Source organism: Typopeltis vanoorti, chromosome 3 (genome assembly GCF_054136105.1).
Source record: "Typopeltis vanoorti isolate ZY-2024b chromosome 3, IOZ_Tvanoo_1.0, whole genome shotgun sequence".
Lineage (NCBI taxonomy): Eukaryota > Metazoa > Arthropoda > Arachnida > Uropygi > Thelyphonidae > Typopeltis > Typopeltis vanoorti.
This window is the reverse complement of record NC_143551.1, coordinates 11,279,093-11,855,808: the sequence shown is the minus strand read 5'-3', so window position 1 is coordinate 11,855,808 and position 576,716 is coordinate 11,279,093. Positions and strand designations below refer to the sequence as shown.

General features: G+C 35.9%; 1 protein-coding gene and 1 pseudogene across 10 annotated transcripts; both read left to right on the top strand.

The window, feature by feature from the left end:
* The first annotated feature begins 121,069 nt into the window (after positions 1-121,069).
* On the top strand, positions 121,070-496,396 carry GTPBP1 (GTP-binding protein 1). Of its 10 annotated transcripts, none has more exons than XM_090390541.1 (14): positions 121,070-121,306; positions 126,039-126,142; positions 182,259-182,486; positions 187,817-187,998; positions 247,916-248,141; positions 264,666-264,774; positions 279,402-279,582; positions 336,896-337,148; positions 375,282-375,377; positions 413,449-413,687; positions 426,678-426,822; positions 456,532-456,714; positions 479,172-479,307; positions 495,657-496,396. In XM_090390541.1, the coding sequence occupies exons 5-14, from the start codon at positions 248,022-248,024 to the stop codon at positions 496,016-496,018; spliced, it is 1,824 nt and encodes a 607-aa protein (XP_090246667.1). In that variant the 5' UTR covers positions 121,070-121,306; positions 126,039-126,142; positions 182,259-182,486; positions 187,817-187,998; positions 247,916-248,021; the 3' UTR covers positions 496,019-496,396. The 10 variants fall into 10 exon arrangements, with proteins under 10 accessions (XP_090246667.1, XP_090246665.1, XP_090246670.1 ...); XM_090390539.1 differs by lacking the exon at positions 182,259-182,486 and adding an exon at positions 135,382-135,449; XM_090390544.1 differs by lacking the exon at positions 126,039-126,142.
* On the top strand, positions 121,323-123,648 carry LOC150107913 (cyclin-L1 pseudogene; annotated as a pseudogene).
* Positions 496,397-576,716: the final 80,320 nt, after the last annotated feature.

Here is a 576,716-nt window from a genome sequence, read left to right as displayed (position 1 = left end):
GACAGGGCCATAGCCAGATTAGATCGTGCCCAGAGGCAAGCAATTAAATATCGCCCTGATGGATTATAAGACAAAAACATAGGAAAATCTCCAATTGCTATTTTGTTTTTATTACAAGAGGAAAACATTAATGCAAATCGATTACATAATGATCTAAATTGAATGTTTGCTCTACTGGGATATCGCACAATAAAACTGTTTATAAGCTCTTCTGAATTAAATTATAAGCAGTGTCTGCCTCAATCCATATAGTTGCTAGACCAACCAATCTTTCTTGGGTCATTGCTGTTTGCGAATAATTTTTAATCAGTTTAAGCTTGGAAAAAATTCTTTCCACACTTGCTACGCTAACAGGAAAGAGCAGGCCAACATCATGGATGCAGGGAGTACATTTAGAGCTAGTACTGGATGGTTCGAAAATGTTAGCTGCTGTATCTATTCCGATATGTCTAGCTACAAGGCCATCTACGAGGACAAGAAGCATGTGACTACACACAATCTACTATAGACATGTTTGTGAGATGCCAATCACAACAAAGTCAAAATGACAACTCAGACAATCCAGACTACCCTCAGCCTTCAAAAGCGAAAGGGGTAAAACTTCCTTAGAACAGCCAACTTAGCCATCACAAGACATTTTTTTATTTGAAAAGTGAATATTTCAATTTGTTTCTATATTCTTTTATATTATGCATTTCTCATACCTTCATATTTACAGTACGTATATTATTCAAATATAATCGATAAAATTTTTATAATTGAATTTTTTTTAATCACCCCAAAAAAGGAAAAATATTAAAAATGGAAAATGTCTAATTAATGGCAAGAAAATTAATGACAGTGGGTATGAGTAGCCATTGAAAACATTTTATTGTATGTATGTAATTTACAAATTAGACTTACGTAAAATTCGAGTTATAAAAATTTTAGTAACAATTCCAATGATCGTCAGAACCTGAAAGTGCTTATATACTTTAAAAAGGGTGAAATCATATTTAAGGAATATTATGAACCAGTCTTAGCTAACATTTTTCTAGAAGATTTTGAAGAGAAAGCTATTTCTTCAGCTACTTTGAAACCTAAACTGTGGTTACGCTACATTGATGACGTCTTCCTTATCTGGGGACATAGTTTAGAGGAACTGCAAAACTTTCTAAACCATTTAAATAACCAACATCAGAACATTAAATTCACATCAGAACTAGAGATTAACGGCATTCTCCCCTTCTTTGATCTAAAAATCAATAGATTACCTGACTGCCTTAAATTTTCAATTTTTCGAAAAACCACCCACACTGATAGATATTTACATGGTTCTTCTCATCACTTCCCTCCTCAGAAACTGGGCATCATCTCCGCCCTTTCCCATCGAGCAAGATGTCTCACTTCCACAGAAGCAGACCTTCAAACAGAGCTTAACTTCCTGAAAAACACCTTCTTAAATAATGGATATTCGTCTCGTAACATCACTAAACATTTGAGACCACGCCAACATCCTCGACAAGAAGATGATTCCAACCCTATCACTCATATACAGTTACCACTTATCAGCTCTCTTACCCCAAAACTAGCTAAGATTTTGAAGAAATTCAACATAAAGACCGACTATACTACTCTGCCGAAACTTCGTTCTTTTCTGAGTCGACCAAAACACAAACACAACCAACTGCATTTTCCTGGTGTTTATAAAGTTTTGTGCGGCTGTGGGCGACCTTATTTTGGCCAAACAGATAAATCTGTTTCACTTCGTCTTGAGGAACATAGACGTGACATCTCTTACAGTAGAACACGAGCGAGCGCCCTTTCCAGTCATGTCCTCTTCTCGGCAAACTCTAACCTTGAAGAACAGCCACATCAAGTTGACTGGGAACGCACTACTAATTTATATATATGCAAGGATGAATTGGAAAGAATAATTATCGAATCAAAAGAAATAGTTCTGGATCCTTCACATTTGAACAACAATCTAAGCTACAATTTGCCTGATTCCCATAGCGCAGTAATCCAGTACTGGCGCTCTAAAATTAGCTGTCGCATACATTCAACTCATACCAACGGTAGCACGCGGTCACCTGTTTAAATATGACTGTTACTATTCTACTTTTTATTAAGGACTCAAAAAAAAAAAGGAATGAATCAATCGACCGTGAGATGCGGTGATTGATTCATTCAATCCAATACCCTTGGAGGGTAATGGATAGCAATGCTGTATCTAATGAAGCTCTAACTGAGGCTCGGCTATTGCTGTTACCCTCCTGCCATGATCAGAGCTTTAATAATAGCTCAATAACCTTATCCCTACACTGTCCGCTACAGATAACGGGGAATATGAAAAGCATTCTTGCTTCGCCCCTTTAAGCCAGTCCTTATAAGGACTATAAGGACTACTTTTTATTAAGCTGGAAAGTCCATGTTTTTTACCTTGTTATTTTTATATCTGATGTTTTTTATTTCTCACCTGAAGAAGTCGGAGCACCGATGAAATTAGTCGTGATGTATTAAAGGTTTTTGTTATACTTTCTCGGGTTCTAGTCAGTTAAATTTATTTTTATAAATATATACACAATTAGCATTGACATTTTCCATATGTACAATTCGTTATACATATATCTTCATTCTATATCTTTGTTCACATATTTTGGATGATTATTATTAACTTAATTTAAATGCACATCTTATTCTTAAAATACATACATTACTTATGTTTTTATTTACATTTATATATGCATATATTTTGGTAGTATCTCTATATCTCATGCAGATTTTTATTTATTTTTTTATTTTATTTATTTATTTTATTTTTTTGTAGGCACTCTTATTTTTACGAAAATGAATTCCATCTTGCTTTAACATTATATTGTTTGCTTAACTTAAGAGGTAAATCTGTAATTTCTTATATACAAAGGTTTTCTGAATTGCAGAATTAGTTACAGGTCTATAAATAGATAATATATCCTATTAACATTTTGGGTTATTATCATGTTGTGAACTTATGTTATTTGCATTTCTTACAATTGACATTTCTACCGTCCTTGTGTCTGTATATACAAGAAAATATACATATTTCTGGTAATATATCTTAATCTACGTATTTATTACTAGAATAGTATTGACTTATCTTAAGGAATAATTTGCAATTTATATTTCTATTCCCCCCCCCCCTTACACAATTAGATATACATATATATATAACATTCTTATCCCTTATATATAGGCGTACCTATATATTATTATTAATATTTTTATTATTTTTTTTAAACTTTTATTTATTTATCTATTTTAATTATTATTAAAATAGATAAATAAATAAAATATATAATAAATATAATTTTAATTTAATATAAATATATAATATATATATATATATATATATATATATATTTTTTTTTTAAATTTATTTTTTTATTAGATTTGATATCTTGTTGTCATTATTCCTCTCATTGTGGCGAATTGGCCTACGTTAACAGCACCTTTCTCTGGGATTATGCTTTTTGTTCAGATAGTGGGTTATCATTATTGTTTACCACTAACTACGGGGGTTCCATTATCGGTATAAGTTTTATTTTTCATTCTTCTTCTCCTTCTTCAATTAGGCTGAGTTTCCTCCATTGTTGTGTTGTTATGCTTTTGGTTTGTGTAGTGTTTATGATAATTTCCTTTAAATAATTGTTAATTTTTGCTAGTATGTCTGGTCTGGTGTCTCTTCCGTGTATTTTGTCACATCTGTGGGACCATATTGCATACATTGTTATTATTATGATTATTAGTTCTGTTTTTTTTTTTTTTTTCTTCATTTTCAGAGAATGGTTGTGTCTTATGTAGGAGTTTCGGTATGGTGTTCCATACTCTGGACGTTTTGTTACAGAACATCATAATATGATATATTGTTTCTGGGTTGGGACAGAAATGACACTTCGCTGGGCCTTGTAATGGGATTTTTTTTGCTACACACCACATTTTTGTGGGGAGACAGGCATGATGTACTTTATAGAAGAATGTTTTGTATTTTAGTGATATTGGAAGTCGGAAAACTTTGCTAAACACCGGACTTAGTCTAATTTCTCCTTATTTCCCTGTGTTGGGGAGGTGAGAATGTCACTTGACTTAATGTTTTATATAGTTTTCTTGGTTTGGTTGTCAGTAAGGTTTCGGTATCTGAGTGTTTCATTATATATGTGTACCCATCGGCTATTTCTTTGAACATTCTCGGGCTTGGTTTTTTTATATCTGGAAGTGAGCTTATAAACCTATGCGGCAAACACTTTTGTAAGAATGTTGCCTCATAGGCATGATAGGTTTTTGTGTATGCTCGGGCTGCTGTTATTGCCCTGCCGATGAGAGTTTTTAGATGGATGTTTAGCAATGCTAAACCTCCAGCTTCAACTTCATGGAAGAGTGTTGATCTGCGCATGGGTTCATACTGAGAGCCCCAGATGTATGTAGCGCAGAGCCTGTGTATTTTTTCAGCCCACCTTGCGTGATACGGGGTGTTGTGTATATTGTACCACAGGCGAGATGTTAGGTAGATGTTGCAAACCCAGGCCCTTCCTCTGACGGACAGCTGTCTAGGACGCATTGCATTAATTTTCTTCTTTATGCCATCATGGAGTTCTTTCCACTGTTCTACGTGTGATTCTGAGCTTCCGATGTTGATACCCAGAACCAGTATGTAATTATTCACATGTATTCCTGAAGGAATCCACTTCCACTGAGCTACACAGGCCTCCATGGATTTTATTTTCAAATAACATTTTTAGCAAAGCAATTTTTTTCAATATGTAAATTTACTTATTCATAAATTGGTTCCTGATTAGGAAAAGAAAATAAATGATTTTTCTTATTTTTTACATGCAGCATCCCTACTTAAAATTTTCACCGGCCGCCACTGGTAGTACTACCAGTGGCAGCCAGTGATCAAGAAATGCATCACTAAATTGAAAAGATGAGCGCGAAAAGAGTAATTATAATGGAAGACTTTAATTATCCCAATATTGATTGGATATCAGTAGAATCTCATGAGAAAAATTAACTTCCTCAAGCAGCAGAAAGAATTCGAGGTCAAAGAGTGTTAGAGTTGATTATAGTGTCAGAGGGCGTTTCAGTTAAAGACATAACTATTCTGTCTCCGGTTGGTGACAGCGATCACACGGTACTCACTTGGGAAGTGACTAAGTTTATGAATGTTCCATTCAGAAAAGGTTGCCTGCTGAAGTACAAAGCAGTAAATTATGACCAACTGAGGATTACACTTAGGTCAGTGGAACAGAACGGATACATAAATGATGAAATATCAGAATGAGTCCCGAGAGTTTGAAGAATAAATAGGGTAGGAGTCAAATGGATGTGTAATCTTATTAAGCAAGAGATTCGTAAGAAAAGGATAACGTGGAAGGCATACCGTGTGCATAAGAATGATGTCCGTTATGAAAATGATAAGCAGCAGGCTAGAATAGCCCAACTATTGTACGGTAAGCAAAGTATGTGTATGAAAAGAAACTGGCTCTCTGCATTTTAAAGAAAACACTCAAGAAATCTATCGATATGTTGCAAGAAAAAGAAAGAATGAATATTAAAGAATAACTCTTCTAAAATGAAGAAGAGGTTGTTCAACTGAGTGCTCATTTTATTAAAAGCTATCAACCTGGTTTATGCAACATTGAGCTTACTGCTACCTTTACACTGGATAAAGAAATTCAGGTTCATGAGGATGAGATATTATAGCTGTTGCACAAACTGAATAAGAATTCAGCTTGTGCTGAATAGGAACTGATGGGATATCAGTAATCATAATGGTCAGTTGCTAAAAGAGTGTTAGAAGCTCTTCTAACCCTCTTTTAGCTCAGCTATTATGAGTCTCACGAGTGGTGGTAAAGATTTTGGAAAAATTATTCAGGGCTCGCATTCATAAATGGGTTGACAGTGAATCTCTCCTTTGCAACGAGGAACATGGTGTTTTATTAAGGGATGGTCACGTTTTAGCAACTTGCTCATATTCTATAACAATGTTACCATTGAACTAGACAAGGAAAATTGATACACCATGATAATTTTGGAATTTGCTAAGACGTTTGACAGAATACACCACGCTAGACTATTGCATAAATTGGAGAAAATTGGTTGTTATACAATATTAGCATGGATAAGAGGATGGCTGACTGAGAGATATCAAAAAGTGGTATACAGGGGATGTGCGTTTGCACAATTTAAGAACAAAAGTTGGGAGAGTGCGGCGGAACCACATCATAGGACCTCCGCGGGTTTGCGTAAGCCAGACTTAGTGATTAAAAGAGATGATGACGTTTGGGTAGTTGATACCCAGGTGGTGGGACCAGGGCGCCCACTAGCCTATAGCCATAATAATAAAGTAAATTATTATAAAAATAACCAAGATATAGTTAGTAAGATACGGGAGGAGCATTGGGCAACTCCGAGGTTTACCAGCGCCACCATCTCTTTACATGGCGTATGGAGTGCAGATAGTTATGACTTAAAACAACTTGGGCTTATGCAGAAAGATATAAAAGTTCTTTACTTGAGGTACCTACAGGGCACACTGGTGGCAAGGCGTTGCCACCAGAGAATGACTACAATGATAACTAGAACAAGCATAGGGTAAAACACTTGTAAAGGCTTAGGCCTATATCAAGACTAGACGAGATGTCTGGACGTAACGTAAGGGTAGTACTGCCCATAACCCGTACAAAGATTAATAATAAAAAAAAAAATAAAATAATAACCAGTGATGTATCACAAGGATCAGTACTTGATCCAGTGTTATTTAATCTGTACATTAATGATTTCGGGAAGGATTTGACAAGCGACATACAGTTATTTTTTTTTAATTTTTTTAAATAACGAAACCTGTGGTGCGTTCATAATTAGAAAAAACACACGTATAAACCACAGTGAAAATTATTTAATTGTAAATATTTCATCCTAAGTATCTTAGAACATCATCAGTACAGTATTTAAACAAAAATTAGGAATAACATACAGATAGGGCGCATGATTACAATAGAATCTCATGAAAACGTGCATATCGTGCTAAAGTAGTACAAAAAAAAAAAAAAAAAGTTAATTATTTAACACAATTTTGTATGATAATTTCCCATACTTTAGGAATAGTAAGAACGTCGTTGCGGTTTAGGTTTGGTCTGTGTAGTAGGGCTTCAGAACTTTCTTTGTATAAACGTTCATGTTTAAATAAAGATCTATGTAAAAGTTTAGCCTTTTCCCAATGGATCCTATGGTTTGGATTTTCAATTCCGTGTTGAGAGAGGCCAGATTTCTGCGGTTTAAGAAGACGAATGTGGCCTTGATGTTCCGAGATGCGTTTCTGAACAGACCTACCTGTCTGTCCAAAGTAAGATAATTTGCATGAGCATGGAATCTCATAAACACCAGGTAACATCAAGGGTGAGAATTTGTCCTTAGGAGAAGGTAATAAGTTGTAAATTTGGTTGATAGGTTTGTAAGTAGTGGCAAAATTGTATTTCTTCATAATTTTAGAAAGACGTTCTGAGATGATTTTAACGTAAAGTATGGGAATCCTATGCACTTCTTCCTGTCTGGTTTGATGTATGCAGAAGTGACTGATGATTTTTTGAGTTGTTTTGGAATTATATCCATTTAGGATGGCTGTATTTTTGATAACTTCTAATTCCTGGTTTAAAGATTCTTCAGAGGAGCAGAATTTGTGTGCTCTGGAAACTAGTGATTTAATAATGCCAGATTTTTGAGATGGATGATGAGCAGAAGAATTGTGAATGAAGCGACCTGAGAATGTAGGCTTGCGAAAGACGGAAGTGGCGATGGAACCGTCTTCTTTTCTTTTGATGTGTAAATCCAAAAAAGAGATACCCTGTGGAGATTCTTTTTCTAACGTAAAGTTGATGCGATGATGAAGAAGGTTAATTTTATCTAGAAACAGTTGTAATTCAGGTTCGGGATGATTCCATACTGCAAATACGTCATCGACATATCTTAGCCAAATTTTTGGTTTGGGTTCAAAAGTGAATATTTTTTCCTCAAGGTGTTCTAGAAACAAATTTGCTAGGTTTGGTGATAAAGGAGATCCCATTGCTGTTCCTTCCTCTTGCTTGTAAATTTGACCTTTCCAGGTGAAGTAACCTGATGCAATAACAAACTTGAAAAATTCAACTATATCAGACGGAAATTTTTGAGTTAGTAATTCTATTGTTTCTTTATGGGGAATGTTAGTGAAGAGGGAGACAATGTCGAAGCTGATTAACAAGTCAATTTTTGATAGTTGAATGTCTTTAATTTTTGTGTGAAACTCAGTAGAATTTTTGATTGAAGAGAATGAGTGGCCTATGTGAGGGCGGAGAAGGTTAGATAAGAATCTTGATAACTTGTACGTTGGACAGCCGATACAGTCTACGACAGGTCTAAGTGGAACATTAGTTTTGTGTAGCTTAGGTAAGCCATAAATTCTAGGAGGTCTTGCATGGTATGTCTTAAGTTTTTTGATTGTTTCTCCATCTAAGGAGGAAGTTTCATTAAGTAGCTTATTTAATTTTCTGAGTTGACGATTCGTAGGATCAAAATCCAATTTGGAGTAAGTATTACGATCTCGAAGAAGTAATTAATTTTTCGGTCATATGAATTGGTATCAAGAACCACAGTGGTATTTCTTTTATCAGCTCTAGTAATAATTAAATTTTTGTTACGTTTTAAGGAAATAATAGCTTTCAATTCCGACGGTGGGATATTTAATTCTGAAGGTTTGGCTTTGTAGATCACTTTAGCTACTTCGAAACGAAGTTTGTTGGCTTCAATACTGGAGAGATGCTTGATGTTTCTTTCTATATTATGTATAAAGTCTAAATATGGGAAACACTTTGGTGAAATCGCAAATTTATGGCCTCTTGCTAGAACATTTAATTCATCTTTTGTTAGTTGACGGTTAGATAAATTGACCCCCATTTTTCCGTCGGTAATTTGTTAGTGATCTTTTTTGATCGATTTAATTGCATATGAGAGTTGGACTTCCATCGATGAGTCTCTTGACTCTATGGAGGTCTGTTGATAATAATAATAATTTCCGTCTGATATAGTTGAATTGTTCAAGTTTGTTATTGCATCAGGTTACTTCACCTGGAAAGGTCAAATTTACAAGCAAGAGGAAGGAACAGCAATGGGATCTCCTTTATCACCAAACCTAGCAAATTTGTTTCTAGAACACTTTGAGGGAAAAATATTCAATTTTGAACCCAAACCAAAAATTTGGCTAAGATATGTCGATGACGTATTTGCAGTATGGAATCATCCCGAACCTGAATTACAACTGTTTCTAGATAAAATTAACCTTCTTCATCATCGCATCAACTTTACGTTAGAAAAAGAATCTCCACAGGGTATCTCTTTTTTGGATTTACACATCAAAAGAAAAGAAGACGGTTCCATCGCCACTTCCGTCTTTCGCAAGCCTACATTCTCAGGTCGCTCCATTCACAATTCTTCTGCTCATCATCCATCTCAAAAATCTGGCATTATTAAATCACTAGTTTCCAGAGCACACAAATTCTGCTCCTCTGAAGAATCTTTAAACCAGGAATTAGAAGTTATCAAAAATACAGCCATCCTAAATGGATATAATTCCAAAACAACTCAAAAAATCATCAGTCACTTCTGCATACATCAAACCAGACAGGAAGAAGTGCATAGGATTCCCATACCTTACGTTAAAATCATCTCAGAACGTCTTTCTAAAATTATGAAGAAATACAATTTTGCCACTACTTACAAACCTATCAACCAAATTTACAACTTATTACCTTCTCCTAAGGACAAATTCCCACCCTTGATGTTACCTGGTGTTTATGAGATTCCATGCTCATGCAAATTATCTTACTTTGGACAGACAGGTAGGTCTGTTCAGAAACGCATCTCGGAACATCAAGGCCACATTCGTCTTCTTAAACCGCAGAAATCTGGCCTCTCTCAACACGGAATTGAAAATCCAAACCATAGGATCCATTGGGAAAAGGCTAAACTTTTACATAGATCTTTATTTAAACATGAACGTTTATACAAAGAAAGTTCTGAAGCCCTACTACACAGACCAAACCTAAACCGCAACGACGTTCTTACTATTCCTAAAGTATGAGAAATTATCATACAAAACTGTGTTAAATAATTAACTTTTTTTTTTTTTTTGTACTACTTTAGCACGATATGCACGTTTTCATGAGATTCTATTGTAATCATGCGCCCTAACTGTATGTTATTCCTAATTTTTGTTTAAATACTGTACTGATGATGTCCTAAGATACTTAGGATGAAATATTTACAATTAAATAATTTTCACTGTGGTTTATACGTGTGTTTCTGCTAATTATACAGTTATTTGCTGATGATGCAAAATAGGTAAAGTAATCAGGAATGCTGCTGATATGTAGTACTTGCAGAATGGTTTGAATAGGCTGGAGTTGTGGGCATGGAAAAATGGATATCAATAAATGTAAAGTCATTCCGCGTGATTAGATATGCAATGTCGTAATATATTCGTGGGGTTATGTTAGGATCTTGGAGTGATAGTGGAGAGAAAACTGAAAGTAAGGGCCATGTATCAAAGATTGCAAATAAAACTGAAAAGATAATTGCAATGCTGAAATAAACATTCACATATAAAGATAAGAATGTCATTTTGCCTCTTCACAAGGCGTTGATAAGACCTCACTTGGACTATTGTGCGCAGGTCTAGTCTCCTGGTTTCGTTGTGATTTTGATATATTGGAGAGAGCGCAAAGGAGATTGTTAAAAAAGATATCAGGATTGAGGAATGCTGATTATGAAGAGATATTGAGAATTTGTAGACTGCAGACACTAGTAAACAGGAGAAAGTGGGGGTGATATGATTGAGACTTACAAACTTCTGAAAGGTTCATACAAGATTTCAATTAATGGAATTTTTCAATAAATTGTAAGTGGATAGTGGGGAAAGGAATAGAGGGCATCCGTGGAAGCTGAGAATGAATGCCGCTAAGAAGAGATGAGGGCAAGATTTTTCTCTCAGAGGGTGGTGCATGATTGGAATAAATTTCCATTGGATGTTGTGAGTACAAGCAATGTGAATAAATTCAAGAATAAGTATGATAGCTGGTGCGTGTAGTATGTGGCCTCCCTCGAGGGAACGTCGATTGTTCTTTCATTGCGTACAACAGACAGTCAATTATAGGCTCCTCTCTGTTCCAACAACCAAGCAGAACAACTTGATATAGTTCAGTCACTTAAATATCTCCGGGAATTAGAACTCAACACCTCTCAGCAAAAGACAGCAACAATTTATAGTGATAGTAAAAGCACTATAGACGGCATAAAAAACCAAAACAAAAGAAATTTGATTCGGAATCTCACTCTAGAGGGATGGGAAATCAAGTTCTGCTGGGTGAACGCGAATACTGGGGGTTGCAGGAAACGAGAAAGCGGATCAGTTGGCTAAAGAAGCAGTTAGAAACAAATTTCGAGAAATTCTCGAAATCTGCAATAAAAGCACTTGCAGAAGAGAAAAGCCTAGACATGTGGGAAGAAGAATGGAAAACATCAAAAAACGGATCAACAACAAAAGAATTCTTTCCTAGCATCAGAAACAGACTCCGGCTAAAAGACACGCCATTTCTTCAGGTTTAACCACGCTACTAACGGGACACGCAAAACTAAGACAATACCTTCACAGATTCCATATCCTGGAATCACCATCGTGCATTTGCAGTCCATACTTTCAACGAACTGTTGACCTCATACTTTACGACTCTCAGCTATTGGACTCCATCCAGATGCCCCGAATGCAACACGTCATCACTTCTGGAGACAAGTGGCCAGTGTCAAGACAGAGACTTATCGAAAAGTATTACATAGAATTAAAACTAAATTTGCTAATAAAATCAATTTCCAGTGCTTGTAATCTAACATAAATTACATGAATTATATATATATATATATATATATATATATATATATATATATATATATATATATATAAATATAAATGAAAATATGAATATTGATACAAAAATATAAATATAAATGTTAATCAGTACTTGTAAGCTACATGTAATATAAATCTTGTATGCGGAGCATGTAGGAATAAATTACTTCCTGGTAGGGTTACTATTGGAAAAAAAAAATTGCTATTACTTGTATTTAACACCTCTAAGTTTTTATTTTTATTTTATCGACAGTTAAATTCCCCTTCTATCCTCATATGAAACCCGCTAACTCATACGAAAGCGTGAATATAATGTAGTAAGAAATAAAATACAACAACTAGCTTAAGATAGGATATTATAGTACACTTTCTTCTAGTAATAGATATTGCTATTTAGGTATTTTTGTTTTACAGACGAACAATTTCCTTATTGAAGGTTTTATTTAGGGTCTTGCTCTGTTTGTTTTACACTTTTTTTTAAAATATCAATGTGCCTCCAACCCATGAAAGGTTTGCTGCTGATTAGACTCTCAAAGTTTCCACGTGCCCAACTGTTCCGCTTTGTAACATAATTCACTTCCTTCATTGCATAAAAGAAAACTAATTCATTTTTCGTTTTGTCTTTATGCTCACCTACCGGAATGGAATGTGTGTGTGTTCCACTAAGATCTTCGTTAAGTGCTCTCGTCAACGATACAGATAAAGAAGTTAGGAAACATTTTTGTAACATTGCATGCATGTATAATTTTTGTTGAGGAAACATTAACCCCACTTCCCCCCTTCTTTTACCCTATTAAGTGTTGCCTATACTCATACTTTCGCTTTTATTTCTCTATTTTTTTAAAAAATATTTTTGACTTATATTTACGGTTCATTCTCGAATGCCGCGTATCATTGCCTAAAATTAACGTTGGGGGGCTTTCTTATTTGAGCATCAGAATGAGTCACTGAGAGCACAAAAAGCGCACTTATTTTAGAGCAACTAAAAAAAAAAAAAAATGAATATAAAAACCCTGAAATTATAAATACGGAGGGTTTATAAAATAGCACGGAATATAAAGAAACCCGAAATTTGCGAAAATAATTGTCACAGGTATGCAATCAGAATGCAAAAATATAGTTCTAAAATATATTGTATTTCTTGTGTCAGTTTATTATTATTATTATTATTATTATTATTATTATTATTATTATTATTATTATTATTATTATTATTATTATTATTATCAGTGGCGGCTCGTGGCTTGAAATCGTGGGGGTGCTGCAACTTTTGAAATATACATACACACTGTAAGTACAGTGTGTACGTATACACGTATACACATACGTGTTTGGATAAAATATTAAAATTATGGTACAAATTAAAAAAAAATAAACATGAAAAAATATTGTTTATTATTATAAAATTATACAGTTTGGTATAATTCAAAATTACTTAAAAATAAAATCCATTACCATAACTCCAATAATGTTCTAAAATAAAAACTATAACAAATGTTATGTCTTTAATTGTAATGTCCAAATATTTAAAGAGACGGAGTAAACACTACGAACACTCTGCTACTGGCGCAAACTGCATATAAACAACAGTGGAACTGTGCGACAGACAGTGCCGCATTACGCTAATAGCTCGCATCTCACTATGATGTGTATATGCTTGTGCGCACAGCAATATGACACTGTGGAAAACACAGTGCCGCTAGTGTCCTTCGCCCTCTTACGTGCTGCAAGATGGATTTTTACTATTTTTTTTTTTTACAAAATAAGAAAATTGTATAGGATTGTTGATGATAAAATTAAATATTACAAGCGAATATAAATAAATTAATAAATATATTTATATATATCGAGAAAAATTGGAGGTGTTGCAGTGCCTATGCACGAGTTACCCCTGATTATTATTAGAATAAAAATTTACAGGATCTATATAGTTCGGCGATCAAAAAAACTAACCGCTTCTTCTGCCGAAGAACATAAAATCATCTGGAACTAAAAAATTCACTCAAACACAGAGAAACTATCTTACCTTTGGTAGGATGGATTTTATTATTAAAATACAATATCGCATAGTTACTACATTTGTTGAGACATGTATAGTGCAAAATTTGGCAGAACAATTCGAATATATAATAATACCGTTCTACTTTGACGGAATTTAATGAAATATGGTATTAAGGTAATGACACCGTATTGTAGTATCGGTGTTTTCCTGAAGAGAAAGTGATGTAAACCTTAATAATACAAGAACATTTTAATAGCCTTTTGTAGTTCAGTTTTTGGACACTAGATGGGATGAATGCCACCATATTAGTATTCTACGTTGTGCTGCTGAATTACGATATAGTTAGTGGTCAATGAAGAAAGCCCTCAAGACATGTTTTCAGTAATGTACATCTAGCAAAATACATCTATCCCCCCCCCCCTTAAATGTCAGTTTGAATTAAAGGCATGATGCGAGTATTATAGGTGTTAATTGCAGTGTCCCTCTGCCAGTTGTTTTATGGTAAAACACCATGATATCCTCCCGGCTGACTAACTTTCCGTTAAAAAAAAAAACTAACAAAAGTTCCTCTTCCCCCTAAACAAATTCAAACCCAGGGTTTTCCAAGTTAAAAGGAAATGTCAGTCTTCATCGCGCTAGAAGGCATTATCTGAAAGGCTGTGCTAAATCCCGGACCATTCGTCGTAATGGCAAAATTTGGCAACTCAACTCGGGGCAGAAATTGTATCATAGTGTCATGACTTATATATCGCAAGTGCTTTTATTATAGGTGTTATATGGAAATATATACAGATACGGAGATGTCCGTAATGTTTTTAAAAGTTTTTTTTTGCTGTTTTGTATATCATAGTGACTGGAATGATCATTCTGTTGGCTATTTGAATAGGGGATGGCAATTACTCACTGGAACTCAGTAATGCGTTGGAGAAACACAGAATATAGATTAATTTCGTAAACACACGGAACTTGGGCTATTTTACGCTTTCCGCGACAGACACGAAACCTGCTAATATCGCATATTTTCCTGTAATAATAATAATAATAATGTTATTATTATTATCTGAGATCTCCAGGAAGTCAAGGACTCATCGAGGGAGACTATAAATCACTCAAATCAGCTGTCATCACCAAAACGCAAACTATTCGTCTCACTAACTGCTCTCTGAGAGAAAAACCTAGCTCTTATCCCTTTCTTGACTGTGAACAAACTTAACCTCCGTGGACGTCCTCATGTTCTCTCCTCATCTTCCATATAATGAAAAAAATCATCAGCTGATATCCTAACACCCATTCAAAAGTTTATAGACTCCTATCATATCATCCCTCTTTCTCCTGTTAACTAGACTCTGCAATCCACATACTCGCAACCTATCCTCATAATCTAAATCCCATTACTTCAATACAATCTTTGTAACTCTTCTTTGTACGCTTTTCACAGCTTCTTGAAACCCAGGTGACAAAATCTGCGCACAGTAATCCAGGTGTGGTCCTATCAAGGCGTTATAAATAGACAAAATGACTTCCTTATCCTTATATGTCAAGGTTTGCTTCAACATCGCAATTATCCTCTGAGTTGTATTTGCAACTTTTGATATGTGACCTTTGAACTTTAAATCCCTATCCACCAATACGCCAAGATCCCTTGCCTCTTCAGTTTCTTATAGCATAACCCTGTTAATATAATATGCCGCTGGAACTCTAATCACGCCAAAATGCATAACTTTACACTTATAATACTAACATTATCTGATAGCTATTTTCGTTTTGCCAAAATTTCCAGCCCATTCAAATCACTTTAAGTGCTAAATATCAGTAGCATCCCTGATTGCCTTTCCTACACTGTATTTTATTTAGAATAAAACTAAGAGAGTGCGCACACCCCCTTTTCCATTCTTTTTTTTTTACATTCTACAGATATTTTGGGAGAATACTTTAGAAAATATGACCAATACAACAAGAATACAGTTTGTTAATCTAATCTGTGGATTTTCGGAAAAAAACCCTGGATTGAGGAGCACACAGTTCACTGCTTTTGTTTTATGTTATCATTAATTTCATCTAAGCGGGTCGATGTTTGGAATCAGACGATGCTACGAGGATTTATCGTTTAATTTCGTTTAATAAACATTAAATCGTTTAATGTTACGTAATTACACGATAAGTTTATTAGGTTTGTGACTGGAGTTGCCTAACACAACTACCCCGTTAGTCACTGCTCACGTTGTCCTTGGGCAATACCGATTATCGAAGTACAAAAGCTTGTAATCCGTCTGTTTGTAAAACATTCCTGTAAAAACTGGAGCATAAATGGCATTTATTAATAGAGAGAACTTCGACGTCATTCGCCAAATATATATTTGTCATTTAAAAGACACAGACTGTTGAATTCGACATTCTCTGTCAGTGCTAACATGGCAACAAAGTTCTTTCTTTTCTGCGCCTTCGTGTTAGTTGATTTTGCTTTCTGCTGTGTTCAAGATGAGGAGTTTGCTGAATCTCTGAAGAAAGAGCGCGGTGAGTTTAGTTATTTGGAACGAAATTATCGGGTTGGGAGGAGAGGCAGAATAGCTGGTTTCTCTAATTTCGTTTCCGAAAGAGATTTAGCAGAATTCCTCTCCTCCCTGACTGAATTCCAAACCAGGTCTTGTGGACTAGAATTCCGTCTGTGAGGAGAAGCGAACAATACAAGGAATAGACGCTTGACAAAGAACTGATTACCCAAATAGTAATTAAAGAAAATATATGAAATGAGTATGCGCAGAACTATTACAAAGTTGTGAAAGTACCAACCAGTTATTAGATTTTTAAGTGGATATTAAATACTGTATAACATATAGAGGTTTTGATAATTCAGGGATTAATAATATTCACGTCTTGATACAGTTTTTAGACTACCATTGGTAGTTTTGTTTTACTAGTTATTATACTTTAAAATTTCTACGAAATAAATGGAGAGTTTTCAACCAATAATATTTTATGCAGGAGTTATGCATTTTAAATACTTATAAATATTTTATAAGGCTCAATGCATCCTGTCTTGTCATGAGATGTCTTTATATATATATATATATATATATATATCGAAAAAAACGTGACAGTGACTTAGTTTCACAGCAATTATGAAAGAAGCAATCATAGCTATGATGCTAGTATATCAAATCCTCTAATAACACATGTGTTCCGGCCAGTTTGAAAAATGATAATGAGAGCCATGTTTTTTGTTTACTATTCTTTTGCATGAGACTTTCTATGTTGAAATTTTGTATTTATTTTTAAAATTTCCAGCTGTAAAAAGTAATCTAAAAGAAGCCTCTTTTCGGTAGCTCAGAATCATAGCAAGGAAGCCTACGTTGAAAATGGATTTTTCGGGATTACGCAGCTTAAAGTGTTTCTATATTTAAATATAACAACAAGGAATATTATTTGTACACATGGTTTCTTGTACTGAAGCCATTTGTACAATTTATACTATTTGCATATTTTTTTAATTATTAAATGTGATCCGATCGACAAATAAATAAATAATGTCTGAAGCAGAAAATAAGGGGATAAAACATCCTTTGTTTTTTTATAGCCAGTAAGTAAAACTAAAGATCGATAACTACGATCTATATATATAAGTTTCATGCCGAAAAACTATCGGCGAAGGCAATTCGAAGTAAAGGTGGAGCAAGATCCCTCACTATTCTTGATATTTTCTCATAATGTAAAACACAGCTCCGAGGAGATGTATTACTGTGATAGTGAGGGAGCTTGCTCCACCTTTACTTCGAATTGCCTTCGCCGATAGTTTTTCGGCATGAAACTTATATAGATCGTAGTTATCGATCTTTAGTTTTACTTACTGGCTATAAAAAAACAAAGGATGTTTTATCCCCTTATTTTCTACATTAAGGTGCCAGAAAACTAGCCTTTTGGCTTTTTTATCTTTATTAAAATGTCTGAAGCACTTGAGTGAACTGCAGTTGTTTCAAATTAAAAGCATACAATTAATAAAAATTAAATTAAATACAATTTTGCTACTTACACACCTATCTACCAAATTTACAACTTGTTATCTTCTCCTAAGGACAAACTCTCACCTTTGATGTTGCCTGGCGTTTTTGGCGTTTATGAGATTCCATGCTCATGCAAATTGTCTTACTTTGGACAGACAGGTAGGTCTGTTCAGAAACGCATCTCGGAACATCAAGACCACATTCGTCTTTTTAAACCGTAGAAATCTGGCCTCTCTCTCAACACGGAATCGAAAATCCAAACCATAGGATCCATTGGGAAAAGTCTAAACTTTTACATAGATCTTTATATAAACATGAACGTTTATACAAAGAAAGTTCTGAAGCCTTACTACACAGACCAAACTTAAACCGCAACGACGTTCTTACTATTCCTAAAGTATGGGAAACTGTCATACAAAATTGTGTTAAATAATTTTTTTTAATTTATTTTTTTATTTTTTTTATTTCTGTAACACGTTACGCACGTTTAATGAGATTCTATTGTAATCATGCGCCCTAACTGTATGTTATTCCTATTATTGTTTTAAACTAACTGTACTCATGATGTCCTAAGATACTTAGGATGAAATATTTACCATTAAATAATTTTCACTGTGGTTAATACGTATGCTTCTTTTAATTATGATCGCACCACAGGTTTCGTTATTTAAAAAAATGCAATTGTTTCTTTCACAGGTCTGAAGTGGCGAGATGAATTCTTTGCTTGTCTTTCACATCATAAAAATATGGGACCAAAAGTAAGTCAAGTAAGCTGCGAGGTGTAATTAAAATTAATATTTTAATAGGGATTTGAACAGGTATTTTCCTCATTTTACGCTACTGACATTAGGAGCCTGCAAAGCGTAAAATCTTAAGTGACCATACTATTTTTTCATTTTTTATTTTTTTTATCTGAATAAAATCTGTCAAGGAATATTATTTGTTTGCAGATACAGAAGAGATTATTCACGAGTGCGGGGGAAAGGGGGGAGAAATAGAGTTTATCCCCAGTAGTTTATAAGGAAGGAGGTGTATGGAATCCATCGCTTGGACAAAAACAATGAATATTACATTTCTGTTCTGGGTAGAATTGAAGCATATACCAAAGAATTATGTGGAAACAGAGATGTGATAAAGCGGTGCATGATATCATGCAAACCAGTTGCTGTGTTGGGGATGTTCACTCACTATCCAGAAACGTCGCATAATTAGAAAACACCACCCTAAAAGGAGTCATGTGGCTGGAGAGAGAGAGAGAGAGAAAGAGAGACTACTGATGTGAGGGGTCTATGGAGAATTAAAAGAATTAATGCAATTTACCAGCTAGGCCAAATTCAGTCCAGTGGTTGCACAACGAAACAATGGTGTGCAGCCTGCAGTTGACCCAGGAACACCAATCCTGGCCTGGTACTTTTTCCCATTCTTCAAAAGAGTGGGAGAAAAATTAATAAAAGTCGCTTATCATATGAATCCTAGTGACAGATGTTCCACGCTCTGACAACATAAATGGATAAATGGATCCATCATTCTAAGTGGCAACACTTAAGTCTGGTGGTGTTTGAGACGAAGAAAGTCGTTTCGTGGCACCCTTTAACTTTCCTGATATCAGCGGAGCGGCGTTTGAATGCAACAACTTACTAGAACATTCTTTTCCAGCCAGATGTATCCGTTCGTAATCGTACTTTATGCATGAAAGTTGTTCCCAGCAGGATATTGAGCTCTGTCATCACACCTATATGCTCTGGAACAGTTTTCGGAGCACGAAGATAAATTTCTCATGCATCATAATCATTTTTCAAATAAGGAAGAGATGTGGTGCGGTGAAATGTACTGGCTTTACCAAAACTCTGTATTGGATCAAAACTGGAGAAGATCATCGACATATAGAAATAGGAGAAAGCAGTTAAAAAAGTATGAGGAAAAGATCAAACCATTATCACATGTTATGTATCCAAATAGGAAGCTGGTAATCCAATGATAACGTCATTGGATTACTCCGATAATAACGTCAGAAGAAAGAAGACGTTATTATCGGAGCTTCCTTAGATCTTGATGATAAATCCCTCATATGCCTTAAAGATATCAAGAACAAGCACTTGCGAGTTCTAAACTTTTTCATGGCATTTGCCTAACGGCCTAAAAATGTTTGGTGGGTGACATATAGCGATAGTATTAGTTGAGGTTTTTTTTTATGTAGTATCAAGGTTTGGTTGATAATGATTTTCTCCGTTACTTCAGAAGGAACTGAAGTGAAAAATATTGAACAGTAAAATGATTTTAAAGCTTTTTCAGCCCTTCTTAGGAATGGATTCAATATGGACTAATTTATGGGCTGCAGGATACATGGTAGCATAACAGAAAAGAGCGAAAAGGGAACATAGAACAGTAATCAATGCTGGAACAATGCCATCACACGAAGAAATCTCATGATTACAAACATTTAGTTCATTCCCACTTTCGAGAAGATTCTTCTGCTATATTTCCTGCAAAAACACAAAAGGGACATTGAATGCTGCATTTGGAATTTCTAGGAAGAAAAATGAAAGGAAAAGTACAAAACAAAGAGATTGACTCTTTCGACGGGTAACGATGCAATCGAACTATCCGAATGCAAAAGATAGAAGATTGGTTTTACGAATGTTAGGCTATGCCAACAGCCTTGCAAAATAAAAATAAAAAAAAAAAAACCCAGAAAGCATGATTTTTATTTTGACACGAAATCTTTAAAAATTATTTCGATGAATTTTCGACGAGCATCAGTAAAAACAGAAAAGAAATATGGTGATGGTGATCAAAGCCAATTGAAAATTGCGATATTCCGAACTGTTCTCTTGTAGGGCCTTTGCATCCTTTGAGAGAAACAAGAGACGAAGTGATGACCATTTAAAGTGGAATATGTAGTCTTCTGCTCGGGGATTTTGGATTCGTTCCAGACTTTTGTCAGGTGAGTTAAGCTATTCATACCGCACGTTTGTTTCATGAAACTTTACAATTAAAAAGCAAAAGTCTTTTCTCCGCTCTTCCGCCTCTTGATGTCCCACCCTAGATCCTCCACAAGAGTGTGATAGTAAAAGTCTGATGTTTTATCCTGAATTCTGCAGCCGATAGTGCAGGTCAGTACACCTACATATATATATAGATCGCTAATTTTCTTGGATGGGCTGTAGTCCACAAAAGCACTGCATTGATGTTCATAAAACATCAATGCAGTGCTTTCCAAAATGTGCGTATTGCTGGCTATCTATAATAAGACATTTTTATCGTGCACCCTTTCTTTTCATTAACTATTTCTCTCTAGCTTCTATGAGCTAGAGAGAAAAAAAATTTCAATTCACGCTTGTATATTCCCTTGCAAACGGCTGGAACTTAAATATCTGCTTCATTTAAATGGCATCTGCGAAAAAAGATCACGATGACGCTGAAATAATGCTCATGCTAATAGAGTACAAATTATGCGATTGAAGCTGTTATTTGGACTTCTTGACAACAAACTCTCTCCCGCGAGGAGTACCCTGCCCCACAATTTGGAAAACAGATCATTTATAGAGTCAGCAACATCATAAGTACAGTTTATTTCTTTTTTGTGCTTTCGGTAATTTGGAAGACAGTTTACTTAAATCTGAGAACAGTCAGGATTTGCCCGATCTAAAACATAGTTTAGTAACGTTGTTTTAGTAAAATCCCCTAATTTGTATTTTTCTTTTTTCTCTCTATATTTTCGTTTTTAGTTTTGGGAGGACTGGCAGAAATGCGCTAAAGTCATTGACCACGTAACGTTACACAATGCGAAAGATATCGAAGATTATAGATGTGCTGATTATGATAAAGGAAGATACGTCTCCAAGGTAACAAATAGAAACAAGTGAAAATACTTTTAATATTTTTTTTTGTTGTTGTTGCTTGTTAAAATTTTAGGTAGTTAAAAAAAAACTTTTCAAAGAACTTTTCATATGTTAGTATAACAAAACAGTCTTAGGCAAAACACTGTTTTGCCTAACAAATGCAAACCGAAACTGGCAAAACGGAAATGTGTGGGATTTGATTTCACAAATCCCCTGGAAAACATTTGACAGAAAGAGCTGTGTTGAGATTATCATGCATTTGTTCCCATTACTAAATGTTTTACATCTTTACATCTCAAGAAAAATAAAATGTAGGTTACACATTACACACACTCATAACGCTGCGCATTAACTTCCTTCTAATTCTTACATCAAAGAGCTATTACGTTTTAATTTTTTTCTTCCTTTCTTTATTGTTTTTTTTTATAAAGGTACAAAGGAAACATTTATCAAAAGAAACATGCTCCTTTTGCATTGATTTTATTGTGAACTAAGTAAAAGGAATAACGAGAAATAAGAAACTGCAAAATTGAGAATTTCCCATTTCTAATCTTGTCCCTCTCCTGTACGTCTTTCCTTAACCTTTATACCTCCGCTTCTGATCCTCTTTTCCTCAAACATTCACCTTAACTATAATCCTAGCAACGAAGTCCATTCTTTATTAAGGCTTATGCTATTACAGACAACTCGAAAAATAAAAAATAATTTTTTTTGCTAAAGAATCCTCTAATCTCCAAAAGAAGCATGTGAGGCCATTTTAGCCCTAGTTGGCTCGAGACTATCAATGATCCAAAGGCATCTAGAAAGGAGAGTATATGACAGACATCTTCAGCAGTCTCGTAGTCCAAACACTATATGTTACTGCTTGTAATCACGGACGATTTTCTTGAGTGACACAACCACAAAAAGAAAAACCTACTTGCGCGTGTCAAAAATCGACTAACGAGAACAGGCTGAAAAAAAACAAAAAGCCTAAGCGAACTTATAATAGTCTTTCTTTTGGCAATCTAGCGCTATGGAAGCAAAAATCATATCCACATGGCTATGCAGTCACTTACCATGCTACTAGTCTAGTCACTTTTTTCGTTCCCTTTCAATTTTCCAAAACAAGAATCTCAGGCAACATCACTTCCCGAACTCGAAGATGAGAATATAAAGTGAAGGAACAAATTTTAAAGTGTCATTATTTTAGGATTAAATACGTTATATTATAATATACAATTCAAGTATAATTATGTGACATACCGAATTGTATTGACTACAATGAATATTATTATTCTTATATAATGTGAAAATATATTTAGTAATAACAAAAAATCGTCCCGTGTTCTCAAGCATATGTGTCTATGTCTAAAAGTCTATTAGCATAACTATTTGCAGGAACTCGTGGCGATACAGGAAGAAGAAGGGCACGCGTAGACTGCTGTTTTGACGAGTCCCATTCATTCCTTCATGGTTCATTTCCCAAGAATAATGGCATCAGTGGAATACATCAAAAGAGTCAAGAATATTCTGAAAACAAAAGTAAATGGATTAACACAATTAGAGCAATGAATTCTTGGGCTACACCAGTGATCACAGGGGGCTTAATAGATTGGACAAAGGAAGACCTGGACAAATTGGACCGCAAAACTAGAAAATTAATGACTATGCATCATGCATTACATCCACGAAGTGATGTTGACCGGTTGTACCTACCAAGGAGAATTCTAGTAGACGGGGTCTGCTGCAAGAGAGAGACAGACCGTCGAAGAAGAAGAAATTAGTTTAAAAAATATCAAAGCAAAAATTTTGAAGATCAATAATAAGAGCAAATGCAGATTATGCGATCAGAAAGATGAGACTACAGGCACTGATTAGATGTTAAACATCTAATCAGTGCCTGCAGCAAAATAGCTCAAACTGACTATAAATACCGCCATGATCAAATGGACAAAATAATTCATTGGCATGTATGCAAAAAATATGGCTTTCCTACTTTTGAATACTGGTGGCAGCATAATATAGAAACAATATTTGAAAGCGAAACAGCAAAAATTCTCTGGGACTTTAGAATACAAGCTGATCGGTATTTGGAACATAATAGACCTTACATCACAATTATCGAACATCGACAGGTTTGGAGTACTGACATCGCTGTACTCAGCGATAACAACATTAACAACAAAGAACTGAAACAAATTACTAAATATCGAGATCTGGCAATCGAAGTTGGCCGGCTGCGGCTTAAACACACCAAAGTTATCCCAATTGTATGCACCAAAGAAGCTATCGAACTATTTAAAAGAATTAAACATCAACGAAGTGACGCATATGATCTAGAACAAAAAACGGTATTATATAATGTTACTTGGTTCATATTTTACGATGTTATATGAAAACAGTTCATATTTTACGATGCTACCTGAGAGACTATTCTTAAATTCCTGGATAGAATCTGAATTGCTCTCAATCATTAGTCATGCATTTGCTTGAATTCTATATTGTATTGACTGTGTTTCAGCTCTGTAAATAGCGTAATAATAATAATATTAATAATAATAATAATAATAATAATAATAATAATAATAATAGTTTTCACAGAACCATAATTAAATTCTGTAAATATAATTGAGATTAACCAGCACTATGTTTGTTTGTTTTTTTGTTAGAGACGACAGATCGTTAAAGATTGCGTCACTCTTGCAGGATCCATCCATAATGATATCGATACATTCTATGATAATATCGTTCGCTCATACAAAGTAAGTGGTTGGTGTAGTTCTTCAACAAACTCTTTTGTCAAATCCTTCCTGTTTACTCCTTGACAGAGTAACGATAATTATGAGTTATAATTTCATATGCAATATAAAAATGAGTCAGCACTGATTTTTTGTTTCTTTCTTCTAGAATTGTGGTGTGATCTTATCTGGTAAGTATTTTCATAAGTGAATTAATCAATCTTAATAATCGAAACCTTAATTCATTAATTTATTTTAACGTCTCAACTCGAATTATCACCAGCCATTGGCTAATCCAAACAAACGGCATCACGATGTCTACTTAAAATAGAGTTCAATGTATAGAATTATTGCAAGGAATGAAAGACTATCACAGGGAACCACAACAGTCTTTACTTGTAATGTGTGGGAGGAAAGTAAATCATGCGTAACATTAACAGCAGGGGCGAATTCTCCATGCTTGCTGCGCAAGCTCATTGATTGAGAAAGAAGTAATATTTATTTGTTAATAAATGCATGCGTTTATAATCATTCCATTTAGGCTTTTATTTTTGTAGACAGAAGACGTCTTAAGCTTGTGCGGCAATAATTGAGCTTTGCGTTGTGTATCGAAGGCTGATGCTTTCTCGTCTAGTCAAAGCTACCTTGGCTTGCTCGGTTGTAGGAGCTTCCAGGTCCTCGCAGCAGCAGCACTGAAAACGTCTCACTTTGTTGCTTAAACACAGACCATACGCAGTCGAAGTAGCTCTAGCCAGTGAGCTTCAGCCAGTCTTTACAAGTGTGCGTGTTGCTTGGGAAAATTAAGTTACAACCAACCTTTTATGACAATGTTATTGACCAGTTCATAAAGAAGAACCGTAGGGTAGAATTTGTATTCAAGTAGCTAAATTGAAAAAGATAGAATATCATTTGTAAAATAAATGTTGTATTTGTATGATTAAATGTACATACATTTTAAAATATATTTTGAAATAGCCAGTAATTCATTATTCCGCTAATCAGACTTCAATCACACCTCTCGCTCCCTGAATGATAACAAGAGCAAGCGTGAATTTCAAGACCAGCATTCGCCCCTGATTAACAGTACTGTATTAGTGAGATTGAAACCAATTAAAGAGACAAGTGTAGACTAAGAGAGAAATAAATCAAAACGTTAAATTGTGCAGTAACCATGAATATACCCCCCCCCCCCGCCCAAACAGGCTTTCGGTGGACCAGTTCAGAGCTTCACAGTCCTCCAGACTCACTACGGGTTTTATGGCATTCGAGAGTTGCCCTGAACAAAGTTAGCACATTTATCTGAGACGTGGGTTAGAAACAAAAGTGAAGGAAGATTCAGAACTATTTATTATCGACAGAATGATACCAAAATCTGAAAACTAAAAAAAAAAAAAAAAAAAAGATATTCCTGTTGAAAGTCATATTCACATATTCAACATGAGAACAGGATGCATGGAGATCATATGTGATTATCATCCTATCACATAAATAATAATATTCATCATTATTTTAATTAAAAATTAATGAAACATGAAAGTTTCAAATGTCTAAGAGAATAAACTTGCTTTCACTACTTAAAAGACACGGACTCTGCTCAAGAGCAACTTTCTCCTGTTTCATTCATTTGGTGTTAAAACAATGACAGATGCCAAATATCGTTCTTTATATTTAATAACTCATTTCTTTGAAAGCTTATAAATTAAGTACTATTTTTGATCACTGACTTTTTTTTTTTTAAATTATTTCTAGGTGGATACAGTTCGGGAAATGATCATGAGATGTGGAGTTCCTATAAGTGACGACGACTTCACTGAGATACTTCTGTGTCTTTTCATCATTTCATTATAATTCGGTCCGTTAAATAATGATTTTTTTTTGTAATCTAATCAAGAAAAATAAAATAAAATAAAAACAGAGTACAAATTTGTTAGTTCTTTACATACCGAAGTCGATCAAAATACTTAATCATGCGATTTTTTAACAACACAAATTAGATCTGGAACTTCCTTTGAACACTAACTTTTTTCATTCTTTTTTTTTTCTTTCGATGCAGTGGATTAGAATCATCTTTTAAAATATGCAGAGCGAATGAAATCTGCTTTCTAAAATCCGCAGAGCGAATCTGAAAAAAATAATTTTGGAAAGCGCCTCCGTAACGCAATTAGAAGAACGACGGTACATTGTGCCCTTCGATTGGAATAGGCCTAAGTTCGATTCTCGTCGCGACGGGAGGAATCTTTATCTGGACGATTTCAATCGAAGGTGAGTTAGCCGATCTCATACGGAGGTAGCAGGGTTTTTTCTCCCGGAAACTCGGGTTTTTTATCCCGCATACAGACAAATCGGCCCTTCAGAACACACGCGATTTACAGACAAAAAATACTAGTTGTGGTGGCCGGTAGATGGCGTTGATGTAGATGATTCGTAGTAGAGGTTCGGTGTAGTGGTTGAGACAGCTGTAGGTGTCCTCCCGCGATGTGTCTTCGGACTCCTTGGAGGTGTCAGGAATAATAATAATAATAATAATAATAATAATAATAACAGTCAAATAATTTTCACCAACGATACACTGAAAAACAATGGAACAGAGCGACCTCTCATGTCATGAAATTAAACTAATCGTATTCAACGAAATTGACTACCGAAACTAGAAAAGGCTCTCAAATTCAAATTAGCATTGCGCAATAAGCCGTAACGCGCATGCACACACACACACACACACACACACACACACACACACACACATAGTGGTTATAATGACAGATGAATCGAGAATTCAGAAATTTCATTGTTATTATTATTATTATTAAGAGAGACCTCCAGGGAGTCGGGGGCTCATCGAGGAAGGCTACATACTATCCGCACCAGCTGTCATACTTTATCTTGAATTCATTCACACTACTTGTACCCCCCCCCCCCCCCACGCAACATCCAAATGCAATCCATTCCAATCACGCACCATTCTATGAGAGAAAATTCTAAATCTCCCCTCCTTGACGGCATTCATCCTCAACTTCCAAGGATACCCTTCTCTTCCTTTCCCAGCACTCCATAAAATAAAAAATCCCATGTACTGATTTTATGCACGACCCTTTCAGAAGTTTGCATGTCTCAATTATATCACGCCACTTTCTCCTGTTTGCTCGTGTCTACAGCCTACAAATTCTCAGTCTGTCTTCATAATCAGTATTCCACAATCCTGATATCATTTTAACACTTGCCTTTGCACTCTCTCTCTACTGTATTAGAATCACCATGGAAACCAGGTGACCACACCTATGCACACTAGTCCAAGTGAGGTCTTATGAAAATCTTGTAAGAGGCACATGACTCCTTTATCTTTACATGTCAAAGTTAGTTTCAATATTGCAATTATCTTTTGACTTGTATTTGCAATTTTTGGTATATGGTCCCCCAACTTCAAATTCCTATCTATTAAAACTCCAAGATCCATAGCCTGATCACTTTCTTCTGCCTAATCAAAGCAATATAATATGACGTTCGATATCTCATTAATCAAAGTTCGTGACTTTGATTAATGCGTTATTAATGATGTTATTAATTTATACACGACTAACAATGGACGGAGGGTTGATCCTTGTGGTACATCACTGGTTAATTAAATCTTGCAGGTTCACGTTCCTCATATACACTGTTTGATATCTCTCCCTCAGCTTTCCTCTAATTCACCCTAAAATTTTAGAATCCAATCCCATATTCTCCATTTTTATACAACAGCCTTCAATGCTGTATTCTGTCAAAAACCTTAGCAAAATCCAAAAGTATAATTTCGTGGTAACATTTGAAATGAGCAAGTTGTCAAACATATCCTTCCCTTGATAAACCCGTGCCTTTCATTGCAAAGTAGAGATAATCTATCAAACCACTTCTGAATGCGAGCCTTTTCCAACTTTTTTGAGAGGATACCGCATGGAATTCTGATCGTAAATTGCAGTAAATGGGTACAGATATGAGGTTGGTGATGTGTATAAAAGGGTCATTGATTGAAAGATATGATGCAGTGATTTATTCAGGAGTAGCGACCACTAGAAAGCCTGTGACTAGCTGCCCTCACAGACCTCTGTATTTCAGCTACTACTATTTAGCTTGCAGATTAATGATATAAGAAAAGGTATGACGAAAAATATTGAGTTGCTTGCTGTTGGTTCAAAACTGAATAGAGAAATACTCAATAATGATTATGTTGAAACTTTTCAGGATGCTTTAAATAGAAAGGCAATATTGGCAAAGGAGAACGTGTATTTTCATTTGGCAAAGTGTGAAGTTATATAGTTTCGAGTCATATGATTACTGGCTGTGTATCATTTTGATGAGCTAGGAATTTGAGGTTGTTGGCGGATAGGAATTGAAGTTTAGAGTGCAATATTGCAAACAGCACACAAGGTTACTTGGTTATGAACGTCCTGAGAAGTTGAGTAGGAAGGTTGTTATTGTACTTCTCAAGGGCTTTGAAAAGATCTCATTTGGACTATGGTGTGCATATTTGGTCACCTGGGTTTTTTGGAGGTGTGGAAGAAGTGAGACGAATCCAGGGGCAAGTGATCAAGGTGGTGACAGTGGTATGGCAAGCTTCATATGAAGAGAGATTATTTGTGAGTTATGGTGACTAGTTAGTAGGAGGAAAAGGGTAGATACGATGGATATATAAATGTTTCTTAGGGGTTTAATAGGATTAAAACGGAATTTTTGCTGTGCATGACTAATGTGGGGAAAACTAGAGGTTATCCTTGAAAATTAAGTAAGAGTAGCAATGGCTAGATGTTTTGCTTGGAGAGTGGTGAATGATTGGAATAGGCTGTTGGAATCTTTTGTAGGCTATTTTTTTTTTGTCGGTGATTGAATTCAAATCAAGATATAACAATTCTTTTAGCCACCTGAAAGCCTTCTATAGGTTCTCATCGTGTATCCGAAGTCATAATTAGATCTTATGACATCACATATAAACTGAATAAACAGTATATCACACCGGAACACGTGAATAAAAAAGTGTGCAATCGTTTTCTGTATTCCTAAGTAATAAAGTAAACAGGACGTGACGCTGTTTTACGAAAATCACTGCGATTGTACGAATAAGAATCCACCAATGACTGTTGTTAATTTTTACGATAATTAGCGGTGTCATTAAATGGAATTAAATTATCTTAAAATTAAATTAAATTAAATTTATAAAGCTCCATGCTTGAATGCGAATGTCCTTCATTTCACACAGAGAATATACATTTGCGATCATGAAAAACAGCTGGCAATGCAAGACATAAATATGTCAAAAGGAAAGGAGTGTCACTTTATTAATGTAGCTTATGACTTGCTGTTGTAGCAGCTGGTGTGACATATTGGAAGTAAAACGAGATGTACTCGTAAAACGAATTTTAAGTACAGATGGCTGATTGTGTACATGTGAGGGAAGACAAATATTTTTGAAAATGCAAGGGTTGTTATACAGCGAGCTATTGTTTCTTATATATAGCAGCACTTATATCTGGCACACAAGCATAATCCTCAACAATCTGAAAAAGCCTAAATAATTCAATAAAAGGCTTAGAAAGATGGGCAAAGGAACTTAAATACAGATACGCACATAAAAAAAAAAAAAAAAAAACTGAGTATCTTCTTCACTGATAGAAAAAATAGACACAATTACAACCCCCAAATCAAAATATATAATACCAAAATAAAATAAAAAAAAAACAGTCTCCAAAATACTTAGGCCTAACCATAGATACTGAACTGAGATTTACAACACATATTACAAATATATCTAATAAAGGTCCGCGCGGTTAGCCTAGTGGCTATGCGCTTCGCAACCATATGCCTGGGGAAGGAGTGTCCTAGGTTCGATTCCCGTCGACGACGCGAAGAGCTTAAGGATCTTCCTCAGCCATAGCCAAGTTAGCCGGTCTTGTGCATGAACAGCAGGGTTTTTTCCATCAGTTTATTCTGGGGTTTTTCATCCCGCAAGCAGGCAAACTGGTCCAGTGAACACACACGGATTACAGTCAGGAACACTGACCCAGCCATACGTCTGATTCTTCAGCTATGCCGGTTCCGGAGCCCGGATAAAATTTGGGGAAGACTAAGATGGTGCCGTACTTCCCCATAAAAAAAAAAAGGGAGACTCACGGCCGTGTATCATCAGACGATTATTGTTATTATTATCTAATAAAGCTCTTTAAAAGCTTAATATCATCAAAAGGCCTTGTGGAACAAAGTTGGGTGCAAAATCGAAGACACTCAAAGCTACATATATGACCCACTAAGGAATATACCTCATCAATCTGGGCTCCAGCTTCTACTATCTCAAAAGAAAAACTTGACAGAATACAATCAAGAGCAGTATAAATTATTATACTCGTAGGTGCAGTCTCAACCACAAATAATTTAAAAGCTCAACAAGAGTGTTGGATTCACATACTATAAGACAGAAGAAAACTCTCCATAGTTTAATTCGCTGACAGAATCAGAAGCCAACAACAGGATCATATCTCACTCAGGACTTTCGATACCTGAACAAGAAAATCTAAATTAAAGATATAATCTACTTTACAATACGATCATGAAATTAGAAAACCGATCGACTTAGAGCACCTGCCATTGAAATAAGCAGAGTCATTCTTTTTATCTTTTTAAATATATTACCAAAAACACAATGATAAACTTAAATCTCCTCGAACCCTGTTCAAAAAAGGATTCACAGCATGAAAATATAAGAAAAGGACTTGACATTATACATCACTTAAATAATCTAAACCATGTCATTGTTTTTACTGATGGATGATCTCAGGGTCGTCGCCAGATTACATCGCGCCCTGAAGCAAACAATTAAATATCACCCCTGATGGATTATAAGATAAAAATATAAGAAAATCTCCAATTGCTATTTTGTTTTTATTGCAAAAGAAACATTAATGCAAACGATTACACAATAATATTAATTAAATGTTTGCTCTACGGGGATATCGCACAATAAAACTTTATAAGCTCTTTTAAATTTAAATTATAAGCTATGTCTGCCTCTGTCAATATAGTTGCTAGATCAACCTTTCTTGGGTCATTGCTGTTCGCAAATAATTTTTAATCAGTTTAAGTTTGGGAAAACTTCTTTTCGCACTTGCTACGCTAACAGGAATTGTTAGCTTAGCGACGGCGCCTACCGCAATATGGCTGACGGAGTGCCCTTATTAAGTCTCGCCGTGAGGCGGGGTGCTTCTGTGCTACACCCTGTCGACGGTACTGGATCATCTGATGACGCACTCAACCAAGGAGGTTCAGGGGGTTTATCCAACTCTTCCTGGAGGCGAGGAAACACAAACCAAAACCACAGCTGGCAAAATAGCTTCAAACTTCACTTGTGAATTAACAGTCATACAAGCAGCTCTGAAGTTCTATCTGTCTAATCCAGTAATAAACATTACAGAAGAAATAATCATCTACAGTGACTCAAAATCTGCACTTGAAGCATTAAAAAATGGAAAAACAAAACTCACACAGGAAATTAATCAACAACTAACAACTTTAAATTTGAAAAATAAGAATTGTACACTTCAATGGATACCAGCTGATGTAAATATTGAAGGCAATAAGAGAGCAGACAGACTAGCCAAAGAAGCAAGACTCAAAAATTACATCCACTGTCAAGAAAAATAATGAAATCAGCGAAATTAATGAAAATAGAGAAATAACCACAATCATCACCAGACTAAGGACGAAACATTTCAAAGGCATGAAAATTCAGCCAGACGGTACTAGAAGCTATGAAACAAGCAAGAACTTTCCAGGAGTCGAACAAACACCCGCCCACGATCTATTCTTGTCCAGCAATTGTCGTTGCTCTACAGAAAATTGACAATAATCCTACAGAAAAGCTCTACTCCATCAAAGTTCAACAGATTACCAAAGCAGTTCTGCAGGCCCACGGTCATATCTGGAAGCTCTTCAATGGACTCGAACAACAACAACAACAACATCTAGCGGCACGTTTATATGACGTCATATAAATATATCTACAAATCATCTTTCATAATATCAAAACAGATTACATTTTCAAATAATTTTGAAATTAATTTTTTTTTCCATTTGAGGTTTTGTTTTTAAATAAAAAATAAATAAATCCTCTGACGTTTTTTATTCTCCAAAGGGAGTGTTTTTTTTCCTCATTTTTTATTCTCATTTGGCAGTAACCAACTTTGGATAAATGGTGCATTGTCTCACTCCCATCTTAGCCGTCACCGAAATCTGAGCCAATGGCTATAGATAATTAGAGAGAAACAGCATACATTCAAAACAGACAAGTTCCGCCATCTCGTAATCCTTAAAAAAAAAAAAAAACTTATATTATTGTCTGTAACAGTAATATTTCTCCGGTTGATTTTATTGGGATTCTGGAGAAATTTATGAGTTGCCAGGAGAAAAACCTATGTTCTCTTCAAAGATAGACGAACCCTGGAATCAGTTAAGAAAATACTGTAAAATGATGAATGTTTTTTTTTTTTTTCGACTACTATATACTACATAAGATGAAAGAAAAATTGGGTTTAATAGGTCGGAGATTTTGATACAAACTATTAGCCTACTAGTGTCGCTATGTTAACTGGTGGCTTCTTCTGAGCCAAATAAATCTACATATAACAGCTTAAGATCAAAAATTCGTACTTACGCTCGTTTTGTTTTTAAGCTATTATGTGTAGTTTTATCTGCCCAGAAGAAGCCACCAATTAACTTAGCGACACTAGTAGGCTAATAGTTTGTATCAAAATCTTCGATCTATTAAACCCAATTTTTCTAAAATACTGTAGAACTTATTTAAATTTAAAATTAATATTTCAATTTAATAAATCAATTTTATTTAAGATTAAATACTATTACTAATCCAAGACCTGAACATCTGCGGGAAGAGGGAACTGAAAATTAACGATGACTCCCTTTGGTTTGAAAGATATGGGTTCGATTCCAAACGTGGAAGAGCATTTAAATGTCCTTTGAAAGGAAGGTGGGTTAGCTGATCTCATGCTTTGGTAGTTCGGTTTTCCTGGTCATTCCGTCCCTCATAACATACCAATTAATTAGAGAACACACGCACTTCTCTAACCGATTACACCCTCCTCATAGAAAGATCGTGGTTTATTCTTATTTCTGTATTGAGCATGGATACATTTTATAGCTTTGTCGGAATAATCAGTCAGAGTGGGATGTGAAATGTACAGGTCTTCATAATGGTGTGATGTGATTCGTCCAAAACGTCTGGTTGCATCATCCACTTGATTCGCTTACACTTATTAAGTGTAAGCTGTATATGTGTAAGTGTAAGTGTATTCTACTACTGCGATTTTAGACCAGCGAGTAAAAGAAAAGCGACACTTTGTACTCTGTGATGGCCATGAAAACGACCAACTATATTTTCTTTATCTCCGTTTTCTTATGGTCTTCTAACTTAGTATTAACTTTAGCTTCTTCGGAGTGTAATGCCGAATTAAGTCCTACGCTTGCTGCAGGTTTAAATGATTTCCTACAAAATGAGTGTGGTAAGTTGACTTTCATTCTGGAGATCTACATTTAAAATTGTACATCTTGCGTTTATTAATTCGTGATTTTAAATGAACAGTAAATTGTGATTGAAAATTTTGGGGTAGGTGGATTTCATGAAGTTGTGAACTATTTAAAAACAATGAGACCAAGAATGGACACTGCTCGCACAAAAATGTGTGAATTCTTGCTCAGAAGACAATGCAATGTAAAGTTTGGCTCTTCATTGTTTAATTACTAATTAATATAATTAGACAAATGTAATTTAATAATTGAAAATCAAAATTTAAAATTTAATATTCAAATTATTAAATAAATTTAATTGTCATATCTCAACTTAGGGTATAATTAAATTGGTAGTTGTGTCTGTAAGAAGCAGAATAAATATATTGTCTTCTAACATATCAGAAGGATTACTATAGATTTGATCCTATTTACCAATTGGAGGAAATTGTTTTCAGCTGTTTTCCGATTTAGTTGATTTTTGGAACATTCAAGTAGGGCTTATTTCTCCCGACGACTCGAGGTTTTCATCAATTTGTTTCAGTTTCATTTGCAATCTTTAACACTCTTTTAACTCTCTTCATCCCTCCCAGCATTCACTCACGAATTGCGCTTCCTGAAATTTATGGCCTTCTGACTCATTTGTTCACCATATATTTATGCAACGTCCAGTTCTTCACCTCTTCTCCTTTTTTGTATAAGAAAAAACTGAAATTCAAAGTATTGCGACATTGGGGAATAGAAATTGGTTCAATAATTTGGCCTTTTTGCATTTTAAATGTTCCCGGTGACGTATTTTTCTTTACTTTCCCATAAAACCTCTTCATATGGGATTGGGAGACTTTCGATTAATTTAGTAGAAACAACCATTCATCATCACACGCAGTATGCATCCACATAGACAGCTGACAACCCAGTTACAAAATCCAGAAGATTAGCCGTATGAGAGATTGGTTAATAGGCCATTGTGTTAGATCGGATCAAATGCTTTTAGATATATCAAAAACCAATACTTGATATTCTCCAAACTTTCCCCTGTTCATCAAAGTGGCAAAATCATGAAGGATATCGTTTATGAATAGAGAGAGAGATATCAAAACTTTGAGTGCTAATATAGTTTTCTAAATTATTTTAGAAATAACTGAAGTAAGATAAAGCTGGACTGTAATATGATAGTATAATTTTTCCCTCTCTTAGGAATGTTTTAAATTTAGATTCATTAAACCCCATCAGAACAGAAGAGAATAAAAGGGCGACCAAAGAACATCTATCAGCTCCAATGAAAAGAAAAAAAAAAACCTTTCAAAGTAATCGAAGAAATCTTACAAGGTAACCGAGTATATAGCCAGCAAAGGTTGGTCGATTGGTAGAGCCTCTGCTACTAATGACTCCCGCAAAAAGTTAAGCAAGTTTGAGCACGGTTAGTAGGTGGAAGGGTTCGCTTCAACCTACTAACCGAAGTTGTTGGCACGCTCATCCGTCGATGAGTATTTGGACTCCCTGGAGGTGTCAAATAATAATAATGATATAACGTTTTGGATCTACTTTGAATTTTTGAACTTTTTTTGGAGAATAATTAAATGGGGCATTGAATGTTGTATGTTTGAAATGGGAAAAGCGCTTCCCCCACATCATATATATAAGAATTAGAGGAAAATTTAGAATCCAGGGGACTGTTTATTTATTTATTACTTTTTTTCTTTCCTGTGAGCAGGCGTTGCGGTATAACCACAGTAGCGGAGAAAAGGCTTTTAGGAGCATTATGGCTATTAGCTTTCTTGGAGACTAGAAAACGTGACTGCTAATGAAACATGATTCTGGTTTCTGCTTCTAACTTTCAAAATTAGTTTTGGATATATGGATAATTTGCTTGCAATTTTAGATTGCAATTATTATAAACAGAAAAGGAAGCTGGAAATGTTGATGAATTCCAGCTGTCATCTGTTCTGTTTTTCTCTTTTGCAGTCTTAGCACGATTCTTACAAAACGAAGGGTAGATAAGAAGGAGAATATACAGTCGAATTTAGAATGAATGAATGTTTCTGTACTAATGATATATGTTTTAGCGATGTATTCAAACATAAAGGATCAAGTCTTGTGAAGTGGAAAGATAGTTCTTTCATATGATAGTTGCTGCTAATGAAGTGATTCAGACTTCTATTAGTTTTATGTCCAGTCTATTGCCTCGCCCAAGACAGATTTAATATGTATAATTAGGCTGACTATATGTACCGTTTTGAACGGGACAATACCGTTTGTCTCATATTTTCCGGTCGTCCCGTCGTTTTAATAAAAATGCCAATTTTGTTCCGTTTTTAATAAAAACTATAAATGTACTTTAAAATTGGTCAATCATAAATTATTATTCATAATTTATAATCGTATACCAATATCATGGTACCAGTAATTTTTATAACCATAGAGTCACATTGTTCGATACTAAATATCCTGCAGTGATTTATTCAGAGAAAATAAAAAATACACGCGGTGCCTGTTCTACTGTAGCGTTAGTTTTGCCTGTATGCTAACCAGTGGCTTTGTTATTCAATGCTGGCGGTTTAAATTTCACACATTTTAAAGTTTTAAGTCTTATTTTTTAAAGCTTTAAGTCTATCCTTGCAAAGTCAAGGAGGCGAAACTGCAGTTTTAATGATGATCTCCAGAAAGAATTCAAAATTGTTAAAATGGACAAGGGGAGCCTATGTAGATTAGTAGAAGTGTCGTTTGCACTCTACGGAGCTTGACCGCACGAAAAAAGAGGAAATTATTCTAAGCCTTTTTTCGACCGGTTCCGGAGTTAGTCGATCTCTACTACAGGCAAGCGGTTTTCTTCTGTCGGAAACTCGGGTTTTTCGTCCTGTAAACTCAAGAAAATAGGCCATCGAACCTACACTGTTTTCAAATATTATTATTTTTACGGGCAGCTCCAAGAAGTCCTCAGACTCATCGAGGGAGGCCCAACATCATATCAAGAAAAACTGTTCAATATTCACACAGTCACCTTGAACTCATTTAGAATCATGGCACCCACAACAGTCTCTGGCAGCTTATTCCGCGCATTTACCATTCTTCAAGTAAAAAACTAGCTCTAACACCCTTGCTAACCACACTCTTACCAAGCTTCCATGGATGGCTTCTAGTCCTCCCACTACCAGTCTTATTCTCAAAAATATCTTCTGAATTAATTTTATAGAAACCCTTCAGTAATTTGAATGTCTCAATCATATCACTCCTTTTCCGCCTATCAACCAATTTCTGCAGCCCACAAATCTTCAACCTGTTCTCATATGGTTCATTCCAGAGTCCTGCTATCCAGTACTCTGGAATGTCATCACTTGGTCACTCGTCTCTGGATCTTATCCACCTCCTCCCCATCAAGAAGAAACACTGCCGCCCATATCTGGGCACAGTAGTCTAGATGGGATCTTATTAAGGCTCAATACAGAGGAACAACAACCTGTTTGTCTCTGCTCGTTAAAGTGTTGTTCAGCAATCAAGTGATTTGATGAGCTGATTTTGCCACTTTTTGCGATGTGTCCCCTAAACTTCAACTCCCTATCCAACAACACTCCCAAATCCCTGGCCTCTTCAATCTTCTGGAGTACAGTTCCACCAGTGTGATATACTGCTGCTAATCATTTCACCCAAAATGGAAAACCTCACATTTTTCCACATTAAATTAACATCCATTCTCCTTAGCCCAGTCCTCCAAACTATCCAAACCATCCTGCAAAAATTTAATATTCTGAGCATTCACTATTGCTCTACCCAAATTTGCATCATCCGCAAACAGATGCACAGTTCCTCTCAAATCCTTTCCTATATCTTTAATGAACAAATTAAACAGTAGTGGTCCAAGAACAGAACCCAGGAGCACACGACTAGTCACAGGCCGTCTTTTGGACTCTATTCCTGAATAAACGACTCTCTGATATCTCTTCATCAACCACCCTCCTAACCATCTCACCAACCCTATATCCATTCCCATCTGCTCCAGTTTACTGATTAGAGTTCCATGTAGTATCCTATCAAAGGCTTTAGCAAGGTCCAGTAGAATCACCGTAAAACCGTTACCCTTATCCAGTTTAGTCGTCACTGTGTTATAGAACGTGAGCAAGTTACTGAGGCATGATCTACCCTTTACAAAACCATGCTGTCCCCCATACAGTATGCCATTTTCATCTATCCAATCTTGTATTTTCCTCTTGACTATTTTCTCCAAGACCTTGACAATAATTCCTAATATGCTGATCGGCCTGTAAATTTCAACAGCAGTCTTGAAACCTTTATGCAGTGGAACGATTTTCCCTCTTTCTACCCCCTTGGGACTAATCCAGACCAGAGACTCAAATTAAACAAAATGGTGAAAGGTACTGACAATTCTTTAGCCTCTTCTCGTATGATACGAGCTGGTATACCATCCAATCCCTCAGATGAATTGACATTGAGGTTTTGTAATGGACTATTCACCTCCACTTGATTCACCACAATTCCCGTATAAGCTGTTGGTTCTTCCATTTCTGCAATGTCATCACCTGGATGATATACTCTTGCAAAGTGCTCACTCAGTAATTCTACTATATCAACTGATTCGGTTACCTCTCTACCATAGGCATTCTTTAACACGTTCAGTGCCAATCACGCGATATCGCGCGATGCGAGTGCTCACAAAACGGCCGATCACGCGTTATCACGTGGACGTCGTTAACTAAATGAAAAAATAAAAAAAAATTTGCCCACCACACGAAATTCCAATTTTCAGCTTGGCAATGAACGATATCGCGCGATCACGCGATGCGAGTTCTCACCAAACGGTCGATCACGCGTTATCGCGTGGACGTCGCTAACTAAATTTAAAAGAAAAAAATTGGCCACCACACGAAATTCCAATTTTCAGCTTGGCAATGAAAGTGTTAAAATCACTCTGCCGTATACATTTTTTCTTTTACTTGCAACATATCGAAAAAACTGTTTGGGATTATTCTCTTTAGCCTGCATGGCTAATGTTCTTTTATAATCCGCTTTTGCTTTTCTTACCATACTTGTTACCCTTGTGGCCTGGGCTTTATACCGTTCATGTGCCTGCAGGTCACTTTTCTCCTTAAATTCCCTCCACAGTTGTATCTTTTTTTTTTTGCAGCTCAAGTTTAATGGTGTTATTCATCCATTTAATCCCTACTTGATTTATTATTTGGACTCTAGGTATACAGTCAGCCATTGCCTCCTCCTTCGTAACCATCTCCCATGCATTATCAACTTCCAGCCCTTGCAGTTTTACATGCAATGGCACTGAACCTATCAAACTCCTAAGCTTGCCATACTTACCACCCCGATAATTCCATATGTACCCTGTCTTAATTGTAAATTCCACACCTTTACCCACCTCCCAAGTCATGACCCTATGATCACTCTCACCAGTTGGTGGCAATGTGGTCATATTCGTTATCAAATCCTCAGATGCAATTTCTAGGTCAAGCACTCTCTGACCCCTAGTATTTTCAATTACATGCTGTCACAGATAGTTATCCCTTAATAACCGCATAAAATCCAATTACTTCCTCTCAGGTGTCCTCTCCTCCTTGTAATCAATGTTACCATAGTTGAAATCTCCCATAATAAATACCCTCCTTCCACTCATTTCTTCTATTTGCTTATGCATACTACTCCACCATCTAATCCATCAGCTGATCTATAGCAACACCCAATTGTATATTTTGTTTTGCTAACCTCAACTTCACAACAAATGGCCTCCAATGTGCTCTTTTCTGTATCCTGCAATTCAACTTCTATTCTCCTTGGCTGCTGCGCATCATCGATAATACTTCTCCCCCCATTTTATTCTCTCTGTCACTCCTGAACACACTATACCCCTCACATTCAATCCCATTAGCTATATCATCTTCAGTCAGCCATGTTTCCCTAATGCCAGTAACCTGTGGTCTGGAAGTGCCAACCAAGGCCAAAAATTCTTCCTACTTGTTTCTGATACTCCTAGCATTAGTATACATAAATTGCAGAAACTCATCAGCCCCAGCCCTACTTTGATGCCTTATACTAACTATCCCATTCTGATTTGTTGTCCTTCTTATTCGCTCGGGCGTATTATACTCATTCAGACACTCAACTGCCTACCTAAGGTCTGCATATCTACTTCCCCCTTAATATATATGAAAAAATATTGTGTTAGGATTAGGGACCACGAGATGGCAGCACTTGCTAGCTGCCTTTTTTTTACTGTATACCGATTAATTAGTGATAGGTTTGGGCAAGTCATCTCTGATTGGTTACCAGTGGAGATTGAACGGCCCACTCATTCTCCAAAAATTAGATGGGGCTAAAACGGTCTCGCCTACTCCCTATAGGGGACCAAAAATGTGTTAGCTGATTTTTTTTTAAACTGGACAATCTGTGTAGTGATGGAACAAAAGTGGTATGCCAACAATGTAATGTCCATTTTTCCATAGCTGATGGAGGCAGAAGCGACATCAACCATCTTCGTACCAGAAACATACGGATGCTGAAAAGACTCTAGCTACAGTTAAAAACATTAGCCCGTTTATGGTGATAGTGAAAGCAATAAAATTGTAGCAAGTGAAGCTCTTGTTGCTTATCATACTGTAAGTTACGGACATAATATTCGCGCAAATGACTGCTTGTTGACATTAAAAAAAAAATCAGCTGATGCATTTTTGCTTCCGTATAGGGAGCAGGCGAGACCATTTAAGCCTGTCTAACTTTTGAAGACTGAGTGAGCAGTTCAATTTCCACTGGTAGCCAATCAGAGATAGCTGACCCAAGTCTATCACTAATTAATCGGCACGCAGTGAAGAAGACAGCTAATAAGTGACGCCATCTCGTGGTCTCTAACCCTAATACAATATTTTTAATGTCTGAAAATAGTGTGGGTATTCGACGGCCGATTTTCTTGAGTTTACGGGGAACCGGTCGGAAAAAGGCTTAGAAAATGTTCCTCTTGCTGCGACGAGACGCGAATTTATAAGTGTTTTATCGTGCGGTCAAACACCGTAGACTGCAAACGCCACTTCTATTGAACTACATAGGCTCCCTGTTTGTCAACATTGATAAATAAAATTTATGAACCAAAATTTTCTTCAGCACGTACCAAATCAGAAGTAAGAAATTAATAGCGTTTTATCACCATACATATTGGGCGAAGTAATAAAGGATTTGAATAAAACAGAAAGCACTACTGTCAGTTTAGATGCATCAAACAAAAAAGACGTCAAACTTTTTCCAATCGTTGTGCGGTACTTTTTTCCCCAAATTTTGGTGTTCAAGACAAAATTATAGACTTTATTTCCTTACCTGGTGATACATCCGACGTACAGTGTGTTATGTTGAAGGAAGTAAGTGACAAATTTGCCTTACCAAACATAATTGTTGCTTTGTGGGCAGATAACACGAACACCAATTTTGGAGGTTGCAAAAAACTTGGCGAAAATAATGTGTTTATGTACTAAAACTTTTTTATCGTCTTACTTTTTCATGAATACAGAATATTACATAGCCCCCGTCCTGTTTTTGTCATCCCAATGTCCCGTTTTTGTCCTAAGGAAATATAGTCAGCCTATATAATGAATTATTTTATTATAATATAAAATTTTAGTTTTATAGGTGTAGTAAATGACATCATATTTTAATTATCGCACTGCAATTAAAATAAAACACGAATATTTACTTTCTAATATGAATTATGTCGTATTACATGAAACACATGCATAATTTTTTTACAGATAGTTTCTCTCACATGGACATACTTTTAAACTTGTCCTCCAGAGTGCGGTAATGTATTTCGTTTATTCATTACAGCGCTTATCTTGAGTCTCTTTACTGCAAGTTAACAATATTTCTTCGTTGTCTTTCAGGTTTGAATATCATTTTATCTAAAGTGCTGTGTCCAGTATTTGTGAACAAAACATCAAAGGTGAGTATGCTTATGTAAAGAATGAAATTTGAAATACGATTCGGCAATGGGTACTCAAAAATATTTCTACTACTGACTTCAGAAATTTTGAGTGTCTTTCATTGGAGATTTCAGTTCAAAAAAAAAAAAAAAAAAAAAATCAGCTAACGCCTATTCAACAGATTTTAAATTGAATATTTAAATATTGATATTTTTAAACGTATGTGCAATTTAAGTACTTTCACTCATCATTTTTCTTCGTCTACATTTTGTTAATTAAAATAATTATTTCTGTTATTGATATAGACTTTCAAAAAGGCTACCCAGTGTTATAAAAGCTGTCCGGAGATGTCAATGTTGAATCTTAAGGTTATTCGAAAGTTGTGTAAAAACAGACAGGTAAAATTTGTTTAAGGCATTTGCTTGTTTTGGTATTAAAGTAATACTATTTTAATCTAAATATTGGGACGGCATATATTTCAAAGAAATTTAAACTGCATACAACTCATTTCAAATTGTATGCAAAGAAAAAAAAAAGAGTGTGAACTCCTGATTACATTCAAGGTATAATCAGGACATCACACTGCATTCTTTGTGATAATACCATTAACTCTTTTGGATCTTTCTGTTTTTAGCAGGACCACTATTCGACGTACTACTGTTGACTGCACTGGTATAGCGAAAGTTCTCCTTCAGTTCGCCAAAAAGTATTCATTTTTTTAAATACTAGAATTTATGCAGGATAATCAAGTAAAACTACTTGATTACCCATCTTTCATACTCCATCTTTACGTAAAGCCTTGTTTCAGTAGCATCTACAGCATGAGAGAGTACATTATAGTTGAAGGAGACATTGCTTTGTTCTCTATAACTGCCACACTGAAGATACATTTAGAAGCATTGAATAAATGTCACTTCATTCATGTAGATGGTCATGCTATACTAGGAGAGAGAATTCCAGACAGGTGCACTTCCGCCACTAGATTTCATAGTTGGGATGAGTTTGTCATCATATGAAGCTTTCCAAAGTTACTTAATCACATAAGGCGAATCTAAAGTTATGGTTTTTTCTCCAATTATCTTTCATCACGTTCACCAAAATGGAGTAAAATGTATTATGATTTCTCGCTCCATATCACGGATTTCCAACATTCTACGGACAATTTGTGATGCTGATTGCCGTGAGTGAACGATGTTTGGCTTACGAGTATATGCGGCTGTTATCAACTGAAATCATGTATACTCTAAATTCCTCTTTGATTTATAACATCTCGAAGCACTCTTTAGGCTTTTGGTCCCTTTATAAAGTCTGGGTCTTTCTGTCCATTTTTTGACTGCAGTAACACGTTACATTTCGTGGGTTGAGAGTGTTGTCTATAGCTGATATTTTGAGGTGATGCAATCTTTTATATATGGTATTTTCTATATTTTATATACAGTCTCTGCCATTACGTTTTGCTGCAGCAATGATGTTGACATTGGAAGAAAAGACGCTTATTGTTGAGCATTATTTTCGCTCATACTGAGTTGAAAGAGCAAATAGTCCAATCTTACGACATGTTTGCTAGCAATTTTTTCGTTATGTCCGTAAGCGTGCCACAAGCATTAGTGTCATCACTGCCTTAATCGAAAGGTTCTGACGTACCAGGAGTGTTCTCTTGCAATGCAAAGGGCATTCGGCGAGACCACGAACTGTTAACACAAATGAGAATCACAGGCATGTGGTTGCAGTCCCCGAAACGTAGTCAACGCAGATCAGCTGTCGGGATAACGAGGTAGTCACTGCAGAGAATCTTTAAGGAGCTGGCTGCCTTTTCGTACGTCATTCAGGTAGGTCAGTGTTTAAGAGCAATGTATTACGCTGTCGGTGGGAATACTGTGCACGCGTACTGGCTAATGTCTATGAAGATCCGTCCTTCCTCCATAATGTCTAGTTCTCGGAAGAAGCGAACTACTATCTAAGCTGTCATGTAAACAGACGAACCTACAGGTTTCTTGATTTCTCGAGACGTGAATTTGTCTCAGTGAAACCTCTTCACAGCGACAAAGTCACCAGATGGCGTACAGTTTCCGGCCATGGCATAATTGGATCCTACTTCATTGAAGTGCTATAACTGCGACCATGAATAGCGTAACGCTACATCGAGAATGTGTTGGTTCCGTTCACCCAGAATTTGCACACGATGCCTCCTGCAGAAAGCATTACATTGGAATGTAATTTCGTGCACGGGTATTCCAACGGGAAGGATCAACCTGTCACGCATCACGTGATTCTAGAGCCTATTTATCAGGACACTTCCCAAAGAGACTTCTTTCGAGATTTACAGAATTATCGAATTCTGTGAATTACTCTCACATCACTTGATGTCTTCGTTTTGGAATACGTTGAAGGAATGGGTATTCCACCATGAGCTGCCTTCAAACCTAGATGAACTAAGGGATAAATTACACGATATGTCCAGCAGATGCCCCAAACCCTTCTTCTCCAAGATGACAGAGAACTTTCGAATGTGCAACGAATTCTGTTTTGAAAGACAAGTTGCCCATTTCCAGCACATAATCTACCGTCGTTGTGGATGTATATATCATCATGGGCAAACATATATTTCTTTATAACATAAATTGAAAGCCAAACGGCTATTTTTCTAGCATCCTTAATAATAATTAAGGGCATACAAATCCGTTGTTGTTCAACTGCCAGTAAGCAAAACTCTAAGATGCCAGAAAAATAGCCGTTTAGCTTTCAATTTATGTTATAATATACAAACACACCTTTATGGCATTCGTATTATGTAAGTTCTTTTCACTTAAACCTTGTTATCTTCCAGGTCTACCTACTCACTGATGAGACCTCAAAAAAGGTTGAAGCCGGCCTGGGTAGTGACATCTCCTCATAATGTAATTACAGTATTACATCCCCTAGGGCTGTGTTTTTACATTATGAGAAAATATCAAGGTTAGTGAGGGATCTTGCTCCACCTTTGCTTCGAGTTGCCTTGGTGTTGTACTACCAAGTGGTCATTTACACTTGGATTCGCCGATAGTTTTTCGGTATATATGAAACTCATAGATTCGTAGTTCTCGATCTTAGAGTTTTGCTTACTGGCAGTTGAACAACAAGGGATTTGTAGCCCCTTAATTATATATTTCTTTGTTAATAAACCCGTTTACTCGATAACATATTGTTGTAGTGTTATTCGGTACTGTTTTTTTCTTTTTTTTTTTTTACGTCATAGTGTACTACGAAATGCAAGTCACTAAGATGGAATCTTTTGACTAACATGGAATCTTATATATATATATATATATATATATATATAGTAAAACCCCTTTTTTAGAATTTTCATGGGACTGATGGAAAAAAGTGTAAATAGCAGGAAATGTAAAAAAAACATTACAAAAAAAAAGGCTAAAAGATGACGTACTGTTAGTCTGTGAGTCTACATACTAAATTACAAAATTTAATAACTGAAAATAAATGAATTTACAATTACTTACATTTATCTATTTTAAAAAAAATCTTTAATTGTTGATTGTTTTTGCTTTTAGTTTTTTTTTTTTTGACATAGCGCCAGATTGCTTTGCATTGAGTTCAATCTTTGACCTGTTTCTTACTATTGTGTTTAAAGTGGACACGGAGACTCCAAGATCTTTGATAAATGCACACGTGTTCCGGCATGCTAATCTACACGTCGCAGAATTGCCATCTTTTCTTCTGCCGAAATACATTTTCTGTCTTTTTTCTCCATGTTACTAACATGGATAATCCACCACCGCAACTTGAAAGCAACTTTCACACGCTAAATTACGTAGCAGAAATTCTGCAATTTCACTTCGTACTGTGATTGAAAATTCACGGTATCGCTCATCACTACATTACTGCTGCAAGCGTGCAAGTCACCGTGATGGCAAAAGCCAAACTACAGCCGAAAGCAACGCCACCTGGGAACAGAAATGCGCAGATTTCAGCAGAAATCGGTTCGAAAATCAGTACTGTCACCCGAGAAAAAAAGGCAAATCACGGGAAATAACGTCCACATCCAGTTGTTAATGGCGGGAAAACAATAATCGTAAGAATAGGCCTTAAGACGGGACCAACAGAAAAGTAGGAAAACGTAAATTGCGGGAACGTAAAAACGGGGTTCTACTGTATGTATATATATATATATATATATATATATATATTTTTTTTTTTTTTATGAAAAATATTGAATGACTAGAACCGAGATTTAATTAAAAAGGTTTTAATATAAACACACTACTAGTTTCGGCCTGTAACAGCCTTCTTCAGGTGACATTATAAAAGAAAAAACACTAAACATTGAGGGTTAAAAGACTATATTTTTCATAAAAATATGTATGTTAACCGAGTCAATGATCATTCTGTCATATACAGGGTGTTCGGGATAAATTTGACACATTTATAATTAATTATATTTTTCCGTAAGTTACATGTATTAACACACACTTCTCTTCATTTAAAAGTTTGGACCCTTCTTCATTCATATACAAGATGTCAGAAAGGATGGATAGCTGGAACCCACCTGAATCATGGAAGAGAATAACTTGTATCATGATGATTCGTGCCCGCCATCAAAATAAGGATATTACGACTGCTGCCCAATGCTCCCTGAATACAGTAAAAACAATCAGGCATGAACTAGAGACTTTCAATGGTGACTACGAGGATGTAGCAAGAAGAAAGATCCCTAGCAGACGATCTGATTGCGTTCGTACAGCAGAATTCCTCGCAAATCTGCAGGAACAGGTGTTGAAGAACCCTGGCATTGGAATTCGGGCTTTGTTCGTGGAGTTGCTAACTGTAGTCAAGCCCTGGATAACAAGGGTAGCCAATGGTAGGCCGTATGTATGGCAGCAGGATTCGGCCCCTTGCCACACCTCTGGGAAAAGTCAAAAATGGTTGTCTGAAAATTTCTACGACTTCACCAGTCCAAATGTTTGGCCTCCAAACTCCCCAGACCTTAACCCCATGGATTATTTTGTATGGGGCGCCGTTGAAAAAGACACCAATCGCACTTCCAGTAATACAAAAGCCCAGTTAATGGATAAAATTAAAACAGTTTTTGCGGCCCTTCCCAGGGAGACTGTAGCATCAGCTTGATCGAGGTTCCGAAGCAGAATTGAAGCTGTGATCGATGCTAATGGTGGTTATTTTGAGTAAATCTTGTTGATAGTATTGTAATTAACTCTGCCTGTAATGTTTTTTTGTCAATTCATTAAATTTAATAGATACAAAGAAGATTTTCTTTTTCCTTACGAAACTGTCAAATTTATCCCGAACACCCTGTATATATATATATATATATATGTGTGTGTGTGTGTGTGTGTGTGTGTGTGTGTGTGTGTGTGTGTGTATACACACACACACTATATATATATATATATATATAATATCGTCAGAAAAAGTTCATCAGGTCTTCAGATTTTGAATTGAATACATTGTACGATTCTGAATGAAAACTGTTACATGACGAGCATTTGTACAAACAATAAACAATATAAATATAGAAGCAAGTCAACCAATTATACAATGAATTAATAGATTTTTTTTTTTTTTTCCCCAGAGGAAAATGAAGGGTATTGAAAATAATGAAGATATAAATTCGGGCGAATCGGCCAGTTTACAGCTCCACAGAGAAACGGAGGATTATACTCTGGTAAATATGATACTTAGTAATTAAAAATAAATCGCGATATATATTTTAAAATGAATTTAAATTAAGTTTTTTTATATATAATTTATATATAAAGTTTTTTTACCTTGGGACTAATGTATGTTATTGTTACCAAGTAATTTTATAAACTTGGTTATTTTACTCCTAATCCCAAGTAAGCAAACAATTAAGTTTGCGCCTGAACGTAGTTCAAGTCTAAAGGTGGTGCAATACCAGGGCAACTCATTGTAAAGGTGGGTAAAGCTCTGATCACTGTTCTTAGTATTTTCCATAATATAAAGCACATCTCACTAAGAGATATATACTGCAATACATTATGGGTGGGGTCACTACCCAGACCGGTTTCAACCTTTTTTTGAGGTCTCCTCAGTGAGTAGCTAGACCCTAAATACCAAGGTTTTAGTAATGCAGAGCCTTATCAACTTTACCTATACAAGTTGCTACAAGGTGTTTTTATTTTGAATAAGAATCTCTGGAGGAGATATAGATGTAAATAAGTTTTTTTACCTTGGGAATAATGTATATTTTTCCCACCTTTATCCACCTTTACAATGAGTTGCCCTGGTGTTGCACCACCTTTAGACTTGAACTACGTTCGGGCGCAAACTTAACTGTTTGCTTACTTGGGATTAGGAGTAAAATAACCAAGTTTATAAAATTACATGGTAACCCTAATATATATATGTTAAAGATGCCAAGCAATTTTAAACCTGGTCTTACTCTATTTCCCAAGTAAGCAAACAGACAAATAAGTCATGTTTGCGCCTGCACGTAGTGCAAGTCTAGGTGACCCGCAATATATATATATATATATATATATATATATAAATGATCAATTATACGGTATTCTAGGAGAAAAGAGAACAAAATAACAGGTAGAGCAGACTAAAGACATATCACTACCAAATAACGCAAAAGTAAATGAACGAATAAAATGAAATAAAAAAGAATGAATAAAAATGTTTTCGAAAAATTTATAACTGGCCATGTACGCTTTCTTGATTAATCCAATGAACCGTAGGCTACGACTTTATTACTGATGAAGAGGAAGCAATATATTCTACCTTCTGTGAGGTTGTATGAAGAGAGCACATACGAAGTCTTCTTTTTATGTGGTTAAAAGGATACATATCTAATGTGTGTGTGTGTGTGTGTGTGTGTGTGTGTGTGTGAACATAGTTGTTATTTTTCTTGTAGGTAGTAAATAGGTAGGAAGGTTCTAATAGTTTGATGGTATCTATGAACAGAGAGAGAGAGAGAGAGAGAGAGAAGCAGGATGCATAGCTCATATTTAGGTATAATTCCTATTAATACAAAAATAAAGATTTACACATTTGCCATTGGTCCTCTGAAGCATAAAGGTCTTGATGATTGGAGTAATAAGAAAATAATAATCGAAAAATCGCCGGACTGGGGTGGCCTGAAATGGCTTGAATTCCATGTTTGGTCTCTAGAGCAGGGTTCCCAGAATAAGTAAAGAAATAAATTAAAAATACATAAAATTGAGAAAAACAGAAAAAAAAAAATAAAATATTCAAAATATTCTATAGATTTGTGAATAACCTTTCGTAGGTGGGAGCAACATGAAAAGAAAAAAAAAACTGCAATGTCCACAAAAGAAGTTTTGATGACTCCTCGAATATGTCGATTAATTCCAGATGTTACTGTTATGGGGTGTCCTGTTATTGAAAAATGAAACTATGCATTTGAGCTTGAAAGGTCGATCGAGAAAAAGAGATTTTTTTATATATTTTACATATGTTATTTGTAAAACAATTGCTATGATTGTTTTACTGATATTAATAATGGAAAGTATTAAATATTGGTGTGCATATTACTGTTTTATTACAAAAGTAATATCAATATTGTTTTGTCACACACACACACACACACACACACACACACACACACACACACACACACACACACACACACACACACACACACACACACACACACACCCTCTCTCTCTCTCTCTCTCGCTCTAACGCAAAAAGCGCTTAATTCAGCTAACATAGCTCAATGATTTTATGATGTCATCAAATAGATCAAATATGCCCATCTCTTTGAAATTTCAAACACAAAAGAAATTGTTAGATAGAAAGCTATTGATTTTGTTAAAATTAAGTCGAAGTACTAAAAAAAAGGCTGAGCCTCCTAGACGAAGGCGTTTCTTGGAAAACACCTCGGTTCGATTCCCAGCTGCAGCGTGAGTAACCTTATCCGGTCTCATACAGAGGTTAAGTTTATCTTTTTTCTTTTTTTTTTCACCCGGAAACTCGGGTTTTTCGTCTCTTAGAACAGGCAAACCAGCCCCGTGAACACACGCATCTACAGACATAGGGCACACGGGGAGGCACAGGGATAACCACATTATTATTACACGACACCTCCAGGAAGTCGTGTAATAATAAGACAAAGACTCATCGAGGGAGGGCACCTAATCTACATCTCTCCGTCTCCATCACTCACTCCACCAACTATCCTCGAGATACGGTTGCGGTTGCGAAGGCCAAGAATACCTGGAAAGTTCGTCGGAGCTTAATGTCTGTTAGGGCCACTGGAAGGATAAGATAGAAAAGTTACGAAAATGTTCATTTCCAGTGCTGATTTCAGGTATCCAAATTATTGCGTTTGTACAAAAATGATAACCAGTAGGTATATTTTATTGTAGTGTATAAAAAAACGAGTATTTTTATATGGGAGTCCCTGAAAATGTCAGCTCAATGTCCTCTGTGTTTTTCAGCAATGTAGTCCTGACAGTTTAGTCGAAGTTTCAGGAGTTGAAAATTCCAATCTTCCGTAAGAAGTGTACTCGTGTAAGTATAAATTTATTCAAACCTTTAAAATTATATATATATATATATATATATATATATGTTAAAGATGCCAAGCTATTTTAAACCAGGTTTTACACCATTTCCCAAGTAATCAAATAGACAAATAAGTCAAGTTTGCGCCTGCATGTATTGCTAGTCTAGGTGACCCGTAAAGTAGTACAAGTCTAGACAACTTGTGGTAAAGGTGAAATAAGATCTGATCACTATTCTTAATATTTACCCTTAATGCAAGCCCACCTCCTTGAGGAAGATATATGATGTTATGCATTAAAGGCAAGGGGCCACTACCAAGACCGGTTTCGACCTTCATTGACTTCTCATCAGTGGGAGCCAGGCTTGCAATACATGCAGGCGCAAACTTGACTTATTTGTCTGTTTGCTTACTTGGGAAATGGAGTAAAACCAGGTTTAAAATAGCTTGGCATCTTTAACATATAGAAATACAATTTTATTAATACAGACCAGTATTTTACAATAAAAACATTTATTCAAACCTACCAGTTTCGCCAGCAAACTGTCTGGCTTTTTCAAGGCAGTACGGAGATATGAAAGTTAGTAAATGCAAATTAAAAGGAACATAAAAAACGTTGTAAACCAAACCAGTATCTATGGTTACACGTTTCGCGTGACAGAGATGACTTATTGTTCTTATTCATTATCACGCATGCGTGTTTGTTGTAGACTTGTAATGTGATTACTGGCTAGCTGTAGTTCAGATTGATGGAGAGAGAGGATCAAGATTTTCCACGAACTGTTTAGAATTACACCCTGATTTCTGTTGAGGTTTCCGCCGGTTATTAGTACTATTGTGGCTTCCTTAAATACACGATGCCTGTAGTCGTCATCGAGATATGGCATGGAGCTGTTTTGCCAATCTATCGTGTGGTTAGACGTGCAGAAATGATGTGCTAAGCCGGAAGAGATGCTTCTGTTGTGGTTTACATCAACATGTTCTTTTTGCTAATTTCTAAAATTCGTGAAGTTTGTCCGATGTAGGCAAGACCACAGGAGCAGGGAATGTAATATACTCCTGGATATTTGTAGAACGGAACTTTATCTTTTTGAGATCCTAAAACTTGTGTGATGTTGGTGGTTGGTTTGAAGACCACTCTGATGTTGTGGGCTCTTAGTATTCTTGCTATTTGATAAAAATTGACTTGATGAAAGGTATCACTACAGTAGAAATGTGCTGACGGTGGGATTCTTCTTGCCTGGGGTTGTCATTGTATACATATTTTTTGATGATGTTTTGAGGATATCCGTTTTGTGATAATGTTGGCTATTAGTGAGAGTTAGATTGATAGATTGGCAAAACAGCTCCATGCCATATCTCGATGACGACTACAGGCATCGTGTATTTAAGGAAGCCACAATAGTACTAATAACCGGCGAAAACCTCAACAGAAATCAGAGTGTAATTCTATACAGTTCGTGGAAAAACTTGATCCTCTCTCTCAATCAATCTGAACTACAGTTAGCCAGTAATCACATTACAAGTCTACAACAAACACGCATGCGTGATAATGAATAAGAACAATAAGTCATCTCTGTCACGCGAAACGTGTAACCATAGATACTGGTTTGGTTTACAACGTTTTTTATGTTCCTTTTAATTTGCATTTACTAACTTTCATATCTCCGTAATGCCTTGAAAAAGCCAGATAGTTTGCTGGCGAAACTGGTAGGTTTGAATAAATGTTTTTATTGTAAAATACTGGTCTGTATTAATAAAATTGTATTTCTATTATAAAACGACCAAAAATGTATAATTTAAATCTTTAACATATATTATACCCAAGGTAAAAAACTTTCTACACACATATATATATATATATATATATATATATATATATATATATATATATATATATATATATAAACCTTTCCACATATATATATATAGAAAGTTTTTTACCTTGGGTATAATATATGTTAAAGATGCCAAGCTATTTTAAACCTGGTTTTACTCCATTTCCCAAGTAAGCAAACAGACAAATAAGTCAAGTTTGCGCCTGCATGTATTGCAAGCCTGGCTCCCACTGATGAGAAGTCAATGAAGGTCGAAACCGGTCTTGGTAGTGGCCCCTTGCCTTTAATGCATAACATCATACATCTCCTCGAGGAGATGGGCTTTGCATTATATATATATATATATAGGTGTGTATGTATGTGTGCGTGTGTCATACAGAACTAGTAAACTACAAGCTTCTTGTAATGATGCAAACTACAGTTATGTGAATTGAAATATGTAAATGGAGCTAGATTCTGATATACTTAGTTTGTACAGTATTTGAAAATTATCAAAAGAGAAATATGATAAGTTAGCCATTTGATAGTGATTGTATGAAACTGTTATGAAGTCCCAGTGGATGTCATCGTAGCTGAGGAAAGTGGAGAGGTTATTTATTTATTTATTTTTTTTTACGCTGAGATGGGATGGAGAGATGAAGATAGGGACTGTTATTTGAAAGCTCTCTAATGTGTATAAATGTAACAGGAAAATTATCTTCCAAGTACAGAAATTATGTACAGTTCTCCTTTTATACATCAAACTAATTTGCCTAGAAAATCTCGACGATCTATTGTAAGAGTAAGCTGTGTCCTATACACTCCAAAGAGGATATTTTGCAGCAACACCAGCAATGTGATATTAATTATATTATTTATTAAAACTGTTACATTTATACGTTGGTAATGTTTAATGATCCTAATATTTGTTGCTGATTATCTAAATAATGGCACAACACACACACCGGCCATTGAATTTGAAACTTTTATTTTACGTATAGGCATGCGACTGCCAACAGCGATTCTCTTCAATTCCCTGCGCATAGATCGTTGAGGTATGGGTACGGAATCTTCCTTAAACTACTTAAATATAAAGAGCTAATAAGCTTCATTTCAGCGATGTAAACATTATTTAAATTAATGGATATTAAATTCCACATGAAACAAAGTGGGATTTAATATCCCCTTAATTTAAATAATCTTCCTTAAACGTTTCGATCAATTACTGCACACAACACATTCTGTTTGTCCGTACAAGCCTTTTCAGACGACGGCGATCTCGTTCCTGACAGAATTTCTTAGTACCACAGTTTCGCCTCTTAGACAAGCAATGTGGATTATTTTGCTACTAATTAAACATCCGAGATGTCTCACCTTTTGAGAAACTAGTCATCTCTGCTGTTTTCAAAATCTTGAGTCTAGCTAGACAGGCACAAACTCAATAAGCCCTTTATCGAATTACCAAAAATCATTTATTTATCATTTATTTATTAGTGATGATTATTGATGAACAGCGTTTTAAATACCGTATTTTTTGGACGATAAGACGCACCGCAAATTTATGAGACGATTTTTAGAAAAAAATATTTTATTATATAAAGATATTTACAAATTCTTACTTAATGTTTATTTATTCTTACAATCATTTGTATTAGCAATATTCAGTTCATCTTCACTCTCGGTACTATCACTCGTCTCGTTAATGTCACCGTTCATATTACTTTCGTCTGAACAATTGTTGTCACTCCCTTCAAAAACTGTGTCATCTTCGGTACCATCCATCGCATTACTTATCCCGCATTTCTTAAATGACTTTATAATCGTCTCTCTTTCACAGCTTCACCCATGAATTTTTCACCCAGGTACATACTTCTGAAATTGTTAGCCGTTTCATAAGTCCTGTTGCTGTAACATCGTGATTTGGCTTTGTCATCCATTTGTTCCACTCTTCCCGCATAAAATTTTTGAATGGTCTATTAATAGATCCATCCAAGGGTTGTATTAGACTTGTAAGGCCTCCAGGAATGACAGTTAATTCTATATTCATTTCTTTTAGAAGAGTCTTGGTTGATTCTGTTTTATGTGCTCTGAATTGGTCCCACACTAACATCGCAGACTTTTTAAACAAGCACCTGGACGTTTTGTCCATATCTCTTGTATTCATAATTTCATTTCTGTTTCGTCCATCCGCCTTTATCTAGAACGTGGATAATAAATGCCACAAGGAATTTCATCTCTCGGTAACGTTTTTCTCTTGAAGATTAATATGGGGGGGGGGGTAGTTTTGTTCCGTCCACGCAACAAGCTAAAACTACAGCGTAGTGAGTTTTTTCGTGACCTGTTGTTCTGATCACTATTGATTTGGTGCCTTTTGAATCTACTGTCCGATTTGAAGGAACATCAAAAGTTAGAGGCACTTCACCCATGTTCGCAATTTGATTAAGCTCAAAGTTAAATTTTCTTCTCGCTGATATGATAAATCCATGGAATTCTATAATTTTAGCTTCATAGTCAGCCGGCATTTTTTGGGCTAGAGTGGTTTTTGTACGCATGCATAACCCTTGTCTTTTCATAAATCTAAAGCACCAAGACGGTGATCCGGTAAAATCTAAAATTCCATTAGCAGTTGCCCATCGTTTCGCTTCAAATATTATAATTTTCGTAGAAACAGATATTCCCAGATATTCGATGATTTGTTATCCAATTATTCATTTGTACTTCTAATTCTGGCCATTTTTCTAGGTGCGAACGGAATGTTTTCTTATGTTTACATAGCAATTTTAAGTGTTCCTCTTGTTTTCTCCACTCACGAACCATTTTTTCTGTTGGCGGTGGACCAAAATGTCTTTCTGCTGCTCTGTTTCCATATTGTTTTGCATAATTTTCGTTTATATTAAATTTCGTTTATATTTAATTTATAACTCACGTTATATGAAAGTCTTTTTTGTTTTACACTCATTTTTTCTAATTTTAAAATAAAAATTTTAACGACTTATAAAAAATAATTAAAATGAACCGTACAAAAGCGCATATGTTTACACCCTAATGACTATTGACGCTCTAAATCGGTGATTCATCCACATGCAGTGAGATAACTTAGGTACCTACCTTCAGTGGCGTACTTACTAATTTTATTAACATATTGCGCTAGTAATTGAACTTCGCTAACAGCTTTGGTACAGTGTAAAGATTCGTATTTTAATGTTACCTTCGGACCATAAGACGCATCCCAATTTTAAGTCGATTTTTCTATGTAAAAAGGTGCGTCTTATGGTCTGAAAAATACGGTAATTGCCCATAATACGTGGGGACGCACGTGACCACGTATATGCAAGTCTTTTGTATATACGCTGCGTAAGTGACGTTTACGTTCATCTGCATAAAGGTTTTTAATTAAGCGAGCGACACGTGTACTAAAATACATTCCAAATTATAAAGATCAAACCCATTTTTTCCTCTCAATATTAAAATTCATGTTTCAGTGATCAGAGCAGTACTGAACCTGTGGTGGTATCGGCTCAAACGAAGTGGAAATTTTTATGGAATATTGATGACTTTTTTTTTTCTTTTTTATCGATGAAGTACCCTCTCCATCCCCCGAACAGACAACTTGAAAGTTCTGATTCGTTATTAGACCACATGTATTTGTTCAAAGGATGTATTAATAAAGAAAAGCAAATAAATAATTAAAAATTAATAAAAAGTAAAAGAAAAACTTTCAGAACTGTTCCTTTATTTGGCGTGAGAGAGAGAAAGAGAGAGAGAGAGAGAGAGAGAGAGAGAGAGAGAGAGGTACCTCTAGAATTGTTTTAGAAGATTTTCCACGCTGGTCTATGGTAGCTAATTGAACTTGAAACACTACATAAATGGTACTAAATGGTAATAAATATGATTCCATAAATGGAATCATATTTATTACCATTCTCACCAAGTTCCTTAAGTTGGATTGATTTAGGAAAATTCTGTACGTTCGTATATCTGGGTAATACAACTGGGATCGCCTGATTGGAGATCAAAAAATGTTGTGTTCATTATTCAACAGAATGACGAATCATTTTAGCATTTGGATTGTACATTCATCCATAAGCATCCATAAATTCATCATTCGGTAATTTAATTTATCCAGTCTTCTATTTGAAATTTCCAATTTCCTCAGCTTTTGTGGTTTAATAGATTAAAGGAAATTTATGGAGTTAAAATAGTGAAATGATATCGAAATTATTCTTTAATAAGAAACTATGGAAATAAAGTAATAGATAGCTGTGATTGTCAATGTTAATCTCTACAGCCAACAAATGTGAAGAAAAAATGCTGGTCCATTGAACCTAAGCTACTCTTATTGTCAGCGAGTTTTCATTTCTTAGCACGCCCAGTACCTGAGAATATTAATTTCTATTCTTCAGCATGGACAAACAGTTTCTTTAAATGATTCCAATGTTATTTCCTCTGAGAATATTGCGGTTCATCGTTCAGAATAGAAACAAAATGACTTGTGAGCGAGACTCTGGTCTCTTTCAAGGTTGCAGAAATTACATCAGGAATAATAACAATAATAATAGAAGTTGCATATAGGCTCTTCTTAAGACCAACACCTTGGTGAAATTGCCTTTCATATCCATAATCATAAGATAAGGTGGTTGATTTTATGCATAATGCATTATGGGATACTGAGCAAATAATGAGGTTAACAACCTCTGCATAGAAGTAGTTTAGTCGTGAAATTACTTCACGCACAGACTTTTTATTAAGTATAATTTATTTTGTAAACAGCCGAAGATTTTGTAAAATAGCCAAAGTATTACATTAATATTGAGACGCGCCATTTTACTACGAGTACTGGAAAATATGTGATTCCTCTGCTCATTAACCGCAGCATGTAATCCTAGGTCTGGCTTCCAACTAAAGAGAAATGAAAGTTGAAATCGGTTTCATTTTTGACCTTCCCATAACGCATAGCAATATACATTTCCGAAATGAAGAGTCCTTTGTTGTGGGGTACTGAGCCAACTGATGTGAAGTCATATATTCAAGTACACATGTCGTGATTATACTTCACGTGTAAACTTTGTTTACGCTTGGGTAAAGGAATACACAGAAGTCAGTGGTTGTGCTTGAATGGTACCAGAAATTTTGCTTGAATGGTACCAGAAAATACAATCCACTGAAGTTGATTGTTTAATTAAAAATTGAATAAATATGGGTTAGTCCGTCGAATCTTTATTGCATGTGCGCATTTTTGAACAGTTTTGAATGATTGTATACGATGATACACCCACTCCAGCGTAGCCATCCTATTTTTTATTCTGTGCTCCACATACTGTCGATTGCGTATTGTACAGCTTATCGCTCACATTCCAAATTTCTGTTCCTTCACGTTTAATAAGAACAAACAGCCGACCATTATTATATAAACACCAAAGTCATCAGGTGAGCCTCTGTAACTTAGTCAGTATAGACGAAGCGCTTTGGTCGGAAAAACCTGGGTTGGATTCTCATCAGTGACGGTGAATAACCTTTATCTGATCCCTTTCGATAAAGGTGAATTAGCCGATTCGACGGTAGGCCTTTTTTTTTTTTTTTAACCCGGAAACGTGAGTTTTTTGTCCCCCAAAACAGGCAAAACCGGCCCCGTGAACACACATGGATTACAATCATGAACGAGTCCCAGCCATATGTCCAGAGTCCGGATAAAATCGGGGGTGGGGAAGCCATGGTGAACTACCCTGTAAAAAATCTCACCAGGAATACTTTGTGCCTACAAAAGTCACCTACGGTCGGAAACGACTGAAAGGAAAAATCAAATCAGAAATCATCAGTTTTTCTGAGATTGAGGATTGCGGGTTTCAGCTTTTTTTTTTATTTTTTTAACATGATTGTAAGATTAGTTTATTTGGATTTGCGGCTGAGATAACTCAGGCTGTGAGACCCAAGTATTATGTCTGTTAATTGAATGTGTTCTTATGGCTGGTGTGTCTCTTTTAAGGGATGAAAACGGTAGTGTAAGAGATTTAAATTTTCGAGTAAATTTAAAAACTCAGACAATTTAAATTTAAATTGTCTGAGTTTAAGGAAACATTTAAAATTCATCAACTGGATGAAAATATTGGGAATAAAATATTAAACAGGCCAAATGAGGGCCAGGATCTTATTAAAAATAAATTATTCCGCTGATTTTCTAACGTTTTAACGTGTTACAAGACTTTTGTGATAATTATTTATATACTTATTTTGGGTGAAAAAAGTGTAAATGGTTTAGTCTTTATAGCGCATCGGAGAATACTCTTAATAAACTAAATGAAGAATGAAACCCTTTAATTATTATTTCCATTTGAGCCACTGGCTGTAAATGAAAACAGATACTGGCTGTAAATGAAGCTACTATTTCAATTTATATTAATAGAAAATTAGTTGCTAATTTTATAATGGAGAATTAACGGGACAAACAAAAATCATGTACTAAACTTTTTTGTAGAAGTTTATTGACTAAATTTTGAGAGTCATCGCAGCAAGATACAAAACCGCCAATGTCAATAAATGCAGTACATTGAAATACTGTAAACAATTTTTGCTTTTTGCTTTTTTTCTTTAATCCATTTCATCAGTACAGATGGCTCTATAGGCATGGATTGATTAACTGTACATTCCATTACATTTACGATCGTTTCATTTACAACCAAACCTCTCTTCTTTTATTAGAATCTAACAGCCCTCAAGACAAAGGTTTGGTTTTCTTTATGCCAATTTTTATTTTAAGTGAATCCCTGCCCCGAAATATTGAGAATGCCTCCTCTATAATTAAGCCATTTCTGAACCTCCAGTAAGGACAGGGGCGCACCAGTAGTGTCCGGCGTCTGTGTGCAAAACATTAGTTGCCTCCCCTACCGCCTTCTCCAATAAAAAATCACTTTAAAAAACGTTTTTTTAAGTATTTCCTCCTCTTTGGCAACTTTACTATCCTGGCGCCTGTGTGCGTCGCACACATTGCACATATGGCCGGTGTAGTAAGGAGTAACGCCACTGAGTAAGGAGTACTGTAGTGGTCTCACTCTGGGCGAAAGTATTCTACAGATCATCTAAACATATTTAGATGATCAGTAGAATTATAAAGATACCCAAACATCCATGTCTACATTGGAACTAGTACACTAGCTCATTGGCTGAAGAGCACAGAATGTCTACTTGGCCAACCATGAATTGAAAGGAGTCAACTTATTGTTCACTTCTACTGTCAGTAAAATCCTCTTGAAAACCGTGATCCTGAACCTTTTCTCTAAAATTTTCAGGATGTTAGTTAATAATACTCTATAAATTTGAGTACGAAAAGCTTTAGTTTTTTATTTAATCTTCGATATGCATTACTGAATTAGCCTTCATGAGTATTTGCAAATTAGACAACTCCAAAATACACGCACAAAATTAATATTCTCAATTTTATTATCATTAAAAAACCTACAAGCCACATACCATCAAACTACTTGATAATGAAAGAATGCTTTGTGGGTATATGACAATTAAAAAGCAACATTTTCAGCCGACACAAAACACCAGAGGTTCCTATTCGAGGAGTGCTAAAAGTAAACCAACAAAAATATTAGTAACATTCTCAGCACGTAAAAATCTAATTCACTCTACTCTAATAATATAAATTATTTTATTTACCATTTCTTTTAAATGAAGCAAATATTGGCAAAGAATACTCGCGCTGGACGGATTTGTTGCAGAAATGAACGAATTAAAGAGAACTAATAAGTCTGATGGAATTCTACATACATTTCTTCAGATTGAATCTGCGATTGATAACAGAAAAAAAATATATGGAAATACCAAGCAGTGAGAGAGTCTCTGATCTGGAGGGAGCGGAATGAATCGATAGGAATTGGAGTCAATCAGCAAAGAGCAGTTGAGATTTTGCGATAATTGAAGAACCTTCAGAAACACAAACAATATTCCCTTCCTTGCTGAATTATAATAGAAAGGCTTCTCACTATTTAAAAATCCGGATTCCACTTCCTCTTCTAGAAGTTATTTGCTAACTGCATGTTTACTTCAAGGTAAACCTACTTTGAAGCTAGGAGTTAGCATTTATGAAGAGTGGGATTAGCATACAATATTTATGTATGGTATTTTTTGATGGATGGAAAGTAGGCGTTGCATGCTGCTGATTTGTGAAGTGTAAATAGGTGTGAGTGCTATATTAATATTTGTATATTATTTATTTATATTTATATTATTTATAGTATTTACTTATATTTGCATTATTTATCATCATCATCACATCAAATTCCTGACATGTACTCTCAAGGGGTGTACAGGATATGATAGTACTATATGAAACATTTACATCATTACTAACTTCCTATCTACAATTTTCCTACAAATCAGTCTGTTACTTGTCAAGACCCCAATATTATCATTATCAGATCTTATATTTCTATTGTCTAAGGCACATTGTACCATATCAATCCACCTATATCTTGGTCTTCCTCTGGGTCGTTTTCCTGCCAATCTGGCAGAGAACACTTGTTTTGTTAATCTTTCTTCGCCCATTCTGTTTAAGTGACCATATCACCTGAGATTAGCTCTGTTAATGCATTCCTGGATGCCGACAATGTCAAGTTCTTTCCTAATATCCTCGTTTTTAATATGATATTGCCATTGGTGCCATCTGTTCACGCCTCTAATCTTTCTCAAGACTCTCATATCTGCGGTCTCTAGTCTTTGGTCCAGTGTTTTACTTTTGACCCAGCTCTCAGATCGATAAGTTAAAACTGGTTTGAACACTGTCTTGTATACAGCTAATTTAGTGTTCCGACTAATTTCTCTCTTATTCCATATGAATTCATTCAATTGACTTCCTACTATACCAGGTTTGTTGATTCTGTTGTCTATTTCCATATTTAATTTACCATCTTTACTAAAAATCGTGTAAAAATGTAAACAACATAGTTTACATTTTCAATGATTCTGCCTATTTTCATTGTCTTTGTCTTTTTATTGCTGACCTTCATACCATATCTATTACAACAGCTATTCAATTTAGTCAGAGAATCTTGCAGACTTGTAGCAGATTTATTAAGAAGTATAACATCATCCGCATAAAGCAAAGAGCTGACATTAACATCTCCAATTTTGATATCGTGTTTAATACCACTTTCCTTCATAATGTGATCCTTATAGATAATGAATAACAGAGGGGAAAATGTACATCCTTGTCTCACACCGGATTAACATTAAACCATCTTCCTGTACTTCCTTCAATTCTAACTGCTGACTTACAACTCAAATAAAGACTAAGTATTGCTTGATATAATGCCCCATTGACACCATATAACTGCAGCGTATTGAATAGCTTCTCTCTTGGCACCTTGTCATATGCCTTTTCCAAATCGACAAAACTTAAATACAGATCTCTGTTATATTCCCATGCTTTCTCAACTATTTGTCGCAAAGTGAAGATCTGATCCTGACAGCCTCTATTTGGCCTGAATCCAGCTTGTTCTTCACCAAGCTTTTCTTCCACAATTCTTCTCAACCGTTTCTCAAGTATACTTGCATAGATCTTGCCAGGAACACTCATTAGGGAAATACCTCTGTAATTCTCACATTCAGTTTTATTTCCCTTTTAATATATGGGGTACTATGAGAGCTCTACTCTAATCATCGGGAATTCGTCCCTCTGTCCAGGCCTTTTGAACTATGCAGTGCAGCCACTGTAAGACTTTTATACCACCATACTTCAGCATTTCTGGTCGAATATCATCTACTCCAGCTGCCTTTCCACGTTTCAAGCCTTTGATGGCTTTTTCTGCTTCAAATATGGATATGTATTCCTGACTGCATGCCTGGTCAGTGTTTTTTATCACTGTGCTGTCAGCACTGCTTGTTTCATAAAAAAAAAAATAAATAAAATAAAAATAAAAATGCATTATTATTATTATTATTATTATTATTATTATTAATTATTATTAAGACTACAGACTTAACAGGTTACGGTTGCAAGATAAAATGGTAAAACTGATATTTTGGGAACTACCCACACGTATGCGGGTGGCATGGACAGAACACAAAATATTTAAGGTGGAACACTTATGGCAGTACACAGACATGTTAAAACAACTTTGGCCCAACATAGATTGGGCCAAAGTTGTTTTTTTTTGTTGGGCCAAAAAATTTGTTGGGCCAAAGAGTAACCAAAACAACATATCAGATAACAAGACCGCAGTCAACAAACTACATAACACAACAATTACATGTACAACAATCAGTATCGCAAAACCACCTGAAACTTCTACGTAGCTGACACGATAAACAAACTGCTATTCGACGACAGAGACCTAGGGAGCTACAGAAAGCTGAAACAGGCACTATATAAATATTATAGCGAGAATGAAAATTAGAGAAATCCCTCTCTCTCTCTCTCTCACGCACGTGCACGCACACACACACACACACACACACACACACACAACACACACACACACACACACACACACACACACACACACACACACACACACACACACACACACACACACACACACACACACACACACACACACACAAACGTATGACCTTTCAAAAACCTTTCAAAAAACACCACTACAAGGACACAAACAGTAAAATCAAAACCTGGCTTTGCGACCTGTATAGATACATAACCACGAAACCACCGCCATCTATTATCTTCCTCAGATAAGCTCTGCAAAGCTTCGAGAAAGAAATCAGAAATGCCTCCCAAAGAAACAAAAGAAAAAAAATTATTATTATTATTATTATTCTATATGTTTCTCACGGCACTGTCAACAGTGACCAAAGAAAAGTAATGACGCACATCAAGGCAAGCCGCTTCCGGATCCTAAAATTAAACTCATGGTGAAAGACTTGCTAAATACACACATGGAACAAATTATCAAAAAAATTCGAGGAGTAAGAACATTACATAGAGTTCAATAACGAGACCTCTGAAGAAATGTTAGGAACCGTGCGAGAAATAAAGACGAAATTAACGGTAGCGATAGAAACGCAAGAAACACTACAGCGCGAAAATCAAGAATTGCAGAAAGAAGTAAACACACTCAAGTGTCAAATGGAGCACATGCTACAAAAAGAAAGAAAAAAAGAACTTCAATTTGAGGGAATAATGAACGAAAATACAGAAGACTTAAGCAACATAATGCAACTGATCGGCAGCAAAATTGGAATTCAAATCGCAACCACAGATATCACCTATATCAACCGAGGCCCACAAAAAAAAAAAAATAAAGAGAGACCGCCACCAATCATCGCTCGTTTTACCAACAGAAATCTGAGAGACTCCATTCTTACAGCAAGCAAGAAAACAAGGCCGACAACAACTATCCTAACTGATAAGAAACTCCCAACACCAATCTATATAACGGAACACTTGATTCCATACTACAAAAATCTTTTATTCCAAACTAGGAAGACAAAAACAGAGAAAAACTACAAGTTCCCGTGGACAAAGAACTCCCAATTTATGAGAAAGAATGAAAACACTCGAGTATACATAATTACAAGTGAATCCGACTAACACAGCCTACCAATATAAAACACTAACTTTTCACATCCTTAAGAATGAGATTAGAACTCATTTAAAAACTATATAATGGAGATCTCAAAAACAAAGGCGAACATATCCAGTCAGACAACATAAACTTCAAGGTCTTTGACTCTTTGAAGAAATGGTCAGACAACATTTCCACCAATACCAACTTCACTATTGTACACACAAACATAAGAAGTATAAAAAAACACTGCCTTACATTGATAACACAGCTCAGTTATACCATAATGAACATAGATGCGCTAATACTGACCGAGGTTGCAATAAACGACACAGAAATTTACCCATACAACATAAATAATTATCAAACCTACAACTTATGTAGACCAAACAAAAGAGAAGGTGGCATTGTGGCATTTATCAAAGAAAAATACAACGTGACTGAGAAACAAACTCACTTCGAACATGCGGAAATATTAATTTTGGAAATCACAAATAGCCACAATAGTATCAAATACACAATAAACACAATATACAGACCCTCAGATAATAATCCACTCAGTTTTCTTCACGAGTTAGAAACATGGCTAAGCGGCATCGAATCCCGTACAACACACAGGCTCAGTGGCGCACCCAGAGGGGGGGGGGGGGGGCGGGGCCCGGACACCCCACAAAGAAAAGGAAAACACACTAGAAAAATTTCCAAAAATCTTTTCCTAATTAAAATTCATTTTTTTTATTTATGTTGTGTGCTACTTATGAATTAGCGTTCACTGCAGATGTTCAATTATAGGTCGTATGCGATGTGTAGTGTGTATTTGCAAAACGTCTACTCAACTCCCCCCCCCCAAAGGTTAAATCCTGAGCGCTCGGCCCCCTCCAAGATTAAATCCTGAGTGCGCCACTGCACAGGCTCATCCTAATAAGAGACATTAACATAAATACGCTTGACCACGCGTCTTCAACCACTAACACATAATTAGATATACTAAGTCAGTTCAACATAAACCCTACCATTAACTCCCCAACAAGAGAAGAAATACTCAATAACTCACTAACAAAATCATGCATTGATCATATCGACATAAGGGCTCCCATCCATCCATACATATACATCATCAGTAATTTACGTCAAAATTGCCAATCACTACTTTGTCTCAACTTCGTTTTATTACGTTTCCTACCCCCCTCCCATCACCACAAAAGTCGACAAAACTCGATCATACTAAAGAGCATTATGGATAACCAAGTAAAAAAATACAGACTGGAATTCCCTACTTAAAATAAATGATCCTGTAACATTATACGAGAATTTTCAACTAAAGTTCACAGAAATATACAAAAAAGCAACAAAACCTACACAAACGAGGTGACAAACAGACAACAATCCATGGATAAATGACGACATACTAAACACTATTACTGTAAAAGAAAATCTATGGAACAAACTTAAAAAGTCCCCCAGTAACACACATTTACAAACCTTATACAAAAACACAAGAAATCAACTAACAACAAAAATTCGTAGGGCAAAAAGACGCTACTACTTCCAAAAATTCATGGAATATAACAACAACATGAAGCAAACATGGGCTACACTCAACGAATTAGTAACTCGAAAAAAGAAAACTTCAGCACAAGATTTTATTCCAAAAAGCTTCGGTCAGGACAAAAACCAAGTGGAACTAACAGGCTCATTGAACCATACTTTGTTACAAACAACATCACATAACTCAAAAAAGATAAACTACCAACGATCAACAAAAAACTACCGACACAAAGTCAACAACAAACGATGTAATTTCCGCTCGTAACAAAACAAGAACTGAAAGAAGCACACTCTTACAGCTAAAACTAAAGACCACTTCAGGAATAGACAAAATAAGACTCACAGACCTTATAACACATTTTGAACAAATAAATCCAATACTTTTGAAACTCGTGAACATAATATTAGACACAGGCAACAACTAAAAACTACAATAATTACGCCAATATACAAACACGGCAAAAGAAATGATACTCAGAACTACAGACCAATAGCTACACTACCAATCATCTCAAAAACTCTGGAAAAAATAACACACACCAGACTACAGAACTATTTACAGAAATACATCATCTCACAAAACCCAATATAGTTTTCAGAAAACAAGAAGCACCATTACTTTATTAGAAGACATCGCTGACACAATAAACAAAGCTATCGACAAAATCAAGTATGCCGTGCTTATACTGCTGGACCTAACCTAAGCATTTGATACACTTGAACACGACATACTACTCACCAAACTATACTCAATAGGTATAAGAGGAACACTGCATACATGGTTCAAGAACTACCTCTCAAACAGAACACAAGTAACAAAAATAGGTACATGTCACGGACGGAGTATACAAATAAAACACGGTGTACCTCAAGGTGCCATATTATTACTCACTCTATTCAACATATACATTAACGATGTTCATAACATGGCGATAAGAAGTAAAATATTTCAATACGCAGATGACACTGCATTACTAGCAATCCACACAGACATTAACACAGCTCTCTGCAAAGCACAACAAGACCTAAATGAAATCACAGCATACTTCCACCAAAACGCAATTCTAATCAACGGCACTAAAACACAGATGTTGATAATACACAACCCAAGAATCATACGCTCCACATCACTATCGATACATTGTCACACATACCGCTGCATTAACAACAAAAATACCTGCCAGTGTTCCGAAATCAAACCTGTAACACACGCAAAATACCTCGGTCTCTATATAGATTCCCACCTTAAATGGACAAAACATATAGAATACCTATACACCAAACTCCGGATCATCGTAGCAAAACTCTTCCAAGTTAAAGACATTATTCCATCCAACATAAAAAACTCCTATATCACGGTATCTTGCTAATCCCTACTCAGATACGGAATAACAGTCTATGCAAATACACCAAACAACCACCTAACAAAATTAGAAACATTACACAGAAAAATCGTGTCAACAGTGATCTGGACACCTTACATGCAACAACCAATATCCGACAAGCACATGGCGATACACAGAATTCTGAGCATTAAAAACCTGAAACACTACATGACATTAACAAGGAATTACTTCAACACCTATAGAAACAACAGAGACACATATCGTATAACACGATCTACATTAACTCTCTACATCCCCACACCCTTCAACAACTCATACGGTTCTTTCGTGAGATCACATCAGATATCCACGCAACTCAATAACCTACCAAGAAATTTAAAACACGTAGATAACTACAGAACATTAAAAAACGAACTCTGGAAAATATACCAACAAAGTTAAGAAACCATTCTAATATACACATCACAAATCACCAGCATCCAATGCTTACATCCCATACATAAACAGGAGCAAGAACATAAATAGTGAAGGCTAAATCCCACTCTCTTCATAAAAGCTAACCCAAGCTTCGAAGTAGGTGGGATTAACTTGCCTCACTCATCTACAAGTAATCCTTATAAACAAATGCAGAAATTCGTTTGTATAATCACTCTTTCTCAAACTTTGAAAAAAAATTATACAAAAAATTCTGTATAAACTTCATTGTTAATATTAGAAGAACACGTGTTGTAAATACATAATATAAAGGCAAACAAGTATTATTAAAAATTTTAATTGAAATCCAATGTAGAAAATGCAGCACTTAGTGCTGAACTCTGTAAAATTATAAGGTGCAATGTCACACAAGATGTTTATTGTATGTATAAATATTTTAGCAATCAATAAATGATCATTATTATAATTTAAAAAAATTATGAATTGTGTATTTGTGAATACGCTGTATAATAACAAGCTATGATATTGATACTGAAACAATAAAAAATAAAAAAATAAAAATGATGTACATTTATATTTAAAAAAAATCACTCTACTCTACATTTTGTACTGAACAGAAATTTTAAAAGTATGCTTTATTGTATATATGTAAATACCCTGTATGATGATAAAATAAAAAACAATTCTAACTTTGACTTAGAGAAATACAAAGAAAGTGGACGAATTGGAGTTTTGAGAAAGCCCTTCATTTACAAAAAAAAAAAAAAAAGAAAAATTAAAATTGTAAAGTTTCATTATTGTTGCTGTCGATTTTTTAAATTATTATTGTGAAAAGTGAAATGAATGTATTTAGCATTATCTCTATAGCAGTGTTTCCCAAACTGTGGTCTGCGGACTCCGGGATTCCGCGAGTAATTCAAAAGGGTTCCGCGGGATATTTTATTTTCAATAAACTTTATCTTATCATGTTGCTCACACCTATTGTTCACACCTGGTCTAATTGACATGTTCATATTCTTCCGAATATCTATAACATTTATAAAAGTGTTGCATTGTCATAAATGACACATTTAGTGTTGTAAAATTGTAATCTATTATTTCACCTTTATCATATGTAAAATATAAAAAATTTCCATTTTGGATTTTATGGGGACCGCGGTGAATTAACATTCGCTACAGGGGTCCGCGACATATTAGCATTCGCTGCAGTGTTACGCGACATCAAAAAGGTTGGGAAACACTGATCTATAGCATGTTAACAAAAAAGTAATTGTTAATGAGAATTGTGAATAAAAAATAAATAAATTGTAAAATTAAAATGTAAATCATAAAATGTAAAAATAGCGGTCTAACTGTTTTAATGTAAAACTGTAACTGTAATTGTTTTTGTTAGGATTACTATTAACTTTAACATTAATTATAGTATTACATTGTCCTAATCATAATAATTTAATAACATGTAACAAAATGTACCCTACACTCATGTAATTTCTTTGAAAGATAATAAACTGTGGTTTAAAATAATAATAATAATAATAATAATAATAATAATAATTTTATTTTATTTTATTTTTTTAAAGTTTGAGAAAGAGTGATTATTCATACAAATTTCTGCGTCTGCTTATAAGGATTACTTGTAGATGAGTGAGGCAAGTTAATCCCACCTACTTCGAAGCTTGGGTTAGCTTTTATGAAGAGAGTGGGATTTAGCCTTCACTATTTGTGTTGTTGCTACTGTTTATGTATGGAATGTAAGCATTGGATGCTAGTGATTTGCGATGTGTATATTAATGTTAATGGTTTCTTAACTTTGTTGGTATATTTTCCAGAGTTCGATTTTTAACATTATGTAGTTGTCAACGTGTTTTAAATTTCTTGGTAGTTGTTGAGTTGCGTGGGTATCTGATGTGATCTCACAAAAGAACCGTATGAGTTGATGAAGGGTGTGGGGAATGTAGAGAGTTGATGTAGATCGTGTTTCTCTGTTGTTTCGATAGGTGATGTTGAAGTAATTCCTTGTTAATGTCATGTAGTGTTTCAGGCTTTTAATGTTCAGAATTCTGTGTATCGCATGTGCTTGTCGGATATTGGTTGTTGCATGTAAGGTGTCCAGATCACTGTTGACACGTTTTCCTGTGTAATGTTTCTAATTTTGTTAGGTGGCTCTTTGATGTATTTGCATAGACTGTTATTCCGTATCTGAGTAGGGATTCGCAGATTCCGTGATATAGGAGTTTTTTTATGTTGGGTGGAATAATATCTTTAACTTGGAAGAGTTTTGTTGCGATGATCCGGAGTTTAGTGTGTAGGTATTCTATATGTTTTGTTCATTTAAGGTGGGAATCTATATAGAGACCGAGGTATTTTGCGTGTGTTACAGGTTTGATTTAGGATCATTGGCAGGTGTTTTTGCTATTGATGCAGCAGTATGTGTGACAATGTATCGATAGTGATGTAGGGCGTATGATTCTTGCGTTGTGTATTATCAACATCTGTGTTTTGGTGCCGTTGATTAGAATTGCGTTTTGGTGGAAGTAGGTTGTGATTTCGTTTATGTCTTGTTGTACTTTGCAGAGAGCTGTGTTGATGTCTGTGTGGATTGCTAGTAGTGCAGTGTCATCTACGTATTGAAGTATTTGACTTCTTATGGGTATGTTATGAACATCGTTAATGTATATGTTGAATACAGTGGGTAATAATATGGCACATTGAGGTACACCGTGTTTTACTTGTATACTCCGACTGTGACATGTACCTATTTTTGTTACTTGTGTTCTGTTTGAGAGGTAGTTCTTGAACCATGTATGCAGTGTTCCTCTTATACCTATTGAGTATAGTTTGGTGAGTAGTATGTCATGTTCAAGTGTGTCATATGCTTTGGTTAGGTCCAGCAGTATGAGGACGGCGTACTTGTTTTTGTCGAGAGCTTTGTTTATTGTGTCGGCGATGTCTTCTAATAAAGTAATGGCGCTTTTTGTTTTCTGAAATCCGTATTGGTTTTGTGAGATGATGTTGTACTTCTGTAAATAGTTCTGTAGTCTGGTGTGTGTTATTTTTTCTAGAATTATTGAGATGATTGGTAGTGTAGCTATTGGTCTGTAGTTCTGAGTATCGTTTCTTTTGCCGTGTTTGTATATTGGCGTAATTACTGCAGTTTTTAGTTGTTGTGGAATAATGCCTGTGTCGAATATTATGTTCACGAGTTTCAAAAGTATTGGATTTATTTGTTCAAAATGTGTTATAAGGTCTGTGAGTCTTATTTTGTCTATTCCTGGAATGGTCTTTGGTTTACCTCAATGTCCCATATAGTTGTAGGATTGCTTCATTCAGTTCTTGTTTTGTTATGGGTGGAAAATACATTGTTTGTTGTTGACTTTGTGTCGGTAATTTTTTGTTAATCGTAAGTAGTTTATCTTTTTTGAGTTGTGTGATGTTGTTTGTGAAAGCATACTTGAATGAGTCTGCAAGTTCCTCTTGGTTTGTGTCCTAACCGAAGCTTTTTGCAATAAAATCTTGTGCTGAAGTTTTCTTTTTTCGGGTTATTAATTCGTTGAGTGTTGCCCATGTTTGCTTAATGTTGTTGTTGTTATATTCCATGAATTTTTGGAAGTAGTATCGTCTTTTTGCCCTACGAATTTTTGTTGTTAGTTTATTTTTTGTGTTTTTGTATAAGGTTTGTAAATGTGTGATACTGGGTGACTGTTTAAGTTTTTTCCATAGATTTTTTTTTTCAGTAATAGTATTTAGTATGTCGTCATTTATCCATGGGTTGCTGTCTGTTTGTCGCCTCGTTGGTGTAGGTTTTGTTGCTTTTTTGTATATTTCTGTGAACTTTAGTGGAAAATTCTCGTATAATGTTACAGGATTGTTTATTTTAAGTAGGAAATTCCAGTCTGTATTTTTTACTTCGTTATCCACAATGCTCTTTAGTATGATCGAGTTTTGTCGACTTTTGTGGTGGTGGGAGGGGGGTAGGAAACGTAATAAAACGAAGTTGAGACAAAGTAGTGATCGGCAATTTTGACGTAAATTACTGATGATGTATATGTATGTATGGATGGGAGCCCTTATGTCGATATGATCAATGCATGATTTTGTTAGTGAGTTATTGAGTATTTCTTCTCTTGTTGGTGTGTTAATGGTAGGGTTTATGTTGTACTGACTTAGTATATCAAGATATGTGTTAGTGGTTGAAGAAGCGTGGTCTAGAGTATTTATGTTAATGTCTCCTATTAGGATGAGCCTGTGTGTTGTACGCGGTTCGATGCCGCTTAGCCATGTTTCTAACTCGTGAAGAAAACTGAGTGGATTATTATCTGTGGGTCTGTATATTGTGTTTATTGTGTATTTGATACTATTGTGGCTATTTGTGAGTTCTAAAATTAGTGTTTCCGCATGTTCGAAGTGAGTTTGTTTTTCTGTCACATTGTATTTTTCTTTGATAAATGCAACAATTCCACCTCCTCTTTTGTTTGGTCTACATAAGTTGTAGGTTTGATAATTATTTATGTTGTATGCGTAAATTTCTGTGTCATTTATTGCAACTATAAATATACTTTATTGCAACAAAAAAAAATAATATTATTATTATTATCTGAGACCTCCAGGGAGTCAAGGACTCATTGAGGGAGGCTATAAATTACCCAACCCAGCTATCATACCTTCCCTTAAATTCATTTACACTTGATGCACTCGCTACCCCTAAGGGCAAATTATTCCACTCACTCACTTCTCTCTGGGAGAAAAACCTAGCTCTAACCCTTTTCTTGACTGAGAACAACCTTAACTTCCGTGGATATCCCGGTGTTCTCTCCCCGCCTTTCATATAATAAAAAATTTCATCATTTGCTGTAACACTCATTCAAAAGTTTATAGACCTCTATCATATCTCCCCTCTTTCTCCTGTTAACCAGAGTCTGCAATTCACATACTCACAATCTGTCCTCATAATCTAAATCCTATAATCCGGATATAATCTTTGAACTCTTTCCACAGCTTCTTTATCATCTTTTTGGAACTCGGGAGACTAAACCTGCGCACAGTAATTCTGGTGTGGTCTTATCAAAGCCTTATAAAGAGGCAAAATGACTTCTTATCCTTACATGACAAGGTTCGCTTCAACATAGCAATTATCCTCTGAGTTGTATTTGCAACTTTTGCTATGTGACCTTTGAACTTTAAATTCTTATCCACCAATTCACCAAGATTCCTTGCCTCTTCAGTTTCTTGTAGCTTAACCCCGCTAATATTCCACTCTAACTCTAATCTCGCCAAAGTACATAACTTTACACTTACTAAACATTAAACTGATAGCCATTTTCATTTGTCCAGATTTTCAGTCTATTCAAATCATTTTGTAAGTGCTGAATATCAGTAGCATCCCTCATTGCCCTACCTCTCTTTGCTCATCAGCAAACAATTGCACATCTGATGATAAATCCTGCTTGATGTCATTAATGTATAGATTGAACAATAAGGGCCCAAGGATTGAACCCTGAGGTACACCACTGGTTATTATTATTTTTATTAAATGAATCTTTTTACTGGTTATGGGCAGCACTACCCTTACATCACGGCCAGACATTTCGTCCGGACTTGATATAGGCCTAAGCCTTTACAAGTGTTTTACCCTATGCCTGTTCGAGTTATCATTGTAGTCATTCTCTGGTGGCAACGCCATGTCACCTGTGTGCCCTATAGGGCCCTAGAGGAAAGAACCTTTATATCCTTCTGCGTAAGCCCAAGATGTTTTAAGTCCTTATAACTATCTGCACTCCATACGCCATGTAAAAAGATGGTGGCGCTGGTAAACCTTTGAGTTGCCCCATGCTCCTCCTGTATCTTACTAACTAGATCTTGGTTATTTTTATAATAGTTTACTTTATTATTATGGCTATAGGCTAGAGGGTGTCTTGTTCCCACCACCTGGGCATCAACTACCCAAACGTCACCATCTCTTTTAATCACTAAGTCTGGCTTACGCAAACCCGCGGAGGTCCTATAATGTGGTTCCACCGCAGTCTCCCAACCTTTGTTCTTAAAGCGGTTGTTCAGAATGGAGACTACGGCATCATGCCTCCTCACGCGGACCCCATGGGTGTGGAAGCAACACTGGGCTATATGAGACAATGTCTCACCGAAGTGGCAGCTGGCCCTACAGTTGGAGTCGTCACTACCCCATCGAGCTGTGCGTGCTCGAGTAAGCAGGACATTGATCCTCGTCCTGATAAGGTCAATATACTCGAACCCAGGGAGGAGTCTGGTGCCATCCCTTATCCAATCATGCTGGGGAGGCACCAGATATGACTCTTTTAAAAGAGCACCATCTACAGAACAGTGCAACAGAGATGCCCATCTCTTGTGTTCTGCGGGTGCTGACTCGATTAAAGTACCCTGATAATGGGACCAGCCTTTATCCGCCTAAAGTCTTCTTGTATTAATGAGCTATAGAAAGCCTCTCTGCAGAGAGGCTTTCTATGTCAAGAATCTGAGCGATTCTTGACAGCCGCAGGCGTGGGATCAGCCATCTAAGTGATGGAACCCCAAGCCCACCATCCTTCACCCTCGCATGAAAATACAGCAGGAGTGTCAAGCGGCAGTCAGAGCCATGATCTCACGGATGAACGGATAGCCCTGTCCATTCGGGACAGTACCGAGATATATGTCCTACCAAGCACCATCTTATGGTAAAAGAGAGGTAGGAGATAATAGGAAAGGAGAAACAGTCTTTGCTGGGGCTTGAGAGGAGCTTTCCTCAAAGAAGCGATCCTAGCTTCTAGGATAGAAGGGACAGAAGACCTTCCCTTTGGGGTGAACATGATACCTAGTTTTATCTCCACTCTTCCAGGATGGTCAAAGCATGCAACGGCCTCCCGTGCAGGGGGGAACTCTATAGTCTCGACCTTAAGCTTGTCACGACCAGAGGGGACAAGAGCTAAAGAGCAGGACTTCTCTACATTAATAGAAAGGCCTCGAATAGAGAAGAAGTCAACTGCCCGGTCAAGAAGTTCCTGCAAGCCTATCTTAGTAGAGGCTACGAGAATAATATCGTCCTCAAAGGCTATAGCATTAAAGGAAGAAGCGCATAGAGAGTAGCCTATATGGCTAGGAAGAGAATGAAGAAACTCATCTATGACGCAGTTAAAGAAAAGGGGAGATAGAGGATCACCCTGGCGAACACCCCGCACTGAGGGACTAGAAGTTTCAAGGGACTCTTAAATCTGGCAGATTCACACCCACCGTATACCACTTTTTATTATCTGTCTGTCAACCATCCCCTGATCCAAGTCAACAGATTATATTCTAATCCCATATTCTCCAATTTACGCAACAGCCTGTCGTGTGGTATCCTATCAAATTCCTTAGAAAAATCCAACATTATCATAGTGTATCCATTCCCTTTATCCATCTCGGCCGTAACATTGTTATAAAATATGAACAAATTTCTAAAACATGACCTTCCTTTAGTAAACCCATGCTGTTCCCTGCAGAGTATAGAATGCTTCTCTACCCATTCCTGTATGCGAGTTCTTACCAACTTCTCTAAAATCTTTACTGCTGCACCAGAGATACTAATAGGTCGGTAGTTAGACACATCAGTTTTTTTAACCACCCTTGTGCAATGGAACTATCATACATTTCTTCCATTCCTGTGGTATCATTACTGAGTTGAGACTCAAGTTATACAAATGTGTGAAAGGTTCATCTGAATTAGCTAGGCTAATTCAGATGAACATTACTTTAGCAGACGGGCTGATATTCCATCTGTCCCTATTGGAAAATTCTTATCTAGGTTATGCAAGAGCTCTTCCATCTCATTTTCATGAAGCTCTAACTCTTCATCCAACGTAGCAGTAGCACTGTGCACCATGCTACATACACCTGGTTGATATATCTTAGCAAAGTGAGCACTCATGAACAGAACAATCTCCTTAGCTTCCGACACTCGTGTACCATCTGCATTCAATAAAGTTATTCTTCCACATTCATTCTTTCTTTTGCTTGCGGCATAACGATAAAGTTCTTTTGCATTGATTTTAGCTTGCATGGCCAATTTCCTTTCATACTCCGTTTTAGATTTTCTCACAAAACTCGTTAATTTTCTGGCCTGATCTATATATATTTCATAACCCCTCTCACTCTTAAGTTCACGATATTCTTTCCACGTCATCTTCTTCTTCTTGTGGATCTCTTGCTTAATAAGGCTGCACATCTATTTCACTCCCAACCTATTTATTCTTCGAACACTAGGAATACATTGAGATACCGCCTCATTCAAGCACTTTTCAAAGAAACCATGCATTGCTGACATTTTTTCCATTCAGTAACTGATACCATGAGACCAGAGATAGTATTCTTCTAAATTGATCATAATTTCCAGCTTTGTAGTTCAGCATATAACCTGTTTTAATCGGGGCTTCAATACAAGTGGATACAAGTGGATTCTTGACAGAGATCCCTTCTGACTCTATGAGAAAATCCAACACCTTTGACTTACAGTTTCTTCTTTCACATGCTGCTTGAGAAAGTTGTCTGGCAACAATTCAATAAATTACTGTTCTTTCTTATCATGAGATTTCTCTTCTACCCAATCAATGTTTGGAAAATTAAAGTCACCCATTATGATCATTCGCTTGGTACTCATAAGACTAAATTGGCGATGCATTTCTTTGTCCCCTGCAACTGAGCAGCTAGGTCTGTAGCAGCACCCCAACCATATATTTCATTCTGTTAACATCCACTTCACACCAGATCGACTCAAACTCATCACTACATGGGACATTATTACCATCATTGTTTTCTTGTATTTCTAACCTAATTGAACTTAAGTCATCTGATATCATTAGTAGCACTCCTCCTCCTCTCCTATCTCTTCTGTCATTCTTAAAAATAGTATATCCGTTACACTCGATCCCACTTACCACATCTGATTCTGATAGGTTTCACTAATGCTAACAGTCTTAGGCCACATTGTATTCAATGAAGCAGCAAACTCAACCCCTTTGTTTCTAATGCTCCTGACATTTGTGTATAGACATAACAAATTACGACTTAGCCTATTCTTATAATTAGATATGTATTTATTTGGTCTTGTTCTAGAATTTTCACTTTTCCCTCCCCAGACATACTTAAAAGGTCCAAACCCAAAGCACATTTTTCCACTCCTTCGCCACATACATAACCATGTTCAAAGGCATTCATATCTTTATCACGTTTGTATACCATAGCTGAACTTTCACACACATTTTTCCCATTCCTCCCTTGATGATCTAGTTTCCCTGACTCTCTGCATTGTCTCATACCAAGAAGTAATTTCTCCAGGCTTCTGATACCAAATGAACTCAAGTGTAGGCCATCTTTCTTATACAAATATTTTCTGCCATCAAACACACCCCACAAGTCTCTACGCTCACATCCATATCTTCTAAATAGCCTGCCGTGAAATCATTTGCTATCATCGCCCTCCTTCTTAACTCGGTATTATCATATGTAGGTAGCAATCCTAGAATTTTTACTCTCAGATTTCTTTCTCGTTTCTTCCAACAGACCTTTCATATCTTCTCTCATACTATGTTTGTCACCACTTAAATTATTAGTACCTACTAACACTACCATTTCTTTTACTTCTCTTTTTTGGTTTTCAATTACGTTTGTGATATTTTTAATTTTCGTTCCCCGGGAAACTAGAAGTGGTGACTCCCTCGGATGGCCCCTTATTTTAATTTTAAATATAATAATAATAATAATAATAATAATAATAATAATAATAATAATAATAATAATAATAATAATAATTAGTATATATTAATAATAATATAATAAGAATAAGAATAATAATAAGAAGAATCTTTCTAACCTTCACACTGCAGCGTAAAATGTTTCATGAGATTTATTTGCTGCATATCAATCACTGTAGTCAAAGGCCACGTTAGTGTTATCGCTTCGAGGCGAAATTTCTGTAATCTCGATATGTTAGCAATTTTGTATATTCTATGAAATAAGATCAGCAACACAGGGAAGTTTTTTTTTTCTTTCTTTCTTTCTTGGAACAAAGTATTTCCCAACGTCATCATGCAGAATATACAAACACCTAGCGATAGAGATAACATTTTGGAATTAAACAACTGCTGAGTGCTAAAAAAAGCTGACTCCAGTTTTTGTTATTTTTTATTTTTTATTTCGTAGCTGTAGTTTCTCGGAAAATATCCGAAAATTCCACGACAGTCTTGTGGCAAGGGTATAGAAAGAAGTAAGTAGAGAGGGCGGTCTAAGAATATGTTACGTACAGATACAGAAATTTTTTTTTTTGGGGGGGGGGAAGGTTTCTCTCTCTCTCTCTCTCTCTCTCTCTCTCTCTCTAATTCTGATTGTTACAGTAAGTATGAACACATGTATCTACACAAGAGCAATAACTAGTTCAGCCAATAAATGAATCTTCAAGTTTATTTCTTTATTTTAATAAATGTAAATGACTATATAAATACTGCTATCATTCATTGATATGGAGCAGTAACTTCTCTGGACGAGCAGCAAAACTGTAAGTGCACTCTTCCTAAATTTTATTTTATATTTTTTTAAAGAAATCTATCAGCGAAAATCTAAAAACAATTCTAACTTTGACTTAGAGAAATACAAAGAAAGTGGATGAATTGGAGTTTTGAGAAAGCCCTTCATTTAGATCATTTAAGGAATGATCTAAAAAGAGATATTATTAATGGTAAGTGAACTAACCAAGGTGTTTAACAAAATAATAATAATAAAAACGAAATAAGAGCGTGGAAAAGGAAGAACAATCTACTGCAACTAAAGCACGTGCAAGCTCAATCTACTCAATTAGATTCACAAGTCGAAGAAATTAAGACTATTATAAAAGATAAAAGTTCCAAAGAAAATTCAAATCGGAATCACAAGGAACGAGAAAGCATTATTACTGAAACACCATATTAGCAATATACTCAAGAGAGAAAACGTTATGACCACCTGTCTAGTAGCGTGTTGAAAATCCTTTAGTCGACATAATGGCTCGCATCAGTCTTGGAATTGATTACACTGCACCACGAACGCTGTCCTGAGGTATTCGTCCAACTAGATAGAAAAACGACCCGGAGGTATGCGACCTTGAGAGGCACTGGAGTCGATTGGTGGATGCTGTGTTGCAAATAATCTTAAAAGCGTTCGATATAATTCAATGTTAATAAATGTAAAGTCATGCACTTTAATGTGATTAGATATCCACTGTCATATATTTTTGAGATTATGATAGCAAAAACTTTGCAGGCTAAGGTTCATGCAATTTTATTAGACAGTAAGTTGAAATTCAAAGACCATATAGCAACGATTTCCAAATTAACCTTAGAGAATAATTAAAATCATGAAACAAACCTTAACATGTAAAGATAAGGAAGTCAATTTCCTTCTGTAAGGCCTCGATAAGACCTCACTTGGAGTACAGCGCGCAGGTCTGGTCTCCTAGTTTTCTTGGTGATCATGATATAGTTGGAGAGAGTGCAAAAGAGAATGTTAAAATTGATATCAGGTTTGTGGAATTCTGATTATGAAGACAGATTGAGATTTGTGGACTAAACGCACTAGCAAACAGGAGAAAAATGGGTGATATGATTGACTTACAAATTTCTGAAAGGGTTATACAGGATTTCATTTGATGGAATTTTTCATTGCATCTGTATTATTGAATGCCGTCAATAATACAGAGAGGGACTAGGTGAGAGCTAGATTTTTCCCTTGGAATGGATTCCCATTAGATGTTGTATGTATATATATGTGTGTATGTGCAAGTAGTATGAATGAATACAAAAACAGGGCAGCTGATGCAGTATGTGGCCTTAGGCAATGATTCCGTCTTCCTGAAGATCTCGCTTATTTTTTTTATTAAAATTAAAATTAAATTAAAAAGTAATAATAATAATAATAATAATAATAATAATAATAATAATAATAATGATGATGATGATGATGATGATGATCATGATAGAAATCAGGAGAATTAGACGTTATTTGTTATTTTATAGTTACAATCAAAGTAATGCTTTAGAGTGCCTGACATGGCAGGGCAGATGAAGTTGGCATAATCTCCTAGCTTCCAGAAAATCAGCTTTATCATTATATAATGAAGATATATTAATATGTTTGGTTTATAGTGCATAGAATGCACACGTTCTTATAGAATATCTTACTACATTTTCACATATGCCTTGCGTGTAAGCGCTTTATATACACTACTTGGAAAGAGGTCAACGGACACCCGCATAGGCAAGGTGCATCGAGACACGTAATGAGTCACATGTTTGCAGTTGGTGTAAATTGGAGGAATATGTTTCTCTGAAGTCAATGCAACTATCCAGGTGAAATAGCTGCTAGTAGGAAACTGTCGGATTTTGAAGTTGTTGTATTATGGAGCGACAAATCAAGCTACACTTTTTACTGAGGCAGATGGACGGGTGCGAGTGTGGCAGATACCCAGTGAATGCCTCTTACCAGAAAGCGTAACCCCAAGTATAAAATTCGGGAGTGGATGTGCAATAGTATGGTCCTCTTTTCCTGCTTTGGCGTCAGACCTCTGTTATTGGTGCCACAAACATTGAACTGATACATTCTGAACAATGCAATGCTTCCTAGTTTATGGTTTGTACGGAACTGTCTTTTTCAGTAGTTATTTGTGTTAACTTTATAGGTGTTCTATGTGACTATTCCAGATCATCTCTGAATGAAGGTAAGTTCCAAGGTATCGTATTAGTTCAGCTTGTGTAATGATGGTTATTTGCCTTATATGTAGGATGGTCGATGCTGGATTAGTATATCCTTATTTTTCAACTGACTAGCTGAATTGGTTTCTGAAAACCACAGATTTTGTTGTTTATATGTTTGCTTGTGCAGTATTTATGACATTATGGACGAATATCACATCAGTGTGATCTGCCCGCTGGATTGTTTTTCCTTTGTGGGGTAACTGATTAAAAAAAATCAGCTAACTCCTTATTATTCCTATAAAGGGAGTAGAGAGGTATTTAAACACTATCGAACGTTTGGAGACTGAGTGGGCAGTTCAGTCTCCACTGGTATTCAATCAGAGATAGCTGGGCCCAGGCTATCACTTATTAAGCAGCTCGCAATGAAGATACAACTCAACAAGTGCTGCCATCTCGTGGTCCCTAACCCTAACACAATATTTTAATGTCTGAAATAGTGTTGGTTCTAGGGTCGAGTTTACGTGACGAATAACCCGAGTTTCCGGGAGAAAAAGCCCTCTTGGCCATGCCAGAGATCGACTAATATCGTACATATAGACATTGAAGAAGAAAGGAGAGAGAGAGAGAGAGAGAGAGAGAGCACCCCTGCTCTTGCAAATTTCTCACCACCACCTTGGTGGGATTGCAAAGAGCTGCGCAGGCTGGGGGCCTTTTTTTCATCTACTTGCTGGCATCTTTACAGTGGTCTACAGCACTTCTCCCGACCATGGTTCTGAAGTGTGCCTTTGGTCCACGGCTCCTTATTCATTATTCGGAGCTTCCCCCTTGGGCTTCCCTCATCCGTCACCCGAGGAACGCGCTTGGTAGGGGGTGAGGTCCCCCTAAATTCTCTACCCATCTATAAAATTTTAGCATTTTATATTAGATTAGAACTTAGAACCCTTTCACTTCAACACTAAATAATCTCTTTAACTCTAAAACTTATTTACTCTCTGCTTACAAATTCAACTTATCAAATTTCTAGTTTACTGGCAAAGAGGTTAGCTAACTCTCTATTAAGTTATTTTTAGAAATTTGATATCAACTTCTAACATGCCAATTGACTCTCTTAAGGACACTTCTTATTACTATTAAACTAATTCTTAACAGTCCATATACATCATATCTCCTAGATTATAAGAGAAAATATACAAAAGGATGTAACTTATCACACTGTATCACACATTCAGTCAAGAGTGTTTTACTAAAGTCTTTATGGCTTTTCGTTCATCTCGAGTTTTAGGCTTCCTTCAGGAGTATCTTGCTACAGCGGTATCACGTCGGGATATTAGCGGGCTTTTGGACTTGCAATCTTCGGTACTCGAATAGCACATACAATAGGTTTCAGCATACAGGCAAATTCTCCTCTGGATCCTTATTTCGGGAACTTCTGCTTCTAATTGCTGCCACTTCTGCTACTAATTGCCGATGACTATGCTGCCTCTAACTGCCGACAGCATCTGTAACTGCCGCCGACTGGCTCTGGCTCTTTTCGGTAACAGCGCTTTGCCTTTGCTCTCTTGGCACTTGGATCTGGGCTCTCCTCTGTCGGCAACTGGACCTGGACTCTCTTCTTTGTAACTGGGGCCTTGCCTCTCCTCGTTCTCTGCCGCCACTGCTCTGGTTCGGACGCCGATTATGGTCTGCAGCTCGCCTCCCCTCTGGTTCTGACTGACTCTGGTTCCAACTTCTGATGACTCTCTGCTGACGACTGGAAGTCCCTTATGCTCGGCTCAAACCCCCTTTATTTTGCGATCTCGGGTACTTGCACTAAGGGTAGTAAACCCCGAAGAATTCGGCATGACTCTTTCATCTTCTTTTAAGTTTGACCCGCTCTTTGTTCTCCTCCGTGCATTCTTTTGATCGTATTTTGCCGGGCAGCGGAAATTTGTCTCTAAAACTAGCGGACCTCTATGATACTTTGCTTGTCCTTTCGAGCCACCGAAACTTCTCTAAACCTAGCGGCACTCTTAGATACTAATTTTAAAGGTGTTATGCACAAAGCTTGTAAGCACTTTCACTTACACAAAACTGTAAACAATTTTCCTGCTCTCTTACGCATAGCTATATACAAAGTTCCGATTGCAAAGCAATGCCTTTGTTTTTGACGTTAAAACAGTAAATACTGTCACTTCCCATAGGGTTATCTACATTAATATTTAGCAAAATATACATAGAAACAAACGAGGTTATTTACAGTTCTCATGAGACTTGACCTATGTAAAAATCGATTTAAAGCTCTTTGATATTTTTAAGCCACAATCGAGTTTTACAATATTAGTATTTAAACTAAAATGATGCTGGTACTGCATGATTTATGATGACAATATCAGCATCCTTCGTAAAGCTACTGCACTAACTATGGAATATAGGATAGATATAAACTACTGTCTGGATAAATGGGTGGTTCATCGACGGATAATGAGGAGGTGTATATCGTTGAGTGAATCTGCCAGTTTTAAGGTGACAAGTGGTATAACACAGGCATCAGTCCTAGGACCACTGTTGTTTAATCTACACCTTAATAATATTTTGCAGATCTGACAGGCGACGTTCAATTTTTTCCTATGATGCAAAAATAGGCAGGACATTCAGGGATGTCACCATGATATAGCAATTACAGAATAATTGGAACTGATCAGATCTGTCATGATGACTATGAATTCAATGTTCATAAGTGGAAATGAATGCACTTTTGCATGTGAGATTTTCAGTGTCATATTATATTGGTGGGATTACTCATGATAAAACTGAGGTGGATAGGGATGCTAAAACTATGGTGGATAGGAAGTTTAAAGGTTCAAAATTCATATTGGAAATTAAGTTCAAATTTAACACAAAAATTGGATATATATATATATATATATATATATATATATATATATATACAGGCCTTTCTGACCATGCACTCCAAACATACCATAGAATTGACTGGAAAAATACCAAGTCCCTACACCGCACCAAAACCTGGTTTGAGAGAAAATTTAAAGGGTCCTGTGAAATGCTCAAACACAACCCAAATCTCAACAAAAATGATGGCCTCACCATTTCAAGAATGTGGAGGACCCATCTACAACCTGTATAACATCCTAAACTAGCATTAGAAAAATTCCCACTACACGAAGACAACCTGGTGACATGTTTAGAACATTCAATAGCAACTGAGGAAAAAAAAAAAAAAATCATTTTGTAACTATCCAGAATATTAATACATGAGGACTCTAACAGTTTATTGTAGTTGCATTTATCTTTTTATAATATATATATATATATATATTTTTTTTTTTTTAATATATATATACAGTATATATATATATATATTTTTTTTTTTTATTATAATATTATTTCTTTCTTTGTTTAATTTTGTTTTTCCTTTCTATCACTAGAGGTCAGGCTAGAAAAAAGATTTATTAATTACGTAGATTTAGTTTACTGATATAGAAAGCATGAGCATGTAGCTTGGTTCTGTATACAGTTGTATTCTTCCGATGATGACCTCGATATAGAGGTCGAAACGTCAAGTTTTATTTTATTTGTAATTAATAAAATAATCTGTTCAACACGTGTGTTTTTGAGTCCCTAAATCTACAAATATGAGTGCTAATCACCGTGTAACTCTAAAAGAAAGAATCATCATAATCCATGGAGATGTGACCCACAAGCAGTGCAGCCTCTACGGTAAGCTGAAGATACGTATTTCTTTATTAACGAATCGACTAGCCTTTTTGAAAAGATGTAGAGACAGCAACATAATTCCTAACTGCATTAAACTAAAGAAGAAGTTTAAATCAACCAAAGCGCTCCGTATTTATGCCCGTTTGGAAAAAACCTTGTTACGAGAACAAATCCACGAGGCACGTAAAAATCTAGCAATCACCCAAAACAAAGTTCTACAACTTAAATTTGAATTATCTGACTATGTTATTCCAGAAATTTGGGAGATTCTAGATAGAATCACTGACGACTCGGCCAAGCACTCACTACTGAAAAATAATGAAAAACTAATAATGAAATTTCAAGCCCTACAACAACAGAAAAGCACAAGATCATCAAGACGCCATTACGAAAGGAACAGCCAACCACAAACCGACTTCATAAGGAGCAACCAATCGCCCACAAACAATGTTAGGAGCCACCAACCACCATCGGATCAATGCTCAGTTATCAATCTATCAAACCACATTCTCACCGAAGGTGAACTCTCGCTGCTAAAGAAAGGTTTGAACTACGCCATTGCTCCGAGGTCAGTAAACAAGCTTTATATCGTGTATCATATCGAGAAAGGTTTACGATCCTTCCCCACCATTCTGGCTGATAAAATACGAATGGAAACATCGTGTATACTAAATTCTAACAAAAAACTAAACACCACCATAAACAAAACCGAAAATCTAGCCCTTAAATTCTTAAAAAATAACCAGGATATTATAATAACTATCCATCCCAATGGCTTTAACAGGCCTTTAAGGCCCACAACCTTCCAAGCATGCTTGGATTTCGTAATCCGAAATACGAGGATAGAATGGTCACTCCTATGCCTCAAGGTATTCTTGGCTGTATCCCTGTGTGTTCACGGGGCCGGTTTGCCTGCTTGCGGGATGAAAAACACCAGATAAACTGGCGGAATAAACCTTACTGCCCACGCCAAGACCGGCTAACTTGGCTATGGCTGAGGAGGATCCTTAAGCTCCTCACGTCGTGGAAGGGAATCGAACCTAGGACACTCCTTCCCCAGGCATATGGTTGCGAAGCGCAAAGCCACTAGGCTAACCGCGCGGACGGATATTATAATAACGAAAGCCGATAAAGGCATTTCCACTGTCCTGTTAGACCGTACGACATACAATGAAAAAATGAACCAGTTAATATCGGACCATAACACCTACCAAAAGGTTAACTACAACCCCACAAAACGTAACAAAAAGAAAACAACCGAATTAATCAAATCCGTCCACACATGGCCCGAAGAAACGACAAAAAAATTAATACCTCAGTATGCCCGTGCGCCCAGAATTTATGGCCTGCCAAAAATACACAAACCTTGCACGCCACTTCCCCCGATCGTTGAAGGAATTGACAGCCCAAATTATCTCTTAGCAAAAAAATTAGCTGCCACACTCAAGGAATTGGTAGGTCAGTCCCCTTCCTACATAAAAAATACACATTTCATCAGTAAAATCAAAAACATTACACTCACCGACCAAGATTTATTAGTCAGCTTTGACATAACTTTCCCTTTCACCAATGTCCCAATCAATGACACGATCTTGCTACTACAGAACATATTTCCACATGACATCACGGCCCTTTTTGGCCACGTACTCCGCTCCGGATATTTCGTATGGCAAAACAATTTTTACCTTCAAAAAGAAGGTACAGCCATGGGCTCACCACTTTCTCCCCTAATAGCTAACTTTTATATGGAAGACTTTGAGCAACGTGCTCTAGAGACAGCATGTCTAAAGCCCAAAATTTGGCTCAGATACGTCGACGATATTTTCGCCATTTGATCCCCACGGCCGCGAAGCTCTAAATACATTCCTTAGCCACCTAAACAAATAACACAAACGTATCCAATTCACCATTGAAATGGAAAAAAACGACTCTCTTCCTTTCCTAGACACACTTGTCACACGTCTTCCCTCTGGCTGTCTCTCCTTCTCAGTTTACCGCAAACCTACACACACAGGCCAATACATACACAAAAATTCTTACCACCACCCAACACAAAAATTAGGTGTCATAAGCACCCTTAAACACAGAGCCTTAACTATTTGTTCGAATGAACAGGCTCTAAACCAAGAATACAAAATCATCAACCAAACATTTATCAAAAATGGATACAATAAAAAACTATTCACAAGATACTCCATAAAGATACCAGTAAGAACAAAAAAGATTTCAAGAATGCCATTGCCATTCCTTATGTTAGAGGCATTTCTGAAAAAATAGACAGAACACTTCGCAAATACAACATTAAAACCACCTTTAAACCCCCAAATAAGCTAAGACACCTACTCAGTTCCTCTAAAGATCCTCTTCCACACCTAGCACACCCAGGGGTATACAAAATACACTGCACATGTAACATACCATACATAGGGGAAACAGGGCGAACCATCCCAATCAGACAAGACGAACACAAACGACACATTAAATACCTCCACTTCGGTAAAACAGGCCTTTCTGACCATGCACTCCAAACATACCATAGAATTGACTGGAAAAATACCAAGTCCCTACACCGCACCAAAACCTGGTTTGAGAGAAAATTTAAAGAGTCCTGTGAAATGCTCAAACACAACCCAAATCTCAACAAAAATGATGGCCTCACCATTTCAAGAATGTGGAGGACCCATCTACAACCTGTATAACATCCTAAACTAGCATTAGAAAAATTCCCACTATACGAAGACAACCTGGTGACATGTTTAGAACATCCAATAGCAACTGAGGAAAAAAAAAAAAAATCATTTTGTAACTATCCAGAATATTAATACATGAGGACTCTAACAGTTTATTGTAGTTGCATTTATCTTTTTATAATATATATATATATATATATATTTTTTTTTATTATTATAATGTTATTTCTTTCTTTATTTAATTTTGTTTTTCCTTTCTATCACTAGAGGTCAGGCTAGAAAAAAGATTTATTAATTACGTAGATTTAGTTTACTGATATAGAAAGCATGAGCATGTAGCTTGGTTCTGTATACAGTTGTATTCTTCCGATGATGACCTCGATATAGAGGTCGAAACGTCAAGTTTTATTTTATTTGTAATTAATAAAATAATCTGTTCAACACGTGTGTTTTTGAGTCCCTAAATCTACAAATATGAGTGCTGATCACCGTGTAACCCTAAAAGAAATGTGTTTCATTAAGTTTGTAAGGTGTTTAGGGTGCCTGTTTCTTTTTCACATAGGGTTCTTTTCAGGCTATTGTAGTTTGTAATGTTCTTGTATTCAAAAGGTAGGTTATTTAGGATGTCTGGGATATAGAATCTTCAAGTGGCTTTGCTGTAGTGATTATTATATTTATATGTGATATAATTAGTTTTTCTGAGGTCTTGTTATACGGTATGTATTTCTGGTTGACATGTAGTTGGCATCGAAAGAATGTTTTAGGAGAGCTGCATAGTGACATAAGTGTTTTTGCTAATAGTATTTTGTGTTCTGACATTGCGGTGTATATAAAGTCGTTATTTTCTCTTTGTTCCCAAAAGATCAGTATTATCATTTTGTACTGTAATGACATTAATCTATTTAGTTGTAGTGTGCACAGAGACCATACATTGTTATACCGTATTTCAGTGTATTTTGGCATAGTATTTTTTATTAGTGTTTTCCGGCATGTAGGAACTATATCTTTTAATGTGTAGAGTTTGCCAATTATTGTTCGGAGTTTGTTGTGTAGATGGTTTATGTGGCTATTCCGATTCATATCTGCATCGAAGTAAATTCTAAGCATGGGCGTTCTCAAAGGGGGGGGTGGCAATGGGCCACTTTTGCCCCTTGGATCGAGTATAAAATTCCACAAAATTATAATCGTAAAAGTGATTGAGATATATGTAACCTTACACCATGGGACATTTTCTCCGTCTTAAAATTTTATTACGGATTGGCCGGTTTTGGCCCTCGGTGGGTAACCATAGAATATGTGTTTCATCTATTTCAGCAATAAAACACATGTTCCTGTTTTTGGTTTATCTTTTTCTGATTTGTGAAAAAATATTCATTACTGTTGTGAACAGCGACAGTTCGTTTGCCTTTTGTGTCTAGTGAGTTACTGAGTGAAGTGTGAATTGTAAATTTATAATGAAACAAATTTAAAAAGAACAATACATTTTTAAAAGGTAAATGTCTGTAATTCTATAATCTACTTGTAAAAAAAACCAAAAAATTAAATATTTAAATAAAAATGTATTTATGTAATTATTTGTCTCAAAACTTTGCCCAATCTCCTCCCCTGGAAAATGTTTTCTGGACGCCATGGAGTTCGGATATACTATTTGATCCGATTCCTGGAACATCGATTCAAAATGACTCTGTCGAGTTAATTTCATCAAATAATTTATTATAATATGATATTGGTTCTTAAGTTGGAGTTTCTGCTATAACACCAACTTTAAATTTTGAAATAATTTCTAATACTTATGTTCCCAACAAGGACCATGATTTCAAAAAAGATTCTTCAAGAAAGAGACAGTTTAGATTTGCTTGGTTAGAGAAATACTCACCATGGTTGTCTTATTCAAAATTACAAAAAGGTGCGTTTTGCAAATATTCGTTTTGTTTGTGCCAAAATACATCGCGGCTCTCAAGGCGCATTTATAAAAACTCCGTTTATAAAATATAACGATTTTAAGTATGCCGCTAGAAATCACGTGGCACAAAGAAGCTGTTATTGATGCAAACAATTTTATATCAATCCACAAACATCCAGAAAAAGCTATAATTTGTCAAATTGATAAATCAATACAAAATACTATAGATTCCAATAGAATTAAATTAGGTTCTATTTTATCAGCCATTGCATTTCGTGCCACACATGATTTGCCGTTACGGGGGGAAAAGGAGTGATTCCGGAAATTTACATGATTTATTTCACTTTCGGATCGAAGCCGGAGACTTAATTTTAAAAGATCATTTGATCTTTTAAAATTAAGTCTCCCGCAAATGGCCGGCACACTTCTGTAAGAACTGAACATCAACTAATAAAAGTTGGTGAAATGAAAATACGAGAAAGCATTGTATCTACTGCAAATAAATCTATTGGATTTTCAATGTTAGCTGACGAAGCCGCAGATGTTGCTGGGATAGAGCAGTTTTCACTTGGCATTAGGTTTTTTGACGAAAATTAAAATATAAGGAAAGAAATTTTAGGATTTACAAAACTCTATGATACAGAGTTATTTTATTTTTTAATTATTTTATTTTATCTATTAATTTTTAATTTATTTATCGATTAATTTATTATAATTATTAATTAATTGTTTATTTTATTTAATTAAATAAAATTTTATCAATGCAATTATTTGTCTCCAAGCTTGCACCCCCCCCCCCCGGAAAATTTTCTGAGGACGCCCATCATTCCAAGGTATTGTAGTTTCAACCTGAGTGATGGTAGTCGTTTTACTGTTCTGTGTCTTTTTTATGTTGGAGAGTGGATGTTGGATGGTTATATATGTATATTATCAATTGGTTGAGTTAGTAGATTTCAGAATATAATTAATTTTGTCTTTTCTGAGTTTAGGTGTATGGAGTTTTTGGTGAGGCAGTCAATGAGCAGGTTTATATCATGCTGAATATTTGTTTGGGCTATGTTCGTATTATTACGGATGGATTATAGCTCTATCTTCTGCGTATTGGAAGATCATGCCTTAGTTGTAGCTGGTTAATATCGTGCATATAAATGTTGAATAGAGTTGGGAGAGAACAGTTCCCTGTGGCACGCTACAGGTTACTGTAGTTCTCTACTTCGGTTTGTTCTGTTTTGAAGGTAGTTTATAAACCACCTGTGCAAATGCCCATCTATTCCGATAATAATAATAATAATAATAATAATAATAATAATAATAATAATAATAATAATAATAATAATAATAATAATAATAATAATAATAATAATAACAAGAAGAAGAAGAAGAATACTAACTTTTTGAAGAATGATAGGCAGCCAACTTCACCTTTAGCAAATCACAGATAGCTGGCTCAAGGCTATCAATGATTTTAAGAGGCTTGAGTCAGCTATCTGTGATTTGCTAAAGGTGAATTTGGCTGCCTATCATTCTTCAAAAAGTTAGTATTCAATAATACTTACCATCCCTTTTTAAACCTGACAAAGCACTCAGAAACCAATACATTTAAGGAGAAAAATTCAGTCCTTACAATTTTACTAACTACATTCTTCTCAATTCTCGATTGTTACTTCTTGTTCATTAACCATCTGTCGTGCATTGAAAAATTTCGCCTGCATTAATTATATATTATCGCTTTAGCAACTTATACATGTATGTCGACGTATAAGGTTGCACACTACGGCTCTTGGCCGCACGAGGGAAGACTTAATTTCGAGTCTAGTCGGCGACTAGAGGAAATTTTTCTAAGCTTTTTTTCGACCGGTTCCCGAGTTAGTCGATCTCTGGCATGCGCAAGCTGTTTTTTTTTTTTCCAGGAAACTCGGGTTTTTCGTCCCGTAAACTCAAGAAAATAGACCGTAGAACCCACATTATTTCAGACATTAAATACGAGTGTTAGGGTTAGGGACCATGAGATGCCGGCACTTGTTGAGCCGTCACTCTTCACTGCGTGCCGCTTAATTAGTGATAGTCTTGGGCCAGCTATCTCTGATAGGGTACCAGTGGAGATTGAACTGCCCACCCAGTCTCCAAAAGTTAGATAGGGCTAAAAACGGACTCTTCTACTACCTATATATACAGGAATAAAAAGGCGTTAGCTTAGTTGACATGTTTGTCGAGTCTATCTTCCATTAACAATTTTTTTAAAACTACCAACTATCTTCATATAAAGTATTTCATAGACCTATCACTATCTTGGTTACTTTTTCTGAATCTCTTAACCGGCGATGAAATCTGAGGATATTTGTCTAGATATAGACTTATCAAAAGCCGAATTACAAAGAAGAAGAATAATTCGCTGTCTCTAAATGTCAGTGTGTTTATCAATATTCAAGTCACTAAAAGTGAATTGTTTTACCATTGAACATTAATTTCTTGTGTACTGTAACTAATAATTCTATATTTTCATCGAATTTTAATAGTGAAACGTAATCACTATTACGTTTCACTATTATATATATATACTTTGCAGTCTTTTCAGTCAAAAGTAAAATAACTCCACAGTTTGCAACACTGGAGTGATAATTTTATAGTTTTCCCAAAATTTCAGTTTATTCAAGCAGTGATGCAGGATGTATGTGTAGTATTGCCTTTACCTACGTAGTATCATCAGTAAACATCTTTAAATAATTTCCATTTTATTAATGAAAAATAAAATAGCATTGGAAAATATACAGAGCATTTGGCTACACCTTTGATCATCTGCCTCATCTTTCGTTCTATTGCAACATACACCACTCGTTCATGTCTATCTGTTACCACTGTCTTATTTATATTATTACCACATATATCTCTGTTTACTTTATCCTAAACAAATTAACGTAGGGCTTATCGAATGCCTTTCCGAATCTATTTCCTTATGTATATCATTCACTAACACTATCTCATTATTATTTTAATAATGATCAGGAACATGAAATGCTAGAGACGGATAGGAGAAAGAAGTAATATATTAATACATGTCATAAAAAGTTGGGGATTGTCATCATTGAAAGTATTGGAGGGTTGTTCCAAAGACAACGGAGGCGGATGGAATGAAAACGAAAGAATAGTAGTGGCCACTTCAGCAGAATCCCCATTGACATGACAATCTCTATTACACATGAAAATCCCAAAGAAACGCATAATGTGGAAAGAGCGCATATGAAAAATTGACTGAAAGAAGTCTGTGAGAGAGGATGGGTAATCTGTTAAGGGATCGCAATCTTCCGTGTATTATCAGGAACTCTTAGGCAGCTTTTGGGTGAACCACCCAAAATGTGAAAAAGTATTCTAAATACGGTCGGAGCTGAGAATTATAAAGTATTAGGGGTTGAGAAGGAGAGAAGTAATGTTTTGAACATATTAAATCAATGGATTTAATATGTTTGGCACAAACATATTAAATCCATTGATTTAATATGTTTGTGCCAAAATAAGTTGGATGTTTTATGCGTATTCGCATACGTAATATGCGATTGGCCGTAATTTTCATTTTCAAATATGACGAAAGACTCATGTTGTTTAGTAGGTTTCTCAACTTACTTTTAATAAAAATCATATTAGAAAAATTTGCTCACAGAAATATGTCGATCCGAAAATCGATAGAAGTCCAAATGCGTATGTTTGAAATCACCGAATGTAAGTGTCTGGTAAACAATTCCACTTGTCAAATACAATATGATCTTGCTTTTTAAGATTTTCTATTTCAGACCATTTTTTTGTATTTCCAACTCCTCCAGGTCAGCTTTAAGATTCCTATGTTAAGGAAGAACTGATTTCTTCCTTAACATAAAGAAATAGGTATGCTATTGGATTTTATACATATGTTTTTGTAAGGAGAAGCAAATCTTTGTTTTATTATTTAATATTTAAAAATATCATACAATTTCGTGTGACATGGTGACATGCGACCCCTGTGTTTTACAAGTATGATAACGTGTTACTGTAAAAAAAAAAAAAAAAAAAAAAAAAAAAAACCTGAATAAATAATTTAATTATAATATTTTTCAATGTAGTTTCTAAATTTAAAGCAATGATGAGCAATTAAATAGAAAATCAAATACTCTGTTCGATCCGCATAAAGAATACTTTATTTTTTTTGATAAGAAAGTACTAATTTATTTTCCATTATTTAGGTATATTTTAATTTTTTAACCTGCACAAATAAATCCACATGTAAAAATTAACATTCATAAAATAAATTTTTAATTAAAATATAGTAATTCTGCCGTACAAAACGAACACCTTGGACCGCACAAAAAACCTGAGAGGGCCGCATGCAACCCACGGACCATTGGTTGCTCATCACTGCGTGCGGTTTTCTAAATTTTTTTTAACAGATATAATTTTAAAAATGGCTCTTCAATCCAAAAAGGTTGCCGACCCCTGTTATAGATCAATCAGTAGATCAGATATGGTGGAAAAAGTACTGGAAAAATTGGTCAAAAAGAGAATTCAAGAATGGGTGGATAAAAATATGATGGTATATGAGTGGTAACATGCTTCGTGAAGGGGGTCTTAGTAATTTCTGCCTTAGATTGCTTTATAAAGGTATGCCTTAGTAATTTATTATCTTTTTATAACAGAGTAACAGAAGAGTTGGATAAATGAAATAGCTACACGAAGATATTTCTGGATTTTGCAAAGAAATTTGACATAATACCACATGGGAATTCTGTTAATTAGAACAAATGGGGATGAATATGACACTGGTTAAGTGGATAAGAGAGTGGCTGCTGGAAAGATATCAAAAAGTGGTATATGAAGGGGTAGAATCGAGGCGAAAACAGATGACTTGTGGTGTGCCACAAGGTTCATTGCTAGGACCATTGCTGTTTAATTTGTGTATAAATAATATAGGAAATAACCTGAAAAGAAATATTCAGTTATTTGCTGATGATGCGACATTAGGTAGAGTTATAGATAATCAAGGTGAGGTGGTGATCTTGCAGGACGATTTAAATATGTTGTTAGTGTGGGAAAAAGATATTGGATGTCAGTTTAATATGCTGAAATGTCAAGTTATGCATTTTGGGATAAACAGATTACAAGCTATGTATCATATTGATGGCACTGTACTCCAGTAAATAGGTGAAGCTAGAGATTTAGGGATAGTGGTAGACAGAGAGTTAAAGTTTAGAGGACATATTGCTAAGGTAGTCCATAAGATTACTTGGCTATTGAAGACCACACTAGCAAGTAGAGATAAGGCAGTTGTTATTCGTCTTTATAAGACCTTAATGCGTCCACATCTGGGTTACTGTACTCAAGTATAGTCTCCTGGGTTTCTTCGGGACGAGGAAGCAGTGGAGTGAATGGGCTGTGGAATGTTCTCTATGAAGTTAGATTGAGGGAACGTGGACTGCAGAAGTTGGTTAATAGGAGAAACAGAGGGGATATGATAGAAACATTTAATTTGCTTAAAAGGTTTTATAAAACTGATGCAGGGCAAATTTTTCGGCACTTGCCTGAAGTGGGGCGAACAAGGTGTCATCCCTGAAAATTGAATAACAGTTTCGTCAGTAGCAGTGTAGTACTATATTTTTTGCTCTTGGAGAGTTGTGAATGAGGGGAATGGGTTGCCGGAGGGGAATGGTTTGTCTGTTAATAGTTCAAGGAGAGGTATGTGGATTATGTGGATAGTTTGGGCATCCAGTGATGAGTCTTCCGACTCCATAGAGGCTCCACTACCACCACCACAACAACAGCCTCAATGATAATAATAATTTAAAAAAAAATAATAATACTTTATTTTTATCTCTGATAAATTGCATACCTATGACATAGAATTTAAGCAATGATACTACATTTTCTTTCATGTGATTCAAGAGCAATTTCTAATTATAATTTGCATAATGTTCAATGCTATAACAGGGTAATTCTTGTGTTATTAGTTACAATTATAATATCACCATGATTTACGTGTACTTTTGTTAAAGTTAACATTGCAATGTAAAACTGTAACATTGCATGTTAAAACTTAAAGATTTTCTAAGTTTGACAAAATATGATCATTTATATACATACATGATATGATCATTCATGTGAATAATATATGAATATGTTTAATTTCAATAATTTTTTTTTGTTAACTGTAATAACATTTTGTTTATCATAATACAGGGTATTTACATGTATACAGTAAAGGATACTATTAAAATGTCTGTTCTGTACAAAATGTAGAGTACAGTGATTTTTTTAAATTTAGTTTAATTTTTTTTATACAGCCTATATACATATACACAATTAATAATAATAATAATAATAATAATAATAATAATAATAATAATAATAATAATAATAATAATACTACTACTAATAATAATAATAATTGTTTCTTCTGTTTCTTTGGGAGGCTTTTCTGATTTCTTCCTCGAAGCTTTGTAGAGCTTATCTGAGGAAGATAATAGATGCCGGTGGTTTCATAGTTATGTTTCTATACCGGTCGTAAGCCAGGTGTTGATTTTACTGTTTGTTGGTACAAACAAACACACGGTATGTTTGTTTGTGTCCTTGTAGTGGTGTTTTTTGAGAGAGGTTTGTCATAGTGTGTGTGGGTGTGTTTGTTTGTGTGTGGGTGTGGGTGGGTAGGTGTGGGAGAGAGAGAGAGAGAGAGAGAGAGAGAGAGAGAGAGAGAGAGAGTAACAGGAATTTCTCTAATTTTCATTTTCGCTATAATATTTATATAGCGCCTGTTTCAGCTCTCTGTATGTCCCTAGGTCTCTGTCGTCGAACGGCAGTTTGTTTATCATGTCAGGTATGTAGAAGTTTCGGGTAGCTTTGCGATGATGATTGTTGTACTTATATGTTATGTAGTTTCAGCGCCGGCGCCTAGTATTTTTCTTGTGTGTGCGATTAATGTTCGGCACCTTTCCAAAAAAGTTTTTTTTTTTTTTTTATTAAAGTGTGAATAAAACGAACAGGAATTGAAAAACAAATGAAAACCGCTTTACAGTATAATGTTACCTACGGATTAGTCCTGCTTATACAAATGTTTTTTACACGGAACTCAACAATTAATCATAAGTTCATTTATGATACATCAAAAAATAAAGAAGATCTATTTTAGGTATATTTTCGTAAATTTTAATAAAAAATTACAGATATAATCAGGTCCAGGATACAATTTCAGAATTTATTTGTTCGTTTCCGGGAAGATCTGAAGGTGTCCGAACCGAAGACGACGTGCATTCATAATTATATGTACCATTCTGTACCATTCGTTGTTCGTTTAAACTCTTATCTCATATTTTTTGACATCTTTTAAGTGCCTTTTCTTCTGCGGCGCCTGAGTATATTGCACACTTCGCACACGCCACCAGCCGGGCATGTGTAGTTTGTTGATTGTGGTCTTGTAATCTGATATGTTGTTTTGGTTACTCTATAGGTTGGGCTGTAGTAATGTTTTAACATGACTGTGTAACGGCATAAGTGTTTCACCTTAAATATTTTGTGTTCTGTCTGTGCTGGCTGCATAAGGGTGGGTTGTTCCCAGAATATCACTTTTACCATTTTATCTTGCAACCATTGTAACCTGTTAAGTCTACTGTCAGTGCTGAATGCATATGATGTGATTTCATATCTTAAAATGCTTTCACATAATGCTTTATAGATTAGTATTTTTATGTGTGTCTGGGCAATGTCATTTAATCGGTATAGTTTGTTTGCTATTATCCTAAGCTTGGTGTGTAGGTAGTTTATATGGCTATTCCAACTTTGATCAGCATCGAAGTGAAGTCCGAGATAGCGTGTTGTTTTCACCAGTGTGATGGTTGTGGTTTTAGGTTTTCAGCGCTTTGTGTATAGGAGGATGTATGTCGGATAGTGAGGTTTTTATTTAGTTCCTATGGACAGGGTTTGGGGGTTTTGAATATCATTAGCTTTGTATTTCTAGGGTTTATATATATGCCGTTTTCGGTTAACCAGTTAGTGATTTGATTGATGTCGTGTTGCATATTTGTGTAAGCGATATTTGCGTTGTTGTGAATGGATACTACGGCCGTGTCGCCTGCGTACTGGAAGTTTTACTTTTTTTGGGGAAGATGGCTTATGTCATGTGTGTACATTTTAAATAGAATGGGAGATAGGACAGCTCCTTGCGGTACTCCACAGGATACCGGTACCTCTTTGCTGTACGGTGATCCTAAACGTGTAATGTGCTTCCTTTTTTTCATGTATGCTATAAATCACTGCAGTAGACGACCTCCAATTTCGATATGCGTTAATTTCGTTAACAAGGTGTTGCGTGTTAGTGTGTCAAATGCTTTTGTTAGATCAATGAATACGACTAATGTTATTCTATTTTTATCCAATGCAGCGTTTATTAGGTCTGTGAAATCTTCCAGGAGTGTTGCTGTTCCTTTATTCTTTTGAAAGCCATATTGTGTTTTGGGTATGATTTGAAATTTTCCAACGTATGTGGAGAGTTTGCAGTGCACGATGTGCTCCATGATTTGGTTGATTACAGACAACGTGGCGATGGGTCTGTAATTACTTATAATGTTTCTTTTTCCATGTTTGTGTATGGGTGTGATTAACTCAGTTTTTAGTGTTTCAGGTATGTATCCCGTTTCGAAGATTTTATTTAACAGTTTTTGTATAACTGGACATAGGTTAGTTGAGTATTTCTTGATGTCATTCGGTCTGATTCCGTCTATCCCTGGTCCTTTGTTAGAGTTAATTTGTTGAATTACAAGTGATAGTTCTTCTTTTGTTACTGTGGGGAACGACATCGACTGGGTTACTTGTGGACCTAGTGGATAATGTTTGTTAGTGTGAGGAAAGATTGTTTCTTGTAGTTTTTGGACAGAGTTCACGAAGTGCTGATTGAAGTTGTTTACCAACTGTTTGAGGGATTTGGGGTCGCAAGCAAAGCTATGTTTTATTGTTTCTGAGGCAGTGGTTCTGTGTATATTGTCCAGCATTTCATTAATCAGGTGCCAGGTTTCCTTTATGTCATTCTGAGATGTTGTTAATTTGTTGCTGTAATAGTTTCTTTTTGCCGTTCTAATATGGGTTGTTAGGAGATTCCGTTTTCTTTTGTATTCAGCTTGTAAAGCGATATTGTTTGGCGACTTCTTAAGTTGTTTCCATAGGCATCTTTTCTTTGTGTGTCTGTTAATATGTTGTCTGTTATCCATGGATTCTGTTTCGTTTGGGAGCGTATTTTTATTTTTGTTAATGCTTTGTTATATATTTTATTAAATGCCAGTTTAAGGTTATTATATACAGTTTCACCAGAGTTAAAAGATGCTATCTGCATCCAGTGTGTTTTTCTGATTTCATCGTTTACTATTGCTTCGTTTAGAATGTTATAATACTGTTTTGTAGTCTCAGTGAGTTTAGCTTTCTGAGACTACAAAATCGTTTACTATTGCTTCGTTTAGAATGTTATAATACTGTTTTGTAGTCTCAGTGAGTTTTATGGGTTCTGGTTCAGTGTGTAACTGTAATGCTGTGAAATAATGGTCTGCCAGTTGGCATGTTATTACGGCTGCTGTGTGGCTGTTTGGAATGCCCGTATATTTATATGGTCGATGCAGGATGAGGTTGTTGCATTTCAGACTATCCCTTCTAGTGTATGCGACTGTATGGATAGGGTTATGTTATATGCTGATAAGAAGTCTAGGTATTGTTCTGTGTTGTTATTTATGTTCCTAATGTTTATATTCATGTCTCCTATTATTATCAAGTATTCTGAGGCGCCTTCTTCCGTGGTTGAAAGCCATCTGTTTAGTTCATCTAGAAATTTTGTGGTGTAAGTTGGGTGGTCTGTATATTGCGTTTATTATCAAGGAGTTTTCTTGTTTAATGTTTTTAATTTCCATGCACATGTTTTCTGCATATGTTAGAATACATATATTTTCTACATATGTATTCTAATTTATAGTTTATTTCTGTTAATTCTAGTTTATGTTTGTTAAATATTATTATACCACCTTCTCGTTTTTTTTGTCTGCAGTGTTTGCGTTGCTGGAAGTGTGGCATTTGGTAGATGATTGCCTCTTCGTAGATACTTCGGTCAGTATTACAATGTCTATGTTGTCTATATCTTCCTTCAGATATGCTTGCAGGGTCAGCCAGTATTTTTGAATGCTTCTGATGTTGATGTGGAGAACAGATAGTCCTTTTTTGGGGATAGTCACTTGTTTCCATTCTGTTATTGATTTCAAAATGTGGCAGTTATCATGTTCCCGGGGTGATTACGTCTGCTTGATGGTCTGCTTCCATGTAGGTTGGTGTGCTGTTCTTTCTTTACGAGTCGTCAATATTCCTTTGAGTGTGGCAGCCTGCTGAGGTCTTCTACGGATTTTATTTGGATTGGTTTTGCGTCTTGTGCCTTTTTAAGAAATATTTTGCCGTCTCTTATCCATATAAGCTGGTAATTTTTTTCTGTTTTTACTTTCCTTCTTTGGTAAAATAGTTTCTGGTAATATCGCGTTAAGTATTCGGACAAGTATATTCGGGCATTGTCGTGGTCTCCTTTCAGATCCTTGACTATTGGTTTTTTTAATCCTGCCAGCTTTTATAAGTGAAGTTTTTGTTGGGCTGTTGGTGAGTCGCACCACGACGGGAGGAGGACGGGAATTATTTTCTCTTTTCCTTTTTGGTGGTAACCGATGTACTGACAGGATATCTTTTGATTCAATAATAATAATAAAAAAAAAAAAAAATCAGCTAACGCCTTTTTATTCCCGTATACGGGAGTAGGCGAGGCCATTTAGCCCTATCTAACTTATGGAGACTGAGTGGGCAGTTCAATCTCCACTGGTACCCAATCAGAGACAGATGGCCCAAGGCTATCACTAATTAAGCGGTACGCAGTGAAGAGAGACGTCTCAAATGTGCCGCCATCTCGTGGTCCCTAACCCTAACACAATATATTTAATGTCTGAAATAATGTGGGTTCTACGGTCGATTTTCTTGAGTTTACAGGACGAAAAACCCGAGTTTCCGGGAGGAAAAACCTGCTTGCCTGTGCCAGAGATCGACTAACTCGGGAACTGGTCGAAAAAAGGCTTAGAAAAATTTCCTCTAGTCGCCGACTAGACTCGAAACCAAGTCTTCCTTCGTGCGGCCAAGCGCGGCGGTGTGCAAACGCCACATCCGCTGAGCTACACAGGCTCTCCAATAATAATAATAATAATAATAATAATAATAATAATAATAAATAATAATAATAATAATAATAATAATAATAATAATAAATAATAATAATAATAATAATAATAATAATAATAATAATAATAATAATAATAATAATAATAATGTACAAAATATGCAATTTCGACAGAACCAACGTCAATTCTTTCAGTCTTTCCAGAGAAATACAAATGCAAACCATCATTCACCCAGAAAAGAAGAAACACTCAAATTTTGGATGTCAATCTGGGATAATCCTATTGAACACAATAAAGATGCTTCATGGATTAAGGAAATAGAATCAGAACTGAAACAAAAACAAATGCAAAATCTCATTATCACTAAATAAATGGTTAGTTCGCAAACTAGAAAATTAAAAAAACTGGGTGCACCTGGCAAAGATGAACTACATGGATTTTGGTTAAAACATCTAACCAGTCTACACGATCGAATGGCAGAAGAATTTAATTATTTGTTGCAGTCAGGCTCAGTGGAAGACTGGATGATATCTGGGCGCACTTTTCTCTCCATGAAAGATAAAGATAAGGATGCAGACCAAAGTAACTATCATCCAATAACATGCCTACCAACTATGCTTAAGCTGTTCACTGCAATCATAGCAAATTCCATATACCACTACTTATCAGATAATCAGATTTATCCTTATTTATTTATACCTTATTGAACAAAAAGGCAATTTTCAAAAATCTAGAGGAACAAAAGACCAGATCCTTATTAATAAAATGATTCTTAGAAACTCAAAAAAAGACGAAAAACTAATTTAAACATGGCGTGGATAGATTACAAGAAAGCATTCGATTCCCTCCCACACTCCTGGATCCTGAAATCACTAAAAATTTAAGGATTTGGAGATATCAGCATTAAACGTGGAATTTTCCAAGGTGATTCCTTGTCACCATTGCTCTTCAACATTTCTTTGATACCTTTGTCTATGATTCTGAAGAAAACAAAACTTGGATATGAAATTCCTAAATGGAATATTAAAATTTCCCATCTGTTGTATATGGATGACTTGAAGCTATATAGAAAATCGGCCCAGCAAATAGATTCTTTATTGAACACAGTTCGTATTTTCAGTCAGGACATCAAAATGGAATTTGGTTTAGATAAATGCGCAATTTTATCTATTAAACGAGGAAAAATTAATGACACTAGCAATTTTAATTTTGATCAAAAGAAATATATAAAAGCAATTTCAGCTGACGAACACTATAAATATCTAGGAATATTAGAAGCCAATGATATTCTCCACTCGAAGTTAAACAACAGGCAGCATCAGAATGCATCAAAAGAGTTAGAAATATTCTGAAAACAAAACTAAATGGATTAATCACAATTAGAGCAATGAATTCTTGGGCTATACCAGTGATCCGATACACAGCTGGCATAATAAATTGGACAAAAGAAGACCTGGACAAAGTAGACCGCAAAACTAGAAAACTAATGAATATGCATCATGCATTACATCCAATAAGTGATGTTGACCGGTTGTACCTACCAAGGAGAATAGGTGGACGTTGTCTGCTGCAAGTGAGACAGACTGCGGAAGAAGAAGAAATTGGTTTAAGAAATTATATCGACAATAGCTCTGAGCCAATGCTTCAAGCAACTACACAAGAGGGCCTTCTAAAAGCAACAGGAAACAAATCCAATTACAAAAAGGAACAACAAAATATCCGATATGTGCACTGGAAAAATAAACCCTTGCATGACCAATTTCTTCGAGGTACTGAGGACAAAATTGACGTGAACAAGACATGGCAATGGCTACAACACGGATAAATTAAAAAGGAAACAGAAGGATTTATTCTAGCAGCTCAAGAACAGGCATTACAAACTAATGCAATCAAAGCAAAAATTTTCAACATCCATAATAACAGCAAATGCAGATTATGTGATCAGATAGATGAGACTGTAAAACATCTAATCAGTGCCAGCAGCAAAATAGCTCAAACTGACTATAAATACCACCATGATCAAGTGGCCAAAATAGTCCATTGGCATGTATGCAAAAAATAAGGCTTTCCTACTTCTGATAACTGGTGGCAGCATAAAATAGAGACTGTATTGGAAAACGAAACAGCAAAAATTCTCTGGGACTTTAGAATACAAACTGATCGGCATTTGGAACACAATAGACCTGACATCACAACTGTCGAACATCGACAGGTTTGGATTATCGATATTGCAGTACCCAGTGATAACAACATCAACAACAAAGAACTGGAAAAAATTACTAAATATCGAGATCTGGCAATCGAAGTTGGCCGACTGTGGCTTAAACACACCAAAGTCATTCCAATAGTTATCGGTGTAACTTCAAAGAAGCTGTCTAACTATTTACAGCAATGAAAAATCAACGAAGTGACCCCATATGACGTAGAAAAAACAGCATTATTTGGAACAGTCTATATTTTACGACGCTACTTGACGGACTATTCTTAGATTCTTGGGTAGAATCTGAATTATTCGGAATCACCAGTCATATTTTTATTTATATGATATCTTGTTTTGACTGTGTATCAATTATGTGAATAAAATAATAATAATAATAATAATAATAATAATAATAATAATAATAATAATAATAATAATAATATTTTTTTTAAACATTTTATTGTCTCAGATAAATTACATACATAGATACAATAGTTTTATATTCACGTATATATATATACATAATATTTATAATACATTACAATTGTGAATAACAAATACTGGCGAGTTACTAATATTTTTAAATTATAATAATTTTTTTTTTTAAATAAATAATATTTTTGTTCACTGCTAAAATATTTACACATACATGTATACAATAGTTATCTTGAGTATAATAGTAATAATTTTTTTTTATTTTATTTTTTATTTTTTTTTATTTAAAAAAAAACAATTTATTATGTCTCAGTATAAGTTACATACAATAATGATATTTACAGTAATTACTATAAGGATTATACAGAATTTTTGATTTTAGAATATACATAATAATAATAATAATAATAATAATAATAATAATAATAATAATAATAATAATAATAATTTATTTATTTTATTCATTTATTTATTATCATTTTTTTATGTCTCAGATGAATTGCATACATAGTTGCTGTAGTAATTATATATATATAATATTTATAACGCATTACAAGTGTGTATAACAGATTCTTGCAAGTTAGTAATTTTCTTCCTCGAAGCTTAGCAGAGCTTATCTGAGGAAGATAATAGATGACAGAGGGTGGTGGTTTCATGGTTGTGTTCCTATACTGGTCACAAGCCAGGTGTTGATTTTACTGTTTGTTGGTACATGCTTGAAAGACTTCGACTGCTATTACAGTTTAACTTTTTTTATTTTCATTTTTGTGCAAATAGGGTTGGATTTAGACGTGGTGTGTTTGTTTCTTTGTGTTCTTGTAGTGATAGCTTTTGAGAGGGGGGTTGTCATAGGTTTGTGTGTGTGTGTGTGCATGTGTGGTGGGGGGGAGAGAGAGAGAGAGACAGGAATTGCTCTAATTTTCATTCTCGCTATAATATTTATATAGTGCCTGTTTCAGCTCTCTGTTGTCGAACGGCAGTTTGTTTATCATGTCGGTATGTAGAAGTTTCGGGTAGCTTTGCCGTGGTGATTGTTGTACTTATATGTTATGTAGTTTGTTGACTGTGGTCTTGTTATTTGATATGTTGTTCTGGTTACTCTATATGTGGGGCTGTAGTAGTGTTTTAACATGACTGTGTAGTGGCGTAAGTGTTTCACCTTAAATATTTTGTGTTTTGTCCGTGCTTCCTGCATAAGAGTGGGTTGTTCTCAGAATATCAGTTTTATCATTTTATCTTACAACCATTGTAGCCTGTTAAGTCTGTAGTCTACGCAGAATGCGTATGATGTGATTGCATATCTTAAAATGTTTTCACATAATGCTTTATAGATTAGTATTTTTATGTGGGTTGGGACAATGTCTTTTAATCTGTATAGTTTGCTTGCTATTATCCTAAGCTTGGTATGTAGGTAGTTTGTATGGCTATTCCAACTTTGATCAGCATCGAAGTGAAGTCCAAGATAGCGTGTTGTTTTCACCTGTGTGATGGTTGTGATTTTAGGTTCTGCACTTTGTGTATAGGAGGATGAATGTTTGATAGTGAGATATTTAGTTTCTGTGGGCAGAGTTTGGGGGTTTTTGAATATCATTAGCTTTGTTTTTCCAGGGTTTATATATATGCCATTTTCGGTTAACCAGTTAATGATTTGATTGATGTCGTGTTGCATATTTTTGTAAACGATATTTGCATTGTTTTGAATGGATACTATGGCCGTGTCATCTGCATACTGGAAGATTTTACTTTTTAGGGGGAGTTGGCTTATGTCGTGTGTGTATATGTTAAATAGAATGGGAGATAGGACAGCTCCTTGCGGTACTCCACAGGTTACATGTACCTCTTTGCTGTGTGCTGATCCTATACGTGTGATGTGCTTTCTGTTTTTCGTGTATGCTTTAAACCACTGGAGTAGACGACCTCCAATTCCGATATGGGTAAGTTTCGTTAACAAGGTTTTATGTGTTAGTGTGTCAAATGCTTTTGTTAGGTCAATGAAGACCACTAATGTTATTCTGTTTTTATCCAATGCAGCGTTTATTAGATCTGTGAAATCTTCCAGGAGTGTTGCTGTTCCTTTATTTTTTTGAAAGCCATATTGTGTTTTGGGTATGATTTGAAATTTTTCAACGTATGTGGAGAGTTTCTGATGTACAATGCGCTCCATGATTTGGTTGATTACAAGCAGCGTGGCGATAGGTCTGTAATTACTTATTATGTTTCTTTTTCCCTGTTTGTGTATGGGTGTGATTAATGCAGTCTTCAGTGTTTCAGGTATGTGTCCCGTTTCGAAGATTTTATTTAACAGTTTTTATATAACTGGAAGTAGGTTAGTTGAGTGTTTCTTGATGTCTTTTGGTCTGATTCCGTCTATCCCCGGTCCTTTGTTAGGATTAATTTGTTGAATTGCCAGTGATAGTTCTTCTTTTGTTACTGCGGGGAACCATATCGACTGGGTTGCTCGTGGACCTAGTGGAGAATGTTCGTTTGTGTGAGGAAAGGTTGTTTCTTGTAGCTTTTGGACAGAGTTCACTAAGTGCTGATTAAAGTTGTTTGCCAACTGTTTGAGGGATTTTGGGTCGCAGGCAAAGCTGTGTTTTATTGTTTCTGAGGCAGTGGTTCTGTGTATATTGTCCAGCATTTCATTAATCAGGTGCCAGGGGTTCCTTTATGTCATTCTGCGCTGTTGTTAATTTGTTGCTGTAATAGTTTCTTTTTGCCGTTCTAATCTGGGTTGTTAGGAGATTCCGTTTTCTTTTGTATTCAGCTTGTAAAGCGATATTGTTTGGCGACTTCTTAAGTTGTTTCCATAGGGCATCTTTTCTTTGTATGTCTGTTAGTATGTTGTTTGTTATCCATGGATTTTGTTTCGTTTGGGGGCGTATTTTTTATTTTTGTTAATGCTTTGTTATATATTTTGTTAAATGCAAGTTTAAGATTATTATATACAGCTTCAGCAGAGTCTAGAGATGATGATGATGATAATAATAATAATAATAATAATCCCTCCGAAGGAACACGCCCTAGTCGTGGCGGTGGGACTTGTGTGCTTCAGTTATGTTGAGAGCTATTCTGGCGGAAGCATAGCTGCCAGCAGGGCCACCCTTGTCAGACATATCTCAACTGAGTAGCAAGTATAACAGTATTGCGTCCTCCATCTTAATGATGAAAGGTAAGAAGAAATCGATACCGGATCAGTTGACGCCCAGGTCATCAAGGACTGTGTTAGATGTTGGGGATCCTGGGCATCAGGCAACAAGTGGGCTACAGGACCCAGCTCTCCTTGCTGGGCAATCAGGGCAGGAATCTAAAAAGCGACGGGAAGAAGCCAAACGTAAAAAATGGACTGCAGAACAAAACAGAGAAGTTATCAAATGGTTTTACAGATCAACACCAGAAAAACGGGGTTTCAGAAAGCGTGTGTATTTAATTTGGAAATAAAAATTCCCAGAATCTGCAATAACAGAACAAAGACTTATGGATCAAAAGAATTTCATTTTCCGTGACAGAATATTTACTGAACTTGACTTGCAAGAGTTACATAATAAATCAACAACTCAAGTAAAAGCAAATTATCAGGAGGTAGCTATATCAAACTTTGGAATTCAACTTAGTAAGCATCAAGCTAACGACATACCTCAGAATGTTTTGACAGAAGTGCAGTGTAAAATGAAGTCAGGGATATTGGAACATATGAACTCCATAAATTGCCGTATAAGACCACCACCATTAAAAGCTTTGCATAAATCTAAGTTAAAACAACTCCTCTTAGACGCAAATGCTGTGATTAAAACCATCACAATCAACAGTATACAGGAAATAAATCAGCTCCTATACAGCACAGCCGGATTCTGTGAATACTTGATACAGCACAATGGTCAGATACACAGCTGGCCTAATAGATTGGACTTAAGAAAACCTGGACAAATTGGACGGGAAAACTAGAAAACTAATGACTATGCATCATGCATTACATCCACGAAGTGATGTTGACCGGTTGTACCTACCAAGGAGAATAGGTGGACGGGTTTTGCTACTAGTGAGACAGACTGTGGAAGAAGAATAAATTTGCTTAAAAAGGAACATCGACAATAGCTCTGAGCAAATGCTTCAAGCAGTTACACAAGAGGGTCTTCTAAAAGCAATAGGAAATAAATGCAATTAGAAAAAGGAATAGCAAAATACCGATATGTGCGCTGGAAAAATAAACCTTTCCATGGCCAATTTCTTAGAGATACTGAGTACAAAATTGACGTGAACAAAACGTAGCAATGGCTAAAATATAGATATATTAAAAAAGAAACAGAAGGATTTATTCTAACAGCTCAAGAAAAGGCATTACAAACTAATGCAATGAAAGCAAAATTTTTGAACATCAATAATAAAGCAAATGCAGATTATGCGATCAGAATAGTGAGACTGTATAACATCGAATCGGTTCCTGCAGCAAGATAACTGAAACTGACTATAAATACCGCCAAGATCAAGTGGCAAAATAATTCATTGTTATGTATGCAAAAAATATGGCTTTCCTACTTCTGATAACTGGTGGCAGAATAAAATAGAGACAGTAATGGAAAACGAAACAGCAAAATTTTTCTGGGACTCTTGAATGCAAACTGATCGGCATTTGGAACACAATACACCTGATATCACAATTATCGAACATCGACAAGTTTGGATTATTGATATCGCAGTACTCAGTGATAACAACATTAACAAAGAAGCTATCCAACTATTTACAGCAATTAAACATCAACGAAGCAGTGGCGCACTCAGGATTTAATCTTGGGGGAGGGGGGAGGAAAGTTGAGTAGACGATTTGAGAATACACATTACACATTGCATACGACCTATGACCGAGCATCTGCAGTGATCGCCAATACATGATACTCGTGATCTCCTCTGGTCCTGCTCTGGAAAAACCTTGAGGCGAAGTAGCGCACAATCCGCCCTAGCACTACTTCGTTCGCCTTGCGTTCACAGCGGCCGTGATTCCAGAGAGCTATAGGACCGCTCACTGGAATCACGCTAATTCATAAGTAGTATAGAAATAGAAGACACAATATAAATAAAAAAACGGATTTTAAAGATTTTTGGAAATTTGTTTAGTGTTTTTTCGTTTTTCTTTTTGGGGAACAAGGTCCTTTGGTGCGCCACTGCAACGAAGCGATCCATATGATCTACAAAAAACAGCATTACTTGGAATAGTCCATATTTTACTACGCTACCTGACAGATAATGTGTTAAGAGAGATATGTTTTTCATATTAACGGTGTTGGATGTGAAATCATTTTATATAAATGTGCCAATCGCTTTTTTTAGGTCAATAAAAACGACTAATACTATTCCATTTCTATCTAATACAGCGTTTATTAGGTCTGTGAAATCTTCCACGGGTGTTGCTGTTCATTTACTTTTTTTGAAAGCCATATTGTATTTTAGAATGATTTGCAATTTTTCAATGTGGAAAGTTTGCAATATACAATGCGCTCCATTATTTTTGGTTTATTATAGACAATGTGACGATGGATTTGTAATTACATATAATGTTTCTTTTTCCATGTTTATGTATGGGAGTGATTAATGCAGTCGTTAGTGTTTCAGGTATGTGCCACGTTTCGATGATTTCAACAGTTTTAGTATAATTGGACATAGGTTAGTTTTTTTTTTATGTCTTCTGGTCTCTGATTCCATCTATTCCCGTTACTCTGTTAGGGTTAATTTGTTGGATTGCAAGTGACAGTTCTTCGTTTGTGACTGTGGGGATCCACATTGACTGGATTGCTTAGGATCCTAGTGGAGAATGTTTCTCTTTGTGTGGCGAGAATCTTTCCTGTAGTGTTTTGGGCGGAGTTCGCGAAGTGCTGATTAAAGTTGTTTGCCAATTTTTGAAGGGTTTGGGCTCGCAAGCAAATTTGTGCTTTATTGTTTCTAAGGCAATGGTTTTGTGTGTATTGTCCAGCATTTCATTGACTAGATGCAGGTTTCCTTTATGTCTTTCTGAGCTATTGTTAATTTGTTTCTATAATAGTTTCTTCTTTTTTAAATTCTACAATAGTTTCTTTTGGAATCTGTGTAGTTCAGAGATTCCATTTTCTTTTGTATTCAGTTTGTAAAGCAGTATTGTTAGGTGACTCCTTAAGTTGTTTCCATAGGGCATCTTTTCTTCGTATGTCTATTAATATAGTTTGCACGTTACGACGGATGCCATTTTAGCTGTTTGGAGGGGCCCGCATGTTATGTGGTTAATACAGGATGAGTTGATTGTATATTCGACTATCTCTTCTCATGTATACGACTGTAAGAATGGGGGTTATGTTTTTGTCTTGTGTTGTTATTTATATTCATAATACTTATATTCATGTCACGTATTATTATTAGGTATTCTGAGGTGCCTTCTTCCGTGGCTGAAAGCCATCTGTTTAATTCATCTAGAAATTTTGTGGTGCTTAAATTGGATGGTCTGTATATTGCGATAATATTAAGGAGTCTTGTTGTTTGATATTTTTAACTTCGATGGATATGTTTTCTGCAGGTTCTAATTTATACTTTATTTCGATTACTTCTAATTTATGTTTAGTAAATGTTATTATGCCACCGCCTTGTTTAGTTTTTCTGCTGTGTTTGCATTGATAAAGGTTTGGCTTGTGTAGCTCAGTGCATGTGGCTTTTGCATACCACAGCGCTTGATCGCACGAAGGAAGACTTTATTTCGAATCTAGTCGTCGACTAGAGGAAATTTTTCTGAGCCTTTTTTCGACCGGTTCTCGAATTAGTCGATCTCTGGCACTGGCAAGAGGGTTTTTTATCCCAGAAACTCGGGTTTTTTGTCCCGAGTTTCCTGGATAAATCGACCTTAGAACCCACATTATTTCAGACATTAAAAACATTGTGTTAGCGTTAGCATCCATTAGATGGCGGCACTTGTTGAGCCGTCTCTCTTCACTGCATGCCACTTAATTAGTGATAGCCTTGGGCCAGCTATCTCTGATTGGCTGCCAGTGGAGATTAAACTACCTACCCAGTCTCCAAAAGTTAGATAGGGCTAAACGCCCTCGCCTACTTATTGTACGGGAATAAAAAGGTGTCAGCTGATTTTTTTTTGTTTTCGTTTGTTGTCGATACTTCAGTTAGTATTAAAATATCTATGTTGTCTATCTATATTTTCCTTCAGGTAATCTTGCAGTGCCAGCCAGTATTTTTGAATGCTCCTAATGTTGATATGGAGAAATAGGTAGTCCTTTTTTGGGGGTAGCCACTTGTTTCCAAACTGTTATCGAGTTTAGAATGTGGCAACTGTCATGTTCTGGGGTAATTACGTCTGCTTGGTGGTCAACGTTCATGTGGTTTGGTATGTTGTTTCCTTTACAACTCATCAGTGTACCTCTTAATGTGGCAGTTTGTTGAGGTCTTCTACGGATTTTATTTAGATTGGCTTTGCATTTTGTGTCTTTTTAAGAAATATTTTGATATCTCTTATCGAGCAAAGGTTGGTCGATTGGCAGAGCCTCTGGTAGCAATGGCACAGGCAAAAAGGTAAGCAAGTTTGAGCGCGGTTAGTAGTTGGAAGGGAATCAAACGTTCGATGCTGTTGGCACACTCTCCCTCGATGAGTTTTTGGACTCCCTGGAGGTGTCACGTAATAATAATTTAAACTGGTAATTTTTTCTGTTTTTACTTTCCTTGCATTATAGAATAGTTTCTGATAATACAGCGTTAAGTATTCAGACAAGTATACTGAATACTTGTCTGAATACTTAACGCTGTAAGTATTAAGTATTCAGACAAGTATACTGGGGTATTTTCGTGACTTCCATTCAGATCCTTGACTACTGGTTTTTTAATTCTGCTAGCTTTTATGAGGCTAACTTTTGTTGGGCTGTTATTGAATCTCACCAAGATGGGGACATCTCTTTCCCTTTTTGATGTAATCGTTGTACCGACTTGATATCATTTGATTCAATGGGAGCGCCAATTTTCTGGCTATGTTGGATTACCTTGTCTTTTAAATGTTCAGTATAATTTCTGGGGGGGGGGGACCATCTATGAAGAGATCATTTTTATACTGTTGTTGGTTTAGGAGTTTGTAATTGATTTAAAGCAGTTAGCTCTTGCCGTAGTTCGTTTGTCTCTGATTATGTTATGCTGTCTTTCTGTTAGCTCTTTAATGCAGTTTTAATTTCTCTAAAGATCTGCAATATGTTTTCTACCAAACTGATATTCTTCTTCTTCTTCTTCCCTTCACGTATTAGGCCTAGTGGCCTGTTACGGAGCTATTCTCCTATAAGCCGTCCCTGTCTCCAGGATAAGGTGGCTAGACTTATGCCTCCCGGTGTGTCCTATGTCTGTAGATGCGTGTATTCACGGGGCCAGTTTGCCTGCTTGCGAGAGGAAAACCCACTCTCGCAAGACGGGGTTTTCCCTCTCGTATGGACAGCAGAAAAAACCTGCTGTCCATGCCCAAGACCGGCCAACTTGGTTATGTCTGAGAAAGATCATTAAGCTCCTTACGTCGGCGACGGGAATCGAACCCAGGACACTTCTTCCCAGGCAAATGGTTGCGAAGCGCATAGCCACTCGGCTAACCGTGTTTACCGAACTGATATTAAATTGAATAAATTCCTCATATTGGTTGAATTTTTCGGTAATTTGTGCAGTTTGTTTTTCAGATAGTTCAACAAAATTGATTAAACATTCTTTTAGGACTTGTTGTATATTTTCTAGTTATAACTTTCAAAGTGGGTTCACCTGAGTTTCCGTTGTTTTCATTTCCACTGCTGTTGCTTTCTGCATTGGCTGTTTCCCGCCTGCTGTCGGAGGCAATATCCCTTTCCCCCTCAACAACAACAACAACAACAACAACAACAACAACAACAACAACAACAACAACAACAACAACAACAATCCTATCCTGCCATCCAATAATGAATTCTGTCCACTTTTCCAAAAACCTTTTGTCAAATGTATAATTTCGTACTGCTGTTTTGAACTTATGTAATTCAACTATCTTACTCTTCCTTGTGCACTCTATTGAGACCTTGCCAGCAAGAACATTTAATTAAACAACTTGGTCAGGGGCATTGCTAATTATTTTCCACATTTCTCAGCTGATGTTTTATCCGATTGCATTGCCGTATTTGAATTAAGATTTTATGATAGCGAAAGTTTCTGCAGTTCATCCAACTCCTCTTTCATATTTTTCATGTTAGATGAATCTCTGCATTTTTGCCACTTACATGATATTCGCTAGTGAAACGATCACTTTGTAATTAAAAATGTCAGCTAGTTCTCTGAACTTCCCACCACTGCATTAATTAAAAACACCGTTCATAATTAATTAAAATTATTTCTTTTATTTGCACAGATAAATATTCTAGTATCTGCTGACTGCCCATATTTTTCTGCAAAAAATATGAGCAGATACTAGAATCCTATTAAAATGCCACAAAAAATAAAAAAATCAACTGATGCGTAGGGAGTTGGTAAGGCCTTTTTACTCTGTGTAGCGTTTTGCGACTGAGTGTGCAGTTCATTCTTCACCGGTAGCCCATCAGAGAAACATGGCTCCAGACTATGTATAATTTTAAGCGGCAACCGATGAAGACATTGGCAAATAAGTACTGCCAGGCCATCTCTTATTACCTAAGCCTAACAGGATATGCTCTTGTCTGAACGAATATGGGTTCTACGGTCGATTTTCTTGAGTTTACCGTACAAATTACGTTTTCCCGTGACAGAGATCGACTAACTCGCGAATGGCTCAAAGAAATGCTTAGAAAACGCTCCTGGAATCGGTAACTAGGCTTGAACTATAAGTATCTGTTTGGGCGACCTAGTGCAGGGGATGAATGCATCGCTTCCACAGAGCTACACAGCTTTACCACAAAATAATTTATCTGCTAATATTTGAGAGTGTGTGAGAAGACATGTCTTGGTCATGTGATCACTTAACTAGATTGGAGCATGTAAGATTCGTAAAACAATCGTTTAAGTAAATTAATAGATTTTAATTACATTTAAATACAAATGAGAAACGACAGACCTGTTAGGAAGAAATTAGTCCAAAAAACATTAATATCTTTTGTTCCCCAGAAGGAGTAGCCTTTAGAGACGAACGCCTTTAGACTGATGTTTTGGCCTTTGGTAACAACTATCTCCATACTGTTTATCAAGGTAATTGAAGTTTAATGTACATGATGTTTAAGGCCTCTATGCTAGAGTACTGGTGACAAGGGCTGCCATTTTTTACTCAAACACTAATACTGTATATTAAAATGGGATAAGTCCTATAGTCAATTTTTTGAGTTTCGGGATTGATAAAAACTCAAATTTTCATGAGAAAAACCTAAATGCTTGTGCCAATGATCAAGTAGTCTGAAACAATCTGAAGAAATGTCTAATAAAAGTTCATTTAGTCGGCGACCCAAACCGAACTACTTGGGAAGAAGACGCGTTGCTAAAAGGCTACACAGAGGAGTTAGGAGAGTAGCACGAAATACTGGGGTAATATTTGTTACACAACAAAATTATATTATTATTATTATCATCAGCATACCAACATGGAGTCAAGAGACTCGTCATGGAAGATCCCACTCTCACATGCACAGCTCATGTACCTCGACTTAAATGCCTCCGCTGTCCCTATTCTCATCCCACTCTCAGGCAATGCATTTCAATCGACCATCACTCTCCATACAAAAAGTTTACTCTTCACCCCACCTTATACCTCTCGTCCTTTCCCTGTCTTCAGATATTCTATGAAAAATCTCACCCACTCTAATCTGGTAATTACCCCCTGCAAACTTATGCGTCTCGATCATGTCTCCCCTCTTCCTTCTATCCACTAGGCTCTATAATTTGCATTTTTCCAATCTGTTCTCATATTCCGCATTCCAGAGACAAAATCCAACTTACTCAATTGTCTCTGGACATTCTCCAATATCTCACTATCCTATTGAAAACTTGACTACAAACTTGTGCACAGTAATCCATATGCGACATGATTAAAGTCTTGTAATATGGAATCAAAACATCCTTACTTCTACATGTGAGTGTTCTCCTCATCATTCCCGTTATCCACTGTGCGGTCTTCACAACTTTACCAAAATGTCCATGATGCACCATTTCAAGTTTCTATCCACAACAACCCCCAGTTCCTTTATTTCTTTCACCGCCAGCCTTCAAAATAATCCCACCAGTCCTATATTCTACATTCCATCTTTGCTTCCCAGATTTTAGAACCTTACAATTTGTAATACTAAATCAATATCCCCACACATTCGCCCATTTAGACAGTTTATTTAGGTTTTCTGGCAAAGCTACAACATCTGCTCTACTCTTCTTGTAATTCTCTCCAACTTTGCATCATTTGCAAACGACTGTATATCATTATTTAAGCCCTTTCCAATCTCATTTGAATACAAATTAAGCAACAATATCCCCAAAACAGACCCGCTGGGCACTATTTTCTTTCTTCATCTGCGAGATCACTCCATACACAACTTGTTGATATCTATCAGACAGCCAATCTCCATTCCAACACCATCTGTTCCAATTTAACTACTAGTTTGTCATGTGGTAATCTCTAGAAATCCTTTGCAAAATCTATCTATCTATCTATGCACCATCTCCTCCTAAACTACCCTCATTTTTACAAAGATGCTCTACAGCGATGGAAAAACACAGGACTCCATCACACACTCACAGGATCAACAGAGTCAGCTGTACTTACAGAACCACTATTTTCAAACAAAAACATCACAAGTCTCACAACTGGCCAGCCTTTTCTTTTCCCTACATGGAACTGGGCAGGAATAAGAGTCATACGAGACCTCCTAACCCACACCCTAAAGTGGAAAGCATTCACAAGCCTACCAATGAAGAACCCAAAAACTGAAAAGCAATATCAACAGTTGCAAGCCTCCATTATAAAAGCCTATCCAGATATCGCTACACCTCAGGAAATCCGTATTCCTTCTAGAAACTGCCCGGGCCAATATTTCATCTTGTACAATCTGAAGCCTCACTTCCAATTCATCCCTCCAACTACAAGAAAATATACCACTTCCTCATGTCAGTGTCCCCATCCTCACCATTCTTATATTCAGCCTTAACACTCTCATCTACAAGGCTGCATATACCACACAGTTTTCAGTGGGATCTGCCATATAAATCAAAATGTTCCAAACCAGATTCCGAAATACAGTGGAGACTATGGCATAATATCTTGCCAACTCCTTCAAAGCTCTACAAATTTAAGCTAAGAGAAACGGATCTGTGTCCATTCTGTGACGTTTCAGGCACCTTGGAACACACATATCTGACCTGCCCTGCAAACAAAGTGATAATCACCTATGCCCTGAATACCGCCTCCAGCACCTGTAACTACACACACAGCCAAGAAGACTACTGGAATTTAGTCCACACAGAAGAAAACAGACACAGAACATGCAATTTCATCTTCATCTGCGCTAAGGCCGTCATCTACAGCTTTTACCTAAAACAGACAAGAAGTAACCAGCACCCATCCATCACTGAAACTGCACAAACCCTCATGCACATCCTCCGTCGGAAACTAAAAAGCAGGCTTCTATTGGAACTTGAGCACTTCAAAGAAACAAGAATTGTCGCGAAATTCCTAGAGGAGTGGAATCCAACTGGTACCCTCTTCTGGATTGACGACGACAATGTGCTTCATCTGAATGATAACTCAGACTGAAACTGAACTGTTAATTTTGAATATTCATTTATATCTCTATTGTACACCCGAAAGGAAAATGTTTTTCTTTCTCTGTAAATATATACTTATAATATGTAAATAGTCATTGTTGCCTATCGTGTAATGTTTATTTTAACAAGTTAAATAAAAAAAAAATCTATCTATCTATCTTCCAAGCCCGTTAAGGCCGCGTTTCAAGCCGCTATGCCTGATAGCATAACAGAAGTGGGGCTTAGCCCTCCAAACTCAGAAGTTTTGGCGCCTATCTTTCTGATAAAAACCAATAACTCATGGGAGAAACTTACACCCAGCAACACCAACAAGATCTACAGCACACTAACACAACAGTCGAACCAAAGCACTTTGTTGGAAAATCCTGCATCATCTGATCAAACACTATTTCAACGGGATCTACCATATCGCACATGAGCCATCAAACCTGACGCAGATATTCAGTGGAGAATGTGGCATAATATATTACCCACTCCTACTATATTACGAAAATTTAACTCAAACGTCTCAGATAACTGCCTCTTCTGCTACCAATTAGGAACGGTCCGGCATATCTACTTGGAATGCCCAGTCAACACTAAATTAATCAGTTTGACTCGGGAAACGGCAGCTCTTACCTGTGGTAATCTTCATACAGAAGAGGAATATTTCAATCTCGTCCATGCGGAGTCAAATAACCATTCATTCTGCAATTACCTTTTCATCACCGCAAAAGCAGTAATATACAACTTCTACCTCAGACATACAAGACCACACAGCACAGCAACTTCACAGAGAGAGGCAACTGACCAACACACTGCAGTCTTCCAACAAAAGGTGAGATGTCGGATCCTACACGAGCATCACCAGCATAGGCAAAACAACACCTTAGATCTATTCCAAGAATGGAATCCACGGAATCAACTCCTGGCTGAGCAGGGCGACTGCATTATAATCCACTTTCCAGCATAGAAGTGACACCTTTACCCCCCCCCCCCAAAAAAGAAAGGGGGAAGAAAGAAAGATTGTTGTGCTTAACAGTGCAAAAGCTAATCAGCTGGCACTCTCATGTTAATAGATAATATTGTGCAATAGTAACTTCTATGTTCTTCCACAATTATGTTCTTATGTTAAAATAAGATCTTATGTTATCATGTTAAAATAACTCTTAATGGCTTTATTTTATTTAAAAAAAAAAATGTAATTAGCCTTATAAGTGACTTCGATGTAACATACCTCAACAAGAGTATGAGCATGTAACCTCTCTGTCTGACTGCAGAGAACCAAAAACCGGTTAATCCTGTACTTAACAGTGAGAAATAAGATTGCTATGTTTACAATAAAAAAAAAAAAAAATATCTTCCAAGCCATGCAAAGACAGGCAGAATTATCGGCAAAAGGTGCCCTACTTAGATCGCGGCATACACAAATAAATCTTTCAGACGCCCCCTCAAAATATTTTTTCTCTTTGGAAAAAAAATGCCAGACAGCAAATTCCATCTCTGCTATCAGACTTCAAGATGACAGCATCACAGAAGATCCAAGAAAAATCACCTCTGAAATCCTACAATACTACAAGAATGCATACAGCACTGCAGGAACATCCCATCATGCCATTCACGAAATACTGAAAGAAACAAAAAAAAATCTCTGCAACAGATCGGAACCACTTAGAAAAGAAAATCACGTTACATGAACTGAAAACCGCATGCACATCCTTGCCAAAGAACAAATCTCCTGGCCTTGATGGTCTCACGTCAGAGTTTTTCCAAGTCTTCTGGAATCAACTCGGACCACTTCTCCTCGAAACACTGCAAGAAGCCTACATCAATGGCCTCCCATAATCCGTCACGACATCAGTAGCACGATTGATACCAAAGAAGGGAGACCACACGGATATCCGAAACTGGCGTCCAATCTCCCTAATTAATACCGATTGCAAAATAATTTCCAAGTTATAGCAAACCGAATAAAGCCAACACTGCTTGAAGTTATTGGCCAACATCAAACGTACTCTGTTCCAGGAAGATCAATACATGATAACCTCCATTTAATAAGAGACCTCATCCACATCGCAAACAGCCAACATGAAGACCTAGCACTCGTCAGTCTTGATCAGGCGAAGTCTTTCGACAGGGTAGAGCACAAATACCTTTATGAAGTTCTAAAGGCATTTGGCTATGGTCCTCTCATCATTGAAACAGTGCAATTGCTTTAGAGAGATGCACACTTCTGTTTAAAAATCAACAACAGGCTCACTCGCACTTTGTCATACTCTCGAGGGATCAAGCAAGGATGTCCCCTCTCTGGTCAATTATACACACTGGCCATAGAACCCTTCTTAAAAAGCATACACGACACCATCATCTCCAAACGAACCAGAATAATAGAACCACATCAAAAAATTACCTTATCAGCATATGCCGATGACGTCACTGTAATAGTACGAAATGAAGAAGAAATGACAGTAACCGAGGAAGCACACAGACTATATGCACAAGCCTCAGGGGCCAAATTAAATTCTGCCAAAACCACGGGCTTGTGGTCAGGCAGATGGAAGTCTAGAAATGATTCTCGATCGAATGTACCTGGTCAAGCGAAGGACAAAGATACTTAGGTGTGCACCTTGGCAACACCAAAATATATAACACACTGAACTGGACACAGCTGCACAATCGTTTTAAACAGGTGCTACGTAAATGGAACAGCGTTCGTTCCATGTCTTCACTTAGAGGAAGAGTACTAATAGTTAACCAGATGGCTGCGAGTGTCTTATGGCATACCCTCAAAGTACTCACACCTCCTGAAGAATTTCTTTACCACATTCAAAAGGAAATCAAACGTTTCCTCTGGAACAAAACTCACTGGACAACATACCCTCAACTCTGCAAGCCACTCAGCAAGGGAGGTCAAGGCCAGATTTTCCTTGAAAACAAGATTCGATCCTTCAGGATAGTCCTCCTCCTAAAGACACTTCAATGCAATCACACTTATGTAACCACCTTCGATTACATCACGAAAGCATCCACCAGAGGACTTACACTTTCCACAATCCTCCGAATGGCCAGTCCTGCACCATCTCCTCCTAAACTACCTCCTTTTAACAAAGATGCTCTACAGCGATGGAAAAACACAGGACTCCATCACACACTCACAGGATCAACAGAGTCAGCTGTACTTACAGAACCACTATTTTCAAACAAAAACATCACAAGTCTCACAACTGGCCAGCCTTTTCTTTTCCCTACATGGAACTGGGCAGGAATAAGAGTCATACGAGACCTCCTAACCCACACCCTAAAGTGGAAAGCATTCACAAGCCTACCAATGAAGAACCCAAAAACTGAAAAGCAATATCAACAGTTGCAAGCCTCCATTATAAAAGCCTATCCAGATATCGCTACACCTCAGGAAATCCGTATTCCTTCTAGAAACTGCCCGGGCCAATATTTCATCTTGTACAATCTGAAGCCTCACTTCCAATTCATCCCTCCAACTACAAGAAAATATACCACTTCCTCATGTCAGTGTCCCCATCCTCACCATTCTTATATTCAGCCTTAACACTCTCATCTACAAGGCTGCATATACCTCACAGTTTTCAGTGGGATCTGCCATATAAATCAAAATGTTCCAAACCAGATTCCGAAATACAGTGGAGACTATGGCATAATATCTTGCCAACTCCTTCAAAGCTCTACAAATTTAAGCTAAGAGAAACGGATCTGTGTCCATTCTGTGACGTTTCAGGCACCTTGGAACACACATATCTGACCTGCCCTGCAAACAAAGTGATAATCACCTATGCCCTGAATACCGCCTCCAGCACCTGTAACTACACACACAGCCAAGAAGACTACTGGAATTTAGTCCACACAGAAGAAAACAGACACAGAACATGCAATTTCATCTTCATCTGCGCTAAGGCCGTCATCTACAGCTTTTACCTAAAACAGACAAGAAGTAACCAGCACCCATCCATCACTGAAACTGCACAAACCCTCATGCACATCCTCCGTCGGAAACTAAAAAGCAGGCTTCTATTGGAACTTGAGCACTTCAAAGAAACAAGAACTGTCGCGAAATTCCTAGAGGAGTGGAATCCAACTGGTACCCTCTTCTGGATTGACGACGACAATGTGCTTCATCTGAATGATAACTCAGACTGAAACTGAACTGTTAATTTTGAATATTCATTTATATCTCTATTGTACACCCGAAAGGAAAATGTTTTTCTTTCTCTGTAAATTGTACTTATAATATGTAAATAGTCATTGTTGCCTATCGTGTAATGTTTATTTTAACAAGTTAAATAAAAAAAAATATCTATCTATATATATATTACTGTATATGCACCCCTTTGTCCAATATATTCGTTATTATCTCACTTTTTATTTGTTCACTTATTATCCTTCCTATAATAGGTGAGAAAATTGCTTAAACGCTATCTTGTCTTAACCAGCTTCTTCAACATCTTGACCACAACTCCAGACAAGCAGATTGGTTTATAATTATGCACACCTTTAGAACTTGGCCTAATCGACTACTCATGTTAAAAATGTACATTAAAGTTGTTGTGAAGTCTCACGAATATTTCCTCAAGACAAAACACTCATTGATGTTATCAAGCCCCATGACCTTACTGACATCAAGGTTACTTATTCCTCATATAGTTTCTGTTTCACTCACCATCACTGGTTCTTCCACCATTCCCACTGCTCTAAAACTTCTGCATTATATTACAACCGCAGAAATGGAATAATTTAATGAACTGCTCATTAACACCTCTACTATATCCTCCTCCCATAATCATTCTTGTTTCTACTGGCCACATATGCGATAAACTCCCAATGATTTCTTTTAACGTCGATTGCTAACTGCTGCTCATACCTCACTTTTGTTACCGTTACCAAGCAAGTCACCTCTTTGCACTTTGTACTCCTCATGAAACGACTATCGACACACATCTTATGCCGTCTCCACAATGCCTGTTTTTCGAGATCGAATACCTCACTCTTCAGCTCTCCATTTTTCACCTACCCTATTTAATCTCTTGAACTTTGGAATACTCTCAGTCATTGCCTCAGTCAGATACTACCTGAGCAGAGACCAAGCAGTATTGATTTTCTTTCCATGCAATTCCTCATTCTATGATGTCACTCTGCCTCCTGAGTTTGTCATAATCACCTGCCTTATAGTTCCACATATAACTCTTTCTCACAAAAGTCGTGATGTGGCTGGCCACCATCCAAGTGATCACCTTATGGCCACTTTCTCCAACTGGAGGATAATGCGACACTTCATTTACAATAATATCTTCTCAGAAGATAATGAAATCTATGACCCCGGATCCACTTGTGACCTCTATTACATACTGTTTAAGGTAGTTATCCTTTGAAAACTCAAGAAATTCGTTATCTTTGGTTCCTGATGCTGTCTTTTCATTCCAATCTATATTGCCATAATTGAAACCGCCCATAATGATAACCCTTTTTTATTAGCTAGGCCAATTTGTCTAAACATTTCCTTTTCACTGCCTTTTACATTACTAGGTCTACAGCAACACCCTGCTAAACATTACATCCTGTCCACCTCCACTTCACACCATACTGCTTCAAAACCACCGTTAGTATTTGCATCTTGTATCTCCATCCTAGATGGGTACAACTCCTCTGCCATCATCAATAACACTTCTCCTTTTTGCAAAGACCACACATCCCTCCATCACTGTTCCTATCAGAATGCCATTCAAGCATGTGTGAATTATATAATCAGTTTTTGGGCGAATGAACTCTATCAACGACACGATTTCATCCCCCTTGTTTCGGATTCTTCTAACATTTGTAAATATATAGACTACCTGGTTTTTGTTTCTATAAGTCCCACTAACCCCAATAAATGAAGAAAATATAAATACAATAAAATTAAAAGAAAACATACAATAGATACCAATTGGAAAACTGTTCAAAACATTAAATCGTGATTGTAATGAACAGGCAGTCAAAAATGAGAAAAGTCAGTGTCAGTGTGTATATTGAATGAAAAATTTCATGATAAATGTCCCAAAATATGGATTACGATGATCAGTTATGACTACTTAAAAGAAAAACGTAATGAGGATAAGTAGTTATTTTTCGGAAACTGCTGATTAAATACTAAATGCAATAATCACAATACATGGTACATTTTGTAAAGAACAGGAATCATTTATGGTGAATTTATATAATGTCAAATGTGATTTGTCGTCAGAGAATATAAAATATTGCAGACCAAAAATATCTGGGTTCGAGGGTATATTTCCTTGCATTACCGTTCTTGTGAGAATTCTGGGAATAATGGTGACGTCATCGGCCATTTTGTTCTGATTTCCTGTGGTGACATTTAGTGCCGAAGTTCTAAAAAAAAAAAGATTATTGTGTGATATTTTAAGTAGTTCACACCGTCTCCTTTGTGCTTGAGAAGTATGCGAATACATTTCCGACACACACTCTGCTGAAATTCCTCAAAGATCTTTGTTACAGTTGCCTGTTTATTTTTCAAAAGGATTAGCCGGAGTACATTGTAACTGAATTGGCCTAACTCAAGTTTTATTATATGTAAGTCTCATTTTATTGTATATTTGCAATTATTGCCCAGTGATTATAATTATCTCACTATTTGTATGTCTAATTTAGCATTTTTAATTGTTTTGTTGCGATCGCTGATACCGATTGCTCTACACAGTAATCTGCATCATTGTCATCTTGAGCAGGCAGCACTTGGGGAATATGGCGGGTGTAGAACCTGTGGCAAACGGTTTATATAATAAGAAAGCAGAATATGGAAGAGTTGCTTTAACTTTAAACCATTGTTTGCTACCATGTGAGAAACTGTCCCCAACACCCTCATTTTTAGATGGTATTGATTATGAACTCGAATCAGATCTCAGAATATACGGATGTGAATTAATACAAACTTCAGGTGTTCTTCTTCGACTACCCCAAGTAGCTATGGCAACAGGTCAAGTGTTATATCAGAGATTTTATTATTCAAAGTCATTTATAAGGTATGATATGGAAACTGTTGCTATGGCGTGTGTAATACTCGCATCGAAATTGGAAGAATCGCCTCGTAAGATACGAGACGTGATTAATGTTTTTCATCATATAAAACAAGTGAAACGGGGAAAAAATATATCGCCACTTATCTTAGACCAAAATTATGTCGTTTTGAAAAGTCAGGTAATTAAAGCAGAAAGGCAGGTTTTGAAACAGCTAGGATTTTGTGTGCATATGAAGCATCCTCATAAGATAATTGTGACATTATTGGAAGTACTGCAGTGCAAAAATCAAAAGTTGACACAGACTGCTTGGAACTACATGAACGACAGTTTAAGGACTGATGTCTTTGTGCGATATTATCCAGAAACAATTGCATGTGCATGTATATATCTTAGTGCCAATTTATTAAATATACCTTTGCCTAGTAAGCCCCAATGGCATCTTGTGTTTGGTTCCAAGGAAAAAGATATTGAAACTGTGTGTACCAAAATATTAACTTTATATTGTAGAAAAAAGATTGATCCTGAAAAACTTGAAAAAGCTGTTGAAGAACTGAAAGCTACATACCAAGAAACAAGACGAAAGGCAAAGGAAGCATCTGGCATAATGCTTCCAGCGAAAAGCAATGGTGACTTTTCCCCAAATTTGAAAGTGAAGTCAACAAAACAGGATGAAAGTGAAAAAAGTCAGAGTGATAAGTCAAAAGATTTGATTGTGCATGAACTGAAGAAAAGGAAAAACTCTCCAGACCAAATTGTGTACCATTCAGCCGAGAAAAGAACTAAGATATATTCATCGGATAGCTCATGTGCAAGTTCATCCTCATCCTCAAAATATAGAGCAAGGTCTCATTCTAGGAACCATAGAGAATCAGATTTGCATTCGTCATATATAAATTATAAAAAATACAAGATGCATTCCTATAAGAAACGATCTCGTAGCCGCAGCCATTCTCCCAGAAGGTACAGGAGAAGTCACAGCAGGTCCAGCAGTGGCTCATCTCCAAGTCCCAAAGGCCAAAGTCATAGCAGGTCATCCAGTTATTCTCCTCCAGTTCATAAGCATAAAAGAAGTAAGAATAGCAAGATTCGAGGAAACCATTTATCTAAAAAACATCATGGCAAGAAAAAGAAAAATAAAAATAGAAGTCGTAAAGCTTATTCATGATACATGACAAACTGTATATTATGAAAATTGAATGCCTGTGATATGAACTTAAAGACATTGTAACCATTTTCAGACTGATCAGAACTTTTAAGAACTGTATATATAGATATATACACACACATACACACCTGTCTATATATGTATGCATATATATATGTATGCATGTATGTATATTTCTCTATATGTGCATACATATATATATATATATATAAAGGTTCATATGTATAAAATGTTAGTGTATAGTTATGTTGAACCCTTGATAACAAAGGTTTTGCATTTGATTTATGAAGATAATGTCATTTCATTATATGCACAGTTAATTTGAATAACATATGTAAATATCAGTTTTTTCAGATTGTACAGATTACCTACCAGGGTAATGAAAAATATTTGTTAAAGAAATCAATTTCAGGACCTTGATTACATAATTGTCTTTATTTAAAATATAAATATTGAGAAATAATACTTATTTATTGTGCAACTTTAAGAAATTAAAATTATTTACATTCAATCCCTTAGTTTTGAGTTTGAAACCTTACCTGATGTCAACTTTGCTAATTTTGAATCTGATGTGAATAGCTCTGTTAATTGTTCTACATAAACAGGCTAATTAAGGATCATTTTATTATAATTTTGTGAATGAGAACTGATTTAGAAATAATGCTAACATAATTATTCCATATCAAAAGTGAAAGATATTTTTTTCTTCTATAATTAATTTAATTTCTGAACCAAATTTCTAAGTATACTGTTTCTAATGATGGTTTTTGACATTGTCCAAGAAATTAAAGTTTTCTTTTCTTATGAAATTTGAAGAGTTATTACTTCCAAATTAACAATAGGCAACATTTTTATTTTATTTTTGAGTATATACAGTCTGCTTTGTGTCATAGTAAATTCTCTAAAAGCTAATTAAATTTTATAAATACATGGATATACATAAAACTGAAGCTTAAATTTGAAGAATAAAACAAAAATCACAAATTCATGTTCAAAGTATTAAGTAATTACTACAAAGGATTTATAGGTACATAACACAAGTCCATTTTTTTCACTTTTAAATTATCCATTTTGAATATTATTATTTGTTGCCATAAACAAAAAAATTATTAGAGTGGATAATTAAGTAAACTTCTCCTCTGGCAGAAGTCATAGATTCAAATCTTGCTGTATAAATATTGGATATTAATTAAACTATATCACCAGACATTAATGTCACTGGTTTTATGAGACTTCAAGTTAAAACTTGAAAACAAGTAACGGTGGATGCACATCGAATTTTTCATCTAGTGACATCTCAAAATCTCCCCCCACCCCCAAACACTGAGAACATGTTACAGTCTTTTTGTATCCTATTCTCAGTGTTATGCTATGCTAGTGCAGCTTGGATTTCTTAATCAGATTTTAAATCTTGCCCTCTCAGTCTTTCTAGAAGTACCTGATATGAAATGTTGGTTTAAAATTCACTTATTTAATTGGAAAGGATCATTTGTAATTTAGCAGGACATTATGTAGCATGCATGTTTATAACTCCTATTTACATTTATATTATAAATGTGCATGCTGTTGTATTCACATCTGTATTAATACTAGCCAGAGGTCACAGAATAGCCTAATTTACTAATATTTTTGTAATAAATAAAAGCTGTATCTGTCAGAATGCAGATACATTCTGAGATGCAACCTGCTATGAATACTTTGACACCAATTTTCACTCAGGTTTTGTTTAATGGAAGAATCAGATGTCTAGGGATAATAATTAGCATTTTATTTAGTTATTAGCAGCTTGAGATTTCACTTTAGTCACTAAGGCATTTTCATAGGCACAAGGATATCAGGCATTCATGTGCCTGTAGCCAGAAAGGCAAACAGAGTTCAAAAAAGGCATGAAGACAGGCCTAACAGGTACTCTCTGTGGGCATAGTGAGCCAGTATTTGACTGGATGAACATACAAAATATGTTCAGTATCTTCTACAGTCTCTCTGGAGCTGTGAGCATGCTATTGACATAGACTGCCTGATCTAGTGTGTTGGTGGGGAGATCACTATTATACAGATTCACATCTAAATCTAAGAGACTGTTTTTAAAATCTGCTAGACCACAACACCCTCCTAACTTACTAATACACTATGTATTAGTAAGTTTAACTGTAACAAAAATCTGAGCCTCATCATGAGCTTATTAGTGGAACCATCAAGATCTCACCATATCCATAGAGGATGTCAGGATTGCCGACATGATTCTGTTTTAAACTCAAGTTATTTGCTGCTGATATGTGATTCCTGTATGTAGTTGCATATCTTTATAACCCTGTGCCTAATATTTTACTTTGTGATATTTTAGAAGTTATTTTACCTTGTGACAAAGGTAAAATATCTAATAATAACTAAATAAAAAGTAACTTATCCCTAGAGGCCTGTTTCTTATGTTAAATAAAACAGTTATTTGAGAATACCAAGATGAATTAGTAGAAAGCAAATTTCAGTCAAGCACAGGAAGCCCAAGTCTGTTTATGTAAACAAACCACTCGTGGATTTGATGCACAGTTTTTAAGAAATGTTTGCAGTTTCTTCAAACATAAAAGAAATTATCTAGCAAAAATCTTGACTGTTGCTTTTAGAATTGAATTTTGCTCTTGTAATTCTTTGTATCTTTATTAAAAAGTATTGATTGATGCTGGTTTTATCTTGCACTACATAGTTCTGTTACTGCTACTGTCATACAGTTCATTAATGGTGTGTTTTGGCAGTTCATATCATAATTGAAAGCCCAACATTGTTACAATACAGCATGTTTAGCATAATTTTACTGAGGGATTTAGGATGATGGGATGGATTGCTTCTTATTCACAAGGGAAAGAGTAACTAAGGGTTTAGTTCTTATTTTTTCATTGTTGTTTTTGGGTAATATGCAAGTTTTTGAAGGGAAGAAATCAAGATATTATGATTAGTACTGTGTGTAGTTACACCACTTCATATTTATACATCTTGGTGTAAAAATAAAATAGTTGTTCTTACCTTAAGTTTTGATCAGTCATATGAAGATTGCAAAGCTTTTGAATGCAATGAATAATTTATACCTGAAATGTTTTTATTAGGCTAACTTTTATTTCTTTTTAAGGAGCAAAGGATGAACAGTCTTGTTTATAACTTTTTGAAAACTCAGTAGCTCACTAAATATTAATTCACCATGACTCTATCTTGTGCAGAGTAGATCTGTACAAGGTAAGTACAATTTTATTTATTTCTATACCAAGATACGTGCATCTTTATTATATAATTTCCTTGTAGCTCGGTTGCACTAAAAACTTAAATTTGGTCATGCTGTTAGAGTGAGCTACGCTTGAATAAAAAAAAAAAAAAAAAAAGAGTGGAAAACCTATCAGAACTGCAGCTATCCATCAAAATTATTCAAATATGAAAGGAAATTATATATATCAAATGTAACTGGTTCAAAATTTGATGTTGAGTAACAGAGTTATGCATTGTAATTACAAGGTTTGAAAATATCTTTTTCCTGTTAATATAACTTTTGCAGTGTGCTACAGCAAAAGTATAAAATTATATTTAACTGATGTAAGATGACACCATTAACAGTTTTGGTAAGATTGTAAAAATGTAAAGTATCATATAATCTTTCTGTCTAGTTTATGTATTGCATATGAAATTTCAGAGAATATTGCTCTCCAAAACAATTTCATGTTTATAAATTGGGAAATCACATGAGTTTTCATAGGTCTACTTTTATTTACTGATTATACTTTTGTAGTAGAGCTACTGGAAGATAGTATATGGATGGGAATACAAACCAATGATAATAAGCATTTTATTAACAGCAGAACATCAGTTCTCAATGAGTTGTACTTTTTGGGGAAGGTTGTGTTGTTTAGTTATTTCATATATCAGTACAACAGTATGATGCCCCTAGTAATTCATCACCTGACAAAGATATCAAAATATTACAAGAATATTATTCTGAATGGCTTGCATGTTATCACTGGAACCTTTCTAGCCACTGTTGCTGTAAGGTTCATCTGACTGTTATAATTACTGGACCTTTTAAATTCATTCACTCTTCACAGCATCCAGTATGGTGATGCAGTTACCATCCACCTCTGGTTATACAGTTTATTTATCAAACTATGTCAATGGAAAAAAATCTACTTTGGCTATCCCACTCTCAGTTTATACATATTCCAGGATTAGCCTTTAGTACTTGTCCATTTCATTATGTAATTTCTGAAGCACATTGCATGTTGTGTAATAAATATTATAAATTGAAATGGAATGAAAATTTAAGATAGGTTGTCTTGAATTATTTTCAAACTCAATTACCAGGCAGCATGCTTTAACCAAAATTTCAAGTTAATGTTTGGATTGTGTATATTAATAAAATAATTAATTACATTATTAAGAGTTTTTCATTTAAAAAAGACAATTATTATGCACCTACAGTATCTTTTCCCCACATTCTATTTCCAGTTATTTGACAGTAATATTTTAGCAGCAAATGATCAAGTTTGGTAAAAGGAAGATATTGTTTAATTGATTCAGAACATACACAATTGTGAATAAAATAATATCCAGTGAGGTCCTTGGGAATTAAAAAAAAAATGGGTCATCATTAATTTTCTTAAATAAAGCCTTTTCACATGGACACTTGCAAGACACTTTTTGTGAAAGTTGTTAACAATGGTAGTGAGATGTGACATTGAATTTACCCTGTTTACAATGACTAAAAGATGTATATATTTTTGTTCTCTCAACCAAGTTTGTATGGATTAAGTTTGCTAATAATGAGGGACTAGTACAGAGCTCTTAGAGGGATTCTTTTTTTTCCAAGGACTGTGAAAAATTGAACTATGGTGAACTTTATATCAGTTCACTCACAATTTGGAAACCTGTTAACTGACTGTTTAGTTAACATAAACTTGAAAAATGCTGTTTAAGAATCCATAATGTGCATGTGTTATTTCAATTACCATCTTTATTATTGGTGTGGTGCACATAATTTGCTACATATTCCATATTTTATATGCCAAAGCGCTTTGTCAGACTAACTGGAAAGCTAAAGAACAATTCTTAAATTTTTTTGAGCATATCTTAGATTTCCATGTTATCTTGAATAACCTAGATAAGTATGAAAATATAAGTTATACTTGAAAATTTCTAGTAAACCTAGCAATATGAGCAACAGCTGCCTATCATCCTTTTACAATTGAACTGCTGACCCACCAAATCATTTACTTCCAGCCAGCCATCTTCCATTCCATCTACTTCAGCTCTTTGAACCAGCCTTCTATATGAAGTTCCTCAATACTACAATCTCCAGCTCTTTAAGAGGAATAATCCTTTAGCACGTGTGCTGATATCCCATCTATCCTTATTGCTGAAGTTTTATCCAGGTTATGCGACAGCTCTAGAACCTCATTTTTTGAACAACGAGCCTCAGTAGCTCAGTTGGTATAGATGAAGCCCTTTGGTTGGAAAGACTTGGGTTCGATTCCTATCCATGATGTGAGGAACCCTTTATCTGGTCTCTTTCGACTAAAGATGAGTTAGCCAGTCTCATATGGAAGTAGAGGATTTTTCCACCTGGAAACTTGGGTTTTTCATACCTCAGAACAGGCAAACCAGCCTGTCAACATACACACACACACAGGTCTACAGTCATAAAATACATACTTAATCCTTCATTAGGAGGGACAGTGGAGGAAAGGGAGAAACCCCACATGAATAAATAAATTTGAACAATTGCATAAGCTTCTGATATGAGGGTACTGTCTGAATGAAGTAAAGTTATTCTTTCACATTCATTCTTTCTTTTACTTGCAGCAAAGATAAAATTCTTTTGGGTTGCCTTTAGCCTACACAGCAATTTTGTGTTATACTCTGATTTTGCTTTCTGTACAGCCTTATTCTCATAATCATCTTTTTTTAATGGGTATCTCATTTAATAAGGTTAACGTACTATAGGCTGATCAACTAATCTCTTGTGTATAGACTCAACATAAAAAAAAATCCATTTCACTTTTAGTCTAATTGATCTTTGAACAATTAGAGCAATAAGCACACATTCAGATACCTCATCATATTTAAGTATCTTTTCAAAACTTCCCATGCACTGCTGATAACCTTCACATTCATTAACTGATACCATGGTATTCAACATAATATTCTCTTAAATTTGTCCTAATAGTTATCTATGTAGTTCAGCATGTAACCTTTCCTTATTGGAACATCCGTATACTTTGCTACTTACCAGGTGAGTGTGGCATGATCACTGTTACCAGTTGGTAACAAAATAGTTGCATCTTTAACTGAGATCCTTCAGATGCCATGATCAATCTGACACTCTTTAACCTTCTTTCACATGCTGCTTGAGGTGATGCAACAGCTCAATAAATTCTCCTTCATTCTTATGGTGAATATATATTAATCATAAAATTAGAAAAGTGGGATAAATTAGACATATGATTTGCTAACACATGATGCTTTTAAAGTATAGCATGTCAAGATTTACTCATCAGTTGAAAAAGAGTTTGAGACATTCCTGCATTATCCAAGGCATTTTTAAACAGTATTCGTTGTACTCTCTCATCTGTAAAACTTCATGTTTTCCAGCTATGGCTATCATATTTCATTCTACAAACAAACGTGTATTACTTTTTATTGGTTTATATAGTCTAACAGTTACAATTTCTAGCGAAATATAAACAATTAATAGAACATTACCTTTATTTCGACTTTTTGTCTTCCAGTAATTTAATTTTTTTTTTATATGGCTCTTACCCACAAAAAGTCTTGTAAACCTATAATACATTTGTACTATGGGTATTAAAGTGTTTTTTAGTGGACAAGTTATGTTCTCTCTACTACAATTTCTTGTTTCTCCTCTTCTCTATAACTTAATATTTTATGGTAGATTCACCATGCCGCATACGCAATAAAAATACATTTATTTATTAAGCTGCTGATAATTTCCTGAATTTTAAACTGGCATTCTTGGAGAACAGAATCATCATGAAATTCCTGATACCTGTATTGAATGAGTATACAGGACACTGTGGTAATACTGCATTTTCAATTTACATCATGACTGACTTCTTATCAATAGTTTTCCTTCAAATTTAGTCTGAAGGTCTTCTGAGGCACTTGTAACATCCATCTGGAACTTGCTCTTCTTCTGGGTGCTTTTCCTGTGGGAAAAAAAAAAAAAAAAGGATTTCACAATTATCTGATTATTGCGTCTTATGTTATATGACAAGTTATTTTGTGCTCTAAGTATGTTAGGTTGACATCCAGTGAAATATCAGTTCCTTAATAAATTACCATGTCGACCTGTCTGTTTTCTTTTCTTCTTCTTAGTTGAATTTTTAGACCAAAAGACAGTTAATGAAAGTTAGTTATTGTATTGCATAATTATTATTATTATTACGGGCAACTCCAGGGAGTCCTTAGACTCATCGAGGGAGGCCCAAATCATGTTGCAACTATACGACATTCATACAGTATTTATCATACCTCGCCTTAAACTCATTCACTGTGATGGCATCCACCACAGACTCTGGCAGCCCATTTCACTCATTCACCACTCTAAAAGTAAAGAACCCAGCTCTAACACCCTTACTAACCACACTTTTGCCCAGCTTCCATGGATGTCCTCTAGTCTTCCCACAACCAGCCTTGTTCTCAAAAATATCTTCTGAATTAATTTTAAACCCTTCAGTAATTTGAATGTCTCAATCATATCTCCCCTCCTCTGCCTATCAACCAATTTTTGCAACCCACAAATCCTCAACCTGTTCTCATAAGGTTCATTCCACAGACCTGCTATCATCTTGGTCACTCGCCTCTGGATCCTCTCAACATGCTGAGATCTATGTCTGGTATATGGAATGATAGCATCGTGCCATGAAGTTAGTCTAAATTTTTTTACAAGCATACAAGCAGACGTATGATGTAAAATTGCAAGAGATGAATGTTTGAGAAATTTTATGATGTGCTTTGTTTCCTAAATAAACATTCAACAGTTTCTTCAGAGGTAAATGTTATGCAGCTATGATGTGTCTGCATGTTATATATGTGCATTTATGCGAATGGGAAGGGATGTTATACTGCCAATACCTAATCATTGGTCACGTTATTTTATTTATTTTTATTTTATTTTATTTATCTTTTCCTACAACACTTACCTGACTTACTCATAGCCTCACTCATTTGAGCATGAAACAAATTGCTGATGTGTGATGACTCTGGGATAGCATTCTTTTGTATAGAGGAAGCTGCATCTTTTTATTCATAGATACAGGAAAATATATGATAGTTGCTTAATCTACACATTGCTCTAGAAATGCTGCAGATGGACTCTTCATGGATGGGGTTTTTGTTTGGAATTTGTTTATGTTTATTTTCTTCTCATTTATTACTGTATTTGTGTTCAGAGATAAATTCCTGTCATATTGTTGATGCTTACAACCGATTTTTAAAAGTGTGAGGTTAGTCTAAATTGGTTTGATAAATAGCAATTTGTAGGATAGAAAAGCTAGTACATAAAGTAACTGATCATTGTAGTAGAGTTTTGATGAACACTGATTAGATTTAGGTTAGGAAGATTGTGTTTTGTTATGTAATAGATAGCATTGTTTGTTTAACATGTTCACTCAGAGCAGGGTTGGCACATGTGAATGTTGCCTATGAGAACTTGCTTTATCATACGTACGTGACTTCTGCATTGGATAGGAACTTTTCACAAAGTTCATATGGCATGTTAATTAAAGCTTTTTTTGGTAGAATCTTATTTGTAAAATTAGTATTTGTGAACTATCTTAATCGTATTGCAAAACTCAAATGCAATTTGAACTGATTTCAAGTTTAATATATATATATATATATATATATATATATATCATCATCAATTACCTGATATGTATCTTCAAAGGGTGTTTAGGCTACTATGACAGCACTACATTTTTAAGTTTGCAGTATTAATAATCTCCTATCCACAATTTTCCTCCAAATTAGTATGTTACTTGTCAGCATTCCAATATTGTCATGTTTAATATTTCGTGCTTCTAAGAGCACTTCTGACTGAATCAGTCTCCTAGACCCTGGTCTTCCTCTGGATCTCTATTCTGTCTGCCATCTTAGCATCTATTCTGTTTTGCTAACCTTTTTTCTCCCATTCTGTTTAAGTGTCCATACCACCTTAGATTAACCCTGCTTACGCATTCTTGAATGCAAACAATGTCAAGTTTCTTCTTCTTATCTTCACTTTTAATATTATTATCATTATTACCTGACACCTCCATGATTCTGCCATTGATGCCATCTGTTCAAGTCCTTGATTTTTCTCAGAACTTTCATACTGTGGTCTCTAATCTTTGATCAGGTGCTTTCTTTCTAACCCAACTCTCATATCCATAACTTAAAACCACTTTGAACACTCTTGTATAATGTTAGTTTGGTGTTTTGGTTAATTTCTCTCTTATTCCATATAAATTTATTCAGCTGGCTACCCACCATACCAGTTTTGCTTATTCTGCTGTCAATTTCCAGATTTAACCTGCCATCTTCACTAAAAACTGTGCCTAAATAGCTGAAGTATTTACTTGTCTATAAGTTCTCTATTGAGAATGTAGCTGAAGTTTCTGTTTCTTCATAGTTTTGGTCTTTTTATAGTTTTTATGCAAAATTTGATAGAGCTGTTATTGAATTCAGAGAATTGTGGAGACTTGCACTGGATGTGCTATGCAAGTATTGAAACATAAAGCAAAGAGCTTACTTTGGTATCTCTGATTCTAAAATCAGATGTAATGCAACTTTCTTCCATAATGCAATCCATATAGATGATGAATAAGAGTAGAGATAGTCTGCACCCTCATGTTACACCTGTGTTTTATTCAATTAATCGCTCTTAAGTATGACTGTGTATTGTTTTGTGTAATGTTCCATTTACCCCATATAACTATAGTGTTTTGAAAACTTTTCCCTGGGCACCTTGTCGTGTCTTTTCAGATCTACAAAACTTAGATACAGATCCTTGTATTCTCGTGATTTCTCAACTATTTCAAGAACATCTGATCTTGACAACCTCTATTTGGCTTGAACCAGGATGTTTTTCTCCAAGTTTCTCTTCACACAGTTTTTCTCAGCTTCTTCTCAAGTATGCAGATCTTACCTGGAATACAGTACAGAAATGCTTCTATAATTCTCACATTCAGCATTATTTCATTTTTATAGATGGGAACTATGAGAGCTCTACTGCAATCATCCCAAAATTTGACCTTCTCATCAAGTCCTCTGAATTATGCAGTATAGCTGGTGCAAAACTTATACGAGCATTTATATCTGAGCATTTCTGGTAGAATATCATCTACTCCAGTTGTCTTTCAACATTTGAGGCTTTTAATGGTTTTTTCTATCTCAGGTATTGGTAGGTAGTTCTCTTTACATTCTTCTGACTTACTGAGTGAGACTACTGGATTTGATGATGATCTGTACCTTTTTTGAGCGACATTTGGAGTATAGCTGCTATTTCAGAACTTACCCTAAAGCTCAGTTAATTTTACTCTTCCCTGCTTCCATTTGTTGCAAACCAGAAAGTCTTTGGAGAATAAATATGTCTAACTTTGTATGAGTGTTGTTTTTCATCAGGAGAGTGAGTTTCATGTTCATGGCATTTTGATCATATGCAAACATCAGGAACTTGGTTGAGAACAGTTCCACCTATACATTATATATAAGTGAATATACTATATCAACCCATCCTATACAATATGCATAGGACGGGTTGATATAGCTGCTACTTTTATTTATTTTATTTAATTCAGTGAACTGAGATAAATCAATCTAGGACATAAGGCAATACCTAGACTGAGATAAAATATGCTACACAGGTATGGCCATGAAAAATTTATAGCATGAAATATTAATCTCTCTCACTGTGTTTAGCACACTGTCTGTGCTCAATGCAGATGATTCTTTTTGGTTGGTAAAACCTAGGTTTGATTGCCGTTCTGGTGTGAGAGAAACATTTACAAAGGCTATTTTGATTAAGGAGGATTTTATTATCATTATTATTAACATCTGACCTCCATGGAGTCAGACTCTCATCGTGGGAGGTACGCACTATTGCACACAGTGCTCATCCAACCATGCTTTAAATCGATTCAATGTGTCTACATTCACAACACACCCAGGCATTGCATTCCACTCACCAACCACTCTCTTATGAAAAATCTCTTCCATGTCAATCTGATAACAACCCCTGACTAACTTATATGTCTCAATCGTATCCCCCCCTCTTCCTCTTATTCACGAGGCTCTGCAACTTACATTCTCGCAATTTGTCCTCATACTCCACATTCCAAAGACCACTGACCACCTTTGTGAATCTTCTCTGGACCCTTTTCCAGCATATCCTTGTCACCATGAAAACCCGGCGACCAAATCTGTGCCCAATAATCCATATGAGGCCTGATCAAGGCCTTAAACAATGACATCATAATAATAGCTAGTTACTTACAGTGGTAGGATTTTTACTAATCTCAGGTTTTTTTGCAATGCATGGCATGCAAACCAGCTAGAAAACATACTTTATGGATATAATCCACTTGCCTTGTCTTAGTTACATTAGCATGATCATTCATCCACCATTTCTCTCTTAGATGTAAAATTAGTAATCGGGTGAAAATCTTGTTATAAAAAAATGGCACATCTTCCTTCATTAAGAAAATCAAATTATACTAATTTACATTACTTTTTTTTTTTTTTTTTGACTTGTGAATTTAATAGCATTATTTTGATTTGTTTTGCTTGGAATGACACCTTCATGTATCGAAATGAACAGAAACAAGAATTTTTTTCTCCCCTTAAATTCTTACAATTTAGCTTGAAGATATATCTTGAACATTTTTAATATGAACTTATGCAAAAAAAAAATACACATTTTCTTATGGGAAATTTTTGTTTAATGGAAATAGATTCTATTAAAATATTGCAGTAATTAATATTATTATTTTTTACTGCTTAATATGTAAATTAGCATTTTTTTTAACTCCTACATTTTATGAGTATATATTTTTATAATTTTTAATAAGATTTCCCAAAAATGAAATATACATTTCTTTGTGGAGAACTTTTTATGTTCTATGTGAGTACATTCTCTATTCAGTATGGTCTTCAAGCTATTTTCAGAATGTGACTGATACTATTTAGGTTCTTTTACATCACTGAAGTAACATTAAAATGGGCAAGCCGTAGTATTTTTCACTAACCAATTGAAAATACTTGCACTGTGCAATTTAGTTAGGCTAAAATATTACTTGAGTCAAAATATTTATATATAGGGTGAGTCATGTTTCTTGCTGGGACAAAAGAGAAGTAGATCTAGTTTTAATTCTTATGTTAATACATTTCACATTTTCAAGAGAAATAATGTCTCTGTATTTTTCTTTCTCTAGAATGTTTCCTCCATTTCCAAGATGCAGTGACAGTTGACAGAATGTCTACAAGAATTATTCACCTTTCTGTATTAGCATTTGAGCATATCATATATATTTCTTATGTTACTGATTTTTAGTATAATTTTTTTCCTCTATAAGTTTTGTTTATATCACTCTAGGTTGGAATTTGGTTTATAGATGGGCTTATTACAACTAATTAATAATTTGATAGCATTTCTTGTCATGCCAGATAATTGCGCATTACAGATCTCTTGAAACATATTTTCTTTACTTGATCTGTAAAGTCTACTTTGAAGTTAATGGCATCAGGCTTTCATTCATAACTATGCAAGAAGATCAGGAAATGAATTATTGTCAGCTAAAACAAATTAACATTTGTGACCATGAAGTAAAGATTTTTTTTCAATGGTGAAAAAATTCTTGTGATTGCTATATATAATTTAATTCTTAAAATGGTTTTTATTTTATTTAATCTCTATATTTCATATACTTTATAACTTCTACTTGGTTAAATGATGAGAGCAGTTCAACAGAAAGGCCACTAAACATAAGTCATTAATGTATATCAGAAATGCCACCATAGAGGATTGTCAGTAGATCCTAAAGTTGTCTTCTACGCTTATATGATTACAGAAAACTCAGTGAACTAGAGATTGTGTTAGTTTTTTTTTAAATATTTTTGATTATTAGCATGCACTTAAGGGCAACTTTATTAGTGATCCTTCATATGAGATTATCGATTCTCTCTTGAACATTATCAGGTGGTTATATCATAAATGCATAAGTTCTTTCATACACATCAAGCAATAGTTTGAGGTATTTTCAAACTAAGAATGGCACAAAATTATGAATTAACAGATTTTGAATGTGACAAGTAAGTGTTTGAACTGTAGTCTTGAATGGATATTTATAACTTATAAATAACTGTCAAGGATTGAGGCTGAAGAAGGGTGAACAGAATTGTACAGATTTGTTATTTAGGCCTAAAAACCATCTGGAATATGACAAACTTACCAAACTCAGGTTCTTTTATCACAAAACTGGTTACATGAGGATTAGAAGCAAAAACATTTCTAGCCTTGATCCTATGATGATGCCTATAAATATCTCTTCTCAATTTGAAAAACATGGCAGCAGAATGATAAAATACAAGTCCCGTATTCCTATTGTACAATGAATTGTGAAGGTTGGATTATTGCAAAAATATGGATCTGTCATACAGTAGAAACATTTCTTGATAAATGAAGTAACGGCCTGGAACATTACTGGAACTTTTTTTTATGAGTCCCAAAAAGTTGGAAACCTATTGTACATTTATTATTGTTGGTTATAGAGCATAGTGAGCATGTGACTTTCAAGCAACTTCATGGCTGAACCAAGAATGGCAGTCTTCCACCAGGTAGTGATTTGGTACCAACTAATCAACACCTGTCTGTTGCATCCTCCTAAGTAAAGACTATTTGCAAATCATTTGCTTCCTTCATGCTCGTTGGAACGAGATTCATGAGTATATGGAGCCATCGTTTAGTTGAAAATTTCATTTTGGAATAGTTAGTTATCTGGGATGTGTTCTTAGATACTTGATCCTTTTGATACCTGTCAACAAACACATCTGTAGTATCTCATGTAAATATCAATATATCCCATGTAATTATTTACTTGTTTTCTGATCTCAGTACAGTAACATATATGCTATAAGATTCACAAGTGAAAGGAAGAGAAGTCACTTTCTCTCATTGGCCTGCTTAGTTGACTGATCTTGATCCAACATTTATGAAACGACAGAAGAAATATTCCTGTTGATGCCATCCCATATCTGAAAGATTTTTTTGAAGGTTATTCATTGACAAAATAAATTATAGTTTAGATTATGTGTCAAAGTTTGAAATCTAAATATAGGAAGTATTTATTTTTCTAGTGAAAGTAAGAATATAGTGAATGTGTATTCTTATTTGTATTTAATTAAAAAAAAAGTGTAAAAGGAATCAAATATGAATAACGTTAACATGATAACTGGAGATAAGACATTTTGATGTCTGGAGTAATTACTTTGACCAACTGTTAAAAGAAAAATGCAAATCTTCATTATGCTGCATTATGAAAAAATTTGCCTTAAACATATTAGTGTTTGTAGTGCAATGAACAGTAGAAAATGTTCGAGAGAAATGCAAACAGAAGTACATATCACTGTTGTTAGCAAAAGCCTAAAATATGGAAAGGCAGCTGGGATTGTATTTTTATTGGCTTAAACCACAATATAAAATGATGGTAAAACATGACAGAATTTCATGCCAGCTGGGTTGTCAATCGGTTAAACAGGTCCCCATTGTTTTTGTCAGGGTGAACAGTGAAAAGTCAGCTACTGGAAGAAATCCTGAAACACACCCCACTTAACATTACCAGAGTTCAGGATTGGTACTATTAACATAAGAAGCCTGAATGGCAAAGAAATGGAGCTAGTTGTGGGATTGGATAAGAACCAGATCAACATAATAGGGGTGACTGAAACAAAAAGACAAAAACTGGTGAGATCTTTCTGAGCAATAAATACAAAATGCTGTATTCAGACAATGACAAACGAGGAAAAGGAGTAGTCATAGTATTCAACACTAAATATGAGGCTAATCTTCTTGATTGGCAGTCAGTCTCAAGTAGAGTGATGTGGGCAAATATGAGAATGGGGAATTGGACAATGAGACTTATTTGTGCCTATAGTCCCACAGAAAGTTCTACTAAGGTAGAAGTGGAGGAATTTTTTGAGGCTTTAGAGAAAGTAATTTACACAATGAAAAAGGAAAAGCTGGTCCTTGTTGAGGATCTAAATAGCAGAGTAGGAAATGATTGTCAGACATATAAAAATATTTTGGAGAAAAGAGCAAAGCTAATAATAATGGCAAATATCTGTTTGATTTCTGCTCAGGACATGGGCTGTGTTATTACTAACACAATGCTCCAACATAAAAATGTGCACAAATTCACATGGAGAGAAGAGGCAAGGAATAAGAAAAGTCTCATTGACTATGTTATTGTTGATAGTGATATTTTCTCACTGGTGCAGAACACTAGAGTGTACAGAGGATTTGAAATTGGAAGTGATAACCATTCAAGTCTTAAGCAGGATAATATTGAATTTCATATTGAAAAGAAGAACATGTAAGAAAGTTTTAAAGTGAATAAAAGTTGAGCAGCTCTCAGATATGAACTGTAGATTAAAATATACAAAGATTATTGAAGAAAAAATGAAAGTTTGAGAGCAGGAACCAAACCTTGAAAATTTAGTGGCGAGTCGTAAAGAAAGCATTGGTTGATTCATCCAGACAGAGGCATGTGGTGAGGATGTCTGCAATGAGAGAAAAATCAAATTTCCATGGTGTACACAGGAAGTTAAAGAGGCAATGAAGGACAAGAAGAAAGCATATCAAAAGTTCCTGCAAATAAGTCAGCTTGTGATCTTAGAGAATACAGAGACAAATGTAAGAAAGCTAAATGCTTTGTAAAACTAGCTAAACAAAAGTCATGGGAAAACTTTGGTAAGAACATAGAAAATAAATGTCAAGAAAGTGGCAAGATATTCTGGAAGTTGCTGAAAAATGCTCAGAAATGGAGGTAAGAGTACTGTAATAGGAATTAGAGATGATAAAGGTGACATGAAAACTGGAGAAAAACTATCCTTGATGTGTGGAGTAATTACTTCGAAAAAATGCTAAATGAAACAATCAATGACAACACAATGGTAGAAAACACTGACCACGCATGCAATCAGGAATACATATCCACTTGAAGTAGGAAAAAGCCAGAAATGTGAAAAGGCAGCAGGAGTAGATGATATTGATTTTGACCAGAAATACTCAAGTATAGAGGTATAAACTCTTACAGTGTCTGCAGTGCATAGTTCAGAAGGCCTGGACAGAGGGATGAATTCCAGATGATTGGAGTAGAGCTCTCATTGTACTCATATATAAAAAGGGAAATAAAACTGTATGTGAGAATTACAGTACAGAAATAATCAGTAGAGGTATTTCTCTACTGACTGTTCCTGGTAAGATTTATGCTAGTGTACTTGAGAAACTGTTTAGAAGGATTATGGAAGGGAAGCTGAATTCAAGCCAAACAGAGGCTGTCAGGATCAGGTTTTCATTTTGCTCCAAATAGTTGGGAAATTATGGGAAAATAACAAAGATCTGTATTTAAATTTTGTAGTCCTGAAAAGACATGTGACATCACTACAGTTATATGGTGTCAATGGGGCATTATATCAAGCAATACTTAGTCTTTATTTGAGTTGTAAGTTAGCAGTTAGAATTGAAGGAAGTACAGGAAGATGGTTTAATGTTAAATCTGGTGTGAGACAAGGATGTACATTATCCCCTCTGTTATTCATTATCTATATGGATTACATTATGAAGGAATGTGGTATTAAACCTGATCTCAAAATTGGAGATGTTAATCTCAGCTCTTTACTTTATGTGGATGATGTCATACTTCTAAATAAACCTGCTACAAGTCTGCAAGACTCCTTGACTAAATTGAATAACTGTTGTAATAGATATGATATGAAGGCCAGCAATAACACTACAATGAAAATAGGCAGAAGCATTGAAAATATCAACTGCATTGTGAATGGATAACCTATAGAACAAGTAAAACATTTTAGCTACTTAGCCATGATTTTTAATGAAGATGGTAAATTAAATATGGAAATAGACAGCAGAATCAACAAAGCTGGTATGGTAGGAAGTCAATTGAATAAATTTATATGGAATAAGAGAGAAATTGGTCAAAACACTAAATTAACTGTATAAGGCAGTGTTCAATCCAATTTTAACTTATGGATCTGATAGCTGGGTTAGAAATAAAGCACTTGACCAAGGACTAGAGACTGCAGATATGAGAGTTTTGAGAAAGATTAGGGGTGTGAACAAACAACATCACTGACAGTGTCATGTTAAAAATGAGGTTATTAGGAAATAACTTGACATTGTTAGCTTCCAGGAATGTGTTAGCACTGCTAACACATTCCTGGTGGTATAGTCACTTATACAGAATGGGAGAGGAAAGATTAGCAAAACAAGTGTTCTCTGCTAGGATGGCAGGAAAAAGATCCAGAGGAAGACTGTAGGTGGATTGATACAGTAAATAATGCCTTAGAAGATAGAAATATAAGATCTGATAATGTTGGAGTCTTCACAGGTAACAGATTGATTTGGAGAAAAATTGTAGATAGGAACACTTTTCAAAATGGTATAATGATATGGGATGAATGGAACATTATACAGAGTAATATATAGTCTGTATTTAAGTTAAAGTGAAATAGAAGTTTTCGAGATCAGATTTTGGCTTTATGACAAATATTTGAGAAATCATTGGATATAACAAGAATCTGTAATTAGTTTTTGCACATCTGGAAAAAAGCATACGACAACATACTTGGAGAAAAGCTTTTCAAAGATGATGGTTCAATGTTAAATCAGGTATAAGAAAAGGGTATCACACTTGTATTTGTCAATTATGTGGATTGGATCGAATTATGAAAGAAAGTGACTTAGACATATTAGAATTAAAGATATCAAACTTACATCTTTGCTTTATGCAGATGATGTACTTCTAAAAAAAATCCAAGGCAAGTCTCAGAATTCTTTAACTAAATTGAATAACAGCTGTAACAAATTTGGAATTAAAATCAGCAATAAAAAGACCGCGACTATAAAAATAGGCAAGAACATAGAAACCTTCAACTGCATACTCAGTGGAGAACCTATAGAGCCAGTAAAATATTTTTTATTTCAAGGTTACGTTACATTCTTAGGTTAAAAAGCATTCATTGTGTAGAATTTATGGAGACAAAAGCCACACAGTTTGGAGCCATTATTTTACTTACAATTAAGAAAACATCACTCACTATATTAAAGTCGTCATCATCAGGAAAACATATATGAACAAGACATGACACATTACACATTAGTATGCTAAATGTAACTGCTTTGTTAACTGTTAACACTAGCCTGACCTCTGGTGAGAAAAAAAAATTCATATAAATAATTAAATAAAATATATTTTTTTTTATATAGTAAGTATAATATATAGTGGATAAAAAAAATATGATGAAACTATATCAAATGCATCTCAACAGTCCTGTTATCTTAAGATTTTTATGATAAGGTTCTGCTATCATGTTCTGGTTGTTATTTAGGTTGCAGTTGGGTCTTCTAGATTCTTGGAATTACTCATCCATCATTCTTGTTGATATTTAGATGATGAATCAGCATCTCACAAGCTTCCATGAATTTTATTTCAAACCAGGTTTAGTACAGTGTAGGGACACGGTACCTTTTTTGGTTTATTCTGTGACAGGTTTGGAGTGATGTCTGACAAGCCTGTTTTACCATAGTGAAGGAATTTAATATGACATTTGTGTTCATCTTTTCTTGATTGGACAGCTTACCAGGAGAAAATGAACCAATTGGTATTCGACCAGAACATGTACCAATTAGTTTATTACAATCCTACAAACTACATCAAACAGAATTAAGTTAGTGATCACATGGCCAAAGGAAACAGTTAAAAAGCTGTTTTAATTGTTTCCACATTATGTCTGTGCTCCCAGCATTTATGGCCTGCCAAACACATTACAGTTGAAGGGATCTACAGCCCCAAATATCACTTAACCAAGTAACTAGTGGCAATCTCAAGGAGCTTGTAGGTCATTCATCCTCCAACCTAAAAAAAAAAAAAAATACACAACACTTCATAAACAAAATTAAAAATATCACATAAAAAAACTCGAACTTTTTTAAAATAGAAGAAACTAGTGGCGCCACCTGTTGTATCTTTTTGTTGTTGAAAGCGGCAAACTTCATTAGTGTTGTGTCAACTGTTTATGACATTTGTTTCATTGGAAGCCAAGTTATAGTGCCAAGAGTGACAATGTGTTTTGATGAACGGTCGGGAAATGAGTTTCAAACAGAGAGCTGTGATTGATTTTTGTGTTAAACTTGGTAAAAGTTTTACCGAAATGCTTCAAAGAGCATATGGTGATGAATGCTTATCCTGCACTCAAGTTTACGAGTGGTTTAAGCGATTTCAAAGTGGTCGTGAGATGCTTGATGACGACAAAAAGCTGGGCCGTCCAAAAAGTGTGTGATTTCATCAAAGAAAATTCGAAATTGTCCATGAGATTGATTGAAGATGAATTGGTGATTCCAAAATCAGCTGTGCACAACATTTTGACCGAGAGTTTGGGCCTTTGTAAATTGAATTCGCAATTTGTTCCCCACAAGTTGACTGACAACCAAAAAATGTATTGAATTGAACACTGTCACTTTCCGATCATCCGTCAAAACATACTGGCACTCTTGGCACTATAACCCGGCTTCTAATGAAACAAATGTCATAAACAGTCGACACAACACTAATGAAGGTTGCCGCTTTTGGCAACAAAAAGATACAACAGGTGGTGCCACTAGTTTCTTCTGTTTTAGAAAAGTTCGGTTTCTTTTTGGACAGAGGGTGTAGAATTGGCAGGTCTAAAGCCCAAAGTTTGGCTCAGATATGCTGGCAATATATTTGTCATTTGGCTTCGTGACTGCCAAACATTAAATACGTTCCTAAGCCACTTAAAAAATCAGCACAAACATATCCAATTTACCATCAAGATTGAAAATAATGATTTTCTTTTCTGGACATGTGTTACATGACTTCCCTTAAAATGTCTTTCCTTTATGGTCTGCTGTAAACCTACACACACAGGTGAACATATACACAACGATCCATACCACCATCCAACACGAAAACTAGTAGTCATCAGCACCCTCAAACATAGAGCCTGAACAATTTGTTCTTATGAGCAGGTGCAGAAGGAAGAATTACATGAAATTATTAGCTAAACCTTTATGAAGAATGGCTACAGCAAAAAAAAAGTTCCCAAGATCTGCAATAATGCCATACCATACATTAGGAGAATATCAGAAACATAGAACACTACATAAATACAATATTAAGACAACTTTTAACCTCTTACAAAATTAAAAAGTTTACTTAGTTCATTGAGAGATTTCCTTCCTTACCTTGCCTTACTCTTAAATTCCTTAATTATGGTAAAACAGGTCTGTCAGACCATGCACTCCAAACCTGTCGCAGAATTAACTGGAAAGCCACCAGTTCCTACATTGCACCAAAAGTTGGTCTGAAAGAAAATTCAAGGAAGCTTGTGAGATGCTGATTAATTATCCGAATCTCAACAAGAATGATGGATTAGCAATTCCAAGAATCTGGAAGATTCATATGCAACCTATAACATCCAGAACATGATGGCAAAAACCTTAATATGGAAATCATAAGATTATCCTAAATTCCAGAAATGTAGAGATGCATTTCATGTAGTTCACTGTAATTTTTTTAACCTCTGTATATTATTATACTTATTATATATATAAAAATTATTTTATCTAATTTATTGTATTTATTTTTTCTCACCAGTGTGTGTTCACAATTTACAAAGCAATCAGATTTAACATAAGGTGTAATGTCATGTAGCTTGTGTCATATTCATATAAAGAATATGTGAACAGAGCTGATCTAAGATGGTATGGTCACTTAAACAGAATGGGTATCGAATAGCAAAACAGGTGTTCGATGTGTGAAGGTGGCAGGAAAAGGACCCACAGGAAGACTATGATCTATGCGAAATAATTCAATGAGAGGTGTCATAACTGAACGAAAATTTAGATATGTTAGATACAAGAGTATTGGAGTGCTGAGAAGTAATAGACTAATTTGGAGGAAGGTTGTTGATGTGGGATTAGTAACACTGTAGTTACTGTCATAGTGTCTTATATACCCCTTGAAGTCATATATCAGGAAATTGATGATGATGGTGGTGGTTTTGATATTAGGGTCTGTTGACAGTTTTCACACAATTGGATCAAAATGGAGACCAAAGTTTATGTCACAGATACTTCACTATAGTTTTTTTTGCTCTTCAGTTATTGATTGCAATAATTATTTCATATAAAAAATAAGATAACTCAAAAAAATCTCTTATGTATAAAATTGAGCTAAGTAGTGTAGAAATAAGAGTTTGACTGCAGTTTAGAAGTTGCTGTGCACAACCCCATTCTTTTTTTCTACATTGTTTTAATTGTTGAGCATGTAAAATCACACCTGAAATACCATTGTAGCAGCAACAAACAACAACAGTACCATTGATTATTCAAAATAGTCTAACATAACCTTGCTAGAATTGCAGCAAATCTCCTGTTTCTTCAGTACTTGGCTGACTTTTTTATGTATGAGGTGATGTTTTTTTAATAAGATATTAATATTACTTTATTATGTAATAAAATAATCATAATCTAAAGCAGTGGTTCTCAAACGTTTTACCTCTGAGCCCCACCTGACAAGAGGAAACACTGTCAGTTTTATTTATCAAAATAGAAGTCATACTAAGTTTGACGTTTTATTTAGTTTATTTTGTGTTTTCTACATACTATTTAACAGTTTTTGACACAAAATAATTAAAGTATCACAATATTAGGCCTAATGTCATTAAGTCACTGCTTTCAGCTGCGCATGTATAGTGCTGCCTGGAAGAGGATGTGGCTGCTGCCGACACTTATAAAACTTATGGCGTTGTATAAGTGCGAGTGAAGAAAATAATTAGTTATTTTGAAATTCATGATAATCAAAACCTGTATCATCAAAAGTTTTTCTTTCTTCATTTTTATTTGTTGTTATTTTTATGCCATTTCCCCCTTTCAAGCTATTCCCCCTCCTGGGGGTCGTGCCCCACAGTTTGAGAACCACTGATCTAAAGTTGCATTATTGAATTCCGAGGCATTAATATGAAGTCATCAGCTTCTTTATACAAGTAGACTAGTCATGAAGATCATGTGCAAAACTTTGCTTGCTCACACATAGGTAAAGGATTAAACAAGAATATAAGTTTTTGTCAACTATAATGTAATGTGTAACCCAGTAGTAAAACTATATTTTATTGAGCATCTTATCTTCTCCTTAAACTCAAGTCACAGCCAGTTAACTTAGCTATATATGACCCTTGTTAATGGTCTAATCAGTTGGTTAATTCTATCTGCTTAGCATAATATGTCTATCAGTTGCATACATTTGGGTTTCCATATTCACGGATTCGTGTTTTCACATTGGCAGTCATGAAATTGTGCACCTTCAATCTCACTGAATGTCATCTAAGAAGGATGGCTTGTGACCTTTGTGTGTTACTTGTGCTTAAAATATTACTGTGCTTATGTGAATACCCGGTTCTAAACAAAGTGCATATAGTGATGGATAAAGGCCTAAAAGTGTCAAGAAAGTAATGACTTTGAACATGATACTTTTGTTGGTGTCAACAAAAGTACCATGCAATACATAAGGAAACAAGGAACTGGGATAAAAGAGGCAGTGCAAACTGGTGAAATTCCTACTGCTAAATATACAGCTTATGTATGTGATATTTAAAATGGAGAATGATGCGCTCTTCGTTTGGATTGAAGCTCAGCACACAAAAAAAAACTTGCCTGTGTATGTTGCTATGATTTCCACTGAGGCTTTCGTTCTGTACAACAGAATTAAGCAGCAAACCCCCTGTACCAGCAGCACCCTTGAAACTACTTTCATTGCCATCAAAGGTTGGTTCTGAAAATTAAAGAGACGTTATTCACTCTGTAATGTAATGATCACAAGGAGAAAGAATGTAAACCTGAACATATTTTCAATGTCAGTGAGAAGACATTCTGTAGAAGATGCTTCACTGTACCTATATAGCTGTTGAACAGAAGGCCTCAGGATTTGATTTTACATTGGGTTACATTGCTAGTTTGCAGCAATTCAGCAGGCCATGTGACAAAGCCTGGCCTAATTTTCCATGCACAGAACCTAAGAGCTTTTAGAGAATGTGACAAGAATATACTGCCTGTTTACTGGATGTAGAACATAAAAGCCTGGATGATGAAGAATCTATTCCATATCTGGTATTACCACTGCTTCATCCCTGAAGTCAAAAAATACCTGGAGGAGAAAGTGCTTCTATTTAAAGTTCTTCTTGTGCCAGATATTATTTGGGTGCCCTAGAATATCCAAATAATGCACAAGACTATGCAAATGAGATGGTCTTTCAACCCCCTAACATTATCTACCATATCCAGCTGTTCAACCAGTAGTCAGTCAGGAGCATTAAGGATAATTATATGAAGAGCTGTCTGTTGTCATTGCTGTGGCCATGGATAGCAACAACAACCTCAATATTATTCAGTTTCAGGACTTCACTATAGCTGGCAGTCTCTAACTAATAAAACACATGCTGGAAGACATAAAAGACAAGTCTGTAAATGTCTATTCGAAAAACTTGTGGCCAGAGGTTGTGCATGACTGGTCCAAACGAATAGTGCAAGAAACCTTTGCAGAAATAACGGAGTTGATCAGGAGAATAGAGGAATAAGTTTTGAAGATTTAGAGGATAGGATAGGATGCAAAAAATCCTAGACAAAATTTGAAGTTGGTTTGCAGCCAAAGCATGTTGATTGGAAACCTACTGAATTATGGAGGCTTTATAATAGCCATTGTCCAGTGATATTATATGACTATTTTGAAGGATTATTATTTAAAAGTCACTTATTTGTTTGCTTCTAGCTATTGGCTTCAGATTGAAGAGTGTTTTCATTGTTCTATAATCTGTAGTCAGTCAATTTTGCTGTTACGTTAAGTGGTACCTACTGTTAATTGAAAGTGAAATAAAGAAAATATTAATTCAGTAAATTTTTATGGTTTCAATATAAGCAAACCTACTAAGATTAAAATGTTATAATTTATATAGTTTTAATTAAATAGTAAACAGCAAACTAGATATTAGTGAAAACTTTTTATTTTTAGTTAACATTTAATTTATATGTCAATTCACCTTAGTTATTGTGTTGTACATGTAGTTTCAGCCAATACAGAATAAAAAAATTGGTTGGCTAATTCCCAAACGATTCTCAATTTATTATATATACTAGGGGGCTCCGCCCTACGCAACCTAACCCGCTGTGTTCCGGACTGGTAGGCCAGTTCTCCTTCAATTCTGATGACTCGAATTTTGAAGACTTGACACTCAGGGTAGCCCCTGAGTTTCATATCACTTAACAAAAAACGTTTCATAAAAAGGCTTATCATTTTATGTTATAGAGTAGATATAAATAAAAGAAGTGGATACCTGCTATTGTGTCAACAAAAAAAAAAAAATAGTGAGGATTTTTTGTTATTGGGTCAAAAACCTCCAGTTGGTTCTTTATATTAATTATAAGTCAAGTATTTCTTAACATGGATATATGTTGATAGGCAGCTAGAAATTATATCTTGTTTTGGGCTATCATAGTATCCTACACATGTATTGCTGATATGTGCTATCAAATAATCATCATTTTGTCTTAACAGCTTACTTTTCTTTTCTAATGTGTTCAGAAATTTATTTTTGTAATGATTAATGCAAATGTCAGTTAATGCATTTTATGAGAACACTCACTTCCTGGCATATATCATCAAATGCTGTATGGAGCCTGTGATAGTCCAGCATGATCACGATTTTGATACTAGTTTTCTTTCATATATATTTGTATGTCACCTGTCAGATCACCAGTTGGGTGATAGAGTAGGAAGTGTTTAAAAGAAAGAAATGCATGAGCGTTTGCTTATCTTCCTTCTTTATTCCAATCATTAGCTGTTAAAAAAACCTCAATGGTTCCTTCTCTCATCATCATAACCTCAGCCTCTTATAAAAAAAATTATGTAACCATCCACCTTAGGTTAATACTGCTTACCCATTTGTTAATTATTATTATTATTATTTCGGGCAACTCCAAGGAGTTGACAAACTCATCGAGGGAGGCTCTAACATCATGTCAAGAACAACTATTTGACATTCACACAGTATCTATCATACCTTGCCTTGAACTCATTCACGGTCATAGCACCCACAACAGACTCTGGCAACTTATTCCAGTCATTCACCACTTTCCAAGTAAAAAAACCTAGCTCTAACACCCCTGCTAACCACATTCTTGCCCAGCTTCCATGTATGGCCCCTAGTCCTCCCACCACCAGTCCTATTCTCAAAAATATCTTCTGGATTAATCTTATAGAAACACTTCAGTAATTTGAATGTCTCAATCATATCACCCCTTTTCCACCTATCAACCAATTTTTGCAACACACAAATCTTCAACCTGTTCTCATAAGGTTCATTCCACAGACCTACTATCATCTTGGTCATTCATCTCCACTTCCTCCCCCATCAAGAAGCCCTGGCACCCATATCTCGGCACAGTAGTCTAGATGGGGTCTTATCAAGGCTCGATACAGAGGAACAATAACTTGTTTGCCTCTGATTGTTAAAGTACTTTTCAGAAATGAAGTGATTTGATGAGCTGATTTAGCCACTTTTGCGATGTGCCCCCTAAACTTCAACTCCCTATTCACCAACACTCCCAAATCCCTGGCCTCATCAATCTCCTGGAGTATGGTTCCACCAATGTGATATACTGCTGCTAATCTTTTCATCCCAAAATGCATAACCTTACACATTGCCACATTAAATTGACATCCATTTTCCTTAGCCCAGTCCTCCAAACTATCCAAATCATCTTGCAAAATTTTGACATCCTGTGCACTCGCAATTGCTCTACCCAACTTTGCATCATCAGCAAACACGTGAACACTTCCTCTCAGATCCTTTCCTATATCGTTAATGAACAAATTGAAAAGTAGTGGTCCAAGAACAGAACCCTGCGGCACACCACTGCCGTGTTTTGGACTCAACTCCCGAATAAACCACTCTCTGGTATCTCTCCATCAACCATCCTCCTATCCATCTCACCAACCCTATATCCATCCTCATCTGCTTCAGTTTTCTGATTAGAGTTCCTTGTGGTATCCTGTCAAAGGCCTTGGCAAGGTCCAGTAGAATCACTGTAAACCCATTACCCTTATCCAGTTCAGCCATCATTGTGTTATAAAACGTGAGCAAGTTACTGAGGCATGATCTACCCTTCACAAAACCATGTTGTCCCCCATACAGTATCCCATTTTCATCTATCCAATCCTGTATTCTTCTCTTGACTAATTTCTCCAAGACCTTGAAAATGATTCCTAATATGCTAATCAGTGTCGGTAATTTACAACAGTAGTCTTGGAACCTCCTTTATGCAGTGGAACTATTTTCCCCTCTTTCCACCCCCTCGAGACTAACCCAGACCCGAGACTCAAATTAAACAAAATGGTCAAGGGTACTGACAATTCTTTAGCTGCTTCACGTACGACATGAGCTGGTATACCATCCAATCCCACAGATGTATTGACATTGAGGTTTTGCAATAGGCTACTCACCTCCACTTCATTCACCACAATTCCCATATAATTTATTGGTTCATTCATTTCTGCAATGTCACCACCTGGATGATATATTCTTGCAAAGTGCTTGCTCAGTAATTCAACTATATCAACTGATTCGGTTACCTGTCTACCATTGTTATTCTTTAAAATCATTCTGCCATATACATTTTTTCTTTTACTTGCAACATATCGAAAAAAACTGTTTGGGATTCTCTTCAGCCTGCATGGCCAATGTTCTTTCATAATCCTTTTTTGTTTTTCTTACCACACTCGTTACCCTTCTGGCCTGCGCTTTATACCGTTCACGTGCCTGCCGGTCACCTTTCTCCTTAAATTCCCTCCATAGTTGTTTCTTTTTTTGCAACTCAAGCTTAATGGTGTTATTCATCCATTTAACCCCTACTTGTTTAACTATTCGGACCCTAGGTATACAATCAGCCATTGCTTCATGCAAACACTTCTTAACCGCCTCCCATGCACTATCAACTTCTACAGATTTTGAGTCACTGTAGATTAAATTAAACAACATGGTCAAGACTTATTGTCTTCAGTATTAGTTTCATTTTTAAAAGGGTTTTACCAGTGATATCTAAAGATATCACTGGTAAAACCAATTGTTGTTATTGTTGTCGTCGAGTCCGTTGAAGAACTTCTAGATATGACCGTGGGCCTGTAGAACTGTTTTGGCAATCTGTTGAACTTTGATGTAGTATAGCTTTTCTCTAGGGTTACTGTCAATTTTCTGTAGAGCAGCGGCAATTGCTGGAAAAGAATAGAAATGGGCAGGTATTAGCTTGACTCCTGGACAGTTCTTGCATATTTCATAGCTTCTAGTACCATCCAGCTGAATTTTCATGCCTTTAAAATGTTTCTCCCTTAAGTCTGTGATGATTTGTGGTTATTTCTCTATTTTCATTAATTTCGTTGTTTTACGAAGCTTATTTTTGCGACAGTTATCATCAATTAGTGAGTGTGGGTGTAATTTTTGAGGTAAGTTATTTTTCAAATTTAAAGTTGTTAGTTGTTCATGAATTTCCTATGTTAGTTTTGTTTTTCCATTTTTTAATGCTTCAAGTGCAGATTTCGAGTCACTGTAGATGGTTATTCCTTCTTGTAATGTTTTAGAAAAATAGAACTTGAGAGCTGCTTGTATGGCTTGTAATTCACAAGTGAAGTTTGAAGCTATTTTGCCAGCTGTGGTTTTGATTTGCATTTCCTTGCCTCCAGGTAGAGTTAGAAAACTCTTGCTCTTCCTTGGTACTTCATCAGATCCATCAGTATAGGCAATGACATGGTTTAGATTATTTAAGTGATGTATAGTGTCAAGTCCTTTTCTTTTATTTTCATGCTTGTGAATCCTTTTTTGAACTAGCTTCTAGGAGAATTAAGTTAAATCATTGTGTTTTTTTTGGTAGTATAGTGGAAAAGATTGGCTCTTTGCTTATTTCAATGGACAGGTGCTCTAAGTCAGTCTGTTTTCTAATTTCATGATCATATTGTAAAGTATATGATCTCTTTAGTCTAGATTTTCCTGTCCAGGCATCGAAAGTCCTGGAGTGAGATGTGATCCTGTTGTTGGCTCCTGATTCTGTTAGTGAATTTAACTGGGGAGTTTTCTTTTGTCTTCTAGTATATGAAGCCTACATTCTTGTTGAGCTTTTAAATTATTTGTGGATGACACTGCACTTATAATAATTTTTGTTGCTCTTGATTGTACCCTGTCAAGTTTTTCTTTTTTGAGCTAGTAGAAGCTGGACCCCAGATTGATGAGGCATATTTCATAGTGGGTCGTATGAGTTCGGTTTATGTAATTTTGAGTGTCTTTAGTTTTACATCCCACTTTATTCCACAAAGCCTTTTGATGATATTCAGCTTTTTAAGAGCTTTATTAGATATGTGTAATATGAGTTGTAAATCTCAGTTCAGTATCTATGGTTAGGCCTAAGTATTTTTGAAACTGTTTTTCCTATATTTTGATTTGGGGGTTGTAATTGTGTCTATTTTTTCTATCAGCAGAGTTTTTCCAGGTTTATCTGTAATTTAACTTCCTTTGCCCATCTTTGTAAGCCTTTTATTGATTTATTTAGGATCTTTTGAGATTGTTGAGGTTTACTGCTTGTGTGCCAGACTGCTGTATCATCCACATAGCATGCTATTTTTGTATCATTTATTATGTGAGGATGAATATTGTTCATATAGATGAGAAATAGGAGTGGACTTAAAACAGAACCTTGTGGGACTCCAGTCCAAGTTTGATGCATGTTGGACTAAATTCCATTAACTTTTACTTTCATTTTTCTTCCTTCCATGAAATCTGAAATCCAAATTAATGTGTTTCCCCTTATTCCAGTATCGTATGCAATTTTTATCAACTTTTGTCTCCAAACACGATCAAATTCAGCTGTAATTTCCAAGAAGATTGATGTTGTCTTCTTTGGTGGTTTTTCTTGAAAGCCATATATGATTGATTGGCAAAGATAAAATAATTGATCTTCTGTACTGTGCTTAGACCTGTATGCAGTTTGGTAGAAATTGATCTTGCTATTTTCTAAGAGCCAATTCATAAGTCTAGTAGTACTAGTCAAAGCTATTGGTCTGTAGCTTTTACAGTCACTAGGGTTTTTGTTAGGTTTTAGTAAGAGTATAATGACTGATGTTTTTCAGATTTTTGGCAGTTTACCTGTATTCCAGGAATGTTAAATATCTTCAGAAGGCATTTATTGATATTATAATCTTTCTTGGGACCAATTGTTTTTCCTGAGTCCTCCGGAAAATTAATTTTTTGCAGCTCTCTATATGTTGTTAGGTCATTCTAGTGGTTGCTGATCAAGTTCTTTACTAGTGTGCCAGTGCAATATGTTTCTAATAGTTGTGTGTATTTAGGCCAATTTGCTTTTCTGAAGTTTCCAGATTTTTCTGTGGTTTTTGGTCTATCTGCAAATTAATGGTCATGATAATAGGTCTATGATCACTGAATGCATTCTTTAGTAATTTTCCTAATAGCTTTCATTTCTCTGTGGTTTCATGTGTTGACCATTTGTGACTTTCTGCATAATATTCAAACTTGATTTGAATACAGTAGTTTATATTGTTAGTTTGATATTTTGTCTGATTCCCATTTCTCTCATTCCATATAATTTTATTTAACTGACTTGACCATATAGTTTGCCCACCGATTAGAGATCCTTCGACACTTCTGCGCATGTCAGAAAAAGGGAGAATCCATTCTGATAATAGGGTAATCAGTCCGTATTGTGGGATCAGTTATTATTACCGGTCGGAAAATTAACTTCTCTTTTATGATTATTGTAGTTAACTATGTTGCTTGTATAACAGTTGGAAAATTTTACCTATTAAGCACGTGATTTCACATGTTGGTGACCAATTCGGACGTCCTTCATTTATTTCTCCCCTTCAGCATGAATCGACTATTCTTGGCAAGACGCAAAGCAGAGACTTATAAACGGTGGGCAAACTATACCAGACTTGCTTATTCTGTCTGTGATTTACTTGTTCTGCAGATTCATCAGTAAGAATGCAGTCAATGTGTTTCTCATATTTTCATAGTTTTTAATGCCAATTTTCATAGCAGATTTGTTATAGTAATTTAATTTGTTTATGGAATGTTTAATATAACAGAATATTTAAGAGGATAATATTCTCTTCATAGGGTTAAGAACTTAGCTTTATTTATGATTCTGATTTAATATTAGATCTGAAGATACATGGATCACTTATCTTCAAAAACTGATTTTTTATGACTGAATTGAAATGTGTCAACAGATAACATTGGTTTAACGGAAAAATATTATTTGTTCATCTGATACTTTGTTATCACAGGAATATGTTCATGTCAAAAGTGATGTGGTCAGTGGTTTTCAAGATAGTTGTTAGAAAATTTTCAACTTGGTTATAGTTTTTATTGTAAGGGACAGGAAAATATTCCTGTTTTAATCCTTTACCGAAGCTTGAGCAAGCAACAGTTTGCACATGAAACACACTCTTTATTTTAATCAATTTTATCTGCTTATTGTAATGAATATGTTGCCTTGAAGCATATTTCTGTTTCTAAAGATGTCTGTCATCTGCATTTCTTATAATTAAACATCTGAGAAAAAAAAACATCTTTGAAGTAAAAATTCATCTGTGGTTGCTTTCCTGATGTAAGCCTTTATCTTGTAACTTTTAGAGAGAGAGAGAGGATATGAGAGATTGAAAACTCGAGAGAGAGAGAATCATACGAAGTCTGCTATTATTATTGTACTCGCACTCCATGAAGTCTGAAGACTCATTGCAGGAGACCCAAACTATCCACACAAATCAATCATCTCTCTGCAAACCCATTAACAAAGAACTCACAACTGACTGGCAATCCATTTCATTCATTCACAACTTTCCAAGCAAAAAATCTAGTCCTCACATTCCTATTAACCACATTTTTACTCAATTTCCAGGGAGGATGTCATCTCGTTCTGCTTGCTTTAAGTGCTGAATCATTTTGTCTGTATCAGCCTTATAAAAAGCTAAAATGAACTTAAATGTTTCTATCACATCCCCTTCTTTTTTTTTTTGTCTATCACCCAACTTCTGCAATCCACACACACACACAAATCTATCCTCATAGGGAACATTCTACAGACCCCTCACCATCGTGGTTTCTCACCTCTGAATCCTCCACCACTTCCTCATCCCTGAGAAACCCAGGAGACCAGATCTGAGCACAATAATCCAGATGTGGATGTGTCAAGGCTTTATAAAGAGGAATAACTTCTTTATTTCTACTTGTTAGATGGTTCTTCAATAGCAACTTAGCAATATGCCATCTAAACCTCACTCTGCCTACCACCATTCCTAAATCTCTAACTTCATCCATTTCCTGAAGTACAGTTCCATTAATGTGGTACATCGCTTGTAATTGATTTATCCCAAAATGTAGAACTTCACATTCAACCCATTTTCTTTTGTCCAAATTGAGAGCTTATTTAAATCATCCTGCAAGCTCTCTATATCGCCTTGATTAATTATTACTCTACCCAATTTTGCCTCATCAGCAAACAACTGAATATTTCCTATATCAGTTATGTGGAAATTAAACAAAATTTCTGCATACCACTAGTATCTGCTTTTACCTGGATAATACTGATCCACCATATACCACTTTTTGATATCTGTCCATCACCTACCCTCTGTTCCATCCCCCATTTGTTCTAATTTGCATAATAGATTTTAATGGGTTATGTCAAATGCCTTTGCAAAATACAGTCAGAATCATCATGTATCTATCCATTTCCTTCATCCAACTCTGCTGTCACTCTATTATAAAAAGTTAGTAAATTACTAAGGCATGACTGAGGTTGTTATCAGGTTGACATGGAAGAGATTTTTTATAGAATAGGAGAGGGGGAGTATAACAAGAGACCATCACTGGAAACTGTATAAAGAATGTGTGAGGAGCAGGTTCTTTGCATGGAGAGTGGTTCGTGAGTGGAATGCAGTGCCTGGGTGTGTTGTGAATGTAGATACATTGGATCAGTTTAAGTCATGGTTGGATGAGCATTGTGTGCAATAGTGTGCACTTCCCACGATGAGTCTCTCACTCCATGGAGGTCAGGTGATGATAATAATAAAGAAACATATCTGCTGCTCTAGACACAGAGTACTCACTACTGACACAGTAATAAGTAAATGCGTGAAATATAGTAAAAGCTACTGTTCTAATTTCGTGACTGTCCTTTGAATGGAATGAAATGGGGCCAACTTTTTTTTTCTTTTTTCCTTTTTTGCATATGATGACAGACTCCAAAATCTCAGCTTGCTTCTTGTAGCCAAATTTATTTAAATTAGGAATGTTTTGTAAAACATATGCCATTTCCAGAATAGTCTTTCACTTCTGAAGTCGCATTTAAGATTGTAGATTTTCTTCATTTTACTACTTAGTGTTGGTTATGCAGTTATCTACTGCTCTCTTCATTCTTAAACATGGAGTTTTGGTGTTCTTTCTAAGCTACAGATTTGCCAGGTATGAGGCATGTGTGTACATTGGCACTGGATCCTATATACCCTTGGTATTAATAACTCGAATGTGGTCTGAACATTAGGACACTAGTTTGAATAAATTGTTTCTCGACTAGTTCCATTGTATTACATGTTTTTGTAATCACATTTTGATTGCTCTAGCAAAATTTACTCACAGTATGAACATTTATTGAGATATTTTCAGTAAATGTTGATAAAATAATGTTGAAATTGGTAATAAAGTGCTCTCTTCTTTTGTTGGATAAATCAACTCTCAGAAGTTGTGTAATAAGCAAGTCTAAATTGCATTTTAGCATTGCTTGTCCATTGTAGGATTTTTCAATTGATAACATAAGATGCTTTTATCAACCAAGAAGCATCTGTCAACTTCAAGAATGTTTAATAATAAATACATTCTATCATCATCATCAAATTCCTGCCATGTACCCTCAAGGGGTGTACAGGATATGATAGTACTACATGAAAAAATTACATCATTATTAACTTCCTATCTATTTTCCTCCAAACCAGTCTGTTACTTGTCAAGACTCCAACATTATCTGATCTTATATTTCTATTGTCTAAGGCACTTTGTACCGTATCAATCCACCTATATCTTGGTCTTCCTCTGGGCTGTTTTCCTGCAAACCTGGCAGAGAACACTTGTTTTGCTAATCTTTTCTCTTCCATTCTATTTAAGTGACCATACCACCTGAGATTAGCTCTGCTAACGCATTCCTGGATGCTGACAATGCCAAGTTCTTTCCTAATATCCTCATTTTTAATATGATATTGCCATTGATGCCATCTGTTCACGCCTCTAATCTTTTTCAGGACTCTCATATCTGCAGTCTCTAGTCTTTGGTCAAGTGTTTTACTTCTGACCCAGCTCTCAGATCCATAAGTTAAAACTGATTTGAACACTGTCTTGTATACAGCTAATCTAGTGTTCTGACTAATTTCTCTCTTATTCCATATGAATTTATTCAATTGACTTCCCACCATACCAGCTTTGCTGATTCTGTTGTATATTTCTATATTTAATTTACCATCTTCAGTAAAAATCGTGCCTAAGTAGCTGAAATGTTTTACTTGTTCCACAGGTTCTCCATTCACAACATAGTTGACATTTTCAACAATTCTACCTATTTTCATTGTCTTTGTCTTTTTATTGCTGACCTTCATACCATATCTATTACAACAGTTATTCAATTTAGTCAGAGAATTTTGCAGACTTGTAGCGGATTTATTTAGAAGTATAATATCGTCTGTATAAAGCAAAGAACTGACATTAACATCTCCAATTTTGATATCATGTTTAATACCGCTTTCCTTCATAATGTGATCCATATAGATAATGAATAACAGAGGGGATAATGTACATCCTTGTCTCACACCAGATTTAACATTAAACCATCTTCCTGTACTTCCTTCAATTCTAACTGCTGACTTACAACTCAAATAAAGACTAAGTATTGCATGATATAATGCCCCATTGACACCTTATAACTGCAGCGTATTGAATAGCTTCTCTCTTTGCACCTTATCATATGCCTTTTCCAAATCGACAAAACTTAAATACAGATCTTTGTTATATTCTCATGCTTTCTCGACTATTTGTCGTAAAGTGAAGATCTGGACCTGACAGCCTCTATTTGGCCTGAATCCAGCTTGTTCTTCACCCAGCTTTTCTTCCACAATTCTTCTCAACCGTTTCTCAAGTATACTTGCATAGATCTTGCCAGGAACACTCAGTAGAGAAATACCTCTGTAATTCTCACATTCAGTTTTATTTCCCTTTTTATATATGGGTACTATGATAGCTCTACTCCAATCATCGGGAATTCGTCCCTCTGTCCAGGCTTTCTGAACAATGCAGTGCAGCCACTGTAATACTTTTATACCACCATACTTCAGCATTTCTGGTCGAATATCATCTACTCCTGCTGCCTTTCCACATTTCAAGCCTTTGATGGCTTTTTCTACTTCAAGTATGGATATGTATTCCTGACTGTATGCTTGGTGAATGTTTTTTACCACTGTGCTTTCATCACTGCTTGTTTCATTTAGCAGTTTTTCAAAGTAATTACTCCATACTTCAAGGATATCTTTTTCTCCTGTTTTCATGTCACCTTTATCATCTCTAACTCCTTTTACAGCATTCTTTCCTCCATTCCTAAGCTTCTTCAACAACCTCCAGAATATTTTGCCACCTTCTTGATATTTATTTTCTACATTCTTGCCAAAGTCCTCCCATGACTTTTGTTTAGCTAGTTTTACACAGTGTTTAACATTCTTGCATTTGTCTCTATATTCTCTAAGAGCACAAGCTGACTTATTTGCCAGGAACTTTTGATATGCTTTCTTCTTTTCTTCACTGCCTTTTTCGCTTCCTGTGTCCACCAGGGAGATCTGATTTTTTTATCCTTGCAGACAACCTCACCACATGCCTCTCTGGCCGAATCAATCAATGTTTTCTTCAGAGTTTGCCACTGAATCTCCAAGGTTTGATTCCTGTTCTCAAACTCTTTTATTTTTATTCAATAATCTTTCAGTATTTTAGTCTACAGTTCACATCTGAGAGCTGCTCAACTTTTATTCGCCTTAAAACTTTCTTACATGTTCTTCTTTTCAATATGAAATTCAATTTTATCCTGTTCAACACTAAATAGTGATCACTTCCAATTTCAAATCCTCTCTACACTCTGGTGTCCTGCATCAGGGAGAAAACATCACTATCAACAATAACATAGTCAATGAGACTTCTTATTCCTAGCCTCTTCTCTCCATGTGAATTTGTGCACATTTTTATGTTAGAACATGGTGTTATTAATAACACAGCCCATGTCCTGAGCAGAAATCCAACAGATATTTGCCATTATTATTAGCTTTGCTCTTTTCTCCAAATTTTCCCAAAATATATATTTATATTTCTGACAGTCATTTCCTACTCTGCTATTTAGATCCTCAACAAGGACCAACTTTTCCTTTTTCATTGTGTAAATTACTTTCTCTAAAGCCTCAAAAAATTCCTCCACTTCTACCTTAGTAGAACTTTCTGTGGGACTATAGACACAAATAAGTCTCATCATCCAATTCCCCATTCTCATATTTGCCCACATCATTCTACTTGAGACTGACTGCCATTCAAGACGATTAGCCTCATATTTAGTGTTGAATACTATGGCTACTCCTTCTTTTCCTTGATTGTCATTGCCTGAATACAGCATTTTGTATTTATTGCTCAGAAAGAGCTCACCAGTTTTTGTCTTTTTTGTTTCAGTCACCCCTATTATGTTGATCTGGGTCTTATCCAATCCCACAACTAGCTCCATTTCTTTGCCATTCAGGCTTCTTATGTTAATAGTACCGATCCTGAACTCTGGTAATGTTAAGTGGGGGTGTGTTTCAGGATTTCTTCCAGTAGCTGACTTTTCGTTGTTTGCCCTGGTTCCCTGGTGAAAACAACGGGGGTCTTGTTTAACCGGGCGATGCCCCAGCCGGCATGAAATTTTGTCATGTTGTACCATCATTTTTTATTTTGGTTTAACCAATAAGAATACAATTTGGTCGGCTAAATCCCAAATTGCCAGCCCATCCTCGTTCGTTCAGTATCAAAGTAAATACCCAACAGGGTGCATCACGAGAAGGTGAGGATTGGACATTAGGTCAGAAGTCCTGGTCGGTTCCCAACATTCCTTTAAAGGCTATGTGGAGGTCTCCTCTCAGTTATACAGCTTTGACCCTTAAACACCCCTTAAATACATTCTATATTAAATATATTAAATACATTCTATTATATGATAAATTGTAACAAACAAAATAAAAAAAACAACTGAAAATTGGTATTGTGATGGGTATGGACTGTCTTATAACACATAAATACTAGCTGGTTATCCTTGTTTAAATTTCACATTTAGTATCTTTATTTAGAATTAAGCACTTTCATATATCCTGTGCACTCCCTGAGGATACATGTCAGGAATTTGATGATGATGATGATGATTTAGAATTAAAGATATATTGCTTAGTATTTGGTTACTACTTTTCTTTATTATATAGAGCAAGGTGCTGAGTTTTAAAAATTATTTTCTTTACATATATAATTTTTTATAGTTACTTTAATATAGTGCTCTGGTATGATTAGCCTTAATTATTATTACTTAGTTATCTTATTTGATAACTAATTTTTTTATCTACTTTTTTTTGCACATGTTTTGATGGTTCAATAGTGAAACAACTTTTGTTCATATTTATTAAAACTTCTACTATTGTAATTGTGTTATGGAATCAGAAAAGAGTTAGGTTACTTATTACTTTTTTTTGCTGTATCATTAATATGTTGACTGCCAATCCTCAGAAAAATATATGCTAGTTGGTTAGAAACTTAAAATTTTTTTACAGTATACTGTTTTAAATCTCTACCTATAATACCATTTTGGAACTCATCCCAGCATGGAAGTATGGATGTAAGGGCATACATTCATGGCACCCACTGTTCCTAGGGTGCATATAAAAAATGATGGCTCTTCTAAAAATATATAGTATTAAGTGATGTGGCATTCTATTTTATCAGCCAAATAAGAACCTAAAATGTAGGATGAAGCATTTCAGGCTGCCTAATATTCATTTCTGAGAAAATTATCTGGCAGAGTAATAAAATATCTCTTAAGTTTCCTCTTCAGTTGTCAATATTATCTTTTCATAGTGTAATCTATTTCCACCAAAGTTATGTATGCAGAGCTTATATATATATATCAGCCCTTCATATGAAAGGTTGCAAAACTTATCGCAAATCAGTAAGTGTGGACAGATGTCAGGAAGAAACTGTTTATTTTTGAACAACTGGAGGTTGTAGCCCTAAGAGAATGTCTTGAAGAAGACTTCCACAACATAAAGATAAATGAAATAGGAGGATGACTAGCAGTTTCTCCTCTGCTTGCACGCTTAAGGAATTCTGCAAACAGAGGCATATGTGTAGCCTGTTCCAGTGGAACAGTACCCACAAAAATAATAGTAAAGAGGCATAAAGCTGAAATAGAATATCTGAAACAGAATGAGAAAGTGATTGGAGTGACTCTGTGAGAGAGGGGATGTCACTTAACTGGAAAGCCATTTTTAGAAAGTTATTTTGCTTTAGCATCCCATATTGTGGAACAGTATTCTAAAATATAGCAGATTTGGGATTTATACACTGTTAGGAGTTGTTGAGGTGAGAAAATGATTTGTTTAACCTACAGCTCTAGCAGGAAATGCTAGAGGTATAAGCAAGCCATGAAGAAATATATGTGTGGGATTTTGAGAATGGCAAGAAGATCAGTATTTGAGCCACTGATTATGGAAGCTCATGTCGCTTGGGATATATGAGAACTGCAGGGTTTCCTGAAATAAAAGAGGAATGGAGAATATTTTCATTGACAAAATTGTGGATAGGATTTGAGGTTCTTGATAGAAAGTCATTTATGAATAAGAGAAAAGAGCATTAGTGTAAGTACAGAACATGGGGAAATCCAGCATTGATGAGGATATCTATTATCGTCATCATCTATTATCACCATAGATGATGGGGATAATAGGTGATGTTTGTCATGGTACAGTACCCCCAGTTGGTTATAGTGATCATACATTGACAGGTGAAATGGCTAGACAGGTGCTAACTACATTGAATAAAAGTAATCTGGAATTACAAGGCAGGAGCCTATGACAAACTAAAGAAACATATTGGTGGTCTTTCATGCATACCACTTGATGGAGAGAGAGAAATCACTAGTGTCTGTGACCCATTTGAAATCGTCAACTGATGGCAATATCTACATTATATTTGTAAGGTTAGAACAATAAGTAGATTGAGGGGGGGTGAGTGTAGTGATGGAGAGATTGGCATATGAAAGGAGATTGGTTTTGAACATCCAAAACTAGTATCTTATCAGTGTTGTGATTTTGTTCATGACCTGTAAGTCATCATTCATTTGAGTACTTTTAGCCTCTCTACTTTCCTTGACTGCATTTAAGGCCATCAAAATCCTCCACTTTGAATGCTATTTGAATAACTCCAATTTAATTTAAATCTTCAGTTTAATATTTAGAACTTTGTGTATTATCACAGTTGTTCTAGCTTTCCTTCATGACCATATTCCATTCCATCTATTGTATATTTGTTTTAAGGGTGGCAAAGTAAATTAGTGTATATTTGATACTTGATAGTATGTTTTGAGTACTCTTTCTGGCTTAAGAAATTGATTGATTGATCAGGGTAGTGTTATTTTAACCTCATCTCTGTAAATTTCTTCAAGATTGACAGCTAGCATATTAACGTGGTGCTGAAATGTAGGAGAGTAGAAAACATGGACTTCCTATTTGCAAGGTTTTTGTTAGAATGAAGAAATTTATGGGCAACTAAATCTTGTTAAGATAGGTTTATAACTAGCAGTAAAGTATCCATATGTCTCCATCATCAGGGCTTGACAAATAAACTCACCCATTTTCCTGTTGCAAGTAGCTGCACACTGAATGCTTATACATCTGTGCTTCCCAAATTTTAAAACCTTACACTTTGCTACATTGAACTGTTAGCCCATTCAGAAAGTTTTATTCAAGTCCACTTGCAAGACTACAACATCCATTCTATTCCTCATAGTTTTCCCCACCTTTGCATTAATTGCAAATAACTATATCACTATTCAAGTCCTTCCCATTCATATATATACAAATTAAACAGCAATGGAACCAAAACTGACCCTTGGTGCACACAACTGGTAATTTTCCTCTGTGAGATATCACTCTTCCGTACACAGTTTACTGATACCTATCAGACAGACAGTCTCCAATCCAGTACCCTAATCTGCTATCCATCTCCATCTGTTCCAGTTTAATTACTATCTTGTCATCTGGCAATCTGTCAAAAGCTTTAGTAAAATCTAAATATACTACCATCTATGTTTCTTCTTTGTCTCCAAGACACCTGTCACCTTGTTATAGCAAGTAGATGGCTAATACACTATCTCATCATCATTATCATCATCAAATTCCTGCCATGTACCCTCAAGGGGTGTACAGGATATGACAGTACTACATGAAAAAATTACATCATTACTAACTTCCTATCTACAATTTTCCTCCAAATCAGTCTGTTACTTGTCAAGACTCCAACATTATCAGATCTTATATTTCTATCATCTAAGGCACTTTGTACCGTATCAATCCACCTATATCTTGGTCTTCCTCTGGGTCGTTTTCCTGCCAACCTGGCAGAGAACACTTGTTTTGCTAATCTTTCCTCTCCCATTCTATTTAAGTGACCATACCATCTGAGATTAGCTCTGCTAACGCATTCCTGGATGCTGACAATGTCAAGTTCTTTCCTAATATCCTCATTTTTAATATGATATTGTCATTGATGCCATCTGTTCACGCCTCTAATCTTTCTCAGGACTCTCATATCTGCGGTCTCTAGTCTTTGGTCAAGTGTTTTACTTCTGACCCAGCTCTCAGATCCATAAGTTAAAATTGGTTTGAACACAGTCTTGTATACAGCTAATTTAGTGTTCCGACTAATTTCTTTCTTATTCCATATGAATTTATTCAATTGACTTCCCACCATACCAGCTTTGCTGATTCTGTTGTCTATTTCTATATTTAGTTTACCATCTTCAGTAAAAATTGTGCCTAAGTAGCTGAAATGTTTTACTTGTTCCACAAGTTCTCCATTCACAACACAGTTGACATTTTCAATGATTCTGCCTATTTTCATTGTCTTTGTCTTTTTCTTGCTGACCTTCATACCATATCTATTACAACAGCTATTCAATTTAGTCAGAGAATCTTGCAGACTTGTAGCGGATTTATTTAGAAGTATAACATCATCCGCATAAAGCAAAGAGCTGACATTAACATCTCCAATTTTGATATCAGGTTTAATACCACATTCCTTCATAATGTGATCCATATAGATAATGAATAACAGAGGGGATAATGTACATCCTTGTCTCACACCAGATTTAACATTAAACCATCTTCCTGTACTTCCTTCAATTCTAACTGCTGACTCACAACTCAAATAAAGACTAAGTATAGCTTGATATAATGCCCCATTGACACCATATAACTGCAGCGTATTGAATAGCTTCTCTCTTGGCACCTTGTCATATGCCTTTTCCAAATCGACAAAACTTAAATACAGATCTTTGTTATATTCCCATGCTTTCTCGACTATTTGTCGTAAAGTGAAGATCTGATCCTGACAGCCTCTATTTGGCCTGAATCCAGCTTGTTCTTCACCAAGCTTTTCTTCCACAATTCTTCTCAACCGTTTCTCAAGTATACTTGCATAGATCTTGCCAGGAACACTCAGTAGGGAAATACCTCTGTAATTCTCACATTCAGTTTTATTTCCCTTTTTATATATAGGTACTATGAGTGCTCTACTCCAATCATCAGGAATTCGTCCCTCTGTCCAGGCTTTCTGAACTATGCAGTGCAGCCACTGTAAGACTCTTATACCACCATACTTCAGCATTTCTGGTCGAATAGCATCTACTCCTGCTGCCTTTCCACATTTCAAGCCTTTGATGGCTTTTTCTACTTCAAGTATGGATATGTATTCCTGACTGCATACCTGGTCAGTGTTTTTTATCACTGTGCTGTCATCACTGCTTGTTTCATTTAGCAGTTTTTCAAAGTAACTACTCCATACTTCAAGGATATCTTTTTCTCCTGTTTTCATTTCACCTTTATTATCTCTAATTCCTTTTACAGCACTCTTTCCTCCATTCCTAAGCTTCTTCAACAACCTCCAGAATATTTTGCCACCTTCTTGATATTTATTTTCGATATTCTTGCCAAAGTCCTCCCATGACTTTTGTTTAGCTAGTTTTACACACTGTTTAGCTTTCTTACATTTGTCTCTGTATTCTGTAAGAGTAAAAGCTGACTTATTTGCCAGGAACTTTTGATATGCTTTCTTCTTTTCCTTCACTACCTCTTTAACTTCCTGTGTCCACCAGGGAGTTCCGATTTTTTTATCCTTGCACACAACCTCACCACATGCCTCTCTGGCAGAATCAATCAATGTTTCCTTCAGAGTTTGCCACTGAATCTCCAAGGTTTGATTCCTGTTCTCAAACTCTTTCATTTTCTTTTCAATAATATTTCTGTATTTTAGTCTACAGTTCACATCTGAGAGCTGCTCAACTTTTATTCGCTTTAAAACTTTCTTACATGTTATTCTTTTCAATATGAAATTCAATTTAATCCTGCTCAAGACTAAATAGTGATCACTTCCAATTTCAAATCCTCTGTACACTCTGGTGTCCTGCACCAGGGAGAAAACATCACTATCAACAATAACATAGTCAATGAGACTTTTCTTATTCCTAGCCTCTTCTCTCCATGTGAATTTGTGCACATTTTTATGTTGGAACATGGTGTTAGTAATAACCAGTCCATGTCCTGAGCAGAAATCCAACAGATATTTGCCATTATTATTAGCTTTGCTCTTTTCTCCAAATTTTCCCAAAATATTTTTGTATGTCTCACAATCATTTCCTACTCTACTATTTAGATCCCCAACAAGGACCAACTTTTCATTTTTCATTGTGTCAGTTGCTTTTTCTAAAGCCTCAAAAAATTCCTCCACTTCTACCTTAGTAGAACCTTCTGTGGGACCATAGGCACAAATAAGTCTCATTGTCCAGTTCCCCATTCTCATATTTGCCCACATTACTCTACTTGAGACTGACTGCCATTCAAGAAGATTAGCCTCGTATTTTGTGTTGAATACTATGGCTACTCCTTCTTTTCCTTGATTGTCATTGCCTGAATATAACATTTTGTATTTATTGCTCAGAAAGATCTCACCAGTTTTGATCTTTTTTGTTTCAGTCACCCCTATTATGTCGATCTGGTACTTATCTAATTCCTCAGCTAGCTCCATTTCTTTGCCATTCAGGCTTCTTACGTTGATAGTACCGATCTTTAACTCTGGTGATGTTGAGTTGGGGTTTGTTTTCAGATTTGTTCCAGTAGCTGACTTTTCGCTGTTCGCCCTGGTTCCCTGGCGAAAACAACGGGGGCCTTGTTTAACCGGGCGACGCCCCAGCCGGCATGAAATTTTGTCATGTTGTACCATCATTTTTTATTTTGGTTTAACCAATAAGAATACAATTTGGTCGGCTAAATCCCAAATTGCCAGCCCATCCTCGTTCGTTCAGTATCAAAGTAGATACCCAACAGGGTGCACCACGAGAAGGTGAGGATTGGACATTAGGTCAGAAGCCCTGGTCGGTTCTCCGCATTCCTGTAAAGGCTATGTGGAGGTCTCCTCTCAGTTATACAGCTTTGACCATTAAGCACCCCAATACACTATCTTCCTTTAGAAAACTGTCCATCAAATTGAATGTTGTTGTCATCAATCCAATTCTGAATCCTGGTGCTCTCTAACACCTTTATTGTAACTCCAGACAAATAGATTGTAATTTGAAGCCTTTGTCTTATGCCTCTTTTCCACTTCTTTAGGACTTGGACAAATCTAAGGCTCATATTAACAGGCAAATTAAAGCTGTTGTTAACTCCCCGGAGCATTCTCTCAAGGCCGTGATATAATATTAAGTCCTATGGCTTTATTGATATCAAGTTTACTCAGTTCCTCATATACCTCCTGCTCACTTACCATCAGTGGTTCCTCCCTTCCACTACTCAAGTTCTGCACGATGTTACTTTCATGAGGATGAAATACCTTAATGAACTGTCATTTAAGCTCCCTACTATATCCTCCTCAGTGGTTATAATTCTACCATTCTCTCCAACTGGTATCATCATCCCATAATCATTCTTTCTTCTACATATTGAAACAATTCCCTAGGATTCCTTTTGGCTTCATTAGTGAACTGCTGCTCATACTGCACTTTTGCTACCCTTACTTAAGCGAGTTACTTTTCTCACTTGCTCTTTGTACTCCTCATGCAACTAACTATTGCCACCTCCACTCATCTTATGATGCCTTCTTCCATATTGCATGCTTCGCCTCTTCATTCATCCATTTCACACCCACTTTATTTAACCTCCAAGATCTGCATTTATTTGTCTAGAAGAACACCAGTCTTATATTAAATATCATGAACCTGAACAGTCTTGACTTTCTGAATATACTATCTGCACTAAACAGTTTATTGGAACAAGACAACAGTTCTTCATAAAAGTCATTTCCTCATAGAACGTCTTTATAAAGAATCATGTGAAACTTTATGTCACTGTCCTAACTTAAACAGATCTGATCATCTACATGTATTCCCTTTGTGGGAGATTGTACTTTTTAAATCATCTAATCTTTCCTAACTTTATATTGCCTAAATATACATAATTTTTTTTTTTTTAAATAAGTTAGAAAATTGCTGACTTTTTATAGTTATCTTATGTTAGCTACTTAGGTGGCGCTTTTTAAAATTGTCTGTTAATGTTTAATTGCATTCTGTGATCTTGTATACTCACGATGATTATGATACTTAGGTGAAAATTCTATGCTAATAAAGTTTTTAATGTGAGTTTTCCTCCAGTGTTATTGGTTATTATATTGTAGAAAACAATATAATGATGATTATACTTGCTGTAACAAACTATTTTCTTACAAGTTTGCTATTGTGAAAGTAAATGTATATGAGATCTTCAGGGTAGTGAAAAAGTGAAGCAGTTTTGAAGATAGGCTTCAGTGTTATTTTCAGATTGCTTTAATATATTCTCCCCCCCCCCCAGTGAGCTGCTTTCCCTTTATTCAAATGACTGTAAATGGGCAATGTCATAAGATGAGAAAATTAATCGTTAAACTTGGGGATGAGAGATTAGATTAATTAGAACAATTTAATTTGATTTAAACATGTTGTGTTTTAAGTTTGGATTTTCATTTTCATTTAACAAATTTTCTTCCAACACATGCATACTAATAGTCACTGATATTAATCTTTGAATAAGGAAAATAGAAACCAAAAGTAAGGAAAAACATGGAACCAATACTAGGGAGGTTAAATAGGGTATTTATAAGAAAAATTGATGGTGATGTTTAGTATACAGTCTCATAAAAGGCATTATGAAAAGAGTATAAGAGAGAGAACAATAATTAGTTACATGAGAAGTTGCAGAAGATGACATTGTAGGTATTGAATGCTAATACTGTATATTACCTTTACTAATACTGTATATTAATGAGCTGATTGGTAAAGTGTTTTACCAATCAGCTCATTAACAATTGTAGAGTTTTTAGTACATGGCCAGTAGATGAGGGAGTGGTTATAAGAATATATTGTTTCAACTAACATCTTTTCCTTTAAAAAAGGAAATGGTAGATAGGTGACCACAGTGGATAATATAGTCGAAGTATTTTTATTATTATTATTTACATGGGTACTCCATGAAGTCAAAAGACTCATCGTGGGAGACCCAGACTATCCATTAACACAAACATCTCCATTAACATATTCACTGTTGGGGCGCTCACAACCACATCTGACAATGAATGGAAACTCATTCACCACTCTCCAAGTAAAGAACCTAGTCTGTACATACACCCTTACTAACCACGCTTAGACAATTTCCAAGTGTGACTCCTTGTTTTCCTCTACTCCTCATGTATTGAAAAATTTCTTTTGTGTCAATCTTATAGAATCCCTTTAGTAACTTAGGAGTTCGTCACATCCTCTCACCTCCACCTGTCAGAGAGAGGAGGTGTAGAGAATGTTCCACAGACCTGTCACCAGTTTGGTCACTCGTATCTGAATCCTCTCCTCACCATCACCTCCTGGTCCCTTAGAAATGCTGGTGACCAAATCTACACTCAGTAGTCAACATATGGTGAATCATAGCCTTATAAAGAAGGATAATTATCTCACTATGTTTACTTGTCAATATTCAAGTTCAACAACATTCAAGTAATTCTCTGAGCTATTTTGGCAACTCTTGCAATATATGTCCTCTATCCATCATCATCCCCAGATCCTTGCCTCATCAATTTCCTGTAATTTAGTACCATCAGTATGATATGAAGTACGTAATCCTTTCATCTCAAAGTGCACTGCCTTACATTTCACAGCATTAAATTGACCTTTGCCCACACTATCAATTCATTTAAATCATCCTGCAAGATATCTATATCACCTTTATAAACCATTACTCTCCCCAGTTTTGCATCATAATCGAACAACTGAATATTCCCCCTTTAATCTTTCACTGTATCATTGATGTGCTAATTAAAGAGTAGTGGTCCCAGTACAGAGCCTGGGGTGCTTCACTAGTCACCATTACTTGCCTTGATTCCACTTCACCATACCCATCCATGCCACCAACTTCATATCCATCCCCATTTGCTTCAACTTATGTAATAGTTTTCCATATGATATTCTGTCAAATATTTTTTGTAAAGTCGAGCAGTGTCATAGTTTATCCATTTCCTTTACCCAGTTCTACTGTTGCCTTATAAAATGTGAATAAATTACTGAGGCAGGACCTCACTTTTGCAAAGCCATGCTTCCTCCTGTAGAGTATCATATTCCTACCCACCCATTTCTGAATTTTATACTTTAACCACCACTCCAGAGATACTAATTGGTCGGTACTTTGCTACTTCTGTCTTGCAGCCACTTTTCTGTGATAGAACTATCTTACCCTCTTTCCACTCCCTTGGAACTTTGCCAGAGCAGACTTAGATTAAATAACTTCATCGGAGGCACTGCCAGTTCACTTGCACATTCTCGTAGAACACGAGCAGACAGACTGTCCAGGCCCACTGCTATATTCAAACTGATATTTTTCAATATACTGAGTACCTCCTGTTCATCCATCTCATTGCTTGCATCAGTCTCTGTCACCTCAGTAACTGAAAAGTCACCACCTGGATGATATACCCTTACAAAGTGATCACTTGGTAACTGAACTATTTCTTCTATTTCTGTCACTTTCCTACCATCAGCACTGAGTGAAGTTATCTTTCCATAATCATTCTTTCTTTCACTTGCTATGTAGCAAAAGGAAAAACTCTTGGATTTACTTTTGGCCAGTTTAGCTAAATTTTCTCTCAATCTGATTTAGCCTTCCTTAGCATACTTTTTACTCTTCTTGCTTGCACTTTATATTGCTCATGAGCATTTTGATCACCTTTTTGTTTGTATTTTTTCCACAATGCTGCTTTTTTTTTCTTTTTTTTTTTGCAGCTACTGCTTTATATTGCTACTCATTCATTTAATCCATACTAGATTTATCCTCCTCCTGATCATCGGTATACAGTCTGATACTGCCTTGCTCAAGCAATCCTTGACCACTTCCCATGCACTGACATTCATTCCATGTAGCTTCTTATGCCATAGCACTGCTAGGAGTTGCCTCTTAAATTTTTCATAATCACAAGCTTTGAGCAACCTCCCAGGATAAGACTGCATGGTCACTTTCCCTGACTGGAGGTACAGTTGCTACCGTAGTTATAGATATTCTGTTGCTATTACCAGATCCAGCTCTCTCAAACTCTTGGTCCTCTCTATCATTTGCTATTTCAGATAATTGTCCCTTAGTATCTATCGTAATTCTTGTGACGGAAACCTACATCAGAAGACCCTCAGCCCAATCGCCCAAGAATACCAACATTTCCTGCTAGGGGGCATCATCAGGACTTTAGGAGAAATAATAGCTTCCTGCTTCTTCCTCATTTACTGTTTGTTGTGCCTGCGTGCATGTGTCTTGCTCTTAAGTTTCTTGAAAATGGCAACGTGACGTTGCCAAAATATTGAAGTATATTAAAATTTATTTTAATGTATATCCTAGTTGTCGTTGTAATTTCCTTAAATTATTTAGTTAAAAATTAGTATCTATCATTGGAGGTAAGGCCACACTCCACATAGTTTTAAATATGAGAGGCTAGTAGGATATATACACACATGGACTTAAGTACACTTAGTGTTAATTAGTTTTGGAAGAGTGTAAATCATCTGCTTTTAACACAAAGAGTAAAGATAGGTGACACTGAATTAAACTCAAAACCACAAAATAGAAAAGTACAATATAGATTATATGAGAAACTCTTTCTATAAAGTATCTTCTTTAATGTAGAAGTTACTAGTCATCATTCCCCACTGTGTTTCTATTTTGTCTGCAATTCTTGGGCAGTGAAGACCCCCCCCCCCTACAAATCCATCCAGCCATTGAATATTGTTCTCAAAATTTGGTATGGTTCCCCCACCACCCCTGCAGTCTTTATTTGCTTTACATAAATTTGAGCACTGTTTATAATGCAGTCACTGGATGCAGAAAACATCCAGTGACTGCATTATAAACAGTTACCTTTTATTTTTTGCAACTGAAAATTTATAAAAGTATGTTAGAATGCATTTAGTTAGATCAGTGGTCGATATCGATCCCCCATGGGTCGATATAACATTGTTAGGGGTCGATAGAAAAATATAAGACATCATTATACGGATAATATTTAATTCGGTTAACTTGGATTACCTCCATCCTGAATGACGACGCAATTAAGAGTGAATCATGGGAACAGTGACATGAATAGGACCTGTAAGATGGAGCAAGGTCATGAAAATAGTTACAGAGGCCAATCAAGTAGGCCAAAATGACATATTTACCAATAAAGGGATGCCGGTTGTTTTATATAAATATATTTTATATATTATTTATCCCTCCTATCAAATATGTAATGTTAAGAAGAACGTCAAAAACAAAAACGTATCCCTTTGACGTTAAGCCAATATAATAATATATACTATGTTATGCATACAATAAATACTGTAACTATAAAATAAACAATCTAAAAACACACATAAGCATCTTTTTTGCTTGTCCTATTATAATTATATAATAGTAAAATAGAGGGGGTCGATAAAAAGTCGAGAAACTCCTGAAGGGGTCGACGGTCAAAGAAGTTTGCCGACCCCTGAGTTAGATACTCTTTGGTGCTATTATAAAGCTGTTTTGTTTGCATGTATGCAGTATAGTGTCTGTGTATGTGTTTTTATTATGAAGTGTCATTCCAGTTGTCTCTAATTACACTAACTTGCTAAATATAGTATACTGTATTTAGCAATATAGTAAAACTACTTATTTTTAGTGTCTGTTGGGGGGTGGAATGTTTTTTGCACTATAGGAAAGGAACATTGTCTTTGGAAAGAACTGATAGTAAAAATTTGTCTATACCTGAATAAAAATGAACCCTTCTATGTAATATAGGAAGTATACTGTGTCCACTGATCTTTTATTGATAAGATAGAAAAGCTGCTGATACACACTTATGTACTGAATGTAAAATTTGCATAAGGGTGGTTAATTCTCATGATGATTGGAAATTATTTATGTATGTGTTATGTAAAAAAGTATATACCTGATCACTGAGTAAAAGAAAATCAAGAAAAATATAAATCAATCCTAGAAATAAATACACATGCACAACAAATTTTAGATGATTTGCTCCTCTATCAGCCCACATGTATTGCTGCCACACCTAGATGAATTGCCTGATCATCATTAATAGCTCAGTAAATAACTATAAGAAGGGGCTGAACATATTGGTTAGTTATTTATATTTCACAAACAAATCCCTTTCCTCTCCTCATAAGTTTTAATTATGCCCATCATAAATGTAAATATGCATGTCTATGGTTTATAGGATCATGTTATTTGTTCCATTCAGCAACTTAGGAACACATATATATCACAATTGTAAATTATTAATAGCTCGTTTGCCAGTAATGAAAGTATTTCTATTTACATCTGCTCTTTCTCTCACTTATATTTGCCATTCTCACATGACTCATTAATGATGGTTCACATATTTACACCTTTCATTAATTCAGATATTCCAATCGTGTATAGCATTCTCCTTAGTTGTTGTTTTCTAATATATCCTAAAACACATTCATTTCCCTTACCCCATGCAGATTCGGTTACAGTGGAACAATCCATCACAATATGCTCCTCCCTTCTGTGTCTCACCCACACACACAGCACTGTCATGTCATAGGTCTTGGGACCTTGTGTATGGGGCTGATATATAAAAAAAAAAAACATGCCTTTGGTCTGCTGACACACTGCAAAATGTTTTCTCTCTCTCTCCACGAAGTAGGTGGCAAGAGACTTTCGGTTTTCCTCACATGAGCATGTTAAGAATGTTTAAAGTTTTTTTTTTTTTTTCAGCTGATCAAGATGTAAGGGTGAATCATACCAGCCTCTCCACTGAAAGCATTCACATGCAAGACACATTTTTAGCCAAATGGCTTCCTTCTTTACAGAATCAATAGACTTCCCCCCTCTCCCTCTCCCACTTTTCCCCAGCATTGTGTGAAAAATCCATTGTCATCCCATATTTGGTTCTCTTCAGGGGAAAAAAAAATCATGTTCTTAAAAGATATTTCCTTTAAGCCATGCTGAAAACTACCTACCCTTCTCCACTCACCAAAAGATTGTCTATTTACAGTATTCTTTGCTCTTGCAATCATGTTGGACAAACTCGAACAGCCAATATCCAACTGGAAATAGAAGTAGATATGAATCGAGAGACTGTTTTTGGCATCTCCTGCAGAACTACAATAATCTCTGAAACTAAATAAATATGGTTGTCTCATCTTAAAACCTAGGAGACTGTCATCCTTACCTTGAGTCCTTCAGATGAATAAACAAGATCCCATCACTGCACCCATAGAGGGTGACTTTGGAATCATGTCTGTTTACATGCACACAGTTTTTATGCCTTAGTGACCAATACAAAATATTGATCCAATAATTTAACAATTAATAAAGTTAATTATTATCCCCAGAAGTGTGTTTTTGCCTCTAAACAACAGCATGAGGGTCAATCATGATTGTTATTTAGAGCTCAGCTTAGACTTATAGGGCTGTACATTGTCTTCTAAGGAGTCACCTAAATATGAATATCACTCTAACACTGAGAATTTAAAAAACTGATCCAAGAATCATTATATGCAATTTTAAAAAATACTTTTGACATTTGTATTGAGCATTCAAAAAAGATGTATACAGTGGTAGGTATGTGGAAGTCTGACTGTAACTAACTAATTTTATTTTGTTTATAAATTTTATACAAGAGCCATTACAGCATGTTTTATATAGTTTAATATGCGATAGATAAGCATGTAATTCATGCATATTACTGATATTGCCTTCAGATATTTGTGGAAAGTTAACTGCAAACTAACCAAAGATTTCAGACTTGTCAATATCTAGCAATGAAGATGGATTTTAGGAATGTGGGTTACAGAGCATGAAAATATGATCTTGTGATTATACGACCTTTGATTATACTGATCTGTGAATGAGTAATGTGTCAACCAACTTATACTAAAGCAGCACATATTTGTTCCTTTATTTATCCTTCAATTATCTGAACTGGTAAATTGCTCTACAACTATGGTAGGATAATTGAGGGATTGTAGCAGGAAATGAAATGTGGCATTTGAGATATCTAGGCTTGTGACAGTAGTCTTTATATGTGGATTCTGCACAAAAATAGGATAAGGTTCCATACCTTAAAATTTTATAAAGATGCAGGGGGAAAGGGATTATTTTTTGGCCTTTCATTATGTGGAAAATGGTGACGGAAATGTAAATTTACCTGATTTGAATGGCGAGTGTAGAAACAGTGAATGTATTTAATTTGTTAGTATTGATCCCACTGAGGTTTATAATGCATGAGTAATAGTATACTTTATGGCTTATACTACTACTGATCATATGAGAAGTTATAGGCAGGGCATATAATATTTTAATTTAGTGTGTGTATCTATACACATATATATTAACATTTTATTTTTAAATTATCAGTTTTGGTTTTGATATAATGGTTGGATTTATCAATCATTACAATATTTAGAAAAGAGAGGCCTGGTAGTATAGTAATCACTGGAAAATTCTATCTCCACTTATACATATCAATATGCACTGGTTATTCTAATTCAATAAAATACTGAGTATATCATGGACTGAAAATAAAATCATTTTGCAGTATTTCAATTATTTAAGAACAGCCCAGCATATAATCGTTTTTGAACATACAACCATCCAGACAACTTGAGCCTATTCTAGCCTTGGAAGGAAATGGGAGGGACATCCTTCTCAATATACAGACTACAGTAATGCCATTACTATTCCCTGTATTTGGGGCACTTAAGAAAAAATAGCCAGAACCTCAAAGAAATATAATATCTGCACTGCTTTCAAGCCTCATTTGAAGCTGGCTTCCCTTCTCTGCTCTCCTAAGGATCCACCTCCTCTCTCTCTGCTTCAGGTGTTTACAGTTAATCATCAAAACACACAAAATACAACTATGGTCAGTCAGATCTAGCCAACCTTGAATACCTTGCACAGGATCAGATGGAATAAAACTATTTTGTTTCATCACAGCAAATATAAACTTGAAAAATTTTTAGAATTAGCAGGAGATTTAAAAATCCAGCCTAATCTCAATAAATATGGTTGTGTTAAACTTTCCAAGATTTGAGAAACTTTAATTCTTAGGCTCCTGCCCAACAGCTGAGGCTAGCCAACAGCACCCATTGAGGATGCCTCTCATAAAAATTTAGGCTTTAAAGTCTCATTTTTTCCACTTACTGTTCTGTTATTACAATTTTGTAATATCGTATTCCTGAAGATGTCTCTGTGACAGAAACAAAATATCGGAACAATTAAACTGCTATTTATTTATTTCTCTTTGTGTTGTTTCTTCCATCAAATTTTAGTATAAGTATTAATCAGCAATTAAGCCTAAATATGTGTTTAATTTCATTGCCTAATGACCATCATCCTGCTTATAGGAGGCCTGAAGTGGCTTTCACATGCTTGTTACATGAAACAAAGTTTCATGTTAGCTCTACATAATCCAGAAACCTGCTAGAGAAAGGTTTCTGATTATGCAGTTCTCACAATGCAGATTTACACTGTTTTGTGGGTAGCATTTACATTAAATAAATAAAAAGAATTTTTGTGTGGTCAAGATTGTACATATTAAATTCTATTTAAATCAGGATACAGAATATATATGTAATATATGAACATAATAAAAATGATACTAGTTTGTTACTCATTAACTTTCTTGGTCATTCCATTTCATTATGATCATATAGAACACATAGATTCAAAGATATAGAATACTAGACATGAGTATTCTATATGTTTGAATACTCTTTAAATACCAACCAATATGCTGTAGTTTCAAATCCCACTCAGGATATTGATGTTTCTTAAGTGGAATGAATTTCATCAGCTACCACACTATTTATTGGAGACTTAAAGTAGCCTGAAAAAATGTTCATGTTTTGGTCTCTGCAGCAGGGTTTTTAGATTATCTAACCATTACCTTACTCATGCTATTAATGTATTATAGCATTTACTAATAAAAAAACAAACATTGCATGTTTGTTTTTTAGTGCAGGAAGAATGATGAGGATGCATGCCTCTGCTTCCATTAAGAGTCCAGTTGAAATAAGGACAGAAGTCTATATTAATTCAGTAACATTTTGAACTCTTCAGAAATTAGCTTTATACCTGTACTCCTAAAGACCAACTTTATTCCACTATCCAGAACAGGAATGTGTCTTTTTTATGTGATCTAATAAATAATATTATGGTCAGCCAGCAACTATCACCCTGCTTATGTGGAAGTGTTTTAAAAGACTTCATATTTGGTCTCTAGAGTTTAGTTTCTAGATTATCTAATAATTTGACACACACAATACTAATATAGTATAATATGTTTACCACCCTTAGATGGAATTCACACTAAAATATACATACATATATATGTAAATTTAATGACTAAAAGCTGAGGATAGCAAAATAGAAAACTTTATTTGAATGCATAATTAGTTTCGTCTTCTTAGATGACCTCATCAGGTGCATAACATGAAAAGAAAAATACCAAAAATATATATTACAAGAGAACTACAGTATAAATGAAGTTACAAATGGATTGCAACTTGTAATATATATTTTTTGTATTTTTCTTTTCATGTTATGCACCTGATGAGGTCTTCTAAGAAGACTAAACTAGTGTGCATTCAAATAATAAATATTATATTATTATTGTATGGGCACCTCCATGATGTCCATAGAATCATTGTAAGAGACCCAAATTATCCCCACAGTCTGTCATACCTCTCCTTGAACCCATTAACAGACATAGTGTTAGCAACTGGCACCCCATTCCTTCATTCACAACTCTCCAAACAAAAAATCTAGTTCTCACACCCCTACTAATCACACTTTTACTCAACTTCCAGGGATGACCTCTTGTTCCGCTCCCTCTAGCCAAGTGTTGAAACGTTTCTCTTGCATCAATCCTATAAAACCTTTTCATGTAATTTAAATGTTCCCTCTTTTTTCCCTATCAGCCAGCTTCTGCAGCCCACAAACTTTCAGTCTTTCCTCATTTTTATTAGATTCTAGTAAACATAAAGGCAGAAGAAGTTATTTGCTTGTGCTCCTGAAGACCAACCAACTCTAATATCCATTGCAAGAATATATCATGTGCCTTGTTCCCGTGATCTAATAATACTGTAGTCATTTATGTCAGCAGTTGTTCAATTAGAGGAGCATCAAAAGTATGTTAGATATGAAATAAAAATTCAGGTCTTTTTCTGCTTAAGATTTCTTCTACTTAGAGAATTAAAAGATAAAAGCTCACCAACGTTCCTGGTGGTGGTGAAGTTATAGTCAATTTAAAATCTTTGGGGTCTGTGACACCCCACCTTACTAACGGCAGGTTAACTTTAACCTGATTAGGGATGATTGTCTTAAATTTTCCCATAGGAGATAGACTTGTTAAGCATCTTTTTCTGTTGTTGGGTTTGTTTTTGTTTACTATTTATTTTTTTAAAATCCAAAATTACTTTATCCTCCTCCTTTTAGTTTAATAATTATTCTGATTGTGCTCTCTTTCTACATTGAAACATGGACATCATTGTTACACTTACTTATTCTGTTTTATTTGTTTTTAACTAATCTGCACTGAAGATGACCAAGAAAATTAAAATTTTTGCAAACAGTGTAATACAGTCATCCCTCGACTTACATCAGGGTTCCGTTCTATCTGGCAGGACGTAAATCGATTCATTAAATCAACAGAGTTATAGGGGTTAGAGACTTAACAGTAATAAGTATACTGTCTCTACACACGAAGTATACTGTCATTTTAATTTTTAAACCTTATTATAAAACTGTATTGTGCATTACTGCCACTATAAAACAGGAGAATAATCATAATATTGATAAGACCTCACTTGGACTATTGTGTGCAGGTCTGGTTTCCATTGTAATTCTGATATATTGGAGAGAGTGTTAAAAATGATATCAAGATTGAGGAATAGTGATTATGAAGACAGATTGAGAATTTGTAGACTACAGACACTAGCAAACAGGAAAAAGAGGGATGATATGATTGAGACTTACAAACTCCTGAAAGGGTCATACAGGTCTTCTGAAGGATTTCAATTTATGGAGGGTGGGGAAAGGACAAGAGAGCATCTTTGGAATCTGAGAATGAATGCTGCTAAGAAGGGGCTGAGGGCCTGATTTTTCTCTCATATGCTTGCACGTGATTGGAATGGATTGCCATTTGATGTTGTGAGTGCAAGCAGTGTGGATGAATTCAAGAATAAGTATGATAGCCGGTGCATGTAGTATGTGGCCTCCCTTGATTAGTTCCTGACCCCCGGTGGTCTCTCTTAATAATAATAATGTTGAGAAGCAAATTTCAGAAAAATAACACTTGCAAAAAAAAAAAATTGTTTTTTTATTTTTTTAAGGTATCCTTTAAAATCTGAGTTGGAAAAATTTGAAAAGAAATTGTAACATTTTGTGTTTAACCTGAAAATTGTATGCTATATTGTATTATATCATTACAAGAATGGATGCTTTACAAAAGTGTCTTTCATGTGTAAGTGCTGTAGTGTGTTAATTCTTATTGCAGTACATGTATATGGTGATTCTCATACAAAGGTGACAGTTTTTTTTTCCCTGCTTAAGACCAAGTTATATGAAGAACACATTCATTTGATAGATGATATACTAGCTAAAAACACACGAATTTGGTTTTGGTGTAATCAGCAGTTGCTGATTATACCAAATTATGAGCATTATCATCAATTCATTGCCTAGAAGAAGTAGTTTCATCTAATAGATTACCCCAATCACATAGGCAGATGAGAAATCTAATGGAAAATAGAATGCATTGTAGATATTCCAGGGCAGATATTTTCAGAAAGGGCTTACTGTCATTTGGAATCATGTTAACAGTTCTTAATATTTTCTAGCATCAGGAAAAAAAAAATCAACACTGCAAATTTTGGACCATTCAAAAATGTTCAGAAAATAAAAAACCTTGAGGTGTTAATTTTAGTTTCGTAAGCACAGTACCTTTTCTAAGACTCCACCATGATAAAACATTCGTATAATTAACTTTCAAAAATTTTGTTTTAACAGTCGTAACATATTTTGTTTTAATATGTTGTGACAGTCTTACCAAAAACTGGAAATTACTTGTTAAATTTTTCTGATGTAAAGTCTATAAAAATGTTAGATGAAAGAACATATGCTTTTGTTCTGTCTCCATAAATTCATTTCTCTTCATAAACTACTCATAAAAAAATCACCAGTGTCAGTTGTGGGAGTATTAAGCCTTAAGTGCTGTGTTCATATGAATCTAAATTTACCCTGATTTGCAAAAGAATCGGAGCGATACTGTGGAAACAGCTACATGGACTGTTTGTTCTCTTGCTTACACTGTACAAGCTAGAAGGTATAATAATAGTGTAGCTGGAGTGACAAAATGAATATTATATGAAATCTATACTGTGGCCAAAATATTAGACATTCTTTATACCAAATAGAATCGAATCTACAGTAACTGATAAGTGGTGTGATAAGACACACCACACAATATAAATGGGTGACATTATCTGAATATACACTATCTATTAATGATTGTCCAGACACTAGCAATTTACATTTGATACTAGCAGATGAACCCTAATATCGGGAATGTCCACCTTTGGCTTTGATCACCACCCATGTGCGGCAGACATCAATTGAAATTTGTCTCCATTCCTCCATCAAAGCAGCGCTGAGTTCAGTGACAGATCGAAGATGTGCTGCTCTGGACTTCAATTGCCACTTCAATTTGCCCTACAGATGTTCAGTGGGGTTGAGATCAGGACTCTGTGCAGGCCAGGGCAGTCATTTAATACCCATTTCTTCATACATTCCATAACAGCTGCAGCTTTGTGGCATGGCGCATTGTCATTTTGATAGTAACATGGGTCCGTTCCATAAAAACTCCACACTGGTCGTTGTTCATGGAACTATGGACAACGACCAGTGGTACCACTCCAAACCAGCTGAATACATCCCACACCATTACTCCTCCACCACCAAACTTTACTCTGGGTACAACACACTGTGGTAACAAGCATTCACCAGGCTGCCTCCACACCCAGACCCTGCCATCAGACTGGAAACAGGTGAAACTTGATTCGTTACTCCAGAGTACCATTTTCCACTGGTCAGTTGTCCAGTTTACATGCTCTTTGCATCAGGCCAGACGAACTGCCTTGTTTGTTGGTGTGATGTTCAGCTTGTGTGCTGCTGCTCTTCCATGGAAACCCAGTAATGGAGTTCTTTCGTGCAGTATTAGTGCTCATTACTGGTGCTCTGGAACTCATGATGAATGGTCTTTTCTGATTGTAGTCCTGTCCCTTTCAGTTGTTTTTGGTGGCCTCCCAGGATGTTTTCCTGCACAAGTGATGCAGAATGTCTCCATTTGTTAATCACATTGCCAACTGTGGATTTCGGATGCTCCAGTTGAGCTGCAATGGCATGTATGGACATTCCGCCAATGTGACAGCCCACGATAATGCCTCTCTTGCAGTCACTGAGTTCACAATGTGTTGCCATACCATCTGTATTCAACTGCTATGATGAAATACTGCTTCCTACTATCTGTACACCAGTTTTTATGTTATTAACAAACCTGGAATGTGCCATAACTTCAAATAACAGGGGGTGTCCTGTCAATTATTAGTAGATAGTGTAAGTGTTTGATAATGAGCACCTAAGGGACTTTAAATAATGAGGGATAATGGCTGGGATTTGGATAGGCCAGTAAGAATATCTTGGAAACTGTTGTGCTGCTAAGATGGCCAGGTGTATCAGTGGTTATTAAACAGAAAATATTATTGGCTGCTGATTAGTGTGAGAGGCAGCCCACTTGTACAACAAACCTTGTAGAAAATTGGTCACTGCGGTGCAACTGGGACTGCAAGGAACAGCAGATGATCATTGATACTATGCCTCGAAAAAGGAAAAAAGAAAAAAAAAGGAAAAGTTGCTAGGGTTGCTGAAGAATACCACGTGGCTGACAGATTGGTTTCTTGAGATGATGAATCCTGGTTCCTATTATTTTATGTGGACAGGATAAGAGTATGGCAATGAAGTGGCCATCCAAAATAGCCTACAACAGTGCAAGGTGGTGGTCTTAAGCATGTTTTTCTTGACACTTCCTTGATTCCAAAGGTCACTAAGCTTCAATGCAAATCAAGCACACTCATTTGAGTTGGCCATTTACTTATTATATCTAATGGATGCATCCATGTCATCCAGGAATGATTAAAGGAATTGTCACACATTAAGATTCTTGTTAGATAATTTTCTGTAACCTCTTAGAATTGCGATGCTCAGTTATATCAAGGCGGTTATGAAAGCTCACAGTGTCCAGTCTGCTGTTATATTTCTCATTAACTGGCCATTTAGTGTATATTTCATGTTTTACATTGCAGCAAAGGTAGCTTATTTACATTAATAAAAGATTTTCATCAGTTATTAATATTTGCTAAATTACTGGTAAAGTTAAATGTATTTTTAGAACCCTGTTAAAATCATGACACAGTAATTGAGCGTATTGCAAAAAAGGAAGATGTTATGTAGGAATATAACTTATTTTTAATACAGTCATTATTACCTAGACATTTCCAAATGTAATTTATTTTATTCAACAAAACACAGTGTCTGTTGATTTGCAGGTGTGTGTGTGTAAGCTTGGGTTTGTGATTTGTATGGTTGTAGTGGATTTCATTGCGCCTGAGTATGTTGCGTAGTCCATCTGAAACCTTTTCATCATAATTTCACTTAAAAATTACATAGATCTATAGAACATATGAATTATGTTGAAATAAAGTATATTTCCACATTGGTTAGTATTACACTGAGAAATGTATTTTAAACTTGTTTACAGTTACAGAAGTATGTAATTTGACTTGATATATGCATATAGAACTAAGCAGAAGTAATTAAGTAGGAACATAGTATAAATGAATCTGTTAGTTTTCTTTCCAGTATATACAGTACATATAACATCAATGACATATAGCCACACTTTCATTTTTAAGAAGTAAAGATCAACATACTGATTATTTATTATGTTTCTGTATCTGAAGTGTTACATCTTCTGCTAAAGAAAGAATCATGCTACTACTGTATTCTTAAAGTGCTCCTCTAAAATATTACCAACACTCATCATTTTTGAATACCAGTCATGAAATCTTAATTGTGTGAGATGTCATTTGGTAAACCTCTTGAGGGCATACAGTAGAAGAAGATGATGATCATTGTTTTTGTTGTGAGATGCAGGAAATTTTCAATTCCAGTATAGCATGTTTTGTTTTGTGAGTATTTGTTGTCTTTATATATATATTTTCTTGAATGTATATGGGCATTTTTTTTAATGAAAAAATTGTGTGATAAAAGTTTATATTACATACATATCAATTCATTTCATTTATCGTTATAGTTTATGCATGTATGTCATAGTTCTGTGTACAGATATGGTGTAATGTTATATTGTTTAGTAACATCATCCAAAATGTGCACATTATATATAATATTGGATATGGTTAGCATTCATAAAATCAGTGGCAGTTATGTGCGTTTTATATTTAACATATTCCAGCGATACAGCAGTTTAGAAAACATAAATATATAATATGACATTAAAAAAAAAACTAATGGTATAGACCAGAATTTTCCTGTATACCATGAAAAGAGTAAACTTCACAATGTGAGTTGCAGTAATAGTAGAAATGTATAAAGGAGACATGTAGCTAAAAACAAAACAACAAAAAAAAAGTTTCAGATTGTTGTTTAAACATTTACATAAGCTAAATTTAAAAAAAAAAAAAAAAAAAATTGTACTTCATTTCTAGACTGATCTTCTAATATATGCTGTTTGTATTTAATCGTACAGCTTATCTGTTCATGCACTTTTATGTTCATTCTTCATGAAGAGAGTTTTATTACTTTATGGCCATTCTGACAGCATTTTCCAAAATAGGATGTGATTGTGATTTTTTTTCTTTTCTTTAATTTTTTTAGAATTGTGTTTACACGAGGTTAGCACACTTGATGCATTGCATCTTCGGTAACTGACCAGTAGGAACAGTTTTTAAACCTTGCTAATAAATAATCAGTTACATACACTAGCAGGTCATCAAACCACAGTAAACAGAACTTGAAACTTGCTCCAGCTCTATTGCCTGTCATATAAATGACACAGCTGTAATGATATCTTTTGTGGATGGTGACTAAAAGTTAGTGATATAATTTGCTCATGCCCTCTCATTCGATATTTAATATTCTTGACTGTTACACTTCTCTAAGTGATTATTCCATATTTCAGCTTTTCAAGCGAGCCTGATTAGCCATGGAGATGGGTATTTATGCTTTCTCCAGCTACTGAGATTATGGATTTGAATCCCACTGTGACAAAGATATTTGTGCATGTGTAGGTAGTAGAAGAATTTCATTGTCTGATAAGAAACTATTACCATGATTATTGGAGTCATGTAGTAGTGTGAATCAAAGTCTAGAAGGGTAAGAAAGTGGACAGTGTACCTGCTCATAAACCAGCATGCCATAGTTTCAAATCTCAGTGTGGATATGATGATTTTGAGGTCCTCAGGTTGTAGATGAATTTCATTGTTGTAAAGGCTGCCACCTTATTTATTGGAGGTTTGAAGTGTCTTAAATTCCATATTGTGTCTAGAGTAGGGTTTCCAGATAATCTTCCTATAGTCTACTTGCTACTTAATATAGATTTACAACTGTTGTGTGAATGAAATTGCCTTAAAGGAAATAAACTCACTATTTTAAAAATTCTAAAATGTGAATAGAATTTGTATTTTAATGTGTATTTAAAATAATTATGAACAATACTAGGCCTTTCTTGGCTTGGAGGTGTGGCGATAATATAGTAATTCCTCAATTGTCCAATCACATTCGAAAGGTTGCTAGTCATATAATTGAGGATTTCATTAAGTGAAAGGCTTTTTTACATTGTGCTATATGAAAAGTTATTTGACATGCTGACCAGTGGGTTGGCTAATTGAGGATTTGGTTATTTGAAGGTCAGGTAATTGAAGCATTACTGTAAGTATTTTAATCTTGAATGAAATTAAAAACATCAACAACAAAAATTAATCAAAACAATAATTTGAAATCTGTATTTTGATATGCAACAGTATACATGTGTTATGCAAACATTCCTTTGTTCTTCTTAGATTATTACCATTAATCTAATAACTGGTTGGTAGAAACATTTTTTTAGCCTTGTATGAATTAAATTGGACCAAATAGTTTATTATGTAGAAATACACCAACAGTAAATTATTATATATTGAATATTTCAATATCAGTTATTTTGGGAAGAATATAACTTCTGTGAAATGAGTGCTACAAGCTACTTTAAATAAAGTGGAATCATATTATAATCACATGCCTGTGCAAGAAAGGTGCTGTATGCTAGTGATGATATACACAGGAAAGAATCAGACAAAATGAAGCTTGAACATGCGAAATATGGTTTTTAAAAAAAATAAAAAAATAAAATTTACTAATTGCAACTGCTTAAGGTCACAATCCCCAACACTTTTGTCATGGATAAATATGAATAAACATTTGTGTCCAAAATGGCTTCTGTTCAAGTGTGCCATGTTTTTCTAGGGATCCTACATTCAATGTTGAACCAAACCATGCTTAGTCAAACAGTTGGGTATGTTCGATTCACCATAATGGTGAATCGAACATGCCCAACAGTTTTAGTCTTAAGTAATCCTTTTCCAATGTAACAGTCATTGTGTCCAAAATGTGAGAAGTGACAGTCATAAGAGAACTGATATGCACCAGATATTGTGCACTGTGGGATGCTTTCTTGCAATGAATCCTCAGACTCCATGAAGAGGTCATCATGTAGTAATAATAACAATAAAGAAAGGGAGAGTAGCCTTTTTTTGGTTGTGGACTAAAAATGTGAAAGTTTGTTGATATGAAAGTGTAAATTTGGGTGGAGGCAGAAAAAATCTTCAAAACCTGGCAACTGCTCAGAAATGTCAGAAATTTATAACATGCGTTTGATAGAGGTTGCACAAGGAAGTCTGTAATTGTCAGTAATATTTGAAAGTTACAGAAGTTGTAACATTTATTTGCATCACATTGGTTACACTGTTTTTCTCTCTCTCTTTCTCTCACTCCGCTCACACATACACACAATATCCAAAGGATCATTTTATAATCATACAAGTCCTCACATAGCCTCTTTTGAGAGAGATTGACTCTGATTCCACACACTGCTTGGAAAGAATTCAACAGACACCATAGTATGAGGAACAAACAGCCATGATACCCACCTTAAGTTTGTGATTAATAAAAGTATAAATTTGGATGGAGGCAAAAAAAATCTTCAAAACCTGACAACTAGTCAGAAATGTCAGAAATTTATAACATGGTTTTACAGAGGTTGCACAAGAAGGCAATTGTCAGTAATATTTGAATGTTACAGAAGTTGTAATACTTATTTGTATCAAAGATGTAGGACCTTCATTTGCTGTGACTGCAGCAATCTTATGGGGTATACTTTCCATAAGTGTATGATTGCAATCAATGAATTTTGGACCATTCTTCCTGTAGGAATGTAAGGAGGTCCTGAACTGTTGTGGGGCAGACATCCCTTAACCTGGCTGATGCTCCAGTTTATCACACAGATGTTCAATAGGGTTGAGATCATTGCTCTGTGGAGGCCAATCAAGTGTAGTGACATTCATGTCCCCAAACCACACAGTTACAACAACAGCCTTATGATATGCAGTGTCTTGCTGAAAATGACAATGGTCAGATCCATAGAAATGCTACAAAGTAGGAAGCATTTCTATTGTCCAGAATGTTCAGATACCTCTCGAAGTTAGTGTTCATGGCACCACAAACAGGACTGAGGCAAAACCAGGATAAACAGGACCATATCATCACACTGCCACCTCTGAATTTCATAGTTGGAGTTACTCACTCTGGGCATCAACGTGTCAGCTGACAAATGGCATTTTTTTTACGTATTATACTTCATAGCACTGTACAGTCACGTTCAGTGGGCATGGTGGGCCTTCCACTATGGAAGCACTTGCAGTTGACTTCCTGTTCTTCCATCTCAGTATGGTATCACTAATTGTTGACCTGGGATGGCCCAATTTGATTCAAACTCACTTCTTTTCCAGTTGAAGGGTGCAGTCTACCATCATTCTTTCAATTGCATTTGAGGCACTTGTGAAGAGGATTAGCAAATACAGAACTACATTCAGAATTGTGTATCACACGTTTTCTTGGCTCAGCATCGCACTGGCATTGAACATAAGATCCTTCGGAAAGATGCAAAGTTTGTCCATAGAAGTCATTATAGACATAAACACTTAATAATGGTGCAAAGCTCTCTTATATTGTCCTAACTTGAATCAAATGATTCATGTCAAAACTTTGTGGCTGTAAGTTTATTTATTTTTCTGTTTTAAGACTAATTTTTACATCTCAAGCTTCATTTTGTCTGATTCATTTTTGTTTCTGTGCATTTGCCTTGAAGGGTTAGCATACATTCTTGAATACTAATCTCTCAAGGCAAATCACCAGAAACACATAATGTATAGTTATACATTCTTATGTTTTTAAACCAGCTTATAGCCCTTGTTTCAATGAAGAAAGCTTGAGTTATTCTTTCTGAAATGGTTTATGTTGAAGTAGCCAATAAATAATAATTTACTTTGTTTCCATTTTCAACCCATTTCCATTTGCTATAGTGTCTGAACTACAATTATCCTTAAAAGTTTGTTAAAGTTCATTAATGTTTCTTTTATATATTTGTATTATATTTTAAATATAATACATAGTACATTCAAGTAAAATAAATTTATTTAATGGAATTTTAATTTTATGAATATATTTAAAGGTTAATAACCAAAATAGTCTTATAATGTTATTTACTATAGATTTTAATTTGACTGGTTGTGTGACTAGAAATTGGGTTTCCACATAAGTGAAATGTTTCCTGTCATGCTGTGCCTATTTGGAAACAGCCTTCTAGTGGTAATATTTCAAGCTTAAATCTTGCTTAAATCACAATCAGTAGTTTAAATTTTGAATGACATTTATAATGGTAATTTGTGTGCATAAGATTCAAGGGTTTTTGACTTACACATCTGACTTCATATTATATTCTAGTAGGTTCTTTATATGAATGTGCATAATATGGGTTTATATATCTTGTACTCTGAGACAATTTCAACAGTGAAGAGAGAGAAAAAAAAAATGGAATGTGTTCTGCATGATGTCTTTAATTAGACATCATTGGGCTTCTTATTTGTAGTTCTTGACTTACTCAGTAGTCTGCAGGTGTTCGTTCGCCTTTGGATATTCATGAAGCTATCCATATTGGGGTAATGTATCCTTTTTGTATTGGATGGGATAATTCATGGCTATCATGTATTATTACCTTATTATGAAATTATCCATGTGTATACTCTTTTACCTATGTATATTTATTTATATATATATATATATATATAGTGTTTACATTTTTTATGCTTAAACATTCCAGTGCAAATTGTTTTGAAGTTTTGTAAAATGGCCAATTTTTTTTTTTAATGTTATTTTCAGTTTAATAATAATAACCATATTATTGCAGATATGGGGATCTTCACTGCACTGGAGATGGCGTCTCTTGCAAATTAGAAGAACTTTGGTGCCTTTTTCAACTGGCCCACATTTCCTCCTCTGAGTGAATGACCCCCTCTTATCTTTTTTATATGTTGTTCTCTTATTGTGCCATAATCTAAGGATGAATAGCTACCCAGGTTTTTAATTTGTGTGAGTTATGTAATGTAGCTTAATTTTAAGTTGTAGTTATGTATTGATGTTTGTGATAAATGTCTGCATTGATATTTACCATAGTTGGTTAATGAATTTCTAAACTTAGTTCATCAGTTGGATTATTTGAGTTTGCATAAATTTTCAGCGTAAATTTTTAATCCTGAGATGAAAACTTATTATAGTGTCTCTTCTTATGAGAAGATTAAATATTTTGCTGTTGGATTATCTGCTTAGTAAAATCTTTTTTTTCCCTTTACCAAATAGAGTATATTGCTTTTTTTTAGTAAAAAAAAAAAAAAAATTAGTTTAAATATATATTTCATCTTATGTTGTGAAATATTTATTGCATACATCTCATAGGGAATACCTTGTCAGAAGAACGTAATGTAGCTTTAAATACTTTCACTTTTTTGATCTTGTACAGATGCAGTACTTAATGAACAGTCATAAAGAACTGTATGCATAAGGAAACATTGCAGTACTTAATGACCATTCATTATGAATATAATATATATATATATATATATATATATATATGTATCATTGCATACTGAATTCACCCAGCATATGTTAATTATTCAAAGTTAATAACTATATTGTGTCTTGAGATGTTATTGTTTATACTAGTGGGGTTTTTGTAAAATTATATTTTCCTAATGTTTTGTATGTTAGCTAATTCTGCTTTTGAATAATTGTTATTTTGCATATTGAAGAGCATGTATTTTCAAGTAATATTTTATTCATAAAGTAGACAATTTCTTCACTTTGTTGTAAATCAAATTAAACTTGCCAAAAATTTTTATTTTTGTTTAATCCTTTATCCAAGTGTAAGCTTTATCCATGATGTATTATCACATGTAGGCTATTTGTTTATAGAAGTTAATGACTTCACCTCAGTTGTCGGTTTTGACCTTTATTGAGGTCTCATCAGTGGGAGCCAGATCCAGAAGAGATACCAAAGGTTGAGTTAATGCAGAAATCATATATTTCCTACATATAAGTAATGAAAAGGTGTTATTACATTATTATTAAAGCTATATTGAGTAAAGGATTAAACAAGATTATAATTTCTTGGAAAGTTTAATATATTCATAAAGGTTTCAAATAATGCAACAATTTGGTAATAGTTGTTAGGCAGAGAGCAATACTGTCTTGATCAAAACATGCACATTATCTATTTTAGATATTTTATATTAAGGACAAGTTTATTGGACTCCTTGGAGATGTTATGTAATAATAATAATAATGTGTGTGTGTGTGGAAAGATGGGCTATTTTGTTACTTGGTTATTTTATTATCTTGGTTAATAATAATCATTTTATTGAGTATAGTACAGTGTGTAATATACAAGAAAAGCAACTTTTTATATTTTCTGGGAATTCCATAAGGCAAGAAAAAAATATAGATTTAAATTTCAGACTTTTTTTTTTAATTATGATTTAAGAAATTTAATTTCAGTTGCATATAACTGATAATCAGTATGCTGATCTGCAAACTTAATTTTTTAGAAGTTATTGGTTAGAAATTACCTGTATATTGGGAATTTTTGTAGATACATTTGAGCATATCATAACCAATTAGACTTTTTTTGATATATACATATCAAAAGGCTTAGGTGTTGTTGATTATTCATAATAGTGCTTCACAGTATAAACAACACCAAGATGAAAAAATTAAATCAATTTATTGAACTTACTAATATTTCACTAGTTTTCTACCCATCATTTTCAGAGCACAAATTTAAATTACAAACATTAGAAACAGTGTAATTTGTCTGACATGAAACTAATGTCTTAAGCACTCTCTGTGGGCAGGTTAATTTGGAGGTCAGGCTATCTTGGTCATAGAATGATTGTTTCCCAGATCTTTGGCAAATTAATGAGGATGGGGAGTGTTTCATGGTAGATGCTGACTCTAAAATAGTCTTTTGGACCTTTTGTGAATTCTATGTAAAACTAGTGTCTTCCTTAATTTTAATCCTATTTGAAGGGGTATCCAGAGCATGGTCTGCTGGTCCTGACTTCCATAAAGACAATCACAGATGTATGTTAACGGATCTTCCAGTCAGTCCAAAGTAGGCCAAACTGCATTTTTAGCATATCTCAAAAGCTAGCATCCTAGGATAAAGTTCACCATTTAAAAAAAAAAAGAAAAAAAAAAGTAACAGTTGTCTCTCCCAACAGTGCGTCATCCTGAAAACTCACTCACTGAGCCAGGAGCTTTTGTTTAAATGACACAGCCCTTTAAACTTGAGATCAGGGACTTTTGCAACACTTTTGAAGCTAATGGCTACTGCCTGTGTAAAATAGATAAAATGGTTCATGCCCCCCCCCCCCCTCATCCTCCTACAACCATCACACAGGATCACAACAAAACTCTTCTAGTCTGAATATTAAGGGCACAGAAAATATAACTAAGGTTCTCTATAAATATGATCTCCATGCTACTTTTAAACCAATCATTCAGCTAGTGCTACTAAATGCACTCTTCTAAAGATCATCTTCATCCTTTGCACATCCTGGAATGTATATAAAGTTTCTTGTGCCTGCAATTTGGTCTGCTTTGGAGAGACCAGCAAATCAGTTAACATCTGCCTTTAACAACACAACAATTACATCTGTGATCATCTTTATGGCAAATCTGGACTAGTACACCATGCTCTGGATATTCCTTCATATAGGATATTCCAAAAGATTATTTTTAGAATCAGTATCTAGAACATTAATTCTGTGTCTATTACAAATTAAATTGTCTCTAATGATGTTTTACTGTAGTGCCTCCATGCTTCTACAGTTAAAATTTGTGCTCTGAAGATGCTAGGTAAAAAACCAGTGAAATATTAGTAAGTTCAATAAATTGATTTATTTTCTCTTCGTAGTGTTTTTTAATATATGGTATATTAAATGGTATATTTTTAAGGATTGATTTGGGAAGTTGATTGTCAGATTTGTAATTATTCCTCTTAGCATTGTATCCATCATTATAAATGTGAAATGACTAATATTTCTGTTTATATTATAGAAGATCTTTGGATCTCATTTGTGTAACATCTTATATATTCTGTACATATTCCATGTAAATACATTTAATTTAAAATGTTAGTTAATTAATACCATCCAGTTTTCATGCTAAATAGTTGTGTTTAGAGAGTTGAAAATTGCCATTAAATTAAACATTTTATTATTTTTTCACATAACATTAATTAGTAGTTAGTAAACTCTTATTATTGCAAGCACAAACCAGCAAAAAAGTCCTGACCATTGTCTCATATCAACAGTGATGTTCTAGGAAATGCAAGCTCTTTTTATAGTTCTATGAGTTTGCTATAGTGAGAGTTTCATCATTTATAAAAATTGTAAAATAGTATATTTTCAACATAAAATTTAGTAACGAATCTTTGAGCAGGGCTTTTGTGCTTGTGTTGTACTCTGTTAAATAGAGATTTACGATAAGCAGGATCCACAGGTGGAACGAAGCAAAATGGTACCAGTTCACAAGTTGATATTTCTAATCAACTAGTTTGTATATATGTTGGGTTAAGGTATTGGAGAAATTAGTTAGAAATAGAATAGAGAATTTGATTGCGGCTTTAGATCCGCTACAACAGGGGTTCCCAGCCCTATGCCCGCGGGCACCATGGTGCCCGTCAACCAATTTGTGTGTGCCCACCGCTGTTCAACCGTGTGCTGTATAGTTTGAAATAATCACGGAACAATTCATGGCATACTATATGACGCATGCGTTAATGACACATGATGAGTATTAAACGCATACAATGTAAAGTAGACGCGCATTCGAAGCTGTTCATTTCAGTTTAAGAACTGGAATATCATCATATTCTCCTAATTATGAAGCACTGGCCAATGAAATGCAATGCCAAAGATCACACTAACTTACATATATATATATATTTAAATTTTTATATAATGTAAACTTTTAAGTAATAAAACATTTGATTATAATGTAAACTTTTTTGTATGTATTCATTTAACAAAAGAATTCAAAAAATTTGCTTAAAAAAGTAGATGGTCGCCCTACCAGTATTTTAGAATGTGCTCTAGGAAACAAAAAGGTTGGGAACCCCTGCTCTACAACAATCAGTATGAGTTTGAAAAGAGTAGGTCTCATAAAATCTACTTGCATTTTGTGATAGAAATGAATGTGCTGGATTTTTTTATTTTATTTTTTTTTATGTTGAGCCTATACATAAGAGGTTGGTTGATCAACCTATAGTACATCAGTTCCGTATATGGGTGGTGGGTTGGGAAAGGAGGAACTTGTTTACATTTGATTTAAAAGACTGTATATTGTATTCCTTGTGAAACACAATAGGGGGAAGACTGTTCCACAATACAGCAGTTGCAGGGATGAAGGAGCAAGAAAAGAAACCTGCTCTGTGGTTTTCTAGGTGCACTGTGAAAAGATGTTGGGCAGCAGCAGCTGCATATGTTCCAACAAGCTTAGTACTAAGTAGGGAAATTATTGATACTTTTTTCAGATGAACATTTCCAATGGAAATATTTGTAGAATACACATAGTGGGGAAACCAAACGTCTGTGCAAATGTGGGGGGAGTGAGTTGGTAAGAGATGGGTCATAAATAAGTAATTACTCTCCTTTGTATTGAGTCAAGAATTTTGAGGAGGCTTTTAGGGGGCCTCACTCCATATGTGAGATCAGTATTCAATAGCCTGCAGATTTGCGATTTATATAAGGATAACAGCTGTTAAGGAGTGAAATAGTCTCTTGAGCAAAAGAGAAATCCTAGTTTTTTAGAAGCTGAGGATGCAATGGTTGCGACATCAAGCCAGGAGAGGCTTGATGTCAGGTAATTCCAAGAAGAGAAATCTCAAATTGTCTGGAAATTTGGGTATTGTCAAAAATGGATACAGTAATATTCTTGATCTTCTTGGAGGCATTTGATAGATTATTACATAACAAGTTGGGAAGGAAGGAGGAGGAAGTGTCCAAGAAAAAAAGTATGCCGGGATTCTGTTCTTGTCCCCATCCCACCGTTCTCCTTATTTGTTAATAATGTATCATGTGGATTGATAGGTAATATTCACTTGTTTGTTGACATCAAGGTACTTCAGGAAGATTTAAATGGACTTTTAGCAGACTAGTGATGTTCATAAGTGCAAAATGTTGCATTTTTGAGTGCAAAAAGTGTAAGACTGTCCTGTATTGTTGGAACTGTGCTGTAGGAGATGGATGAGATAAAGGATTTCTTTGTGATAGTCAACAGAAGCCTGAAGTTCACAGGGCATATTACAGGTGTTAAAAATTACACAGTTCACAGCTGCTGTGATAAGGAACCCAATGAAAATAAAGATAAATAGGTGGTGTATTACTGTACATTGGTTGGCTGTTATATGTGTAACTTTGGTCATCAGATATCTGTTGTGATGTGGAGAATCTAGATTGTCCAGAGATGAGTGATAATTTTAGTATCAGAACTCAGAAATGCTGGTTATGTGGAAGAGGTTGAGGGAATTGAATTGCAGAGTTCATTGGATGGGAAGGAAAAAGGTGATATGAACAGTGTTCAAGTTGATTGAAGAGGTTTTATGGTATTAATACTGAAAAGATTATACTGTAGTGTATGTATGTGGGAGGGAGAACAGGGTCATCCGTAAAGTTATGTAAAAGATGGTGAAGTGAGTAGAATGCACTACGAAAATGTATTTAAATAATAGGGAGCGTGAATGAGTTTAAGGTTCAACGAGATAGATGTATTGCTCATTGAGTATGACATCCTGCAAAGAGTCTGTTGACTCTCTGGAGGTGTATTGATTTATTAAAGTGACTTAAGAGGAAGTGGACATGAAGTTTGAAAGTTATAGCACATTAACACTAGGTGAGTAGGCTATGGGTTAGATGTGGAAACCTTGCTTTTGAGACAAAACATGATATTATTATTATTGGTGTTTCAGCCTTCAAATAGGTTGCTGACTACAAGAATTCAAACCCACAGCCTACTGGCAGCAAAGTAGAAGTACTATCCTCTTGATGACATATATTATGGTTGACTTGCACTAACACTAATCCTTCTAGCTACTTCCTCTTTCTTTTAATCTTATTTTTCTGTTTTTCCTATAATCCGGATATAATCTTAGTAACCTTTCTTTGCACCCATTCCACAACTTCTTTTATCCCCTTGGAACCCAGGAGACCAAATCTGCACACAATAATCAAGATGTGGTCTTATCAAAGCCTTATAATGACTTCCTTATCCTCACATGTCAAGGTTCGCTTCAACATCGCAATTATCCTCTGAGTTGTATTTGCAACTTTTGCTATGTGACCTCATCATCATCAAAGTCCTGCCATGTGCCCTCAAGGGATGTACAGGATATGATAGTACTACATGAAAAATTTACATCATTGCTAAATTCCTATCTACAATTTTCCTCCAAATCAGTCTGTTATTTGTCAAGACTCCAAAATTATCAGATCTTATGTTTCTATTTTCTAAGACACTTTTTACTGTGTCAATCCACCTATATTTTGGTCTTCCTCTGGGTCGTTTTCCTGCCAACCTGGCAGAGAACACTTGTTTTGCTAATCTTTCCTCACCCATTCTGTTTAACTGACCATACCACCTGAGATTAGCTCTGCTAACACATTCCTGGATGCTGACAAGTTCAAGTTCTTAATATCCTCTTTTTTATATGATATTGCCATTGATGCCATCTGTTTGCACCTCTAATCTTTCTCAGGACTCTCATATCTGCTGTCTCTAGTCTTTGGTCAAGTGTTTTACTTCTGACCCAGCTCTCACATCCATAAGTTAAAATTGGTTTGAATCTTGTATACAGCTAATTTAGTGTTCTAACTTGTATACAACTAATTAACTTGTATACAGCTAAGTAACTTGTATACAGCTAATTTAGTGTTTTGACTAATTTCTCTCTTATTCCATATGAATTTATTCAATTCACTTCCTACCATGCGAGCTTTGTTGATTCTGTTGTCTATTTCCATATTTAATTTACCATCGTCACTACAAATCGCGGCAAAGTAGCTGAAATGTTTTACTTGTTCCACAGGTTCTCCATTTTCAATGCTTCTGCCTATTTTCTTTGTCTTGTCATTGCTGACCTTCATACCATATCTATTACAACAGCTATTCAATTTAGTCAGGGAATCTTGTAGCAGATTTATTTAGCAGTATAACATTGTCAGCATCAAGCAAAGAGCTGACATTAACATCTCCAATTTTGATATCACTGCCACTTTCCTTCATATTGTGATTCATATAGATAATAAATAACATATGATAATGTACATCCTTGTCTGGCACCAGATTTAACATCAAACCATCTTCCTGTACTTCCTTCAATTCTAACTGCTGACTCACAACTCAAACAAAGACTAAGTATTGCTTGATATAATGCCCCATTGACACCATAATGCCCCATTCAAAACTGTAATGTTTTGAATAGCTTCTCTCTTGGCACCTTGTCATATGCCTTTTCCAGATCTACAAAACTTAAATACAGATCTTTGTTATATTCCCGTGATTTCTCAACTATTTGTCGTAAAGTGAAGATCTGATCCTAACAGCCTCTATTTCGCCTGAATCCAGCTTTTTCTTCCACAATTCTTCTCAACTATTTCTCAAGTATACTGGCATAAATCTTCCCAGGAACTCTCAGTAGGGAAATACCTCTGTAACTTGCACATTCAGTTTTATTTCCCTTTTTATATATGGGTACTATGAGAGATCTACTCCAATCATCTGGAATTTGTCCCTCTATCCAGGCTTTCTGAACTATGCAGTGCAGCCACTGTAAGACTTTTATACCACCATACTTCACCATTTCTGTTCGAATATCATCTACTCCTGCTGCCTTTTCACATTTCAAGCCTGTAATGGCTTTTTCTACTTCAAGTATGGATATGTATTCCTGACTGTATGCCTGTTGAGTGTTTTTACCACTGTGCTATCACTGCTTGTTTCATTTAGCAATTTTTGAAGTAATTACTCCATACTTCAAGGATATCTTTTTCTCCAGTTTTCATGTCACCTTTATCATCTCTAATTCTTTTTACAACACTCTTTCCTCCATTTCTGATCTGCTTCAACAAAGTCTAGAATATCTTGCCACCGTCTTGATATTTATTTTCTGTGTTCTTACTGAAGTCTTCCCATGACTTTTGTTTAGCTAGTTTTACACAGTGTTTAGCTTTCTTACATTTGTCTCTGTATTATCTAAGAGCACTAGTTGACTTATTTGCCAGTAGCTTTTGATATGCTTTCTTCTTTTCTTCACTGACTCTTTAACTTCCTGTGTCCGCAATGGAGTCCTGATTTTTCTACCCTTGCAGACAACCTTACCACATGCCTCTCTGGCTGAATCAATCAGGGTTTTCTTCAAGGCTTTCCACTGAATCTGCAAGGTTTGGTTCCTGTTCTCAAACTCTTTCATTTTTTCTTCTTAGTCTACAGTTCATATCTGAGAGCTGCTCAACTTTTATTTGCTTTAAAACTTTCTTACATGTTCTTCTTTTCAAAATGAAATTCAATTTTGTCCTGCTCAAAACTAAATAGTTATCACCTCCAATTTCAAATCCTCTGTACACAGTGTCCTGCACAAGGGAGAAAACATCACTATCGACAATAACATAGTTAATGAGACTTTTCATATTCCTTGCCTCTTTTCTCCATGTGAATTTGTGCATATTTTTATGTTGGAACATGGTGTTAGTAATAACCAGTCCATGTCCTGAGCAAAAATCCAACAGGTGTTTGCCACTATTATTAGCTTTGCTCTTTTCTCCAAATTTTCCCAAAACATTTTTGTATGTTTGACAATCATTTCTTACTCTGCTATTTAGATCCCCAACAAAGACCAAATTTTCATTTTTCATTGTGTCAGTTGCTTTCACTAAATCCTAAAAAAATGCCTCCTCTTCCACTTTTTTAAGATTTCACTAAATCCTAAAAAAATTCCTCCTCCACTTCTACTAAAGTAGAAGTGGAGGAATTTTAATTTGGGACCATAGGCACAAATAAGTCTCATTGTCCAGTTCCCCATTCTGATATTTGCTCATATCACTCTACTTGAAATTGCCTGCCGTTCAATAACATTAACCTTGTATTTAGTGTTTAGTACTATGACTACCCCTTATTTTCCTTGATTGTCAATGCCTGAATATAACATTTTGTATTTATTGTTCAGAAGATTTCACCAGTTTTTGTCTTATTTGTTTCAGTCACCCCTATTATGTCGATCTGGTACTTATCTAATTCCTCAGCTAGCTCAATTTCTTTGCCATTCAGGCCTGTTATGTGGGGTGTGTTTTCAGATTTGTTCCAGTAGCTGACTTTTCGCTGTTTTGCCCTGGTTCCTTGGCGAAAACAACGGGGGCCTTGTTTAACCAGACGAAGCCCAGGCCGGCTTGAAATTCTGTCAGTTGTTCCATCATTTTGTATTTTGGTTTAAACCAATAAGAGTACAATTTGGTTGGCTAAATCCCAAATTGCCAGTCCATCCTCATTTGTTCGGTATCAAGGTACCTAACAGGGTGCACCACGAGGTGAGGATTGGACATTAGGTCAGAAGCCCTGGTCAGTTCTACTCATTCCTTTAAAGGCTATGTGGAGGTCTCCTTTCAGTTATACAGTTTTGACCTTTAAGCATACTGCTGTGTGACCTTTGAACTTTAAATTCTTATCCACCTCTACACCAAGATCCCTTGCCTGTTCAGTTTCTTGTAGCATAACCCGACTAATATAATATGCCGCTGGAACTCTAATCATGCGAAACTGCATAAATTTATACTTACTAATATTAAACTGACAGCCATTTTCGTTTGCCCAAGCTTTCAGTCTATTCAAATCATTTTTATAATTGCTGAATATCAGTAGCATCCCTGATTGCCCTGTCTATCTTCGCATCATCAGCAAACAATTCCACATCTGATGATAGTTCCTACCTGATGTTAATGTATTGATTGAACAGTAATGGCCCAAGTAGTGAACCCTGAGGTACACCACTGGTTACCTTAAAATTTGCAGATTCACACGCACTGTATACTAGTTTTTGATATCTGTCCATCAACCATCCCCTGATCCAAATCCAGAGATTGTATTCCAGTCCCATATTCTCCAGTTTATGCAACAGCCTTAGATGTCGTATCCTATCAAATGCCTTAGAAAAATCCAACATTAACAAAGTATATCCATTATCATTATCAACGTTATCATAGTGTATCCATTGCATTTATCCAACTCGGCCATAATATTGTTATTAAATATGAGCAAATTGCTAAAACATGAAATCCCTTTAGTAAACCCATGCTGTTCCTTGCAGAGTATAGCATTTTTGTCTACCCATTTCTGTATGCGATTCTTACCAGCTTCTTTAAAATCTTCACTACCACACCAAAGATACTGATAGGTCGGTGGTCATACACATCAGTTTTTGCGCTACCCTTGCACAATGACACTATCATACATTCCTTCCATTTCTGCGGATTCATTCCTGAGCTGAGACTCATGTTATACAAATGTGTGAAAGGCCTCGCCAATTCGGTTGAACATTCCTTTAGCAAATGGGCAGATATTCCATCTCTCCCTATTGACAAATTCTTATCAGGTTATGCAACAGCTCTTTAACCTCATTTTCATGAACATCTAACTCTTCATCCAACATAGCAGTAGCACTTGCAACATGCTACATACATCTGGTTGATATAACTTAGCAAAGTGAGCACTCATTAACTGAACAATCTCCTTAGCTTCCAACACTTGTGTACCATCTGCATTCAATAAAGTTATTCTTCCACATTCATTCTTTCTTTTGCTTGTGGCATAATGATAAAATTCTTTTGGATTGCCTTTAGCTTGCATTGCCAATTTCTTTTCCTACTCTGTTTTAGCTTTCCTCACAATACCCATTACTTTACCGGCCTGAGCTTTATATATTTCATAACTCCTCTCACTCTTATTCTCACAATGTTCTTTCCACATCATCTTCTTCTTGTGGATCTTTTGCTTAATAAGATTGCACATCCATTTCACTCCCAACCAATTTATTCTTCGAACACTAGGGATACAGCCATTCAGTAACTGATACCAATGAGACCAAAGATAGTTTTCTCCTAAGTTGATCATAATTTCCAGCTTTGCAGTTCAGAATGTAACCTGTTTTAATTAGAGCTTCAATGCAAGTAGATACTTCCCAAGAAAGTACAGCATGATCACTGTCACCAATTGGTGGTAAAGTGACCTTTCTGATGCTATGAGCAAATCCAACACTCTTTGACTTCGAATTCCTTCTTTCACATGCTGCTTGAGAAAGTTGTCTCGCAATAATTCATTATATTCCTCTTCTTTCTTATCATGAGAATTCTCTTCTACCCAATCAGTGTTTGTAAAATTAAAGTCACCCATAATTTTTCAACCACATGCATGGGAGAAGGAGTATCTGTCCTAGGTTCGATTCCTGTAGATGAAGTGAGGAGCTCATGGATCTTCCTCAGCCATAGCTAGGTTAGCTGGTGTTGGGCATGGACAGCAGGGTTTTTTCATCCTGCAAGCAGGCAAACTGCTTGTAGGATGAAAAAAATTCGTGTGTGCGTTCACGAGTAAGTTTGAACGCACACACGAATTTTTTTACAGTCATGAATTTTGCCCTTAGGGGGATGCAGCGGAGGTGTGGGAGACTAGCTGCACTTATTTATTCATTCATATGGAGTTTTCTCCCCCATCTCCATTGGAGCGAGTTGAGCCACCTCATGGGGATTTAGTGTTTATCGCTGTAGGTCTGTGTGTGTTCACGTGGCTGGTTTGCCTGCATGCGGGATGAAAAATCCCAGATAAATTGGGGGGGATGGGAACCCTGCTGTCCACGCCCAAGACCGGCTAACTTGGCTATGGCTGAGGAAGATCCTTAATCCTCATGTCGGCGATGGGAATCGAACCCAGGACACTCCTTCCCCAGGCATATGGTTGGGAAGTGCAAAGCCACTAGGCTAACCACACGGCCACCAGATGCATTAATATGTCAGTAATCCCTCATTAGGAGGGTAATCGACCCGTCCTAGGACAGACAAGAAGGATAGGATAGGAGGATAGTGATCATTCGCTTGGTTCCCATAAGGCTAAATTGGCGATGCATTTCTTCGTCCTCTGCTACTGAGCTGCCACGTCTGTAGCAACACCCCACCATATATTTCATCCTGTTAACCTCCACTTCACAACAGATAGACTCAAACTCACTGCTACATGGGACATTGTTACCAGTGTTATTTTCTTGTATTTCTACCATAACTGGTCTTAAGTCATCTGATATCATTAGTAGCACTCCTCCTCCTCTCCTATCCTTTCTGTCATTCCTAAAAATAGTATACCCATTACACTCGATCCTACTTACAATATCTGATTCTGATAGCCAAGTTTCTAATGCTAACAATCTTAGGTCACATCGTATTCGATAAAGCAACGAACTCAACCCCTTTGTTTCTAATGCTCCTGGCATTTGTGTATAGACATAGAAAATTCTAGAACAAGACCAAACAGATTGCATATCTAATTCTAAGAATAGGATAGGTCATAATAAATTTTTCCCTCCCTAGACATACTTAAAAGGTCCGAACCCAAAGCAAATTTTTCCATGTACATAACCATGTTCGAAGGCATTCATATATCTTTATCACGTTCCATTCCATAGCTGAACTTTCACACACATTTTTCCAATTCCTACCTTGATGATCTAGTTCCCTGACTCTCTGCATTAGGTCTCATACCAAGAAGTAATTTGTTAAGGCTGCTGATGCCAAATGAATTCAAATGCAGGCCATCATTCTTATACAAGTCTTTTCTGCCATCAAACACACCCCACACATCTAAAAACTCACATCCATATCTTGTACACAGCCTGCTCGTGAAATAATTCACCATCATTGCCCTCCGTCTTAACTGAGTACTATCATATCTGGGTAGTAATCCTACAATTTTTGCTCTCTCACATTTCTTTCTTGCTTTTTCCATCAGACCTTTCATATCTCTTCTCATACTATATTTGTCACCACTTATTGGTACCTACGAGCACTCCATTTCTTTTACTTTTCTTTCTTGGATTTAAGTTACGTTTGTCATATTTTTAATTTTTGCTCCTGGGAAACTAGAAGTGGTGACTCCCTCAGCAAGTGCAAATTTTAAAATTGACTGTGACTTACATTGTTATATTATTAATATTTTGTTTACCAAGTTCAGTATTTTCCTACCTGTTCTTGTTCTCATCCTTTTTCGTATCCTGTCTAAGTTTAGTCAAACATTTTTCAAATTCCTTGGTCAATTTTCTAATGATTTTTTTTAATCGAGCTATTTCTGATGTCAATGTATCCTTAGATAAATTATTGTCATTATTGCAGCAGTACTTTTGTTCATCAAGATAAACGTGCTCCTCAGTAGCTACAACTTTAGCTTTAGTCACCGTCTTGTTACGACGAGTTTTCAGAGCCATTTTTAAAAGTAGTAAAAACTAATATTTCCTTAATTATGTTATAAAATGCTCTAATTATACTCAAAATACAGAATTAAATCTAAGAAAACAGTTAATAAATCAATTTGGAGGAAAATTGTAGATAGGAAGTTAGTAATGATATAATTTTTTCATGTAATACTATCATATCCTGTACACCCCTTGTGGGTACATGGCAGGAATTTGATGATGATGATGATGACAAAAATCACAAATCTTTCAGGAGCTCTCTGAATAGCGATGCATTTCCGCACGTGGCAGGGAATTTGAGCTGTGCTGAAGAAACTGCTTTTTAATCTGTGAATAGTCCGGTTTTTGTAGTGCTAAGTATTTTCTGGAATACGAGTGTCCTTCAGTAGTTGTTTTTTGAAGTTAGTTGTTGTCGCGACATTGTGTATTTTGGTTACTGAGAAGATGGGGTCAGAATCGAATGCATAGCTGTGGAAGACAAGACGAAGGATATGTTTTCATTATTTATTTATTTCATTTTATTTATTTATATCTAGTGTACTTAGATGTTCTGTTTGTAATTGTTTGTACTTTTTATTATAGTTATACTCCCTAATACTTATTTAGCGTTTATTTTTTTGACACTAATTATCGACACTATTTTGAATGATGGCAGCAGTTAAAATTGCAAATGGTGTATCGCCAATCCCCCCCCCCCCCCATTTTGTGTTATCATACAGGGTTTTGTAGCATGCGGGACTTGTGGAATGTATGCGTCCCAGCAGTTGTTTGTGTGGCAGGAGAGAGAGAGAGAAGGGGGGAAAACATGTATGTGCAAAATGCAGGCAATTGGAGGAACTTGGTGATTTAGAAATGACCATAACTGACCTTGTTAAGACTATAACTGGCCCCGTTGAGTCAGAGATGGGAGATTCTCCACGTAGAGAGATGACTGGTATGATAGACGGTGAGAGAAGTATGAATAAAATAATAAGAATGGGGAGTATGGAAAGGTTGAATGATTCTGAAGTTTTAGGAAATGGTCTCAATTGGGAGGATGAATGCCAAACAAGAGTGACTGACTTACAGAGAGAGAGAGAGACGAGCTGAAAGACCAGGTGGAATGTCTTGGGAATGAGATGAGAAGTGTGAAAGATGAGATGAAAAGTTGAAAGATGAGATTAGGTGGTTGGAGGAGATGAATGCAAGGCGAATCAGAGGAGGAGTGAGAGAGTTATGGGAATGAGAGAAGAGGAGAGAATAGGAACAGTATAAGATAGGGAATGAGAGAGAGTTATAGGAGTGATAGAAGTGGAGAGAATGGGAACAGTAGAAGAGAGGGAATGAGAGAGAGTTGTATGAATGATAGAAGAGGTGAGAATAGGATAAGTGGAAGAGGGAATGCGTGTCAGATATAGGAATGATAGAAGAGGTGAGAATAGGATAAGTGGAAGAGAGGGAATGAGTGTTGGATATAGGAATGATAGAAGAGGAAAGAATGGAAACAGCAGGAGAGAGGGAATTAGAGGAATGCAAGGGAGCACAGGGACTAGGGATAGAGTGATGTCAGGAAGGCAGGTAAGTAGGGGAGCACAGAGAGCAAGTGTTACAGGTGAGAGAGTGAGGGATGCATGTGAGCAATCGAGGAATAGGTGGTAAGAGATATAATGTATAGGGACTCAATGATCCGTAGTGTTCAAGATAGGATGCACGAGGAGTGGTTGCCAGGAGGAACGATAGAAAGTGTGGCTGTGGCAATTAAGAAAGGTTAATGAGATGATTGTGATGGTAGGAACAAATGACTTGAGTGGTAATGTAAGTAGGGCAGTGAGAAATATGAGATTCTTGCTTGAGGGTGTATGAAAGAAGACACATGGAGGAAAGATAGTGTGTGTGTGTTGCCTAGGTATGATAGTGACGAGCTGAGCATAAGAGCGGTGATATTGAATGGCATAATAGCAAGACTGTGTCAGAAGAGAGGATTGGAATATGTGGATGCTTGGAGTGCGTTTGAGAACAGAGAGGAATTGTATGTGAGAGACCGCTTGCATTTGAATGGGGAAGGATGTAGGCATCTGGAGAGATTGCTGTTCTGAATGAGTCAGTGTGTCCCAGTGTGGATGGTAGCAGGGGTGGCCTCTTGTGGGAATGGGTACTCGGGAGAAGGGGGATGACATCAGGTAATGCCGAGTCCAGTGGAGTCTAGAGGAGATAATGCTGGGTATAGAAACGATGGCATTTTTATGCTTTATACTAATGCCAGGAGTATTCGGAATAAGGGAGAAGAATTGGTGGCACTGATAGCATCAGCCTGGCCAAAGATTATTCGGATCACCGAGATGTGGTTGACAGAAGAGGATATAATAACAGGAATAGAAGTTGCTGGGTACAGCATTTTTCGGCAGGATAGGAAGGGAAAATGTGGTGGTGGAGTACTGCTTATGATAAGTTACTACCTATATCCTCTAAGAGTGGAGGCGTTGGAAGGCTGTGACACTAATGATTTTGAAAGCATATGGTCTGAGGTGGAGGCGGGCAAGACAGGATATTTAGTGGGATGTTGCTACAGACTGTGTAGCACAGAGGGTGTGGACCAGGAGATGTTGAGACAGTTGAGCATGGCAAGTGCAACAAGAATGATTGTCATGGGAGATTTTAACTACAGCAGTATAAATTGGTGAGAGGAAGATGCATGTAACAATAAGGGAATGGAATTTCTAGAGTTCTTGAGAGACAAATGTCTTAGACAACATGTAACAGAGGGAACAAGAGGTTCAAGAGTTTTGGATTTGGTTATAGCACCAGAAGAGTCGATAATAACTGAGATGACATCTCTCCCACCAGTTGGAGAGAGTGACCATATTGTTTTGACTTGGAAAATGAATAGACATCTAGGAGTATCAAAGAGATGGGAACGTATCTGTAATTATAAAGCAGGTGATTATAATAGTCTTAGATGTCGACTTGGAGAATTTCGTGGAGGGAGGAATTGGAAGGCTGGGATATCATTAGTGCTTGGGAAATTGTGAAGGAATATTTATTAGCAGCAATGGAAATCTGTATTCCACGAGTGAAGAAGAGGACACAATTTGGAGTAAAGTGGATGACAAACAATATTAAACAGGAACTGCATGTGAAAAAGAGGCTATGGAAGAGATATAAAGAGACGGGGTGAAGAGAAGATGCATGAAGAATATAAGACCCAGGCCAGGAGAGTGACTGGTAAGTAAGGTGAAACTGGAATATGAGAAAAGATTGGCCCTTATATCCAAGGAAAATCCTAGGGAATTTTTTAGCTATGTGGCCAGTAGGAGGAGAAATTGGAAGAATCACATTGTGGGATAAAAATGGGAATAGAGTGACTGATGCAAAGGACATAGTGGAATTGTTCAATGAACACTTTATTGGAGTATTTCATCCTGGAGGATTCAATTTGAATACTAGAGCGATAGGATAGGACAGGTTCAAGGTTTAGAGGTGCAGGAGAAGAGTGTGTTCCAAATACTGAGTACTCTGAATGTCAGTAAACCTGTGCGACTGGATGGTATTTCACCAAGTTTTGAGAGAATGTGCTAGGGAACTGACTGGCTTTTCAGTGAAAGTCTGGCTGCCAGAAAGGTGCCTATTGAATGGAAGGAACGTAAGATAGTGCCATTGCATAATGGCAGTAGCAGACTGGAAGTGTCTAATTATAGGCCAGGTTGTGTGTCATTAGTAGTTAAGGTCTTGGAGAAATTAATTAGGGACTATATACAGTATTGGGCAGATGAGGGTAATGTTATGTGTGAGAGTCGACATGAATTTGTGCAGGGGCGCTCTTGTTTTAGCAATGTGCTAGCCTTTTATAATAAAGTTACAAGAGCATTAGATGAGGGAAAGGCATATACAGTCATACCCCGACTTACGCAAATCCGGAGTTACGCGGTTTCATTTATATACGTATTCTGGTCCCACTTCACGTCTCACCACTAGTTGTATTTTTCTGGCACCGGGCCGCATTCGCCAGTGTCGCACATGCTGCGAACAAGCACTGACGTGTTTTGCGCGGTCTCCATTCATACAAGATTTTTATAGTCTACAAACCTTGCGATTGTTTAATGTTATGTTCTTGATAAAAAATTTTATCACATAAAAAATAATAATGTCATCCAAAAGAAGCAAGTCCAATTCTTCTACAGCTAGCAAGAAAATAAAACATTGATTTTGGAAACAAAACTGAACATTATTAAGGATTTTGAAGGCGGAATGAAAATTTGTTGGCTAGCCAAAAAGTTCGATCTACAGGAAACCACAATAAGAACAATCATAAAAGAAAGGTTTACAGATTTTGGAGGACATCGATTCTAACTAGGAACGAATTGTAGCCACAAGGTAAGGAATAAAAAAATCATTAGCTTGCTATGAAGAAATTTTGTGTAACAAGAAAAAGACATTATGCCCGTCAGACGAATCTATTAGATTTTATGAAACCATCGACATCGAAATAACTTTCTTTTTTTTATGTACGAAAAACTACAATCATGATTATGTTTCTTAAAAAATATAGATGTTTTTGTAAAACTTTGGTCCCTATTGCATATTTGTATATATAAGTTACATGCAAAATTATACCCCAAGTTAAGCGAATTCGACTTACGCGCCTTTTGTTGGTCCCACCTACCGCGTAACTTTGGGGTTTTACTGTACTGCCATTTTCCTAGACTTAGCACAGGCATTTGACAGGGTGCCACATGATAAGCTGATATTCAAGTTGCAGCACATGGATCTGGATGTCAGATTGGTCAACTAGATTCAGGAGTTGTGTATGGTGGAGCAATATCAGAGGCAGAAGGTTACAAGTGGGGTTCCACAGGGCTCAGTACTGGGACCTATATTGTTTAACCTTTATATCAATGACATTGTCCGTGGATTGCAAGGGGATATTCAGTTGTTTGCAGATGATGCGAAACTGGGAAGGGTTATTAGTAATAGTGCAGATGTTGTAGCCCTGCAAGAGCATTTGAATAAGCTAGATAGATGGTCAAATGAATGGGGTGTCAGTTTAATGCAGCAAAATGTAAGGTCTTGAGGTTTGGGACACATCAATGGGACTCTGCATACTCTGTGGGAGGAGTTAAACTGGAGAAAGTAGGGAAGATAAGAGATCTGGGGTTGATGATTGATACAAACCTGAAATTTAGGAACATATTGCAAATGTAGTGAAGGTAACACAGAGGATTGCTGCATTAAAGAGAAGGACACTGACCTGCAGAGATAAAAGGGTTATCATATAAGACTGATCAGACCGCACAGACTATTGTTCTCAGATCTGGTCGCCAGGATTTGAGGAGGATAAATTAACTGTGGAAAAGGTACAGAGGCAGATAACAAAGATGGTTTCAGGACTGTACAATGTTAGTTATGAGAATCGACTGAGGGAATGTGGACTGCAGAGTTTGGTGGATTAGAAGAAGGAGAGGTGATATGATTGAGACTTTTAAACTGTTGAGAGGTGATTACAGGGTTGACACTGGGGATTTTTTTTCGTTTGGTTGAACAGCTGGTAGGAGTGATGAGAAGGGGCCATCCCTGGAAGTTACGAAAGGAAACTGTGATAAAGAGGGTGAGGAGCGGTTTCTTTGCATGGAGCTCTCTCCTCTCCAGGCACTGAGAGAGGAGGGAGCTGATCTTTTGTAGAGCGGATGAAGGTAGCAAGTTTGCAGTGGGGCTTAAATGCTATGTAGGTTGTATTTTTTTAAAATCTTGGCTATTTTTTTAGATTGCCACGGATGTAGTGTATGGTGACGGCATTTCTAAACTCTTTTTTGAAGAGAAGACTGGGGAATGGAGGAAGAACTGATTATTTTTCTAATGCTGTGATCACTGTAGCCATTGGAGAGGAAAGTGTTGTGTATGTGGTCAAGCTCAGTTGTAAGGGCTTTTCCACTGGAACAAAGACTGTGGGCTCTCTTAGTAAGAGTTTTAATAATGCCATATTGTTGGGCAGGGTGGTGGTGGGAGTGTTTGTGGATGTATCTGCCTGTGTGGGTTTTCTATATACCATGGTTGAACCATGGAATGCATTGCCTGATGGAGTGGTGGGAGTGAAAACGGTCAATGCATTTAATGAGTGGTATGATAGACTTTGTGTTTCCTAGGAGGGACCTCCCTCGATGAGTCTTGATATACTTGTGTTTCTTAGAAAGGACCTCCCACAATGAGTCTTTTGAGGCCTGAATAATAATAATAATAAAACAATCTTATATTACAAATATATTATAATAATATACAAATAAATAAATACAAATATTCTATAATCTTCTTCTTTCACTACGCATTATTCCCGCTTCCTGTGCAGGGTCCGTGTGTTACTTTGATGGGACTACTTGTTATTACCACTCCCAACTGGCCCGTCACCTAGTCTGCTGCTTGGGGGGGGGGGGGGGGTATATTTTTGGTTGTAGAAGCGTATGTTCACGGGGCCGGTTTGCCTGCTTGTGGGATGAAAAATGCTAGATAAACTGGTGGAAAAAACCCTACTGCCCCGCATCCAAGACTGGCTAATTTGGCTATGCCTGAGGAAGATCCTCAAGTACCTCACGTCTTCGATGGGAATCGAACCTGGGATGCTCCTTCCCCAGACTTGTAGTTGCGAAGTGCAAAGCCACTAAGCTAACAGCACAGACCAAATAATCTATAATAATATACAAATAATAAAATATAAATCAATTGGAAAGAGAAGGCCAGGTAGAACTCAATAAAGGATACTAGATGTATAATGAGACCTGAACAGACAAAAATGGACCGTAATTAGAGTTGAGATGATGGAAGTCATTTTGTACAAATTGCATAAACCAAATTATTGAGAATAAAAGAAATGAAAATTCGAAATTTTAATTATAATAATTAGGAACTCAGTCACTGTGATACAATAATTTGTTATATAAATTAGTTACACATCTTGATTTCATAGAAACGAAATTCTTTATAACAGTTCCAATGATTATCATGTTGGAGGCTTAATGGATTTTATACAGCACTCAGCAAAGATTAAAAACAGAATTTAATTCTTCCTATATTTCGTCTCAGTCAATGAGACATCTTCAGGGATTACAAAAAAAATTAATGTAACATAAAAACAAATAACAAACAATACTAAGCCCAACCATGTGGTAGACACTAAAGTCCTATCTAGGAGGAGTGTCCTCTAAGGGCGGTTCTAGGTGGCCTGGAATGTAACGTGGGACCTCTGGTGATAAGCGTTTCCAAAACTTTAGGAAGCTTAATGCAACTGTATTTGTTAAGATTTGGTTGATTCCTGAGAGGTGCTGCTGATTCTAAGAATAGTCTTTCTCTTTTGAATTTGCTGTGGTGGAGCATGGTGGTTTTTTTCCATGAGATTCTATGGGTTGTATCCAAGACGTGGTCAGCCAGGCCTGACTGACCAGAGTCGTGTTTGCAGATGTATGACTTATGTTCCTCCAGGCAGATAGTAGCTGATCTGCCTGTCTGTCCAAAGTACGCCAGTTTACAGGAACAGGGTACTTTATAGACTCCAGGCACTGAGAGAGGAGGGAGCTGATCTTTTGTAGAGCGGATGAGGGTAGCAAGTTTCCTGTGGGGCTTAAATGCTGTGTGTAGGTTGTATTTTTTTAAAATCTTGGCTATTTTTTCAGATGTGCCACGGATGTAGGGTATGGTGTCGGCATTTCTAAACTCTTTTTGAAGAGAAGACCAGGGAATGAAGGAGGAACTGATTATTTTTCTAATGCTGTGATCACTCTAGCCATTGGAGAGGAAAGTGTTGTGTATGTGGTCAAGCTCAGTTGTAAGGGTGGTTCTACTGGAACAAAGATTGTGGGCTCTCTTGGTAAGAGTTTTAATAATGCCATATTGTTGGGTAGGGTGGTGGTGGTGGGAGTGTTGGGTATATCTGCCTGTGTACGTGGGTTTTCTATATACCATGAAGGAAAATGTACCGTTGGGGAGGCGTGTAACTAAGGTGTCTAGGAAGGGTAAGCAATTGTTCTTTTCCTTTTCCAATGGTTCAGTCAGGCCTGGCTGACCATGTCTTGGATACAACCCATAGAATCTCATGGAAAAAAACCATCATGCTCCACCACAGCAAATTCAAAAGAGAAAGACTATTCTTAGAATCAGCAGCAGCTCTCAGGAATCAACCAAATCTTAACAAATATAGTTGCATTAAGCTTCCTAAAATTTGGGAAACACTTATCACCAGAGGTCCCGCTTTACTTTCCAGGCCACCTACAACTGCCCTTAGAGGGCGCTACTCCTTGATAGGACTTGAGTGTCTCCCACATGGTTGGGCTTAGTATTGTTTGTTATTTGTTTTTATGTTATGTTAGTTTTTTTGTAATCCCTGAAGATGTCTCATTGACTGAGACAAAATATTGGAAGAATTAAATTTTGTTTTAAATCTTTTCTGAGTGCTGTATACAGTCCATTAAGCTTCCAATATGATGTTCTCACAGCTTAAGCCTCTACACACGAGTTCCAATGATCACTTCCTCCAATATCTCTCTTTTTTTTTTTTTCTTTTCTTTTCTTTATAGAAGTGGTCACTATATCCAATAGTAGTTTTTAATAATTATTAATTTTGAGAATTTGTGTTCTCCACTTATGACTGATATTTGCAAAGTTAAATTTAAATATAATATCCCGAGCTACAGAAGTATTTGGAAAGGTGTCCAGTAAATTATTGCTGCAGATATATTGTCAGTACATCAATGGGAGTCATGCTGGATTTTAGATAGCTGCTTAAGGTTTTTAGTTCCTCATATATCAATGTCTCATCAGTATTGCATTCCTCAATAGCTCATCAGATTGGTCCTCCCGCAATGAGTCTTCGGATTTCATGGAAGTGCCCGTATAATAATAATAATTGTTATTTTATAAATGTAAAAATTATTGACAGTGTCTAGGATTTTGTTATGTTTTGTTTATTATTACTGTAATATCTCCTTTATCGGCTTTGCTGGTAATAATCTCAGCATTATTAAAATTTTTTTTGTAGTTTGTGAAAGTCATGGTGGAAAGCTTTGTATATGAATTATTTTACTATTTAATATATTGTTTATCTTTTTAAAGTAAATGTCTTGTTTGATTCATTTTCTAGTTCGTATGGGCTTTGATGATGCATTCTTTCCTAGGAAAATTTTTAGGGCGAAGACTAAAGTTTAAACTTTTGTTTAATACTTCTAGTTATACATATTGTTCTTGGATGATATGAAAACTTCAGTGGGATCAAAATACATACTCACTACCAAGTTTAAAGATTGTGCACAACAAGGAATATAGAATGCCATAGAATTTTTTTCCAGGTTTTCCATGCCTATTTGTTGTATTGTGGTATTCTAGGCTCCTGAAATTATTTTTTTGCCTAGATTCAGTTTTTATAAGTAATTTATTAAAAATGTGCATTATCCTTCTCTAATTGTTATCTGCTGGCCAAAAAGAAATATTCACTTATAGAAAGATTTGTATTTTAGAAATCTGTTTGTTTTACATGATTTATATCAGGATTGTATCTAAAATAACTGAATAATATTTAGCATTTTTTTTTACCTTATTCAAAATGATTTCATTCACAACACTACTATAATTTTAATAATTTCATTCCCTAAATAATGTATTATATTCTTTAGTGTCAGTGTTTTTATTCTCCTTAAATATTCTTCCATAATGTTAACATTTTGTAATGGTCTGCAAGTTGAAAAAATTCCCGTCATTATTATTAAAGAGACCACCAGGGAGTCAGGGACTGATCGAGGAAGGCCACATATTACACGCACCAGCCGTCATGCTTATTCTTGAATTTGTTCACACTGCTTGCACTCACAACATCCTATGGCAATCATGCACTACGCTATGAGAGAAAAATCTATCCCTCATTCTCTTCTTAGCAGCATTCATTCTCAACTTCCAAGGATCCTTCTGTAAAATGAAAAATTCAATCAACTGAAATCTTGTATGACCCTTTCAAAATTTTCTAAGTCTCAATCTTTTCACCTCTCTTCCTCCTGTTTGCTACTGTCTGCAGGCTATATGTTCTCAATCTGTGTTCATAATCAGTATTCCACAATTCTGATATCTTTTTTAACACACTCTTTTGCATTTTCATGTAATCAGAGTATCTAGGAAAGGGCGATTGTTATTATTTTCTTTTTCTAAGGTAAACTGGATCCTGGGGTGTTGATTGTTTAGGTGTGATAGGAAGTTTTGGAGTGTGTCAGGCTCACTATTTGGCCGCATAGCCAAACAATAGGTTTAAGTGGAGCCAAGTTTAAGACTTTTTCTTTGAAGGTCTCCATAAAGAAGTTGGCCAGAGGAGGAGAATCCATGGCTGTCCCCTCTATTTGTTTATAGAATTTTCCTTGCCAAACGAAATAGCCTGAGTTCATGGTGAACTGAAATAGGGCTGAGATATATATCTCAATAAATTTGGATGCATGAGACTGTCCCAAATATGGGATGCTTGCATTCTTAGAACATTAGCCAAACAGTGAAGTTTAATACCCAATTTGGCCTACTAGGTGACACCCTTAGGACTCTAGGACTGACTTCAGTTGTTGTCAACAGCCACATTTGTTCAGTGTTAGTGCCTGCCTGCACATTTCATTAATTTTTATGTTCCCTGAAGATGGTAATGTAATATTACTGAAATGTAGGAAGTATTAATTAAAGTTAATTAATTAATATAACAGTATATAACATATATTATTAATTAATATAACAGAGATCTTATCAAGGCCTTGTAAAGAGGCAAAACAACATCCTTATCTTTACATGTGAATGTTCGTTTCAGCATTGCAATTGTCTTTTGCGTTGTATTTGCAATCTTTGCTACATGGCCCCTGAACTTCAATTTCCTATCTACTGACACTTCAAGATCCCTAGCCTCATCAGTTACTTCTAGCATAATCCCACCAATATAATACGACATTGGATATCTAATCACGCCAAAGTTGAATGATTTTACGTTTACTGACATTGAACTGACACCCATTTTCCCATGCCCACAATTCCAGCCTATTCAAATCATTCTGCAAGTACTGCATATCAGCATCATTCCTGATTACCTGCCTATCTTTTCATCATCATCAGCATATAGCTCTGTGTTGCTTGTCAAATCCATCCCAATATCATTAATGTACAGATTGAATAACAGTGGACCAAGAACTGAACCTGGTGGCATCACTGGTTACCTTTAATCTTGCACATTCACACCCTCCATTGGTAGCATTTGTGTGTGACAAATGCTACCAATCTTTCTACCAGTTTCCTTTCTTCAGTTTATTTTTTCCATCTCCAGAGTGTGCAAATTGGAGAATATGGGTCTGGATTATAGAATATTAGCATGGATAAGAGGATGGCTTACTGACAGACATCAAAAACCCATCCTCTTATCAGTGCTAATATTCTGTAATCCAAACCCATATTCTCCAATTTATCTAACAGTCTTTCATGATTTTTCTGTCAAAAGTCTTAGCAAAATCCAAAAATATCATGGTCTATCCATTCCCCTTGTCTAGTTCAATGGTAACATTGTTGTAGAACATGGGTGTCAAACTCGCGGCCCATGGGCTGCACGTGGCTCGCAATGAATATTTTTGCGGCCCAGCCAAATGTTTGCCAATGAAAGTAATTACTACATATAGCCGTGTTGCATGCATTTCCTTTACACGCAGGCAAACCATTTCCCCCGCTATTTCTACCAGCCGATTATATACCTACTATCACGTGCGAGTGCCATGCCCACGTCTAGTCGTCAGTCTTGTTTGAACTGACTTGCTTGGTGTACGTAACAGGAAATATTTTGCTTTCGGTGAACAAGAAAAATAAGTTTATTTATGTTACGCTTATTAATTTGTGAAGTTATTTAGTGTCTGGTAAGTTGATGTTCAAGAAAAAATATCAGTTTTTATTAAAATATTCAACATGTCTCCATCGAAACCAAGTGATAGTAATAAATGAAAACTTGCTGACGAACATCGAAATTTCCAAGAAAAGTGGGAATTGGAGTATTTTTGCTGTGAAGTAAAAAATAAAATAATCTGCTTAATATGTAATAATGTTATCAGTGTACCAAAGTTATATAACATTAATCGTCACTAAGAACAACATAAATCAAAATATGATAATTATGAGGGATTAATGAGACAAGAAAAGTTGAAAGAGCTTAAGTCGGGACTGAAAAAAAACAGTTAACATTTACTAAAGTATTACCAGAAAGTGAAACGGCGGTGCATGCAAGCTACGTCTTGTTGGAGTTGATAGCTAGCAGAAATTATTTGTCCTCAAAATATGAAGGCTTTTTTCAAACAATCTCTTTGTCTCGAAATACAGTTGTGGAAAGAATTACTGATTTGGCCGACAATTTAAGTGTTCAAATCAAAGCAAAATCATCTAGTTTTGAAGCTTTTTCCATTTACGCACATTGGGGGCATAGCTCAATTAGCTGTGTTTCTTTGTGCTTGCGACATGGATTTCAACATTTTTGAGGAATTATTGGAACTAGTACCAATGCATAACACTAGTACAGGACAAGATATATTTAATTGTGATTTTGAACTTCTGCAAAAATACAATCTACCTCTGTCAAAATTAACTTCTGTAGCTACAGATGGAGCTCCTTCTATGACCGGAAAAAACAATGGTTTTGTGGCATTACTGCAAAAAAAAAAAAAAAAAAAAAAAAAACAAAGTGAAATTTATGACTGATCCAAGATTCATCATACGCATTGCATTATACAGGGTGTTCGGGATAAATTTGACATATTTATAATTAATTATATTTTTCCGTAAGTTACATGTATTAACACACACTTCTCTTCATTTAAAAGTTTGGACCCTTCTTCATTCATATACAAGATGTCAGAAAGGATGGATAGCTGGAACCCACCTGAATCATGGAAGAGAATGACTTGTATCATGATGATTCGTGCCCGCCATCAAAATAAGGATATTACGACTGCTGCCCAATGCTCCCTGAATACAGTAAAAACAATCAGGCATGAACTAGAGACTTGCAATGGTGACTACGAGGATGTAGCAAGAAGAAAGATCCCTAGCAGACGATCTGATTGCGTTCGTACAGCAGAATTCCTCGCAAATCTGCAGGAACAGGTGTTGAAGAACCCTGGCATTGGAATTCGGGCTTTGTTCGTGGAGTTGCTAACTGTAGTCAAGCCCTGGATAACAAGGGTAGCCAATGGTAGGCCGTATGTATGGCAGCAGGATTCGGCCCCTTGCCACACCTCTGGGAAAAGTCAAAAATGGTTGTCTGAAAATTTCTACGACTTCACCAGTCCAAATGTTTGGCCTCCAAACTCCCCAGACCTTAACCCCATGGATTATTTTGTATGGGGCGCAGTTGAAAAAGACACCAATCGCACTTCCAGTAATACAAAAGCCCAGTTAATGGATAAAATTAAAACAGTTTTTGCGGCCCTTCCCAGGGAGACTGTAGCATCAGCTTGTTCGAGGTTCCGAAGCAGAATTGAAGCTGTGATCGATGCTAATGGTGGTTATTTTGAGTAAATCTTGTTGATAGTATTGTAATTAACTCTGCCTGTAATGTTTTTTTGTCAATTCATTAAATTTAATAGATACAAAGAAGATTTTCTTTTTCCTTACGAAACTGTCAAATTTATCCCGAACACCCTGTACATCAAGAAGTATTATGCGTGAAAGTAATAAACATGGAAAATGTGTTGACATCTATCAAAAAATCATTAATTTTATAAAATCTCGAGGCTTAAATCAGCGACAGTTCTCTACTTTCTTAAGTGAATTAGCAAATATTCCGGTTTGTCCTACTATACTGATGTATGTTGGCTATCCTGCTCCAAGATTCTTAAACAATTCTGGGACTTGAAAGAAGAAATATGTCAGTTCTTAATAACTAAAAATCAAGACACAAGCCTGTTTTTTGATATAGTGTGGTTGCAAGATTTATCCTTCATGGTTGATATAACAAAACATTTATATGATTTAAATTTAAAACTGCAAGGAAAAGATCAGATCATTACGAACATGTGTGATCAAGTTAAGGCATTCAAATGTAAGCTAGTTCTTTGGGAAAAGTAGTTCAGAAATGAAGATTTAACGCACTTTACGACATGCAACATGAACAAATCAAGTTTAAGTGAAACTGCATCGTATCAAAAATACGCAGAAAAAATTGTAAGCCTTAGAACTGAATTTGAAACAAGGTTTGCAGATTTTAAATTTTTGGAAGACGAGTTTTCTTTGATTTTTTTTCAATAAATATTGAATCAGTACCTAATCAAATGGAGGTAATTGAGATCCAGTGCAATTCAGATTTGAAGGTAAAATTCAGTGAAGTTGGCGTGCCTGGATTTACAAATATTTACCTGCCAGGTTTAAAAATACTCGAAAATTCGCATATGAAATTATATCCATGTTCGGAAGTACTTATTGGTGTGAACAGTTATTTACAATTATGAAGGGAAATAAGTCTTCTGTCAGATCCAGAATTACTGACATTCACCTTGGATCAGTTTTGAAAGTAATCACTGCGAACAAGATTTCCCCCGAAGTAGGAAAGATAGTAGCAGAGAAGAGATCCATGTGTCAGGGAGAAAACATTAATTTTATTGTTGTTCTTGTTCTTTTTTTATACTGTACTTTTCAAAATAAACCTGTGTTTTTATGAAAATTGAAGTTTTTGTTTTTTGCGGCCGACATAAACTTAAACCTCGTTTATTTGGCCTGTAGCTTTGAGTTTGACATGCTTGTAGAATGTGAGCAAGTTGTTAAAACATGACTTTCCCCTAGTAAAACCACTTGCCCATTGCACATTAGAGATTCCCTGTCAACCAATTTCTGAATGTGAGTCCTAACCACTCTCAAAATCTTCACCACCACTCTTGAGATACTAATTGGTTGATAGTTGGATAGATCAGTCTTTGCACCACCCTTGTGCAATGGAATTTTGGGCATGGAAATGGAGATGTGAATTCAATGTTGCAAAATGTAAGGTTTTAAAATTTGGAAAACAAAGATGGGATGCAGAATTTATACTTGGTGAGGATATATTGTTGGAGGTGGAAGAAATAAGAGATCTGGGGGTGATAGTAGATAAGGATCTGAAATTTAGGGGACACATAGCCAAAATTGTGAAGACAACACAAAGGCTTCTGGGAACGATGCAGAGGACACTGACGTGTAGAAGTAGGGAGATTCTTGTTCCATTGTATAAGGCTTTGATTAGGCCACACATGGACTATAGTGCCCAGATTTGGTCACCTGGTTTTCAGAAGGATCAAGAGATGTTGGAAAGGATCCAAAGGCAATTCACTGAGGTAGTTTTTGACCTCTGGAATGTCGAGTATGAGGAAAGATTGAGAAGATGTAATTTGCAGAGTCTGGTGGACAGGAGGAAGAGGGGAGATATGATAGACACCTACAAGTTGGTAAGGGGTTGTTATAGGATCAATACTGGAGAAGTTCTACAGAAAATAGTGGGAGAACCAGAGATTATCGCTGGAAACTGTATAAAGAAGGTGTGAGTAGGGGAGTGAGAGGCAGGTTTTTTTCATGCAGAGTTGTGAATGATTGGAATGCCTTGCCTGAGAGTCTGGTGTCTGCAAGGAGTTTGAATGTGTTCAAGGCATGGTATGATGAGCTGTGTGTGTGATAAAAGGACCTCCCAGATGAGTCTTTGACTCCATGAGGTCTTGGGGTAATAATAATTACCATACATTCTTTCCATTCTATTATCATGTTTATCAAGTTTCTTTGATGATCCTCTGAATGCTGTAGCCTGAATAATTTATATTATGCATTCAACAGCAGCAATATTTTTCTTCATTTTCATATATTCTCTGTTCTGCAGAATTAATACAGTTGAACTTGGTTATAATGAGCACTATGGGACTGACAGAAGCTCCTTTTTATAACCATTACTCACTATATCAGTTATGAGTTAAATCTACCCTCCTATTTTTCTGTTATTCTCCATAACTTGAAAAAAAAAAAAAAAAAAAATTCAGAAAATCAAAGGAAGTAAGAGAGGGAAAAATAATATCATACAGTTGATTATTATTTGTATGACTATATATTTGTGTAAACTACAATAAATTTAATATTAAGCAATTTATTTGTCCATAATTTTAAAACCATACACTTAATACTAAACAATTTATTTCTCTTTAATTAATAATAAACATAATTTCAGTTATCTAGTCAACTGTTGCTACACACAAAATCATTGTCTAAATTGTTTAGCAAATTTTTCCTCTTGAGATATCAATATTTGGACCGTCTATTAAGAATCCAGTGCTTCTTTGTGTAGTGGAGCATTGAAATAAAGCTTCATTGATGTTTGTAAGCTTGTGCTTCCTAAATTTTTATTTTTGCTTCAGATGTGTTGTTTTTCAGTACCGATTATGTGGACATCTTTGTTCTTCTGCAAAGTTGATATTGTTGAAGTGGACGAAGAAAACTTTTTAACACACTTAACAAGTTTTGAAATTGGACAATGAGACTAAAAGTTGGGATTCTTTGATTCTAGTATTTAAGCTTATGTTCTGGTTTAAACTCATAAGGTTTAATGGAAAGAATATAGCACACAGATACATTGTCAAGGATATAATATAATCTTAAAATTTTATAAGCACACACAAAAGAACTCAAAGAATAATGATGGGAGGAATCGTGAGAATCTGTGTGTAAGAGCGATAATGATAGGTAAGTGTGTTAATGATGGGAATGGTTAATATTATTTGGAAATGATTATGAATAGAGAACGATTCTGTGTTGGGCCGGTTCAGACCTATCAATCATGTGTAATGATCTGCAAAAGTAAGGACTAGATAAGAACAGAAATTTGCAAGTTGTCAAACTGTATCATGCACTTGTCTGTAGACAAAAGAGAATGCAGGTAACGTTATGTCTATAGATGAATGCTATGAGTATCAGAAACAAAAGGAGTAGAGTTTATTGCCTTGGTTAATATATTGGGACCTCATATTGTAGGTATTAGTGAGCCCTGAATATCAGAAGCAGATGTACTGATTTGTATCAAGTGCAAAGGGTACCATATTTTTAGGAAGGATAGAAGAGGAGGGGACGTATTGCTGATGATAAAGGATGACTTGAATCCAGTTAGTGTTGAGCCCTATGATTGTAATACTAGTAACAGATTTTCATTTGGCAGTGAGTTTGAAGCCATCTGGTGTGAGGTGGAGCCTAACAAGATTAAGTACATAGTGGGGTGGTGATACAGATGTGGTGGATTGGTTGCTAGTGATGAAGGAATGCATCACCAAATAAATACAATGGGTGCAAAAAGAGTAATAACAATGGGGGATGTTAATTATCTAAACTATGATTAGGTAGCTGTGAAATCACATGAGAAGAATGAAACTGAATTTATTGAGCTGTTGAGAGACAACATCCTCAATTAACATGTGACAGAAGCAACTTGTGGTCAAAGAGTTAGATCTGATTATAGTGTCAGAGAGGGTTTCAGTTATAAACATAACTTTTAGTTAAAGACATATTCTGCCTCTGGTTGGTGACAGTGATCATGCAGTACTCACTTTGAGGTGGATAAATTTATGAATGTTTCATTCAGAAGATTACATGCTGAACTAAAAAGCAGGAAATTATGACTGTCTGAGGAGTATGCTGGATTTTGTGCCATGGTATCAGTTGTTGGATGAGAAGGATATTGACGGTGCATGGGAAGTGTTTAAAAAATACTTAAATGATGCGATATCAGAATGCGTCCCTAGAGTTCAAAGAATAAATAGAGTAGAAGTAAAATGGATGTGTAATCTAATTAAGCAAGAGGTTTGTAAGAAAAAGATTATGTGCAAGGAATATCATATGCATAAGGATGATGTCAGTTACGATAATTATAAGCAGCAGACCAGAAGAGTCACAATTGTTGTATGGAAAGCTAAATCTCAGTGTGAAAAGAAACTGGCTCTGAAAGTTAAAGGAAGAATGAATTTGAAAGAATAACTGCTTAATGCAGATGGTATACAGGTGAATAATGCAGAAGTGATTGTTCAACTAATGAGCAGCCATTTTGCTAAAAGCTATCAACCTGGTATATATAATATTGAACTCACTGTTGCCTCTTCACTGTATGATGAAACTTGTGTATAAGGAGGAAGTACTAGAGCTGTTGCACAAACTGAATAAGAATTCTGCAATAGGAACTGATGGGATATCAGCACTAATGCTAAAAGAGCATTCAGCTGAACTGGCTACTCCTTTGACCAGGCTATATAATTTCAGTCTCAGAACAGGGAAGATTCCACAGAAGTGAAAAAAATGTCTGGTAATCCCATTGCACTAGGGCGGTGTAAAGACTGATGTATCCAACTATTGATCAGTATCTCGAGTGGTGGCATAGATTTTGGCAAAGTTGGTTATGGTTTCCATTCAGAAATAGTTGACAGAGAATCTCTACTTTGCAACGAACAGCATGGGTTTACTAAGGGAAGATCATGTTTTAGCAACTTGCTCACATTTTATAATAATGTTCCACTGAGTTAGACAAGGGGAATGGATACAACATGATACTTTTGAAATTTGCTAAGGCTTTTGACAGAATACAGCATGGAAGATTGTTGCATAAATTGGAGAATATGGAATTGGACTATATAGCAATGATAAGAGGTTGCCTGACTGACAGATATCAAAAAGTTGTATATGGAAGGTGTGAATGTGCAAGATTCAAGGTAACCAGTGGTATGACTCAAGGATCAGTCCTTGGTCCATTGTTAATCAGTCTGTACATTAATAGCATTGTGAATGATTTGACAGGTGACATACAGCTATTTGATGATGATGTCAAGATAGGTAGATTGTTAAATCAGTCTAATCTCACTACATATGGATGTGTTAAACTTTACAAGATTTGGGAAACTTGAATCCTTAAGTTTTAAGCCCAGCAGCTAACACTTACCAAGAGCACCCATAAAGGTTGCCCATCATAGAACTTTTAGTCTATTTTCTTCCAAATATATGCAGTACTTGCAGAATAATTTGAATAGCCTGGAATTGTGGGCATGTGAAAATGGCTGTCATTTCAATGATGATAAATGTAAGGTTCTGCACTTTGGTGTGATTAGATATCCAATGTTGTATTATATTGGTGGGATTATGCTAGAAGAAACTGATCTGGCTGGGGATCTTGGAGTTTTAGTTGACAGGAAGTTGAAGTTCAAGGGTCTTGTATCAAAAATTGTAAATATAACTCAATAATGGCAATGCTAAAATGAACCTTCATATGTAAAAATAAGAAAGTAATTTTGCCTCTTTACAAGGGCTAGATAAGACCTCGCTTGGACTATTGCATGCTGGTGTGGTTTCATGGTAATTCTGATACAGTGGAGAGTGTTAAAAAATGATAACAGGATTGTAGAATATTGATTACAAAGAGAGATTGAGAATTTTTATCTGCAGACACTAGCAAACAGGAGAAAGAGGGTGATTTGATTGAGACTTACAAACTTCTGAATGGATTATACAGAATTTCAGTAGATGGAATTTTGCATTTTATGGAAGGTGGGGGATGGATGAAAGGGCATCCATGGAAGTTAGAATGAATTCTGTCAAGAAGGTGTTTAGGGCTAGATTTTTTCTCTCATAGAGTAGTGCATGATTGGAATGGATGTTGTGCTTGCAAGTAGTGTGAATGAATTCAAGAACAGGTATGATAGCTGGTATGAATAGTATGGTCTCCCTCTCTGAGTTCCTGACTCCCTGTAAGTCTCTCTTAATAATGATAAGTGGAAGAAAATAGACTAAAAGTTCTATGAGGGGCACCCTTTATGGGTGCTGTTGGTTAGTGTTAGCTGTTGGGCTTGAAGCTTAAGGATTCAGGTTTCCCAAATCTTGTAAAGTTTAACACATCTATATGTAGTAAGATTAGACTGGTTTAACAAATCTTCTGCTGATTCTTAGAAAAATCTTTCAAGTTTATATTTGCTGTTGTGAAGCATAGTCGTTTTTTTTTCTATTTGATTCTGTGCAAGGTATCCAAAGCATGGTCAGCTAGACCAGACTGTCTCTTGTTATGGGTGCAGATGTTGGCAGATATCCCAGTTTGATCATAATAAGATAATTTGCAAGAACAAGGAACCTTGTAAACATCTGGAGCAGAGAGTGGAGGTAGTGAATCCTTAAGACTCTAAGGACCTACTAAATATATTTCCATGATGTGGACTTGTGCATTATTAACATCATGTTCCACTTTAAGAATGTCATAAAGTCATACACAAAGAATCTTATAAGGGTGTTTTTCAAGTAAAGTTAAGTTAGCCATCTCATTCAGAAGTTGCAGTTTTTCTTTCCCAAAACTCAGGTTTTTTATTTTGAAGAACAGGCAAACTGACCAGAAGAATACATGCAAGTTACAGAAATAATTTAATATAAACCAAGATAATTACTGGATATTTTGACTTTCATATTAATGTCATTACTCGGTGTTTTTTAGTGGCATTAGTGACATAGTAATGATCGTTAGAAACATGTCTTCACAAGAATAAATAAATAATAGTAATTTTACTATTGCAAATAATTCGGTCTGAAACTAACAGACACTCATCACACAAGCAAGATGAAGTTTTCTTGCAAACTAGGAATGTTATTTCTTTTTATAGATCTGTGTCTTGTGCTAGAGCACTGTCATATGGATGGCTACAACATAAAATAACATTTTGAAATAAAACAAAATAAATTAACTTTGAACTAACATATAAATAGAAAAATTAAATCTAAATGTGATGACAATAAATTAATAATCTCCTTCTAAGCCCTTTTTATAATAATTTATGATTATAGGCCCCTCCCATTTGTTTCCATTTTTCTCTGTTGCAGGCTTCCCAATGAAAGCCATCTCCACTAGGTCATCCTTCCATCTTCTGTTTTTAATAATAAAAGTTTAAATTTAATTATGTATCTAATTTTATAATGTTAATTCAAAGTTAATTTATTTATAATATCAGTTTTATTTTATTTGTGATTTCATTTTATTTTGTAACCACCCGTGTGATGACATTCCAGCATTTGGCCGAGATCTGTAAAAAGGAATAACATTCCTTATTGTAGCTTCACCATGTGATTGTGATTGAATACTGATTTGGCATGTTTGTTTCAGGCTAAAATAACTGCAATAATAAAATTATTATTGTTTATTCTTGTGAAAATGTGCTTAAAATAATCATTATCTGGAATACCCCCCCCCCTTCCTCTACATTATAAACCACAACATGCTATGCCAAAATAAATTGGTCAACTCTTAACACTAATAGCCAGACAAAAAAAAAAAAAAAATTACATCCGAGCTCTCTCTCTCTCTCTCTCTTGGATCTCCTCGTGTCTGAGGACTTATGATCTTCCTGATGATGCTTTGCCATTTCTTTCTCCCCTGTGCTTCTCTTATTGCTTGTTCTAGTTTAAGTCCAGTGATTCTTGATATTTGGTCAATCCACCTGTAGGGAGTTTTTCTCTTTTTCTTTTCCCACACATTTACCCTGGATGATTATTTTTTCCAGGCAGTTGCCTTCCCTTCTACATATGTGTCCAAAATATTGCACTATTCTCTTCTCAATTATGCTTATCATTCTTGTGTGGATATTCAGTTCTAGCATACTTTTGTTTGTTTGTTTTTCTGTCCAAGACACTCTTAACAATCTTCTCCAGCACCAGAGCTCAAATGCCTCAATTCTTCTTCTGTCATCTTTTGTCGTTGTCGAAGACTCAGAAGCATAGAGAAAGATCGAAAAAACTGAGGTTTCTACAGGCTTGATGTTGGTCTTTTTGGAGATGTGTCTGTCTTTCCAGATCTTAGTTAGATCAGTCATCGCTTTCTTAGCTAGTGCTATTCTTCTTATCTCTGTTTTACATCCATCTTTTTTGTTTATTATCACTCCAAGGTAATTGAAATTGTTGACAATTTCAATTCCTTCTATATCTATCTCTTCTGCATTCTTTAAAACCATTATTTTGGTTTTGCCTTGTAAACCATGGCTTAAGCTTTCCCATTCTAATTGATTTAGGATGGATTTTATTTCCTCTTCATTTGTCGCTATTATCACTGTGTCTTCTGCGTATCGTAGGGTAGTGATTGTTCGGCCACCTATTTTAATGCTTCCATTCCACTTTTCTAGAGATCTTTTCATTATAGTTTTGCTGTAAAGGTTGAATAGTTATAGTATATGCATCCTTGTCGTGATATTTTTTCAAATTGGAATGCAGGGAATACTGAGTTTTCAATTTTGCTTGATTTTGTTGATATAAGTTCTTTATGAGAGTTACTAGATGGTTTGGTATTCCTGATTCTTGCATGATATCCCATAAAATATCCCACCTCATACAGTCAAAGGCCTTGGAGTAATCTATAAAGCATAGATAAAGGCTTAAGTTGAATTCGCTTGCTTTTTTTTCTGATGTTAGATATATGATCTCTAGTTCCTCAACCTTTTCTGAATCCTGCTTGTTCTTCTGAGATTTGATGGTCTATAAAACTTTGTAATCTTCCCTTAATAATGTGTAGTAAAATTTTGCTAATCTTGTTATCTATGTGACTACAGAAAACTATCAGTTAATTAAATCATCTGCATTAGTTGTGGCCAAATTAGTATCTGACATATGAATTGAAATTATTGAAATGGACTATGAGGCTTGTTTGGGTCAGTGTTGGGAAAATGGTGTCATGAAATGGATGTCGAGGAAGATTGTGTGAATGTTAAGAAAGCTTATGAATGTGATGGTAATGATAAGTGTGCAAGACTGACCGTGAAAAACTGAATGCAATTAACAATAAGAAAGCGAGCATGGCTGATGGTGAAAATGCATGTGTGACTGATAATAAGATAGCAAGAGTGAATTATAGTGAAAAAATTATGCAAGATTTGAAAGTCGAGGTGGCAAAATATGGAAAGAGTTGAAGTGGATACTGAGTAAAATGAAGAGAATTATATTGTGTTCTAGATATGTATGGAAAGTAAAGAAGACTGAAATGAATGATATTTGAATGAAAGAGAGAAAAATTTGTAATTAACATTGTCTGGGGATTTCATTATTAGATGTAGCACAAGTGTGGAAATTGTGGAAGTACAGGTAACCCTCATATAACGCGATACTTATACAATGTGGTTTCGATATAACTGGCCCTGTAAATACACACCCAGACTTAGTCATAAGATACATATACTGGGGGAGGAACCATATAAATAAATAAAATAAACTATCTACAGTGACATAGCAAGGCTTTTTGACTTATTTTTATTTCTTGCATCCTCTCCACATGAACTTTTGGACATCCTTATGTTGGAACATGGTGTTGGCAATGACTGGGCCATATCCTGAACATAAATCCAGTAGATGATGTTATGATCAGCTTTGTCCTTTTTCTCTAAATTTTCCCAAAATGTTCTTATATGACTAGTGAAATTCATTTCATACTCTGCTGTTTAAATCTCCAACCAGGTCCACTTTTTATTTATGTCAGGTGCCTGCTCTAATGACGAAAGGTTGCTCCACTTCTTCCTTAGGAGAACTTTCTATGGGACAGTATGTACAAATAAGTTTCATTGTTCATTTTCCCCATTTTGAAAATTTTCTTACATAACTACTTGAAGCTGCCTTCCATTGAAGGGAGACAATGTCAGGTAACACTGAGCCCAGTGGAGTCTAGAGGAGATAATGCTGGGTATAGAAACAATGGCATTTATATGCTTTATACTAATGCCAGGAGTATTCGGAATAAGGGAGAAGAATTGGTGGCACTGATAGCATCAGCCTGGCCAAAGATTATTCGGATCACCGAGATGTGATTGACAGAAGAGGATATAATAACAGGAATAGAAGTAGCAGGGTACAGCATTTTTTGGCAGGATAGGAAAGGAAAACATGGTGGTGGAGTACTGCTTATGATAAGTGATAACTTATGTCCTCGAAGAGTGGAGGCTTTGGAAGGCAGTGACACTAATGATTTTGAAAGCATATGGTCCGAGGTGGAGGTGGGCAAGACAGGATATTTAGTGGGGGTGTTGCTACAAACCAAGGAGTACAGAGGGTGGGGAGCAGGAGATGTTTAGGCAGTTGAGCTTGGCAAGTGCAAGAATAATAATTATGGGAGATTTTAACTACAGCAGTATAAGCTGGGAAGAGGAAAATGCATGTAGTAATAAGGAGATGGAATTTCTAGAATTCTTCAGGGACAGATGTCTTAGGCAACATGTAATAGAAGGAATAAGAGGTTTAAGAGTTTTGGATTTGGTCATAGCGTCAGAAGAACTGATAATAAGTGAGATGACATTTCTCCCACCAGTTGGAGAGAGTGACCATGTGGTTTTGACTTGGAAGATGAATAATCATGCAGGTGTATCAAAGAAAATGGAATGTATGTGGAATTATAATGCAGGTGATTATAATAGTCTTAGGAATCATCTAGGGGCAGTTCCATGGAGGGCAGAATTGGAAGGCAGGATATCATTAGTGCTTGGGAAATTGTGAAGGAATATTTGTTAGCAGCAATAGTAAGCTGTATTCCACAAGTGAAGAAGAGGACACAAGTTGGTGTAAAGTGGATGACAAACAATGTAAGGAGACAGGTGAAGCATGAAGAATATAAGACACAGGTCAGGAGGGTGACTGGTATGGTAAGGAAGGCGAAACTGGAATATGAGAAGAGATTTGCCCTAAGATTCAAAGAAAATCCTAGGGAATTTTTTAGCTATGGGGCCAGTAGGAGGAGAAATGATTGTGGAAGAATGACATTGTGGGATAAAAATGGGAATAGAGTAACTGATGCAGAGGACATAGTGGAATTGTTCAATGAACACTTTATTGGTGTATTTCATCCTGGAGGAGTAAATTTTAATACTAGAGGAATAGGGCAGGTTCGAGGTTTAGAGATGCAGGAGGAGGAGAACGTGTTCCAAATACTGAGTACTCTGGATGTTAGTAAAACTGTGGGACTGGATGATATTTCACCATGAGTTTTGAGAGAATGTGCTAAGGAACTGACAGCTCCTTTGACCTGGCTTTTCAATAAAAGTCTGGCTACTGGAAAGGTGCCCAGCAAATGGAAGGAAGGTAAGATAGTGCCATTGCATAAGGGCAGTAGCAGACTGGAAATGTCTAATTATAGGCCAGTTTGTGTGTCATCAGTAGTTGTTAAGATCTTGGAGAAATTAATTAGGGACCGTATACAACATTGGGCAGATGAAGGTAATGTTATCTGTGGGCGTCAACATGGATTTGTGAAGGGGTGCTCTTGCTTTAGTAATATGATTGCCTTTTATAATAAAGTGACAAGAGCAGTTGATGAGGGAAAGACATATACTGCCGTTTTTTTGGATTTTGCAAAGGCATTTGACAGGGTGCCACATGATAAGCTGATATTTAAGTTGCATCACATGGGTTTACATTTCGGATTAGTCAAATGGATTCAGAATTGGCTGTCTGATAGGTATCAGCCCTACAAGAGGATTTGAATAAACTAGACGTGCAAATGAATGGGGGGGGGGGTCAGTTTAATGCAGCAAAATGTATAAGTCTTGAAGTTTGGGATCCATAGATGTGGGATGCATACTCGATTGGAGGAGCTATACTGGATGAAGTAGGGGAGACAAGAGATCTTGGGGTGATGATTGATAGAAAACTTAAATTCAGGGAGCATACTGCAAAGGTGATGAAGGTAACCCAGAGGATTGCTGCAATACTGAGAAGGATGCTGACCTGCAGAGATAAGAGTCATCATTCCATTGTATAAGACCCTGATCAGACCACACAGACTATTCTCAAATTTGGTCCCCAGGATTTGAAGGGGATAAATTGACTGTGGAAAGGGTACAGAGGCAGATAACAAAGATGGTTTCAGGTCTGTACAATATGAGTTATGAGGATTGATTGAGGGAATGTGAACTGCAGAGTTTGTTGGATAGAAGGAGAGGTGATATGATTGAGACTTTTAAACTGTTGAGAGGCAATTACAGGGTAGATGTTGGGGAGTTTTTTCGCTTGGTGGAACAGCGGGAAGGAGCGATGACAAGGGGCCATCCCTGGAAGTTACGAAAGGAAGCTGTGAGCAAGAGGGTGAGGAGTGGTTTCTTTGCATGGAGGGTGGTTGAACCGTGGCATTACCTGAGAGAGTGGTTAGAGCAAGAACGGTCAATGAGTTCAAGGAGTGGTATGATAGACTTTGTGTTTCCTAAGCGGGACCTCCCACGATGAGTCTTTTGACTCCATGGAGGACTGAATAATAATGATAATTATATTTGATCCACACAAGACTTTTAACACATTAGTGCTGTGTGTGGACATTGGAATAGAAGAAAGGAGGAATCTGTGTACATTTTGTTAGAACAGCTGAAGGTTGTAATCTTTGGGGAAGTCAGAGTGGCAGAGACTGTTCCAGAGAGTAGAAGGAAATGGAATGAAAGAGGAGGCAGTGAAGTTGGTTCAGTGAGTTTCAAGGTTGACTGTAAAACTGTGTTGGTTAGCAGTGGCTCTTGTTCTAATGATTTTGGAGGAGAGTGGAAAACAGTAGCCAATTCAGCAGAGCACTATCCATGAAAGTATCTATAGAAAAGGCACAAGGCAGAAACTGAACATGTGTGGGAGAGGGATCATTGATTGGCTGGATTGCCCTCTTCTGGTTAGAATCAAGCAATATTCCATGGTTGGGTGGATTTGGGATTTGTAGCAAGTGTATGCAAACTTTGTTTGCATACACTTGGATAAAGGATTAAACTAAATTTATTATAGTCTAACCAAGTGGAAAATAAACTTCCAATAAAATTATTAAATTTAGTGATGATGGTGTATCAAACACTGAGCAGAGGCTGAAGGCTAAACTTACTTCACACTACTGTTATTACTGTTGCTAAAGACAAAGTGAAAAGTGCTACACTAGTTAATGCTACAGTTATCAGTAAAAGTGACAATCTTGTAGAAATGGAAAAAACTTTTAATGGTGTAGATTAATTACCAAATTGTGTTTTCATAAGCCAAGTTATTCAGAATAACTTTTTCATTTCTGAAAATGATTCTAAAGTTTTCATTTGTGTAATTGACATAAATCAATGATTGATTTATTTTAGTTATGCATATGTATGACTGCTTAAAATCGTTATTAAACCATTACATGCATCTACAAATGATAAAAAAAAAAAAAAAAAAATGGAAGTAATTCACTATACTATGAAATTCACCAATTTATAGTGTTTGGAACCTAATATGTCATGATTTGGGCATGCCTGTATTTTTGTCTATTCCTCTGGGTCTTTACTAGGATACCTGCCATCCTGGCAAAAAAAAAAAAAAAACTTGTCTTACTTTCTTCTCTTCCGTTCTGTTCTGACCGTATCACCTACTAACATGCGTGGATGCTAACAATGTCAAATTGTTTAACAATGTCCGCATTTTTAATATAATAATATCATTCCCACTATCTGTTTATTCTCTTAATCTTTCTCAGAATTATAACTGTGGTCTGAACTCTTTGATCAAGTGTTTTATTTCAAATGCGGCCTTCAGATCCCTAAGTAAAAATTGCGTTAACATTGTTTTGAATACAGCAAGTTTAGTGTTTTGACTGATTTTTCCCTTATTCCATGTAAATTTATTCACTTGAGTTCCTACCATACTACCTCTGCTAAATTCTGTTGTCTATTTCCATATTTAATTAGCCATAATGACTAAAATTTATGCCCAAATAACTGAAAGATATTACTTATTCTATAGGTTCTTTATTCGAAATACAGTTGATGTTTTCACTGTTCTTGACTTATTTCATTGTTTTTGCCTTTTTATTGCTGATTTGCTTACCAAATTTATCATATTAGTTACTCAATGTAATTAAGGAATCCTGCATGTACTGTATTTGTTTAAGAGTATAACATCTGCTTATGCAGATGAGAGCTGAGATTAACATCTGCAGTTTTGATATCAGGTTTAATGCCACTTTCTTTCATAATGTGGTCCATATAAATAATGAATAACAATGGAGGTAATGTGTACCTTTGTCTCACACATGACTTAATATTAAAACATCTTCAGCTAGAGTCTTCAAATCAAATATAGGCTATGTATTTTTGATATTATGTCCCATTTACACCACATAACTTAATATGACAATTTGTGGTCAGAAGTTGGAATTAAAGGAGCTATTGGAAGATAAGATGATTTGATGTAAAACGCACAAGATAGCTGCTGTACTCTCTCAACTGTTATTCTTCATCTATATGGGGATCAAATCATGAATTTATTTATTTAGCATATGGCATAATAAAGACACATGACATCAAAATATATAAATACATAATTGTGCAGACAATAAAAGTGAGACAAGTAATGCACATACAAATATCAGGTAAAAAAAGTCATTAAAATTTTAATTTTAGTTCAGCTAGCCATTCAAGAGCTGAAGGATCTGTCTCAAAAAAGTCTTTGAGGTCACCAGGGTAGGCTCTTATGGTGCAGTCCTCCACAATGTGCCAGATGGTTTGGTTTATGGCCCACAGTCACATTTGGTTGTAGGTGTTCTTCCCCACTTGTGTAAGCAGTCTGTGCAGATACCATGTCCTGTGTGTATCCTATTTAAGCTTTTCCATAGATGATGTGGAAGCTCAATCCCTTTCAGATTTTGGTTGGGAAGAGTATACTTGTTTAAGTCTTGCGAATTTTCTTTCCAAGTTTCTAGCCATTTAGAATGAATGTTGAAATTGCTATTTGCTAGTTCTTCAGCCAGTATTAGTGGAGGGCATCCGGATTTAAGGCGATTTATACTTATATGTGGGAGGTTTTCATGTATTGGCAACAGGGGAGGGATTGCTGTTTTTTTTTTTTTTTTTATACTGTTTTACTAGAGCATCTTGTCTGCGCAGGTTCGGTGGTGCAATATTGCTCAAAGTTGGAAGCCAGTAGAGGGGAGTGGATTTGACACAACCTATTATTGTCCTCATTGCTCCATTTGTTTGCGTGTCGATTTTCGTGATATGAGGACTGTTTAGCCATACTGGTGAACAATATTCTGCTGCAGAGTAGACTAGGCCCAATGTGGAGCATCGCAGTGTAATAGCAGAAGAAACCCCCATGTAGAACCACACAGTTTTTGTATGATGATATTATGGGTTCTGATCTTTATAGAGATATTCTCCAGATGTCTTTTGAAAGATAGTGTTCTACCAAAGGTAATTTAGGAAAATCTTGGTGCCACAGCGTTGTGTTGTTAAAGCTGACCTTAAGTTTCCTATTTGCCAATTTGGTGTTTAGGTGACGAGCTAACCTGTTTGGTGTTAGTCTCCATTTATGAAAGTATTCCCCAATTTTTCTAAGGTCATTTGTGAGAATATCTTCAGTCGATGCTCTTATGTTGGGTGGCGAGGGCTATATCATCAGCATAAGCAAATTTTCTTGACCTAGTTGTCAGTAGATCAGATGTATATAAGTTGAATAAGATTGGTGCTAATACTGAGCCCTGTGGGAGCCCATTGTTTAGCTTTCTCGGTTTGCTCATTTTGTTTCCCAGTACTACATGAAAGACCCTGTCAGAAAGCATGTTACCAATAAGTCGTATGATGGATTGGCATGGTATGACTGGTATCAGCTTGTATAGCAATCCCTCTTTGCATACCGTGTCCTATGCAGCAGTAAGGTCAACAAACACAACAGAGGTTTTCAAATATTTCTGAAAGCCTGCTTCGATATGGGTAGTAAGGCTTAGTACTTGGTCTGTACAACTATGTTGAGTCCTAAAGCCTGCTTGCTCAACAGGGATAACTTCTGGATATTTTTGACCCAATTCTGTTAAGGAGTCTCTCGAGGAGTTTATAACAGCAACCGAGGAGTGCAATTGGGCGATAGCTCTCTGCTTGATCTTGAGGCTTGTTGGGTTTTAATATGGCTATTATTTTGGTTCTTTTAAAGGCTGTTGGAAGGTTTCTCGTCCTTAAAATGTGAGAAAAGAATCTTGTCAGCCATTGACGAACACTTTTTCCACAGTTAACCAATAATTCAGGATGGATACCATCTAAGCCTGATGCTTTACTGGTTTTAACCTTCTTTAAGGTCTCAGTTATTTCATCTGTGGTAAATTTTCTTGAAAATTGGGAACTATCAGTTGCACTATGTTGTAAGTTTCTGAGTGTTCTTTTAACCTATTGTGTGTGTTGATCTCGAGGGACTCTAGATAGGAAGGTTATTCGATAGGAAATTTGGTCTGGAGTCACCAAAGGATCTTTACAAGTGATTGGGTTACTTCTACCTAACATCTTTAATAGGTTCCATGCTTTTCTACTTGATTTTTTAAAGTCTAAGTCCTCTGTTGTTTTTATCCATTTTTCTCTGCGCTTGTTATCAAGCTTCTGGAGTAATTCATCAACTATGTCGCAGTCACCAGATTCTAAATAGACTTGGTATAGCTCTTCACAGTCTTTATTCCAGCCAGGTATGTATTCCTTTCAGAAACCCCTTTGGAAAATACTTCTTTGCTGTTGATATAACTGCTCCAATGAATCTGTTGTAGTTTTCACTCACAAGTGGTATCCATCTTACTATTTTATCCAGTTCTTGAGAAAAATCCTGCCAGTTTGCTTTTCTAAAATTCCATCTTGGTTGTGGAATGGACCATATTATTGTATTTGTATTCCTACTTTTACCAGTACTGGGCGATGTTGGCTGTGTGGAAAATCTTCAAGGACTTGTCTTGTTTTGTTCATCGGCTGATTTTGCAAATTTTGGGTAATGAAACAGATGTCTGGGTTGTATTCCCTCTTCCATGCTACAGCCTAAAGGTTCCTTTGTCCTTTACATCAAATATTAAGCTGGGATTGTTTTGCTCAGCCCAGTTTGTTAATGCTTCACCATTTCCATCATTATTATTGTAATTCCACATGGTGTGGTGGCTTAAAATCTCGTATGTAAATAGTAGGATGTGGAAATATGGGAATTATTTCAGCGACCATTCTACCAGGGGAGGCTTATAAATTTTAATCACTGTTGAGGTCTTCAGTTTTGGCTATGATAGTGTGTATATTCTGATTAATATGTGCTAATATTAAGTGAGCATTCTCTATATTATTGTATATGTAATTTGCACAGTTACGAACTTGGTGGTGTAGCTCCTAGTATATCATACCCTGCAATTTTCTTCTAGATTTCAATTGTTATTCATTATCTGTGTGTTCTCGAATGATAGCTATGTCTGTATGATTTTCTCGAAAGATTTTTGAGAGATATTGACTTTTAGCAAAGCTGATTCCTTCAATGTTGAGTTGGCAAATTCTGAAATTAGCATCCAGTTTTCTTTTCTTCTGATCCTGAAAAGGACCGTTTGGTGATTGTATAGCTTGTGATTTCATGTGTATATAGCCAGGAGATCGTTAAGATAGGTCTGGCTGCTAGCAATCGCTCTAGCTCATTTAGTATTACCCAGTGTGCACCATGTGGAGGCAAGCTAGAAATACACCCTCACATCATGAAGAAAAGTAGCATTAAATCGATATCAGAATTGAATACTTTAATCACAGCTCTTTATTTTATTTTATTATTATATTTTTTTTTTGAGATTTAATATTTTAAAGGACTTGAAGTGTAAGTCATAGGATTCCATAATTAAACTGAATGCCAGCTATAATAAATTGAAAATTGGCATGAAAAATCACCAATAAAAAGACAAACTATGAAATTGATGGAAACATTGTAAAAGATGAACTACATCCTGAATAGATTACCTACAGTATAAGTGAAATTATTTCAGCTGGTTAGGCACGATTTTAAATGAAGGTGGCAAATATTAGACAGCATGATACTAGAAGTAGACAACATCATAAAGGTAGCTTGCTGGGAAGTACGATTGTAAATTTACCAACTTTTTTCAATTACCGCTAATTTAGTGAAAATTACTGGAAATTTCCTGGTAATTTCTTATATTTTCAAAAAAAGTTATATTGAATGACAGTCAATAAATATTAATAAACACAAATTTATTGAAAGCTAAAACATGTTAAATATTATTGATGTAAATTATAAATAAACTTTTTATTTAAAAATGAGTAGCATTTTTAAAGATAAGGAAAACGCATATGTGACTAATTTTTGACAAATTAATCCACCAGTGGGAAAAAACTCAGATTTCTTAGTCAACTGGCTGTTAGGCAATCAAAAACCATTTTTAAATATTTTCTTTCTTGAAAAAATTTACTTCCTTTCTAATGACTTTTGTGTTTGTTTTTTAGTTACCTTTTTTGTGTTTTTGAGTTAAATCTTTGTAGGCCTAGTCCAGATTTTTTTTCTTTATTGGCAATGGAAGTTTTTCCTTCATTGATAATTCAGCTGATCTGAAGATGCAGCATCCTCCTACATGGAATTTTCTGTTTCATTTTTTAATATTAAAGTGTTCCACTAAGTGCATGATTATGTTCAGTAATATATATTTTTATATGATCTTTAAAGTTACCTGTGGCATGACATGACTATAAACAACAAAATTACATGATAACCACAGTAATTAACTTTAATAAAATGAAAGTACAGATATTTCATACTGAAAATAACAGTACATCATCAGTGCATAGAAACAAGCAAATCAAAGAAACAGGAATATAAGGTGCATACAACAATAGTTTACTAATTAAAAACCGTTTCTGCATGCTAGAAATTAATATATTAATAAATAATACTAAAACTTTTTGATGGTTACATAAAACGAGAATCTCCCAAACTTTTGGGGGAGAGAGAGAATCGTTCTGATTCAGATTTGGCCGATGTAAAAGGATGGAAAATGATGATGGAAAAGTATCGGGAGAAACAAAGGGAGCTACATCTGGCATTTATTGATCTGGAGAAAGCATACGATAGAGTGCCAAGGCAAGAAGTCTGGAGGTGTCTGAGGGAGAAGAAGGTGCTGGAGAAATATGTCAGGTTGTTGCAGGAAATGTACAGAAATGTGAAGACAAGTGTTCGGACCTGTCTGGGACAGGCAGAAAGTTTTCAAGTAACAGTTGGCTTGCATCAAGGGTCAGCATTAAGTCCGTTTCTGTTTAATATTGTGATGGAGGTGGTAACAGAGGAGGTGAGTGAAGATGCGCCTTAGACAATGTTGTATGCAGATGACATCTTGCTATGTGCAGATTCAAGAGAAGAAGCAGGAACTAAACTGGAAAGATGGAGAAAAGTACTGGAAGAGAGAGAGATATAAGACTGAGCAGAAGTAAGACAGAGTATATGTGTTGCACAGCGGGCAGCGGCCAGGAGACAGATCTGGAGCTGGAAGGAAATGTCATCAGGAAGGTGAGAGACTTTAGATACTTAGGTTCAACAGTGGAAGAAGATGGAGGAGCTGAGAAGGAAGTGGATGCAGGATACAAGCAGGTTGGAGGAACTGGAGAGAGATGGCTGGAGTGTTATGCGATAAGAGGGTGCCGATCAATCTGAAAGGCAAAATCTATAGGACAGTAGTGAGGCCAGCCATGACATATGCTATAGAAACTGTGGCCCTGAGGAAAAATAACATCAGCAGGATGGAAGTAGCAGTGATGAGAATGCTTAGGTGGATGTGCGGTGTGACCAGAAAGGATCGTCTGAGAAATGACTATGTCAGGGGAACAGTGAAAGTTATGAACTTAGGAGCGAAAATACAGGAGGCAAGGTTGAGATGGTTTGGTCATGTGATGAGGAGGGAGGACGAATATGTGGGAAGAGGGTCATGCAGATGGATGTGCAAGGAAGGCGGAAGCGTGGGCGGCCAAAGAAGAGATGGAGGGAACTGGTAGAAGAGGACTTGAGGATGAAGAACTTGGATGTGGTGACAGCCCAAGACAGGAAGGTGTGGAGGAGACTCATTATCAACAGTGACCCCACTTATGTGGGAGAAGCTGCAGAAGAAGAAGAAAGAAAAGAAAAGGGTTTCGTAACTTTCTTTGAAAAGGTGTAAAACTGCTTCTATGGAGAAGATGAACTTCATCCTACTGGATGCTGCGTTTAGTGTCAATACTATGTTGTGCCAGACCAGACTTTTGAGATTTCATGTATTCAATATAATATTGATGTTCATTAATTCTTTTTTTTCCACAGAACGACCTATCTCCCCAAAGTATGTCCGATTATATTCACAAGTCTTGGTCAACTGGTAAAATGCCAGTTAATGATAGAGGTGACAATTTGTCTTTTGTAGATGGCAACAGATGAGAAATTTTGCTGATTGTACCAATTCTACCAATAGGTTCAGAGATATCAGAAATATAAGGGATTGGAACCCTATGGTCTGTTGAAGAATACTGAGGTGTTGGAACATAGGAGTCAATTATCTGCTGGATTTGATTAGGGTTGTAAACATGCAGGACAACATGAGATAGCTTGTGAATATAATTTGACATCCTTTGGCAGACAGGCCGTTCTGTGGAAAAAAGAATTAATGAACATCAGTATTATATGGAATACACGAAACCTCAAAAGTCTGGTCTGGCACAACATAGTATTGACACTAAACACAGCATCCAGTGGGTGGAAGCTAATCTTCTCCATAAAAGCAATTTTAAATATGAACGTCTTTTCAAAAAAATTATGAAACCCTTTTGCATCAGACAAATCTGAATCAGAACGATTGTCTCTCTCCCCCCCAAAACTTTGGGAGATTCTCATTTTATAATATTATTTATTAGTATATTAATTTCTGGCATGAGGCAACAGATTGTTCTATGTACTTTGTATTCTCGTTTCTTTGATTTCTTTCTACACACTGATGATGTACTGTTATTTTCAGTACGAAATATCTGTACTTTCATTTCATCAAAGTTAATTTCTCTGTTTATCATGTAATTTTGTTGTGTATATTTTTATATAGTATATATATTTATTAAAGGGGAACCCATCTCATGTTGTCCTGCATATACTACAGAAAAAAAAAACAGTTCTTTTTTTGTTTAGACAACGTCTGATATACATTATATAGATTATGTTGAGAAGCAATTGAGAATGTGTAATTATTATGTACTTTTATTTAATATGCATGATGGATTTACGTATTGCTTAAATTGAAATCTTGAAATCATAATTTGTCAGAAAATATTCAAGATTGGAGATGTGTAAAAACCAAACCATAATTATTGAATCTACGTTTTAATCCCATTTGCTGGCCTGTTTGACTTAGTGGTTAGCATACCCACTCTCCAATCAACAGGCTGTGGGCAGTGGTGGATTAAGGATAGTTGGGGCCCCTAGGCAAATTATATTTGGGGGCCTCCACAAAATAATAATAATAAAAAAAAAAATAAAAGTTAGGTGGCAAATAAATGAAATTTTGTACTTTTGAATTTTTTGAACTTCTGGATTTTTCTGCCTGTTAAAGGGTTAAAGGATGATGAATAATAAAACTTCATTTATTTTTATTTTTTTAAAAAATTTTTTGTTTTTTTTTTTTACTTGCACTACACTCAAATAATGAAAAGATGAAAAGTCACACTAAAAGTTATTTTTGAAACAAACACCTCACTCTTACACGATTCAATAACAAATGACGTTAAGGCGAAACTTCCTATTAAGGCGAAACTTCCTATTTCAGCAATGCAATTAGTTTTTGTGACTCCAAGCTGTCAACAGCGCCGTGTGCTGACATTGGTAATGCGGTTTAATTTAAAGTGTAGATAGTGCGCGCTGTTCAAAATACGAAGCTTGTCAACTAACGCCGACATTGGTATTGTGGCATTATTTAAAGTGTAGATAGTGTGTGCTGTTCAAAATGCGTATTAAAACGTAATAATTGTTTTGAAAAAATTTTCGCTCAAAATAATCAAGATTTTTATGATTACTGAAAACATTAATCTATTTTAAAACACTATAGGAAAATGTCTTGGCTTGAGGCCCTAGGCACATGCCTCATTGCCTTAATGGGTGATCTGCCACTGGCTATGGGTTCAAATCGAGTCATGGGCATGGATGTTTGTGATTGTCTTGAGGTGGGAGATGTATATCATCACCCGGTCTGAGACCACTGTCCCACTTATTTGAGGTCTGAAGTGGCTTGAAAAATGTTCCATGTTTGGTCTGTAGAGCAGTGTTGCTTGATTATGTAAGAATAAATAAAAAATATATGTATAAAATTGATAAAAAATAGAAAAAAAAATCCCTAGCCCATCCATGGTACAAAATGTACTATAGGTTTATAAATAACCTTTCATATTCAACTTTAAAAAAAGGCCTCGTATTTCATTTTTTCCCCATCATTTTTTGTCACTGTTGGTGAAACTTCTTCTAATATGGTTTTTAATATTTCTTAAGTTGAAAAAAATATAAAATAAAGTTGAGAAATAAAAGACCATAATTGTATGAACCCATGTCACTTAAATATTTGAGGGTATTTTTCTGGGAAGATACTAAAAGCAACGTTTTTTTTTTTTTTTTGGAACACAATAGGTGCTGGTATGCATTCTTTACTAGCAGGAAAAGTTAAATAAAATGGTACTGCACCTGCATGTCACATGTCTCTGTTAATAAAGATGATGGTATGGTGTACCATCCTCCCCCCCCCAAAAAAAAGCACTGACTAAGAGTTCATACTTCATCATGATGATACTTAAAAGTTAAAAATGCATAGTATGATAATAGTTTCAGTCCTGTGACATCTTTGTGATCAAAGAAAACTAAATTATATCATTTAGGTTTTGCCTCACTCTTGGGACAACCTTTCTTTGGTTATAGCAATTAAGAGGTTTTTTTGTTGATTTACTTGTTTTGTTTTAGGATCATTCCACATATTCGTTATGATACCTCTTAAAATTACATTTGTGGCTATAGATTAAAGCAAAGTAGATGCCACTGACCTGCAGTTTTCTGTTTGCTCCTATTTTACATATTATTATGAGCTAGTTCACATGAACATAATATGATCATTGCTCTAAGAAGAATCAACCCAGGCAAAATAAAGTGGGTTTTTGATGATAATCAAATGCTATGCATCCATCATCTCCAGTCATCAGATTTATTCATTCATGGTTATTTTTTGGTGTATTTCACAAATGTTTTGTCCATCCATAGATAAGTTATTTCTGAGCTCTGGCTGTCTGAAATGTATTGAAATCCTTACAAAATTTTCAAGTTTTCTAAATTTTTGTTTTGGAAAGGGATAGGAGTATTTTGAAATCTTGCAGCAGCTATGTTTCTATTGAAATTTAATGGAATTTGATATGTGCAGTGAACACAGGAATATGCCCACATAGTTCAGTTGTTGCTTTCAAGTCTGCTGTTTTTATTTATAAAATTATTTGAAAGCGATAGTAATATCAACAGAAGAATAGAAGAAATATCAGTAATTACTGTATTCTGATCCCACCCTCAGATGGCATCTGTTTGCTATAGGCTCTTCTGCCTTTTATGTGTGGGATAAAAAATAATAATTCCATCCAGTACCATCCGGCAGGGTACTTAACAAAATTTTGTATTTTGAATAAAAAAACATTTGTAAAATTAAACATTTTTTTATTACTGATAATAATTAGTGATAAAAATATCACTCATGATCCTGCCATGCTGAATGGTGATTATTGAAGTTTAGTATTTAGGATAACAAAATTCTCTCGTATCTTTTCTTCCTATGGGAAGCATGTGGCAGTCTTTTGAGCCTGAAAATTTTGGCAGGCACCCACCTCTGTTGATTTGATGTCACTGATGTAACATTCATTGAACAAAGAACAGAAATAAAAAAACAGATGGTTCAATAATGCATGTAATGAGATAAGGATGAAAATGCTACAAGGAGTCATCAGAAAATACTGAGATCTATAGGAGCTGCAGAAATTTGAGTAGTAAAATACTGCATTGTGAGAAAAAATTAATTTGATGAACAGAATTATGCAAGCCCAGTTCTGTTAGTAGCACTGCGTGCAGCCAATATTCACCTGTTCATCTGTAGAGAGAGTTGTCTAGTTGTTGACATGCAGTGGGGAGATGATGAGAACTGTAGCTGTAATAGCACTTCACAAGGTTGGAATGCAGCCCCCTGTTGTTTTCAACCCACTAAAAACACCCGGGATCGGTAGGATGTTTGTGTATCAGACTATTAACTGTTATAACAATACAGAGGACACAAATACAGAGGCTTCAGGCATGCATATGGACAGAAAAGGGATATTTTGAATATTGAGTGCTACTATATGCACATTATACATGTGGTTTGTATGTGCTGTTCAAGTTGTAACAGTATTTAAGGCTAGCAGGTACAAATAACTCAGTGGTTTTTCAGATATAACAGAAAGGGAATATCAACCACAAACTTGAATTCTGCTAATAACCAAAGAGATATAATTACAAAGGAAAAGAAATTGTTGAGGACATTATTTTGAAAAACTACTAAACAAATCATCACATCAACAGATGGAAACCTTACACATGAGATATGTTGTTTAGAAGGAAATGTTGAACCCACAATTGAAGAACTATCTGATGGAAGTCAAAGATGTTAAAGTACTAAAAAATAACAAAGTAGTTGATAAAAGTAAAATTGCTGCAAAAGTTTAAAATTAGAGGGATATCCATACAATCTTTAGCAACTGAAATTTATTAACTTACCAAGCTTAATGTGGCAAAAAAAAAAGAAAGAAATACCAGTGGATGAATATGCCCATACTCTGCCCTATTTTTTTTTTTTTTAAATGTAGATCCCCCCCCCCCCCCCACCCCCATGATTAAAGATTACCAGTAAGTTTAGATACATATCTCTCTCTTCCTTTTGGACACTTTCTACATAACATTATGTACACTGATCTGGAAAAGAATTAATGTTTATGATTCAGATGTCACTGGAGACTATCAGTGTGATATCTACATGGGAAAGTCAACAACTGATCATATTTTCAAACTCCAAGAGTTAGAAAAAAAATTATGAATTACATCTTGTATTTATGAACAGACAAGCATGTACGTTGAAAAACTATGGCATGCAGTGACTCCTCTTGCCACCTCTTCAATCTTGCACTGATAAAAGCTGTTAGAGACCTAAACAAAGAAAAGAGAATGAAAATAACGGGGAAGAACATCTTACTGGCTTAAGCTGATGACATTGCTATATTTGTAGTTTGTATAACATTGGGACATTATGCAAAATAAATGTAATTTAATGACTGTAGGTCTTTTCAAGCAGGAAAAGACTAAATATATGTCCATTTCAAGTATCCATCAGGATCAGTCGAACTTGGTTATTGATAATTTTATCTTTGAACAGGTGGATAATTTTTTATATCTAGGTTTCATTGTTAACATCAACAGGACACAGCATGCTGATGATGCATGCTGCACTCCTTTTCACTTGACAACCATTGCAAAGCACAAATCACCACAACCTTCAGAACTTTAATCTCATCATCATCATCATCAAATTCCTGACATGTACCCTCAAGGGATGTATAGGATATGATAGTACAATTTTCATCCAAATCAATGTTACCTCTCCAACATTATCAGATCTTATATTCCTGTCTTTTAAGGCACTTTTTACTATATCAATCCACCTACATCTTGGTCTGTAGGTGGATTGATATAGTAAATATCAATCCACCTGGGTTTTTTTCTGGGTCTTTCTTTTTTTTTCTTTCTGCCATCTTGGAAAAGAACACTTGTTTAGCTAATCTTTTCTCTCCCATTCTGTTTAAGTGGTCATACCACCTGAGATTAGCTCTGCTGACACATTCCTGAATGCTAACAATGTCAAGTTTTTTTGTAACGGCCTCATTTTTAGTATGATACTGCCATTGATGCCATCTGTTCATGCCCTTAATCTTTCTCATATCTCTATTCTATGATCAACTGTTTTATTTCTAACCCAGCTCTCAAATCCATAAGTTAAAATTGGTTTGATTGCTGTCTTTTATATGGCTAATATATTGTTTTGACAAATTTCTCTCTTATTCCATATAAATTTGTTCAGCTGACTTCCTACCATACCAGCTTTGTTGATTCTGATGTCTATTTCCATAATTGATTTACCATCTTCACTAAAAATTGTGTCTTTTATCTGAAATGTTTTACTTGTTCTTTAGTTTCTCCATTCACAATGCAGTTGATATTTTCAATGCTTCTGCCTATTTATTTCTGACCTTCATACCAAATTTATTAAAACAGTTATTCAGTTTAGTCAGAGAATCTTTTACCAGATTTGTTTAAAAGTATAATATCATCTGCCTAAAAGTAAAGAGCTTAGAATTAGCATCTCCAAATTTGATTACAGGTTTAATACCACTTTCCTTCATAATGTGATCCATACAGATAATGAATAATAAAGGGGGATAACATACATTCTTGTCTGACCAGATCTAATATCAAACCATCTTCCTGTACTTCCTTCAACTCTAACTGCTACCTATGATACTTTTCCTAGGTATCATTGTATTACTAGCACCATTTTCATGTCTCTTAATGGCTTCCAGCTTTTCTGCTTGCTGCAGATTGGTGTAAAAAAAAATTCGGAAATAGTATCGTTTCACTCAGTCGTGCTAACTGATTATTGCAGATATTGAATTCGCATTAAGCGAGGTTTTCCTGTACATTCCTGAAGTATGTACACACTACATTAAAAGCAACAACAGTAGAATGTGCTTATTGTGATCACGGATAATATTATCAATCGGCTATTGTGATCAAAATCAGTCAGTCCAAAAACACATAATTTAAAATGAATTAAAAGTTATCTGTCTGTTGTTATCAAAGTTCCGGTTATTGTTATCAAAATTCTCGAATGTTTAGCCTTTTGTCTCAGAATTCTAAGAAATAATGGTTAATCATTAGAAAATTTGACAAAGAACATTTCTCAAAATCTGACTTTTTGTTATTCTTCCTTTAATCTTTTCTTCCGTAAATCTTATATCTTTCATGCAAATGCAGGTGGATAATCTTAATCTTCTGTAAATCTTAAATCTTTCAGTCAAATGCAGGGTGGTATAAATACAGTTTAGTTGTGATTTTTTGTTTATTTTAGTGCTCTCTTTCAGTAAGTGATGACTTTAGGTGCTCATTAAAACAGCTCTTAGCATTATGGCAGAGCAAGTAAAAAACATGAAGATTTATCTTTTCAAGAAAAGTGAAGAATTTTGGAGTGCTATGATAAGTTACCCACAATTAGTCAGTGTAGTGCGGCTGTACATTTAAACTTTTCACAACCACTCTTGTGTAAGATCTTAAAAAACAGATCAAACATTAAAAAACAAAGCAGAAGAACTTGCAAAAACAATGGACAAAAAAATTTCACCACAACTGATGGATGGTTTAACAGGTGGAAAAAAGAGAATATTGTGTACAAGCATATTCATGGTGAAGAAAAAAGTGCTGATTTTTTATCAGCTGATGCGTGGATTAAGACTGAGTGGCCAAAAATCATTGCTGAATATTCTCCTGAGGATATTTACAATGCAGACGAAACAAGACTCTATTTAAGTGCAATGCCCGAGTATACTTATTTGTTTAAAAATGAAAGTACTAAAGAATTTAAATCTTCAATAGAATCAGTGACAGTTATTTGTTGTGCTAATATGAAAGGTGAGAAACGAGAGCTCCTAGTGATTGGAAAAAGTAATAATCCTTGGAGTTTTAAAGGTTTCAAAAGTTTGCCTGTTCACTACTGTTCTAGTGCAAATGCTTGTATGACTATTGACATTTTCAACAATTGTTTAGTTAAGTGGGATCTTAAATTAAAGCAAAACATTGTCTTGTTAGTAGACAACTGCACTGCACTCGCAAACAGTTTATCGTTAAAGAACATCAAAGTAATTTTCTTGCCTTTGAACGCTACATCGTTAATTCAGCCATGTGACCAAGGCATCATACGAGCTTTGGAAGCTTATTATTGCAGGGAAGTTCATGCGAGAATTATAGCTGAACTTGATTATATAAAAGACCAATCTGTTGCAAGTGCAATTGCAAAAAAGATTTCCCTTCTTAATGCATTGCATTTGGTAGCAATGTCATGGAAGCAAGTCTCAGAGAAGACTATTGAAAACTGCTTCCAAAAAGGTGAATTTTTTAAGACAAACTTTGAAACTCCTTCTGAATAATGTGAATATCTTACAAATGAAATTTTTGATAAAAATTCTTCTTTTGACATACCCCAGACCGGTATGTCAAAAGAAGAATTTGAAAATTGGTTGGATATTGATAACGTTGAAGTGGTGGCTACAATAACAATTTCGGAAATATGTCAAGCTGATGAGAACTTTAAACTAATAGAAGAAAGTGAACCTAATACAAGTATAGAAGAACAAGTTTTAGAAGCTCCTCCAACAAATGCCCAGATGCAAGAAGCCCTACGAATACTTCGTCGCGGTGTGCAACATAAAGCGACTAACTTCTAAAGGCATTAAGAGTATGAGCAATTTATTCGTGAACTACTATATTCAAAGACATGACAGACAACATGATAAGTTTTTAAAATAAATTTTATGTTGTTGCTTATTATTATAAATTTTATTTATAATGATAAATTAAATTAAATAATGTTGATAACAATAAATTGAAATAGATGATGCAATTTTTTATATCCTTTGCTTAATGTTATTAGCTGGTTATTGTTATCGAAAAGCGATTGTCCCAGAGTGATCACAATAAGTGGCATCTACTGTATCACTGTACTATTGTAATGTACACAATGTTTAATACTAAGAGTGAGAATTGTACTTTTGTCAGGTGTGATATCCCATACTGAAGGTTATTGGACCTGGAATCCCCTTTATACGATCTGCTTCTTTGGTTCAAGATTTCCTTGCCTTATTTTTTTGCTTTGAACTGTTTGCTAGCAGTAATGATTTAACACAAAGGGTTCAACTTACTTGAATTCCAGATAATTTTCATCATTCTCCCAACACCCTGGACCTTTTCTTAACCAGCTCTCATCTCAAAATACACCAGTGATATTTGAGTGCAATGGTACTTTTCTCCATTGCACTCAAAATCCTTGACCCTTATCCAAACCCTGATTTTCCTGCAGTTGTGCCAAGCCAAAAAACTGAGCATGTGCCCAGTGGTTCCAGTCATTCACTCAGCTTATGCTACAGTGTGTAATAACTGGGGGGGGGGGATAATTCAATAAGTCCAAAGCAGACTGTGTAAGTATAATCTTCTGCACTGTATTTCATACTGTTTGTCATCACTTGTTTCCTATATATTCTTTAATGCCTTCTTCTTGTCATGCTTTTTTTTTTCTTTCTAATTATATACATTCATGTGATTCCATCCTGTTGATTTTTTTTAACATGGGAATTCAATGTATTCTTTCAAATGCTGTTATACTAATTCCTATGCATTAGTGATGAACTCCTCTGTGCTTTCAGAGCTGATTTCTCTGTTCACTCAACTAAATTTTCATTGTAAATATCATAGTATTGTGCTATGCTTCAAATGTATAGCAATTTCTTAGTCATTCCTGTTGGGAAAGTATTTAACTGAAGGTTAAGTAAATGTATGGTCGAAAAGTGCTATTACTGTAGTCGTTTGACATGCAAATTCATTTCAAGTTGACTGAGGATCCATTCATTTGTGGGTTAGGTAACTAAGAGAGGCACTGTATATTTAATTAAATATATCCGTGTGTAGAGGCTTAAGTGCTGTGTGAACATCGTGTTGGAGGCTTAATGGATTGTGTACAGCACTCAGAAAGGATTAAAAACAGAATTTAATTCTTCCTAAGAATTAAATTCTGTTTTTAATCCTTTCTGAGTGCTGTACACAATCCATTAAGCCTCCAACACGATAATTAAATATATATTATGCATTATTCAATCAAAAATTAGTAAAAATATTGGAATATATGAGACAAAACATAATAAAATTTTGAATTTGGTTAACTGTTCTGAGTTTAAACTGCTGATGATTATTGTATTTCCTTATTAGGTGAAATTGAAATCAGAAGTTACATCATGTGTTGTAATCCATGTAGTCTTGTTTCATACCCTTCATTCATTACATCATTCATCAGTATAATAATACTATTTAAAATTAAAGATAAATAATAGAATAATAGGTTGTTGGGTTAATCATCCTAAGTGTCAACTTGGGATGATTCTTCATATTTTTTTATCAGTGGAAATTTGAATGAAAAATCATTTTTATTATCCACAAACTGATATCTTTGATAATCTTCCAATCATTGCATCATTTATCAGTATAAAACACCAGTGTGCTTGCCATCTTTGCAATATTCCATTTGACTTGTGCTCTGTAATTTATAGGGAATGTGATGTTAATTTCAAATCATTCTATAAGTCATGCTACCATGAATTGAAAGAATGGTTTATTTAAATCATGGTAAGCATAATTTTAATCTTAAGTTTATAGTTTAATCTTTGCACCTTACTGATGTTTTAAGAATATATTTTATTAAAAATAGAGCTATCCAATCGATAGCAAATATGGTATGCTTAGCAAAAGAGAGAGACCTTTTTTTTTGCATATGTATTTTTTGCTTTGGATTATGGTGTCATACTAAATCAAAAGAATTGATTTTGTTTTTCTTTTATTGATATGAAAAAGAAAAACTGAATTGGAATTTAAAATTAATTTATTCTTAAAAAAAAAACACTTATTTCTTTCTCTTGTTAGAATAAAATTTATAGTTTTTCTTAGGCATACTAATGGAAATTGAATTTGACCACATAATAAACAGGTGAACTTGTTTCACTGTGAGCTTATAAAAGTGTTTTGTGATGTCTCTTAGTTTTGATTAGGAAATATATTAGTTATGTAATTGTAATGTTGTTAAATGATTTTATTTTATCAAATAAGTAAATATTTAATAATTAAAACTGATTGTTAAATGTAGTTATTTAATGAAAATATCTGCTGAGTGCATATTTAAATATTAGATATTACTGAAGTAATCAGTTTTTTGTTTTTTTTTATCCTTCAGAAGTTATCAAAAGTAGGTTATGTTGCTGTATGTGAATGATTCTTATTTTTACAGAATGTTTAAGTGGTTATTGTACTGTCCAGTGAATCTTGTCTAACAGTTAAAATTTATTAATGCAATGGAATTTTATTTTATTATTATTATTTTTTATTATCAAATGTACATAATTCTTGAAATGTCTGGTTAAATTGCATATATGTGATAAACTGTAGTAAACTTGAGAAACTTAATGACCTTTTCAAGTGAAATTTGATGAAAAGGATGGAAAATGTAGTCATGAGAAGATTGCAGAAAATGCTAATCAGTTCAGTGAAATTTAATGTAAATTAAACACAATTGCTTTTTTAAAAATAATTAAAAAAATTTTAAAGAATATTTGCCTTTTTTTTCAGTACAGCGAGACCACCTTTTTTTAAGCAAGTTTTAATGGTACAAGTTATGATAAAAAAAAAATGTCTGCTGTTATATTAAATGATGAAATCCCTAAGCAACAAAAAATGTTTTTTTTGCTAACAGTAAAGAAAATAAGAAAGAATCAAATTTAAGAATGATGGTAATAATAATTAACAGTAGGAAATATATGTGTTTAAATACTGATATGTAAATTTGGTAGTCACCTTCTTTGCTTTTTTAATATATGTGGAAGCATCTACCCATATGATAGTGTAGTCTCTTGTTGGTGCAGTAGATGATCCTACTTATGATAAACAAGCATAATTATTTTTTATTAAATAAACTTCTTGCTACATATACTGCTCTTATTATTAAGACTTATCTTTAAATAATTTTTTCTCATAACGAATGTCCAAAAATTAATGCCTGCTGAATGTCTTTGCTTTGTCACTTTTTTCTGAGTCATGTTAGATATAGTTATATCTAACTCACACATAATAAATATGATTTTGGTGATTTTATTTTTAATCACAGAAACATGATTTAATATCATGCTTATTAGCTACTTTAGTTTTACTGTATTTGGAGAGAATCCTCTCCTGTAATAATGTATCATGCATTATATAATATAGAAGCCCATAAGATGTTATATTTAGATTAATGAAAAGTTCTTTCAAGAATGTAATCTCTTCATAAATCAGTTTTTTTGTAGTGCCTTAATTCTGGATTTATATATGACCTTGGAAATTTTATGATTTGTATATCTGTAATCCATATTAAACAGTGTAGTGAAATGAAGATCTAATTTACTATATAGTTGCAAAAATATAAGAATAATTATATAACTAAATTAAGCTTTGTTATGGAATTTAATTATTAACCATGAAAAATAAGCAAATATTAACAATTAATGTTCAAGTAAACAGTGCATTATATTAGTTATGGCATAGATACTTTTTTGGTTCTATACATTCGTTCTATTTTAGTAAGGCCTGACTTCTGTCAGTTTATCATGGAATTATTGTACTATGATGAATTTAACTAAAATTCATATAATTTATTAATTATACTCAGCAATATCCATTTAGTTTTTCTTTCAGTGATGTATGAAAATATAGTCAAAATGCCATTCCTTGACAATTTATCTTCAGGATAGCTGTAATTATCTTGCTGCCTGTTATTTAAGATCTCTCTCTTTACAGGAGACTGAATCTCAGCTGCACACATTTTTTTGCATCAGGATGTGAAACTACTTAATATCTCTTTTTTTGAAGCTATCGTCTAACAGAGAAACAAAACTATTTTACAATGGCAGCAATAGTTGACCAAACTCCAACTACAGCCAAAAATGTGGCTGATTTATTTGTGCCACAAGTAGAAGCCAAGAATAAAAGTAAAGATAATGGTCTTGCAGAACTTAGTGATAAGGTGAGTTTTATTATTATTGTTTTTATTATTATTTTAAACCTCTTAACGATTCAACGATGACTTCTAAGGCTGGAACAGGCCATGCTAGGCCTAAATCCTTGATACACATGATGATGATTATTATTTTTTTCTCTCTCTCTTTTTATCACTCTCACTCTACTGTGAACAGGCTTGAATTTTTTGCTTCTTATTAATTTGCAATTCTTAGTGACAGTCTACATTATCTCCTTGCTGGGTACTTGCTTAACGTGCATATAAGGATTAAGAAATGATAGCTAACGTGAGATATGATTTTCTTTCCCTATTAAATCTCTTTCATCACACACAACAGTTATTATGGTTAAAATACGAGTGTTCCTCACAAAATGGAAAAAGTATTATGCACCTGTTGTAATAAAAACCTGTCTTTTCACAGTTATGTGCAATGTCTTGCCTGCAGTGGCAATTTACACCAAGATTGCTTGAGAGTATCAGAAACTGCACAGAAGACTGAGCCCTTAAAAGTTAATCATGGTAGTGCTATGGCTCTTGCAGAGAACAATTATCTACTTTGAATAAATAGATTGTCTCAAGCTAGCACTCAAAAATCACTCACTAGAAGCAACTCTTCAAAACACTGGATATAACCAAAATATCTCATAAATAATGAACCGTAATGACATCCTTCTTTGGGAACTCAGGTTGTCAACAGTTCAAGAAATTGAAATTCTAAAAGAAGTAAGAGAGTCCTTACTAACTTAAGAACAGTTAATAACAAAAAGAATTACTAAAATTTAATAACAAAAGGATGCAAATGCTAAACTCAGTTAAAGAAATGAATAGAAAAGAAATCATATACCAAAATGCAAACATGGCTAAAAAAAAAGAGAACAATGATCTGAGAGCTGAACTCAACAAATTGAAGATAAATGTTGAAGAATTACACTGAGCAGCTTACAATCAAATTTATAAATCAACAGAATTTCAGAAAATTATGCAGAGAACTACATTCATATTGCTAAATTTAGCAATATGAATGCAGGAATTACCAGTGAAGAAATTAATCAGCAATCTGTTGAATCTACTCAGCAGATTCAAAACAGAAGAAAAGGTCTTCTGTTGCATAATCTTCTGTAGCGATTGTATGGACGTCCTAGAAATATTTTATCTGGCATATAACTACAAACAAAGATCCCAAATAGAAACTGTTTCTTACTCGCTTTCTAGGTTTTTAGTTTATTCATGTTATTTTTTGAAGTGAAACAAAGCATTTCATGAAACTAATCAAAATAAAGTTTCTATTTATCATCATTGTGTGTTGTTAAATACCAGATAAAATAGTTTTAGAAGAAAAGATCACGCCAACAACATTAAAAAGTGGTAGTCCTCGGAAAGAAAGTTCAGCATATGTGAATGATAACATGGCATCCTATTACAAAAATCTATGGTACCTTTCCAGGAAAGAAAAATAAGATAAGTTTAATTCAAATGGTTACATTCTGCTGGAAGGGAGGAAAGAAATAATAATCACATCATCGTCCTGTTCTTCAGTACTCTTTTCCATCAGCTCACTGGTATCACCTATTTCTAATGGAGAAGTTGCCGAAATTGCCTTCTACTTGATTGCTGAACTTTGAGTTAATGGTTTGAATGATCTTTGCAATTACGATTTTCAGAGTTCAAAACAGTGCTTAAAAGGGGGGGAATGTACAAATTTAGTGTACAATATATAAAATTAACACACTAACAATGTCATTTCAGCAAAAAACCATGAAGATTAACCTTCTCACAGATAATCTCTTCAACATTTTGAGAAGTAGATAACTTTGACTTAACAAATAATGCATTGTTGAAAGAGTAACTCTAGGAATGCTGAGATCTGTGTGGGCTAAAATCCAATATTGGATGGATAATATTAGACAGATTTGTTGGATAGATTTGGCATGTCAGAAAAGAAAATTTATTCATGCAGACTATTTTGGCATGTCAGAAAAGGAAATTTATTCATGCAGACTATTTAAGTTAATATTCATTTCAATGTTTTGTTACTTTCAGTATGTTTTATCATCATCACCAGCCATTATCGATCCAACTAGATGAAAGCCTTTCCAAGATGACACCAAGATTGCCTGTGGATGGTTTTCTTTACCATGTCACTCCTGCAAATCTAATGGTTTCATCAATTCATCACGATGGTTGGCATTCTGGTCGTTTTTCCTCCCATGGAATTCCTGTACTACTTTTGTCCATTGTTGGTCTTGTCTTCGAGCCCAGCCCATTGCCACTTAAGATGTTTCATGTTTTCTCTATCAGAGACTTCGGTTTGTTCTTATCCACGAATATTCCTTTTGGGTCCAGTCTTGCGATACTAAGCACATATCTTTCCATGCTAAATTGTGTGTTTCTTAGTTTTGAGTATGAGTTTTTTCAATTCTCCGTATATTAATGTATGGCTGAGAAACATTGACATATGTTAATATATGGAAAATACACTGCTTGAAAACTTTCCTTTTCAGGCATAGTGGTAATTGGCTGTTGAACATTGACTGTAATTTTCCAGATGCTTTTCACCCGTGCGTTGTTTGTCTTTTGACTTCTTCCATGCTATTTTGATCCATTGATATCTGTTGTCCTAAGTATACGTAATGATCCACTTGCTCAATTTCATTGTCATTGATTTTTATTATTTCTGGTCATACATATCTGTTGAGCCAGCTGCCTTGCTAGCAATTTTAAGTTCACAGACTTGAGTCTGTAATTCGTGTGGACTTGAAGCAAAGATAACCGTGTCATCTGCAAAGTGTAAATGGTTTAAATATCAAATGGATAGAAAGGCTTATGTGTTGGCAGTTCATGTTTAGTCTTTTAAAGGTTTCATTCATAACACAAGAATAATAAGAAAATAATTAATATTATTTCAGTTATTTGCTGATTTTTTGGGGTGTTATATTCAGCATCTTCAGAGCACAAAAACAGTTTGTCACAGTATGTGGACAGCAACAATTAGTTAACAGTGGGACCAGTTTAAAAATTGTAACAGACAACACAAGGATCTAAAGTCCTAATTGGTACCATCTATTGTTGGATAAAGAGGGATTTATCATCATCATCATTAAATTCCTGCCATGTATCCTCAAGGGGTGTACAGGATATGACAGTACTACATGAAAAAATTACATCATTACAAATACAATTTTCCTCCAAATCAGTCTGTTACTTGTCAAGACTCCAACATTATCAGATCTTATATTTCTATCGTCTAAGGCACTTTGTACCGTATCAATCCAACTATATCTTGGTCTTCCTCTGGGTCGTTTTCCTGCCAACCTGGCAGAGAACACTTGTTTTGCTAATCTTTCCTCTCCCATTCTATTTAAGTGACCATACCATCTGAGATTAGCTCTGCTAACGCATTCCTGGATGCTGACAATGTCAAGTTCTTTCCTAATATCCTCATTTTTAATATGATATTGCCATTGATGCCATCTGTTCACGCCTCTAATCTTTCTCAGGACTCTCATATCTGCGGTCTATAGTCTTTGGTCAAGTGTTTTACTTCTGACCCAGCTCTCAGATCCATAAGTTAAAACTGGTTTGAACACTGTCTTGTATACAGTGCTAATTTAGTGTTCTGACTAATTTCTCTCTTATTCCATATGAATTTATTCAATTGACTTTCTACCATACCAGCTTTATTGATTCTGTTGTCTATTTCCATATTTAATTTACCATCTTCAGTAAAAATAGTGCCTAAGTAGGTGAAATGTTTTACTTGTTCCACATGTTCTATGTTCACAATGCAATTGACATTTTCAGTGATTCTGCCTATTTTCATTGTCTTTGTCTTTTTATTGCTGACCTTCATACCATATCTATTACAACAGCCATTCAATTTAGTCAGAGAATCTTGCAGACTTGTAGCGGATTTATTTAGAAGTATAACATCATCTGCATAAAGCAAAGAGCTGACATTAACATTTCCAATTTTGATATCAGGTTTAATACCACATTCCTTCATAATGTGATCCATATAGATGATGAATAACAGAGGGGATAATGTACATCCTTGTCTCACACCAGATTTAACATTAAACCATCTTCCTGTACTTCCTTCAGTTCTAACTGCTGACTCACAACTCAAATAAAGACTAAGTATTGCTTGATATAATGCCCCATTGACACCATATAACTGCAGCGTATTGCATAGCTTCTCTCTTGGCACCTTGTCATATGCCTTTTCCAAATCGACAAAACTTAAATACAGATCTTTGTTATATTCCCATGCTTTCTCAACTATTTGTCGTAAAGTGAAGATCTGATCCTGACAGCCTCTATTTGGCCTGAATCCAGCTTGTTCTTCACCAAGGTTTCTTCCCCAATTCTTCTCAACCGTTTCTCAAGTATACTTGCATAGATCTTGCCAGGAACACTCAGTAGGGAAATACCTCTGTAATTCTCACATTCAGTTTTATTTCCCTTTTTATATATGGGTACTATGAGAGCTCTACTCCAATCATCGGGAATTCGTCCCTCTGTCCAGGCTTTCTGAACTATGCAGTGCAGCCACTGTAAGACTCTTATACCACCATACTTCAGCATTTCTGGTCGAATATCATCTACTCCTGCTGCCTTTCCACATTGCAAGCCTTTGATGGCTTTTTCTACTTCAAGTATGGATATGTATTCCTGACTGCATGCCTGGTCAGTGTTTTTTATCACTGTGCTGTCATCACTGCTTGTTTCATTTAGCAGTTTTTCAAAGTAATTACTCCATACTTCAAGGATATCTTTTTCTCCTGTTTTCATTTCACCTTTATCATCTCTAATTCCTTTTACAGCACTCTTTCCTCCATTCCTAAGCTTCTTCAACAACCTCCAGAATATTTTGCCACCTTCTTGATATTTATTTTCTATATTCTTGCCAAAGTCCTCCCATGACTTTTGTTTAGCTAGTTTTACACACTGTTTAGCTTTCTTACATTTGTCTCTGTATTCTATAAGAGTAAAAGCTGACTTATTTGCCAGGAACTTTTGATATGCTTTCTTCTTTTTCTTCACTGCCTCTTTAACTTCCTGTGTCCACCAGGGAGTTCTGATTTTTTTATCCTTGCACACAACCTCACCACATGCCTCTCTGGCAGAATCAATCAATGTTTCCTTCAGAGTTTGCCACTGAATCTCCAAGGTTTGATTCCTGTTCTCAAACTCTTTCATTTTCTTTTCAATAATATTTCTGTATTTTAGTCTACAGTTCACATCTGAGAGCTGCTCAACTTTTATTCGCTTTAAAACTTTCTTACATGTTATTCTTTTCAATATGAAATTCAATTTTATCCTGCTCAAGACTAAATAGTGATCACTTCCAATTTCAAATCCTCTGTACACTCTGGTGTCCTGCACCAGGGAGAAAACATCACTATCAACAATAACATAGTCAATGAGACTTTTCTTATTCCTAGCCTCTTCTCTCCATGTAAATTTGTGCACATTTTTATGTTGGAACATGGTGTTAGTAATAACCAGTCCATGTCCTGAGCAGAAATCCAACAGATATTTGCCATTATTATTAGCTTTGCTCTTTTCTCCAAATTTTCCCAAAATATTTTTGTATGTCTCACAACCATTTCCTACTCTACTATTTAGATCCCCAACAAGGACCAAATTTTCCTTTTTCATTGTGTCAGTTGCTTTTTCTAAAGCCTCAAAAAATTCCTCCACTTCTACTTTAGTAGAACCTTCTGTGGGACCATAGGCACAAATAAGTCTCATTGTCCAGTTCCTCATTCTCATATTTGCCCACATTACTCTACTTGAGACTGACTGCCATTCAAGAAGATTAGCCTCGTATTTTGTGTTGAATACTATGGCTACTCCTTCTTTTCCTTGATTGTCATTGCCTGAATATAACATTTTGTATTTATTGCTCAGAAAGATCTCACCAGTTTTTGTCTTTTTTGTTTCAGTCACCCCTATTATGTCGATCTGGTACTTATCTAATTCCTCAGCTAGCTCCGTTTCTTTGCCATTCAGGCTTCTTACGTTGATAGTACCGATCTTTAACTCTGGTGATGTTGAGTTGGGGTTTGTTTTCAGATTTGTTCCAGTAGCTGACTTTTCGCTGTTCGCCCTGGTTCCCTGGCAAAAACAACGGGGGCCTTGTTTAACCGGGCGATGCCCCAGCTGGCATGAAATTTTGTCATGTTGTACCATCATTTTTTATTTTGGTTTAACCAATAAGAATACAATTTGGTCGGCTAAATCCCAAATTGCCAGCCCATCCTCGTTCGTTCAATATCAAAGTAGATACTCAACAGGGTGCACCACGAGAAGGTGAGGATTGGACATTAGGTCAGAAGCCCTGGTCGGTTCTCTGCATTCCTTTAAAGGCTATATGGAGGTCTCCTCTCAGGTATACAGCTTTGACCCTTATTTAACAAGTATCAATTTGATTTTCAAATGACTCCTATCTGTCTCCTCGATTTTTGCTAAACTAATACAGACACAATTTACATTTTTGGTAAATTGGTAAGGTTTGGGGAATGTTTTAAAGCTGCCACTGATTCCAAAAACAGTGATTCTGATTTATGACTTCTGTGTAGCAGTTTTTTTTTTTTTTTCCTATTTTGATGCTGTGTGAAGGGGTATCCAAGGTTGTCTGCTAGTTCAGATTTGCTGTAATGATGGTGCAAAATGTATTAGTGTTGATATCAAGGCAGATACCAACAGTTCTTTCTGTCTGTCCATAGTAAGCCAAGTCACAAGTATAGGCATTTCATACAGATGTGATAAAGGAGAAAGTTTGTCCTTAGGTGAATGGATGAGACCTGCAAATTTGATGTATGGTTTAAATGTGGTGAGAAACTGATATTGATTAAGCACTTCAGTTATCGTTTTTGGATATCTAGAGTGCTTAATGAACCAATTCCTAAATATAGGGTATGGTGAGAGTTTTGCTGTGGTCTCATGTATTAGGAAATGAAGGGCATTTTGGGAGGGGATCATATATAATGTTCCCTCTAAGCTGTGTGCATGCGTGTGCGCACATGTTTTACAACTAGCGCACATAGCAAAAAATATGCGCACACTAGATTTTCAAGATGAAATTAAAATTTATTAATTAAAGAAGTTCCTCTAAGCTGTGCGCATGTGTGCGCGCACATGTTTTACAACTAGCGCACATAGCAAAAAATATGCGCACACTAGATTTTCAAGATGAAATTAAAATTTATTAATTAAAGAAGTTCCACCTAAACATTAACCTATAAATGCTTTAAAAAATAAGGTAACTCGGCAACGCTCAAGCCTATAACCTCGCATTTTTTATTACATTCTCGAAGTTGCACAAAACTTATAAATTATTAACAGTAACCCTATTTGAGGCTAGCGATTTGATGCCAAAGTGAAAGGGGTGTGGCTGAAATCTGTAATTTTTAAGTAGCATATAGAATGGCGCGCTTTGTTTACATCTCAGGCCTGACTCATGGAAAATTCCCAAACGTGATTGGCTGATCAAATTAGTTCAAGATCATGAAGAATTAAAACAATGGTTTCATAATTTTAATAAAAATAATTAAATACTTTTAAAAACTTAAATTAGAGTACAATTAAAAATATTGTAGCATTTCAAAATTCTCTAATTTTTAAAAGGAATTTTAAAATAGTAGACTAAATAATAACATTTGTGTACACGCATTGAGATACAACCAAGTTAATTAAATCTAGCCTCTAGGCTTATCTTTTAGCTCTTGTGTTGCCCTCAGCAATGTTTAGTGTTGGTTCAGCTTTTGTCTTGCCAAGTTATTCAGTGAATAGTGTACGTTTGTAAATTTATAAAAACAATAAAAAACATTCTTCAAATAACAAAATTGGAAAAAACTGATGCACCATGTCAAATTCAAAGGAAGCAAAAGGTGTGAAGCGAAAACAAAATGCTAGCTGCTTTAAAAGTGAATGGCTGGATGAAATAGTGAAAACTGCTACGCCAAAAGCTCATGAGTTGATAAACATTCAGCTGCGTGAAATATTTATGTATGATGCTACAATTGGTGTTGTTTGTATTTATTGTCGTGATGCAAAGGTTGCTGAGAATTTTGCTAATGGGAAGAAGTTTGATGTTACTTGGAAGTTGGACTTTTTGAAATGCCATTTGACAAGTAAAATACATCTGGATGGTGTACACAAACTTAGGCAACAAAATTGTTCATTGCCAGCTACAGGAGTACTGCGTATGCTACGTGAAAGTTCAGATGACTGAGAGAGAAAACGATCAAACCCAGAGCAGATTAAAGTTCTTATTGACAGTGTCTTGTTAAGATGAATAACTCTTTACTTTCAGTTCAACATATTAATGAACATATGGAAAAGTATGTTCAACTTGCAGACAGCTGGCAAAGCAGAAATTATGCATTTGAATTTCTGGAAACAATCAATTTAATTGTTGAAAATGACATGTTTGAGCAAATTGCATCTGCAAATTTCCACACCTTAACCATTGATGAAAGCACTGTTATAACTGTTAACAAATGTCTCATTCTCTATTTAAGTTTAGACCTAAAGATTGTAATGAATATAAAACATTTTGGCAGAATAATTCAGTTGCAGGCATGTGATGCCTCCTCCATTGTGTTAACTATTAAACAGTTTTATCATGAAAAGAAACTTGATCTCCAAAAAATGGTGATGTTTACCTCCGATGGAGCTGCAGTGATGCTGGGCAAAGTTAATGGTGTTGCTGCAAAACTTAAATTAGAAGTTCCACATCTTTTCCAGCAACACTGTGTAGCTCACCCTGAGGATCTGGGGATTGATACTTGGAAGGAAATTAAACTAATCAGAGATATTGATACATTAATGAGAACAGTGTACACACTCTTTCTCGTTCCACAGTGAAAAGACATGAATTTAAAGAAATTGTCTAGCCATCTGAAAATGAAGCTATTGCCTTCAGACCACTCAATGAAGTGCTGTGGCTATCCAGACATTTCTTATTATTGCATTATAGGCAATAATAAGAAACTATGAGGGACTGATCACATATTTTGAAAAAGACAAATCAAATGATCCTGTGGTTAATTATTGTCACAATAAATTAACTAACGTGACATTCAAAGTAGCTGTTAATGTTTTAAGTGATGTTTTTGAAGAAATGGCTTCCCTGTCCAAAATCTTACAAAGGAGTAACCTTATACTACTAGACAGTCATCATTTTGCCAGAGGGAAGATTAACAAAATCAGGAATCAGTATTTAGAAGATGACGCTTGCTGGAGTGACAGAGTAAATGCTTTACTTAAACAAGAAGAGACTGAACCAATAGATACTAGGCCCCTGTTAAATTTTATAAATTGATTATGTGCACATTTAGAGGACAGATTCCCTGAGAATGAGATACAAGAATGGTCAGTGTTTCATATCTCCTCTATTTCACATTGTGATTTCTCATTTGGTAGTGAACATATAAATGCCCTTTGTCTTAAATATCATGATTTTCTGGATGATACTCAGAAATAATTACTCAGTTTAATGATTTCAAATTTTCTGTACAAGAAAAAATTAAATGCAAAATGTTATCAAATTTTACACAAATGGTTGTATTTGCTCTTCAAAATGAGCAGTTTTGTGATTTGGCAAAGTTGATGGATATTGGAGGAACCTTCCTTGCATATAGTGCAGACTGTGAGCAAGGTTTTAGTCTAATGAATCAAATAAAAAACCAACTTAGAAACCATTTAGGAAAATGTCATTTGGATATGCTAATGAGAGTGAAAAGTTACCAATTATATGGAAATTCAATTCATTTAGATAGTGTGTATAAAGAGTGGGTGAATGCCAAAGACAGAAGAGAGAAAAAATAAAGAGATAGAAGCTAGAACTGAACAAGATGAGAATTAGTAATGGACTTATTATAAATGTTTAACAAGGTGAGAATTAGTAATGGGAATATTTTATTATGTATGTTTAGAGTTATTTGCAAAGTTAGAAAATTTAATTAAAGGCAATCAGTCACTAGTGTTATCTTTTTTTTTACTTTATTTCTTACTTTTAATCAGATCAATATTAAATACATATGAAATATTTATGTTAGCTCTGTGATTGATGTCACACAACTTACTTAGCGATGGTAATAATACACATACTTAGAATCCTATCTAGTACAGTCAGTATCGTGTTGGCCTCGCATGCACGAAGTCCTCGGATCGAGTCCTGCCCGAGGCTTGTGAATTGTGATTTCTGATTGTTTACTGGGGAGGCTACTGCCATGTGTGGGAACACGGTGAGGAGTTGGGCTGACCTGGCTGACGTCCCATTGACACCAGAAGGTAAAGAGTGAACTAAAATCTTTTAACTTTTTTGCTTAAATGATCAATATGGTGACTCGTATGGGTGCGCACATACTTTTCAAAAGAAGGTAAATTTTGCACACATGCAAATTTCTGCGCACACTCACAGCAAAAAATTAGGGGGAACATTGATCATATAGTTTTTTTTTTTTTGTCTATCTTTTAGGGATTATAGCCATTGGCTAAAAAACTGTGTCAGAGGTAAGTAAGTTCAGCTGTAAGGCATTATCATTGGAACAGATAACTCTGGCTCTGTGAGTTAGTGTTTTTAGAATACCATATTGTTGAGCTGGATGATAATGTACTGGAAGATGTTTGTGCAAACATCTTCCAGTACGTGTAGGTTTTCCATAAATGGAAAATGGTAATCAACCATCAGGGTGGTGTGTGACTAGTGTTATCTAGGAAGGGCAGATAGTCATTAGATTTATGTTTCCTATTGCAAAGTGGATTTTAGAATGTTGGCTCACTAAAAATGTATTTAATGTATCTGGACCATGTGGCCAAATAGCAAACACATTATCAACATAGCACAGTCATCTCACTGGTTTCCAATTTTTTTGCACGTTTTCTCAGAACTCGAGCTGATATTCCATTTAATTCAACAGCTGTATTTTCATTGAGATTCTGTAATATCCCAAGAACCCCCAATTCATCCACCTCTGTTCCCACATGTCTCTGTCACATATATCATAGCATTAACCTCACTTGGCACCATGTATGATATACTCTTGCAAATATAGTGAAGAATTTATGGAGACAAAAACACACTTGTTGGAGTAATTACTTTACTTATAATTATGAAAATAACACTCAGTGTTTCGACCTCTGTATGTAGGTCCCTCAGAACAGGCAAACTGGCCCCGTAAACACACACACACACACACACACACACACACACACACACATGGATCTACAGTCATAAAAAATACTTAATCCCTCATTAGGAGAACTCAACCCATCCTGAGAGATGGGGGAAGATAGGGGAACCCCATATGAAATAAATAAAATCAGAAAAATGTACATATGCACAGGATACCAGCTCTGTGTCACTACACAAAAGTAAGATAAATGTAAATGCTTTGTTAATCATTTACCCTAGCCTGACCTCTGGTGACAAAAAAGAAAAATAAATAACAAAATTTATACATAAATATAAATTAATTAACAATAACTTGAGGTTGTAGCTGGATGTGTTGATAATTTGGCCGTGGTCTGTTGGTGGTTGGTTGCTCCTTCACTTGTTTGTGATTGGCTGCTCTGGTCTGTGGTCTACCTCAAACCTACACAGAGGCCAATACATACACAAAAATTTATACCACCATCCAACAAAAAACTAGACATAATCAGCACCCTCAAATAGAGCCCTAACAATTTGTTCCAATGAGCAGGCACTGAACAAAGAATATGAAATTATTAGCCAAACGTTTATAAAAAATGGCTAAAACAAAAAACAAGTCCACAAGATCCTCTGCAATAATACCATAGATTACAGGAATATGAAAAAAAGTATATAGAACATTACATATATATACAATATTAAGACAACCTTTAAACCTCCTGCAAAAAGAGTAGACTCAGCTTGTCCAAAGATCCACTTCCCTACCTTACCCTCCCGGGAGTTGACATCTTAAATTTATTGTGTAGTGTCATGTAGCTTATGTTCTGTGCATATGTATGTTTTCTTGATGATGACCTCTATACATAAGTCAAAATGTCAAGTGTTATTTTCATAATTGAAAGTAAAGTAATTACTCCAATATGTGTGTTTTTGTCTCCATAAATTCTTAACTATGAACGCTGAGCATCATGTAACCTTAAAAGAAAGAATATCCTTGCAAAGTGGTTACTTAGTAATTCAACTGTTTTATGTGCTTCTATCATCTTGTGACCACCAGCATTCATTAAGTTTATTCTTCCATGGTCAGTCTTCCTCTTGTTGACATGTAACAATAGAATTCCTTGGAATTTCCTTTGTCCTGCTCAGCTAGATTCTTCTCCCGATCTGATTTTGCCTTCCTTACTGTACTGCCATCCTTTTTGACTGATCCCTGTTCATAAGTTTGCTAGTCACCTTTCTCCTTATATGTTACTGTAAAAGCCTGAAAATTGCTAAATCTTAGGTTTTACCAGTAAATCCTAGCATTTACCATAGTCAGGTGGTAAAAGTCCGAAAAATGCTTGTAAAAGCTTCTGGGCTTTTACCAAACCATTTTCATAAATGCCAACATTTACCAATGCCAGTTGGTAAAAATCTGTTTTGTTTGACTGGGATTGTGCTTTTTAAGTGAGCATGTGGTGTGTTTTTTTTAAAATTTTAAATTATTCTTTGAATAGAAAGTTTTAAAATATTCTAGGTCATTTATCAGGGGTGCTTAAGGGCCAAAGCTGTATAACTGAGAGGAGACCTCCACATAGCCTTTAAAGGAATGCGGAGATCCGACCAGGGCTTCTGACCTAATGTCCAATCCTCACCTTCTCGTGGTGCACCCTGTTGGGTATCTACTTGGATACTGAACGAACGAGGATGGGCTGAAAATTTGGGATTTAGCTGACCAAATTGTATTCTTATTGGTTAAACCAAAATAAAAAATGATGGTACAACATGACAAAATTTCATGCCGGCTGGGGCGTCGCCCGGTTAAACAAGGCCCCCATTGTTTTCGCCAGGGAACCAGGGCGAACAGCGAAAAGTCAGCTACTGGAACAAATCTGAAAACAAACCACAACTCAACATCACCAGAGTTAAAGATCGGTACTATCAACGTAAGAAGCCTGAATGGCAAAGAAATGGAGCTAGCTGAGGAATTAGATAAGTACCAGATTGACATAATAGGGGTGACTGAAACAAAAAAAGACCAAAACTGGTGAGATCTTTTTGAGCAATAAATCCAAACTGTTATATTCAAGCAATAACAATCAAGGAAAAAAGGAGTAGCCATAGTATTCAATACTAAATATGAGGCTAATCTTCTTAAATGGCAGACAGTGTCAAGTAGAGTGATGTGGGCAAATATGAGAATGGGGAACTGGACAATGAGGCTTATTTGTGCCTACGGTCCCACAGAAGGTTCTACTAAGGTAGAAGTGGAGGAATTTTTTGAGGCTTTAGAAAAAGCAACTGACACAATGAAAAAGGAAAAGTTGGTCCTTGTTGTGGATCTAAATAGCAGAGTAGGAAATGATTGTGAGAGATACAAAAATATTTTGGGAAAACTTGGAGAAAAGAGCAAAGCTAATAATAATGGCAAATATCTGTTGGATTTCTGCTCAGGACATGACTGGTTATTACTAACACCATGTTCCAACATAAAAATGTGCACAAATTCACATGCAGAGAAGAGACAAGGAATAAAAGTCTCATTGCCTATGTTATTGTTGATAGTGATGTTTTCTCCCTAGTGCAGGACACCAGAGTTTACAGAGGATTTGAAATTGGAAGTGATCACTATTTAGTCTTGAGCAGGATAAAATTAAATTTCATATTGAAAAGAATGACATGTAAGAAAGTTTTAAAGCGAATAAAAGTTGAGCAGCTGTCAGATGTGAACTGTAGACTAAAATACAGAAATATTATTGAAAAGAAAATGAAAGAGTTTGAGAACAGGAATCAAACCTTGGAGATTCAGTGGCAAACTCTGAAGAAAACATTGATTGATTCAGCCAGAGAGGCATGTGGTGAGGTTGTGTGCAAGGATAAAAAAATCAGAACTCCCTGGTGGACACATGAAGTTAAAAGGCAGGGAAGGAAAAGAAGAAAGCATATCAAAAGTTCCTGTCAAATAAGTCAGCTTGTGCTCTTAGAGAATACAGAAACAAATGCAAGAATGCTAAACACTGTGTAAAACTAACTAAACAAAAGTCATGGGAGGACTTTGGCAAGAATATAGAAAATAAATATCAAGAAGGTGGCAAAATATTCTGGAAGTTGTTGAAGAAGCTTAGGAATGGAGGAAGGAGTGCTGTAAAAGGAGTTAGAGATGATAAAGGTGACATGAAAACGTGAGAAAAAGCTATCCTTGAAGTATGGAGTAATTACTTTGAAAAACTGCTAAATGAAACAAGCAGTGATGACAGCACAGTGGTAAAAAAACACTCAACAGGCATGCAGTCAGGAATACATATCCATACTTGAAGTAGAAAAAGCCATCAAAGGCTTGAAATGTGGAAAGGCAGCAGGAGTGAATGATATCGACCAGAAATGCTGATGTATGGTGGTATGAGTCTTACAGTACCTGCACTGCATAGTTCAGAAAGCCTGGACAGAGGGACGAATTCCCGATGATTGGAGTAGAGCTCTCATAGTACCCATTTATAAAAAGGGAAATAAAACTGAATGTGAGAATTATAGAGGTATTACCCTACTGAGTGTTCTTGGCAAGATCTATGCAAGTATACTTGAGAAACGGTTGAGAAGAATTGTGGAAGAAAAGCTTGGTGAAGAACAAGCTGGCTTCAGGCCAAATAGAGGCTGTCAGGATCAGATCTTCACTTTACGACAAATAGTCGAGAAAGCATGGGAATATAACAAAGATCTGTATTTAAGTTTTGTCGATTTGGAAAAGGCATATGACAAGGTGCCAAGAGAGAAGCTATTCAATACACTGCAGTTATATGGTGTCAATGGGGCATTATATCAAGCAACACTTAGTCTTTATTTGAGTTGCAAGTCAGCAGTTAGAATTGAAGGAAGAACAGGAAGATGGTTTAATGTTAAATCTGGTGCGGGACAAGGATGTACATTATCCCCTCTGTTATTCTTTATCTATATGGATCACATTATGAAGGAAAGTGGTATTAAACATGATATCAAAATTGGAGATGTTAATGTCAGCTCTTTGCTTTATGCTACATATACTACAAAATACTACACTAATATACTACAAAACGCTATTTTTCTAAGTAAAAATAAACCAAAATAAAACAGATAAAAGTTAACAGTTTTACAAGAGTGCTGAATAATTCTTTTTGCTTGGTTGCATTCCATGAAATTAAGTAATTGGAATCACTATTAAAATTTGTCATTTCAAGTGGATCATTCATCATCATCACGAACCATGGACTCACTGTCCGTTGATGTCTGATGCCTGCTTCACTATCTTCTTCCACCTTTCTTTGTCCAGTGCACAGTGTCGCAGTTTTTGTACATCCATTCCACACCAGTCGTTTATATTGTCTATCCATTCTCTGTATGGTCTACCTCTTCTGTTTAAACCATCCAAAATACCAAACATAAATGTCTTTATCTTCCAGTCCTCACTCATTCTACAGATGTGTCCAAATAATTGCAGCTTCCATTTTATAATCTTCTGCATTGGATTTTGTTTTGGTTGTATCTTCTATATTTTCTGTACCCATCTTATTCTTAGAATCTTCCTGTAACAAGTTATTTCAAATGCCAAAATTCTTTTTCTTGATTCCTTATTTATTACCCATGTTTCAGATCCATACAGTACACTGCTGAAGATGCATGTTTCAGTACTCTTAGTTTTGTTTGCAGACTGATCACTTTACTTTTCCAGATGTTGTCCATGGCTTTCAGATTTGTTCTTCCCTTTGCAATCCTGATCTCTATTTTTTTTACAGTCCAAGTCATATGTCAGTTTACTTCCCAAATATGTGATTGTTCTACATTTTCTATATCAGTTCCATCCACTTGTATTTTTTGTTTCATGTTCTTCTCACCAAATACCATTGTCTTTGTTTTTTCCAAGTTCATAACAAGTCCAAATCTCTTCCCTTCGTCATTTAACAGTTTCAGTGTGTTTTGTAGTTCTCTTTTGTCTTCTTCAATAATAACAATGTCATCTGCAAATCTCAGATTGTTAATTCTCATTCCTTGTACAGATATTCCTTTGGCATCTTCCTTCAGTTTGTTCATTGCTCTTTCTAAATGTGCAAAATGCTTGGTGAATGATTACCGTCATCAAATTTCTGATATATGACACACGCACACACATGCGCACACAAAATAAAAAAAATTTCTGTATACACAACATGTACCAAATTGGCTAGATTCAGTCAGTATGATAATAAATGACATCACTATAATAAAATACTATTATGAAGCACATTTTCTTACTTGTCCTCATTTATTCAACTTGCTTATAGTGCTGTTTGTCTTGCCTTTATTATCTACTGTTTATTTATTTTACTCTTTATTATATTCTTATATTTCTTATTATTAGAAGATACAATTATTTTCAGGGAATTTTAATAAGCCCTACAGCAGAACAGTTTGATGCTCTTCAAAAGAGTTTAGCACTTCGCATAGAAAATGGCCATGATGAAGTGATTTATGAAGTTGGAACAGGAGGTTTGTGAAACTTTAAAATGTTAGTTTATTTTTATATAATAAGAAAAAAGTATTTGAAAGTAAGCTGAACATTTATTTGTTATTTATAGAGTAGAACAGCTTTCTTCTTTTGATTCAGGGTTATCACATTTCTAATACCATTCAACTCTTATTATAGTCAATTTGTATTAACACAAGGAATATATTAGAAACATACTATAACAAGAGTTCACAGCAATACAATCAATACTAAATTTATTATTATTATTAGTATTAAGAGAGAGATAGAGAGGGAGAGATCTCCAAGAAGTCAGGCACTCATCAAGGGGGGAGGTGCACATACTATCTGCAACACCTGATCTTGAATCATTCATACAATGGCACACAACATATAGTGACTGTCTATTCCAATTACTCACCACTCTATGAGAAAAAAATCTAGCTCCCATTCTTGATGGCATTCATTCTTAACCTCAAAGGATGCCCTCTCATCCTTTCCCTACTCTCCATAAAATGAAAAATTCTGTCTGGTGAAATTTTGCATGACACTTTCAGGAGTTCATAAGTCTCAATCATATAACCTCCCTTTCTCCTTTTTCCCAGTGTCTGCAGTCTACAAATTCTCAACCTCTCTTTATAATCTGTATTCCACAATCCTGATATCATTTTTAGCACTCTCCTTTGGACTCAGTCCACTATATCAGAATCGCCACAGAAACCAGGAGACCTGTGCACAATAGTCCTTATCAAGGACTATTGTGCACAGGCTAGTGAAGAGGCAAAATGACTTTCTTATCTTTACATGTCAATGTTTGTTTCAGCATTGTGATTATCCCTCGATTTGTTTGAAATTTTTGTTATATGGCCCTTGAATTCAATTTCCAATCTAATAAAACTCCAAGATCCCTAGCCTGATCAGTTTATTCTAGTATGATCTCACCAATATAATATGACCGAAGTGCATGACTTTACATTTACTAACATTGAACTGATAGCCATTTTTCCATGCCTGCAATTCCATCAGCATCATCAAATTCTTGACATATACCCTTAGAGGGATGTACAGGATCTTATGATAGTACTACATGAAAAGTTACATCATTACTAACTTCCTATCAACAATTTTCCTCGAGATTAGCCTGTTATCTGTAAATATTCCAATATTATCAGATCTTATATTTTTGTCATCTAAGGCACTTTTTACTGTATCAATCCACCTACATCCTGGTCTTCCTCTGAGTCTTTTTTCTGCCATCTTGACAAAGAACACTTGTTTAGCTAATCTTTTCTCTCCCATTCTGTTTAAGTGGCCATACCACCTGCACCTGTGATTATCTCTGCTAACACGTTCCTGAATGCTAACAATATCTAGTTCTTTTGTAATGGCCTTGTTTTTGATATGATACTGCCATTGATGCCATCTCTTTACAACACTAATCTTTCTGAGAACACTTATATCAGAGATCCCTCTTCTTTGATCAAGTGTTTTATTTCTAACCCAGCTCTCAGATCCATAAGTTAAATCTGGTTTGAACACTGTCTTGTATACATCTAATTTGGTGTTTTGAATAATTTCTTTCTTGAAAACATAAGTTTCTGTGGTAATTATTATTATTAGCATATGATGATATAACGGCAGCTAGGCACCTTTTTACGTGGAAGTATGGCACTATCACCCCTAATTTTATCTCGGGATGGGCATAGCTGATGAATCAGGCCTATTGCTGGGTCTTAAGTATTCCCGACTGTAATCCATGTGTTCGCAGGGCTGGTTTGCCTGCTTGTGGGAGAAAAAACCTCAGATAAACTGGGAAGAAAAACCTTGCTGTCCATGCCCAGGTCTTGGGCATGGACAGCATGCCCAGGTCTTAAGCTCCTCACGTCAGCGACGAGAATCGAACCTAGGACACTCCTTTCCTAGGAATATGGTTGCAAAGTGAATAGCCACTCAGCTAACTGCACACAGTTTCTGTGGTTTAGCAGTTCTGTGGGTAGATTTCAGTATTTAGGCCACAGAATTGCTAAACCACAGAAACTGTGTACAGTTAGCTGAGTGGCTATGCGCTTTGCAACCATATTCCTGAGAAAGGAGTGTCCTAGGTTGTTTATGATGTAAATAAAGAGTTTAATAAAAATAAGCACTTAAATCCCAACAGGTTTCATAAGTCGTAAGATTTACATCATCAGGGGTACTGGTACAGAAATGTTTTACGCAACAAAAGCTTATTAACAATTAATTAAACATATTAGGTATTTTGATAACTTCTAAACTTTTACATCATCATCATCATCATCAAATTCCTGCCATGTACCCTCAAGGGGTGTACAGGATATGATAGTACTACATGAAAAAATTACATCATTACTAACTTCCTATCTACAATTTTCCTCCAAATCAGTCTGCTACTTGTCAAGACTCCAACATTATCAAATCTTATATTTCTATCATCTAAGGCACTTTGTACCGTATCAATCCACCTATATCTTGGTCTTCCTCTGGGCCGTTTTGCTGCCAACCTGGCAGAGAACACTTCTTTTGCTAATCTTTTCTCTCCCATTCTATTTAAGTGACCATACCACCTGAGATTAGCTCTGCTAATGCATTCCTGGATGCTGACAATATCAAGTGCTTTCCTAATATCCTCATTTTTAATATGATATTGCCATTGATGCCATCTGTTCACGCCTCTAATCTTTCTCAGGACTCTCATATCTGCGGTCCCTAGTCTTTGGTCAAGTGTTTTACTTCTTACCCAGCTCTCAGATCCATAAGTTAAAACTGGTTTGAACACTGTTTTGTATACGGCTAATTTAGTGTTCCGACTAATTTCTCTCTTATTCCATATGAATTTATTCAATTGACTTAACACCATACCAGCTTTGCTGATTCTGTTGTCTATTTCTATATTTAATTTCCCATCTTCACTAAAAATCGTGCCTAAGTAGCTGAAATTTTTTACTTGTTCCACAGGTTCTCCATTCACGACACAGTTGACATTTTCAATGATTCTGCCTATTTTCATTGTCTTTGTCTTTTTATTGCTGACCTTCATACCATATCTATTACAACAGCTATTCAATTTAGTCAGAGAATCTTGCAGACTTGTAGCGGATTTATTTAGAAGTATAACATCATCCGCTTAAAGCAAAGAGCCGACATTAATATCTCCAATTTTGATATCAGGTTTAATACCACATTCCTTCATAATGTGATCCATATAGATAATGAATAACAGAGGGGATAATGTACATCCTTGTCTCGCACCAGATTTAACATTAAACCATCTTCCTGTACTTCCTTCAATTCTAACTGCTGACTTACAACTCAAATAAAGACTAAGTATTGCTTGATATAATGCCCCATTGACACCATATAACTGCAGCATATTGAATATCTTCTCTCTTGGCACCCTGTCATATGCCTTTTCCAAATCGACAAAACTTAAATACTGATCTTTGTTATATTCCCATGCTTTCTCGACTATTTGTCGTAAAGTGAAGATCTGATCCTGACAGCCTCTATTTGGCCTGAATCCAGCTTGTTCTTCACCAAGCTTTTCTTCCACAATTCTTCTCAACCGTTTCTCAAGTATACTTGCATAGATCTTGACAGGAACACTCAGTAGGGAAATACCTCTGTAATTCTCACATTCAGTTTTATTTCCTTTTTTATATATGGGTACTATGAGAGCTTTACTCCAATCATCTGGAATTCGTCCCTCTGTCCAGGCTTTCTGAACTGTGCAGTGCAGTCACTGTAAGACTCTTATACCACTTTAGCATTTCTGGTCAAATATCATCTACTCCTGCTGCCTTTCCACATTTCAAGCCTTTGATGGCTTTTTCTACTTCAAGTATGGATATGTATTCCTGACTGCATGCCTGGTCAGTGTTTTTTATCACTGTGCTGTCATCACTGCTTGTTTCATTTAGCAGTTTTTCAAAGTAATTACTCCATACTTCAAGATTATCTTTTTCTCCTGTTTTCATTTCACCTTTATCATCTCTAATTCTTTTTACAGCACTCTTTCCTCCATTCCTAAGCTTCTTCAACAACCTCCAGAATATTTTGCCACCTTCTTGATATTTATTTTCGATATTCTTGCCGAAGTCCTCCCATGACTTTTGTTTAGCTAGTTTTACACAGTGTTTAGTATTCTTGCATTTGTCTCTATATTCTCTAAGAGCACAAGCTGACTTATTTGACAGGAACTTTTGATATGCTTTCTTCTTTTCCTTCACTGCCTCTTTAACTTCCTGTGTCCACCATGGAGTTCTGATTTTTTTATCCTTGCAGACAACCTCACCACATACTTCTCTCTGGCAGAATCAATCAATGTTTTCTTCAGAGTTTACCACTAAATCTCCATGGTTTGATTCCTGTTCTCAAACTCTTTCATTTTTCTTCAATAATCTTTGTGTATTTTAGTCTACAGTTCACATCTGAGAGCTGCTCAACTTTTATTCGCTTTAAAACTTTCTTACATGTTATTCTTTTCAATATGAAATTCTATTTTATCCTGCTCAGACTAAATAGAGATCACTTCCAATTTCAGATCCTCTGTACACTCTGGTGTCCTGCACCAGGGCAAAAACATCACTATCAACAATAACATAGTCAATGAGACTTTTCTTATTCCTAGCCTCTTCTCTCCATGTGAATTTGTGCACATTTTTATGTTGGAACATGGTGTTAGTAATAACCAGTCCATGTCCTGAGCAGAAATCCAACAGATATTTGCCATTATTATTAGCTTTGCTCTTTTCTCCAAGTTTTCCCAAAATATTTTTGTATGTCTCACAATCATTTCCTACTCTGCTATTTAGATCCCCAACAAGGACCAACTTTTCCTTTTTCATTGTGGCAGTTGCTTTTTATAAAGCATCAAAAAATTCCTGTACTTCTACCTTAGTAGAACCTTCTGTGGGACCATAGGCACAAATAAGTCTCATTGTCCAGTTTCCCATTCTCATATTTGCCCACATTACTCTACTTGAGACTGACTGCCATTCAAGAAGATTAGCCTCATATTTTGTGTTGAATACTATGGCTACTCCTTCTTTTCCTTGATTGTCATTGCCTGAATACAACATTTTGTATTTATTGCTCAGAAAGATCTCACCAGTTTTGGTCTTTTTTGTTTCCGTCACCCCTATTATGTCAATCTGGTACTTATCTAATTCCTCAGCTAGCTCCATTTCTTTGCCATTCAGGCTTCTTACGTTGACAACTTTTACATGTAATTGATAAACCAGAAAACAAATGATAATTCATTACTGTATGCATGTTGGAACATTACTAGTTGTTGCTGTCACACGTGTTATATCCTAATTCCATGGCAGTTAAATTTTTGATGAAAGCAGAAACATACATGATTTAAATTAAGCCTTGATTTTTATTGCATGTAGGGATCCTAATCATTTTTGAGGCTTCCTAAAATTTTCTTTCAAAACAGTTACAATCAATATATGATTTTTGTTTGTTGCCAAAGCACTTGATGACCTGTAGTAGTTGTGTGGAATGTCAGGCCTGATTTATCTTCTTTTCTTTTTTTCGACATCTTTTACGTGTTCAGATGTGTGGATCTCTCCTGACCTTCCTGTCTGGTCTACATAAGAAATGCCACAAGAGCAATGCATCTCATAAATTCCTAGGTTTTTTCAAGGGATGATGTGGAGGTTTGGTGAATGTGGGAATCTTGCAATTTTTTGTAAAGGTAAAAAACCACTTTTACGTTGTACTTGCAGAGCACTGCAGCCATTTTGTCTGTGACATTCTTGATGTAAAACAGCATGATTGCATTTTTGAAATCTTGTTTAAGTAAGAGAATTGCAGGAGATGTATTAAGAATTTTTCTGATCATCTTGAGTTCATAACTATCGAGTGCAAAGTTCTGTTTCAGGTAGTGCAGTTCTTTATTCCTTTTAATTGATGTGCTTGATATATTATGCCCTGTCTTGTAAAGTTTTTATATCTATCTTTTGTAATGGATGGTGGTTAGAAGTGGCATTTAAAATATCCCTGTTGTGATTGGTTTTCTGTATACGCAAAAGTATAGCCTTTTTTCCCTCTTCATTTACTTTAACAAGGATATCAAGGAATGGTAAATTTTTTGTGTTGCTCTTGTTCAAGAGTAATTTTATATTGGGATGTAAGTTGTTCAGATAATCTTTGAAAGTAAGTAACTAATGTCCTATTCCTGACTAAATAACAAAAATATCATTGATGTAACATCGCCAAATTTTTGTTTTTTTCTGATAGTTTTTTAATGCATTAGTTTCAAAATTTTCCATAAGCAGATTGGCTAAGGCTGGAGAAATGGGGAGGAACCTATGGCAAGTCCTTTTTGTTCCCAATATTTGTCTTGAAATATGAAAAAAGTGTTTTCCATACAGTGTTTGAATAGTCTTACGGTGTCTGGTGGGAAAAGATTTACAAGTAGATCCACTGTGTCATTTCTGGGTACATTGGTGGAGAGAATGACTACATCTAAACTCGCTAAGATATCTGAAGGTTCTATATTTATATCCTTTGCCATTCAATAAAATGTAAACTATTTTTTACAAATGATTCTGTTTTTCGTATGTGTGTGACATCAGGTTTGACAGATATTTTGCTAAGTTTGAGGTCGGAGAATCTCTCCCATCTACAATTGGCTGTTACGGAATATCCTTCGTGTGTATTTTTGGTGTGCCATAAATTCTTGAGATTAATGGATATTTTGATGATAAAGATATTTTTAAATTCTTCTGGCCAATTAGGTAACTCTTTGATCAACTCATTGATTTTATTATGTGTATGCCATGTGGGATCCCTGTCTAAGGATGAATAGGTATTGGAATCTTCTAATAGGCTGTTCATTTTTCTTGCATCATCTGAATTCATAACCACTGTTGTATTTCCTTTGCTTTGACTGTTACTATGTTTTTATCTCATCTTAATTCTTTAAGGACTATTAACCCCAATTTTGGTATGTTTCTACGTGGTAATTTAGATTTTAGCAATAAGGCTTAAGTTTGTATGTGAATGAGATCTGCAGAATGTCTAGGAAGATTTTGAATTCCTTTTTCAATTTGTGCTATGTTGTCTACTTTTGGAATGTCCTGTGGAGATAAGGCAAAATTAAAACCTCTCATTAGGAGATTTTTATCTGTGCTGGGAAGGACTTTGGAAGAAAGATTGATGACCACTTTAGACTGATCTAGATGTTTTCCTTGTTTTTCTTTTTCTTGTTGAAGCAAGTTAAACTTTCTTATCAAATTATATTTCTTTTTATTTGCAACTGCTGTGGCTGTTGGATGTAAGTCAGTGCTATCCCATAGGTCAGACAGTAGCAACGAAGCTAAATCACGATGTACATAAATGTATCTTGATTGATCTACACAACAGGGCTAAACTAATCTGTTCAAATGACAATGCCCTAACCACTGAACTAAATCATATCCTTAACACTTTCTCAGCTAATGGCTACAACCCCTCAAAAAATACTAAAACCAGTAATCTCCACTATATACTACTCTGTGGTGTCTGTCAGCCCCCTCCCCTTCCAACCATGCTATTATCTTTTTAGTCTTCCTCTTAGTAATGCCAATTATGTTGACATGGTACCCTCCCCTTCCAACCATGCTATTATCTTTTTAGTCTTCCTCTTAGTAATGCCAATTATGTTGACATGGTACTTTTCTTATTCTTTTGTCGGGTCTATTTCTTTTCCACTGATGATGCCTGTCTTCAGTTCTGCTGCAGTTGAGTTTTTGCTCCAGTAATCCTACTTGTTTGCCCTACTTCTCTGACAAAATGAGTGGGAATTCTTGTAAAATCAGGTGATTTCCTAGTAGCGTGACATTTCATCATATTGTACTATCATTATGTTGATAGTTTAAGTGAACATAAAAAACAGTGGTTTGGTAACCCCAAAGTTGCTATCCCATCCTCGTGGTCACCATGAGTCCTTTTTTTTTCTCTTCAGTCTTATAAGAAAATGAGCAGCCAGTGGTCACCATACACGATTCAGCTCTAACTTTATCAAACCAACTTCTTATCCTCTTCATTCATTCTGACTCTGCTCTTTGCAACAGCCTTTTCCAGATGATTTTTCCCAGTGAGTACAAACAACTTCCCATATTTTTCTCTGACCACCTAACCACACATGGGACTGTTATGTTATTATTATTATAATTATTATATATTATCTCCATGGAGTCTGGAGACTCATCGCAGAAGACCCAAACTATTATACACACAAAACCTGTCATACGTCTTCTTAAACTCATTCACTGTCAGGGAACTCACAACTAATTCTGATGATCCATTCCACTCATTCACCACTCTCCATGCAAAATATCTGGTCCCTCACACTTACACAAATTCCACTGATGGTCCCTGGATCTCTTGCTATTTGTCACATATTGAAAAATTTCCTTTGCATCAATTTTATAAAACTCCTTTAATATCTTAAGAGTTTCTATCATGCCCCCTCTTTTTTTGCCTATCAACTAAACTTTTCTAACCCACAAACTCTTAACCTGTCCTCATAGGGAGCATTCCACTGATCAGTTTAGTCACTTGTTTCTGAATCTTCATCACCACCACCACCACCACCTCCTGGTCCCCAAGAAATCCAGGTTATGAAATCTGTGAACAGTAATCATGATGCTGCCAAATCATAGCCTTATAAAGAGGGATAATAACTTCTCTTCACTTGTTAGTGTGTTTTTCAACATCCAAGTAATCCTTTGAGCCATTTTACCAACTTTTGCAATATGTCCTCTGAACTTTAATTCTCTGTTCACCAATATCTCCAACTCCCTTGTCTCGTTAATTTCTTGCAATCCAGTACCATCAATATGATACACCATATGTAACCTTTTCAATTCGAAGTGCATAACCATACATTTTGCAACATTAAATTGACAATCATTATGCTTTGCCCACAATGTCAATTTATTTAAATTATCCTGCAGGATAATTTAAATTCATCACCTTTATCAACTGTTGCTCTCCTCAGTTTTGCATCATCATCAGCAAACAACTGAATATCCCCTCTTAAATTTGAGATGTCTCAAATATACTTGAGAGAATTTTCATCAAGATATTTAGTATAATATTGAACTCAGAGATCTGGTATAGAACTCTGAGGTACTCCACTAGTCACTATCATTCTCCTGGATTCTACTCTGCTATATACTACTCTGTGGTGTCTGTCAGCCTCCCCCCACCTCCAACCATGCTACTATCTTCATATCCATTCCCATTTGCTCCAACTTTTCAAATAGTTTTCCATGTGGTATTCTGTCACATGCCTTTGCAAAGTCCAGTAATATCATGGTGTAGCCATATCCTTTATCCAATTCTGATGTCACTTTATATAAAATGTGAATAAATTACTAAGACAGGACCCATGTCCCCTCTACAAAGCTGTGCTGCCCACTATAGAGTATCACATCCCTTTTTCACTTTGTGGGATTTTACTTTTAACCAACTTTTCTCATACTTTAACAACCACTCCTGATATATATTTATTGGTCTGTAATTTTCTGCCTCTGTCTTGGAGCCACCTTTATGAAATGGAAATCTTACCTTCTTTCTGCTCCCCTGGAACCCTGTCATAGCTGAGACTTAGATTGAACAACTTCATTAGAGGCAATTCCAATTCTCTTTCACATTCACATAGTTCATGGGCTGATATGCCATCCAGTCCCATTGCTGTATTCACATTCATATTTGTCTGTATGCTGAATACCTTCTCTTCATTATCTCAATTTTGATATGTGTCTCTTTCACATCATCTGTAGAATCTCCACTTGGATGATACACCTATGCCAAATGATCACTCAGTAACTCAACTATTTCTTTTGCATCTGTTACCTTCCTATCAGGAGCAATTTTTACAGTTATCCTACCATAGTCATTTTTCCTCCTATTTGCTATATAATGAAAAAAACTCTTTTGGATTTACTTTGTCCTGCTTAGCTAATTTTCTCTCATGATATGAATTGACCTTTCTTACCAAACTACTCATCCTTCTTGCATGCACTTTGTACTGCATGGGGTATGCTGATACCTTTTTCTTTATATTCCCACTTGGTTTATCCTCCTGATCTTGGGTATGCAATCCGATACTGCTTCTCTCAAACAATCTATGGCAACTTCTGATGCAGTACTGACATTCTTTACTTGTAGCTTCAAGATGACTCCTAAGTCTGTTATAATTACAGCTTTATACTTTAACATAAACATATACTTTAAAAACAACATAAATTACACGTTCGGCAACTTCCCAGAACAACACTGCATGATCACTCTTCTCAATTGGATGCAGAGTGTCTACTTTAGTTACAGATATATTTTCTGATGCTATTACCAGATCCAGCACTCTCAAACCCCTGTATAATTACCTATAACATGTTAATTTAGGTAATTATTCCTTAGCAATTGTATAAATTCCACTTCCATCTTGCCAATGCCACCTTTCCTGCCTTCATTCTATGTCACCATATTTCAAGTCTCCCATAGTAATTGTTTGGCTGTTTCTTGCTTTCATATTTTCCGAATTCACATTTCTGTTCGGGGTGCTTAAGGTTCAGGGGTGCTTAAGGGTCAAAGCTGTATAACTGAGAGGAGACCTCCACATAGCCTTTAAAGGAATGCGGAGAACCGACCAGGGCTTCTGACCTAATGTCCAATCCTCACCTTCTCGTGGTGCACCCTGTTGGGTATCTACTTTGATACTGAACGAACGAGGATGGGCTGGCAATTTGGGATTTAGCCGACCAAATTGTATTCTTATTGGTTAAACCAAAATAAAAAATGATGGTACAACATGACAAAATTTCATGCCGGCTGGGGCGTCGCCCGGTTAAACAAGGCCCCCGTTGTTTTCGCCAGGGAACCAGGGCGAACAGCGAAAAGTCAGCTACTGGAACAAATCTGAAAACAAACCCCAACTCAACATCACCAGAGTTAAAGATCGGTACTATCAATGTAAGAAGCCTGAATGGCAAAGAAATGGAGCTAGCTGAGGAATTAGATAAGTACCAGATCGACATAATAGGGGTGACTGAAACAAAAAAGACCAAAACTGGTGAGATCTTTCTGAGCAATAAATACAAAATGTTATATTCAGGCAATGACAATCAAGGAAAAGAAGGAGTAGCCATAGTATACAACACAAAATACGAGGCTAATCTTCTTGAATGGCAGTCAGTCTCAAGTAGAGTAATGTGGGCAAATATGAGAATGGGGAACTGGACAATGAGACTTATTTGTGCCTATGGTCCCACAGAAGGTTCTACTAAGGTAGAAGTGGAGGAATTTTTTGATGCTTTAGAAAAAGCAACTGACACAATGAAAAAGGAAAAGTTGGTCCTTGTTGGGGATCTAAATAGTAGAGTAGGAAATGATTGTGAGACATACAAAAATATTTTGGGAAAATTTGGAGAAAAGAGCAAAGCTAATAATAATGGCAAATATCTGTTGGATTTCTGCTCAGGACATGGACTGGTTATTACTAACACCATGTTCCAACATAAAAATCTGCACAAATTCACATGGAGAGAAGAGGCTAGGAATAAGAAAAGTCTCATTGACTATGTTATTGTTGATAGTGATGTTTTCTCCCTGGTGCAGGACACCAGAGTGTACAGAGGATTTGAAATTGGAAGTGATCACTATTTAGTCTTGAGCAGGATAAAATTAAATTTCATATTGAAAAGAATGACATGTAAGAAAGTTTTAAAGCGAATAAAAGTTGAGCAGCTCTCAGATGTGAACTGTAGACTAAAATACAGAAATATTATTGAAAAGAAAATGAAAGAGTTTGAGAACAGGAATCAAACCTTGGAGATTCAGTGGCAAACTCTGAAGGAAACATTGATTGATTCTGCCAGAGAGGCATGTGGTGAGGTTGTGTGCAAGGATAAAAAAATCAGAACTCCCTGGTGGACACAGGAAGTTAAAGAGGCAGTGAAGGAAAAGAAGAAAGCATATCAAAAGTTCCTGGCAAATAAGGCAGCTGTTACTCTTACAGAATACAGAGACAAATGTAAGAAAGCTAAACAGTGTGTAAAACTAGCTAAACAAAAGTCATGGGAGGACTTTGGCAAGAATATAGAAAATAAATATCAAGAAGGTGGCAAAATATTCTGGAGGTTGTTGAAGAAGCTTAGGAATGGAGGAAAGAGTGCTGTAAAAGGAATTAGAGATGATAAAGGTGAAATGAAAACAGGAGAAAAAGATATCCTTGAAGTATGGAGTAATTACTTTGAAAAACTGCTAAATGAAACAAGCAGTGATGACAGCACAGTGATAAAAAACACTGACCAGGCATGCAGTCAGGAATACATATCCATACTTGAAGTAGAAAAAGCCATCAAAGGCTTGAAATGTGGAAAGGCAGCAGGAGTAGATGATATTCGACCAGAAATGCTGAAGTATGGTGGTATAAGAGTCTTACAGTGGCTGCACTGCATAGTTCAGAAAGCCTGGACAGAGGGACGAATTCCCAATGATTGGAGTAGAGCTCTCATAGTACCCATATATAAAAAGGGAAATAAAACTGAATGTGAGAATTACAGAGGTATTTCCCTACTGAGTGTTCCTGGCAAGATCTATGCAAGTATACTTGAGAAACGGTTGAGAAGAATTGTGGAAGAAAAGCTTGGTGAAGAACAAGCTGGATTCAGGCCAAATAGAGGCTGTCAGGATCAGATCTTCACTTTACGACAAATAGTCGAGAAAGCATGGGAATATAACAAAGATCTGTATTTAAGTTTTGTCGATTTGGAAAAGGCATATGACAAGGTGCCAAGAGAGAAGCTATTCAATACGCTGCAGTTATATGGTGTCAATGGGGCATTATATCAAGCAATACTTAGTCTTTATTTGAGTTGTGAGTCAGCAGTTAGAATTGAAGGAAGTACAGGAAGATGGTTTAATGTTAAATCTGGTGTGAGACAAGGATGTACATTATCCCCCCTGTTATTCATTATCTATATGGATCACATTATGAAGGAATGTGGTATTAAACCTGATATCAAAATTGGAGATGTTAATGTCAGCTCTTTGCTTTATGCGGATGATGTTATACTTCTAAATAAATCCGCTACAAGTCTGCAAGATTCTCTGACTAAATTGAATAGCTGTTGTAATAGATATGGTATGAAGGTCAGCAATAAAAAGACAAAGACAATGAAAATAGGCAGAATCATTGAAAATGTCAACTGTGTTGTGAATGGAGAACCTGTGGAACAAGTAAAACATTTCAGCTACTTAGGCACAATTTTTACTGAAGATGGTAAACTAAATATAGAAATAGACAACAGAATCAGCAAAGCTGGTATCGTGGGAAGTCAATTGAATAAATTCATATGGAATAAGAAAGAAATTAGTCGGAACACTAAATTAGCTGTATACAAGACTGTGTTCAAACCAATTTTAACTTATGGATCTGAGAGCTGGGTCAGAAGTAAAACACTTGACCAAAGACTAGAGACCGCAGATATGAGAGTCCTGAGAAAGATTAGAGGCGTGAACAGATGGCATCAATGGCAATATCATATTAAAAATGAGGATATTAGGAAAGAACTTGACATTGTCAGCATCCAGGAATGCGTTAGCAGAGCTAATCTCAGATGGTATGGTCACTTAAATAGAATGGGAGAGGAAAGATTAGCAAAACAAGTGTTCTCTGCCAGGTTGGCAGGAAAACGACCCAGAGGAAGACCAAGATATAGGTGGATTGATACGGTACAAAGTGCCTTAGACGATAGAAATATAAGATCTGATAATGTTGGAGTCTTGACAAGTAACAGACTGATTTGGAGGAAAATTGTAGATAGGAAGTTAGTAATGATGTAATTTTTTCATGTAGTACTGTCATATCCTGTACACCCCTTGAGGGTACATGGCAGGAATTTGATGATGATGATGATGATGACATTTCTGTTCATTCTCCTACCTGCTGTACTACACGAGAATCGTGTCTCCAGTTGCTCTAGTTCTTGTTTTGTCGTGTGAAGGACGCAACATGAACATACTATTTCACTTCATCAACTACATTTTTCACACTTTCATTCTGAGCACTATCATTCACTACTTCTGCATTTGCTAGACCACTTTCGATATTATTCCTTACATCATTAATATTTGTCAATTCATTTTCCTACTTTCTACATGACTCACATTTCTTGCACTGTCTTCTGGCACTTGAAACATTTATGATTAACACACTCTCTCTCTCCATTCACACTTCTGTACCACAACCTGTTTACTCTAAGCAAACTATGCATAGAACATACTCTCATTGTATAACATCCCTCATGCTAAACTTGACCACCATTTTCCTCGTATGCATCGGTGCCTTGTATTAAAATGCTTTCTGAAACAATATCCCATATTAAATTTCACACACACACACACACACACACACTAAACTGTACAGGAATTACTAATATCCTAAAATAAAAGGCTTATCTGTAGAACATGTGCAACACACAGCTTTTGCTCTGTGCTTCACTAAAATTTTCTATTTTAATGAAGTAACACATTTCTCTTACTTATTTCTACATATTTGCTGTTTAGAAGTTTTATGCTACTACCAAGTTGTTTTTTAGGTTATAGACTATTTAAAATTTTTCTATATTTGTAGACAGTGGTGAAGCTGGACTAACTGATGACGAAATGGCAGCTTCAGTAGCAACCTTAGAAAGTATGGCAACCACTTTAGATGCAGATTGTGTGTTATTACGTAAGCACAAAGCAGAACAAGGGTTTGTCGCAGAATATTTGATTAGGAAGAGAGCAAAAGATGATGACTTTGTGGAAGTCAGGTGAGAATTTCCCTTTAAGTAATTTGTAATTCTAAGTTATGGATTTTTTCCTTCCTTCCTTTTTTTAATGCTCTTTTTTCTTCTCCACATTAAAGAAATATGGAACCTGTTGAAGATGTCTTTTGGCATAAGAGATATTCACATCATTTGTTCATTCATGTAGTAAACAATGTCTTGCTTTAAATGCCATGGCTACTTGAGAACATGTCAGATACATACTTGTGTGAATGTGTATCTATATAATAGGTTCATAGGTCCAAAAGCTGATGGGTAGCAAATTTACTGCATTGTTATGCTTATGCTTTTGAAAAGCATCAAATTTCAGTATAGTGGATTTGTAAGAAATAAAGGAATATTTGTTATAATGAATTGAGTACAGCTAAAATGAAGTGAGTAAGAGTTATTGTACTTCATTTTGGTACTTATATGTACACAATTTTTTTTTTTTTTTTTTTTTTTTTTTGGTTACAGTTACAGGATCCAAAAACTTTTGAAGAGCCACTGTGATCTTTGAATGTCACCTGATAATGAGAAGCCTCTTTTTTTGGGGGAGAGGACAGACAGAAGTCAGACAGAACAAGGTCTTGTGATTAAGTAATTTATAGCAGACATGGAACACCATGTTGAGCCATGTAGAATGATACTTATGATTCTTATGCTGGAGCAATGTCATAAAGCAATAGTCAACTAAGGAAATCTACAAAACAGGACAGACAAGCCCTGACTCCTTCAGTGCTGTGGAATTCCTTAGCACTGTCCCAACAAGCCTGACAACTCTCAGTAGCTTTTTGGATTGCCTTACTGAAAAATGCAACTCATTATGAACAATACAGTTTGAATATATGTATATATATATGTTCAATAATTTTAATGACTTAAAACGCCGAGATAATTAAGAATAAAAGTTTAATAAGGACACAACTAGTTTCATTAGTTGGTATATGCAAAAAGACCGACAGAACGTTACACACTAACAACAATGGCGCTATCAAAAACTGTAGTTAAGTTTGAATTGATTGGAGTCCGTGCTTCAGTTCTAGCTACATTTATACGCGAGCGTGTGATCTTGCGAGAAAGCCAGTACTGAATAACAGAGCTATGCGAGTCTGATAAATTGTAGCTAAGGTTGCTATTCATGTGGGTAGAATCGAGGGCTATTTCTTTTGACTCCAGGATATGTCTTTCAAGTTCATCGTAACATTTGTGAATATTAGAAGTTTGATTCCAGTCTATTTGGCGTTAGCGGCATTCATCAGAGTGTACAGAGAACAAGCCATGGCTGGCGAGGGCACTAGTTCAGATTCTATTATAAGAGATGTCTCTTTTGTGCTCTTCAACACAGAGAAAGATTAATTTATCAGTTTGCCCCTAATAAGGTTTACCACAACTACAAATAATTCTGTATACTCCTGGGTACTGAAGATGGTGATATTTTTATTTAGGCTGACTAAGGATAGACTGGAGTTTTTGGTAAAGTAGAGAAGCATGTTTTGATGTTGAATTTTTTAAAAATTCTTGCTAGTTTAGGGGAGAGAGAACTAATGTAAGGTAAGGTAAGGAAGCGTAAACTCTAGGGGTAGGAGAATCTACTACTACCCACAATGCCCTCGATTCTACCCACATGAATACTTAGCAACCTTAGCTACAATTTACCAGACTCGCATAGCTCTGCTATTCAGTATTGGCATTCTCACGAGATCACACACACACACACACACACATATAAATGTAGCTAGAACTGAAGTGCAGACTCCAATTCAAACTTAACTACAGTTTTTGATAACTCTGTTGTTGTTCGTGTGTAATGTTTCTGTACCTTTGTGTTTTGACACCTGATAAAGTTGGCTTACCAACGAAACTAGTTGTGTCCTTATTAAACTTTAATTTTTAATTATTTCGGTGTTTTAAGTCATGGAAATTATTGAACATGTTCATAAATATTCATTATGATATATGCAGAGCGATTCTTTATGATTCATTAAGCAGAGCGATACATGGCCTGTATTTAAGTTGTTAGTCAGCAGTTAGAATTGAAGGAAATACAAGAAGATGGTTTCACTTAAAATCAGGGATAAGGCAAGGATGCACATTATCTCCACTCTTATTCATCATCTATATCAGGGCTGTCCAACTGGCAGGCTACATGTGGCCCCATAAGATCTTAAACTTTTAACATTATTGTGTGATGCGAAAAATATGCTGCCTTTCTTTTCGTTTTGATACAGGATAGTAGGTTTGATACATGAGAATAGGTTTCAAGATTTCAGAAAAATAATCGATTTTTTTTTTTTGTTTTGCGATTCCATTTTCAGTTGACATAAATACATTACATTCGAATTTTCAAATGGAATGTATAGAGTTGCAATCAGATATTCAACTGAAAGAAAAATTTGATCATGTCTCTTTGCTAGATTTTTATAAGACCTATCTTCCCAGAGAAAAAAGTATCCTTTGCTTCACAGTCACGCTTTATTAATGTCATCACTTTTTGGTACTACGTACATTTGTGAACAACTAATTTCAAGAATGGGGCATATGATGAGTAAAGTTAGGTCAAAAATTTCTGTTAAGAACTTTCAGAGCTCACTACGAATTGCAACCACTTCCATTGAATCAGACATTGATGCATTGGTTTCACATAAACAAGGCCAAATATTTCACGTTTTCTGTTTATGCTGCCTTCTTTTTTTTAAATGTTATAATAAAAAATTTTAAAAAAATAAAGGAAGTTTTGTTACTTATATACATTAATGATATTATAGATTTTATATGCAGTCCAAGACAATTCCTCTTCACTTACTGTGACCCAGGAAAGCCAAAAGGTTGGACACCCATGATCTATATGGATCAAATTATGAAAGAAAGTGGCATTAAGCATGGAGTATTAGAATTGGAGATGTCAACGTTAGCTCTTTGCTTTATGCAGATGATGTACTCCTAAACACATCTAATGCAAGTTTCTAGGATTCACTAACTAAATTGAATAACAAATTTGGCATGAAAATCAGCAATAAAAAGACCAGAAGTATGAAAAAATGCAGGATCATAGAAAACTTCAGCCATTCTGAATGGAGATATCCTCCTATAGAAGAAGTAAAATATTTCAGCTGTTTAGGCACAGTTTTTAGTGAAGATGGCAGGTTAAATCTGAAAATAGACAACAGAATAAGCAAAACTGGTATGGTGGGTAGCCAGCTGAATAAATTTATATGGAATAAGAGAGAAATTAATCAAAACGCCAAAACTAGCAGTATACAAGACAGTGTTCAAACCAATTTTAAGTTATGGATCTGAGAAATAAAGCACTTCATCAAAGACTAGAGACCACAGATATGAGACTTCTTGGTGAAATTAGGTGATTGAACTGATGGCATCAGTGGCAGAATCATATTAAAAATGAATATATTAGAAAGGAACTTGACATTGTTGGCATTCAAGAATGTGTTAGCTGAGCTAATCTAAGGTGGTATGGCCAATTAAATAGAATGGATGAACAAAGGTTAACAAAACAGGTTTTGATGCCAAGATGGCGGTGTAAAAATAAAGATTTTTATTGTTGTTTTTATTTAAATCTTTGTTGTCTATGCCTTTGTAAATTTTATTACAATTGTTTTTCTTTGTTCAAAACTTATCTTAACTTTAGCCTTAACAGTGGCAACTCCGATTATATAATCCATTGCTTGATCTAGTTACTTATTCTTAATCCTTACTTGTAACCTTTTGACTCTTCCCCCTTTCTCAAGGTTGTATTTATGCTATTCACGTGCTCGTAATTTTATAACTTGGGAACTTGCCTCGGGTTAAAGCCAAATTCTATTGTTATAACAGCAAGCGTATTTCTTCAATTCTTTCTTTTAAGCTTACACGGTGATCCGAATGCATTTTTGAAAATTATGGAGACAACTACCGTGTTTGAATAAAAACTTTAGTTTAATATAACTAAAATCTACATTCGACATTTCAACCTTTAGGTCAAGGTCATCTTCTGGAGCATACAATTATACACAGAAAACAAGCTACACTACAATCAAACTGATTGTAGTGTAGCTTGTTTTTATTCAAACACGGTAGTTGTCTCCATAATTTTCAAAAATGTATTTCTTCAATATTGGTTCCTGAAAATTTATTTTATAATTTTGACTGTGTCATCAGGAGTCTTAGATAAGATTTAAATATCCTTCCTAAAGAAAAAACACTTCGGTTAGCACGGAAATACTTCTAACTCTCAATACTCTATCAAGCAATGTAAAACTCAATTCTACAGTCGTTGTAAACTATCCACTTAGATCATACAGGTTCGATTTTTATGAGCAGTGCATTGGTATGCAGGAATCAGGCAAATTATTTGGTAAACAAAACAATTTATTCATTCTAATTGAAAATACAAAGGGGTGCTTAAGGGTCAAAGCTGTATAACTGAGAGGAGACCTCCACATAGCCTTTAAAGGAATGCAGAGAACCGACCAGGGCTTCTGACCTAATGTCCAATCCTCACCTTCTCGTGGTGCACCCTGTTGGGTATCTACTTGGATACTGAACAAACGAGGATGGGCTGGCAATTTGGAATTTAGCCGACCAAATTATATTCATATTAGTTAAACCAAAATAAAAAATGATGGTACAACATGACAAAATTTCATGTCAAAATTTCATGTCGGCTAGGGCGTCGCCTGGTTAAACAAAGCACCCGTTGTTTTCGCCAGGGAACCAGGGCGAACAGCGAAAAGTCAGCTACTGGAACAAATCTGAAAACACACCCCAACTCAACATCACCAGAGTTAAAGATCGGTACTATCAACATAAGAAGCCTGAATGGAAAAGAAATGGAGCTAACTGAGAAATTAGATAAGTACCAGATCGACATAATAGGGGTGACTGAAACAAAAAAGACAAAAACTGGTGAGATCTTTCTGAGCATTAAATACAAAATGTTCTATTCAGGCAATAACAATCAAGGAAAAGAAGGAGTAGCCATAGTATTCAACACAAAATACGAGGCTAATCTTCTTGAATGGCAGGCAGTTTCAAGTAGAGTAATGTGGGCAAATATGAGAACGGGGACCTGGACAATGAGACTTATTTGTGCCTATGGTCCCACAGAAGATTCTACTAAGGTAGAAGTGGAGGAATTTTTTGATGCTTTAGAAAAAGCAACTGACACAATGAAAAAGGAAAAGTTGGTCCTTGTTGGGGAGCTAAATAGCTGAGTAGGAAATGATTGTGAGACATACAAAAATATTTTGGGAAAATTTGGAGAAAAGAGCAAAGCTAATAATAATGGCAAATATCTGTTGGATTTCTGCTCAGGACATGGACTGGTTATTACTAACACCATGTTCCAACATAAAAATGTGCACAAATTCACATGGAGAGAAGAGGCTAGGAATAAGAAAAGTCTCATTGACTATGTTATTGTTGATAGTGATGTTTTCTCCCTGGTGCAGGACACCAGAGTGTACAGAGGATTTGAAATTGGAAGTGATCACTATTTAATCTTGAGCAGGATAAAATTGAATTTCATATTGAAAAGAATAACATGTAAGAAAGTTTTAAAGCGAATAAAAGTTGAGCAGCTCTCAGATGTGAGCTGTAGACTAAAATACAGAAAGATTATTGAAAAGAAAATGAAAGAGTTTGAGAACAGGAATCAAACCTTGGAGATTCGGTGGCAAACTCTGAAGAAAACATTGATTGATTCTGCTAGAGAGGCATGTGGTGAGGTTGTGTGCAAGGATAAAAAAATCAGAACTCCCTGGTGGACACAGGAAGTTAAAGAGGCAGTGAAGGAAAAGAAGAAAGCATATCAAAAGTTCCTGGCAAATAAGTCAGCTTTTACTCTTACAGAATACAGAGACAAATGTAAGAAAGCTAAACAGTGTGTAAAACTAGCTAAACAAAAGTCATGGGTGGACTTTGGCAAGAATATAGAAAATAAATATCAAGAAGGTGGCAAAATATTCTGGAGGTTGTTGAAGAAACTTAGTAATGGAGGAAAGAGTGCTGTAAAAGGAGTCAGAGATGATAAAGGTGAAGTGAAAATGGAAGAAAAAGATATCCTTGAAATATGGAGTAATTACTTTGAAAAACTGCTAAATGAAACAAGCAGTGATGACAGCACAGTGGTAAAAAACACTGACCAGGCATGCAGTCAGGAATACATATCCATACTTGAAGTAGAAAAAGCCATCGAAGGTTTAAAATGTGGAAAGGCAGCAGTAGTAGATGATATTCGACCAGAAATGCTGAAATATGGCAGTATAAAAGTCTTACAGTGGCTGCACTGCATAGTTTAGAAAGCCTGGACAGAGGGACGAATTCCCGATGATTGGAGTAGAGCTCTCATAGTACCCATATATAAAAAGGGAAATAAAACAGAATGTGAGAATTACAGAGGTATTTCCTTACTATGTGTTCCTGGCAAGATCTCTGCTAGTATAATTGAGAAACGGTTGAGAAGAATTGTGGAAGAAAAACTTGAAGAACAAGCTGGATTCAGGCCAAATAGAGGCTGTCAGGATCAGATATTCATTTACAACAAATAGTCGAGAAAGCATGGGAATATAAAGATCTGTATTTAAGTTTTGTCGATTTGGAAAAGGCATATGACAAGGTGCCAAGAGAGAAGCTATTCAATACGCTACAGTTGTATGGTGTCAATGGGGCATTATAGCAAGCAACACTTAGTCTTTATTTGAGTTGTAAGTCAGCAGTTAGAATTGAAGGAAGAACAGGAAGATGGTTTGATGTTAAATCTGGTGTGAGACAAGGATGTACATTATCCCCTCTATTATTAATTATCTATATGGATCACATTATGAAGGAAAGTGATATTAAACATAATATCTAAATTTGAGATGTTAATGTCAGCTCTTTGCTTTATGTAGATCATGTTATACTTCTAAATAAATCTGCTACAAGTCTGCAAGATTCTTTCTCTGACTAAATTGAATAACTCTTGTAATAGATATGGTATGAAGGTCAGCAATAAAAAGACAAAGACAATGAAAATAGGCAGAATCATTGAAAATGTCAACTGTTTTGTGAATGGAGAACCTGTGGAACAAGTAAAACATTTCAGCTACTTAGGCACGATTTTTAGTGAAGATGGTAAATTCAATATAGAAATAGACAACAGAATCAGCAAAGCTGGTATGGTCAGAAGTCAATTGAATAAATTCATATGGAATAAGAGAGAAATTAGTTGGAACACTATATTAGCTATATACACGGCAGTGTTCAAACCAGTTTTAACTTATGGATCTGAGAGCTGGGTTAGAAGTAAAACACTTGACCAAAGACTAGAGACCACAGATATGAGAGTCCTGAGAAAGATTATAGGCATGAACAGATGGCATCAATGGCAATATCATATTAAAAACGAGAATATTAGCAAAGAACTTGACATTGTCAGCATCCAGGAATGCATTAGCAGAGCTAATCTCAGGTGGTATGGTCACTTAAATAGAATGGGAGAGGAAAGATTAGCAAAACATGTGTTCTCTGCTAGGTTGGCAGGAAAACGACCCAGAGGAAGACCAAGATATAGGTGGATTGATACGGTACAAAGTGCCTTAGACGATAGAAATATAAGATCTGATAATGTTGGCATCTTGACAAGTAACAGACTGATTTGGAGGAAAATTGTGGATAGGAAGTTAGTAATGATGTAATTTTTTCATGTAATACTATCATATCCTGTACACCCCTTGAGGGTACATGTCAGGAATTTGATGATGATGATTGAAAATACAAAAGGGTCACTGCTAAATATCAATATCAAAATATCTCTTAGGCTCTATACTTTTCACCAGTATCAGCTTGGATTCAAATTAAACAACTTAGCTTCACAGTTCTTCTTTAAACAAAATGGCTAATGCACTAATTATTCCAATAAATTATTCATAGACTTAAACAGATTTGTGCATGCGACATCATATTTTTTACTCAGACATCAAATTATATCATGCACTCTAGACCTGCACATATGATAACTCTATCTTAACACACATAACTCAGCAGGCTATTTCACAAAATTAAACTCGCGACCTAGAGTCCTTATTAATGATCTTAACTCTAACAAAATTTTCAGTACAATGGCAATCTCTTCCACACATTTCACTTCTAGAAAGTTCTAATATGAGGCCTTACTTGGTCGTATAGTCCGCATTTGTAGATCCTTTTTTTACCTTCTGTTATAGCTATTACGATATCGAAGATATTTCATCAACTTTTAGAAACCTTTAGAAAACTTGGCGGCTGGAATTTCAAAAATGACCAACGTTACTGCATAATTGAGCTTTCTATTACTTCTGGACATCTGTTGGCACGACCTTGAGTCTGCAATACACACTGGAAATCCTTGCATCCAGGGCTGTAATCGAGATCTGGGAAAATGTCTGGGTAAAGGCGATGAGAAAACCAAAAAGTGCATATCTAAGCACCACACGCCACCAACGAGAAAGAGCCTTCTTACTACCCACGGGAAAAGGAGCCCTGATCTATCGATTTTTCTCCCTTTTATTCCCTTCCTTCGACATTGGGTTCTGCTACATTTCCATTCCCTTGGGTCTTTCCCGGATCTTCACCTGCCACTTTTTTTGTCGTTGCGATAATGCGGGAAACTCCCGTACACTCTTTGACCTTCGTGATAATAATTATCTCAGGTCATAAGTTAATCCGTCTGGAATATTTTCTTGTCTGGAACTTCCTTTTGTTACAAATTATTCACACTTAACTTTCTTTGTTCTTTACATTAATTTGGCAGTTACATTATTTAACAATTCACTAACATTTACTTCCATATTACTGAACATAACAAATTTTGCTGATTAACCATAAGTATGTTTGTATGGATTTTTGTTTTCCTGTAAAATCGGTATATAAGGTATTTTTGTATAAAAATCCTTCTATACATGATTTTACAGCAGTAAAGAGACCCAGAGAAAGACCAAAGTCTAGGTGGATTGATTCAATCTGAAGTAGCTTAGAAGTATGGAATGTTAGATATGACAATATTGGAGTGCTCACAAATAATAGATTGATTTGGAGGAAAATTGTTGATAGGAGATTAATAATAATGTATACTTAATCATCTAGTGCTGTCATTATAAACTGAACATCCATTGGGTGTACACATCAGGAAACATGATGATGATGATATATATATACAGTGTGAGTCAAAATGATGTAATGATTTCTGCTTATTTTTTATGAAAAAATGATTAGCAATAGGAAAATGCAACATGCAGTAATTGAAAAAGAAACTCAAAGAGTTGCAAATTATGCATTCACAAGAATGCATTTCAATAGTTACTAAATGATTATGCCAAATGATAAGCTGGCCACTTCTCTTTTTGCTCAGACATTATTGCTAGCATCGAAGAAGATGAAACCTTTTGTCAAGAATGGGTTTTCAGCTATGAAGCCACATTTCATTTCTAAGGAAAAGTGAACCGGGACAACATTCCGTACATGGGTTCTCAAACCCCACATGCAGCTGTTGTACATTCAAGGGGCAGCTCAAAGGTATATGTGTTTTCTGTCCTGACAGAAGATAAAATTTATGAACCTTTTATGTTTACTGAAAAAATGTAACTGGAATTGTGTACTGTTATATGTTGGAGATATGGCTGTTGTCATAATTTCTGAATGACAGACCCAATACTGTCTTTCAGCAAAGTGGAGCACAGCCACACATCCATCACAAAGTCATGTCGCTTTTAAATATCCTACTTCCTGGCAGATGGATTGACTGAATGGGTCCTTCAGCCTAGCGTGCAGTCGCCTGACCTTACACTCCTAGAAGTTTTTCTCTGGTGGTATGTAAAGGACAAAGTTTGTGTGCCACCTTTGCTGCAAAGCTTAGTTGATCTCAAGGATTGCATACACAAGAGCTTTAAAAACGATTGATTGTCAGATATTGGTTTCTCTGTGGCAGGAAGTCACATATTGTTTTGACACGTTGAGTGCGACACTTTGCACGCACATGGAACTTTTATAAATCAGTTACTATTTCAAGTAATGCAAATTTTGTATCGTTGTATTCAATAAATATTTCTAATTAAGGGCTCATGTCATTTTGACTCACCCTGTGTATATATATATATATGTGTGTGTGTGTGTGTGTGTGTGTGTGTGTGTGTGTGTGTGTGTGTTAACAGATTATTGAACAGTGTAATGATTATAACTCCCATTATGTCTTTTGGTTTTATTGTGAACTTTTGATTCAGTAAAAACTTGTGCAATACTTAAGGGCACTGTTAAATCAACAAGATAAGGAACCATATGTGAGAACCATCAAATTAGCATAGCAACAATTAATTTTAATGGAAACATCTTCAGTGTGGGTAACACAGGGAGATATATGTCTTTCACAATATCCATAAAAATATTCATAACATGTTTAGAAGAAATATTCACTTCTTGATTGGGAAGAAAGCAGTGAGAAGATAAATGAGAGTTATTTAATATATTTATGCTTTGCAGATGACAGTTATCTTTGCTCTCAATCTCTCTCACTGTTTTTCTGTCTAAATTTAATTCTTTTGCCATTAACCATATGCTTAATTGTCTCTCAGTCCACATGAACTACATACTCTTATCTCCAAACTGCTGACAAAATAGCTGGCTTAAAGATAAACCTAAAGAAGACTAAAGCTTTTGTTCAGTAGCTATCTGCAGCCAAAAATAATAATAATCAATGATGAAATTGAACCAGTGAATGATTGCAATCAATCAGTGTATCAAAATACCATGGAAGAAGCCAAAAGACAAACAATGCTTTATTATTATCATTATTATTATTAAGAGAGAGACCTCCAGGGAGTCTGGGACTCATCGAGAGAGGCCACATACTACACTAACCAACTGTCAAACTTGTGATTGAATTTATACATGCTGTTTTCACACACACAACATCCAATGGCAATCCATTCGAATCACACACCACTCTGTGAGAAAAAAATCTAGTATCTAGTTTTCAATCCATTCTTAGTGGCATTTATTTTGAGCTTCCAAGGGGTGCCCTCTTGTCCTTTCACTCCCTCCATAAAATAAAAAATTGCAACAACTGAAAATCCTGTATGACCCTTTCAGAAGTTTGTTAGTCTCAATCATATCAGCCCTCTTTCTACTGTTTGCTAGTGTCTGCAGTATAAAAATTTTCATCTGTCTTCATAATCAGTATTCCACAATCTTGATATAATTTTTAACACTCTCCTTTGCATTATCCCTACTGTATCAGAATTGCAATGGAAATTAGGAGACCAGACCTGCGCACGATAATCCAAGTGAGAATTTATCAATGCCTTTTAAAGAGGCAAAATTACATCCTTATTGTTTACATGTGACAGTTCGTTTCAACATTGCGGTTATCTTTTGAGTTATTAATTCATGGCAATTAATTCCAATTCACACACCACTCTATGAGAGAAAAATCTAGATCTCACTCCCTTCTTAGCAGCATGCGTTTTCACCTTCCAAGGATGCCCTCTTGTCCTTCCCACACCCTCCATAAATTGAAAAATTCCAGGAATTGAAATCCAAAGTTTGTAAGTCTCAATCATATCAGCCCTCTTTCTACTGTTTGCTAGTGTCTGCAATGTAAAAATTCTCTATCTGTCTTCATAACCAGTATTCCACAATTTTGATATCATTTTTAACACTCTCCTTTGCATTCTCTCCACTATCAGAATTGCAACAGAAATTAGGAGACCAGACCTGCACACAATAGTCCAAGTGAGGTCTTATCAAGGCTTTGTAAAGAGGCAAAATGACATCCTCATTGTTTACATGTCAAAGTTCATTTCAGCATTGCAGTCTTTTGAGTTGTATTTGCAATCTTTGCTAGTTGAACTTCAATTTCCTATCTGTTAACGCTCCAAGAACCCTAGCATGATCCCACCAATATAATACACTATTGGATATCTAATCACACCAAAGTGAATGAATGTATGTTTATTGACATTGAACTGACATCCATTTACCCATGTCCACAATTCCAGCTTATTCAGATCATACTGCAAGTACTGCATATAAGCCATTCCTGATTATCCTACCTATCTTTGCATCATCAGCAAATAGCTGTATGTCACTTGTCAAACCTTTCCCAATATCATTAATGTACAGATTGAATAACAGTGGACCAAGGACTGATCCTGGTGGTACACCACTGGTTATCTGAAATCTTGAATATTCAAACCCCCTGTACCTCTCAGTTGGTCATCCTCTTATTCAGACTAATATTTTATAATCCAGTCTTATATTCTCTAATTTATGCAACAGTCTTCCATGCTATATTCTGTCAAAATCCTTAGCAAAATCCAAAAGTATCATGGTGTACAAAGATACCTTTTGATTTTCTATGCATGGGAATGGATACATGATGCAAATGTATCATGTATCCATTCCTTTTGTCTAGCTCAGTGTTGACATTATTATAGAATGTGAACAAGTTTGCTAAAACATGACCTTCCCTTAGCAAACCTATGTTGTTCATTGCAAAATAGAGATTCTCTGTCAACTGTTGTGTCGCCCTTTTCTTATTACAACTATTTTCAACCTTTGTGTTATATCTCTGTTATACACTCAATCGGGTAACATGTGGTACCTCTGAGGGACAATGGAATTTCCTCGAGATCGAGGCAGTACCAGAGTATCAGAGTGTCTGAGATTTACTTCTCGTAAAACGCCAAGAAATTTATTTGTTTCGCTGCGCCACTTAGCGCTATTAGATTATTAATATTAACAACCAAGAGGTAATCTCAGGACAGTACTTAATGATACCTATCAACTCTGCAGACGTGGCCAAAATTGACCCTTTTCTAATATCCCGCATAGGTTCGTAATATTTTATAAGAGGTGCATCGGATTCCAGAAATCACAGAAAGTGTTTGTTAGAATCAAAAGCAAGGTTTATTATATCTCAAAAGTTGATACACTTAATAACATTAGTTTAAATCCCATCTTAAGGGAGTTCCAGACAAAGTATAAAATATTCAAACACTACTATTATACTTATAACATATTATGCAGTAGCTTCCTAAAGTAAGAATTATATTAACACTCTCAAATGCATTAGTCAAGTATTATTATCACAGTCAATCTAAAACTCCGTAGCTCTGTCAGACTACACAAGATAACATTCATATCTTTCACAATCTCTTTATAATTTATCAATTCTTTACTCTAATATGTCTGTAACCTCATTCAATATAAAAGCAAACTTTAAAACATCAACAGTAAGATTAAATTCAATAGCCTTCTAAAGTGATAGCAATACAATCTTATCCTATATCATTAATGTTCCTTTTCCATAACATATTAATGTGGCACAAATCTTTCATTCATATTCAGTGAAGAACAAATAAAGTCTACTTATCTTTCCTTTTTGGTTCTTTATTGCATCATAGGTTCACAGGAAACCGGCCTTCTGTGGACAGCCAGACTTGCTTTTCCACGGAGAATATGGCCGCCGAGACCCGCAACTGCCTTAATCGGGATCCTCCAGTACGGAGGCACTGCCACCCTCTACCTCCGTGAGAGACGAACACCCAGGAGATCCTGGAACAAAAAGCCTTGTTTCAGGGTCGCATGACCCTTATATTTCCCTCTTTTCTTCTCGACGTTTCTCGCCCTTTTCGATGTCCAGCCAACTCTCACGTGCTATTACGTCATGATGTCCATCCTCTCCCCCACTATCGCACGTATGCTGACGTCACGTTTGCTTGGGGTGAGCCGCTCCCTCGCGTACGGCTCCGTGACCTTTGGACCTTCACTCCCCCCCCTCCCCCCCCAACTGTTGAATTTGTGCTTGCATTCCATAATTCTTTTATACATGTTATTTTATAAAGCTCTGGTAATGTTTTACACTTTCAATATTATGGTACAAAATATATACTTGTTTACCCTTTCATAACAGAACATGCTTGATATATATATATATACATAATACTTATTTTACACTTAGAGGCAATTTACTGTATTTATCTCCTTTTTTTGTTTTGAAATGCATGTTAGATTGTGATAAGATAGGAGTTCATAAAATTCCACTCTATCACAATCCAACACAACCTATTTCTGAATTCAAGCCCTAACCAACGTTACCAAAATTTTCACCACCACTCCTGAGATACTGGTTGGGCAATGATTGGATACACTAGTCCATGCACCACCCTTGTGCAATGGGATTACCATACATTTTTTCCACTCCTGCAGAATGTTCCTTGTTCTTAGACTCAAATTATATAGCTTGGTTAAAGGAAAAGCTAGTTTTGAATACCCTTTTAGCACCAATGCTGATATGCCATTAGTCCCTATTGCTGAATTCTTATTCAGTTTGTGCAACAGCTCTAATACCTCCTCCTCTTACACAAGTTTCTTCATCCAGTGAACTCACTAGTTGCATACATTAGGTTGATATCTTTTAGCAGAACGGGCACTCATTAGTTGAAGAACATCTGCTGCCCTCACACCATCTGCATTCAGTAGTTATTCTTTCATATTCATTCTTTATTTTACTTGCAGTATATCAATAGAATTCGTTGGGGTTATCTTTAGCTTGCAGAGCTAGTTTCTTTTCATACTCAGACTTAGCTTTCTGTACAACAGAAAGCTAAGTCTGAGTACAACAGTTGTGACTTGTGGCCTGCTGCTTATAATTTTCATAACGGGTATCATCCTCATGCACACAGTATTACACATGATCCTTTCCTTATGAATCTCTTGCTTGTGAAAACAGCCATAGACATTACAGAAGGAATAACCATCTACAGTGACTCAACATCTGCACTTGAGGCATTAAAAATGAAAAAAAAAAAAACAGAACTCACACAGGAAATTCATGAACAACTAACAACTTTAAATTTGAAAAATAAGACCTGTGCATTGCAATGGATACCAGCTCATGTAAATATTGAAGACAATGAGAGAGCAGACATACTAGCCAAAGTAGCAAGATACTTACCTCAAAAATTACATCTACTCTCACTAACTGATGCTAACTCTGTCACCAAAATAAGATTGGTAAAACAAACTATCCCGAAGAAGCATGAAATCAGCAAAATTAATGAAAATAGAGAAATAACCACAATCATCACCAGACTAAGCACGGAACATTTTAAAGGCATGAAAATTCATCCGGATGGTACTAGAAGCTATGAAATGTGCAAGAACTGTCCAGGAGTTGAACTAACACCTGCTCATATCTATTCTTGTCCAGCATTTGCCACTGCTCTACAGAAAATTACAATAGCCCTATAGAAAAGGTCTACTCCATCAAAGTTCAACAGATTGCTAAAGCAGTTCTACAGGCTCACGATCATAGCTAGAAGCTCTTCAACGGACTTGACAACAACAACATTACACATGATCCTTTCCTTACGAATCTCTTGCTTAATAAGATTACACATTCATTTGAGTCCTATTCTATTTATTCTTTGAACTCTTAGGACACATTCTGATATTGCATAATTTAAATATTTTTGAAATGCTTCCCATGCACTGTTGATATTTTACACATCAGCAACTGATACCATTTTGCTGAATTCGGTATACTGCTTCAGTTGTTGATAATTTCCTAATTTGTATAAATTAAAGATACCAAGAAATTATATACTTGGTTTAATCCTTTATCCAAGCGTAAGCAAAGTTTGCACTTGAAATATGAGGACTAGGGCAACTCGTATAAAGAAGCTAATGACTTCACATCATTTGCCTTAGTATCCCATAATGCAAAGCACATTGTTACAAGTATTTATAATGCTATGCATTATGGGAAGGGTCACTACCCTTCACTACCTTATGTATAATGCATAGCATTATACATAACCCGTAAGGATATGTGCTTTGCATTATGGGATACTAAGGCAAGTGATGTGAAGTCATTAGCTTCTTTATGCGAGTTGCCCTAGTCCTGATCATATTTTAGATGCAAACTTTGTTTGCTTACACTTGGACAAAGGATTAAACCAAATATATAATTTCTTGGGTATCTTTAATTTATAGTATAACCAAGTGGAAAACTTCCAACAATTATTCCTAATTTGTTGTTCATTATGTAACCTTTTCCGTATGGAACATTCATAAACTTAGCCACTTCCCAAGTGAGTACTGCATGATCACTGTCACTTTTGATGGAAAGCACTTGAAAAATTACATTTAATATTCAAAAGCCAATTACTACTATGCCTTCAAAAAAGAAAAGTTAAGTTCATTCTCCCTGTATTTACATAACATATGGCTGCAAAAATGTTAGATGCAAAGGAAATTCTAAAACTAAGAAAAAGATAATTTAGTATGAAAAGATATATCCTTCATGTAACAAGACTTGATCAGAAAAGGAACATTCAGATAAGAAATCTCTCCAAAGTCTCTGACATTATAGGTGGAGTTGGAACATCTGAAGAGGCTGTGGTCTGGTATATTGCTCGAAGGCAACACCATCATTTGGACAAAAGAGGTACTGGATTCTTTTCTTCCACATGAATAAAAATTATCATTGTGCTGACCTAAATCACAATGGACTAATGAACTCTGATTTGCAGGCGTGACATGGGGAAGAAAAGGCATTGATAAGACAGCCTTTTAGTTTTCTTGGAATGGCCTTCTTCCAACAGTCGATCAATAAAGACTAATGACATCGATATTATATATTATACGAGATGCAACATTTAAATTCCCATAGTGCCACATATGGTGAGTCATGCAGAACCACATGACTATTGCCTTGAGTCATTTCAAAACAGTCCAGCCATATTCGACGAGCTGTGGTAGAGTTTGCACATGCATGTTTTTTGGTTTCTGCAGAAAAATGAATAAGAGGTTTAGAGAGGGAGAAAGACATGAAAAATGACTAAAGAACTGGGCAACCACAAACTCATTAAACATGAAAATCTGAAAGGGTGTTGAAATTAGTTCAGAGTGACAAACAATTAAGTTTATGATTAATGGCAGAAGAATTAAATTTAGACACAGAAACAGTGAGGGAGATTTGAGAGATAATTTTGGGAATAAGAAAAATTTCTGGAAAGATGTTCTGCCAATTTTGAGTGAAAATGAAGAAATGAGTGTCTTGATGTTTGTTCTGATCTCTATTCATGTTTAGCTGTGCTTGATAGTTATCACTGAGAATGAAATTTGGTACCTTCAGTACAACCCTGAGACAAAATACCAATGCACGCATGCATCAGAAAACATCATATTCACTACGGCTGAAGAAAGATGTGAATGTCACTTTTGCAGATTAAGATAATGCTTGTTTGCTTTTTATTGTAAGGGCGTAGGTCACTTTGTATTCAGTGAACCAGCATTTTTATTTAGAAGTGCTAAACAACATTTGAACCAACACTATTGTTTTGAAGGTTACATGAAGCTAGAAGCTGTTCATAAGAGGAGATCTAGACTGATTGAATTGTTCTGGCTGTACAATTCAATCATCCATCACTACACTGTCCCTGCATATGATTCACTAGCTGACCTTGAGTTTCTGGCTAAAAAATCAATCGCAAAATTTCGACCATCTTCCATATTCACCAAACCTAGTCCCATGTAACTTATGGTTGTTCAAGAAACTGAAGAATGCCTTTAAAGGATGCAGACTTTCTGACATTCATCATGTGGTGAGAGTATAACAAAAGCATTCCAGGAGATGAGTTGCAGAAAGTTTGAACAATAGCAGTATCATCTAAATGAATGCATTGCTGCACAAGGGGATTACTTTGAAGGTGATAACTGCCACTAGTCTACAGGTAAGAAAATAGTTTTTACATCTGCATTCCAGGAATTGCCTCATTGTGTGAACGCACGTGTGTGTTTACACAGTTAACATAGGAAGATTAAGAGTAAAATTTAAGACTAAACAACATCACATTTAATACCAATTTTCTTCATAATGCAATCCATATGTCACATTATGAAATATCAATGGAGATAAAATGCTGTGGAGTATCTGATGACTTTCATTCAAATACACCATCTTTTTATGCTTTATTATATTAGCTGACTTATGTATTAGGTGATTTTATAAAGTAAATAGGAAAGAGAATGTTATTAAACATATTTCATCCCTCCCGCTCCCCATTTATTTACTGTAATGTGTGGTTTTCTTTTAATAGTCAGTCATGAGATTTATTGTTATAATTAAATTCATTTATATTCGTTTCCAAAAAGAGAATGAAAGCTATTGAAGTTATTAAAACAGCTATTAACACCAGTTTATGTTATAAAATATCGCATAACTTCGGCATTGTTTTGTAACAGTGATAAAGACAAGGCATGAAGTTGACAATTTTCAAGTCTAAGAACTGTGATTAATTTTGGACAGCATATATCAAGAAATGATTATACTTCAGTACTTTGGTGTGATTAGATATCCAGTGTTGTATTATATTGGTGGTGTTAAATATTGTCGTCTGCGCCATTGTTATGTCGTTACTTTTCCTATAATAATTTTCTTCCTTTATGAATTTACCTCTCTACAATAACTACAAGACTTACAAAATTTCCCTGGCTCTGATATCTGTATCACTTCTTACGTGTTTATTCTATAAGGAAAGCAAATTCTATATCTCTAGCCGACTCCTAATTTTACTCACATGCTTACCCTGACTGTTAAAGGTTATTCCTTACTAAAAGAAACGAATCCTTTAATTTCTTTCTGGGGCCATCTCCTCTTCAGATATTGACAAATTTATTTTTTAAAACTGCACCAGCCAATATCTTAGAATAGAGGGGACTCTTATTCAGGGAGAATAAGACTTTTCCAGACTTTTGGTGCACATAAACTCATAAATTAAATGCTTTACTGTGGCTAAGTAAATTCTGGTTTGCAGTCGTAACCTCTATAACAACATGTTATACCTTTCTTTCAATCCCCCCCCCCCCCCTGCTATGGTTCAGATTAATGAGTGGTAGTTTTGATTCATATCACAGGCAAAACTCAGGTATAGAAGAAAAAAACAAATTTATTGGAATCTAAAGACATAATATACACTTAGACCAATCTCACTTTCAATTAGTTCAATGACATGCTAAATCAAACTGTACCAAACTGATTAATGCTCTATTGCATGAACAATAAATCATTCTTTTAAGTTAGAGATTAAACACACATAATATACACATTATACGCTTCTAATCAATATTCTACCTACTATGTTAGTCTTGCACATTAAACAGTCACAATCATATATGATCATTCCAGACAATTTGTCTTATGGACATTAGCCACTGCTATATAATCACTTAAAGTTCTTAAATACTGTCCATACTTGATTTTTACACTCAATGATCTTTCCCTTTTACTGACTGGGTAATTATACAACAAAATCTATACTTTACCATTTCTTGGGGGCAGGATCTCCAGGCTCGTTCTGAACTGTCCTTCTTTGTTTGAATTACCTCTCGATACTTCCATAAGCCTGCGTCTACGTGGTGGGTCACTATGGTTATCAGATTAAGCTATGCTCTGCACCTGGCATTTTTCCCTCGTCTATTCTCGATCTGTTTCGGACCATCTTCGTTTCTACTGCCATTTCTGGTATACGTCCACGATATTATTCCGTCGGAACTTTCAGCAAAGGAGCGAAGACAGCATATGCCGACATCTCATGCTTTTGTACCGGCAGAAATTCAGACATCAAAGGGAAAGGTGCTCCGTCCGATATCGTACTATCACCAAGAAACACCATCAGGAACTTCCGGTCCACGTGAGAAGTAAATCATCATCCAGCAAAATAGGCGAAAAAAGCCATGAGAAAGGGGTGCAAACCCTTTTTATTCTCCCTCCTTCACTTCCCCCCCTTTTTAGCACCCTGTTACTCACTGCGATAGCACCCTCTTACTTTCTGCAATGGTCTTTCTGCAATCTTTTCTCCCCCCCCCCCGCTACTTTCTTTGTCCGCAGGAATTTCAACACATCGCGAGATCTCTTGTGGCATCTTCCAGGAAACGAATGTGCATTGCTTTCTGAGATTGCCAATGCCTCAGGCCTGCCCGTGACCTTTGGACTATTGTTTACATCTAATTTACCCATCCATTGTATGCATGATGCATTCATATAATACTAATTTATACACAAAGTTCTTTACATGGTCTTACAATTCTACTAAAAGGAGGTAATTCTATTTCTATTTACAGTTAGTACTTTATTTCTTCTGCTCGAGTACAAGTTTTTTCACTCAGCTGATTTTTCTGACTTGTTAAATCCTGAATGAATTGTTTCTTTAATAAAGTTCTTCATTCAGGATGTAACGGTTGGATTATGCTCGAAGAAACTCATGTGGCTAGGGATCTTGGAGTGTTAGTAGATAGGAAGTTGAAGTTCAGGGGCCACATAGCAGAGATTGCAAATACAGTTATACCCCGACTCACGCGAATCCGGAGTTACGTGGTTTCATATATGTACATATTCCCATCCCGCTTCATGCCTCACCACTAGTCGTATCTTTCCTGCGGCGGCCGCATTCGCCAGTGTCGCACATGATGTGAACAAGCACTGACATGTTTCGCGCGGTCTCCATTCATACACGATTTTTATAGTCTACAAACCTTGTGATTGTTTAATGTTATGTTCTTGATAAAAATTTTATCACATAAAAAATAATAATGTCATCCAAAAGAAGCAAGTCCGATTCTTCTACAGCTAGCAAGAAAAGAAAAACATTGACTTTGGAAACAAAACTCAACATTATTAAGGATTTTGAAGGCGGAATGAAAATTTTTGAGCTAGCAAAGAAGTTCGATCTACTAGAAACCACAGTAAGAACAATCATAAAAGAAAGGTTTACTGATTTTGGAGGACATGGATTCTAACGAGGAATGAATTGTAGCCACAAGGCAAGGAATAAAAAATCATTAGCTTGCTGTGAAGAAATTTTGCGTGACAAGAAAAAGACATTATGCCGTCAGACGAATCTATTAGATTTTATGAAACCATTGACATCGAAATAACTCTTTTTTTTATGTACGAAAAACTACAATTATGATTATATTTCTTAAAAAAATATATTTCTTAACTAATATTTTGTATGTTTGTAAGCAAAATTATACCCGAGTTACGCGAATTCGACTTACGTGCTTTTTGTTGGTTCCACCTACAACATAACTTCGGGGTATGACTGTACAACTCAAAAGACTGCAATGCTGAAATGAACTTTGACATGTAAACAATGAGGATGTCATTTTGCCCCTTTACAAAGCCTTGATAAGACCTCACTTGGACTATTGTTGCAGGTCTGGTCTCCTAATTTCTGTTGCAATTCTGATACAGTGGAGAGAATGCAAAGGAGAGTGTTAAAAATGATATCAAAATTGTGGAATACTGATTATGAAGACAGATAGAGAATTTTTACATTGCAGACACTAGCAAACAGTAGAAAGAGGGCTGATATGATTGAGACTTACAAACTTTGGATTTCAATTCCTGGAATTTTTCAATTTATGGAGGGTGTGGGAAGGACAAGAGGGCATCCTTGGAAGGTGAAAACGCATGCTGCTAAGAAGGGAGTGAGATCTAGATTTTTCTCTCATAGAGTGGTGTGTGAATTGGAATTAATTGCCATGAATTAATAACTCAAAAGATAACTGCAATGTTGAAACGAACTGTCACATGTAAACAATAAGGATGTAATTTTGCCTCTTTAAAAGGCATTGATAAATTCTCACTTGGATTATCGTGCGCAGGTCTGGTCTCCTAATTTCCATTGCAATTCTGATACAGTAGGGATAATGCAAAGGAGAGTGTTAAAAATTATATCAAGATTGTGGAATACTGATTATGAAGACAGATGAGAATTTTTACACTGCAGACACTAGCAAACAGTAGAAAGAGGCTGATATGATTGCGACTTACAAACTTCGGATTTCAAATCCTGGAATTTTTCAATTTATGGAGGGTGGGGAAAGGACAAGAGGGCATCCTTGGAAGCTGAAAACGCATGCTGCTAAGAAGGGAGTGAGATCTAGATTTTTCTCACTCTGTGAGAAAAATCTAGATCTCATTGGATGTTGTGTGTGCGAACAGTGTGAATGAATTCAAGAACAGGTATGATAGCTGGTGTGTGTAGTATGTGGCCTTGATGAATCCCCGACTCCCTGGAGGTCTCTCTTAACAATGATAGTAATATCGATCACATAAATGAAGAAAAATTGACATAGGAAATTTCCAGTTTAAAAGGAATTATTTGAAATATGCACCCTAAGACAGGAAAAGAAAAATAAGAACATAATGTGGTAGGAAAGTATGGCAGTTTGTAACTACGAATGAATCATAATAAATGCAAGATAAGTCAGTTAAAATATAAGAAATAAGGAGTAATATGGTACAGTGATTTGATAATTAAATTTAAACTTGATGGAATCACTATGTCAAGTTAGAGAAAACAGTAAGAAAAAGTGGAAGCGATGGTAGTGCTTATTTCACATAACGATTTAAGTGGTGTTATAGTATGAGAAAGAATGTGAAATGATTGATCAAAGAAGCAAGAAATAAAAGTGGAAATTGTTAGTTTATTACTGAGAAATGATAGCAGTGAGTTTTTGGATGCATGGTGTGAGTTTGATGGTAGGGGTGGCTTGAACTTGAATGGATTTGGCATCAGGTGCATAGAGAAATTATTTATTGGAGTGAGAGCTAATGCAGCAAGTCAGGGGAAACCAGTTCATTTTGGCAGGAATGCTGAAAATCTGTAAGTTCAACTAGAGTGCATGAATGTAATAGTGATATAAATGTCAATGAGCATGGTTATGAAACTGTTGAAGGAATGGACTATGCTTTCGGTTCAGACTTTTTGAATGTGCCAGAAGATGGAAAAAAGAAAGTTTCCCATCCGAGCCAAGTGGTCTGCAGATGTAAGTATACAAAAAAGTGAGGAGGCAACTTGTTGTGTATACAGAAATGCCAGGAGCATTAGAAATTAAGCAATTGAATTTGTTTCTTGGGGAATACGTTGTGACCTAAAATTTTTGACATTAGTGAAACCTGGCTCTCAGAGTTAGATTTAGTAACTGGAATTAGGTGCGAAAGAATTGATTAGGTGTCAAGAGTATGTTTTTAGGAATGATAGAAATGATAGGAGAGGAGAGAGCAAGTACTACTAATGATATCATATGACTTGAGTCCAGTTAGGGTAAAACCACATGAAAGCAATCATGGTAAGATTGTTCTCTGTAGCAGTGAGTTTGAGGCTATCTGGCATGGGGTGGAGGCTAACGATGAAATATATGGTACAGTGTTACGACAGATCTGGGAGGTTCAGCTGCTGGTGACAGAGAAATGCATTGCTAAATTAAAGTGGTGGGACTAAACAAGTAACTATTTGTTTAATTATGTGAGTGAGTTTAATTATCCAAACATTCATTGGATAGCAGAAAAAAACTCATAAGAATAAAGGAGAATTTATTGGTTGTGAGACAGCTTTCTCAAGAAGCATGTGAAAGTAGCCATTCAGTGCCAAAGAGTGTTAGATTTCATCATAGCATCAGAAGATGTCAGTTAAGGACATGGCTGTTTTGATACCAGTTGGCAACAATGATCATGCTATATCGACCTTGGAAGTAGCCAACTATATGACTGTTCCATTCGGGACAGGTTGCATGCTGAATTTGAAATAATCTGAAAATTCTGACAAACTCAGAAAAATGCTGTCTTGGTTCATGGTATCAGTTGTTCAATGGGAAAGATATCAACAATGCATGGAAGCTTTCAAAAAGATGCATAGATGTGGTATCTTAAATTGTTCCAAAAGATCAAAGAAGAAATTGGATTCGAGTGAAATGGATGTGCAAGCTTATTAAGTAAGAGATCCATGAGAAGAGGATAATGTGGGAGGAACACCAAGAGTATAAGGGTGAGAGAGGTTATGAAATATGTAAAGCACAGGTCAGAAAAATTACGAAAATTGTACAGTAAGTTAAAGTTGAAGTATAAAAAGGCTGTACACATTAAAGGTAACCAAAAAGAATTTTATCATTATGCTGCAAGTAAAAGAAAGAATGAATATGAAAAAATAACTTTACTGAATGCAGATGGTATCTAGTCTATGTCATATTTCTATGTCAGAAACAGATAGTGAGTGCTTTATATAACATGAAGTTTATATATGCATTATGTTTTATATAACATAAAACATAATGCTAACACTACGTTGGATGAAGAGAGAGGTGCATGAGAAGGATGTTCTGCAGCTGTTGCATGACCAGGATAAGAATCCAACAATAGAGACATTCTTATTCACCACAGATGGGATATAGGCATGTTTGCTAAAGGCACGTTCATCAGAACTGGCTAGGCCCTTGACATGTTTGTATAATTTGAGTCTCAGCTCAGGAAAGAAAAGAATGCATGATGATCCAATTACACAAGGGTGTAAAGACTGATATGTCTGTCAACCTCTCAGTCTCTCTATCAGTTAAGTTTGAGAGAAGTTGATAAGAACTTGGTGTTGACAAACAAGCTGCACTTTGCATGAGCAGCATGGGCTACTAAAGGGAGGCCATTTCTTAACAGTTCACTCTCCTTTTATAATAATATTGCAGCTGAGTTGGATGAAGGGGCTAGATACACTATGATACTGTTGGACTTTGCTAAGATAGTACACCCTGTGTCTAAAAAGAAACTGAACTTTTGATAGAAAATAAAACACAGGCCAATTATAATTATTCAAATCATTTATTTCAATTAATATACTCTCCCTCAGCTTCGATACAGTGTTTGGCATGGCCAATTAATTCGTTGAATGAGTTTTTTATATCAGTTTTTGGGATACTGTTGAGGGTCGTGGTTACTGCCGCTTGAACGTTTTCAGTGGTGTCGTATCACTTTCCTTTCATTGGCAAATGAAGTTGGGGGAAGAGAAAGAAGTCACAGGCTGCTAAATACGGCGAGTGATCCAATACACAAACTTCGTTTTTGTTCAAAAACTGTCTCACAATGCTCGAATGATGAGATGGTGCATTATCGTGCAAAAGTGACCAGCTGCCTGCATCATGATATTCTTGCCGTACACGACGAATTCTCGCTATCAATCACTTCGAGATAAAACTAACCATTGACCGTTTGGTCAAGCGGAATGAATTCTTTGTGGATAATGCCCATGGAATCGTAGAAACAAACCAGCATTGTCTTCTCCAAACAACTTTTTTTTCAGATGCCCCTATTCTGGTGGTCTCCACTCAGCACTCTGGTGCTTTGTTTCGGGCTCATACTTAAAACATCATGTTTCGTCACCAGTAACGATCATTTCAAGGAAGCTTGAGTCCTTACAGTCGGTTTAAAGGAGGTCCTTGCGGTGTTCAATTCGATACGTTGTTTGGTCGTCTGTCAACTTGTGGGGAACAAATCGCGAATTCAATTTACGAAGGCTCAAACTCTCGACCAAAATGTTGTGCACATTGATTTTGGAATCCTCAGTTCATCTTCAATCTATCTGATGGATGATTTCAGGTTTTCTTTGATGAAATCACACTTTTTGGATGTTAACTTCACTCAGTCCAGTTTTTGGACGGCCCGGCTTTTCATCGTCCTCAAGCGTCTCATGACCACTTTGAAATCTCTTAAACCACTCATAAATTTGAGTACAGGATAAGCATTCCTCACCGTATGCTTTTTGAGGCATTTGATGCATTTCGGTAACATTTTTACCAAGTTAAACACAAAAGTCAATCGCAGCTCTCTGTTTGAAACTCATTTTTCGACTGTTCGTCAAAACACACTGTCATTCTTGGCACTATAACTTGGCTTCTAATGAAATAAATGTCATAAACAGGTGACACAACACTAATGAAGGTTGCCACTTTCAACAGCAAAAAGATACAACAGCCGGCTCCACTAGTTTCTTCTATTTTCGAAAAGTTTGGTTTCTTTTTGGACAGAGCGTGTGTACTACATGAAAGGTTGTTGTATAAACCTGGGAATATGGGATTGGAATATAATCTATTGGCTTTGATAAATGGGTGACTGATGGATAGATATCAGAAAGTATATAGGAGTTGTCAATCTTCCAGATTTAAGATGACAGTGGTGTGTCAAAGGGACTAGCCTATTGGACTATTGTTGTTTAATCAGTATATTAATGATATTAGGAAGGGCCTGATTTGAGATGTTTAATTGTTTGCTGGTGATGCAAAGGGAGGCTAATAAATGGTGATTTGTATAGGCTGGAAATGTCATGTTGAAAAGAATGTTGACATGTATGGATATGGAAGTCATTTTGTCTCTTTACAAAGGCCTTGATACAATAGCATCATATACTAGCAGATAGGAGAAAGAGAGGTGATATGATAGAAGTCTGTAAACTTCTGAGAGGGTATTATGGAATATTAGTCGATGAAATTTTTCATTATATACAAGGTGAAGATAGGACACGGGGCATCCATGTAAGTTAAGTTTGTGTATGGTAAAAAAAGGGATGAGAGTTAAACTTTTCTCTCACAGAACTATCAGTGAATGGAACAGTTTGCCTGTTGGAGTAGTGAGTGCATCTGTAGTGAATGAATTTAAGAAAAGGTATGACAGCTAGTTTGGATGATGTGTGGTCTTCCTTGATGAGCCCTTAACTGGAGGTCTGATAATAATAATAATGACCGGTTTGCTTAGAGAACTCTAAAGGCAATAGTCTATTCTAAGTGGTTTCTCCTCACTGTAATAAATAAATTTAGTTTAATCCTTCATCCAAGTTTACTCCGTGCTGTTAGCTGAGTGGCCATGCACTTTGCAACCATATGCCTGGGAAAGGAGTGTCCTAGGTTTGATTCCCGTCACCAATGTGAGGAGCTTAAGGATCTTTCTCAACCATATACAAGTTAGCCAGTCTTGGGCGTGGACAGCAGGGTCTCCCCTGTTTATTGGGGGTTTTTCATTCCACAAGCAAGCAAACCGGCCCTGTGAACACACAGGCTACAGTCATGGGACACACAGGGAGGCATAGGCTAGCCACCTTATCCTCAGGACAGGTATGGCTTAGAAGAGCTAAAGATAGCTCCGTAACAGGCTACTAGGCCTAATACGTGAAGGGAAGAAGAAGAATCCTTTATCCAAGTGTAAGCAAACAAAGTTTGCGCCTGAAGTATCTTCAGGACTGAGGCAACTCCCATAATGCAAAGGAGATGTGCTTTGCATTATGGGAGATACTAAGACAAGTGATGAGAGCTTAGTCCACCTTTACCATGAGTTGCCTCAGTCCTGAAGATACTTCAGGTGCAAACTTTGTTTGCTTACACTTGGATAAAGGATTAAACTAAATTTATTATAGTCTAACCAAGTGGGGAAAAAACTTTGAACATCCCTCTCACTGTAATTTTCTGAATCATGGTAGTTCTTTTGATAATTGTTTATGTTGAAGTCTACTCAGGTAGAACAAGGATATTTCTTTCTTTCATTTTATGGAAAGAGAATTAATTAAGAGGAATGTTTGTCTTTGAATTATTGAGAGAACAAAATTACTCTTTTTAGAACTGATTGTGTTGAATGTATTTGAATGCTAAAAATATTAATCCTAAAAGGATGTGAAAAGAAATTTGTTTTCTTGTTAGAAAACTTTTTTTTAATTCCTAAAATGAAATTCAAATGAGTGTGTGTGAGAGAGAGTCTCTGTTAAGAAATCTCTTGAAATGAATTTTAAGTACATAATGATATTTGTATTATTTTTATATTAATTAAAGAATTTCTTTTTGTATTACAATTCTCTTTTCTTATTTATGAGTCTAAAATAAGGAAATTTATTCTAGTACTCTTGAAAAGTAAACAGAAATACTAAAAAACATACTCGTCATTCAAACCTAACTTTATTTATAAGTGCAGAGGAAAAACACACAAGTGAAAGTGTATGTGTTTTTTTTGATAGTTTTTTCATACACCTTTGTCTTGTACTTGATTTTATATCAGACTTTGTACATAATTTCTAACTGCGGCTTAAGTATAGGATATTATATAGAGGTGAATCTCTACTCATGAACTTTCAAGATATGAATAATTCATACTTACGAATATCACATGGGCTATTAAGTTGCAACCCCAATTCATTTAACGAACACAGAACTCCATGCTTTTGAACATTTTAAGGTACCCGAAGTTCACTGATACATTGATATATTTAACAATATATCTTATGAAAAAAATAAATTCAATTTACATGCAATTTACTTTTAAAGAATGCATTATGTTTCTAAGTTGAGGTTCGCCTCGCTTTCTATTGATGTCACATTTGCACCATAGCAATTAATCCCCCCCCCCTCCCTTCTTGGCACCTTGTCATATATCTGTTTCCAATATGTAAAACATACACACAGATTATAGTTATGTCATATTCCTATGATTTCTGGACTTGAAAATTCATCTTTTTTCTTCCCCTTAACCCAGCAATTTCTTCAAAAGTATTTCTTACCCTATTTTCCTGGAAAGATTTATCAAGGTATTCTTGAATTAGTCTTACTTGGAGTCACGTCACTTCTATTTTGATTTAATAGTTTTTTCAAATTCATTATTCTAGATGTCAAAATTATTTTTACTGGTAATTTGTATGTTGCTTTTATCTTCTCTCATTCCCTTTACAGTACTCTATGATCCATTATGAATTATTTCAGTAGCCTGTAAAATATTTTCCCACCTTTATGATATTTATCTTCTGTATTCTGTATTTATCTTCTCAGAATGTGGACTAGTTATTACTAACACCATATTCCAACATAAAATGTGCACAGATTCACATAGGGAGAAGATGCAAGGAATAAGAAAAGTCTCATTGACTATATTATTGTTGACAGTAATGTTTTCCCATTGGTTCAGGACATTAGAGTATATAGAGAATTTGAAATAAGAAATGATCACCATTTAGTGTTGATCAGGATAAAATTGAACTTCATATTGAAAAGACAAATAGTTGAGAAATCATGGGAATATAACAAGGATCTGTATTTAAGTTTTGTAGATTTGGAAAATGCATATTTGAAAAGGTACCAAGAGGAAAAAAGGTGAAATAATAATAAAACAGAATAAAAATTTCCATCAAGGTATTTAACTTTCTCCTACCGTGAACTTAAATGCTCTCCTTTTTGCCACTGACGAAATAATAATTACAAATTCTGAACCAAGGTATTTTAAATTTAAATGAGGTAGCCAAAGATTATGGAATGATAATATCAACAGAAAATCAAAAACGATGTCCTTTAAGGGACAAGATCCAGTAAGAACAAAAATAGTAATAGATAACAAGATTTTAGAACAGGTGAATTCATTTAACTACCTAGGAGATGTATGATTACATATGAAAAAGATATAAACTTAAAAATTGCAAAATATTTAAAAATAACAGGTGTAATTAACTCTTTATTTAAACATAACATAGTACAAAAACAAACCATACTAAAAGTATACAATACATTAGCCCTATCAGTCCTATTATATGGAAGTGAAATCTGGACAAGAAAACAAAAAGACAAACAAAGATTAATAACAGCTGAAATGAAGTTTATGAGAAAAACTGCAAAGTATACTCTATTCAATCACAAAAGAAATGAAGAAATTATGAAAGAATTAAACCAGGAATCAGTAATAGAAAAAATTAAAAAATATAAACATCAATGGATGGAACATGTTGAAAGAATAAACACAGAAGGATTACCAAGACAAGCCTTAAATTACAAACCATTAGGAAAAAGAAAACCAGGATGTTCTCTTAAGAGATTCAATGATGACTTCTAAGGCCGGAACGCCACTCTAGGCCTAAATCCTTGACAAGCATGATGATGATGAAGATTGAAAAGAAGGGCGTGCAAGAAAGTTTGAACAGCTATTAGATGTGAACTGTAGACTCAAATACACAAATATTATTCAAGAAAAGTCGAAACCGGTTGGAAGTTTGGATGGCAATGCTGTAGCCCATAAACAAGAACCAACCTTGGAGATTCACTGGCAAACCCTACAGAAAGCTTTGATTGATTCAGCCAGAGCGGCATGCGGTGAGGTAATCTGCAAGGATAGAAAAATCAGAACCCCAGTTGGTTGCTCGGAAGTTAAAGTCAAGAAAAGAAGTAAGGATATCGCAAGTTCCTGGCAAGTAAATCACTCTTGTGCTCTTAGTGAATACAGAGAAAAATGTAAGAAAGCAAAGCAATGTGTAAAATTAGCTAAAATAAAGTCATGGGAAGACTTTGGTAAGGAATTCAGGTTGGAGGTTTTATGGAATATTATCAGCACTGAGAAAGGATTAAAAACAATTTTAATACTTCCAATATTTCGTCCTCATCAGAGAGACATCTTAAGGTATTGGGAAGTTTATTGCAACCATATTTGTTTAAATTTGATTGATTCCGAATTCATCATCATCATCAAATTCCTGCCATGTACTCTCAAGGGGTGTACAGGATATGATAGTACTACATGAAAAAAAAATTACATCATTACTAACTTCCTATCTACAATTTTCCTCCAAATCAGTCTGTTACTTGTCAAGACTCCAACATTATCAGATCTTATATTTCTATCGTCTAAGGCACTTTGTACTGTATCAATCCACCTATATCTTGGTCTTCCTCTGAGTTGTTTTGCTGCAAACCTGGCAGAGAACACTTGTTTTGCTAATCTTTCCTTGCCCATTCTGTTTAAGTGACCATACCACCTGAGATTAGCTCTGCTAACGCATTCCTGTATCCTGACAATGTCAATTTCTTTCATAATATCCTCATTTTTAATATGATATTGCCATTGATGCCATCTGTTCACACCTATAATCTTTCTCAGGACTCTCATATCTGCGGTCTCTAGTCTTTGGTCAAGTGTTTTACTTCTGACCCAGCTCTCAGATCCATAAGTTAAAACTGGCTTGAACACTGTCTTGTATACAGCCAATTTAGTGTTCCGACTAATTTCTCTCTTATTCCATATGAATTTATTCAAGTGACTTCCTACCATACCAGCTTTACTGATTCTGTTGTCTATTTCTATATTTAATTTACCATTTTCAGTAAAAATCGTGCCTAAGTAGCTGAAATGTTTTACTTGTTCCACAGGTTCTCCATTCACAACAAAGTTGACATTTCCAATGATTCTGCCTATTTTCATTGTCTTTGTCTTTTTATTGCTGACCTTCATACCATATCTATTACAACAGATATTCAATTTAGTCAGAGAATCTTGCAGACTTGTAGCAGATTTCTTTAGAAGTATAACATCGTCTGCATAAAGCAAAGAGCAGACATTAACATCTCCAATGTTGATATCATGTTTAATACCACTTTCCTTCATAATGTGATCCATATAGATAATGAATAACAGAGGGGATAATGTACATCCTTGTCTCACTCCAGATTTAACATTAAACCATCTTCCTGTACTTCCTTCAATTCTAACTGCTGACTTACAACTCAAATAAAGACTAAGTATTACTTGATATAATGCTCCATTGACACCATATAACTGCAGCGTATTGAATAGCTTCTCTCTTGGCACCTTGTCATATGCCTTTTCCAAATTGACAAAACTTAAATACAGATCTTTATATTCCCATGCTTTCTCGACTATTTGTTGTAAATGAAGATCTGATCCTGACAGCCTCTATTTGGCCTGAATCCAGCTTGTTCTTCAAGTTTTTCTTCCACAATTCTTCTTAACCGTTTCTCAATTATACTAGCAGAGATCTTGCCAGGAACACATAGTAAGGAAATACCTCTGTAATTCTCACATTCTGTTTTATTTCCCTTTTTATATATGGGTACTATGAGAGCTCTACTCCAATCATCGGGAATTCGTCCCTCTGTCCACGCCTTCTGAACTGTGCAGTGCAGCCACTGTAAGACTTTTATACCACCATTCTTAACCATTTCTGGTTGAATATCATCTACTCCTGCTGCCTTTCCACATTTCAAGCCCTTGATGGCTTTTTCTATTTCAAATATGGATATGTGTTCCTGACCATATGCCTGTTGAGTGTTTCTTTTACCACTGTGCTATCACTGCTTGTTTCATTTAGCAGTTTTTCAAAGTAATTACTCCATACTTCAAGGATATCTTTTTCTCCTGTTTTCATTTCACCTTTATCATCTCTAATTCCTTTTACAGCACTCTTTCCTCCATTCCTAAGCTTCTTCAACAACCTCCAGAATATTTTGCCACCTTCTTGATATTTATTTTCTATATTCTTTCCAAAGTCCTCCCATGACTTTTGTTTAGTTAGTTTTACACAGTGTTTAGCATTCTTGCATTTGTCTCTATATTCTCTAAGAGCACAAGCTGACTTATTTGACAGGAACTTTTGATATGCTTTCTTCTTTTCCTTCACTGCCTCTTTAACTTCCTGTGTCCACCATGGAGTTCTGATTTTTTTATCCTTGCAGACAACCTCACCACATGCTTCTCTCTGGCAGAATCAATCAATGTTTTCTTCAGAGTTTGCCACTAAATCTCCATGGTTTGATTCCTGTTCTCAAACTCTTTCATTTTTTCTTCAGTAATCTTTGTGTATTTTAGTCTACAGTTCACATCTGAGAGCTGCTCAACTTTTATTCGCTTTAAAACTTTCTTACATATTATTCTTTTCAATATGAAATTCTATTTTATCCTGCTCAAGACTAAATAGAGATCACTTCCAATTTCAGGTCCTCTGTACACTCTGGTGTCCTGCACCAGGGCGAAAACATCACTATCAACAATAACATAGTCAATGAGACTTTTCTTATTCCTAGCCTCTTCTCTCCATGTGAATTTGTGCACATTTTTATGTTGGAACATGGTGTTAGAAATAACCAGTCCATGTCCTGAGCAGAAATCCAACAGATATTTGCCATTATTATTAGCTTTGCTCTTTTCTCCAAGTTTTCCCAAAATATTTTTGTATGTCTCCCAATCATTTCCTACTCTGCTATTTAGATCCCCAACAAGGACCAACTTTTCCTTTTTCATTGTGGCAGTTGCTTTTTCTAAAGCATCAAAAAATTCCTCCACTTCTACCTTAGTAGAACCTTCTGTGGGACCATAGGCACAAATAAGTCTCGTTGTCCAGTTTCCCATTCTCATATTTGCCCACATTACTCTACTTGAGACTGACTACTATTCAAGAAGATTAGCCTTGTATTTTGTGTTGAATACTATGGCTACTCCTTCTTTTCCTTGATTGGTATTGCCTGAATATAACATTTTGTATTTATTGCTCAGAAAGATCTCACCAGTTTTTGTCTTTTTTGTTTCAGTCACCCCTATTATGTTGATCTTGGTACTTATCTAATTCCTCAGCTAGCTCCATTTCTTTTCCATTCAGGCTTCTTACGTTGATAGTACCAATCTTTAACTCTGGTGATGTTGATTTGGGGGATTGTTTTCAGATTTGTTCCAGTAGCTGACTTTTCGCTGTTCGCCCTGGTTTCCTGGCAAAAACAACGGGGGCCTTGTTTAACCGGTGAAGCCCCAGCTGGCATGAAATTTTGTCATGTTGTACCATCATTTTTTTTTATTTTGGTTTAACCAATAAGAATACAATTTGGTTGGCTAAATCCCAAATTGCCAGCCCATCCTCGTTCGTTCAGTATCCGAGTAGTTACCCAACAGGGTGCACCACGAGAAGGTGAGGATTGGACATTAGGTCAGAATCCCTGGTCGGTTCTTCGCATTCCTTTAAAGGCTCTGTGGAGGTCTCCTCTCAGTTATACAGCTTTGACCCTTAAACACCCCTGATTCCGAATTTATTATATTTATTGTATTATAATACTTCTTTTGATACTTCCAATATTTCGTCTCCGTCACAGAGACTTCTTCAGGTTTTGGGAAGTTTAATGTAACCATATTTGTTTAAATTCAGTTTATTCTGAATTTATTATATTTATTGTATCATATTTTTGTGTGTGTGTGTTGTTATAAAAGACTTTTTATAATCCCTGAAGATGTCTCTGTGATAGAGAGGAAATATTGGTAATGAAACTAAAGTTGCATTAAACCTTCAACATGAATTCTTCACAACAATCTTATAATACTTCCAATATTTCATCTCCATCACAGAGATATCTTCAGGGATTACAAAAAATCCCTGAAGAATGCCCATAGAGGGCATTTACAGGTGGCCTAGGATGTAAAGAGGGATCTCTAATGATTAATGTTTACTAAATTTTGGGAAGTTTAATGCAACCGTATTTGTTTAAATTCGGTTGATTCCCAATTTATTATATTTATTGTATTATATTTGTGTGTATGTTGTTACAAAAGGTTTTTTGTAATCCCTGAAGATGTCTCTCTGATGGAGACCAAATATTGGAACTATTAAAATTGTTTTTAATCCTTTCTCAGTGCTGATAATATTCCATTAAACCTCCAACATGAATTCCTCACAGGAATCTTTTAATACTTCCAATATTTCTTCAGGTATGACAAAAAACCTTTTGTAACAACACACACACAAATATAATACAATAGTGAGTGAAACTAAAGTTCTATCTGGGTGGTGCGCCCTCTATGGGCATTTGCAGGTGGCCTGGATATAAAGAGGGATCTCTGATAATTAATGTTTCCCAAATTTTGAGAAGTCTAATGCAACCATATTTGTTTAAATTCGGTCGATTCCTGAGTGTAGATGCAGATTCAAAGAAAAGTCTTTCTTTTTGAATTTACTATGGTGGAGCATGGTGGTTTTTTTCCAGGAGATCCTGTGGGTTGTATTCAAAACATGGTCTGCAAGGCCAGATTGACCATAATCGTGATTGCAGATGTGTGACTTGTGTTCTTCTAACCAGATTATTGCTGATCTGCCTGTCTGTCCGAAGTAAGCCAGTTTACAGGTACAAGGTACTCTATATACTCCAGGCACTGAGAGAGGAGGAGGGAGCTGGTCTTTGGTGGAACGGATAATGGTAGCATGTTTACGGTGGGGCTTAAAAGCTGTATCGAGGTTGTACTTTTTAAATGGTCTGGCTATTTTTTCTGATGTACCACAGATATAAGGTATGGTGATGGCATTTCTGGAGTCCTTCTGAAGAGATGGTTGGGAAATGGGGGAAGGACTTTATTTTTTTAATTCTGTGGTCACTATAGCCATTAGAAAGGAAGGTGTTGTTTATGTGTTTGAGTTGGTTGAAAGGGCAGTTTCACTGGAACAAATATTGTGGGCTCTATTGGTAAGAGTTTTAATAATGCCATATTGCTGAGAGGGGTGTTGGTGGTGGGAGAGTTTGTGAATGTATCTGCCTGTATGAGTAGGTTTTCTATATACAGAAAAAGAAAGGTTATTACCATTAGGAATATGTGTTACTAAGGTGTCTAGGAAGGGTAAATAATTGTTATTTTCCTTTTCCATCGTAAACTGGATTCTTGGATGTAGACTATTGAGGTGACTGAGGAAGAAATCTAATGTGTCTGGGCCATGAGGTCAAATAGGGAACACATCATCTACATATCTTAGCCAGATAGAAGGTTTCAGAAGGGAAGAGTCTGTGACTTGTTTTTCAAAATTTTTCCATGTAAAAATTGGCAAAAGGGGGGGTGAGAGGGTGGGAACCCATGGCAGTTCCCGCTATCTGTTTGTAGATTTTGTTCTTCCAAGAAAAATAACCAGAGTAGATGGCTAAGGAAAAGAGCTCTAAGATATCAGAAGGAAAAACGTTTTTTAAGAGTGTTAAGGTGTCAATTAGGGGAATATTGGTAAACAATGAGATGATATCAAAGCTATATATGATGATATATGCACCAATATGTCTGTATTATTTAAAGTAAGATTTTCAGTTAAGTTTTTCAAATGGTTAGAGTTTTTTACATGAGATGTGGTAAGACCAGTGAGGGGGTCAAAGAGTTAGCTAGCTGCTTTGACAATTTGTAGCAAGGAGCATTGGTGGCATCTACTATAGATCTTAGGGGAGAATTAGGTTTGTGGATTTTCGGTAAACCGTATATATGGGGGCACGAGAACAGAATGGTTTGAGTTTTTTTGTAATGTCAGGAGGCCAAGAAGACACTTTTTTAAGTAGGTTTTTTAATTTTTTAACTTGAGTTTTTGTGGGATCATGTTCAAGTGGTATGTAGGTAGCATGATCACGGAGAATAATATCCATTTTCCGATTATATTCTGAGACATTAAGAATGACTGTGGCATTACCCTAATCAGCTCTGGTGATGACAATACTTTTTTCTTTCCATAATTTTTTGAGCGTAGAGATCTGGAAGATGAATAAATTTTTGGAGGTGACGACCGGGAGAGGATGTTAGCTATTTCAAGTCTGATGTTATTGGCTGTTTCTGGAGCTAAGTGACAAATTCCTCCTTCGATGTTGTACATAATATCCAATAACGGAACTTCTTTAGATGTGATGGCAAAATTGTGTCCGAGGCTTAGGGCACTAACCTTCACTGAGTCTTTTGGAGGATAGGTTGACTACTGTATGAAGTGGTTGAACTTGAGGTAGCGGTTTAGATTTACACAGGCTATTAAACTTTTTGATGTGCTTATTTTTTATTTTTTGGAATTCTTTCTGAGAGGAAGCTTCTCAGATGTCAAAGAGAATGGACAAAAGTTCAGGATTGAGTATAGCGGAGAGCTCTAACTGTATCGAGCAAATGGCGATGTTTGTCGTTTCAAGGCTGGTGTGAGTTGTGGTAATCTGCTCTTGTAATAGCCAGACTAGCATGTTTGTATATCCGGAGGGCTTTATTTGATTTAAATTTGGTTTTAAGTCTAGCACAGTTAGGAATAACTCTTGAGTTCCAACATCTTTTTAAAAAGGCCAGCATATTTAATTGCCTCGATAAGCGTAGTTCGACTTACCGTATTGTTTTGCTTTGCGTGCTATTTCTTCACCATGAATGATCAGAATCCATGTGTTGAGGCTTAAGTGCTGTGAAGAATTCATGTTGGAGGTTTAATGGAATATTATCAGCACTGAGAAAGAATTAAAAACAATTTTAATACTTACAATATTTTGTCTCCCTCACAGAGACATCTTCAGGGATTACAAAAAACCTTTTGTAACAACACACACACAAATATAATACAATAAATATAATAAATTTGGAATCAACCGAATTTAAACAAATACGGTTGCATTAAACTTCCCAAAATTTGGGAAACATTAATTATCAAAGATCCCTCTTTACATCCTAGGCCACCTACAAATGCCCAGAGAGGGCACACCACCTAGATAGGACTTTAGTTTCACTCACTATTGTATTATATTTGTGTGTGTGTGTGTGTTGTTACAAAAGGTGTTTTGTAATCCCTGAAGATGTCTCTGTGACGGAGACAAAATATTGTAAGTATTAAAACTGTTTTTAATCCTTTCTCAGTGCTGATAATATTCCATTAAACCTCCAACATGAATTCTTCACAGCACTTAAGCCTCAACACACGGTCTTTGGTAAGGAGATTAAAAATAAATATCAGGAAGGGAGATAAAATATTGTGCAGGCTATTGAAAGAAGCTCAGTATTCCAGGAAAGAGTACTGTAAAAGCAATTAGATATAATAAAGCAGACACGAAAACTGAGGATAAAGATATTCCTAATGTATGGAGTAATTATTTTTGAAAGATTGCTAAATGAAACGAGCAGTAACAGCATTGTAGTAAAAAACACTCATCAAGAATGCCATCTGGAATACATATATACATACTATCTGTACTACTTGAAAGGGAAAAAAAAAATTATCGCAAACCTGAAATGCAGAAAGGCAGCTGGAGTAGATGATATTTGACCAGAAATGCTAAATTAATGATGTTTAAAAGTTTTACAGGGGTTTCTGAATTATGCTAAACAGCATAATTCAGAAGGTCTGGTCTAAGGGTTGAATTCCAGATGATTTGAGTAGAGTGCTCATAGTACCCATCTATCTATCTATCTATCTATCTATATATATATATATATATATATATATATATATAAAAGGGAATAAAGCTGGTATTGAGAATTATAGAGGAATTTTTCTACTGAGCATTCCTGGTAATATTTATGCAAGTGTTCTTGAAAAATTATGGAGGAGATACTTGGAGGAGAAGAACAAGCTGGGTTCAGGCCAAACAGAGATTGTCAGGATCAGATTTTCACTTTAACACAAATAGTTGAGAAATCATGGTAATATAACAAGGAGATGTATTTAAGTTTTGTAGATCTGAAAAAGGCATATGACAAGATGCCAAGAGGAAAGCTATTCAAAATACCCCAGTTATATGGTGTAAATGGGACATTGTATTAAACAACACATACTCTGTATTTGAGTTGTAAATTAGCAATCAGAATTGAAGGAGATACAGGAAGATGGTTTGATGTAAAGTCAGGTGTGTGACAAGGGTTTACATTATCTCCACTGTTATTCATCATCTATATGGATCACGTTATGAAGGGAAATGGTATTAAATCTGGTATCAAGATTGGAGATGTTGATCTTAGCTCTTTACTTTATACAGGTGATGTTATACTGTTAAATAAATCCAGGACAAGTCTGCAGGATTCCGTGTCAATTTTGATAACTGCTGTAATAAGTTTGGTATGAAAATCAGCAGTAAGAAGACAAAGATAATGAAAATTGTCAGAACATCGAAAACATCAACTGCATAGTGAATGGAGAACCTATACAACATGTAAAACATTTCAGCTACCATGGCACAATTTTTTAATGCAGATGTCAAATTAAATATGGAAATTAGACAGCAGAATTAGCAAAACTGGTATTGTAGGCAGATGAATAAATTTATATGGAATAAGAGAGAGATTAGTCAAAAAACTAAACTAGCACTATACGTGACAGTGTTCAAACCAGTTTTAACTTACGGATCTGAGAGCCAGGTTAGAAATAAAACTCTTGATCAAAGACTGGAGACCACAAATATGAAGTCCTGAGAAAGATCAGGGGACTGAACTGTTCGCATCAATGGCGGTATTATATTAAAAATGAGGCAATTAGTAAAGAACTTGACATTGTTAGGAATGTGTTAGGAGAGCTAATCTCAGGTGGTATGGCCGCTTAAACAGAATGGGAGAGAAAAGATTAGCTAAACCAGTTTTTTTTGCCAGGATGGCAGGAAAAAGACCTAAAATAAGATCATGATGTTCGGTGGATTGATACAGTAAAAAGGGAATTAGAAGACAGAAATATAAGATTTGATAGTATTGGAATGTTGACAGGAAGTTAGTCATGATGTAACTTTTCATAAGATCCTGTGCACCCTCTGATGGTATATGTCAGGAATTTGATGATGATCTTCTGTATTCATACTAAAATTTTTCATGATTTCTGTTTAGCGACTTTTAAGTATAATAGCTTTCTTTCATTTTTCTCTGTATTCTCGAAGGATACTTAGTACTTGTCAGAAACTTTCAATATCTGAATCTCCCACGAGATTCAGATATAAAAAATTATAAAAAATGTAGTATATGTTTTCTTTTTAGAATACTTATTTTTATCCTGCCCAACAACTGAATACATAGTGATCACTTCATATTTGTAATCCCTTCATGTGCTTGTATTCTGAACAAATTAGAAGATATTACTCACTATCAATAATATTATCACTTATTTCTGGTGTGTGTATATTTTCTTCTTGTACACACCTTCTTGTTTATGGTGCGTGCACTCTCTTCTACACACCTTCATGCTGAATTATAGTGTTAGCAGTGAATAGTTAATGCATCATATACTAACCATTATTAGTAGTTTTTTCGTTTTTTTTTAATCTTTCCAAAATGTTTCTCCATCTGATATTCATTTTGTTCACTGCTGGTTTATATCTCCAAATAACTAATGATTTATTAAAATGAAGGAAAAATTGCTAAAAAAACTCCTTTAGCAATTGTCTTATTGTCTGCCTTCTATCCTTTTACAGTTCAAGGATAGAAGGCAGATATAAACCAAATGGAAGCTTTTACAGCTTCCATTTGGTTTATATGCAGCACATAAGCCTTTTTATTTCTGTTTATATGTAGCACAAAAGCCTAAAGTGTTATGTGTTGCATTCATTAAATCAAGAGCCATTTGAATGGCCCTTTGTTTAATTAATGTATGCAGCACATAGTTTTTTAATTCTCATCTCATTTTCATTTTCCTTTTACCCTCTTTTACTTTGCAGTATCGAGGGTTTATTAATCATCGGACATAAACCGTAAGGTGGTCAGCCCTATGCCTTGGTGTATATCCTATGTCCGTAGTGTTGAGTTCTCAAGGCCGGTTTGCCTACTTTGTGGGATGAAAAATCCCACGATAAACTAGGGGAAAAAACCCTTCTGTCCACGTCCAAGACCGGCTAACTTGGCTATGGCCAAGGAAGATCCTTCAGCTCCTCACATCACTGATAGGAATCGAACCTAGGACACTCCTTCCCAGGGCATACAGTTGCAAAGCGCACAGCCACTAGGCTGACCGCTAACATAATTAATGTGGTTTAATTGGTTTAATGTATTCAGGATACATTTTAGGGATTGATGATGATGGTTTAATTGTTATAATAAATGAAGTCACTCTACTAAGACTGCTGTTGAGAAATGTACCATTGTGATTGTTTCTAATTGTTTTCTTCTTTATTTTTCTTCTGCATCTAGTCTGATGCATTCAGAATTAAAATTCCATCTAATTACCCATCATCATTCTCTAGAACTCGAAATAATGCTCTTTGTGTATTACTTACCAGTTTTTTTAGTGCCTTCATAGCTCAGTCAGAAGGATATGTTTGTCCCTTTGATTTAAAAAACAAAAAACTAACCTCCTTTGAATCCTTGTTACCAAAGCACATCTATAGGGCTTAAGAACATTTATAGGGCTGAAGGTGAATTAACCATTCTCATATTGCTTTGACAGGATTTTTTTCCTTCCAGAAACTCTAATTCCTCCACATATAAACCTTTCAGAGAATACGTGCAGTTGAACAAACCTAATTATTACTAGGTAATAATTAGGTTTAGCAAATTGAATTACTTCACCTGACATACAAATAAGATGACATTTTTTTTTTAATGTTGCTCTCGTCTAAGAAAGGCTGTAAACTCATAGTTCATTAGTACGTGTTTTTTTTTTTTTCTATTTACTTTAATTATGTTAAATTTTGTGTGTTTTTATTTTTTACATAAATTTATCTGGAAACCTTCCTGCTCTAGAGACTGAACATGGAACATATTCAAACCACTAAAGATTTCAAATAAGTAGAGTGGTGTTCTTACACCGGGTGATTAAATTTGTCTTCTGCCTAAAGATAATTTCAAACATTCATGCCAACAGGTGGGATTTGAACCTGTTGCCTGTTAATTGGAGAATAGATAGGCTAACCACTCAGCCAACCAGGCTGGCATAAGATGCATCTGTGCACATTGAATCACAGATTTAGAAATATTCAACATATGCTTTTCTCATGGTTGTGCAAATTGATATTAATATCCAAGCAGAAAAATTGACCCTAAATCATGCATGTTCTTATTGATCTAAACATCCAAATGTAAGCTGATGACATAATGATAAAATTATTATATGGTAATGGAATAACAATTATGTTAGGAAAAATATTTATTGGTAGAATTTTTGACTAGATTTCCTAGTCATTGCCCATAAAGTTGAAAAAGAGATGAACGCAGTAAGAACACACTTGATTACAAGCATGACGGTATATGGTATCAACTGCAGGAGGATAACTGCATCTACAACTATTATAATTCAAAGAAATAAATTTAAATAATTACAGTATTAAGAAACACAGAAATGAGGAGTGTTACCAAGGACGACTTCCTAAAATTAGGAATGTTTTTAAGGCATTTGATTTTGTTGAGGTCTGTGCAGTTAGCTGAGTGGCTATGCACTTCACAACCATATGCCTGGGAAAGGAGTGTCCTGGGTTCGATTCCCGTCGCCGATGTGAAGAGCTTAAGGATCTTTCTCAGACAGCCAAGTTAGCCGGTCTTGGGCATGGACTCCCGCAGCAAGCAAACCGGTCCCGTGGACACACAATCATCTACAAACATAGGACACACTGGGAGGCATAGGGCTAACCACCTTATCCTCGAGACGGGTATGGCTTAGAAGGGCTATGATAGCCGCGTAATAACAGGCTACTAGGACTAATATGTGAAGGGAAGAAGATTTTGTTGAGGTTCAGACTGTGAATATTAGCATTCCAACATTCTTTATATAATATTTCAAGAAAAAATAACTTTTGTATAGGACTTTAATTTTGTTTTAGTGACTTCTATTCTTAATAATAAGGCATGGCTAGCCAAACCAGACTTATCAGACTCTTGAAGTAAAATATACTCTTGATTTTTTAACGATACTTGTGACATAATGATTAGAAATATATACACGTTAGCACAAGAATAATGTTTAATTTGCCAAATATTTTGGTCTGAATATTACAGACCATCTTCAGTGGCTACATAGGAATAGTTTTAAAAAACAAAGTGGAATACGAACAATTGATCATTCATACATAGAACGTGCCGCGTGATGTCATATCGCTAAGTATTAGAAGAGTAAACATTAAAAAAAAAAAACATAATTAAAGATATTAATTCAGAAATTCATATAATGATCTTAAATAATATTATACTGATTAAAAAAAAATAAATAAATAAAATAAATGTGTTATCCTGATTAAACTTTCCCAAATTTTTGACATAGATATACAGTCATCACAATTCAAGTTAGGACGTTGAAGTAAGGCCTCTACACTTTCTTTAAATAAATGTTCAAATTTGTAGTGACATCTGTGTAGGAGGAGAGTCTTGGACCAAAGGATGTTGTGGTTTGTTTCTAATCCATGCTGAGCTAATCCAGATTTCTCAGGTTTGTTGTGTTGAATTGATGACTGATGCTCTTGAATTCTTTTTTCTATGGAACATCCAGTTTGTCCAAAGTAAGGAAGATTACAATTACAAGGAACTTGATACACACCAGGTAGAGACAAGGTTGAGCGTTTATCTTTTGATGAAGGAAACTGGGTGGATAATTTGTTAATAGGTGTATAAGTGGCTGTTAGATCATATTTCTTTAGAATTCTCGATTATTGATTCAAATGGCTTTTGATTTCGTAATGCACTCTGGATATTTCTTATGTCAAAATAAATTTTACAACCAACTGGAAGGAACAGCCATGGGAAGTCCACCCTCTCCTGCTCTTGCAAACTTTTATTTAGAACATCTAGAAGAAATCCTGTTCTCATCTATATTCCCTCAACCATCCTTTTGGGCTAGATATATTGATGACATCTTTGCTATATGGCCTCACGACAGAGACTCCTTACCTTCCTTTTTAAGCAGTATCAATTCCTTACATCCTCATATAAAATTTACCATGGAAATTGAAAAAGACAACAAGTTATCCGTTCACCTTCTGGTATTCTTACAACAACAGTTTACAGAAAACCAACTTTCATAGGTCGTTATATTGTCAAAGAATCTGCTCATCACCCGTGTCAAAAAACAGGAGTCACAAAATGTTTAACCCGATGAGCCAAAACTAACTGTTCAACTTCTCATTTATTACAGAAGGAACTTTCAACTATCAAACATCACATGAAACTAAATGGCTTCTCTGAAAAGAGTACACAACATCTTTTCGATTCTTACAAACCAGCACAGAACAAATAAGATTCAATACGTCGAGTTCCAATTCCTTACATTTCCGGGATTTCAGAACCAATTTCGAGAATTCTAAAGAAATATGATCTAACAGTCATTTATACACCTATTAACAAATTATCCACCCAGTTTCCTTCATCTAAAGATAAATCCTCAACCTTATCTCTACCTGGTGTGTATCAAGTTCCTTGTAATTGTAATCTTTCTTACTTTGGACAAAAGTAAGCCTCTACACTTTCTTTATTTAAAGAAAGTGTAGAGGCCTTACTTCAATGTCCTAACTTGAATCATAATGACTGTATATCTATATCAAAAATTTGGGAAAGTTTAATCAGGATAACGTATTAATTTTTTTTTCTTTTTTCTTTTTTTTTTTTTTTTTTTCCCATCATCAAATTCCTGCCATGTACTCTCAAGGGGTGTACATCATATGATAGTACTACATGAAAAATTTACATCATTACTAACTTCCTATCTACAATTTTCCTCCAAATCAGTCTATTTGATATGAGATCTGGTAATGTTGGAGTCTTGTCAAGATTCCAACATTACCAGATCTTATATTTCTATCGTCTAAGGCACTTTGTACCGTATCAATCCACCTATATCTTGGTATTCCTCTGGGTCGTTTTCCTGCCAACTTGGCAGAGAACACTTGCTTTGATAATCTTTCCTCACCCATTCTGTTTAAGTGACCATACCACCTGAGATTAGCTCTGCTAACGCATTCCTGGATGCTGAACAATGTCAAGTTCTTTCCTAATATTCTCATTTTTAATATGATATTGTCATTGATGCCATCTGTTCATGCCTCTAATCTTTCTCAGGACTCTCATACCTGTGGTCTCCAGTCTTTGGTTAAGTGTTTTACTTCTGACCTAGCTCTCAGATCCATAAGTTAAAACTGGTTGAACACTGTCTTGTATATAGCTAATTTAGTGTTCCAACTAATTTCTCTCTTATTCCATATGAATTTATTCAATTGACTTCCTGCCATACCAGCTTTGTTGATTCTGTTGTCTATTTCTATATTTAATTTACCATCTTCACTAAAAATCGTGCCTAAGTAGCTGGAATGTTTTACTTGTTACACAGGTTCTCCATTCACAACACAGTTGACATTTTCAATGATTCTGCCTATTTTCATTGTCTTTGTCTTTTTATTGCTGACCTTCATACCATATCTATTACAACAGCTATTCAATTTAGTCAGAGAATCTTGCAGACTTGTAGCGGATTTATTTAGAAGTATAACATCGTCCGCATAAAGCAAAGAGCTGACATTAACATCTCCAATTTTGATATCATGTTTAATACCACTTTCCTTCATAATGTGATCCATTTAGATAATGAATAAAAGAGAGGCTAATGTATAGGGGATAAGGAATAATTTTTTTTTTTATCAGTATAATGTTATTTAAGATCATTATATGAATTTCTGAATTAATATCTTTAATTATGTTTTTTTTTTTAAATGTTTACTCTTCTAATACTTAGCGATATGACATCACGTGGCGCGTTCTATGTATGAATGATCAATTGTTCGTATTCCACTTTGTTTTTTAAAACTATTCCTGTGTAGCCACTGAAGATGGTCTGTAATATTCAGACTGAAATATTTGGCAAATTAAACATTATTCTTGTGCTAATGTGTATATATTTCTAAAATATACTCTTGATGTTCTTCTAGACAAATCTGAACAGAACAACTTGTCTGCTTATAATAACAAAGGCTGTATGAACAAGGGATTCTGTAATCTACAAAATATGAGAGATGAGAATATTTGTTTTTTGGTGAAGCTAGGAAGGAATTTGTTTATGGAGTGGATGGAAAGAAACTTTCAAGTTATTCTTGCAAAGAAGTCTTGCAGTTTTCTGTGGTAGTCCTTTAACATATTCCATTGAAATTCTAGAAACATTTTCTCAAGGATGATTAGGACGAATGTCATAATATTAATTATTTTATCAATATTTTATTAATTAGAGAATCAGTAGAATATAGCTTATGTGCACAGTGGACTAAATTTTTTATCATCCCATATTTTTTGACAGGGGCAATGATTGAAAACCAGTGTTAATATTTGCTAAGACTACATGGGAAAACTATTACAAAAACTGGAGAGCATGGGAATGAATAGGGGGATGGCTGATGGATGAATGTCATAATGGTGGAGCAGATCCTAGGAGAATTATTTTGACTAGTCGAGTACCTCAGTGTTCGGTACTTGGGCCACTACTCTTTAATTTTTATATTAATGACATAATGAAAGATTTAAGAGGGATATTCAGTTGTTTTCTGATGATGCATGGGGAGAGCAATAGTTGATGGAGGTGATGTAGATATCCTGAAGGTTGATTTAAATAAATTGGCATTGTGGGCAAAGGATTATGATTGCCAATTTAATGTTGCAAAATGTAAGGTTATGCAACCATTTCAACACTTTGTGTTGAAATGGTTGCATATGGTGTATCGTATTGATGGTATAGATTTGCAGGAAATTGATGAGGCTAGGGATTGGGGATAATGGTGGACAAAGGGTAAATGTTCAGAGGGCACATTGCAAAAGTTGGTAAAATAGCTCCATGAATTACTTGGATGTTGAAAAACATGCTAACAAGTAAAGATAAGGAAGCTATTATCCCACTTTATAAAGCTATGATTCATCCATTTCTTGACTGCTCATAGATTTGGTCACCTAGGTTTCTTGGGATCTAGGAGGTGGTTGAAAAAATTCGGAGTCAAGTAATGAAGATGGTGACAGGTTTCTGGAATACTCCCTACGAGGATAGGTTGAAGATTTGTTATACAGTGGCACAACCACTTCCTTATCCCTACGTGTTAGAGTACTTCTTATCATAACAACACTATGTTAAGAAGTGTTGCCTTCGCAACACTAGCAATATGCTCTCTAAACTTCAGTCTACTGTCAACCATCACTCCCAAATCTCTAATCTCATCCACTCCCTGCAGTACGGCACTATTGATATAGTACACAGCCTTATATTTCTGCTCTCCAAAATGCAACATCTTGCACTTGTTGATATTAAAACTACAACCCCACTTTTTTGTCCAAGTAAAAGATATTCAAATCTTCCTGAAGGGAATTAACATCAGCAGTGCTACTTATAATTCTTTATAACTTTGCATCATCAGCAAACAACTGAAGATCCCTAGTCAGTCCACATGATTATATTATTTACAAACAAGTTAAACAGCAGGGGGCCCAAGAACAGAATCCTGGGGCATGCCACTGGTTACCTTCCTTTTTTGAGACACTATTCTCTCATACACAACCTGCTTGTATCGTTCAGAGAGCAATTTCTGATCCATCTAACCAATATACTATCTATATCCATCCTCTGCAGCTTGTACATCAAATGCTTTTGCAGTGTTCAAGAATATCACTATATATGATTCTCCCTTATCTAACACACTCATCACCTTTTCATAAAATGCAAGTAAATTACTAAAACAGGACCTACCCTTTACAAATCCATGCTATCATAAAGAATGCTATGTCCATCAACCCAATCCTGTATTCTAATCCTTACCAATCTCCCCAACAACTTGACCATTACCACAGATATACAGACTGACGTATAGTTGGAGACTTCTCTCTTAGAACCATGCTTGTGGAGTGGTACCATTTTGCCTTCTTTCCACTCCTTAGGAACCATACTCACTGCATGACTTTCATTAAATAACCAGGTCAAGGGCATATCCAACTATTGTGCACATTCCTTAAGAATGTGTGGTGATATATCATCCATTCCCACAGCCTTATTAATATCTAATCCAACCAACATCTGATACACCTCTGTTTCACTTCCAATTCTCTTAATACTTGCCTCTCTTCTATACCTTGCATGGCATCATTTACACCATACGCTGATAAAGTGCTCATTGCATCCTCAGCTTCCAAAAAACTAGGATTTCTCTTTTACTCAAGACATTACTTCACCTCATACAAATCACAAATCTGCCCAGCTATCGAATACTGTTCTCACATTTGGAGTGGGGCTCCTAAAAGCTCCCTCAAAATGCTTGGCTCAATACAGAGGAGAGCAATAGACTGATAAATGATCTGTCTCTTACCAACTCACTTCCCCCACTTTCACATAGACGTTTAGTCTCTGCAATTTGTATATTCTATAAATATTTCCATGGAAAATGTTCATCTGAAATAGCATCAGTAATTGCCCCACTCTGTACTAAGCCCATTGGAACATGTACAGCTGCCGCCCAACATCCTTTCACAGTACACCTTGAAACCCACAGAACAAGTTTCTTTTCCTCCTCCTTCATCCCTGCTGCTGCCGCACTGTGGAACAGTCTTCCTCTGATATATTTCCCAAGGAATACAATATACAGGCTTTTAAATCAAGTGTCAGCAAGTTTCTCCTTTCCCATCCCACTACTCATATATGGTACTAAAGTACTATAGGTTGACCAGCCAACCTCTCGTATATGGGCCCAACATGTGGATGCTAAGATCAATAATTCCATTATATCCTTTGCAGCTGTTAGTCTGCTGCCATGACTATCCACCAGTGTTAATCTGCCATAATTATTTTTCCTCTTGCTTGCCATATAGTGGAAAAATTCCCTTGAGTTAACCTTGGCCTGACCAGCCAATCTCCTCTCATAATGCACCTTTTCTTTCTTTACCATGCCCGTCACTTTCTAGCCTGCACTTTATACTCTTCATGGATCCAATCACTACCAACTGTCTTGCACCTTCTCTATAAAATTTTCTTTTCCAGTTCAGCTTGCTTGATTTCACTGTTCATCTATTTTACTCCTACTCTATTTACTCGCTTAACTCTTAAGCAGTTATACATTGCTTTTGTCAGATACCGCCTTGTGAGTTTCCATGCATTGTCAACATCTTTTCCGCTCAGCTCATCTACCCAACGTACTGATGCTAACTGACTGCAGAGCTTTCTATAATCACTTGCTTTATACTTCCACATGTATGCATTTTTGGCAGTAACTTTTTCTTGTTTCATCACTTCCCAGACAAGTACCTCATGATCACTCTCACCAACTGGCAGCAGTGTCAACACTTCATTAACAACTACATCTTATGAAGTTATCACCAAATCCAAAACATTAAAGCATCTAGTTGCTTCAATCACGTACTGCTTAAGATACTTATCTCTCAGAAATTCCACAAACTCGCTCTTCTTGTTCCCATACACTATTTCCTTCTTCCATTCTATGTTCCTATAATTAAAGTCTCCCATTAGGATCACCTTCTTTTTACATGCCCAACTAATTTGCTTAAACATTTCACAATCAGTATTCTCTGCATTCCCTGGCCTATAACAGCATCCTATCAGATATACTAACCTGTTTATTTCAACTTCAGATTATCATTATGGTCTTATTACGTTTGAGAGATGATAAAGATAGAATATCATTTTTTGGTTAGGTTTGGTTGAGTTAGAAATAAAACACTTGATCAAAGACTAGAGACCACAGATATGAGAGTTCTGAAAAAAATTATGGGAGTGAACAGATTGCATCAATGGCAGAATCATATTAAAAATGAAGATATTAGAAATGAACTTGACAGTGTGAGCATTAAAAAATTGTGTAAGCAGAGCTAATCTAAGGTTTGTATGGCCACTTAAATAGAATGGGTGAAGAAAGGTTAATAAAACTGGTGTTTGATGCTAAGATGGCTTGATTCAGTCAGAAGTGCCTTAGAAACACGAAATGTAGATATAACAATATTCCTGCCAAGTAATAGACTGATTTGGAGGAAAATTGTGGATAGGAGATTGTTAATAGTGTAAATATTAATCCTGTACTGTGTGAGTAGCCTGAACACCCCTTGAGGACACATATCAGGAAATTGATGATGATGATATCATTCTTCGATAAGTTTGTGATGAGGTATGGATTTAAATTAAACATATGCAGCTCGAAAACAAATTTTACTCATTAATGAATATGAGAAATTATAAAGGTCTTTATCAATACTAAGCATAAAGTCCATAATAGGAATGATTTTTGGAGGTACAGCATAATCTAACCCTTTTGACTGTATCTTCATCTACATTTGAAATGGTTAAATTAAGCTGTAATAAAATTTAACTTCCTATACCGACTCTGATATGAAGCAAACCATTCTTTAATTATGGAGAAAATACTTGTAAATCTCTCTCCTTTACAAATTTAACCATTTAGAAACTTCCATTTTAAGTAAACTAAAAAGAACCAACAAATATTTATCTCAATGTAAAGTTTCAAACACTAGATTTATTACTGCATCCTCTTCAATGCGAGCTGATTTTCCAAGAAGAAATATTATTACATTGGAAAGGGAAGTACTTATAAGTTTGCTTAATAATCAAGACATAATCATCTGCAAAGCAAACAAGGGAAATGATACTGTTCTTGTAAACAGTTTTGACTATGATACCAAAATTTCATCTGTCCTGTTACTTTATTTACTTAGAAACCAAATGTGATCTACTTGGTCTTCACATATTCAGACTAATGATTGTAAATTATACTTGTGAAGAAAACATATTCTCGTTTAATCCTTTTATCCAAGTCTGATCCATTTCATTTCAGACAAAATATGGAGACTATAACAGTGTTAGAATTTTTGACCTTCATATTAAGGTCATTATCTGGACATACACATAGAGAGAGAGAAACTGTATTACATTTCAGACAATATGCCCAAAGAGACACTGTTTTGATCAACCGATATTCTACTGGCATGACCTCTAGTGGGGGGAAAAAACTACATCAAAGCTATTTATAACATCATCAGAGAATGAATTCATATAGATAGTTTTATTACAGCAACAGTCAAGATCCTGGATTACTTACTATCTTATTTATAATTAAATCTTACACAAAAAGGTTATATGGGTAGAATATGTACCTTACATATTCTTGGGATTTTTAGAACCATCATTATTGTTAAGATTAGGATGGTTGTTAAGGATTTCACAGTCCTCCTTAAATTTATGTTTCATACCAGCGTTTTGGTGTGATGTAAACAACAGGTTCCTTTCAAGTCAATTCTATGTAGATCCGATCCAAGTGTTTAATCCTTGTATCCAAGCGTGGAGATATTTCACATATAAACTTTGTTTGCATGTGAAATATCTTCACAGTTGATGTGAAGTTATCAGTTGATGATTTGGTATGTATGGTTTCATTGGTACGCAGTATAGTAAGTAACAGGGCAGATGAAATTTTAGCATCATAGTCAAAGCTGTTTACAAGAACTATATCATCTGCAAAGCAAACAAGGGAAATGATATAGTTCTTGTAAACAGCTTTGACTAAAATTTCATCTGCCCTGTTACTTACTATACTACATACCAATGCAACCATACATATATACCAAATCATCAACTGATAACTTCACATCAACTGTGAAGATACTTCACATGCAAAGAAAGTTTATATGTGAAATATCTCTACACTTGGATACAAGGATTAAACACTTGGATCGGATCTACATAGAATTGACTTGAAAAGCACCTGTTGTTTACATCTTCATTAACATCGAACATATGTGTTTCATATGTCAAATGACATGCTTGACAAATCTGTGTTATTATTAATTGTTATACATTTCAAAACAAGCTGTTAGAACTGGTAAGATATTTTGTATATTCTTTAGTACATTTATCTTTGGTATAAGTATATTTGGTACAAGTATATTTACATTTATAATATAAATGTAAATATACTTATATATTTACATTTATATTAATGGCTGATGAAGCCATTAGTAAGCAGCAAAACATGTGTAATAATAAATCTACAAGTAAATCCCACAAATGTAATTTCTTTTAATTATTGTTGGTTTAAAAAAAAATCATCAGTAATATCATAAATCATCTAAAAAAAAAAAAAAGTGTATCCCTGACTTCTGTTTTAATTATTACCTGAGACCTCTAGGGAGTCAAGGACTCATCGAGGGAGGCTATAAATCCCCCAAACCGGCTATTGTATCTTCCCTTAAATTCATTCACATTAGATGCACTCGCTACCCTTAAGGGCAAATTGTTCCACTCACTCACTGCTCTCTGGGAGAATAACCTAGCTCTTACCCCTTACTGTGAACAAACTTAACTTCCATTGATGCCCCCCCCCCCCCGTGTTCTTTCCCCATCTTCGATATAACGAAAAATTTCATCGGTTGATATCCTATAACACCCATTCAAAAGTTTATAGACTATAATATCACCTCCTCTTTCTCCTGCTAACCAGAGTCTGCAATCCACATACTCACAATCTGTCCTCATAATCTAAATCCCATAATCATGATATAATCTTTGTAACTCTTCTTTGCACCATTTTCACCGCTTCTTTATCCCTGTGGAAATTGGAAGACCAAACCTGTGCACAATATTCCAGGTGTGTGATCTTATCAAAATCTTATAAAGAGGCAAAATGACTTAACTTACATCTCAAGGTTCACTTTTACATCGCAATTATCCTCTGAGTTGTATTTGCAACTTTGCTATGTGAGCTTTGAACTTTAAATTCTTATTCACCAATACACCATGATCCCTTGCCTCATCAATTACTTGTAGCATCACCTTGCTAATATAACATGCCACTGGAACTTCAATCACGCAAAAGTGCATAACTTTATGCTTACTAACATTAAAATAACAGTCATTTTCATTTGCTGAAATTTCCAGCCAATTCAAATCATTTTGTAATTGCTGAATATCAGTAGCATCCCTGAGTGCCCTGCCTATCTTTGCATCATCGGCAAACAATTGCGCATCTGATGTTAGATCCTGCCTTAATCTATAGATTGAACAATAATGGACCAAGGATTGAACCCTGAGGTACACCACTGGTCACCTTAAATCTGACAGACTCACACCCACTGTATACCATTTTCTGATATCTGTCTGTCAACCATTCCCTGATCCATTTCAAGAGTTTATATTCCAATCCCATATTCTCCAGTTTATGCAACAGCCTTTCATGTTGTATCCTATCAAATGCCTTAGAAAAATCCAACATTATCATAGTGTATATCCATTCCCTTTATCCAACTCGGCCGTAACATTGTTATAAAATATGAAAAAATTGCTAAAATATGACCTTCCTTTAATAAACCCATGCTGTTCCTTGCAGATTGTACCATGTTTGTCTACCCATTTCTGTATGCGAGTTCTTACGAACTTACTTCTCTAAAATCTTCACTACCGCACCAGAGATAATGATAGGTCAGTAATTAGACACATCAGTTTTTGCACCACCCTTGTACAATGGGACTAACATACATTCCTTCCATTCCTGTGCTATTATTCCTGAGCTGAGACTCAAGTTATACAAATATGTGAAAAAGCAAAGCCAATTTAGCTGAACATTCCTTTTCCAAACTGTTTGATATTCCATCTGTCCCTATAGACAAATTCTTATCCAGGTTATCCAACAGCTCTTCAACTTCATTTTCACGAACCTCTAACTCTTCATCCAATGTAGCATTAGCATTGTACACTGTACACCATGTTACATACACCTAGTTGATACATAATTCTAGTAGCAAGGCTTATACATTGGTCATACATAACTGGTAATTAGTTTACGGAAATAACAACGCATATAAAGTATATTAATTAAAGATAACTTTAATAAATAACTTCTGTATTTCGGCAACGTCACGCTGCCATCTTCAGGAACATAAAGATATGGTATGTGCACGCAGGCACTAACAAAAGCGAATGAGGAAGAAAGCAGGAAACTGATATTTTTCCTAAAGTCATAATGGTGCCCTCTGTCGGGCTAATTTGGTTATCTTGGCAGTTGGGCTGAAGTTCTCAAAATGTAGGTCTCCCAAATTTGGGGTAGTTTCATGCACCCAAATTTGTTGAGGTTAGGAACGTTTTTTAGAGCTGCTGAAGATTCTTTGAATAATCTTTCGTATTTAAACTTGCTGCGATGAATTATTTTTGTTTTCTTCCAACGAATTCTATGGTGGGTATCTAAGGCATGGTTTGCCAGCCCAGAGCGGCTGTACTGGTGAAACCGGATGTAGTCTTGGTGTTCTGAAATCCTGATATTTGTTGTTCTGCCTGTTTGGCCAGAGTAGGACAATTTGCAGCTGCAAGGGACCTGGTATACACCAGGTAGGTCTAGGGGAAGTGGTTGGTCTTTGGTAGAGCGGATAAGGGATGCCAACTTTTTATATGGTTTGTAACAAGAAGTAAGGTCATATTTTTTGAGGATATTGGTTATTTTCTTAGAGGTGCCCTGGATGTAGGGGATGGTGATAGATTTGGTGTAATCTTTATTGTGGAGGGGGGGGGGGGTTGCGGTTTACCGATTTTAGTATTTTTTGGATTTTTTTGGGGTTATAGCCATTGGCTAAGAAAGTGTTGAGGATGTGGTTTAGTTCAGTAGTTAGGGCCTTGTCATCTGAGCAGATTAATTTTGCCCTGTTATATAGTGTTTTTATCACCCCATATTGTTGTGAGGGGAGGATGGTGGGATTGCTGGTGAATGTATCTGCCAGTATGGGTGAGTTTTCTGTAAACAGAGAAAACCAAAGATCCATCAAGCTGGTGGGTGATTAAAGTGTCTAGGAAGGGGAGAGTGTTGTTTTCTTCTTTTTCTAAGGTGAACTGGACTGTGGGGTGTTGGTTGTTTAAGTGTGTTAGGAAGGAGTGGAGTGAGTCTGAGCCATGTGGCCAAATAGCAAACACATCATCCACATAACGAAGCCAAATCGTGAGTTTTTGTGGGGCGGAGTTTAAAGCTTTCTCTTCAAAGGTCTCCATAAAGAAATTGGCCAAGGGTGGGGAAAGTGGTGAACCCATGGCTGTTCCCTCTATCTGTTTGTAGAACTTTCCTTGTCAAACGAAATAGCCTGAGTTCATTGTGAACTGAAATAGGGCTGAGATATTGGGAGGAAACTTGGCTTGGATGAGCTCTAGGGTTTCTTTGAGTGGGACATTAGTGAATAGGGAGGAGACGTCAAAACTGACCATTATGTCAGTGTGTTGGAGTGAGAGGTTTTCTATACTGACTTTAAAGTGGGCCGAGTTTTTTATGTGTGATGGTGTGTTGCCAGTATAGTGTGTGAGCGTTTCGGCTGAATGTTTGGCTAATTTATATGTGGGGGAATCAATGCCATCCACTATGGGAAGTAATGGCACATTTTGTTTATGTATTTTTGGGAGTCCATATAATCGGGGGGGGGGGGTCTAGAGTTGTAAGGTTTTAGTTTGTTATTGACTTCCACAGGCCAAGAAGTGACTTTCTTAAGGAGTCTGTGGAGAGTTCTAATCTGAGAGCTGATAGGATTATATTCAATAGGGAGGTAAGTGGTATGGTCTAGTACTAAAGCATTAAGCTTATCTTTGTAGTCCTTTTGATTTAGCACCGCAGCAAGTTTAAATACGAAAGATTATTCAAAGAATCTTCAGCAGCTCTAAAAAACGTTGCTAACCTCAACAAATTTGGGTACATGAAACTACCCCAAATTTGGGAGACCTACATTTTGAGAACTTCAGCCCAACTGCCAAGATAACCAAATTAGCCCTCCAGAGGGCACCATTAGGACTTTAGGAAAAATATTAGTTTCCTGCTTTCTTCCTCATTTGCTTTTGTTAGTGCCTACGTGCACATACCATATCTTTATGTTCCTGAAGATGGCAGCGTGACGTTGCCGAAATATAGAAGTTATTTATTAAAGTTATCTTTAATTAATATACTTTATATGCGTTGTTATTTCCGTAAACTAATTTCTAGTTGATACATCTTAGCAATGTGAGCACTCATTAACTGAACAATCTCATTAGCTTCTATCACTCAAGTACCATCTGCATTCAATGAAGTTATTCTTCCACATTCATTCTTTCTTTTGCTTGCGGCATAACAATAAAATTATTTTTGGATCGCCTTTAGCTTGCTTGTTTATTTTCTTTTCTCGTTACAATAGTAATGAGAAATTGAAACAATACTTGTAACAAAAGTAACAATACTCATTACTTTTTTGGCCTGAGCTTTATATATTTCATAACTCCTGTCACACTTATTCTCATGATATTCTTTCCACATCATCTTCTTGTGGATCTCTTGCTTAATAAGGTTGCACATCCATTTCACTTCCAACCTATTTATTCTTCGAACACTAGGGGATACATTCAGATACCTCCTCATTTAAACACTTTTTCAAAGATTCCTTTGCATTGCTGACATTTTTCCTATTCAGTAACTGATACCATGGAACCAAAGATGGTATTCTCCTAAGTCGATGATAATTTCCAGCTTTGTAGTTCAGCATGTAACCTGTTTTAATCAGAGCATCAATAAGTTAGATGCTTCCCAAGAAAATACAGCGTGATCACTGTCATCATTTGGTGGTAAAATGGCCATATTCTTGACAGAGATTGCTGATGTTATGAGCAAATCCAACACTCTTTGACCTTGAGTTCCTTCTTTCTCATGCTGTTTGTGAAAATTGGCTCGCAACAATTCAATAAATTTCTTTTCTTTCTTATCACAAGATTTCTCTTCTACCGAATCAATTTGAAAAATTAAAATCATCCATAATGCTCATTTGTTTGGTACCCATAGGCTAATAAATTGGTGATGCATTTCTTCGTCCCTGCAACTGAGCCACCAGGTCTGTAATAACACCCCCACCATATATTTCATTCTGTTAACCACCACTTCACACCAGATAGACTCAAACTTGCATTACATGGGACATTGTTACCATCACTGCTTTCTGTGTTTTTACCTTAACTGAACTTAAGTCATCTGATATCATTAGTAGCACTCCTCCTCCTCTCCTAACTCTTCTGTCTTTCCTAAAAATAGTATACCAATTACACTCTATTTCACTTCCCATACCAGATTCTGATAGCCAGGTTTTATTATTGTCAACAATCTTAGGCCACATCATATTCAATTAAGCAACAAACTCAACCCCTTTGTTTCTAATGCTCCTGGCATTTGTGTATAGGCATAATAAATTACCACCTAGCCTATTCTTATAATTAGATATGCAATGTATTTGGTCTTGTTTTAGAATTTTCTCCTTTCCCTCCCCAGACATACTTAAAAGGTCCAAACCCAAAGCATATTTTTCAACCCATTTGCCACATACATAAACATATTTGAAGACATTCATATCTTTATCACATTTGCATACCATAGCTGAACTTTCACACACATTTTTCCCATTTCTACCTTGATGATCTAGTTTCCCTGATTCTCTGCATTAGGTCTCATACCAAGAAGTAATTTTTTCAGGCTTCTGATGCCAAATGAATTCAAGTGCAGGCCATCCATCTTATACAAGTCTTTTCGGCCATCAAACACACCTTACACATCTAAAAACTCACATGTCTTCTACATGGCCCGCACATGAAAGTTATTGTATCATAATTTCTCAAGGGTCATTTGGATACTGTGATAGCCCAATAATTAGGTTTTCATTGTTATTAACTTCCTGTCAACAGTTTTATTCAATATAAATTTGTTATATGTCTTATTTATTACTTATGCAAAAACGTACATATTTTGAATGATTCAGTATTCACGAGGTATTTCAGAAATGCAACGACAACTTAAGAGTTGGCAGTGAGCTATATATATATTTTTAAAGATTTGTTTTAAATAATTATCAGAGAACTTGATAGATAATTGAAGCATCGATTTTACTTAGTTTTTAATCAATCTCAAAACAACATCTCTGATAATATATATTATTCAGTCTCTTTACTAGTTTTCATTTTAAATGCATATAATTACAGGTTAATAGCTTTGTTGAGTGATCATCATATTTTCTTTATAGAGTGGCTGTGGTTGGAAATGTGGATGCTGGAAAAAGTACTTTATTAGGTGTGCTAACTCATGGAGAATTAGATAATGGTAGGGGTTTTGCTCGTCAGAAACTCTTTCGTCACAAACATGAAATGGAATCCGGGAGAACATCTAGTGTTGGAAATGATATTTTGGGGTTTGACAGCTGTGGAAATGTTGTGAACAAACCAGATTCTCATGGTGGCCAACTTGATTGGATCAAAATATGTGAAGCTTCTTCAAAGGTGGAAATCTTTATTAACATTTACTGTTACCTTATTTTAATATGAAGTAATACAATAACATTTTGATTATCCAAGTTATGTTGACATCAAGATTACCTTACACCAAACAGTAAAAATTTTCAATTTCTCAGGATTTAGTAGTTGCTGATTTCCTCCCCCTGTCTTGCAAATTTCCACTAAACTCCTAACTGGTTTCATAACCAAGCATAGCCTTCTGTACTTGTATAGGCAAGGTTGTGTTTGGCTTTATTCATTGCTTTTTGTTGTTGCTGTTTTTGTGAAGAGAACACACACACAAACACACACACATATAAATATACAGGGTGTTCGGGATAAATTTGACAGTTTCGTAAGGAAAAAGAAAATCTTCTTTGTATCTATTAAATTTAATGAATTGACAAAAAAACATTACAGGCAGAGTTAATTACAATACTATCAACAAGATTTACTCAAAATAACCACCATTAGCATCGATCACAGCTTCAATTCTGCTTCGGAACCTCGAACAAGCTGATGCTACAGTCTCCCTGGGAAGGGCCGCAAAAACTGTTTTAATTTTATCCATTAACTGGGCTTTTGTATTACTGGAAGTGCGATTGGTGTCTTTTTCAACTGCGCCCCATACAAAATAATCCATGGGGTTAAGGTCTGGGGAGTTTGGAGGCCAAACATTTGGACTGGTGAAGTCGTAGAAATTTTCAGACAACCATTTTTGACTTTTCCCAGAGGTGTGGCAAGGGGCCGAATCCTGCTGCCATACATACGGCCTACCATTGGCTACCCTTGTTATCCAGGGCTTGACTACAGTTAGCAACTCCACGAACAAAGCCCGAATTCCAATGCCAGGGTTCTTCAACACCTGTTCCTGCAGATTTGCGAGGAATTCTGCTGTACGAACGCAATCAGATCGTCTGCTAGGGATCTTTCTTCTTGCTACATCCTCGTAGTCACCATTGCAAGTCTCTAGTTCATGCCTGATTGTTTTTACTGTATTCAGGGAGCATTGGGCAGCAGTCGTAATATCCTTATTTTGATGGCAGGCACGAATCATCATGATACAAGTTATTCTCTTCCATGATTCAGGTGGGTTCCAGCTATCCATCCTTTCTGACATCTTGTATATGAATGAAGAAGGGTCCAAACTTTTAAATGAAGAGAAGTGTGTGTTAATACATGTAACTTACGGAAAAATATAATTAATTATAAATATGTCAAATTTATCCCGAACACCCTGTATATATACTAGGGGGGCTACGGTGCCCGACTTCCAGACTGGTAGGCTGGTTCTTGAAATTCTGATGACTCAAATTTTGAAGACTCGAAAGGGGGGATCCCCCCAGTGCCTTTGCTTTGCCTCCGTAAACTATTCCTGTCCGGCAACATAAGTAAAAATCTTGCCGAATTTGTCCTATAACTATACGCATAACGTATGAGAGTGGACCATGCATATTGTCTTGCGCCCTTCTCTTTAGATTATTTTTAACTTTTCTAACCTCTCCATCCATGCCTGATTCATGTTGGTGATCGTCCTTGCTGTCTTTGTACACCACGATGTTGTCTAAACTGGCAGTTATGATGCACCTAGCATTGCAACTGTCACGAACCTCACATCGCCAATACCATCTAGTCTTATTCTTGTTATAAGAGTGAAAATGATGATAATAATTTTGTAGATAAAGCATTGGTTTACCCCTGTCACTCATCACAATTTCCACCATATTCAGCACTGCCAAATTTTAAGGATAAATTACAAAAAAATTTTAACATCAATTGACTATTATTAATGATCACAAGTTACTTATAACTCCAACTGATATGAAGAATTGGACAAATGGGATTGGATGAATAAGATTGGACGAAATGTCCTACTGGACGAGATTTTGATTGGACGAACTGCCTTGAAACCCTGCTAACACATTCCTGGATACTAACAAATATCAGGCTCTTTCCTAATATCCTCATTTTTAATATGATATTGCCATTGCCATCTGTTCGTGCCACGAATCTTTCTCAGGACTCTCATATCTGTAGTCTCTAGTCTTTGGTCAAGTGTTTTTTTCCTAACCCAGCTCTCAAATCCATAAGTTAAAATTGGTTTGAACACTGTCTTGTACACCATCTGTCCAAAAAGAAACTGAACTTTTTGAAAATATTTGGTTGTTGCAAATGAAATGGCCGATTTTAAGGACGATTGAAAAAGAAGAGAATAAAAAGAAGAAGAATATCTGTTTAATCAAAGTAATCTCCAGCAGCATCAATGCATTGTTGCCAACGTGTAGCAAGGTCATTTATACCACATTTGTAAAAATCAGTGTCTCTGGAAGTGATGAAGTCCTCCACTGCCTGATAAATTGATTGACAAAGCATTTCTTGGACAAAAAATGGCTCAAGTGCTAGAAAAAATGGTAATCTGTTGGGGAAATGTCAGGATAGTATGGAGGATGAGGCAGAATTTTGTATCCCAAATTGTGCTGTATGGTTGACACTGCTGTATGTGTGGTCAGGCGTTATCCTGAAGCAATATGACTCCTTGTCTATTCACAAGTGCTGGTTGCTTAAGGCACAATTTATCATGCATTTGCCGCATATCTGTACAATATTGAGCTGCATTTATCGTTTCACTTCGTGGAAGGAGTGAGTAGTGAATAACACCAGCAGAAGACCACCATACAGTAGACCTCTTCATTGGATGCAGAGGTGCGTTTGGAGTCCTTCCTGGAGCGTCTTTCACTCCCAACCACTGCAATGAACGTGTACGTAGTTGTCGTAGAATATCCATTTCTGATCCACAGTCACAATTCGTTGCAGGAACCTTTCTTCTTTACTTTTTAAGAGAGATGAGCACACTTCCAAGCTTCATTTTCATCAGTGAGTTCGTGAGGCACCCACTTGTCGAGCTTTCTTACTTTTCATATTATTGCCAAGTGCTGTGAAACAGTTGAGAAGTGTAATACTTAGTGTCTGGCCGATCTCTCCTACAGTTTGTCGTGGATCTGATTCGATTAAATCCTTTAATTCATTCGAATCAATGGAGGAAGGACGATGGCCACAGGATTCGTTTTGTAGCCTCAAATTTCCTGAGCGAAATTTTGCAAACCAACGCCGAGTGGATCTCTCATTAGTAGTTCCTCCACTGAATGCTTTATTGATGTTTTTTACTGCAGCCACTGCAGAATTTCCCAATTTGAACTCGTAAAGGTATAGCAACCTTAATTGACTGGGTTTCATGATTGACTTGATGTCGGTAGTATTCAATGTTTAATGCTTGTTGAATGAAACAAATACTACAATTGCATCACCCACGTGTGACGCTGCCACATGACATAAAAAATTTGCATATACCTCAGCACTTGCTTTCTTCAGCAACCAGCAAGAACCTGACAGTCATTCAATGCCCATTTCATTTGCAAAAACCCAATAGAAGAAACTAGTGGCAGCAGCACCTGTTTTATCTTTTTGTTGTCGAAAGCGGCAACCTTCATTAGTGTTGTGTCAATGGTTTATGACATTTGTTTCATTAGAAGCCGAGTTGTAGTGCGAAGAGACAGTGTGTTTTAACAAACGGTTGTCGTCACGATATTCATGCCATTCACGACGAATTCTCGCTATCAATCGCTTTAAAACTTCGAGATAAAACTCACCATACCGTTGACCATTTGCCCAGGCAGAATGAATTCTTTGTGGATAATGCCCTTGGAATCATAGAAACAAATCAGCATTGTCATTACTTTTGACTTCTCCCAGCGACTTTTTTTCGGATGCCCCTCTTCTAGTGGTCTCCACTCAGCACTCTGGCACTTTGTTTCGGGTTCATACTCAAAACACCATGTTTCGTCACCAGTAATGATCATTTCAAGGAAGTTTGAGTGTCTTTACGAGTGGTTTTAATGAGGTCCTTGCAGTGTTCAATTCGATAAATTTTTTGGTCGTCATTCAACTTGTGGGGAACAAATTGTGAATTAAATTTACGAATGCCCAAATTCTTGGTCAAAATATTGTGCACAGTTGATTTTGGAATCCTCAATTCATCTTCAATCAATCTCACGTACTGTTACGGGTTTTCTTTGATGAAATCATGCACTTTTTGTATGTTGACTTCGCTCAGTTCAATTTTTGGACGGCCCGGCTTTTTGTTGTCCTGAAGCGTCTCACGACCACTTTGAAATCGCTTAAACCACTCGTAAACTTGAGTATGGGATAAGGATGACAAGAGTGACAGCAGGTGTATATAGCTAATTTAGTGTTTTTTCTCTCGTATTCCATATAAATTTATTCACTTGACTTCCTACCATACCGGCTTTGTTGATTCTATTGTCTATTTCCATATTTCATTTACTGTCTTCACTAAAAATTGTCTAAGTATCTGAGATGTTTTACTTGGTCTATAGGTTCTCCATTCATGATGCAGTTGATATTTTCAGTGTTTCTGCTTTTCATTGTCTTTGTGTTGTTACTAATTTTATACCAAATTTATTGCAACATTTATTCAATTTAGTCAGGGAATCTTGCAAATCTGGATTTATTTAAAAGTATAACATCATCTGCATAAAGTAAAGAGCTGAGATTAACATCTCCAATTTTCATATCAGGCTTAATACCACTTTTCTTCATAATGTAACCCATATAGATAATGAATAACAGAGGGGATAATGTATATCCTTGTCTGACACCAGATTTAACATTAAACCATCTTTCTGTACTTCCTTCAATTCTAACTGCTGACTTACAACTCAAATAAAGACCAAGCATTGCTTGATATAATGCTCCATTGACACTGTATAACTGTAGCATTTTGAATAGCTTCTCTCTCTCTTGGCACCTTTTCATATGCCTTTATCAAATCTACAAAACTTAAATACAAATCTTTGTTATATTCCCACGATATCTGAACTATTTGTTGTAAAGTGAAAATCTGATCCTGACAGTCTCTATTTGTCCTGGATCCAACTTATTCTTCACCAAGCTTCCCTTCTCAACTGTTTCTCAAGTATACTTGCATAACTCTTATGAGGAACACTCATTAGGGATTATATGATGGTAGAACATGATAGAATTCCTTAATTGTTCAGTTCTTCATATTTTGGATATCAAATAAAATTTTAAAAAATTTTAAACGAATTAAAGAAAAACTTATTCATTCAACTTGTTATGAAATGATAATACATAAGACAGCACCGCAATATGGCAACACACGTGCATAACTAAAATTTTTTTCGAGTCAAGCTGACATGCTATGCTTGTAGTGGCTTCTTGTGACAAATTAATATAATATGATAGCGTGTTGACCATTTGAACAGTGGATAAAGATGAAACACCAACCATAAAACAATGAATAGATCAAGAAGAGCTTTTTTTTTTTAACATTGTGCTTTCAAAATGATGATTTTTTAAATATAACTAATAAAAATACATATTTTGAGAATGTATAATTTGTAAATGATGAAGATACATAATCGACATAATATGTAAAAAAGGCCCTGGCAAACACTTCAAAAGGCTGCATGCAACCTAAGATCTTTCGGTTCCCCATCCCTGGACTAGTGGAATAGGAGAAAATGAAAAGGAGATTTAGAACTGGACAGAAGTGTGGAGCCCCATCCTAAAGAACTATCACAGAAAGGCCATTGGGATCAGTCACTATTTTGGTATCCAACTTGAACAAGATTTTTCTGATCTGTTTCTCGCAAATTGGTAATAGGAAGTTATTAATTACACAAACTTTACTACTATCATAGTATGCTGTACACCCTGTGAAAATGCATATCAGGAATTTGTTGATGATGATGTCTTTCTGGAAAAAATAAGTCAAAGTGGGTATTGAGGTTGTGGGTATGGATGACATTTACCTAGATTGTTAGTGCAAGGATTTGAGAAAAGTATGGTAATTAGCTTTTAAATGGGTAATGAAATGATGTATCGAAACTATCTGATTGCAAAAGAGGTGGAAATAGGATTGGAACAAAAGTTATTTTCAATAGCTTTTACAGTAGACCAGAAAGCATATGACTTCTTTTGGATGTGATGCATTTTCTTGCTTAAATTTACCTCTTTCTAAATCAATTTCGAATATGCTGATGGTTCATATATATATCATATATGAACCATCTATATAAATTTTTCCAGATATTCCAGATCCTTCCTCATGGAGGAAGAGATCTGGAATATTTGGAGAGTAGTTATTTGACAAAATGTTATCTGACATTTTGGTAGGCATGTGAACAATCTCGGCAACATCACTGATGATAGGAAATGTCTCAGTATTTCTACTAGCTGGATAAGAGTAGCTCAAAAGAAAAAGGTAGTTTGAAATCTCCAGTGACAATGACCTTACTTTTTAGGAAAGTTGGACTTAAGACAATCAGCATTCCATAAGAGGAAATTCAGTGTGTTCAGAATGGTTGGTAACATTAGTAGAATGATGGAAATAGCGAATTAATTTGATGTATTTTTAGGATGAGAGAGAGAGAGAGAGAAGACTCTAACTTGGAAATTTTCTGATCTGTGTATATCAGATAAAACATTATTATTATTAGGAGTAGTATTATGAGAGACCTCCAGGGGGTCAGGAACTCATCGAGGAAGGCCACATACTACATGCACCAGCTATCATACTTATTCTTGAACTTATTCACACTGCTTGCACTCGCAACATCCAATGGAATCCATTCCAATCATGCACCACCCCATGAGAGAAAAATCTAGCCCTCACCCTCTTCTTAGCAGAATCATTCTTAGCTTTCAAAGAAGCCCTCTTGTAATATCCTCACCTTCCATAAATTGAAAAATTCCAGGAATTGAAATTCTGTATGACCCTTTCAAAAGTTTGTAAGTCTCAATCATATCATCTTTCTTTCTCCTGTTTGCTAGTATCTGCAGTCTACAAATTCTCAATCTGTCTTCATAATCAGTATTCCATAATCATGATATCATTTTTAACACTCTCCTTTGCACTTTCTAATATATCAGAATTACAACGGAAACCAGGAGACCAGACCTGTGTACAATAGTCCAAGTGAGGTCTTATGAAGGCCTTGTAAAGAGGCAAAACGACATCCTCATCTTTACATGCGAACGTTCGTTTCAGCATTACAATTATCTTTTGAGTTGTATCTGCAATATTTGCTACATGGTCCCTGAACTTCAACTTCCTATATACTAACACTCGAAGATCACTAGCCGCATGAGTTTCTTCAAACTTGATCCCACGAATATAATACGACATTGGATATCTAATCATGCCGAAGTGAATGACCTTACATTTACTGACATCCATTTTCCCATGCCCACAATTCCAGAGTATTCAAATCATTCTGCAAGTATTGCATATCAGCAGCATTCCTGATTATCCTACCTATCTTTGCATCATCATCAAATAGCTGTATGTCCAGAGGTGACTCGTGCATGGGCACTGCGGAACTGCAGCACCCCCAATTTTTCTCGATACATAAATATGTTTATTAATTTATTTATATTTGCTTGTAATATTTAATTTTATCATCAATAATCCTATACAATTCTCTTATTTTGTATAAAAAATAATAAAAATCCATCTTGTAGCACTTAGGAGGCCGAAGGACGCTAGCAGCACTGTATTTTAGTGAGATGCGAGTTATTAGCATAATGCAGCACTGTCCATCACTCAGTTTTACTGTTGTTTATATGCAGTTTGCGCCAGTAGTAGAGTATTAGTGTTTATCGTGTTTACTCCGTCTCTTTAAATATTTGTATGTTACAATTAAAGACATAACATTTGTTATAATTTTTATTTTAGAACATCATTAGATTTATGATAATGGATTTTATTTTTAAGTAATTTTGAATTATACTAAACTGTATAATTTTATTGATAATAAACAATATTTTTTCATGAAACGAAACAAGAAGAATATATTTTATTTTTAAGTAATTTTGAATTTTACTAAACTGTATAATTTTATCGATAATAAACAACATCTTTTCATGTTTAATTTTTTTACCATAATTTTGATATTTTATCCAAACACGTATATACATACACTGTACTTACAGTGCGTATGTATGTTTCGAAAGTTGCAGCACCCCCCATGATTTCAAGCCACGAGCCACTGTGTATGTCACTTGTCAGATCCTTCCCAATATCATTAATGTACAGATTGAACAACAGTGGACCAAGCACTGATCTTTGTGGTACACCACTGGTTACCTTAAATCTTGCAGACTCACATCCCCCATATACCACTTTTTGATATCTGTTGGTCAGTCATCCTCTTATCCATGCTAATATTCTATAATCCAGACCCATATTTTCCAATTTATGTAACAGTTTACCATGCTGTATTCTGCCAAAAATAGCAAAATCCATAAGGATCATGGTATAACCATTCCCCCCTTGTCTGATTCAATGGTAAAATTGTTGTAGAATGTGAGAAAGTTGCTAAAACATGACCATCCCTTAGTAAACCTATGTTGCTCATTGCAAAGTAGAGATTCACTGCCAACCCATTTCTGAAAGCAATTTTTTTCTCAAATCGTCACCACCACCACCACCACCACTCCTGAGGTAATAATTTTTCAAAAATTGGATACATCAGTCTTTGCACCACCCTTGTGTAATGGAATTACCATACATTTTCTCCATTCCTGCAGAATCTTCCCTGGTCTGAGACTCATATTAAACAGCCTGGTCAAAGGAATAGCCAGCTCAGCTGAACACTCTTTTAGCACATGTGCTGATATCACATCCATCCCTATTGCTGAATTCTTATTCAGTTTGTGCAACAGCTCTGATGCCTCGTCCTCATACACCTTAGTTTCTTCATCCAGTGAAGAGGTCGCAGTGAGCTCAATGTCGCATGCACCAGGTTGATAGCTTTTAACAAAATTGGCACTCATTAGTTGAACAACTTATTCTGCATCTGTAACCCTCACACCACTTATTCTTTCATATTCATTCTTTCTTTTGCTTGCAGCATATCAATAGAATTCTTGTGGGTTGTCTTTAGCACGCTGAGCCAGTTTCTTTTCTTACTCATACTTTGCTTTTGATATGAAAGACAACATAAAATGCATGTTTTTGGGAAAACTGAGGTGAGTTTTGTGCTTAATAAAGCTGAAATTTAAGTTTCTGTTAAGGAAAACTGTATGATAACTTGACTGAACATTATTGAGGTTGGAACTGAAAGATGTTTGTGAAGAAGACTTCAGAAGGTTTGCATTTATCTATGTGCAATCTATTTAATTTAACTTATGTACTGACTATAAATATTGCTCTGTATTATATACATTTTTCCTGGTTTACTTTTTCAGATCTACAAACTTCAATAGAGTTCTTTTTTATTTTTTCATGATTATCCAATTGTTTATCTTAGTTTGGAAATCATGTTTATTCTGTTTTCCATTACCTGCATCTTGAGTTTATGCTAACATAATTTTTACCTTGAAAACTTGATAGGAAGCCTGTATAATTCTTGCAGGTATAATTTTCTCACAAATAAACTGACCAACAAATGCAGTATAATAAATTAAAGACTTAATTCTGTATGTTAGTTAAGTAAATATTAGTTTAATATCCAACATTTCACCGACTGATATCTGTCAGCATTTTCAAAGGTATACACTGGTAAGCAATAGAAAGTAACAAAAACTAGGAAACTAACCGACGGTTCTAAAAATTATATAAAGTTATCACTGTGCTTGATACAATGATATAATATGCATGTCGCAAGCGCAACGTTTTATTTGTTGAGATATTTAATGTAATTTTTATGAAAGTTCATTTCTTTTAGGTTAAATGATCTGATTAGAGTTTTCCATATATCTTGTAAGATTAGGCCTTGATTCTTATTTAAGTTACCTGTTGATCAGGCGACTGTAGCAGCTTCTATCAATGTTCTGGAATGGTAGTGGTCTTCTGTGTAGGGCATATGACTCATATCCCATTCAATATTATGGTTGGGAGAGGCAAAGTGTGAAGAAAGGCCTGATATATCCTGTCTGTTATTCCTTACATAGCCTATGTGTTCTTTCTTTCTTGTATCAAAACTTCTAGATGTCTGTCCGATACTACCGATAATACTGCAAGAACAAGGTATGCTATAAACTCCAGAGTATTTGTAGAAAGGATGGCTATCTTTCGGTGATCTTATAAACTTTTGAACGGTCTCAATAGGTTTGAAGGTTACTCTGATATTAAATGGTTTTAGAAGAGCTAATTTTCTGGATATGGCACTAACAAATGGAATTGTTATAGAGCTGATGTATTGGGTTTCATCTCGCTGTCTTTGCAGTATGTCACCAAAGAGAATCTTGTTGATGATTCTTGTAGGGTAGCCATTTAGGGATAGATCTTTGGATATTTTCATTAATTCTTCTTGTAGGTTGCCAGGGTCTGTGGTACACTGTATAGCTCTTTTTTTGAGCATATGGATAATGCCAAGTTTCTGGGATATGTGGTGAGATGAGTTGAAATGGAGGTAGCGTCCAGTGTTAGTAGGTTTTCTATATACTGACAGGTTGTTACTATTGTCAGTTTGTTTCTTAATAAGAATGTCTAGTAATGGAGGTTTATTATTTTTTTCTAGTTCTAATGTGAACTTGATGGTGTTGTGGAAGCAATTAATTGGCTACCTACAAGAAGAATTAATGAAAATATCCAAAGATCTATCCCTAAATGGCTACCCTACAAGAATCATCAACAAGATTCTCTTTTGTGACATACCGCAAAGCCAACGAGATGAAACCCAATACATCAGCTCTATAACTTCCATTTGTTAGTGCCATATCCAGAAAATTAGCTCTTCTTCTAAAACCATATAATATCAGTATCCTTTCTTTTAAGCTTACACGGTGATCCGAATGCATTTTTTGAAAACTATGGAGACAACTACCGTGTTGAATAAAAACTTTAGTTGAATATAACTAAAATCTACATTCGACGTTTCAACCTTTATGTCAAGGTCATCTTCTGGAGCATATAACTATACACAGAAAACAAGCTACACTACAATCAAACTGGTTTGTTAAGTTACTGACCAACCGCTACAACAATTGTAGACCTGACCTCTGGTGAAAAAAACTTATACATCAACGCTAGAGTCCTATTATTAGTGTTATCTGTTGGTTGTAGACATACATTGAGCGCAACAACAAGTCTATGTATCTATCTATATACATATATTAACATCATGATTATACATGTACATTTCAGCCAGTTGGTATGGAATGGTTTCTAATACTAGCTGAAGATTGGCTAGAGTCCTGACTTATGCTGGATCTTATATATTAGGTGGGCTGAATGTGTGCCAACCAGATCCTTGGAATTTTCATGCCATCTTTGTTGTTGATATTTGGGTGGTTTATCAGAATTTCGCAGGCTTCCTTAAATTTCCTTTCATACCAGGTTTTTCTGTGGTGTAAAGAGTAGGTGCTTTTCCAGTTGATTTGGTGTAAGGTGTTAAGCGCGTGATCTGAGAGGCCTGCTTCACCATAATGTTTATATTTAATGTGTCTAATGTGTTCTTTCTTGCGCATAGGGATTGTCTGTCCTGTTTCACCAATGTTTGGTAAGTTACAGGTGCAGCGGATGCAATAGAGTCCAGGATGTGCCAATGGGAGGAGATAATCCTTAGAGCAGCTGAATATGGTTTTAAGTTTAGTGGGTGGTTTAAAGGTGGCATTGAGGTTATAATGTTGTAGGATTCTTTTGATTTTTTCTGATAACCCTTTAATGTATGGGATGGCTATGGTTTTACTTTAATCAAGGTGTGGCTTGATAGGTTGATCACATGGTTCTTGCTTGCCGGTGGTTGGTAGATCCTTGTCTCCCTTGTTTGTTTGTTGTTCATTGCTGGTGTTTATCGGGGAGCAGGTCTTCTGATAGGATGGATTCCAGAAAATCTGGGTTCAAAATTGTAATCTGAACTATCGAACTATATTAATCCAGACATTCTACAAGTACTTGAAAGAATTACTGACAATTCGGCTAAATATACCCTGGAAAAGAATAAAGAAAAACTCAAGACAAAATTCTACAGTTTGAAACAACGGCGAAATATTGCAGCCAATCACAGGAATCCTTCCAATCAGGAGACCTCCTCCCTGATAAACACCAACAATGAACAACAAACAAGGGAGACATGGAGCGTCCAACCACCGCAAGCAAGAACCATGTGATCGACCTATCAAGCCACACCCTAAACAGCGGCGAACTTACGCTACTGAATAAAGGACTTAACTACGTAATAGCACCTAAAAAGGTAAACAAATTTTATTTTATCTACTACATAGAAAGAGACATCAGGTCCCTACCTAACAATATAGCCAATAAAATATGATTAGAAACTAGTAATGTCCTAAACATTAAGAAAACCATACAGAACAATCTCACAAAAACAAAACTAGCAGCAATTAAGTCATTAAAAGCCAACCAAGACATAATAATAACGAAATCGGATAAAGGCAATGCCACTGTCATCCTTGACAGGCCAACATACATACTTCAGATGAATCAACTAGTAGCTGATAACAACACATATGAACTGGTAAATTATAACCCAACAAACAGGATAAAGAATAAAACAGAGAAACTACTCAAGTCCGTCACTTCTTGGCCACCGGACACAGTTAAAAAACTGAAACCCCACTACACCCGTCCCCCTCAGAATATATGGGGTCCCGAAAATACACAAACAAAATGTTCCCCTTCGACCAATTGTGGAAGGAATAGACAGTCCCAATTACCACTTTCCCAAGAAATTAGCATCAACTCTCAAGGAGTTGGTAGGTCATTCCCTCTCCACAACACTTTATAAACAAAATTAAAAACATAACACTCAACAAAGATGACTTATTAGTCAGTTTCGACGTTTCTGCCCTTTTCACTAATGTCCCCATCAATGACACAATTCGCGTACTACAGAACAGATTTCTGTCCGACATTACGGCCCTCTTTGCCCATGTACTACAGTCCGGTTACTTCGTGTGGCAAAACAAATTTTACCTACAGAACGAAGGTACAGCCATGAACTCACCACTACCCCCCCCCAATCGCTAACTTCTACATGGAAACCTTTGAGCAAAGGGATCTTGATTCCACCACGCTAAGACCGACAGTCTGGCTTAGATATGTTGATGACGTGTTCGCGATCTGGCCATACAGGCAACAAATGCTAAACACATTCCTTAGCCACCTGAACAAACAACACGAACGCATACAATTTACCATCGAAATCGAAAATCAAAACTTGCTCCTGTTCCTAGACACACTAGTCACACGTCTTCCTTCAGGCAGCCTATCCTTCACGGTCTACCGAAAACCAACACACACACACTGGACAATACATACATGCTAATTCATACCACCACCCATCACAAAAATATGGAGTCATTAACACCCTTAAAAACAGAGCTACTACAATTTGCTCTAACCAGCAAGCCCTGAAACAAGAACTAAAAATCATCAGCGACACATTCATAAATAATGGCTATAACAAAAATATTCCATAAAACAAAAACGAATCTAGATTACAGTAAAACCATAGCCATCCCATACATTAAAGGGTTATCAGAAAAAATCAAAAGAATCCTACAACATTATAACCTCAATGCCACCTTTAAACCACCCACCAAACTTAAAACCATATTCAGCTGCTCTAAGGATACTCTCCTCCCATTGGCACATCCTGGAGTCTATTGCATCTGCTGCACCTGTAACTTACTGTACATTGGTGAAACAGGACGGACAATCCCTATACGCAAGAAAGAACACATTAGACACATTAAATATAAACATTATGGTGAAGCAGGCCTCTCAGATCACGCGCTCAACACCTTATGCCAAATCAACTGGAAAAGCACCCACTTACACCACACAAAAACCTGGTATGAAAGGAAATTTAAGGAAGCCTGCAAAATCCTGATAAACCACCCAATATCATGAAAATTCCAAGGATCTGGATGGCACACATTCAGCCGACCTAATATATATAAGATCCAGCATAAGTCAGGACTCTAGCCAATCTTCAGCTAGTATTAGAAACTATTCCATACCAACTGGCTGAAATGTACATGTATAATCATGATGTTAATATATGTATATATAGATAGATACATAGACTTGTTGTTGCACCCAATGTATGTCTACAACCAACAGATAACACTAATAATAGGACTCTAGTGTTGATGTATAATTTTTTTTTTTTTTTCACCAGAGGTCAATCCAACAATTGTTGTAGGGGTTGGTCAGTAACTTTAACAAACCAGTTTGATTGTAGTGTAGCTTGTTTTCTGTGTATAGTTATATGCTCCAGAAGATGACCTTGACATAAAGGTCGAAACATCAAATGTAGATTTTAGTTATATTAAACTAAAGTTCATATAATATCAGAGTAACCTTCAAACCTATTGAGACCATTCAAAAGTTTATAAGATCACTGAAAGATAGCCATCCTTTCTACAAATACTCTGGAGTTTATAGCATACCTTGTTCTTGCAGTATTAATTAAATCGGACAGACATCTAGAAGTTTGATACAAGAAAGAAAGAACACATAGGCTATGTAAGGAATAACAGACAGGATATATCAGGCCTTTCTTCACACTTTGCCTCTCCTAACCATAATATTGAATGGGATATGAGTCATATGCCCTACGTAGAAGACAACTACCATTCCAGAACATTGAAAGAAGCTGCTACAGTCGCCTGATCAACAGGTAACTTAAATAACAATCAAGGACTAATCTTACCAGATATATGGAAAACTCTAATCAGATCATTTAACCAAAAAGAAATGATTATATTAAATGTATTATATCATTATATCACGCACAGTGATAACTTTATATAATTTTTAGAATTGTCGGTTAGTTTTCTCATTTTTTTTTACTTTCTATTGCTTACCGGTGTATTCCTTTGAAAATGCTGACAGATATCAGTCAGTGAAACGTTGGATATTAAACTAATATTTACTTGACTAACATATGGAATTAAGTCTTTAATTTATTAATACTAGTAGTCAAAAAAAGATATAAGTAATAGTTAAATAGGTATGATAATAAAAATACAGTATAAATTATTCCATACCACACAACAATACTGAAGCATTGTTGAACATTACTCTTTTTCTTTGTCATGAGGGTTCGCTTGTGTGAACATATGTGTCAATTTAGATTCTTTGCAAACATGACATGTCGATTCAGTTAATTTTAATTGAGCTAGTTGCAAGATTTCAGACGTTTCCTAAGTTTAATGTGTTGAACATGCTATGCTATGCAGTACATAGTATGGATAAAAGCTTTCTTCTTGCAATGTTCTAGTACTTTGCAGAATACCAAGATATGGAAAACTTCATCATGTACTACCATACTGCTTTACGTGTGTAGAGGCTTAAGTGCTGTGAGGACATCATGTTGGAGGCTTAATGGATTTTTTACAACACTCAAAAAGAATTAAAATAGAATTTAATACTTCCTATATTTCATCCTAGTCACTAGGACATCTACGGGGATTACAGAAACAATTAATGTAACATATACACAAATAACAAACAATACTAAGCCCAACCACGTGGGTGACACTAAAGTCCTATCTAGGTAGAGCACCCTCTAAGGGCAGTAGTAGGTGGCCTGGAATGTAAGGTGGGAACTCTAGTGATGAGTGTTTCCCAAATCTTCGGAAGCTTAATGCAACCATATTTATTGAAATTTGGTTGGTTTTTGAGAGCTGCTGCTGCTTCTAAGAAAAGTCTCTCTTTCTTGAATTTGCTGTGGTGGAGCATGGTGGTTTTCTTCCATGATACCCTGTGGGTGGTGTCCAAAACATGGTCAGCCAAGCCTGAATGGCCATAGCTGTGTTTGAAGATGTAAGACTTGTGTTCCTCTAGATGGATGGATGCTGATCTGCCTGTCTGTCCAAAGTACGCCAGCTTACAGGAACAGGGTACTTTGTAAACTCCAGGCAGAGAGAGAGAGGAGGGAGCTGATCTTTCGTAGAACGGATAAGGGTAGCAAGTTTGTGGTGGGGCTTATATGCTGTGTGTAGGTTGTACTTTTTTAGTATCAATGGTTATTTTTTCGGATGTGCCACGGATGTAGGGTATGGTGATGGCATTTTTAAAATCTTGTTGACGAGAAGGACGGGGAATGGGGGAGGAGTTGATTATTTTTTTGATACTGTGATCGCTGTAGCCATTGGAGAGGAAAGTGCTGTGTATGTGGTTAAGCTCAGTAGTGAGGGCGGTTCCACTGGAACAAAGATTGTGGGCTCTCTTGGTAAGAGTTTTAATAATGCCATATTGTTGAGAGGGGTGGTGGTGGGAGAGTTTGTGAATGTATCTGCCTGTGTGTGTGGGTTTTCTGTATACTGTGAAGGTAAGTGTATCATTAGGTAGGCATGTGACTAAGGTGTCTAGGAAGGGTAAACAATTGTTCTTTTCCTTTTCCATAGTGAACTGGATTCTTGGATGTAGACTATTGAGATGACTGAGGAAGGAGTCTAACGTGTCTGGGCCATGAGGCCAAATAGAGAACACATCATCTACATATCTTAGCCAGATAGAAGGTTTGAGTGGTTTGATTAGAAGTGTTTGATAGAAGGTTTGATTGTGGTTTGAAGTAGTTTGATAGAAGGTTTGATTTCAAAAAACGAGCCATAGACTCAGCTCGTTTTTTGAAATCTTCCATATAGAAATTGGCAAGGGGGGTGAGAGGGGGAAACCCATGGCAGTTCCCTCTATCTGCTTGTAGATTTTGTTCCAAGAGAAATACCCAGAGTTAATGGCAAAGGAAAAGAGATCTAAGATGTCACAGGGAAAAACTTTTTCTAAGAGAGATAAGGTGTCATTTAAGTGAATATTGGTAAACAAAGAGGAGATATCAAAGCTTACCAATATGTCTGTCTTATTCAAGGTTAAATTTTCTGTGAGGGCTTTAAAGTGGGTCAAGTTTTTTATATAGGAAGGGGACCTTCTGGTGAGGGGGGATCAGAGAGTTGGAAAGCTGTTTAGATAGTCTATAGCAAGGTGCATTGGTGGCATCTATTATAAGCCTGAGTGGGGAAATGGGTTTGTGGATTTTTGGTAAACCATATATTCGGGGGGGACGGGAGCGGAAAGGTTTAAGTTTTTTCGTGACATCAGGGGGCCAGGAAGATACTTTTTTGAGTAAGATTTTTAGTTTCTTAACTTGTGTTTTTGTGGGGTCGTGTTCTAGCGGGATGTAGGTAGCGCGATCGTGGAGGATAATGTTCATTTTACGATTGTATTCATTGGTATTAAGAATGGCTGTGGCATTACCCTTATCCGCTCTGGTGATGACGATACTTTTTTCTTTACGTAGTTTTAGGAGAGCCATGCGTTGGGCATATGATAAATTACTTTTTGGTGGCGAAGAATGCGCGAGGATGTTGGCTACGTCAAGTCTGATGTTGTTAGCTATCTCCGACGGTAAGCGACTGATTCCCTGTTCGATGTTCACCATTACGTCAAGCACCGGCACTTTCTTCGGAGTGACGCCAAAATTACGGCCGAGGAAAAGGGCGCTGACGGCATCGTCGTTGAGCCTTTTGGAAGAGAGGTTTATTACTGTCTGGAGTGGTTGAATTTGTGGTTCTGGTTTGTTTTTCACAAGGTTGCTATATTTCTTGATGTGTTAATTTTTATTTTTTGGAATTCTCTCTGTGCGGAAGTTTCCGAAATGCCAGAGAGAATCGACCAAAGTTCAGGGTTAAGAACGGTGGAGAGCTCTGAATGTAAGGAGCCAATGGCAGCGTTCGTCACTGCGAGGGTAGCACGTGTAGAGGCGATTTGCTCGCGGAGTAATGCCCGGCTGGCACGGTTATATATACGAAGTGCTTTTTTGGAATGGAAATTGATCTTCATTTTAACGCAGTTTGGTATCACTCTTGTATCCCGACATCGTTTTAGAAAGGCCAGACTATTTAGTTGCCTAGATAGTCGTAGTTTTGACTTACTGTATTGCTTGGATTTGCATGCTAATTCTTCTCCATGGATGATTAGAATACGTATTCTAATCATACCAAAAATCCACAAACCCAATTCCCCACTCAGGCCTATAGTAGATGCCACCAATGCACCTTGCTATAGACTATCTAAACAGCTGGCCAACTCTCTGATTCCCCTCACCGGAAGGTCCCCTTACTATATAAAAAACTCGAACCACTTTAAAGCCCTCACAGAAAATTTAACCTTGAATAAGACAGACATATTGGTAAGCTTTGATATCTCCTCTTTGTTTACCAATATTCCCTTAATTGACACCTTATCTCTCTTAGAAAACGTTTTTCCCTCTGACATCTTAGATCTCTTTTCCTTTGCCATTAACTCTGGGTATTTCTCTTGGAACAACAAAATCTACAAGCAGATAGAGGGAACTGCCATGGGTTCTCCCCTCTCACCCCCCCCCCCCCCCTTGCCAATTTCTATATGGAAGATTTCGAAAAACGAGCCATAGACTCAGCCCCACTCAAACCTTCTATCTGGATAAGATATGTAGATGATGTGTTCTCTATTTGGCCTCATGGCCCAGACACGTTAGACTCCTTCCTCAGTCATCTCAATAGTCTACATCCAAGAATCCAGTTCACTATGGAAAAGGAAAAGAACAATTGTTTACCCTTCCTAGACACCTTAGTCACATGCCTGCCTAATGATACACTTACCTTCACAGTATACAGAAAACCCACACACACAGGCAGATACATTCACAAACTCTCCCACCACCACCCCTCTCAACAATATGGCATTATTAAAACTCTTACCAAGAGAGCCCACAATCTTTGTTCCAGTGGAACCGCCCTCACTACTGAGCTTAACCACATACACAGCACTTTCCTCTCCAATGGCTACAGCGATCACAGTATCAAAAAAATAATCAACTCCTCCCCCATTCCCCGTCCTTCTCGTCAACAAGATTTTAAAAATGCCATCACCATACCCTACATCCGTGGCACATCCGAAAAAATAACCATTGATACTAAAAAAGTACAACCTACACACAGCATATAAGCCCCACCACAAACTTGCTACCCTTATCCGTTCTACGAAAGATCAGCTCCCTCCTCTCTCTCTCTGCCTGGAGTTTACAAAGTACCCTGTTCCTGTAAGCTGGCGTACTTTGGACAGACAGGCAGATCAGCATCCATCCGTCTAGAGGAACACAAGTCCTACATCTTCAAACACAGCTATGGCCATTCAGGCTTGGCTGACCATGTTTTGGACACCACCCACAGGGTATCATGGAAGAAAACCACCATGCTCCACCACAGCAAATTCAAGAAAGAGAGACTTTTCTTAGAAGCAGCAGCAGCTCTCAAAAACCAACCAAATTTCAATAAATATGGTTGCATTAAGCTTCCGAAGATTTGGGAAACACTCATCACTAGAGTTTACACCTTACATTCCAGGCCACCTACTACTGCCCTTAGAGGGCGCTCTACCTAGATAGGACTTTAGTGTCACCCATGTGGTTGGGCTTAGTATTGTTTGTTATTTGTGTATATGTTACATTAATTGTTTTTGTAATCCCCGTAGATGTCCTAGTGACTAGGACAAAATATAGGAAGTATTAAATTCTATTTTAATTCTTTTTGAGTGTTGTAAAAAATCCATTAAGCCTCCAACATGACATACTGCTTTAGTTCTTGTTCTAGATAAAATAAGAAAACTAGAAAATGTTTTGTTTTCTTACTATTGTTATTGCTTGGTCTCCTCATGTCTGAGGACTCGTGACCCTAGCCATAATGTGTCTTTTATTGCTGCAGTGGCCAATTCCACAGTAAGTCCATTGATCTTTTTAACCTATTCCAACCGTCTTGGTCTTGGGCAACCTCTTTTTCTTTGTCCTTCCACTTTGCCCTGGATAAGTTTTTGCAGGTTGTCATTTTCACATCTTGAAATGTGACTGAAACACTTGAAAACTCCCTCATTTACAATGTAACATAGCCACCTCTTGATTTTTAGTTGATTTATTTTACTTTCGGCTTAAAAAATTTAACTTTCTTTATGAAAAAAGTTTTCACTCAAAACCATATTATACTTTCATTAGACCTTATTTCCATCCAGGAGACTCAACATCCCTCTTCACACCACATCTCGAAGCCATTTATCTTGTCTGTATCTTCCCCACTGAGTGTCCAAGATTCCACACCATAAATGAAAATCTAAAACACCAAGCCATTGACCAGTCCCGAGGTGATAGAAATGTTTCTTTCTTTCCATATTTTCTGCAATTGCATGACTGACAGGGACTCCAGTTCTCCTTTGCTGTTGGCAATAAGAATGATAAAGTCAGCATACCTAAGGTTATTTATCTTCCTGCTACCGAGAAACCACTATCGTATCTGTTAAGTGCCTTTCTCATAATGTATTCTCTGTAATGACTGTATAGACCACGGTAGTGTATGCATCCCCATCTTACACCTTTCTGAACATTGAACCACTAAGATGTTTTTCCTTCCTTCTTCACAGCAGCAGCCTGATTCCTTTCATAGAGTTGTTTTTAAAGGTGTGTCAAATGCCCATTTTACTTAGTATTTTCCACAGGTCCTCCCACCTGACATTCAAATGCCCTGGTGCAATCAGTGAAGCACAAGGGATATTAAATTCTTGAGCCTTTTCAACCAAGTGCATTAGATTAGAAACCTGATCTCTGGCTCCACGTCTTTTTCCACAATTCACCTGCTCTGCGGCAAGATGTTGCCCAACGTATTGTTCAAGTCTTTAATAATATAGAGTAAGTTCTTTTCCATACAAAAGTCGATCAATCTTTCACCTCTTTTGTTTTGGATGCCAATCCATGAAATCTTAGGACTGTCTTGCCATGATCCTCCATCCTCTCTCCAATTCCTGCATCAATATCACCCCTAACAATCAAAATGTCTCTTTTCAGCATTGGCCAAATTCAGATCCCTGCAGAAGAGGCCAATGGTCTCATTGTCTGCATCACCCATAGGGGCACAAATTTGCAAGAGTGTGACTGGTATTGGACCACACTCAATCCCCCCCAAGTAAACCATCCCATCGTTACAGGGCCGCAGGCCAACACCAATCTACGCATACTTTTTTGACGATTACTGCCACACTGCCTGTGCTCATAGAATGATGTCTAACAAAACAAATAGTATTACCCAGCTGTGATGCAAAGTGCCCCCCCATGTTTTCAGTGTGTCTCCATGATTCCCAGTATATGGATGTCTAGTCTACCCATTTCACCCTGCATAATGTCCAGTTTTCCTATATGCAATAATCCCTTTACATTCCAAAGCACCAATATGTCTAATTTTCCCAAATTAGTGCTTTTTGGTCGTAGTTGGATTGTGGCTGAGAATGGTATCAGTTTTTTGAATGTCATAGACTCTTAGCGGGTGCTGAGACCAGGAGTGCATGTTTCCTTCCCCCTCTGCATCTGGAGGTACCACTCCAGCCCTCCAGGCTGGTAGCCACCCCACTTTTATCATCATTCTTCATTGTGTCTATGGTTATCATGGGAGGATAGTAACATGGTTTTCCCCCCACTACCATAGAACTATTGCCAATAATGCAGATTCAGCCATGCCAAATAGCTGGGCACGAGTCTTTGGTGATATTGCATATCTTTAGCTCATGCCAGTACTGAAATGTGTTGTTGTCCACTTCCAGGATATCTCGCTTAGTCTGGCTCCTACCCAAATCAGATGTGGCCTGCCAGTTGCTAAGCTACCACTGGTATTGCTCTCTGAGTTGTCAGAGCAATCCCCCCCCCCACACACACAATGTCAAGGTGAAGATACCTTTGTTCTCTTGCAAAATTTCTAAAAAAAAACCTTTACCTAACACTTTCACTTAGGAAATATATGGTTAGCGATAGCCTATTTCTTTTACAGAATCTATAAACAGCTTGGTATAGGAAATCAGCTGCATGAAATATAGCATTGCAATAACTGGTTACAGTGAATAAGCAGCTTTCAGTTTGTTTCATAATTAGCCTTCATTGTTATTGAGGATGAGGGTGGTATTTTGAATATGGGGATTACATAAAAAATAAACATTGCTTATTTTTTAGCTTTTACCACAGAAACCTCCCTAGCAATTTTTTTAACTCCATATTGTATTCATCTAGGGAGGAATCTTTATCTGGACGATTTTGAATCGAAGGTGAGTTAGCTGATCTCATACGGAGGTAGCAGGGTTTTTTCTCCCGGAACTCGGTTTTTCATCCCGCGTACAGATATATCGGCCTTTCAGAACACAAGCAATTTACAGACAAAAAATACTAGTTGTGGTGGTGGTGGTGGAGGTGAGCGGTAGATGGCGTTGATGGAGATGATTGGGTAGAGGTTCAGTGTAGTGCTTGAGACAGTTGTATAATAGTAGGTGTCCTCCCACGATGAGTCCTCGGACTCCTTGGAGGTGTCACGAATAATAATAATAATCTATAACAGTACATTCAGTATCTATCCAGTGTCACATGAAGCTTTTTACCCAAGTGAATCTTGTAGAAACATAGCATGCAGAGACTAATATAAACTGAAATTTTAAATTGCCATTGTGTGTGTAATGAGATTTTTTTTTTTTAAAGATTTAAGAACTTTTACCTATATATGTATATATAGGTAAAAGTTCTATATATATATTTATTTATTTAGGAAATAAAACAGTTGTATATTACTATTAGACCTGAGAACTTAAGTTTCATGCTGATGCAGTGCAGCAGTATTTTTTGTGAAAAATTAACATCAGCTTTCACTACACCACTTTTATTTATGTATTCACTAGGACTCTGGATAATCATGATGTGGTTGTAGTTTGTGTTTTAATTGTTTTTATTGAAGAATTACTTTTACTTAATTTGAATATTAATTAAAAATGGCCTCTTGCCATTTTTTAATATGGCAAGAGGCCTTATCATTAACACTCGATGAAACTTATTCTAATCTAGAATGTATTAAACCTCTGCTTAGCTGAAGCTAAAAATCATCCCACATTATATTGGTATTGGTCTACACTGGTGCAGCAACCAAAGTTCCTAAGTTCTTATTTGTTTATTGCATTATAGACTTAAAAGGAGAAATAAATATGTTAATGATAGCCTTTGCAGTAACAGAGAAAATTGCATTTTCTCAGGGTTGCTTAAAGGTTGAAGCAATATAACTAGGAGGAGATGTCTACATATCCTCGAAGGAATGCAGAGAACTGACTACACCTACTGACCCAGTGTCTGGTCCCCAGTTTCCTGCTGTGAGCCATGATCTTTCATTTACCACCACATTTCTCTGGGTTGTTGTGTGGTATCCTCTAGTGAAGGGGTCAACTAAAAACTTATCCTTTAGTAGAATAGAAGGATAGTTTGCAAATATGAGTAAATCTTTCTGAACCTGTTTTAACAGAAAATCATGTATGTAGTGTCTTCTTTGTCTTCTTGAAGCAGCATGGGTTCTGGATAATTTATTGATTTTATTTTTATTTGCTTTTCTTCTTTTGTTTTAATCCACATGGAGCATACTGATTTTATCATTAAATCAGACAAGAGAATCTTTTAAAGTACTTTTTTTTTTACTTACTAATTGATTTTGACCCATCAGTGATCCACTAGTTCTTTGATCTATAGTTACTTTAGCCAGTTATGTAGTGCAAACAAAGGAAAATGTGATGAAAAAAAAATCATATAGTAGTCTTATTTTTTTTTTTAAATGCAAAAATTTGATTTCCATGCTTTAATGATAAATTGTGTGCCAAATTTTCTTCTACAAATGCAAAAATAGTGATCTCATGCTGCTTTATCTAGATTTAAAAATTATTTCATTCTTATTCTCTTCTTCTTTTGCATGAGTTGATTGACTTGTTCAGGATCATGAACCAGTTCAGCTGAACTATTTTCTCCATTATCAGTTGAATGTAACATTTCCTTTTAATTTTGATTTCATAGTTATTTTTGGATATATCAGTTTTCTCTCAAGTAGTTTTTTCTTAATTTTTTTATTTACATGTATTTTTTATCATTTATGTATTGTCTTAAGGAATATCTGTCTATACAGATGAAACTAGTAGCCCATGCATATCTCTACAGGATACAAAATATAAACCTGATATAAATTATTTGTCATCAGAGATGCAGCAGCAGCAGAAGTCTCAATGGTGCTAAATAAAAAAAACATCAATTTTTTTCTTTCTCTAGTTTTTATTTGCATAACCTTGCAGCACGGACTGATGGGGACGCACCATTGGTCCTCCCTCAGCGAGTTCGCTGGCAGTTGTTGGCAAGGGTGGCACCTGATGCCTGGTGCTGCTAGGTTCGAAGAGACGCAGAACTGTACGCCGTCCCTCTCAACCATACCGTCTGGTGCTGTTCAGCTTTGGGAATCCGAGCATCAACCCACGATGCAGAACAACCGGGTGTCGGTTGGAGATGTAGAACCGTTCCCAAACAGGCATTGCAAAAAGAATATAAGTCCGCGTGGTTAGCCTAGTGGCTGTGCACTTGACAACCATATGCCTGGGGAAGGAGTGTCCTAGGTTCGATTCCTGTTGGTGACGTGAGGAGCTGAAGGATCTTCCTCAGCCATAGCCAAGTTAGCCAGTCTTGGGCGTGGACAGTAGGGGTCCCCCCCCATTTATCATGGGGTTTTTCATCCCGCAAAACAGGCAAATTGGCCTTGAGAACATATATTTTTACATATATGTAAAACTATGGACATAGGATACACCGGGAACACTACAGACATAGGATACACCGGGGCATAGGACTGACCACCTTATCCTGTGAACGGTTTGAGGTCCAGTGATTAATTAACCCTTGACACCACAGAGTAAAAGAGGGAAAATGAAGATGATATATATATATATATATATATATATATATATATATATTACTAATGATCTTAGGAATCAATTTGTGAGATGCTTGTGTCAGGTTTGTATAATCAACACTTTGAGAGATGAATAACTATTTAGATTAATTAAGTGGTGACCAAAACATCAGATAATTAGTCTAATTTTGTTGAGAATTAATAATTTTGCTGAGAAATAACAGCTTTATGTAAACTTTCCATATTTATATTTATTTGTATTTGTTTCAAAATTTCAACCATGATGATAATGTAAATAGGTTTTTTCAATGAATTCAAAATTAATACCTGCAGTTTTATGATTGGATTGCTTTTATTAGCATACATATGTCTTCAAAAGAAAGCCCCAAAAAGAAATGCTTTTTGGTAAAAACTAAAATAAGAAGTGAAGATATGAGTTTTTGATTCTCATAATTGTTTACAAAAACTTAAATCTTCACTTCAAAAGTAAAACAAGATTTCATTTTTAAACAAAACACTTTCTGAATGATAGATTGGTTGGGGAGGGCAATAAAATGGCCTGCTAAATCTCCAGCTTTAACACCTTTAGATTTTTATATGTGGGGGCTACATTCAATCTAAAGTTAGCCATAACAAACCAAAAAGCATAGTGAAATTGAGAGGGTATTCAGAAAGCCATTACGACCATCTTGCAATCTGTACTGGAGTGTGTCATTGAAAAATTTGAACATAGAATTAGATTAATTATTGTAAATGATGGATAAAATGTAGAAGTTTACTAGTGTTTAGGATTAAAGTTATATTTTCACTTGTTATTTTAATTTTTATTATTTAGTACCTTCAATAAAAAAATTATTAATATTTCTTTTTGGGACACCCTGTATAAGAAAATACAAGTGTTAGAACATCAGTGCATTGTCATCCTCTTTCTCCATAAATGTCTTTATAGTACAGTCTGAAAATGACATATGCCCTATGTTTGGATAGATCTGACTTCAGTCTAATACTAGAGTGGTAGGTTCTTGACTGCAAATTTAGGTTATAATAGACAAATTATATTCTTGTTTTAATAATATACCAAATTGTAAGCAAAGTTTGTGTATGAAGTATCTTTACAACTAGGCTATTGCATATAGAAGCTGTTGATGTCACTATCTATTGGACATATCTATTGCTGACGGCATATGCATGGCCCCTACCTCCTGAAGCGGACCCTCCTCAAGGCCAGGATTTTGGGCGGCCCCCCCAACCTGTAGTTCAGGTTAAGGACAACGCATTGCTATACAGTCTACAGGGTTTAGGATCAATTAGTTTAAATTAAATGTTGTGATAATACAAAAGTAATATTTATTTAAAAAACTACCAACATCTACATAATACAAACTACCGTATTTTTCGATAGATAACGTGCACCCCAACATTTTCATCATTCCTTTTGTTGTATAGATAATGCGCATGTGCCAACTAGCATTAGAGTTAAGAAGTATAGACAGAGGATGGAGGAATTCTTTAAAAGCACGTGCGTTGCTAGTAGCAGTGGTCGATTTTTTTAATTCAAAATTTTACAATTTTCCCATTATTGGGGAGCACTGTGACATTACTACGACTTTTTGTGTGACCCGAAAGATAACTTGTGTGGGCTGCATTGTTCTCTTGTAACTAGTTGAAGTTACAAGAAAATTGTTGAAAAGAAACAATTTTCAAAAGGAAGACTGTTCCAAAAGGTTGTGATTCCAAAGATGTTATTGTTACTGCTAATGATGAAGGTTGGATAAATTCCGAGGTTATGAAATTTTGATTGGAGAATGTGTGGCGAAAGAGAAAAATGGCATCTTTCAACCCAAAATCTTTGTTAGCGTTGGATTCGTGTAGGGCACACATGACAGCAGAAGTTAAAACAATTGTAAGTATTCCAAATTGACCGTCATTGATTATGAAGCTGAAGAAATACCAAACGAAATTTTTAACACAATTGATTCTTTCAATATTGAGTCTGATGAAGAATTTTTTGGATTTGAATAGTGTAATGTTCAATAAATATTAAGTAATACTTCTACCTTAGTTTTGTTATTACATTTGATTTACCTCATACCTTTCAAATGTATACCATGCATGTTCATATTTAACGAATTTAGACTTTTTTTGTATAGATAACACTCACGTTATCTATCGAAAAATACGGTAATAATAATATTCAAAATTACTTCAAAGTATATTTTCTAGCTTATTGCACTTATTTGTATTCTTATTGCCATGCATACTACGGACATAGGATACACCGGGGTGTAGGGCTGATCACCTTATCCTGTGAACGGTTTGAGGTTGATGAACAAACCATCGACACCATAAGATAAAAGACGGTAAAAGGAAGATGAGATGATGATGATGTTTTCTAGCTTTTGTCAAATTTATCATTAATGTCAGTAAAATCAACTCGCTTAGCCAAATCATTTTTGATGCGCAAAATTGCTTAGATGATTAAGTCATTCTTGGCTACTTGTACTTCTTTGCCATGCTTTCAGTGAATTGGCCAGTCTGTTGAATGATCTCAGCTGAAGAAACACTAACTGGTATTGTGCAAAATAGTTTAATGGTGAGGCAGATATTGGCAAATATACCTTGCAGGTTTTTGTCATAAATTGTGTTCAGAAGTTTCACCGGACTTGTTTCTGTGTGAAAAACTATCTTATGAATACTTTTAAGGTGAAGAATTTCATTCAGTAACTCTTCTGACAGATCTTTTTCATACATTCATAAGTTTTGCTGCTTTTGCAATAAGTCGACCATCGTCCAAGTTGTGGAAATTTAAACTAAGTGAGAATAATTTGCATATATTATCTGCTGCTTCAAACCTTGTTTTTAAATTATTCATAATGAAATCCAATACTGAATAAATTATGAAAAGTTTAAAATCTTGTTCAGGTTCTACAGTAGTTTCTCAATTTTTGCAAAATTGAGGTTGCACACCGATTGCTTCAGCAACTACTTTTGCTTCTTGAACAACACTTTCCCACGAGTCACATCAGTGTTGTATCTCTTGCACTAATTCTCTTATATGTGTAGACTCGACCTCAAGAGATATTCCTTTACTTTGTATAATAATGTTCTTATTGTCAATATTTGCCAATATTTTATGCCAAAACATTGTCATTAGCATACCTCTATAAGATCTGAAATATTTTTTTAAACCTTTAATTGTGTTCAGTGTTGAAGGAGTTATTTCTGTGTCCATCTCTCCGAGAATGGCATTTAACACAGCAAGTAAACTGGAATAATGTTTAACAATTGAGCGCACAGTTTGAATTCTTTCACTCCACCTTGTTTCTGAAAGACTTGAAAGAGGTAGTGGTATATGTTTTTTCAGTACTTCCCAGCATGCAGGACTGTGAGCAAAGAAATAGTAGAAGCTCTCTATATTCACAAAAAACATTATAACATCTGGGTTGATTTTGGCAGCATTGACTCTTAAGCGATTTAATGAATGTGCTCCGCAGAAGAGAATAAGATACATTTGTCATCATCATCATCATCATCATCAAATTCCTGCCATGTACCCTCAAGGGGTGTACAGGATATGACAATACTACATGAAAAATTTACCTCATTACTAACTTCCTATCTACAATTTTCCTCCAAATGAGTCTGTTACTTGTCAAGACTCCAACATTATCAGATCTTATATTTCTATTGTCTAAGGCACTTTGTACCGTATCAATCCACCTATATCTTGATCTTCCTCTGGGTCGTTTTCCTGCCAACCTGGCAGAGAACACTTGTTTTGCTAATCTTTCCTCTCCCATTCTATTTAAGTGGCCATACCACCTGAGATTAGCTCTGCTAACGCATTCCTGGATGCTGACAATGTCAAGATCTTTCTTAATATCCTCATTTTCAATATGATATTACCATTGATGCCATCTGATCACGCCTCTAATCTTTCTCAGGACTCTCATATCTGCGGTCTCTAGTCTTTGGTCAAGTGTTTTACTTCTGACCCAGCTCTCAGATCCATAAGTTAAAACTGGTTTGAACACTGTCTTGTATACAGCTAATTTAGTGTTCCGACTAATTTCTTTCTTATTCCATATGAATTTATTCAATTGACTTCCCACCATACCAGCTTTGCTGATTCTGTTTTCTATTTCTATATTTAATTTACCATCTTCAGTAAAAATCGTGCCTAAGTAGCTGAAATGTTTTACTTGTTCCACAGGTTCTCCATTCACAACACAGTTGACATTTTCAATGATTCTGCCTATTTTCATTGTCTTTGTCTTTTTATTGCTGACCTTCATACTATATCTATTACAACAGCTATTCAATTTAGTCAGAGAATCTTGCAGACTTGTAGCGGATTTATTTAGAAGTATAACATCATCCGCATAAAGCAAAGAGCTGACATTAACATCTCCAATTTTGATATCAGGTTTAATACCACATTCCTTCATAATGTGATCCATATAGATAATGAATAACAGAGGGGATAATGTACATCCTTGTCTCACACCAGATTTAACATTAAACCATCTTCCTGTACTTCCTTCAATTCTAACTGCTGACTTAAGGGTCAAAGCTGTATAACTGAGAGGAGACCTCCACATAGCCTTTAAAGGAATGCGGAGAACCGACCAGGGCTTCTGACCTAATGTCCAATCCTCACCTTCTCGTGGTGCACCCTGTTGGGTATCTACTTTGATACTGAACGAACGAGGATGGGCTGGCAATTTGGGATTTAACCGACCAAATTGTATTCTTATTGGTTAAACCAAAATAAAAAATGATGGTACAACATGACAAAATTTCATGCCGGCTGGGTCGTCGCCCGGTTAAACAAGGCCCCCGTTGTTTTCGCCAGGGAACCAGGGCGAACAGCGAAAAGTCAGCTACTGGAACAAATCTGAAAACAAACCCCAACTCAACATCACCAGAATTAAAGATCGGTACTATCAACGTAAGAAGCCTGAATGGCAAAGAAATGGAGCTAGCTGAGGAATTAGATAAGTACCAGATCGACATAATAGGGGTGACTGAAACAAAAAAGACCAAAACTGGTGAGATCTTTCTGAGCAATAAATACAAAATGTTATATTCAGGCAATGACAATCAAGGAAAAGAAGGAGTAGCTATAGTATTCAACACAAAATACGAGGCTAATCTTCTTGAATGGCAGTCAGTCTCAAGTAGAGTAATGTGGGCAAATATGAGAATGGGGAACTGGACAATGAGACTTATTTGTGCCTATGGTCCCACAGAAGGTTCTACTAAGGTAGAAGTGGAGGAATTTTTTGAGGCTTTAGAAAAAGCAACTGACACAATGAAAAAGGAAAAGTCGGTCCTTGTTGGGGATCTAAATAGTAGAGTAGGAAATGATTGTGAGACATACAAAAATATTTTGGGAAAATTTGGAGAAAAGAGCAAAGCTAATAATAATGGCAAATATCTGTTGGATTTCTGCTCAGGACATGGACTGGTTATTACTAACACCATGTTCCAACATAAAAATGTGCACAAATTCACATGGAGAGAAGAGGCTAGGAATATGAAAAGTCTCATTGACTATGTTATTGTTGATAGTGATGTTTTCTCCCTGGTGCAGGACACCAGAGTGTACAGAGGATTTGAAATTGGAAGTGATCACTATTTAATCTTGAGCAGGATAAAATTGAATTTCATATTGAAAAGAATAACATGTAAGAAAGTTTTAAAGCGAATAAAAGTTGAGCAGCTCTCAGATGTGAACTGTAGACTAAAATACAGAAATATTATTGAAAAGAAAATGAAAGAGTTTGAGAACAGGAATCAAATCTTGGAGATTCAGTGGCAAACTCTGAAGGAAACATTGATTGATTCTGCCAGAGAGGCATGTGGTGAGGTTGTGTGCAAGGATAAAAAAATCAGAACTCCCTGGTGGACACAGGAAGTTAAAGAGGCAGTGAAGGAAAAGAAGAAAGCATATCAAAAGTTCCTGGCAAATAAGTCAGCTTTTACTCTTACAGAATACAGAGACAAATGTAAGAAAGCTAAACAGTGTGTAAAACTAGCTAAACAAAAGTCATGGGAGGACTTTGGCAAGAATATAGAAAATAAATATCAAGAAGGTGGCAAAATATTCTGGAGGTTGTTGAAGAAGCTTAGGAATGGAGGAAAGAGTGCTGTAAAAGGAATTAGAGATGATAAAGGTGAAATGAAAACAGGAGAAAAAGATATCCTTGAAGTATGGAGTAATTACTTTGAAAAACTGCTAAATGAAACAAGCAGTGATGACAGCACAGTGATAAAAAACACTGACCAGGCATGCAGTCAGGAATACATATCCATACTTGAAGTAGAAAAAGCCATCAAAGGCTTGAAATGTGGAAAGGCAGCAGGAGTAGATGATATTCGACTAGAAATGCTGAAGTATGGTGGTATAAGAGTCTTACAGTGGCTGCACTGCATAGTTCAGAAAGCCTGGACAGAGGGACGAATTCCCGATGATTGGAGTAGAGCTCTCATAGTACCCATATATAAAAAGGGAAATAAAACTGAATGTGAGAATTACAGAGGTATTTCCCTACTGAGTGTTCCTGGCAAGATCTATGCAAGTATACTTGAGAAACGGTTGAGAAGAATTGTGGAAGAAAAGTTTGGTGAAGTACAAGCTGGATTCAGGCCAAATAGAGGCGGTCAGGATCAGATCTTCACTTTACGACAAATAGTCGAGAAAGCATGGGAATATAACAAAGATCTGTATTTAAGTTTTGTCGATTTGGAAAAGGCATATGACAAGGTGCCAAGAGAGAAGCTGTTCAATACGCTGCAGTTATATGGTGTCAATGGGGCATTATATCAAGCAATACTTAGTCTTTATTTGAGTTGTAAGTCAGCAGTTAGAATTGAAGGAAGTACAGGAAGATGGTTTAATGTTAAATCTGGTGTGAGACAAGGATGTACATTATCCCCTCTGTTATTCATTATCTATATGGATCACATTATGAAGGAATGTGGTATTAAACCTGATATCAAAATTGGAGATGTTAATGTCAGCTCTTTGCTTTATGCGGATGATGTTATACTTCTAAATAAATCCACTACAAGTCTGCAAGATTCTCTGACTAAATTGAATAGCTGTTGTAATAGATATGGTATGAAGGTCAGCAATAAAAAGACAAAGACAATGAAAATAGGCAGAATCATTGAAAATGTCAACTGTGTTGTGAATGGAGAACCTGTGGAACAAGTAAAACATTTCAGCTACTTGGGCACGATTTTTACTGAAGATGGTAAACTAAATATAGAAATAGACAACAGAATCAGCAAAGCTGGTATCTTGGGAAGTCAATTGAATAAATTCATATGGAATAAGAAAGAAATTAGTCGGAACACTAAATTAGCCGTATACAAGACTGTGTTTAAACCAATTTTAACTTATGGATCTGAGAGCTGGGTCAGAAGTAAAACACTTGACCAAAGACTAGAGACCGCAGATATGAGAGTCCTGAGAAAGATTAGAGGTGTGAACAGATGGCATCAATGGCAATATCATATTAAAAATGAGGATATTAGGAAAGAACATGACATTGTCAGCATCCAGGAATGCGTTAGCAGAGCTAATCTCAGGTGGTATGGTCACCTAAATAGAATGGGAGAGGAAAGATTAGCAAAACAAGTGTTCTCTGCCAGGTTGGCAGGAAAACGACCCAGAGGAAGACCAAGATATAGGTGGATTGATACGGTACAAAGTGCCTTAGACGATAGAAATATAAGATCTGATAATGTTGGAGTCTTGACAAGTAACAGACTGATTTGGAGGAAAATTGTAGATAGGAAGTTAGTAATGATGTAATTTTTTCATGTAGTACTGTCATATCCTGTACACCCCTTGAGGGTACATGGCAGGAATTTGATGATGATGATGATGACTTACAACTCAAATAAAGACTAAGTATTGCTTGATATAATGCCCCATTGACACCATATAACTGCAGCGTATTGAATAGCTTCTCTCTTGGCACTTTGTCATATGCCTTTTCCAAATCGACAAAACTTAAATACTGATCTTTGTTATATTCCCATGCTTTCTCGACTATTTGTCTGATCCTGACAGCCTCTATTTGACCAGAATCCAGCTTGTTCTTCACCAAGGTTTTCTTCCCCAATTCTTCTCAACTGTTTCTCAAGTATACTTGCATAGATCTTGCCAGGAACACTCAGTAGGGAAATACCTCTGTAATTCTCACATTCAGTTTTATTTCCCTTTTTATATATGGGTACTATGAGAGCTCTACTCCAATCATCGGGAATTCGTCCCTCTGACCAGGCTTTCTGAACTATACAGTGCAGCCACTGTAAGACTCTTATACCACCATACTTCAGCATTTCTGGTCGAATATCATCTACTCCTGCTGCCTTTCCACATTTCAAGCCTTTGATGGCTTTTTCTACTTCAAGTATGGATATGTATTCCTGACTGCATGCCTGGTCAGTATTTTTTATCACTGTGCTGTCATCACTGCTTGTTTCATTTAGCAGTTTTTCAAAGTAATTACTCCATACTTCAAGGATATCTTTTTCTCCTGTTTTCATTTCACCTTTATCATCTCTAATTCCTTTTACAGCACTCTTTCCTCCATTCCTAAGCTTCTTCAACAACCTCCAGAATATTTTGCCACCTTCTTGATATTTATTTTCTATATTCTTGCCAAAGTCCTCCCATGACTTTTGTTTAGCTAGTTTTACACACTGTTTAGCTTTCTTACATTTGTCTCTGTATTCTGTAAGAGTAAAAGCTGACTTATTTGCCAGGAACTTTTGATATGCTTTCTTCTTTTCCTTCACTGCCTCTTTAACTTCCTGTGTCCACCAGGGAGTTCTGATTTTTTTATCCTTGCACACAACCTCACCACATGCCTCTCTGGTAGAATCAGTCAATGTTTTCTTCAGAGTTTGCCACTGAATCTCCAAGGTTTGATTCCTGTTCTCAAACTCTTTCATTTTCTTTTCAATAATCTTTCTGTATTTTAGTCTACAGCTCACATCTGAGAGCTGCTCAACTTTTATTCGCTTTAAAACTTTTTTACATGTTATTCTTTTCAATATGAAATTCAATTTTATCCTGCTCACGACTAAATAGTGATCACTTCCAATTTCAAATCCTCTGTACTCTCTGGTGTCTTGCACCAGGGAGAAAACATCACTATCAACAATAACATAGTCAATGAGACTTTTTTTATTCCTAGCCTCTTCTCTCCATGTGAATTTGTGCACATTTTTATATTGGAACATGGTGTTAGTAATAACCAGTCCATGTCCTGAGGAGAAATCCAACAGATATTTGCCATTATTATTAGCTTTGCACTTTTCTCCAAATTTTCCCAAAATATTTTTGTATGTCTCACAATCATTTCCTACTCTGCTATTTAGATCCCCAACAAGGACCAACTTTTCCTTTTTCATTGTGTCAGTTGCTTTTTCTAAAGCCTCAAAAAATTCCTCCACTTCTACCTTAGTAGAACCTTCTGTGGGACCATAGGCACAAATAAGTCTCATTGTTCAGTTCCCCATTCTCATATTTGCCCACATTACTCTACTTGACTGACTGCCATTCAAGATTAGCCTCGTATTTTGTGTTGAATACTATGGCTACTCCTTCTTTTCCTTGATTGTCATTGCCTGAATATAACATTTTGTATTTATTGCTCAGAAAGATCTCACCAGTTTTGGTCTTTTTTATTTCAGTCACCCATATTATGTCGATCTGGTACTTATCTAATTCCTCAGCTAGCTCCATTTCTTTGCCATTCAGGCTTCTTTTGTTGATAGTACCGATCTTTAACTCTGGTGATGTTGAGTTGGGGTTTGTTTTCAGATTTGTTCCAGTAGCTGACTTTTCGCTGTTCGCCCTGGTTCCCTGGCGAAAACAACGGGGGCCTTGTTTAACTGGGCGACGCCCCAGCCGGCATGAAATTTTGTCATGTTGTACCATCATTTTGTATTTTGGTTTAAGCTAATAAGAATACAATTTGGTCGGCTAAATCCCAAATTGCCAGCCCATCCTCGTTCGTTCAGTATCCAAGTAGATACCCAATAGGGTGCACCACGAGAATGTGAGGATTGGACATTAGGTCAGAAGCCCTGGTCGGTTCTCCACATTCCTTTAAAGTCTATGTGGAGGTCTCCTCTCAGTTATACAGCTTTGACCCTTAAGCACCCCAGATACATTTGTTCTTTTGTAAAATGAGAGTTTTTATGCCGATTATTTTTCCACACATATTTGCGGCATTGTCGTAACCTTGTGAACGGCAATCTTCGAGAGATATATTCTGTTTTTTTCCAGAGTTGCAAGTATTTCTTTAGTTAGTTTTCCTCCAGTTTTTCCAGTAAAGTTCATGAATTCGATTGAATTTTCATTGATTTCAAATTCGCTTGAGTCTTGGTTTTGTGATATGTATCTGAGAATTAGGACGTTTTGTTCATTGTGGGAGATATCTGATGTTGCATCGACTATTATTCCATAGAAAATCGTGTCTCTTCTTTGGTCTTGAATAGTTTGGAGAACTTTGCCAGCACAAAGGCCAATAAACTCATTTTGCGAATTCCATGACAAGTAATGTGTATATCCTTTCATACTTTTTACCTTACATCTGATTTTGTTGAACTTTGCTGAGATGTTGTCGTGTCACTTCATGTGTACTTTCCAATTAATTCTAATATACCTAAGAAATTCCCATTATGAACATCTCCAATCTATGTGTTCTCTCCTTGAAATGCCACAAAAGGGATTCCAAGCTAGATGTTGTTCTCTGTGTTCAGCACTATTTTCGTGAAGAGGCAACATATCATACAACTTTTTCCAAGACTTATTTCTAGGCGAAAATCCTTCTTGGTCTAAATTGCTTAAGTTTTTGTTATTAGAGTCACAAAGTACGACATGGTAGACAATAAAGAGTTTCTTTTGATACACCCCATGTTAACCATTCTCTTGGAAAATGTTCTCTTGTTCTTTCATTTTTCATTTTCGTATAGAGCAAAGAACCTTGAAATTTCCTACCATTAACATCTCTTGGCAATTCCTTATAAATCTTTTGGAATTCTTGAAAGCTGATAGTTCATACTATCTCTTGCTACATGTTGTTTGAGATTCCTCTGGGCCAAGTACTAGAGTCATCATATTTTATATCAGATTTTTCAACAGGGCCTGCAACTAAAGCATCAGCTGTATCATATTCTTCCATAGTCACTCCTTCTGCAGGTTTTTCACTTGTGGCCTTTTCTTCAGTTGCAAGAGGTTCACATGTAACAGTCGCTTGACTTTCGACTGCCTTGTGAGTTTCAATTTGACATTGATATTCTGTTTGGATTTCAGTGTCACAAACATTATAACCACCTTCACTATGATCAGTACTAAGAACTAAGTCCTTTTCGTTTTTAGATTTGAAAAATTTGGTTATAAATTGACGACCTCGCGAATCTTTCGATTCTCTCCTGGATTTAAGTTTCCTCTTCTGAGCTCCGGACTTGTGTTTGTACTTTGAATCAGACATTGGGATTTTATTTATTTTAACTAGAACGTCTTTGCTTGCTTGAGAGCAATTTATTTAAATATTTTTAATATCTCAAATTTGTATGATCTGAAAAGAAGTAATAATTAAGTTTGTTTCATACAAAAAAATCATAACTAAAAAAGCTTTATATTTTCTTTTACTTACTAACTAGCAAAATTTCAATTCAAATAAGACAAATTCTTCTCAAATAAAGAATTTTGGAGAAAATTTTCAGTTTCTTGAGATCAACTTAACCAACTAAAACTATCAAATAAAGTTTTCTCTTTTATTGATAAAATAAACTTCTCTCAGCATCTGTAGCATATGCACTGTAGGCATTGGTAGGGTAGTGTGCTGGTAACGTCGGTGCAGTGTCAGCATTGAAACGATGGCGTGCATGCGAGACGGGCGAACAAAAACCAAAATCCAAAGTAAATCCTTTTGAATGGGAAGTTCAGAAGAGTAACCATAAGTCTGAAAAGATAGATAATGGGTTCGAAACGATTGCAAAAGCTAGTAGTCCCTCTCGACACATATTCATTCGTTTTTTATAAAGTTTCTTTTTGTCTTCAGTCTCGCTTAACTGGCCGACCCGATAAGACGGGCCCCCAGGCTAGAGACCCCCCCCCCATGGGGGCCATGGGCATATGACTACACCATCGACATAGCTGGGTAATAAGGCCAGTTTGCAGTGACCTTATTACTCATCTAGAACTAAGAACCATTCTGGCAGGGAAAAAAGGAAGAAAATCCATCAACCTCAGAAAAAGAATATACTACCTCATCAGCGGGCTTGAATCCCACTGGCAGCATAAGTATCTTTAAAGTAAACCCTGCTAAACACATAAATCAGGATATAATGAGCAGTCCAGTAAATTTTCTCTCATCAAATGTTAGAGGATGTGCCACATCATTGTGAAACAGGTTTGTCCCGTAGTGTATCCTTGCCCACTGACCGAAAATAGTTATGCTGCATTAAACTAGCCTCCATTCAACAGTAAATTTCAGATCAGCACTGGAAGAATTAGCCATATATACTATGCACCACTGTACTGCCATACAACTTCCTGGATTATTAATAATGAATAATAATAATATTCCTGTAATAATAGTGTTGCAATTGTTTAGGTAGTATAGCTTCATGAGCAAAGCATGTTGGGCAAGGTTAGTGCCATCACTGTGGATGGTATTAACAACCAGAATGAAGGGAGTTTGAAGTTTATTTTGCACTTGGTTACGCTATAATAAATTTAGTTTAATCCTTTATCCAAGTGTAAGCAAACATAGTTTGCCCGAAAATATCTTCAGGACTGCTGTAAGGTGGTGCAACTCTTAGCAAAGGTGGATCAAGCTCTCATCACCCGTTGTCTCAGTATCTCCTGTAATGCAAAGCACATCTCCTTGTGGACATGTATGCATTAAGGGAAGGGCCACTACTCAGACCAGTTTCAACCTTTATTAAGGTCTCGTCGGTGGGAGGCAGATCCAGAGTGGTGATACTAAGGCAGAAGTAATAGAGAGGTCATATTTACCTATACAAATTGCCAACCAGCTTTGCATTATGGGAGATACTGAGACAAGGGGTGATGAGAACTTGGTCCACCTTTGCAACGAGTTGCTTAGGGTTGCACCACCTTACTTCAGTCCTGAAGATATTTTCAGGCACAAACTATGTTTGCTTACATTTGGATAAAGGATTAAACTAAATTTATTATATTTATTATTATATAATTTGATGATGATGATATATTGAGCAATAAAAAAAAATGAAACTATGCTTGTCAAAACATACCTTTTACTAGAATTTAATGTTTGTTTATTTTATATTTATTTTTAGGTCATAACCTTTATAGATCTAGCAGGACATGAAAGATATTTAAAAACTACAATTTTTGGAATGACTGGTCATTTACCTGATTTTACTATGCTTATGGTAAGTTCAGATTGCATGAAACAACTGAATATTGGCTAATATATTATTTAAAAGAAACATAGTTTGTCAGACTTCAGTTTTATCTAAATCATTGTTCCCAAACAGTAGGTCACCAATAAAAATACAGTTCAAAATTGGTTGTTCAAATGCAGTTCAAAGTCTTAATGACTTTTTTTTATATAATTTGGAAAATAGTGCTGTGAGTTCCTCTACTGTTTCATCAGTAGGAAAATATTTTTGAGTAAACATTTTATGTAAACATCTTTGGCATCAACAAGCTCAGAATAGAAACAGATGGAGAGAATTGGGAGAAACTTATAGCCAGAAGTGACTATAAAAAGGATTAAAAGAAGAAGAAAACAGTTTAGAAAGCATTTAATGAAATGCCTAGTTTTTTTTTTAATATATATATAAAACACAATATTTGACAACACACTTGGAATTTTATCTGTCAATTGATGATAAACTAGAATCTTCTAGTCTGTTCAGATTGATGACTAAATCAGCATAATTTTATAAATTTATGAATAAAATGAATTAATGACAAGAAAATAATAATGTTGTTTCAAAATCTCCATGTGTATATCCTTTTTTTAAGATCTTGTTCTTTCTGATCATTTTGTAGTCTTTCTCTTATGTGGTGCACAAATATTAACAGTCATCACACTACACAAAACTGAAATTAATCATTAGGCAAAAAGAGGTAACCGATTTTTCATAATCCTGTGTGCTACATACAAAAATATCACCAATATTATTCATGCAGCTGTTAACAGATGAACTGTGGAAATGTACTCAACCATTATTCAAGAAAAATGGAAGAAGTTAAAAAACAACCAAACCTTGCAGTCTCAGTGGCAAACTCTGATGAAACATATTGATTGTTTTGTAGAGAGGCATGTAGTGAAGTGGTCTGCAAGGATATAAAAACAAAAACACCATGGTGGACACAAGAATTAAAGACGCAGTCCTGAAAAAGGAAAAGCATACCTACATCTCTTAGTAAATAAGTCAGTAGCTACCCTAAAATAACATAGAGAAGAACGGAAGAGATCTAAGCTATGTGTAAAAGTAGCTAAACAAAAGTCATGGGAAGACTTTGGTAAGAATATAGAGGATAAATATCAGGAAGTGGCAAAATATTCTGGAGGCTATTGAAAAAGCTTAGAAATGAAGGAAAAAGTACAGTAAAAGGAATCAGAGATGATAAAGGTGAAATGAACACTGAGGATAAGGATATTCTAGATGTCTGGAGTAATTACTTGGAAAGACTGTTAAACGAAACAAGCAGTGACAGAATAGTAATAGTAATATTCAGGAGGAATGTGAACAGGAGTAGCATATCAATACTTGAGGTAGAATTAGCCATCAAAAACTTGAAATGTGGAAAGACAGCTGGAGAGGATATTAGACCAGAAATGCTAAAATATGGAGGTATAAAAGTTTTGTAGTCGCTGCACTGCATAATTCATCAGGCCTGATCAGAAGATTGAGTTCCAGATGATTGGAGCAGAGCTGTCATAGTTCCCATTTATAAATAAGAGAATAAAGTTGAATGTGAGAATTACATTCAGCTTTATTCCCTTATTTATAGATGGAACAAACAAGGATCAGGCCAAATAGAGGTAGTCATAATCAGATTTTCACTTTATTACAAATAGTTGAGAAATCATGGAAATATAACTAAGATCTTTACTTAAGTTTTAAGTAAAGATTTCGAAAATGGATATGCCAATATGTCCATAGAAAAGCTTTCTAACATGCTATAATTATATGGGGGTAATTGGAACATTATATAGAGCAATATATAGTCTATATTTAAGTTGTAAGTTAGCAGTTAGAATTGAAGGAAATGTAGGAAGATGGTTTGTAAAATCAGAGGTAAGCTGGAGAGAAGGGGTGGGGTGCAAGCTATCTCCACTCTTATTCGTCATCTATATTATTATTATTATCAAAGGCAACTCCAAGGAGTCCTTAGACTCATCGAGGGAGACCCTAAACATCATGTCAAGAACAACTATTCAACATCCACACAGTATCTATCACACTTTGCCTTGAACTCATTCACAGTCATGGCACCCACAACAGACTCCAGCAACTTATTCCACTCATTCACCACTCTCCAAGTAAAAACCTCATTCTAGCACCCTTGCTAACCACACTCTTGCCCAGATTCCATGGATGTCCCCTAGTCCTCCCACCACCAGTCCTATTCTTAAAAATATCCTCTGAATTAATCCTATAGAAACCCTTTAGCAATTTGAATGTCTCAATCATATCTCCCCTTTTCCGCCTATCAACCAATTTCTGCAACCCACAAATCTTCAATCTGTTTTCATAAGGTTCATTCCGTAGACCTGCTATCATCTTGGTCACTCACCTCTGGATCCTCTCAACCTCCTCCCCATCAAGAAAAAAACCTAAGTGACCAGATCTGGGCACAGTAATCAAGATGGGGTCTTATCAAGGCTCGATACAGAGGAACAATAACTTGCTTATCTCTGCTCGTCAAAGTATTCTTCAGCATCTAAGTGATTTGATGAGAGCTGATTTAGCCACTTTTGCGATGTGCCCCCTAAACTTCAACTCCCTATCCACCAACACTCCCAAGTCCCTGGCCTCATCAATCTCCTGGAGTACAGTTCCACCAATGTGATATACTGCTGCTAATCTTTTCACCCCAGAATGCATAACCTTACATTTTGCCACATTAAATTGACATCCATTCTCCTTAGGCCAGAACTCCAATCTATCCAAATCATCCTGCAAAATTTTGACATCTTCTGCATTCACTATTGCCCTACCCAACTTAGCATCATCAGCAAACAAATGAACCATTCCTCTCAGATCCTTCCCTATATCGTTAATGAACAAATTAAACAGCAGTGGTCCAAGAACAGAACCCTGCAGCACACCACTAGTCACAGGCCGTCTTTTGGACTCTACTTCCTGAGTAAACTACTCTCTGGTATCTCTCCATTAACCACCCTCCTGTCCATCTCACCAACCCTATATCCATTCCCATATGTTGCAGTTTACGGATTAGACTTCCATGCGGTATCCTGTCAAAGGCCTTAGCCAGGTCCAGCAGTATCACTGTAAACCCGTTACCCTTATCCAGTTCAGCCGTCGTTGTGTTATAAAACCTGAGCAAGTTACTGAGGCATGATCTACCCTTCACAAAACCATGCTGTCCCCATACAGTATTTCATTTTCATCAATCCATTCCTGTGTTTTTTCCTTGACTACTTTCTCCAAGACCTTGACAATGACTCCTGATATGCTGATCGGTTGGTAATTTGCAACAGTAGTCTTGGATCCTCCTTTATGCAGTGGAAATATTTTCTCCTCTTTCCACCCCTTCGGGACTAAACCAGACCTGAGACTCAGATTAAACAATAAGGTCAAGGGCACTGACAATTCTTTAGCTGCTTCACGTAAGGCCGTGAAGATATACCATCCAATCCTACAGATATATTCACATTAAGGATCTGTAATAGACTATTCACCTCTACTTCATTCACCACAATTCCCATATAAACTAATGGTTCCTTCATTCTTTCAATGTCACCACCTGGATGATATACTCTTGCAAAGTGCTCACTCAGTAATTCCACTATATTGACTGATTCAGTGACCTCCCTACCATCGGCGTTCCTTAAAATCCTTCTGCCATGTACAGTTTTTCTTTTACTAGCAGCATATTGAAAGAACTGTTTGGGATTGTTTTTAGCTTGCATGGCTAATTTCCTTTCATAGTCTGTTTTTGCTTTTCTCACCACACTCGTTATCCTTCAGGCCTGCGCTTTATACTGTTCGTGTGCCTGCAGGTCACCTTTCTCCTTAAATTCCTTCCATAGTTGTTTCTTTTTTTGCAACTCAAGTTTAATGGTGTTCTTCATCCATTTAACCCCTACTTGATTTATTATTCGGACTCTAGGTATACAGTCAGCCATAACTGCCTGCAAATGCTCCTTGACCACTTCCCATGCCCTATCAACATCCAGCCATTGCAGTTTTACATGCCATGGCACTGAACCAAGTAATCTCCTAAGCTTGTCATACTTGCCAGCATAGTAATTCCACATGTACTCTGTCTTAATCAAAAATTTCACACATTTAGCCATCTCCCAGGTCAAGACCCTACGATCACTCTCATCAATAGGTGGCAACAAGGTCATATTCATTACATTCAAATTCTCAGATGAATATGAATCACATTATGAAAGAAAATGGCATTAAACTTATTAGAATTGGAGATATCAAACTTCATAGTAATATAGGTAATTCTTAATCAGTTTTATTTAGAAAAAACTCCTCTCACAACTAACAAAACTTACAGCAATTGTGAGGAAAATTCGCAGTAGTATTACAATATTTGGAAATGAGTTTTCGAGACTGTATTTTAGAATTAATTGTAAAAGTTCAAAAAGGTTCAAAGTGCCCCCCCCCCCACTTACCATTGTAAATAAACAGTCCTACATATAAACTTGCTAAACATTTAGCCAAACTACTAGCCACTTTCACAAACAATTCTCCCTCTTTTGTTAAAAATTCTACCCACCTAAAAAAGTATTTTAGAAAACCCACACCTTAAAAAGTTCAGACTTAATGGTGAGTTTTGATATCACCTCACTATTCACGAATGTACCATTAACTGAAACCCTTAATTTACTAAATTCACAATTTCTCCCTGATATATTTCAGCTATTTGAATTCACAGTACAGGCAGGTTATTTTACATGGAAAGGGAAAATGTACAAACAATTAGGTGGGACAGCTATTGGATACCCCCTTTCTTTCCCCCCATAGCCAACTTCTACATAGAACATCTGGAAAAGCTAGCTATCAATACAGCCACTCTGAAACTTAGTTTCTGGCTATGCTACGTTGATGATGTGTTTGCTATTTGGCTACATGGCCCAGACACATTGAATACATTTTTAGTGCATCTAACTAGCCAGTACCCAAAAATCCACTTTACAATGGAACTAGAAGACAATGACTGTCTGCCCTTCCTGGACACCCTAACACCTTCCAGAAGGTTCCTTATCATTCGTGGTTTGTAGAAAACCCACACATGCAGGGAGATATTTACACAAACAATCACATCATCACCCTTCTCAACAATATGGTATCTTAAAAACACTAACCCATAGAGCTAGAGCAATTTGTTCCAGTGACATTGCTCTCATTGCTGAACTTTCTCACCTACATCACTCCTTCCTGACCAATGGCTATAATCCCCATAAGATATATAAAATACTAAATGCTCCTCAAAAATCCCCCCCACTGTCTACCACAGAAGACTACAACAAAACTGTCACCATTCCATACATTAAAGGCACATCTGAAAAAATATCTAGAATGTTTAACAAACACCAACTATGCACCGTATTTAAACCTTTTCTGAAATTGGCAACTCTCATCCATTCACCTAAGATAAGATTCTCTCCTTTATGACATCCACGAGTCTATGAAGTGCCCTGTTCATGTCATCGAGCCTACTATGGACAGACAGGAAGAACTGTGGACATCCGCCTCAGTGAACACAAAAAATATATCCAGCACTTTCGCTATGGCAAGTTGGGTCTGGCAGACCATACTTTGGTTACCGCTTCACAAAGGATCAATTGAAAAAAAAACAAAAGTGCTGCACAGAAGCTTTTACAAGTAGAGAGGTTATTCCCGGAATCCACAGAAGCCTTGAAACATACTCCAAACCTCAACAAGTATGGCTGTATAAATCTAAGAAAGATTTGGGAGACAGTCATCCTAAGACCAACACCTGTTTTTTCTCTCTAGGACTTTAGTCTTGGTGTTGCATGCTACAATTACTGATACCACTCCCACTATTACACCAGATTGCAGTTGTCTCGCTACTGTAACAAACTTTGTTTGTGTGCTCTGAAGTTTCTGGATAGAATACCAGCGAAATATTAGCAATTAAGTCAATAAATAGTTATTTTCTTATTAATCTGTGTTCGCATCTATACCGTTAAAATCCAATCAACATGTGCGACACATAAGCCTTTCCACACGGTTAGGAAATAATTCAGCTACTGAGTGGCAAATTTCAAGGATATATCATCTAAATGAAGATATTGCTATGTCAGAGGTGACATGGATTTATGTGAAAACAGAGGTTGATAAATTGGAGATACTTAGAATATTGCAGAATCTGAATGCAGTTACAGCTGTGAGATTAGATGGGATATATTATTTAGACTTGGCTATCAGAATCAGACAAACTAAATGGTATCGACTGTAAAGGATACAGTATTCTTAGAAAGGATAGACAGGATAGGAGAGGATGGGGACATGCTTCTGATGATATCGGATAACTTGAATCCAGTTAGTGTTGAGATCTATAATTGTAACATTAATAACAGTTTTTCATGTAGCAGTGAGTTTGAAGCTATCTGCTGAGGTGGAATCTCACAAGATCAAACACATAGTGAGATTACAAGCTTGGTGTTATAAACATATGTTGTTATTTTCTTATTGTTTTTTTTGTTTATCCCATCTATGCTGCGATGTTGTATTAACTTGTGTTGTGTTTACTTATCTGGTTATTATTCTACTCTATCTCTCAATTAATATTCTACCTTCGGTGACTCTGTACTCCTTACACCTGAGAGCAATGGAAATTTATTTTATTTTCTGAATGAATGCGCCACCATGCCTCGATGTGGTACAAAGAATATTAGTACTTCCAGTAAATCCTAATCATACACAATAATGTCCTCTCTTATCCCAAAAAACAAATTTTTACTGTTCTGGCTTCTATTAGTCCTCTATCATAACCTTTAACTATCTTTTAGTTTCCCGCCTATAGGATCGAATTATTTGGGATCAGTGCATTGCAAAGTGAGATCAGACAACACTCTTAGAATATAATTAACAAACATGTTTAATAGCTACAAAATTTAGAGAATATCATCATTATCATCATCATCATATTCCTGCCATGTACCCTCCAGGGATGTATAAGATATGATAGTACTACATGAAAAATTTACATCATTACTAACTTCCTATCTATAATTTTCCTCCAAATCAGTCTGTTACTTGTCAAGACCCCAACATTATCAGATCTTATATTTCTGTCATCGTCATCTAATGCACTTTGTACAGTATCAATCCACCTATATCTTGGTCTTCCTCTGGGTTGTTTTCTTGCCAACCTAGCAGAGAACACTTGTTTTGCTAATCTTAACTCGCCCATTCTATTTAAGTGACCATACCACCTAAGATTAGCTATGTTAATGCATTCCTGGATGCTGACAATGATCAGTTCTTTCCTAATATCCTTGTTTTTAATATGATATTGCCATTGATGCCACCTGTTCATGCCCGTAAACTTTCTCAGGTCTCTCATATCTGCGGTCTATAGTCTTTGGTCAAGTGTTTTACTTCTGACCCAGCTCTCAGATCCATAAGTTACAACTGGTTTGAACACTGTCTTGTATACAGCTAATTTAGTGTTCCAACTAATTTCTCTCTTATTCCATATGAATTTACTCAATTGACTTCCTACCATACCAGCTTTGTTGATTTCGTTGTCTATTTCAATATTTAATTTACTGTCTTCATTAAAAATTGTGCCTAAATAGCTGAAATGTTTCACTTGTTCCACAGGTTCTCCGTTCAGAGTGCAGTTGACATTTTCAACGATTCTGCCTATTTTCATTGTCTTTGACTTTTTATTGCTTTCCTTCATACCATATGTATTACAACAGTTATTCAATTTAGTCAGAGAATCTTGCAGACTTGTAGCGGATTTATTTAGAAATATAACATCGTCCGCATAAAGCAAAGGGCTGACATTAACATCTCCAATTTTGATATCAGGTTTAATACCACTTTCCTTCATAATGTGATCCATATAGTTAATGAATAACAGAGGGGATAATGTACATCCTTGTCTCACACCAGATTTAACATTAAACCATTTTCCTGTATTTATTTCCTTCAATTCTAACTGCTGACTTGCAACTCAAATAAAGACTAAGAATTGCTCAATAAAATGTCACATTGACACCATATAACTGTAGCGTATTGAATAGCTTCTCTCTTGGCACCTTGTCATATGCCTTTTCCAAATTGACAAAACTTAAATATAGATCTTTGTTATATTCCCATGCTTTCTCAGCTATTTGTTGTAAAGAAGATCGTATCCTGACAGCCTCTATTTAGCCTGAATCCAGCTTGTTCTTCACCAAGCTTTTCTTCCACAATTCTTCTCAACCATTTCTCAAGTATACTTGCATAAATCTTTCCGGGGAAAACCCAGTAGGGAAATACCTCTGTAATTGTCACATTGAGTTTTATTTCCCTTTTTATATATGGGTACTATGAGAGCTCTACTCCAATCATCGGGACTTCGTCCCTCTGTCCAGCCATTTGAACTATGCAGTGCAGCCATTGTAAGAATTTAATACCACCATACTTCAGCATTTCTGGTCGAATATCATCTAATCCTGCTGCCTTTCCACATTTTAAACCTTTGATGGCTTTTTCTACTTCAAGTATGGATATGTATTCCTGACTGCATGCCTGGTCAGTGTTTTTTACCACTGTGCTATCATCACTGCTTGTTTCAATTAGCAGTTTTTCAAAGTAATTACTCCATACTTCAAGGATATCTTTTTCTTCCGTTTTCATGTCACCTTTATCATCTCTAACTCCTTTTACAGCACTCTTTCCTCCATTCCTAAGCTTCTTCAACAACCTCCAGAATATTTTGCCACCTTCTTGATATTTATTTTCTATATTCTTGCCAAAGTCCTCCCATGACTTTTGTTTAGCTACTTTTAGACAGTGTTTAGCATTCTCTAAAAGCACAAGCAGACTTATTTGCCAGGAACTTTTGATATGCTTTCTTCTTTTCCTTCACTGCCTCTTTAACTTCCTGTGTCCACCATGAAGTTCTGGTTTTTCTATATCCTTGCAGACAACCTCACCATATGCCTCTCTGGCTGAATTAATCAGGGTTTTCTTTAAGGATTGCCACTGAATCTCCAAGGTTTGGTTGCTCTTCTCAAACTCTTTCATTTTTTTTTTCAATAATCTTTGTGTATTTTAATCTACAGTTCACATCTGAGAGCTGCTCAACTTTTATTCACTTTAAAACTTTCTTACATGTTATTCTTTTCAATACGAAATTCAATTTAATCCTGCTCAAGACTAAATAGTGATCACTTCCAATTTCAAATCATCTGTACACTCTAGTGTCCTGCACCAGGGAGAAAACATCACTATCAACAATAACATAGGCAATGAGACTTTTCTTATTCCTTGCCTCTTCTCTCCATGTGAATTTGTGCACATTTTTATGTTTGAACATGGTGTTAGTAATAACCACTCCATGTCCTGAGCATAAATCCAACTGGTATTTGCCATTATTATTAGCTTTGCCCTCTTTTCTCCAAATTTTTCCAAAATATTTTTGTATGTCTGACACTCATTTCCCACTCTGCTATTTATATCCCCAACAAGGACGAACTTTTCCTTTTTCATTGTGTCAGTTGCTTTCTCTAAAGCCTCAAAAAATTCCTCCACTTCTACCTTAGTAGAACCTTCTGTGGGACCATAGGCACAAATAAGTCTCATTGTCCAGTTCTCCATTCTCATATTTTCCCACATTACTCTACTTGAGACTGCTTTCTATTCAAGAAGATTAGCCTCGTATTTAGTGTTGAATACTATGGCTACTCCTTCTTTTCCTTGATTGTCATTGCCTGAATATAACATTTTGTATTTATTGCTCAGAAAGATCTTACAGTTTTTGTCTTTTTTGTTTCAGTCGCTGCTATTATGTCGATCTGGTACCTATCGAATTCCTCAGCTAGCTCCATTTATTTGCCATTCAGACTTCTTATGTTGATAGTACCGATCTTTATCTCTGGTAATGTTGAGTTGGGGTGTGGTTTCAGATTTGTTCCAGTAACTGACTTTTCGCTGTTCGCCCTGGTTCCCTTGCGAAAACAACGTGGGCCTTGTTTAACCTGACGATGCCCCAGCCAGCATGAAATTTTGTCATGTTGTACCATCATTTTGTATTTTGGTTTAAGCTAATAAGAATACAATTTGGTCGGCTAAATCCCAAATTGCCAGCCCATCCTGGTTTGTTCAATATCCAGGTAGATACTCAACAGGGTGCACCACGATTAGGTGAGGATTGGACATTAAGTCAGAAGCCCTGGTTGGTTCTCCGCATTCCTTTAATGGCTATGTGGAGGTCTCCTCTCAGTTATATAGCTTTGACCCTTAAGCAACCCCCCTTTTTTTAGAGAATAGTAGAGAATTTAGAGAATATTAATACATATTAGACAATACATAAATCAGGGGAATTTCCCGTCTGTAATCTCAGTTCTAGTTATGCAAATTATAAAACTCTTAAAGCAATATCTTGTAATTATTGAATTAGTTTATAATATTCACTTCAGCTTAAATCTTAACCTCAATTTCAAATAATGGCATGACTTAAACAACAAAATAAACACATTAGCACAAAAGATATTAGGAATACATACAATTATCAAATTGATCTCTTAGCCCAAACTACTCCTTAGGAAATTAGCTTTACTCACTTCCACACTTTTCACAAATTCAATCATATAATTGCACTAGTTACCCATAGGTTATATTTATTTTATTCTATCAATCCTAGCAGTCCATTAGGAATTTCTCTTACATCACAAGTTTAACAGTATGCAATAAAATGACTCACATGAACTCCATCTTTTCTCCTGTGCACTTTTCTTCTCTGCTTGTCTTCTAAGTTTCCTTTTCCCTCTCGTGTTTTGAATTCCTTCTTTCAGTGTCTTCTCGGAGTACCGATGAAACCGTCGAGTCAGCTAGTGGAATATGTGGAGAGGTTTCCCAGCATCTGGAATGATCGGGCAAAGGATCACGGCTGTCTGGGCATGCGCAGACTCGGCTGAGCGGCAACGCATCTGGTCCAACTGGACTCGATTTCTCCTAAGTTAATCGCCTCTAGTTATTTTCATTACTGAACTTGAGCGACTCATGGCTGATCAACCTCCGTTTTCCTCCCTCAGACTTCTCCATGTCTGGCTAAAGTTCCCTCTCGAACCTTTCTCTCGATGTCGGTCCTTGATGTTGATCAAATAAAAAAATCTTCCTCAAGATCCATGCCTTATATTTTCCTCTCTCCTCGAACCTTGGGTTAAGTTTTGGAATCCCCTTACTTTCCTGCGCAAATCTTGCATACAGTTATGAGAACCCCAGACATCATCTTGTGACTCTTGGTTCTCGAACTTTTGCCGACTTCTTATGTCTCCCCTTTCATGTCTTTAATCCGATTTTAGTGGCCTGCGGAACTTATGTTTCATCTCGCCACCCCTTTCTGTGCTGACCTTGAGGGTCACCTGATATTGAACTCGTAAACAAAAATCAAACAACCTTCTGATTCCAAAGCATTGCCCTTGGCTTCACCAATTTTACATCCTTTGTTTAAGCAAGGAGCAAGCTAATTCCCTTTGGGCTTTTCATATTCTATACACAATAGTTTACAAAAACGAATAGAAATATTTGTACAAGATTTCAAGATGTGACCTTTCTGTGAAAAGTCGATGCATTAAATGGAAGAAAATCGGAATTGAATTTTTACAGTGTATCAGTTGCTAATCATGAAGAAATGCATCACCAAATAAAGACGATGGGCACGAAAAGAGTAACCATAATGGAGGACTTTAATTATCCAGACATTGGTTGTGTAGCAGTAACATCTCATTAGAAGAATGAAAATGCATTTATCGAGCTGTTGCAAGATAACTTCCTCGAGCAGTATGCAACAGAAGAAACTCAGGGTCAAACAGTGTTAGATTGGATTATAATGTCAGGTGTTTCAGTTAAAGTCATAACTAATCTGCCCTCGGTTGGTGACAGCGATCATTTGGTACTCACTTGGGAAAGGGCTAAGTTTATGAATGATCCGTTTATAAATGGTTACATGCTGAACTACAAATCAGGAAATTATGACCTACCGAGGAGTATACTGCATTCAGCACAATGGTATCAGTTGCTAGATGAGAACAATATCGACAGTGCATGGGAGCATTTAAAAAATACTTAAATGATGCAATATCATAATGGATCCTGAGAGTTCAAAGAATAAATAGAGTAGGAATCAAATGAATGTGTAATCTTATCAACTAAGAAATTCATAAGAAAAGGATGATATGGGAGGATGATAATACTATGTGCATTAAGATTATATCTGTTATGAAAATTATAAGCAGTGTGCCATAAGATCTACAGCTATTGTACAGAAAGCTAAGTCTGAGTATGAAAAGAAAATGGCTCTGCAAGCTAAAGAAAACTCCCAAAGAAGTCTGTTGATATGCTGCAAGTAAAAGAAAGAATGAATATGAAAGAATAACTATTGAATGCAGATAGTTGAGGGTGACAGATGCAGAAGAGGTTGTTCAACTAATGAGTTCCCATTTTGCTAAAAGATATCAACCTGATGTATGCAACATTGAATTCACTGGATAAAGAAACTCAGGTGTAGGAAGAGCTGTTGCACAAAATGAATTAGAATTCAGCAATAGAGTGTGATGGGATATTAGCATGGGTGCTAAAAGAGTGTTCAGATGAACTGGCTATTCCTTTGACCAGGCTATATAATTTGAATTTCAGAACAGGGAAGATTCTGCAGGAGTAGAAAGAATATATGGTAATCCCATTGTACCTGTGTAGTGCAAAGACTGATGTATCCAAGTATTGAATAATCAGTATCTCAGGAGTTGTGGTGAAGATTTTGGAAAAATTGGTTAGGTCTTGCATTCAGAAATGGGTTGACAGAGAATCTCTACTTTGCAATGAACAGCATATGTTTACTAAGGGATGTCATGTTTTAGCATCTTGCTCACATTCTATAATAATATTAGCATTGAATGAGACAAGGATTGTTTCATAATTTGGAGAATATGGGTTTGGATTATAAAGTATTAGTGTTGATAAGAGGATGGCTGAACGACAGATATCGAAAAAGTGGTAGATGTGAGTGTGCAAGACTTAAGTGCAAGATTTAAGGTAACCAGTGGTGTACTACAAAAATCAGTCCTTAGTCCACTGTTATTTAATCTGTATCGTACAGGATTTCGATTGAAGGAATTTTTCAGTTTATGAAATGTAGGGAAAAGACAAGAGGACATCCTTGGAAGCTAAGAATGGGGTGAGAGCTATATTTTTTCCTCATAGGGTGACGTGTGTTTGGAATGGATTGCCATTGGAAGTTGTGAGTGCAATTAGTGTGAATGAAGTCAAGAATAATTATGACAGCTGGTGCGTGTAGTATGTAGCCTCCTTTGATGAGTCCCTGACTTCCTGTAGGTCTCTTTTAATAATAATAATAACAATTACTATTATTATTATTATTATTCATTGTAATCTCCTCATTCCTATGTATCTCTCTCTTTCTCTGTATTATTCTCTGTAATCTATTAAACCAAACCAAACAAAGGTCCAGGAATTGACAGCATAAGATACAAGTAACATGCAGGTATATAGTGGACAGAGTGCAAAGGGGAGTGTTAAAAATATCAGGATTGTGGAATACTGATTATGAAGACAGATTGAGAATTTGTAGACTGTAGACACTAGCAAATAGGAGAAAGAGGGGTGATATGATTTATACTTACAAACTTCTGAAAGGGGTTATACAGGATTTCATTTGATGCAGTTTTTTATTTTATGGATGGTGGGGAAAATACAAGAGGGCATCCTTGGAAGCTGAGAACGCATGCTGCTAAGAAGGGGGTGAGATCTAGATTTTTCTCTCATAGAGTGGTGTGTGTATGAAATGGATTGCCATTGGATATTGTGTGTGCAAGCAGTGTGAATGAATTCAAGAACAAGTGTGATAGCTTGTGTGTGTGTGTGTTTCCTCCCTCAATGAGTCCCTGACTCCCTCTAAGTCTCTCTTAATAATAATAATATCAGCTCATGTTTCTCAAGAATGTGCAAGTGAACTGGTGATGCCAGTTCACTTGCACATTCTTGGCTTTGACTAGGCTGTTTAATTTAACACATTCAAGTCAGAGCAATTGATAATCTCTCATCATCTTAACTATATCTTATTAGTGAGAGAAAATACTGTATGCAGTTGAAATTTCTTGCTTGCGTTTTTGCAGAGCATCATGTAGTGACTTCTTTGATTGTGACCAAATCTCTCTCTCTGTGTGTGTGTGTTTTGGAAGTAATTTAGTACTCCCAAATTAAGGAGAATGTAATTAAGGAGAATGCTATATTTGGTTGGTATATCTGAATTACTAAAAGGTGTAAATATGTGAATCATGATTAATAAGTCATGAGAGGAATAAATATAAAAGCCATAACTATAAAGCAGAGAAAGATCAAGTATGAATAAAAATACTTTCATTACTAGCAAATGAATTATTAATAATTAACATTTTGATATTATACGTTCTCTGTCCAAAAAGAAACCGAACTTTTCGAAAATAGAAGAAACTAGTGGTGCCACTTGTTGTATCTTTTTGATTTCAAAAGCGGCAACCTTCATTAGTGTTGTGTCATTTGTTTATGATATTTGTTTCATTAAAGAAACAAATATCATAAACAGTAACAGTAAAAGAGTAACAGTGTGTTTTGACGAACGGTTGGAAAACGAGTTTCAAGCGGAGAGCTGCGATTGACTTTTGTGTAAAAGTTTTACCGAAATGCCTCAAAAAGCATACGGTGATGAATGCTTATCCTAAACTCAAGTTTACGAGTGGTTTAAGCGATTTCAAATTGGTCATGAGATGCTTGAGGAAGACAAAAAGCTGGGCCGTCCACAAACCGGACTGAGCAAAGTTAACATCCAAAACATGCATGATTTCATCAAAGAAAACCTGACAGCATCCGTGAGATTGATTGAAGATGAATTGGGCATTTCCAAATCAACTGGGCACAACATTTTGACCGAGAGTTTGGGCATTCGCAAATTGAATTCGTGATTTGTTCCCCACAAGTTGACTGACCACCAAAAAATGTATCAAAATTGAATACTGCAAGGACCTCATTAAAACCACTCGTAAGGACTACTCAAACTTGCTTGAAACGATCGTTACTGGTGACGAAATGTGATGTTTTGAGTATGAGCCCAGAGGCCTGAGTGGAGACCACCAGAAGAGTGGCATCCGAACAAATCAGCATTGTCTTTAAAAGTAAAGAAGACAATGCTGATTTGTTTCTACATTATCCTGGCCCTTGGAATCACCAAGGGCAAGAACAAATGACCATTGACTGTTTGGCCTGCCTGGCCAAACGGTCAATGGTGAGTTTCCTCTCGAAATTTTGAAGTGATTGATAGTGAGAATTCGTCGCTTACGGCATGAATATCATGATGCAGGCAACTGGTCACTTTTTCAATAATGTACCATCTCATCATTCGAACATTGTCAGACAGTTTTTGAGCAAAAACCAAGTTTGTGAGTTGGACCACTCACCGTATTCATCTGATTTAGCACCCTGTGACTTCTTTCTCTTCCCCCAACTTCATTTGCCGATGAAAGGAAAGTGATTGACACCATTGAAAACATTCAAGCTGCAATAACCACAACCCTCAACAGTATCCCAAAAACAGATATAAAAAACTCCTTTAATGAATTAATTTACCATGCCAAATGCTGTATCGAAGCTGAGGGAGAGTATATTGATTGAAATAAATTATTTGAATAATTATAATTGGTCTGTGTTTTATTTTCTATCAAAAGTTCGGTTTCTTTTTGGACAGAGGATGTATGTATGTCCTTTTAGTTGCTGGTTGGATCAAATAGCATGTAATCTTATAAATTCTTGTCATGCATGTATGATGGTATAATTAAAAAAAAAAAATCTTACAAGGAGAGTAAAAGAGATTTGTTTGCAAAGTATAAGTAGTTACCCGATAATGAATGGCAACTATGTACATTTGGTATCTCAGTAAATAACTATAGGCAGGGCTAATCCAATTAATTATTATTATTAACATTTGACCTCCATTCACTCAGAGACTCATCTTGGGAGGTACACACTAATGCTCATCCAACCGTGCCTTAAACTGATTCAATGTATCCACATTCTATCAGTTTAAGGCACTCGTTCACCAACCACTCTCCATGCAAAGAAACTGTTCCTCACTCCTCTCACATCCTTCTTATACAGATTCCAGAGATGGCCTCTTGTTCTACCCCCCTTTCCTATTCTATGAAAAATCTCTTCCATGTTAAACTGATAACAACCCCTGACTAGCTTATATGTCTCAGTCATATCTCTTCTCCCCTCTTCCTCCTATTTATGTGGCTTTCAATTTGCATTCTCTCAATCTGTCCTCATACTTCACATTCCAAAGACCACTGTCCACCTTTGTGTGAATCTTCTTTGGACCTTTCTAACATATCCCTGTCACCATGAAAACCTGGTGACCACATCTGTGCACAGTAATCCATATGAGGCATGATCAGGGCTTTATACAGTGGCATCATAACCTCTTTATTTCTGCATTTCAGGGTCCTCTGCACCATTATCGAATGTGACATCTTCACAACTTATGCAGTGTTATCCCAATTTCAGGTCCTTATCCACCACCACCACTCCCAGATCTTTCATCTCTTCTACCGCCTTTAAAGTTTCCTCACCACATGTATACTTTGCTTCCCATTGTTGCTTACTAAATTTCTAAACCTAACACTTTGCAACGTTGAACTGACAATTCCACTTACCTGCGCATTCATGCAATCTATTCAAGTCCTCCTGTAAGGCCATGACATCTGCTTGACTCTGTTCAAGCAGATGTTATGGAACCTGACAGAAATGATTCACATTGCAAAATGTGAACCATCTCTGCCCAATTTTGCATCATCTGCAAACAGCTGCACATGTCACTAGTTAAGCCCATCCCAGCATCATAATATACAAATTGAACAACAATGGTCCCAAAAACTGACCACTGTGGCACACCACTAGTGACCTTCCTCTTTTGGAATATTGCACCTGCACAACTTTCTGATACCTATCTGACATAGAGTCACTGATCCAACTCAGAAGTCTGTTTCAGTTTATTTAACAGCTTGTCATGTGTCAGTCTATCAAAAACTTTTGAAAACTTGTATACCACTGTATATGCATCTCCCTTGTCCAAGGCATTTGTCACCTTGTTATAGTACATAAGTAAGAATGTTAGTAAAACATGATCTCCCTTTAACAAACCCATACTGATAACAACAGAGAATACTGCAGTTATCAACCCATTTCCGTATCCTACTTCTCACCAATCTCTCTAGCATCTTCATGACAACTCCAGATTGGCCTATGACTGTAGCCACGGCCTTATCACCAACTTTATGCAGTGGAACAATTTTACTTTCTTTCCACTTCCTAGGAACCTGTGCTGTTGTAAGACTTATTAAACAGGCATGCCAATGCTACTGCTAATTCCCTGAAACATTCCCTTAAGACATGTGGTGATATGTCATCAAATCCTATCACCTTATTTACATCAGGGTTATTTATTTCCTCGAATACCTCCTGCTAACTCACAATTAAGCCGTCCTCTCCTTTGTCCTCTACACTTAAGTTCCTCATGATTTCACCCCGAAGAGGATGAAACACCTTTATAAATTGATCACTGAACTTCAACAATGTCTCCTGCAGCAGTTACCATTCTATCACTTTCATCCATTACCATAATTATTCTTCCTTCTTCTTGCCACATATCTAAAAGAAAACTCTAAGGCTTGCCTTTGCCTGATTTGCCAATTTCTGCTCATACTGCACTTATATTGTCCTTACTAACTGTGTCACTCTCCTGGCTTGTTCTTTATACTCTTCATGTAACTGATTATTATTATTATTCATCTTGTACTGCCTCCAAAGTGTCTTCTTCTAGACTCATGCTTAAGCTCTTCTTTCATCCATTTTACACCTACCTTATTCAGCCTTTTGACCTTTGGAATACATTCACACATTGATACATTTTTATATGTTTTGTCAGTTTTCAAGCAGCATTTATTTCCTTACCATTCAACTTCGCATTCCATTCTACACTGTCTCTTAAGCTTGTCATAATCACTAGCTTTATATTTCCATATATATATCCTTTCCTCACAGAAGTCTGCTATTTCTAATCACAACCCAGGTGATCGCTATAATATAGCGAATACTGCGAATATAGTGAAAATTGAGTTATAGGTTTCTGGGAAAAACCCTATAACTCCATTTTGCAAAGTTTTGAGAAACAAATTGTATTTTTTATTGCGTAATAGCCTGTTTAATTCTTCATTATTGTAAAATAATCGAATATTCTTCTTCTGGTTCCCATCTGCCATATGGCTGCGGGAGGGTAGCTATATGCTACCATTCTAGGGAGAGATGATTATAAGCAAGGTGGTTTCCCGTTGCCTACCTTGCCGTAAGTATTTATGACTGTAACCTGTGTGTACACGGGGCCGGTTTGCCTGCTTGCGGGATGAAAAACCCCAGATAAACTGGCGGAAAAGACCCTGCTGCCCACGCCCAAGACCGGCTAACTTGGCTATGGCTGAGGAAGATCCTTAAGCTCCTCACGTCGTGGACGGGAATCGAACCTATGACACTCCTTCCCCAGGCATATGGTTGCGAAGCGCAAAGCCACTAGGCTAACCGTGCGGACTATTACCAACGAACCATTACAATCGAATATTACCAACTTTATTTAGAAAATTATCACTAGTGTTCATGGACTTACAGGATTTGCCCTGTATAACAGGCTGTGAGTAATTATATAAAAGTTCTGAGAAAATCCACTAAGTGATTTTAAAGGCTTTTCCCTGACAATAAATGTCATTTCTGGACTTAGTAAAAATTTACCAAGACTATAACTCCAACACTATACCTCACAGGAGAAAGAGGGTTTCCCAGACGATAGCGCATAAAATTTTACATATGCAGATAACATTAATTCCATTTTCAGCAAAATTGGAGTTATAGGGTTTTCCAGAAACCCCACGAATTATGATCACTCTCACCAACTGGAGGAAAGTGCGAACCCCCACTCACAATTACATCCTCTGATGAAATGATCAGATTTAAAAACTCTCAATACTTGTGTGCCCTCTTTTACATGATGCCTGAGTAGTTATCTCTCAAAAACTTGAGAACTTCATTTTCCTTATTCCCAAATGCGATTTTTTCCAGTCATCATCATCATCAAATTCATGATACATACACTCAAGGGGGGTACAGGATATGATAGTACTACATAAAAAATTAACATCATTACTAACTTCCTATCTACAATTTTCCTCCAAATCAGTCTCTGTTACCTGTCAAGACTCGAACATTAGATCTTATATTTCTATCTTCTAAGGCACTTTTTATTGTATCAATCCACCTATATTTTGGTCTTCCTCTTGGTCTTTTTCCTGCCAACCTGGCATAGAACACTTCTTTTGCTAGTCTTTCCTCTCCCATTCTGTTTAGGTGACCATACCACCAAATATAGCTCTGCTAACACATTCCTGGATGCTGACAATATCAAGTTCTTTCCTAATATTCTCGTTTTCAATATGATATTGCCATTGATGCCATCTGTCTGTGCCTCTAATCTTTCTCAGGACTCATATCCGCAGTCTCTAGTCTTTGGTGAAGTGTTTTACTTCTGAACCATCTCTCAGATCCATAAGTTAAAATTGGTTTGAACACTGTCTTGTATACAGCTAATTTAGTGTTCCGACTAATTTCTATCTTATTCCATACGAATTTATTCAATTGAGTTCCCACCATACCAGCTTTGCTGATTCTGTTGTCCATTTCTATATTTAATTTACCATCTTCACTAAAAATCATGCCTAAGTAGCTGAAATGTTTCACTTGTTCTATAGGTTCTCCATTCACAATTCAGTTGATATTTTCATTGTTTCTGCCTATTTTCATTGTCTTTGTCTTGTTATTGGGGATGTTTAAGGGTCAAAGCGGTATAACTGAGAGGAGACCTCCACATAGCCTTTAAAGGAATGCGGAGAACCAACCAGGGCTTCTGACCTAATGTCCAATCCTCACCTTCTCGTGGTGCACCCTGTTGGGTATCTACTTGGATACTGAATGGACGAGGATGGGATGGCAATTTCGGATTTAGCTGACCAAATTGTATTCTAATTGGTTAAACCGAAATATAGAATGATGGTACAACATGAAAAAATTTCATGCTGGCTGGGGCATCGCCAGGTTAAACAAGGCCCACGTTGTTTTCGCAAGGGAACCAGGGCAAACAGCGAAAAGTCAGCTACTGGAACAAATCTGAAAATAAACCCCAACTCAACATCACCAGAGTTAAAGATAGGTACTATCAACGTAAGAAACCTGAATGGCAAAGAAATGAAGCTAGCTGAGGAATTATATAAGTACCAGATCGACATAATAGGGGTGACTGAAACAAAAAAGACCAAAACTGGTGAGATATTTCTGAACAATAAATACAAAATGTTATATTCAGGCAATGACAATCAAGGAAAAGAAGCAGTAACCATAGTATTCAACACAAAATACGAGGCTAATCTTGAATGGCAGTCAGTCTCAAGTAGAGTAATGTGGGCAAATATGAGAATGGGGAACTGGACAAGTGCCTATGGTCCCACAGAAGGTTTTACTAAGGTAGAAGTGGAGGAATTTTTTGAGGCTTTAGAAAAAGCAACTGACACAATGAAAAAGGAAAAGTTGGTCCCTTGTTGGGTATCTAAATAGCAGAATAGGAAATGATTGTGAGACATACAAAAATATTTTGGGAAAATTTGAAAAAAAGAGCAAAGCTAATAATAATGGCAAATATCTATTGGATTTCTGCTCAAGACATGGACTGGTTATTACTAACACCATGTTCCAACATAAAAATGTGCACAAATTCACATGGAGAGAAGAGGCAAGGAATAAGAAAAGTCTCATTGACTATGTTATTGTTGATAGTGATGTTTTTTCCCTTGTGCAGGACACCAGAGTGTACAGAGGATTTGAAATTGGAAGCGATCACTATTTAGTCTTGAGCAGGATAAAATTGAATTTCATATTGAAAAGAATAACATGTAATAAAGTTTTAAAGTGAATGAAAGTTGAGCAGCTCTCAGATGTGAAGTGTAGACTAAAATACACAAAGATTATTGAAGAAAAAATGAAAGAGTTTGAGAACAGGAACCAAACTTTAGAGATTCAGTGGCAAGCCTTGAAGAAAACCCTAATTGATTCAGCCAGAGAGGCATGTGGTGAGGTTGTCTGTAAGGATAAAAAAATCAGAACTCCCTGGTGGACACAGGAAGTTAAAGAAGCAGTGAAGGAAAAGAAGAAAGCATACCAAAAGTTACTGTCAAATAAGTCAGCTTGTGCTCTTAGATAATGTAGAGACAAATACAAGAATGCTAAACACTGTGTAAAACTAGCTAAACAAAAGTCATGGGAGGACTTTGAAAAGAATATAGAAAATAAATATCAAGAAGGTGGCAAAATATTCTCAAGGTTGTTGAAGAAGCTTAGGAATGGAGGAAAGAGTGCTGTAAGAGAAGTTAGAGATGATAAAGGTGACATGAAAACAGGAGAAAAAGATATCCTTGAAGTATGGAGTAATTACTTTGAAAAACTGCTAAATGAAACAAACAGTGATGACAGCACAGTTGTAAAAAACACTGACCAGGCATGAAGTCAGGAATACATATCCATACTTGAAGTAGAAAAAGCCATCAAAGGCTTGAAATGTGGAAAGGCAGCAGGAGTAGATGATATTCAGAAATGCTGAAGTATGGTGGTATAAGAGTCTTACGGTGGCTGCACTGCATAGTTCAGAAAGCCTGGACAGAGGGACGAATTCCCGATGATTGGAGTAGAGCTCTCATAGTACCCATATATAAAAAGGATGTGAGAATTACAGAGGTATTTCCCTACTGAGTGTTTCTGGCAAGATCTATGCAAGCATACTTGAGAAACAGTTGAGAAGAATTGTGGAAGAAAAGCTTGGTGAAGAACAAGCTGGCTTCAGGCCAAATAGAGGCTGTCAGGATCAGATCTTCACTTTACAACAAATAGCTGAGAAAGCATGGGAATATAACAGTGATGACAGCACAGTGGTAAAAAACACTGACCAGGCATGAAGTCAGAAATACATATCCATACTTGAAGTAGAAAAAGCCATCAAAGGCTTGAAATGTGGAAAGGCAGCAGGATTAGATGATATTCTACCAGAAATGCTGAACTATGGTGGTATAAGAGTCTTACAGTGGCTGCACTGCATAGTTCAGAAAAACTTGGACAAAGGGACGAATTACCGATGATTAGAGTAGAGCTCTCATAGTACCCATATATAAAAAGGGAAATAAAACTGAATGTGAGAATTACAGAGGTATTTCCCTACTGAGTGTTCCTGGCAAGATCTATGCAAGTATACTTGAGAAACGGTTGAGAAGAATTGTGGAAGAAAAGCTTGGTGAAGAACAAGCTAGATTCAGGCCAAATAAAAGTTGTCAGAATCAGATCTTCACTTCACTTTACGACAAATTGTCAAGAAAGCATGGGAATATAACAAAGATCTGTATTTGTCGATTTGGAAGAGGCATATGATAAGGGGCCAAGAGAGAAGCTATTCAATGCACTACAGTTATATGGTGTCAATGGGGCATTATATCAAGCAATACTTAGTCTTTATTTGAGTTGTAAGTCAGCAGTTAGAATTGAAAGAAGTACAGGAAAATGGTGTAATGTTAAATCTGGTGTGAGATAAGGATGTACATTATCTCCTCTGTTATTCATTATCTATATGGATCACATTATGAAGGAAAGTGGTATTCAACATGATATCAAAATTGGAGATGTTAATGTCAGCTCTTTGCTTTATGCAGATGATGTTATACTTCTAAATAAATCTGCTACAAGTCTGCAAGATTCTCTGACTAAATTGAATAGCTGTTGTAATAGATATGGTATGAAGGTCAGCAATAAAAAGACAAAGAAAATGAAAATAGGCAGAATTTGAAAATGTCAACTGTGTTGTGAATGGAGAACCTATGGAACAAGTAAAACATTTCAGCTACTTAGGCATGATTTTTACTGAAGATGGTAAATTAAATATAGAAATAGACAACAGAATCAGCAAAGCTGGTATGGTGGGAAGTCAATTGAATAAATTCATATGGAATAAGAGAGAAATTAGTCGGAACACTAAATTAGCTGTATACAAGACAGTGTTCAAACCAGTTTTAACTTATGGATCTGAGAGCTGGGTCAGGAGTAAAACACTTGACCAAAGACTAGAGACCGCAGATATGAGAGTCCTGAGAGAGATTATAGGCATGAACAGATGGCATTAATGGCAATATCATATTAAAAATGAGGATATTAGGAAAGTACTTGACATTGTCAGCATCCAGGAATGCATTAGCAGAGCTAATCTTAGTTGGTATGGTCACTTAAACAGAATGGGCGAGGAAAGATTAGCAAAACAAGTGTTCTCTGCCAGGTTGGCAGCAAAACGACCCAGAGGAAGACCAAGATATAGGTGGATTGATACAGTACAAAGTGCTTTAGACGATAGAAATATAAGATCTGATAATGTTGGAGTCTTGACAAGTAACAGACTGATTTGGAGGAAAATTGTAGATCGTAAATTAATAATGATGTAATTTTTTTTATGTAGTACTATCATACCTGTACACCCCTTGAGGGTACATGGCAGGAATTTGATGATGATGATGATTGTCTTGTTATTGCTGATTTTCATACCATATTTATTACAACAGTTATTCAATTTAGTCAGGGACTTGTACTGGATTTATTTAAAAGTATAACATTATCAGCATAAAGCAAAGAGCTGAGATCAACAGCTCCAATTTTGATATCTGGTTTAATGCCACTTTACTTCATAATGTGATCCATATAGATAATGAATAACATGGGGATAATGTACATCCTCTGATACCAGATTTAACATTAAATCATTTTCTTGTACTTCCTGTCTGTCCAAATGTATGGACACACATTTGTTGCACATATACCTACCCCTTCCCCCCTCTCCTTTTCTTCTCCTCAATCGAAGTGTTCGAACACACTTGGCCGTACCTAATGAGTATTTTCTGTCTTGAAGCAGAAAAAACCAGAGTTGTTGAGAAATCTCTTCCTTTTGATCATCCGCTGTCCCTCCACAAAGGACACCTCCTTCGGCATAAAGGGGACCTCCCAATTATCGTGCACTAGCTTTTTTTTTTTTTTTTGATTTTCTTCTTTTTCTCTCCTTTTCTTCTCGTATACTTTCATGAAAATTCTTTTGTTTCAGGTCATCAGGAGAATTACGTGAGGAACTTAGAAAACATGTAATAACAGCTAACATACATAATGAAAATAATTGAACTAGAATAACAATGGAGAGCTTGCATTTGCTATGATGTTTTTTTCTGGAAACAAGTGTCTCTTAAAATATTAAATGGGATAAGAACATTGTATGCAAACACAACTCCACAGTCTTGTTAAATTCTGTAGGATGCAGAAAAAATTCAATCACTACTGAATGATACAAACACCTGTGAAAAACTGGATCACCCCAATTGTCATTTCCATAAAAGACTAATATTTTAATAAAAAAAAAAGCATGCTGAACTTGTCTGAAGACACTAAAAAGCATCTTTGAATCAAGGTCTCTCCCCCTCCCCCCTTGGGCTAAATTACCAACCTCCTTCACAAGTAATTCTGCTTTCTTTGTTAAAAATTCTGTTCGCCTTATTCTGTTCCAATAACAGTTCTTTTACCACTGAACTCACTTACTTGCATCACGCTGTTTTTTTATCCAGTGGCTCTAATCCCCAAATTTAAAAAGTATATTAAAAGACCATATTTTAAAATTTTCAAACATAATGATTAGTTTCTATATTACCTTCTGTTTACCAGTTTACCATTAATTCAAATCCTGGATTAGTTAAAGTCACATTTCCCCCAGATATGTTTGGATTATTCAAATTTACAGTATATGCTGGTTATTTTGCATGGAAAGGGAAGATATATACAAACAACTAGATGGGAAAGTTGTGGACTTGCCTCCTTTCTCCCCTCTAGCCAATATCTACATAGCACACTTTGAAAACCAAGTAATAATGAATGCAGCCACTATCAGACGAGTTGTTTGACCGCACCATGTTGATGGTGTGTTTGTTATTTGTCAGTCTAGACACATTAGATACATTTTCAGTGCATTTAAATAGCCAACATCCTAAAATCTATTTCACAATGCAATAGGAAGCTAATGACTGTGACATGCCTTACTGATGATTCGTTATCTTTTTCTGTTTATAGTAAACCTACAAATACAGAGAGATACTTGCACAAGCATGCATATCATCATCCAGCTTAACAATATGGTGACATCACAGAGCCAGAGCTATCTTTCTAATAGCAATTCTCTTAATGCTGAACTTGCTTACTTACATCCCACTTTTTTAGCTAGTTGCTCTAATCCCCAAAGAATAGACAAAATATTAAATGATCCCTGGTCCAAGAAGTTAAGAAGGAATTTCTTCAACTATCCAAGAATCATGGAAGATTTGGCCTTCCAGTCTTAAAATTCTGCTATTTAAGCAGTACAGCTTCAAAAATCTATAAAATATTGCAGACCAATCACACATGTGCAGACCTTCTCCTGTACTACCTGGATTTTCATTTCCCCCTGTTTAGAGTAAATGATTATAAAGGTCCAAAAGCTGAGATTGTTCAACAACACTACAACAATGTGCTTAACTCTAAGACTGCTACAACACTTTGGCATTGACATTCTTTCCATTAAAAAAAAGTAAAATTTGGTATAAAGAAATCTTGAATCTCTTTTGCGTGAACTTCCACAGTTGGGTACTGACAACAACACTATGTTTCATAACTTATTGAAGTTCCTAGGATACCCTAACAGGTGGGATCTTGCTTGGAGAATTGTATATGGCCACCTTCCAGTCAATATCATCAAATGGAGGTACTTTAACATTGGAGATCCAATCTGTGACATCCGTTACTTACTTAATCCTCTTCACTCCACCTGGGAGCATAGGTCTTCCACCACCATTTTGTTTTGGAAGGTTTCAGTTTGCATAGCAAAGGGTTTTTTCTGAGACCGGGTTGCTAGCCCTGCGCTCAACCCTCCCCATTTATCCGTGCTTGGGACTGGCACATCAAGTTTTCACTAAGCATGGCTGGGTTGTGACATCTGTTACCAATTGGAAACAGCAGAACATGCATTCTACAGCTGCCCTCTTGCCCTGCATATTTGGAATAGATTATGTAATGTGTTGGGCATTCCATTACTTACTACAGAACAGGTTTTTTTTTTTTTTTTTTTTTTTGCAGTACCCACAACCTGTCAGCAATGGGAAAAGAATTTTGATTTTTATAATTAATGAATGAAAATATCATTTATGGAAAGTTAGAAAGAAAAATGGATTTAAAAACCAGCAATATGACATCCAAATGTTTTATAATACTGTATTGTGGAAATTTTATTATTCATTCAGACAATTTTTGTATTTAAAAAGAAGGATTCCAGGAGATATCAAATTTTTGACTAGAGGGTGTGGACCACCCGCATTATGCAGTATTCACCAGGGGGAGATAAAATTCTGTCTATTCTTTCTATGAGATGTTTTTTAAATAGTTCTATCCTCTTAATTCAATGTGGTCTTATAGTCAATTGCAGGGATGACTGGGAAGCAATCCCAGGCAGATAAACAACCAATTGGTCTTTTGGTTGTTCATCTCTATGAGATTTGTGAAAAAGGAAAACTGATAGCTTTTGGCTATATGATGATATAAAAGAGCTGAATTAATGAATGAAAATATCATTTATGGAAAGTTAGAAAGAAAAATGGATTTAAAAACCAGCAATATGACATCCAAATGTTTTATAATACTGTATTGTGGAAATTTTATATACTGTATAGTGTATTTAAAAAGAAGGATTCTAGGAGATATCAAATTTTTGACTAGAGGGTGTGGACCACCCGCATTATGCAGTATTCACCACGGGGAGATAAAATTCTGTCTATTCTTTCTATGAGATGTTTTTTAAATAGTTCTATCCTCTTAATTCAATGTGGTCTTATAGTCAATTGCAGGGATGACTGGAAAGCAATCCCAGGCAGATAAACAACCAATTGGTCTTTTGGTTGTTCATCTATATGAGATTTGTGAAAAAGGAAAACTGAGCTTTTGGCTATATGATGATATAAAAGAGCTGAAGCCTTTTCTCTATTTGTCATACTATCTATCTGTCTTTTCTTTCTCCTAATAATATCAGGCTCTCTCGCACCCCTATTACTAACTACTCTAGGTCTATGATGAGCACCCCTTTACTTTTTCACTTCAATAAAGGTTGAAACTGGCCTGGGTAGTAGCCCTTCCCATAATGCATAGCATTATACCTGTAAGGATATGTGTGTTGCATTACGGGATAGTAAGGCACTTGATGTGAAGTTACTTCATGCGCAAACTTTGTTTGCTTACACTTGGATAAAGGATAAAACCAAAAATATAATTTTTTTCGCAACTTTAATTTAAAATTTCAACAATAATTGGTATAATACCTGTGCAATTGGATTACCATATGTTCTTTCCACTCCTGTGGAATATTCTGTGGTTTGAGACTCAAATTATATATCCTGGTCAAATTCAGCTTAGACACCATTTTAGCATTTGTGCTGATATCCCATCAGCCCATATTGCCAAGTTCTTATTTGATTTGTGCAACAGCTCCAGTACCTCCTTCTTGTACTCCTGAATTTCTTCATTCAGCGAAGTGGTGACAGTGAGCTCAATGTTGCATACATTACACTGACAGCTTTTATCAAGATGGGTGCTCATTAGTTGAACAGTTCTTCTTTCTCTGCAATCCACATACCACTTGCATCCAGTAGTTATTCTTTGCATTCAGTCTTTCTTTCTTATACTTGTGGCATAATAATAAAATTCTTTTGGGTTGTCTTACAGAGCCAGTTTCTTTTATTACTTGTCCTTAACTTTCCATACAATGGTTGTATCTCTTCTAGCCTGCTCCTTATAACATATATAATATACACAAGACTTCATTCTTATGCACATGGTATTCCTTCTGCATCTTTTTTTTTTTTCTATTTTTAAGAATTTCTTCCTTAATAAGCACATCTATTTCACTCGTATTCTATCATCATCATCATCAAATTCCTGACATATACACCTCAAGGAGTGTACAAGATATGATAGTACTACATAAAAAATTTACATCATTACTAACTTCCTATCTACAATTCCTCCAAATCAGTCTGTTACCTGTCAAAACTCGAACATTAGATCTTATATTTCTATCTTCTAAGGCACTTTTTACTATATCAATCCACCTATATCTTGGTCTTCCTCTGGGTCTTTTTCCTACCAACCTAGCAGAGAACATTTGTTTTCCTAATCTTTCCTCTCCCATTCTTTTTAAGTGAGCATACCACCTGAGATTAGCTCTGCTAATGCATTCCTGGATGCTGACAATGTCAAGTTCTTTCTTAATATCTTCATTTTTAATATGATATTGCCATTGATGCCATCTGTGGTCTCTAGTCTTTGGTCAAGTGTTTAATTTCTAACCCAGCTCTCAGATCCATAAGTTAAAATTGGTTTTTAAAAATTGTCTTGTATACAGCTAATTTAGTGCTTTGACTAATTTTGCTCTTATTCCATAGAAATTTATTCAGTTGACTTCCTATGTACCAGCTTTGTTGATTCTGTTGTCTATTTCCATATTTAATTTACCATCTTCACTAAAAATTGTGCCTAAGTAGCTGAAATGTTTAACTTGTTCTATAGGTTTTCCATTCACAATGCAGTTGATATTTTCAATGTTTCTGCCTGTTTTCATTGTCTTTGACTTGTTATTGCTGACCTTCATACCATTATCTATTACAGCAGTTGTTCAATTTAGTCAGGGAATGTTGCAGACTTGTAGTGGATTTATTTAGAAGTATAATCTAAGCAAAGAGTTGAGATTAACATCTCAAATTTTGATATCAGGTTTAATACCTTATTTGGTTTCCACTTTTTTCATAATGTGGTCCATATAGATAATGAATAACAGAGGGGATAATGTATAGTCTTGTCTGACACCAGATTTAACATTAAATCATTTTCATGTACGTCCTTCAATTCTAACTGCTGACTTACAACTCAAATAAAGACTAAGCATTGCTTGATATAATGCTCCATTGACACCATATAACTGTAGCATTTTGAATAGTTTCTCACTCTTGGTATCTTTTCATATGCCTTTATCAAATCTACAAAAGTTAAATACAGATCTTTGTTATATTCCCATGATTTCTCCACTATTTGTCGTAAAGTGAAGATCTGATCCTGACAGTCTCTATTTGACCTGAATCCAGCTTGTTCTTCACCAAGCTTCTCTTCACAATCCTTCTCAATCGTTTCTCAAGTATACTAGCATAAATCAAACCAGGAACACTCAGTAGAGAAATACCTCTGTTATTCTCACATTCAGTTTTATTTCCCTTTTTATATATGAGTACAATGAGAGCTCTACTCCAATCATGCAGAATTCGTCCCTCTGTCCAGGCCTTCTGAACTATGCAGTGCAGCCACTGTGAGACTTTTATACTTCCATAATTGAGCATTTCTGGTCAATTATCATCTACTCCTGCTGCCTTTCCACATTTCAGGCTTTTGGTGGCTTTTTTCAAGTATAGATATGTATTCCTGACTGTATGCCTGTTGAATGTTTTTGCTACTGTGTTATCACTGCTTGTTTCATTTAGCAATTTCTCAAGGTAATTGCTCCATACTTCAAGGATATCTCTTTCTTGGTTTTTCATGTCACCTTTATCATCCCTAATTCCTTTTACAGCACTTTTTCCTCCATTTCTGAGCTTCTTCAACAACCTCCAGAATATCTTGCCACTTTCTTGATATTTATATTCTGTCTTCTTACCAAAGTCTTCCCATGACTTTTGTTTAGCTAGTTTTACACAGTGTTTAGCCTTATTACATTTGTCTCTGTATTCTCTAAGAGCACAAGCTGACTTATTTGCCAGGAACTTTTGATATGCTTTCTTCTTTTCCTTCATTGCCTCTTTAACTTCCTGTGTACACCATGGAGTTCTGATTTTTCTATCCTTGCAGACATCCTCACCACATGCCTCTGTCTAGCTGAATCAACCAATGCTTTCTTTAGGACTCGCCACTGAATCTCCAAGGTTTGGTTCCTGTTCTCAAACTCTTTCATTTTTTCTTCAATAATGTTTGTGTATTTTAGTCTACAGTTCACATTTGAGAGCTGCTCAACTTTAATTCGCTTTAAAACTTTCTTACATGTTCTTTTCAATATGAAATTCAAATTTTATCCTTCTCGTGACTAAATGGTGTTCACCTCCAATTTCAAATTCTGTGTACACTCTGATGTCCTGCACCAGGGAGAAAACATCACTATCAACAATAACATAATCAATGAGACTTTTCTTATTCCTTGCCACTTCTCTCCATGTGACTTTGTGTACATTTTTATGTTGGAACATTGTGTTAGTAAATAGTAATTTTTAAAGTTTATGAGCAGGATTGATGAAACTGTATTCCAAAAAAAAAAAAAAAATTGTTGGACATGTTGCACAAGTGGCTAAAACAGCTTATAGGATTACTTGGTTATTGTTACTTGTTTACTTGTTATTAAGGAGGCTATTATACTTCTCTTTAAGGCCCTATCTGAACTATCATGCATAGATGTGGTTACCTGGATTTTTGGGGAATGATAGAGAGATGTAGAGCATTCTGAGTGAGTGATCAAGATGGTGACCAGTCTATGATATGCTTATGAAGATAGGTTGAAGATTTGTAGAAATTGGTTGATAGGTGGAAAAAGGATGATATGATAGAAACAAACAAATTATTCAAAGGTTTTTATAGGATTGATACAGAGGAAATATTTCACTGCATGTTTAGCTGTGAGAACTAGGAGTTATCCCTGGAAATTGAGCATGGTTTTATAAGCACGTGAAGACTAGGTTTTTTGCTTGGAGAGGGGTGAAAGAGCAGAATAGGTGGCTAGAGTTTGTTGTGGGCACCATGTCAGTGAATGAGCTCAAAGCAAAGTATGGCATGTTGTATAAATGTTGGTTAATGTTTGGTATGATGCTTAAGGGGTGCAAAGTCCAACTCTACCTCCCCATAGTGCACTCTGGGATGTTGGGAATCCTAACCATTATCAGACCTGGACCCAACACCATTAACAGAGCTCTGGTGAACACTTCAGAACCCTGGTCAGGAGAAGTGTATATGTGACAACAGCAAAGATGCCACTACTGCAACAACAGAAACTTCCTCGAGTGCTGTGCAGCCCACACTCACCTTTCTACAGCCACAGTGAGGCCAGGGGTGCTAAGAATCTCACAGATGAAAACAGGCCACCTCTTAAATCTATGAAAATGGCAATCAGTACCCCCAATACTCGAACTTTGGCAAGAGACTACAGAATAGATTTATTAATCAAAGAACTAACCAATATCAACTTAAATATCCTGCTAGTGAATGAAACAAAAAGATTGAAAGAACTGACAGCAAAATGTAACGATTGCTCACAGATAGTCCTCAGAGCATCCTCAAACAATGGCAAACAAGGTGGAGTGAGCTTCATTTTTAAATCTAAGCTCACCAAGTCGATCCTTTCTTGTAGCATCATATCTGAAAGAATAGGTGTACTCCTAATTGGAATAGAGAACAATATAACATTCATCATCAAATTCCTGCCATGTACTCTCAAGGTATGTATAAGATATGATAGTACTACATGAAAAATTTACATCATTACTAACTTCCTATCTACAATTTTCCTCCAAATCAGTCTGTTACTTGTCAAGACTCCAACATTATCCGATCTTATATTTCTGTCATCTAATGCACTTTGTACAGTATCAATCCACCTATATCATGGTCTTCCTCTGGGTTGTTTTCTTGCCAACCTAGCAGAGAACACTTGTTTTGCTAATCTTAACTCGCCCATTCTATTTAAGTGACCATACTACCTAAGACTAGCTATGCTAATGCATTCCTGGATGCTGACAATGTTCAGTTCTTTCCTAATATCCTTGTTTTTAATATGATATTGCCATTGATGCCATCTGTTCATGCCCGTAATCTTTCTCAGGTCTCTCATATCTGCGGTCTATAGTCTTTGGTCAAGTGTTTTGCTTCTGACCCAGCTCTCAGATCCATAAGTTAAAACTGGTTTGAACACTGTCTTGTATACAGCTAATTTAGTGTTCCAACTAATTTCTTTCTTATTCCATATGAATTTATTCAATTGACTTCCCACCATACCAGCTTTGCTGATTCTGTTATCTGTTTCTATATTTAATTTGCCATCCTCACTAAAAATCGTGCCTAAGTAGCTGAAATGTTTTACATGTTCCACAGGTTCTCCATTCACAACACAGTTAACATTTTCAATGATTCTCTCTCTTTTCATTGTCTTTGACTTTTTATTGCTGACCTTCATACCATATATATTACAACAGTTATTCAATTTAGTCAGAGAATCTTGCAGACTTGTAGCGGATTTATTTAGAAGTATAACATCGTCCACATAAAGCAAAGAGCTGACATTAATATCTCCAATTTTGATATCAGGTTTAATACCACTTTCCTACATAATGTGATCCATATAGTTAATGAATAACAGAGGGGATAATGTACATCCTTGTCTCACACCAGATTTAACATTAAACCATTTTCCTGTACTTCCTTCAATTCTGACTGCTGAATTACAACTCAAATAAAGACTAAGTATTGCTTGATATAATGCTCCATTGACACCATATAACTGTAGTGCATTGAATAGCTTCTCTCTTGGCCCCTTATCATATGCCTCTTCCAAATCGACAAATACAGATCTTTGTTATATTCCCATGCTTTCTTGACTATTTGTCGTAAAGTGAAGTGAAGATCTGATCCTGACAACTTTTATTTGGCCTGAATCTAGCTTGTTCTTCACCAAGCTTTTCTTCCACAATTCTTCTCAACCGTTTCTCAAGTATACTTGCATAGATCTTGCCAGGAACACTCAGTAGGGAAATACCTCTGTAATTCTCACATTCAGTTTTATTTCTCTTTTTATATATGGGTACTATGAGAGCTCTACTCTAATCATCAGTAATTCGTCCCTTTGTCCAAGTTTTTCTGAACTATGCAGTGCAGCCACTGTAAGACTCTTATACCACCATAGTTCAGCATTTCTGGTCGAATATTATCTAATCCTGCTGCCTTTCCACATTTCAAGCCGTTGATGGCTTTTTCTACTTCAAGTATGGATATGTATTTCTGACTTCATGCCTGGTCAGTGTTTTTTTTACCACTGTGCTGTCATCACTGCTTGTTTCATTTAGCAGTTTTTCAAAGTAATTACTCCATACTTCAAGGATATCTTTTTCTCCTGTTTTCATGTCACCTTTATCATCTCTAACTCCTCTTACAGCACTCTTTCCTCCATTCCTAAGCTTCTTCAACAACCTTGAGAATATTTTGCCACCTTCTTGATATTTATTTTCTATATTCTTTCCAATGTCCTCCCATGACTTTTGTTTAGCTAGTTTAATACAGTGTTTAGCATTCTTGCATTTGGTTCTGTATTCTCTAAGAGCACAAGCTGACTTATTTACCAGGGACTTTTTTATATGCTTTCTTCTTTTCCTTCACTGCCTCTTTAACTTCCTGTGTCCACCATGGAGTTCTAATTTTTCTATCCTTGCAGACAACTTCACCACATACCTCTCTAGTTGAAGCAATCAGGGCTTTTTTCAAGGCTTGACAATGAATCTCCAAGGTTTGATTCCTGTTCTCAAGCTCTTTCATTTTTTCTTCAATAATCTTTGTGTATTTTAGGCTACAGTTCATCTGAGAGCTGCTCAACTTTTATTCGCTTTAAAACTTTCTTACATGTTATTCTTTTCAATATGAAATTCATTTTTATCCTGCTCAAGGCTAAATAGTGATCACTTCCAATTTCAAATCCTCTGTACACTCTGGTGACCTGCACCAGGGAGAAAACATCACTATCAACAATAACGTAGTCAATGAGACTTTTCTTATTCCTTGCCTCTTCTCTCCATGTGAATTTGTGCACATTTTTATGTTGGAACATGGTGTTAGTAATAACCAGTCCATGTCATGAGCAGAAATCCAACAGATATTTGCCATTATTATTAGCTTTGCTCTTTTCTTCAAATTTTCCCAAAATATTTTTGTATGTCTCACAATCATTTCCTACTCTGCTATTTACATCCCCAACAAGGACCAACTTTTCCTTCTTCATTGTGTCACTTGCTTTTTCTAAAGCCTCAAAAAATTCCTCCATTTCTACCTTAGTAGAACCTTCTGTGGGACCATAGGCACAAATAAGTCTCATTGTCCAGTTTCCCATTCTCATATTTGCCCACATTACTCTACTTGAGACTGCCTGTCATTCAAGAAGATTAGCCTCATATTTTGTGTTGAATACTATGGCTACTCCTTCTTTTCCTTGATTGTCATTGCCTGAATATAACATTTTCTATTTATTGCTCAGAAAGATCTCACCAGTTTTGGTCTTTTTTGTTTCAGTCACCCCTATTATGTCGATCTGGTACTTATCTAATTCCTCAGCTAGCTCCATTTCTTTGCCATTCAGGCTTCTTACGTTGATAGTACCGATCTTTAACTGTGGTGATGTTGAGTTGGGGTTTGTTTTCAGATTTGTTCCAGCAGCTGACTTTTCGCTGTTCTCCCTGGTTCCCTGGCGAAAACAACGGGGGCCTTGTTTAACCGGGCGACGCCCCAGCCGACATGAAATTTTGTCATGTTGTACCATCATTTTTTATTTTGGTTTAACCAATAAGAATACAATTTGGTCAGCTAAATCCCAAATTGCCAGCCCATCCTCTTTCATTCAGTATCCAAGTAGATTCCCAACAGGGTGCACCACGAGAAGGTGAGGAGTGGACATTAGGTAATAAGCCCTGGTCGGTTCTCCGCATTCCTTTAAAGGCTATGTGGAGGTCTCTTCTCATTTATACAGCTTTGACCCTTAAGCACCCCAACAATATAACAATAAAATTATATCCTGCTATGTTCCAACATCTGTAGCCTGATAATCAAAAAATAGAAAATTTTTACATGAATCTTGAACAGGCATTAAATTGCAAGTCAACATACCCATTCATTAGTGGTGACTTTAATGCCAAAATATGATGTGGAAAATAAAACGAAAAGTTTATTGGTCCAAATGGCCTGGGAGAAAGAAATAGAAGAGGAGAGAGAGATTAGCTGAATTTGCTGCAGCTGTACAACTTTTTATCATGAATACTATTTTCAACAAATGCCCAGGAAGAAGATGGACTTCACAATCACCAAATGGAGACACAAAAAATGAAATTGACTAGATTTTAACAGACTGTCAAATAACAAGACTGGTACAATAGGTGAAACGTACTTCAGTATAGATTCTGACCACAGACTCCTTAGAGCCATTATAAGAATTGACCACAAAAAAGAAAATCCTGTCAAGGCAAAATCAAACCACAAAAGACAACCCAAACAAATACACTACTACAAGTTCAGGAAGTACATAGAAGAACCCGAATGGACTATTAAGAACTGTTACATAAATGATGACTATATTGACTTTATTAATAAATTCAAGAAAATATCAGAAATTCCTGTGAAACAAAAGAAAAGAGAATGATTCTCACCTCAAACTATAGAACTACTGAAAAAGAGAAAAGAACTGAAGAAATCTGAAAGAAATTTTCTAGAATACAAAATTATCTGTAAGTTACTAAGGAAAAGAATTCCAGAATACTACAAAGCTTTCAGGATACAAAAACTAAGAGAAGCAGTGCAGGCAAAAACCAACCTGAAAAAAATAGATAAAGACTTAAATTTTAAACAGTCAATTCCATCTGCTTTACAGGATCAAAATGCAGAAAAACATACTAATAAAAAAATGATAGAAGAAATTGTGCAGAATTTTTATAATGATCTTTATGGAACTAAGTGCCAAGTATCAGAATCTATCATTCCAAAACCAAGCAATATACCAGATGTACTTCCAGAAGAAATAGAACATGCCCTTAAAAAAATGAGTAAAGGTAAAGCCTCAGGACTTGATCATGTTAAAACTGAAGAAATCCAACAAGGTGGACCAATTATTTTCAAAGCCTTGGCTGCCAGATTCACGTGGTACTTCAAAGAAAGAAAGATTCCAGAGGAATGGAAGACCTCAAAAAACCATACTTCATTCAAAAAAGGGAACAAGGAAGATATAAAAAACTATCGTCTAATCTGTCTACTCTCTCACCTATATATAAAATCATGAACAGAATACAAAATACACTCGAACACAACTCCAGTAGAGATTAGGCAGGATTCAGAAGAGGCTTCTCCACAATAGATCATATCCAGGTCATTTCACAACTAACAGAAAAATGCAGAGAATGCCATATACCCCTCTGTTTCCCCTTTATTGATTTAAAAAAGCATTTGATACCATAGAACACAATGCAGTCATCAGTACCTTACTGGAAATAAGTGTGGACTCTACTTACATCCACATGATAAAAGAAATTAACAAAAATCAGACTACACAAATAACCCTATCTGATATAGATAGGGTTATTTGTGTGGTCTGATATAAAGAGAGGGGTCCATCAAGGTGATGTGATCTCCTCAAATCTATTTACCAGCACTTTAGAATACATTCTGAAAAAAATAGACCTAAACGGAGGAATAAGCATAGATGGTGAAAAACTACAAATCCTTATGTTTGCTGATGATCTAGTACTGATATCCCACAGCCCAAAAGATCTAGAAGAAATGGGCGAAAAAAATATCCATAAACGGCAGTAAGATAGGCTTAGAAATGAATCTAGAAAAAACAAAATGATCAAAAACATCTACACAAGTGACACTATATCTTACTCTCTTTTCAGTTTCCAGGAATCTTCCCCATTAAACTTTAATTAAACAACCAAGTTAATGGCACAGTCAGTTCCATGGCACATTCCCTTAAAACATGGTGAAATTCCATCTAGTTCCCCTGCCTTATTGACATTTTGTATACTCAGTATTCAGAGTGTACTCAGTATTCACTTCTAACACCCTCTGTATTAATAACATCCCTGTAGAACAAGTTAAGTCCTACAATTACTTAGGACAAACAATAAAAATGAATAACAATTTATCTGAACAACTAGCAAAAAGAAAGAAAGCCGTATGGCTATCAATCAACGCTTACTGATCCAAAATTTGACATCTCCGTGAAGGCAAAACTATTTAATAGTGATTCTTCCATCACTCACATATGGATCAGAAACATGGAACACGACAAGAAAAGAAGAAGAGACTCTCAGAATAACTCAGCATGCAATAAAACATAGGATTTGTAACATAAGCAAAATGGAACATGTTAGAAACTCGGAACTAAGAAAGATATCAGACATAAAAGATGTGGTAACTGTAGTATACGAAAGCAAGATGAGATGGGCAGGTTACATAGCCAGACTCAGGGATAACAGATGGACATATAGAATACTCAACTGGCAACCAAAAATAAAGAGAACCAGGAAGACCACCTACAAGATGGAAAGATCCACTAGTGAAATCTATGGATATAACATGTAAAAGAGATGCTCAAGATTGAGATCATTGGAGGCATCTTTGTGACCTACACTCATGGAGAAATCCTGAGTGAAACACAGGTCCATCAAGGTTATCAAGGTAATGATGCTTAAGGCCACCTTTGATGAGTCTATGGAGTTGCCTAAAAGCATGAACTACAAGAATTACTTGATTTCTACTTTCTGTGTACTGACAAATAACACTACCACCACTGCTGAGTGTGTGGTATCATTTTTCTTTTTTGTAAGACATAAAATGAGTTATTTATTTTTGGTTTTTGCCTGATTTGTCTAACATTAATGTTGGAATAACAGATATTTTAGTAACTAAACTTTGATTTTGATGTATTTATTTATTGTGTTTTGTGATATCTACATGTATACTTGAATCTGATTTTTCTTAGATTGGAGCTAATGCTGGTGTAGTTGGAATGACTAAAGAACACTTGGGTTTAGCATTAGCTCTTAATATTCCTGTATTTGTTGTTATTACAAAGATTGACATGTGTCCTCCAAATGTGCTTCAAGATACTATGAAACTTCTGTGGCGTATCTTAAAGTCACATGGATGTCGAAAAATTCCTGTTTCTGTTCATACTGAAGATGATGTTGTAGTATCGGCCACAAACTTTGTTTCTGAAAGGTTAGTATATATGTCTGTTACAAGATTGTAATTCTTGTTTTATTTTTTATTTTTATTTATTTATTTTTTATTATTATTTTTTTAACTAATGAAAGTATTATCTGAAAACACAAAGTTTTCAAAAGAGAAATTTTTATAGTTAGGTAGTTAAAACTTAGCTATGCTGCACACTTCTTTATACTTCTGTTTTAATTTGTACATATCTGAATAACAGAAATTATTTGTTTACAAATGTATCATCAGTTCAGCCAAAAGAAAAAATACCTGTATTTATAATATTACTCCATTTTGATCTCAAGTGAAGAATTAGATTTATGTTATAAGAAATGATGACAAACGAATGAAGATGAGTCCAGTACTGCATTATATTTCGAGAAGAAATGTTAAAAATGGGACATATAGGAAATATCACTCCAACGGTTGATAGTGTTGCAAGTGTCACCCCAGAGTGGATGCAAAATCATAGCTGATGCTGCCACTGTGAGGTGTGATCTGCTTGCAACTTAGGTTGCTTGAAGGTGCAGTGGGTGATAAATTTCACATATAGCTAAATACCAACATGAGACTAATAACTCATACTATTCTGTAGGATGCACTATGGTTAGAGTTCTTCCAGTCACTGATTTTCTTCTTTTTTCTGCTAGTCGGATGCCACAGCTGGCTGGGTTCTGATGGAACTTGTGAGCAATAAGGGTGGGCAGTGAAAGATGACTGGAAGATCTGTTTATTTGTTCAATCTTTCTGGAATCTGACATCCAACTTTGTTTGAAACTTTGCTGAGTCTTCCTGAGCAAGCAGCATCTTTGGCAAGCACCAGTAAAACGTTCATTTTATGTGAAAAACACATTTGTTCCCCATTAAAAACAACATTAATTCTATTTGAACTTGTGAGGCTTCAGAGACTAGATAATCTACAGATGTGCAAGCAATTGGCTGCTCATCCATTTTGAAAATGGACCAAGGAGTATGCCACGTGCATAAGTTTAGTCTTTAATAAGTCCAAAGGTACAGTAAAAGTGGAAGTTATTGTTTGTCTGTGTCTTGTTGTATCTTGTGTCATTGGGCTTCCATCTCACTTATATTGTCAGTGAGTGTAGGTTCCAAAAAGATGGCAAACCATACATAGGCAAGACAAAGCCAGAGGAAAATAATTGAATTTTGAAGCATTTTTTGATAAGTAAATCCATTATTACACACATGTAATGACTAAGGACTACATGAGCTATATTAGTAGTTGGTTCCCTTCTGAATTTTATCTTAGAAGAGCTTGTGTTTGACGGAATCACATCTGGTAAAGATAATGATTAGAGACGTTGGTACACCATAAGCTTATTCTCAAACTTGAAGTGGGTGAGAAGTCCAGATGAAGAGTTTTTGTTTGACCTGTTGGTAAATAGAAGCAATTTGGGCTAAATTCAAATGCCATATTGGATACTTAAGACTTTTATGAGACTGTAGAATGAACCACCAAATCTTTGTCATAAAAGCTGTATATATATATATATATATATATAGACAGTAGGATGGTAGCTGGAAATCAGAATTATTTGTTAAAGTAAGTATCTCTAACAATGAACCCATTCCTGGCCACTACCTCAACTTTGCTAGAATCTTATGCAGCAGCTTAAATTGGCTGGGTAATAACTGTCATTTACCAAAGGAGTGTGCTGTGTATAGAATATAAGTAGCATAGTTGTGAAGATATTTTGCATGAAAATTGTTGTTTACTTGGGTAAAGTAAGCATGGAAATGAATGTAATTTATTGTCAAGTATAACATACTTTCCAATCTAGCAACAAAAAAGAAAGAAAGTAAAAACAAAAATTGTTATTACTAGTCTTGTAATAATGTGGTTATATATAATTTTTCAGTTGAATATTGTAAATATGATTTCTGCCATCAAGATAGCTCAGGATTATTCTGATAACCACAAGAAAGAACATACGTTAAACCATTTAACCTCATGTTTCATCAAATTGTAATAATTTGTTCTTTTCTTTTAGGATATATAAGAAGGTGCTTAAGGGTCAAAGCTGTATAACTGAGAGGAGACCTCCACATAGCCTTTAAAGGAACGCGGAGAACCGACCAGGGCTTCTGACCTAATGTCCAATCCTCACCTTCTCGTGGTGCACCCTGTTGGGTATCTACTTTGATACTGAACGAACGAGGATGGGCTGGCAATTTGGGATTTAGCCGACCAAATTGTATTCTTATTGGTTAAACCAAAATAAAAAATGATGGTACAACATGACAAAATTTCATGCCGGCTGGGGCGTCGCCCGGTTAAACAAGGCCCCCGTTGTTTTCGCCAGGGAACCAGGGCGAACAGCGAAAAGTCAGCTACTGGAACAAATCTAAAAACAAACCCCAACTCAACATCACCAGAGTTAAAGATCGGTACCAGATCGACATAATAGGGGTGACTGAAACAAAAAAGACCAAAACTGGTGAGATCTTTCTGAGCAATAAATACAAAATGTTATATTCAGGCAATGACAATCAAGGAAAAGAAGGAGTAGCTATAGTATTCGACACAAAATACGAGGCTAATCTTCTTGAATATCAGTCAGTCTCAAGTAGAGTAATGTGGACAAATATGAGAATGGGGAACTGGACAATGAGACTTATTTGTGCCTATGGTCCCACAGACGGTTCTACTAAGGTAGAAGTGGAGGAATTTTTTGAGGCTTTAGAAAAAGCAACTGACACAATGAAAAAGGAAAATTTGGTCCTTGTTGGGGATCTAAATAGTAGAGTAGGAAATGATTGTGAGACATACAAAAATATTTTGCGGAAATTTAGAGAAAAGAGCAAAGCTAATAATAATGGCAAATATCTGTTGGATTTCTGCTCAGGACATGGACTGGTTATTACTAATACCATGTTCCAACATAAAAATGTGCACAAATTCACATGGAGAGAAGAGGCTAGGAATAAGAAAAGTCTCATTGACTATGTTATTGTTGATAGTGATGTTTTCTCCCTGGTGCAGGACACCAGAGTGTACAGAGGATTTGAAATTGGAAGTGATCACTATTTAGTCTTGAGCAGGATAAAATTGAATTTCATATTGAAAAGAATAACATGTAAGAAAGTTTTAAAGCAAATAAAAGTTGAACAGCTCTCAGATGTGAACTGTAGACTAAAATACACAAAGATTATTGAAGAAAAAATGAAAGAGTTTGAGAACAGGAATCAAACCTTGGAGATTCAGTGGCAAACTCTGAAGAAAACATTGATTGATTCTGCCAGAGAGGCATGTGGTGAGGTTGTGTGCAAGGATAAAAAAAATCAGAACTCCCTGGTGGACACAGGAAGTTAAAGAGGCAGTGAAGGAAAAGAAGAAAGCATATCAAAAGTTCCTGGCAAATAAGTCAACTTTTACTCTTACAGAATACAGAGACAAATGTAAGAAAGCTAAACAGTGTGTAAAACTAGCTAAAAAAGTCATGGGAGGACTTTGGGAAGAATATAGAAAATAAATATCAAGAAGGTGGCAAAATATTCTGGAGGTTGTTGAAGAAGCTTAGTAATGGAGGAAAGAGTGCTGTAAAAGGAATTAGAGATGATAAAGGTGAAATGAAAACAGGAGAAAAAGATATCCTTGAAGTATGGAGTAATTACTTTGAAAAACTGATAAATGAAACAAGCAGTGATGACAGCATAGTGATAAAAAACACTGACCAGGCATGCAGTCAGGATATCCATACTTGAAGTAGAAAAAGCCATCAAAGGCTTGAAATGTGGAAAGGCAGCAGGATTAGATGATATTCGACCAGAAATGCTGAAGTATTGTGGTATAAGAGTCTTACAGTGGCTGCACTGCATAGTTCAGAAAGCCTGGACAGAGGGACGAATTCCCGATGATTGGAGTAGAGCTCTCATAGTACCCATATATAAAAAGGGAAATAAAACTGAATGTGAGAATTACAGAGGTATTTCCCTTCTGAGTGTTCCTGGCAAGATCTATGCAAGTATACTTGAGAAACGGTTGAGAAGAATTGTGGAAGAAAAGCTTGGTGAAGAACAAGCTGGATTCAGGCCAAATAGAGGCTGTCAGGATCAGATCTTCACTTTACGACAAATAGTCGAGAAAGCATTGGAATATAACAAAGATCTGTATTTAAGTTTTGTCGATTTGGAAAAGGCATATGACAAGGTGCCAAGAGAGAAGCTATTCAATACGCTGCAGTTATATGGTGTCAATGGGGCATTATATCAAGCAATACTTAGTCTTTATTTGAGTTGTGAGTCAGCAGTTAGAATTGAAGGAAGTACAGGAAGATGGTTTAATGTTAAATCTGGTGTGAGACAAGGATGTACATTATCCCCTCTGTTATTCATTATCTATATGGATCACATTATGAAGGGATGTGGTATTAAACCTGATATCAAAATTGGAGATGTTAATGTTAGCTCTATGCTTTATGCGGATGATGTTATACTTCTAATAAATCCGCTACAAGTCTGCAAGATTCTCTGACTAAATGGAATAGCTGTTGTAATAGATATGGTGTGAAGGTCAGCAATAAAAAGACAAAGACAATGAAAATAGGCAGAATCATTGAAAATGTCAACTGTGCTGTGAATGGAGAACCTGTGGAACAAGTAAAACATTTCAGCTACTTAGGCACAATTTTTACTGAAGATGGTAAACTAAATATAGAAATAGACAACAGAATCAGCAAAGCTGGTTTCGTGGGAAGTCAATTGAATAAATTCATATGGAATAAGAAAGAAATTAGTCGGAACACTAAATTAGCTGTATACAAGACTGTGTTCAAACCAATTTTAACTTATGGATCTGAGAGCTGGGTCAGAAGTAAAACACTTGACCAAAGACTAGAGACCGCAGATATGAGAGTCCTGAGAAAGATTAGAGGCATGAACAGATGGCATCAATGGCAATATCATATTAAAAATGAGGATATTAGGAAAGAACTTGACATTGTCAGCATCCAGGAATGCATTAGCAGAGCTAATCTCAGATGGTATGGTCACTTAAATAGAATGGGAGAGGAAAGATTAGCAAAACAAGTGTTCTCTGCCAGGTTGGCAGGCAAACGACCCAGAGGAAGACCAAGATATAGGTGGATTGATATGGTACAAAGTGCCTTAGATGATAGAAATATAAGATCTGATAATGTTGGAGTCTTGACAAGTAACAGACTGATTTGGATGAAAATTGTAGATAGGAAGTTAGTAATGATGTAATTTTTTCATGTAGTACTGTCATATCCTGTACACCCCTTGAGGGTACATGGCAAGAATTTGATGATGATGATGATGATGAAGAAGACATGTGAGAAGTTTTGAAGAAATTCAAAGACACAGAGGCTGTCATCAAGTTTTTCATGCTACAAGAAGAGCCTGTAACTGTTATTCACCAAACTTTGTGTGAGACTTTAGGGGACTGTGCCCCAGCATATTGAACATTTGCCAGATGTATAGCCAAGTTTAAAACTGGGTATCCTGAGAAAACAGATGTCCTTATATCAGGAAGACATTCCACAGCGATCACACCTGAAAACATCAATGCAGTGCATGCCATGATCCTTAATGATAGACGAGTACCAGCCAAAAACATTGCAAAGACTCTGGGGATATCCAGGGAATGAGTTGAAGTCATTATCCACCAACATCTGGACATGCAAAAGCTCTCAGCAAAGTGGGTTCCCAAATGTCTGAATACCAACCAAAAGAGAGAACACGTGCTGTCTTATGAAGGGATTTTGGGACATTTTGAGAAATTAGGTGCAAATTTTTGGCTTGCATTGTGACTGTTGATGAAACATAGCTTCATCACTATGACCCAGAGACCAAAGAACAGTCAATGATACAAAGGTTCTCCATGACCAAAGAAGTTCCAAACCCAGAAGTCAGAAGTGTAGGTTCTTACCATTGTCTTTTGAGATATGGATGATGATAATCTTTACCAAGTACCTCAAAAAAGGTGAAACCATTACAGCAGCCAGTAGTTTATTCAACAGCTCTGAAGGAATTGAAGGAGGTGAAGGAAACTGAGCAGAGCCGTGTTGCTTTTGCAGAACAACGCACCTGCTCATGAAATCCAAGAGATAATACACAACTTGGACTTTCAGCATTTGCCTCACCCATCCTATTAGGTAAACTCCAACTTTTCAGCACACCCTCATGTCTAGACCCTTAGTAAAGACCAGAATTGATTTCAGTAGTACCATAATGCATGGCATATACATTACTCTGGTGTTTAGGTTTATATTTTGATTAGTACTCATAATGGTCATTTTAGAAATGAGATGACAACATAGATGATATAACCAACTAATGTAATGATTATTTCCTATATTTTGTCCAAAGTCAGATTAGTATTACCAGGAAACAATACACAAGTAAAGATATGTACACTTGGGTGCTATGTGAGTAAGAGCCCACATACATATATTTATTTATTTATTATTATTTATTAATACATGACACCTCCACGGAATCCAAAGACTCATTGAGGGAGGGCATCTGCTCTACAACTCTCTGTCTCCACCACTCAAATTCACGAACTGCAACTACCATCATCATCTACTGTCCACTACCACCACTAGTATTTTCACAAACATCCAAGCCCATGGCGGGATTCGAACCCACAGCCTTTTGGCTGGAGAGCATATACGCTAACCATGTGGCCAGCAGGCCAGCATATATCTTTACAACTAATGTGAAGAAGCAAGGCAAGTCTTCTAAATTGCCACCTAGTAGATTTGATTGGCCATTTTATCTGTTCATATCTGATAAAATGGCCAATTGTAGCAAAACTGTAGCAATTCCCAGATCTGGGGAAGTTTTATGCATCTAGACTTTTTCAGGTTGGAGTAAATTGCCTTAGTATCCCACAGTGCAATGCACATTTCCTTTCGAATGTGCATTATACTGTGCGTTATGGAAGGGCCTATCAACATGACCTGAATTGGTGTGAACTTAATTGAGGTCTCATAAGTGGGAGCTATCTGTTCTAGTGACAATGCTCTTACTACTGAACTCACTTACTTGCTTCACACTTTTTAGCTGATGGCTATAATCCTCAAAGAATAATAAAAAAAAAAAAACACTGAATGATCCCTGGAAATCCCCTCCATTACCTAATACAGATGATTACAGCAAAACTCTTAACATCACATACATTCAAGGCACATCCGAAAAGATATCTAGAGTGGTTGTTAAATATCAACTCTACACCACATTTAAACCATACACCACATTGGCTGCTCTCATCCATTCGCCTAAGGACCAACTCTCTCCTTTATCCAGGACTATATGAAGTGCCCTGTACTTGTGATTCGACTTACTATGGACAGACAGGAAGAACTGTTGATCTCCACCTTGGAGAACATAAAAATACATTTGCCACTATCGTTATGACAAATCGGGACTAGCAGACCGTGCCTCGGATACTCCTTCACACAGAATCAGATGGAAGAAAACAAATGTGCTACACAGAAGTCATTATAAGTCAGAGAGAAAGATTGTTTTTGGAATCAGCTGCAGCTTTAAAATATTCTCCAAACCTCAACAAGTATGGCTGTAGCAATTTACTAAAAATCTGGGAGACAGTCATTTTAAGATCAAATTAATACTGGTTTTGTTTTGTTTTTTTCCCTCTTTATTTAACAATAGATGGTGCCAATTAGGACTTTAGTTCCTTGAGTTGTCTGTTACAATTTTTTTAAACTAGTCCCACTTATACCAAATTGTTGTAGCTTCACGTACTATGACAAACTGTTTGTGCTCTTCATGCTGGTTATAATACCAGCAAAATATTTGCAAATAAGTTAAATAAATTCTCATGTGCTGCTAACACAAACCTTTCTATCGTTTAGTGAATGAGTTTGCTATATTGTTTCTTACTGTAGTGAAAGCTGAGTGTAGCTACACTAGTGGATGAGATTGGTAATGTAGGTAATGTTGTACCTTTCTCATGAATAGGCCATCTATTGACTGTGCTAACATAGGTATAACAAAAACTGTTTAGTCTCTGAAAAAATAAAAGAAAATTTTGTTGCTGCAATGAACCCAAGAATTAGTATACAAGTGAGAATTACATAATTGCTAACCATCACAACACAGTTCAGGTTAATATCTGTTTGATGATGGTCACCAACCATATGTTCTGTAGGTTCATGTTCTGTATTAACTGGTAATTAGTTTACGGAATTAACAACGCATATAAAGTATATTAATTAAAGGTAACTTTAATGAATAACTTCTATATTTTGGTAACGTCACATTGCCATCTTCAGGAACATAAAGATATGGTATGTGCACGCAGGCACTAACACAAAGCAAATGAGGAAGAAAGCAAGAAACTAATATTGTTCCTAAAGTCCTAATGGTGCTCTCTTGCAGGCTAATTTGGTAGTCTTGGCAGTTGGGCTGAAGTTCTCATAATGTAAGTCTCCCAAATTTGGGGTAGTTTCATGCAGAAAAATTTGTTGAGGTTAGGAACGTTTTTTAGAGCTGCTGAAGATTCTTTGAATAATCTTTCGTATTTAAACTTGCTGCAATGAATTATTTTTGTTTTCTTCCAACGAATTTTATGGTGGGTATCTAAGGCATGGTTTGCCAGCCCAGAGCGGCTGTACTGGTGAAACCGGATGTAGTCTTGGTGTTTTGAAATCCTGATATTTGTTGTTCTGCCTGTTTGGCCAAAGTAGGACAATTTGCAGCTGCAAGGGACCTGGTATACACCAGGTAGGTCTAGGGGAAGTGGTTGGTCTTTGGTAGAGATGGATAAGGGATGCCAACTTTTTATATGGTCTGTAACAGGAAGTAAGGTCATATTTTTTGAGGATATTGGTTATTTTCTCAGAGGTGCCCTGGATGTAGGGGATGGTGATAGATTTGTTGTAATCTTTATTGTGGAGGGGGGGGTTTACTGGTTTTAGTATTTTTTGGATTTTTTTGGGGTTATAGCCATTGGCTAAGAAAGTGTTGAGGATGTGGTTTAGTTCAGTAGTTAGGGCCTTGTCATCTGAGCAGATTAATTTTGCCCTGTTATATAGTGTCTTTATAACCCCATATTGTTGTGAGGCGGGGGGGGGGGGGGGGGCTGCTGGTGAATGTATCTGCCAGTATGGGTGGGTTTTCTGTGAACAGAGAAAACCAAAGATCCATCAAGCTGGCGGGTGATTAAAGTGTCTAGGAAGGGGAGGGTGTTGTTTTCCTCTTTTTCTAAGGTGAACTGGACTCTGGGGTGTTGGTTGTTTAAGTGTGTTAGGAAGGAATGGAGTGTGTCTGAGCCATGTGGCCAAATAGCAAACACATCATCCACATAAAGAAGCCAAATAGTGGGTTTTTGTGGGGCAGAGTTTAAGGCTTTCTCTTCAAATGTCTCCATAAAGAAATTGGCCAAGGCTGGGGAAAGCGGTGAACCCATGGCTGTCTCCTCTATCTTTCTTTGCCAAACGAAATAGCCTGAGTTCATTGTGAACTGAAATAGGGCTGAGATATCGGGAGGAAATAGCTGAAGTCTCCCAAATTTGGGGTAGTTTCATGCAGAAAAATTTGTTGAGGTTAGGAACGTTTTTTAGAGCTGCTGAAGATTCTTTGAATAATCTTTCGTATTTAAACTTGCTGCGATGAATTATTTTTGTTTTCTTCCAACGAATTTTATGGTGGGTATCTAAGGCAGGGTCTGCCAGCCCAGAGCGGCTGTGCTGGTGAAACCGGATGTAGTCTTGGTGCTGAAATCCTGATATTTGTTGTTCTGCCTGTTTGGCCAAAGTAGGACAATTTGCAGCTGCAAGGGACCTGGTATACACCAGGTCCCTTGCAGCTGCAAATGAGAACTTCAGCCCAACTGCCAAGACTACCATTAGCCCGCAAGAGGGCACCATTAGGACTTTAGGAACAATATTAGTTTCTTGCTTTCTTCTTCATTTGCTTTGTGTTAGTGCCTGCGTGCACATACCATATCTTTATGTTCCTGAAGATGGCAATGTGACGTTGCTGAAATATAGAAGTTATTCATTAAAGTTACCTTTAATTAATATACTTTATATGCGTTGTTAATTCCTTAAACTAATTACAAGTTATGTCTGACCAACGTATAAGCCTTGCCACTAGAATCATGTTCTGTATTGCATCAACATACAGCTTATTTGCGCTGCTAAAGATTTGTGCTATAAAGTGATGAAGCATAGTTAACACAAGAAATGGTCTGCAAGTTTTCTAACAAAGATGATATGTGTTATGTCTATCTTTATTATTGTATTATTTATAACATAGATGGGAGATACTAGTCAAGTATTGCATCAGCATTCAGCCATTTAGGAAAAACATTCTCATGAGTCCATGTATAATCTGTGGTAATGTTAGAATTGATTGTTATACTAAAGTGATAGAGTTAGGAACTGTAGTTGCGATGGCTAGAGACCAGACAAGAATTCAATTATATAGTAAACTATGTAGTGTGGTGTCAGATGGATGGATCATATGATGTAGAATGGGTCTCGCAATGAGCTCTTGAACTCTATCGAGCCTTCTCGTAGTAATAATAATATTTTTATAATAGTAATACTGTAGCAAGATCAATATATTTTGGAACATAAGACTAACATAAGACTGCAGTATTCACATATTGCATTCTTCATTTCATCATCAGTTTCATGTGTGAGTGGATAAAGGCTGTGCTTTTTACAGTGGAAGAGGAATTGAATCCCACTGTGGCATTCACAGTCTTCAATGTGAGGAGTCTTGTGAGTGTGTGTGTGTGTGGGGAGGGGGGATTGGGTTTCATCACTTGGTGTTGACAGTGTTTGGTCTATAAAGCAGGATTCTCAGGTTATTTAACATCTGACCATTCACACACTCATCATCATCATCGTCATTAAATTTCTGGTGTACAAGATATTATTATGTGATACCTAGGGAGTCTTTAAACTCCCTGGAGGTGACATCGAGAGAGTGGTGTGCCAACAGCATCGAACGATTGAACCCCTTCCAGCTACTAACCACGCTCAAACTTGCTTAACTTTTTGCATGAGCCATTAGTAGCAGAGGCTCCACCAATCGACCAACCATGATAGTAGTACATGAAAAAGTTACATCATTACTAACTTCCCATCAACAATTTCCTCCAAATCAATCTGTTATCTGTCAAAACTTCAACATTATCAGATCTTATATTTCTGTCTTCTAAGACACTTTTTACTGTATCAATCCACCTATATCTTGGTCTTCCTCTGGGTCTTTTTCCTGCCAACCTGGCAGAGAACACTAGTTTTGCTAATCTTTCATCTTCCATTCTGTTTAAGTGACCATACCACATCAGAGTAGCTCTGCTAACAATGCCAAGTTCTTTTCTAATATCCTTGTTTTTAATTTGATACTGCCATTAATGTCATCTGTGGTCTCTAAGTCTTTGGGCAAGTGTTTAATTTCTAATCCAGCTCTCAGATCCATAAATTAAAATTGGTTTGAACACTGTCTTGTATACAGCTAATTTAGTGTTTCGACTAATTTCTCTATTATTCCATATAAATTTATTCAGTTGACTTCCTACCACACCTGCTTTGTTAATACTGTTGTCTGTTTCCATACTTAATTTACCATCTTCACTAAAAATTGTGCCTAAGTAACTGAAATGTTTAACTTGTTCTATAGGTTCTTCATTCACAATGCAGTTGATATTTTCGATGCTTCTGCCTATTTTCATTGTCTTTGACTTATTATTGCTGAACTTCATACCATTATCTATTACAACAGTTATTCAATTTAGTCAGAGAATCTTGCAGACTTGTACTGGATTTATTTAAAAGCATAACATCATCATCTGCATAAAGTAAGCTGAGATTAACACCTCCAATTTTGATATCAAGTTTAATGCTTTCCTTCATAATGTGATCCACATAGATAATGAATAACAGAGGGATTAATGTACATCCTTGTCTGACACCAGATTTAACATTAAACTATCTTCCTGTACTTCCTTCAATTCTAACTGTTGACTTACAACTCAAATAAAGACTAAGTATTGCTTGATATAATGCCCTTTTGACATCATATAACTATAGCATTTTGAATAGCTTTTCTCTTGGCATCTTGTCACGTAATTTTTCAAACGACTTCAGACCTCTGATAAGTAGGATAATGATCTTATACTAAGCGACAATATTTTTCTACTACTAAAAGACATTCACATCGCAGTGGGATATAAATTTATAAATAATCTAACCTGTAATTTGGAATTCGTCTTTGAGGAACTGAACACGCCATGAGCTGAAGAGAAGTAGTAGTAGTTTGGAAACTGGAGATGCATCCATCACACCTGTAATGGGAACAACTTAATGAATTGTAGCATAATGTTAGCTTCATAATAGATTTTTAACTTATGAAAGCTGATAAAAATTATCCAGGAGACAGAAACTATATTTTTGTATTATTATGTAATAGCATGTTATCAGACCATGCCAGCGTGGCTGGTCGAGCGGTTAGTATATCGGCCCCCTAGCCAAAAGGCTGCAGGTTCGAATCCTGCCATGGGCATGGATGTTCGTGATTGTCTGTGGATATACTAGTGGTGGTGTTTGGTGATAGATGCCGTTAGTGCAGTTGTGGTCAGTTGGTGGATTGTGAGTGGTGAAGACAGAGTTGTAGAGTGGATGCCCTCCCTCGATGAGTCTTTGGACTCCCTGGAGGTGATAAATAATAATAATAATAACAGAAATTTGATATGATGTCAAAATCTGCGAAACTGATTTCTGCATTGTTATTGAGGAGGAGGGAGAAGAGCAAGATAGGCAGATTCTCTCCCCCACTCTATGCTGTATTGATTCGCCAGATAATTTTATTCCTTTTTTTTTTTTTTTTTAAATCAACACTAGCAGTCTAAGAGTATTTTTGATGGGTTTTATTGAAATTACCTGTGAGATTGTTATATGGCATTTTGTAAACATCTTGCACCCATTCCTGTAAGTATGTATTTATATGTTAATGTTATCTGATCTTTTTCTCTAGGTTATGTCCAATTTTTCAAGTATCAAATGTAACTGGTGAAAACCTTCATTTACTCAAGATGTTTCTTAACCTTTTATCAACAAGAATGCCAAATTCAGACTCGGATCCTGCAGAATTCCAAATTGATGACACTTACTCTGTTCCTGTAAGTATATATTTCTGTCTGGCCATTAAATTAGCTACTATACTAAAGGTTGAAGTAGAGATTCAAATAATTGGATTATTTTTAATTGGAATATATAATGCTTGTTAAAGTTGCCCTTTTGTATGTGTGAATCTTGAATACTTTTTTTGCATTTAAAGCATAGAAATCTTGCTATTCCTCATCTTCCTTTAATGTATTGGGCTCAATGGCCAAGTAACCTACATTCAATAAACCTAATTTATGCTACAATAGAGAGTTCAGCCTATCTACTTAGTCTGCTGTGTCTGTCATTTGTATCTATTAGTTTGTTTCAGGGGGGAAAAAAAAATCCTACTAAAAATCCTCAAAAGCCCTTATTAATTTTCTTCAAATAATAAGTATTTGAAGAATCTTATTCCTGTGGGAAGAATGGAATCAGAAATGATGAAAGTGACAAAACACTGAAGATAAAGATACACAGTGTACCCGTTAAGTAATGAGATTGATTTTTTACAGGATAGCCCTTTGAATTAAAGTAATAAACATGTTTGTAGTTTTGATTGCTAGAGTATGTTGTAATTGCAGGTGCAACTTTCTATTCGAATTGGGTGATGCAGCAGTTTTTATGTGGCAACTATTGAAATAAGAGTGGGTGAGTGGAACATGTCAGAAATTGCATCATGGAGAAAAGAGATGTGATAAAATTTAACTTTAAATTAGGAAAAACTACTACACAAGAGTACCAAGACCTAAAAAAAAGTTTATAGCAATGACTGTCTGAGACATGCACAGGTGTTCTACTGGTTTCAATGTTTAAAGAGGGGAGGGAGCCCCCAGAGGAGGAACCGCACTGTTAATGGCCAGTTTCTGCATGAACAAATGAAAATCTGGTGAAAGCTAGGGAAATTGTTGCCCATGACAGGCGAATAACCACTATAATCTCTTAAGAATCAAGGCTACTCGCTGTACAGGTTGGTGTTGGTAAGGAAACAGCCAAATTAATCTTAGAAAGAGATTTGCACAAGAGGAAGATTTGTTTGAGGTTTGTGCTGCAAATGTTGACACATGAACAGCGAGAGCACCAGGTTGCATGTGGTCAAAATTTCATCCAATGCAGTTGATCAAGATCGTGATGTGTTGCAAAGAATTGTCACCGGTGATGAAAGTTGGCATTTTCAGTTTGACCCGGAAATGAAACACCAGAGCATGGAATGGCATTGAGTGTCTTCTTCTTCCAGTCAGAAGAAAGTCAGGTTGCAAAAATCTTGTGTCAAGACAGTGGTTGTTGTTTTTTTCAACACTGCTGGAATTATCCACCACAAAATTGTTCCCAAGAGCAGCGTGGTGAATGGTCAGTATTATTTAGGAGTAGTGCAATGTCTATACGCCTGCATGCGACGTGTCAGATAACTGTTCCACAACAATAATTGGTTTCTGTTGCACGACAAAGTGCCTGCACACTGTGTGCTGCCTGAAGCATTTCTAGCTTCAAAGTTGATCTATGTGATCGACTTCTTCTCCCCCCCATTCACTAGATTTGGCTCCCACAGACGTTTTTCTTGTTACAAAGATGAAGCGGGGGGGGGGGGGGGCATCCAACACAGTATGACTCAGAGAGACTGAAGAAGGTTCCCATTCAGGACTTCCACAGTGCCTTGGAACTCCTGTATGACAGATGTAAATGTTGTTTGAAGTTGGAGGGAGATCATTTTGAATCCATGTAATTGATAATTCCAAATATAGGTCTTTGTTTTGATATAATAATTGTTGTCTCATTACTTAATGAGCACACCTTGTATTACAAGCAGTGACAGAACAGTATTCACGTGACGTGCAATTAGGAGTACATAACAAAATCGAGGTACAAAACCCATTAGAAAATGTGGAAAGGCATGAAAGTAAATGATATATGACTAGAAACATTCCATTATAGAGGAATAAAACTTTTACAGCAGTTGCATTGCATAACTGAGAAGGCTTGGGCAGATTGGTGGAATTCCAGATGATTAGAGCTCTCCTTTGTACACAATTATAAAAAAAAGAAATTAAATCTGCATGTTAGAATTACAGAGGAACTCCCTTACTGAATGTTCTATATAAGCTTTATGCAAACAGACTTGAGAACAGGCCAAAAAAATTGGGGAAGAGAAATATTATACACAGCACTGCATAGTTTATATTTAAGTTGTAAATTAACAGTTAGAATTAAAGGAACTACTGGAAGATGATTTGATGTAAAATCTGGTGCATGACAGGTGTACACACTATTTCCACTGTTCTTTATAATCTATATGGTATGAAGGAAAGAGGAATAAAATATGATATCAAAATTGGAGGCATTAATCTTAGCTCAATTTCTTGCAGATGATGTTATACTTTTAAATCTTGTAATACTCTTAAATACAAGTCTGCAGGATTATTCTTTAATAAAATTAATAACACTGTAACAGTTTTGGCATGAAAATAGGCAGAATGCAGAAGACATTACTGCATCCTGAATTGAAGAACCTATATAGAACAAGTAAAATATTTCAGTTATTTAGGTACAATTTTTATTGACAATGACAAATTAAATATGGAAATAGACAATAGAATAATGAAAGCAGGAATGTGGGGAGTTGAAATAAATTTATATGGAATAAGAGAAAAAAATTAATCAAAACAGTAAGCTAGCTGTATACAAGACAGCATTTAAACCAGTTTTATTTATGGATCTGAGAGCTAGGTTTAAAATAAAGCTGTTCATCAATGATTAAAGACTGCAGATATGAAAGTTCTGAGAAAAATAGGCGAGTGAATGGATCGCATCAATGGCAGAATCATATTAACAATGAAGATGTTAGAATTAACTTTATGTTAGCATTCAGGAATGTGTGAGCAGAATTAATCTGAAGTGATATTGTTGCTTAAACAGAATGGAAGAGGAAAGATTAGCAAAGCTGCCAGGAAAAAAGATCCTGAGAAAGAGCACTTAGATGGATTGATGAAATTAGAATTGCAATATAAATATGTGGCTCTCACTTATGAAAAGCTTTTATAAACCTATAGTATGTTCATACTGTATAGGCGTGCTAAGGATTTTCTTTTCATTTTTTCATTAATTTTCTATATTTTTTTTACTTTTTATTATTTTTTTTTTTAATTTTTTACATAGTCTGGAAACCCTGCTCTAGAGACCAACATTGAACATTTTCATGCCACTTCAGGCATGAATATAAATCGCAACTCTGCAAATCATGTGGTGGTGTGCTGCACCAAACCTTCCTTAAAGTGCTTTATGCTATCCAGAAGATGATGCTTTCATTACATTGTCACAGATTCACTGTAATAATTTTTTCACAGACATTTTGTTTCTGTCTTATGTCTCTTCTATAGGTATTTTCAATGGCAATGTTAAGCTGAATTATCATTTCTCCATTTTCTTCTAAAACTGTGAAAATGCAGATTTGCTGGTCAACATCTGTTTACTGTTCAGCTTCAAACCTACTGAAACAGTCTCTTCCTCCTCTTTCATTCCATCCACCTCTGTTTTTTGGAAGGTACAATTTCAATGTCTTCCTCAGCTCTTCAAGAAACATCGGTAGTTTTGTAGTTTCCTGCATACACATCAGTGATATGCTATAGGTTTTTCAACATTTACTCTGTGAGATGTTGATATATACAGTATATATGAAAGCGGAATTAAGGAGTTCCCATTCTTTTTTATGTTCATTTAAGGTTATTCATGCATTTATTTTAAAGAAAATTAGTTTTAAAGAAAATTATTAAAAAAAAAAAAAAAAGGAGGGAGAGATTTTAGTTTATCTTCATGTGTGCCTTCGTGACTGATATCGCATGCCGAATTCTTAAAATTGCCTTCAACTTTTTCAGAAATCAGCATGTTGGCATACTAATTGCGTTTTGTATGAATCTATACCATGCACATATGCAAATTTACACAGCTTAAAATGTCTTCTGTTAAGCTCCAACAAAATACAAATCATACTGGGGGTTCCACTTGTGTTACTACTGTTGTTCCATACAAGACACATCTTGATCGAATCATTTGCCATGTTTACCACATCTAGCATCCTAGTTAGGAAGAATGTAAATGTCTTTGAATACATAAATGTATACCATCAATGTATACAAAGACAAAAACTGGTGAGATCCTTCTAAGCAATATATACAGGGTGTCCCAAAATTCACGCAAGAAGTAATTTTGATGGAAAATACAGGTTTTTAATTAAAAATTGTAATTTCTTATTGATTCATAAAGTATACAGTGTAGGGTTATGCATGGAATAGCATATCGGGTAAATGGCCTCCACGGCTTTGCTGGCACATATGCACATTATTTTTATCAAAATTTTCCATGACCGTTTTGCATAAATGTGGCTGAATTTCGTTGATACAGCGCTCAATTTCCTCCTTCAAGGCATGGGTGGTCGTGGGCTTGTTGGCATAAACCATAGACTTCAAAAAACCCCAAAGAAAAAAGTCCCACGCCGTTAAGTCACATGATCTGGGTGGCCAATTCTGATCACCAAAACGGGAAATTACACGACCAGAAAATGACTCATGCAGTAATTGAATTGTTTCTCGGGCTGTATGGCATGTGGCACTGTCTTGTTGAAACCACATGTTGTCCACATCCATATCTTGCAATTTAGGCACAAAAAATTGGATTATCATGTCACGATAGCGAGCACCATTAACTGTTATTGCCTTACCAGCCGCATTTTCGAAGAAGAATGGACCAATGATGCCTCCAGCCCAAAATCCGCACCAAACAGTGACACGTTGTGGATGCATTTGTTTCTCAACAATCACTCGTGGATTTTCTGAATCCCAAATGCGACAATTTTGTTGATTAAGAAGCCATCAAGATGAAAATAGCCTCATCGCTGAAGATGATTTTGTTCGAAAAATAAGTATCCACTTGTTGTTGTTCCATAATCCATTCAGTGAACTCTCTTCGCTGTGTGTGGTCAGTAGGCTTCAGTTCTTGAGTCAGTTGAACTTTATAAGCATAAAGATGCAAATCTTTATGCTTATAAAGTGAGAATACACTGTAGAGAGCTTCTCGAAATGCCCAATTCAAGACCACAGTGCCGAATTGATGTTCCTGGACTCTCAGCAACACTCTCACGAACTGCTTCGATGTTTTCTGTTGAACGACTTGTTGAAGGACGGCCAGAGTGTATAAGATCACTAATTGATCCAGTTTCCTTGAATTTTTTAATTAATCTTTTCACAATTGATGAAGTTAAATCACTATTCCGACCATATTTTGTACGAAAATTGCGAACTGTAGCTGCCAAACTTTCATTATTTTTAAAATATTGCTCAACAATGAAAATGCGTTGTTCTTTCGTGTAGTGCTCCATTTTTAATAACTCTGAACTGTCAACTGTCACGCTGTCTTTTTTCCTCATTGGCAACACTTTACTGCACAAATGGTGCTAAATTTAAATCTTGCATGAATTTTGGGACACCCTTTACAAAATGTTATATTCAGGCAATAATAGTCAGGGAAAAGGAATTGCTATAGTAGTCAACACTATATGAGGCTAATCTTCTTGAAAGACAGACAATATCAAGTAGAGTGATGTGGGCAAATATCAAAATGGGGAACTGAACAATGAGACTTGCTTGTGCCAATGGTCCCACAGAAGGTTCTACTAAGGTAGAAGTGGAGGAATTTTTTGAGGCTTTAGAGAAAGCAACTGCACAATGAAAAAGGATAAGTTAGTCCTTAGAAGGTCCTTCCTAGGAAACACAGTCTATCATACCACTCCTTGAACTCATTGACCGTTCTTGCTCTCACCAATCTATCAGACATTGCATTCCACAGTTCAATCACCCTTCATGCAAAGAAACCACTCCTCACCCTCTTGCTCACAGCTTCCCTTTGCAACTTCCAGGGATGACCCCTTGTCATCGCTCCTTCCTACTGTTCCACCAAGTGAAAGAACTCCCCAGTGTCAACCCTGTAACTACCTCTCAACAGTTTAAAAGTCTCAATCATATCACTTCTCCTTCTATTTACCAAACTCTGCAGTTCCACATTCCCTCAGCCGTTCCTCATAACTAACATTGTACAGTCCTGAAACCATCTTCTAAACCATCATTTAGTATTTTCAGAGAGGATTGAATAGACAGAACAGGAGGTGGGGTACTGCTGATGAATTGCAGCCAATAAGAGTAAGAGTCAGTCGGGGAAAATGACAGTTCTTTTGAGTCAGTATGATGTCAAATTGAGGTCAGTAGGGCAAGATATAAAATGGTTGCTGTTATGGGCCAGGGCATGCCAGGTATGATGTGGAGACATGCATCAGCACAACGAGTGCAAGTTAAGTAATTATTATGGGAAACTTCAACTTCAGAGACATAGATTGGAAGGAGGAAAGATCACATGGCAGGAAGGAATGAAATTTATACACTTACTGAGAGATAATTACTTGAAGCAGAATGTGACAAAGGGACTCAAGGTTCAAGAGTATAGGATCAGAAGACTTGTCCATAACTAAGGTGGCTACATTGCCTCCAATTCGGGAAAGTGATCATGTGATTTATACTTAGGAGGTAGCATAACTTGAAAATTCTAGTTAAGAAGGGTTATATGTAGAATTACTAGGCAAGTGATAGCCTGGAAGATGACTTAGGAAGATGGCTTGAAGCAGTACCATTGGCATGAAGATCTGCAAAGGAAGGATGTTCATAGTACATGGGGGAATAGTCAAGGAGTATCCAGAGGAGGCAGTATTGCACTGTATACCCCAGATGAGGAAGGTAAATCAAGTAGTTAGATGGATGAATCGTATGATTAAGCATGAGCTGCAAAAAAAAAAAAAAAAAAAAAGAAAGTGTTGTGGAGTGTATATAATGGGAAAGGATTAGGCAAGAAAGGTGGCCAGTATAGTAAGTGAGGCAAAATCAGATTATGAGAAGTTAACTGAATAGTCAAAAGAAATCCCAAGATTTTTTCATTATGTTTGCAGCAAGAGGAAGAATGACATTGAGAGGATAACATTAATGATTGCAGATGGTAGAGTGGTGACAGAGACAAACAAAATTATTGATCTCCTGAGTGACCACTTTGCAAGTGTTTATTATCTCCAAGTGAAGATATTGTTATGACAAATGTCACAGGGACTGGTGTGAGAACAGAAGTTGATAAATTGGAGGTACTTAGAACATTGCAGAATCTGAATGAAAATACAGCTGTGGGATTGGATAGGATATTGGCTCACATTTTAAGAGAATGTGCTGGGGAAGTGGTGATGTCTTTGACTAGGATGTTTAATTTAAATCTTAGAAGATGAAGAGGAGAGTAGAAGGAGGTCAAAATAATTCCTTTGCATACAGGAGGAGCTAAGTCTGGTAGCAAATTATAGACCAATCAGTATCTCAGGAGTGGTGTGTAAAAGTACTGGAAAAGTTGGTTAAGAAGTAAAATCAAGAATGGGTCGATAATGAAATCGTACTCTGTGAGGGGCAGCATGGCTTTTTGAAAGGCTCATCATGCCTTAGTAATCTACTAACTTTTTATGATAGTGATAGCAAAGTTGAATAAAGGGAATGGCTAAACGATGGTACTGTTTGATTTTGCAAAGGCATTTGACAGGATACCGCATGGAACCCTGTTTTGCAAACTGCAGCAAATGAGAAGGAATATGAAATTTGTGATAAAAGGGTGGCTGATGGATAGATTCCAAAAAGTAGTGTATGGGGGAGCAAAATCCAGGAGAAGGCAATCAACTAGTGGTATGTGCAGGGCTCTGTGCTTGGATCACTGCTATTTAATTTGTACATAAATAATGTAGGAAATAATTTGAAGGAAGATATTTAGTTGTTTACTGATTCAAAGTTGTTTAAGGTAATAGATAATCAAGGCGATCTAGAGAGCTTGCAGGATGATTTAAGTAGGCAGATAATATGAGCAAAACATAATGAATGTCAATTTAATATGGAAAAGTGTAAAGTTATGCATTTTAGGATACAAAGATTATGAGGTGTGTACTATGTTCAGAGAAATGTACTCCAGGAAACTGATGAAGCTAGGGATTTGGGGATGGTAGTAGATAGAGAGTTAGTTCAGGGGGAATATTGCCAAAGTAACCAGGATTATTTGATTATTGAAGAACACACACTAATAAGTAGAGATAAGGAATTATCATTCCTCTTTATATAAAGCCTTGATACAACTACATTTGGATTACTGGACTCAAATCTGGTCAACTTGGTTTCTTGGGGAAGAGGATTCAGAGGTGAACAACCAGGATGGTGAGTTGTCTGTGGAATGCTCCCTATGAGGATAGATTGAGGGTTTTTGTGTTGCAAAAGTTGGTTGATCAGTGGGGAAGGGGAGATATGATGGAAACGATTAGGTTATGCGTACTTAAAGGATTTTATAGGATTGATGCAGGGGAAATGTTTCAGCAATTGGCTGGGGGGGGGGATGCAGAACAATAGGTCGTTCCTGAAAGTTGGGTAACAATGTGGCTATAAGAGTGTGAGGACTAGATTTTTCACTTGGAGAGTGGTGAATGAATGGAATAGGTTGCCTGAGTCAGTTGTGGATGTTTGATCTGTTGGTGGTTTCAAGGTGAGATACAATAAATGTTAAAGATACCAAGCTATTTTAAACTTGGTTTTACTCCATTTCCCAAGTAAGCAAACAGACAAACAAGTCAAGTTTGCACCTGCAAGTGTTGCAAGTCTAGCTGACCCTGCATGTAGTGCAAGACCAAGGCAACTCATGGTAAAAGTAGAATAAGCTCTGATCACTAATCTTAATATTTACCCATAATGCAAAGCACATCTCCTAGAGGAGATGTATGATGCTTTCTATTAAAGGCAAGGGCCACTACCCAGACTGGTTTCGACCTTTATTGAGGTCTCATCAGTGAGAACAAGGCTAGAAACACCAAGATTTTAGTAATACAGAGCTCATAAGTATTTTACCAGAACAAGTTACCATAAGGTGTTTTAACCTTATGGTAACTTGATCTGGTAAAACCAGGTTTAAAATAGCTTGGTATCTTTAACATTTATTATACCCAAGGTAAAATACTTTCTACAAGAGATACAATAGATATTGTATTGATAGTTTGGGTGTCCCACACTGAGTCATAGGAAGACAATACATTTATATGGAATTAGTGAGAAATTAGTCAAAATACTAAAATAGCTGTGCACTAGACAATGTTCAAACCTATTTTAAATTATGGTCCTGAGAGCTTGGTTAGAAATAAGAGTTGATCAAAGACTGGAGAACCACCGATATCAGAGTTCTGTGAAAAATTAAAGTAGTAAACAGATGGCATCAATAGCAGAGCTATATTAAAAATGAGGATACTCATATTAGGAAGGAACTTTATATCATTAGCTTTCAAGAACATGTAAGCATTACTAATATTTACTAATATGAGCTTATAGGTTCATTAAGCAGAATGTAAGTGTAAATTTTAGCAAAACAAGTTTTTTGCAAGGATGGAAAGAAAAAGTCTCAGAAGAAGAAGACCAAACTGTAGGTGCATCATCATCATCATCATCATCATCAAATTCCTGCCATGTACCCTCAAGGGGTGTACAGGATATGACAGTACTACATGAAAAAATTACATCATTACTAACTTCCTATCTACAATTTTCCTCCAAATCAGTCTGTTACTTGTCAAGACTCCAACATTATCAGATCTTATATTTCTATCGTCTAAGGCACTTTGTACCGTATCAATCCACCTATATCTTGGTCTTCCTCTGGGTCGTTTTCCTGCCAACCTGGCAGAGAACACTTGTTTTGCTAATCTTTCCTCTCCCATTCTATTTAAGTGACCATACCATCTGAGATTAGCTCTGTTAACGCATTCCTGGATGCTGACAATGTCAAGTTCTTTCCTAATATCCTCATTTTTAATATGATATTACCATTGATGCCATCTGTTCACGCCTCTAATCTTTCTCAGGACTCTCATATCTGCGGTCTCTAGTCTTTGGTCAAGTGTTTTACTTCTGACCCAGCTCTCAGATCCATAAGTTAAAATTGGTTTGAACACAGTCTTGTATACAGCTAATTTAGTGTTCCGACTAATTTCTTTCTTATTCCATATGAATTTATTCAATTGACTTCCCACGATACCAGCTTTGCTGATTCTGTTGTTCTATTTCTATATTTAGTTTACCATCTTCAGTAAAAATTGTGCCTAAGTGGCTGAAATGTTTTACTTGTTCCACAGGTTCTCCATTCACAACACAGTTGACATTTTCAATGATTCTGCCTATTTTCATTGTCTTTGTCTTTTTATTGCTGACCTTCATACCATATCTATTACAACAGCTATTCAATTTAGTCAGAGAATCTTGCAGACTTGTAGCGGATTTATTTAGAAGTATAACATCATCCGCATAAAGCAAAGAGCTGACATTAACATCTCCAATTTTGATATCAGGTTTAATACCACATTCCTTCATAATGTGATCCATATAGATAATGAATAACAGAGGGGATAATGTACATCCTTGTCTCACACCAGATTTAACATTAAACCATCTTCCTGTACTTCCTTCAATTCTAACTGCTGACTCACAACTCAAATAAAGACTAAGTATTGCTTGATATAATGCCCCATTGACACCATATAACTGCAGCGTATTGAATAGCTTCTCTCTTGGCACCTTGTCATATGCCTTTACCAAATCGACAAAACTTAAATACAGATCTTTGTTATATTCCCATGCTTTCTCGACTATTTGTCGTAAAGTGAAGATCTGATCCTGACAGCCTCTATTTGGCCTGAATCCAGCTTGTTCTTCACCAAGCTTTTCTTCCACAATTCTTCTCAACCGTTTCTCAAGTATACTTGCATAGATCTTGCCAGGAACACTCAGTAGGGAAATACCTCTGTAATTCTCACATTCAGTTTTATTTCCCTTTTTATATATGGGTACTATGAGAGCTCTACTCCAATCATCGGGAATTCGTCCCTCTGTCCAGGCTTTCTGAACTATGCAGTGCAGCCACTGTAAGACTCTTATACCCCCATACTTCAGCATTTCTGGTCGAATATCATCTACTCCTGCTGCCTTTCCACATTTCAAGCCTTTGATGGCTTTTTCTACTTCAAGTATGGATATGTATTCCTGACTGCATGCCTGGGCAGTGTTTTTTATCACTGTGCTGTCATCACTGCTTGTTTCATTTAGCAGTTTTTCAAAGTAATTACTCCATACTTCAAGGATATCTTTTTCTCCTGTTTTCATTTCACCTTTATCATCTCTAATTCCTTTTACAGCACACTTTCCTCCATTCTTAAGCTTCTTCAACAACCTCCAGAATATTTTGCCACCTTCTTGATATTTATTTTCTATATTCTTGCTAAAGTCCTCTCATGACTTTTGTTTAGCTAGTTTTACACACTGTTTAGCTTTCTTACATTTGTCTCTGTATTCTGTAAGAGTAAAAGCTGACTTATTTGCCAGGAACTTTTGATATGCTTTCTTCTTTTCCTTCACTGCCTCTTTAACTTCCTGTGTCCACCAGGGAGTTCTGATTTTTTTATCCTTGCACACAACCTCACCACATGCCTCTCTGGCAGAATCAATCAATGTTTCCTTCAGAGTTTGCCACTGAATCTCCAAGGTTTGATTCCTGTTCTCAAACTCTTTCATTTTCTTTTCAATAATATTTCTGTATTTTAGTCTACAGTTCACATCTGAGAGCTGCTCAACTTTTATTCGCTTTAAAACTTTCTTACATGTTATTCTTTTCAATATGAAATTGAATTTTATCCTGCTCAGGACTAAATAGTGATCACTTCCAATTTCAAATCCTCTGTACACTCTGGTGTCCTGCACCAGGGAGAAAATATTACTATCAACAATAACATAGCCAATGAGACTTTTCTTATTCCTAGCCTCTTCTCTCCATGTGAATTTGTGCACATTTTTATGTTCGAACATGGTGTTAGTAATAACCAGTCCATGTCCTGAGCAGAAATCCAACAGATATTTGCCATTATTATTAGCTTTGCTCTTTTCTCCAAATTTTCCCAAAATATTTTTGTATGTCTCACAATCATTTTCTACTCTACTATTTAGATCCCCAACAAGGACCAACTTTTCCTTTTTCATTGTGTCAGTTGCTTTTTCTAAAGCCTCAAAAAATTCCTCCACTTCTACCTTAGTAGAACCTTCTGTGGGACCATAGGCACAAATAAGTCTCATTGTCCAGTTCCCCATTCTCATATTTGCCCACATTACTCTACTTGAGACTGACTGCCATTCAAGAAGATTAACCTCGTATTTTGTGTTGAATACTATGGCTACTCCTTCTTTTCCTTGATTGTCATTGCCTGAATATAACATTTTCTATTTATTGCTCAGAAAGATCTCACCAGTTTTGGTCTGTTTTGTTTCAGTCACCCCTATTATGTCGATCTGGTACTTATCTAATTCCTCAGCTAGCTCCATTTCTTTGCCATTCAGGCTTCTTACGTTGATAGTACCGATCTTTAACTCTGGTGATGTTGAGTTGGGGTTTGTTTTCAGATTTGTTCCAGTAGCTGACTTTTCGATGTTCGCCCTGGTTCCCTGGCAAAAACAACTGGGACCTTGTTTAACCGGGTGACGCCCCAGCCGGCATGAAATTTTTTATGTTGTACCATCATTTTTTATTTTGGTTTAACCAATAAGAATACAATTTTGTCGGCTAAATCCCAAATTGTCAGCCCATCTTCGTTCGTTCAGTATCAAAGTAGATACCCAATAGGGTGCACCACGAGAAGGTGAGGATTGGACTTTAGGTCAGAAGCCCTGGTCGGTTCTCCGCATTCCTTTAAAGGCTATGTGGAAGTCTCCTCTCAGTTATACAGCTTTGACCCTTAAGTTGCAAGATAGAATTATATTTTGTGACCAATAGAAGTAAATGGATTCTCAAACATGCTTATGTCTTTTTCATATGATTTTATATCAAAAAATTGACTTTCATGCTCATTAAAAAGTAACTTTAATAATGAGAGTCCATGACTCTTTGGAAATATGTGTTTCTTTTTTAGTTCAGTTTGTCATTCAAAGTGAAGTAAATTGGGATTTAAATAATATTTACTACTACTACTTGTGACACCTTAGGCTAAGATCCTTTTCATCCAGATATTTCTTTCACAAACTACCATGTAGATTTAAATAATAACTTATTCTTAAATTATTTGATGTCACTATACAAGTCAGAGACCAGTCTGTAAGAATTGCAAAATCAAAAAGCCACTATATATTTGGTTTCCCTTTTTCTGTCATAAAAATATCAATTTCATGAGATAGTTTAAAGAAATGATATAACACTTTGCCTTGACTAAGCTAACTCACTGCACTATGTAAAATTACATGTGCTTCATTTCTGAAAGAAACTATTGTAACATATTGTGATTAAGGCCATGTGATCTTATAAAATTTAGAGTTGAAGTAACCACATTCATATCATCTTGGAGATCCAGTACTTTTGCACAGAGAGAGAGAGAGAGAGAGAGAGAGAGAGAGAGAGAGAGAGATTCCTGATGCTTGATGCAGTTAATTCCATTTGGAGATTCAACTCTAAAATCAGTCATTTACTTTGTTATTTTACTCTCAAGTTCATATGATTTTTACCAATCATCTTTTGCAAGTCAGTTGTGATTTCTGAGGTTTTTAATATTTAATATTAACTTTTCAATAGATCGGCAAAAAAATTTTGAAAAGCTTTTCACCTGTTGTTGTTCCATGCATACTTTGTAGATCAGCTAAATCTTCAATTTGTACAAAATTATCATTAATTCCACATATAAAGATATGAGTTGGGTTGTATCATTTACATCAGTACTGTCATCCAGTGCCACAGTAAAATATTTCATTTGTTTTATATTTTACAAAACCTGTTCAAACAAATTCTTTCCAATGTCTTCTACACTTGACATAATTGTTTGTTGAGACAAAGTAATATCTTGTATCATTGTTCATTTCTCTGGACAAATTTCTTCAACTTTTAATAAGTGGATGGTGTATTTTTGAAAGTGATGAAATGTGCAACTTGATAACTAACATTTAAGTAGATATATTTCTTGACTGATTTGTTTTCAGTTGTTTTTTTTTTCTTAATTCCTTTTGTAACTTTGAACACTTGTGATTATATATTGACCCAAGGATTTATCCTTGGAATCATGTTGTTTTTTATTATATTTTTCAAAAACTGACAGTCTCATTACACATCAAGCATACTGCTTTCACTGTGCTCAGTGAAGAAATAGTTTTCAGTCCACCTTTGATTAATTAAAAGCATGACACTCCAAATTTACTTTACTATTTTGGAACTGTTTTAAAGGTGATTTTTTAGTTCAATACAAATTAATAATTCATTACAGTGAGCAAGTTATATCAAAATGGAATTTTACGATATGAAAAGATTGACCCATACATAACTGTATTTAACATATGTATCGCTGAACTACATGTGTAAATTTGATAAAGTGTAGCTCAATACTTGCATTCCCCTACATGCAAAAGTGTGTTATAGATATTAAAAAAAAAAAAAAAAAAAAAAAAAAACACGGAATTCATGGTATCAACAAATCGTTTTGTAGATTCGACACTTACATATTTTAAATTCATTTATTTCCACTTATTATAGGTTTGAACAGATTACGGTTCTTGCAAGAATGAGCAAAATTTATAATGCTGTTTTAGTTTACTTTTCGGCATTCAGTATAAAAATTATTCGATGGCTGTAGGTAGGATATCACTAATGTAAACCTTTCATGTAGTACTACAGTAATATTCTATACACTCCCCGCCCCATTCCTAGGATACATATCAGGAATTTGATAATGGCTTATGAGCTGTTATTCAGCTACACTAAGAGTCAAAGCTGTATAACTGAGAGGAGACCTCCACATAGCCTTTAAAGGAATGCGGAGAACCGACCAGGGCTTCTGACCTAATGTCCAATCCTCACCTTCTCGTGGTGCACCCTGTTGGGTATCTACTTTGATACTGAACGAACGAGGATGGGCTGGCAATTTGGGATTTAGCCGACCAAATTGTATTCTTATTGGTTAAACCAAAATAAAAAATGATGGTACAACATGACAAAATTTCATGCCGGCTGGGGCGTCGCCCGGTTAAACAAGGCCCCCGTTGTTTTCGCCAGGGAACCAGGGCGAACATCGAAAAGTCAGCTACTGGAACAAATCTGAAAACAAACCCCAACTCAACATCACCAGAGTTAAAGATCGGTACTATCAACGTAAGAAGCCTGAATGGCAAAGAAATGGAGCTAGCTGAAGAACTAGATAAGTACCAGATCGACATAATAGGGGTGACTGAAACTAAAAAAACAAAAACTGGAGAGATCTTTCTGAGCAATAAATACAAAATGTTATATTCAGGAAATGACAATCAAGGATAAGATGGAGTAGCCATAGTATTCAACACAAAATACGAGGCTAATCTTCTTGAATGGCAGTCAGTCTCAAGTAGAGTAATGTGGGCAAATATGAGAATGGGGAACTGGACAATGAGACTTATTTGTGCCTATGGTCCCACAGAAGGTTCTACTAAGGTAGAAGTGAAGGAATTTTTTGAGGCTTTAGAAAAAGCAACTGACACAATGAAAAAGGAAAAGTTGGTCCTTGTTGGGGATCTAAATAGTAGAGTAGGAAATGATTGTGAGACATACAAAAATATTTTGGGAAAATTTGGAGAAAAGAGCAAAGCTAATAATAATGGCAAATATCTGTTGGATTTCTGCTCAGGACATGGACTGGTTATTACTAACACCATGTTCCAACATAAAAATGTGCACAAATTCACATGGAGAGAAGAGGCTAGGAATAAGAAAAGTCTCATTGACTATGTTATTGTTGATAGTGATGTTTTCTCCCTGGTGCAGGACACCAGAGTGTACAGAGGATTTGAAATTGGAAGTGATCACTATTTAGTCTTGAGCAGGATAAAATTGAATTTCATATTGAAAAGAATAACATGTAAGAAAGTTTTAAAGCGAATAAAAGTTGAGCAGCTCTCAGATGTGAACTGTAGACTAAAATACAGAAATATTATTGAAAAGAAAATGAAAGAGTTTGAGAACAGGAATCAAACCTTGGAGATTCAGTGGCAAACTCTGAAGGAAACATTGATTGATTCTGCCAGAGAGGCATGTGGTGAGGTTGTGTGCAAGGATAAAAAAATCAGAACTCCCTGGTGGACACAGGAAGTTAAAGAGGCAGTGAAGGAAAAGAAGAAAGCATATCAAAAGTTCCTGGCAAATAAGTCAGCTTTTACTCTTACAGAATACAGAGACAAATGTAAGAAAGCTAAACAGTGTGTAAAACTAGCTAAACAAAAGTCATGAGAGGACTTTAGCAAGAATATAGAAAATAAATATCAAGAAGGTGGCAAAATATTCTGGAGGTTGTTGAAGAAGCTTAGGAATGGAGGAAAGTGTGCTGTAAAAGGAATTAGAGATGATAAAGGTGAAATGAAAACAGGAGAAAAAGATATCCTTGAAGTATGGAGTAATTACTTTGAAAAACTGCTAAATGAAACAAGCAGTGATGACAGCACAGTGATAAAAAACACTGCCCAGGCATGCAGTCAGGAATACATATCCATACTTGAAGTAGAAAAAGCCATCAAAGGCTTGAAATGTGGAAAGGCAGCAGGAGTAGATGATATTCGACCAGAAATGCTGAAGTATGGGGGTATAAGAGTCTTACAGTGGCTGCACTGCATAGTTCAGAAAGCCTGGACAGAGGGACGAATTCCCGATGATTGGAGTAGAGCTCTCATAGTACCCATATATAAAAAGGGAAATAAAACTGAATGTGAGAATTACAGAGGTATTTCCCTACTGAGTGTTCCTGGCAAGATCTATGCAAGTATACTTGAGAAACGGTTGAGAAGAATTGTGGAAGAAAAGCTTGGTGAAGAACAAGCTGGATTCAGGCCAAATAGAGGCTGTCAGGATCAGATCTTCACTTTACGACAAATAGTCAAGAAAGCATGGGAATATAACAAAGAGCTGTATTTAAGTTTTGTCGATTTGGAAAAGGCATATGACAAGGTGCCAAGAGAGAAGCTATTCAATACGCTGCAGTTATATGGTGTCAATGGGGCATTATATCAAGCAATACTTAGTCTTTATTTGAGTTGTGAGTCAGCAGTTAGAATTGAAGGAAGTACAGGAAGATGGTTTAATGTTAAATCTGGTGTGAGACAAGGATGTACATTATCCCCTCTGTTATTCATTATCTATATGGATCACATTATGAAGGAATGTGGTATTAAACCTGATATCAAAATTGGAGATGTTAATGTCAGCTCTTTGCTTTATGCGGATGATGTTATACTTCTAAATAAATCCGCTACAAGTCTGCAAGATTCTCTGACTAAATTGAATAGCTGTTGTAATAGATATGGTATGAAGGTCAGCAATCAAAAGACAAAGACAATGAAAATAGGCAGAATCATTGAAAATGTCAACTGTGTTGTGAATGGAGAACCTGTGGAACAAGTAAAACATTTCAGCTACTTAGGCACAATTTTTACTGAAGATGGTAAACTAAATATAGAAATAGACAACAGAATCAGCAAAGCTGGTATCGTGGGAAGTCAATTGAATAAATTCATATGGAATAAGAAAGAAATTAGTCGGAACACTAAATTAGCTGTATACAAGACTGTGTTCAAACCAATTTTAACTTATGGATCTGAGAGCTGGGTCAGAAGTAAAACACTTGACCAAAGACTAGAGACCGCAGATATGAGAGTCCTGAGAAAGATTAGAGGCGTGAACAGATGGCATCAATGGCAATATCATATTAAAAATGAGGATATTAGGAAAGAACTTGACATTGTCAGCATCCAGGAATGTGTTAGCAGAGCTAATCTCAGATGGTATGGTCACTTAAATAGAATGGGAGAGGAAAGATTAGCAAAACAAGTGTTCTCTGCCAGGTTGGCAGGAAAACGACCCAGAGGAAGACCAAGATATAGGTGGATTGATACGGTACAAAGTGCCTTAGACGATAGAAATATAAGATCTGATAATGTTGGAGTCTTGACAAGTAACAGACTGATTTGGAGGAAAATTGTAGATAGGAAGTTAGTAATGATGTAATTTTTTCATGTAGTACTGTCATATCCTGTACACCCCTTGAGGGTACATGGCAGGAATTTGATGATGATGATGATGATGATGACGTAAAACTTATAGATTGCTTGAGAGCAAATGCCAAGTCACATGGAATGAATTCCAAATTGTATGCTTAGTGTCAACTATATACCTGCTCTCTCTCTCGCTCTCTTTTCATGTTAGTTATTCGTATCATGTGAACAAGCTGTATCGTGAGATATCGTGTAGAGTGAGACTGGCACACACTATGTGATGTACCTTGCACACAGGAGAGTGTTAACTTTGAAACAACTAAGTGTAATTTAATTTGGTATTGATGATTTGTGTACAACAAAGGATATTTACTTAAGCAAATTGTGGGTAATTAAACAATATGGATGTCACTTTTGCATTCAGCACATACTGTCATGTTAAAATGACCTACTTCTTTTTAAAGGCAAATTTCAACATTGTAGTGTTTTGACTTTGGCATGTATTGCATTTGGGAAGAGATTTATAAGATTGATAAATCATTTAGCTATTTACAGATAAGCTCCACTATCCCATTAACTTGAATTGTTTTATTCAACAAAACTGTCAACTAGCCTGAGTAATTCAAGCAGTTGTGAAGCATAGTAGCCTATAGAGCAGGCCGGCACAACATACGGCCTGCATGGCTATTTATTTTGGCCTGTCTCCCTGATTGAAATGATTTAATCATACGAGGGAATATGAAATTAGACAATTTTTTCCTAGCATTGAATTTAATTTTTACTAATACTGCATGTTTACGTTCATGCGATTAATGTCACAATCATGTTTCTTTCAACTCGACAATAAATTGTATTTGGAGTTATTCTCACTGTCATATTTAATAACAAATTATTACAATCGCTCCGAGGTTTTGTTAGCGCTAGTGTCGCTGCAGGGAAATTCAAAGTTACATCTCCGTGATGATGACAATGTCTACGAACGAGAACGAATCGTATTACACAAAGTTGGCCGTCTCTTGACTGACTTTGGCAGTGTAGTGGTTGGTTGTAGCTGTTATCGTAACCTGCATTATTGTGAGTTTTTCATCATTAGTTTTTTGTAATTAATATTGTCAATCTTGATACAATGAGCTTAAGTAAAAAGTGTAAAATAGATTTGGAACATCGTGCATTTAATCTTGAGTGGACAAACAAATATTTTTTACATTGTTTAAGGACAAAATAGTGTGCATTGTTTGCTGGGAATCTATCGCTGTGCCGAAAGAGTACAGTCTGAGACGTCATTTTGAATTGAAACGTCCTAACCTTGGCAAGTTGGATGCAAGTGAAAAGCAAATAAAAGCAGCAAAGTTATTGAAAGTTCTTAGCGGTGAGCAACAAGCCTTTAAAAAAGTGACATCTGCAAATGAAGTTGCCACAAAGGTAAGCTTAAAAATATCACAAGAAATAGTTTGTGCCGGCAAATCATTTACCGAGGGAGAGTTGATAAAAAAAGTGTCTGATGATTGCCGTTTCCGAATTGTGTCCTGATAAGAAAAATAATTTTGAAAATATCAGTTTGTCCCGTATGACTGTTCAGCGCAGGGTGGCCGATATTGCTGAGGATCTTAAAGATAACCTGCAAAAATCGGCTAGTGAATTCGTCTATTATTCACTTGCTATGGATGAAAGTACTGACGTGAAAGATACTGCACATTTTAATATATGTAAGAGGCATTAATAGGAATTTTGAGGTGACAGAGGAGCTTGATGGTTTGTTTTCAATGAAAGGAAGAACAACAGGAAAGGAGATCGCAGAAAATGTAAAGAAGTGTGTAACCAAAAAACTATCCTTAAATTTCAAGAATTTAGTAGCAGTTTGCACTGATGGTGCCCCATCTATGTGTGGAAAAAATGTTGGTGCTGTAACATTTATTGAACAGTATGCAGGTAAATCATTGACAAAATTTCACTGCCTAATCATCAGCAGGTGTTATGTTCAAAGGTTTTGCAGTTTGATCATATGATTAAAGTAGTATTTGCTCTGGTCAACTATATTCGAGCTTGGAGTTTGAAACACAGAATGTTTCAGGCATTTCTAGAAGAAAATGATGCCGAGTACAGGGATCTACCATACCACACTGATGTATGTTGGTTGAGCCACGGTAAAGTTTTGTCATGCTTTGTAACTCTAAAAAATGAACTATTTGAATTTTTGGAATCTCAAGAAGATATGGAAAAATTCCCAGAAAATAATGGATGAAGAATGGAATCGAGATTTATTTTTCTTGTGTGACATTTTGGATCACTTGAATGACCTTAACTTACAGCTTCAAGGAAAAAATAAGTTTTGTTTTCAATTAATGTCTCTTATAAAGGCATTCAAAATGAAATTAAGTTTGTTTGAAAATCAACTTGTTAAGGAGGATATGTCATATTTCTTAACTTGTCAACAGAATATTCCATCAAAATATCATTCAATGGTGGATGGAAAATATAAGAAGCACATGTCACTTCTAAGTGAGGAGTTTCAGAAAAGAATGCCATTGAGTAATGAAGACGAAATCTGCATAAAAGTGATTGAGGATCCATTTTCTGTCGAAGCAGGAAATCTACCTGTTGAACTCCAGATGGAAGTTATTGATCTCCAGTGTTCTGAAAACTATCGGGTCAAGCATAGGGAGAGTACTTTACAAGAGTTTTATTCTATTCTGGATCAGGATAAATTTAAAAGTTTGTTGGATACTGCCTACCAGGTATTTTGTATGTTTGGGAGCACATATACTTGTGAACAAACATTTTCGGTCATGAACTTGAACAAAACCAAACAGCATTCATCTTTAAGTGATATCAATTTAGAGGCCATATTAAGAACAGCCACTTCAAACATGACACCAAACTTTGATAAAATAGTGGCAACAAAGAAATGCAATGTGTCACTAATATTTCACTGAGAATAAGTGTGATATTCTCAGTGAAATTATTAGTAAACTTTGTGTTTATGTTTAAGTGGTTTCTATTGAGAAATTTTGCAACTATATCTGTTTGTAAATAATTTTGATTATAATTTTAATTGTAACTTTCTAAAATAATTAAATATGCATATTAATTAGTATTTACTGTAGACCTAACAAATTTACTTAAGTTTAGCTGCAGTGGACTAGTCTAAAATTCAAGGTCCAAAGTGATCTGGCCCTTGGTCAGGTGGTCCAATTTGGGTTTGACCCTCAAAGACAGTCAAGTTGTGCAAGCCTGCTGTAGGGACTAATCTAGTTTATCCTTTATAAGCCATTGAACAGCCATATATGAAAGGAAAATAGTTGAAGTAATGATTTCTCATTTACAGTTGAAATATTGATATGAAAGAGTTGTTGGAAGAAAGGAGAGTGGAAAGTGAAAATCGTAAGTATATTACTTCAGTATGATAAAAATGAATTAAAAAGGGCTGTGATGGCAAACGATTCACTGAATAGACCATGTAGAAGGAATGGATGTGAGTTCTTGGATATGTGGAGTGAGTGTGAAAGAAGATTGTGTATAAGAGGAACAGCTTACACCTGAATGTGTTTGGTATCAGGAGTCTTGAAAAACTAACAACTGGTATCAGACCTAACACAGAGAGTAAGAGAAACTAAATTATAATTGGAGGAATGGTGAGAATGTGTGTGTAAGAGCAACAATCTTATGTAACTATGTTAATGTTGGGAATAGGCATTATCATGAAAATGATTATGTTCACTTTGTGTTCATCTGGTTTGGACCTATCGAACATGTACAAAGATGTCTACATATATAAGACACTAGAGAAGAACAGAGATCTGCAAGTCATGCAGACTACAGACAAGAGTATACAAAGAACATGCAGGTAACTTATTATGTCTATATACAAATGCTAGGAGTATCAGTAACAAATGGGTAGAGTTTGTTGTCTTGGTCAGTATGTTGTAGGTATCAGAATCAGACATATTAACTGGTATCCAGTGTAAAAGATACAGTATTTTATAGAAAGAATAGACAAGATAGGAGAGGAGGGATGTGCTGATAATGATTTTGGATGACTTGAATCCAGTTAATGTTGAGCCCTACGGTTGTAATACTAGAAAAAGCTTTTCATTTTGCACTGAGTTTGAAGCCATCTGGTGTGAATCTAACTAGATCAAATATATAGTTGAGTGTTATTACAGACCTGGTGGATCAATTGCTAGTGATGAAGAAATGCATCATCAAATAAAGAAGATAGGTGCAAAAAGAATAATCATAATGAGGGACATCAATTAGCCAAGCATTGATTGGATAGTAGTAAAATCTCATGAGAAGAATGAAACTGAATTTATTGAGCTGTTGCGAGACAACGTTCTCAAGCAGCATGTGACAGAAGGAACTCGGAGTCAAAGAGTGTTAGATTTGAAAGTTACACTTAAGATGTAACTATTCTGCCTCTGGTTGGTGACAGTGATCATGTGATACTCACTTGGGAAGTGGTTAAGTTTATGAATGATGGATGATGTAGGAGGAATACTGTGTGCATAAGGATCCTTTATTATAATCCTTTATTATAATTATGAGCAGCAGGCCATAAGAGTCAAAAAGTGTTGTACAAAAGGTTCATTCAGAGTATGAAAAGAAACTGGCTCTGCAAACTAACAATAATGATTCTTCATTATTGTTAGTTCATCATCATCATCATCAAATTCCTGCCATGTACCCTCAAGGGGTGTACAGGATATGACAGTACTACACGAAACAATTACATCATTACTAACTTCCTATCTACAATTTTCCTCCAAATCACTCTGTTACTTGTCAAGACTCCAACATTATCAGATCTTATATTTCTATCATCTAAGGCACTTTGTACCGTATCAATCCACCTATATCTTGGTCTTCCTCTGGGTCGTTTTCCTGCCAACCTGGCAGAGAACACTTGTTTTGCTAATCTTTCCTCTCCCATTCTATTTAAGTGACCATACCACCTGAGATTAGCTCTGCTAACGCATTCTTGGATGCTGACAATGTCAAGTTCTTTCCTAATATCCTCATTTTTAATATGATATTGCCATTGATGCTATCTGTTCACGCCTCTAATCTTTCGCAGGACTCTCATATCTGCGGTCTCTAGTCTTTGGTCAAGTGTTTTACTTCTGACCCAGCTCTCAGATCTATAAGTTAAAACTGGTTTGAACACTGTCTTGTATACAGCTAATTTAGTGTTCCGACTAATTTCTCTCTTATTCCATATGAATTTATTCAATTGACTTCCCACCATACCAGCTTTGCTGATTCTGTTGTCTATTTCTATATTTAATTTACCATCTTCAGTAAAAATCGTGCCTAAGTAGCTGAAATGTTTTACTTGTTCCACAGGTTCTCCATTCACAACACAGTTGACATTTTCAATGATTCTGCCTATTTTCATTGTCTTTGTCTTTTTATTGCTGACCTTCATACCATATCTATTACAACAGCTATTCAATTTAGTCAGAGAATCTTGCAGACTTGTAGCGGATTTATTTAGAAGTATAACATCATCCGCATAAAGCAAAGAGCTGACATTAACATCTCCAATTTTGATATCAGGTTTAATACCACATTCCTTCATAATGTGATCCATATAGATGATGAATAACAGAGGGGATAATGTACATCCTTGTCTCACACCAGATTTAACATTAAACCATCTTCCTGTACTTCCTTCAATTCTAACTGCTGACTTACAACTCAAATAAAGACTAAGTATTGCTTGATATAATGCCCCATTGACACCATATAACTGCAGCGTATTGAATAGCTTCTCTCTTGGCACCTTGTCATATGCGTTTTCCAAATCGACAAAACTTAAATACAGATCTTTGTTATATTCCCATGCTTTCTCGACTATTTGTCTTAAAGTGAAGATCTGATCCTGACAGCCTCTATTTGGCCTGAATCCAGCTTATTCTTCACCAAGCTTTTCTTCCACAATTCTTCTCAACCGTTTCTCAAGTATACTTGCATAGATCTTGCCAGGAACACTCAGTAGGGAAATACCTCTGTAATTCTCACATTCAGTTTTATTTCCCTTTTTATATATACAGGGTGTTCGGGATAAATTTGACATATTTATAATTAATTATATTTTTCCGTAAGTTACATGTATTAACACACACTTCTCTTCATTTAAAAGTTTGGACCCTTCTTCATTCATATACAAGATGTCAGAAAGGATGGATAGCTGGAACCCACCTGAATCATGGAAGAGAATAACTTGTATCATGATGATTCGTGCCCGCCATCAAAATAAGGATATTACGACTGCTGCCCAATGCTCCCTGAATACAGTAAAAACAATCAGGCATGAACTAGAGACTTGCAATGGTGACTACGAGGATGTAGCAAGAAGAAAGATCCCTAGCAGACGATCTGATTGCGTTCGTACAGCAGAATTCCTCGCAAATCTGCAGGAACAGGTGTTGAAGAACCCTGGCATTGGAATTCGGGCTTTGTTCGTGGAGTTGCTAACTGTGGTCAAGCCCTGGATAACAAGGGTAGCCAATGGTAGGCCGTATGTATGGCAGCAGGATTCGGCCCCTTGCCACACCTCTGGGAAAAGTCAAAAATGGTTGTCTGAAAATTTCTACGACTTCACCAGTCGAAATGTTTGGCCTCCAAACTCCCCAGACCTTAACCCCATGGATTATTTTGTATGGGGCGCAGTTGAAAAAGACACCAATCGCACTTCCAGTAATACAAAAGCCCAGTTAATGGATAAAATTAAAACAGTTTTTGCGGCCCTTCCCAGGGAGACTGTAGCATCAGCTTGTTCGAGGTTCCGAAGCAGAATTGAAGCTGTGATCGATGCTAATGGTGGTTATTTTGAGTAAATCTTGTTGATAGTATTGTAATTAACTCTGCCTGTAATGTTTTTTTGTCAATTCATTAAATTTAATAGATACAAAGAAGATTTTCTTTTTCCTTACGAAACTGTCAAATTTATCCTGAACACCCTGTGGGTACTATCAGAGCTCTACTCCAATCATCGGGAAATCGGCTAGGCATTCTGAACTATGCAGTGCAGCCACTGTAAGACTTTTATACCACCATACTTCAGCATTTCTGGTCGAATATCATCTACTCCTGCTGCCTTTCTACATTTCAAGCCTTTGATGGCTTTTTCTACTTCAAGTATGGATATGTATTCCTGACTGCATGCCTGGGCAGTGTTTTTTATCACTGTGCTGTCATCACTGCTAGTTTCATTTAGCAGTTTTTCAAAGTAATTACTCCATACTTCAAGGATATCTTTTTCTCCTGTTTTCATGTCACCTTTATCATCTCTGACTCCTTTTATAGCACTCTTTCCTCCATTCCTAAGCTTCTTCAACAACCTCCAGAATATTTTGCCACCTTCTTGATATTTATTTTCTATATTCTTGCCAAAGTCCTCCCATGACTTTTGTTTAGCTAGTTTTACACACTGTTTAGCGTTCTTACATTTGTCTCTGTATTCTGTAAGAGTAAAAGCTGACCTATTTGCCAGGAACTTTTGATATGCTTTCTTCTTTTCCTTCACTGCCTCTTTAACTTCCTGTGTCCACCAGGGAGTTCTGATTTTTTTATCCTTGCACACAACCTCACCACATGCCTCTCTGGCAGAATCAATCAATGTTTTCTACAGAGTTTGCCACTGAATCTCCAAGGTTTGATTCCTGTTCTCAAACTCTTTCATTTTCTTTTCAATAATCTTTCTGTATTTTAGTCTACAGTTCACATCTGAGAGCTGCTCAACTTTTATTTGCTTTAAAATTTTCTTACATGTTATTCTTTTCAATATGAAATTCAATTTTATCCTGCTCACAACTAAATAGTGATCACTTCCAATTTCAAATCCTCTGTACACTCTGGTGTCTTGCACCAGGGAGAAAACATCACTATCAACAATAACATAGTCAATGAGACTTTTCTTATTCCTAGCCTCTTCTCTCCATGTGAATTTGTGCACATTTTTATGTTGGAACATGGTGTTAGTAATAACCAGTCCATGTCCTGAGCAGAAATCCAACAGATATTTGCCATTATTATTAGCTTTGCTCTTTTCTCCAAATTTTCCCAAAATATTTTTGTATGTCTCACAATCATTTCCTACTCTGCTATTTAGATCCCCAACAAGGACCAACTTTTCCTTTTTCATTGTGTCAGTTGCTTTTTCTAAAGCCTCAAAAAATTCCTCCACTTCTACTTTAGTAGAACCTTCTGTGGGACCATAGGCACAAATAAGTCTCATTGTCCAGTTCCCCATTCTCATATTTGCCCACATTACTCTACTTGAGACACTGCCATTGAAGAAGATTAGCCTCGTATTTTGTGTTGAATACTATGGCTACTCCTTCTTTTCCTTGATTGGCATTGCCTGAATACAACATTTTGTATTTATTGCTCAGAAAGATCTCACTAGTTTTGGTCTTTTTTGTTTCAGTCACCCCTATTATGTCGATCTGGTACTTATTTAATTCCTCAGCTAGCTCCATTTCTTGGCCATTGAGGCTTCTTACATTGATAGTACCGATCTTTAACTCTGGTGATGTTGAGTTGGGGTTTGTTTTCAGATTTGTTCCAGCAGCTGACTTTTCGCTGTTCTCCCTGGTTCCCTGGCGAAAACAACGGGGGCCTTGTTTAACCGGGCGACGCCCCAGCCGGCATGAAATTTTGTCATGTTGTACCATCATTTTTTATTTTGGTTTAACCAATAAGAATACAATTTGGTCGGCTAAATCCCAAATTGCCAGCCCTTCCTCGTTCGTTCAGTATCCAGGTAGATACCCAACAGGTTGCACCATGAGAAGGTGAGGATTGGACATTAGGTCAGAAGCCCTGGTCGGTTCTCTGCATTCCTTTAAAGGCTACGTGGAGGTCTCCTCTCAGTTATACAGCTTTGACCCTTAAGCATTCCTCAAAAAATTCCTCCACTTCTACCTCAGTAGAACCTTCTGTGGGACCATAGGCAGAAATAAGTCTCATTGTCCAGTTCCCCATTGTCATATTTGCCCACATTACTTGCCCACATTATTGTTAGTTTGCAGTTATTATTGTTAGTATTTATTATTATTGTTATTACAATTTTATAGTTATTGTTGTTGTTATTACAACAACATTTGTTGTAATTTATTGTTATTACAGTTGTTATTGTTAGTAATGTTAGCACATTATTGTTAGTATTAGCTGGCCTGGTTGGCCGAGTGGCAGCGTATCCGCTCTCCTGCCAAAAGGCTGTGGGTTCGAATCCCACTGTGGGCATGGATGCTTGTGATTGTCCGTGAAAATACTAGTGATGATGATGGGTGGTAGATGTCGCTGGTGTAGATGATGACGGTAGTTGGGCAGATTGAGCAGTGGAGACAGAGTTGTAGAGTGCCCTCCCCTCGATGAGTCATTGGACTCCCTGGGCGTGTTACGTAATAATAATAATGATAACTGCAAAGAATTGTTTAGATATGCTGCAAGTAAAATAAAGAAATGAATATGAAAGAATAACTCTACAGAATGCAGATGGTGTGAGGATGACAGACACAGAAGAGGTTGTTCATCTAATCAGTTCCCATTTTGCTAAAAGATATCAACCTGGTGTATGCAACATTGAGTTCACTGTATGAAGAAACTCAGGTGTTTGAGGGGAGTTATTAGAGCTGTTGCACAAAGTGAATAAGTATTCAGCAATAGAGACTGGGTTATTAACATGGGTGCTAAAAGAGTATTCAGCTGAACTGGCTATTCCTTTGACCAAGCTGTTTAATATGAGTCTCTGAACTGGGTAAATTTTGCAGGAATGGAAAGAGTGTATGGTAATTCCATTGCACAGAGGTGGTGCAAAGACCGATGTATCCAACTATCTACCAATCAGTATCTCATGAGTGGTGAAATTTTTGGAAAAATTGGTTAGGGCTTGCATTCAGAAATAGGTTGACAGTGAATCTCTACTTTGCAGTGAGCAACATGGGTTTACTAAAGGAAGGTCATGTTTTAGCAACTTGCTCACATTCTATAACAATGTTATTACCATTGAACTAGACAAATGGAATTGATACACCATGATACTTTTGGATTTTGCTAAGGCTTTTGATAGAATATAGCATGGTAGAGTATTGCATAAATTGGAAATATGGGTTTGGATTATAAAATATTAGTGTGAATAAGAGGATGGCTGACTGACAGAAATAAAATAAAAAAAAAGTGGTATATGGGAGATGTGAGTCTGCAAATTTAAGGTAACCATCGGTGTAGCACAAAGATCAGTCCTTAGTCCACTGTTATTCAATGTGTACATTAATGACATTTGGAAGGATTTGACAAGTGACATACAGTTATTTGCTGATGATGCAAAGATATGTAAGGTAATCTGGAATGTTGCTGATTCACAGTGCTTGCAGAATGATTTGAATAGTCCTGAATTGAGGACTATGAAAATAGATGTCAATAAATGTAAAGTCATGCACTTTGGCATGATTAGATATTCAATACCATATTATATTGGTGAGATTATGCTAGAAGAAACTAATCATTATAGGGATTTTGGAGTGTTAGTACATAGGAATGTGAAGTTCAGTGACCATGTAGCAAAGATGCAAATACATATCAAAATATAAATGCAATGATGAAATGAACTTTGACATGTAAAGATAAGGATGTCATTTTGCCTCTTTATATAACACCTTGATAAGACCTCAGTTGAACTGTTGTGTGCAGGTCTGGTCTCCTAGTTTCCGTTGTCATGCTGATAAGTGGAGAGAGTGAATGGGGGGGGGGGGGTAAAATTATATCAGGATTGTGGAATACTGACTATGAAGACATATTGAGAATTTGTAGACTGCAGTGACTATCATACAGGAAAAAGAGTGGTGATATGATTGAGACTTACAAACTTTTGAAAGGGTCACACAGGATTGCAGTTGATGGAATTTTTTATTTTATGGAAGACTCCTTGAAGCTGAGAATGAATGCCACTAAGAAGGGAATGAGATCTAGATTTTTCTCTCATAGAATAGTATGTGATTGGAATGGATTGCCATTAGATGTTGTGTGTGCAAGCAGTGTGAATGAATTAAAGAATAAATATGACACCTGGTGCATGTTGTATGTGGCCATCCTCGAAGAGTCCCTGACTCCGGAGGTCTCTCTTATTAATCATAATAATGTTATTTTCTGTCGGCAATTACTTATAACAGTAATTATGAATTAGTTTGTAATCAAAATTCAGAATATACTGAAATGCAGCAATCTCATGTTGAAAATTAAAAATCAAAATAAATTTGTAAGACAGTTAATTACCATGAAAGATTCACATTATAAACATGAGATAGAGATATATGATTACAGATTATCATTTGCAGACAGTGTTCCAGAATACATGAAACAGATTTAGTTTGTATTTCCATTTACTTTTTTGTTGCATTATGCAAATAAATTTGTTGATGTAATGAATTCCATTTCTTTTAGCTGTGATGCATCTTTGAGTGTACAGGCATGCAAGTATTGAGCTAGACTATCAAATTTATACATATAGTCTAGTGTAGTGATATATATGTTAAACACAGTTATGTGTGAGTCAGTCTTCTGTCCTATAAGTCAAATGAGATAATAAATATTCAGTGTCTTCTTTTGCAGGGTGTAGGAACTGTTGTTTCTGGTACTACAGTAAAAGGCATAATTCATTTGAATGATATTCTAATGTTAGGACCAGACCCATTAGGTCGTTTTCAGTCTGTTGCAGTGAAGTCAATTCATAGGAAACGTATGCCTGTTAAAGCTGTACATAGTGGCCAAACTGCTTCTTTTGCATTGAAAAAGGTAATAGTTATAACTGCATAATTGTATATATAGAAAATCTTCACAACTTATATGTTATTAGTGTGTTAATGTCCCCCCCCCCCTCTCTCTCTCTCTCTCTCTCTCTCTCACATACACAGAGAGAGAGAGAGAGAGATTTCTCAGATTTATTGTGGGAAGCCATTCTTCACTATACAGTACTACATGATCACTCTATATGTTTGCCAAATGAAAATACAAATATTATTGTGTATCAGTATCCTATTACATTATAAAGTGTCCATCTGCATGATAAATTGATCAATTATTGAAGACAATTAGAAAAATAGAAGGTTTCATGCAAAAAAATCAACATCTTGATTCTTTAAATAGAATTATAAACTAATAAAAACATATATGTTGTTATCGGCTATCTTCTTCGTACCTCCCCCCCCACCCATGATCAATTCTTGAGCCTTGAATCTCTTTTTAATTTCTTCACTTGGGTAGCAACACATGTGAAATACCCAACCCTATATTTTCTCCATCTGTGTAAAAAAGAAAGAAAGTATTTATTTCTTCAGCTTTTTCCTTCACAGGTTTTAAACCCATCATCAGTTATTAATTTGGTCTCAACCAAAATGGTTTATCCATTACCCACTACTGGTCTAATAATCTGCTGTGATTGTTCCACTGCTTAAAAATAACTGGATTGAACAATAGTGCATTATCATTGCTGCATCACAGCATCAGTTATCACAAACTTACATACTTTCAGATACGCTTAAGCATTTGGAGTTTTGCTTAATATGATAACTTGTAATTAATTGCTTAAAGTTGTTCATTTTAAATTTCAAATACAGATTTCATGAAAATGCACAATCAGAATAATTTCTTTATAATGCATATGTTTTTCATTGTAGCAAATTGTTGAAACATTTCCTGCCCAAATCACCACAGTATCAGTGCTATTCTAAAGGAAATTTACTATATCAAATCTTCTACTCTAACAAAATATTTATGTGGTCTTTAGTTGTCATTGAGAGCTGACTATAAACAAGCAGACAGAAAAACAAAACAAAAAAAAATGCTAACACATTTAATTGTTAAAAAAATGCCTACACATGTTTCCCAATCCTTATGTATTTATCTGTGAATCAGTTTAAGGAGTGATATGATAGATAGTGTTAATAATGGTTAGTTTCTTCCTCCCATAGGGAAATTTTGAATGCATTGTGGGAAGTATGATAGGTATATTGTAAACAATGTGCGTGTTGGCTTTTTGCGATTAGTCTTTGGACTCCGTTGCTCGATGAGTCTTTGGACTCCCTGGAGGTGTTAAATAAATAATAATAGTAGGTGCCAAGGGGCAGATCCCCCCTTTTGAGTTTTCAAAATATGAGTCATCAGAATTCAAGGAGAACCGGCCTACCAGTCTGGAACACGGGGGGGATTGGGCACCTTAGGCGCCAGGGGGTGGAGCCCCCTAGTGTGTGTGTGTGTGTGTGTGTGTGTGTGTGTGTGTGTGTGTGTGTGTGTATATTGAATAGAGTTGGAGATAAGCTACATCCCTCTCTGACACCCTGATTTATTTCAGTCTCTTCTTCAACTTTTGCAAGTTTATTACCTAACTGTAACTGTATTTTTGGATCTTTATGTAAACTTTCTATAGCTTGTGCCAAATGTAATGGATATTCTTGTTTTTTCATTATATTCCATAGTTTTTCTCTGTGTATTTTATCAAAAGCATTCTCTCATAATCTGTAGAGCCCACATGAGTCTCTAAATTAAATTCTCATCTTTTTTTTTCAATAATTTGTTTTAGCACATAAGTATTGTCTATATATATGATCTTTCCATGTCTGAAACCATTTTAATTGTTAATTTAATGCTGCAGAATGTAAGGTTATGTACTTTGGGTTGAAAAGGTTGCATATGGTATATTATTTTGATGGTACTGAATTGGAGGATATTGATGAGACTTCGGATTTAGGCATAATGGTGGACAGAGAGTTGAAGTTCAGAGGCCATATTGCAAAAATTGATAAAATAACCCAAAGGAATACTTAGATGAAAAACATGCTAACAAGTAAAAATAGAGAAGTTATTATCCCTCTTTATAAGGCCATGATTTGGCTTCATCTTAACTACTGTGCACAGATTTGGTCACCTGAGTTTCTTGATGATCAGCAGGTAGTAGAGAGAATTCAGACACAATTGACTAAGATGATGACAGGTCTGTGGAATGCTCCTTATGAGGATAGGTTGAAAGGGTGAGGGTTACAAAATTTGGGTGATATGCAGAAAAGAGAGGACCTGATAGAAACTTATAAGATTTAAAGGGGTTTTATAAAATTGATGCAAAGGAAATCTTTCAATATATAACAAATAGTCAGAGAACTATGGGTCATTTGTGAAAGTTGTGTGACAGTGTGAATAGTAATGGCACACAGAGTAGATTTTTTGCATGAAGAGTAGTGTATGAGAGCATTGCCAGAATTAGTCGTGAGTTCCCTGACAGTGAACGAGTTTAAGTAAAAATACGATAGGTTTTGTGTGCAAAATATTTAGTTTGGGTCTCCCATAATAAGTCTCTGAACTCCTTGGAGATACTGCTTAATAATAATAATAATGATGATGATATAAATTGGATCCAGGATTGCTTCTGACTGTGCTTTGGCCCAAGTACTTTTAAAAGCAATGAGATCTGATGCATTAGAATATCTATAAAATATACTCCGTGCTCTGTCGTGATGTTTTATGGCTGCTTGGCACTTAGGGGTTCCACCAGGGTTTGGGATATAGTACAAATCAAAATGATGATTTTGGAATTACAGCTGTTGCTGCCTAGATAATACAACCTGCCATCTACTTCCCTGCTTCATTGATAGGTGTTTGACTGACTGTTTCAGCATTAAATTTTGCAAGATTGGGAAAAGTCTCCAGTCAGCCTGATCCATTTTCCACACTGTCATTCATGTAGGAGAACAAGGGTCTGGTGAAGACATAGTATAAATAACAGGAAAGTGATTGCTTCCATAGATGTTCTCTTCAATATCCCACATGGGCAAAGAAAAAATGGCAAGTCTCTTGTAAGGTCTTGCAGAATACCTGTCCATATTCTGCAATTCAGCATGTGGACTTTCATTGACTGATGCATGAAAATTTTAAAAATTGAATATATCACTGTGAGTTAAGGCCATTTTATTAGTGAAAAAGAGAGTATATAAAAAATTGGGATTTCAGGCACACATTAGTACAATATCCATTGGCTGGAGTTGATCATTGGTGGATAGTAAGCAGTGCAAAGAGCTTGAACACATTAAATGTGATGGAGCAACTATTGGTGAGATATGCCAAATGATGTAGCTAGCTGTAAACCCTTCTATTATACAGTTTGTACCTTCAGTTAGTGAGTTTTTACTGTTCTGAGAAAATGAACAGTTCTCTCTGAAGTGTTGATGGATCCTGGAAAACATGGGGCTGTCTGGCTTTCATTGAGAAAAGCCTCACAGTGTATGTAGCTTCCAGTGAACTATCATTAGTTTTAATTAAACAGAAATATATATTGATCTTTAATTGAATATTGATTTATAAACATCTAATGCCAAGAAGTTTTGCCAACGGGACTCTTCAGCTTCTTCAAGGCTTATAACAGTAAGAGAAAACTCAAAGTGGCTAGTACAGAGAGAATGGAGTAACACTATCGATTTCTGTGCTAGCCACTTTGAGTTTTCTTTATAAGCCCTGAAGAAGCCGAAAAGCCTTGTTGGTGAAACTTGTTGGCATTAGATGTTTATAAATCAATGGTCAATTAAAGATCAATATATTTCAATTTAATTATATGTGTTAATGACCAAATATAATCTCAGCTATCATTAGCTTTTCCAAACTAAACATGAAATGCATGTCTACTTACTCTACGTTAGTATATATAATTTTCCTACACTTACCTTTCTACCAGTATCTGTTTGACTTCCATGAAATGCTAAACTGTACATACTCATGCACTTTGATTCAGGCAAGCAGTTGGATTAAAGTATGACAAATCTGTGTCTTAAGAGTATTCAAGATGTCCAGGTTATTTTCAATGTCAGAGGCAGATTCCCACAAAAATGCATTTTATCTCAACTGTAGTTGGTATGTGGACGCGTATTTACCGCAACTTTTTTACTTATTTAGAAATCTTTTCTCTTTACCCTTACAATATTTACCATTGCTTTTCATACATCCTGTGTTTAACTAATTTTAGCTTTTCATCTGAAAGTTGGTTTAGACATAAAATAATTGATCAAAGAGAACATGAATGCGAATACAAAAATTAGGAGTGTGAACAGATACCATCAATGGCAGAATCATATTAAAAATGAAGATATTAGAAGGGAATTTGCCATTGTTAACACCAAAAACATGACCAAGTTAACCTAAGGTGATGTAATTGTGAATGAGACAGAAAAAGTGAATGAGAGAGAAATGGCTAGCAAAACAGGTATTTGATGCAGGATAAATATTCAGAGGATGACTGAGATATGATGGAGTTAGTTGTATCTTGGAAGGGTGAAATGTTATATGTGACCATATTGGAAATCTGTTAAATAACAGATTGATATAAAATGAAATTGTTGATAGAAAGCTGGTAATAATGCACACTTAATCATGTAGTACTGCCATACAATCCTGTACAATGATAGTATAATTATCGGGAATTTGATGATGGCCATCCATCTATCTTCAAGGCCCACCTTTCCTTATGGAAAGGTGGGCCTTGTGGGGGCAGCAGCTGCAAGAGGGACTTCCAATGGTCACGATCCTCCCCACCAAGCTCAGGTGTTCTGGTGGGACTCCCAGATGTGTCCATCCAAGGTTTTGGATATAATCTATCCAGCAAGTCCTTGGCCTTCCATGTGGCCTCCCACTCTCTGGCTTGGCGAAGAGGGCCTGCTGGGGGAGCCTCTCTCGTGGCATTCTGACCAGGTGCCCGTACCATTGTAACTGTGATCTCTCAACACGTAGAAGCAGCGGTTGAGTATTGAGGGTTTCCTGAATTGCAGAGCTTCTGACTCTGTCAAGTCCCATCAGTTCCGACCCCTTGAAGGAACCTCATTTCAGTTGCTTGGATTTGTGTCTGCATTCTTTCAGTCATTACCCAGCTCTCATGACCGTAGGTGAGGATGTGGACATAGACTGTATTGAAGACAGCCAGCTTTGCCTTCTGGCTTAACTCCCGCTTCAATACTACCGAACAGCCAAGCTCCCGCAATATTGCGCTTGCTGAGCCAATTTGAGTATCTAGCTCTACATCTCACTTTCCATCACTCGTGAATATGGACCCAAGGTATTTAAACTTCTCCACCTGCCTCAGTGGGACTCCACTCGCATGTAGAGTGCACTGGATGGTTGTCTTAAAGTGAAGATTTGGTCAGTTGTGCTGCTACTACCAGGACGAAAGCCACATTGTTCTTCTTGGAACTTTGACTCAACTATGCACCTTCTTTCCAAGCACCTAGCAAATACTTTCCCCAGCAGGCTGAGTAGAGAGATGCCACAATAGTTGCTGGACCCACTCTCTGGTCTTCCCCCTTTGAAGACTGGTATTATTTTGCCTGTCTGCCACTACTTTGGTGCTTGCCCAGATATCCAAGCAGCCTGACACACTCGAGTCAGCCAAAGAACACCATTTCAATTTAAGGCTTTTAGCATTTTGGGCTGAATTTCATCATCACCAGCAGCTCTGCCCGATTTTAGCAATTTTATTGCTAAATGGACCTCTTCTGCTGTGAGACTAGTCATCGCCCTGATCTGCACCTCTTGGATGTCCACAGCTGCCGGGCCACCTGGGCAAGTTTGTATTTGCATAGGATGAATCTAATCTTTTTCCAAAGGATTCCCAAGCTTTCTGCTTTGTTGTCATTACTGCCTCAGCAGCAGCTTTTCACTCCTCAGTGTACTGGAAACGCATCTCAGGTGACCTGACCCTAAGCCATGTTAGGTAGGCCTCCTTTTTTGCCTGGACAGCTTTTTGGACCTCTTGGTTCCACCAAGGTGTCCTTTTCTCACTGCCTGTCACCACACCGAGACGCTTTCTGCCACAGCATGAGTGCAGAAGCAGTGACAGTTGTTCTGAACAGCTCCCACTCCTCCTCAGCATCTACAGTATGTCTGGGAATCTCTTTGAACCTGGAGGAGACGTTATCTGTAAATTTTTTCCTCACAGCCTCATTTTCCAATGCCTCCCATTTTGCACAGTATAGCTGCTTAGGTCTACCAGCATTGATGGTAGCATTTGGTTTCTGTAGCCGTAGAGTGCGGACAACAAGGTGGGGGTCAGTTGAGAGTTCTTCCCCTTCCTCACATGAACATCCAGCACTGAGGAAAATAGTCTGTTGAGACCATAAAAAAGTCAATCTGAGACCTTTGTCCAAGTGTATCTCTGTACCAGGTATACTTATGGACTTCTTGGTGCTGGAAGAAGTTATTCATTATGGACAAGCTGTTAGTACAGCAGAAGTCCAATAATTTCAACCCATTCATGTTCAGGTCAGGGTCTCCATTCCTCCCAACCACACCCCTCATGTCTGGTCATCTGTTCAAACATGTGCATTGAAGTCGCCCATCAGCAAGATTGACTCCATGTCTGCCACCCCATCAAAAGCGGCATTCACTACCTCTAAGAAGGCAGAGTATTCTGACTCCAGATTAGGTGCATAAGCTTGCACCACAGCAAGTTGTGGTTTTCATCTGGAGCGTTAACACACATACCCATCCCCCCATTTGGATCCACTGAGCAACACAGTCTGACAGCCAGGGACTTGTGAGGATCCCCACACCCACCTGAGCAGACACTGTCAGGCTCACACCAGAGTAGTAGAGCTTCCCCCCCCCTCATCCAGGTCGACAGTTTCAGAGCCTCTCCTCTTGGTTGAATAAAGCCCAACTAGATCTATTTGGTAATGCTTGGCTTCCTTGACCAGTTCCTTTTCCTTCCCTGTCAGAGAAAAAATGTTCCAGTTGCCTAAAGCCATAGTCTGGTACCATTGTCGTTGCCATTTCTGTCCTTTTGCAGAACCATTTCTTTGTGCTACCCCTAAACACCTCCCCAAACAGGTAGCGGACCCATTGATGGAGTTTCCTCTAGCAGAGTGCTGAGGAATGGTGTCTAAGGAAGATTGTACCATATTTTCTGAATGGTTCTCTCTGCCTAAAACCCGAATGCTTCCCTTGGTAACCCGTGCGACAGATGATGCGGTATGACCATTGTATGATGACCTGACCGTGTTACAGTGTTTGGTAATGCTCTATTAGCACTACCGCTTGGTTTGGGGCTGCTCAGGTTTCCCCTCTTTGCAGCTAGCTTACATATCTGCAAGCCATTCTGCTATCCACGACCTGTGAACCCGCCCAGTAGCTGAGTCTCGCCCTGAGCTTCAGCTACTGGATGATGGTAATAATGATGAAAATTATTCTTCAGACATAAATAATCAAAAAGAATAGTTAGTATGGTGGTCAAACTTATACATTAATTGTTCATCCTGTTAAATTTAAGAAAGATATTATAACATATATATAAATGTTGTAATATTATTTTTTTTATTATTAATTTTCTGTTTTTCCATTTATTTTATTCATAATCCAGAAACCCTGCTTTGAAACTAAATATGGAACTTCTTCAACCACTTTAGCCTTCCATTTAAGAAGGGTGTTTGTCTCACATTTTGAGTGAAATTCATCACACAAATATCCATGCCTGTAGCAGGATTCAGACCATCAGCCTGTTGATTGGAGTGTAGATATGCTAACCACTTGACCAACTAGACTGCCAATTAAGTAGTTTATTTTGCACTTGGTTAGACTGTAATAAATTTAGTTTAATCCTTTATCCAAGTGTAAGCAAACAAAGTTTGCGCCTAAAAATATCTTCAGGACTGAGATAAGGTGGTACAACACTTAGTCAACTCACAGCAAAGGTGGACCAGGCTCTCATCACTCTTTGTCTCAGTATCTCCCATAATGCAAAACACATCTTCTTGCGGACATATATAATGCTATGCATTAAGGTAAAGGCCACTACCCAGACCGGTGTCGACCTTTATTCTGACCCAGAAATGGTGATCCCAAGACAGAAGCAATAGGAGAGGTCATATTTAATATTAAGGTGTACCACCTTATTATTAAATTACTCTGGATTAAGAGAAAGATGTTGGAAGTTTATTTTGCACTTGGTTAGACTATAATAAATTTAGTTTAATCCTTTATCCAAGTGTAAGCAAACAAAGTTTGCGACTGAAAATATCTTCAGAACTCATGGTGGACCAAGCCAGTGGCACACTCAGGATTTAATCTTGGGGGGGGGGGGGGGGGGGTAGTTCAGTAGATGATTTGAGAATACACACTACGCATTGCATAAGAGCTAGACTGAGCATCTGCAGTGATCGCCAATACATGATACCCGTGATCTTCTCTGGCCCGGCTCGTGCAAATGAAGTAGCGCCCAAGCACTACTTCGTTCGCCTTGCGTTCACAGCGGCCAGGATTCCCGAGCGCTATAGGGTATTCCCACCTTATGGAACCGCTAATTCATAAGTAGTATAGAAATAGAAGACACGACACAACATAAATTTAAAATAAATAAATAAAATTTTAATTAGGAAAAGATTTTTGGAAATTTTTCTAGTGTTTTTTTTTTTTTCCCCTTTTTCTTTTGGAGGGGGCCAGGGCCCCTTGGCCCCCTCCCTGGGTGCACCAATGGACCAAGCTCTTGTCACTCTTTGTCTCAGTATCTCCCATAATACAAAACACATCTCCTTGTGGGCATGTATAATGCTATGCATTAAGGTAAGGGCCACTACCAAGACTGGTTTCGACCTTTATTGAAGTCTCGTCTTTGGAATCACCCAGAAGTGGTGATTCCAAAGCAGAAGCAATAGGAGAGGTCATATTTACCTATATGTATGATGAGAGCTTGGTCCACCTTTGCTGCGAGTTGCCTAAGTGTTGTACCACTTTGCCTCAGTCCTGAAGATATTTTCAGGACAAACTTTGTTTGCTTACACTTGCATAAAGGATTAAACTAAATTTATTATAAGTATATACGATTGATTTAATTATTATATATAATATAATAATTAAAATAATTTAATAATTTTGATATTTTGCCAAAGCCAAATTATAATAATTAAAGAACAATATACAAGTAGATGCAATCAGTCACTGCATAGGATAAGCAAGACTGAAGCAGCACAAACAAAGATGGGTATAAAGTCCTAAATAGTTCTAATTGGCATTATTGGCTATTCTCGACTATTGTGCCATTATCCAAATATCCTTCTTATATATATATATATATATATGAAAGAATGATCATTAACTTGGTTAACATACATATTTTTTAAAAAGAATTTAATGACTAGAACCGAGATTTAATTAAAAAGGTTTTAATATAAAAACAGGACTAGTTTCGGCTTGTAACAGCCTTCATCTGGTGACATTATAAAAGAAAGAAAAAAGAAAAAACACTAAAACTTAAATAAACTATGAACATCATAGAGGGTGTCTATACATAATTGACATTAAATCGTTTGGTTGTATTTAAAGCTGTTCTTTCATTTGCTGTATTGTTGGGAAAGTATGCTAGTAGCATCTCGTGAACGCCAGTACATGATTACAGCTGAATGACTATCTGGGAGGTTGTAGCTCAAGTTATTATTTAGATGAACAGGATTGAAGATGATTTCCCTAGATTCTACGATTTTTCTCTCTAGTTCATCATTGCAACAGAAGATGTTAGTAGATTTTTCTCAGCAGACTTTGTGACTTTGGCTTTCATCATTAGGATTAGCCGAAAAAAGGATATAACTTGATAATGCACTGGCTTGCTGTCTCTCATGTGTTCTTGCATATGCACTTGAACAGATTTGTCTGTCTGCCCAAAATAAGGAATATCACAATCACACAAGGGGTGCTTAAGGGTCAAAGCTGTATAACTGAGAGGAGACCTCCACATAGCCTTTAAAGGAATGCGGAGAACCGACCAGGGCTTCTGACCTAATGTCCAATCCTCACCTTCTCGTGGTGCACCCTGTTGGGTATCTACTTTGATACTGAACGAACGAGGATGGGCTGGCAATTTGGGATTTAGCCGACCAAATTGTATTCTTATTGGTTAAACCAAAAAATAAAAAATGATGGTACAACATGACAAAATTTCATGCCGGCTGGGGCGTCGCCTGGTTAAACAAGGCCCCCATTGTTTTCGCCAGGGAACCAGGGCGAACAGCGAAAAGTCAGCTACTGGAACAAATCTGAAAACAAACCCCAACTCAACATCACCAGAGTTAAAGATCGGTACTATCAACGTAAGAATCCTGAATGGCAAAGAAATGGAGCTAGCTGAGGAATTAGATAAGTACCAGATCGACATAATAGGGGTGACTGAAACAAAAAAGACCAAAACTGGTGAGATCTTTCTGAGCAATAAATACAAAATGTTATATTCAGGCAATGACAATCAAGGAAAAGAAGGAGTAGCCATAGTATTCAACACAAAATACGAGGCTAATCTTCTTGAATGGCAGTCAGTCTCAAGTAGAGTGATGTGGGCAAATATGAGAATGGGGAACTGGACAATGAGACTTATTTGTGCCTATGGTCCCACAGAAGGTTCTACTAAGGTAGAAGTGGAGGAATTTTTTGAGGCTTTAGAAAAAGCAACTGACACAATGAAAAAGGAAAAGTTGGTCGTTGTTGGGGATCTAAATAGCAGAGTAGGAAATGATTGTGAGACATACAAAAATATTTTGGGAAAATTTGGAGAAAAGAGCAAAGCTAATAATAATGGCAAATATCTGTTGGATTTCTGCTCAGGACATGGACTGGTTATTACTAACACCATGTTCCAACATAAAAATGTGCACAAATTCACATGGAGAGAAGAGGCTAGGAATAAGAAAAGTCTCATTGACTATGTTATTGTTGATAGTGATGTTTTCTCCCTGGTGCAGGACACCAGAGTGTACAGAGGATTTGAAATTGGAAGTGATCACTATTTAGTCTTGAGCAGGATAAAAGTGAATTTCATATTGAAAAGAATAACATGTAAGAAAGTTTTAAAGCGAATAAAAGTTGAGCAGCTCTCACATGTGAACTGTAGACTAAAATACAGAAATATTATTGAAAAGAAAATGAAAGAGTTTGAGAACAGGAATCAAACCTTGGAGATTCAGTGGCAAACTCTGAAGGAAACATTGATTGATTCTGCCAGAGAGGCATGTGGTGAGGTTGTGTGCAAGGATAAAAAAATCAGAACTCCCTGGTGGACACAAGAAGTTAAAGAGGCAGTGAAGGAAAAGAAGAAAGCATATCAAAAGTTCCTGGCAAATAAGTCAGCTTTTACTCTTAGAGAATACAGAGACAAATGTAAGAAAGCTAAACAGTGTGTAAAACTAGCTAAACAAAAGTCATGGGAGGACTTTGGCAAGAATATAGAAAATAAATATCAAGAAGGTGGCAAAATACTCTGGAGGTTGTTGAAGAAGCTTAGGAATGGAGGAAAGAGTGCTGTAAAAGGAATTAGAGATGATAAAGGTGAAATGAAAACAGGAGAAAAAGATATCCTTGAAGTATGGAGTAATTACTTTGAAAAACTGCTAAATGAAACAAGCAGTGATGACAGCACAGTGATAAAAAACAATGACCAGGCATGCAGTCAGGAATACATATCCATACTTGAAGTAGAAAAAGCCATCAAAGGCTTGAAATGTGGAAAGGCAGCAGGAGTAGATGATATTCGACCAGAAATGCTGAAGTATGGTGGTATAAGAGTCTTACAGTGGCTGCACTGCATAGTTCAGAAAGCCTGGACAGGACGAATTCCCGATGATTGGAGTAGAGCTCTCATAGTACCCATATATAAAAAGGAAAATAAAACTGAATGTGAGAATTACAGAGGTATTTCCCTACTGAGTGTTCCTAGCAAGATCTATGCAAGTATACTTGAGAAACGGTTGAGAAGAATTGTGGAAGTAAAGCTTGGTGAAGAACAAGCTGGATTCAGGCCAAATAGAGGCTGTCAGGATCAGATCTTCACTTTACGACAAATAGTCGAGAAAGCATGGGAATATAACAAAGATCTGTATTTAAGTTTTGTCGATTTGGAAAAGGCATATGACAAGGTGCCAAGAGAGAAGCTATTCAATACGCTGCAGTTATATGGTGTCAATGGGGCATTATATCAAGCAATACTTAGTCTTTATTTGAGTTGTGAGTCAGCAGTTAGAATTGAAGGAAGTACAGGAAGATGGTTTAATGTTAAATCTGGTGTGAGACAAGGATGTACATTATCCCCTCTGTTATTCATTATCTATATGGATCACATTATGAAGGAATGTGGTATTAAACCTGATATCAAAATTGGAGATATTAATGTCAGCTCTTTGCTTTATGCGGATGATGTTATACTTCTAAATAAATCCGCTACAAGTCTGTAAGATTCTCTGACTAAATTGAATAGCTGTTGTAATAGATATGGTATGAAGGTCAGCAATAAAAAGACAAAGACAATGAAAATAGGCAGAATCATTGAAAATGTCAACTGTGTTGTGAATGGGGAACCTGTGGAACAATTAAAACATTTCAGCTACTTAGGCACAATTTTTACTGAAGATGGTAAACTAAATATAGAAATAGACAACAGAATCAGCAAAGCTGGTATCGTGGGAAGTCAATTGAATAAATTCATATGGAATAAGAAAGAAATTAGTCGGAACACTAAATTAGCTGTATACAAGACTGTGTTCAAACCAGTTTTAACTTATGGATCTGAGAGCTGGGTCAGAAGTAAAACACTTAACCAAATACTAGAGACCGCAGATATGAGAGTCATGAGAAAGATTAGAGGCGTGAACAGATGGCATCAATGGCAATATCATATTAAAAATGAGGATATTAGGAAAGAACTTGACATTGTCAGCATCCAGGAATGCGTTAGCAGAGCTAATCTCAGATGGTATGGTCACTTAAATAGAATGGGAGAGGAAAAATTAGCAAAAACAAGTGTTCTCTGCCAGGTTGGCAGGAAAACGACCCAGAGGAAGACCAAGATATAGGTGGATTGATACGGTACAAAGTGCCTTAGACGATAGAAATGTAAGATCTGATAATGTTGGAGTCTTGACAAGTAACAGACTGATTTGGAGGAAAATTGTAGATAGGAAGTTAGTAATGATGTAATTTTTTCATGTAGTACTGTCATATCCTGTACACCCCTTGAGGGTACATGGCAGGAATTTGATGATGATGATGATGATGACAATCACACAATATTTTATATACACCAGGGTATTTGAGATGATGATGATGAACAAGGTTTTGGGTGGCTTATTAAGAAACGGATCTTTGGAAGTGGAGTGAACAAGGTTCTGATATTGTATTTTCTTAGAACTTTTGCTAATTTATGTGGGACTATACTTATATAAGGAATAGATATATTGCCTCTGAATCTATTTGTTTCTTCTGAACGATGTCTAGGAGGATTAAGAAGGAATCTTTCAATGATTCTCTTGGAATATCCATTAACTTCGAAAGAAGTTTTGAGATGGTTTATTTCTGTAAGAAGTTCATTTGCGTCATCCAGAAGAGAACAGGCTCTATGTCTCAAGGTGGAAATTATTCCAAGCTTATGAGGAGGGAAGTGATGGGAATGACTATGCAGATATCTGTTGGTATGTGTGGGCTTTCTATATATCGATATTTTGAGTTTACCAGAAGAGTGGGTCAGTTTGACATCAAGAAAAAGCAGGGAATTATCTGTTTCAAGCTCGGCAGTAAACATAAGACTATGATACAAGTATTAAGTATTATGCTTCATACTTGTTCACTACACTTCCAAAGATCCGTTTCTTAATAAGCCACCCAGAACCTTATCATCATCATCTCAAATACCCTGGTGTATATAAAATATTGTGTGATTGTGATATTCTTTATTTTGGGCAGACAGACAAATCTGTTCAAGTGCATATGGAAGAACACATGAGGGACATTACTTACAAGAGACAGCAAGCCAGTGCATTTTCAAGTCATATCCTTTTCTCAGCTAATCCTAATGATGAAAGCCAAAGTCACAAAGTCTGCTGGGAAAAATCTACTAACATCTTCTGTTGCAATGATGAACTAGAGAGAAAAATCGTAGAATCTAGGGAAATCATCTGCAATCCTGTTCATCTAAATAATAACTTGAGCTACAACTTCCCAGATAGTCATTCAGCTGTAATCATGTACTGGCATTCACGAGATGCTACTAGCATGTACTTTCCCAACAATACAACAAACGAAAGAACAGCCTTAAATGCAACCACAATGATTTAATGTCAGTTATGTATAGAGACTCTCTATGATGTTCATAGTTTATTTAAGCTTCAGTGTTTTAGTGTTTTTTCTTTCTTTTATAATGTCGCCTGATGAAGGCTGTTACAAGCCGAAACTAGTCATATTTTTATATTAAAACCTTTTTACTTAAAAAATACGTTTCTTGTAATTATTATTTTTTGATCTATTTCAACACCTTTTATTGTTTAATAAAAAAATTACTGTAGTATTTTGTGGCATTATTGTATAATGCAACTTAGTACGGTTTCTGGATAAAATAAGTATAAAATAGGGCCAGCCGTGGCTGGCCCTATTTTATACGTGCCTCGTACACTGGGCATGTATGAGGCATGTGCACTAGCGATCGTGTTTGTTTACCGGGTGCAATGCTTATCTTGGGGCCAGTTTAGTTTGGCCCATTCACTGTGTTGGCACGTACGTACATAGCGTGTGATTCTTTGATTGTGAAGCATGTGCACTGGCAAGCATGTTTGTTTACCGGACGCAACGCTTATCTTTGGCCAGTTTAGTCTGGCCGAGTCACTGTGTTGCCATGTATGTACATAGCACGCGATTCTTTAATTGTGAAGATGCACTAGCAAGCGTGTTTGTTTACTGGGCACTACGCTTATTTTGTGGCCCATTTAGTCTGGCCCATTCACTGCGTTTGTATGTAAATAGCACGCGATTCTTTCATTGTCTTATTATTCATTCTCGTTGTTGATCTGTTTTATTGTTTTTAGTGTGTTTAATTATTGTTGTTGTTTTTTGTTATAATTTATTTTAAAGTTTAAATTTTTATTACATCCATAAACAATACATTTTAACTATGAAAAAAATCGATAGCTTATTGGAAAAACGTTTCTTGTTATTAAGTCAATAACGAATCTTATTATTGGTTTATAAAGTAAATAATAGAAATAATAACTTTTTTTTTTTAACACTTGAAAAATGAAAACTTGAAAATATTTTTTGCAGGGCGGCCAGCTGGAGTCGAACCAGCCTTTTGGAATTTCTGGTCCACTACTCTAGTCCGTTGAGCTATGCTCGCAACTGCAAATCTTTCGAGTTTTATACATTGAGCCCGTATATGTTACGTCCTAACAATTTTAAAAAATTAATAACTCAATGCATCAGTGGATTCTGACTAAACATTATTGTAATAGAAATAATAACTATAAATCAATAATAGAACCCACTACATAAATATAAAAAAATTAACTTGTTTTGGGCCCCTGGCCCCACAGCTGCCATTTTGTATGTGTGTGTGTGTGTGTGTGTGTGTGTGTGTGTGTGTGTATGTTAAAAATACAAGCTATTTTAAACCTGGTTTTACTCTATTTCCCAAGTAAGCAAACAGACAAACAAGTAAAGTTTGCACCTGCAAGTGTTGCAAATCTAGCTGATCCTGCATGTAGTGCAAGACCAAGGCAACTCATGGTAAAAGTAGAATAAGCTCTGATCACTAATCTTAATATTTACCCTTAATGCAAAGCACATCTACTGGAGGAGATGTATGATGCTTTGTATTAAAGGCAAGGGGCCACTACCCAGACCGGTTTCGACCTTTATTGAGGTCTCATCAGTAGGAGCCAGGCTAGAAATACCAAGATTTTAGTAATAAAGAGCTTATAAGTATTTTACCAGATTATTAAGATTATTATTACAGAAGATTATTATTCTACTTTTACCAGGAGTTGCCTTGGTCTTGCACTACATGCAGGGTCAGCTAGACTTGCAACACTTGCAGGTGCAAACTTGACTTGTTTGTCTGTTTGCTTACTTGGGAAATGGAGTAAAACCAGGTTTAAAATAGCTTGGTATTTTTAACACTTATTTTACCCAAGGTAAAATACTTTCTATATATATATATATATATATATATATATATATTTGGGTTGCCTAAGGGTGAAAGCTGTATAACTGAGAGGAGACCTCCACATAGCCTTTAAAGGAATGCGGAGAACCGACCAACGCTTCTGACCTAATGTCCCTTCCTCACCTTCTCATGGTGCACCCTGTTTGGTATCTACCTGGATACTGAACGAACAAGGACGGGCTGGCAATTTGGCATTTAGCTGACCAAATTGTATTCCTATTGGTTAAACCAAAATACAAAATGATGGTACAACATGACAAAATTTCATGCCGGACGGGGCGTCGCCTGGTTAAACAAGGCCCCCATTGTTTTCGCCAGGGGAAACAGGGCGAACAGCGAAAAGTCAGCTACTGGAACAAATCTGAAAACACACACCCCAACTCAACATCACCAGAGTTAAAGATCGGTACTATCAATGTAAGAAGCCTGAATGGCAAAGAAAAGGAGCTAGATGAGGAATTAGATAAGTACCAGATCGACATAATAGGGGTGACTGAAACAAATAAGACCGAAACTGGTGAGATCTTTCTAAGCAATAAATACAAAATGTTATATTCAGGCAATGACAATCAAGGAAAAGAAGGAGTAGCTATAATATTCAACACAAAATACGAGGCTCATCTTCTTGAATGGCAGGCAGTGTCAAGTAGAGTGATTTGGGCAAATATCAGAACGGGGAACTGGAAACGGTGTGCCACCTTTTTATTAAATTACTCTGGATTTAGAGAAAGATGTTGAAAGTTTATTTTTCACTTGGTTAGACTATAATAAATTTAGTTTAATCCTTTATCCATGTGTGAGCAAACAAAGTTTGTGCCTGAAAATATCTTCTATATACTTTTAGGCGCAAACTTTGTTTGCTCACACTTGGATAAAGGACTAAATGTATTATAGTCTAACCAAGTGAAAAATAAACTTTCAAAATCTTTCTCTAAATAAAGAGTAATTTAATAAAAGGGTAGCACACTGTTTGGCAATTCCTATAGGTAGAGATGACCTTGCTAATGCTGCTGCCTGGTATCTCCACTTGGGCCTGGCTCCCACTGAAGAGACCTCAATAATGGGCGAAACTAGTCTGGGTATTGGCCCTTCCCTTAATGCATAACATTATACATATCTGCAATGAGACGTGTTTTGCATTATGGGAGATACTGAGATAAGAGTGATGTTAGCTTGCTCGCGAGGTGCCCGGTGTTGTACCACCTTACCCCAGTCCTGAAGATACTTTCAAGCACAAACTTTGTTTCCTCACACTTGGATAAAGGATTAAACTAAATTTATTGTAGTCTAACCAAGTGAAAAATAAAATTTCAACATCTCATTGACTATGTTATTGTTGATAGTGATGTTTTTTCCCTGGTTCAGAACACCAGAGTGTACAGAGGATTTGAAATTGGAAGTGATCACTATTTAGTCTTAAGCAGGATAAAATTGAATTTCATATTGAAAAGAATGACATGTAAGAAAGTTTTAAAGCGAATAAAAGTTGAGCAGCTCTCAGATGTGAACTGTAGACTAAAATACAGAAAGATTATTGAAAAGAAAATGAAAGAGTTTGAGAACAGGAACCAAACCTTGGAGATTCAGTGGCAAGCCTTGAAGAAAACCCCGATTGATTCGGCTAGAGAGGCATGTGGTGAAGTTGTCTGCAAGGATAGAAAAATCAGAACTCCATGGTGGACACAGGAAGTTAAAGAGGCAGTGAAGGAAAAGAAGAAAGCATATCAAAAGTTCCTGGCAAATAAGTCAGCTTGTGCTCTTAGAGAATACAGAGACAAATGTAAGAAAACTAAACAGTATGTAAAACTAGCTAAACAAAAGTCATGGGAGGACTTTGGCAAGAACATAGAAAATAAATATCAAGAAGGTGGCAAAATATTCTGGAGGTTGTTGAAGAAGCTTAGGAATGGAGGAAAGAGTGCTATAAAAGGAGTTAGAGATGATAAAGGTGAAATGAAAACGGGAGATAAAGATATCCTTGAAGTATGGAGTAATTACTTTGAAAATTTGCTAAATGAGACAAGCAGTGATGACAGTGCAGTGATAAAAAACACTGTCCAGGCATGCAGTCAGGAATACATATCCATACTTGAAGTAGAAAAAGCCATCAAAGGCTTGAAATGTGGAAAGGCAGCAGGAGTAGATGATATTCGACCAGAAATGCTGAAGTATGGTGGTATAAAAGTCTTACAGTGGCTGCACTGCATAGTTCAGAATGCCTAGACGATTTCCCGATGATTGGAGTAGAGCTCTGATAGTACCTATATATAAAAAGGGAAATAAAACTGAATGTGAGAATTACAGAGGTATATATCCCTATTGAGTGTTCCTGGTAAGATATATGCAAGTATACTTGAGAAACGGTTGAGAGGAATTGTGGAAGAAAAGCTTGGTGAAGAACAAGCTGGATTCAGGTCAAATAGAGACTGTCAGGATCAGATCTTCACTTTACAACAAATAGTGGAGAAATCATGGGAATATAACAAAGAACTGTATTTAAGTTTTGTCGATTTGGAAAAGGCATATGACATGGTGCCAAGAGAAAAGCTATTCAATACGCTACAGTTATATGGTGTCAATGGGGCATTATATCAAGCAATACTTAGTCTTTATTTGAGTTGTAAGTCAGCAGTTAGAATTGAAGGAAGTACAGGAAGATAGTTTAATGTTAAATCTGGTGTGAGACAAGGATGTACATTATCCCCTCTGTTATTCATTATCTATATGGATCACATTATGAAGGAAAGTGGTATTAAACCTGATATCAAATTTGGAGATGATAATGTCAGCTCTTTGCTTTATGTTGATGATGTTATACTTCTAAATAAATCTGCTACAAGTCTGCAAGATTCTCTGACTAAATTGAATAACTGTTGTAATAGACATGGTATGAAGGTCAGCAATAAAAAGACAAAAACAATGAAAATAGGCAGAATCATTGAAAATATCAACTGTGTTGTGAATATAGAACCTGTGGAACAAGTAAAACATTTCAGCTGCTTAGGCACGATTTTTAGTGAAGATGATAAATTAAATATGGAAAAAGACAACAGAATCAACAAAGCTGGTATGGTAGGAAGTCAATTGAATAAATTCATATGGAATAAGAGAGAAATTAGTCGGAACACTGAATTAGCTGTATACAAGACAGTGTTCAAACCAGTTTAACTTATAGATCTGGTAGTTGGGTCAGAAGTAAAACACTTCACCAAAGACTAGAGACTGCAGATATAGAGAGTCCTGAGAAAGATTAGAGGCACAGACAGATGTCATCAATGGCAATATCATATTAAAAACGAGAATATTAGGAAAGAACTTGACATTGTCAGCATCCAGGAATGCATTAGCAGAGCTAATCTCATGTTGTATGGGCGAGGAAAGATTAGCAAAACAAGTGTTCTCTGCCAAGTTGGCAGGAAAATGACCCAGAGGAAGACCAAGATATAGGTGGATTGATAGAGTACAAAGTGCCTTAGATGATAGAAATATAAGACATGGTAATGTCGGAGTCTTGACAAGTAACAGACTGATTTGGAGGAAAATAGTAGATAGGAAGTTAGTATTGATGTAAATTTTTCATGTATTACTATCGTATCCTGTACACTCCTTGAGGGTACTTGACAGGAATTTGATGATGATGATGATGATGATATATATATATATATATGTAGAAAGTTTTTTACCTTGGGTATAATATATGTTAAAGATACCAAGTTATTTTAAATATAAACATGGCTTTTACTCCATTTCCCAAGTAAGCAAACAGACAAGTCAGTCAAGTTTGTGCCTGCAAGTGTTGCAAGTCTAGCTGACCCTGCACGTAGTGCAAGTCCAAGGCAACTCATAGTAAAGGTAGAATAAGCACTGATCGCTATTCTTAATATTTACCCTTAATGTCCTGGAGGGGATGTATGATGCTATATATTTAAAATAACTTGGTATCTTTAACATCAGTATGAAAAAGAATAGTTAACAAATTTAGGAAATCGATAAAGACTGCAAATGATTGCAACATAGGGTGATAAGGAAATTTCAGTTTAATGATCTCTACTTATGGAAGAAATGATTTAGAATGTTGTTTGGGTAATTGAGGTTGATTGAGGTAATTTCCTTACAAAAAAGATATCTGTTTGTAGCCATAGTATTACTTGATAAGCACTTGTTTGATTTATGAAAAATATAAATAAGAAGTAAAATATGTTTTATTGTTGTTGTTTAAATGCACATTACTTTATAAATGAACTTGTTATTTTATTTTATTTTCATTTTACACAAATTATGGACTCTGCAGCCATGTTATAAATAATTATTTAAATTTCCTGAAGTTTCGACCTTCAGGTCGTCATCTGGAGTATACACATATATATATACAGAGACAAGCTCAATTGCATTTGACGTAGTATGCTAAAGAGACAATGATTGGATCAACAGTTATTTTACTGGCCTGACCTCTAGTGAAAATAAAATAAAATTATAATAAATAAATAAAATAAAATAAATTAACTATATTAAAGCTATATTCTGTTTAAGACAACATCAGAGAAACATTCTTTCATATAGATAGCTTTGTTACAGTGAAAATGATGTCCTAATTTAACATGAGAATTGTTATATTAGATTTAGGATCCTGTATTACCTATGGTTCTATTTAAAATTAACTCTTATGGAGAAAGTGCCTTCCATATGTTTGGAATTTTTAGGCCATCATTATTGTTAAGATTAGGGTGATTGATAAGAATCTTTTAAATTTATGTTCGTACCATGTTTTGGTGTGATGTAAACAACATGTGCTTTTCCAGTCAATTCTATGTAAAGTGTTCAGGGCATGATCAGAAAGACCAGCTTGACCATAGTTATTATATTTAATGTGTCGTTTATGTTCTTTTTTTCTGATAGGAATTGTGCATCTTGTTTCCCCTATATAGGGCAAATTACAGGTGCAATGAATATGGTATATCCCAGGGTGGGCCAGTGGAGGGAGTGGATCCTTGGATGTGTTGAGTAAGTTCTTTAATTTTGCAGGAAGTTTAAAGGTGGCTTTGAGGTTGTATTTTTGTAGTAGTCTGTTTATTTTGTCTGATATGTATGGAATGGTTACAATTTATCCCTTTAATGTATGGAATGGTTACAGTTTTATTATAGTCTTGTTTATTTTTGTTTTTAAGTGAGATCTTGTACAGAATTTTGTTGATAGTATTTTGGTTGTAATCATTTCTTAGGAAGGTATTGCTGATAACTTTTAATTCCTCTTTAAGTACTTGTTCATTGGAGCAAATCTTCAAAGCCCTGTTTTTAAGTGTATTAATGATGCCTAGTTTTTGTGTTGGGTGGTGGTAGGAGTTTTTGTGTATATATTGGCCAGTATGGTGTCGGTTTCCAGTAAACAGTGAAGACATGCCAGAAGGAAGATGTGTGACAAGTGTATCTAGAAATGGAAGTGTGTTCTGCTTTTCAATCTCGATTGTGAATTGCATGCATTCATGTTGTTTGTTTAGGTGGCTGAGGAAAGTGTCTAATGTCTGGTGGCAGTGGGGCCAGATAGCGAAAACATTGTTAACGTATCTAAGCCAGACTTTGGGTTTTAAAGGAATGGAATCTAGCATGTTGCTCAAAATGTTCCATGTAAAAGTTAGCATCTCGTGGAGATAATGGTGGTGGGCCCAGCTGTGCCTTCTTTTTGTAGGTAGAAAGTGTTTTGCCACACAAAATAGCCAGAATGTAGTATATGCGCAAAGAGCACTGTATTATTGATAGGGAATTTGTCCTGTAATAGAAGGCTTATGTAATATGTAATATGTCATTAATTGGGACATTTGTGAAGAAGGCAGAGACGTCAAAACTGACTAATAAATCATCTTTTTCCAGAGTGATGTCTTTGATTTTGTTTACAAAGTGTTGCATGTTTTTAATATAGGAGGAGGATGACCTACTAAAGAAAAGGATTGTTATTTTATTTTATTTTATTTCATTAAACATCATGTTGATGTTTAATGGAGGAAAACACACACACACACATACACGTTTAAAAACAATAATTAACTAAATTTATTTAGCTAATTACATTATAATCCAGTATTTCACTTTCGTCATTTCATGGCACATGGTTAATATTTTGCTGGTGAGGTTAATTACAATTTATTAGAGGCGTGTTTTTTCCATTAAACATAAGTGATAATTAGTGTCTAAGCCACTGTACCAGATTAGTGATATTTAGTTAACTGAAAATATTAATTTATTAAAACCTTTCTTTGTGAAATTTTAGATTAGAAGATCTGATATCAGGAAAGGCATGGTGATGGTATCTCCTTCTCTTAATCCTGAAGCTTGTTGGGAATTTGAAGGGGAGATCTTAGTGTTGCATCATCCCACAACTATTAGTCCTAGATACCAGGCCATGGGTAAGAAATTATTGTAGTGACAAAAGTTATACTTTTTGACTAATCTTCATGTCTCATTGATCTCCTTTCTGCTTGAGTATTCGTGAATACTATTGCTCCAAGTTGTCTTCCAAAATTTCCATGATCACTGCCCATTTACTTTGTCATATATCCTTTTTTCAAAGAAGTGATAAGACTGGCTACCATTCACATGACCACATCATTGACATTATCAGTATTTATTATATTCTATACATGGTTATTCTGGAGAAATGTTGCTGACTTCATAATTTTTCTAGCGGGAGGTGGGGGTCTCTTCAGTATCAGATCTTTGTTCATTCGAACTTTTATGGAGTGACCACATGTTCACTCCATAAATGTTCAGTATCAGATCTCAGGTGATATGGTTACTTAAAGAGAGTGGGAGATGAAAGATTAGCAAAACAAGGGTTTTCTGCCAGGTCGACAGGAAAATACTCAGTGGTAGACCAAGATATAGGCAGATTGATACATTAAAAAGTGCCTTAGAAGACAGAAATTTGAGGTCTGATAATGTTGGAGTCTTAACTTATAACAGATTGATTTGGAGGAAAATTGTTGATAGGAAGTTAGTGATGTTATATGTTCTTCATGTAGTACTCTCATAATATCCTGTACACCCCTTGAGGGTACATGTCAGGAATTTGATGATGATGATATAGTTCTTATTTACAAATTGATTTTCAAAATATTATTCTTGACTTCAGTATACACTACTGCTCTTCAGGCATGGCTCATCTTAGTTTATTAGAACTGTTCTCTACATGGGTTGCAATATCAAAAATGTGATTGAGCGCACATTGTATTTTCACTTTTGTTGCTACACCAGCTCTGTCATCCATCCATCCATCCATCTGTAGACAAAAATCAAATGGATGTAGGACTTGGAGCTGGGAGGACGATTTTATGGACACATCTTGATGATCCCCACGGTGAAGGGGATCATCAAGATGTGTTTTCAATGAATGGGAAAACTAAATACATCTGACAGTAGTGGCAGTTTGTCTTATGGAAATTGTAGGTAAGTATCACCTATAAAATCATTTTCAAAAATAAACTTACTGGTGAAGTAATTGTAGAGGCTACTCTACCAAGTTGACACTGAAGTGACATTGAAAATGACTTTTAAAATGGCACAAAAATTCATTTCCAGTTGTACAGGTGAATGTTGTTTAATTGTCAGGTAAACTGAGCTTCATTATACTGAACATGATATATTTATGTACTCGGTGATCAACATTAAGCCAAATTAAATTCCGGTTGTTGGGCATGGTCCCTAAGGTTCTAGCTTCTGAACATGCTGTATGTAGTATGTAATGTTCTAAACACACTCACTTAGTTACTGGGAGTAAGCAACAATTATTTCACTGTTGTGAAATATATGCATGATACATGGATTCACTGCATTCTGTACTGGGAATGAGAGTGGTAGTTTGCGACTCTGTCATAAACATTTACTTGAAAATACTGCTTAAATTCAAAAACTGATATTCTTGATTTTTTTATAAACAGAAATTTTAATTTTTGAAAATAAGACTAAGTAGAGACATACCTGATGAAACTCTTCACCAGCTGTGTCTGCTGATTTTTATCCAGTGAAAAATACTATAGCCAAATTTTTTTTTTCTTTCAAAAACAAACACACAGCTTCATAACTGTTCACTATTATTCATATGTTTATATAAAGTTTTTTAACTGAGATCCTTATGTATGCACTTTAAGTTACATACATCCCTCCTGACTCATCCTGTGTAATAGTATGTTGTGCTGATTGACAAAACGTGTGTTTCATGTGAGAGCTTAAACTTCATTTATAATCTTGCCAAGCCTCTCTAATTACATTTTAGGTAATATTTATCTTTATGCATTCGTGTCATTTTTGCTATAAAATACTGAATGTTTTCACAACTGTCTGCAAGTTTAGTAGTAGTAGGGGTCATATTAAGATAAGAAAATTTGATCTACTTATTAAAACCAAAATATTATTAAATGTTTTGTTTTCAACTGTTTCATAATGGAAACTATTGAAAACAGCTGAAGAAGCTGTTAGTTCTATATAGAAAAAGGTGTTAGAACTCATTGATTTTTAATAAAATTACGAAAGGTTTCCTGTTATTCTCATTTATATACTGTACAATCTGTTCTCGTATTTCTCTTTAAACGTAATACTATCAAATAAATTGAAGATCAGTTTTATGTTTGTGATGGAGAGCACCTGAAGGAAGTCTGTCTCAGACCAGTTAATTCAGTAATATCTATTGCTCTTTTGTGCAATAGTCATAGTGGTGTTTGCCATTGCGATAGTTCACTCTATTCATCAGTCACCTCTGTGGTCAAACTAGTATGCATACCATGACTGGTCTATAGGATGACTCCTCTGTGACTCTGCTTATCTTCTCATTCTCATTTTTTCATTCATTTATGTATTTTCTTCTTGCTATATATCAGTGAACATTTTCATTTAATTGCAAATCCAATCCACTGTTTTGCTGATAACAGGATAGATGCACTCTATAATGAATACCATCATAACAAAATGATGTGCTATAACAAACTGTGGAAAAGTCCTGGACTAAGTCCCATTGAACCAGTGATATTTTAAGCTTGCCATTACAAACAGTTGTAATAAGCTTGTCATTACAAACATTACAAAAAGCTGAAATCCTCATGATAGCACATCATATTGTTATAGTGGTATTTGCTATAGTGTGTTTACTATAGCAGGTGACAGCACAATCACAAGAGAAAGGAAATTGCAATAAATTGTATGTTGATGACAGAACACAAAGAAAAATCACAGGAAACAGAACAAAGGAAATCATGGGAAAATTGTGTGGGAAATAGGACAATAGAAATGGTAGGAAATTATAAGTTGGTGATAAACACAAAGAATTGGCAGGAACTGTACATGAAGCATATAAAATGACAACATGAGAAAGTACAAATACAGAAATTAATAGGAGACATAAGAGACAACTGTTGTGTTATTTGCCATCCAGTTGTTTTTGACTCTTGGTGATCTTGTGAGCAAAGGCTCTTCATCTCACTCGACCTCTTGTCCTTTCTTTCAGCAATTGTAAGTTCAAGTTGGTAAGTTATTTTATGTTGTCCATCAAACTGATTTGTAGTCTTCCTCTTCTTCTCATTTCCTCAATCTTCCCCCAACATAACTGCCTTTTCCAATGATTCATCAGCTTGCATAATATGTCCAAAGTATATCAACTTCTGATTAGCTATTGTCACCTCCAAGGAGCATTCTGTCTTTCTACTCTCTAAAACCATCTTATAGGTCATTCTTGCAATCCATGGAATTCTTAATAATCTAGCTTTCACATCCATACATCCAGTGCTGGCTTAACATGGTAATCAGGCAATGCGTTCTATCGAAGCGCCTTCTTCAAGGGATATTGAAGTGAGTAGAAAAATAAAATAAAAACACATTTTAATATTATTATTATTATTTGACACCTCCAGGGAGTCCAAAGACTCATCGAGGGAGAGTGTGCCAACAGTATCGAACGATTGGTCTCCTTCCAACTACTAACCGCGCTCAAACTTACTTAACTGAGCCATTGGTAGCAGAGGCTCTACCAATCGACCAACCTTTGCTGGCTTTTGGGTGCTCAACTTAAAATTGCATTGGGGCGCCAGAACCCCCCAGAGCCGGCACTGCATACACCACTACTGGAAATACCATTACTTTGATAATTCTAACTTTCGTGGCCTTACTCACACTTCTATCTTTCATAATTTTTGTCAGGTTTTAATAGCTTTTTTTTACCATGACTATCCTTCTTTTAATTTCATCTTCTCATTTACCATCATTTCTGGTCTGGACCCCAGTAAATCATAACTTTCGAAGATTTCTGTTTTATCTCCCTCTATTATAAATTCATTTAAATTGCTAGATGTCATCACTTTTGTTTTGCTGATGTTTAAATTAAGCCTGGCTTTGTTACTTTTCCTCTTGACCAATAGAATCAGCTGCTCCAAATCTTCCTTAGTTTTTGCTAAGAGGGTTGTATCATCTGCATATCTTAAATTATTTATTTTTCTGTCACCAATCTTAATTCCAGCTGGATCTTTGTCTAAGTTAGCCATTCTCATAATATATTCACTATATAAATATTAAAAAGATAGGGTGACAGTATACAAGCTTGCCACATCCCTTTTTTCACTCGAACACTGTCCGTTTTTCCAAAGACTGTTTTTACTGAAGCTTCTTTGTTGTCATACAGCTCTCTTATCAAGACAATTAGATACTCAGATATTCCCATTGATCTCATTACAATCCATAGTCTATTGTGATCCATGCAACCAAAAGCTTTCTTATAATCGATAAAACAAAGGAATACTTCCTTCAGAAATTCTCTTGTTCTTTCCATAATCCATCTCATATTTGTTATTTGGTCTCTAGTTCTTATACCTCTCCTAAAGCCTACCTGTTCTTGTGGCATTTCTCTATTCACATATGGCTCCAGCCTTTGTTGGATCACTTTCAGCATAACTTTTGGAAATGTAACCCTTGTCTAACCTTTTCTTTGTTTCTCTGAACTTTCATTTATCTTCTTTCTTCTGCTATTTTAATAGCTTCTTATGATATCAATTTACTGTTTTCTTTCTTGTTGCTTTATTTAGCCCTCTTTGCTGCTTCTACGACAGTATATTTTGTTTCTTCCCACAGTTCTTCTCATTTTCTTCCTGTCTTCTCCAAATTTTTTAATTTCTTTCAAACTTTTACTTTAAATGATTCATTTATATGATTTAAATCTCTTAACCCTTAATTTCAATTTAACTTCAGCTATCAATAATTCATGATTTGTCCGACAGTCTGCACCATGTAATATTTTTGCAAGAAAAGGATAAAATTATAAACATAAAAATCTGTAACTAATGTTGTTTACATTTCAAAAGGTTACACTAGCTTAATTTAATGTCATTTACCCGAAATCTTCATAATGAACTAAATATATCCTTTCTTTTAGTGTTGCACAGTGATCAGCATTCATTTTTAGAAATTATGGACTTTACAACCATGTTATAAATAACTCTTTTAATTTCCCAATGTTTCGATCTTCATATTAAGATCATCATCTGGAGCATATACAAATATACAGGAAAAGCTGAGTTACATTATTTTAATTTCATAATTTCAATCAATCCCAAACATATGTGCCTTCCATATGTTTGGGATTGATTGAAAATCCCAATCATATGGAAGGCACATATTTAGCCCACGGAACCTTCCTCTCAAAGAGTAACTATAAACAGGACTATAGATAATCCAGGATCTTAAATCAAAAATAACAATTGTAATGCTAAAAATAGGACACCATTGTTACTAAAAGAAAACTATCTGTAAGAAAGAATGTTTATTCATGTTATCATTAATAGAATTTAGCTTGATGTAGTTTCTAAATAATTAATTTTTTTTTTTTTTTTTTTCACCAGAGGTCATGCCAGTAGAATAACCTGCGATCGAATCATTGTTTCTGTAGCTTACTGTATGTAATGTAACTTACTCAGCTTGTCCTGTATATTTGTATATGCTCCAGATGACGATCGTAATATGAAGATCGAAACTTCAGGAAATTAAAAGAGTTATTTATAACACGGTTGTAAAGTCTATCATTTATAAAAATGAACTAAATATATGCAAACTGTGTTTTTTTTTTTTAAAATAATTTTTTTAAAAAAAAATAATTAGTAATTATTTTTAATTACTAATTATTTTTTAGTAATTATTATTACAATAGCATGCATTAAAAAATTAAAAATCAGAAACTTAGAATTTTTTTATCTTAGAGATAAAGATTCTTTCAAACACAAAATGAACTGTAACTCAAATAAATTTCATAGCTGTTACTTAAACTTTGAATTAAAGAAATACTGAACATTGTACAATATTGCTTTAATTTATAGTTTTATGGGAACGGAATCAATTTCTGCCATCTGTACACCATTGAGTCTCTGGCCAATAAGGAAGATGACATTCTCGCTCAGACTGTGTGATGAAAATTATGTTCATCACTTCTGTTCCCTTACTCTTTGTAATTGGAGGTGACCAAGTTGATTGACTGCTGATGTTTTCAGATTTTTTTAATTTTAATTATACATAATGCAAATGTTTAGTTTAATATGAAAATTTTAATTGACATTAATTTAATTTAATATTTGAAATTTAAACATTAATTGTAGATTTTCATTTTGATAATTTCATGCCCTAGTAATTTTCTTTGTCTCCCGTTATTGTTTTTATTTTGCATGCTTTATGTATAATTCCTGCAGTCCTTTGTGTTTTGTTATCAATACATGATGTCCTGTCATTTCCTTTGCTTTGATTTTTCATGATTTCTTGTGTTATTTCCTATGGTTTGTTTTATTTGTGTTGATTTTCTTTGTTATGTTTTTTGCAATTTCTTTTAGGTTATTTCCTTTGTTCTGTTTCCTGCAATTTAATTTCTTACATTATACATGATTTCCTTTGGGCATGGAGTGCAGTATTTTTACTGTACATTCATTATATAGTGAACCTTAATCTATAAAAACTTATATCTATGGTCCATATGGGTTCACTGTAGCAATCATTTATTGAATCTTTAAATGCTGTGTATTATTCAAATTCTATTCTAATAAAATCTAAAACAAACTTTTTTCTTATAGTGATGTATACCAGTAATCATAAGTATAATTATTATTACCATAGCATGCATCTTGCAGTTTAGCTTGAATAAATATGCATAAAAAATATCTTATCTTTTGTAATAACTTGCCCACAAAGTAAAGGTAAAAGTTTAATAAGTAACTAATAGTAAGTAAAAGTTTACTTTAACTAAGAATTTTGCACATTCATTATTACATTTCAAAATTCATATAGAATTTTTTTATATTTGTAAGTTCAGCTAAGCTATGCAAATATGCTAATGATGTGAATATCAACAAGCATAGTTATGAATCTGGCGAAGGTATAGATGTAAGACTTTGGTTTGGACTGTTTGAGTGTGTGTGGGATGGGGGGAGGGGGGTTGAAAGTTCCCCAAATGAGCCAAGTAGTCTGCGATATAAGTATATGAAAAAGCTAGGAGGTAATTTCTTATGTCTATACAGAAGTGCCAGGGGCATCAAGCACATAGAGTTTGAATATGTTGTGGCCTAAAATTGTTGACATTAGCAATAAAGATTCTGAGTCAGGCATAGTAAGAATCAAGTATAGAGAGTTTAGTATTTTTAGAAAATACAGAAGAGATGGTAGAGGAGGAATAGTTCCCCTCACCCCTCCACACACACGCTTACTATGATATCAGATGATTTGAGTCCACTTAGGTAGAAACTCATGAAAGTTATAATTGTAATGGTAGTGAGTTTGAAGTGTCTTGTGTAAGGTGGAGACTAACAGGATGAAATATAAGGTGGGATGTTGTTGCATACTTGGTTGTTCTTCTGCTGCTGCTGCTGGAAATGATGAAATGCATTATCAATTTACTCAGATGAGTACAGTAATCATTTATAGGTGACTAAGTAATAGTTTATTTAAATTTAAAATAAATTTAGATAAACTATTATTTAAATTCCAGCTACCCCAATCAAGGACATTGATTGGATAGCTGGAAAAACTGCTGATAAAATGAAAGGGAATTTATTGAGCTGTTACAAGACGACTCTTTCAAGCAGTATGGGAAAGAAGAGATGCAATGTCGAAGAATGTTAAATTAGATCATAGCATCAGATGATGTCTCAGCTATGACATCAGATACATTTTTCCAACCAGTTTGTGACAGTGATTATGTCATACTGACTTGAGAAGTAGTTGAGTATATGGATGTTGCAATCAGGAAGGAATATATGTTAAAGTCCATGTTTCTCCTCTGTATGTTAGGAAGTATGCACTGGTCGAAAGCTTTCCTTTTTAGACACATAGGGATGTCACTTCTGAATATGTCTCTCATTTTCCCATAAGCCATCCATCCAAGGTGAATTCTTCATTCAATCTCTTTTCTTTGGCAATCCTCAAAGGATAACAATTGGCCCAAACATATGAAGTAACTTGTTCTATTTCATGGTTTTCAACTTTGACAGTTCTATGGTTTATGTATTTATTCATCAATATTTTTTGTTTTTTTCTCTATTTATTTTTAATCCAATTACTCTGTAGGCTTCATTTAGCTGATTTAGCCTTTCTTCCAGATCTTCAAGATTATCTGCTATTAGGACAGTATCATCTGCAAATTTCAGATGATGTGGCCTTTCTCCATTTATGTTTATTCCTTTTTTAGTGCAGCTGTAAATAATTTGGGAGGTATGGTGTTGCCTTGCCAGATGCCTTTTTGTATTGAGAACTGTTCACTGTTTTTATATAATTTAATTACAATAATGCATTGTAAATATGTTTTAGTGTTCCAATATATGATTTCTCAGTTCCCAGGATTTCAAGTGCTTTTAGTGTTGCAGATGTTTCAACTGAATCAAATGCTTTTTCATAGTCTATATAGACCAGACATAAAGGTTTTTTGTATTGAATTAATTTTTCAGTGAACTGTCTTAATGTGTGAATATGGTCCTAATTCTTTCTACATCCAGCTTGTTCACAGGATTACATTCCCTCTAGTTTAGATATTATTCTATTATTCATAATTTTTGTGAAGACTTTATATATGGTGGGGAGTAGGCTTATTGGTCTGTAGTTTTTAATTTCTTCTTTATTGCCCTTTTTAAAAATTAATATTAGAAGTGGTGCTTAAGGGTCAAAGCTGTATAACTGAGAGGAGACCTCCACATAGCCTTTAAAGGAATGCGGAGAACCGAGCAGGGCTTCTGACCTAATGTCCAATCCTCACCTTCTCGTGGTGCACCCTGTTGGGTATCTACCTGGATACTGAATGAACGAGAATTTGGGATTTAGCGGACCAAACTGTATTCATCATCATCATCATCATCATCATCATCATCGTCAAATTCCTGCCATGTACTCTCAAGGGGTGTACAGGATATGACCGTACTACATGAAAAAATTACATCATTACTAACTTCCTATCTACAATTTTCCTCCAAATCAGTCTATTACTTGTCACGACTCCAACATTATCAGATCTTATATTTCTATCGTCTAAGGCACTTTGTACCGTATCAATCCACCTATATCTTGGTCTTCCTCTGGGTCGTTTTCCTGCCAACCTGGCAGAGAACACTTGTTTTGCTAATCTTTCCTCTCCCATTCTATTTAAGTGACCATACCATCTGAGATTAGCTCTGCTAACGCATTCCTGGATGCTGACAATGTCAAGTTCTTTCCTAATAGCCTCATTTTTAATATGATATTGCCATTGATGCCATCTGTTCATGCCTCTAATCTTTCTCAGGACTCTCATATCTGCGGTCTCTAGTCTTTGGTCAAGTGTTTTACTTCTGACCCAGCTCTCAGATCCATAAGTTAAAATTGGTTTGAACACAGTCTTGTATACAGCTAATTTAGTGTTCTGACTAATTTCTTTCTTATTCCATATGAATTTATTCAGTTGACTTCCTACCATACCAGCTTTGTTGATTTTGTTGTCTATTTCTATATTTAGTTTACCATCTTCAGTAAAAATTGTGCCTAAGTAGCTGAAATGTTTTACTTGTTCCACAGGTTCTCCATTCACAACACAGTTGACATTTTCAATGATTCTGCCTATTTTCATTGTCTTTGTCTTTTTATTGCTGACCTTCATACCATATCTATTACAACAGCTATTCAATTTAGTCAGAGAATCTTGCAGACTTGTAGCGCATTTATTTAGAAGTATAACATCATCCGCATAAAGCAAAGAGCTGACATTAACATCTCCAATTTTGATATCAGGTTTAATACCACATTCCTTCATAATGTGATCCATATAGATAATGAATAACAGAGGGGATAATGTACATCCTTGTGTCACACCAGATTTAACATTAAACCATCTTCCTGTACTTCCTTCAATTCTAACTGTATTCATATTTGGCTTAAACCAAAATACAAAATGATAGTACAACATGACAAAATTTCATGCCGGCTGGGGTGTTACCCAGTTAAAAAAGGCCACCGTTGTTTTCGCCAGGGAACCAGGGCGAACAGCGAAAAGTCAGCTACCGGAACAAACCCTAAAACACAACCCAACTCAATATCACCAGAGTTAGAGATCAGTACTATCAACTTAAGAAGCCTGAATGGCAAAGAAATGGAGCTAGCTGAGGAATTAGATAAGTACCAGATCGATATAATAGGGGTGACTGAAACAAAAAAGACAAAAACTGGTGAGATCTTTCTGAGTAATAAATGCAAAATGTTATATTCAGGCAATGACAATCAAGGAAAAGGAGTAGCCATAGTATTCAACACTAAATACGAGGCTAATCTTCTTAAATGGCAGGCAGTCTCAAGTGGAGTGATATGGACAAATATCAGAATGGGAAACTGGACAATGAGATTTATTTGTGCCTATGGGACCCACAGAAGGCTCTACTAAGGTAGAAGTGGAACAATTTTTTGAGACTCTAGAGAAAGCTACTGACTCAATGAAAAAGGAAAAGTTGGTCCTTGTTGGGGATCTAAATAGCAGAGTAGGAAGTGATTGTCAGACATACAAAAATATTTTGGGAAAATTTGGAGAAAAGAGCAAAGCTAATAATAATGGCAAGTATCTGTTGGATTTTTGCTCAGGACATGGACTGGTTATTATTAACACCATGTTCCAACATAAAAATGTGCGTAACGTGTTACAGAAGTAAAAAAAAAAACTAATGATAATTATTTTACACAATTTTGTATGACAGTTTCCCATACTTTAGGAATAGTAAGAACGTCGTTGCGGTTTAAATTTGGTCTGTGTAGTAGGGCTTCAGAACTTTATATAAATGTTTAGTAAATAATTTTCACTGTGGTTATTACGCGTGTTTCTTTTAATTATGTGGTGAAGTTGTTTGCGAGGATAGAAAAATCAGAACTCAATGGTGGACACAGGAAGTAAAAGAGGCAGTGAAGGAAAAGAAGAAAGCATATCAAAAGTTCCATGCAAATAAGTCAGCTTGTGCTCTTAGAGAATGCAGAGACAAATGTAAGAAGAAAGCTGAACACTGTGTAAAACTAACTAAACAAATATCATGGGAAGACTTTGGCAAGAACGTAGAAAATAAATATCAAGAGGGTGGTGCAAAATATTCTGGAGCTTGTTGAAGAAGCTCAGAAATGGAGGAAAGAGTGCTGTAAAAGGAATTAGAGATGATAAAGGTGATATAAAAACATTAGAAAAAGACATCCTTGAAGTATGGAGTAATTACTTTGAAAAATTGCTAAATGAAACAAGCAGTGATAGCACAGTGGTAAAAGAAACACTCAACAGGCATATGGTCAGGAAATAGAAAAAGCCATCAAGGGCTTGAAATGTGGAAAGGCAGCAGGATTAGATGATTTTCAACCAGAAATGGTTGAAAATTTTCAACCAGAAATGGTCTTACAGTGGCAGCACCGCATAGTTCAGAAGGCGTGGACAGAGGGACAAATTCCCGATGATTGGAGTAGAGCTCTCATAGTACCCATATATAAAAAGGGAAATAAAACTGAATGTGAGAATTACAGAGGTATTTCTTTACTGAGTGTCACTGGTAAGATTTATGCTAGTATACCTGAGAAACGGCTGAGAAGAATTGTGGAAGAAAAGCTTGGTGAAGAACAAGCTGAAATCAGGCCAAATAGAGGCTGTCAGGTTCAGATCGTCACTTTACGACAAATAGTCGAGAAATCATCGGAATATAACAAAGATTTGTATTTAAGTTTTGTCGATTTGGAAAACGCATATGACAAGGTGCCAAGAGAGAAGCTATTCAATACCCTACAGTTTTATGGTGTCAATGGGACATTATATCAAGCAATACTTAGTCTTTATTTGAGTTGTAAATCAGCAGTTAGGATTGAAGGAAGTACAGGAAGATGGTTTAATGTTAAATCTGTTGTGAGACAAGGATGTACATTATCCCCTCTGTTATTCATTTTCTATATGGATCATATTATGAAGGAAAGTGGTATTAAACCTGATATCAAAATTGGAAATGTTAATGTCAGTTCTTTGCTTTATGCAGACGATGTTATACTTCTAACTAAATCTGCTACAAGTCTGCAAGATTCCCTAACTAAATTGAATAACTGTTGTAATAGATATGGTATGAAGGTCAGCAATAAAAAGACAAAGACAATGAAAATAGGTAGAGTTGTTGAAAATGTCAACTGCATTGTTAATGGAGAACCTGTGGAACAAGTAAAACATTTCAGCTACTTAGGCGGGATTTTTCGTAAAGATGGTAAATTAAATATGGAAATAGACAACAGAATCAACAAAGCTGGTATGGTAGGAAGTCAATTGAATAAATTCATATGGAATAAGAGAGAAATTAGTCGGAATACTAAATTACCTGTATACAAGACAATGTTCAAACCAGTTTTAACTTATGGATTTGAGAGCTGGGTCAGAAGTAAAACACTTAACCAAAGACTGGAGACCGCAGATATGAGAGTCCTGAGAAAGATTAGAGGCATGAACAGATGGCATCGATGGCAATATCAAGTTAAAAACGAGGAAATTAGGAAAGAATTTGACATTGTCAGCATCCAGGAATGCATTAGCAGAGCTAATCTCAAGTGGTATGGTCACTTGGACAGAATGGGCTAGGAAAGATTAGCAAAACAAGTGTTCTCTGCCAGGTTGGCAGGAAAACGGCCCAGAGGAAAACCAAGATATAGGTGGATCAATATGTTACAAAGTGCCTTAAACAATAGAAATATAAGATCTGATAATGTTGGAGTCTTGACAAGTAACAGACTGATTTGGAGGAAAATTGTAGGTAGGAAGTTAGTAATGATGTAAATTTTTCATGTAGTACTATCATATCATGTACACCCCTTGAGGGTACATGGCTGGAATTTGATGATGATGATGATTGTTATAATTTTTTGGAATTTTTCTCTGTTTTAGGCATTTATTAAAGAGCTTAGTCAGCTGTTTGATGACAGGGCTTCCTTCCAGTTTTAAGAAGTCTACCATAATTCCATCTTTTCTTGCAGCCTTTCCATTCTTCATTTTCCACAGTGCCATTTCCACTTCACCTTATAAGATCTCAGGGACAGTGTGTTCTTCCTCACTCGGTTATCCATAAATGATTCTTGAATGTCTCAGTCTTTGTCTTCATAGAGTTCAGTATAAAATTCCTGAATTCTTTGATTATTGCATCCCTATTTTTTTATGAGTTCACCATTTTTCCCCTTTCGGCAGCCATTTCCTTTGTTCCAACTGATAATGTTCATTTTAGGACCTTCACATTACTATTGTTTCCTTAATTTTCCTAGTTTTATACAATCTAATTTCATGTTTCATCCTTTTATGTATAGTTTTACAAATTTCCACATATTCTATTTTATTGGTGTCATAAAGATACCAAGAAATTATATACTTGATTTAATCCTTTATCCAAGTGTAGGCAAACCAGTTTGTGCCTGAACTATTTTCAAGACTATGGTAACTCGTATATAGAAGCTTATAACTTCACATCACTTGCCTTAATATTCCATAATGCAAAGCACATATCTTTATGGGTATGTATAATGCTATATATTATGGGAAGGGTCACTGCCCAGACCAGTTTGACTTTTATTGAATTCTCGTCAGTGGGAGCCAGACCCAGAGGTTGGATCCATAAGGATATATGCTTTGCATTATGGAATACTAAGGCAAGTAATGTGAAGTTTTAAGCTTCTATATACAGGTTGTCCCATTCCTGAAAATAGTTCAAGCGCAAACTTGTTTATCTACACTTGGATAAAGGATTAAACCAAGTATATTATTTCTTGGTATCTTTAATTTATAGTATAACCAAGCGATAAAACTTCCAACAAATATTAGCAGTGCATGGGAAGCTTTGAAAAGATCTCTAGAATTTGAAGAACAAATAGGGTGGGAGTGAAACAGATATGCAACATTATTAAAGAGATACATAAGTTGATGTAGAAGGAATATATTAAGATTAAGGATATAAAATGAGTTATGCAAAATATAAACTGTAGGATAGAAAAGTAGAGTATTGTGAGGAAAGCTAATTTGGAATATGAAAGGAAATTGGCTGTGCAGCTAGAGATAACCCAAAGGAATTTTATCATTATGCTGGAAGCAAAAGAAAGAATGAATGGAGAAAATTATACTGAATGCAGATGGTACCCTGTTGTCAGAAGTAGATATTATTATTATTATTACCACCACCCCAAGAGCTCATGGAGTCAAAGACTCATCTGGGAGGTCCTTTTATCACACACACAGCTCATCATACCGTGTTTTAAACACATTCAAACTCTTTGTAGACACCACATTCTCAGGCAAGGCATTCCAATCAGTCACAACTCTGCACGAAAAAAACCTGCTTCTCACTCCCCTACTCACACCCTCTTTATACAGTTTCCAGGGATGACTGCTGGTTCTCCCCTGATCTCCCACTATTCTCTGTAAAACTTCTCCAGCATTGATCCTATAACAACCCCTTACCAACTTGTAGGTCTCTATCATATCTCTCCTCTTCCTCCTGTCCACCAGACTCTGCAAGTTGCATCTTCTCAATCTTTCCTCATACTCGACATTCCAGCGGTCAGAAACTACCTTAGTCAGTCTCCTTTGGACCCTTTCCAACATCTCTTCATCCTTCTGAAAACCCGGTGACTAAATCTGGGCACAATAGTCCATGTGTGGCCTGATCAAAGCCTATATGAAGTAGATATGAGTGTTCGAATAATGAATATTCAACCTGATACACAAGGTTACTGCTATGTTGAATGAGGAGATGGAGGTGCATGAGAAAGAGGTTCAAAAGCCATTGTATAACTTGGATTAGAATTTGGCAATAGGAACAGATATCAGTATACATGCTGAAAGAATGTTCAGCCAAACTGGCTAGCCCTTGACATATTTGCATAATTTGAGTATCAGCTTAGATAAGATCCCGCAGGAATGAAAAAAAATGTATGACAGTCTCATTGTACAAGGTTGGTGCAAAAATTGATGTGTCTAACTACCAACCTAACAGTATGTCTGCAGTGGTTGAAGATTTTCAAGCAGTTGGTAAGAAGTCACATATAGAAATTGGTTGACAGGCAAGCTATACTTTGCAAGGAACAACATGGGTTTACTAAATCCAGGTTCACATCTGAGCAATTTGCTCACATTTCATGATAATGTTATAGCTGTGATACTGTTGAAATTTGCTATGGCATTTAATAGGATAACACATGAAAGGCTATTTCATAAACTGGAAAATATGGAATTAGAATATAAACTATTGACTTGGATAGGTGGCTGATTGGAGAGGCATAAGAAAGTGGTATATGGAAGTGGGGGAGTAGAGAGTTGAATCTGCCAGATTTGATGTGACACTAGTGGTGCACTAAGGATTAGTCCTTGGACTATTGTTCAGTTTATACATTGATGATATTGGGAAGAACATGATTGATATTCAATTGTTCTGATGACGCTAAGCTAGGTAGGGCAATCAGGGATGTAGTGATATTCAGCACTTCCAGACTGATTTGAATGGTTGAAACTGTGGGTAAATGATAATATCTGTCTATTCAATGTTAGTACAATCATTTCTCCTCTAACACATGTCTGCAATATACAAGTTTGTGCATATGCAATAGGTAAATAGTGGAAGCAAATCATTCCAACCCAAATAACTACTTGTGATTTTTCATGAGGTGACTATGCTTTGTACTACTGAGTAACACCAGATGAATTCAAAAAATGCCATCCAACTGAATGTAGTCACTTGTAGAAAAATACATAACACACTCACACATCTCGACTTCTGTCTTGTACCCCAGTATTATACCCATAATAATAATATTATTATTATTAAGAGAGACAGACCTCCAGGGAGTCAGGGACTCATCGAGGGAGGTCACATACTACCTGCACCAGCTTTCGTACTTCTTGAATTCATTCACACAACATGCCTTCCAATCATTCACTGCTCTATGATGGCATTCATCTCAGCTTCCAAGGAAGTTGATAATGTAATTTGTTGTAAGAGAATGGGGATTTTTTTAATTTCGGCCTTTTATCAGAAGATTACTGACATAATGTTGTAAAATGATAACATACATATTGATTATTGCACACAAGAGGGTTTCAAAATAATGATTTAGAGTAATGTCTTCATTGATTACATTAATGTGTTGAACTGTCCATATTACAGAAATAGTTTTTAATCAGTTTTATATAAAACAGAATATTTTATTAATATGTTTTTATTTTTTTTTTGTTTTTTTTAAATATATATCGCAGTCCACTGTGGCAGCATTCGACAGACTGCTTCAATTCTTAGTATGTCCAAGGAATGCCTGCGAACAGGAGACAAAGCAATAGTTCACTTTCGTTTCATTAAAAATCCTGAATACCTGCGTGCAGGTATGCGAATGGTATTTCGAGAGGGAAGAACAAAAGCAGTTGGAAATGTTGTACGATTACTGCATAATGCTATACCTGCAAATCAATTGGCACGTACTAAACCAAATAAGATGCGGCCAGCTAATGCATTCACAAGTCCAACAGAATCGCCATCAAAGACTGAAAAAGAGCCACAAAAAACAACTAAAAGAAATAGAGGCCGTCACCATCATGGAAACAAATCACTTCAAGCTGTATGATTTCTGCTGTTCTTTTTTAAGGATGCAACTTGAACTGCAATTTGTAGTATACTTCATGACATTTCAATTTCAAAATTTTAATTGTGGTTCACTGTGTAGTTTTCCCAGCAACATTTTATTTTTAAGTTCATTATTTAAAATTTCATCCATTTTCTGTGTTATAGCAGTTTAAAAATATAGAATTTTATGTACATGTTATCTTCTGACCATAAATTTTTAGTATACTGCTAAAACATACATCCAATTTGTTTTATGGCATCAGAGCATAAAATGCTGCAATTTGTATATTCATATTGCCAGTTCCAGGACAGTTAAGCTGAATTTTAAAGCACAGTGGTTTTCAATAAAAAAATAAAATGAAAATAGGGAAAAAAATCATATTTTTTCTTTGTTTTTAGTGGTAAGTCATTGCTTTAAATTGTGTATAATATTTTTTTTTTATATTTCCCTCCTCCTCCCCTTCTACCAAGGTAATCTGGCCTAAGATTCAAAGATAATATCATCTGTGCATCATTTTTAACATAAACATAAAAACATAACACGAAAGCATTTTTAAGCATAAAAGCATCATCATACACCACTACATGATTAAGTTTACATTATTATTAATTTCCTACCAACAATTTTCCTCCAAATCAGTCTGTTACTTGTGAGCACTTCAATATTGTCATATCTATTATTTCATGTTTCTACAATACATCTGACTGAATCAATCCACCTAGACCTTGGTCTTCCTCTGGGTCTCTTTTCTGTCATCTTAGCATCAAACAACTGTTTTTGTTAATCTTTTCTCACCTATTTTATTTAAGTGGCAATTCCTTAGATTAGCTCTGCTGACACATTCTTGAATGCTATTAATGTCAGGTTCCTTTCTAATCTCTTCATTTTCAATGCGATTCTATTATTGATTCATAAAAGCATTTAACATAAAAATTTAACAACTGACACAAATTTCTTACTTGTTATACTGATGTACAATGCATCTATTAAATAGTAGCACCAGTAAAAGAGAAATTACATTGCAAGAGCGACTTTTTTTTTTTTTGGCAAAATATCTTAGTAATATTGTCACATGCAGGTGAGCATTATCATAAGGCAAAATGAAGGCCTTTTGATTGCTAGAGATCAGATCTTTTTTCCGTACTTTATGAAATAGATGCACATGTTTTTGTGACCTTGGTCTGACCATCTGAAATGCATTGATGAGGTAGCCCGTGAAAATCAAAATATGTGTTGGGTGTGCATTTTTGACTTTTCCGCTTATTTTAATGGGATGAGATCTCTGTGATACCTGTTTAGATTCTGGCTTTTTAATTTTTCATGATTATTACTGATGTTTCATCTTCATCTTTTCAATCAAGATGTTTGGTCACCCTGATATCAGTTCTTATGAATAAGCTAATCATTGTTGAAAATTATTTTTGACACAGTTCAAGCAGCAAGTTTTCTTTTTCTCGAAATGTTGCATCAAAATGTTGTGTATTGCATTTTTTATATACTGACTAGCAGAAATCTGGGAGGGCAGGGGTTTAGTCTACTAAATTGTTCTCTGTATTGGCATAAACTAAAAAGACAATGATAATACTGCAAGATGAATAGTCATACCAGCAGGGCATTGCCTGATTAAATAAGATTTCTTGTTTAATCAGGCAAAAAAAAAAAAAGAAAAAAAAAAAGTCAAACCAGGGTGAATGGTGAAAAACCAACTACTGGAACACACTGAATATCAACAGAATTCTAGATAGCCAATATAAACAATGGAAAAGAAGTGGAACTGGCAGAAGAATTAGAGAAATAATGCATCATCATGATTGTGTTATTGAAATAAAGAAAGAAGACGAAGACAGATGAGATGCTTCTAAATAACAAATACAAGAAGACCTATTCATGCAGCACTGATGATTAGAAGGAAGGAGAAGCTATAATCAGCACCAAACACGAAGCTAATCTTGAATGGCAGATGGTATCAAGTAGAGTGATGTGGGCAGACATCATGGAAAATTGGACAATTACACTTATTTGTGCTTAATTAGTCTAACAGAAGGTTTTACTAAGGAAGAGGTGGAGAATTTTTTGAGTCTTTACAGAAGACAGCTGACATAACAGTTGCTACTGGTTGGTGATCTAAACAGTAGAGTAGGAAATGAATACCAGAAACAGATGTGTTGGAAAAATTTGGAGAAAAGTGCAATGCTAACAATAATGTCAAGTACCTGCTGGATTTTTGTTCAGGATGTGGAGATGTTGTCCATGACATTTTGTTTAGGACTTCACTAACACACCGATGTGCATAAATTTCCTATAGCACATCAGTGCTGTGTGTGTGGGGGGGGGGTGCAGGTAAGGATTGAGAAAGAAGAAATCTGTGTGTTAAGACTTAAATGTTGGGAGGTTATCATGTTGGAGGTGTTTAGTGGAGTATTGACAGTACTAAGAAAGAATTAAAATCTATTTTGTCTGTCACTGAGACATCTTCAGAGAGTACAACTAACACTTGTGACATACACACAAAGGCAATATCTGGTTTTGTAGATACTACTCACAGGATCTTCTGGAAGTAACCACCATGCTCCATCACAGTAAATTTAAAAAAAGAAAGACCGTTTTTTGGAATTTGCAGTGGCACTCAGAAATTGAGATTTAATTAAACAAATATGAATGCAAAAAAAGCTTCCCAAAATTTAGAAAACGTTGATCATCATAAGTCCCACTTTACATCCTAGGACTTCTACACATACCCATAGAGGGCATGCCACCTAGATAGGACTGTAGAATCATAGCCACAATTCATTGAGTATTGTATTGTATTGTTTTTGTGTGGGGGTTACAAGTGTTAGTTGTACTCTCTGAGGATGTCTCAGTGCCTGAGACAAAATATTGGAACCATTGAAAATAGTTTTAATCCTTTCTTAGTGCTGTCAGTACTCCATTAAATCTCCAACATGAAAAAAAGAAGAAAAAAAAAGGAAGGCTGCTCCAGATGACAGAGGTAGATGGAAAAAAATTGAGGAAGAAGAGAACCAGGTTTGACTTGTTTGCCATTGTACTGAAAAGGGATGCTGGGAAGCTGCTGCTCTTCTTTTAATAGGTCCAAACAGAAAGCAGAGGAATGATGTTTGCCAGTTCACTGGAGCAGTGACCATGGAAGTACCTGTAGAAGAGATACACAGCTGAAACATTGCATCTGTGAGATTGAGGTTGAAGAGAGCCTGTGAGAGAACAGTCATCTATGTCTCCTTTGGACAGCATCCAGAATATTTTTAGGAAAGTTGTGCACCACCCTGGTGACCAATCTGATGGAACTTCACATTTAATCTGTTATTTAGAATCTTTGATGTAAATATTCTCCACCATACTTCCAAAGCTCTATATTTATGCCATCTAACCCAGTTGATTTTCTGTTTGTTGATACTGCCTTTATCGCTTCTTTTAGTTCTTCCAATCTAATTACTTCTATATTCAGTACTCATTTCTTCATTATTGTATTCTGTTAATCATACCATAAGTTCTTATAATATTCTATCCATCGTCTCTTGAATTATGTTGATTTATGCTATATTTCTTTCTTCATTATTTAATTTCCTTAAAATTTTGTTAGTATTTCTTCCCTGCCATGTATATCTTTTATCTTAGTAATAAATCTATCACAAGAATCTTGGTGAGCTTTCTTTACTATGGTTTTAGTTATATTTCTTTTGTTTCCTTTGTTTCTGATGGAAAATGATTTCTATGTTAATTGTTTTTCTCATGTTGCATTTTCTATATCATTGTTCCTAATAAATATAGAAATAGATTAACAGAATTAGCAAAGCTGGTATGGTAGGAAGGTTAGTGAATAAATTTATATGCAATAAGAGAGAGTAATCAAAACACAAAACTAGTGGTATACAAGATGGTTCAAACCAGTTTTAACTTATGGATCTGAGAGCTGCATTAGAAATAAAACACTTGATCAAAGACCAGATACCACAGATATGAGAGTTCTGAGAAAGATTAGTGGAGTGAACAGGTGGAATCACTGAAAGTATCACATTGAAAATGAGGATATTAGGAAGGAAGGTGATATTATTAGCATTTGGTAATCAGTTAGCAAGTCTAATCTCAAGGGGTATGGTTGCTTTAATAGGATGGGTGAGGAAAGGTTAGCAAAACAAGTGTTCCTTGCCAGGATGGCATGAAAAAGTCCCAGAGGAAGACTAAGATCTGATTGGATTAATACAGTAAAAAAGTGGCATAGAAGACAGAAATATCATCATCATCATCATCATCAAATTCCTGCCATGTACCCTCAAGGGTTGTACAGGATATGACAGTACTACATGAAAAAATTACATTATTACTAACTTCCTATCTACGATTTTCCTCCAAACCAGTCTGTTACTTGTCAAGACTCCAACATTATCAGATCTTATATTTCTATCGTCTAAGGCACTTTGTACCGTATCAATCCACCTATATCTTGGTCTTCCTCTGGGTCGTTTTCCTGCAAACTTGGCAGAGAACACTTGTTTTGCTAATCTTTCCTCTCCCATTCTATTTAAGTGACCATACCATCTGAGATTAGCTCTGCTAACGCATTCCTGGATGCTGACAATGTCAAGTTCTTTCCTAATATCCTCATTTTTAATATGATATTGCCATTGATGCCATCTGTTCACGCCTCTAATCTTTCTCAGGACTCTCATATCTGCGGTCTCTAGTCTTTGGTCAAGTGTTTTACTTCTGACCCAGCTCTCAGATCCATAAGTTAAAATTAGTTTGAACACAGTCTTGTATACAGCTAATTTAGTGGTCCGACTAATTTCTTTCTTATTCCATATGAATTTATTCAATTGACTTCCCACGATACCAGCTTTGCTGATTCTGTTGTCTATTTCTATATTTAGTTTACCATCTTCAGTAAAAATTGTGCCTAAGTAGCTGAAATGTTTTACTTGTTCCACAGGTTCTCCATTCACAACACAGTTGACATTTTCAATGATTCCGCCTATTTTCATTGTCTTTGTCTTTTTATTGCTGACCTTAATACCATATCTATTACAACAGCTATTCAATTTAGTCAGAGAATCTTGCAGACTTGTAGCGGATTTATTTAGAAGTATAACATCATCCGCATAAAGCAAAGAGCTGACATTAACATCTCCAATTTTGATATCAGGTTTAATACCACATTCCTTCATAATGTGATCCATATAGATAATGAATAACAGAGGGGATAATGTACATCCTTGTGTCACACCAGATTTAACATTAAATCATCTTCCTGTACTTCCTTCAATTCTAACTGCTGACTCACAACTCAAATAAAGACTAAGTATTGCTTGATATAATGCCCCATTGACACCATATAACTGCAGCGTATTGAACAGCTTCTCTCTTGGCACCTTGTCATATGCCTTTTCCAAATCGACAAAACTTAAATACAGATCTTTGTTATATTCCCATGCTTTCTCGACTATTTGTCGTAAAGTGAAGATCTGATCCTGACAGCCTCTATTTGTCCTGAATCCAGCTTGTTCTTCACCAAGCTTTTCTTCCACAATTCTTCTCAACCGTTTCTCAAGTATACTTGCAATAGATCTTGCCAGGAACACTCAGTAGGGAAATACCTCTGTAATTCTCACATTCAGTTTTATTTCCCTTTTTATATATGGGTAGTATGAGAGCTCTACTCCAATCATCGGGAATTCGTCCTGTCCAGGCTTTCTGAACTATGCAGTGCAGCCACTGTAAGACTCTTATACCACCATACTTCAGCATTTCTGGTCGAATATCATCTACTCCTGCTGCCTTTCCACATTTCAAGCCTTTGATGGCTTTTTCTACTTCAAGTATGGATATGTATTCCTGACTGCATGCCTGGTCAGTGTTTTTTTACCACTGTGCTGTCATCACTGCTTGTTTCATTTAGCAGTTTTTCGAAGTAATTACTCCATACTTCAAGGATATCTTTTTCTCCTGTTTTCATTTCACCTTTATCATCTCTAATTCCTTTTACAGCACTCTTTCCTCCATTCCTAAGCTTCTTCAACAACCTCCAGAATATTTTGCCACCTTCTTGATATTTATTTTCTATATTCTTTCCAAAGTCCTCCCATGACTTTTGTTTAGCTAGTTTTACACACTATTTAGCTTTCTTACATTTGTCTCTGTATTCTGTAACAGTAAAAGCTGACTTATTTGCCAGGAACTTTTGATATGCTTTCTTCTTTTCCTTCACTGCCTCTTTAACTTCCAGGGAGTTCTGATTTTTTTATCCTTGCACACAACCTCACCACATGCCTCTCTAGCAGAATCAATCAATGTTTCCTTCAGAGTTTGCCATTGAAACTCCAAGGTTTGATTCCTGTTCTCAAACTCTTTCATTTTCTTTTCAATAATATTTCTGTATTTTAGTCTACAGTTCACATGTGAGAGCTGCTCAACTTTTATTCGCTTTAAAACTTTCTTACATGTTATTCTTTTCAATATGAATCCTGCTCAAGACTAAATAGTGATCACTTCCAATTTCAAATCCTCTGTACACTCTGGTGTCCTGCACCAGGCAGAAAACATCACTATCAACAATAACATAGCCAATGAGACTTTTCTTATTCCTAGCCTCTTCTCTCCATGTGAATTTGTGCACATTTTTATGTTCGAACATGGTGTTAGTAATAACCAGTCCATGTCCTGAGCAAAAATCCAACAGATATTTGCCATTATTATTAGCTTTGCTCTTTTCTCCAAATTTTCCCAAAATATTTTTGTATGTCTCACAATCATTTCCTACTCTGCTATTTAGATCCCCAACAAGGACCAACTTTTCCTTTTTCATTGTGTCAGTTGCTTTTTCTAAAGCCTCAAAAAATTCCTCCACTTCTACTTTAGTAGAACCTTCTGTGGGACCATAGGCACAAATAAGTCTCATTGTCCAGTTCCCCATTCTCATATTTGCCCACATTACTCTACTTGAGACTGACTGCCATTCAAGAAGATTAGCCTCGTATTTTGTGTTGAATACTATGGCTACTCCTTCTTTTCCTTGATTGTCATTGCCTGAATATAACATTTTGTATTTATTGCTCAGAAAGATCTCACCAGTTTTGGTCTGTTTTGTTTCAGTCACCCCTATTATGTCGATCTGGTACTTATCTAATTCCTCAGCTAGCTCCATTTCTTTGCCATTCAGGCTTCTTACGTTGATAGTACCGATCTTTAACTCTGGTGATGTTGAGTTGGGGTTTGTTTTCAGATTTGTAGTAATATTGGATATCTAATAGTATTGGAGTCATGACAGATAACAGATTAATTTGGAGTAAAATTTTTGATAGGAAGTTAGTAATGGTGTAACTTCTTTATGTAATACTAGCATGATATCCTTTGCTCCCCTGAGTGTATCAAGAATTTGATGAATGATGATTGTTAATTCTAAATACTTTGTAGGCTGTCTTATGAATTATATTTATTAAATTTTCCATTCTTCTATATCTTCATTAATTTTGGTTTATTTTAGCAAATCTGTTAATCAGGATTGATGGAGTGTTCTAATGCTCTCTTCTTGTAATATACAGTGATCCATCGATTAATGCACCTAATGCATTCTTTAAAACAGGCGCATTAATCGAAAATGTACTAATTGAATATAATAACCAATGGAAAAAGTATAATTCATTCCTCAAATTTCTTTTTTGACCCTTAATTTTTTTTTAAGAAAAAAATTAGGGTATATCTCAGGGCCTAGTTAAAAGAAAACCATGAAGCTGAAAGACAATAAAACATATTCAGAATATAAATTTATTATTCTACTTAACAAAGAATTGAGCTAACGTAGTTTGCCAGGCATTCTGTTTCTTTTTTTCACACAACTGATGGTATGGCCCTATTACCTCTTCTACTACTTCTGCAAATTTTACTGCTTCTCTCTTCATCAGGGTCAGCCTCTATGCATTGCTGCTTGAAAATTTCGATTGTACGAAACATATTTTCAAATTGTTTCTGTGAAATCTCTTTGGGCTTATCAGTGATTGAATTTTCTTCATATTCTTCAGAATCTTCCTGCTGTGCATCTAAATTTATCAGGTCAGAATCACTCCATTTCTCAGAATGAGATTTAATGTTATGCTGTTTCCAGAAAAAATAGAAGTGATAGGCTACATCCTTGTCATATTCCTCTTGATACGTCTTTTCATTCTCATATTTGTTCTAATTTGACTGCTATTTTAATTCCTGTATATATTGAATAGACTGTAAAGGTTGGTCTGGTATATTTAGATCAGTTAATATTTTAAATAATTTTGTGTATTAATTTTATCAAAGGCTTTTTCATAATTGATGAAGGCCATGTGTGTTTGAAGTTGTCTCCATGTTGTCTGAAGACTCATGCGATGAGTCTTCAGACAACATGGAGGCGCCTGTACAATAATAATAATAATAATAATAAATTTTGTACATATTAAATTGCAATACATTTCTTGCAAATTTCCTATGGGCATAGTTAATGAGTTAATGTACAGTGCTTACAGAAAACAATGCAGAGAAACAGTTCAGTATGGAATATATCCACCCCGAACTGATGCAGATCTCGCAACGTTGTACCATGTTTAGCACGAAGTAATTCAGTAGTGCTTGAGGCAAACGGGCCCACTCCTTCAGAGCAAGGAGTTTGGGGGGAATTTCGATGGATAGGGCAATGCGCCTCCCAATTGTGTTCTGTGGTGTTGAGATCTGGGAAGCGTGCTGGCTACTCGATTCAGTTAATATCCTTGGTCTCCAGAATATCTCCACTGCTCGTGTACGATGTAGTGTGGCATTGTCATCATCCATAAAAATGAATTCTCCTACAGCACCATGGAACAGTTGAACATGACGTTGAAAAACTTTGCTGCAATATCGTTCACCAGTCATAGCCCTTTTCTCTGCACTTTTAGCTCGGTACATTCATCAAGCATAATGCCTCCCCACACCATGATCTCAGCAATGCTGTATCTATCCCTTGCAAGAACATTCTCGCGATGGTTTTTACAGTATCACTTTCACGCCAGATCAACTGTCATCTAGAATCGGAGGAAACAGTAAAATGACTATCATCTCTAAAGAGTGCATTAACTCTACTTGTTGTAGACGTCTTGCCACAGTTTGTCGAGATATCCGCATACTTGTGCTTGAATGGTGCCGACTTGAAAGATGCCCTGCCGTAGTGTTTCGATTACATTTTGCTGTTATAACTAAAGTCTGTCTTCATGCTCTGTGATAGAGCGAGGGTGACCTCTCAGCAAACACCTGGAACACATTCCATTGGTTTGAAACACTGCCCAGAGCCTGGATATAATGCCATGTTAGATTTCAAACTGTCAATATCAGTAATTCTGTGGCCTATTTCAAAATATCCAGAAATTCTTCCCCACATGAAATTATTTAGATGATGTCTTTCAGACGTTACAAGACATCCAAGTTTGCAACTTTATTCCTTCAAGAAAAGAGCTTGTTTGCTTATTGCATCCTTTTTGCCTTTTATTCTTTTGAGTGCTACTAGGTTACCCTTTGCATGTGATTCGAAAACTTGAACATGGTGTACCTGCTTTCTTCTCAAAATCATCAGTTATACAAATTGCCACAAGCTGAACTGTCTGAATTTGGAAGTATAATCTTCAGAATAGTGTTCGTCCTTAGGTTTTTGACATCAGGGGAGAACGTGAACAATGAATTGATTTGAAAACGTAAACACCGTGTGATGTTATACATAAAACAACGCAATGGTATCACAGGAAACATTGCAATATTGATAATTCACTAGCTATTTAAAAAATATTGATATGCAATTGAAATAAGACTTTCCCATATCTTAGAAAGAGAGAGAGAGGCGGATTTAAATTCGGATGGTGAAGTAAAGCTTCGGTGCTTTCTCTAAACAAGTGTTCAAATTTATACTGATACCCATGAAGTATGCATATTTCAAATCATTGGATGTTGTGGCCTGCATCTATTCCATGTATGCCAAGCCATATTTTTCAGATATACTTTTGCTACTGTGATATTGAAAAAAAAAAAAAAGTGATATCGGTGTTCTTGTATTGTATTTTCTACAGAGCATCCAGTTTGTCCAAAGTAAGAACGTTGACAGTCGCAAGAAACTTGGTAGATGCCAAGGAGAGCCAGAGGAGACCTTTTATCTTTTGAAGCTGGAAACCATGCAGATAATTTGCTTGATATGATAAAAGTAGCCACTAAATTGTAATTTTTAAGAATTCTGGAAATTACTATCAAGATCTGTGGTATGATGAAAACACTCAAAACAAAAAATCCCCCTTTGTAAACAACTCGGACAACTTGGAAAACATCATTTTAGAACAGTGGTTCCCAACCTTTTTCCACTTGTGTACCCCTTTTAAACCCATTAATATAAATTGTACTCCTTATTTTTAAAACAGCTGTTTTTAAATACTGACACTTTTGTTCAGTGCCTATCTTAATGTAAAATAGTGGAAATGAGGTAAATTCTGATTATTTTTCGTTTACCCTTGAACGTCTCAGCACATAACCGCGGGGATCGTATACCACCGGTTGGGAACCGATACTTTAGAATTAACAGAATCGTTATTCCAAAGCAAAACGGAAAGCTCCAGGAGAAGACAATATAAATTGGAACTCATCAAATATGTAGGACTTGAATTATCTCTCAGGTTATTTAACTTTTACAGTATGATTTGGAAAGAAGCAAAATGCCGACAAGATTGGACAAAAGCAATAGTTTTTCCCCATCTACAAAAAGACACAAATCTAATTGCAATAATTATCATGGCATCAGCTTACTTGGTACCTGTTATAAAGTATACTTGTATGCAAAAATGTTAGCATATAAACTTAAAGGTATAGTAGACCCAAAATTAATAGAACAAAATGGATTCAGAAAAGTCAGGTCTTTCATAGACTCTGTATTTACGTTAAAATTACTAATAGTAAATCAGAGAAATGAACACAGAAACACATAGCTTCTATAGATTTCATCAAAGCATTTGATAAAATTATCAGACAAAAATTATGGGAATCCTGGAAGAATATGAAATACCAAACCAACTCTTTAGAGCCTTATTTAGTATATATATATTAAGATAATAAAATGAAGTACAATAATTTAATATCAAGCTGGAAACCAGTAACTAGAGGAGATCATCAGGATCTCCTCTATATACTGGTTTAGCTGCCCTCTCTCATCGGCTTTAGCTGCCCTCTGTCATCGGTTTTATTTAATATATACATAGATAAAATCATAAAAGAATGGAATATAACTAATGAAGGAGGATTCAAGATAAACTGTAACAACAGATTAGCTACTCTACTTTTTGCTGATCAAATAATCCTTGGAAGCAATGAAGATTAAGTACAAAAATCATTATGCAGTCTAAATTATGTGATAAAAATATATGGTATAGAAATATCAACAGATAAAACAAAAGTCATGGCCTTGAAAGGTGCTAATCCAATAAGAAGCAAAATAGTAATAAAATAATAGAGCAAGTAAATACATTCGAGCCTGTGTCGCTCAGTAGAAGTGGCATTTGCACTCTATGGAGCTTGACTGCATGAAGAAAGACTTGGATTCAAATAGAACAAGCTTTTCTATGCCTTTTTTTTTCGACTGGTTCCAGAGTTAGTCTATCTCTGGTACAGGCAAGCTCGCCGTCAAACCCACACTATTTTCAGACATTAATAGGGACCACAAGATGGTGGCACTTGTTAGTCACCTTTCTTCACTGTGTGTTGATTAATTTGTGATAGCCTTGGGCCAGGTATCTCTGATTGGCTACCAGTGGGGATTGAACTGTCTACTCAGTCTCCAAAAGTTGGATAGGGCTAAAACGGCCTCGCCTACTCCATGTACAGGAACAAAAAGGCTTTAGCTGATTTTTTTTTTTTTTTTTGTAAATACATTCAAATATTTAGGATGCACAATGTCATATGAAAATGAAGCTGATATAGAACTGAAGATATCAAACTTTTTAAAAGTAACAGGCATTATAAATAAAAATTTTAAACCCAATTATATCCAAAAGTACACATGAATAAGAATCTACAATACAGTAGCTAAACCTACCTAACTTTATGACAATGAGATATGGACAATAAAAAAGAAGCCGATAAAAGCAGAATTGAATCATCCGAAATGAAATTTTTGTGCAGAACTGAAGGAGTCACAGTAATGGATAAAATGAAAAGCAACAAAATCAGAAATAAACTTGAAATTATAAACTCCCTTAATGAAACAATTACTTTTTATAGAGAAAAATGGAAAGAACATGCACCGAGAATGAATAGAAGCAGAATACCTGAACAAATTATAAATTACCAACCAAAAGGTATTCGATGCAGAGGAAGACCCTTAAAAAGATGACATTGAGTCCAGAACAGGCCTATAAGCCTGGAAAGAAAGAAGAAGAATTCTGGAAATGGGTACTGATATGCCAGAAATGTAAGGAATTAAAATCCACGGTTTAAAATCCTATGGTTTTCTTCTTATTTGAACTAGGATTATAGGAATTAAGCTGTTGAGGGGTCCTTTCTGTTTCATATATCGTTAAATGTTGAAGAGTTCCTTCCTGTTGTAATAGTTGAGGTGTAGAACAATTAGTATGAGCACGTTGCAATATTTTTTTTTTATAATTCCCTTCTTCCATGATGGATACTGAGCTGATTACTCATGAATATAGCGTCCAGTGAAAGTATGCTTTTGATATTGTTTGTGATTAATTTACCTAATGATGAACGAAGAAGTAGAATATCTAAAAAGAACAATTTGCTTTTTTTTATTTAGTACTAAATTTAATTCGTGGATGTAGATTGTTTATGTTAGATTAAAATAAAAGTAGGTAATGTGCCTTCATTATGGGACCAGATAACAAAAATGTTGCCTATATCAGCATTTCCCAATTTTTTCCTATGACGGAACACTTCACAAATCCTGAAATTTTAATGGAACACCTTGGTTAGAATCAAGTACCATCGGTCTCGCATTCAATGTAAAGCTAAGCACACACTATGTTTAAAAAAGGTAGTTGTTGATTGTTTTCCAATTCCAAAGTAAATTTGATTTTGTTATGAAGCAAGTTGATTTTATTTAAAAACACATATAAGCTTTCTATTTTTTCTTTCCTTATGATAAAAACATCATCAATGTATCTCCAACAGATTGATGGTTTTGGAATATTGGCTAGAATTTTATTCTCTAGTTTTTCTATGAACATCCACACATGGTGGTGACAGGGGACTGCCCATGGCCAGACCCTCCAATTGTTGATAAATGATGTTGTTGACTTTAAAGAAATTGGACTTCAGGCAGTGATATGTGTTTTTAAATAAAATCAACTCACTTCATAACAAAATCAAATTTACTTTGGAATTGGAAAACAATCAACAACTACCTTTTTTAGACATTCTGGTCAAAAGACAGAATGATAATTTTAAACTTGCTATATATAAAAAGTCAACATATACTGGACAGTATCTGCATTTTACTTCCAATCATCATCATACACAAAAATACAGCATCATCCATATGTTACGGAATAAAGCCCAAACCATAGTCACAGATGAAGATGTTTGTACAGAACTTTCTCAAAATAGTTATCCTTCGAACATAATCGACAAATTGCTTTATAAAAATAACCTCCAACAACATAGAATAGCTACTCAGTAGGTTTCATCTGTTGTCATCCCCTATGTTAGTTCAGTTTCCACCAATTGGTCAAACTTCAAGAAGCCTGGAAATTAGAGAGAAGGAACACGTTGGGGATGTTAATCAGAACAGAGCGGATACCTCAGGTACATCACTTCTCAACTTCTAACCACACGATAGATTGGGAAAATAGCTCAATGCCATATATATAGAGGATGATTACAGATCCAGAATATTCAAAGAAGCAGCAGTGGTCCTACAAACAGGAAACAACGTGAAATCAAGGAGCAGTATTAAAAGATATATGGAAAAATCTGATTAATTCATTAAGTTTAGCAGAACTACAGTACGCTAAAAAGTATGTAACGCGTGTTCACAGTAATAACTGATCTTGCTACAGGAACACATTGTCATGCGAGCTGTTAAATTTGGTGTACTAACCGCTGTATTAATTTCGTTTTTTTTGCATTTATTATTTTATTTGTTCACCTTTTTAGTCTTGACAAAGCTAGACAGTAGGCCAGCGAAACTAGTAAGCTTTCTTGTACATAGCTGTATTAATCAGATGGTCTTATATAGGAATAAGTTTTGTGTTTATTAAATATACAAAGACCAAATATGAATAATCTAAATAAAAAAAACTTTTACTGCAATTACTTGGAGTATAGAAGATGAAGATGGAACGCTTATCACGGATAACCAGAAAATAGTTAAAAGATGTTATACAACCAAGCTTTTTCAAAAGGACCCCCAACTGATGGATGATATTTTGGATGGAATTTTGCCTGGAGGTTCGGAGGAAGGAGATTACGCAATATTAGAAGAAGTCGTTACAGCAGTTAACTTCTCAAAAATAGAAAAATCACCGGCAGTTGATGTTGTTACAATGGAATTGATACGCAAAGGAGGTGACTCATAGACACCTTGCTAAATTTATTTCAGGATGTATGGAATAGAGAGACTTGGCCTTCTGGCTGGCAGACTTCTGTCGTTGTATCTATTCCTGCAAAAGGAAAACAGCAATAAATGTAGCAACTATAAAACAATAAGCCTTTATTAGCCATCCAAGCAAAATCCTGTTAAAAATATTGTCAAGAATCGAAAAGAAAATTGAAAGCAGACTATCAGATGAACAAGAAGGTTTCCTGAAGTCCAGAAGTAAATCAACCATATTTTTACAATACAATATGCACAGTAAGTGAAAAATATATAGAACATAACAAAATAATCTGTCACAACTTTTTAGACCTTCAAAAAGCTTTTGACTCAATAGCAAAATATTCCTTTTTAAGGAATATTTTGCTGTACCTTATCCATATAAACTGGTAATTTGTTTTCTGCCTCTACTTTCCTTGTATGGTAGAATAGTTTCTGATAAAATGGCATTGCGTATTCGAACAAGTATATTGGAGTATTGTCATGAGTTCTATTTTCTTGACTACTGTTTTTTTAATCCTGCTAGCTTTTATGAGGTTAACTTATGTTGGGCTGTTAGCAAGTCTCACCATGATGGGGGAAGGTCGGGGAAAACCTCTTCCTTTTTGAGGTAATCGATGTACCGACTGGATATCCTTTGATTCAATGGGAGTGCCAATTTTCTGGCTTTGTTGGATTACCATATCTTTATCTATGAGGAGATCATTTTTATACTGTTGTTGCTTTAGGAGTTTGTAATGTTGTTTTAAGGAATTTATTCTTGCTGTAGTAAATAATAATCATAATTTTTAATAAAAAAATCATCTGCTAATGCTTTTTTATTCCCGTATATAGGGAGTATGCGAGGCCGTTTAGCCCTATTTAACTTTTGGAGACTGAGTGGGCAGTTCAATCTCCACTGGTTCCCAATCAGAGATAGCTGGCCCAAGGCTATCACTAATTAAGTGGTACGCAGTAATGAGAGAGAGATGGCTCAACAAGTGCCGCCATCTCCTGGTCTCTAACCCTAACACTCACATTTAATGTCTGAAATAATGTGGGTTCTACGGTCGATTTTCTTGAGTTTACGGCACGAAAAACCCGAGTTTCTGGGAGAAGAAACCCGCTTGCCCATGCCAGAGATCAACTAACTCAGGAACCAGTCGAGAAAAAAAAAGCTTAGAAAAATTTCCTCTAGTCGCCGACTAGATTCGAAACCACGAAGTCTTCCTTCGTGCGGTAAAGCGCCATGGTGTGCAAGTGCCACATCCACTGAACTGCAGAGGCTCCCTCTAATAATAATATTTTTATTAATTTCTGAAATATTTACACATACTCATACAATAAGCATCTTGAGTGATATTCCTACTTATAATTTTACAAAATTCAGCACTCAGTGCTGTATATGTGGTTAATTTTCTACATTAGATTTCAAATAAAAATTTTAACAATACTTTGTTGTGTTTATGTATTTACAACACATGTTCTTCTAATATTAACAATGAAGATTATACAGATTTTTTTTGTATAATGAATAACTAATATTTTTTGACAATTTTAAATGTAAATTTAAAGTTATTATTTTAATTATATTTTACTAGAAAGGAAGGATGGTAAATCCCTTTATGTTTTTATAGCCGAGTATGAAACTCGAATCGAAATCCATAGAGTCTCATGCCGAAAAAACTTGGCGAGCCCAAGTGTAAATGATCACTTGGGTAGTACAACATCAGGGCAACTCCATGCAAAGGTGGAGCAAACTCCGTCACTAACTTTAATAGTCTCTCATAATGTAAAACCTAGCTCCTAAGAGATGTATATATATTGTTTTACATTATGAGAAGAGGTCACTACCCAGACCGGTTTCAACCTTTTTTGAGGTCTCATCAGTGAGTAGGTAGACCTGGAATATCAATGTTTTAAGTGAACACGAACTTACATACCTCTGCTATCGAATTGCCGAAGTGGTGTACTCCTATATTTATTGTTAATTCCTAATTTAATAAGCCGAAAGGCTATTTTACCGGCGAATATGTTAATAAGTTATTTAGTTATGCCACGAAAGTGCCGAATTGAAGCCTTTGGCTCTTCATATAATTAGTAAGTTATTAGGAACACCTTGGCAATTCTCATAGAAGGGATGTAAGTTTTGTTTGCTACAAACTTGGTATTAACTAGGTCTACCTACTAACTGATGAGACCTCAATAAAGGTTGAAACCGGTCTGGGTAGTGACCTCTCATAATGTAGAAGAGTAATACAGCTCTTAAGAGCTAAGTTCACATTATGGGTAAATACCAAGAATAGTGATCGGAGTTTGTTCCACCCTTACTATGAGTTGCCTCAGTTTGCACTACCAAATGGGTTAGGTGTTGCACTATCCAGGTATTTGCTTACGCTTGGAATCGCCAAACTTTATATAGTTTCTATATTCGGCATGAAACTCTTTGAGTTTCTTATTCGGCTAAGAAACAATATGGGATGTAATATCCCTTAACTTAAATGAATAAGATTATATTTTTAACAGCATTTATAGTATAACAATAAGTTATATATATTTTACAATTTTTTTGCTTTTCATTTATTTAAGCATTGTAACTACAGCACTTAAATGTAATATATTTAATGTAATATATATATAATATATATGTATTATATATATTACATTTAAGTGCTATAATTATAATATATATATATATATATATAATAAACTCCAGGAGGTTTGCATGAGGCCAGTGATTTGGGAGTGTTGAAGTTTAGGGGGACATTGCAAAAGTGGCTAAATCAGCTCATCAAATCACTTGGTTACTGAAGAATACTTCAACGAGCAGAGACAAGTAAGTTATTGTGCCTCTGTATCAAGCCATAATAATACCCAATCTTGACTACTGTGCCCAGATTTAGGCACCAGGGTTTCTTCTTGATGGGGAGGAGGAGGTGGAGAGGATCCAGAGGTGAGTGACCAAGATAATAGCAGGTCTATGGAGTAAACCTTATGAGAACAGGTTGAAGATTTGTGGGTTGCAGAAATTGGTTGATAGATGGAAAAGGGGTGATATGATTGAGACATTCAAATTACTGAAGGGTTTCTATAAGATTAATTCAGAGGATCTTTTTCAGGACAGGACTGGTTGTGGGAGGACTAGGGGCCATCCATGGAAACTGGGCAAGAGTGTGGTTGGCAAGGGTGTTAGAACTACATTTTTACTTGGTGAGTGGAATAAGTTGCCAGAGTCTGTTGTGGGTGCTATGACTGTGAATGAGTTCAAGGCAAAGTATGGTAGATACTGTGTGGATAATAATAATAATTTTTTTTTTCTTTCTGTTGATCTCGATTGAGATGTAATGTCTCAGCTTGCATCCTTGAAGCTTTTTAATAAGCTTATCTGAGGATGACACCAATTAGATATTTTTCATTGATTTGATTGCTGTGTTGGAAATTGGCTGATTTTTGAGAAGTCGAATGATCTGAAATGTCTGATCAAAGTGAAATTGTCGATATATTCTGGTGTTATTGCATCCGTCTTGATGGTTCATATTCATTTTTGTTTTGGTTTTCTTTTTGTACTAATTAGGAGACTTCTTTTTTCACTGTTGCAGTGTCTTTCTATGTCTTCTGAGCTTTTGATTTGTATAGGCTTTGAAGTTCGTGACTTCCTCAAAAATATCTTGGCATCTCTGATCCACAAAAATTGATTGATAATTTGTTTCTGGTTTTGCTTTTCTTGCCTGGTACAACAGCTTCTGGTTGAATGGTGTTAAAAAATTGGATAGAAAGATTCTGTATTGTCTTGCAATGTGTTCCAGTCCTTTGCAACTGGTTTTTTCTGTCTGCTGGCTTTTAAGTGATCGTCTCTTGTGAACTTGCTTGTAAGATGAACTATGACTAGTGCGGGTTGTGGCAAGCCTTGTTTTTTGCCCTTCCTAGTAATCCAATTTACGGTCTGAATGTCGTTAAGCTGTAGGGTTATCAATTGCATGGCCTAATTTTAAAACGACGTCTCTGAGGTTTTCTTTAGCTGCAGTTTCAGGAAGACCGTTTATGACAAGATCTTCTTTATTGTTGCTGATTTAAACGTTTGTATTGTAGGCTTAGGGAATCAAGTTCTTGACGGAGTTCGGATGTCTCATTCATCGAATTGTGCTGCCTGTCATTAATGCTGATTTTAATATATTTTACCGTTTGCAACACTAGTATCACTGCGAAATTATTATGTTTGATCAAATCTTCATATTCGCTAGATTTTTTTGTATTTCTTACTTCTGTTTGTCAAAGAGTTCTTGCACAAGATCTAGTAAGCTTGCTTTTCTAGCAAGCTTAGTAGATCTTGTGCAAGAACTATTTTCTATTAGTATAGTTAAGGAGTTCAAATTATAGGACTCACTGTTGCTTCCAGTATAATCGGCTGCGTTGTAGATGCGTTTCTTTGTTCTCCCTGCAGAGTAGGCACTTCCATTCCTCGCGTGTGGCATTAGATTTGCATTGCCAGGTTGTTTCTGAAAGGGCGGCACAAGTAAAGTGTACAATCCTACTACATTTCCTACAGGCTATATGATTTCCGTCGGACGATAAATCCTTCAGGCATTTGATGCCCTTCATGACACCTTTCTTCCCTTGAGGAACTGTAGAGTGATTGTAAAGATGGCGACGTCCTTTGTTTTTCGGTCGTTGTTGACCAAGGTCCTCTCTGTTCACTTTTCACCACTTGAAAATTTGGTTTCTTCTTAGCCTATTTCGGTGAATTTTATATCACTGTCTTTAATGTGACAGGTAGAGTTACTTGGGAACACTTTCAAATTAAAAACAGGAGTTGGAACCACTTTAAAACTATAAAAATAATACGGATTTTTTATAGTTTTAAATAAAATAAATAAATAAATAATTTAAATGAAAAAAAAGTTTTTATAGTTTATAAAATAATGTTTTTTATTGATCTCTCAAATATTTACATATATACTATGATCATCTTGAGTAACATTCAGCATGCTATTTTACAAGGTTCAACACTAAGTGCTGCGTATAATGAGATTTCAATAATAATGATGCTAACAGTTTTTTTTGCTATTTTGTAAAATAACAATCACAGTAATAATTTAAATTATATAGTTCAGAGTTACACAAGTTATATAATATTACATGTTGTAGTTTAGTATTTAAAAAAATTTTTTTTTCAAAGTTTCAGAAAGTGTGATTATACAACAGTATTTATACATATGCAATTAAAATATTATATTTCTTAATTATCACAAACGTACAATGTAAACCCATTATGTACATACTTTTGTAATGATAAGAATAATTTATTACATTATTTTTTCATGTTACATGGTAATATTATATTAATGATATTATCACATATTAATCATATACATATATACTTTACTGACTGTTTTGTTACGTAATCTGCATTTTTGATTATAAGGATTACGTGTAGATGAGTGAGGCGTTTTAATCCCACCTATTTCGAAGCTTGGGTTAACTTTTATGAAGAGGGTGGGATTTAGCCTTTACTATTTATGTTGTTGTTACTGTTTATGCATGGGATGTAGGCATTGGATGCTAGTGATCTGTGATGTGTATATTAGTGTTGATGGTTTCTTAACTTTGTTGGTATATTTTCCAGAATTCGTTTTTTAATGTTCTGTAGTTATCTACGTGTTTTAAATTTCTTGGTAGGTTGTTGAGTTGCGTGGGTATCTGATGTGATCTCACAAAAGAACCTTATTAGTTGTTGAAGGGTGTGGGGATGTAGAGAATTGTTGTTAGTCGTGTTATACGATATGTGTCTCTCTTGTTTCGATAGGTGATGTTGAAGTAATTCCTTGTTAATGTCATGTAATGTTTCAGGTTTTTAATGCTCAGGATTCTGTGTATCGCTATGTGCTGGTCGGATATTAGTTGTTGCGTGTACGGTGTCCAAATCATTGTTGACACAATTTTTCTGTGTAATGTTTCTAATTTTGTTAAGTGGCTGTTTGATGTGTTTGCATAGACTGTTATACCATATTTGAGTATGCGTGGATACCGTGATATAGGAGTTTTTTTATGTTGGATGGAATAATATCTTTTATATGGAAGAGTTTTGCTGCGATGATCCGGAGTTTGGTGTGTTGGTATTCTATATGTTTTGTCCATTTAAGGTGGTAATCTATAGAGAGACCAAGGTATTTTGCATGTGTTACATGCAAAATACCTTGGAGGGTATAGCGAAAAGAACTTATATATAAGTTCTTTTCGCTATACCCTTTGGTATCTATTTTGTCTAGCTACTCACTGATGAAGCTTCAAAAAAGGCTGAAACCTGTCTGGATAGTGACCTCCCACCATAATGTAATAACAGCATACATTTCCTAGGAAATGTGTTTTTACATTATGGAAAATACCAAGATTAGCGATCAGAACTTTCCCCACTTTTGCAACGAGTTGCCTGAGATTGTACTACGTACTAGGACTACTTGCATAAGCTCACGCTAGTAATCGCCGATACTTTTATAGTTTACTATATTCGGCATGGAACTCTCTGATTCCAATCTTTGAGTTTCTTATTCGGTTTTTAAACAATGTGGGATTTAATATCCCCTTAATCTGAATAAGTGCTTCTTTCAGTTCCTGTTTTGTTAGGGGTGGAAAATACATCGTTTGTTGTTGACTTTGTGTCGGTAATTTTTTGTTCATCGTTGGTAGTTTGTCTTTTTTGAGTTGTGTGATATTATTTGTGAAGGCATGGTTGAATGAGTTTGCTAGTTCCTCTTGGTTTGTGTCCTGACCGAAGCTTTTTGTAATAAAATCTTGTGCTGAAGTTTTCTTTTTTCGAGTTACTAATTCGTTGAGTGTAGCCCATGTTTGCTTAATATTGTCGTTATATTCCATGAATTTTTGGAAGTAGTAGTGTCATTTTGCCACATGAATTTTTGTAGTTAGTTGATTTCTTGTGTTTTTGTATAAGGTTTGTAAATGTGTGTTACTGGGTGACTTTTTGAGTTTTTTCCATAGATTTTCTTTTAGAGTAATGCTATGTAGTATGTAGGGTGACCACCCAGCAAAAATATTTTGTACTAAGTTATGCAGGAAAAAGGTACTAGATCTAAAAAAAAAAAGTACTAAATTTTTATTTGCTTTCGTTTCACTCTGTTTAGAGCATTTTACGATATTATTACCTTATTATCATAGATGAACTCAATGTAAAACTGCTAAATTAACACGTGTACAACAAATATGAAAAAAAAAAAAGTCAAAACCCACCTCACTGTAGTCATCTATGAGTCCAGGTGCTGCAGTTGTCAATCATCATAATTGAACTCCCAATTGTAACTCTAGTACTTCACATGTGTATTAATTTACCATATAATTTTTTTCTCCTTTTAGTGTTTAAAATAATGTAACGTTAAATTTTCAGTTATTTAATATGCTATTTACATATATATATATATACATGGGTTCCAACCCACAAGAAAAACAACAGAAGTATTTCATTATTTTTATCAGATTTTGCTAAATTAATTAACTCTTCAGAAATAGTAAAATGTGTAGCCGATGAATGTTTCATTTTTTCTTTAGTCAAAAGGAGTCCATTCATCAAAGTTTTTTTTTTTTTTTGAGATTTCATTGCGTGAATCTAAAGCATTTTTTATAAGATTGTTACATTTAGTGCGTCCACACTGTATTTTCTTAGCAATTATTTTCAATAGAGTTGGAAGAGTATCCATAAGCCACAAAAGCAGATTGTGTTCGGCATCCAGGGCTGTTCCGTGGGTTTGCACCACCTGAGTGCAAAATGTTTGTTCCGCCCTTTCCATTAAAGATTAAAGAATCCCGAAGTACAATAACACGTTACGAATCATTTTATTATACTGCACATTAAGAGGAATGTATATTAAAATAAAGAAAAAAAAACACAAATAGTAAAAAAAAAAGACCTTATTTTTATATAATAAACAAACATACTCGTATAAAGTAACATGGAACACGACAAGAAAAGAATAACAGACTCTCAGAATAATTCAGCGTGCGATAGAACATAGGATTTGTGACATCAGCAAAATGGAACATATTAGAAACACGGAACTAAGAAAGAGATCAGGCATAAAAGATGTGGTAACTACAGTATATGAAAGCAGGGTGTGATGAGCAGGTCACATAGCCAGACTCAGGGATAACAGATGGATATATAGAATACTCAACTGGCAACCAAGAATAAAGACAAAACCAGGAAGACCACCTACAAGATGAGAAGATCCACTAGAAGTATATGGGTATAACATGGAAGAGAGAGGCTCAAGATCGAGATCGTTGGAGGCTTCTTTGTGATCTGCACTCATGGAGAAATCCTGAGTGAAACACGGGTCCATCAAGAAGAAAACTCAAGAAACTCCTAGAATGTTTTCAATAGAGTTGGAAGAGTATCCATAAGCCACAAAAACAGATTGTGTTCGGCATCCAGGGCTGTTCCGTGGATGGGAACAAAAGGGGGAAACAAAAATTTTGCACTGCTTGAGTGCAAAATTTTTGTTCCCCCCTTTCCATTAAAAATTAAAGAATCCCGAAGTACAATAACACGTTACGAATCATTTTATTATATTTTATTATTTTTCCTATTTTTTATGAACGTGTCCGTCCCTAAATTGTGCCGCCAGGGTTTATTGCACCCTTTGCACCCTGGTACGGAAGGGACCTGTTTGCATCATATGCACATAATCTTAATTCTGCCTCTTTAATTTGTTTTTCGACTGGTATTTGGAACTGGATTTAAACAAGGACATTATACTTAGTGTGCTTCTTTTAGATTCTACATTCTGCTAGTGTTTTTTGGATGGTTTGCATAACGAACCAATAGGTTTGCTACCATTAATGCTTATATCACAAAATTTACAATAAGCAGTGTATCCTTTTCTTTTACCTGAACTAATCCAGGATTTAAGAATGGGATCCTCCAACCATTCTTCTTTGAATTTTTGCTTATATGATTTTTTCATCTTTTTAGATGAACCTTGTAAACCTGAATCTGAATCATAACTATTATCAGTTTCTCTTTTATCTGAATTACCTGTGTGAGAAGTGGTTTCTTGTGAGTGGGAAGGGCTGGCATTGAGATCTTCATTTTCAATGGCTCGTTTATGTACTTTACTAACTGATGCATTACACATTTTCCTCTGAGATTTAGAATCAAATTTAAATTTAGAAAGTTTTTCTTGCATTTGTCCATGTTTAAATGGAAAAATCTCAATAATATTTTCGATGAAGAATTAAACAAGTTTTTGATAATAAAATTAATAAAAACACTGACTTATAACGCGCGAGAAGTTTTTGAACAGAGAAGAAGATATTTTCATTGGCTAATACCAGTCGGATTACGTGAATACGTGAGCGGGAAAAAAAGAGAAATCATATTCTTGTGTCACTGAATGTGACATATGGGGAGGTGAGAGAAGAGAAAAATATTAAACTCACATGTCTAACTCTCATGTTGTTCTTATTATTATTTTTCGGAAGGAAAAAAGTACTAGATCTGTTGGTGAACGTACTAGAACACTAAAAATTTATAAAGAGTACTAGATCTAGTACGAAAGTACGAGATCTGGTCACCCTGGTAGTATGTCGTCATTTATCCATGGATTGTTGTCTGATTGTCGCCTCGTTTGTGTAGGCTTTGTTGCTTTTTTGTATATTTCTGTGAACTTATGTTGAAAATTCTCATGTAATGTTACAGGATCATTTATTTTAAGTAGGCAATTCCAGTCTGTATTTTTTACATGGTTATCGACAATGCTCTTTAGTATGATCGAGTTTTGTCGACTTTTGTGGTGGTGGGAGGGGGGGGTAGGTAATGTAATAAAACGAAGTTGAGACAAAGTAGTGATCGGCAATTTTGACGTTGATTTCTGATGATGTATATGTATGGATGGGAGCCGTATGTTAATATGATCAGTGCATGATTGCGTTAGTGACTTATTGAGTATTTCTTCTTTTGTTGGGGGGTTAATGGTAGGGTTTATGTTGTACTGACTTAGTATGTCAAGATATCTGTTAGTGGTTGAAGAAGCGTGGTCAAGAGTATTTATGTTAATGTCTCCTATTAGGATGAGCCTGTGTGTTGTATGGGGTTCGATGCCGCTTAGCCAAGTTTCTAATTCATGAAGAAAGCTGAGTGGATTATTATCTGGGGGTCTGTATACTGTGTATTTGATACTGTTGTGGCTATTTGTGATTTACAATGTGCTTAAATAATAATAATAATATTTTTTAAATAACATTCCTGCTGTATTTTACATTTTTACAAACATATTTACCATATTAACAGTGCTATATTTGCATGAAGTGAAAATTTTACATTTTAATAATATTGCTTGTCGACAAAGTATAATGCAACTTCACGCATCGTCGAATCTTTCATTACCCTTATCTGTGTTGACAATAGTTCAAATATATAATATTATACCACTGTATTCAACACACACACACACACACACACACACACACACGAGTTCTGTCTTATTTCTCACAAAAAAAGAACCATTTTCCCCCAGCATTGTTTTCGATAACACTCAAATTCCCAGACAAGATGAAATTTCTCTTCTCGGAATTACTTTGACATCAAGCCTCTCTTGGCATAAAGTCATCACAACCATTGCATCCTCAGGTTCCAAAAAACTAGGTTTTCTCTTTCGCTTAAGACGCTACTTCACCTCTAAACAGTTGTTAACAATATTTAGAGATGAATATTTGGATTTGTATACAAGTCACAAATCCGCCCAGCTCTCGAATGCTGCTCTCACATGTGGAGTGGGGCGCCAAAAAGCTCCCTCAAAATGCTTGACTCAATACAGAGGAAAGCAATTAGACTAATAAATGACCCATCCCTCACCAACTCACCCCCCCCCCACACACACACTTTCACATAGACGCTTGGTCTCTGCAGTCTGTATATTCTATAATTATTACCATCGAAAACGCTCATCTGAAACAGCATCAATAATTCCCCCACCCTGTACTTAACCCATTGGAACACGTACAGCTGCCGCCCAACATCCTTTCACAGTACACCTCGAAACCCACAGAACAAGTTTCTTTTCCTCCTCATTCATCCCTGCTACTGCAGTGCTGTGGAACAGTCTTCCCCCTGACATAATTCCCAAGGAATACAACATACGGGCGTTCAAATCAAATGTAAACAAGTTTCTCCTTTCGCAACCCACCACCCATATACGGTACTAACGTAGTATAGGTTAACCAACCAACCTATAAAAGTGACTGAAGGATGGAGTTATATTACAAGACTACCTTATTGATGGTGTAGACTCATCATATGGACTAACTGTTGAGCCAATATGTGAAGAAAGCACTGTTGATTTAGCTAAAACACATTGCGTATGAAAAGGATGATTCAACCCTGATATGGAAAGCGTTTGCCGCTTTAACTTATGTATTTAGGATATATAGAATACGTACGTATTTGTCTTTCTTAAACACTCTTTTAGAGTACGGTATTAGGGCACGTTTCAGTTTTCAAATGTAGCTTGATTCACATATCTAGCATATAAATGCTACTGGTGGAATTTCGTTAATTATTCTATTTATATGCGATATTAATTATCACAGGTTTTGTTAATTTTGCATTATTTCTCCGCTCTCAGAATTTCAACTTTATCGTGTTATAGGACTACACCGTCCCCCCCCCTCTCTCTCTCTCCAAAGTTAGAGAGTGCTTAAATGAATTCGCCTGCACGCTTGTTCCTCTTTCACTACGCGTTATTCCCGCTTCCTATGCAGAGTCCGCGTGTTACTCGGATGCGATTACTTGTTAGTACCACTCCGAACTGACCTGTCGCCTAGTCTGCCGCTGGGGAGGGATATATATTCTTTGGCTGTAGAAGCGTATGTTCACGGGGCCGGTTTACCTGCTTGCGGGATGAAAAACGCTAGATAAACTGGCGGAAAAACCCTACTGCCAATGCCAAGACCGGCTAACTTGGCTATGCTTTAGGAAGATCCTCAAGTTCCTCACGTCTTCGACTGCCATCGAACCTGGGACACTCCTTCCCCAGGCATATGGTTGCGAAGCGCAAAGCCACTAGTCCTGCACACTATAAAGGAATAAAAAGCATTAGCAGATAACATTTATTTTTTTATTTAATTTTTTACTGCAATGATCTTCAACTGTTTAGTTTATAGTCTGTACAGAATGCATAAGTTGTCATCTGTCTTCTTCTTCTAAGCCTTTTATTAAAAGTTTTAGTTAGAAGCCCATCTTATTTGTCGCAATCTTTCTCTATCGAAAGAAAGAGGATCCGTTCCATTTGATAACTGCTTCAATACCTTTGGTCAGTAGGTGCTTATTAAATTTATTTTCCTCTGTTTGTATATAGATTAGCGTGGTATTGAACGTGTTGGTTATATGTCCAGGTTCAAGTTCAAGTTCCTCCAGATTGAATACTATCTTTTGTATTCAATGGATCAGATTCTAAAAAGCTGCTTGGATTAATTTGATTAACTACAGAGAACAGTTGATCTGTTTTGATCAGAAACCACAAGGTTCAATTTGCATGTTTTCCAAGTGGTGGACGGCGCTTTGTGAATTAGGGGGTCGTTTTCTGTAGATCTGGGATGAAGTCTACAAATCGGAGGATTTGGCATCCTTGATGAAGATGCCTTTTAGGGTTTCAAAGGCACTGGCTATTGTAGCGCGATATAGCAACTCTTTAATTAGCTGTGAGGATTATTTTATATCATTTTATGTAGATGTTAAAATGTCTCTATAGCACTTTCCTTTTGCGTTTCTTATCTGCTGTAAATTGTTTCCATTTCTTGTTCTTTTGTTAGACTTCTGAAGCTTAATTACTTAATTACAGTTTAAAAATTACTTAGTTTGCATAAGAAGAAGAATACAAATATTCAAGGCGTTTTTCAGTAATGGTTGTTGTAATTATGTAGTGTGTTTGGATTTCTGTGTGGGTTTTGAAAATTGTAGACTTTTTTCTTGTCAGAATGGAATTTGTGATAAGCCATTTGATGAACAAATTAATGTCCTGTTATATGTTTATTTGCAAGCTGAGACATTAAACCGCAACTGAGATCAACACACGAACAAATAAAATCAATTTATTACAACTGCAGCATTTAAACGACTGAAAATAAATAAATAAATAAATGCTTTAAATAAATAAATAAATGCTTGTAAAACAAATTATACAACTAATGTATGTGTAATATAAAGAATGTCTATTTATTGTTATATTATAAATAATGAAAATGTAATTTTATTCCACTGGTATGCAAATTACTAATTCTTTCTTCTGGTTCCCATCTGCCATACGGCCGCGGGAGGGTAGCTATATGCTACCATTCTAGGGAGAGATGATTATGAGCAAGGTGGTTTCCCGTTGCCTTCCTTGCCGTAAGTATTTATGACTGTAACCTGTGTGTTCACGGGGCCGGTTTGCCTGCTTGCGGGATGAAAAACCCCAGATAAACTGGCGGAAAAGACCCTGCTGCCCACGCCCAACACCGGCTAACTTGGCTATAGCTGAGGAGGATCCTTAAGCTCCTCACGTCGTGGACGGGAATCGAACCTAGGACACTCCTTCCCCAGGCATATGGTTGCGAAGAGCAAAGCCACTAGGCTAACCGCGCGGACAAATTACTAATTACAATTATTAAACTATATATTTACACACACTCACACTTATATATATATATATATATATATATATATATATATATATATATATATATATATATATATATATATATATATTTTTTTTTTTTTTTTAATATATACTAGGGGACTCTGGCGCCTACGGCGCCCAATCCCCCGAGTTCCAGGCTGGTAAGCCGGTTCTCCATTGTTTTGAAACGTCCAATAAATTGTTGTCTCATGAAGGCAAACACATTGTTGGACGTTTCAAAACAATGAAGATACAAAAAACGTGACATAAAAACGTTTCCAATTTCAGCTTATCTTTTTATATATATATAGAGTGGATGTTAAAGATACCAAGAAATTTTATATTTGGTTTTAATCCTTTTCTCAAGTAAGCAAAACAAAGTTTTGCGTTTGAAATAAATTCACGTATGAGCTACTTGTATATAGAGGCTAATGAATATATATATATATATATATATATATATATATATATAGCAAGTAAACCAAGTTTGCGCCTGAATTATTTTCATGACTGATATATATATATATATATATATATATATATATATATATATATATATATATATATATAGCAAGTAAACCAAGTTTGCGCCTGAATTATTTTCATGACTGATATATATATATATATAAATATCAGTCATGAAATCATCAATCATGTCATGAAATATCAATATATCAGTCATGAAAATAATTCAGGCGCAAACTTGGTTTACTTGCTATATATATATATATATATATATATATATATATATATATATATATCAGTCATGAAAATAATTCAGGCGCAAACTTGGTTTACTTGCTATATATATATATATATATATATATATATATATATATATATATATATATATATATATAGCAAGTAAACCAAGTTTGCGCCTGAATTATTTTCATGACTGATATATATATATATATATATATATATATATATATATATATACACATACATACATACATACAGGGTGGTTCAAAATTCCACGTACAAATTTTGAGGAGAGGTAGAGAACATCAAAATTAAACCATATTCACATAGGAAAGTATGATTAGAAATGCCACCGGAAGGTACTAACAGGGACACAAAGATACAGAAATAACACAAGGCAGTAAGTAGTGTAAAAAACTTTATTAGGCGTATCAGAACAGTTCAATAGTAGTTGGATGCATAATATATATGCATCCAACTATATATATAGATATAGATTACATAACGTACATGGGATAGAGGACGCGTTTTTTTGGATGAATTGAGCACTTTAGTCAGTGTTAGCCAGTATTTCTTTATGCTTCTTATATTAGGGTGTATTACGGGTAGCTCAGAATTTCTATACATATTCTCTGTTCAGAGATTCAAGGATATCAGAGTTAATGATTACTGGCTGATTTTGTCCACTGAGATTTATGTTAGTCATCTTAGAGTCTGAAGTATGGTCAAACTTTACATAAAGTGGAGTGTTTTTTTAATGTCTTATAAATGACTAAGGCGTTAGTTCATAGGAACTTCCATGTTTGTTGTTGCTTGTATTTATTTTCATTGCTGATTAAATAGGTTATTGATACATCTGGTAGAGTATTCTGTTATGTAGACAGGAGTTGATGGTTGTCTGTTAATGAGGTTTGACGTTGTTGGCGTGGTAGTCTGTCTTTGTTGACTTAAGAATAAAGAGCTAATAAGCTTCATTTCGGCAATGAAAACATTACTTAAATTAAGGGGATATTAAATCCCGCATAGTTTTAAAACCAAATAAGAAACTCAAAGATCAGAATCAGAGAGTTTCTTGACGAATATAGTAAACTATAAAGTATCGGCGACACTAGCGTTAGCCAATGCAAGTGATCCTAGTACGTAGTACAATACCGGGCAGCTCGTTGCAAAGGTGGTAAAGTTCTGATCGCTATTCTTAGGTATTTTCCATAATGTAAAAACACATTTCCTAGGAAATGTATGCTGTTATTACATTATGGAGGGAGGTCACTACCCAGACCGGATTCAGCCTTTTTTGAGGCTTCATCAGTGAGTAGAATGGGAGTTCATGTCTTTCATCATCGGCCTTTGGAGTATAAAGATTGCTGAGGGTCAGCAGGTAGTAATAGGGGAAGTTAAAGAAAGGTAGAGTAGGATAGTAGGAGATAAAAAGAGGCCTCAGTCAACCTGTTTAGCTGTGTAACCCAGAGGTTGTGGCTAAAAGGTCTGTTAAACATAATCTCCTTACACCTGTTCTAAAAAAAAAAAACTTAAAATTTACACTTCACTTTATACGAAAAAGATAACTTTAGGTTACATTAATCCAGGTATCTGGAGACGTCATCTCGTAACCCCTAAAAAAAGAAAAACGTTTGTTAAAATTTGGAACTTAGATTCTTCTTAAACTGTGCCTTACAACTGAAAAAGAAAAAAAAGAGAAAAAAAACTGCGATAGCGGGATCCGTATTGAGGTGGACTTTATCAACCAGAGAACCGAGAGTTGGGGGAAGAACCCGGCCCGAGTGATGCAACCCACAAGGAGCTGCACCGCCTCGACGTAAGCCTTCGCAGCCCGGGTTCTCAGGTCTACCCCCTCCTTAGTGAGCTAGAGAAACCAATAAGTTGTACAATAGAATTAAGTATTTAGTTGGTCCTGAAAGGAGGACAAGTTTTTAGTTTGCCCTTAACTCTTTTTTTGTTGTATTTTTCTGTAAGATTTGAGAAGCTACTGTTTTTTCCCGGCCATTTATTATTTGGTGAAGAGCTTTATACAGACTCCTTTCCGTTTCTTCGTTTAATTCAGGGATTCCTTTTAGCTGTGCTGGGTTTAGTTCACTTAATCTTTCTATATAGAGGTCTCCCCATTCTAAGCTTACGGTCTCAGGACCTGTGAGGAGGAGTATAGGTGCTCCTATTTTGTCTATTGCCCTTTGGAGGATTACCTCAGAGTCTTCTGGGATTAAACGCATTAGAACCCTTTGGGCGTCCACGGCGGGGATGGATTCTTCCTCCGGTTCCTCGGCTGAGGTAATATTGCCTTTTCTTGATTTTTCAGTCTCTTCTTGATTTTCTATTCTGATCTCCCTTTCTTCCTTTCCTCAGAGTCAGATACTTCTTCTGGGCATGTGTTATCTGGTTTTGTTCTCTTCGTTTCTCCTTCTTCAGGGCTTATTGGTCTTTTTTCTGTGTTGTTGCTGGCTTCCATTTCTTCTACTTCTGTGGTCTCTTCCATCTCGATGCGAGTTTTCCTTGCGTTACGTTTCTTTTTTTCTTTATTTTCCATTCTGAGTTTTTCGTGGTGGCGGCTTGATTTCCTGTTGTTACTGTCACGATAGCTGTGGGTTGAATGACTGGAGAGTCTTCCTGCTCCGTTGTTTTTGGCTCCTCTGCTGTTTTGCCTATAACTAGAATGTCGTCCTTTTTTTCGGGTTCAGGTTTATTTACTGGAGTGGCTGCTGGGGTTGGCGATATAGCACCTCCTATTCGTTCTGCTTGTGTCCTGTTGGGACAAACGTCTACCTTGTGGGTTGTATTTCCACATTTCAAGCAAGGTGCCTCACACTGACCTAGGGCATGTCCTGACGCCATGCAGTTCCGGCATTTGTTCTTCGGGCAGTCTGCACTTAGATGGTCGAGTGATCCGCACCGAAAACATTGCTTTCTTACACCAGGGTAGTTGACTACTACCCTGGCAGAGCCTAGAAATACAAAGTTGGGGACCTCAGCCTTCATCTCCATAAGGAAGGTCACCTCGCCAGTCTTCCAGTCGGGGTAGTCGGCATCGTTGGTGATTTGGACGTCCCGTACGTCTCCCCATTTTGAGAAAACCTTTTTGATTATCTCACTCCCTTCCTCGAGATATTCTACAGGGAACCTTTCTATTCGTAATGTCTTCAGTAGACTTCCTACTACGAAGGGATAGATCATTTTCCCTTCACATTCTACACCAGCCATTAACTTATTCCTGGTTTCTATATCTTTCACAACTACCTGGTATCTACCTGCTCCATAAGGGGTAAAACCAAATATCTTTTGTGCCCCTACTATGTCGGCGAGAGCTCTCGCTAAAGTCCTCTTCGGTATGTTGACGCCTGCCTCTATACCGAGGGTCTTCACTCGCGGCAGAAATGAAGTCATTTGGAAGAGAGAAAAATATCTCACTATGAATTATCTCACTATGAATTAATTAAGTCCCGGAAAAATGGATAGACCTTTAAAGCAGGGCCAAGCGTTCCCCGTTTGCAGAAATCTCCTGCTACACTACATAGAGGCAGAAGACTACAAGCAGGCACAAGGCAAAAAGAGAGGAAAAATAACTAAATAACTAAAAAAAATTTCTCACCAAGGCTGGAAGTTTCTGGCAGCAGGACTGGAACATGCAGCTTTCTTCTAGATTCGTTGGATCGGACACTCCTCACAAACTGGAACTGGAATTCATCAGTGAGTAGTTAGACGTAATACCGAAGTGTATAGCGAAAAGAACTTATGTACTCTGCGAACGAGTTTCCCAAACAGGTGCAACCATTAAGTTACTTAAGAATAAAGAGCTAATAAGCTTCATTTCGGCAATGAAAACATTACTTAAATTAAGGGGATATTAAATCCCGCATAGTTTTAAAACCGAATAAGAAACTCAAAGATCAGAATCAGAGAGTTTCTTGCCGATATACAGTATCGGCGACACTAGCGTTAGCCAATGCAAGTGATCCTAGTATGTAGTACATTTCCTAGGAAATGTGTTTTTACATTATGGAAAATACCTAAGAATAGCGATCAGAACTTTACCACCTTTGCAACGAGCTGCCCGGTATTGTACTACGTACTAGGATCACTTGCATTGGCTAACGCTAGTGTCGCCGATACTTTATAGTTTACTATATTCGGCAAGAAACTCTCTGATTCTGATCTTTGAGTTTCTTATTCGGTTTTAAAACTATGCGGGATTTAATATCCCCTTAATTTAAGTAATGTCTTTGTTGAGAGTTAGAAGTGGGACTGCTTATCACTTGCATTTGGATGAATTGGTCAGAACGAACATTTCTAGAAGAGCGAGAAGGATTCTTAAGGGAAAAAAAAAAAGAATGGAATGTTTTACGAAACTTTATTCGTTGGTGAATCATACTTTAAACGAACGAAAGATAGTGGACTAAACTGCGAAGTATATTTATTCCCTTTAAAAGTGTTTTTTTCCAGATGTGACATGAAAATAAATTATCGTTAGTTTTGAATTAAAAAAAATATTGAGTAATTAAAAATTTATTTCTAGTATAAAACAGGCGTGCCTGTTTTGCATTATTCACAGTTAAGCGGACTGCAATTGAGAAATTAGTGTTGATAAAGTTATTTTCAATTGAAATCAGCTATTCGTATAGGAAGCATTTCATAAATCAAGTGCTATTGAGTGAAGAAGAGATAGAGATAGTACTATTTATGATTCCACATTATGACTGGTGAAATATTTAATCAATCCAAGGTCCAAGAAGCAGCGTAAACAGGCCTTATTGCGGCAAGCTGTACAGACGAGTAGACGATGAAAGCGATCAAGTGTAATTCTGAAAGTTATTTTTCACTTGGTCAGACTATAATAAATTTAGTTTAATCCTTTATCCAAGTGTGTGCAAACAAAGTTTGCGCCTGAAAGTATCTTCAGGACTGGGGTAAAGTGGTACAACACTGGGCGACTCCTTGCAAAGGTGGAGCAAGCTACCAACACCCCTATCTTAGTATCTCCCATAATGCAAAACACATCTCCTTGCAGATATGTATAATGTTATGCATTAAGAGAAGGGCCACTACCCAGACTAGTATCGACCTTTTCATTGTGGGAGATACTGAGATAGGAGTGTTGATAGCTTGCTGCACCTTTGCAAGGAGTCGCCCGGTGTTGTACCACTTTACCCCAGTCCTGAAGATACTTTCAGGCACAAACTTTTTTTGCATACACTTGGATAAAGGATTAAACTAAATTTATTACAAGTGTAATTCTGTTTCAAACAAGTTTTTCGATAAACACGGTAAACGCACGTTGAATGTAGAAGTAAAAGAGAGAAGAACGAAATGCCTTAATCAAAATTACAATATAAAGAAGTTGGGAAAGCGTTATTACCAATATTACAAAGAAATATTCGCAAGTTGATGTACAGAGCATTTTGAAAACATTTCCTTCGCTCAGTGAATGGAAGAAAGTTGACGCAAAATTCTGCAAGTGCATTCTGTAAGAAGATAGAAATATATTAAAAAGTTGCATGAATACATAAAATCATCATTTGCTTTTATCAAGAGTAAGAATCAAAGATCAACCGCTTCGTGATCTTTGAAGGGAATTCAAGAATTTCGAGATAATAAAATAAAGGGGTCGAAAAATCAAAATTTTCATAATTAAGTATTACGAAGCAAAAAGCTCTTCATGCAGTAAATACCTGTTTATTACAAGAGTATTTTTGATTTTGAGATGAAATAATTGTGTTTTGAAAGACAGTTTCAGAAATATTGTGTGTGTATGCGTGTGATCCTAACAATGAATGCTGTGAGAATTTTTGAAATGTGCAATTCAATAATTCAAAATACAGGAATTCTATGGAAATTTAAAATTTTCATAATTGGCTAAAATATGGGTGAACCACTCTTCCAAGATAGTGATGATAACAGCAATCTTATACAGTAGATTAAAAGAGTGAAAAGTATTATTAATTAGTTCGTAGATGACAAAGAAAAACTACCAAATATACGTAATACTCCTTCAGCAAATTGCAAAAAAGTACATGAATTCAATGCACATTTTTGCAACTTGTGCAAATGAAATCAAAAATTTCAGTTGCACACGTGACAAAGATAGTATTAATGTCAGCGTTGTGCAGGGTTCCAGATATATTTCACGGATTTTGTTGATTATTTTCACTTTATCTCTGATGATCGCAGTGTTTTCAACGGAATTTAAGAAAGATGTGGTAATACCACTTTATAAAGAAAGGATTAAAAATCCTCTTACAAATTATAGGCTAATCTCTCTACTTCAGTTTACTCAAGAATATTGGAGAAACTAGTAAATAATAAATTAGTAATTTTTTTAGAAAAAATTACTTATTTTCTAAGAACCGGTCAGGATTTTGACAGAAACAATGATCACTCACTGCTGACCTTAAGAAAATTCACTTGTTCATCAGAAGATCAACACAAACTAACTGGAGCAGTTTTTCCAGAAAGCATTTGAAACAGTATGCAATGATATTTTATCAATTAAATAAATTTTATTACATAATTAAATCATCATCAATCATCAGCTAACGCCCTTTTATTCCTATATATACAGTATATACAGGGAGTAGGCGAGGCCGTTTTTAGCCTCGCGTTTTTATCTAACTTTTTGGCGACTGAGTGGGCAGTTCAATCTCTACTGGTACCCAATTAGAGATAGCTGGCCCAAGAGTATCACTAATTAAACGGCATGCAGTGAAGAGTGACGGCTCAACAAGTGCCGCCATCTCGTGGTCCCTAACCCTAACACTCTTATTTAATGTATGAAATAATATGGGTTCTACGGTCGATTTTCTTGAGTTTACGAGATATTTTATTCCGGGAGAAAAAATCCGCTTGCCCGTGCCAGAGATCGACTAACTCGGGAACCGGTCTAAAAAAGGTTTAGAAAAATTTCTTCTAGTCGCCGACCAGACTCGAAACCAAGTGTTCCTTCGTGCAGCTAAGTGCCGTTGTGTGCAAACACCACATCCACTCAGTATATTTTTATTAACACTAAAGCATCTATGTACAATCAAAATAAATATATATACAACTATTTACAATATATACATTTGTACATAGAATGCTTATTCTAATTGACATTTTGATTTACATTTCTTGAGGCTACTTTTACTGAGGTTATTTGTATCAACAACAGTAGCTGTGTACATTTAAAAATAAATATATATACAGCTATTTACAATTTGTACATAGGCTGCTAATTCTATTAGGCATTTTCATTTACTCGTTACAATATATTTATGACACCTGTTTTACAATCACTGTTTAAATAAGATACAACATCACATGCTCAATTTCTATTTTCCTTATTGTCCTATTGAATTGCTTGAGCTGTTATTTTTGTTGGTATATGTTACATCGTGATTTCAGTCTATTTATAATTTGTTTTTTTTTGTCTATTTTTTTTATTTCAGTCTATTTATAATATATCGTTTATATATATATATATATATATATATATATATTTATATATATACATACATACATACATACATACATACATACATATACATATATACATCCATATACACACACACATATACATACATATATATGTTACCAATGACATTTTCCATATGTACAATTCGTTTTACATATATCTTCATTTTATATCTTTGTTCACATATTTTGGAAGACTATTTTATTAACTTAATTTAAATGCACATCTTATTCTTAAAATACATACATTGCTTATGTTTTTATTTACATTTATATATGCATATATTTTGGTAGTATCTCTATATCTCATGCAGATTTTATTTTTTTTTTTGTAGGCACTCTTATTTTTACAAAAAAGAATTCCATCTTGCTTTAACATTATATTGTTTGCTTAACTTAAGAGGTAAATCTGTAGTTTCTTATATACAAAGTTTTCTGAATTGCAGAATTAGTTACAGTTCTATAAATAGATAATATATCCTATTAACATTTTGGGTTATTATCATGTTATGAACTTATGTTATCTGCATTTCTTACAATTGACATTTCTACCGTCCTTGTGTTTGTATATACAAGAACATATACATATGTCTGGTAGTATATCTTAATCTACATATTTATTACTACTAGAGTAGTACTGACTTATCTTAAGGAGTAATTTGCTATTTACTTTTTTTTTTTTACACAATTATATATATATATATATATATATATATATATAGACACACACACACACACACACACACACACACACACACACACACACACACACACACACACACATATATATATATACACTTAGCTATTTTTTTTTCTTTGGGTTTTGACTTCTGGCTTTTGGTGATGTTAGGCGTAAAATTCATTTTTGTTCTCTTTACTGGGGTCTGTTTAGTATTCCATTCTGATTTCTCTACTTCGTTTTCTAAATCCGTTTTACTTTTTTCTGTAATTTGTGTTACCGAGATGGTTTGAATTATTTCACTATTTCGAAGTTCTTCATCTTCAACCGGGCAATTATTATTTAATTCTTCATTTGTGTTATTCGGAGTGATTTTTTTTTTCTCTGTAGTTTCACGTTTTGTTACTTTTTCTGAATTTGAAACTGACCTTTGGCTGTTAGTCTCCTCGCCCGCCCGGATAATCCCTTCCTTTGCCTTTAGCGGAGAGTTATTCTCATGCGTGGCCGTGGGTGTTAAGCCCTGGGGTACTGCTCTCATTGACCCGATTATCTGCCTCAAATGCAATACTTGAGGTTATTTCCTGGAAGTCTTCTGCTTTTTCAAGCTCATCGCATGTGTTCCGTTGACTGACATCCACTGAGCTACACAGGCTCTTACATAATTAATAAAATAAATATTTTATTAATTAAATAATCAAAAAAGTTAACTTAATTTTTCCAGTATTATTTACTTCAACGGCTTAAGTGATCGACTTGATGTGATTTTTTATTTTTATTTTTATGGCAAAAGCACATCAAAGTTCATACTATGTTAGGACACAGGTTTCAGCAGTGCAGATTGTAATCGGTTAGTAGGACAAACACAAACATCCAATACATTGCAGGATCCGAATCCGTAGTCTCTTAGCTACATACCGGATACGGTAACCACACGCCAAGCCTGGCTGGCTGTGATGAACAGTTATTAAATATCGTAAACACTTTTGCAGATGAGATAACATTCATATTCACCGCAAATTCTGTACGTGAATTGCGAAACATTGTCAACCCACACCTGAAAACAATGTCAAACTGGTTTCACGTGAATAAATTAATCTCAATGCAGAAACAACAAAATTTATAATTCTTAAACTCAGAAATACACTTGTTAGCAAAACCAGTTTTTTCAACAGTATTCTACATAACTGGAATTATAAAATAAATCTAAATTGTAAGTATCTACGAATAGAAAACCTGAATAATGTAACCTATTTAGAGATTAAAATTTACACATTAGCAACTTCACCTGGAATAATATATTACCAAGTATGTGACAGACAAAGGATTATTCTGTCTCATACGATCTAAATGGTGACAATGTTAAAAACATTACATTTCGCCTGCATACAGATTGTTACAGTATGATTTACTAAGCTGCGAAAGAACATAGCACAACACACTGACACCACGGACCTCTTTCCAAAATAAATTAATATGCTTTTTAACCAGCAATAAATACAGAGAAATTATAAAGAAAGAAGACAAACATATCCTACTAAATATATAAGGAAATATACGATGGTGGTCTGAAATGTCCTCGGCCTAACGACGAAAAAACGAATTTATAATTTCAAAAGTATTTTTATTTTTCACCATAATCTCCCTTAAGACTAACACATTTATTCCAGCGCTATTATTCCGTCCCTGTAGTGGTTCTCAGTAAGATCCGCAAAATACCTCTCTACAGCTGCAATCACCTCTTGATTCGAAGAAAAACTCTGACCAGCGAGGAATGGGGGGGGGGTGGGGGGGGGGGGGGGTGGGGGGGGGGGGGGGTGGGGGGGGGGGGGGGTGGGGGGGGGGGGGGGTGGGGGGGGGGGGGGGTGGGGGGGGGGGGGGGTGGGGGGGGGGGGGGGTGGGGGGGGGGGGGGGTGGGGGGGGGGGGGGGTGGGGGGGGGGGGGGGTGGGGGGGGGGGGGGGTGGGGGGGGGGGGGGGTGGGGGGGGGGGGGGGTGGGGGGGGGGGGGGGTGGGGGGGGGGGGGGGTGGGGGGGGGGGGGGGTGGGGGGGGGGGGGGGTGGGGGGGGGGGGGGGTGGGGGGGGGGGGGGGTGGGGGGGGGGGGGGGTGGGGGGGGGGGGGGGTGGGGGGGGGGGGGGGTGGGGGGGGGGGGGGGTGGGGGGGGGGGGGGGTGGGGGGGGGGGGGGGTGGGGGGGGGGGGGGGTGGGGGGGGGGGGGGGTGGGGGGGGGGGGGGGTGGGGGGGGGGGGGGGTGGGGGGGGGGGGGGGTGGGGGGGGGTATTGGAAAACGAAACAGCAGAAATTCTCTCGGACTTTACAGTATAAACTGATCGGCATTTGGAAAACATAATAGACCTGACATCACAATTATCGAACATCAACAGGTTTTGGATTATTGATATCGCAGCACCCAGTGATAACAACATTAACAACAAAGAACTGGAAAACAAATACTAAATATCGAGATCTAGCAATCGAAGTTGCCCGGCTGTGCTTAAACAAACCAAAATCATCCCAGTAGTTAACGGTGCACTGGATGCAATTTCAAAGAAGCTATTCAACTATCTACAAGAATTAAACATCACAGAAGTGACCCCATATGAATTACAAAAACATAATTGTTTGAAATAGTCCAAATTTTACGACGCTACCTGACGGACTATTGTTAGATTCCTTGGTAGAATCTATATTGTTCTGTATCACCAGTCCAATTGTTGTTTAAATGATACCTTGTTTTGACTATGTATAAATTTTGAATAAATAAATAATAATAATAATAATAATAGCTGTGTATTATTTTTCGCAGTCTGCTGTTGTCCACTTGAATTAAATGTCCCACTCGTTTTTTTCGTTTTCTTTTTGCATTTTAATGGATAATTTACAGCACAAAGAGAAATTATTCAACATCAAGTATAATCGTTTCCAATATATCGCCTGATGCACAGTGCCATCATCAGTAACACGATGTTAATATTTAAATAACGCATAAAAAACAAATACGAAGCGCACTCCATCATAGAACTTTAGTCTTTATTTCTTCTACCTCATTTTCCCCAAATATTGCTTCTTGTGAGTTATTCTGTGTTTGTTATTACAACTTCAAAATGTATTACTGATGATGTGTCTGTGAAAGACGAAATATTGAAATCGATTATACCTTTTATTCGGTTATTTCTTTTTGTGCTGTAAATTATTTTTTCGCCTCCCAGAAATTCTGACATCCAGAAACCATAGGGAAAAGATCAGATGAAACAAATGGTTATAATGTGGAAAATGCATGGATGAGTTCGCTCTGGCTTCTGTGACATGTTCTCGAAGAGCCTCCTATAGGGATCGACCTATAAAATAAGGGACGCCATCCTGCATGAAAATGACTGAATTCATACACAGGCAACACTATGTCTATGGCACAACAACAAAACTGTTTATTATATCGCAATATCTGGCAGTAACAGAGCAGGATACTGGACTCGACTGGCGAATCTCCTCAGTGAAGAATGATCCAATGATAAACGAATCTGTAAACTCGCACCAGAGAATAATTTATGGTAAATGCAAAGGAATTTGGATTTTATGCGGGTTTTGCGTAGCTTATAATCGCATATATATATATCCGCAGGACTTTGAAAATCGACTGACATCCGCTTAATATTCCTTGTTAGAGTGGAGTTGGACTCTGTGTTAGACAACGGATAATATATATATTATCCGCTGTGTTCCTGAACTGGCATCTTTTCTTTATATTGGATGATTTCACAGAGCATTTTATAAACGCCGTTAAATTTCTTTTATGGGAAGCGAATGATTAATATACCCTGTCTGCAGTTCTCTGTAGACAGGGTATGTCCGGTGTGACTCCTCTGCCCTGTTTGCTCGAGGTTTGAAATGGCTAGAGAAAGTTACACGGTTTTCCCTAGAGCACGTATTCCGGACTATGTAATCAATTAATAAAATAAATAAAACAAATCAATATATAAAAATCTTTATTTCACCCACTGTACTCTTGTGCTGTAATGTTTCAACCTTGCGATGCCTCGAGGCGTAAGGCAAAAATAACTTAATCTCAGCTCAAGTGAATCTATATTTTATTCACATTTATTCATCTATCTATTGGCCGAATGTGTAAACTTGCTACCAGCGCCAATATTTTGTTACTTTGCCCATACGATAAGAAAGAATTCTCGTAGTTATCGTACTAATACAGACTGACAACTTCGAGTTATCTCGTACTCGAGAGTTAACGAGTAAATATAAGTCTCCTCCTTAATACTACGGGTGTAATATTATTGGCTTTATTATTTATTTTTTATTTATTTATATTCTTACATGATCTATAAACTATACTCTTGAGACAAACTAGAGAAATTTGTGAAGAGAATTGAAATTGGGGAGGTTGCCTTATGCACTCATTCATTTAGAAACAGAACCTTGCTTAAAAACCTTTGTTGTTGTGTTGTTGAACAGAAATATTTCTTGGGACGAAACAGTCTCTGAAAATCACTTATTCCTGTACGAATTTGTCTTCTGTTGAAGAATTCATTTTTAGGAGAACAAATTTGGAGAATAGTTTTTCCAGGGCGATATTTTCTAACATTTCCTTAATGGAGTCCTAAAGAAAAGAGTACTAATTTGATTGAAAGATGCATTTCTCACCGGTTTCCTTCATTGTCTTTCATACAGATGCAACACTTCTGAAGCGTTCAAGTCCAGCAAAGAGGACAGAAATTTTTGCTTTCATTTTTTCGTTTCCACAGCCTATTTTCTAGATTACGTATTTCCATTTAAAAACGTGCTTAATGTTCACTAATCAGGGACCACAAAATAACATCACATGATCGAACTAAAACGAAATGTCTCCCGAAAAGGGAAAACTGAAGTGCAGGATTCATGGATAGCTGAGAGTTTATGGATTACTTGTGAGGTGATCTAAATAATATTTTTATTTGTGTCCTCATCGAAGGATGGGAATTTCTTTTCTTTGTTTCTGTGAATTTTATTTATGTATTTATTTTAATTTATTTTATTATTTCTTATAGCTTTACTATTGAAAACTGGCGACAATGTGGAAATCGGCAAACCAATCTTGTAAGATTATTTATTTATTTTAGTTAAACGTTTCTGCTTTAATTTAATGTCTTTAATATTTTATCATTTGTATTCAATCAATATGTATTAAAATACAGTTCGAATAAAGAAACTCTCACCACTTCAACTTATTCACCTTCTCTTTGCTTAATTGGAAACCTCACGAAATTATGCGCCCGCATTTTAAATTAAAATAAATACCCACCATAGTTAGCTGAGGCCTTTCTAGCCCAAAATTCCTTTGGGCTAGAAATGCTTGTTGGTCTGAAAACTAATCATTTCGCCGATTTGGTAAACCCCTTTTGTTATTATTTTCATTTTGAATTTCACAGCTCAAAAAGAATTCAAAACAACATCGAGGTGGAAGGCAAAACAAAACCCTGACTCAAACACACAAGATTTCTAGGATGCGATAATAGTTTGGGATGCGATAACAGTTTGGTTACAACTGCAAATTTAAAATAGGAAATACTTCCAATGGGATTCAGCGAATATCATTACTATTGCACTTCATTATACGAGTACTTTAGTATTTGAGTATATGAGTGTTTGTCCAAACCTTTTCCTTAGCAAATTGCGTGGCTTGGAAGAAACGGTCCTGAAGTTATTGGAGAATTATCATAAAAGTAGCAAAAATAAAAGGCAGAGAGAGAGAGAGAGAGAGAATTAACAGTTAGAGATGGAAGTCTACAATTGTAGGTGTTCGAGAATCGAACCTGTTCCACAGAGTGTGACCGATTTCAGTAATTCGAATAATCCGGCTGGACTACGGTTAACAGTAAAACTTATCCTCGCCGAAACAACAGAGAAAGATTCAACAAATGTACTAAGATTGATACCAGCTGTAATCATAATTAGAGCCTCCCTAACTACGGTAAGCGGCATGTGAGATACTGTTTAATAGTACAGACGACCGATGAATGCTGTGCAGAATGACGAGTCAACATATCCTCTTCACGATGATGAACAGCCTATTTTTCTGCCACTTCTGGGTGAAGAATCTCCCAATGAGAGAGGTTTGAATCTATTACTCCCATGGGCACCCAGTCCATATTGGGAGAGTGTATCTATACTTGGGTGAATGAATGTGTGAAGGTGGAAGACAATCACAAACATCCATATATATATATATATATATATATATATATGGATGGATGTTTGTGGGCTTCCATTGTGTAATTGTAGACTTCCACAATGGAAGTCCACAAACATCCATATTCCAAATGGAATTGTAAACGTCTACAATTCCATGTGGAAGTGTAGACTTCCACCTCTAACTGTTAATTCTCTCTCTCTCTCTCTCTCTCTCTCTCTCTCTCTTCCTTTTATTTATGCTACTTTTATGAGCAGATTTTCCCTGTAATTTGATTATTTCAAAGAAACAGGAACTGTCGCAAAATTCATAGAGGAAAGGAATATATATATATATATATATATATATATATATATATATATATATATATATATATATATATAGAGAGAGAGAGAGAGAGAGAGAGAGAGAGAGAGAGGGGGGGGGGGAAGTGTTGATTGTTCGTCTGAATCGTGAGTATTGCGTGTCATCTGCATTGATATTTTGACTTCGTGTAGTGAGGTTCTGTCTGCATTTGTGTAAATGTTCAACAAAGTTCCTGATAATATTGATTATAGAGAGACCCATATTGTATATCTTTTTAAGATATGCATCTTTTATTATTTGTATTCTATAATTATGAAATATACAAAATATGGTGGGAACGGTGACTTGAAGTGGAAACGATCTTACGATATACAGTTCTATACAAAAATACAATAAAGCAATACAATACTAAAACAAAATAAAGATGCTAATCATTCAATATTAATTGCCTTATTATTCCTTAAAGCAAAGCGAAAATCCTTTCGGACGTGTGTAAAGCTATGCATTATAGAAAGAGCAAATATTTAGACTGGTTCAAACTTTATTGACTGCAGGTATGAGCTGTATTGTACTGTATTTTGTGTCGCCTACTATTGTTTCATACTATACGCTTTAGCAGCTGCAGGAAAACAGCGAGCTCTCCCTCCCCTACTAGGCTTAGTTACCTATAACTGATTTGTAAGGTGGTCTAGAGAACTGCAACAGAAACACAAACTAGTATCGTAATATTATTTTATTATGATACTGTTGCGAAATATTCTGGTTTCTTCTTGAAGCGAAGGTGTAATTGTTGCGAAAAAGCAGTTCCAGCGAATGGAGACATGGAAATTGATGTATAGAAAAGTGGAGAAAGTCGCCGTCTGATTGTTTTAGCTTGAACATGAAAAGTGGCAGACCAGCTGTCTACTATGATGTCGTCCGTGTGTTAATATATAAATGGAGAAAAAATAAATAAAAAATGACTGCCTTTCCTAAGAAGAATGTTTAATGAACAAGCCTGTGTAAATGAACAAGTCTGTGTTTTGCTGATCGTTTCTTCAGCTATCGGTAGTGCGATGATCAGCAATAACTCACACCAGAACGGATTTCTTTTCGATCGATTGCTGCAATACGTTCAAATGTAATCAACTACGCAATGAAAGATCAATTGATCTGTGAACGTGGATTATGGAAATACGAAAATCGTATACTCCAACTTGATATTCAAATAGAAAAATAACGGTTGAAATTTCATTCTTTGAAAATGAAATAAAAATATTTAAAAAATTAAGACCTACACGCACTGATCTTGATCACGGTTATAATTAAAAACAACAACACATTCATTTCAACTGAGATCATTAGGAGGAATTCTCTGCATATGCACGTTTTTCATTGTAGTGGATTTACCTGGGGATATTATGAACCTTTTAATCTATTCCGGTGGATTTCTTGAGATATTAGATCACACTGATGAGGTATGCTAAACAAAAGGAAGTACTTCCTTCTTTTTATCTTTTCATGTTAAACCTGTGGCTCTTTTTTTAATCGTGACTACACTCGCAAGCAACCAGGCTTAATCCAGAATTTCAAATGTCATATTTATTAATTTAAAATATGCTGTCCGTAGATATAATGCATTTATTTCGACAAGATAAATAAATAAATTCACATAATGTAAATTCCCTTATACAATGGCATCGTTTCGCTTTTAATAAGAAACACGAATACTCAACAACTAAACCTGTTGTTGTAATACTTCTCGTGGTGGTAATATGTGAGGAAAGAGAATTTCTCCGCCATTGATAAGGTCACATTCTTGATAAAAATATGAAGACTATATGTATTCCCGCAATTTGTATTTCTTCTTATAGATTGCACCACTGTATAGAATTTTACGTCAACTTTCTTGATTCACGGAGCGAAAGAAATTTTTCAAAATGCTCAGTAAATGAACTTGTGAATATTTCTTTGAAATATTGGAAATATCGCTTTCCCTACTTCTTCGTTTTCTAATTTTGTTTTATGCATTTTGCTCTTCTCTGCTTGTACTTCTACATTCAACGTGCGTTTAGTCTGTTTATTTTAAAAATAGTGTGAAACGCAATTATACCTGATCGCTTTCAAGGTCTATTCGGCGGTGTAGATTGAAGATGAGGCCTGCTTCCGCTGTTTCGTAGTCCGTGAATAATTATTTCATCATCCATTTTAAGCTGAAATGAAATTTGAAATAATAAATAAAAATCTTACACACTCTCTCTCACTCTCTCTCTATTATTCAACAACTGTTGTTTCATTTATTAATTCGTATGGGGTCATTTTAGTTCCTCCACTTTTCCTTTGGGGTAGGTTTGAATTCTGGAAACGAAGGTTTAAATATATTCATATGAAATCAGTGTATGTTCACAGCGCCGCTATGAACATACGCTGATGTTTTCGGGTTTTCGGTTAGAAAACCTTCGTATGAGACCTGCTAACTCACCTTTGGTTGAAAAAGAACCAGATGAAAGTTCTTCACGTCAATGTCGTGAATAAAATCCATGTCTTTCAGACCAAACCTCCTCATCTATACTGAATGAGCTACAGAGGATCTAGTAGTTTTACGAAGTGTTTCCTATACAAATTGCTGATTTTGAATGGAAAATCAAACCATATCTTAATTAGTTTCTTCTCATTTCTAGTCCGTTTAAGTTTGCTTAATGCAAAATAGAAAGCACGTCTGTTTCATTTCAGAATTAAATTGTAAATTTCTCAATAATTTTATTCGATTATAAACTTATGGTTTTTTTATTTTCATAAAATGTGGAAAAATATTCGATCAATTATAACAGCCTCAGAAAATTCTCAAGAGTAAGACTCATCATCATCAATTAGCGACCACCAGTATTGAGTCTGCTATTTTCATTCTACAGCAAACCACCTCGCAAACCTTACCTTGGTGAGTGCTCATTAAATCATTTCCGAATCCCATGTGAGCTCAGACATTTCAAAGGCAATAGATCGTGTCCAGTATTGAGTCTGTATTAAAATACCATCACATCACACAGACAGGAAGTTGTCGATTCAATCACAAAGGGCAGGAGGGAGGCCATCTTGTGGTCTCCGTCCTGTTTCTTACAGTCTAGTACTTGTCTCACGTCGTAGTAGATGTTCTGCTCTCAACAGATTTCTTTATCTGTCCAAGAGTATCCCAGGGTTCTGTCTTCTCACCTACTTTCTGAGCCCTTCAGCTCAGTATCGTTAAACTACAATTTTTTCTATTCCTCTTCTTTATCCTGTAAACTCTGCCATACAATCTAAGACACAAGATCACCCATAACCAACCAATTAAATACTGATCTAATCTTCTCACCATTCTCAATTTTAGCGGAGCCAAATTCATGAATTTCAGTGATATTAAGATTCTGTCCTGGCTGAGTATATGCAAGGAACATTTTACTTCACTTCCACTTAATTTGGATAATATTCTGATATTTTTTTTGGCCCGTTTTTACTTTCTTAGGATGACTTATACATCCCCTTATCCTGCACCAAGATATTACAATTACATCAAAAGCCTATCAAGGCCTTGGCGTTCTTTTTCGTTGAAATATTGCTATGCCATTGCTCGTATGACTTTTTCAGAACCAGTCGTCCTTCGAATATTGTCCTCATATTTAGGGTGCTTCATCGAATACCTCATTAAGATCTGTTTGCGAATTATAAAAGAAGGCAATAACTTAATATGTGGCCTTTTTTCTTGGACACAATTTGGTTACATTCTCTTTGGTGTTCGGTTTTTTGCACTGTCTATTCTACAGAGAGTTTTATAGTCAATGGTCATTTTATGAATATAAGACTACGAGTAGTACATTTGCTTGAGTATCAAACGCCACGTTTTAACACTGATACGTGGTTTATTCCTAAAGTACATGTATTTCCTCCATACTTGTTTCGCTGTATTAATAAGAGCATCATCGGGACTTGCTTATCGGAAGAATAAAACGACAAAAAAGTAATTGTTTTCGAACAGTAGTTATTAACCATAAGTTGAAAAGACTGCTGGAATTATAAAGTCACACACACACACACACACACACACACACACACACACACACACACACACACACACACACACACACACACACACACACACACACACACACACACACACACACACACACACACACACACACACACACACACACACGAATTCTAATGAGAAATGCTCAAACAGGTGTCATCGCACGAAGAGCTTCTTATTTCCTAGTAATTCGTAATTAAAAAAAATTTTGATTTTTCGCCCTCCTTATTTTAATATCTAAGAAAATTTGAATTACATTCAAATATCACGAATCTATCGATCATTGTTTCCTTTTTCTTGATGAACAAATGAAGACTTTATTATTCGAGCAATTTAGACATATTTTACTTGTTACAGAATGCACTTGTCGAATTTTGCGTCAACTTTCTTGATTCACTGATCCAAAGGAAATGTTTTCAAAATGCTCCGTACATCAACTTGCGAATATTTCTTTGTTTTATTGGTAAAAACGCTTTCCCAACTTCTTTGCATTCTAACTTTGATTTTCGCATTTCGTTCTTCTCTCTTTTACTTCTATATTCAACGTGAATTTAGCCTGTTTATCGAAATACTTGGTTCAAACGGAATTACACTTGATCGCTTTCGAGGTCTACTCTCGGGTACAGCTTGACGCAATGAGGCCTGCTTCCGCTGTTTCGTAGTCCTTTTAATGACATAAATATTTCACCATTCATTTTAAGCTGAAATCGAACTTGAAATAATAAATAAAAATCTCTCTCTCTCTCACGTAATAGCAGCTGTTTCATTTATCAATTCGTATGGAGTACTCCCCTATTTCTCCACTGTGTCCTTTCGGCAGTGCCGGATTAAGGGGCGGGCTGACCGAGAAACTACCCACTGCGTAAAATGTAGGGGCGCCAAAACTCAGGCCGGCAATAGAGCCTCATATCTATGCAACTTCGAAAAGGCGAAGTATGGTCTTATTTCATATTAAAAGTCCATAGGGAGAGTGAAGAAAGTATTGATAGCAACAATAAACGGTAAGAGTGAAATAAACCACCGCTAGATAGCGGAGACTTCATTTTATAACAGTCATCATCACTATTCATTATGCGTGACTTTTTTTAATATATTTAAGATAGGATGGACCGCAAAGAAATTAAATTAAAAATACCATGTACTAAAAGTTGTTTTAATTGAAACAAATCAAATAACAAAAGAATTGAATGTGCTCGCAACAAATTAGTGGTTGAAAATTCAGATGGAATAAAATTATGAATTGATTTCCGTCTTAAGGAAGAATAGCCTCACAAAAACTTCAAACCTGTCCGCTAGAAAATGGAAGCATACAAGCGAGTGTACTCTATGAGCCAGAACGTCTTTCAAAGGTCTTCTTAACTATTAGATTTTTTTTCATTTGGTTTAAAAGCAAATTAAATCGACAAAAAGTATAATCTTGTCTTATCCACTCTGCTAATTGTACATAGAGGCTGGTGACATCAGATCGATTGCTCGATGTTATAATCCAAAGGTCGCTCGGATGCATATATTGCTATGCATTTTAAAAGGTTGAAACCGGTCTGGATAGTAACCCTTTGTTGTGTCGTTATATATGCAAAAATACTTATGTCGCACTTTCAAACGCACAAATCAACTGCTCTAAGTACAAACCTGGATTCTTGGCTCTATCTCCTTCTCGAGCATAAACACATTTATTTAATTTAAAGACTGCGCCAGTTTACGCTCTATAATAACAAATTATACTACTCAGGGACATACTTCCAATAACCCAGAGTATGTAACTATCTTAACTCCCTCAGTCAGTCGTGACCAAAATTTGTCACTTTAACTTTACCCTCGCGCGACAAGTACGTATTCTTAGAGCGGTGAGTTGACACTCTTAATCAGACAAGATTCAGTTTAGAAAAAGAACACATGTTTATTCTCTAACCTTAATATAAAATAAATAATTACATAAATTCACGCTAATTAAGATTGCAATCTCTTACAAATACTAAGTTAGGAAAGCTAGTTTCCTTCGGGGTTGTCCCAGACATATAAAATCTTAATTCTTGGCAAACTGCGTATACTTAATCATTTAACACCTTACACTCATAACAATTCTTATCTCTGCAACTTTATCAAACTCATCTCAACAATCTCGATGTCAGGCTCAAGCTTAAATTGAACAATTACTTAAAAGTCTCTACTTGATATTGTTCTGCTTTATTAAGTCTGTCGCATCTAAATTTCTTCACTCACTCACAGGCTTCCAAATTACAAATAATAATGTCTACATTTCCTTCACATAGTTTCTGAATGGGTCTGCTGGCTGAGGCTGTTGTGGAAGTACCTAAGACTCGATTCTTTGTTTGGACAACGTGCGGCGTTATATTTCTGCTGAGTGGTTATCCTCGATACGCACAGTAGCTATTTTCGTTATCCGAGTTCTTCACGGTAACATCGACGACAATCTTACAGTGGCAACAAGAAACCTGATAAATCTGGCATGGCATAGCAAGGAATATATGCAGACTACAATACCAAATTCTTGAAAGAGACTTACTTCATCTATGATGACGCTATAAATCTGAACGTTTGTTGAAAGAAAGCGCTGATGTATTACTTCACTCTCCGGCCTCAAATCGGAACGACTGTCACTTGTTCTCTAAGATGTTGGAAAGTCTTATTCTAATTGTCAACACATTCAGTAAAGTTGTTTTTTTTAATCCACTTAATGAATAATTGATAACACAATCTTTCTTTAGTTTCGTTGCGTTGTGTTATTTATCATATTATGCAACTCTCTCCATTTAAAATCAATGCATTTTTACTTTCTACCTTGGAATCATTGTGGGAGGGTTGACCGAGTGGTTAGAATATCCGCTCTTCATTCAACATGCTGCGGGTTCGAAGCACGCTGTGGGCATGGATGTTTTGAATTATATTCAGGTGCGAAATTAATTTCATTGCCTGGTGTGAGACCTCCTTCTCACTTATAAGATCCTAGATGTGTCTTAAAAAAAGTCACGTCGTTGTTCTCAAGAGCAGGGTTTTGGATCAGGAAAAAATGAATGAAATAAATACAAAATTTAGAAAAAATATATTTATGAATTCTTTAACGCACCCAATAATTTAACGCACCGAATGTATTACAGGTTCCATACAAAAATAACCATCGTGCCACTAATGATGGCTTGAAACCTTGAGGCAGAAATGCGTGCCTTTAAATTAATATTATTACGTACTTCTCTGTATTTTTCGCGTGAAGTATACAAGTACTCAATAATTATCGTTTATATTTTTACATCTAGATGTACATGTTCCGCTCTTTATATTCATATATATATGTATATATTTACATTACGATATCATAATATTAACGTTATGATATCATTATAATTTATTATATTATATTATATTAATTATAATTACATCATAATTCACAAAATAGAAGTAACTTACATAATATTGTAAGGACTTGAAGTTACTTTTGGATGTTTCTGCGTTCACAGTAAATTCTCTTCGCCATTAGTGATGTGATTTCGTGTTGTATTAATAGCATCCGGATAGAGTACGACTGTCAGTGCAATAACTGACAGTCGTAAATTAAGTGATCGATTCTGCTGAAAGTGCGGTCAAGTAGTGCATCATGGTGATGCACTACTTGACCGCAAGTAGTGCATCACCTACTTGCGGTAGGTGATGTGAAGTTTATGTAGGTAGTGTGTTAATTTTCCATTTCCCGTGGTTAATCTGGAATGTGTGTGTGTGTGTGTGTGTGTGTGTGTGTGTGTGTGTGTGTGTGTGTGTGTGTGTGTGTGTGTGTGTGTGTGTGTGTGTGTGTGTGTGTGTGTGTGTGCGTGCGTGTGTGCAAGCTGATTTATTTATTTCATATTTAATTATAATTTTGACTGCTGCAGTTGAAGAGAGTGAAACGTTTGTCCTACAGTTTAGAAAGATGTAGGCTCAAATCCTGTTTTATTCACCAACAAATTTTGCATAACCGATTTTTATGTGAAGAGGAGTAATCTGATCTACACAGTTTCAAAATGGTAATTTCTCTACAAACCCAATCCCCGAAACCCTGGTGTTTCATTTCGTGTTTCCTGCAAACAGTACAGCTTCTCTGACTCATTCGCTCTTTGTACAAATGCTACCTTTACAGGGTGATTCAGGATTCCGAACACGCCGATCAGCAGATATCTCTCTTCATTTTTTAATGCTAATCACTCCCACGAAGGGTGGGTGCAAACGTATAGTATATTGGTATTCTTATAGTGGTTCAGATAAAGGCTAGTTATTCTGAAAACTCTAAATTTTCCATTTTCAAGTCAGTCTCCGATAAGTATTACGATCTTGCAATCACCACGGAAAATTAAAACCGTTTTCGTCATAAAGTTTTCAGCACATTAGAATCAGCAAAGAATAACATTCTTCGGAAAGTCTCATATAACATTTCCGGTTACTGATATGAAATGATTGTGAGCGAACTATTCTTATGGTTTTGGGTAGTTTAGTTTTCATCTTTCCCATTCTGCGATTCAAATTTCACTCATCTTCTTTCCTTGGTTAAGGTCTCCTCTTCTTGTATATGGCATTTTTCATAATATGATCGGTAAAGCAGACCTACATTATGTGTTGGGGACTCTTATACGTGTGTTTTTATGTGGTACAATTTTCATAATTGCGTATTGACTCATTAATCCAGCTGAATGGCTTGGAAGATAAAGAGGAAATTCTGACGGGACTTGTCTGAACATGTCTCGTGAGAAGAGCTTCCATAGTTGTCGCTGTTTTGCCTGCAGGGGTAGTTGATGTCTGATCGGTGACGTGTTCGCGGAGAAAAAGGGAGATGATTGACGTGTCGTTACGCGCGGATGTCTCTTCGGTCGTGTGTGCAGATGTATCCCTGTGGAGGGAAAGCAGAGAGGGGAGCATAACCGGGGATGAGAGAGCCACAGTAGAAGATAGAAGTAACGCTGAATTTCCCTTAACTTTGGTGATTTCACTGTCACTGGAGAGTCGCATCTAGTTTTGAGGAATGGTGGTGTATTTTTGTATTGAGATGAGATTTTTGCGTAGTGTGCCCTATTAGTGGAGTTAAAGTTTTCTAGTGTTGCTTCCGTATGTTCTCGTTGAATTTTGAGTGGGTGTTTTTTTCGCGTGGTTTGCGTTTCTAGGAGGGTACACTTGGAGGGTGTAGATTTTGTTTTCCTGTTTAATGCTCTGTTAGATTGTTTTGATGATTTCATAAACAAACGCCATTCTTGGGCATCGCATTTCTTGGCGGAGATGAGGAATTTATCTCAGTTCATTCGAGAGGTTTTACGGAATCTTCTGTAAGTGAAACCGGGTATCCCTAAAGCTGTTATTGAATTACAGTATTTATTTATTTTGTTGATTCTTATGCGCAGATGAGTCTGCCATTAGCTGAGGATTTTTTTCTATTGTCGTTTCGATTATTTTGCTTTTTCAGCGACAAATTCAAAATCAAGTTTAAGTCATCCACAGAAAGGAAAGCAATACACTACCGGAAACTGAAATTAAGCAATTAGAGATTTTGTATTCCTTCTTCACACTGGGGGAGGGGAAGAGAAGTTACGTTTATCGAAAGGATAAAAAAGAAAGGATCTAAATTAACCACCCAGCAAAACTATGAAAACTGTTAAACAACCAGAGAAAATCAAAAATTTGAAACCCATTCTCAAAACAGAAACCGATAAGCATACATGCTATTAAACAAATAAAATAAAACTTTAACCGCCACCACGGAATGGGATCGTTTCCACGCAGGCAATTGATTCCGATTCACCCTACTCAACTACGAGAATAATGTGAGCAAATAGAGCAAAAGCAAATATTAAAATGTACTCACAACAGGACAACCAAGAAACTGTTTATCACTAAAAAATCGCCGCTGCTACCAAGGAACACAGATGTCATCTCGCGAGTCTGGGAGAAAATTATTCTACCCTCCAACACACACACACATCTCAACACGCGCAAGTAGGGAAACAATATCGCTATTTCTTTTATTTGAACCAGTTTGTAGAGAAATGCATCTTTCCTACTACATGAATATATAGATATTTTTAATAAATGAGCGTTCTTAAATTTAGCATTATTTCTTATATGTCAAGGATCGTTTCAACATCCCACTGATGGTCTGAGTTCTGCGTGACCTTTGAACTTCAAATTCCTATTTGTCATTACGCCAGGATCCCTGACCTCATCAGTTTCTTGTTGAATAACACCGTTAACATATTCTGCCAAAGAAAATCTACTCATGACAAAGTACATAACATTACACGTAATAACAATAAACTGAGAGCAAATTTTGTTTCCCGAATTTCCAGCTTATTCACATCAGTTTTAATTACTGCATGTCAGTAGCATCCCTGATTTTCCTGCTTATCTTCACATCGTCGGCAAAGAATTACATATCTCTTATTAGATTATTCCAATGTCATTAATGCATATATTTAACTACAATGGCCCAATGAGTGAACCCCTGAGATCAGTCGTCCTTAGAGGAGTGCAAACAGGGAATCCCCCCACCCGGAATCTGCTTGGGAAAAAAAATAATTAAATAAAAATTTATTGATGTAATTATTTGTCTCTAAGTTTTGTCCACCCTGAAAATTTTGTTTTTCCCACACTGGAAAATTTTCTGCAGACGCCCATGACTGAGGTACACAACTGGTCATCGAGCACCTGGCATATTCAAACCCACCGTTAACCATTATTTGAATATCGGTCTGACAATCATCCGCTTATCCAAGTAAAGAATTTATATTCCAATATGTTTATGCAACAGTCTTTTGTGTTATCAAATCAAATTTTCTAAGGTATCTTATCAAATACCTTAGAAAATCCAATATTGACATAGTGAATAATCCATTCTCTTCACCCACTGTCAAACGATGTCTGCAGAAATGGTCTTGAAAAAAAACTGCTAATTTAGTTTTGTGTTGCTCATGTAATACGTAAATGAATTTTACTCGTCAATGTCATTTAAATGAATGAAAATGGAACGAACTACACGTTATATAAATACAACAAACGTTATGGAAAACCAATTGGTACTTTTATATTCCAGATAAGTTAGCAAACTCCCATTAGAAAACACAAACATTCCAAATCACAGTACTATAAAAGAACCCCAAAGTTACTCGAACCCCCCAATCAAACACCATAATAACTGGCTTCCGATTCATTGATTCACCATCAAATTCCTGGGTATTTTGTGTGTATGTGTTTGCGTTTTCTCTCCCCTCCCCAATTACCGTACCAGCAACCCTACCAGGAGGTCGTTTATTCCTACATGATCCTTTGCAAACAATGCATATATTACGTGTAGCTTCCAAGTACTGATTGATTAAGATTTATATTTATATTTTCATATTATCATTCATATTCAGATTTATATTTTATGTCTATAAAATATATGCACGTTTACACAAGAATATTATGATATTCTTGTGTAATATTATACAAGAATATTGGTGGGGGGGGGGGGGGGTGGGGGGGGGGGGGGGTGGGGGGGGGGGGGGGTGGGGGGGGGGGGGGGTGGGGGGGGGGGGGGGTGGGGGGGGGGGGGGGTGGGGGGGGGGGGGGGTGGGGGGGGGGGGGGGTGGGGGGGGGGGGGGGTGGGGGGGGGGGGGGGTGGGGGGGGGGGGGGGTGGGGGGGGGGGGGGGTGGGGGGGGGGGGGGGTGGGGGGGGGGGGGGGTGGGGGGGGGGGGGGGTGGGGGGGGGGGGGGGTGGGGGGGGGGGGGGGTGGGGGGGGGGGGGGGTGGGGGGGGGGGGGGGTGGGGGGGGGGGGGGGTGGGGGGGGGGGGGGGTGGGGGGGGGGGGGGGTGGGGGGGGGGGGGGGTGGGGGGGGGGGGGGGTGGGGGGGGGGGGGGGTGGGGGGGGGGGGGGGTGGGGGGGGGGGGGGGTGGGGGGGGGGGGGGGTGGGGGGGGGGGGGGGTGGGGGGGGGGGGGGGTGGGGGGGGGGGGGGGTATGTAAGTGAAACCGGGTATCCCTAAAGCTGTTATTGAATTACAGGATTTATTTATTTTCTTGATTCTTATGCGCAGATGTGTCTGCCATTAGCTGAGGATTTTTTTTATTGTTGTTTCGATTATTTTGCTTTTTTCAGCGACAAATTCAAAATCAAGTTTAAGTTATCCACAGAAAGGAAATCAACACACTACCGGAAACTGAAATTAAGCAAATAGAAATTTTCTATTCCTTCTTCAAGCTGGGGGAGAGGAAGAGAAGTTACGTTTATCGAAAGGATAAAAAAGAAAGGATCTAAATTAACCAACCAACAAAACTATGAAAACTATTAAACAACCAGAGAAAAACAAAAATTTGAAACCAATTCTCAAAAGAGAAACCGATAAGCATACATGCTGTTAAATAAAACTTTAACCGCCACCACGGAATGGGATCGTTTCCACGCAAGTAACTGATTCCGATTCACGCTACTCAGCTACGAGAATAATGTGAGCAAATAGAGCAGAAGGAAATATTAAAATGTACTCACAACACGACAACCAAGAAACTGTTTATCACTAAATAATCGCCGCCGCTACCAAGGAACACAGGTGTCATCTCGCGAGTCTGGGAGAAAATTATTCTACTCCCCCCCCCACACACACACACACATACAACTCAACACGCGCGCAAGTAGGGAAAAAATATCGCTATTTCTTTTATTTGAAACAGTTTGTAGAGAAATGCATCTTTCTACTACATGAATATATAGATATTTTTAATAAATGAGCGTTCTTAAATTTAGCATTATTTCTTATATGTCAAGGATCGTTTCAACATCCCACTGATGGTCTGAGTTCTGCGTGACCTTTGAACTTCAAATTCCTCTTTGTCATTACGCCAGGATCCCTGACCTCATCAGTTTCTTGTTGAATAACACCGTTAACATATTCAGCCAAAGAAAATCTACTCATGACAAAGTACATAACATTACACGTATTAGCAATAAACTGAGAGCAAATTTTGTTTCCCGAATTTCCAGGGAATGTCAGTAGCATCCCTGATTTTCCTGCTTATATTCACATCGTCGGCAAAGAATTACATATCTCTTATTAGATTATTCTAATGTCATTAATGAATATATTTAACTACAATGGCCCAATGAGTGAACCCCTGAGATCAGTCGTCCTTAGAGGAGGGCAAACGGGGCATCCCCCCACCGGGAATCTGCTTGGGAAAAAAAATAATTAAATTAAAATTTATTGATGTAATTATTTGTCTCTAAGTTTTGTCCACCCTGAAAATTTTGCTTTTCCCCCACTGGAAAATTTTCTGCAGACGCCCATGCCTGAGGTACACAACTGGTCATCGAGCACCTGGCATATTCAAACCCACCGTTAACCATTATTTGAATATCGGTCTGACAATCATCCACTTATCCAAGTAAAGAGTTTATATTCTAATATGTTTATACAACAGTCTTTTGTGGTATCTTATCAAATACCTTAGAAAATCCAATATTAACATAGTGAATCCATTCTCTTCACCAACTGTCAAACGATGTCTCGAGAAATGGTCTAGAAAAAGAACTGCTAATTTAGTTTTGGGGTAAATGAATTTTACTCGTGAATGTCATTTAAATGAATGAAAACGGAACGAACTACACGTTATATAAATACAACAAACGTTATGGAAAAGCAAGTGGAATTTTTATATTCCAGATAAGTTAGCAAACTCCCATTAGAAAACACAAACATTCCAAATCGCAGTACTATAAAAGCACCCCAAAGTTACTCGAACCCCCTAATCAAACATCACAATAACTGGCTTCTGGTTCATTGATTCACCATCAAATTCCTGGGTATTTTGTGTGTATGTGTTTGCGTTTTCTCTCCCTCCCCAATAACCGTACCAGCAACCGTACCAGGAGGTCGTTTATTCCTACATGATCCTTTGCAAACAATGCATATATTACGTGTAGCTTCCAAGTACTGATTAAGATTTATATTTATATTTTCATATTAACATTCATATTCACATTTGTTTTTCATGTCTATAAAATATATGCACGTTTACACAAGAATATCATAATATTCTTGTGTAATATTATACAAGAATATGAAATTTGCTATATTAGTCTAATGTTATTTAAGATTATTACATGAATTTCTGAATTAATATCTCTAATTTAATCAGGACTCTGATAAAAATGTTTACTCTTTTAATAATTAGCGATATGATATCCCGCGGCTCGTCTATTTGTGAATGATCAATTGTTCGTATTCCACCTTGTTTTTTTAAAACTATTGCTATTTAGCAACTGAAGATGGTCTGTAATTTTCAGACCGAAATATTTGGCAAATTAAATAATATTCTTGTGTAAACGTGTATATATTTTATGATCCGAATGTCACAAGTATCTTTAAAGTATCATATTTTATATCTAAATGTAGGTATTCCGAACTTTACATCCATATCTATATTTTTATATTTACGCTATGTAACTCACAAAATATAAGCCATTTGTTACATTATTACGACTGGAATATGAAATTATTGCCAAATTTTTAATTTTACGTAATACGTTTGGTATGTTTCTGCTTTGACAGTAATTTCCCTTCATGAGAAGTGAGGACGTGTTGAATTACGACCATCAACTACCAAGCACTGATACGCCTAATATTAATTCTATCACTTTATCTAAAGTTGAACATAAATTGTAGAGGGTACTGCTACATATTGCCATATTATCTTCGTTTACGCCGATGTGCACATTAATTCCTGTGTTCCACACAACTGCAAAATGCAACTCTATCACACAGGTATTTGGGAAATATGCCTAGTCGAAAACATTTGTTTATTAAATGTACCAATAGACATTTTATTAAACGTAGACTAGCAACGTCTCGATTTTAGAAGACAGTCTAATCGATATGAAAACGATGTCCAGTTACAGCATCCGGAAATTCAACTGGAATCCAAGCACTAACTCTATAAATCCTGGTTACTTTAATGAGTGCTGTCTAAACCAACAAGTGAAGTAAGTCGTTGTAGTAACGATGCACATGCTAGTAAAACAGAAAGATAGAGAGAAAGTTCAAAATGGAGGGAGAGATTTAAAGGTCGACTTCTACCGAAGCTGCGGTTCCGTGTCTCGTTAATTTGAAAAGGCTTCATCTCATTTTTTTCTCATCACCACGATAAAGTTCTTTATTTTTTTTTTAACTCGTTATCCAACAACAACATCTAGCAATTCTGGGACATTTACCTTCCACGAATGTCATCGGTAATTCACCCCCAATTGGAGTTATATTTATTAGTCTACTATGTTTCGTTTCACTTCATGAAATGAAGTGATAATAACGCAGTGCGCAAATATTTTGCAAGACGAATATAGAGGAGATAAAATATATAAGTCCTTGTGCGCACGGCGAACAAAAAAAAACAAAAAAAAACCACTATCTAATTGATTATTTTTCATTCAATAAGATCTTATTTTATTCACTCTTATTCTAAAGAAATTTTCAATATTCTTATAAAAGTTTGAATATTCTGTAATCAGTTTTCTGTATGAGTTCATGTTGGTTTCCTTTCGTATTATTATTATTATTATTATTATTATACTGGCACCTCCATGAAATCCAAAGATTCATCGCGGGAATACCAATCTATCCACACAATGTTTCCTAATTCCACTTGATCCCATTAACAGAAAAAGCACTGAAAACTGACTCTGGGAATCCAATCCACTCATTTCTAGCTCCCCAAACAAAACATCTAGTCTTCACATCACTATTAACCACCACACCTTATTCAAATCCCACGGATGATCCCTAATTCTGGTCTCTCTATCCAAGAGCATTTCCCAAGAATCTATTCAATAAAACCTTTTAAGCAACTTCAATGCCTTATCATATCTCCCATATTTCTGCTATCAACAAACTTCTTCAACTTACACACCTTCAATCTATACTAATAGGGGACATTACACAGGCCACTTGCCTCTGAATCTTCTCCACTGCATCCTCATACCTAGGAAACCCAGGAGACCAGACCGCAACACAGTAATCCGGATATGGACATATAAAAGCCTAGGAAAGAGGAATAGCGGATCTTGTTAATATGTTCTTCAATAGCCAATTAATCTTATTAACTTCCTTAGCAATCTCAGCAGTATATCCTCTACACTTTAACTCTCTGTTTATCACCACCCCTAACTCTCCACCTTCGTGTATTATCTGGAGTAAAGTGCCATCAATCTGATTCACGGCTTGTAATCTGTTTATCCCAAAACGCAAAACTTTTCTCGGCATTACGCTCTCACCAATTAACTGTTGCCCATACTGACAACCTACTTAAATCGAACTACAAGCTCTTCACATCGCTTCGATTAAATGTTATTCTGCCTTCGCAACATAAATAAACAAGAGAATCTTTTCTTTCAGGTTAAGGGGAGAGAGTTATTAAGAGCGATAAACCACTACAGGGATTTGGAGCCAAGTATACACGATGTTTGTGTATTATTTCTTTTTGTGCTTTTGGAATTAAATATTATAAGCTCTGTTATCTGCAGGAGTATCTTTTCTAAGCTTTCGTGCTGATTATCGCACTTTAGGAAGAGTAGTATCCTCTAAATATATATTTGCCTAAGTAGTATTTAGATATATATTGCTTAACATACTTAGTGTTATATATTTATCTTTCTTTGTAATTTCTGTTGGTTAAAAAGCGTATTAAATTATTTTGTAAAGAGGCTCAAGGTGTCAGCGTGTTATGATATGTTCATTCGCAGCGTAGTAAACCACAGTGTAACAGTCTGTATGTAAGACGGAATATAATGCTTTTAACATTGTAAACATTAAAGTTACAGTATTCACGTTTTCTATCCCTATGCATTCACAACTTAGATTTCTTTTATAATTCCAGCTACATACAGCTAAAACGATAAATGTTATTGTTTCAGAATGATGGAACCAGTTTGACGATCTTTTCACGTCTGCGCTGACAATGTTCCGGAATTGACGTACAGAATTTGCAGTGACTATGAATGCGCTGTCATCAGCAAAGTGTTTACGATATTTCCTAAATGTTCATCACAGCCGGCCTGGATGGGCGTGTGGTCACCGTATCCGGTCTGTAGCTAAGAGACTACTAATTGGGATACTGCCAATGTATTGGTTGTTTATGTTTTTCCTATTTACCGATTACAATCTGCACTGCTGAAATCTGTGTCCTGGCATAGTATGAAACTTTAATGGGTTTATGCCATTAAATTAAAAATCAAATCAAGTCGATCACAGAATTCGTTGAAGTAAAGAATACTGGAAAGGTGAATGTTTTTTTTTTTTTAATAATGCGTGTGAATTAGAAATTAATTACCTTTTGAACCAAGCATGAATACGTATTCTCTAATTTCAATAGCATCCAGGTTTTGTTTAATAAAATACCATCGCATACTGTTCCAAATGCTTTCTTGCGATCGAGAAAACTTGCTCAAGTTAGTGCGTAATGATGGTGATCAGTAAAACAATTGAGTGAAGGACAGCAGCGCGTGCTCAGCACTGGGTTTCTCCCCAAATCCCGACTGGTTCTTAGAAAAAAGAGTTTTTTTTTTCTAAAAAAATTACTAATCTATTATTTACTTATATCTGTAATATTCTGGAGTAAACTGAAGCAGTGAGATTAGCCTATAATTTGTAAGTTGATTTGATAATCCTTTCTTTATAAAGTGGTATTACCACAGTTTTCTCACGTTCTGTTGGAAAACTCTGAAAATCAGACCTAAATGAACATAGCCAAAAAAATAATCAGTGAAATATTTCTGGTTCCCTGGTACAATTAGTCACGCACACAATATTTCGGAAATTGCCCTTCAAAACCAGTTATTACACCTCAAAATCAGAAATGCTAAACAGCTGCTAATGCACGAACAGCTTCGTATTGCCTTGGAATACGTCATTATTAAATTTTTGATTTTTAGATCCCTTTAGTTTATTATATCTATATAATAGTGAGTTACTTTCAAATATCACGTAGGGGTCGATCTTTGTTTCCTTGCTATTGATAAAAAAATTGAAATATTTATTATAATGTACATGCAGAACTTTGTATCACCTTTTTCATTCAGGGAGCGAAGGAAATGTGCTCAAAATGCTCCGTAAGTCAACTTGCGAATATTTCTTTGTAATATTGGAAATAACGCTTTTCCTTCTGTTTATTCGAATTTTATTTTACGCATTTCATTCTTCTCTGTTTTTACTTCTACCTCCCACGTGCAGTTACCATGTTTATCGAAAACGTTGTCGAGACGGAATTACGCTTGATCGCTTTCATCGTCTACTCGCCGTTTTAGCTTGATGCAATGAGGCATTTCTCGTCTGTACACCATCTGCTAACGCAAATATTTCGCCATTTATTTTACCGGAAATGAAACTTGGAATAATAAATAATACTCTGTCCGTCTCTTTATTACTCATTAGAAGTTAATTTATGTAGAGTTTTTTGTATGAATATCTGATTTGAATGTGAAATAACGATTAAATCGTTATTTCACATTCAAATAGCTAGCAGATGGTGTACAAACAGACGAGAAATGCCTCATTGCATCAAGCTATAACGGCGAGTAGACGATGAAAGCGATCAAGTGGAATTCCGTCTCGACAACGTTTTCGATAAACATGGTAACTGCACGTGGGAGGTAGAAGTAAAAACACAGAAGAATGAAATGCGTAAAACAAAACTCGAATAAACAGAAGTTGGGAAAGCGTTATTTCCAATATTACAAAGAAATATTCGCAAGTTGATGTACAGAGCATTTTGAACACGTTTCCTTGGTTCCCTGAATGAATAAGGTGACGCAAAATTCTGCATGTACATTCTGTAAGAAGTCAAAATGTAAAAAGTTTGTTTGGATGGTTAAATATTTCAATTTTTTTATCAAAAGCAAGTAAACAGAGATCGACCTCTACGTGATATTTGAAAGCAACTCACACATATAGAGATAATAAACTAAAGGGATCGAAAAATCAAAAATTTAATAATCACGTATTACGATGCAATATGAAGCTGTTCGTGCATTAGCAGCTGTTTAGCATTTCTGATTTTGAGGTGTAATAACTGGTTTTGAAGGGCAATTTCCGAAATATTGTGTGCGTGACTAATTGTACCAGGGAACCAGAAATATTTCACTGATTATTTTTTTGGCTATGTTCATTTAGGTCTGATTTTCAGAGTTTTCCAACAGAACGTGAGAAAACTGTGGTAATACCACTTTATAAAGAAAGGATTATCAAATCAACTTACAAATTATAGGCTAATCTCACTGCTTCAGTTTACTCCAGAATATTACAGATATAAGTAAATAATAGATTAGTAATTTTTTTAGAAAAAAAAAACTTTTTTTTCTAAGAACCAGTCGGGATTTGGACAGAAACGGAGTGCTGAGCACGCGCTGCTGTCCTTCACTCAATTGTTTTACTGATCACCATCATTACGCACTAACTTGAGCAAGTTTTCTCGATCTCAAGAAAGCATTTGAAACAGTATGCGATGGTATTTTATTAAACAAAACCTGGATGCTATTGAAATTAGAGAATACGTATTCATGCTTGGTTCAAAAGGTAATTAATTTCTAATTCACACGCATTATTAAAAAAAAAAAACATTCACCTTTCAGTATTCTTTACTTCAACGAATTCTGTGATCGACTTGATTTGATTTTTATTTTAATGGCATAAACCCATTAAAGTTTCATACTATGCCAGGACACAGATTTCAGCAGTGCAGATTGTAATCGGTAAATAGGTAAAACATAAACATCCAATACATTGGCAGTATCCCAGTCAGTAGTCTCATAGCTACAGACCGGATACGGTGACCACACGCCCATCCAGGAAGGCTGTGATGAACATTTAAGAAATGTCGTAAACACTTTACTGATGACAGCGCATTCATAGTCGTGCAAATTCTGTACGTCAATTCCGGAACATTGTCAGCGCAGACGTGAAAAGATCGTCAAACTGGTTCCATCATTCTGATACAATAAAATTTATTATATTTATGGCTATTTTGCCTGCTTCTGTTTAGGAGTGCGCCTGTTTAAATGTCATTGGCTTTTTAATCACGGATTCTTAGGGCATTGTAGATGCATATTTACCAATAAATATATGTAGCATAAAGGAAGAGAAATTTAAACATACCTTTTTCTGGGTGTTGTGGCTTTTCTTCTTTCTGCGATGTCCAAACTACTGTGTGTGTGTATTTTAATTCTCTCACATTGCCTAATATTACAATATTAGGCAATGTGGGAGAATTAAAATAGAAATGAAAAAAAAAAAACAGGTTTTTTTTGAATAATAATAACGGGCTGAAAACAGCAACTGATTTTTAGAAGTGGGGATGGAAGGGAGTTCATGGGGTGCGGTCCGTTTCGACTATGCTTCGTCGTCGTCTGAACACATGGAGGAAGTGGATGCTATGTCAGGTCGGATAAGTGGTTCTACTTTTGAAGTGTTTGTGTTATCGCCTATTGGTCGGGGTTGTGACCTCAATTTTATGTTGTGAAGCTTCCAAACCTCGGAGATTATGTATGTAGGGCCTGTGTATGTTAATAGAGTTCGCGTCACATTTTATGGCTATTGTTTCCGATATTCTAAGCACTGTTTCATTGTCTTGTCTGTCTACTATGATGGCCTTGTCGATCTGCAGGGTATGTTTTTGTTCAAGGGCGTGAACAGTTAAAACAAACAAGGTCTTTTCCTTGATCTGAAGGAAGAGTGGGCCAGTTCAAGAACTCCTGAATCACTTGGTGCTAAGCATGGTACATTCTGAGAGCATCATCGCAGTTCGAGATGGGCATATTCTGTAGTGAAATGTCTCTCTGCATGGTTTTCTATAAGCACTATACATTATTTCCTTAACTACGTCCTTAGGAAATTTGTAACTTTTGCCAAAAACGTATTGCAATTTAATTTGTGCAAAATTTATAACACATATTTTGTGAAATATAATTTATTATTACGCTGACAATAAATTTATGTTCACATCTGGCTGTAGTCATGAAAATGTTCTTATACTGGTAAAAATGTAGTTCGGCCTTAGCTTTTGGACACCAGTGTACATTTGTTTTTGAAGAGTTTTTCGAAGTAGAATTCAAAAGGAACGCAATTGTTATTCAAGCGAAAACTGCGTCGTCTCTTTAAGGAAATGCGAACCCATTCGAATCCCCCCCCCCCCCAGAAATTCTGGGTTTTCATCCCCGTAAACTCTAGAAAGTTAACCGTTGAACTTACACTATTTCTATAAACACAAGTGTAAATTAATTTTTATAGTTGTTAGGATTAGGGACCACGAGATGGCGGCAAAAGTCTGTGTACTCTGCTCGGTGGATGTCGGCACTGATAGTCTTGAGCCAGCTATCGGTGATTTGTTAAGGGTGGAGCTTGGCTTCCCGCTAGTCTATAAAAGTTAGACCTCGCCTGCTTCCTTTTAGCGAGAGCGGATTTACCGAATTCAGGTTATATTCTTAGTGTCATTTGCGTATGGAAGTAGTGTAACCTTTTGACCGAAAACATGTCCGGCCCTTCCAAATTGAATATATAAATGTTTTGGGAATGGTGATAAGAAGTCTTAGTTTTTTTTTTTTTGGTGGGGGGGGGAAGCGGAAACAATGGATGGAACATGCAGTAATTGTTGCTTTTAACAGCAGATGCATGTCCTTTCACAGATGCCTTTCATTGTTAACGTGAAAGCTTTCACTGATTGAGGTTGTATTTCTTTTGTTGAAATTACAAAGTGAACGCTGCACATTCTCCACAATGATCAGTTTTTTGATGGCAAGATAGAAGACGGAGTTCTCCATAATCCATAACCATCCTTTTCAGGTCACGCTGGAATGTCCTCAAGAGGCCAAAAACAGTAAAAGAGCGAATGTCATATTCGTAACTTGCATGCGAGTGGAAGAATGAGAAAATGGTGTCATAAGTGTTTGGTCAAAATGCACACGAGAAAGCTGATTTTATAAATTATTCTAAACTGTAACATATAATTTATTTACATTATTTTTACTTTATCCTTTGATAACGATTTTAAGCATTAATTAGTTAAGTCAATATTGCTATTCACAATATTGATAGGTGATTTTTATTTTATTTTATTTATTTTTAATCTGAAAATGATCATTCTCATTCGTTGAGAAGTCTCAAGTGTGATGAACGATGGGCGTGTTGGCTTCTAACTGAGCAGCACACTCTGCTGTAGTCGAACTTTGATCGTTAGAAGTTGGATACGGTAATTGTTCCTACGCAGTGTCATACAACGTTGAAATCCGATGTATCCACCCAGAAGAAGTTTATCACAATATTTCAGGTCCATGTTGAGCCGGCAGCCACGAACCCTTTAGTTACTAAGTTAGGTTAAGTTCAGTATCAATCAGCACAACTGGATCCAGACGATAGGGGTGGGGCCACCAGTGCAGCATATGTTTGCCCATTAGGAGGGGGAGGAAATAGTGACACTCATTGCTCGTGCTGGTGTCCTTCTGAAAGGGAACATCTCGTATAAAAAATTTAAAAAAAATTATCGTTGTATAATAATTTTTTTTCTTTTAATTACAATTGGTACAGGGAGTTGCACTCAAAGATGGAAAACTTGCCAATGCTGAATCCATTCTTCCAGACTATAAAATACATCTTTGTATGTGCCTTCGAAACGTATTTGTGGCACGGTTGGAAAGAGGATGGGCCATGGGAGTGATACTCATTGCTCGTGTCCTTCTGAAAGGGAACAACTCGTCTAAAGATCTGGTTGTTTTCTTTTTATTACAGTTGGCACAGGGAGTTGCACTCAAAGATGGAAAACTTGCCAATGCTGAATCCACTCTTCCCGAAAAGTATTTGTGGTACGGTTGGAAAGAGGATGGGGCTTTGCGATCTTCTGTTGGAAAGGAATGTCGTCGTGACGAGAAGAGTCTTTAACGAGATGGCCTTTCGAATCGAAGAAGAGTTAGCCGATGTCATACGGAGGTGGAAAGGCGTTTTCTTCTGGAACTGATTTTTCATCCGCATACAGGCAAATCGATTTAAAGATGCGCAATTTACAGACAGAAAACTTGTTACGAGTCGCTGGACTTCTTGGAATGACGAAGCAAATTTTAAATCTCTGTAATCTGTAACCGATTTTGAAACAATAAATGTTCTTTCTGGAATTTTACTGTGTCGGTTTTACTTGAGTGTAAATTGAGTATAAACCCTGGTATTAACAATGCAGCAAAAAAAAAAAAAAAAAAACAGCTCTACCGACATACAACCTTATTCACTTTTGTTTGTTGTCCGAAACTCTTTTTTTGGTCTCAATATTATCAAACTTGGGAATGAAGGGGAGGAAAATCAAGATAAAACCAACAGATATGAGATCTATTACATTTGCGATATTGCGTTTTTGACCAATTATTATTATCCTTCTTATCACGTGCCCATAATCCACTCAGCACCATTTCTTCATAGTGAATTATGTTAGAATAAATATGGTGTCCTAAATTAGTATCAGAGATTTAAGTATTCTTCTTAAAAACTGAAAGACTATTTATAAATATAAAAATATTAATATTTCTTTAAAATATATCTAAAGTTTATTTAATAAACTGGATAAAAATTTTAAATCTGTAATTAAACAATAATGCACACATTTTTATCTTTTTATGTAAAATATTGTAGCATATCCATTCATCCAGGTGGTAAATGATTTTTACTGCGTGGTGCGAGATCACAACAATGCTTATTAGCGGCTTCAAATGTCTTGAAAATTAAATCGAAGTTTGGCCCTCATAGCTCGTTTTCGATCCTTAAGACAACCACAAAACTAAATGTACAGTGGATAAAATTCTCATAAAAGTGCTATATTTTTGTACTGGTGACAGGCGAAATACCCCCTTTCCCCCCCACCACCCAGCATAGGATGAAAAATTTAAGAACACACAAACATAAAACGTGCTATGAAGAGAAAACATTGTGGCTTTTAATAATTACTGTCGAAACCTACGGAAAGTACAGAAATGAAGCTCACTGACCTTTCAAAATCAAGTGTTGACCGATAAGTTCTGTTTTTCTTTTCTGCCATTGATTCAGGAATAAAGAGATCACCTAAACGTGCGCGTGTCAAAAATACAAAATGTTTTCAGCCTGTTTTTGACCACGTTTGACTGTAATCTCTCTCCATGTATGTGTGCGTCTCATGTATGACACACTTAGATTTTTAATGATTTCAAGCTGCTCATCAATTGTTAGTGCAAAAGGGGAGTAGTAAATTATAAAAAAGACACTAAGCACCAAGAAAAGTCCCCGTAGCTCAGTTAGTATCAACAATACTCTTAGGTAGAAATTACGGAAGTGAAATCTTGCCGACGACTCGAAATATATTCAAATAAGGACCTCTCAAATGAAGGTAGGTTAACGGATCTTATAAGGGAGTGGGAAATTCCTCGCGCAAATTTAGCATTTCGCAAAACAGACAACCCAGTCTTAGAAAACCTGGTCTAACTTTAGCATATAATTTCAAAGAAACCAAAGTGGACTGGGTCTTAATTCTTTCAATGCAAACTTTTCTAAAAATTAAAAGATGTATAAAATATCCGAATATTTTTTGGTTAAGATTAATTAAACTATGACTAAGTTTAATTATATCTTAAAAGTGTATGCTTATATGTTTTTATATTTACTGTGTTGTTTATATGAATATATGCTAGCATAAAGCCAATAAATTTAATTAAACGAATAAATACTATTATTAATATTTATTTTCTACTTGACTGAGCTAGGTCATCAGGCTTTTAATCATCGACAGATGATTATTTTTATTTACTTTTTTTTTTTTACTGTTGTTGTTTTGTTTACCAAGTCCCAGGTTAATCGATCCTCCACGTGTTCTACCTGCTTTTGTTTCCAGTAATTCGACTTTTTTAAACACATAAATCAGAAATATTAACGGTAGAAACTCGCGATGGATATCATAGAATCCTTGGAAAGAAATAATATAATAGAGAATTGCCTGATAAAACTGAGAATAATCTGGCTGGGGTCGAAATGTAGATGACTTTTATTATTATTACTATTTATTTTTTTTTTTTATCATCAGGCAAAGATCTGAGGAAAAAATGTTCAGAAAAATTCACTTAAACTAAGGTGACCAGCTTTTTAGAGACTATTCGTGACACTTTTTTTCGCTTGGTCTCTAGCTGGGGCAAAGGGACAGACGTCTTTTTAAGCAAAACCATCTGGGAGAGATAGAGGGAACTGTTTCCTCAAATATCGCATATCTATCGTTTCGCGTTGATTGTCAGATTTCATTTTCTTAATCCTTTTGTAAGTCTTTATTAAATTTATCTTTTTCTTTTAGAAGCTACATCGTGCATGGCGGAATTTCATAAAATGATTACCATATATCAGTGGAGTTCAACCTTTTTTACTACGCGAGCTACTCTCTTATATAGATCACGTTCCCCCCCACCTGATATCTGATTACGCACAAATAAACAACTAAAAAAAAATACACAACTAAAAACTTTGTGTATTTAAAAATTTATTTATCACTTTTAATTATTTTAATACAAAAATATATTTTTTTCCCCATTTTATTCCAATATATATATATATATATATATATATATATATATATATATATATATATATATATATACAGTATATATATATATTGGAATAAAATATTTCTCTATTTTGGAAAACCAAAGTTAGAAAAAACAACATATTGATTATAAACTCACAAGTTACAGGAAATGATGGCTGATTTAAAAAAAAAAAAAGGTTAATGTGAAATTTGGCATTGTTTGGACCTCGTAATATTTTCATTTTCATGGTCAAGTTGATATGAAGTGGCCAATCGCAGACAATCATCCAAATGATCATTTGTAATTTGGTTTCTTAATTGATTTTTTATGACGGTCATATTTGAAAAAGCGGATTCTGACAAGTATGTCGATCCGAAACACGACAGAAATTTTAGTGCAATATCAGTTAATATTGGGAATTTTTCATGTGCATGCTTCCAAATGACTTCATTGTTTATTGATTTTAAATGTAAACTATTCTGAATGTTTATTATCTCAAGTTCTAATTCAGCTTGGTTTATATCAAACAGCCCACTAATTTTATTTGAAATTTCTGTGATGTTCAAGTTTTCTTGAAATGGATTATTGATAAAAGATACAATAATTTCAGTTTTATCAAAATCTTGAATTTATTTCTTCCTCAACTAATTCTATTTCACGAATAAATTCTTTTAAATCATTGCGAAGCATTTCTTGATTTTGTTCAAAAATTTTTAATAAATATGGAGACAGGAGCGCGCCGGCCATATGTACAATGTGTGCGATGCACACAGGCGCAAGGATAGTAAAGGCGCCAAAGAGGAGGAAATACTTTAAAAAAACGCTTTTTTTTTTAAAGTGATTTTTTTATTGGAGGGGCGGGGTGGGGTATAGGGGCGCCAACTAAAGTTTTGCACACAGGCGCCGGACACTACTGGCACGCCCCTGATGGGAGATGTCTAAATTCACGTTAATTTTTATTTTTCTTTAATAAAAATAAGTATTGTTGGAAAGTTTTTATTGAACTTTACATGTCAATTAAATTTTTAACTCTACCTTGTAACTCTAAATTTAATTTGCTTAATTTCATACAGAAGTCTACTAAAAATGATAAGTGTAACAACCATCTTTTATCAATCAATTGTGGAAAAATATCTCCTTTTTCATCAAGAAAAAGTTTTATATGGTTAATTAATACAAGAAATCTTTCTAAAAATTGACTTCTGCTGAGCCAGTGAACATTACTGTACAACAGAAGCTCCCTATCATCATCTGCCTGTAATTTAAATAACTGGCATCGCAGGGCTTTTCCTCGAACGGAATTTACAATTTTAAATGTAATCTCCAAAACATCTTTTGTGTTTAATCTTTTATGTGGTTGCCAAGTGCTCGCTTTAACGTCATACATAGAAGCTGGTTTCCAGAGGCAAGTAAAAACATTAGCTGTCTTTCTGGACCTAACAGCAGCCTATGACATAGTATGGCATGAAGATCTTATATACAAATTTCTTAGTATAGTTCCATGTAAATGGACTGCGCACTTAATTTCCTCCATGCTCACGGAACATTTCTTTCCAGGAAATAAAATATCCCGACAACAAAAACTTAATAATGGACTTCCAAGGGTCAGTATTGGTGCCCTTACTTTATAACCTATACACATACAACTTTCCTGTCACCATTTCACGTAAGTTATGTTATGCTTTGACACTAATTGCCATTCAACACAAAAATGAGTCACGCAGAAGAGGTACTCACAAAAGTGAATATTACAATAAATGGAGGCTGCAGTTCAACCCAGACAAAACAGAGTATCAAGCTTTCACCTTAGTAATCACATGGCAAATGTCACTTTGCATATCTGCTTTGAAGGATGCTTACTACAGCATAACAAGTTTCCAAAGTATTAGGAAATGACCTTGGACCTCACACTCTCATATATAAGCAACACATGAAGACATGAAGAGCAACAGACAATAATTTATGGATTAGAGCTCTTGGTCTTGTTTTCTTATGCCGAATATTGCTCACCAGTGTGGCTAAATAGCACACATGTTAAACTTGCTGATAACCAACGAAATAACACAATGAGACTGATTTCTGGCACAATCAAATCAATGTCCACACACTGGCTCCCAGCTCTTAGCAACATTGTTCACCAAGTCTGTGCAGGGTCAACGATCTCTTACAGAAATATTAAAAATTCCTGGAGAACACAGCACTGCCAATACTTAGATCTCCCAGATTTATTATTATTTGTGACACCTCCTGAAGACTCATCGCGGGAGGACACCTACTGTACAACTCTCCGTCTCCACTACTACACAGAACCTCTATTACCAATCACCTACATCAGCACCATCTACTGCCCACAACCACTACCACCACAGCTAGTATTTTTTATTTTTTATTTTTTTTTTTGTCTGTAAATTGTGTGTGTTCTGAAGGGTTGATTTGTCTGTATGCGGGATAAAAAACCCTGCTACCTCCTATGAGATCGGCTAACTCACCTTCGGTCGAAAAAGTCCATATAAAGATTCCTCCCATTATGACGAGAATTGAACTTAGGCCTTTTCTAATCGAAGGGCGCAACGTGCCGTCGTTCTTCCAATTGCGCTATGGAGGCTATTTAAGTATACGACTGAGATCGAGACATCCACACTACAATTAGTGCAACAATTATTACAATCTAACTTTGACCTGAAGCAAAAGTGGCAAGAACAGTGGGAGAGCGAGGCATATGATATTATAAAATTTTTTCTCAACAAATTACAAGAAAGTTTTAATGCTTGCCTCTAACCTTCCACGAAAATTCTGGACTTAGCTTAATAGAATATAAACTGGTCATGGTGTATGTGCAGATATACTTTTTAAATGGGGTAAATGGACCATCCCCACATTGTGCTTGTGGAGCTCAAAGACAAACTGTGGACCATATTGTGACCCAATGTTATCTTAGAGCATATTCAGGAGACAAATAAGACTTTTTAAGTGCTTCTTCCGAAGCTATGAACTGTTTGACTAATATGAATATAACCTTTTAATTTTATTGGTTTTTCAAATGACAGTGTATTGTACTGCATGTCTTGTTATTTATGTCATACAAATAAATAAATAAATAAAGCAAATTGGATGGGAAAGGATACATATACAATGACTTATTTGGATTTTGCTTAGAGCATTTGATCGAGTACCACATGATAAACTGTTGCAATTAGGTAGGATGGTGTTGGGTAGTCGTTTGGTAACTTGTGTGGAGGTGCACTATCCAAGAAAAGGAAGGTTCTGGGACCACTGCTGTTTAACTTATATATCAATGATGTAGTTCACAATGTAAAAGAGACTTTCAAATGTTTGCTGATGATGCTAAATTAGGAAGAGCAATGTCAGGACATTTTTATATGTTGTTGTTACAAGAGGATTTGAATAGGTTGATGCCTTGGACTGAAGATGGAGATGTCATTTCAATGTTGCTAAGTGTAAAGTAATGCACTTTAGTCAGAGAAGATGGAATGAAGTTTACCAAATTGGAGGGGCTTTGCTTCAGGTGGAGGAAGCAGGGATCTAGGCATCTGGGTGGATAGGGAAAAGAAGTTCAGGAGATACATCATGGAAGTTGTAAGAGTTACTGAAAAAACTGCTGCTATAATGCTAAGAACACTGGCATGTAAGGATAAGGGGGATGACACTTCCACTCTATAAGGTGCAATTAGGCCTCATATGGATTTCTGTGCACAGATTTGATCACTTGTCCATTAGCCATCCACTTATCCAAGCTATTCAAAGTTTACATAACTTTTGTTTAGCTACTTTTGTCCAGTGCTTCTCTTTCTGAAATTATTTCCTGCCTTCCCTCAGTGCACATACTGACTTACTTGATGTGAATATTTGCCATTATTAAATAGCATATTCATAAATTCATAAATAGTTCATGAACTATTTTATCATTGTAAATCATCAACACATGCCTCTCTGGTTGAATCAATCAATGTTCCCTTGAGAGTCTACCTATGAATCTTCAAAATCTAATTCTTGTTCTCAACTTCTTTCACTTTTCCTTGAATAATATTTGCACATTTGAATCTAGTTCACCTCTCAAAGCTGCTCAACTTTTGATTTCATTTTTAAACTTTCATTCCTATTTTTACTTTCAGTATAAAATTCACTTTTATACTGCTCAAAACTAAATGGTGACCGTGTGGACAAACTTATGTGTTCGTCGAACATGTTGTTTATTATTTTAAAGATATATATTAGAACACAGAGACTAAGTAAATAAATGATTTATAAACTTAATGCTGATATTTCGCTGGTGTTATAACCAGCATCTTCAGAGCACAAAAACATAGTTTGTCACAATATGCGAGACTATAACAACATGGTGTAATTAAACAAAATTGTAGCAGCAACACAAAGACTAGAGTCCTGATTTTGGCAGCCTCTATCTGAAAAAAAAAAAAAGCTATCACATATTACTAGAGTCCTAGAAAAGTGCTAGTTTTTTCTTAATATGACTGTCTCCCAGATCTTCGGCAAGTTAATACAGCCATATCGGTTGAGATTTGGAGTGTGTTTTAGGGCTTCTGTCACCTCTAAGAATAATCTCTCTGATTTATACGGGTTTCTGTGTAGTACTTTTGTGTTTTTCCAGTTGATCCTGTGTGCAGGGGTATCCAGAGCATGGTCTGCTAGGCCTGACTTGCCATAATGATAATTCCGGACGTATCTCTTATGTTCGCTGATGCGGATGTTCACAGTTCTTCCTGTTTGAGCGTAATAGGCTTGATTACATGAGCAGGGTACTTGGTAGACTCCTGGATGATGATAAAGGAGGAATGCTGTCCTTGGGTGAGCGGATGAGGGTAGCTAGTTTGCTACATGGTCTGAATGTAGTACGTAGTTTATGTTTATTGAGAATTCTTGAGATCTTTTCGGATGTGCCTTTTATGTAAGGGATGGCGACTGTTTTGTTGTAATTCTCTGTGGTGGATGGTGGGAGGGGTTTCTTAGGAGTGTTTAATATTTTGTTTATTTTATGTGGATTGTAGCCATTGGCCAAGAAGGTGTGGCGTAAGTGAGCCAGTTCAGCAGTAAGAACCTTGTCATCGGAACAGATTGCTCTCGCTCTATGGGTTAGCGTTTTTAATATGCCATATTGTTGAGAAGGATGATGGTGTGATTGTTTGTGTAAGTATCTACCTGTATGTGTGGGTTTTCTAAAAACTGAAAATGATAAGGAACCATCTGGAAGACTTGTGATAAGTGTATCCAGGAAGGGCAAACAGTTGTTGACTGTTTGCCCTTCCTGGATATTGTAAAGTGGATTTTTGGATGTTGGCTACTTAAATGTGCTAAGAATGTTTCCAATGTCTCTGGGCCGTGTGGCCAAATAGCAAGCACATCGTCAACATAGCGTAGCCAAACTGTTGGTTTGTGAGTGGCTGTATTGATTGCTTGTTTTTCCAGGTGTTCTATGTAAAAGTTGGCTGGGGGGGAAAGAGGGGAGCCCATGGTTGTCCCATCTATTTGTTTGTATATTTTCCCTTTCCATGTGAAATATCCTGCTTCTATTGTGAATTTGAATAGTTCAAAGATATCAAGGGGGAAGTGTTACTTCAGTAGACTGAGGTTTTCTATTAGTGGTACATTTGTGAATAGTGAAGTGATGTCAAAGCTTACTATTCAGTCTGAGCTTTTTAGGGTAAGGTGTTGTAAGATGCTTTTCAGGTGGGCTGAATTTTTGACAAAGGAGGGAGCATTGTTTGTGAGAGTGGCTAGTAGCTTAGCTAAATGTCTAGCCAGTTTGTAAGTGGGACTATTTATACTGTCCACAATTGGGCGCAGGGGTGTGCCTTGCTTGTGAATTTCTGGTGCTCCATAGATCCTAAGTGTTTTAACATGGTAGGGCTTGAGTTTGTTAACTGTCTTTGGGCCAGGAAGTGACTTTTTTCAATAATTTTCGTGCTTTATTCTTTTGTGTGTTGGTGGGATTGCGATCTATAATTTTGTATGTTGACTGATCTTGTAATAGTGTGTGCATTTTGTTTTCGTATTCAGTTGTGTCCATCACCACGGTTGCATTTCCTTTGTCTGCTTTTGTTATGGTGATTTGGCTGTTGTTGTGTAGCTCTTTTATGGCAATGAATTCCTTATGTGGGATATTATTTTTGGGTGGCTTGGACTTGATTAGGATGTTGGCCACATCTAAACGTATGTTGTTAGCTATTGTAATCTGTCCACACGTTTAAGGATTCTTCACGGAGACGAGATCGTACGCAAGACACGACAATATGGTAAGTGGAAGTTAAAATCGGCGCGGCAACTAAACAGGTTAGCCTTCTTAAAGAGGTGCCGAGACACCAAATTAATACCGAACTGTTTTAAAATCAAAAACAAGTTCCACTCGGCCAAAGCCCAACGCATCTATAAACGAGCGAGTGTAGCGCTTTTACGTGAACAGATTAACGCCACTCGACTGGAATTAACAAAATCAAATTCAACCATCGATGCACTATGAGAATCACTTCATAATATCCTAAATACAGAACTTTGGCAGATCCTAGATAACATCACTGACGCAACGGCAAAAAAAGAATTCGACAGAGTCAAAAACCGGCACCAAAATAAGTTTGAAAATCTCCAACACACGGAACACCGTACAACGACTGCAATTACAACAAGACCTCCTCGTCATGAATCTATCATTACTGACGTTAAGCAAAGAAGCCACTAGTGCTTTAAGTCGGGGGCACAATTTTGCCATAACTCCAAAACAAGTTCCAAAAAGCCGAAATAATGGCGTCCATCGAAAGAGGAATATACGACCTGCCTCCAACAATAGCTAACAACATACGTTTAGATGTGGCCAACATCCTAATCAAGTCCAAGCCACCCAAAACGAATATCCCACATAAGGAATTCATTGCCATAAAAGAGCTACACAACAACAGCCAGATCACCATAACAAAAGCAGACAAAGGAAATGCAACTGTGGTGATGGACACAACTGAATACGAAAACAAAATGCACACACTATTACAAGATCAGTCAACATACAAAATTATAGATCGCAATCCCACCAACACACAAAAGAATAAAGCACGAAAATTATTGAAAAAAGTCACTTCCTGGCCCAAAGACAGTTAACAAACTCAAGCCCTACCATGTTAAAACACTTAGGATCTATGGAGCACCAGAAATTCACAAGCAAGGCACACCCCTGCGCCCAATTGTGGACAGTATAAATAGTCCCACTTACAAACTGGCTAGACATTTAGCTAAGCTACTAGCCACTCTCACAAACAATGCTCCCTCCTTTGTTAAAAATTCAGCCCACCTAAAAAGCATCTTACAACACCTTACCCTAAAAAGCTCAGACTGAATAGTAAGCTTTGACATCACTTCACTATTCACAAATGTACCACTAATAGAAACCCTCAGTCTACTGAAGTAACACTTCCCCCTTGATATCTTTGAACTATTCAAATTCACAATACAAGCAGGATATTTCACATGGAAAGGGAAAATGTACAAACAAATAGATAGGACAACCATGGGCTCCCCTTCCCCCCCCCCCCAGCCAACTTTTACATAGAACACCTGGAAAAACAAGCAATCAATACAGCCACTCACAAATCAACACTTTGGCTACGCTATGTTGACGATGTGCTTGCTATTTGGCCACACGGCCCAGAGACATTGGAAACATTCTTAGCACATTTAAATAGCCAACATCCAAAAATCCACTTTACAATGGAACCGGAAGTCAACAACTGTCTGCCCTTCCTGGATACACTTATCACACGTCTTCCAGATGGTTCCTTATCATTTTCAGTTTTTAGAAAACCCACACATACAGGTAGATACTTACACAAACAATCACACCATCATCCTTCTCAACAATATGGCATATTAAAAACGCTAACCCATAGAGTGAGAGCAATCTGTTCCAATGACAAGGCTCTTACTGCTGAACTGGCTCACTTACGCCACACCTTCTTCGCCAACGGCTACAATCCACATAAAATAAACAAAATACTAAACACTCCTAAGAAACCCCTCCCACCATCCACCACAGACAATTACAACAAAACAGTCACCATCCCTTACATAAAAGGCACATCCAAAAAGATCTCAAGAATTCTCAATAAACATAAACTACGCACTACATTCAGACCATGTAGCAAACTAGCTACCCTCATCCGCTCACCCAAGGACAGCATTCCTCCTTTATCACATCCAGGAGTCTACCAAGTACCATGCTCATGTAATCAAGCCTATTACGGTCAAACAGGAAGAACTGTGAACATCCGCATCAGCGAACATAAGAGATTCGTCCGGAATTATCATTATGGCAAGTCGGGCCTAGCAGACCATGCTCTAGATACCCATGCATACAGGATCAACTGGAAAAACACAAAAGTACTACACAGAAACCCGTATAAATCAGAGAGATTATTCTCAGAGGCGACAGAAGCCCTAAAACACACTCCAAATCTCAACAGACATGACTGTATTAACTTGCCGAAGATCTGGGAGACAGTCATATTAAGAAAAAACTAGCACTTTTCTAGGACTCTAGTAATATGTGATAGCTTTTTTTTTTTTTTCAGATAGAGGACGCCAAAATCAGGACTCTAGTCTTTGTGTTGCTGCTACAATTTTGTTTAATTACACCATGTTGTTATAGTCTCGCATATTGTGACAAACTGTGTTTTTGTGCTCTGAAGATGCTGGTTATAACACCAGCGAAATATCAGCATTAAGTTTATAAATCTTTTATTTACTTAGTCTCTGTGTTCTAATAAATGGTGACCATTTCCTATTTTCCGTCTTCTGAATATTCTTGTATTCTGAACTAGCATGGAGATACTGCTAATCAAAAATAACATAGGCAATGAGACTTTTTCATATTTTGCATCACTCCATTTGATATTTCTCCCATTCAAGAAGGTTATCATTATGTTAATATCAAATACTGTAGTTACTACTTCCTTTTCCTGATCATTACTCTAATTCTTCTGGAACTTGGACTCCTTATCCATACTAACTTTTTATGTTGATTCAAGATGCTGAGCTGTTTACTCCATCTCAGCATCTTGAATTTGTGGATGCTGAGCTGGAGTTTATTCCAGTATCTGACTTTTCTCTGTTCACTCTGGTTCCCTGGTGAAAACAGCAGAGGCCTTGTTTGACCAGGTAATGTTCTGGCCATCATGACATTTCATCTTGTTGCACCAAAGTTGTCTTTTGGTGTGGTGTGGTATAGTTAAGTCTGCAGTTGTCATGTTAATCAACTAAAGATTTTATATTCTCCATAAAATATGCACTAAGACTAAAACGTTAGTATTAGTATACCAAGACCTGTCTCTGAAATATACAAAATGACATTGGAATATTTCTGATATTTGGAAAAAAAAAAAAAAGTGGTAGAAAAAATTTTTGAAAAGATATGAAAAAAGAGGCTTAATTTTTTTCATGAATAATGTACAAAATACTTCCTCCAACAATATCAGATTTCAATAAGTTATTCAAACTGATTAAAATACATCTATATATCTGACATTACAATATTTACATCAATTCTTAATTGTCCAATTTAGGTGCAGTGGAAACAATGTCATTTCCAGTAGTTAAAAGGGCATAATGTCTAATAAAATCATCTGTCATGCTTGCATTTAGTTTCTTAACAGCTCTCCAATAGAGGTTTCCCACTGCTATTGGTTTACCACAGGGTTGATTCAATTCTAGGGAGATATAATTCAACCAGAAATCTAGAAGAGAAAGAAAGAAAGATGATCTTAACATCAAAAGTAAGGTACAAAATACTAAGAAAATAAAAAACAATACATTAGTAATATCATCATCATCAAATTCTTGCCATGTACCCTCAAGGGGTATACAGGATATGATAGTACTACATGAAAAATTTACATCATTACAAACTTCCTACCTACAATTTTCCTCCAGATCAGTCTGTTACTTGTCAACACTCCAATATTATCAGATCTTATATTTCTATCATCTAAAGCACTTTGTACCCTATCAAACTACCTATATCTTGGTCTTCCTCTGGTTTGTTTTCCTGCCAACCTGGCAGAGAAAACTTGTTCCTGGATGTTGACAATGTTAAGTTCATTCATAATATCCTCATTTTTAATATGATATTGCCATTGATACCATCTGTTCACACCTATAATCTTTCTCAGGACTCTCATATCTGTGGTTTCTAGTCTTTGGTCAAGTGTTTTACTTCTGACCCAGCTCTCAGATCCATAAGTTAAAACTGGTTTGAACACTGTCTTCTATAGCTAATTTAGTGTTCTGACTAATTTCTCTCTTATTCCATATGAATTTATTCAATTGACTTCCTACCATACCAGCTTTATTGATTCTGTTGTCTATTTCTATATTATATTTACCATCTTCAGTAAAAATCGTGCCTAAGTAGCTGAAATGTTTTACTTGTTCCACAGGTTCTCCGTTCACAATGCAATTGACATTTTCAACAATTCTGCCTATTTTCATTGTCTTTGTCTTTTTATTGCTGACCTTCATACCCTATCTATTACAACAGTTATTCAATTTAGTCAAGGAATCTTGCAGACTTGTAGCGGATTTATTTAGAAGTATAACATCGTCTGCATAAAGCAGAGAGCTGACATTAACATCTCCAATTCTGATACCACTTTCCTTCATAATGTGATCCATATAGATAATGGATAACAGAGAGGATAATGTATGTCCTTGTCTCAACACCAGACTTAACATTAAACCATCTTCCTGTACTTCCTTCAATTCTAACTGCTGACTTACAACTCAAACAGTTTATTAAATTTTATTACATTAGAAATAAAACTCCACAATTACGAGTATTATATATGTATCCTAGATTGCTACCAACATTTTTAACTAATGTTATTCACTATTAACTTTTGCTTATATCTTTTGAAGTATTACAAAGAATAGGATTTTATCTTAAAAATTTCAGATGCATTTTATACCACATACTAGCGATTTTTTTAACAGCAAGAAAACAGTAATTAAGTATTAATGAGTAATTAAACAGTAATTGCTTCGGCATTCCATATCATTATGGAATGCCAAAGCAATTTTTCTCAGATTTATTAATGTTCAGAAATTGCAAAAGATTAAGCAAAGCATTCTGTGGTAGTTATGCTAAGCTGACATTGCAATAAATTAAAGGTAACTCTTCTCAACTGTTTTACAAAACATTGATGACATCAGTTCTTTAAAATGCAGTATTTATTACTCAATACAGCAGCTCATTATGAAGGATCACTCTTTGTCATAAAGGGAGTATTACACCTACCTCAAGACGAAGGAAAATTATGTAGGATTTTTCTGATCATGCAAGTTGGCCCAAATTAAGCAAGGTGATTTTGTAAAAATAATCATAATATAAAATAATGAATATTTTTACAAATTGTTTATGTTAGTACATTATTTTTACTTTATCCTTTGATAACGATTTTAAGCATTAATTAGTTAAGTCAATATTGCTATTCACAATATTGATGTTGTCAAAATGAAATGTAAAGCATTTTA

Coding starts and splice junctions, on each gene's coding strand:
- GTPBP1 (XM_090390548.1), top strand. CDS start 248,022: ATGGCAGCAATAGTTGACCAAACTCCAACTACAGCCAAAAATGTGGCT. Junction 375,378..413,448: donor CTGATTTTACTATGCTTATG/GTAAGTTCAGAT, acceptor GATTTTTCTTAG/ATTGGAGCTAATGCTGGTGT. Junction 426,823..456,531: donor ATGACACTTACTCTGTTCCT/GTAAGTATATAT, acceptor CTTCTTTTGCAG/GGTGTAGGAACTGTTGTTTC.